Source organism: Rhinolophus sinicus, linkage group LG06 (assembly GCF_036562045.2).
Source record: "Rhinolophus sinicus isolate RSC01 linkage group LG06, ASM3656204v1, whole genome shotgun sequence".
Taxonomy (NCBI): Eukaryota; Metazoa; Chordata; class Mammalia; order Chiroptera; family Rhinolophidae; genus Rhinolophus; species Rhinolophus sinicus.
This window is the reverse complement of record NC_133756.1, coordinates 13,821,387-14,379,036: the sequence shown is the minus strand read 5'-3', so window position 1 is coordinate 14,379,036 and position 557,650 is coordinate 13,821,387. Positions and strand designations below refer to the sequence as shown.

At 47.0% G+C, this 557,650-nt stretch overlaps 3 protein-coding genes, 1 long non-coding RNA gene and 1 pseudogene across 10 annotated transcripts; 3 read left to right on the top strand and 2 right to left on the bottom strand.

Moving 5' to 3' along the window:
* The first annotated feature begins 13,537 nt into the window (after window positions 1-13,537).
* Window positions 13,538-15,640, top strand: GUCA2A (guanylate cyclase activator 2A). Its single transcript, XM_019737118.2, has 3 exons — window positions 13,538-13,680; window positions 14,728-14,923; window positions 15,385-15,640. The coding sequence occupies exons 1-3, from the start codon at window positions 13,606-13,608 to the stop codon at window positions 15,447-15,449; spliced, it is 336 nt and encodes a 111-aa protein (XP_019592677.1). The 5' UTR covers window positions 13,538-13,605; the 3' UTR covers window positions 15,450-15,640.
* A 3,892-nt stretch (window positions 15,641-19,532) lies between these two features.
* On the bottom strand, window positions 19,533-22,068 carry GUCA2B (guanylate cyclase activator 2B). Its single transcript, XM_019737136.2, has 3 exons — window positions 21,936-22,068; window positions 20,593-20,779; window positions 19,533-19,826 (listed from the first exon to the last, which is right to left on the bottom strand). Exons 1-3 carry the CDS (start codon window positions 22,023-22,025, stop codon window positions 19,765-19,767), a joined length of 339 nt encoding a protein of 112 aa, XP_019592695.1. The 5' UTR covers window positions 22,026-22,068; the 3' UTR covers window positions 19,533-19,764.
* Window positions 22,069-87,110: 65,042 nt separating this feature from the next.
* LOC141572363 (uncharacterized) lies at window positions 87,111-88,082 on the top strand. Its single transcript, XR_012497721.1, has 2 exons — window positions 87,111-87,282; window positions 87,852-88,082. It is a non-coding gene; the product is annotated as an uncharacterized LOC141572363 (long non-coding RNA).
* Window positions 88,083-101,045: 12,963 nt separating this feature from the next.
* HIVEP3 (HIVEP zinc finger 3) lies at window positions 101,046-538,802 on the top strand. 7 transcript variants are annotated; one of them, XM_019737157.2, is made up of 11 exons: window positions 101,047-101,576; window positions 188,062-188,173; window positions 377,841-377,921; window positions 389,311-389,448; window positions 444,774-444,972; window positions 478,235-483,823; window positions 486,671-486,816; window positions 521,032-521,207; window positions 527,554-527,640; window positions 531,804-532,705; window positions 533,901-538,802. In XM_019737157.2, the coding sequence occupies exons 6-11, from the start codon at window positions 478,766-478,768 to the stop codon at window positions 534,708-534,710; spliced, it is 7,179 nt and encodes a 2,392-aa protein (XP_019592716.2). In that variant the 5' UTR covers window positions 101,047-101,576; window positions 188,062-188,173; window positions 377,841-377,921; window positions 389,311-389,448; window positions 444,774-444,972; window positions 478,235-478,765; the 3' UTR covers window positions 534,711-538,802. The 7 variants fall into 7 exon arrangements, with proteins under 7 accessions (XP_019592720.2, XP_019592716.2, XP_019592719.2 ...); XM_019737161.2 differs by lacking the exon at window positions 389,311-389,448 and having other exon boundaries at window positions 101,046-101,576; window positions 533,904-538,802; XM_019737160.2 differs by lacking the exon at window positions 389,311-389,448 and having other exon boundaries at window positions 478,238-483,823.
* Window positions 506,766-509,110, bottom strand: LOC141572082 (protein virilizer homolog; annotated as a pseudogene).
* Window positions 538,803-557,650: the final 18,848 nt, after the last annotated feature.

Here is a 557,650-nt window from a genome sequence, read left to right as displayed (position 1 = left end):
TCCCAACAAATCTAGTACAAATATGACACTATACCTCGTAATTACAGTATTACTGATTATATTCCTTATGCTATATCCTACATCTCCATCATTACTGTGTAAACCAATTTGTATTCCTTAATCCCTTCCTGTTTTTCACTCACCCCCAATCCTCCTCCCACCTGATGACCATCAAAATGTTCTCTGTATCTATGAGTTTTTGCTTGTTTATTTTGTTTGGATTCCACATATAAGTGAAATCACATTGCATATGTCTTTCTCTGCCTGACGCTCCACTCAGCACAGTACCCCAGGTCCATCTATGGTGCCACAGATGGCAAAAACCCATTCCCCTTCCTGGCTGAGCAATATTCCATTATACAGAGGAACCTCGGTTTTCGAACGTAATCCATTTTGGAAGTGTGTTTGAGTTCTGAAACGTTGGAAAATCGAGGCACAGTTTCCCCATAGAAAGTAATGCAAAATGGATTAATCCATTCCAGACCTTTAAAATCAACTCCTAAAACTGCAAATTTAACATGAATTTCACTATCTAATGATACTACAGGTCCATAAAATTTACAGCGTTAGTAAATCAAAATGTCCATCAACGGACACATTCGAAAACCGAGGTACTACTGTATATGTGTACCACCTCTTTATCCATTCTTCATTGAGAGGCACCCAGGCTGCCTCCACATCTTGGCCATCGTAAACAGTGCTGCAGTGAACATGGATGCACATGTCCCCTCAAGATAGTGTTTTGGGTTTCTTGAGATAAAGACCCTGAAGTGGGGTTACTGGGTCCTTGTCTCTTGTTACATAGCCTTTGTTTTAAAGTCTATTTCGTCTGGTATATGTATTGCTACCCTAGCTTTTTATTTATTTCCATTTTCATGAAATATCTATTGCATACCTTTACACTCCGTCTGTGTGTCTTTTCATCTGAAGTGAGTCTCTTGTAGGCAGCATATGTTAGGGTCTTATTTTCTTATCCATTCAGCCCTCCTATATGTTTTGAGTGGACAATTTAATCCATTTACATTGAAAGTAATTGTTGATAGATATCTAGCCAATGCCATTTTATTCATAATTCCCCACCCCCATTTTAAAGAAGTCCCTCTAATATCCTTGTAATACTAGTTTGGTGATGAAGGACTCCTTTAGCATTTCCTTGTCTGGGAAGTTCTTTATCTGTCCTTCAATTCTAAATGATAGCTTTGCTGGGTAGAGTAATCTTGGTTGTAGGTTCTCACTTTTCATCATGTTGAATATTTTGTGCCAATTCCTTCTGGCCTGCAAAGTTTCTGTTGAGAAATCAGCTGACAATCTTATGGGACCTCCCTTATAAATTACTAGCTGCCCTTTTTTTGCTGCTTTTAGGATTCTTTGTCTTTAAACATTGGCATTTTAATTATGATGTGTCTTGGTGTGGGCCTGTTTGGGTTCTTCTTGTTTGGGACTCTCTGCACTTCCTGGGCTGTGTGTCTATTTCCCTCTTGAGGTTAGGAAAGTTTTCAGTCTTTATTTCTTCAAATAGGTTCTTAATCCCTAGTTTTCTCTTCTTCTGGTACCCCTATGATGCGAATGTCGTTATGCTTGGTGTTGTCCCAGAGGTCTTTTAAACTGTCATCTTTATTTGGATTTTTTGCTGTTCTGATGGGTGTGTTCTGCTACATTGTCTTCCAAAACAATGATTTGTTGATTCGATCCTCTGCTTTATCTAATCTGCTGGTGATTCCTTCTAGTGCATTCATTTCACATACTCTATTCATTTCTGACTGGGTCTTTTTTATGGTTTCTGTATCCATTGGTCTGGTGAGCTCCGCATTCTTATAACCATTGTTTTGAACTCTGTCTCTGGTAGGTTGCTTGCCTCCATTTTATTTAGTTCTTTTTCTGGATTTTTCTCCTCTTTCATTTGGGATGCATTTCTTTGTGCCTCATTTTGGCTGCCTCTCTGTTTCTGTGTATTAGGTAGATCTGCTATGTCCCCCAGTCTTGGCCAGGTGACGTATGTAGTAGGAGCCCTGGGTGGGGGGGAGGGGACTAACACAGTCTCCCTGGTCACCTGCACCGGGTGCTCCAGGAGTGTCCCTTGTGTGGGTTGTGTGTGCCTTCTGATGTAGTGGAGCCTTAGTTGCTATTGTCATGTCAGTGGGTGGGACTGACCCTCAGGCTCATTGGCTGTGGGGGTTTTGCCATGTTCACATCTTACAGGCTGCTATGCAAGGGGCTTACCCCACGGAGTGGGATTCACCCAAGCAGGTCTAGTACCTGTTGAGACCACCCTTTTTGTGTGCTGCTTGTGGGGCTAACTGGGTGGTGCTCTGCTGTGGTCTGAAGCCAACCTCCAGGAATGTTGGTTCTGGGGCCTCTTGGGAGGAGCTCCAGTGCAGGCCCAGGTCACCCATTGCCTGTGACTGGCTGGTGACTACCTGGTAAGAGTTACAAAGTGATCCACGGTTGTTCGCTGCCTGTGCTAACTTTGGAGGTGCGTGGGAGAGGCCAGGCTGCAAGGACGTCTGCCACCAGCACTGGGCCTGGGGTAACTCCACAAAATGCCAGGACACCCCGAGGCCTGCAGCCACCTGTCAGCTCCCCTAAGGTTCAGACACTGATAAATCCTCATGCAGTATGCAAGTTAGGTGAGGCAGGGACTCAGGGAGTCACTAGAATGGGAAGAGTTGTGGACACCAGGTTAATGTAAGTTGTGGTTTAGTGCCAGTGCTAAGCCTGAAGCTACTCAGTGAAAGTCTCAGAGCACAGTGAGGCCAGTTGCCACCCACCTGGGGGTTGTCAGACTCTGATAGTCATTTTCCAAGATAGAGTGCAATGTGGGCAGGGCTGGCTGCTCTGGAGAAAGTGCCCCCAGGTGTTGGGGGAGTTGAGGGGGGCGGGGTCCCAGTGGATCAGCAGGGCAGAGCTGCGGAGCTCACCAGACCAATCAGATTCAGATGTGGCCGTTAGTGTAGGGGGAGGGCTCAATACAGGAAGGATGGTGCCAGCCTGCCAGCTGCATGGGAGGAGAACTCCTTGCAGGGTAAATGCTGACTGTCCTCCAGCCCTCGTCCTGAAGCCATGCAACTCAGTCTGTCCCCGTATATCTCTGACACTCCCGAGTTACTGTCCCTTCACCGGAGTGCAAGGTGAGTACCTGGGAGTGAGAGAGTCTGTGCACAGGCCCTTTAAGAGGACTCCGGGGTTTCCCGCCACCTTCCCTCCCATCCAGATGGTCGGAATCCCCACTGTTTTTCACAGCCAGATGTTGTGGGGGTTCCTCTTCCCGGCACCAGTACTCTGGTGGGGCTGGGGTCCCTCACTCCTCTGGGGGGAAGCTCCATGGCCGAGATATCCCTTCCAGTTCTCAACCTCCACACGGAGGTTTGGGGTTAGCCAGTTTCACGTCTCTACCCCTCCTACAAGTCTTGACATGGTTTCTTCTTTATATCCTTAGTTATAAAACTTCTGTTCAGCCAGACTTCAGACGGTTCTCCAGGTTGATTGTTCTATAATTTAGTTGTAATTTTAATTTATTCACGGAAGGAAGCAGGCACAGTGTTTATCGACTCCACCATCGTGGATCTTCCCTCAATGCGCTTAAACATTTAGAACAGCACCTGGAACATGACAAAGTACCAGAATGTGTCACGTGCTGTGTAAGTAGATGTTGTTATCTTCATCCTGCAGTGTGGGAACAACTCAGATTAGTTCTGGTGGCTTACCCAGTTCCTTTGTTGGCAAGTAGCAGAGCTGAAGTTGAATCCAGGTCATTTAACTCCAGGTCATTTTACACAACCCTCTGTTACTTCCAAGGGAATTCCCCATCCCTACCCCTATCCTTGCCCCCAGTCTTGCCCCCAGCACAGCCTTCCCAGAGAGCTATTTCCAAAAGGTGAAAGTGGAGCTTCTTAACATTTTCTGAGCACACACTATGCCAAACCTTCCCATGAGAAATCTGGAGACGAGAAAGCCAGTTCCTGCCTTTAGGTGGTGCATACTTATCCAGAACAAGTAGCAAATGCCAACCCAGGGAAAATACCCAGGGAGGCTATCTGAAATTATATCCTGGCAAGGCAAGATTTTGGTGGTGAGGAGGTAGGTGATGCTGAAGGCTGGAGCAGTGTTTTGAAAGAAAGCCTCAGGGTGGGCATGGGCAATTTAAGTTGTCTTCAAAGGGCCCTAGACAGATGGGAGAAGGTGTTTCCATTTATACCACTGCTCTGAGCCAGGCATGGAAGCTTGATTAGCAAGGGGGGTGGGGATTGAAGCAGGAGAAGTGATGGGTTGCTAGTAAAGAACCAAGCACAGCAATCCTGTACGATAAGTGGTGGTGTCCCAACTTGACTGATGTGGAAAGAGGCTCAGAGACGCTAAGCAGTGGGGAGACCAACAATTACTGGGGTAAGTGGACTGGAACCTGCCGTCTGTCTCACTCGGAAAGGAGAGTGCTTCCCACCCATCCCATGATCCTGCCAAAGACCTCGTGCTGCTTCTGACTTAACCCATACAGCGCTGCCAGGAAAACCTATTTATTGCAATTCTATAGATGGGGAAACAAACTCAGAAAGGTTAACTTGTCTTAAGTTCTCACAGCTGGTAGAGGATCTGGGGTAATTCTGTCTGGGCCTGACTGCAAAGTTCATTTCCTTTTACCCCACTGCCCTCCAAAAAGGAATTTTCCCAAAGCTAGGGATGGTGCCTACCTGCTGTGTGTGTGTGTGTGTGTGTGTTTGTGTGTGTGTGTGTGTGTGTGTGTGTGTGTGTGTGTGTGTGTGTGTGTCTTGGAGCGGGGAGCTCCATTTGTCTCCCGTCACAGGTAGATGTTGGTTATCAGCAGTACCTCTGAAGGGCTGTAGGAGGGGCAGTTAGATGTGGCCACTTTCTACCGGTTCCGGTGCAGAAGTATACCTTTGTTGCTGATCAGATGAAAAAAGTAAACAGTATCATTTAAGATACATGTTTAATTCTTAAGGCTTTTAGCATGTTACAGTGTGAGAAGGCCTGCAATATTTATAGATGCGCCCTTGCCAGTTGGATAAAGCAGTCCCGGAAAAACCACGTAAGCCTCAGTTAGCATTCATAGAAGGGTTGACTGCATCTAAATGCCTTAGAATCACAGAACTACCTTGAAAGTTGTAAGTTCGAAGGGGCCTTTGAAGTGATCTAATACAACCCCTACGTTTTGCTGTTGACTCAGGGAAGTAACTTGCTCAAAGTCACACAGCTAATTAGGGGAAGTTTAGGGGAAGGGAAGGAGTGGAGAATGTCATTTACCTGACCGGCATATAAAATTCCTACACACATTGTCTTACTTAGTCGACACAAGAACCTGATGCTGCAGTAGTTACTACCCCATTTTACAGAAAACGAAACCACTTCAGACAGGTAAAGCACCACGTAGTTGTGTCCTGAATACATTCACTCAAAGCATGCGAATCCATTTATACACACTTGACCAAAAAGAGAATGGACGTCTTGTTACAGTGAGTACCCACCTGTGATTAACACGTGCACCTCAGTGAGTGCAAGAGGGAGGATTCGAACCTGAGACCCCGACTGGTATCTACTCCCATAGACCTCTCTGCATGAGCATCTCAGCACTGAGTGTGATTTCAGCGGGTAAAGATACACACGTTCTGCACAGCACTGCCCTTGGATGCAAGCCAGCTACTTCAAAGACAGACTATAACCAAGAATTAGAAAAACTGGCCATGGGGGGCTTTGAGACATGGCGTGTTTATCCCCATCATGGTGTCTTCTTAAAGGATTTTCAAGAATGATTTTGAACTTATTTCCCCGTATCTCTCCACATGTGTGACTAGTCAACATGCAAAGCATAAATTTGGCGAGTGCCTGCACAGGGCTAGAATTCAACTCAATCCCAGGTCAGGGCTGTCTGCCACTCCCCCCTCTCAAGCCCCTAAGTCACGCTGACCCCAGAAGTGCAGAATAGGACAGCTACCATTTCTTACTTGTTACTTAATTATTCCAAGCACTTGATGGAGATTATGTTTATTCTTCAAAACAGCTACGGGGTAGATGCTGTTATTATCAACTTCATTTATCAAATGAATTGGAGCCACAAGGTCGCTTGCCCAGGGTCACCCAGCTCGTAAGTGGCAGAAGTAACAGCAGCAGCAGCAGAGCTGGGATTTCCAACTTTGGCCTTCCAGCCCCAATGCCTGCACTCTTCACCACGCTGTGCTGTCAGTTTCTCTGCCCTATCTATCCCCTGAGCTGCCTTACCTGGTGGAGCAGGGGTCTTACACCAAAGCAATGAGGCTGCAGTGAGTGCTGGAGGCCACCAGAGGGCGAACAACTGCCAGCTGTGTGCCTTTCCTTGGTTGGCAGGTTTCCTTTATCATTGGGGCCATGCTCTCCCCCAGCCCCCAGGGCTGGGTACTCCTAAAGACAGGTAGGGACCCCAATGGCCAGCCCTCAGAATCTTCTGAATCAGAGCTTGCTGGAAAGAGCCAAGAAGCCCCTCTAGTTCTCAGCAATAAGCATACTGGTGGGGCCCACCCCAGAGCTGCCCCTGAACCTGCTGCCCCAGCCCAGCCCTCCTCACGCCCCCTGCCGCCCTACTCCACGATTAGGGTGGGGAAGGTCACTCCACCATCAACCCCAAACTCGAGTCTCCTGAGGTGCTGTTTTTCTGGGGCCAGTTGATGCTGACATTGTTTAGGCAGGTGTGGAGAGGTCTGGCCAGGCCAGCCACACACCTCATCACTGGAAGCCTACCCTTGACCCCGCAATCCTGCTTCTGAGCCTGAGCAGGTCTTGGTGTCCCTACATATGCACAAACTCCTGCAGCCATCACAAACATGGTTGTTGCCACCATTTGCGAGGCCCTCTGCCCAACACTTGACAGCCATTATCTCAGTACTCCCAAGTGTCTTATGAGCTTGGTGTCATCAACTCCCTTTTACTGTGGCTGTTGCCGCTCAGAGAGGGGAAGTCGTTTGCCCCAGGTCACAGCCAGTGAGGGTGGTGAGAGGATGGGAACCAGATCTGCCTTACTCCGGTCTGCTCTTCCCACTGAGGCGTATGGACTCTTCCAGAACACTCCCCAGTTGCCCTTGACCTCCCTCAGGGCCAGTCACCACACCCCATCCCACCCCACCCCAGCAAGGCCCGAGCTGATGTCACTGTGGGTGAATGACGCCCCTCACCATGCAGCCCCCAAAAGGTCAGAGAGGCAACTTCCTCTGCTAGACAATGGCAATAAAGACATCCGAGGACACTTCCCACCCTTCCCATGCCTGAGTGATATTCACAGGCAGAGGCTTTCCTGGGAACAGTCCTCTGGTTCTGTGTGAGTGTGAGCGTGTAAGCTGTTTGATCTGTGGCGTCAGTATTTGTGAGTCCTATAGCTGGGTTACCGTAACAGTAACTGCAGGCGGTTGTATGACTGTCTGATTTTGCCCATGAAACTTGGTGTATGTGTGAGACTATATGTGAGCGAGTCCTTCAATGTGTGTGCTTGTGTAACCATGCGTCCGTGGCTGGGTGTGTGATTGTATAGCCTGTGTGATTGTGGCTGTGTGTCTTGTGTATCTGTACATGCTCATAATTGGCAGAGAGCAGCGAAAGCATGCGGCTCGGAGGAAGGGAGATGGCTTCTCATGCCAGCTCTGGTTCCCTCCTCCCTTCTGTACCATCTTAGCCATTCTGGCTGCCCCAGGGCCCATGTCCCAGGAGACACACACTTGCTGGGTTAGGCCCCATGAGCCCCACGCAAATGAGTTCTTCCCCTTTTCCATCACATCCCTGCCTTGCCCCCGTCATAGCTACTGTAGCCCTTTGAGCTGGATCCTGATCTGTCTACACCCGCTTCTGCCGCCATGCAGCCCCTACCCTGCCCACCCACAGCTTCGTGGCCAGGCCAGCAGCTCACAATGGACCAGAACAATATATGAGGCAATGGAAAGAACACAGACTCTGGAGTCAGAAGAACCTAGAATTTCATCTGGGCAAGACATTGCCCTCTCTGATTCTCAGTTTCCTCGTCTGTAAAATGGGGGTGAAATGCCTTATCTCAGATGTTGATGAGACCATTTATGAGGTGGTGAGCTGTCAGAAAGCAGCCAGCGTGGGACCTGGCATATCTGAGTTCCCAGGACTGGTCTTCCCATCCCTGTCCACCTCCCTCCCTCTCTTTAATTCCACATGCCATCTGTTGCCATGTTGCCAAGGCTAGTTGATTCTCCTGCACGCCCACCATCCTTCCAATCACCCCCTGCCCTCCCAGAGCGCTGCCAGAGGCAGAATGCACCCCTTCTCTCCCGGACTAGGACAGCAGCCATACCTACACCATCCACACTCAACACCAAGTACCATGGTGCTCTTTCTAAATCACAGCCTTTCTCGTGGTATTTCCTGCTCTGAAACCTCCCATGGCTTCCCACTGTCACCAGGTTAAGGACAAACGCCTTAGCCTGGTATTGAAAGCCACCTCTGTCTGCTTACCTACAGTACCTCTTGACACTCTCTGCTTCCGCCCCATCCTTCGTCCCTTCCCCTCTGTACTTCCTGCAGCCAGGCCTTCCCCCTACAGTCCCCATCTCTGTGGGTCCAAATCGTCCCATCGATCAAGGCCCAATTCAAACGCCACCTCCGCCTTGTCTGCCAAGCATTCTGGGACTTGGCTCTGGGGACCCTCTCTCATGGCCCCTAGTATGCTCCGCGCAGAGCCCCATGGGGAGCTCTCGTTCTGTCCTCCTCCAGCCTGTGGGCTCTGGGGCACTCAGAGGGCGCTCCAGCTGTGTCCCTTTCTTTCCCTGACAGCCTTGGGGTGTGGGAGGTTGTCTCTGCTGCCAATGCCCAGAGCAGGCTGAGTCGGGGAGGAGGATGCAGCTGCTGCCTCGCTGTGTGGGGAGCAGATGGTGAGTGGAGCTCCTCCACCGCCTCATCCTGGGATGTGAGATGACACTGCTGAGCAAACAGCCAGACACACCCTCTGTCCACTCCCCAGCTGCCCCCGGGCACAAGGGAAAGAGCCTGTCCACAGGGCCTGGGGGAGGTGAGGGAGCCCTGCACCCCAGCCGGGCCTCGGGCTCAGGCCAATAGACTTCAAATTCCAGCCATCCACTTCCTATGTGATGTTGGGCGCACTCTTCTGACAGCCTCACTTTCTTCCCCCATAAAATGGGCCCATTGGCCCACCTCACGGGTCGGCCTCACTGGCTGCTCCTTTCTTCTGCCCCTTCACTAACAGTAGGAGTCTGGGGTCAGGAAGGCTGGGCCGGAGGTATGGACCGAGGAGAAGCTTTTCTTTGGCATTTGTGAGAACTGGCTTCTGTGCTGGAATTTAAGGCGTTATGTCCACAGCTGCCACCAAATCCACTTGGCAATGAGTCTGAAAACTCGTACCTTCTTCTGGGTGAAGGTAGTCCCATGCTTGTGTCCACCCTTACCCTCTCTGTTGGCTGGGTGCCCTTGTTGCAGTGCACTCCCAATACAACTGTACATGGCACCGCTGTGCGTACCCTGGGAAAGTTGTGATTTCTTATCCTCTCTCTGGACCTCTGAGCTTCAGTTTACCCATCTATAAAATGGGGTTCTACAGTTATTTCTTATGTATTCCCAGAGCTGTTACGTGGTTTACGTACATTACAATGTCTTCCTCAGGCTGTTCTGGGCTTTCAGAGGAACCAGAGAGTGTTACAGCCCCTAGGATGTGTTTACAAGCAGGATGGGGAGGCTGTGAAATATGGGCCACACCCTCTTCAAGGTCACACACATCAGTATGGGAGTCTCTAGACTCCTATTTGGGCTTTGTTCCAGGTCTTGCCTAAAGGGGTCAGCTGAGACTTCTGGCCTGCAGGGAAGCCTAGCCGGGCCTGGGAGGACGGGGCTTTAGTGGATGAGTACTGGAAGCAGGTTGAGACTGCCCAAACCTAAGAGTTAAACAACCTCTGGGCCATACAGCACAGCATTGCGTCCTCACCAAGACCAGAGGGTGGCCCGACAGCATGGGGGCCTCCGCAGCTTCTGGGAGTGGGGTGAGAGGTGGCTGGCCTGTAGGGCCAGGGTTGGTTTCCACACCCATAAAGCACTTAGCTCAGAGCGAGCGCTCGCTAAACATTCACTACTCTTGTTAAAGTTATGATTATTACAAATACCACAACCTTCCTGAGCCGCTGAGGGCTCAGGCCTTGTGTGAGTTCTGCGGCCACGAGAGGAAGACACAGCTCTGCTTTCAGAGGCTCGCAGGAGAGCTGGCAAGAAGAGAGCTGGTAAGTTTCCTAAGGGGCCAGTGTAGGAGGCTGATGGAGCCCAGAGGAGGTGGAGACGGTCATCACCCCGGCTTGTTAGGTCTGGGCGTCCGTAAGGAAATGTCTAGATAATCTGAAATTCACAATGTACTTGTTGTTGTCTCCATTTTTTAGATGCTGAAACCGAGGCTGGGAAAGGGCTGCCTGGCTCCAAAGCCAGAGCTTTCTCACCTACAGCTCCCAGGTCTGGGCCCTTTCTTCTCGCCGCCTCCTGGGAGTCCTGGTTGAAGGGTGAGCAGGAGCCCATCCACGAAGGGACTTGAATCCAGGGTTTCTTCTGAAGGTTCTGGGCAGCCATGATGGGTTTTCGGATGGGGAGGCAGATGGTAGGGATGGCATAGCCTGGGAAGCTATGGAAAAGTGACAGTTTGCTAGAAGAGGTGGTCTTGGAGGTGCGAAGCCCCAACAATCCCAGAACCACCTGCTACCCATAAAGAATGTTGAAAGGTGTGGGGGTGCTGGGGACCAATGCCTCAGGACTCAGGTGTGGGCCTGGGGGCAAGGAAACTTGAATTACTGGGAGGACCCCAAGACCCAGTGCCCAGCAGCTTCAATGCAGAGGAGGGGGCGGGGCCTGAATTCACACCTGGGTCCAGGCTGGGCTGGGGAACTGGGGAGGCAAGGGAAGGGGAGTTGTTTCCATTTCCCAGGGTGGACGTCAGAGGTAGGGTTGGGTAGGGCAGTGCTCAAAGGCCACTTCCTCTTTCCCACAGTATGGAGCTGTCATTCCCACACCCTCCCACCCATGTCACCCCTGCCTTTTACCATGAAGCCCAGACTAGGGCGCTCAGGAAGAAAGAGTCTTCAGGAACCAAAGCCCCTGACTACTGCCAGCCCTGCTATGCCTTAGGAGGGGAAGGACTGAAAAAGCCGACCAAAAGCAGGGCTCCTTCAGCCCACAGGGGTCTCACCCCAACCCCCCCTTAATACGAAACCAATCTGAACCCAGCTTGAGCCCCACACTTAGTCCCGGATCCAAACCTCGTCATACAGCCAACCCACCACACCTCCAACTTCGTCTGCAGACTCAACTCAACCTCAACCCTACCAAGGAACCCTAACCTAACCCCAAACTAGCTTCCACATCAGCTACAATCCCCACAGCAACCCAATCCTCACCCCAGTTCTAAACCTAACCCTAACACCTGCCCCAACCTCAGCTCCATTCTAACCCTAACCCACACCTCAACTTGAATCTTAACTTGAACTCCCATCACTAACTACTACGTCATCTTCTCTAATTTAACCCCAATTCCAACCCGTAACCTAAGGCTGATCTTAACCCAGATTTCACCCTAATCCTGCTCAGTTTCATCCAATCCCAATCCCCACCCTGGCACCCCCTCAGCTGCATTCCTGATCTGTGCCTGGTGCTCAGCTTCATCACAATCGAAATGATTTCTACCCTTATGCGTGTCTCAAGCCTTCCCTTCAACCCAGACTCTTCATAATTCTAATGTTCCCCACCCCCTCCTTGACCCTTCCCTGGGCCCACTCCCACCCAGCTCTCAGCTAGCAGAGGCCACCATGTGGCTGGACTGGATGTGTAAACCTCAGTGTAAACACACACACACACACACACACCCCTCACATGCACATACACACACACAGAAAAGGGAGGACATCCTGTCTAGCTCTGAGGGTGGTCTGGGGGGGCAGATAGAACAAGCGTTTCCTGCCCCTCCCTTGGGCCAGACCCCTTTGTAGTTCCCTCTCCATCAGGCTCTGCTCCCTCCAATTCCTTCTGCAGTATTGACTCTTCTCACCCAGGGATTTCCACTCCCAGTCCTTTCCTTGGCCGCTCTCCTGGCTTCTGGCCAGGTTTGTTTATAGATTAGACCCATGGAGCTCCCAGGGCATCACTTCCTCCCCGTCCTGGGGGCCCTGCTCACAACAGAGCACAATGAACACACACTGTGCCAGGTCACAGTCCTCGTGGGGTCAGAGTCTAGAGGGGCCAAGACACACACCCAGGTAATCCCACCCGATAAGATCCCAGCAGGGGAAGGTGCCTGCTTCTATGGCGACTAAGAAACGTGACTTAGTGGGGGATGCAGTGGGGTTTATTTATCTGGGCCTTGAAGTAGGAGTAGGAGTTCACCTAGTGACGAGGAAGGAAAAGTCTTCCAGGCATGTTCAAAGGTAGGGAAGCCTGTTCAACATGGGTTGGGAGGTGAGCCTGGCAGGAAAGGCCAGGGTGGCGGAGGTTAGGCTGGGCTGGTTAGGGGAGGCAGAGCAGCAGGGAGGGCACACCTGGGGGGATGGTCGGCAGGCAGACACACAGAACTGAGGAGAGGAGGTGAGGGGAGCAGGGGGCAAGGGAATTGGGAGGGAGAGGGAAGGCGTTCATTCCAGGACAATCTGAGGCTGAAGGACAGGCTGGACAGTGGTATCAGCACAGGATGAGGACAGCCTGTGGCTCAGACGGGCAGGTCACTGGAGAGGCCAATGGGGACGAGAAGCAGATGCTGCTATTAATACAAATCATAACAAATGGCCCTTTAAGGAATGGTTTCTGTGTGTCAGGCATTGAGCAAAGCAGTATTATAACCACACGTAATCCTCAAAATAACCCCACGAGGCAGGTAGTATTACTATTGGTTCCCACAGAGGACACGATGGAAACTGAGGCTCAGAGGGGAAACAATTTGCCCAAGTTCACACACATGAAATTGGTCTTGTGGGATGGTAGAGCTGAGTCCTGCCTCAAAGTCATAGGCCATACCTAGTGCCTGCTTTGGTCTGTAGCCTTATCTCTCAACATTTGAAGCCCCCTTTGCAAGGCCCTCCTTCCCTCAGGCCAAATTACTCACATTTCCCTGAATATTTCAGGCCTAGCTCACCTGCTGACTGTCCCAAATGTAGCATCTTCTTCAGGACATGGCCGCTGCCCCCACCCCCTTCTCTATGAAAATGTCCATCTGTTCTCCAGGACTTGGCACCGGCATGACCACCTTTGGGAAACCTTCCTGAACTGCCCTGCCCCTGGACTGGGTAAGGTGACCCTTCCATTTCTCACCACCGTCCCCACCCACTCCCCTAATCACGCTGCATTGCCGCTGTCTAGGCCCCCTCCTCGAGGGCTGGGCTGCCTGGCCAGAGCAGTAAGTGTTTTTGGTTGGTGAATGAATGCAGGACACAGCTGGCTGTGGGTCAGAGTGGGTGCGGGGAGGGCAGGGATCTGTTATCTGCCAGGGCTATCTTGAGTCTTATCTGATGAGGTCTAATTTGACAGGCAAGCAGGTAAGATGCTGGGTTACTCAGTAACCATGCCGTCTATAAAAGTCCCACTGTTCTTGGAGTGGCATCCGGAACCAGCCACTCCTCTCTCTAGGGCACCGCTGCCATGAACACCTTCCTGCTCGCCACACTGTGCCTCCTGGGGACCTGGGCAGCCCTGGCAGAGGGCGTCACTGTGCAGGTAAGTCTCGTCCCTACCCTGGTCCAACTGTTTGTCTGTTCCCAGTACCCAGGGCCCATGCCCTGATACAGGACCCTGTCTTTGGGGCTGGAGTTGGCGTGTGTGTCTAAGGCTTGGCTCTTCTTCAGGGACACCCTTCTCAGACCTGCCTCATACCCTTCCCCTTCGAACTTGGGAGGGAAAGAACACCAAGTAGGGAGAAGAAAAGTAGCCATTTGGGAAAGCAGGTGATTAGCTGTGGGCCCGGCTCCCCCAGGACCTCACTGCAGCCCCCGATCACCCTGGGAAGAAGGGATTATTAGTCCCATTTTTCAGAGGAGGAAAACTGAACCCCAGAGAGGTTCTGGAAGTGGTTGTGGGCATGTGGTTGGGAAGTAAGGAGCTGGATTCAATTCCAGACCTTACTGGTCCTCAGTCCTGTACCCAGCCAGAGCTCACACGGACGTCCTGCAGGTCCTGATGGAGCGATGTGCCCCCTGGGTGGGTGCCAGGGTCAGGCCAGTATGGCACCCAGCAGGGGCCGCTTTCTATCACAGCCCAGCTCCGCTCTGGGAGGCCTTTTATTGCTTTTCAAACATCAACCAGGCTGCAGGCTCGAGTAGGGACCAAGTGATCAGCCAGCAGCACTGTCAGGCAGGGGCAGAGACAGCCTGGGAGTGGCTACATGGAGCCACGGTACCTGGGTCCTGGGGCCGCTCTATGCCTCTCCCTAAAAGTCAGCACAATGGCTCCTACATATCGAGCACCTATTATGTCCCTGACACCTCACAGCCATTTTCTCCATTCCTCACATAACATGCAGAACCTAAGGCTTCCAGAATGTGAAGTCCTGTCCATGGTCACAAAGCCAAACCAGGATTCAAGCCCAGTGTCCGGCTGTAAGGCCTGAGCTCTAACCACCTCATATTGCCCAGCAGTGGAGCATGTGGTTCCCAGAGGCCACAAACACGGCTTGAGCCACTGGGGCTGCAGAGGGCCCAGTCCTGGGGGAAACAGTCAAAAAGCAGGCTGCACCCTGGCCTCATGCTCTGCACATGTCTCTCTCAGGATGGGAAGTTCTCCTTTCCTCTGGAGTCAGTGAAGAAGCTCAAGGACCTCCAGCAGTTCCAGGAACCCCGAATTTGGAGTCACAGGAAGTTTGGTGGACCCATGGTTCCCACCCTCTGCAGACATTCTAAGTTTCCGGGAGAACTCAAGCCTCTCTGCAAGGAGCCCAACGCCCACGAGATCCTCCAGAGGCTGCGTGAGTAGCCCCCTCTCTGATGGGTGGGGCATGGGGATTCCTTGATGGGTGGCACTTGAGGGAGAGATGTGCTCTGGTTGGTGGGATTCAAAGGCGGGACTCTGCTCTGATTTGTGAAATTAAGAGGGCTCTGCTCTGATTGGTGGGTCCTATGAAGCCCTCTGCGGTAATTAGTTCTCAGTTGTAATTGATGATGCTTACTTTAGGAAGGTCCTTGCGTTGCGTCCTGGTTTGTCCAGTCTTAGCTGTCGCTCTTTTCTGGGTAGAATTTCTGCTCTGATTGGCTGGCTTGAGTGGTACCTGCATCTGGTTTGGGGCGGAAAGCCCAGCTGGTCGGAGAGAACAGGTCTGGGTTTCTCCTGGGGGCTGAGTGGCGAACGTCCAAGCTCTGGCTCAAGGAAGGGTGGGGTCTTGGGGGTGGGGGAAGCTGGCTCTCACGGGGCCCCATCTTTTCTATCCAGAGGCCATCGCTGAGGACCCAAACACCTGTGAGCTCTGTGCGTATGCCGCCTGTGCAGGATGCTAGGACCGCAGGGGCTCGCTGCCTTCTGCCTCTTCCCTGCAGAATGCTCCCAGTCCTGGCAGCTCCATCTACCTTGCCCCCTCAATGGTGGATTGAGGAGAGAACAACCTGGGGAGGCCCAGCTCCTGACTCCATCTGAGCTGCTGGGTGCTTCTCAAGACCTACTCCAACCTTCAGCTAATAAACCAGATTCCAGAGTACTCCCCGTGTTGCTTTCATTTATTCCTTCATCTCAGTCTACGCATCATCCAGCTCTACGGATGCCTACCCTGCCCTAGAACGTTCAGGATTTAGTATGCCAAGTGCAAGGGCCCCACTCCCCTGCTAAGCTACAGTCACCCCATGGAGGCACTGAGGGACCTGAATCTTAGACCACCAATGGGGGAGGTGAACCTCTGCTTTTCTTTCACATCTCCTGGGGTCACCAAAGTCACTAAACCACATGTGAGCACAAAAATCACAGGGGCTATGAGATTGACTCCCAAGCTCTAGACTATTCAAGGTGCCTCAGGATCTGGCCCCACTGACCACGTCAGCCTTGCCTCCTGCCCTCCCACCGGGCCTACGCCTCAAACCACAGCTCTTAGCGTTTTCTCTGCTCCTCTCACCACTGCCCTGCTCTTCTCCCCACACTCCTTCTGGTCAGGTAGATTCCCACTCAGACGCCCTGCTCCACTCCCATGGCCTCTCCTTAGAAGCCTCAGAAGACTCTTCCTGGGAGGGTCTTCCTGCTCCCGCTCTGTCCTGGGTGCTCCCTGGACGCTTTGATCACTTACACCCTTGCACAGCTCTGGTCACCCTGAAGGGTAATGGCTTCTGTGCTGGGGGAGTCTCTCTGCCCTTCACGGTGGGTGAGGCCACTACATGCATGATTGCATGAGAAGATAACAGAGCAGGGGAAAGAAAGAGCTGCACAGTTCCAGTCCCAGGTCTTCATGCACTGCGTGATGTTAGGAAGGTCATTTCCCGTCTATGTCTTAGACTCCTCTGTAAAACTGGGATAGTAATAGTACTTGCCTCCTAGGCTAGGTGAAATGATGCAAGTAAATGTGTATGTAAAGTTCAGGCCATAAGAGAATTAAATAAGTGGTCAAAGCAAATAAACCAAAGAAAGGGGAAGTAGGGTGAAGCTGAGAATGGTTTAGACAGGGTTATAGAGGTGAGGTGTGGAAGACCCATCAGGAAAGGTGGAGGGAATGAGGAAAGAGGAGGCATCCAGGATACTTCTTGGGGAATGGGGTGGAGGGGAAGTGTCACAGGGTGGCTCAAGCAGAATGGGCTGCAGAATTCAGAGGGGGAGGTGTCCTCAGGCTGAAGTCAGGGAAGGCTGTGTGAAGGGGAGGCAGCCATTTGCGTTAGCCTTTGGGGGTTGCATTGCGATGCATGAAATTTCAAAACCAGTGTGGAGGTAGGGAGGCAGAGAGCATTCCAGAATATGGGGTTGGTGCAGACACACAGAAGCAGAAATGTTCCAGGCACTGGCATGGTTCAGCTGGGTGAAACTGAGTCCTGGTTTAATGTATGATTTTGACTTATATGTAGGCCCAGTGCTCTATCCAGTTTCTTCACAGCATGTCCTGTAAGCCTTAGCCCTTTCCCCCACTAGTCATTAGCCCCTGAGGCAGCCAGAAACAATGGCCATCCCTTGACTAAGAGTCACAGACACGTTTGTGTTAAGCTAAAGATGACATCTTGACCTTTACGCTTCAGCTCCTAAGCCCTAAGGTGGAACGACCCCCACTGGCTACTTTTCCATGAGACCAGACAGAGGGATGCCAGAGCAGACCTCAGAGCTGTCCTCAAGACCTGGAGAAAGGATTTATTACTCTCACCTCACCTCACACCAATCAGCTCCCAAGGGGACCCTGAACCCCTAGCCCACACTGTCTTGTGATTTGGCCCTATGTAAGCTGTAACCTACACACCATCGGCAAGTGCGGCCTTTAGCGCATTGATTTTCCGCTCTCCTGGGCGGTGCCATTCATAATAAAATAGCCGATTTTTGTTCACAAATTCTCCATGTTTAGTGTTTAGCTCACCTAGCGCCAGGTGAATGAATGCTTTCTGTTTGATAACGTGGATGGTGTGGAGCCCAGGAAGCACAAGGGGTTTGAGTGCGAGTGTGTCATTTACAAGCACTCCTCTCTGAGACTTGGTTTCTCAACCAAAAATGATAACAGATCCTGCCTCCTAGGGTTGCAGGGGGTTTGATGAGGTGTATGGTGGAGTAGGATCATTTAATGCTCCTACTCTGGAGCCCAACTCTCTGGGTGTGAGTTCTGGCTCTGCCTGTTACCTGCTGTGAGACTTTGGGCAGGTCACTTAGCCTGTTTCCTTAGTTTCTTCATCTGTAAAATGGGGATGACAAAACAGGGAGAGGGAGAGATTCCACTTTCAGCACTTTAAGAAATGAGTTGTTTTAAAGCTTTTATTTTTAACCCTAACTAACATAGGATTGAGTGAAGATTAAATGAGGTAATACAGGAAAAGCTCTTAGAGCTCCATCGGCCAGGCCCATAGTGAGCACTTTGTAGATGCTGCAATTATAATTATTATTATTTCTGTGCAGATGGCTAAGGCTTGTGCCTGGCACATAGAAGACGCTCAGTCAGTGGCAGTTCCCTTCCCTGCCTCCTCCCCAGGTAGGTGGGAACCCAGTGTCGCTGAAGGGAGTGGTAAGAGATGATGGCACATGGGCTCAATTTAGACTTGAGGGGTGGCACTGGGGAGCCATGGAAGGGCGACAGGCGCAGTGAGAGCAGCTCTGTGTGTGGGGGGGGTGCACACAGGGGCAGGCAGGAAGCTCTGGCCTGCTCTGAGGTGCTGTGACAAGGGCCCACCTCAAGTGGTGGGAAAGGGATGAGGGGCCCAGAGAGACCCAGGAGGTATTGCAAAGCCCCAGCCAATCTAGCCTGTGGGGGGAAGAAGAGAAAGGAGCTGGAGCTCCGGGGTTTGTGGCCTGGCAGGCGGGGAGATTACAGGACCCCCGTCCTGTAATGGACAGAACTGGGCAGTCAGGAGGGGCAGCAGGTCTGGGGGAACTATCCCTGGCCTTGGCCCTGGGTCAGCTGAGTTCAGAGGGCATGGGCCCTTTGTCCCCGGCTTTCCTCCTCTCTGTCTGCCCAGAATAGAGGCTGGAGGGAAGCCCACCCTGCGGAAAGGCCCTGCTCCAGTGAATTCCCAGTGTGGCTCCTGGCCTTGAGTTAAAGCAATGAAGGCCACTGAGAAAATGTGGTAGCAGGGGGCCCCGAGGCCAGGCCTCACAGGGAGACAGTCACATGGTGGTTTAGAGCATGGATTCTGGCCCAGACTTCCTGGGGAAGAAGCCTGCTTTGCCGCTTTGCTGAGCCTGTCATCCTGAACTAGTTATCTCTGCACCTGGGTCTCCTTATTTGTAAAGTGGAGATAGTAATAATAATAGTACCTGCTTCATTAAACTGTTGTGAGGACTTAGTGAGTTAATAGGCGCAAAGGGTTTAGAATAGTGCCTAGGGTATAGCAAATACTCAATAAACAGCGGCTATTATTATTACTAATATTCTTCAGGGCCATCAGGATGGAGGGAGGAAATGTCCTCTATCCAGAGCTGGCCAGGTGGTCCTGGGCAGCCTGAGAAAGATGGGAGTTCAGGCATGGAAGGGTGAATGCCAAGGGCCCGTCTTCTCAGGTGTCCCGGAGGCCGTCAGCCTGACCAAGGGCGAGGGGAGGGGGCACCATGTGACCCTGCCCTCCACCCACTCCTGCGGTCCCACCTGCTGGAGGAAGCTTCCCCATCCTGCCCCCATCCCTGCTCAGGAGCATAGATGCTCTGGCTCTGCATCTGGGCCAGGCCTTGAGCTCCGCTTGGGGGTCAAGTGGATCTGAGGGCTCTGCGGCTTCTTAGCTCCGTGATCTTGGGTGACTCATTCCCACCCTGAGCCTCGCTCCCTCTTCTATGAAATAAGACTTAGTGAACCAACTCCTTGGGTGCTGGAAACCAGGGCAATTCCCGACTCTAGTCCAACCTTTCTCTTTCACCCACCCAGCTTCCCAAGAAGCTCCATCTTTAGCTCCTGGGATGAACAAATAGATAACTGACCCCGTGTGTGGGTGGAGAACATTTATTCAGCAGCAGGGTTGCCTAAGGGGCCAAACTCTCCTCCAACTGCTTTGCACCAGATCCAGCTGCTTTGGCCCTAGCTGGGGAGGGGGGCGGGGTTGGCAATGACCATGGCAATGACCAGGGCACAGCCAGAGTTTGGATGGGGGTGGGGGTTGCGAAGGCAGTGGACTGGGCATGCCAGGGGTCCAGGGCGGGCTCAAGGCACCTGGGGCCATCTCAGAGGCAGCCGGTACAGGCAACATTCTCACAGAGCTCGCAGTTGTCCTCAGCGATGGTCTCTGGGCAGGGGAAGAAAACTGGTCAGTTGAACTTGAACCTGAAACATCTGTTGTCTTGGGAGCTGCTGGCCAGGCAGCCAGAGAAGGCCTGCTTAGGAGAGGGCTTGAGGGAGGGGCCTGGCATCTTTCTCACACATTAAGAGCATGAACTTTTAGAAGCAGAGTGAACAGTTTGGGCTTAAGTCCCAGGTACTCTCCTTCCTAGTGGTGCCTGGGGAAACCACTTGAACTCTGTGTCTGAGTTTTCCTTTCTCCTAAATGGACACTATCAGCCTGACAGGGTGTTTGTGAGGAGAGAACGCAGGCCTGGCCCTGGCTAGGTGCTCAACAAATGCCAGCTAGTCACTGTATTCTCCTAGACAGCTCTGCTTCTCCGTCGTGTCTCAGCTTTGATGTCCCTCTTCCTGGAAGCCTTTCAAACTCCTTATGCCATCCCAGATATGAGCCTTCTCTCCTTGGTGTCCCCACGGTGCTCCCCCATCATCCCACTGTACCGAAGTCTGCTTGTGGGTCCCTCCCTCCTGTCTATAAAGTCTTTGAGGTACGATGACCAACTAGTCCAGGGGGTCAGGAGCTGACGGGTTTCCTCAAGTCTGACTTGGTGCCAGAACCAGGGAGGTGAGGGACTGAGTTTCTTGAATCTCCCTGACCTCAGTCACTGGGTGCTTCACAGAAGTAACATGAGGTGGAGGAACTCGAACCTGAGCTGGGGTGTGGGGAGGGAGAGAACAAGGGGCAGGAAGCTCTGCAGGGCCAGGACACTCACTCAAGGCCTTGAAGATGCTGGCAGCGGCCCTGGAGGTGCAGATGGGCTGGAGGTCCAGTGGCAGGGCCAGGTGATAGCACAGGATGGGTAAGGCGCTCTGGGCCTGCAGGCGGGGGCTGAACACCAGCTTTCTCTCCAGATCATTCAGTTTCTTCACAGATTCCAGCTGGACCTGGAAGCCTTGGTACTGGGTGGAGGTAGGGGAGGAGATAAGAGGGTATCAAAACCTGGACTGGGAGACCAGGGTTTCTCAGACTCCATGAGTGTTCTCTGTTCTCAGGGAAAGTTCAGGCCACACCTGAAAGACAGCCTGGAAGGTGGGAGGTGGTGTCTGACACGTCACACCCCTCTGCCACAGGCCCCCCAGTAGCTGGTAGATGAGGTCACAGCGAGACTATGGAGGACAGTGGTTCAAGACGTGGGCTTTGGAGGCTGCGAGACCCTGGTTCCAATCCAGCTCTTCCCAACCAGCTGCCTGTCTCTTCCCACTCTGAGCCTCATCTGACAAATAAAGGTAAACAGGTTCCCTCTTCCTTGGGTGCCTGGTACCCAGGGCAAACTCCCAAACTGGGTGACCTCCCCTGAACCAACATGGAAAACCGATGGCAACTCCAAGCTGACTAGGCTCCACGGCCAGGGCCGCACGGGGAGGCTGTGGCTCTCTTGCACCCCTCCCAAGGACCCCCTTGTTGCTTCTCAAGGGGGCCCTGCCCAGAGTTGGGAGTGTGAGATGCCCAGAGCCAGACTACCATGCCGTGTGGGGAGGCCGGCAGCATCCTGTCACGCTGTAGACAGACTCTGCTTCCGTGACTCCTTCTAGCCTCTCAGGTGCCCTGGAAGGAGACCTGGCCCCCCTGCTGTCTTCTCTCTGGCTTTTCCTATGCTGTGCTCTCCGCCTGGAGCAGTCTGCCTCCTCATGCCTGGCTATCTCCTGCTCATCCTGTAATATCAACTCAAGTCAGCTGCCCAGGAAGTGTTTTCTGGTAATTACCTCACCGCACCCCTCACATGGGTGAATGCAAAGAGCTGCAGGAATATAAATGGTCTCCCTCCCCTTCTGGGTGTCTCAAAGACAGGGACTACATCTTGTTCCACACTCTGACCTCTGACCAGGATTGGCCTTCAAGGAGAGCAAGGTTGAATAACAGCAGTTTATTATTGCCATGGTCACCATCGTCATAGCTATAGGCATGCCATCTTAGTCCCTGGGCTGTGAGTGGGTGTGGAGCTGAGCCCTGGGTCCTGTGCTCCCCTGTAGCCCATAAATTTCCCAGCGTCCCCTCTCCATCCCAACCTCCTATGGGAACCTTCAGTCAAAGGGCATGCTGGCCAGAAGGACTCACCTGGATGTAGACTGACTCTGTGCTCTGCAACAGCACCAGGAAGAACACAGCTGCTCCGGAGAGAAGCCCTGCCACAGTCCTGCCCCTCATCTTGCTCCCTCTGTACCTCACCGCTGCTGGCCACCCAGCTGCCACCTGCTTCCCTGGCCAGCAGAAATTTATAGCCAGGCTATAGCACCCTGGTCACTTATTAACTGCCACGAGGGGTGGAGTTGACACCTGCTGGCCCCGTGACAAGCCTAGAGCCCATTCTTAGGGAGGGGCTTGGGGCTGGGAACACGATTTTGTGAGTCAAGCACCTTGTGTGTATGGGTCCCCGTGGGAGGGCCTTGGACCACACCACTTTCCTTCACTCCTTAAGACACCCATGTGAGTGAAATTCTAGGGAGACCGTTTTGCAGATAGGGAAAGTGATGTCCCAGAGGTAAAGTGACTTGCCCCAGGTCACAGAGTGGCAGAGCAAGGACTCAGGTCAGGCCATGGTTCTTCTCTGGGCAAAAGATGCAGACAGACAGGCTGGCCCTTAGCCAGGTGAGCAGATACAGGGCTCTCTGTGCCCCCAGACTCACGTGTCCCCCACTCCCTCTCCCCACTTCCATTTAAGGACCATCCCTTTGACCAGTCTGATCCCAGGCCCTTAACCTGCCTGTGACTGCATCTCCCACTGGTGTCTGTGTGCCCTCAGGCCCTGTTTGACTCATCTCACCTGTTCATGCCTTTTAGAAGCCAGTAGCCTCACCCAGCATGGAGGAAAGAGCCTTGCCTTGGAGACAGATTGACCCATGTTCAAAGCCTCGTTCTGCTGTAGCTGTGTGATCTTGGATATATTCCCTCAACTCTGACTGAACCTTAGTTTCCTCTTCCATCAAATGGGCAGAATGATAGAACCCTCCACATGAAGTTGCTGTGAGAGTGATACGGCCCCCCTGAACTCACCCTCTTCTCATGAGTAACATGCCACAGCATAGCCCTTTGCTTTCTAGGCAACGTGTAACCCACCACCTCCATGATTGAAGGTTGGGTCAGGGAGAAGAAGGCAAAGTCCACAAGGCGTTATCACCTCTGCCTACCCAGGCCGCTGTAAACAGTTGCCCACACCTCGGCTCAGCTCTGAGGGCACAGAACCTGGCATGCGGTAGGCACCCCTGCATAATATTGAACCGCAACCCAGAAAACCCAGCTAAGTGGGGAAGGCCCACTCTCCAAGCTGTGCCCAACATCTGATGTCATCACACTGCCACAGACCAACTCTCCTCTCACATGCCTGATTTTGTCTCGTGCTTTCACTCGAAATGCTCATCTCCTTTCTTATCTTGGGGTGAAATGGAAAAAAAGTTGAGTGAACTTTGGTATTTCCTATGTCTTGCTTTGAATCCAGACTTCAGCTTTTACTCCTTAGAGTATGAAGAAATTAATGGACTCTTACATGCTTTCTCATGTGTAAGCTGAAAATACTCATCAGTAACAATAGCTCTCATTTCCTGAAAATGTACTGTGTGCTAGATGCGACACTGTTTCATGGGCATAATCCTGTTTACTTCTATTGGATGGGTGGAATGGTTGGCTCCATTTTACAGATGAGTAACCTGAGGCCCAACAAGGTCAAGCACTATGTTTAATGTCACGTTAACTTAAAAATAAAAGGCCTTTTAAAGTGAGAGGCAACAAGCATTGATTTGAGATCAAAGAACAGCTATATTTGGGAAGCATCGATTCAGGCAGAAGCCCAAATAATGTTTCAATTAGGAGACAAAGGCAAGGGCTATTTATGAGAAAGGGAAGGGGAATAATTACACTAGTAGAAGGAAGGCATTTGTATTGGTGCAGATAAAATAATGATGTAAATTCTAAACAACATTTTTAATTTTCAGGCCGGTAGTCATCAATCTGGGTAGTCATAATACATGTTTTCTTGTTATTTTTGCAAATAATTCCTTGGGAGCACAATGGTGCTGTAGGCTCAGTCCAAATGTTATTTTGCCCTGTGGTAACATTCCGAAGGTTTGAGGCGTAAGACATGCAAGGCAGTGCCTATGGCATGGCAGCTCTGGCTCCACGTTAAAGTGGCTCTATTTATATTATTTTTTACAGTCACTGTGAAAGCAAGAGGGGTGAACCAGTTTTATCTCTGGAATTCGTGCCTCTGCTCAGCTTATGGTTTTACAGAAAAAGGGACACAGGCCTTGGAGGTAAGGACATCTGGGTTTAAACCCAGACTCTAGCCCTTTTCAGCTGTGTGATCTTGAATATGTTACTTAGCATCTCTGAGTCTCCATTTCTTCATCAGTAAGTGGCAGAAGTGAAGAACATAGTGGATGTCATGAGGGAAGGCTGAAAATTCCTGTCCCAGAGGATCCCGTGACTAGTTTCTCCAGTACGTGCCTGGCCTGCAGGGGCCATGCCGTGAGTCTTCTCCATGGAGCCTCCTTGACCAGCCCCGTCTCTGAACCTACAGCTGTCAGAGTTCTGATCTCAGGCCCGGGCAGCCTAAACACCATGGTGTGCCATCTGCCCAGAGCTGGGTTTCACCAACTGTATGACCTTGAGCAAGTGACACCATCTCTGTGATCTCAGGTTCTCATCTGCAAACAAACGATCAGTCTCCAGCTTTTGAGGTTGTCATGAGGCTGCTTTGCTTCCAAATCCTTGCTCTTCCCACCATGGCAGGCTTAGCCCTACAGGCCCCACACGAATGGACAAGGAACAAAACCTGTAGGGTTTGGAGGCCGCCGGGGTCACTGTCTCCTTCCCTTCTCCACATTCCAGCCCCTCCAGCCAGGGCCCAGAATGCTCTGGTCTTCCCCTGGGAACAAGGTGTGACTTCCTTATGTGACTTCCTTAACATGACTCAAATTCATATTTCAACCTATCACTTTCTAATCTCTTCATAAATGACCCACCATCCATCAAAACTACAGATGCACACCCTTGTATTACTCTCATTGCGTCAGTGTACATTGATGTTTCTTGGGCACTTCCCTTTTTAGGGACATGGGAAGGGACTGAGGCACCAGCCTGTACTCTGGTCTCCATGTGACAGTCTCAATCACAATGCATGACAGTTGGCTTGTGTGAGTATTTGGGCTGCTCCTCTCTCCACACTGGATTTGCTGTCCAGTGCACAGCACCGTGCTACCCCAGAGCCCATGACTCTCTCTGCCCCCAAATGACCATTTCCCCAGAACCATTTGTCACAGCTGATCACTCTGTCTTTCTTGGAATAAAGCACTTTCTTCACTTGGTGTCTGGGATGCACGCTATCCAGATTTTCTGCCAATCTCATTGGCCCATCTTTTCAGTTTTCTTTGTTGGTCTTTCATTCTCTTTTTGACCTCTAGACCTTAGAATGCTCCAGGGGCTCCAGGAATCAGTCCTCGGACCATTTTCCTCTGTCTACAGTCACCAGGACTGGTATTCTTATTCAGTCTCAAGGACTTTCATGCTGTCAGCAGGTGCCTTGTTCACTCCCAAGCCTGACCTCTCCCCTCAGCTGTGGACTCCTTTGTCTAGCTCATCAGTTTCTCTCATAACAGTTGAATGGTACTACCATTCACCCAGTTGCTAAGGGCAAAAATATGGGAGTAATCCTTGATGCCTCTTTTGTTTCGAATTTCCATGTTTAGTTCACTAGCAAATCCAGTGGCTCTGCCTTCAAAATGTTTCTACACACTCTATCCACATCTCACTATTTCCACTGCTATCAAGTCCAAGCTATTATCATTGCTTATTGTTCTAATGGATTATTTCCACAGCCTTGTATTAGCCAGGATTCTCCTGAGAAGCAGAACCAATAGGGGAGAGAGATTAATCTCCTATTACATTCTATCTATCTATCTATCTATCTATCTATCTATCTATCTATCTATCTATCTATCTCTATCTATCTATCATCTATCATCATCTATCTAGATTTATTTATTTATTTAGTGACCATAGCAGAATTTATTTATTTTTTTTTTTAAAGATTTTTATTTAAAATATAGCTAACATACAATATTATATTAGTTTCAGGTCTATATCATAATTATTCAACATCTATGTACCTAAAGAAGTGATCACCATGATAAGTCCAGCAACCGTCTAACACTGTACCACACTATCACAGTATTATTGACTATACTCCCCATGCTGTATAGTACATTCCCATGACTGATTTGTTTTATATCTAGAAATTTGGACCTCTTATTCCTTCACCTTCCCCCTCTTTTTAAATTTTTCAATTACAGTTGACATTCAATATTATTTTATCTTAGTTTCAGGTGTACAGCATAGTGGTTAGACATTTATATAATTTAAGAAGTGATCCCCCTGACTAGTCTAGTACCCATTATACATAGTTATTACCATATTATTGATTATACTCTCTATGCTTTACTTTACATCCCCATGACTATTTCATAACAAACAATTTGTACTTCTTAATCCCTTCACTTTTTTTCTCTGCCATCAACCCCCTCCTATCACTCCAATAAATCTAGTACAAATTTGACACCATACATAGTTATTACAATATTATTGACTATATTCTTTACACTGTATCCTACATCCCCATGACTACTGTGTAACAACCAATCTGTATTTCTTAATCCCTTCCCCTTTTCCACTCACCCACAACACCCCACCCATCTGGCAACCATTAAAATGTTCTCTGTATCTATGAGTTTGTTTTCTTTGTTTATTTTGCTCTTTAGTTTCCACATATAAATGAAATCACATTGCATCTGTCTTTTTCTTATACTCCACTCAACCCAGTACCTTCCAGGTCCATCCCTGCTGCCACAGATGACAAGAACCCATTGCCTTCCATGGCTGGGCAATATTCCATTGTATATATGTACCACCTCCTCTTAATCCATTCATCCATCGACAGATACCCAGGCTGCCTCCACATCTTGGCCATTGTAAACAATGCTGCAATGGACATATGGATGCACATGTCCCTTCGAAAGAGCGTTTTGGGTTTCTTCAGATAAAGACCCTGAAGTGGGGTTACTGGGTCCTTCTTTGTCTCTTGTTATAGCCTTTGTTTTAAAGTCTATTTTGTCTGGTATAAATATTACTACACCAGCTTTTTTTTTTTCATGAAATATCTTTTTCCATCTCTTTACACTCCGTCTGTTTGGGTCTTTCGATCTGAAATGAGTCTCTTGTAGGTAGCATATGTAAGGGTCTTGTTTTCTTATTCATTCAGCCAACCTGTCTTTTGATTGGAACATTTAATCCATTTGCATTGAAAGTAATTGTTGATAGATATGTAGTTAATGCCATTTTATTATTCATAATTTTGTTTTTGTTTTCCATCTTAAAGAAGTCCCTCTAATATTCCTTGTAATACTGGCTTGGTGGTGAGGAACTTCTTTAGCTTTTTCTTGTCTGGGAAGCTCTTTATTTGTCCTTCGATTCTAAATGATAGCTTTGCTGGGTAGAGTGATTTTGGTTTTAGGTCCTTGCTTTTCATCACATTGAATATTTTGTGCCAATCCCTTCTGGCCTGCAAAGTTTCTGTTGAGAAATCAGCTGATTATCTTATGGGACCTCCCTTATAAATTACTAGTTGCCTTTCTCTTGCCGCTTTTAGGATTCTTTCTTTGTCTTTAAACATTGGCATTTTAATTATAATGTGTCTTGGTGTGGACCTGTTAGGGTTCATTTTGTTTGGGACTCTCTGCACTTCCTGGGCTTGTGTGTCTATTTCCTTCAACAGGTTAGGAAAGTTTTCAGTCATTATTTCTTCAAATAAGTTCTCAATCCCTAGCTTTCTCTCTTCTCCTTCTGGTGCCCCTATGATGTGCATGTTGTTATGCTTGATGTTGCCACAGAGGTCTCTTAAACTGTCCTCATCTTTTTGGATTCTTTTTTCTTTCTGCTGTTCTGATTGGGTGTTTTCTGCTCAATTTGTTGATTTGATCTTCTGCTTCATGTAGTCTGCTGGTGATTCCTTCTAGTGCATTCTTTATTTCAGTTATTGTATTCTTCGCTTTTGACTGGTTCTTTTTTATGGTTTCTATGTCCTTTTCTTATGCTTGCTATTTCTTTGTTGAAGTTCTCACTAAGTTCCTTGAGCCTCCTTATAACCATTGTTTTGAACTCTGTACCTGGTAGGTTGCTTGCCTCAATTTCATCCAGTTATTTTTCTGGCATTTTCTCCTGTTCTTTCATTTGGCATGTATTTCTTTGTTTCCTCATTTCGGCTGCCTCTCTGTTTGTTTCTATGTATTAGGTAGATATGCTATGTCCCCAACTCTTGGCCAGGTGGCTTTGTGTTGTAGGTGCCCTGTGGGGCCAAGTGGCACAGTGTCCCTGGTCACCTGCACTGGGTGCTCCAGGAGTGTCCCTTATATGGGTTGCGTGTGCCCTGCCCTGCTATTGTAGTTGAGCTTTGGTTGCTATTGTCATGTCAGTGGGTGGGACTGACCCTCAGGCTCATTGGCTGTGGGGGTTTTGCCATGTTCACAGCTTACAGGCTGCTATGCAAGGGGCTTACCCCACTGAGTGGGATTCACCCCAGCAGGTCTAGTGCCTGTTGAGACCACCCTTTTTGTGTGCTGCTTGTGGGGCTAACTGGGTGGTGCTCTGCTGTGGTCTGAAGCCAACCTCCAGGAATGTTGGTTCTGGGGCCTCTTGGGAGGAGCTCCAGTGCAGGCCCAGGTCACCCATTGCCTGTGACTGGCTGGTGACTACCTGGTAAGGGCTACAAAGTGATCCATGGTTGTTCGCTGCCTGTGCTAACCTTGGAGGCGTGTGGGAGAGGCCAGGCTGTGAGGACGTCTGCCACCAGCACTAGGCCTGGGTAGCTTCACAAAATGCCAGGACACCCCGAAGCTTGTGGCCACCTGTCAGCTCCCCTAAGGTTCAGCCACTGATAAATCCTCATGCAGTATGCAAGTTAGGTGAGGCAGGGACTCAGGGAGTCACTAGAATGGGAAGAGTTGTGGACACCAGGTTAATGTGCATTGTGGTTTGGTGCCAGTGCTAAGCCTGGAGCTACTCAGTGAAAGTCTCAGAGCACAGTGAGGCCAGTTGCTGCCCACCTGGGGGTTGTCAGACTCTGATAGTCATTTTCCAAGATAGAGTGCAATGTGGGCAGGGCTGGCTGCTCTGGAGAAAGTGCCCCCAGGTGTTGGGGGAGTTGAGGGGGGCGGGGTCCCAGTGGATCAGCAGGGCAGAGCTGCGGCGCTCACCAGACCAATCAGATTCCGATGTGGCCGTAAGTGTAGGGGGAGGGCTCAACACAGGAAGGATGGCTCCAGCCTGCCGACTGCATGAGAGGAGGACTCATCACAGTGAAAATGCTGACCGTCCTCCAGCTCTTGTCCGGAAGCAGCAGTCTGGCCCCGTATGTCTCCGACACTCCTGAGTTTCTGTCCCTCCGTTGGAGCCCAGAGTGAGTGCCTGGGAGCGAGAGAGTCTGTGTGTGGGCCCTTTAAGAGGACATTTGGGTTTCCCATGGCCTTCTGTCCCACCTGGATGGTCGGAATGCCCACTGTTTTTCACAGCCAGATGTTGTGGGGGTTCCTCTTCCCGGCACCAGTACTCTGGGCTGGGGAGGCTGATGAGAGGTTTGGGGTCCCTTGTTCCTCCAGGAGCCACCTTCGCAGCCACTTCTCAACTGCTACGTGGAAGCTTGGGGCCCTCGCCACATCTCCGCCCCTCCTCCCAGTCTCGGCGTGGCGTTTTCTTTATACTTTTAGTTATAGAACTTCTGTTTGGCTAGACTTCGGATGGTTCTCCATGTTGATTGTTCTATAGTTTAGTTGTAAATTTAATGTGTTTACGGGAGGAAGCAGGCACAGTGTTTACTCCACCATCTTGGATCTGGTTTACTGCTTCTTCTTTTACCTAGATTTATTTTAAGGAATTGGCTCATTTCGTTGTCGGGGCTGGCAAGTCTGAAATCTGTAGGGCAAGTTGGTAGGCTGGAAATTTAGATAAGAGTTGATGTTGCAGTCTTGAGTCTGAAATTGCAGGAGAGGCCAGCAGGTGGAAAACTCAGGCCGGGTTTCTATGTTGCAGTCCTGAGGCAGAATTCTTTGTTCTTCAGGAAACCTCAGTCTTTGTGCTTAAGGCGTTCAATTGATTAGATGAAGCCTGCCCACATTATTCACTTAAAATTTACTGATTTTAAATGTTAATCACATCTAAAATAATATTGTCACAACAACATCTAGACTGGCGTTTGATCAAACAACTGGGAACCATATCTTGGCCAAGAGAGATTTCCAAACCGATCTCTTTATGTCCACACTTGCCCCTTTCAGGCTTTTCTTTACACAGCAGCCAGAGTGATTCTACTAAAATCTAAGTCAGATCATTTCTCTCCTCTGCTCAAACCTACTAATGGCTTCCCACTTTACTCAGGGTAAAATCCAAAGTCTTCCACTGGTCTCCAAGGTCCCTGTGGTGCCACTCCATATCTTTGACCTCAACTCCTAAATCTCTGCTTTTCACTTTCTGGATTCCAGCCATACTAGCTTCCTTGCTGTTGCTCAAATATGCCTAAGGTTGTTTCTCTTGGGATCATTGCTCTAAAGTAAGCCTCAGCCCCTTACTTTATTCAGGTCTCTGTTCACTTCCCCAAAGACATCTTTCCTGACCATCCTCCCTCAAGAGCTTTCCCAATCACCCATTTCTTTAACTTTCTTTCTTATAGCACCTGTCACACTTATTTCATTTCTTGCATTTCTCTCCTTACTAGAATGTAAGCTCTGTTAGATTAAGGAATTTGTCTATTTTGTTTCCCTGAAACAATATCTGGCATATAATTGGTGCTCAACAAATACTTGATTAATTGAGTAAATGAATACAATTCAAATATGTATACTCCACCAACCACCACATGTTTGACCTTGGATAATTTCTTACTTCTCTGAGTCTCAATAATCTCATCCAGCATCTTCCTGTTATATGTAAGAGGTCTGGCACATGGTGAGTGTTAAAAATGTTGGTTATTGTTATTTTCACAGTTGTGAAATCATTTGTTTATTGAGACACAGAATCCTTTTTGTGTCTTACATGCACATCAAACTCTAGGGTATTCATTAATGTAATCAACACAATATTTACTTGTGGCCTACTCTGTATCAAGAACGATTCTAGGAAAAAAGGATACAACAACCAACAAACAGACAAAGCCACTGCCCATAGAGCAGTGCTGGTGGCTTAGACGCGGCGTCAGAACAGAGACGGTGAGAAAGGGTTGGATCCTTGAGGTTCATTGCAGTCAGAGCCCACAGGATTTTCTGTTCCCTTAGATGTAAAGGGTGAATGAAGAGAGGAGTCTAGGACAGCCCTGAGTTTGTCACAAGTCAAATGGTGCTGCCATCTATTAAGATGGGAAATAAGTCAGGTGAAGGTACCAAAATTTCGGTTTGGCCATGTTGAGTTGAGGTGCCTGTTTGACCTCTGAGTAGAGACGTGGGCCACATATACCTGTTGTGGTCATCAGGGAGCATCTGATGCTTAAAAGTCTTGAAACTGATTGAGGGAGTGACTGGATGGAGAAGAGAAGAGGTCCCAGTACTGAGCAATAACAGGGCACTGCAACGTTTGAAGGTAAGGCAGAGCAGGAGAAACCAGGCAGCTGGAGAAGGAGCAGTAGGCGGACACTAAAAAGAGAGTTGTCTTTGAAGCCAAATAAAGAAAGTGTTTCAGGAACAAACACATGATCACCTGGGTTAGCTCTGCTAAGACGAAGGCTGAGAACTGCTCCTGGATTTGGCCACGGGGAAGTTGCTGGTGACCTTGATAAGACAAGTTTCAGGAGAGTAGTGGACGAACACCTGGTTGGAGTGGGATGGAGGGGAGAACAGGAAGTGGACCGAGTGAGAATGGAGGTCTGACTCTAGAGCTAGAGCTCTTAACTGTCACTTTAACAAAATTAAAGAAGGGTCGGCATACTGGACCCAAAAGAGGTGCAGAGTCGATCTGGAAGATCCTATATGGGGAGTTGTAGAAACCAAGGTCTGGTGGATTTCCTGGCAGCCACCTAAATGCAATTTTGACCTTTCCCTGGAGAAGTGGGTGACCTAATGGGTGGTGCTATTTTTGCTATGGTCAATGGGAAACTCAGAACCAAATTTGAGCCCCAGTATTAATAGCTAAAACTTCCCTTTGGATCATTTTCCCAGTCTATCCATATTTTACTCACACACACACACACACACACACACACACACACACTCTCTTTCACCTTTGTTTATATTCTCCCAAGCTGGGGGTTGAGCAATGTGTTTAAATACAAATAAGTGAATCAGGGCTGCCCCCTGGTGAAGGGCAGGGAACACTGCAGTCAGAGAAAGACGAGTTGTCCTTGTCACTAAGGAATCCCTGTCTCTCTGAGGCATCACTGAGAGTTATTGGTTGAGCAGACATTTATGCTCTCTGATTTCAGGAGCAATGGAAAAACCTCTCTGTCCCCATGTCTATGTCTGGGGGAGTCCTACGAATGTGACCATGCTCCTCAGACGTGCTAGAAGGGGCAATGGGTGAGGTCATTAGGGGAAAGTCCCTGCTTGCTGGTGGATGCTGAGTCCTGGGGTCTGTCAGTAGCAGATGCTGAGATGAACAATAAGGCTGAAATGGGGAGCAGAGGGAGGAAAAGTCCAGGCCGCGGGTGGCACCTGGCACTAAAATTGGGTCTCGGGGGCAGCCTGAAGCAGCGGGAGAACCAGAATGAGGATGAGACAGCTGGGCCTCCAGAGACCCCTGTTGCCTGAGCTGGGCTGTTGTGTTGGGAGTCGAGGGGTGTGCCTTTGACCCTGGCTCCTGCCGGCATTTCTGTCCTCCTCTCCCTGTGATCAAAGGCAGGGGTGGCAAGGGTGTGTGTGTGTGAGGATGTGTGTACATGCTTCCCTACCCACTATGAGCATGTGTATGGGAACCTATATGTGTGCCCTTTGTGTCTGTATGTTAGGGTATGTGTGTGAATATGTACGTGTGTGTGTAGGTGAGCATGTGTGACCACGTGAGTTTGTGTGTACATGTGCACACATGTGCAAGAATGGTGTGTTGGTGTGTGGGAGCATGTGTACATAAGTATGCTTTTTGTGTCTGTGTGTATGCGTAGGTGAGAGAGTGTGGGTATGTGTGAATATGAGTGTGTGTGAGTGTGTGTAGGCATGTACATGTGAATATGTGTGTGTGAGCAGTGTATGGAAGCACGGGTCATTTTTGTGTCTGTGTGAGTGTGCCTGTGTGAGTGTGTGTTGGGAGCTGGAAGAAAGGCCACACATGCTTGTCTGTGGAGAGTGGCTCAGTGGCAGCAAGGGCCCTGTCTGGTGCAGGAGGTCCGGTGGTTTGGGGCCAGGGTGTGAGGAGGGCTCACGGTGTGGAGAGATGGAGGCCGCGAGCTGGAGGAGTCGGGCATTATGCAGCTTCCTGGAAGCTGGGGAATTAATGGAGGACCCGGAAGGCATCCAGCCCATGGCAACCAGATCAGTGTTCTCCCTTCTTCAGTTGCCCCATGTCCCTCTAGCATCCATCTGGATGCTGTGGCTTTGAAGCCAGGCAGAGCCAAGGTCCCACTATTGTGTGAACTCAGGCAAGTTGTTCACTTCTCTGAGTGTCAGTGCTCTCAGTTGTGAGACGGACAGAACACACCTCGGCTACAAATGGGCGTAATGAGGATAAAATGAGAGAACGGAATGCCAGCTAGCATTCACTGGGACTGATGATGGGCCAGGCCCTGCTCTAAGGGCTTTATAGGTACAAACACACAGAGACCTCACACAACCCTAGGCTGTAGAAAACTCCTTTTATGGAAAACATCAGGGCACAGAAAGGTTTACTAACATGCTTGAGAACACACAGCTTGTATGTGGCAGAGCTCCGAGTTGGTGTCATAAACACTATACAGCTGGTCTGCTTGAACAATAAGTGGATATACGTCACCCTTCACAGTACTGGGCACACTGTAGACCTTCAATAATTGTTCCCTTGCCGCTCTACCATCTGAGTGTCCCTTCTAGGGGTTAAAGGGAACACTTGAGGGAGAAAGTGAGTCCTTTTCACATCCCGCCCCATGAACAATACCCTGCAGAAGTTCCTGGAATTCTGATCTCTTAAAGAAATGACACACGGGGGTGGCTGGTTAGCTCAGTTGGTTAGAGCACGGTGCTGGTAGCACCAAGGTTGCCAGTTCGATCCCCGCATGGGCCACTGTGAGCTGCGCCCTCCTTAAAAAAAAAAAAAAAAAGAAAGAAATGACACAGGTGTTCCTTTATGTAATTACACCACGAGCAACAGTAATAACAACAACAGACTGAAAGCACGTAACAGGGTTAGGTGTAGTTCTGCATTTGGCCAACAAACGTTTATTGGGCACCAGGGCTGAGAAATAGATAAGACAGTCCCTGCCATCAAAGGACTCATGGTTGATGCAAACAGATGAAGACAGTGCCATGTGGCAGATGCAGAGTAGGAAGCTTAGGAGGTGGCAGGAACCCCAAGGAGACACCAACTGCCTCCACTGGGGAAGTGGGAAAGTGATTTGGGCCCCTCCAGCCTTTGGTTCACATCTCCTCCCTGGAATGCCTTCCCCTTTGCCTCTCCTGCGTCCTGCTCAAACACTCTTCTTTCAGGAAGCCATCCCAGACCATGGTCTTTCCTGTTCTCCTTTTCTTGGGAAATTCCAGCAGCCCTTGTGCTTCCATCATGGAACAGAGAGTCTGCCACCTTTATTGTTTCTGTTTTTGGTGCAAGGGACCCATCTGTACAGTTAGACTGCATCCCATCCAAGGCACGGCCTCAGTCTCACGTTCCTCAGAGATCCCAGCACCTACGTGGCCCCACACAATGCTGGTTCACACTCATCTTTATGACGCGCTGGTCTAGGGGTTCATTGTGTGCAGCACCTGGGCTGAACTGTTGAGGAAATCCTAACTGCTGAGTCAGGGGCCCTGCTTTGCCAAGCAGGATTGAGGTTCATTAAGTGGGGATGAAATACAAAGTCCCCCACAGCATTCATGGGGTTGAGGTCTAAGGCGCAGCTGCCATTTATGTTGTAAAATTTGCAGTTGGGGATCATTGTGAAACTTGATTGCTCTGTCTTGGGGACTTCTTAAAGTCCAACTCCACAATAAAGCCAATCAGACTCAACCATCAAATGTCAAATAGGAGCTAATGAACCATTCATAGGCTTGGGAGAGAAATCAGACAATCTCTTATTTCACGATTATCCCTTCCAAATATTGAATCTGAACTGTAAGCAGAATTTGCTCTAATTGTGTCCCCCTCCTCACTGCCGTGGGGGATCGTTGGCATTCACTTCATGTCTTGGCTTTCTGGAGAGAGCCTTGACAAGCCAACCCACTTCATCTTAGAGGCACGTACTCCTGGGCAGAGAGGGAGTGAACAGAGGATGTTGGGATTCCTCCTGGCTAGTGGTTGAGCCCTTGAGCTTGATGTTGGCTGGGCGTCCCAGTGTTTGTGCGGCAAGCTCTTTGTGGGGCAGGGCAGTTGGCAGTGAGGGAGGCAGATCCCTTCACGTAAGCCCCACGGGGCTTCAGGAAAGTAGGTGGAGCTGAGGGATAATGTGATGTGTCTGGTCTCTATCTCTCTATCTGCTTCATTACGATCTGCAAAGACTAGCATCATTGCTGCACCTGTACACCAATGCCTGCGTGCATATGCTGCTCTCGGGTGCCCCTTTGAAATACCTGGCTGGCTGAGTTGGGCTATCATAGAGCGTTTGCCATCACTTTTACCTGGGGCAGTGCTAGCAGGAAGTTTTTACTCTTATTCTGATTCCCTTAGGAATTTAGGGCAGCATGAGGGTGAGTCACTTCCTGTGGCAGAGATGGCTGGCATCAAAGAGATGGCATCAAAGTTCCCTCTTCCTCCTCATGTTATGCAGTCATGACTGGAGAGCAGCTGTCTGGCTGGGGACTTGCAGCTAGGCGTGGTCACATAACTGACTTTCATTACTGGAACATGAGAGGAAGTGATGTGGGCCACTTGTTGTTCAAAGCTCTTAAGAGGTAGCATGTCTCATCCATCTTTATTTCCCCTTTCACTGATGGGTTTCAGATGATGATGAGGCTTTAGTGCTTAATAGGCTCAATACATACGTTAATTCTCTTGGCAAGAATCTTGTCCTTGTTTGTTTACAGAAGTGCTGGCAGCACGCTGGGCTACACTGTGAACTCTTCTAGTTCTGTCATGGTGACATTTATGGGCGTTCCTTTTTGAACAGTGTCCATTCCCTTGATATCTACAGTCTCACTTTCCTTATAGGCTTGCGTGTAACAAATCCATGCATAGAACAATTCCATGTTTTCTCAAAGGCCTGAAGAACACACAGCAGGTGGCTTTCCTCTTTACCTTTCTGTTTGTCATTTTGGAGAATTACTGGAAGATGGTGGTTCTGGCTGAAAAGCAACAAAAGCTTTTTGAATGAATGAATCCAAAAAGTCATGGAAATAGTATTGAGAAAAAAGATGAGAATGAATGTATTGAAATAGCCATTCAACTTCAGAGGTGTCACCTATTCTACAATATTTCCATTGCTTAAAACAATAATCAGAGAGAACTACTCTCGTGGTTTCTTTTGTACCTTATTTGGACCCCAAATGGCACCCCAACTTAGTCCCCAACTTTCTTTCTTTGAAGACTTGCCACTCCTAGGGCTCCTGAAGAAATGGCACAGAAATCAACAATGACTCCGGAATTTTCAAGCATTGCCGAATACCCCATGGTGGTACGTTTGAAGGGGCAGCATTCATGGATGTATGTCCGGACCCGTTTGTTTAAAAATCCATTGTGTAGTTGATACATACACACCCCGCTCCCAAATTTTCCCAGTTCTTCTTTCACCAAGATTGGGAAAAAGACTTGGAAGCACTTCAGGATGCTGTAAACTTTCTGGAAATTGTCACCATCATATCAGCTTTCAGCAGGGATGGAGCACTTACTCTGTGCAGGCAGTTGTCGGTGTTTTACATGCATTCACTGATTTACATGCGTACAAACACCTGTATGAGGTAGGCCATCCCCACTTCAGAGATAAAGAAACTTAGGCTCTGAGAGATGATGTGTCCCAGGTAGCACAGCTAGGAACTGGTAAAGCCAGGATCCCTGACTCTAGAGCATGGGATGGCACAGCTGATGCTATCTCCCAGTGGACCACAGGTATCATATTGAAAAGGCGTGGCAAATGTTGCCCTAGAAAACCTCCAATGTGACAGCCCATTATTTCAAAGAGCACTTGTGCCTTCATTGTGTCAGGAAGCTAGCTATAGGGAGGCAGGAAAAATGTCTAGCGGCTGGAGCTGGAAAAGCAGAGAGGCTGCCTGGTGAAGCAGGGGTCTCCCTTTCACCCCGAGCAGGGCCAAGGGTGGTCGGGGTGTTGTTTGTGTTAGCAAAAAGCTGAACTGGGTGACCCCGAAAATTCCTTCTCATTCTTAAGAGCCTGTGGATCTAGGTCTGACTTGTATTCAAGTGGCACTTGAAGCTGCGTCATTTCTGCTCTAGAGAAGAGCCACGTCTGGAGAGGGGCATCCACATGGGGCAGTTTCCCCTCACTTGAAACAAAGTCCTGGAGTGGGTCTGCAGTCCTTCACCAGGACAAGTGGACAAGCAAGGCTAGAGGCAGAAGACCCACATGATTTCAGGAATAAGCCACTCTACTTGTTGGCAAAGAGTCCTTCAGTTAATAGCATGAGTTTTGGGCCAGACAGACCTAAGTTTGGATTGTAGTTCAGTCACTCCTGAATAACACTGGGTCTCAGTTTCCTTGTTTGTAAAACAGGGATAATATTGTACCTCCTTCTTTGGGTTGGTTCAGTGGCTAAAGGAAACAGAGATAAACAAAAACAAAACAGAATTGTCTAGGTATTTTACCCCAAGGTGCTGTATCTGGCCTGCATGGAAATCCTTAGTGTGAAATAATACTAGGTAACACTTAGGTAGCACTTACTAAGTTCCCAGACGCTGTTGTAAAAGCTTTTACATGTATGAACTAATTTAATTCCTACAGTAACCTTATGAAGTGGGTGTTATTAATGTCCTCATTTCACAGGTGAAGAAACCAAGGCACAGAGAGGTTTCTCCTGGAAATCTCTTGGGAGGGTCCATATGGATGTGGGCTGTAAAGCAAGGGAGTGGCTTGGTTTGGGATGAGTGAGCCCATTCTTTCCACCTAGCAGAGCAATCCTAATGGATCCCCTAAATCGCTGAAACCGCCACACAACAAGGTGAGTATTTTTCAAGTTAAAAATTAAGAACTCTTGTTCTTTGAAAGAAACTGTTAAGAAAATAAAAAGACAAGCAACAGTGGGAGAAAATATTTGCAGATCACATATCTATAAGATATTTGCATCCAGACTATTTAAACAACTCTCAAAAGGCATTAATAAGAAAAACATAACTCACTTTTAAAAAATGAGCAAAAGATTTGAACAGGCACATCAACAGAGAAGATAAATGGCTGGAAAATGTGCACATGAAAAAACACTCAATATCTATTGTCATGGTTTTTCTGCAAATTAAAACCACATGGAGATATCACCTTGCATCCACTAGAATAGCTAAAATGAAAAAGACTGATGACACCAAGCGTTGGCAAGGATGTGGAGCAAACAGTGCTGGTCGGACCATGGAAAGGTAGAACTCCTCTGGAAAACAGTTAGGCAATGTCCTAAAGAGTAAATTTATACCTACCTTATGATTCCAGCCATTGCTGGGTAAATACTCCTAGGTATTTATCCAAGAGAAATGGAAGCACATGTCCACGGAAAGACTTGTACATGAATGTTCACAGCAGCTTTATTTGGAACAGCCCATCAGGTGAATGGATAAACAACTTTTGATACATCCACACAACAGAGTACAACTCAGCAATGAAAAGGAACACACCACAACATCGAGGAAACTCAAAATAGTTGGGCTGAGTGAAAAAGGTCAGGTAAACAAATAAGTAGATTTCTGTTGTCCATTTATATAAAATTATAGGAAATGCAAATGAATCCACAATGACAGAAAGCAGATTAGTGATTGCCTGGGAGTGGGAGGAAAGGGGGAAATTTCAGAGTGGCGTGAGGAAACTTTAGGACAGACATGTTTACCCTGTGGAGTGCAGCAATGGTTTCACAGGTATATACATTTATCAAAATTTACCAAATTGTAGGCTTTCGATATCTTCAGCTTTTATATATGTCAATCATGCAGCAGTATGACTCTCAAAAGCAAAATTCATTTGTGAAGAATAAGGGCTTTGGAAGCTATTAGAGGCCCTGAGTGGTTGAAGTCAGGCTTTCTCTAGGATTTGCCTATTAAAGGATTGTTTTTAAAAATTAAATCTCCAATAAAGGTGAGGCCCTGTGCTCAGCCCTTTGACTTTGTTTTCTCAAGACCTGGCTAAGAGCCTGTGTAAGCAAGTGTCCCCCTCAAAGTGGATGGGGTGGGCGGAGGGGGTAGTGCTCAGCAGCCACCGCGGGGAAGGCTTGGGGAAAGCCCTTTAAATCTCAGTCCAGTTTTCTGCTCTACAAATGTGTTGTACTGGCCCTTTTAGAAAGCCAGTCCTCTGGTGCTGTGTTGCTTAAACCTCCTCCTAACATGGTGTGAGGGAGGGAGGGGGCTGGAGGGTCCATGTGTTTCAACGATGCTGGCAGTGATTTGGCAGCGCCAGCCTCCTTGGCTCAGAGCTAAGGGAGGGAAGTGGAGTCTCTGAGGGCAGGGCCCTGGGTGTTTTCTTGCCCCAGGCTGCGTGTTCATGATTTTCAAGCTCCCCTGGGCACGTGGGGCTGTCTCATGCATATTCCAGCTTGTCTCCTGTGGAGGCAAGCTCAGCAGGCAGACAGGGCTAAGCTGAGACAATGCGTCTGTTCACAGTCTGGTGCTCTTGCCCTCCTTTCACGAACTCAAGTGAAGATTTTTAATGATGCTCAGAAATGGTTTGCAGTGGAAATCACCCCTGGATCCCACCCTCCAGCCTCTTGGTGTATATGTGTGTTGGGTGTGTGTTTTGGGGGGTGGGAGGGGGGAGGATACAAACCCAAGGCAAATGCCGCTTGGCTCCCTATCCCTTCCAGGAGGCAGATGTGGGGGTCTCCCCTCTGCTGGTTTGGCAGTGCATTGGGAAGGACCTGCTGGGCTGCTGGATAAAGGCAGGCTCAGCATAAACTGACATTGTAAGTCTGGAACTGGTGCAGCTGACAGTGTGGACAACAGAAGGAACAGGCTCCAGAAGCAGGAGAAGATGAGGGAATGACTCCATGACTGCATGTGTCGGCTCCAGAGTCCTTCATCTAACCCGGGCACTACTGACATTTTTGGCCCAAACATTCTTTATTGTGAGGGGATGTCTTGTGCTTTGTAGGACTTTTAGCAGCATCCCTGGCTTCCACCCAGTAGATGCCAGTAGCATTTACCACACCCTTCCCTGCCATAGTCATGACAATCAAAACTGTCTCCAGATATTGCCAAATGGCCCCCGGAGGAGAAATCACCCCTGGTTGAGAGCTGCTGCACTAATCACTTTGAAGCTCAGTTGCATCCCTTGCGAATTGGCCACACTTGAACCTCCCTGAGAGCAGGAGACTGGACTAGACCTGCGCTGTCCAATACAGGTCACATGTGGCCAGTGAACACTTGAAATGTGGCTAGTCTGAATGGAGATGTGCCGAGCATGTACAATACAGGCTGGATTTTGAAGATGTAATATGATGAAAGTAATGTAAAATACAAGGTGTGATCAGAAGATACGGTGAATGTTTAAATAAAAAAATTATTACAGTAAAAGACACATTGCCATTAATCTCTCTCCAAATACTTCCCCTCACTTTAAACACACTCATCGCATCATTCTTACCACTTTCTGAAGCAGTTTTAGAAGTCCTCTTTCGCGACTACGTTTAGTTGCGCTATGGTGGCTGCTTCGATGTCCTTTTGAGTTTAGGGAAGAGCCAGAAGTCACACGGTGCCAGATCCGGTGAATACGGTGGCTGCAGACACACCGTAAGTTTTCATTTGACAAAAATTGCCCTATACCAGAAGCGATGTGTGACACAGAGCGTTGTCATGATGGAGGATGATTTACGGTACACTTTTAAACACACCTTCTCTCAACCGTAGCTCATACCTGACTGACTGCACCGAGTAAGTTGAAACTTGTCACACACTGTTACTGAAGTTTGAGGAGCTGCTTCCTGTATTGAAGATCCCTGCCTTTCCGTTGAACGGCACTTGAAGCAGTACTTACTGTATTTGTTGATCATACCTTGTATGTCATTAATAATTTTTAGATTGCTTACAAGTGGCAATGATAGTATTTTGGACATATTGGGCTAAATGAAATACATTCTTAAAATTAATTTCGCCAGTTCCTTCTGACTTCTGTAAATGTGGTTACTAGGAAATCTAAAATGACCTTTGTGCCTCCCAGCATTTCCATTAATGTTGGTGTAGAGAAAGGACAAATATTAATCAAAGAATCACCCAATCAGTGTGAGAATACACTGACAAGGAAAGTGGTGTGGCAGATCAGAGCACGGACAGGGGTGCTCAAGGGCCAGAGGTCAGGGGTCAGGGGTCAGACAAAGCTCACCTGAGAGAGTGATGCCAGAGAGGTCTGAAGGAGGAGGAGGAGCAAAAGCTCTTTGTGCAGAGGAAACAGCTAATGGCCAAAGTGCCGAGTGGGAGGGAGCATCACGCCTGAGACACTACAGCAGGCTGCGTGGTAGAGTGCAGGGGTCTGACCACACAGGGCTTTGTGGGCCTGGCACAGGGGTTGGCCTCCATCCTACAAGCAGTGGGAAGCCATTGAAGGGGTTTTAAGCAGGAGGGTGACATAATCTGATTTGCATTTTAAAAAGCTCACTCTATGTTATCTTGTCTCCGAAGAGGTCTTAGAGGGCTCCAGAATGGGACGGCTGGGTCCACATCAAAGCTCTGTCACTTACTAAGTAAGACTGCAGTCTTTGGGGAAGTAACTTCAACGCTCAGTGCCTCTGTTTCCACAGCTATGTGATGGGGATGCTGATAATTTACTACAGAGGGTTGTTGTGATGATTAAATAAGTTATTACATGAAGAACACATAGAACAGGCCTGGACATATAGTAACAGCTCAATGTTTTCAGTATCACCTTCCTGAGCGGGGAAGACTCAATCTTAGAAATCTTGGTTATCCTCCTTCTGGCTGCACGTATGAATATGCTTTGTATGTATATTTTTCTTTCCCATTAGACATCTTCCTCTCCTAGGAGGAAATCCCAGCCCAGTTAGGATTCTGCCTTCGGTTCCATGGCAGCCTAGAGGACCCAAAGGCAGGAGCTGAGAGGCAGGCAAGGGACACAGGGAGAGAATTCCACTGAAGACCTTAAATCCAACTTCTCTGCAACAGCGGGATTTCTTACAGTTTCTCCCAACTTTGACTCCTTTTGAAGTCTGTCAGAAAGAGCAGGAGAGAAAGAAAAATGAGCTTCCTTGGGTCTTGCCCATCAGTGCACCCCCACCAGGCTGCTGGGCCAAGGCGGGGAGAAGGCACGGCTTTCACAACTTCATGCATGGATTTGGAAAAGTCCTTGATTGTTAAGTTTTTTGACCACATTCCAAGGACCCAGCAGTGCCTCCTTAGAGGGTGACCCCTGAAAGCTAGGACTGGCCTAGGACATGCTGTGAATTGCCCAAAGGTTTATTGCAACTTTGGCAGTGCGACAGGCATACATAAGAGCTCAAACTCTTGAAAATCCATCTGGGTACTGAGCCAGGTAAATAAAACCAAGTACTCCTGTAGTTCCGCATGTGAACTCAACAAGAAATTTCACAACAGTGCCGGGCCACAAGCCTGACTTGCCATCAGTGGATGACTTCGGGTGACTATCCACTGAGTTTGTCTCCTGGGAGGATGATGTGCGTGCTGCCTGCACCAGTGGCAGGGGACAAGAAGCAGGCGCCTGTCTGCCATGACCCAGGGAAACCTGGACTTGTCCATTCATTCCTGCTCTCTGCACAAGCAAGAACTGAATTTGGTCCAGGCTTTCTTAGAAACTTTGCTCACCCTGGGGTAGAGCTTGGCACTTGAGTCTTCAGGGGTCCCCAGGGATTCTGGATCAACTTCATTCTCTAAGGTATCGCCTGGGGTTTGTATGATCCAGTGTGCTGCTGCCTTTCCAGGCATCTCATCCTTATATGACAGTTTCCCAAGCAGAAAGAAAGGGGCTTGCATGCTGTGGTATAATGAGAAATAGGTTTGTCTTTGTCTCCGGTTCCTGGCACAGAGCTCCTAAAACCTTTGTAATTTCCTGAGTGATAGGGGTTCTGAGAGCATCTTGTATTCCAATATTTGGTCTTTGACCCTGGTTCCTTACTCAAGAGCTTCTGATACCCTTGGGGTCTCCCAGTGATGAGTGTCTTCTGTCTTCTAATGAGATGACTGGTGGCTGAGGGTCCCCCAGATAGAATCAGGAGTCAACAGAAAGATCAGGCCACGATGAAAAGCTTGGAATTTTCATCCCTACCCCCCCATCCTCTGGGGAGGGGAAAAGGGCTGGAGCTTGAGTTAGTAATTGATTATGCCTATGTGATGAACTCTCCATAAAAATGCCTAAACTATGGAGTTTGGAGAGCTTCCAGGGCTGGTGAACACATGTAGGTGCTGGGAGGGTGGAACGCCCAGAGAGGGCATGAAGGCTCCATGCTGCTTCCCCCTATGTACCTCTTTATCTGGCTGTTCTTCTGTATCCTTTGTAATATCCTTTATAATAAACCAGTGAACGTAAGCAAATGTTTCCCCAAGTTCTAGCAAATTATTGAACCTGAAGAGGGGTGTGCGGGAACTCCTGATTTATTGCCAGTCAGTCAAAAGTACAGGTAACAACTCAGACGTCCATTGAGTCTGAAGTGGGGGCAGTCCTGTGGGATTGAGCCCTTACCTTGTGGGGTCTGCGCTCACTCTGGACAATTAGTGTCAGAATTGAGTTCAATGGTAGGACATCCAATCAGTCTTCATTGAGAACTGGAGAATTGTTTGGTGTGGAAACACCCACATATCCGGTGTCAGAAGTGCTCTGAAAGTAGGGAAAAACAGTTTTCTTTTACGTGCGTTCTTTATTCAGAGGAGAGCTTTCCCCAAAGTCCCTAGCAGACCTCTTCTTGTGTCTTATTGGCCAGAACTGTGCCAGAGTCCACCCCCAAACAATCACTGGCCTAAGATCGCCATCGATTGGCTTAGACCAGCCATGATCCATTTCCAGGCACACTGGGCATCTGTGGCAAGGAAGAAGTGGGGAATGACCAACATGTACGGACTCTATTGTCCTACAGAGCCTTTCTCCTAAGAACAATGGAAGGCCATTGTCGGGCTTTCAGCAGGGGAGTGACATGATCAGAGTTGTGTTTTTATAAGACTCTGGTAGGAAAGTGGCAAATGGGTTGAAAGGAGGCAAGAACAGAAGTGGGGAGATTAGTTCTAAGCTGCCCAAGCTTTTATCACAATGAATAAAGTCAGATAGGATTTCCTTCTATATGTTATATGTCGATGTAAGAAATTTATAAGTTTATTTGAGCCAAACTGATGACATGCCGGGAAGCATAATCTCAAATGCTCCAGAGAATGACAGTTTTGCAGTTTCTCCTATGCATTTCAAATTAAGGAGGAAACTAAGGACAGTTACATGACGGTGGGAGAAAGCAAGGCGGGATCGGATTACAGGATCGTTAAGATATGTGCTCTCTCACTTTAAAAGGAGGGATCTGAAACGATGGTCAGGTATTAGAAGGAGGAATCTGAAAGAAGGCATTTCAGAGGTGTGTTAACGTAGATGTACAGGAACAACGGACAGGGCTTGTTTAAGGCAAAGACAAATCGTTTACTAAAGAAGTTATATGCCTGGGGCGTGACTACCCACCCTGACCTGCCCAGTTAGGAATTTATGATCAGATCACCCTGTGAGGTTACTTTCCATAGAACCTCCTTGCTCGTCCACATATACTTTTTTTTTAAAAAAAGGCTTTAATATGTGTCAGGATTATGCTTTGAAGAACCTCCTGATATATTTTCCCTTTTTAGTAATTTACTTTTTGCTCCCTTGCAGTCCTTAAAGCTGGGCCAGGAGACCAAGCTCATTGCCCAGGAAAGAGAAGGGAGGATACAACTGTGCGGACAGAGTCCCAGAGAGCAGTTTCCAGGCTCTTGGCCTCACATGGAAAGGAGCTGGCTCGGTTGTTAGATGGCCATCAGCTATAATCAGGCTGTGGCTGGGTGGCCATCAGCTGTTACCGGTTAGCCATTAGCCACTAATATAACTGCCGTGGCTACGCTAGAGGGTTGGTTGATTGGCAGAGAAGCCGACGGCGGGTTGCAGATCGTGTGGCTCCTGCTTCCTGTGTCTCCAACCCAGCCACCAGTGAGAATATAGTGGTATGAGCCCCCTATCCATGGGTCCGTTGGTGTTTCTTTTTGGCTTCACTATACCCTGCGTTCTTGTGCAGGAAGCGGGAGCAGAGACCCTGCATGACAACAACATAGAACAGAGAAATCATTGCTAGCCCTAAGTTTCAACCTAGCCTTTCTTAATCTAGACAGAAAGGCAACAGTCTAGAACAGGAGTCAGCAAACTAGAGCATATGGGACAAATCTGGTGGCTGTTTTAGTAAATAAAGTTTTATTGGATCCAACTGTGTTCATTTGTGTACAAATTGTCTATGGCTGCATTTGGGGCGACAACAGTATAACTGAGGAGTTGTGAGCAGGACTGTACGGCTCATGAAGCTTGAAATATTTACCATCTGGCCCTTTATAAAAACAAGTTTGTCAACCCTTGTCTTGAAAGGCAGGCTTTGGAGAGAAGAGGCATTTTCTTGGAACATCTGAAGCTGGATTTTTATATATCAAGATCCAAAGCTTGGAAGACTTACCACAGAGTAGGAAGGACAAGTATCTATCACCACGGAAGTTTTGGCCACGCAGGATTGAGGAACGCCCCTCTGGTACTGAGGCAGGTAAGCAGGATTGGCTTTAGATGGCCATGTCCCGGCTTCCCCTTCAGACTCAGAACTCCACGATGCCCCTGGATATACTTGGGGAACTGCAAGGCATTCAGAAAAGTCTTGCATTTTCATGGTTCAGCTTTCATGTGGCTCAGTGACAGTAGAGTTGCAATGACTGAGGGAGACTCCTTAAAAAGGTGGGTCCAAGAGCATCCTCACCTGGTCCCACAAAGTTGTCTCTGCTTGGACAACTTTGACACTTCAGGATGGCCTTGCCCCTTTCCCAATCCTCATTCCATGAATTTAGCTTCCCCCTTTATATACTTACAAACCACTCCCAGACTTCTCCTTTTATGGCATTCATTATACCTGTAACTATTCATCTATTTAGTCTACCAGACCATTAATTCTATGAGACAGCGACCATCGCTTGTTAATGGTTTTATGCTTATCATATAACAGTGATAACGCTGAGTGAAATGGATGTGCAATGAATGAATGAATGAATGAATGAATGAGTACCTCAAAAGACCACTCCCTACTTTATCCCTATCTGTTTGGTATTATATTGTCTAATAGCTGTTGACATCATTGTTATGAAAGGCAAGATCCCCATTTAAGAGAGGAGATGAGGAAACCATTAATATGTGGCTACCTTTGTAGCCAGCACTCAGAAACCACAGATGACCCTAGAACTAAGATGTATGTTGAAGTTTAAATGTCTATATCGACACATGTCCATTACCAGACTCTCCCATAGGCTGTTGCTGGTATTTGAAGGGGAAAAAGACTTTCCCATATTGGTTTCTCGGTTGGAAAAGTGCAGTCAACTGGCTGCTATTCTACTGACCCAATTAGCTTGTCCATTAGTGACCCCAAGACCAGTGGACAGGAACAACACGTTGCAGCAGGGATGGTACAGCAGAAGGGTCTTTGGACAAAGGGAAGCGGGGTGGGATGTGGCCAAATGATGCAAATAATTCTGTGCTTTTTATATATGTATGTTATACTTTAATAACACGTTAAAAACAAGAAAGGAAAAGAAAGGAATCTTAACAAGTTTTCACTCAAATTAATAATGACAATAATTGGCAACATTTGTTTTGTGTTCAACAAGGGCCAGATGCTCTGCCAAGCATTTGATATGCATTTCCTTGTTTAATCCTGACAATGGCCCTATGCGATCGTCATCATTCAGCATCCATTGAGAAACTACTACTGAGCACCTGTGTGTACCAGGCATTGTCCCAGCCCTGAGATACAGCAATAAACAAGAGAGACAAGACCTCATGGGGCTTACATTCCAGTGGATAGGTACCATCATCAGACCTAGCTTGTAACAGAAAAAACTGACATTCTGGAAAGTCCAGTAATTTGCCTAAATCCTGTGTCTAGGAATTGATCAGACCAGGATTCAGTTCTACATGTCTCTGATCTCAAAATTCCTAACCACTAGCTATGCTGCTTCCTTCAGAGCTTGCGCAGATAACCTTCTGTACTAGCTCAGGAGTTCTTCAGCTCATTGCAATACAGATGCATTTTCTTTAACTATTTTTAAAGCAGACAAGGTGCATGCGACTGAAAAGTGCAAGGGTGGGTAGGTTGAGGTACTTTAACGTCAGGAGGATTCCCCTTGGCGTAGCTTTCTTCTCCAACAGGAACTCTCCATGGCAGCCCCAGGCTTGCATGGCTCTCATGACTGGCCATCCTGAGAGGGTCGGCAGACCTCTCTCCTGGGCTCCAGGAAACACAGGGACAGTGGCTGGCGAGGGACATATGCCATTCCCAGAACTGCTCACAAGGGCATGGGTATGGGTACTCTTTTTATAATTGTATTTATTCTTTGAATATGTTATATATTCACATGGCACAAAATCCAAGAAGTTCAAAAAAACAGTTTACAATGGAAAAGTGTCCCTCCCACACTGTCCCCCAGCTACCCAGCTTCCCTACCTGGAGTCCCTTGTTCCTTGTGCATGTGGTGGGACATTCTAAGACAGAGGAAGCGGACATATCACAGGGTGGACCTACTTAATAGTTAAGGAAGATGGAGGGACGTACCCTCAAGGCTCCCACGACTCTAGGCCATGCTGCTAAAATGTGAGAGATCCTAAAATATTTTCCCAATTCAGGCTGAAGCCACCTTTATGTGAGGTACCTTCTTTCCATTAAGCCTGCATTCCAGAGCCTCTGAGAAGACAGGTCAGGGACGGTATTTGTTTCCTACAGGAAACGAATACATTGGTATCATGGGGGTCTTGTGATTTTGTTTACTGAAAGCCCACTTGGCAGCTGGTGCGCTCAGACAAGAGTGTTCCATGGAGGACGAGACCCAGGCCTGGAGTGACCCCTCGAAAGCACTTTGTTCTCTCAGCCCCAGGAGCATCCAGTGCCCTTTGCTCTGTGGCCGCTCTTGGTTCCTGTTTCTCTCTAACAAATGACTTTTCAAAGCACCCTCGTTCTTTCCTACTCACTCCCTATGCAGGTAAGAGACATTTGAAATATGAAACTATTGGTTTCAAGAAAAGCAGGATAATCAGTACTCTGAATCTTAGGTAATAGAAAACATAGATCGATTCTGGTCACCAGCGTTAAGCCATCTTCTGGGAGTGGGTGGGCAGGGTGCATTTCATAAACTCGCTGGTGAGGGTTGATTTGGTGTTGCAGTCAGGCCATTTGACAGGACAAAGCAATCGTTATTTTTAATGTTTGCTGAATTTATCTCTTTCCTCGGTTCCAATAGGACCAAAAATGTGTATTAGAAATGGATATCCTTAACCATCCTTTGGAGATCAGACACAGTGTCCATATTTTGACTCCACTGTATAATTAAATACCGTGTTTTCCCGAAAATAAGACCTAGCTGGACCATCAGCTCTAATGCATCTTTTGGAGCAAAAATTAATATAAGACCTGGTCTTACTTTAATATAAGACCAGGTATAATATAATATAATGTAATATAATATATAATACGGGTCTTATATTAACTTTTGCTCCAAAAGACACATTAGAGCTGATGGTCCGGCTAGGTCTTATTTTCGGGGAAACACGGTAAGAAATACTCAAGGTCATAAAGTTGGCATACTGTTTTGTTTTCTTTTATTTAAGAGGATGCTTTCCTTTGCAATGAAACATTCTGTTGCCAAAGACCATTTAGCTCTGTTTCCATGTCCCCATCAAATTCTCCAGACTCCCGCTAACCCAGGCCCTCTTTGAAAAAATCTGATGCATATTGGCATTCTGTGGGAACTCGGGTCACAACAAAAGCTGCCCATTTTCTCCTTGTGTCAATCCTCCAAACACTCTCTGAATTCTCTGCCTATGGCTGCAAACTACTGGCCACAAAGCATGAGGGCTGGCACATAGCAAGAGTGGACGACAGATCAAACACTGGCCTGTTCCAGCATGCACCAGGCAAGAGCCAACGTCTAAGATGACAATGATTCCGAAGCTGGCTGCAAATCCAGGCTCTCACAGCATTGGCTGAAGAGTGTTGGCAGAGGATGGAGGAGGAAATACAATGTGCTGGGTTAAGAACTGAGAAACACAAAGATGACTGAGACATAGCCCCATTTTGAGTATCCTAAAATTTAGGATGGGGAATGGACATTAATTTGGGAAATATTTTTGGCACATCTACTATGTGTCCGGCACTAGGGAAACAGAGAATAAGATGGTGGTGGTGGGGGGGGTGTCCCTGTTTGCTTGTAGCTCGTAACCTGATGGGGAGACAGACATGTGAACAGAGAACTGTGACACCAAATGAGCAGTGAATGCCAGGTGCTCTTAGGAGAATGGAGAGGGGCATGAAGGATGAGAAACAGCTTCATGGAGGAGGTGACAGAAGCCTTGAGACGTGAAGAGGAATTTGCCAGGCACATGAGATGGGAAGGACGTTGGGGTAGGGGAGGCTGAGAGGGAAAAGCATAGAGCAAGAGTCAGTAGGAATGTTTGGTAATAACAGTAATGATGATGACAGTAGCACACACTTATGGAGCTCCATCACCAGGAACGCTTAGATTTTAGGTACAGTGGCTCACTTAAGCATTCCAAAGGCCTTATCTGCAAATGAGCTTGGGTCACTTACCCATGATCACAATGTCAGTAGCAGAGCTAGAATTTAAACCTTAGGCTCTGGAGTTTGTGCCCTTCACCACCACACTCTGTCACCATGTGCCCTGAGCATATGACGTAGGGGTTCGGGGGAAGCTGTGGAGATGTACGTTAGAGCTGGATGGTGGAGAGTATTGCCTGCCATCTGCTGGAACTGAGAATTTACCCTGTAGCAGAAGATTCTGCATAGGAGAGCTTGCAACTAGATCTGTGCTTTGGAAAAATCACCTTGGCAGCTGTGATGATGAACTAGAGCAGAAAAACGTGGAGGTTGGCTTAAGGCTGTTGCAATTGTCCAGGTCAGATGTGGTGAGACCTGAAGGGCAAGAGCTGTGGCCTAAAAAGTAGGGGAAAGATTTACGAGCTACTTAAGGGGTCTTAAAATACCTGAAGACCAGGTTTAAGAGAGCAATTGGAGGGGGCGACAGGAGTTGTCAATGACTGAGGCTTATAGCTTGGGTGCCATTTGCAGCTGCCAGCTCTGAACTGCCACTCTGGGCTTGTGGAATGTGGGGATTACGTTCCTCCCTTGAGATGCTGCTGCACCCCCAGGCTGTCCCAGTTGCAGACCAGTTCAGTACCACAGACACCAAGCTGCAGAAATAACAAAGTGCAGACTTCAATGTAACACAGGAATGAGAGAACAGAATTAGCTGTGCCCTCTCACACAGGGTCTGAAGCTCTTCCTATTGCAGAGTCTGCTAAACCCAGAATTCACTTTCCCCCAGGTCCTGGGTCCCCAAATACCCATTTACTCCTACTCAAGAAAGCAACAATTTTGTTTGTGTCATTATAACTTCGGCACACCAGGAATATTTTACATTTTCTGTCAGTGTAGTTCATTGTCTTGACCTCTCCTTCCAGACTAATTTCTCAGCCTCACCTTTGCATACTCAAGAGGCTCATTAAAGCATTTTTCCCAAACAAAAGAACAGTCTTCTCCTAAAGATGAATTTTGCTGCCACCCCTAGAATGCAGAAACAGCTGCAGGCATCTTTGAAAACTGCAACGTTTTCATTTCTTCCATAGTATTAAATATTGCAAAAAGGTCTAGCATGGAGACCATTAGGTTTATCTAGTGTCTCGTTGAACACCTATTTATTAAGGAAGAGTTTCCACCTCTAGTAATAGAGGGTCAATCCTTTTGCTAAAGACAACCAGAAAAGTTAGACATATTAAAAATCGTCTTGTATCTGAGAGCTCAACCAGCTCTTGCTCAGACTGCAGCCCATCTCTGTAGTCTGGAAAATCTCATTTCCTGTAACTAGATTAAGATGGTCCTGGATTCCTAGTCCCATCCTCCCATCCTACCGCAGGACTAGGCAAAGGCAAACATATGTCTTCTCTAGTGGAGGTTATCATCGGCGACCTCAAGTTATAACTATAAAAATTTTTTCGAAAACAACATGTAACATCAAGTCGAAGTAAACCAGGCATATGTGTAAACACGATAATATGGCTGGTATTACTAAAAAACAGACAATAGAAATACAGGAGCTTCGATATTAAAATTATCAGACACATATTTAAAATAGTTATTGAGTAACTATTATATGCGAGACATTTGTGGTAGTCATTGATGATAAAAATATGAACAAACAAAATGTAATTCCTGCCCTTATAGTGCTTTATAGGCTCCTGGGAGAGACAGATGTTAATTGAATAAATCAACTTATAGTAGATAGATTGCAAAAATGGGCCCAGTTGTGAATGCAAAATGGTACAGCTGCTGTGGAAAACAGTATGGAGGTGCCTCAAAGAATTAAAAATAGAAATACCATATGACCAGCAAATCCACTTCGGTATATACTCAAAAGAATTGAAAGAAAGATCTTTTTTCCCCCCTTTCTTCCACCTCCCTCCCACTCCAGTTCAAGCCGTTGTTTCTCAGTCTAGTTGTGTAGGACACAGCTCCCTGGCCCATGCTGGTATTATGAGCCTTGCGCACACCCTCCCCTCCCAACCCCGCCCCGCTGCGGCAGTCAGTCACCGGTGGGCTGCTCATGCTGGCTGCCAGCCACTCACGCTGGCCACCAGCCGTTCCTGGCAGCACATGGTAGCCCACAGCAGCACACAGTAGCCCACGGCAGCTCACACCGACCTCCGGCTGCTCACTGTAGCCCAGGAAAGCAAGATCTTGAAGAAATACTGGTACACGCATGTACATAGCAGCATTATTCACAATAGCCAAAAGGTGGAGGCAACCCAAATGTCCTTTCATGAGTGAATGGGTAAGCAAAACATGTCTTATATATGCAATGGAATATTATTCAGCCTTAGGAAGGAAGGAAATTCTGATAAATGCTAAACATGAATGAATCTTGAGCACATTTTGCTAAGTAAGCTAGTCACAAAAAGACAAACGCTGTATGATTCCAATTGTATGAAGTAGTTAGAGTAGTCCAAATCATAGAGACAGAAAGTATAATGGTGGTTGCCAGGGGCTGGGTTTGGGAGGGAAGAAGAAAGAGTCGTTGTTGATAGGTATAGAGTTTCAGTTTTATGAGATAATAAGTGTTATGGGGATGAGTGGTGGTGATGGCTGCACGACAATGTGAATGTATTTAATACCACTGAACTGTAAACTTAAAAATTGTTAAGTGTAAATTTTATGTTATGTGTATTTTAACACAATTAAACAAATGGGCCAAGTTCCCACCTTTCTCTGTATCCACACCCTTTGTAATGTGACTTTGCAGCTCTCCCAATAACAGGTGAAGTCCATTTCCCACTTTTTGAATCTGAGCTAGCCTTGCATTTTCTTCAGCCAATAGAATGAGGCAAAAGTGATAGATGGTGTGACAGTTCTGAGCCCAGATCTCCAGAGGACTTGTGCCTATCTACTTATTCTCTTTGAATGTTGGCACTAAGAACAATTCTGGGCTGCCCTGTTGGAGAAAAACTATCCCAGCCAAGGCCACAGATTTGAGAGAGTCCGGCCAAGGTCATCTAACCTGCCTCCCTGACCTGCAGCTGACCACATATTCATGAGTGAGTCTCATGAAGCCCAGCTCACATCAGCTGAAATGCCAAAACCAAAACAAAAACCCGTAGACTCTTGAGAACAAATATTTATTGTTGCATACTACTTTGGTGATGGTTGTTATGCCGCATTATTGTGGCAAAGATGACTGATACATACACATGAGTTAACTATACTCAGCAATGAAAAAGGAGGTGCAGTGCACTATAGAAGTATTTTACAGGATAACCTGATTTAGTCTGGAGAGTAAAGGAGGGGTTCCTGAAGAAGTGATGCTTGAAGTGAGAGATGAAGGATGAAGATAGTTAAATGAGCAAAAAAGAGGACAGAGCATTCCAGTTGTCAATGACTCATGTTTGAGCAGAGACAGTGAGGACATCTGAGGCACTGAAGGAAGTCAACAGAGCACACAGGAAGCAATGTGAGAGGGTTTAAGACTAGATTAAGAAGAAGACAGGGAATAGATCATGGAAGGCCAGGCCTTTATTTCTTGTTCTATCAAATAGAGGAGTATCTTTTGATTCTCTTCTTTGGTTGATGAGGATATTAGTGTCTGTATTTTCCCCTTCACTCCTTTTCCCTCTTCCATACCCAAGTTCTGTCATTTATACACTTTCACTTTTATATTGTGAAAGTCAGTGATGTTTACAGTAATTTCTATAACTATAGTACCCATGCTTTAGCTCTAGGTTAATTCTAGAAATTAAAGATGAACAAAGTGTTTACATTATCAAGACTGTGTATATTATTATGACACACTTTATTCCCTGCACAGCCAACTGATGTCCTATGATTTTAATTTTCTCACCTCAATTTAAATTTTAAAAATTGCTTTTCTTTTGCTTTCACTCTATTTTTTCTAAACTACTTACATCAGAACTTCTGTGAGGAAAATATTTCCCTGGAGAATTTCCTCCTGGGACCTCAGTCCCTCTACTCCAATTTAGACCGGTTGTTCTGATATCATTCTGTAACTTCACTCTATTCATGGATTACATAGCTATTTCTAGACACCAATGTTTTTTTTCCGTTGACCCCAAGAACGAATAACTTGTCAAGAAGGACTTCTTGTAATTAATTAGGCTCAAATTCATAACCAGAGTCTAGCAGCCATTGTCACAGAGGCTTCTTGTGCACACTGCACTTCAGGGAAAAAGACTCAGAGGAAGCTGCCAGCCTCTTGCACTGAGCTCCTGCATCTGAGCCAACACTTACATGGGAGTTCCTGGAATCGTCTTTCAATCAGTAGGCTGAGATCTGCTCCATTCAACTGGAACTGCACAGCTATGTCCTCATTTTCATCTGTACTGACCGAGTAGACCAGTTCCATAATGACCAATCAGTACATGCAACTCTGAGTAATCAGGACTACTGTTTGGACCAGTCAGACTGCAGATTTGGATCGTGATGGAGCAGGAACTTTCTTTATAAAATCGAGCCTCCCCTTTGTCTCTGGGGAGCACACATTTGGTTTCTACCAGAGAATGTGTTTCCCTGGTTTGCAAACTCTTTATCTGAATAGTTTCTCCTTTTAGCATACCCTAGATTGGGGTCTCCTGTTGGTGTTAGATTGATGGCAGCAAACTTTTGTTGATAATGTCATTCTTGGTTTACTCCTGTCTTGCTAAAACATATCTTTAAGAAACTTTCTTGGAAAGAGTTGTGGAAAGTAAATTGTTTTTGTTCATATATATGTCAGAAAATATTTTTATACAACCCATGCATTTGATGAATAACTTGTCTGGTTATAACAATATAATAATCCATGTTGAAAATAATGATCTCTGAATTTTGAAGGCATTGCTCTATTATATTCCACCATCCAGCTTGCTGGTGGAAAGTCTAATGTCTCTTTTTATTTTATTTAACGTAGTTTATTATGTAATATAACACATGTGTGGAAAAGTACATATAATTATGGAACTCAGTGATTTATCATAAAGCAAACACTTGTGTAACTACTGGCCTCATCAAGAAAATAAACATTTCAAAAAAAAGAAAAAAAAAAAAGAAAAAAAAAAGAAAATAAACATTTCTAGCACCCCCCCACCTAAGCCCCCTGCTGGACCTCTCCCCAATTACTACTCCTGCTCTTCCACCAAAGGTAACAATTATCCTGACTTTTATAGTAATTGTCTTTGTTTTTCTTTAAAACTATCATTTGAACTCATATCCCTGAATCCTAAAGTTTAGTTTTGCCTATTTTTAATACTTAAATGTATGGAAGAAAATTATTTTTTTCTTTTGGGCACAACTTCTTTCATTCAACCTTATGTTTGTGAAGTTATCCATCTTTTATGTTAGCTTTAATTTTTCATCTTTCATTACTGTATAATATTTCATTACTAGAATATAACCCAATGCATTTATGCATTCAATTGTTGATGTATTTAGGTTGTTTCTAGTTTGTCATTACAAGTAAAGCTTCCAGGAACACTAACATATCTATATATACTATATACTTTCTGTTGGATATGCATCTAGGAGGAATAGAGTTGTTGGGTTATAGGGCATATGGTAGCATCTTGTAATTTTAGTTTGTATTTTTTTCGGTTACCAATGATGTCGAGTACTGTTTCATATGCTGGTTTATATGCCCATTTCTTTTCCCCTTTTGTGGTGTGTCTGTTCAAATTTTTTGGCCCATTTTTCTATTCCATAGTCTTTTTCTCATCGATTTGTAGATGTTTTGGATACGAGCCCTTTGTCAGTTACATTGTGCGAATGTTTTCTCCCGTTCTGTAGTTTTCCTTTTTCACTCTCTTAGTGGTATCTTTTGAGGAAGAGTTGCTTTTAAACTAATGTAGTCAAATTATAAATGCTTTCTTTATGGTTAGTATTTTTTATGTCCTATTTGTGAAATTTTTCTCAACCCTGATATTGTGAACATCTCCTCCTATACTATTTTCTAAAAGTGCTATTGTTTCTTTGCATTGAGATCCACAATCCACCTGGAATTCATGTTGGTATATGTTATGAGGTAGGGATCAAGCTTGTTTTTTTCTATGTGACTGTCCAATGAACTGAGTTCCATTTAATTTAAAAACTATTCTTTCTCCAATTCTTTTTAATGTCATTAATTGTCTCTGCCAATTGTCATCAATCGTGTGTGTGTGTGTGTGTGTGTGTGTGTGTGTGTGTGTGTGTGTGTGTTTATTTCTGGGCTCCCTAATCTTTTCCATTGGTTTATCTAATCTTGTACCAATACCACACTCTCGTCATTACTGTAGGGTTATAGTAAACCCTGGTATCTCATAGAGTAAATTCTCACACTTTGTTCTTTACAAATGACATAGATATTTTGGGCCCTTGACATTTTCAAATTATTTTTAGAATTAGCTTCCCGCAAAATTAACCCATTGGTATTTTTATTGGAGTTGCACTGACTCTGTAGATAATTGACGTCTTTAAAATATCTAGTTTTCAGCCATACACATAGTATAGCACTGCTATTAATTATCTATTTCTGTGTAACAAACCACCTAAAACTTAGTAGCTTAAAACAGCAATAATTTATTACTGCTCATGATTCTCTGGGTCGGCGGGCTGGGCGGTCCAGGATGGCCTCTCTCATACATCTGGCAGTTGGTACAGGCTGTCAGCTGGGATGCACTGGTTCTCCCCAGGTGGCCTCTTACCCTCGAGTAGGACAGCATGTTTTTTTAAACATGGCAGTCTCAGGAGAGTGCTCCGAGAGGCCAAAGGTGGCCTCTTGAGGCCTATGCTCTGGAACTCATACAACATCATTTCCACCACATTCTGTTGGTCAAGGAAAAATCAAAAGGCCACCTAGATTCAAGGGAAATAGAGTCGGCCTCTTATAAAGAATTTGAGGAATATTTAGTATCCCACATTATTCTTTTAGATAAAGACAGGTTTTTCTCATTTATAATTTTCAGTATAGAGGAACTTGGTTAGATTTATTTCTAGGTATCTGATGTTTTTTGATGTTATCATATTATTTTTTTCAAACAACTCTATTGTAGTATAATTTGCATATGGTGAAATATACCCATTTTAAGTATTTTAAGTGTACAGTTTGATGGGTTTTGACAAATGTTTATATCCATGTAACCACCACCACAATTAAGATGAAGAATATTTCTATCACTCTCAAATATCCCTCATGCCCTTTGCAATCAATCCCCTTTTACCCCTGGCCTCAGGCAGTCACTGATCTGTTTTCTACTCCTATAAATTAGTTTTGCCTTTTGGAACTTCATATAAATAGAATGATACAGTATATACTCATTTGTGTCTGTCTTCTTTTGCCCAGTACAATGTTTTTCAGATTCATTTGTCTTGTTGCATGTATCAGCTGTTCATTACTTTTTTTAACATAATTTTTAATTCCCTTTTATTCACTTATTGTAATTTCACTCATGTGGGATATAAAACAAAAAACAAATGAACAAACAAAACAAACAAACCAAACCCCTAAGCCCCCCAAACTCATAGATACAGGCAGCAGAATGATGATTATCAGAGGGGAGGAAGTTTGGGGGGAGGACGAAGAGGGTAAAGCGAGTCAAATACCAGGTCTGACAATTAAGTTCACAAATTTGTTTTCAACGAATTTGCTAACCTTTTCTGATATCAGAGGGATTATTCATTATGAATTTGTACCAACTGGACAACAGTTAACCAAGTTTACTATTTGGAAGTGCTGAAAAGGCTGCATGAAAAAGCTATGTCACCTGAACTTTTCGCCAACAATTCATGGCTGTTGCATCACGACAAAGCACCAGCTCACATGGTGCTGTCAGTGAGGGAGTTTTTAGCCAGTAAACAAATAACTGTATTAGAACACCCTCCCTACTCACCTGATCTGGCCCCCGATGACTTCTTTCTTTACCCAAAGGTAAAGGAAATATTGAAAGGAAGACATTTTGATGACATTCAGGACATCAAGGGTAATATGATGACAGCTCTGATGGCCATTCCAGAAAAAGAGTTCCAAAATTGCTTTGAAGGGTGGATTAGGTGCTAGCGTCGGTGCATAGCTTCCCAAAGGGAGTACTTCGAAGGTGACTGTGGTGATATTCAGCAATGAGGTATGTAGCACTTTTTCTAGGATTTCACGAACTTCATTGTCAGGCCTTGTATATGGTGATGGACGTTTATTTCTTTTTATTGTTGAGTAATATTGTATGCCACGGTTTGTTTATCCATTCTCCAAATGATGGACATTTGAATTGGATTGTGTTGTTTCCAGTTTCTGGCTGTTATGAATCAAGCTGTTAGAACACTTGGCTGCACATGTTATATATTTGCATTTATATTGGGTAAATAATGAGGAGTAGAATTCCTGGGTTGTATACTAAGTACGTATTTAATTTTATAGTAAAGTAACAAACTGTTTTCCAAAGTAGTTGTGCTGTTTTACAGTCCCGTCAGCAATGTATGAGAGTTCCCATCGTTCTGCATCTTCGCCAACACTAGGTATTGTCAATTTCCTCATTCTTTCTTGAATCTCAGATTATTCATCGAGGATCACTTTCCTTCTGTTTGAAGTGAAACCTGTAGAATTTCTTAGTGTGGGTTCACTGGTAGCAAATTCTCTCTGTTTTTGTTTGTTTTAAAATGTATTTCACTTTAATTTTTGAGAGACGTTATCATTGGCTATATAATTCCATTTGGCAAATTATTTTCAAGCCGTTAGTGATATGATTTTGTCTTCTGGTTTTCATTGTTAATCTTTAGGAGTCAGCTCCGAGACTATTTCAGGATCTTTTTAAACCAATAAGCCTTTTTTCTCTGTTTGCTTTGAAGATTATTTTCTTTGTACAGTTTCCTTATGATGTGTTTCCTTGTGTATTTATTTTTATTTATACTACTTGGGATTTGTTTGGCTTCTTAAATATGTGGATTGCTATAGTTTATCAGTTCTGGAAAATTATCAACCATTTCCTCTTGAAATATTTCTCTGATCCATTTTCTCTATTCCATCTCTTTCTGGAACAGGAAACATTAAATGCATAATAGACTATCTCACTTAATACTCCATAGCTCTTAACCTATGTAATACATCTTCCGTACTTGTGTCTCTGCATGTTGCAATGTGGATACTCTCTTCTGACTTATCTTCTAATTCAATTCATTCTCATTTCAACATGTCCAATGCTAATGTGTCTAAATCCATTTTTTGGGATGTTAATTTTAGTTATATTTTATTTCTCAAAAGTTCAATTTGGTTCTTTTTCATATCTACTAGGTCACTTATATTTTTGTCTTCCATCTAAGTCACTATATTTTCTCCTTTACTACCTACATCTTATACATCTTGTCTTTTATTTAAAAAAATATTAATCATGATTTTTGTAAGAGTTTTCTCATAATTCCAATACCAGATGTATTTGTGGGTCTTATTTTGCTGTCTGTGGTGTCTGCTGATTTTACTTCTGGCACATTGAGTCTTAATGGGCTTGTTTGTCTATGGGTATGTGCTACTCAATGTTCTAATGTGAAGAAATGGACAGAGATTGGCAAACTTTTTCTGTGAAGAACCATATAACAAGTATTTTAGGCTTTGTAGGCCCCATAAAGTCTCTGTCACTCCTTTTTTTTTTCCCCTCTCCTCTTCCTACTTCTCCTTCTTCTAACAAGCCTGTAAACATATGACAACTACTTTTATTTTGTGGGTCTTACAAAACCAGGTTATGGCATGGATTTGGCCTGTGGGCTATAGTTTGCTAACCCCTCACCTACGATGCCTTTTCTTCAAAGAGTTTTATGGTTTTTAAAAACTTTTCAGGTGCTCGGCGTTATTATCAGTCTGGGACTATTTAAATGAAATGTATGGCTTATTTCTTTAGGACCTCTTAGGTGATGTGAATTAGGGTTCCCAGTACCTGAAGGCAGTTTACTTTCGGTTCACCCTTATCTTGAGGAAGTAGCCCTATGAGAGTCCTGCTGGGTGTATAGAGGGTCTTTCATTAGATACCCTGCTGTAGGTAGCTTTGGTCTCTGAGCACTCAAAGCTGTCAAAACCCAAGTCCAAGTTTGCTAGGATTTGAATACGCCTTTGGGCAATAGTACCTTCAGTGTTTCACTTACTACCCTTAATTCCTGCATTTCCTTTAGTATTGGCCTGATATTGCCTTACTTTTCTTGGTGGCTCGACAATGTTTTTAGAAATATTTTACTCATTACTTTTGGTTGTTTATAGCAAGAAGTATAGTCCAAATAAATAACCTAACCTGCTCTAATGGAAACGTAAGTGTTGAAGGAAAAAATTTTATTTTATTCTAAAAATTATATCAAATGGCCTTTATGGGGAAAAACGACCTTCTGAGAGACAATTTAAGTTTGTTTTGTTTAGTTATGTTAGCAGGTCTTAGTGGTAAATAAAACATTTTATTATTAGGAGAGAGTAGAGTACAGCAAATGAATGCTCAGCTGAAAAAAAATCAATATGAATTTATGATCTTAATAAAAAATATATTTCAAGCTCTGTTAATAAAAGTGGCCCAACAGTAGCAGAAACACTTTTACCATCAAGAAATCTTAATGTAGTACCCAGATTTTGGTCTCTAGTATCATTCTTCACTTAAAGAAACAGAAAAAATCAGAATGATTCTGGAAAATTTTATTGTTTTCCAGAAGCAAGGATAATTTCAAATATGTTTGGGCTGAAAAAGGAATTAAAGAGGTTCCTAGTCATCAAGTTGTGACAATGTGAGCATAAAGAATACAAATTATGATTGCAATTATTTGGAATAAATTAAGTACCTGGAAGTCCATAAGTTCCTGATGATGCTTAAAAGAGAAAAGTTAAGAAAAAAATGTACAAAAGCAGTTGTAATAAAAAAGAAAGAATAGGGCTGGCCCGGTGGCTCAGGCAGTTAGAGCTCTGTGCTCCTAACTCTGAGGGCTGCCAGTTCGATTCCCACGTGGGCCAGTGGGCTTTCAACCACAAGGTTGCCAGTTCGATTCCTCGACTCCCGTAAGGGATGGTGGGCTGTGTCCCCTGCAACTAGAAAACCTGGCTGGACCTGGAGCTGAGCTGTGCCCTCCACAACTAAGACTGAAAGGACAGCGTGAAGCTGAACGGCACCCTCCACAACTAGGATTGGAAGGACAACTTGACTTGGAAAAAAGGCCTGGAATTACACGCTGTTCCCCAATAAAGTCCTGTTCCCCTTCCCTGATAAAATCTAAAAAAAAAGAAAAAAAAAAGAAAGGATAGATGTAATTGGAGATGCCTAATTTACATGACTTTAAATAAGCAGAAGAATCTTAATATTTAGAGTGTTTGGTGCTTTTAAAACACATGTTGTGTTATTAAGTACATTTAGTGTTTTAATCTGTACAAGCAAGAAAGAATAAACAAACACAAACATTCAAATGAGCCAAGAATCCTGGAAAAATCAGAAAGGTACCAAGAACAAGGACTGTTTGAAACCATGGGTCAATCAAAAGAATTGGCTTGCTAAGGGGTCAGCAATTGTCCTGCATCAGTGGTCAGCTGCAGTAGGACCAAAGTGAGTTTTCAGATGATAAATTAGCCAAGTCTCCCAAAAAAGAGAAGTGTCCACATAGACTCTAGCTCTCATTTAGATATTCTTGCTAATTATAATGAGATTCTGACAAGGCCCACTTAAAATTTCAATAATTCTAACAGAGTAGATCAGTAGATCACAATGATAATCAATTCATTAGGTAATTCTGGGTTTGTGGAATAAAGAGTACATCATATCTGGAAAAAAGATAAAATGTCAAAAATCAGAATTTTTATATGAAATCAATCCCACTGATGGGTAAAATTTTATTCCAAAAGAAGCACAGGCCAATGACTGGGAGATTCAGGTGTGAATCTCCTTGGACTGTACAACCACCTCCCGTGTCTCAACCAATTGCTAATTAGTTGATTCCCCAGATCTTACCATTAGCTTCTCTGAGGCAGCTTTTTTTTCTTCTTATGTGTCTAATAAGATGACTACAACCGAAAGAAGGTATAGGCCAGCTCCATCCAAAAGAAACATCTGTAGTGGTGGAAATATTCTATACCTATTCTGTCTATATACTTGTAGTAGCCACCAGCTACATGTAGCTATTGCACTCTTGAAATGTGGCTAATGGGAACTGAATTTTAAATTAAATTTAATTAATTTAAATATAAATAACCATACTTGTCTACTGGCTGTACTGTATTGGACAAAGCAGGTATAGATATCACATCTGGTAAAATTACTAACGTCTTAGGAGGTAACACCAGAAAAGGGGAAAATTATTTAAATCAGTGGCATTAGTATTTTAAATGGTTTTTAATATAACAGTAATAATCAGATTTTAAACATTGTGATATTTATGGGTATTTAAGGAAATTTGATGACCTTGAGAGCTGTGATCTTACACACTCAGAAGAAAGATGAAGTTAGTAATCAGTTTTTTCGTGTTTGTGGAAACCTAATGTGATAAATCCATCAGGTGTGACTTGTGTTTTGTATAATGTGTGACTGAGAGGAATGGTAACGGTTTTTGATGTTTTAAATTATGCTAAGTGCTTAGTAGAATTATAAAATTAATAACCTTGATATTAAACGAAGTTCAGGGAGTAGTGAGTATTCCTCTCAAAACCCCCTGGACAAGTTTCTTCCTTTGGATTTTCCTACACCTACTCTTTCCAGTTTATGTTTCTAAATACAGCTGTGCCTTGCTTTAAGAAATTGAGCTATATGTGCTTACCTCCCTGAACAGTTATATTCATGGATTATGAATTTCTTCAGTATGGTTCAGTGTTTCTAAGCAGACAGTATTCTTTTATTCTCTCCACTTAGCCTTCGTAAGTGTGCCCCAGTGGGTCACCCAGCTTTGTCCACATAATGCTCGTCCTACCAGTAAGTTCTGCTGTATACTCCGCTGCTGGTATCAAGACTGCAGTTCCACATGAAGCTCTGAGAGGTCGGAGGAGAGCTCAGGAGTGGGGGCTCTCTAGCCAGGAGGATGTAGGTTTGAATCCTAGTTCTAGCACTTCAATCTGTGTGACCTAAGGAAAGTGATTCTGCATTTCGTGGTGATGATAAAAACAGCTGCCTATTAGTGGGTTTGGGTAGGATTAAATGACCTAGTTAATGTAAATCACTTGGCATTATTACTGATTTCTCAATAAATATCCAAATTCTGTGTATCAGTGAATCAGCTCTAATCCCATCTCCAACCACAAGGATACCTGCAGCCCTTATTGTGTGACTTACTCAAAATGATACTCCATTTTTCACCTCAACCAAGAGCATCCTTTGCCCCTTCCAACTCTGCTGTTCTTTTTGCAGATTACTTTATTGGAATGGTTGCTAAGCCTCCTGTTCCCTATTTTCAGTTAGTGAGATTATTCCCTAGTCCATTCCTTCTCTCTTCTTCTCTTTCATGCCACTTCCTTTGTCCTCGAACCTCAACCCTGGTGTTCTCAGAGAAAATAGAAGCTGTCAGAAGAGAGCTTCTGTGACCGTCCTGCCTGGCCACCAGCACCTTCCAGCATCTGTACCCCTGGCCTCCACCATTCTTCCCCTTACTGTGGATGAAGTATTTATGTTCCTGTCGATGGTTGGTGCCTCCGCGGGTGCCATGGGGTCCAGCCTCCAACCATTCAAACACTCTGTGTCCTTTGCTTACCTCCCCTCTCTTTTGCATCTATCATCAGTTGTTCCTACTCCATCATTCCCATCGAGCAAACATGCTGAAATGTCTTCCTTCTCTGTTCTCCTTTACAGTCGGACTCCTTAAAGTGCTGTGTCGGGTATTGTCTCCACTTCCTCTTCTCTCCTGAGCTGTTGAACCCTCTTCAATCAAGCTTTTGCCCCATAGACACTGCTCTCACCAAAGTCATCAATGACCTCCATATTGCCATATCCAAAGTCAATTCTCAGTCCTTGCATACTTGACTCTTTAGCAAGATTTGAGACAGTAGGTCTCTCCCTTCTCCTGAAACACTTACACCACAGCGTCCTCGTATCCCACTAGCCTCCCACTGTGTCTCCTTCACTGGTGTCTCTGCATCTCCTTAGCCTCTACATGCTGTGGTGTTCCAGAGCTTAGACCTTGGGGCTTTTCTCATTTCTTCACCCACTTGCTTGGTGGTCTCATCCAGGGGAGTTTTAAATGACATCTACACACGAACTCTCAAGTCTTCTCTCTCACTCAGACCTCTTTCTTGGACTCCAGCCTTATAGGTTCAGCTTCTTCCTAGACATTTCCACTTGAGTGTCTATTAAGCAGCTCAGACATAAAATGTCTCAAGTGAAGTTTTGATCTTCCTCTCCGTGCTCTTTCTTATTTCAGTAAAAGCTTACTCCATGCTTTTGATGGCTCAGGCCCAAACTCTTGGAGTCACCCTTGCCCCCTCCCTTAACCTCACACCCCACACCCAGTCCGTAGTAAATCCTGTTGTCTTCAGAACATATCCAGAACATGATCCCGTCTCCTCACCTCCCCAGCTCCCATTCTGATCTCACGTGCACCGTCTCTTAGGGGGATTCTTGGGTGAGCCTCTTACATGGTCTCCCTTCTCCCACCCTTGCTCCTTAGCATAGAACAGGGTGACCTAGTTAAAACCAAGCTCAGATCTCATCATTCCTCTGTTCAAAACCCTCCAGTGCTCCTGTCTCATGCACAGTGAGAGCCAACGTCCTTCCAGGGGCCTATGCAGCCCTATACGAGGTCCCTGTTATTCTCTAATGTTGACTATTGCTTGTCTCCTCCCCACTCTGCTTTTTTTCTTTCTTTCTTTTTTTTTTTTAAAGAAGATCATATGGTGACTTTATTCTTCTGCTATAAAAAAAGGTAATGTGCTGGTTATGATGGTCAGTATCATATGGGGAAGACCAAGTCCACACTTTGTCCTGGATCAACTGCTTCCCCTTGAGTCTTCTTGGTTAAGTCGTTTGAACTCACAGACACAGACTAGGACCCTGGATATACTTCTATGTAGAGCTCCTTAGAGATGTTCTCAGCAGGCCGGGCTGCCTCTGGAGCACACTCGGACACTTGATAGATGCCTCCCAAACCCAGGGATGTGTCTTTTCTGTGACCATTTCCTATGTCTGAGCACAAGGGCAGCTCCAACTTCCCTCTGAGATAATGATAGATGTGGGTTGCCCCTCCTTCTTCTAGCATCGAAGAATAATATTTCTCTCCAGGGAGAAGGCTCAGGGAGTGGTGGTGGGGTGTTGCCAGTCATCTTTCTTGGTAGGACCCCCTTGCTGCCTCTGACCTCCCTGTTGTCCTTCAACCTTGCTTGGCTTGTTGCGTGTTGGGGCTTGCCTCTGACTCGTCTCTTTGTCTGCACTGGCTTGCTTCTTGGCTCTGTCTTCAGTATGCTCACTCTCTCCTCAGGGCCTTTGCACTTGCTATGCACACATGACTTGCTCCTGCACACTTTCAGGTTTTTTGGTGTCAATGAAGCTTTACCTCGCCCGTCTTTAAAGTTAGAACCCTCGTTTCCTGATACTTTCTGTCATCCTTTACTGCACTATTTGTTATCCATGTCTGTCAACTCCCACCTCTGCTATAAGTTGAGCTCCACGAGGGTCAAGATTTTAAAAATCTCTGTATGTTTTACAAATAATGATCTCTAACACCAAGGTACGTAGTAGGCACTCACAATTAAAATACACGTTGAATGAATGAATGAATGAATCAAGTTAACTAGGCTTGATTAGCTGTTGTGAAATGTAAGCAGTCTTTGAAATATAATTAGCTTCAATTAGTTTGCTAAAATTTGGAGTTTTCAAAACTATTTTTAGTGTTTGATATACTTAGTGTTCCTTTTTGACAAGACCTGTACAATAGAAAAAGATCACATTTTTGTGAGATAAAAAAGGCTGAAAAGAAACAATTTAAAAATTTTAAGTTGATGAAAAAAAAGTTCTCTCTTTCGTCTCCAAGTCTTATATTATATTAGACTGCAAATCATTTTAAGGGAAGAATCATGAATTAATATTTAATTTGAATTCCTGAAGCTGGACACATAGTAGCATAGAAAATTTTCATAGCTTAAGGATAGCGTGGTAACTTAAAGCTGTCTTGCAACAGGGGAAAGTTTCACTGAGGTCATGTTTTCATGTGAGACTCCTCAGTAGCATGCAATCACTGAACCTCAGAGGTGGAGAAGCTCTACAGATCACCAGGGATGAAGAAAGCAAGTTTGCATAAGCAACCACCCTGCTCCAGAATGGGGCAAGACCTCTGTTGGTCTTTATGACCACCCTTGAGGCGGGGTGGGGGGTGGGGGGGTGGTTCCATTTCACATATGGGAAAAATGAGATTCAAGCAAAGTCATTCCTCTAGTGAAGAGAAGAAGAATGAGGATTTGAATGTAGGTTTGAGCATTTCCCAGTGACATATTCTTGCCTCCAGCCTTTTACAGACAAAGGAACTAAGGCTCCAAGAGGAGGAAAGACTTGTCCTGGGTCAGAGGAAGGAGTAAGCCCAGTGGTCTCGTCCTGGTGGTTACCCTCCTTGGTTCCTCCCAGCCATTTGTCAGAGCTTCCTTGTCATCCACCTTCCAAAACTTTTTATTAACTTTTTATTTCTTCTCAGGTCTTCACATGCAATAATACATTTTCATTCAAATATTACAGAAATGTACCATAAAAAGTGAATGTTCCCCCTAAGCCCTCTTCTAAAGAAAGCCATCATCATCAGCTTGAGATAATCCTCCATATTTTACTGTTCTAGACACACACACACACACACACACACACACACACACGCGTACACATGCACACGAGTCATACTACATGACTAATTTTATAACTTGCTGTTTGCACTTCTCAGTCTCTTTTGGGCATCTTTTCATATCAATAAATGGTATAACCTCATTCTAACTGTTGCATAATATGAATGTACCATGTACCGCACTTTGACTAATTCCCTACTAATGGACATTTAGTTTTTTTCTTTAGGATGCATTTCTATAAATTGTCCTCCAAAAGATGGTACCAATACTGATTTTCACCAACACATAGACAGTCAGTTCCTCTCACTCTCACCAGTAATGTGTATTAGCATTTTTTCTTTTCTGTGGGAAGAGAATCAGGACCCCAGGATCAGCCTGGGAGAGTCAAGGGGTTTCTGAGTCTCAGCCGGAGGCTGGTACATGGTGGGCAGAGCATCTGAGAGAGTCAGAGTGTGAGGATGGTAAACAGAATATCAACCCGGCCCCTCACCTGGCCCTAGCAGGAAGTATTCCAGTTCTAGATTCTTCTCACGCAGTGACTCATGGCTCTCCCCTGCTTAAATCCCTCCAGTGGCCTGTTGCTTTATCTAAAGACACATCCTTAGCAAGGTCCACAAGGCCCTCTGGTGTGGTTACTACCCTTCCATCCCTAACTCCCACTATACTCCAGCCACCTGCTCCATCTTTTCGGTTCTCAGTGGGTGCCCTGGGGCAGGTTTTACCACTTCCCAGTCCCATCCCGCTTCAGCTAAGGGCTCTGCCTTCTATGCCTCCCCAGCCCCTTTGGGTGTCAGGAGCTCCACCCTATGTTTGAGAGTTTATGAGTATCCTGGCTTGTTGCCTAAGGGCAGCTCCAATGACACTCAGCGCAACTTTGGGGTCCAGGAGAGTGTTAATTTTCTGATTCATCATGGGTGACCTGTAGGCAAATATAAATGAGAGGTCCTCTCCAGAGAGGGGTGATGGCACTGCTTATGTGGCCCCTCAGCTGGGAAATGTCCCATGGCTCGCTGGAGGATGATGGTCCATGAGCATTGGCTTGGCTTCCACGCTGCCTCCTGGTGCTGGAGAGAGGCAGTGCCCCCTATCCCTCTCCTGGCTGTTCTCCTTGCCCAGATGCACCAGATTCCTTCCCAGAGGAGCACTCCTCATCTAACTCCCCTCCCCCTTCTCCCCCCCCCCCCATGCCCGACACATCCAGTGCTTAGGAAAGGGTACAGTTGATCTCTTTTATTCTCTCTCCATTCCACATATAAGGCTTAAATTCTGTATCCTTTCCCTTTGGAGTCTCAAGGGACACTTTTTCCTCTCCAAATAAAATCGAATTCTTGCAAATTCAGAACTTTGGCTTTCAAAACTATTTCTGACATAAGGTTTTACCTGTTTTAAGAAGTTGAAAAATAGAACATTAAATATTTATTTGTCTTTGCATTCCTGATATAAAAATCTTAATTTCATCTGCAGCAACCATGATGCTCTTGACTGATTTTTGATACCTTTACAGGAAGGAAATATGAAAAGGAAACGGACAAAGATGATTATGTCTAGACATTATCATGTGATAAGCAACTTCCTTCTTGCCACAGGACCTTTGCATATGCTCCGGCCACTGACTTGATCACTTCTCTTTCCCCTCTGCATGATGATGCTCCAAAGCTTCCTTCAAATCTCAGCCCAGTGGTCATTCCCTCAGGCAAGCTGACCCTGCCCACCCTCCAGTTCCATGATCTCATGGCACCCTATATGCCCCCTCCTTAACATTGATCACAGTTATGATTTTACATTTTTTTCATGCCTACCTCACCACCAGACAGAGATGTAAGAGGATAAGGACCATGTTTCCTTTTCCTTCCTATTTATCCCCAATATCTAGTACAATGCATGGCTTATAGTAGGCACTTGGTGTTTATATATATATATATATATATATATATATATATATATATATATATATATAAAGTACATTATAAGCCTTAACTGTGCTACATTTGTGGTGTGCTAGAGCTGCCTCATAGCCACTTGTGGAGCTCATTATACACACCTGTTTCCCACTCTGCATTCAGTGATGTCACAATAGCTTGCAATCAGCCGAGGTGGCGGTATTTACACAACAATAATTGGCAAATGCTACAAGCCAGACCTCCTTTGCCCCTGCCCCTACCCCTCCATCCCATCTGTTGTTAAATATTTACCAGCTCACCACTGGGTACGCCTAATTTGTGAGAGTTTTTCTCCTTAACCTCTATATATTCACTTCCACGTTTTCGATGCACTGTCATGTAAGCTTAACATATCCATGGTCAGTTCTTTGCCAGATTTTCTTCTAATTAGCGTGCATTGTTTATTCCATCTAGGCCTGTAATGTAAAATTAATAGGAATTGACATGTATGATATTAAAATGACCATTATAATAGAATCTAAGGACTTTGCAGCAGATCATTTCACCAAAGATTTCAGGAAGCGCAAAGGCAGAAGGCAGTGTTTACAATTTCCTTTACTAAGAAACTACAGGCACCTCAGAGAAAAGGCTCTTACTTGGTGGCAGCATGATGACAAAAGAGGCCGTGAGCAGGGATGCAGGAGAGCTCAGCTCCATGCCTCATTTACCATGTAAGGGCTATGCAGATCTGGAAAATCGCCTAGCCTCTCTGGTTCTGTTTCCCCAAGTGAAACATGGTAGGGTGAAGCTTCATTGAAGAGGATGTGGGCGAGGCAGCCTCCAGATGGAAGAGCAAAGCTGATGGATCTGGGCTATCAGACCTCATATTGGTGAAGCTGTCTGTTCACTTCTGTTTTCATCACCTGTCAGTCACTAGGAAGTGTATTTCATCCCTTGAGCACCGGGGTCCATCTTAGGTATGTGTTTACTTTTGATGGCCTGCTGGTATTTTAGTGAACTCAAAGTCTAACTTAAGATATAATTATGATTGAGAAAAGTGTCCTGGGCGTGGATATAGGGTGAGGGAGATTCCAAACCACAAATATAACTATAGTCAGCTCTTGAAGAGATGTGCTCATTCTACAAAGATCACAATTACCTGTACACAAGGTTGCTGCCACAAGCACGGATTTCTTCCCGAGTCTGCTTTTATCTTAGACTGTGTGTGAGATGCACTGACTCCAGTTGAAGTTATTATTAGCCTCAAAGCAACACAGCATACAACCCCGCCTTTGAGGGATCATGGTAGATCTGGAATGCTGGCAAAGTATTTACCTTGACAAATTTAGAGGAGAAGATTCTAAGTTGCTTAGGGAAGAGAGAGCTAAGAAGCACCATTGACATTGGTAATATTAGCACCGAGCAAGTAAGGGAGGGAGAAATAGCGAAAGAAGCTGGCCTGGGGCTTTCCACCTGCAACTGATGTGAGCTCGGAAGAGGCTGAGTGAGTAGCTGTAACATTGAATGGACTGGGGAGAGTTGACAACTACATGCGACTGGACGCCCTAATGACTGAATGGGGGACCTTGTATTACCCAGGAGTGACCAGAACCTGCAGGAACAGTGAAAGCAGAAATCCAGTTGCTTTGCAAGTCCTGCTTGTTCAATATACTGTTGCATAAAGAACTTTCTAAAAGGGAGAACTCTTTGCCTGACTAGGTCCTAAGTGCCAAGAGGACAGGGTCGGCGTCTGTCTTGTTTATCATAGCATCTTCGACACCTAGCAGTGTCTGGCATATGCCACATATTTTATAAACATTTGTTGAATGAATTAATAAATATTAATAAAGCTGAGCGGGCTACATTGTGAAAGGGTGAATTTTTTGTGGTGCAAAGAATGAAAGCAGGTGGTCCTTGAGGTGGAGGTGCAGGGGGGTCCTGTTTTGTTTGGAAGATTGGCCAGGAGGTGCCTGCATTTCCTTCCGGCCCTCTATTTTCATAACTCTACTCTCTGGCATGGCTTCCCGATCTTGTCAATAAGGAGTTAATGCTTAAACCCAGGATAAGCCCAGGTTTTAGAAAGGGAGGTTTTTTGGTTTGTTTCTGCTGCCTTTTTTTTTTTTTTTTTTAGTAAAAATGAAATTAGTGAGCAAATTGCACATCTCTGCACTTGGTGTTTACATGTATTATCTCTTATCCTCGGGTAAAACCTGAAAAGCACGTATTATTTTTTAATCCTTAATCTCAGAAAGGTTAAGTGGTTTATCCAAGGCCACCACCCTAGCTGGTATTCACCACGATGGGATTCAAATACAGGATATTTCTACTTAGGATATGGGGTGTGGGTTCTGTGATAATCTCTCCTTATTAATGAGGTGGGAAGGTTTTTCAGGCACGTGGACCAAAAAGTTCAGATGGTTTTAGGGGAAATCCTGTGTGATTTTAGGATTGGAGGAGGGAGGTTTTGAAAGGCAAGAGGCCCTCCATTCAGAGTGCTTTGGGGCCCAGGAAAGGAGAGTGGTGACAGGCCTCAGGTATCAAGCCTCTCATCTGCCTTTGCAGGCAGGACACTGGGGCCTGCGGGGCAGCAGCAGATTCGGGACTATGAGCCAAAGCCCTCAGTGTGTACTTGGATCTCTGTAGGTTTTGAGAGGCTGGTCAATGGGTTTCTTTAGACCTGAGAATGCATGTCAGTGGATAGTAGGGCCACACCACTGGGATGGACTCAGGAGGAAGATGCCATTGTAGTCAAATGTATCTGTTTTTATTTTTGAGGCTTTTTAAAAATTGAAATATGACATACCAAAAAAAAACACGTAAGTCATAAGTGTACAGTTCAATGCTCTTGACCTATCATGCAGGTCAAGAGACAAAACATAACGAGCACTCCAGACATCTTCCCCTCCCCCCCATTCCTGTCTCCCCAGGCGGTCACTAATCCCTCACCCAAAGGTAACCACTATCTGCTTTCTGACACCATAGATAGTTTTGCTTGGCTTTGAAATTCAAATAAATATAATAATACAGTATTTGTGTGTGTGTGTTTAGCTTCTTTAGCTCAGCATTATGTCTGTGAGATTCATTTATGCGGTGGTGTGTAGTTTATTCATTTTCATTTCTGTATATTATTCCATTGTAGGACTTTAACCACGGTTAATTTTTTTCATTCTCTCAATGCACATTTTTGGTCTCAATTTGGGGCTATGACAAATAATAATGCTGTAGACATTCTTGTACGTGTCTTTCGGTGCACATATTACATGTTTCCATCACATGGAATTTTGGGGTCCTAGCATATGCGTATGTTCAGCATTACTAGATTCTGCTAAACAGTTTTCTAAAGTGATTATACCAATTTACACACCTACCAGCCAGTGTATGAGAGTTTCAGTTTCTTTATATCTTGGCCAATACTTGGTAATAGTCCTTTTAATGTTAGCTACACTGAGAACATGCACAAGAATTCCACTGTATTTTATTCATTTTTTAAAATATTTTATTTATTTTATTTTATCCGTTGTGTTTTTAACGTAATATTTTAGATGAACTAGAGCAGTTGAACATCTTTTCAAAGATTTATTGGGGGCCATTTTGTTGTCCTCCTGTAAAGGGCCTATTCAAGTCTCTTGCCCATGTTTTTATTATGTTATCTTTTTCCTCATTGATTTGTAAGCGTTAAGATATTATGGACGTGAGCTCTTTGTCAGTTCTGTTCTGTAAATATCCCACTTTGTGGCTTACATTTTCATTCTCTTAGTGGTGTTTCTTGAGAAATGAAAGATACTAATTAAAAAAACCATATTGAGGTAAAATATTCATGTCATAATATTTATCATTTTAACCATTTGTAAGTATATATCAATCAGTGGCATTATATGCATTTGCAATGTTGTGTAACCATCACCACTATCTACACCCAAAACTTTTTCATCATCCTCAACAAAAATTTTATGCTCATTAAACAATAACTCCCCCTTCCCCTTTCCCTCAGTAACCTCTATTCTACTTTCTGTTTCTGTGAATTTATCTATTCTAGGTACCTTATGTAAGTGGAATTACATAATACTTGTCCTATACATCTGGCTTATTTCACTAAGCAAAAGATTTACAAGGTCTATCCATATTATAGTATACATCAAAATTTCATTCCTTTTAATGGCTGAATAATACCACTATTTGTTTATTCATTAATCTGTTGATGGACACTTGGGTTGTTTCCACATTTTGGCTATTGTGAATAATGCTGCTATAAACATTGGTGTACAATTGAAAGTTCCTGCTTTCAATTCTTTCGGATATATGTCTGGGAGTAGAATTGCTGGGTCGTATATTTAACCTTTTGATGAACTGCCAGATTGTTTTCCACGATGGCCACACCATTTTACATTTCCACTAGCACTGCATGAGGGTTCAAATTTCTTCATATTCTCACCAATGCTTGTCTTTTTTTGGGGGGGTGGGAGGGGTTATAGTCATCCTAGTAAGTGTAAAGTGGTATATCATTGTGGTTTTAATTTCATTTACCTAATAGAAATTATGTTGAGCATCTTTTCATGTGATTATTGTTCATTTGTATATCTTCTTAGGAAAAAAAACCTATTTGAATCCTTTGCCCATTTTTGAATTGGGTGGTTTAGTTGTGTTGTTGTTGTTAGTTTTAGGAGGTTTTTAAAAATATATTTTGGATATTAATCTTAGCAGATATATGATTTGCAAATATTTTCTCTCATTCTATAAGTTGTCTTGTAAATTTCTTTTTTTATTACTTTGTATTAAGTAATACAAAGTAATTTCTTTTTTTTTATTACTTTGTATTATTACTTTGAAATGTACTTTGTATTAAGATTTGGTGGAACCATCGCTGAAGGATCTGATAGAACATAAAGCCAACACAATGAATAAGAGTTAGATCTACAACTCATTATATAATGCAACTACTTATTTGACATGGTACAGATTTTAGAATGTAGATAATGAGTAATTTTTATAATTCAACCATTTATATCTGAACTTAAAAACAATGTCTTGGATTCAGAAAGTTCCAACTAGGGAGAGATGCTTCTCTCGTGGTATGACTCAGGCACATTGAATTTGAAGTAGGCACAAAGGAGGGGGAGGTTTAAGGAGGGAAATGGGTATACTGACTGAGCAGAAGACTAAGTGGGAAATACAAGTGCCGCAAATACAAGTTAAATTTCTTCATAGTATCCTTTGATGCACAAAAGTTCTTCATTTTGATAAAGTCCCATTTATCTATTTTTACTTTTGTTGCCTGTGCTTTTGGTGTCATATTCATGAAATCATTGCCAAATCCAGTGTCATGAAGATTTTCTCCAATGTTTTCTTCTAACAATCTTGTTTTAGCTTTTACATTTAAGTCTTTGATCTATTTTAGTTTATTTTTATATATGGAGTAAAGGTCTATCTTCATTCGTTTGCATGTGGATATCCAGTTTTGTCAGTACTATTTGTTGAAAAGATTATCCTTTCCCCACTGAATGGTCTTAGCACCCTTTTCAAAAATCCACTGACTGTACACTTGAGAGTTAATTTCTGGATTCTCTGTTCTCTTCCACTGGTATATATTTATGTCTGTCCTTAGGCCAGTGCCATACTATTTTACCTATTGTAGCCCCTTAGTAAGTTTCAAAATCAAGAAGAGTTCTCCAACTTTATTTTTCTTTTTCAAGATTGCTTTGGTTATTTGGGTTCCCTTTTAAAAATAATCCTTTTAATATGTTGTGGAATTTTTGTTGAGCATTTTTCATTTATAGCCATAAGGGACGTTAGTCTGTAATTTTCTTTTTTTGTGATGTCTTTATCTGGCTTGGGTATCTGGATAATGCTGGTTTTGTAGAGTGAGTTAGAAAGTATTCCCTCCTCTTCAATTTTTGGGAAAAGTTTGAGAAGTCTTGGTATTAATTCTTCTTTAAACATTTGGTAGATTTAACCAGTAAAGTCATTTGGGCCTGTGTTTTCTTTATGGGAAGTTGTCTTAAAAATTATTATTACTAATTTAATGTCTTTACTTATAGTTTATTCAGCTCTTCTGTTTCTTCTTGAGTCAATTTTGACAGCTTGGTCTTTCTAGGAATTTGTCCAGTTCATCTAGGTTATTCCAAAACTTAGCTGATCCTTGATGTAATGGAGTGTTATGCAGCCATTTAAAATGGTCCTGTAAGCAAATGTTTAATAACAAGGAAAAATGTTCACAGTAGATTATTAAGTGAAAATATTAGGCTTCAAAATATTATTACATTCTGATTCCATTTTTTTCCCCAGAAATCATGTTATATATTTATATATGCTTAGAAGAAACAATCCAGAAGAACATGTTAATGGGGATTTGCAACGGGTGATGGGATCACTGGTGTGTTTTCTTTTTCTTCGTCTTCCTTACAGGGTGATTTTTATAATCTCTTTGGGCTTCTCTGTATTTTCTAAAATGTTTCAATTAAATATGCTACTTTTGTAATATGAAATAAACAATAAACTTTAAAAACAATTTAATTCAACAGAAGTTCATTCATTTGGGTTAAGACTGTATCTTCGGTAAAACCCATTATTCCAAACCACTTTCTAGGCTATGACACCTCAAGAGAGCTATAGTTTATTAAAGAACTAATTGCCACCTTGGAAACATGTAGATGGGACAGTGTAGTCTAAGAGAACTTTGAGAAGGAGAAATGGAAAGGATTGTGGGGTGTGACTGTAGAGACAGGGCGGAACTTGACCTTGGCAAGGTCTGAACAGTTGGAAATTAGGATAATGGAGTAGAAAGGAGGCAGGTGGGAGGGGTAGATGAAGGACTTTACAATTTTGTGTATGGCAAGTCCTAATCATCAGTGCACATCCAGAATTGGTGGGGCCTGAGTTTATACATTATAGGGTGTTTTCTTTAGGAAAAATAACTTACAAATACAAAATTAAGCACTAAAGTATTTTCTTAGAAGGAAAAAAAGAAATCATGACAAATTGCTGGGGCCAGGAACTGTAGGGTACTTTCTACTGGGGTTCTTAAGGTAATTGACCAGAAATACCTTTAAATTGTTTCTGATTATCTTTTGGCTTCCCCTACCCTCCTGGAACCCTCTACTACTTCCAGTACCTCCCAGCTTTCGCAGGGATATTCCCATGTGAGGGGCCCTAATGTTTAAATCTCATTGGCTTCATGGTAATTCTACTTTTGCTGATTGTCTTTCTCATTGCCAGTCTTTTCAAGATTTCCCCTTGTTAATTCTTAGACTCTTAGGTGGTGAAACTATAGGATGGTGATTACGAATTCTTGTAGGTTTATCTTGCTTGTGGGCTACTCATATCCCAAGCTGCTCCACACCCTTAAAGCAGAGACTAATTCCTTTCCTTTAATTTCTATTCCAGGGAAATTGAAACTAGCATTTGATAGAGAGGAGATCAGCAGTTCTGTCTGCAACAAAAGCTCTGAAAAAATATGTAAATTGTGTTAATTCATTTTTCCCCCTCTCTGATATTATTGTGGGTGATTCAGAATTTATGGCAAGTGTCAAATCTTGATATTGCAAGTGGGGAAATTGCAGGTGAATGGGTCACGTAGGCCCAGATTTTTAGTTTATATTTAGGTAAAATATGTAGCTGAGTATTCCAAGTGCTCAGGAAAGGTGCCCCTGGAAAATACATTTCACCGAATGGTAAATTTCCAGGTAATACTGAGTATCATTTTTTTTTTTTTAATCTGAGAAATTGAACATGCATAGCAAACATTTATTGCTTAAGCCTCCTATCACTTACGTGGAGAAGGCTCAGCAAACATTGTCTTTGTCGCACAGGTGGGAAAAGTTGAAGCATGATGAGGTTACAGGGATGTATGTCAAGTTCATACAGGGAAGCTGAGATATCAGGTAGGCTCCTGCCAGTCTTCTCCCTTCCTTGTTCGGTTGCTCAGGGCAGAAAGTATGAGAATAGTTGTATAACCAGCTCCTTTGCCCAGTTCAGTCAGGACGCCTGCAGACTTTCTGCTCTCACTCATCATGGACTGGAAAATTCAGTAGCACTCTTTTGGTTGTAAGGAATAGAAATCCAGTTGAGTAAGCATAACCAGAAAAGGGGGGTTTTATTATAAAAATATAGGGTGACTCATGGCACTCCAGAGTGGGAACACAGCCACCTCAGGAAGGAACCAGGAGCTGGAATGGGTCCAGTTGTTCTTTCACTTCACCCCTCATCTGTTTTAGTCTTTATCCCTGGAGACAAACTTTCTCTATTTCTTCCATTCACAGGAGAGAATACAGCTCCTGACTTTCAGTTATAGGTAGAGAATAATTTGGTAGGTTTCTCTGTGCCAGGTAGAGAGAGTTTGATAACCCTTGGGATAGGTGCTCACCCTGGTCCAATCTTATGTTGTCATATAGTACAAACATGGCTGCCAACAGCCTGTCCTGTGGGATCAGAGGCAGTTCCAAGAGAAAGGGGTGGGGTAATTAGGAACTGGGCCAATCACTCCCAAAGTGTTTATTTTAGGTGGAAATTTTATGAAAGTGTTGAGGGCCTCATTAAGAGCTGCCTGGGGGACATCAATCTTCAGTTTAATCAAAACAGCACAGCAAGATCCCCTGTCAGAAGAATGCCCAGTCTTTACACTTTCTAAACATTCACAGTGTGTGACTAGCATCAGTGGTGGTTATGCCTTTAAGATGCCTGGACACCCTTTAAGGGAGATGGTCCTGATCCCTCAAAATGCAAAGTGAAAGTGCCTGTAGCAACTATGGATTAGAGGGGCTGGGAAAGATTCTTTGAAAAACTTATACAGAATGCAGAACTTAATCATTAGTTTTTTGAATACATACTGCCAAGGCAACGGGAATACAATAATGTGTATCATTCATCCCTGTCATCAGGGAATTCACAGTCTATTGGGGGGGGGGAAATAGATACATAAGCAGGAAATTAAAATACAGTGTTGCAGGTGCTAGGACAGGACGGTGTATGGGGTGGAGGATGGGAGAGGGGCAGTGGGAGCACTAAAGAGGAGCACCTCACCATACTTGGGGTGGGGACAGGACTTGGAGAGAGGGGAGAAAATAGGGGAGGAAGCAAAAATATCTAAGCTGAGTCTTGAAGGCCACAGGGATTTCTGAGCCAGAGAGGAGACAGATGAGAATGACTGGAAAAGTAAGTCAGACAAATATGACTAATCCCATAGAAAGGCCCATGCAGATAGCTTTTGAAATAGGTAATTCCATATAATATATTCAGGAAAATTGCTGATATATTCACCAAGTTCTTCTATAAATGCACACTAGCACTTAACTTAGTCAGGTCGGTGAAGGAAATTAGGATCAAGGCCACAGTTTCAAGAACCTTGAATGCTGTGGGTGTTTCGATTACATTTTCTAATGTAAGTTAAGAGAAAACGTGACCATCTCATCCAGCCCATTTTAAAATGGTAAGTACAGTGGGCTTGACAGTTTTGAAATGATAGTGTTTGGTCAGTGTGATGGTTAATTTTATGTGTCAACTTGGCTAGACCACAGTACCCAAATATCAGTCTGGGTCAAATATCAGTCTGCATGAAGTTGCTGTGAGGGTATATATATATATATATATATATATATATATATATATATATATATATATATGATGAATATTTAAATCAGTAGACTTTGAGAATAGACTATCTGTCCATCTATCTATCTATCTATCTATCTATCTATCTATCTATCTATCTATCATTTCTCTCTCTCTACCTATCTATCGCCATCTATCTATCCTATTGGTTCTGTTTCTCTAGAGAACCCTGACTAATATAGTGTGCCTACTTTCATCCTATAAGGTTTTATTTATTTATTTATTTATTTATTTATTTATTTATTTATTTATTTATTTAAAAGGAGAACTCTATGCTGTCTACTATACGATCTTATATACAACTAAATATAAAGGATAAAAAGTGGAATCTGTTATTAATCTCCAAAACTGGTGACTTTCAAGTGCTGTAACTCAGGGAGCCAATCTGGGAAAGTTTTGAACTGAGCTTCTTCTGCTGTGTTTGAGTGGCGTATCTTCTTCTTACTTCTTTTAATGCCCATTCATAGAATTTTAGTTAAACACTTGCCCAATTGTAAGAAGGGAGACTTTTTTTTTCTTTTCTTGCCCCTTCTTCCATTTCTCCTCCTCACTCCTCTCCACAGATAACCCATGTTAATGATATGATCATATACAATTACGTATACATACAAACTATTTTTGTCTTTGTTTTTGTTTTACAATCTCTACATCTTACTTCACCACTTAGCAGGACCCCATGGAAATCTTTCCAACGAAGTGGGTAGAGATGAAACCTATTTTTCATTTTCTGCATTGCACTCCATACCATGCAGGTGATAACACAGTCAACCATTTTCCGGCAACAGACTTTCATTCTGTTTGGAGGAATTTTTTTTACCTCTAGAGTGTTGCAAAGAACATCCTTGTACATATATGCTTGCAAGTTTTACTACCACGTAATTGCTTCCAAAATATGCCCCAAGTAGCCTATTTGGGCAGAAAAAACAAAATGTGCTGTGATTTTTAAAAAAATAAAATTTCATTCTATTAATCACCCTGAGAACAGATTGGGCTTTATTATCTTTATTTATGTTTAATTTCTCATATGTTGGTATTTCTCAATATGTCCCTCTTATACTTAAGGAAGACACAGAAGCCCCAGCAGTGTTATTAAAATCTCAACTTTCAAGAAGTTTATTTATAATAATTTAGATTAAAAAATAAAATATTTTCCCTTGCCCCCCCCCAAATTTTGAACATCGTTTTTATTTAAGATGAGCAAATTCAAGGGTATGGCCATGAAGTGAGAGCTATTTCTAATTGTATGTATGGTATTTGAGATACTATGATCTCAGATCATCTTTTAGAAAATTTTATAAATAGGTCAAAACAGACACTTGTCAGCTTGTCTTCTTGCAATATTCACAAAAGATTGTAACTCAAGCTAATATTTTAGGAAAAAGTAATTAGTGGGATTTGGTGCTCGTTGCTACAGAATTCCAACTTGAGTCCAGGGCTACAGCAAGCCATTCACTGCTGTCAGACACTGCCATGGGACAATGCAAACAGCAAGGTCACTCAGGGAAAGCAATTCATTGAAAGGTTCATACCCTGTTACCTGAAAATCCCAGTTCTAAAATAATTCAGAATACATAAAATGTATTTTCACAAAAATGTTCATCATGGCTTTTTATTTATATAAATACAAAATGAAAAGAAACCAACATGTCCAAAAATAGGAGAAAGTTTAAATAATCATTGAAAGATTTGATAGACTATTATGCAGACATCATAAAGGAAAGTTGCAGACAGTAGGAAGAATGTGTACCAATATTGACTTAAGAGAATGAGGCCACAAAGTTATGTGTGGAAGTTGGTTACAACTGCATTAAAATACACACAGGCATAAAGGTTAGTGAGAAATATTTTTAAATCCTGAGAGTTGACTATATGGAGTTGTGGCCAGAGGAGGATTTTGAACGATTAAAAAATTCTGTTTCCCAAATTTTCTATATTTGTGTTATATTACTTCTATATTTTTAAAAAAGAGAGGACCAATTAAGAAAATAGATTTCTGTTGCGATTATAAATTCATCCTTATGAATCAGCGGGAATTACCTAGATTGAAGTGACATAAATAAGGTGACAATACAGGTTTTCATAGCAACAGCATCTTTTGAAGACAAAGAACATTTGAGAACAGGTAATCCAAGGAAGATTTTGTTTAGGTCTTTCAATTTATTAATTGAGAATCAACTCAATCAAACAACATCATAATCTACGAGTGAACACAAAGAGGACAGAGTTAACTGTGATGATGAAATTATGATGAAATATAGAAAAGTATGGCGAGTAACAGCAAACACCTCTGTACTTGAACTCAGCTCTGTCAAAACTTAATATTTCCCTTTTTTGTTTATGATAAAATAATTAAAGATTGAGTTAAAGTCTCTGAGAAGCTCTTCCTTATCCCATTTCCCCTTTTCCTTGCCCAGAGATAATCAATAATTTTGGTTTTTATCATTCCCATACATATTTTTATGTTATTACTACATTTGTATGTATCCATAAATTATAGATAGCATAATTTTCAGGTTTTCAAACATATTGCCAATATTATCACCCTGAGTACATCATTATACAACTTGCTTTTGCACTCGGCATCATGTCAAGATTTATCCACACGGACACATATAGCTTCAGTTTATTTATTTACCCGTTGTAGGGTAGCCCACTGAAGGAACATGCCACAATTTATTTATCCTTTCTTTCATTTATGGACATTTATGTTGTTTGCATTTTATACATTCATTACAATGCTACACCTTCTTGTCTGCTTACACACACGTGAGAGTTTCTCTGCAGTGTATACTTAGGAGTGGAATTGCTGGGTTGTTGAGTAGCTCATCTTTATAGGATAAGGTCAAATTATTCTCCGAAGTAGTTGTATCAACTTATACTTACAAAAACAATATGTGGGAGTTCTTGTAGCCATAAGTGGCCCCCAGTACTTGGAGTTATCAAAAGTTTTAATTTTGGCAATCTGATATTGTGAAATGTTATATAATTTGCAACTTCTGATTCCTAATGTTCTCAAATATTTTTTCATTGATTTATGGTCCACTCAAGTTTGCTTTTCTGTAAATTATCTGTTTTAGAGCCTTTTCTCACTTTTTCATTGTATTGTTTGTCATTTTGTTATCAAACTGTTGACATTCTATGTGAATTTTGGAGACCAACCCTTTGTCAATTATATGCATCATAAATATTTCCTGTCAGTTTGCATCTTGTCTTTAACTTTGTTCATGATAACTTTTGTTGGACCTAACAAGTTAATTTTAATGACAAATATAACAATCTTTTACATTACGGTTGGTACGTTTTACTTCTCATTTAAGAAATTTCTCCTTTAAAAACATTTTTTCTTTCTCCACAACCTTAAAATATTGTATATTTTCTTTTGACATTTTAAAGTTTAATACTAAGTTTTACTCTACCTGGAACTTGTTTTATATAATGTGAGTTAAGGATTGAGTGTTAATTTTTCCTTTTGGATATGTCACAGCATAAATCATTAAATGACCCATCCTTTTGCATTGATTACAATGCTGCTTCTGTCATCTATCAAGTTTTCATATATATAGTAGCCAGTTTCTGTGCTCTCTGTCCTGCTCCATTGATGTATCTGTCCATTGCTAAGCCAATTCCACATTGTCTTAGTTATTATGGCTACAGATAAACTTAGCTTTCTGCAAGGCAAGTCCCCCAACCTTCTCCTTTTTAAAAATTATCTCAGCTATTCATGTCTCCTTGTTCTTCCAAGTGAATTTCAGGATCACCTTTTCCTGTTGGGATTTTAATTGGCATTGTATTCAATATCAGAGTATTTTAAAGAGAATTGTCGCCTTCACCACACCAAGTCTTCGTCATCCTTGAACATGTTTATGCCTCTCCATTTATTCTGGTTTTCCTACATCTTTCCCAATGTTTTGTAATATTCTCCAGAAAGGCCATGCATATCTTTTGTTAGATTCATTCCTAGGTGCTTTATGTTTTGTGCTGGTATTATGAATGATAACTTTTTTTCTATTACATTTTCTAATTCATCATTACTGGTATTTAGAAAAATTATTGACATTTGTTATTCCTGTGTTTAGAACCTTGTTAACCTTTCTTTATACTTCTACAGGTTTGTCTGTAGATTCTCTTAAATTTCCTATGCAGATAACAAATCAGTTAGTTTTTTATATTAAACCTTTCAGACTCATATACCTTTGATTCTTTTTCCCTGCTTTTTGCATTGGCTTTGACCTCCAGTACAATGTGGAATAGCAGTGTATATAGCAAAAATCCTTGCTTGTTCCCAACTTTTATGTTTCTGTGGTTTCACCATTGTGTACGCTATTTTCTTCAGGTTGAAATGAAAGTACAACTGTTACATATTAGATACACAGCTGTATATATTTATAAGATCAGTGTTTTGTAAACTGTAGGTCACAATCCATTCTTGGGCTGTGAAATCAATTTAGTCAATTGCAACTCACTTTAAAAAAAAGTAGAATGAAATGAAACAAATTGTATGAGAATGCATCTCCTGTATTAAAGGTGAATATTTGTAAAATTGTATCAATCATCTATCTATCTATCTATCTATCTATCTATCTATCTATCTATCTATCTATCATCTATCTATGCAAGCATGTGCATTTGTATACTAGGTTTTAATATAAATATGTTTGTTAAAGGGACCACATTGAAAAGCATTTGGAAAATTTTGTGTTATACCATGCTTTTAAATTTTGTTCTCAAATTTGTTATAGCCTTACTAAATTTTGTTTGCTTGGTATATATGTGTCTGATAGAAGTGTTTGAAAAATTTTGGATTCTGATTATAGCTTTGTCCATTTCCCTATAATTCTTTTTGGCTTTATATATTTTGAAGCTACATTTTTATATGCATATAAATTCATGATTTTTATATCTTATTGGTAGATTGTTGTTGTATACTCGTGTAATGCCCCTCCTGATTCCTATTAACTTTTTGCATTAAATTAACATCAGCTCACTAGCTTTATTTGGAGATTTTATATATATATATATATATATATATATATATATATATATATATATATATGTATATAAATATATATCTTTATTTACTTTTTTCATCTTTTTACTTTTAATCCACTCAATCCAATATGTTAATCTCTGTTTTGTAATAAATGCATTTACTACAATTGCATTTATTTTGATTACTGACGGACTTTAACTTATTTTGTGTTTTCTCTCTATTTGCTTTTCCCCTATGTTCTTCCTCACCCCCACCCCAGATTTTTTGGTGTTTTATTAAGTTGGCAAATTATTTTAATAATACTTTTATTTTTCTGTCTATTGGTTGTTAATCTGATTTTTTTAGTGATTTCCCTGGAATTTTACCATATCATATTTGAATTAAAAATATTCTAATAAATATATTGTTTGTTAAAATTTCTATCCCTCTAAACATAGCATATATACAATCAATATTTAGTTAGCACAAAACATATTTAATTACTTTTTTTCTTACCATTATTTCATTGTTTCTCCTTACCTTTGCTGTACTATTACATTTCTTTTTACTGAAATACATACTTTACTAAGTATGTAAATGTGGATTTGTATGTGGGAGGACTCATTTAGTTTTCATGCCTTTGAAAGTGTCTTTTTTGCTCTCACTTTTAAATAATAATTTAGCTGGATATAAAATTCTAGGTTGACAGCTATATTCTTTTAGCATGTTAAGGATGTTTCTACACTGCCTTCTGGCCACAGTTGTTGCTAAAAATAAATCATTGTCAGCCTACTGGTTTCTCCAGGTATTCTTTTGTCTTTTCTCTTTGGTAGCTTTTAGGAGTTTTTTTCTTATCACTGATGATCTGTGCGTTCACGTGCTCTGTCTACAGAGTGTCCTTTATATCAGAAGACATGTCTTTTGTAATTATGAAAATTCTCAGCTGTAATTTCTTCAGATATTACTTCTCCATCATTTCCTCCATTCTCTTATTTTAGAAGATCTACCAGATACAGGTTGGAGCCTCTCAAGGGATCTTCCATGTCTGTTAATTACTATATTAAAAATCATCTCATTGTCACTCAGGAGTAAGTTCTATGTGTATATCTCACAACCATTTTCTAATTCATTACTGTCTGTATCTAATCTAGAGTTTGTCTTATGTTTTGAATTTTTTATTTTGGTAGCTACATTTTTTTAGTTCCAATACATATTTGGGTTTTCTTAATAGCCACCTGGTTTTATTTAATTTTTATTTCCTGTGTGTTTCAGAATTTCTTATTATTAATGGACTTGATACCTTGACTTATGCCTTTGAACATTCTAGACATACTTATTTTAAAGTCTTTGTAAGACTGTTTCAGAAAATTAATTTTATCTCTAGGCATTTCATGTTTCAATTGATTTCGATGGTTTCATAGGTTGTCTTCCTTAATATTAGATTACTTCATTTGTTACAGCAGCCACATATTTAGTGTGTGTGTGTGTGTGTGTGTGTGTGTGTGTGTGTTATCCTGTTTGTCTAGCGGTTTGGGGGATTTGCATTTGCCTCCATTTGACCCTCCTCCATGTCCTCGGTACAGCACCAGGTGGAATTTGCAGTGATGTTGGGGCTATCAGAGATCCAGTCCTGGGCAGCAGGTGGCTGGCTTAGTTCCTGGACAGGAAGTTATATCTACAGCTTGCTTTCCTAAGCCAAGAATCCCCTGTGTAGTCTCAGGAAGTGTGTTGATTAATAGACTTTTTCTTAATAAACTCCTTTCTGTAGAGAAGGGGGGGGGCCATCCCAGCCTCTGGCTTCAAACAGTGAGCCTGGTTCTGATCCACTCTTGTGCATGAAGCCCTTTTGATTCCCTTTATATAATAGGAGCCAAAATTTGAACTGCCACTATGTGCTTGCGGACTTGGAAAATAACAAACCTGTGGCTTCAAACCCAAACTTACCACTTTGTAATTCATGGCCACCTCTGGTCGATGGAAATGTTTATTTTTTCCCCCCTCTCTTATATTTGATCAATCATTGCAGTTTGTTTGGAGTAAAGGGGGTGGATCAAAGCATTCATCTTTGATGCTTCATCTTGACTAGAAGTCTAATTAATTTACACTGTAAACTTTTTCGTTTTGTTTTAAAATCCATTTAATTTTAGTTTCTGAAAGGTACATATTGTACCTAACTACATGCTTAAAATAACATTTTTATTAAGTAATTTTACTTATATTTATTATAGAAAAATGTCCAAATTTATAAGCATTTTTACTGTGCTCGTGAAAATAAAGCAACTTAAAAGTCTGTTGTTTTTGATGGGGATTTCAGTGCTCTTCACATAGCATGGCGCCTCCCCCAGCAAAACCATCTCAAAAATTCTGTGATTCAACTGCAGACCTGGATGGAGAAAGTGCATAATCTATTTGTTGATGAAATGAGCCTTACGTAGTGGCTACGAGGCTTGGGAATCACACAGTTTTGGCTTTAAGTCCCAGTGGCACTGTTGACTATTTGTGTGACTTTGGGCAGGTTACATAAACTTGTAAGCCTCCTTTTCCTCATTGTCAATGTGTTGGTAATAATAGAAACTAATAGGATTGTTTGAGGATCAAGTGACATCATACGTCTGGTGTGTTTACATACAGCACCTGGCACATAGTAAGTGTCCAATAAATAGTTAATCATTGATATAATTATGATTAAATCATGAGTAAATATATCGATTAGTTTTGATAAATAAAACAACCAAATCAGGAGGTTGGGACATAGATGGAAAGTTCATCTGAAAAAAATAACAGCAGAATAAACTCATTCTTATAATGTGTCGAGTGTAGTTCAAACAATGAGAACCACATCAATCTCTACCACATGAACAATAAAGTTATATTAAACCATTGTAATGTGTTTTCCAGACTAGAAATGTCAAGCAAATTTTTCTCAGCCTTCAGTGGCCAAAAATATCACCTTCAAATTTTGAATAGCTATGAATCTTGCCAGGAGAGAGTTTGCTTTTTACACCGCTAAAAAGTTAGCATCTCAACATTTTTCTACTCTTCTGTTTTTATCAGTAGTGTCTATTAATAAAGAGACAGTTCATTTCTTTCCTCCTGAGTTGGAAAAAAAAAAGATCCCAACAAACTGAAGGATGATTTCAGTTTGAGAAGAACAATTCAACTATGCGATGATGCAATGCCTATAAATATTGTCCTATTAGACGAGGGCTCAGTGGTTTAAGTGGCCTAGTTAAACAATTAAAACTAACCTGCTTGGTCCCTTGGGCTCACAAAACCAAGAACCTAGGGACTCAACAATCCCAGGAGACTAAACTTGCTTTTAAAAATAGTGCATCATATTTTTGTGTGTTTTACTTGGCAGATGCACTGACTAAGGGGGTTGATCTGCCTGCCTTGTTTAGCATCAGCACAACACCTTTTGTTAATGGATGTAGGAAGGAAGTGTGCTAAAATGAGGCATTGATGCATGTGTGAAAGCTTGTCACTTGTTCACAGAGTAATGAGACAACTGTAGGGGAAAGGGTAGGCCAACAGCAGGGTTTCTGCTGAAGAGAAAAAAAGGGCTGTGTCTCTAAGGCTAAATTTACACCATATTTAGAAAAAATATCAATGTTTGAACACATGACACCTTTCTTTCCCCCCTCCTCCAGTTTTATTGAAAATAATTGATATGCATTAGTGTATAAGTTTAAGGCATACAGCATTGATGATTTGATTTACAAATATTGTGAAATGATTACCACAATAGGTTCAGCTAACATCCATCTTCTCATCTAGATCCAATAAAAAGAAAAGAAAGAGGAAAAGAAAAAAGGAAAATAGAATTTCTCTTTGTGATGAGGGCACTTAGGATTTATTCTCTTAACAATGAATTGGTACAGCTGCTATGGAAAACAGTATGGAGTTTCCTCAAAAAATTAAAAATAGAGCTGTCACATGATCCAGCACTCCCACTTCTGGGCATTTATCCAAAAGAAACCAGGGCCTCAAAGAGATATTAGCGTTCCCATGTTCATTGCAGCACTATTCACAAGATCCAAGATGTGGACGCAACCCGAGTGTCCCTCAACAGATGAATGGATAAAGGAGATGCGGTATATATGCACAAAGGAATACCATTCAGCTTTTAACAAGAAGGAAATTCTGCAATATGCAACAACGTGGATGGATGAAACTTGAGGACATCATGCTAAGTGAAGTAAGCCAGTCACACAAAGATGAATACTGCATGATTCCGCTTCTGTGAGGTCTCTAAAATAGTCAAGTTCATAGAATCAAAGAGTGGAATGGTGGTTGTCAGGGGCTGTGGGGAGCGGGGGGAATGGGGCATTATCTAGAGATCTGCTGTACAACATTGTACCTAAAGTCAACAGTATGTACACTTAAAACATTTGTTAAGAGGGTAGATCTCAAGTTAGATGTTCTTACCACAATAAGTAAAAGAAAATAATAAAATTAAATAAAAAAGGGAAAACAGAGAAGGGAGCCAAGGAGAGAACCTTGGACAACTAGGAGAGCTACACAAGTCTGTAAATATGTGAACTGAGTCTCTGTGGTCTGACATTCCTAACCTTCAGCTCTTTGCTCAGACTCTTTCCTCATCTTTAGATGGAAGAAAGAATCCTTCTCAACATGATGTCTGGTTCTCTTTATTGGTACTGTTCACTCTCTGCTTCACGTTATAGTTATTAGCACACTCATGTATGTGTCTTGGGGTCTGTGTTTTCCGCTGGTTGGGAAACTCAGCTTCCTGTTCTTGTGGTCCAGGTCTTCAGTGAGCTTCCTGAAGAAGATGATGATTATGAGAGTGAAGAGGAAGATGAAGATGATCATGATGATGATGGCAGCACATCAGAGTGGAGCAAATATAACTTTGCCAGCAGACTGTCCTTGATTTGAACTTAACCCTGCCATTTGCTAATTGTGTAGCACTTGCCAAGTTCCCCAACATAGCTGAGCAAAGTTATTTTGAGAATGAAATAAATTAACCTACATTTAGATGTGCTCTATTCTAGAGCATACAATACATGCTCCAGAAATAGTATATTCTGTTTTCTTCTGTCTTCCCCTTACCCAGTTCATGATGATTCTTAGTTTATAAAGAGCTTCCATCTTCAGTGTACTAGCTAGGATTCTTTCAGTTGCAAGCGACAGAAACCCAGCTTAAGTAAATTAAAAAAACAGAACGTTTGACTTATGTAACTGTAATGGCAATACAATTGATCCAGGACTCAAAAGATATGATCAGAACTCAGTTTTTTGTTGTTGTTGTTGTTGTTTTTTAGATTTTATTGGGGAAGCAGAACAGTTTATTGGGGAAAAGTGTGCCTTTCCTAGGACCCATCAGCTCCAAGTCAAGTCATTGTCCTTCAATATTAGTTGTGGAGGGCTCAGTTCAGCCCCAAGTCCAGTCCCCGTTTTCAATCTAGTTGCAGGGGGCGCAGCCCACCATCCCATGCAGTTGTTGAACCGGCAACCCTGTTGCCAAGAGCACGCGCTCTAACTAACTGAGCCATCTTGCCTCCCCCCCGAACTCAGTTTTTCTTTCTCCATTTCTTAGCTCTGCTTCCTTTGTGATTGTTCAGTTAGGCAGGCTCTGCCCCTCATGGAAGATGACCACTAAAGCTTTAGTTTATGTCCTCAGCAACCTCAGAGGAAGGAAAGTACCTTTTCCTGCTCCAGCCAAGTTTCCAGAATTTCATCCAGTTTGTTTTCATCGACCTGGCTTAGATCACATGCCCACCCTTGAACCAACACTGTGGCCCTGAGTGGCCATCCAGCCAGAGTCTCCTATTTCCTCTGAGCCAACAATGAGAATAGCTCATCCAATCCACGTGCACCAAGAGAAGGAAAGAATGGCTTCTCAAGGACAATCCAGGGGCTGTGACCAGAAACAAGTGACGAGTGCCAGGTAGGCAAAACCAACAGTGTCAGTCATTTACATGACTGCAGTGACATTAGATACCCCTGGAGCAAACTGCTCTTCTGCTTTGTGGGATTTTAAATTCTCTGCGGAGACATGTAGCTGCTTCTGTGTCTCGGTAGTTTGGGGTTTCCTTATTATTTTCCCAGTGCTGTGTGTGCGTGTGTGTGTATGTGTGTGTGTGTGTGTGTTCCTAGTGAACTACACTAAGTCTTAGGAATACGGTGGTTTTCTGCGTGTCCCGGAAGGAAAGAGATGGCATGCTCAAAGGGGTTGAACATAAAGACTATTTATATAGATGTGGGCAGGCTTCACCAGCCCTGTGGGGTGATGAAGCTCCCAGGATCTAGCCTAGAGCAGCAAGGAGAAAGAAGGGGATCAGGGAATTACCAGAGCACAGTAAGAGGTGGACTGGGGAAAGAGGGTCCTCTGGATGGGAGCTGTGGCCTGCGAGCAGCAACCACTGTCTGGCACATGGCAGGCAGGTGGGAGCCGGGAGAGTAAGCAGTCCAGCCTCTCCATTCTCATGCTGGGGCCTCCCACTAGCCAAACCCAACCAGAAGCCAGGGGGCAAGGGAGCCCAGGTGCGACAGTCCACAGAGCAGGGCAGAGAATGGAGATTAGCCCACAAGACCCCACTATTCTGCAAGGTTTATTCTCTGGGAGGAAAGTGGAGTGTGTTAGCCACTTGGCCCATGATCAGTGTAGTTGGGGGGTGGGGGTGTTTAGTCAGTGTCTGGATAAATTCTGATTTATTCTCTTTGCTTTTGGAAATGTAATAATCTCTCCATCAAAGCTCCATCTATCTGCCAAAATAATGCATGTCCTTTTGTACAAATGAAAGAATTACTGCTATTATGCAAACACTGAAAGGGTACCACATTTGCATGCAAAGGGGAAAAAAGAAAAATCCTATTTGCAATAAAATTAATTATACCAATGTGGCAAAAAGACACACGAGTATCCATTTAACACTTGGACAGGAGCAGAACTAACTTTCCTTGCCAACCCTGATGAAATAATGGAAGCCCAAAGAGAAAATACTCTGAAAATACAGGACTAGATAGAATAAACAGGAATTGGGAATTTCTGGCCATTTTAAGACTCCCTCTTAACAGAAACAAAAGATTGCAACAAAGGTTTTTACAAATACTAACCATGAATATTAATGTACTATAGCTGATGCCTGAACCAAGTCCCTCATTAAAATGGCCTTTAGGCAGAGAAGCGTTAGCATGCAGGGTTGGGGACTGATGTGTGGTTTCCTGGACGATGTGCTTTGCATCTGAAACCAGAAGGAAGGTAGACACATTAGGTTTAGAACTTGTCAGATATTTGTGATATAGTGGTGTTCGACCATTGGCAAACAGGAGCTTTGAAAAGAAGGCAAAGGAGTCATGTATGCTGGAGAAGACGGAGTTGGACTGCATCCTGAGGGATGGTCGGTTCATAAAATGCTCGCCTGTGTGCCAGGCCCCTCATGTTATATGGACACTTGGTTTGCTTGTCTCTCTGCCCCAACCAGAGGAAGGGCTTCCAGGAGGCAGGGCCCGTGTCTGCCTAGGTCTTATTCACCCTATAACTCCAGTGCTTGGTACAGAACAGGCCCTCAGTCAGTGTTGAATTGAGAATTAATGAATGAACCACAGAATTTTAGACAAAGTTGCCTCAGAAATCACCAATTTCAATGGTTCTGGAAGAAAAGGTGCAGTTGGAGTGAAGTGTTGGGCCGCGGTCATGGTGGTGGGGATAAGAACACTCAGAGGTACCTGGGAGAGATTTTTTGAAACACATGTCCCCCAAATCCACTGGCCACTCCAGCCTGTACATGGATGTCAGGATCTAGTGGGAGTGAATATTGGATTTTGAAACGCTCCATTAGTTGACTTCCTGCCTGACCAGGATGACAACCATTGGCCCAACACCCCCCCACCCCCCCAGCTACCCCTCCAACTCTCCCTGCTTCCAGGGTTCAGCACAGCTCCTGCCACCAATAGTTACTGAGTGAATGAATGTCATGGGGGTGGCTACACAGAAGTAGCAATAATTTGCCCCAAGGCCCCACACTGCCAGGCACTCAACATGAAGGATTGTCACAGAAGCAATGTTAACCATCTTTTTTCTACTCTTCCCCCTCTGACCCCAAATTTGAAAGCTTTCAAGTGCAAAAGAGGATGTAGGTTAGGACTTTCTGGCGATGACATGTCGTTAAACATTGTGACCGGCCCTCTAAGGAAATGTGGGATTTCCTTGCTAGAGCCTCCACTGAAGTGTTAAAACGTGGTGAACACTTATCTTTCCAGGCTGATGAAGATTAGGTGTGGCCTTTGTGGAGGCAAAGAGTGGATGAGACCTAGAAGCTCTCCAGTACCATGAATCACACCACATGCTAGGGTCTTCATTGGGAAATTACATTGCTGCCATGCAATGCAGGGGAGTGTGTGAAAGAAATTACCATTCCATCTCACTATGTTCTTGATCTGTAAAACTGGTGGTAAGTTGGGTTTATTTATTGGATAATATATATTGTTTTGGCAATATAGTAGATCATTAAAAGCATGGACTCTGTGAGTATGTTAGATGGTACTGAATTGTATACTTTAAAATAGTAGATTTTATGTTATGTGAATTCTCACACACACACACACACACACACACATACCCCTAAGGCAGTTGGATTCTGGAGCCAGATCGTTTGAGTTTGAATATTGGCTCTAGAACCTACTTGCTGTGTGACCTTGGGAAAGTTACCCAACCTCTCTGTGCCTCTGTTTCTTCATCTGTAAAATAGGGGTACTAAGAACCCCTGCTTCATGGGATTGTTGTAAGGATTAAATGAGCTAATATATGAAAGGCTCCTAGAACAGTGTTTGGCGTGTAGTAAGTGCTATCCAAGTGTGAGCTCTCATTAGTGTCATTGCAGATGGCATACCCCACAGGGAGCGGAGGCTGCTGTTAGCTGGTGTTGTTTGTCTAAAAGACTTTGCATTATTTAATAGATGAAGTAAAGGCAGACAACTGAAGTTGTTTTAGTTGTATGACACTGAATCAGATGGAGCCTCTTTGTGAGAGAGAAGTTTCTTTTCCTAGGCATGGTGCTAATATAAAATATTTCCTACGCATTTCCCAAATCACAGAATCTTAAGTACAGGTAAAGGGCTCACAGTTCATCTCAGCCTGAAAAGAGAAGAAACTGACTTGCCCAAGGTTGCACAGTTAATGTGTCCTGGTCTTTTAACTGGTAAGGCAGTGCTTTTTCTGCCCATCACCATAGTTACAATAACTCAGTGCATGGAAATGCATTTTGTTTCCACATCTGTAATATTTAAAGTGCAATGCACACAAGGATGAAGGTGCAGACAGCTCTTCCATTTTGCAAGGAGCCATGGGCATTTCATTGGAATGCACCATGTTTCCTGTTTTGAAGGGAGGCGGGAAGACGACCTCAACATTAAGGTTCCTAGTTACAAGTAACAGAATCAAGCTCCGGCTAACTCCAGCCGTCAAAGAGTTTAGTGAAGCCGATCAGGTAGCTTGAGAATTGAAGAGAGCCTGGCAAACGGGGCTCAGAAGATAACCAGCACAAGGAGCCAGGCAGTGGCTACACAGCCAAGGTCACCCCGTAGGGCCAGTGTGGTGCAAATGCTGCCGGGGGCAGCTGCCCCTGGACACTCAATGCCAAAGTCCCACCGCCACCCCTGCAGCCGCCAGTGGCCGCTCATCCTTGGGCTTGGCTGTTGTGAGTGGTCTCTCACCTGCTTCTGTGTCTGTGCATCACTCTCCACGACTGGAAGTCGCAGAGGGTGCACTCCGCAGCTGAGCCAGGTCAGATGTCTGAGACCAGCACTGTTGGCAGGTGGAGGTGCGGGACACAGACAGATGGTTCTGGCCTTCTCAGAGTGTGGATGGAGAAGAAAGTCTCTACCTATAACCAAGATTTGCAAAGAAGGATCTCCCCTTCCTAAATTCTCCCCAAATAAGAAGGTGATAGAATGCTCAGTAATTGAAAACAAAGGAACAGAAACAACAGAAAATCCATGACATTAGGACAATCCAGGAGAGGTGTATTGCCCCGGTGTCTGCCCCCTTTCTGGAGTCAGCGTCCTCCCCTTGGCCTGCTCGCTCCCTCACTTGCCTCCATCTCCATCACTTCCCCATGCTGGAAGGAACAGATGCTCCAAGAAAGACTCCAAGGTCAAATGATTCTTTTACAGCTCTGTTTACTTCAGTCACTGCCAGATTCACCCTGGAACCCTTCAGAGTCTTCTCTCTCCAATTAGAATAAAACCCAAATGCCTGACTACTTTTTTTTATTGTGATAAAATTCATATAACATACAATTCACCATTTTAGCCATTTTAAAAGTATACAATTCAGCGGCATTTAATACATTCACAGTGTTGTACAATCATCACCATTACCTAGCTCCAGAACATTTTCGTCACCCCCAGAGAAAACCCCATGCCCGTTGGGCAGTCACTCCCCAGCCCCTGGAAACCGTTGCTCTGCGTTTTGTCTCCGTGGATAGGCCTATTATGGAAATTGCATATAAATGGAGGCGTCCACTCTGTACCTGCCTTCCTATTAATCCTCTGCCTCCGGCTACAGGTTCTCCATGATCTGACCTTCTCTACCACTGAAGCCTCGTCTCAGTACAGGACAGGGAACCAGTACTGCTCACTCAACCCTTCCCTGACAAAGCCACAGAAGGGAGACGGAGGTCAGTGAATCTGAGACACCATCAAAAAGACCGTGAGAATCCCCTGAGGAGACAGAACGGAGTTGGGGTCTCTGTGTGATTAACAACAACACAGAACAACAGAAGAAGACTGTGAAGGACATGGGGGGTAGCCCAGGGGAAAACTTTTCAGCTTAGTTGAATTCTTTCTCACTCCCTGGGCAGATCGCTGCCTACCCCATCATCTCTTCAAGGCAGAGAAACAGCAGGGCCACATTAGTGCTGCCTCAGGATGGTGGGTGTATTAAAGCGGTGATGGACTGGATCTGGCAAGTTCGAGCGTCCTTACTGACCTCTAAGTGTCCCTTCTTACCCCACCCTCCCCTCCATCATCGAGGGAGCACACGAGCCAGGGCAGTGCCTTGAGTCGAAGCACAGGGTGGTTTTTGAGGCACAGGGTTGCCTGGCAGGGAACGTGCAGCATATGGGTGTATTTGAGCCCAGGTTATAGTGCCAGTGGCTCTCCTCTCTCTCTCCACTTCCCCCCAATCCCCTCCCAGAAACCTAGCCAGAAAAAGCACAACTTTGGGCTGTGCTAACAGCCAAAATTGCTATCTTAGACTAATGTTAAAACGATGTAACAAAGAGACCCCAAAAGAGAATGGCTTGAAGAACATAGGCATGCATTTTTGTCATACATAACAATTCCAAAATCTGTGGGCTGCTCTGCTTCATAGCGTCATCTAGGGATAAAGACTGACAGCATCTCTGTCATCAACACAGCGTTTATAAGGTGCACCTACAGTGAAGGTTCAACAGGCCAGCTGGTATACGATGCCATGCAAAGCTTGAACTCACCTGAATAACATATGCTTTAAACCAGCAGTCAATATCTAGTGTCATCTCCGTAATGAGAATACGTGGGCTAGGAACCACAGAGAAGAATTAGTAGGAGTGGCCCTTCTAACTATTACAATTCATTCTTCACTTAATAGAATTTTTGTTTCCATCTTCCTGATCTTGCGCTTGACAGGTTTGGAGTTGACAGGTTGATTTCTAAGAGAAGAATGTTCCCAGCAAGGAACACAGCCATGGTTTTGATGAGTTAGAAGCCAAGCTTGTCCCTGCTCTGTTTGGAACTCCTTATGCCATTGAATCAATGCGGAGAGAAGGGGATCACTGTCTTGGCTGTCAAAGGGAAATTGGGTTGCTGCTACGCAACAGGGCTGAGAAGACTATACTGGGATTAGCCAGGGGGACTCATGGGGCCACTCGTTAGAACTTCCATTCCAATAATAAAGTTCAGTGGAAAACTGGCAGCCCAATGTAGAGAGGACTAGTGAGGGGTCAGTTATTTTGAGATGAAGGTTTGGGTCTCCCCACCAGCTGAGGTGCTGGAGGAGGGTAAGGTGGACCTAGAATGGGCAATGAAAGAGGGAAGCCGTGATTGGCAGCTCTGGCCTCACGACAGGCTGCAGTAGCCAAACTTATTTTATGCTAACTGATTCTCCCTCCCCAAGGCTTTCCTTTTCTCTACTACTTTATATGAAGAGCACTTGTGGTAGCCAACCTCAAAATTTAGATTCCAGGTGGGATGACACTTGAAATGACATCGCTGTAGTAATACTGTGTCTGATGACACTTGTGTCTCCTTGTGTTTGGGCTGAGATTTTTATCACTCAAATGAAGGGCAAAAGTGGAAGCTGGATGGTAAATGGGGTGGAGTGGGCTGATCACTTGTTCTTTATGCTGCCAAGTCCCTTCTCGACCCTTCCTCTGCTGAATTCTTTCCCTGGGGGGGCTGAGCCCCTTCGACTGCATCATCTGGGCTCCCTTGCTCATGGGTTTTCTGTTCAGGTCAGCCAGTGATGGGCACTGTAGGGGATTGGAGAATGGGAGGGAGGCAGGAGAGGTCAAGGTGCTTTCCCCCTACTGCTTCCGTCCTGAAGCCTTTCCACCAGGCAATCCCTCCTCCACAGTTCCCATTCTCCCGTTTCCTCTGCTTGGCTCTTCATTCTTAGGGGTGGTAGTGGTTTTCCGCTGTGGTTCAGATCTGGGTGCCTCCCCACCCCTCCCCACACCTCTGCAAGGAGCCCTTTCATTGCGTCTTATGGGATGAGCTCTGTGTGCTGCTGCAACCTGACTGGTCTGGTGTCCAGCTCCTGAGCTCCCAAAGAATAGGTGGAACATTGTCTCAGTTATCTCTACATGGAAAGGTTTTCTGGTCATAAAATGTTAAATGAATGAATTTAAACAGTGCTGATGAGCTGTCTTTTTTCATGCATCTTGCAAAGCCAGAATCAAGAGCAAATTTAACCCGCAGCATGCTCTTAATTTCTATTTCCAGGAAAACAACCTGGATTCTTTCCATATCACTTCTTCCTGAGGTTCCCAATGCCGTCAGGTATGGACCCAGTGTCCCAGTGCAACACCGGGCAGGGAAACCCTGGCAATGCTTTTCCAAATTAGGATGTTGATTACAATTGCATGCCCCAATGCATTATTTTAAGTGGGCTATGTATCCTCATATGTGAAACCTTTCTTACGTAATTGCTAGTGCAGTGTATCAATTTGCTCAACCCTTCAGGTTTCTAAGGTGCTTAATCTCTTTTATTAAGTGACTCTCCTCCACTGAACAACCATCCCCGTCCCTTTCCTCTAAGCCCTGTTGCTACAAATAAATGACTCTGTGTTCTGGAGTTACTGGCTAGTATACCATCACTTCCAACTGATTGAAGGTGGTCAGGAGTGGGAATGCAGACATGACGGGATGCTGGCAAATTAAATATATGATTCAGAAGTCAGATCCTGGGGGAGAGAGAGAATGCACAGGGGCGTGCTCAGGTCAAAGAGTCTGGGTAGAAGAGGTCAAAGTCTGAACAAGGGGTCTAAGGCTATGGGCACCACCAACAAAAATCCAAAATCTTCTAACGCAGGGGCACCTTATATACTTCCTTTCAGACCACCGTTCCCCCACTCTCAGAGTACAGGAGCAAGTGGCTGAAGTATAGGGGGGAAGGAGTGGAGATCAGGGGAACTCATGGTACAGGCCAAAGATTAAGAATTTCTGCCTGCATTCCAGTCTCAGCTATTTTTCGGTGAAGTGGGGGGTGAGGGTTGAAAGTCTTATTTTCCTTAGTTCTTACTAGTAAATGATAACGCACTTACATTTTTACGAGTATATTTAGCTTTCAGAGACTCACAGGATGTGAGAGCTGGCAGAATTTTTAGAGATTATTCATATTGCCTTTATTTTATTTATGAGAAAATGGAGGCCCAGAGAGATTGTTAAGTGTTATTGTTAGGAGTATTTATGTTATAGACAATAAACTCTAATAGGGAAGGGAATTATTGGCTCTTAACAGGAAAGTATGGGGTAATCAGCTTCAGGTATGGCTTGACCTAGCTGCCAACTGCCAATAATGTAACTGAGGTTCTGTGTATTTTCCATTCTGTCTTCCTCAGGATTCATCCACTACTGGCAATCTAGTTTCTATGAGTATCCTTGTGGTCATATGTGGCTGCATTAATTCTAGACCTTACATAATTGTTAGGAGCTACAGCAGGGAGAGGAATCTTCTTTATGTTAGAAGCCCTTGAAAATGTCTTCTCAGAGCTCATTGCCTTGACTATGTTTTATGTCTGCCTTTGAACTAATTTCTGGGATAGAATGATTTCTTTAAGCTTATCAGGCCCAACTCCTTACACAAGATCACATGGGTTAGAATGGAGGAAAAGCAGTTTTCCAAAGAAATGTTGGGGTTCTGATGGTGGGACAATGGAGGAATGGATACTGGGGAGGCTGACTGCAAGTGTCCAAGAGCAGTGACTTACCCAAGGTCAAGCAGCTGGGCATGGCCATGTTGGGACTAGAACCCAGCTCCCTCATTCAGCATCTGAATATGGATTGCTATATAATTCCACTTACGGTAATTCATGTTTCACAACAGACATGCAAATGAAACTGTGGATTTGTTTGTTATGTTCAGTTTATTCTTCATCTATGATTACAAATAAGTACAAAACACACCTTGCAAAAGGAATTATGAAGTATAAATTGCCAGTTATAAAAACAGTCATGAGGATGTAAAGGTAAAGCATAAGGAATATAGTCAATAATATTATAATAACTATTAATAACTATGTATAGTTATTAATGGGTACTAGTCTCACTGGAGTGATCACTTCATAAGGTATATATCCATTCATCATTATGTTGTACACTTGAAACGAATGTAATGTTGTATGCCAACTGTAATTGGAAAAAAAAAATATATATATATATACACACACACACCAGGGGTGCCAAAAAATGTATACCCATGACTTGTATTCATCTTTTGTTATTGGTATATATTGAGTATTATAATTTTAGTACAGTTTTTTCCTTTCTTAAAATGTGTATACATTTTTTTGGCACCGTGTGTGTGTGTGTGTGTGTGTGTGTGTGTGTGTATCTCAAGTATAAACTTTAAAACAAAATTTTAATATCTTGAAATAACATAAAACTTCTAGGCATGTTATGAAAAAAACACACCACATCTTGCCATTTAGTCATCATAATAAGTACAATTGTCTGAATTACTTAATTTTGCATCTCATTAAGCCATGAAGGCTTTCAGGAGAAACTGAAAAGATTTTAGAGATGAGAGCTACATCACTTAAATGAGTACCTTTAGTCTTATTGAGGTTTTGACAGTCAGTCTTCTGGAACATTTTTCGAATTGGAATACAGTTTTTGGACAAACTGTGTAAGATGACTTAGGCCTGAATTTTTGCTTTTCATTTCTCTGGGAAAAATCATCTTAATGTCCCTCGATGAGATCCCTTTCTCTTATTCAGGAATTACAGAGGCAAAGAAGAAGAAAGGAAGGGTTCTGAGCACCTGCCCTGTGCCAGGCAGTCTGCTAAGCACTAAGGACACAGAAAAGGAGTACAGGCCTTGAGGAACTCCAACGTTAGTGGGAGAGGCAGACAATTAAATGGATAAGTAAAATACTATGACATTATGTGCAATAATAGTTGGAAGAACAGGGTGCTTTGAGAACACAGAGGAAGGCAGAATGTTGGGAGCGGGAAAGAGTTAAGGAAGGCCTTTGGAAAGAGGAGAACTCCTTAAAGGATGGTTGAAGTTAGCTGGTGAGAAACAGTAAGGGATATTCTGCAGAGGGGCTCCCTGAGCACTGAGGTATGACATCTTCCAGCAAGTTTCCATGAAACTGCAAGTAATCCAGAAGGGTAGAAATGTAAGAGCAGGGAGTGGGGAGAGAAGATGCAGGAGAGGCAGGCAGGGTCTGGGTCATGAACTTGGAGTCTATCCAATGGGTGATAGGATTCCTCTAAACAGTTCTAAGTAGGTAAAGACATGCTTTGTGTCTTAGACATATTTCTGTATGAGTTAGGTTCTATGGTTTTAGGTAACTCTGGTTAACTTCCAAAAAAAGAATACATGGGAGTGATATGAGAATCAATCAGAAAACTGAAGGTAAAGCTGCAGAACCCAGGCTCTGAAAGGAGCTCTTGGGACAAAAATAGCAGGAATTGACTGACAGTCTCCTTGGTTAGGAAGAATCAGGCCCAACCACCTTCAGTGTTTATGTTATTCTGCCCAGGATTCAAATTCCAGATGAAGGATGTCGTATGCTAACTTGAGGGCACACCCAGCACACCGGGTAAAGGCAGCATCTTGATTGACAGTTTCACCAAGCCTAGAGCTCATAGGGAAGGGTGGGTTCTTAAAGCAAAATCAGGGTGTTGCTACCATAAGAAAGAGGAAAGTCCGGTTCATCAGCTAAAACAACAGGCATCTACTTCACTAGCTGTTTAGAAGCTAGATTTGAAGGGGAAAAAATATGAAGGGAATTAAAAGACAAATGATGATGGAGGGATGATCTAGGGCTGTGTTAGAACAAGTAGAAGAGAACTGTGAGATTTAAGAACATTTACGGGATAAAATTGGTTGACTCTAGAAGAAGGGAGAGGGAAGAATCCAGGATGACTCCCCCGTCCTAGCAGGCAATAATAGGTATCACGACTGGACAGAAGGTAGAGGAAGGGGAGGGGAGACGACAAAGTTCTTAGGACACACCGACTTTGAGAAACGTATGGGGCATCAGGTTGCTGAACTCATGGATGGACATGGAGAATACAACCTAGAAAGGATTTTGGAAGGAGGCATGGAAAACATCAACATTTAAAATAGGGTTGCCACGGAAAAGAAGGTCAAAAGACAAAGAATGGAGAGGAGGAGGAGAACTGGGAATGCTCAGGGTCATAGAAAGCAACAGGATTCAAGGAGAGAGCAGATTTGAGCTCTGGAGGGGGGAAGGAGCCACAATCTAGGGAACTAATACACTGTAAGTGGGAGATGAGGAAGTGGGGGTAAAAATGTTTAGGCCACCCTTGGAAAAATCTTGGATGAGAAGGGCTGGGAAACTGCAGAGTAGCTGGAAGGGGTACAATGTCAAGAGAGTTAGGCTTTTTTTGATAGTTTGATTTTTTTAAATGGAGATATAATTCACATACCATAAAATCCACTCTTTAAAAGTACATTATTCAGTGGCTTTTAGTATATCGACAAAGCTGTGCACTTAGTTATCACTCCTTTCTAATTCCAGAATATTTTCATCACTCCCCAAAAAGAAATCCCATGCCCATTAGCACTCACTCCCCAGTTTCCTGTTCCCCCAGCCCTGGCAACCACTAATCTACTTTTCATGTCTCTGGATTTGCCTATTCTGGACATTTCATATAAATGGACTCATACACTATGTGGTTTTTCACGTCTGGCTTCTTTCACTTGGATTTCAACGTTCATCCATATTATAGCATGTAGCAGTACTTTACAGTTTTATTTTTTTGTTACTGCCCAATAATATCCTATTGTATAGATAAACCACAATTTGTTTATCCATTCATCAAACGATGAACATTCCAATTGTTTCCACGTTTTGAACATTCTGAATATGCTACGAACATTTTTTGTACAAGTTTTTGTTTTTCCAGTTCCCATACAGAGGAGTGGAACCGCTGGGTCTCAGTTTGGAGAGACTGGATCTTGTTTACAAGCTGAGGGTACCGTGAACCAGTGAAGAGGGAGGGGAGGGATAGACAGAGAGGGGCATGGAAAGAGGAGGTACCAGTTGGAGAAGGGCCACTTTTTTCAGCATCACTCACTTTTTCTGCTGTTACGCCCTACCTCGTCGCACAACTTCTAGACTCTACACACGCATCACACTTGCTAACCAGAAAGTGACTCCAGTGCTTTGATAAAGCACCCCTAGATCCGTCGCAGTTGCGTCCAAGCCCATGGCTCAATTTCTGTTGCAGTTCATAGTTTCGGGGTCTCCTCTGATTAGAGCCTTTCCCATTCTGGTTTGGTTTTCTCCCATAGATTCGTTCACAGGTGAATAAAGACAATTTACTGTGGAGTTTGAGTCTAATTCCTGGTTCCTCAGGTCATCCCGGCTCCCAACCGGCCGGGATAAGGAAGGATGCCTGGTACCCACGGTCCCACACCAAGCACGCCAACACAACGTTGTTGCCCGTCGCAGCTACTGCGCACGCGTTGCTCCCCTGCCAAGGAGTGGGCGGGGAGTGGGCGGAGCGGGTAGCTCCAGGGCCAATCGAAAGCGAGCGCCCCCGCCCTCCCGGACGGTGGACCTAGCTTGACCCCGGCGGTGGGCGGAGGAGGCGGGGCCAGCCGCACGGCCGCGGAGGGGGCGGGGCCCGGAGCCTGGAGGCGGAGCCTGGGGCTGTCAGTCCCGGGCCCGCCGCCGCTGCCGCCGCGGTTCCTTACATGCTGTGGCCCGGGTGGCTGCCAACGCTGCCGCCCGCTACCCGCCGCCCTGGCATCCCGAGGCGCCTCCCGCCGTGCTGGCCCGGCGCTCAGGTAAGGCTGGCCGCGCTGCCGAGACATAGCGTCCCCTCCTCGGCATCGTTCCGCCGCGCGGGCGCCCCCTCCGGGCTGTGTCAGCCCCGCGGCTCCCCTTGCCGCCCGGGGGCGGTCCCGGGGGGCGGGACGACAGTCTTCCCATCCCCCCCATACCTCCAGGCACCGCGCATGCTGCCAGGGTCCTTGGGCCGCGCCTCCGCATCCTTGCGTGGGGCTGGTCTCGAGCCCCCCCGCCCGGGCCGATTACACAATCGTTGGGGCTGTGGGCGGGGGTCCACTCAGGAGCCCCGACCCCACACCTGTCTCCGCGACGCTCTCCCAGCAAAGGGCAGAGACCCAGCGCGACAGCGGGGGCCCGGAAAGTTTCACTTTGTGGTCCGGATTTGTTGACATCCGAGAGATGCGGGGAGATGGAGGCTGAGCAGCGAGGATGCGCCTGGCGAGCAGCGTTCCCTTTGCCCCGGGGTGGCCCTGTTCCAGGTTTCCTTTCCAGAAGTCCTGCCGAGAGCCTTGCTCCGGGCCCGGAGGCTGCTGCAGGGCACCCGGGTCTCGCCTCCTCTACGTTAGCGAGCCCTGGCCTTTGAATTGCAGCAATGGGGGATAGTTTCGCCTCCCACTCTTCCCCCTTTCCTAATTTAGCATTGATATTTAGACCAGGTAGGCGAATTTACTTAGTATTTACCTGACACTATATTTGTGAGGTGCTTTGCCAAGCCTGATTAGTTAATTAACAAGGTGGGAAAGCAAAATAGATCCTGAAACGCATGGCTAATGGCTTTAGTCTAGCAACTCTTGAAGATCCACTGAGAGCTTCAGGCTGTTTGCGGTGAGATGCTTTTGGCCAAGGTGCTGCCGGGAGAGCTATTCAGTGTCTTCTGGTTGCCTGAGAAGACTGGTCACAATGACAAGGTTTTCTCTGCCTCAGCTTACGTTGTTTATTGAGGGTCACCAGTCTGGTGAGTTATCTGGTTTTCTTCATTTAAGTAAAGGAGGAATTAGAAGTTTTTCTGATGAAGGAGTTAAGGAAAAAAACTGAGATTGAAATAACTTTGGATACTTGTCTGCTTTACCAGGTTACCCCTCCTGTGCAGGAAATGCTGGGTCTTCCTGTTCACTCCCAATCTTCCTGGTAGGATTGTATCCAATGGGGTTGACATTACTGGTTCCTCATTTAGTCGGTAGACCTCTTGCTACTTGTGGTTGACTGACCTGCCTAGGGACATCCTCTAAGAGTGGCCTTAATTAGCACTTTTATCTGCCCATTAAGCAAGGCAGCTTGAACTCTCTTGCAATCAGGCACTGTTGTAGTGTTGAATCTTTAATAATATCTAATTCATTTTCATAGTGCTTCTGTAATAATCTTTCTATTAGTATGCCAGTTCTGCAACACTAGTACTTTTAGTACAGAAGCAGCAATTTACTAGAAATATTATCATGGTAAAAACAATTCTCCAACAGATTTGCAGCCTGCCTTACTTAGATAATTACTGCTAGAGGCTGTTAACGTTTTATATTCTTTGGTGCAATAGGTGTTACAATGCTTTTGATCTATGAGGTCATCCCTCCCTAGAGTGATGGTTTTAGTCACTGTGCCATTTACGTATTTTTTGGACTAACATCGAGTTTTTCCCCCATGCTGATTTGTTTTTGGACAGGGTTCCAAGATAACATGATATGGTTTTGACTTGCCAGACTAAGTTTTAAGAAGGATGACATTTATTGTATTTTTTTTGGGAGGAGGGATTATATTAGCGCTATGATGATGATTTTATTAACATGTGTTTTAGACCCTGATTTTGGTGTTTTACAGATATTAAATTATCTAATTTTCCTAACAACCCTATAAGGAAGGTTCTATAATTATCCCATGTTTCAGATGATGAAATTGAGGCCCAGTTGCTTGACCCAGGTTAAGTAAATGACAGCCAGACTCTAGCAGAGCCAGCCTGAGTTGAGTCCAAGTGCTTAACCACTGTGCTATCCTGCCTCTGTAGATTGTTCTTTCAACAGGTATTTTATTTCTACCTGCTGTCTCTGTACAGTACTGCATTCTGTACTGTGGGGAGGAGAAGAGTGCTTTACCGTGTAATAACAAACAGTGGGTTAGGAGTTTTTGTTCTGGTCTTAACTCTGCTACCAGCTAATCTCCGATTTTGAGCGAGATACCTGATCTCCCTGCCTTCCATTTCCTTTTTGGTGAATTAACAGCAATTGAAGCAGATGGACTAACTAGCCTTGACCTCCTTGGGAGCTGGAGAGATGAGTCAATGCATATAAGAATTAAATGTCCTCCTCCCTAAGGCACAGTATAAGATCAAGTGTCAAATGAGTGGGGCATGTGTGGGCTCTGTGTGATGTGTCATGGAGAAGGACCAGAAGCCATGCATTCTGTGCTACCATCGGAGTGTGATGGTGACAGACTTCATCTCAAACACTTTGGTATTGTTTTATTCTGTTGCCACCAGCATTGTTCCTTATGTAATTAAAAAAATAAAAGACAACCCAAAAAAGAAGTCATCCCTTAGAAGTGGGGTAACCCTGTACAGGTCTATACAAGGAGCATTTGTAGGGGACTGTTTGGCACGATTTTGCAGGAAGCTAGGAGTCAGATGATGGCAGGACCTGAATGGCAGACCCAAGAGTTCCCAGAATCATGCAAGTCAAGGTTGAAAGGAAACTTTAAGGTCATTGAGTTTAACAACCTCCTCCTCGCTCTCCCTCTACCGTCTCTTCAGTGGATGAATCCCCCATGCGTACATACCTGTCCCACAGCGCTCATGCTGCTCATGCTGGGACACCTCCTGGACCAAGAATTTGGTGCGCTTCACAAACCTGTGCACCAAAGAAGCTGGCTGGGATTGTATCCCGTGACAGGGAATGGGAAACCACAAAGGATTCTGGGCCCACCTCCCTTGTGCTTGAGACATCAGCATCGATGTGAAACCTGGGTTAAAGGGGAAACATTAAACTAGGGAGACCAATTAGGAGACGTTGGCCAGAATCTAGGATTGAAGTGATCCAGATTGTGGCATGGGATTGAAGAGGAAGGAATGCACCCCAGAAGACAGACTCCCCTGTACCCAGTGCCTATCAACAAGCATCAGAGAGGAGGAACAAGTCAGCATCTCTGTGGGGTGAGGGGGACATTGGGAAAACCACTGGGCGGAGCTGGGAGGTCTGGTGGGGTGGGGAGGAGAGACAGCTATGTATGTATGTCCTCCAGAGCTGATAATAGACTGTGGCTAATGCAAGGCCTCTGCAGACCAGAAGGCAGCTTTTCTCTTTTCTCAAAATGGGAGTGTACCATTTAAGTATAGTGGGAAACTCCCTCTGCCTAACGAAGAAATGTGATAGTGTTTCCCCTGGGGTGTTGCAACCTCTTACAGTGGCTCCTTTAGCCTTGTGTTAAGCTGCTTGGTCACGCTGGGAATCTGGTGTTATTTGAAGTCCTACGAGGACACATTGGTGATGCTTTCTTCTGATTTTGTTGGAAAATCTTCTTTTAGGGGCTCCAGTGCAGTGACACCTGTTAAATATGCACTGGAGAGCCAGCACACTTCATGGGGAGTGCTCAGAGAGATGTAAGACGTTTTCCTCCCAATGCACAGTGTGTTGTGTGGCACTTCACAGAGGGCTTGGGCTTGAAATGATTCCCATTGACAGGAACACAGGATAATTTGGAGGAAACAAATAAGATTTACGCAGGAAACTACAAAGACAGAAAAAATAGTTGAGAGTATTATAAGTTCATTTTCCTCTTGTTATTTTATGTTTCTGGCTTCAGGTGCAACATTTGTTAAATATTCATATTTATAAATTTATGAGTTAAAATGTTGTCTAATAGTATATGTGGAAATAAACTGTATAATCTATTTTTTTGCCAGGACAATATTAGTTTTGATTTTTCAATATCTTTTAGGCCAGTGGTTCTCAACCAGGGGCCATTTTGCCCCCTCGGGAACATTTGGCAATGTCTGGAGACATTGTTGGTTGTCACAGTTGGGGGCAGGGTACATGCTACTGGCATCTAGTGGGTAGAGACGAGGGATGCCTCTGAACATCCTGCAGTGCGCAAACCAGTCCCTCCAACAAGGAATTGTTCAGTCCAAAGTTAGTAGTGTTGAGGCTGAAAAACTGCATTTTAGGTGATAAAAAATTTCTTATTAGGAACAAATTGAGGAAAAAGGAAGAAGAAGAAGAAGGAAATACAAAGTTCTCCTTGACTCCTTGAAAGTGATAACAGCACCCTCACTTCTGACACCCAGGAGGGAGGACCAACCTAAACAAGCTGCCAGGACACAGGCATTTGTCTGCCACCCAGAAGCTATTTCAATAACTGAATTGCTCAACACAGTAGTTTGGAATAGGAAGTAGAGGCCCTTGTAGTGGGATGAGGCTGTAGGGGTAGTTTGTGGAGGCAGAGGGTTGATAGGCAAAGAAGAGAAGCTGGGTCCTGCCAGAATAGTTTTGAAAAGTTCTAGCGAAGTTTTCAAAGGTGATTTTGTTGGGGACATGGAGTGTTTTGCTTAGAAGATACAATCTCTGCTTGGGGAGTACATGAACCCTCTAGGCTTTTGATCTGAGCACTTTCCAGATTCTCCTGTGTCCAGACACAGTAGAGAGTGAAGAACTCTTGGTTTTGTTTTCAGGTTGTATCTGTGTCTCCCCCAACCTTTCTTTAAAAGCTTTTTTATAATGAAAAATTTCAAACATATGCCAAAATTGAGAAAAGAATATAATGAACCTCTAGTTACCTAGAGCCCAGCTGCATTGATTGTCAACTCCTGGCTGATCTTGGCCTGTGCTCCACTCATTTTAGACCCCTCCCCCTCTTTTTAATCTAGAAATTAGCTTAAATAATTACTGATTGCCTGCCTACTAGGAGAGGCTTGGCAGTGAAGGAGATAAATGATTTTCTGGTGCTTGGGTCTCCCCAGAGGAAAACTGATAATGGACATGCATGATTATAACAGCCACGAAGGCCTGAGAAATAGGAAGAGGCCCAGGCAAACCTGGGATGGGGGCTCAGCTCTTCTTGGTGTAAACGTGCTAGTGATCGGAGACAAATTTCTTTCTTTTTAAGCCTCATGGGTGGAGAAGCCTCTTGAGAGTTTTCCGCTCTGTAGAAATGTATTTTTGGGTTCCGCAGCCAAGGGTCTTCTGAGTTCCTGGAGGGAGCATTCGTTGCATGTTTTCTTTTAGGATGACCTCGTTCCTGTTTTATGACCCTCCAGGTGTGTGCCGTGTGGTGTGAAGCCAATTGTTCTGTGTAGCCCCCCTGGTGTGGGTCGTCACTGATTGCCTACTCCTTGGAGAGCACCAGGCGGGGGAGGGGTGGATGAGAGGGGCAATATTTTCAGTTGTCATGTGTTCTCTTCTGCAGCAGTTGCTCCACTGCATCTGTTAGTGGAAGTAGGGATGTCCTCTTGTAGCCACTGGCAGCTCACACCAGATGGAGACGACACTGCAGGTCACACTTTTCAAACACGGCTTTCTTTCCCCACTCCTTGAACTATAGAACTAATGTTTTTTTTAGGCCATTGGAGAATGAGTATGCGTTTTCTTGACTCAGTGTTGTTTTATAATATGCATACAAAAAAGTCTCTTCAAAAGTTGAGAGAATTCTTGAATAATCAGATAACTGATGTTTATGAATTTGAATCAGTGTTGGGTTTCTACAAATGTAGACATTCTGGACCAAGTTCACAAGCAACTGCATTGGTGTGAAGACCTGGGCCCCTGATTGGCCATACTTTCCATCTGTATTTTATTTATTAAATGCATTTTCACCCTCTTCTTGTTCCACGAAGAGGTTTAGGTGTCATTAGCTTATTATGAACATCCTGCGTCACAATCATAGAGTTTCAGGTGTCGCGCCTTTCCATGGGGAGGGCAGCTCCTCATCTGTTAATAATAGTTGTCTACTCTGTGCCTCCATTTTGTGCCAGGTACTTTGTGGCTCTATTCCTTCAAACCCTCCTAGGTAGGAATTAGTACAGTAAGTCCTCACTCACCAGCATTGAGAGGTTCTTGGAAACTGACTTTAAGAGAAATGATGAACAACGAAACCAATTTTACCACAGGCTAATTGATATAAACAAGAGTTAAGTTCCTATGGCATATGTCCGGTCACAGAAACATCACCAAACTTCTAAATAAAGACCCAAAGCACTGCTAATGTTAAATATTGAAATAAACGCGAGCTATACGTACACGTAAGAAAGATGAATAAAAACAGGTAAGGTAATTATTTTCTAACTTACTTATTTCAGTTCAAGGTCAAGGATGACTAGAGCCTATCCTGGCAGCTCAGGGCAAAAGACAAAACCCCACCCTGAGCAGGATGCCCTTTCATCCCAGGGTACGCTCGCTCGCTCACTCGCTCACTCACTCACTCAGATTGGGATAATGTCGACATGCCAATGTGAACATCTTTGGGATGTGGGAGGAAATCGGAGTTCCCAGGGAAAACCTACGCAGACATGGAGAGAATGTGCCAAGTCCACACAGACAGTTGGGAATCCATTTTCTTTCCTCATCAATGTTATAACAAAACAACTTTGGATGAAACGATGCTATTTGAGGACTTGCTGTGTTCCCATTTTGCAGTCAAGGAAACTGAGATTTAGTGAGGTTAAGGAATGCTAGGAGGTACCATGGGTTTTAACCCAGATTTGTGTGATTCTAAAACCCAAATGCTTTCCATTAAGCCTTGTCTCTCATGCTTAAATGTTGGTGGGGCTTTGTACTAGGACTGGTAGAAAGATGGGGGTAGGCGCTGTGAAAGGAGACTGGGAGTTCTGGTTATTCCAGCTAATGACATCTTCACATTGAACTCCTTGGGAAACATTGCTTTTGAGTATGATAAATTACCTGTGTCCCATTTTTGAGCTGACTGTATAAAACAGAATCGCACACTGGTAGCCCTGAGCCAAATTTGGTCAGCAGATGTGTTATATTTGATCTGCACAGTGTTTCATTTTTTAAAAACTGGATTAGTTGTCATCATTTAAAAAGTGGGAGATTTCATCTTACCATTTGCAATGATATGGATGGACCTAGAGAACATTATGCTAAGTGAAATAAGTCAGTGGGAGAAAGACAAATACCATATGCTCTCACTTATATGTGAAATCGAAAGAACTGAATACATGAGCAAAGTAAACAGAAATAGTCTCAGAGATATAGAGGAAAAACTGATGGTTGTTAGTTAGGCGGGGGTGGGTGGGGATGAGGGAGAAGGGGAAGGGATTAGCATAAATTGGTAACTACAATATTGCCACAGGGATATGAAAGACAGTTTGGGGAATATAATCAATAATGTAAAGATTTTGTAGGCGTCAGATGGGCACATGTCTTATTAGGGAGACCACTTCATGGATGGTGTAGGTGCCTGACCACTGCACTGTACACCTGAAGCTGAAGCTGAATAATATTGTATGTCAACTATAATTATATATATATATATATATATATATATATATATATATATATATATATCCACAGGATATGGAGTACAGCATAGGGAATAAAGTCAGTGGAAGTGTAATAGATATATATGAGGTCAGATTGGGGGAGGGGTTACACTTTGTGAAGGGTGAAATGTCTAACTCTTGCATTGTTTTGTACACCTGAAACTAATTAAAAATGAAGAAAAAAAAAGGTGGGAGATTTCACACTAAATTTTCCAAATTTCTTGGCTTCTCTGCACCATCGATCATGCCCCACGAGGCTCGCATTCTTGCTTCACGGTGGTTAGTGACAGTGACTGCTGTCTTTGGATGTCGCAGACACTCCTTCATTTGCCATCTTTACCACCCTTCCCTCTTCACTCTTTTCTATGACTCGCCAGGACTCTGAAGGCCTTTGAGTTAGAGGACTTCATATGCCCGTAGAAGTTACGCACATCCTGTCTGCCAGTGTCAGGGATGTATTAGTGGAGGCTTGTTCTGCACGTGAATTAAAGATCTCCCGCATTTCCCTCTTTGTAGAGAGCCTGGGGACGCTGCATGGCATGCGAACAGACACATCCCTATTACCCATTTCTAGTCCTCAGCAATGGCTAATTGGACTCTGGAAGGGTTCTAGGACTAAGGCAGACCAATCAATATGTGGGGTGGGGACACCGAATCAGTGAGCTGAGGAGCCTCAGGTGGGAAGCACTGTAGGCTCTGGCTGAAGATGATGATGATGGAAAGGTGGCTGAGTGAGCAAAGACGCTGGATGGCAGATAGGTGAGAGACCACCTGGAAGCAGAGAGGGAGGAGCTGCCTGGTCTCTACTTGTGCTGTACTTCCTGCAGTTGGGTTCCTCTGTAGACAGAGCATTCATTCAGTGACATTTATTGAGTGCTTACTTTAATGCCAGGTACTGTTTAGATGCTATGATATGTCAGTGAACAAAAACAGGCAAAGGTTCTGCTCTCATAGAGCTTAGATTTTGGTGGAGGAAAGCAGACAATTACAAACAAATAAACATAAAATACGTAAGGTGGTGATAAGCACCAAGAAGAAAAATAAATTGGGGAAGGAGACACAGAGTGGCTGTATGGGGTAGTGATGTTATGTTAGAGAGGTTGTTGAAGGAAAACCTCTTGACAAATAATAGTTGAGCGGAGATATGAATGGAGTGAGGAGTGAGTCATGAGGAAACCTAGGGATGGAGCATGTCCTACAGAGCATTTAGCAAGTACAGAGGTCCTGAGGTGGGAATATACTTGACATGTCTGAAGAACAGCAAGAAGGATATTGTGGCTGGAATGCAACAAGTAATGGAAGAGGGAGAGGGGGAGGGAATGTAGGATCTCTCAGCTATGTTAAAGACTTTGGATTTTATTCTAGTAGAGAGGAAACCATTGGAAGATTTTGAGCATAGGTGACATGATCTGGCTTATGTTTAAGAACAATGTAAATGCTTTATGGAGAATAGAATGTAAGGCAGCTAAGGTGTCTGTAGGACAGTTAATTAGGAGGCCATGTAATAGTCCAGACAGCACACAGTGGTGACGTGGGCAAGGATAGAGGTGGAGGTGGTGAGAAGAGGACAAGTTCTGAATATATTTTGAAGGTGGTGTTGATAGGGCTTGATGAAATATTTGGTATTGGATGTGAGAAGAAGAGAGGAATCAAAATGATTCCAGCCCTTGAGTATATACATTACTGCATTAGTTAGCATTTCCTAGTCTCTTCCTGGAAAGCATTCAAAAGCGACAAGGAAGGTGAAAAAAAGAATGAAAAACTTACAAACTCCATTTCCAGAAAAATTAGGAGAAAAATTTAATCCATCGACTTCAAAATGTTTGTCAAGACTGTCCCAAATAAATGAGATCAGGTGAAAGCCATGTAGGAAGACATGAAAAGAAGCAGCATAGAGATGGCGAGAGAGCCCAACAGCAGTAGGTCCTGGACTATACCAGAAAAGCCATGGTATTCAAGGTGAAAAGTGGACCCTTGCTCGCAGCAATTGATGTGGGAACTGGATGTACAACTGTTGGAAGAAACTTTTCTGTTTGTAGTTTGATTCAAAGAAGCAAAAGAAGAGGGGTTGTATACTGAATCACAAGCTGCCATATTTGCGGGAAGTATTCTGTCTCTGGTAGCAGGGAGAAAGAGAGCCTTTGGGTTGTAAAAAGCTTATCTGAAACAGTGTCGTTCCATTTCCGCCTCTCCTGCCAAGAGGAACCTCATGCAAATAGCTGTAAGGAAAACAAATTCATTCAATGATAATGAAGAAAGGAAATGGTACACTTATGTTTTGGATAATGGTAGGTGAGGTTGTTCGAACCAAAGGTCCCACTGAAAATTTAATAAATGTTGGATGTATTTTTTAAATTTAAAAAATTTTAAATTAAAAAAATTTTAAATTTCCTTAAAAGCACTAAAGAGCTGAGAAGAGGAAAAAGAACTATGAGACCAAAATCTATGGACAAGTGGGAGCCTAGAAAAATGTGCAGAGCATTAGAACACTGAAGTTGCTCTTGCCCCAGGAACATTTGGGGCAGGAGATCCTAATAAATATAGGCTTTAGTTTTGGCAGCTTTGCAGGACAAGGAAGTTAGAAGTCAGATTTCATGGCTTGTCCAACGTGGCGAATCTCAAAGGAGACCATCTCCATATGAAGTTGGAACTGGTGAGGGGAAAGAACCAGAAGTAAAACCATGTCTCCCCACCCCTAAGAGATAGCAGGGAAGGTTGCTCAAGTACTGTACAGAGTGGGAGGAAAAAGAAAAGGTAAGTTGTGGTCACCGGCCAGCTTTTGCACAGAGTTTGAAGATAGTTTTATAACACTTTGATCTAGAGAACCTCAGGCCATAAATTGGGTTTAATTTAATTCTTGGTCATTACTGCTCCCTGCCCTCCCCTTTCCCTAACACCTGGCAGAGTCAAAGGTGAATCTTCTCTGGAGGATGGCATCTATCTAATTTTTCAGGTCTAATGAGCAATAGAGTCAGAAAGAACAAAGCAGAGGGGGAAACAAAACATGAGAGAACCAGCAGAAGCAACTGATAGAGAGAAATAAAAAGACTCACAAAATGTTTATGTGTTTAATTATCAGAGATAGATAAATAACTATGTTTCTTGCATTCATAGAAATAAAGGAAAGCTTGTAAATGTCTTTAAGAAGTGGGTAACAATGAAAAGTGTCTTGGCAGATTAGAAATAGACCAACTAGAACTTATAGAAGTAAAAATACAAAAATGAATTTTAAAAACTTAATGGTTTACCATTAGAAAGCATATTAGACAAAATCAAAGAGAGATTAGTGAATTAGATGATAAGTTACAAGAAATTAACCAGAATGCGGCACAGAGAGAAAAAAAGACAGAAAATATGGAAGAGCAGTTAAAAGAGGGTAGAGTGAGAAGTTCTAACATGCATTTAAGTAGAGTTCAAAAAGGAAAGGAAGGAGGGAATAGGTCAGAAGCAACTATTTGAGGAGATAATGACTGAGATTTTTCCAGAATTGATGAAATATGTCAAGCCAAAAATTCATAAGCAGAGCACCAAAGGCAAAGAGAAAATCTTAAAAGCAACCAGAAAAAGAGACACATTACCTTGAAAAGAGTGATTTACACATGTCTCAATACCAACAATGGAAGCCAAAAGACAGTGGAATGATATCTGTAATGAAATAACTGACAACCTAGAATTCTATGCACAGAGAAAATGGCAACATAAAGAAATTTTTATATAAGAAAATGTAGAGTTTGCTACCACTTTAGTGAATTTGCTTCACTAAAGGAACTCTTAATTGATACACTTTAGGCAGAAGGAAAGTGACTCCAGATGGAAAAGGCTGAGACACAATAAAGAATGGAGGATTTTAAAAAGAAGTCAATATGTGGGTAAATGTAAATATAGATGAGCAATGAAGTATAAAACAAAATTTTAATATCTTATGGGTTAAAATATATAGAATAAAAAATAAGACAACAATAGGATGTGTGTTAAGAAAGGAGGTAGAAAGAATCAAGAGTATTCTAAGTTCCTTGTATTACTTGGGAGGCGAGTAAAGATGAATAATTATTCTTAGACTAAGTTAACAGTGTGTATGTATTTTCTGGAATAACATGGAAAAAATAGAAGCAAAGTGTGTAACATCCCAGCTAGCTGAGAAAGACTCATCTGTAACATAAAACTACAGAAAGAATGAAAGTAAAAGGGTGGAAAAATGTATAGTGTCAAATAATAAGCACAATAACAGATGAAGCAGCCATTATAGTTAAAAGCATCACTAGGGATAAAAAGTTCTTTTCACCAGGAAAACATTACAGTTTGAAATTTGTATGCACCTATTAGCATAGTATGTAAAGAACTACAAGGAAGAATAGAAATATCTACAATCGTAGCTAAGACATTTCAAAGAAAAACTAGGCCAGAAGACTTTCTCTATAGATATCAAGCCTTACTACAAAGCGATAGTAATAACAACATAGTGCTATTGATTTGAGGATAAACAATTCAATTGAATAAAATAGTGCAGAAACAAATCTTTGCTTTTATGGACTCTTAAAATACTGTAAAGGAAACATTTCAGATTATCAGTGAACTTTCCAATAAATGGCCCTGGGACCATGGGTATGCACATGGGAAAAAATGTAATTTGACTGTCACTTTGCACAGTACATAAAAATCAATTTTAAGGGGGATTTACAAACTTAAACATGAAAGGAAAAACTGTAAAGATTTTGAATGATGATGTAACAGTATTTTCATGATCTCTACATAGAGGAGGATTACTTAAATAAGATAAAAAAGCACTAATCTTAAATTAAGAAAGAATTGAGAAAATTGATCACATTAAACTTAATAATTTATTTTAATTAAAAACCACTATGAATAGAGTGGAATAATTAGTTACAACACTGGGAAAAATGTGTGAGCTTCATGAGGACAAGAGACTGTGTCCATTTCAGTCATCGTTGTATCCCAACACATAGCGTAGTGGCTCAAATGAAAACTCAAACATCAGGGGTGCTATACATTAAGTACTTACGACTATTCCCAAATGATGAAGCTCACCTACAGACCAGAATCCACATCATAAACCACAAACATCATTTCTTTATTGTTCTTCTACTGTTGTTATTCATTCCTTAGAGAAAAAAAAGAGAAAATAGGGGTGGTAGTTTAATCAGCCAGCTGTTAAAACAATATTTATTAAGTGTAGAAACTGTATTTAGGATTGGGCAGATTGCTGAGAAGGATATCTAGAAATATGAAACCAGGGTCTCTTCCCGAAAGAGTGTACAGTCTTGTCGGGAGATTGACAAGTAGGAAAAGATACTTGACAAATCTGGACCATTTTTTTTAAAATGCTATTTATAGCTATAGAAGTACATGGGAGGACAGAGATTATACTTCCAGATGCTGTAGTTGGGAAATATATCATGGAGGAGGGAAGATTTGATTTACGTATTTAAGGAGAATAAATTTATGGATAAGAAGAGAGAAAGGAAGAAAATACTCTAAGGGAGGGATGAGGATGAAACATCCTTTGTAGGCAAAAAAAAAAAAATTACAGTGCTTTTGGGGAACAGGCCAATATGATCAGAGTGGATGGAAACAGATTAGAAGTATAGATTCTTTAAGACTAAATATAAATGGGTTGCAGGAAATTTTTTGAAAAAGAATTGCAGTGATGTAAACACAAAAGCCTTACTAGTTATGAAAAACATATCTATAAGTAAAATAGTTAAACCAGTTTGGTGTTGGTAGAGGTATTATGGTAGACATCTGTGGATTTTGCAGCCCAGCAGCATTCACTCTTCTCCTGGTCATGGAACCCCTGCCATGTCGTTATTACATGGAACCAAGGATGGAGCCACCATGGAGGAGAGCATAGCAGAGAAATGAGAAGAAACTGCATCCAAGTGGCATTATTCATTTTTCCTTCATTGCTTAAGCCAATTTGAGTTGGGTTGTCTGTTATTTGGAATTGAAAGAATCAAAACTGACACAAGAATAGACAGACAAAGAGATCAAGAGAATACAGTGGAGAATTCAGAAACAGACTCATATCCACACGAGAATTTCACCTCATTGAATACTCATCAGTTTTCCTTGCTATGGATTTTCTCTTCCCAATTTCTAAAGTTGGAATATCCCAGGGCTCAGGCTTTATTACTAGATTAACTCATCCTGTATTGTGGTATTAAATGTCTACATGCACACGACTCCTGAGTTTAAATCTCTAGTTTTCATCATTCTTTTGAGACGCAGATCCATCTATTCACTTGCCCTCTTTAATTCTTCACTTGGGTGTCTAAGAGGATCTGAAACTTAACATGTCCCATACCATATTCCTGATTCCCCACCTCCTCTACCCCAAACATGTTCCTTTCCCTATATCCTCAGGCTCATAAAATGGCACTGCCATCTACCCAGTTGCTGAGGCCAGAAACCTAGGAGTTATCGTTGAATCTTCTCTTTTCTATAGCTCCCACATATAAGCCATCAGCAAGTCCTCTTCAAACTGTTTTGACTACCTTCAAAACATAGCCTGGATCTGACCACTTTTCTTACTTCCATTGTTCCTACCATAGTCCAAGCCATAACCATCCTTTTCTTGGATTATTGCAATAGCCTCCTGACCTCTATACTTGACCTTTATAACTGACCTCTATAATTCCTCCCCCTCCACCCTTTATGGTGTATTCTACACACTTAAGTCAGAGGAGTCTTTTAAAACATAGATCAGATCATGCTACCTGCCTGCTCAAAACCAATGTTTTTCCATTACATTTAGAATACCCCAAATCATTACCTTAGTCCATAGGACCCAGTACAATCTGGTCCCTGCCTAGATTTCTAAATACATCTTCTGTTTCTCTCACTCTCACTCATTTTGCCACAGTCACACTGGTCTCCTTGTTCCTCTTGGAACATGCCAAGTACATTTCTATTTTAGGGCCTTTGCACTTCTTCCTTCTGATCTTTTTATGGCTCATTCTCTTACATCTCTCTGGTCTCTGATCAGGTGTGATCTCCTCAAAGTGACCTTCTGTGACTATTGTATGTAAAATAGTTTTCCCCTTGCTCCTCCCAGACTCTTAGCCTGCTGTATTCTCGTGTATCACTATTTTGTTTAGTGTCTGTTTTCTTCACTAAATGTAAGCTTCATGAAGCAGTTATGTTATCTTATGCAGTGCCATATTCCTGGCACTGCAATAGTTCCTGGGTCTTAGTTTGAGCCAATACATAATTTTGAGTGACTGATTAAATGAAACTCATGTATGATAGAGGTAGCATATCATATTTTAAGACAGATTTATTATTCAACAAGTGGTTTTGAAGAAACTGGTTAGATGTTAAGGATAAAGTGGATTATTAATAAGAGAATATTATAGACAGTTTTATGCCAACATGTTTGATGATTTAGATGAAATTAAAAATTTCTTGAAAAACCTGACATACTAAAACTAGCACAAGAAGAAATAGAAAATCCTAATGGAGCTCTATCTATTAAATAATTGAACTCATTATTCAAGACTTTCCCACCAATCAGGTAAACAAACAAGCAAAAAAACAAACTCTCTAGACCCAGATGGTTTTTTTAGGAAAGTCTTTCAAATATTTTAAAGAAGTAATAACATCAATATTACACATTTTTGAGAGGATAGAATAAGAAGTAATATATCCCAGCTCATTCTCAAGAAAAACCTTTATACCAAAACCTGACAAGGACATTACAAGAAAAGAAAATTAAAGACCAAACTCTCTCATGGACATAGATACAGAAATCCTAAACCAAATATAATCAAAAGGAATTAAACAATACATAAAAAGGATAATACAAATAACCAAGTGAGATAGTTTTCAGGAATTCAAGAGTAGTTTAACATTTGAAAATAAGTCAAGGTAATTCCCCACAATAACAGAAAAAAGTGAAAAATATACAATCATCTCAGCAGGTGCAGAAAAAGGATGTGATAAAATTTAATATGGATTCATGATTTTAAAAAAGACTTGAAAAGGAAATTCCTTAATCTTATAATGAGTACCTATAAATAACTTAAAGCAAACATCATACTTAGTGGTGAAATGTTAAAAACCTTCTCCCTGGGATGTCTACTATGACAACTTCTGTTTAACATTATGTTAGAAGTCCTAGCCATTGCAACAAGGCCAGAGAAAGAAATAAAAGGCATATGGATTGGAAAGTAAGAAATAAAACTGTCATTATTAGAAGATAACATGATTGTGTATTTAGAAAATCTAAAAGAATCTATAAACTTTTGGAATTAAGTAAATTAACAAGGCTGCTGGGTACATGGTCAACATATAGAAATCAACTGTACTCCTATATACTAGCAACAAAAAAATAGAAAACAAAAATTTAAAAATTATGCCATTTACATAGCCTCGAAAATATCAGATTCATTGGAATAAATATGATAAAGATGGTCAAGATCTCTACGCTGAAAACAAAAAGACATATTGAGAGAAATTAAATAAGACTTAAATAGATGGAGAGCTATACCATGTTCATAGATGGGATGACTCAATATTATAAAAATGTCAGTTTCTCCCAAATTTATCTGTAAAGTATGCAAACCATTCAAAATTTCGATAGGCTTTTAAAATGGACATTAAAAACTGATTGTAAAATATGTATGGAAATGAAAAGGGCCCAAATAAACCAAGACAATCATAAGGAATAAGAAAAAGCTGGGAGAACTTTCACTAGCAGATAGCTAGACTTATTTTAAACCTATAGTAATTAAGATAGTGTGGTATTTGTTCCAGAATAAACAAATGACCCAATGGAACAGATTAGAGAGGTTAGGAAGAGACCCTCATGTGATCACCTAATTTTCAGCAAAGGTGGAATTGAAATGCAGTAGAGAAAGGATGTCTTTTAAACAAAAAGTGCTAGTTTAATTTAATATCCATATGAAAGAAATGAGTCGTGATCTCTTCCTCAAACTGTTTATAAAAATCAATTCCAGCTGCATTGTAGATATAAATATGATAGGCAATAAAGCTCTTAGAAGAAACCAAGAGAATATCTGTGTAATCTTGAAATAGGCAAACATTTCTTAAACAAGATACCAAAAGCATTAATTATAAAGGAAAATATAGATTAGATTGAAATCAAGAACTTCCGATCATCAAAAGATACCATTAAAAGGATGAAAGAACAAGTCACAGAGTAGAAGAGATTGTAAAGAACTACAAATCAATGAGAGAAAGACAAGTAGCCCAGTAGAAAAATGGACAAAAATCTTCAATACACCCTTCACTCAGAGGATGTTCAAATGGTCAATAAATGTATTAAAAGGCACTCAATGTCACTAGTTCTCCGGGAAATGAGAATTAAAACTACAATAAGTATCTTTACATACCTACCAGAATGCCAAAAATTAAAAAGCCAGACAATACCAGTGTTGGCAAGAACATGGGACCATTGGACTGTCATATATTGTTGGTGGGAGTGTAAACTTATACAACTACTTTGGAAAACCGTTTGGTAGTATTTACTAAAGCTGAACACTCTATATTTCAAAGTCCATTCCTGGTATATATCCAACAGAAATGTGTATATGCAGTCACCAAAAATCATGCATAAGAACGTTCATAGCATATTATTCATAACAACCTCAAACTGGAAGCAGCCCGAATGTCCAAAGACAGTAGAGTGGATAGAGAAATTGTAGTATATTCATACTGGAATATGTATAGGAATGTGAGTAATTAATCTATAATCACATACAAAAATGTGGATGAATCTCAAGCATATTGCTGAGAAAAAGAAGCCAGACACCGAAACAGACGGAACTAATATCTGGTGACACAAATCAGGAATTGTGGTTACCTAACGGATGTAACGGCTGGGAGGGGAAGTTAAGGGGACTTCTGGAGTGTGGGTCATGTTCTCTTTCTGGCACTGGATGATGGGGTACATGGGGGAGTTTATTTTGTGAAAATTCACCAACCTCTACATTTATGCTTTGTTCAGTTCTCTGTAGCTTATACTTCATTAAAGTCTTTATTTAAAAAACCTGGATCTTCAGTTCTTAAACCAAAGTAAGTTACAGTTATAGTCACTGCTTAAATATGAAATGCAAATTCCACAATTAAATATGGGTCAACATTTTTATAATCTGGGAACCACAAATTGAACTGCATAAAATTAAAAATTTCTTTGATAAGCAAACTTAAAATTGCAATTAAATCAAAAGGTAAGTGTCCACCTGAGGAAAATATTCATAAAATAGTGATTTATTATGTGTTGCCAATCATACCATTAAATATTATTTTAAAAGGTGGATAATACCAAGTGTTGCTAAGATTTGTCAAAAGAGTTCTCATACGCTGTTGTTAGAACTGTTTATTTCTACAGCATTTTTAGAGGACTTAGGCAACATCCTTTATAACTTAAAATGTGCATTCTATTTAAGCTAACAATCAGTTTTCAGGAATTTCATCTCAGTAAATATTTGCATAAATGTATAAAATTATGTACATTTTGATATGTATTATATATAAGTATATATAATTTTATATAATATGTAATATTATATAATCTATACTATAATATATGTATCTCAATGAGGATCAAATATTTGTTTAGGCATTTTTTGTCATAGTTAAAACTGGAAATATTTTAAATGTCTATTAACAGGATATTGGTTAAATACGGTACATCTTGTATAATAAAATCTACTGTGTCTGTTAGAAAGAATGAGGTTGATCTGTATCAGTTGAGCAAGTCAGATGGCCAGGAGAGGCTGATTGCTAAATGAAGAGTAAGTTGATGAACATTTGTGGAGTGTAATGTGTAGTACATATATTTCATGGGAGAATTCTGAGAAAATACACACCAAACTATTAACTATGATGATGAGATAATGAGAAATTTCACTTTCTAAGCTAACTATTTGAATTTTAAAGCAGACTTTTATAAGCAGAAAAGCAATTAAATAAAAATTACAAGAGCAAAATGAAGTTATTTCCACAGAATGATCCCACATAAGGAAAAATATTCAAGGTACATGTATTAAAATCAGTAGAAAATATGCCAAAATGTCAGCACTGGCTCTATCTTGGGGGTGGGATTACTAATAATTTTCATTTTTATATTTCTTTGTTTTTTCCAAATTCCCTAAAAAAAATATGTGTTGACTGAATAATTGAACGATACTGAATTAGACTATTCAATTCTGGCTGTGTTTTACCAGCTTCATGATAAGGACCAAACTCCTAGTGAAGGCACTTCTTTCCATCTGTCTTACCTGTCTGCCCATCTTTATCTGATGCTCGTCTTTCACATTCACGCTGCCTTTCATTTTTCCACAGAACACAGAAACATTCTCACTGGAAATAATAGAGCATACAGAGAAAACTGGCCACATCTCCTTCCCAATTCCACTGCCCTCCTCAATTTTTTCTGTACATTTGCTCACATCTATATGTCCGTATACAAATAGTCTTTTTTAAAAAACAAATGGGATACCTGCTACCTACTTCTTAACCACATTCTGTTACTTGCTGCTCCTTGAATTGCTCATGCTGTTTCACCCCATGTGACTAGACCAAAGCCCCTTTGGCTCTTTCCTCTAGTCCCTGTGCAACCAGCAGTTAATTAATTCATGTTTTTCTAAGGATTTTGGATAGGAGAAATTCAAAAGGGACAAAGCATGAAAGGAAAGCAGACACAGCTATGGCGTGTAGGCAGCTGAAGGATGATGGGGAATGTGGCAGGATAATATGTCCAGTTATTCATTGAGGTTTTTGTCCCTCTCGGTCCCTCTCGTTCATTTTAGTTAGGGCACATCCCCCAGCCCTAGGCAGCTAGGACATTCCTCATTCATTGCCTCAGGGGACAAGTGACATAGAGGAATTCAGAAATCAATGCTTAGCTTTTGATTTTTCAAAGCCTGGTCCTCATGGGGGCACCAAAGGACCCAGGGCTGGCTGGGCAGTGTCTAGGCTGAATTCTGAAGGGCAGTGACTATGCAAACCTCTCACAAGTCTGGGGAACTGAGAGCAGAGGTAACCTGTGCCTCAGTATTTAGGCAGAGCCTAGGGGAGTGGTATAACTCTGCATCCCATCACCAATATGGCCCTGGAGAATTCAAGTAGAAATTGCTTCCTGCCCTATGGAGGCAGAGAAGCCCCCCGAAGCACTTCCCAACGCCTTTGCTCAGCATAGGGCACGGAAAGTGTTCCTGAATGGGGCGGGGAAGGCTTGGAGGTTGGCTTAGAGAGCAGCTGATGAGGATTTGTGGTTGGGAGAGGAGGACCCCATGAGTGGGCCAGTGATCCAAGCCTGGAGGGGAGAAAAGAGGAGGTGTAGGTGGGGGCTGGATGATGGAGGATAACTCAGAGGACCAGGTGCCTCTGTGCCTTGGGCACCTGGCACTCACTAAGGCCCTGGAATTTAGATGTAACTCTGGGGAGATGGGGCTGGTGGAGAGATTTGGAGTTGCGTGGGATTATCAAATGGAGGAGGATTTCAACATAAATTAAGATTATTAGAGTACAGTGATGTTGCATTCCTTACATCCCTGAGTTTGAGAACTGAGACTTGGCCCCATTACAAATAAAAAAGACGAGTTAAGTTTTATATCTTTGGTGGTATTGTTGGGCTTTGATGTGATTGGCTGTGAGCTCATGGTTTCTCTTAAGTATGATCTGCAGAAGCGATCTCATTTTCTGCCTCCACTTTACTGCTTTGTGGGGCCACCATGGACCTTTGAAGGCCAAAGCAGACCTGGCAGTCGCAGATGTGTTTGCTGTCACATCTATATGTAAGCAGAGAAGGGAAAGATGAAATCAGAATGGGACCTTTCTGGACAAGGCTGTACAGGAACCCAACCCGGAATTCACTCAAAGTTGATGCTGTGTAATTCAAGAGATGCAAATAAAAACCAACCCAAAGCCATTTTAAAAAGCACATTAAATATGATGCAAAATGCTTGTCAATGCCTTGCATTAATTCAAGGCTTGGTTAAGTAATGTTCAGACTTACATTTATCATTGATTCATCAATTTGCAGTTAATTCTGGAAACCACCTGGCAATGTCGGCTTCATCAGAAACTTCACTTAAGTAAATGTCACAAGACAATAACAGCTAATGAGAATGAGAGCACAGAGTGGCATCACTGGACATGCAGTAGAGGAAGGTGTTTCTTTGTGGCAGTTCTAGGTATTCCACGGAACTTAGGACGTACATGTCTTTGCTTGGCTCAGCTTTATTTGTGCTGTGTTGGCCCCACCATCATTTCAGACTTGGCTGACCTTTGCCACAAATGCTAATTTACTCATTTCTCCCCTATCTCTGTCTTTTCCTTTCTACCTTCCTGCTTATGCTTTGTACACTCCACCAACTTCTTTGCTCTGTGCTTGGGCTTTGGTTTTCCTTCTCTCCTCCCTGAACTCTCACCCCGCATGCCCCCGGTCCCTTTCTTTCCTCGTGATGTGTGCATCCTTCTCAAATGCAGCTCTATTGTTAATTTGTGGCATGCCCTTTTCTCTCGACCTTGCACACTCTCCACCAGCTGGGAAGGAACATGTATGTGCTCTTCAGGAAATGCTGTCCTTTGGGTGGAAAGGACTGGCTTCCTGGCAGTGCCAGAACGAAGATCCTCCTCTGCTGGAAACAAACAAAACCCCTTTATCTGTGGAACTTCCTGTTTCCTCCACTGAAAGCTGTGCTTCTCAAACATGGGGCACTATGCCAGAGGCACATGAAATCATAGGATACCCTGGGCACGTCTTCCTGATGTTACTCAAAACTTTGGGGGAAAATTGTTCTGAATTTTTCTTCCTCATGAAAAACTGTTGCCACATATGGGCCGAGGAATATTCTGGAAGGCAACATAAAATTCACATGGTATTAAAAGATTAAACAGGAGATGTAAAAATTTCATGCTTCTGGTAGACTGCTTTGGGCTATGTCTTCAAAATCCCTGGGGTGTGTTTTCACCCCTCTGCTGTTACGAAGTACTTCAGTGGAGAATTTTGAGCAGCACATAAAGCATTCCTGGAAAGTAGCCAATTGTTCCAGGTTTGACCCAGTGAATTTGGCACCTTGGTCTGATATAATGCAACAGGAGAAAATGTGGAACTAGTAATAGAGATTTCTTTCCTCTCTGCTCCTTAAAGTTTCACTGTGTCCCCCCTTATTCTGTTATTAATTCATTGCCTGGGGAACATTGGATTGTTACAGCAGGAATGTAAGGAAGAAACAGTGAAGGTGCCTACTGAGATATATATATATATATATATATATATATATATATATATATATATATATATACATACATACATACATATTTAATTCTTAGCAGGGACAAGCAAGACTTTTGATTTGTAAGAGTTGGGATTTGAACATCAAAAACAAATCCTTGGAGGAATCAAGGTATTATGGGTTGAATTGTGCCCCCTCCCACCACCAAATGCATATGTTGAAGTCCTAAACCCCAGTATATGAGAATGTGGCCTTATTTGCAAATAGGGTCTTTATAGAGGTAATCAAGTTAAAATGAGATCTTTAGGATGAGCTCTCACCCAGTAAGCCTGGTGTCCTTATAAAAGGGGAAATTTGGACACAGAGACACACATAGAGGGAAGATAACACAGTGAAGGGACATAAGGAGAAGATAGCCATCTGTAAGCCAAGGAGAGAGGCCTAGAACAGGCCTTTTCTAAGCCCTCAGAAAGAACCAACCTCACCAATACCTTGATCTCAAACTTTAACCTCCAGAACTATAGACAATAAATTTCTATGGTTTAAGTCACCCAGTTTATGGCAGTCCTAGCAAACCAATACACAAGGCATAAAATTATGCCATAAGCAACAGATTGAAAATACCATGTTTCATCAAATTTAAGATGTCATCAGTTGTAAGGTACATCACAATTTGAGAGATGTCTACATGTAGAGAAATATTTATCTTAGAATCAATAAAATATGGCAGTGTAGATAAAGAACAAAAGTACCTTGTTCTATAAATTAGCTAAGCATGGCCTAGAGATGGGGAAGAATCAGAGGAGCTGTGCTAGACCTTGTATTGCTGTGGGTTTATGGAAGGAGATCCAGTGTCCTATCTTTTAGGCAGTGGCGTGAGCCTTGAAGGTGGAGTGAGGTGAATCCAAGAGCGGGGCCACCACCGCCTCACTTCCCATTCCTGCTGTTTCCCAGGATGAAGCCCTGTAGAGAAATTCTTTGAGTCATCATGGTGCAGCACCAGCAAAAATACCAAAGAGCAGAGTGACATGTTTAAGTTTGACATTAGAGAGTAACACAGGACAGCATCCAAAACTCCTGGTCTTCAAGATAGTTTTGAATTAGGAAAGAGGGAGGTGGAGGAAGAGATTGAGAGCCAATGAGCCTGCAATCCTGTAGGAACTTGCGGTTGAGATTAAAAGGATGCAGATGACGCCTCTGGACCTGATGCTTAGAGGCCAACATGAGGACCAAGGACATCAGTGAAGGATTTGGTGGAGATAGAGACCAATGGCAAAGATCAAGTGGGAGGAAGACAGTGTGATGGAGGCCAGGGCAGGCACCATGTGTCAAAATGCCGGAGCCACATTTGATAGAGTCCTGGCAAGTAGTATGACAGACGTGTGATATTTTGAATGACCAAGTTTAAGCTTGAAATCATTACTTTTACCCAGGGGTGACTGGGTTTACCTGGAAATAACTTAGATTAGATTTCTGACTTTGGAGGTAATTGAGGGGAGGTCAAGACAAATTAATTCTGGTTAAAATTAATTTGAGAAAAATGTGTTTGACTTTATACACTTGAGTGTGGATTTAAAATTTTTTCACTCATTACATCAATTTTTACTTCTCACCCATTGTTCCCCCACCCCCACCACCACATTATATGGATTTCACTTGCACCAGAAATACTCAGTTGTTTGTCTTATCCATTTCCTCTTAGTTTCCTCACTGCTTTGGGGTGCAGACCACTTGAGAATCTGATGAAAACTATAACTGCTTTCTTTAGAAAAATGCACATACATATCAAATTTGGCATATGATTTTGAGGACTTCCCAGATACTCCAAAACCCCCTCACACTGTCAAAACATGGAAATAAAAATTTTATTTGTGTTAATAGAAATGTATTAAGAATTGTGGTTGAAGAGAACAGACTTGAGTACATTCATTTGCCTCCCTTGCCTTCCTAGAACCCACTGAAATGACAGTTAAAGATATGTAGAAACTAATGAATCCATGACAGCTCTGAAAACAGGAAGGAGTGCTATGGGTAGGCAAGAGATTTCATCAAATTTCTGGAAGATGGAAATTAGATGCACTTGAATTCCATTATTTCAAGAGTTCAATATATAATAGGAAACCATGGCCTAGAATTCAAATGGAGGATTGTATTGGAGGTGAGAGACTTTTTTTCAGACAGGCTCCAAGCTTGGAACTGGTACATAGAGAGGATAAGAGTGAACTTTGAAGCAACAATCTGGGTAGTTAACTGGAAAGATTGTCTTCAGGACATTTTGGCTAAGTAACTCCTTCTTTGCTTAGACGTGTATAGAGCCATTTGAATTCTAAGAATTGTTTTCTGAACTCATGAAAGGTTTGTTAAAGGACAGCCCAAGGTATGAAGTTGGAGCAAGGGTGCAAAGCAGAGTAATATTTGATGATAAAATGGAAACCCTGGAGTAGAACCAGAAGGTAAAAGGAAAAGTCATCGCAGACTAGGAAGAAAATACATATAAGTGCACTGCTTTTCTCTGACGGTGGTGGGGGTTCCAAATGTGCCTGTCTGCTCTCTACCCAGGTAGATCAAAGAGAAGGACCTCTCCACAAAAAGGCTACAGTGTGCCCTCACATTCAGAGCAAATAGACTTTCTTAACTGCAAAGGAAACTCACACGAGCTACCTATACTAATCTACAAAGTCCTTCACCCATAAGTATAAATGGTTAACCAAGGACCACGAGATTTCTAAGGGAAATCAACATAATAAAGACAAAGACCAAGATAAACAAGAAGTCACCTGAGAGGATATGGAGATATTAAAAGCAATTCAAAGATTTTCACAGATGAAACAATACATACTGCTATGAAAAAGATGTAATTGGAAGACAAGAAGGAATTCTCAGAAATTAAAAATATGATTGTTGAAATTTTAAAAATGCGGTAAGATGCCTGAATAATAGAAAGACCACTGATAAATTCCAAATGAGTAAACAGGAAGATAAAGTTGAGAAAATCTTTCAGAACCTAGTGCAAAAAGATGGCACGTACAAGACATATGTAAAAAGACAATAGATGTAGTTTGAGAAGGCCCAATATCTTTATGATAGATACAAAGGAAATAATGGAAGAAATAATAGGACAAACTTTCTTCAAGCTACAGAATAAAGTTCTTCAGTTCAAAGGGGTCCACTGAGTGCTGAGCAGAATAAGTGAGAAAGGATCCAAACCAAGACACGCTGATGAAATTTCACTGCTCTGAGAATGAAGGAAAATGCAACTCTCAGCAAGAGGAAAAATCAGATTATTCACAGGAGATGGGAACTAGATTCTCATATCACCTCAATAATCAAAAACAGTAGATGCTGGTAGACAATGGATTGATTAGTGCTTTCAAAGTTCTAAAGGAAAGTAAACCAAGAATTCTATACCCAGCTGTATTAATTAGGGTGCTTTTGACTGCAAGGAACAGAAAGCCAACCTAAGTAGCTCAAACAAGAAGGAAATGTATTATCTCACATTATATGAAATTCAGAGGTAGAGCATCACCAGGATTGGTAAATTCATCAGCTTAATAATGACAAATAAGAGTCAAGGTTCTTGATTCTTCTATCATTCTGCTGTGTCATCCTCAGCTTGTTGGCTTTGTACTCAGGCTAGTTTCTGTCTGGTAACAAGATGTCCACAGTAGTTTCAGGCACCACATCCAGAAACAGCAGTCTGTAGAGGAAGATGAGACTGTCTCTTATTCAGATGCTCTGACAGACTTTTCTTTGTGTTTTGTTGACCCAAATTTTATCACATGCTTATTCTTATGCCAGTCATTGGAAAGGTAATAGCATAACCAGGATTGACTTAGACCAGTCAGAAATTACCTCCCATGGACACATGGAAAGAGAGAATACCTGTACAAAAGAAGATTTTATTATGATAAGTACAGGGGTGGGAGTAGAGGAATGTTGTGACATGTAGTACTGTCTGCTCTCCTGGCCATCTGAATAATTAAATGTGAGAGTAAAATAAACATATTTTTAGACATGCAGGGACTCAGGAAATTTGCTTCCCATGTAGCCTTTCCAAAAAAGAACAATTACTGTAGCATATTTTCCAGCCAGACAATAAATGATCAAGAAATGATGAAAACATTGGACCGAAGAAACCATGGTAATAACCTATAGGGCAATGAAAAAAAATCCTTGTATAACAACTGGGAACAGATCTAAAAAGCAACTGGTAACAATCAGAAGTCAAGAATGTCTTCAAGAAGAAAGTGGATTCCATTACATAAACTGTATAGTTAAGAGCTATTGAAGGCTGATGCTGGTGTATGCCTTTCCTTCTTCTTAGAAATTTTGGGAAAAATTTAAAATCGTAGTCCAAATATGAAGGAAACAAAAACGTATCTTGGTTCTCAGCAACTGATGGAGAGAAGGAACAGAGAGTCCACGTGTTCTTTACACTTGAAACATTCTTCATGTGTCACAGATTTCATGACACGCAATCACATTTCCTTCTTTTGGATCCAATCACAATCTTGTCTCTGCACTCTCAAGCATATTTTCAATGCTATTTACTAGTTTCCACTTTTTAGAATCAATTTAAAGACAAAGCATGGGAAAGAGAATTACTGAATAGAAAGTACATTTATCAACTTTGGCCATGTTTGCAGTCAAGGAAGTAAAGTGGAGAGAAATAGATGTGAGTCTTCCCTAGTGGGAGTTAGTATTGTTTAAAATGGAGAAATCAAGAAAAAGAGATGTAAGTATATTAGCATTAACGAAGGAAACCAGGAGAACAAAAAAGAGAAAAAAAAGTCACTTCTGGGGCATGGGCTTGTAATGGAGGTTGGGGTAGGAGTGAAACTTTTCTGCTTTGCATTTTCTGCTTGTCTGCACTATTTTTTCTTTTTTAAAGCAAGTGCATGTATTGCTTTTACGATAAAAGTTTTTCTACAAATATTGGCATATTATGGAGTGGAATACTTTCTGGTACTAGGCATCGGCACTGGAGAAGTTGAGAACTCTGAAAAGTGTGAAGGGCTGTAGTGTCTGTGAGCAGTGCCCACTGGTTGCTGCTTTACTGCCTACTCCCCTGTCACCTCCTGGACCTCTGCTCTCATAGGGAGTGTCCCAGTCACTCAGATGTTGCTTCCTGAGCTAAACGCTCTTCTGTAAGACTTGCCACTATGTGAGGGTTAAGAGTCAGAGATAGTAAACGGAAAGTCCTCCAATTGCCCATCAAATGCTCTGTTTGCATGCCAGGCCAGAGACTGTGCTCTCTCAACAAGCTCACTAGAGCTGGGGTTTCCCCACTCAATGGTTGTTCTTTGACTAGGCACTCGATGAAACACTTGGCTTGTGTTCACAAGCCACATTATACCAATAAAACAAAACCGAAGTTATCTTAATCTCTGGAATCCCACTCAATGTGAGGAAATGCTTATACTTGGAGAGAACTGGGGTAACTGAGCAGGGAGAAGAAACAGGGATTCACACCTCCTACGCTATGATCCCTCGAGGTCATGGGCTTTTGGAAAGAAATGGCACATTGGGCTTTAAATGGATTGGGCTTTAAAAATCCCTTCTCTCTCTCCATTGTGATGGAATGGGGAAGGGCAGGGTGCCTCGGCTTATGTCCATATAAGTGGGATACTTGACCACTGTGTTTCAATAATTGTGCTTATTACTCGGAAAACCTCGGATTAGGTAGAAACTACTGTACACGTGGAAACATGGAGTCGAATTCTAAGAGCACTCAGTCAGAAGTTAAAAACCCCAAATTAAGTTCTACTGCTTTCCTTTTCACTTTCTGTGTGATTTTTGGCAGATCACAAACCTCCCCTCTCTGAGTCTCAGTTTCCTTATCTCTAAGTAGGGGATAGAGCCTTAACATTTGACTAGTGCCGTCATTCTTAAAGTGTGATCTGGGGCTCCTTGGGGTCGCTGAGACCCTTTCAGGGGGTCCATAAAGTCACAACTACCTTCGTAATAGTGCTCTGATGTTATTCGCCTTTTTCACTTGAATTCTCTCACGAGTACACCAGGCAGTTTTCCATAGACCACAGGTCACATGGTGTTGCAACAGAGTTGATGCAGAAGCAGATTCTAGAATCTAGTTATCTTCCATGAAGTCAGACATTAAAGCGACTTGCCAAAGTGTGAAACAAAACCACTGTTCTCAAAAAAATTTGGGGGGTAAAATATAGTTATTTTTCATAAAATACATTACTTATGTTAAGAAGCAATGGAGTTATTAATGTTATTTTAATGAAATAAGTGTTTTCATAATTTTTGTTTAATTTCGGATACAACAAATAACAATAGATATTGCCCACATTAAAAACACACACAAAAACAAACAACTCTTTGGCGTCCTCAATGATTTTTAAGACTATAAAGTGGTTCTGAGACCAGAGTTTCAGATTTGCTGGTCTGGTGTTTTGCAGTAAGCAGTGTACTTTCTCACACATTTTTCGTGGATCCCTTTCCTTCCCCTCTCCCTATGTAGCACACTTTCCCACCGCAAACGCACACGCTCTGAAAGACAAACCTGTAGTTTTTAGCTTGGTCTTCCACCAGATCTGTTTCCAAACTAAAATACCTTTTGCAGAAGTTGCTTCAATGTGATTTGCTCATTTGGAGGAAATGCGGAATGGGAAGACTGTGTGGAAACATGTAGTAATGGTCTGCTGATCTTTTCTAGTGCTGTGCGTTTACTTTTATCCTATTGTGACCGTAAAACGCTCTGTGTAGACCGTTTCATAGAAAAATATCTAGAACTGGAAATTCCCAGGAAAAATCATAAAAAAGAAACCAGTTATGAAATACTGTATACCCTGTTTCCAAATCACTCCTGTTGAACCAGCTAAGAAAAGATCCGAGGTATTTGGCAACATTTTACGTTTCCCACTTAAGCTAGAACCAAAAGTATTGAATTTTAGATAACTCTGGTGGCGTGCAATTTAATGAATAGTCTTAACTTTTAAACACCGGAGAAGGCTTGGAGACCAAGTATCGTCGGACAAGTGGTGCGTTCAATTGATGTCTAAGATTTCTACACCCAACACCTTTGCTACTGATTCACAGTGTCATTCGAGCAACTCACTCTTTCTTGCATGTTGGTTGCAAAACAAGATTATTAGCAATTTGGATAATTTCAGAAGGATGCACCGTGTGGACCCTTTGCCTTACTGCAATCATTTTTTTGATAATTTTAGTCCCCTTTTTACTAATGAAGCAGTTGAGACCCAGAGAGATGACAGCTCACTTGTCACAATACTTAAATTTTCGAAAAGATGCTGTTGTGCAAAAGTAATGGAAACTAAGTTCCCCTCAATTGCTTGTTTCTAGAGCCACTGGAAGTACATACCTACTTAAATCTTGCTTTCTAATAGAATGGGGCACATTTGGGTTTTAACTGAGCAAATCAGAACTTGTAAGCCCCTGCCGTCTCTTCACCACATTTTTAGGCCTGGGATGCACGCTAGGCTCTGCCTGTTTTGAACTTGTGTGCTTCTGATTTTGTTCCTAGCCCTCTGATTTATTTCCTTAGTTGGCTGTCCTCTCCTCCCTCCTGTTATCCCGGGGCCTGTTCCCTCTCCTGGTTTGTGTCCTCCTTCCTCATCAGCAGTAGCAGTGTGACAGGGGACAGCACTAGACGCCTTGTCACACTGCTCGGATTTAGTGCCTAACCTGGGACATTTGCTTTGAGATGTTCCTTTTTTTTTTTCTGGCATGATTTGTGAGATGAAAAGCTACACATTTCACAGCAGCTTCATTTAACTGAAATCTTAAGTTTATGTCCCCCGTGAAACATTTAAGGTTCTCTTTACTGCTCTCTTGAGATGACGAGTGACATATTTTGCCCTAAAAAGACATTTGTTCATTGAATCGGTCCCTTTACCTCCCTGCACCTGAGTTTCCTTGTCAGCAAAGCAGGAAATGTGATCCTTTCTTTAGAAAGGAGACCTTTGGAGGTGCTGGGGCTCCACCGCTTGGTTCCCTGCCAGTCTGGACAGCCTGATGGGAGGGGCAGGATTTCAGATCTGTGCCAGGAAGAGTTTCTGAAGGACTTGCTTCCCGAAGTGATTTGTCTTCCCTTGCCACTGCCCTCCCTTTGGTCCGAGTGGCCTTAAGAATGTGTGGACAAGGACCTCTTTGCAGAATTAAGGCCAGGGTTCTTTGCAGAGGGGCTCAGGAGACCACAAGGACTCATTCATATGATTTTTTTTCTTTTGTATGATATTATCTTCTAGAAGCCAGCTTTTAAATCTTAATTTCTAGATAGGTCACTAATATTTTAAAAACTTCGTTAGCAGTTAGCAAACCCTCAGAAAACTTTGGAAGACAATAATGAATGATACTATTAACATCTGCAATCTCATAATCTCATGTTAGGATCTGATCAATGTCTTTCTTGTCCCCACTGTCTGGTCACCTTGTGTGGGCAAAATGCCAGAACGATTTATCCTCAGGACCTCACTCCAGGCAGAAAGGGGGATACCTCTTATGGCTCAGTCTGCTATATGAGCACATGGGCAGGGTGGGTGGGGGAACCTGCAGCCAGAATGACATCTAGACATTCTCCTTCTGGGCTGCAGACTTGGATGTAGAAAAGTGGAACCCTTAGCATCTGTCTGACTGGTCCATGGAGGCAGGTCACAGATCTGGAGCCCCCTACACCAGGGCCGGCCCCACTGGGTCAGTGTTCAATATTGGTGGTACCTGGCTGGGGCTGACATCTATATTTAAAAGTGACCCTGGGAGATTCTAAGGGGCAGCCAGGGTTGAGAACACAGTGTTAATGGGGAACCTGACTGTCTCTGAGTCTGCTTTTTCACATCTCTAGGGCCAGTCTTAATCTTTCCTGGCACCTGGGTAGGTAGAGGGATTTCCCAGCAAGTGAAGCTGTCATGTGAGCAATTGGGTGGAACTCCCTGACCGGCATTATTTGCCATTCCTTCGTAACTGACACAGTCGGCGGGAGTCTGAGCCTGGGCCTGGGATGCCGGGGAGGTGACGAGGCCCCTCTGGTTACCATGGCTGCTGGGCCATCTAGGTCTGTCTCACTGGGGCCTCTGTTCTGAAGGTGTCTGTTGATAGGCACTGTGGTGGGTGGCGGGGACAGGAGGTAATTTGGTCCCATCTTGGCAAGATGTTCTCTGCGTCAACGGGTTGTGCTCAGACAGTTGCTGATTGTCACATTGTGTGTTTGATGCTTTTCCTTTTTTAAAAAATAAAGACCTACTGTTTCTAAAGAGAACTGGCAATCAACCAGAAAAGTGTGAGTTTAAAACTTGTTTAAAGGAGGAAAACATTTTTTTTCAACAGCTTTTTTTTTTTTTTTTTTTTTTAATTAGGGAACGGGAACAGGACTCTATTGGGGAACAGTGTGTACTTCCAGGACTTTTTTCCAAGTCAAGTTTTTGTCCTTTCAATCTTAGTTGTGGAGGGCGCAGCTCAACTCCAGATCCAGTTGCTGTTTCTACTTGCCCACCATCCCTTGCGGGAGTCGAGGAATCGAACTGGCAACCTTGTGGTTGAGAGGACGCGCTCCAACCAACTGAGCCATCCGGGAGGCAGCTCAGCTCAAGATGCCGTGTTCAATCTTAGTTGCAGGGGGCAGAGCCCACCATCCCTTGCGGGAGTCCAGGAATTGAACCTGCAGCCTTGTGGTTGAGAGCCCACTGGCCCATGTGGGAATCGAACCGGCAGGCTTCGGTTAGGAGCATGGAGCTCTAACCGCCTGAGCCACCAGCCTGGCCCGGAAGACACTTTTTGCAGTTTGGCAGCTTTTAGTGCATATGAGCAGGGGCATGGCACCCACCAATCAGCACAGATGCAGGTAGCGAGCTGGAGCTGGGTCCTGGAGGCCACTCTGCCTGGCTTTATGCCTCTAGTTGATAGACTGTGGGGGATGTTTGGGGGTCCTGCGAGAGGGGCAGGGAAGTGTGGGCAGTGGTGGGGCACTCAAGAGACTTATACAGTGACTATTTGCCAAATAGTAAAAACAAAAATTCAGTATTTTACCAACCAGAATGCCTATAGGAGTACGTACTGTTCAGATACCAGGTCTGCTTGTAAAAGATGCCAAAAATTCTGGTTAACCTCAACTAGAGTGTGGGACAAGCCAGGTTTAGGTAGAAAATCCTGGGAGGGCATGGCAGTCTCTGTCTGGTCCTTGTGGTGTGTGTGTCTTCAGGGCCTAGCCCAGGGCTGGGCACACAGTAGGTGCTCAATAAATACTTGATCACGGAACCTAGTCTTTAAGCCCTCAGGACTCTTCTAAGAACAGGCTGCCACAGATGCCTCAGAAGTAAAGCAACACTACTGAACATGACACCGTGTCGACACGGCAGCGGGCCCTGTGTGGGCAGGTTGTCCCCACACACCAGGCTGCCTTCGTGGGCACAGCATCTGCGGGAGGGCGAGCATGTTTTCCTACACTGTCGTGAGAAGAGTCCTGCACCTGGAGAGTTAAACCGGATCACTCACAGCCTTTCTAGACACTGGGTCCCGGTGTCCTAGACAGTGTTGGGGCTACACTGCAGGCTGTTCTTCTGAGCTGACAGTCGGTGTCTAGATTATGCTGCTTATTACATCTGGTTATTTGTTCTGTTGCAGATTATTTTGTTTCAATGTGGTGTTCATCACTTACACTTTTTTCTGTTCCCTGTTCTTTGTTTTTACTTTATGATCTATCTTGAGTGGAAGCGCTGAGTTTAACCTTGGGGTTAGTAGCGCAGACTCTGGGGCTGGACTGCCTGGGTTCAAATCCAGCAGTGTGTGAGTATGACCTGTCTGTGCTCTGGCTTCCCCATGCATCATGGAAATAATAATAGGTCCTGCCTCACAGGGTTATTGCAAGTGTTACTCTCTGGAACGCATTTAGCATAGTGCCTGACATGTCCTAAGTGCCGTATGAATGTTCGCTCCTTTTATGATATGATTTAAATGGCCAGATTTCAGATATGCTGGCATAAGATGCAAGAGCTGAACCAGGTGGCTCTTGTGCTTGGGGTGTGGCTGGGGAGTGATTGGATCCTTTGGTTCTCTATTAGAGAATTCAACGGAGATTTCCATTTTGAACATTTGGTGAAAATCTTTGACTGTTAGGAGGGTGTTTTAGGTGCTAGCTTAAGTGTGTCTTTAGGATACTTCTCATCAGCCTTTATTGTGGGAGAACTGTCATCCCTCTCAGGTGACTGGGGGACTGTGATGATGTGTCCTCACTGTTGAGATGGAAGAAATCCCCCCAATACTTGGGAGATAAACTGTGATAGTTAAAGCTGTTATGTGCCGAGCAGAAGCTCCCATCCTCCTCTTCTTCCTCTGGAAAGCTGCTCCCCTACCTCGTGTGGTCCTGGTGGGGCTATTCATTAAGGTGACATGCACTGCTTCCTGCCTGCATGTGGGCACGTGACCTCTGTGGGGCCAATCCTGGTACTGCATCCCTCCAGTCACAGGGACTGGCTTAGGGATGGGCATTTGCAGCATCTGAGCCACAGAGGCACCTCCCTGACGCTCTTCTACTAACTAGATCTAGTGGGGAAGACTTCCCTTTTCATTTATGTTGGCAAGTTGTAAGGATATTGGCTGGGGCTACCAGAAGCCCTCTCTTCTGTGATATGCAGAGTCTGTCTACAGCAAGAAAGAATGAAGCTCATCTGCAAAGAGAAGCAGATACGATCAAGGTAGAGAAAGAGAAACAGAGACAGAAACATGAACACATCATTTGAGCATCTAGGTCAAGCTTTACCTGAACCAGTCTATGCTGTTTCTCAGTTATGTGAGTTTATATTTTCTAAACTTCTACAAGGAGCATGTGTTGCTTTTGTAATTAACAAAAAGTGTTAAAAAGAAAAATGATTCCCAGTTGTGTAGATGGTATCAAATAAGAGTGGCAAAATAGCATAAGGGAAGTGCTAATGACAGTTTACTTTCTCTTTTAGCAATCCTTGTGTACGACAGGAGGCATAAGCCAACGTTTATGGACTAATGCGTGGCTATTTCAAATGGTCAGTGGTGAATGATCAGACCTCAAATAAGGGTTTATGATCTGATTTTCAACAATTAGCTTCGGCATCCGACACTAATCCATGTGCTTAATTTTACACTGGACAGAAGTAAGCCATACGCAAACTACTCACTCTCAGGACATTAAGTAGGGTATCTGCTGCGTGCTGTGCAAATATCCATTGAAGATAGAAGGCAGAGGCCTGTCTGAAATGCCCAGGCATTCTTAAAGAATATATAAAATTGAGCTAAAATCATGAAGTCATGATGGGTATACATGTGCTTAATTCCTTCTGCCCCCCACAATTAATAAAATGTGCAAAATATCCAGGGTCAGAGGTAGAAGGACACAAATAGTAATGCATTTAACTGGGCAAAATTCAATGTCCAGTCTCCTGAATGTACAATAATAAGACAAAAATTATTTAACATAGTACTTAATCTAGAGACAATCGAGACAGAATACAAACCTTTTTGACATGAAATGTGAGCTGAACATATTGTATTTGTTCTGATAGTATATTGGCTTTCTTTTTTAAAATTAATCTTATACTTACCCCCTTTCTAATCCTTATTTTTAATAGACAGGCTTTTTAACACTCTAAGGGGTGTTTGTTCATTGATGTTAAGCCAGAGTACCTCGGGATATTTTACAAACACATCCATTGAAATTGCTGACTTCTCCAGTTTTGACAATTTGCTAAACTGATATAACAGGTAGTTCAATTTAGCCGCTGTAGGGAGAGCAATCGTTTAGCACAGTTTGATATTTAACTCTGCAGCCTAACCATCAAAAACACAATGTATGCTAATATGTTCTATTCAGGCATGTTTCCAACACAGCCTACAATTTAGCCACTTCGAATTCTCACAACTGCTGTTTACTAATAATGCTTGATTTCAACAGAAAAAGCCTGCCTTCAATTCAGACAGCATGGGAAACTCGTATTTTGAGGGTAGTTAATCATTTGGTGATTCTTTAATCCTTATGCTAAAAGTTGGATGTAATTTTCACATCTCCTCTGTTTTCCTTCTTCATGTTATATTACGTTTTGGATCCTTACAGAATTAAAGCAAGTACAGAGTGTTCACAGTTTATGCAAGGGATGCATTCCTGAAACACTCACATAATTCAAAGATTACACATTTGAAATAGAATTTTCACTGAGGAATAAATATAAAATAGGATTTGCTTGACTCAACTGTACATTAAGAGAGGATGCCTTAATTGTCTTATGTGACACTAAAATTGGCATAAAATGCTACTGCATTCTATGTGTTTTTTGTCTCCTCGTACATATCTGTGGAATCAGGAGCGTGTCTAGCTCTTTGTGTGTTTATGCTGCTGAGTCGAGAATGGGAGTGCAGCTCCTCCCTCAGGAATGGTAGGCATGGCACCCAAGGGGAATGCTGGTGGGACAGCTTTAAAAACATGGCCACAAGTTCATTGGCACTCCTTCCATGGGAACACTGGTCTATGTCCCTTCCTCTGGAATTGCGGCTGGCTGTGACTATTCCTTTGTTTTTGTTCATATTCATGATGGCGGGGGGAATATGTATATATCGGGGGAATATGTATACACACATATGTACATACAGTCATGCACTGCATAACCATGGACCGCATATACGATGGTGGTGTACCCAATAGCCCAGGTGTGTAGTAGGTTATACTATCTAGGTTTGTGTAATTGCACTCTGTATGCACGTCAGTGAAATCGCCTAATGACTCTCAGAACACATTCCTGTCATTAAGTGGCACGTGACTCTCTCTGTCTCATATATATTGTCTGTAATTAAGGAAAAGGATAACAAAATGTATACCACATTTTGAACTATTGAGTGTGTTCCCTACTTTATAATGTCTCTCTTGTCAGTTAAATTTGACATACGTGCATTATTGATATCTAGATGTTGCTTTTGGTGGGTCATGGTTACTTGTTATAAAAAAGTTTAGATTGGGTTTTAAATGCATAGTAGATATTAATGAGAACTACTGTTAATGAGTACATTTTTCTTCTTCAGGGAATCACTCATGTGGGTCTTTTGTTGGCATTTATTTCATTCAACCAACATTTTGGCAGCACCTGTTTTGTATCAAGCAGAGCCCCGAGAATACCAAATGGTCCCTCTCTGTCTTCCAATTGTCAAGACCTATTTGTATTTTAACTATTTTTTTCTAAACTGGCAGGTTTAATGGTACACCTCCAATTCTATCATCTATTCTGTCAGCAAGTAATTAATGAAAATGTTAAATAGTACTGGGCAAGAACTGACCCATGTGGAACTACATTTATTAAATTCCCCAAGCTGACAGTTACACTGACCCGTTAATCAATTTTGCATTCACTGGATACATAAATTACAGTTTTCTAGTTTCATGACAGGTAGGTAGTACAAGATAAAACCTATAGGATTAAATAAATTCCTCTCCTTGAAGGACAAAAATCATCCGATTTATTCTCAGAGCCATGCTAATTTTTACCCTGGCTGTAGCTGTCTATTAAAATGAACTGGGGCTGCTTTCATGTTTTTGAGACTTCGAGTGCTACAGTAAGCGAGGGGCTGAGTTTCATTAATGCCTTTAACTGCTTTTCTTGGTAAGGAAGAAAATTGTAGAGAGAAAGATTTTATTATCTTTGGAATTTTTTTTTGTATTTACATTCCTAGAACTTGAGTAATAGTTGTCACTCAAGTAGATTCTGACCTTTCCAGCCCCTTTGACATGAATGACAGATATGGCTTCAGTTTCAATGCGGTATGTTTGCTGTTAATTAAAAACAAGCAAACCAGGAAAGCTTATAAAATACCACCATAAAGAAATCCATTTTGGAAGTATACGCTTCAAAGTAAGTATGTATGGAGGTACTTACAAATGGGGCAAATATACTCCCATCCCCTCATCCTTTCATCCCGTCATCTCATTGTCAAGAAGTAAGCCTTTCTTTACTTTTCATGACTCACTTCAGAAATACCTACTCCTCCCTCCTCTTAAATTTTAGGTAGCCGAACCTCTTTCAGCAGTTCCTTTGGGACAGCCCCAACCCCTTGGTGTTCCAGCAGCCTTTCCCTTTGCATGCCGTAGGGGAACTTGTTGAGTGATTGAAGTACCTGATCATTCAGTGGAGACTGGAAAATGCTTTGAAGAGGTACCTCTATCCTGTACCCCAAGGTTGCTAATTGCTAGGAGTTCAGGCCCTAAAGGTGGGACAAAACTCTTTGTTGGTCTTGGTCCTCCATGGATTCCCGGTGCAGAATTAAAGGCATGGGTTACAGTAAATGCACATTCTGGGAGTCTGCCAAAATTAAGATATTTAAGTTTTAAAAATATAATTCCAACAGGGAATGGCTTATACAGCTGGGGCTGTGCAAAGCCAATTGAGTTAGGTCTACTCTCTGAAGAAGAAATACAAAATGGTCACCATGTTTTATAGCCACACGCAATAGGCTTTACCCTAACTGGAGTACTGGCCTAAAAAGGAAATCCTGACAAAGTACAGTTACTTTTTTTCTCCAGAGTAATTGAGTCTTTAATCTTTAAGTATCATGACCACTTTATTGTACCATCTAGCTTCCTGTGGTCTCACACTCACTTTTCTAATAGCTCCTGGTACTGGTTCGTTATAATGTCGGTATAATGTGCAACGGGATATTTTCTTTCATAATTTCCTTTCTCTTCCCTCATCTTTGAGAATATGTAGAAGAAAGGGATTTCCAGAATGATGAATCCAGTGATGGAGCAGTGAGAAATATTTACATGTACAACAAAATACTTTCCTTTTCCGTTAGTGCTTTACATTCTCTCATTAATCGTTACACAACTTTTGCAGCAAGAAAAATCTCCATTTTACATACGAGGAGATGGGGTGGGGGTGGGCCCCAGTGGTCACATCTGCGGAAGATCACAGAACTTCCGCAGATAGGGCCAGGCCTATCTTCCTCTGCGCCCAGCCCAGCAGATCTGACACAGCTGCGCCTCTGCCTTCTTTTCCCGACTTCCTTTCTTCTCCTCCACAGTCCAGTTGCCTACAGATGTGATCCTATAATGGGGTTTGCAGGGATCCCCCGCTTTGCTTTCCAGTTCAGTGAGGATGAAGGAGGAGTCATCCTGGAGTCTTGGACTTGATTTTCTGATGAGGCTTCTAGGAGGCTTTTTTCAGGAGGTTCTTTCTATGTCTCACCCAGCTGAGGTGAATGCTGAGGTGGTGCCAAGCTACCTGTAAGCGCTTGCTGCTTTTGGGACAGTGTACCTTCTCTCACCCATTCTTTGCTTTCCTCCCTGTGGGGGAAGCTGCTGCTATGAGGGAAGGGGTTCTCTTGTCTCCTTGTTCCTGGGACCAGCTTGCCAGAGCCCTGCTGTACCTTGTAAAGCACGCTGGCCTCCCTTGTGGGGCAGTGGATCCCGGAATATGTTTCTGACCGAGGCTGCTCTCAGACTCCCTCAGCTATGCACCGATACCCACCTGAGCCCTGCTGGCCAAGGCTTGCCCTGGGCTGATCTCATGCTCTCTGTCCCTGGCTGAGACACGGCGGGCCCATCTCTGCCTGTGTTCCTTGGGGAGTATTTGCTCAGCAGCAGAACTTCTGCTCCACTGGAACTGTCTCCAGGGTTGTCTTTCAAGGCATTCATCCAAGAAGAAAACAATGGAAGTATTGGCTCTTCTCTCCGTGGCTTACCTGTGTGTTAGGTTTAATAAGCCTTAGTTGTACCAAATCAAACAGCTCACGCTTGTAAACCTCAAGTGGTTCCATTCACAGCCCCCTTTTGAAAGCAGCTTTATTTTTATAAATATGGTATAATTTACATACCATCTGTCGTGCAGGGTGTCATGCGGGGTCTCTGCTCTCGCTCCCTGCACAAGAACACAGGTGTCGTGCGGGGCGGCCTGCGGGGTCTCTGCTCCAGCTCCCCACATAAGAACGCAGGATATGGTGAGGCCAAAAAGGAACACCCATGGAGCCATAGGTAGGGGAGTCATACCACTATACTCTCGCTGGCGGCTGGGTTGGAGACACAGGAAACAGGAGCCACACAATTCTCAACCCTCAATGCACCGCTTGCAGGCTCAGCCACCATCTTCTTGCTAGCCCCCATTTTTCCTGCTAGCCTAGCCACGGCAGTTATATTAGTGGCCAATGGCTCTCTGGTTACAGCTGACGGCCAACTAGCCACAGCTCATGGCCATCCAATCACAGTTGATGGCCATTTACTACCTGAGCCAGCACTTTTCTACGTGAGGCCGAGAGACTGGAAACAGCACTCCTGGCTCTGTCCCCACAAATATAATAATTTCAGAGTTGTGCAACTATTGCCACAACCAGTATTAGAAGAGTTCCGTCACCACAAAAAGATCTGTTGTGCCCATTTTGGTTAGTCTCTGTCCTCCTACCCCCAGCCCCATGTGACCACTAATCTATTTTCTGTCTCTACAAAGCTACTTTTTCTGAACATTTTATATAAATGGAATCGTGAAATATGCAGTCTTTTGCATCTGGCTTCTTTCGCTTAGCATAATGTTTTTGAAATTCATCCACGTTGTAGTTTGTTGCTTTTTATGGCTGAATAGTATTCTGTGTATGGATAGCCCACACTTAGTTTACCCCTTCACCAGTCGATGGACATTTGGGCTGTTTCCACCTTTTGGCCGTTAAGACTAATGCTGCTGTGAACATTCACGTGTAAGACTTTATGCAGGCAAATGTTTTCATTTCTCTTGAGTAGATACTTATGAGGGTGAATTGCTGGGTCATATGATAAGTTTGTGTTTAACTTTTTAAGAAACTGCCCAATAGTTTTCCCAAGTGTTCTCACCATTTTACATTATTATCAGCAATGGATGAGGGTTCCTGTTTCTCCTCACTAGTGAGTTCCCTTGCTTTTTAAAAGTTGGTTTAGAGAAAACACATTCTGAAGACCCCCACCCCCCACTCTTCCTGTTGCTTTCCTAGGGGTTGCACCTTTACTGGACTGCAAATTCATTCATTCAGGCATTTCTGCTCCCTAAAAGTAGGTCTAAATGGCTGTAGAAAATATAATTTCACAACATTCATATTCTTGCTCCCATAACTAGTAGTGGATTTTTTTTCTTTATAGTAGATTCTTTTTCTCCTATAAAGAAGGGAAGCGTATTCCATTTCCCCTAAATGTATATAGCGAATTTAGTACTATGCCATGTGCTAGGAAAGAGGTATTCATATTAAATTGTAAATGGGCCTTTTGAGTATGTAGAAACCAATAAGTGTTTCTTTAAAATTTCATTCATTCATTCATTCTTTCATTCAACAAATATTTATTGAGAACCTACTCAGCACCAGGTGTCTCTTCTTCTTATATGACACCAGTCCTGCTGGATTAGAGCTCTACCCCTATGACCTCGTTTAGCCTTAATTATCTCTAACCATGTTTCCCCCAAAATAAGACCTAACCGGAAAATCAGCCCTAACATGATTTTTCAGGATGACATCCCCTGAACATAAGCCCTACTGTGTCTTTTGGAGCAAACCTTAATATAAGACCTGGTCTTATTTTCGGAGAAACATGGTACAAGGCTCTATCTCCAAATACAAATATAATCAGGGCTTTATATATGAGTTATTTGGAGGGACATAATTTAGTTCACAATCGTGAGTCACAGCTGCTTACATAAATTAGGGGCCGTGTTTCTCAGCTTGGGGATCCATAAAGGTTGAGAACCCCTAATCTAGTCGATTCCTTCATGCCTTACTGAAAGGCTGAGTAAAGACAGGCCGGGGTCTTGGGGGGGGGGGGAGGAATAAAAGTATTGACACAGTTTTGAGGAGGAACTATCATTTCTTTTATTCCAGAACCATTGCTTATTAGTAGTATGATTAATTTTTTTCTTGACTACACAGCATGAAACTGGGGGAGATTATTCCTCAGCTGCATGTTGTTCATCACTGTAAATCTTCCTGTGCTTCTAAAATTTGACTCTAGAGTTGAAGCGGTCACGTGAGGTTTGCTGGGAAAGCAGGATTGCTGGAGGAAGAGGAGGGTGAGACAGCACAGCAGGGAGTCTCTCTATGTTGCCTTTGGGTGCGGTGGGAGGAAATACGGAACTTGTCACTTATGCTTTGAGTCTCATAGCATCTAGTCCGACCCTGGCACAGTACTTGTACATTGCAGGTTCTCAATGAATATGTTACACCTGAGACCCCTACTTTATTTGCAAACGGTGTGATTAATAAGTTTGATGTCACCTGTGTGACTGCCTGGAGCACCAGTCAGTCTGGGAGCTGCAGGAGGGATGGTGCTCATATCCTTGTCTGTACCTGCTGGCACCTGCTTCCTCCCCCAGCTGGCGTGCCTGGACCTCCCGAGGCTAGGAGAGGAAGGATGGAAGGCAGCTGGGAGGTCGGAACCGAGAGGGTACGACCCCTCCTGGGGTGGCTATGTTCCCTCATTTGGTAGTAGCCGGTGATGGCAGCGCGCACAGGGAATAACCGGTAGGAACCTCAGGATGTGGAGTTGGAGGTAAGGTACTCATTCTCATCTCAGCATCCTGTCCCTTCTTGCTGTCCCTGCCAAGTCCTGTCCCAAACTCCCTGTGTGATTTTTGCGTTTGTGCTTTCTCACTCTCTTTCTCTCCAGCTTGGTCCATTCACCCTAGTTTGACATACTCCTTCCATATGCCCAAATCTCTCTTCCCATTACTCAGCTCACCTACTCCTTTTGATTCTAAACAGGTGGGCTGTGAGCACTCTATGCATTTTAAGGTTGTAAACTTTGAAGATATGTCAAGTAGTTTGCTAGGGTTTCCGTAACAAAGTACCACAAACTGGGTGGCTTAGCTTAGAACATCAAAACTTTATTGTCTCTGTTCTGGAGACACAAGTCTGAAATTGAGGTGTGGACAGGGCCACACTCCCTCTGACCAGGGAAGGGTCTGATCCAGGCCTGTCTCCTGGCTTCTGGTAATTCCTTGACTTGTGGCAGCACAGCCCCAGTCTTCACGTGGCATTCTCCCGGTATGCATGTCTGTGTTCATATTTCCCCTTTTTATAAGGATCCCAGTCATATTGGATGAGGGACCCACTCCACCCCAGTATCATCTCATCTTAATTTACCTATTAATCTTCAGTGACTCTCTGTCCATAACAATAGTTTCGACTTAATGTGATAAATAGCTTTAAATGTCATCTGAGTTGGGGTTTCTAAGCATCTACTTGTAAATAAATACTGTACCAGAAATTTTTACAACATGCTTACTCACAAGGTAGCAAGAGATGGAAATTACATCTTACGTAAATTAGGAAGCAAAGAAAGGGCAATAACATTTGCAGGTGTGAATTCTTGGAGGCAGAATTAGAATAGACCGGAGGTTTAATGAACCTTTAGTTGCCTGTTTTAGGTAGTATTCTGGTCCAGGAGAGCCCAGCAAGTCAGGCTAAGAATTGGGAGCTCCCAGTTGGGTTCCTGGCATTGAAGGCCTCTGCCTGAGCCAATCACTCCTACTCTCTGAGCCTTAGCTTACTCCATCTCTGGAGGCAGAATAATACTGCCTTAGAGAGGAGCAATAGGAATGAACAAATTATGCTGTAAACGTGTTGAGGAGATCCTTAGATGAAAGACACTACGAGATCAGTGGTCAACTTTCAATGACCACTTGGAATAGACCCAGCAAATGATCTTCCCTTTTCTTTTTCACTTATCTCCGTGGGTCATAGCTGCAATCACAGGTGTAGAGGTGAGCGTGGTTGATATGGAGGTGAGCATAGTTGACCTAGAAGACAGATCAAAGAGAAAATCAATCAGGTGGATGAATTCACCGGGCTTGAAATCAATTTCTGATGTGGTACGTGCTGTTCCGACTCTGGCACGCGGACTGCTTGCCTCCGCTGAGCACTGGCTGCGGTATGCTTCCTCTCCTGAACTGTTCTGCGCCCTTTGCCACTTCATAAGCCCACAGTAGGGCCCCTGGCCTCTGAACACGGCCCTGCCAGTTCATTAGCCCCCAGTGATCTGTGCCTCAGAAGCATGCCTCTGAAGGGACGCTTGCCATTACAGCATCTCTCTATGTGGCCCTAGCAATATGAGCAGCGCTAGGCTCCTGGTCCACGTTTCCACTGTCTAGAAAACCTCTGCCTTCATCTTGACTCCCTGGTCTAATGAAATGTCCTCTGAGAGTGGCATAGGCATTACGCTTTCTTTTCTAGCAATAGCTAGCAGCAGAATTCACCCATACTGTGCTCAGACAGACGCATCGTAACAGACCAACTGAAGGAACTATAAACTTTTGGAACTATTGACTTTTCTTACTTCCAGAGGAATAGACTAATTTGAACCAGACTCATCAAGTGTGTGGTGAGAGTCACCAGAAGAATTAGAGCACCAAATGATCACGTTGATTCATTCAGCCAACATGTACTGAAAGCCCAGTATGTGCCACTGTAGGGGCTGACCTAGAAATACTACAGGGGGCATTTTTCTGTTGGGGAGTGATTTGGACAAAATTCATTTCTGTTTATCCACTTGTCTCAGGTCAGGTTCCCTGGGAAACAGACTCTGTGATGGAGATTGGCAGGCAGGAAGTTTACTGAGGAATGTAGGAATGTTCTCTGGATCCACAGATCCATGGGTAGGGGAATGAAGGAAGCAGGATTGGGCAGAGGGGGAAGTTGAATTGTGATGCAGTCACAGTGAAGGCCCCAACTGATCCCATGGGAGTCTCGGGGGCTGGGCTGAGTCCTCAGAATTGTCCCAAGTTGAGGCTAGGGGACCAGGCCTTCATATCCGTGCATCCAGCAGTCACTGGACACACGGACTGTCCTCAGGAAGGGGGTGTGGTCTTGAGGGAGGCAGGTCTTTTTAGTTCAGGGTAATTCCCAGCAATGGACGCAGCCGAGAGCCGTCAGCAGTGGGCAGGATGTGGGCCTCAGTCCTGAAGGGCGGGCCATGGAGGTGATGGCAATGTGCCCGGGCTTCCCCTGCCCCTCAGTCCATCTGTGCTGGGTGCTGAGGCTGTGCTGAAGGACAAAGGCATGGCTTTGCTCTCACAGAGTTTTCTCCCCTGTAGGAGGACAAGTAAATACACAATCACCACACAGAACTTACCGTCCTGTGGGAGTACATGGTGGGGGAACCAGGAAGGCCTTCTGGAGGAAGTCTAGTCTAAGTTGAGATCTTAAGAATAAGGAGATGGTCAAGTTAAGAGGGACGTGAAAAGAGGATTCCAAGTGTTCAGGGCATGCCAAGGACCAGCGAGGGAGAGCATCACTTGTTTGAAGAATAAATAAAGGTTCAGAATGGCCAGAGGATACAGTATGTATGGGGGTGGGGTGAGGTTATGCCTGGAGGGGTGAACTGAGGCCACGCACCCTGAAACCACGGGAGTGGACAAGTTGGCCTAGAGTGAGTGTTAGAATGAAAAGGGAAGACATAGGAAAAGAAGGGAAGGGAAGCGAAGCCAGTGCTCATTGGATGGGCACATAAGAACGAATAGCAGTAATTAAGGAGTCTGGGAATAGGTGGAAAACCAGGTGACTTCTATTCCCCCTTCCACTTCCATATTCCTGTCATTATGTTTATGTTTGCCTGAGCCCTTTGGGAATCTCCACAAGTAGATATTACCTTTCTCTTCTCTTACACCTTGACATTTTTACAGGCCCCCCACCCCCTGCTGCAGCCATGTTTAGGTTTCTTCTTGCCCAAGGAAGTCCTCTGTCCTTTTCTCAAGCTGCTACTCTAGGCCACCGCTTGCCTTTGCTGTCTGTGTCCTTAAAGACACTCATTTTCAGGCTCTCTCCACAGCCTGCATGCCCTTGTTTCCGTACTCATCATCTGTTTTCCACCCCTTTCCACCAAAATTCCTTCAGTGACATAGGTGACCCTTTTAATGACCTTCTTTGTCATGGTTTTCTAGGCTTTATTACAGCATTCAGTGGTTCCATTTTTTCTTGGAATGTTCTTTTTTTGGCTTTCCTGAAATGGGGGCCTCTTGATCCTCTGCCTGATTTTCCCACTTGTCCCTCACTGCCTCCCAAACTGTCTCCTCTGCGTCCTACTCTTACTTTTCCAGAGGATACAGTATGTATGGGGGTGGGGTGAGGTTATGCCTGGAGGGGTGAACTGTCTTTCCTCTTACACCTTGACATTTTTACAGGCCCCCCACCCCCTGCTGCAGCCATGTTTAGTTTTCTTCTTGCCCAAGGAAGTCCTCTGTCCTTTTCTCCAGCTGCTACTCTAGGCCACCGCTTGCCTTTACTGTCTGTGTCCTTAAAGATACTCATTTTCAGGCTCTCTCCACATTAAAACAAAAATGACAAATGAGATTAACATTAAAACAAATATATGAATTGTTGAGTAATTTGGTATGAAATTTCCTTTCCCTAATCAACTTATATTACATTTTTAAAAAGGCACTAGGTAAGAAGTATTCTTTGTATGCTATGAATTGTTTTCAAACATTCATTTGGATCACTGGACCCAGGAAAACTGAGTCCTTTTGGCCCAGACCAACCCTGGGTAAACCCTGGGCTTGAGGTTTGGTTTGATCTGCGTAACTGGGCCCTGGTTCTTTCTCTGTTTTGCATGGCTCTTCACTTTGGTTCTGTGCATCCATGAGTAAATATTGTCCTCTCTCTTTTGAATTGAAGCTTATTTTCTAGATCCCTGGATTCAATGAATCTTTTGATTTTATTTACTTATAATCCTAATATACTGCTTGGGTGGATTACTACCTGTCCCCTTTTTGATGGGATACCTGATTTCTAATCTCATGGGTCTTGTAAATTAATTGTTGACTTCTGGTGCCTCTCATTCTAGCTAATGGTTGCTGGGAATATTTTCTATATATCCGTTGTCTTCTTTTTGAGGCACTCAATGCACTTGACAACATTTTACTCTATGGTGGATGATTAATAAAAGCCCATGAGGTCATTTATCAGATGTCTTTGGAGTCTCAGGAAAGAGACCTGTATCACTACTTGGACTAAATTAGAAAAAAAAAGGAGAAATATTGAAATTTCAGGATAAAGGTGTCATTAGAAAATGCTGCTATTTGTATTATTTTTGTTGATAATAATCATAAAGCCCCCTTGATTACAAATTATTAAGTATCCTCTCCTTGGGAACAAGGAATGCTTTCATATTTCCTCTTGAATCAGTTATTGCCATAATGCTACATAACAAAAAAACCCCCACAAATTTTTAGTGGCATGCAATTATGGGTATTTATCTTTCATTCATGCCACTGAAGTCAGTTTGGCTAAGGTTTGGCTGCTCTGGGTTGGGCTGTCTCTAGGTTTTAAGTTTTGTGTCGGTCTGCTACATACATCTCTCACCTTTCTTGCGTCAGTGGCAGGCACCCAAGACATGCTTTTCTCATGGTGATGGCAGAAATATACGATGTAGATCCCATTGGCCAAAACAAGTGATGTGACTAAGCTCAACATCAGTGGGTGTCCTGGTTATATTGCTATGGAAAAAATTTCCCCCCAACTTAGTGGCTTAAAACAACAACAATCATTTTATTGTTTCTGATGGTTTCTATGGGTCAGGAATTCAGGAAGGGCTCCACTGGATGGTCCTGGCTTAGAGTCTTTTGTTCAGTTTCAGTCAGATGATGACTGGAGCCGGCATAGCAGGAGGTTGACCAATGTTCTAAGGCTTCTCCGCGTGTTCTCTCACGTGGGCTAGTTGGGCGTTCACTCAGCTTGGTGACTGGGGTTGTGGGACTACTTACAAAGCGGCTTAGACCTCCAGCACAATGTTCCGGAGAACCAAGAGGAAGCTGCATTGCCTTTTATGACCAGCCTGGGAAGTCACACAGCGTCACTTCTGCCATTCTCTTTTGGTTGAAAGAGTCACAAAAGCCCGCCCACTTTCAATGGGAAGAGACATGGATCCCAACTCTTGATGAGAGTGGTGTTAAGGTCACATTATGAGAAGTGCATAATGGATGGGAGATAGTATTCCAGCCATTTTGGGAGAAAACAATCGGCCATAGTGGGGCAGGGAGGTAGTCTTCCACAGGGCACAGGGAGGAGAGTGGATACTTGCTAAACACAAATGATCACCTTCGTATGCCTTTAGCATTTTGTATCGGGCTGTAAATACATTGGACACACAAAAATCCATACTGGATAACTGTGTTAGGTGGGGAGCTTAAACATATGGCCAAGATGGTGAATATGTGCAAGATATTTATTGAGGGGTTGCTCTTAATGAAAAACCCCTAATGGAGTGAGGGAAGCAATAGAGGACAAGGAGGGAATAGGCAAAGATGTGGTTTTAGGAGAAGTCTGGCTTTAGCCTATGTTATGGGCTGAATGCGTGTGTCCCCTCAAAATTCATATGTTGAAATCTTAACCTCTAATGTAATGGTATTAGAAGGTGGGGCCTTTGGGAGGTAATTAACTCACCAGGGTACAAACCTCATGAATGGGAATGCCCTATAAAAGAGACTCCAGAGAGCTTACTAGCCCTTTTTCTACCACCTGAGGGTACAGCAACAAGACAGCAGTCTGTCACTCAGAAGAGAGCCCTCATTAGAACTCAACCATGCTGGCACCCTGGTCTCCAACTTTCAGAACTATGAGAAATACATTTCTGTTGTTGATGAGCTACCCAGTCTATGGCACCCTGTTAGAACTGCTTCTAGTGACAAAGACAGCCTCATTCCTTAAAGCTTGCTTGAGTGTGAATTGTACCACAGAGGCTTACTACCTTGAGGCAAGGGGGTCCAACCTTTATTCACCTGCATCCGTCCATCACAGGTGTCCCTTGGTGGGGGGGGGGGGTGAAGGCAGAGGCATCTCTAGAAAAGGCAGCTCCCATAAGGTAAGCAGAGTCCTCCAGAGACAGGTGCAGGTGTGAGCCATAAACAGCCATCACCTGTAGCAGCGGGAGGATGGATACACCTGCCAGGTAAATGGGGTTCTGAGTGGAACACCAATAGCACTGGCCACCTCTTGTAACTTAGATCCACTTGTTTCTCACTTTAAGCTCACTTTATCCTCTCACAACATCTCCAGGATTCTTATTGGTCAGAATTTTGGGGTTAGTGGGACAGTCTACAACCCCCATTGTTGCCATTTGTCCTGAGGCCATAACTGATACTCATCTCCTGTGTCTACGACCCTTTCTAGAACCCCCTCCGTTGGGTAGCACTTCTGTTGATCAAGGTGGCTTGTCTGGTGGAGTGACCCAGACTTTCATCCCTGAGGGGTCTGAGCCCCTGGTTTCCATGCCCTTATTAGGCTGTGGTTGATGTACCTGCCAATTTGCAGTTAAAACTGGGCATTGAAGGACCAAGACACACCGTGGTAGATGACCTGTCACATCCATCATGTGTTACTCATATTCCTCCTTGCCCGCTTAGGCAGCATCTCTACTTCCTCACTATGACCATGGTCAAACCCCCTTGCCAGTAAGACAACTCCATTTCTTTGCCTACTAGTGGAATGAGGAGCCTCGGGAACTAGAGAGATAGTGGTTCAGCTTTGATTTTAGTAAAAGCTGTGTCCCAGGATGGAAGAGGCATGTCTAGACCCACAGAGCCCGAAGCATTAAATATAGGAAACACAAATTTCCCAAGTGACACGGGGAGTAATAGTGAGCGGGGCCACTCCTACCCGCCCTACCCCTTGGTTCCCAGACCTGTGCGTTCTATTTATCTGGAAACAGCCCCATACAATGGCTCTTGATTTAAAGCATGTGCTACCTCGCAAAGGACCTGTGCATGGTGTTATGTCCAAACTTGCACCTCAGCTGTGCTTTTAAGAGGTTGTTCCAATGTTTTGTCAATCCAGCAGCTTCTGAATGGTGTGCTAAGTATTAGGACCAGTGGGTCACATGGTGTCCATAGGTACCTTCTTTGCTGCAAAGTGGATTTCTTTGTTTAAAGTGAATTTATGCAGGGTCAGACTTTGAGCCGTAGCAGTCAGTTGGACAGTCTATGAGTCTGTGGGTGCTGGTAGTAGCTGAGGCCTACAGACAGGAAACAGAAATCCATACCTGGAATATTTTTCAATCCTAATCAGGATGAAATATTGCCCTTTCCAAGGTGGAAGAGAATCAACTCGTTGCCAGCTATCCAGTTGGTCTCTTCTAAGGGTAGCACCATATTGGGGGTCAGGATTAGCCTTTGTGGCTGGCAGGTTGAACATTCATCAGCAGCAGTAGCTAGAAAAGCCTTGGAGAGGGGGAATCCGTGGCGTTGGGCCCACATGGAGCCTCTATCCTTCCATCATGGCTGCTCCATTCATGAACCTGCTGCAGCACCTTCTAGCTCTGGGCCCCCCCACTAAAAACTGGCAGCTTTCTATGCCACCCATTCTACAGATGAGAAATGTCATGTTCGGAGGGGTTAAGTAATTTTTCAAGGTCTCAGAGCTGGTAAGTGGTGATTCAGGAGTTTATATGTACCACACCATGTTGCCTCTTTGCTCTCAGACCTATTTCCAGAATATCTATGAATAGAAGGAAAAGTCACCTGTGGTTGATTGCATGTGAGTGAATTGACTTGTCCTTGAAATGCTACATGTAGATCAGTTTTAGTTTTTCAAAAATAGGCTCTGACTCAGGTTACTGTACCGTTCAAGGACAGGAGCTGGGGCCATATCCTGCTCTGACACAGGGAACGATTCAGACTGAGAGCTGGCTAAATCGGGGAGGATTTTTGCATTGCATTATAACCTTTTAGGTGTTCATCTTACCCCTTAGCTAAGAATAGGTCTGGACCATGAACAAACCTTTCTGTAATCCTCCTCCTTCACTAGTGTTCTGAGTTTTCCTTCTGTGTCCAATCTAGACAGTAGGGATCACTGCATTTTGAACTTTTTCTCATCCAGTTGTCCTTGGATGATAGAGTTCTCCCAGGTGCTGTTGGATCGACTGGAACATTAAGGATGTGGTTGGCTCAGAAAAGTTAATTCACTTGCCTAACCTATTTATGTGGGAGCCAGGACTTGACCCCAAGTGTCTTGGCTCCAGAGCTCACACTCTTCCACTGTGAAAGACTAAGGCTGTGCTAAACGTTTATATTTATTGACAACTATTGATGAGAAACTAACACCTATTTTGTTTAGCAGTGTCACAGAATGTAAGGGAATTGGATCAAAATTAACATAGTAACAATTTTGGATTTTATTTCATTTTATTTGATAAAATGAACTTTTAGTTATTTGCATACAGATTATTTTGGCAAAACTTTAAGTTTTCTTGGGATACAGGATGATTCTTTTAACTTTTGTTTGTAGTGGCTTAGAGATTAATGGGAGTTAGATTTTTAGAAAGTATGGTAAAAACATAAATAACTCCTCTTATTTTATTGAGTAAATATGAAAAACAAATAACTGGATCCTCTCCTGCTAAATAATTTGCCTTGTACGTGTGTGTACAAACACACACGCACACACACACGGTGCAAAAAAAAAAATGTATACACATTTTAAGAAAGGAAAACTGTATTAAAATTGTAATACTCAGTATATACCCATAACAAAAGATGAATACAAGTCACGTTTGACTTCTGCAATTACAAGAGGTATCAAAGTGGTTACCATCAGCATCCAGACACTTCCGATTACGGCGAACTACTGCTTGAGCAACGTTGACCAAAGTGTCCACTTGTATACATTTTTTGTCACATATATACATATACATATATATATATATATACATATATATATGTATATATATGTATATATGTATATATATTCTCTTTTACAAACTGAACGTACAATTTTGACTAAAAGACAATTTTAGGCCACTTCCCCACTCTTCATAAGACTTTTTAGTCCACCCAAGTCATCACTCTTGATGAGCCCTTAATACAGAGGAAGGAGTTTGGAGAACGCATGTAAGTGCATAAGACCAGGAGCATCTTCCAGTCCTTCGTGGCTCATGTTGTAGCTTCAGTAATTTGTTCTCAGTGTTGTTCAAAAACTGTATGTGCTTATATTCACACAAATATTAAAAATGAGTTTCAAGCTCCATACATAACTTTTGGGCCCACGCCCTCTTTTCATTTCCATTGGTGGAAATACTCTTGAGTTGTGCATGGCGCTCTACATTGCCAAAGCAACTGCTTCTGTATTCTGGGAGGAAAGAAGATAGCATTGGCTCTTTCTGAATGCCAGGCACACTTGTATAGGAATATGACGGCAGGTCGTCCTAGGATGTTTGATGTTTGAGACCAAATGGTTGAGACCATTTGATGTTTGTCATGCATTTATGCTGCTGGTCCCTTAGCTTGGCGGACCTGGAGTGGCTGTAGTTATAGAAACTCCTGGAATGGGTCCATAGGCAGAACATGCTTTGGGTTGCTGTCACTTTCCAGAGATCCTGATGCAGGGAGTGTTAGATTTCTTGTTTAGGATCAGCCCACATTTCTCCTAAGACCTCACAGCCCCCTAGACTGTTACATTTCTCATCCTGACCAAACGCAAATAAGTAATCGGCTGCAGGTTTGTGCCTGAACTTCTCTGAGCTGTAATAGCCCAGACTCTGTTCCCTAGAGGCCGTGCGTGCTGTTCTTCCTTAGTCTGTCTCCCTAGCCAGGCCTCCACTGATGCAAAATACTGCTGGGTTTAGGCTAACGAGCAAAACTCCAGTGTGATGCTGCCTTTGCTTTTCACCTTCTCCTGTTCTATGTAGTTTCTCACAGAAAACTTATCTTCACCAGGGAGGCGGCGATTGACATTAGAGCCTTGTGGTGTTACCATGTTTCCCCGAAAATAAGACCTAGCCTGACAATCAGCTCTAATGTGTCTTTTGGAGCAAAAATTAATATAAGAGCTGGTCTTATTTTACTATAATATATGACCAGGTTTTATATAATATAATATAGTATAGTATAATATATAATATAATATAATATATGCCGGGTCTTATATTAATTTTTGCTCCAAAAGACACATTAGAGCTGATTGTCCAGCTAGGTCTTATTTTCTGGGAAACACAGTAGCACTAAAGGGGTAAGGACTCCCTTGGCGAATTTAGACTTTGCTGTTGTTCACCTTCTGCGGGGAGTGAGTCCTGGCTACTAGTCTAGATCGTCTGGGGAGAGACAGGAGAAGTCCCAGGCAGCGTCTCTGTCTCTTTTGACTATGGAAGGGTTCCAGAATTTTCCTTCACTTTCTAAATCATCACCAGAAATGATTTAAGTCCCAGAGGCTCTTCTCTAACCACCCTAACCCCTGAGTCATTCCTGTGTGCTCCCCGTCTCCCACAATGATTGTATTCCTCTGTCCATTCCCAATTTTAATTATGCGTTTACTCAATGGGCTTCCCTTCTGGTTAACTTTTCCTGGTAACTCATTAAACCTCTGAGTCACACATTCGTTATTAAAGAGAGGGAAAAAGAAATGAAAACACAAAAGGAGCTGTGCCCGGGGGGAAAACCTGAGGGAGGATCACTGTGTTTAAGTGCAGTGGCCTTTGGAGGCTGCGGTTAGTTCCCTTTCGGGCCAGGAGGTGCCTGCATAGCTGGTTGCCGTACTGAATGCAGGGAGGTCCCTCACCCTGGGGGGTTTAACCTGAGTTTTTGCTGCTGTAGGAGACCAGCTTACAGTGCTGGTGAAAGTGCTTCCCTTCTACTTAATTATGCCCTCTGAACTTAGGTGGTCTCCAAACAACAATGCAGCTACTAATTAAAAAGGAATTCCAGTCTCTTGTCTCTGAAAGAATATTAAAGGGAACCAACTCATAACCCATAGAGACACTTACTATTCTCTTTCTTTTCCTCCAAGATATTTCCAAAACCACTCCCTCTCCCATCATTCAGCCCACCAAGATGTTTGTTTTTCTTTCCTCACCTTCTCCCCAAGGGAAGTTATTTTACTTCTTTGGGTCTTGTACTCCTCTCTCTAAAATGGGGTTCATGGTGATACCTGGCTGATTTGTCATTGGGAGAATTAACTGAGATAAAATACATAAATCCCACCTATCCAGTTCCTGGAACGTTATAAAGGCTCCTAAAGGTTAGTTATTATTCTAATTTTCAGTTCAGCATCCTTAGCCTCGATTTTCATGTTCTCTTTCAGTGGAAACACTGAAGAAAGGAATGCAGAAACTGAACAAAATGATTCCTAAGCAACAGTAACAATCGTTGTTGTTTACTGAGCATGAGCTGTGTAGCAGGTGCCATCCTGAATCCTTTTCTGCAACACCTGCTTAATCCTACCTCAGCCCTGAGGGTAGATGCTGTTATTATGTCCCCATTTCACAAATGAGGAACCTAAAAAGAGATGAAGCAACTTGCCCTAGGCCACGTGGCTACCAAGTTAGAGGAGCTGGAATTCAAACTCAGGCCCGACTGACTTTCAAGTTCATGGTTTAATGGCTTTGCAACAGTCTGTGAGCCGGTGGTGCTGCCATCCACCAGGAAGGCATGTGTTCTATGTGTGGGTTTGACTCATGAGGGCCGTGACTCCCTCCCTGCTCAGAGACTTGGGGCCTCTGGTGATGAGTGAACTGCCCTTGAAAATAGCTGTGGGGGTGGGGTCGGAGGCCCCCCTGCCGGGCGCCACCACCTGCCCCTGCAGAGGTGGAGTCCCTGAAGGCCTCTTTGGTATTCAGTCCGACACGGAGAAATTAAGTTTTTTGCAAAGCTTGGCGTTTATTTCTTAATCAGTTAAAAATGTATGTAGCCTCCCTAATCAGCAAAACAAAGGCTTTCTGTACTTTTATGTGTGCTAGAAACCTCTAATGAATTCTTTGGGATTTATCACTGACTCTAGATTAGAAGTAGGAGCCAGTATATCTGGAGTAGGTAAAAAGAGGTTTTGCCAAGGCACTTCATCTGCAAGGGAACCTTTAAATATTCCATACATCCAGCACCGCATCTGTCTTGGGGAATTTGTGGATGAGATGATGCCTGCATAGGATGCCTGGTGTGCATTCTTCCACCCTGGATGACCTGGAGCTTCCTGGGTAGGCCCTGTGCAGTCCTGTAGACTCCTCTCCACGGGTCCATCTGGGGTCCCCTCTCTAGGCAGAGTCCCCACTACACAACTCATTTCCGAGGGGCCAGAATGTAATGTTGAGCTTTGCACCAAGGGTTAAGGGCCAACACATTCCTGGGTTCCAAAGAGTTAGCAGGAAGAGAGACTGTTGCAGTGCACAGAAAAGCCACACACCATCAATAGCAGTTGCAATTCAACTATTCTCTTCTTCCTCCTCTTCCTCCCTCCTTCTCTTTCATCTTCTTTCTTCCTCTTCTTTTCCCCCCCATCTCTTCCTCCTTTTTTCCCCACTATGAAAGGATGTATGTATAGCAAGAGAATATGTCAAGAAGATTTGGCAGATCATTTATTCATTTCTCAAACACTTATAAAGTGAGCATGGGGTAGGGGGTACAAAGAAAGAAGGAGCCCCTCCTGTGGGATGTGCACGGTCTAGGGGGAACAGACTGACGTGTGATGATTGTAAAAAGTAACATGTTTCCAGAACTTACCATGTGCCTGGCATGGTGCTAAGTTGTCCTTTAACCGATCATCTCATCTAATCCTCATAGAAATACTCTGAGGGGAATTCTAGCATTTCATCCTTTTATACATGAGACAGACAGATTCAAGAATTGGCCCAGGGTCACACAGATCTGACTTGAACCCAGGCAGACTCCACACTCAGCATTATTAACAGCTCTGCGGCCTCCCACATAATTATAGCACATTGTGACAGGTGTCACATAAGTAGGGTCTAGCAGAAGTGAAATTTGAACTTGACTTTGAACGGTGACGGGGAGTTTTTCAGGCTGGAAAGGTGAGAGAAGAGCACTGTAGGCATAGGGAACAGTGTGAGCAGACACAGTGGTGCAGACCCAGCGTTACAACCGTCACCACTGTCCCCCAGTCAGTGGAATCACTGGACACCTTCTAAGAAGAGAGCAAAATGATTAGACTTGTAGACTAAAAAGACAGCCATCATTAAAAGAATGATAAAGAAAGTGGTCACATTATTAAAAATCTTTGACAGGAGTGGCTGGTTAGCTCAGTTGGTTAGAGAGCAGTGCTCTTAACAACAAGGTTGTTGGTTCGATCCCCACATGGGCCACTGTGAGCTGCGCCCTCCACAACTAGATTGAAACAACTACTTGACTTGGAGCTGATGGGGCCTGGAAAAACACACTTAAAAATAAATTAAAAAGTTAAAAAAAGTCTTTGACTGTTTGGAATATGAATCATAGGGTCTTTCTCCTTTTTATTCTTTTATATGTTTTCCACATTTTCTATAATGGACTTGTCTTGCCTACTTAAATAATGTGTATGTACTTTATATGTGTGTGCATGTGCACACACATGTAAAGGGTATGCATGTTGGAGAAGAGAGTTGTGAGTTGGTGGCAGTGCAGAGGGAAGAGTGAAGTGGGGAGGGAAACTTGTCGGTGAGACTATGGAGGAAGCAGTTGGAGAGTCCAGGTGAAAGTCAAAGCCTTCGGCTGGCAGATGCAGTATCTGACTTGCTTCCGTGCTCCTTAGCCCCTCTCATGGGGTCTCACACATACACCTTAGGTCAATGAATGAATGAATGAATAAACAAAGGAGGGAAAATGAAAGCAATGTGGCTGGAGAAGGGGGCATTGACTTGAGGAAGATTCTGAGAGAGAACCTCTAGGAACCACAGAATGGTTGATAATCCTCCTATCATTGATAGAGAATATGAGAAGAAATTCGTGATGGGACAAGCAAGAAATGATGAAGAGTTTGATCTCGAATATATTGACTTTGGGGTTAAATTGATAACACATGTTTAACCAAAATCCAACCTGGATGTAAAAGACAGATGGACTAGAGAGAGAGTGGCCAGACAGCCCTGGAGGAGAGCAGCTGCTGGATGCAAGGGCCAGCAAATTACAGGGGAAAGTTGTCTTCGGAACCTTCCAGTCCAGGTGCCCTCTGCCCCCGTTGGTACGGATTGTTTAGTTGTCCAAATAATTTATTTCTAACTCTGTGTTTTGGTAACTTTTTATTTAAGTCTGTCATATGCACACCCAAGTGCACAAATCTTCAATACAGTCTGTAGAATTTTCACAAAATCAACACCCTTCTCTGATCGCCACTCAGAACAAGAATAGAACATTACAGCCCAGAGGTCTTAACTTGTGCCCTCTCTCAGTCATTATCTGCCCCCATCAAATTTGAGCACTATTCTGGCTTATATCACCATAGGCTAATTTTACCTGGTTTTAATCTTTACACAAGTGCAATCAAACAACACGTTCTCTTTTTATTGGGCCTCCCTGCCACCCCAATGTTATGTTTAGGAGCTTAACCACCATGGATCGCATGGATGAAATGTCTCATGTTTTTCATTGTCTCATATTATTGCATTGGATGAATATACTGCAATAGAATATAACACTCTACTGTTGGTGGATATTTGGGCTATTTGCAATTTGGGCTATTGTAAATAAGACCTTTGTGAATATTCTCGGCTGTCATCTTTTGGCTGACATAAACACTCGTTTTTTTAAATGTATATACCCTGAAGTGGAATTACCGAATCATAGGGTATATGGATGTTTAGCTTTTGTAATTTCTGCATATTTCTGAAGTGTTTGCACCCATTTCCATTTATACCAGCAGTTTATGCTGTACAAATTACTCTATGTACTCACCAACACTTAATGTTTATTTTTAAAACCATTCTGGGAGATGTGTGGTTTTCTCTCATTGTGCTTTTGCATTTCCTGGTGACTAATGATATTGAGCTTCTTTTCATATACTTACTGGCCATTTAGGTATTCTCTTTTTCTTATGAGCTATTGGTTTAAGAATTTTATCAATTAGTTGAAAGTCCATTTCTGATAAGTCCGATATATGGATCACCTGTAGGTCTGTTTCTACTGTCTATTTTTCTCTTGGTTTTTAATCATTTAGTTCTGTTTTCTGGAATGTTTGGTATTTTTCCCTGAATGCTGGACATTATGTATGGAAAATTGTAGAACCTCTGGATGATATCTTCCTTCACAGAGGATTCAATTTTCCCAGATAGAGCATGAGAAGATCACCTTGATCTTGTTGAGGCTTGGCCTAGTTCTAGTTTGTTTTTATTAGCACCATGCTCTAACCAACTGAGCTAACCGGCCACCCTGACTAGTTTGTTTTTAATCCTAAGTCATGGCTCTTTCAGAGTCTCAGTTGAAAGCCTGGTGTTTAATGAGCCCCTCTTCTTCAGTGGTCCCTAAATTGCAGTTTTTGTCTCTCCAGTCCGTTGTGACTGCCAGTCTCTAGGCAGCTGACTTATATTTGGCCTCTATGTTCTGTGTTGTATATTATTAAATGTCTTGAGGGAAAAATGTGGCACTGCCAGAGGGTTCCCTTCTGTGAACATTTATGTTGTTTGGGATCCTGTTCCCTCAAGTATTAGTTGTTTTGATTGTTCTCCAGTGTCTTGAAGCAGCTGGAGTGTGTGTGTGTGTGTGTGTGTGTGTGTGTGTGTGTTATTTTGCTCAGCTTTTATAATAAATATTCTTAGAGGGGCATTTCAGTAACCGCCTTGTTCTTCCGTATTTAATTGCCTCTGTGGTCAAGGATTTCAGTGTGTCTATCTATACTCTCTAAGGAGCAAGAGAGAAGCAAAGCCATGTGGTTAGAAATGTGGGGTCTCCAGTGCAGTCCGGAGCAGATAGCTTGGGGATTACAATCTAATGATTCTTCCTTTTTCCTGTACTAATGTTCAAATATAGTTAGAATGATGACTGGCAAGCAAAATATCTTTCAATTTCTGACCAGATATATTACATGTTTAAGTGAGAATATATTTCCTTATTAATAAAGCATCATTTTCACTTACATGGACCAATAAGACTATTTGTTATGCCAACAACTAAAAGAATTTGAGATTCAGAGTTTTATTTTTTAATTAATAGACTTTATTTTTTAGAGCACTTCTAGGTTTACAAGAAATGGTTTGGAAAGTACAGAGAATTTCCACAGCCCCTTTCCCCCTGCACAGGTTCCCCTATTATTTTCATCTTGTATTAGTGTGATACAAGATGCAGCGTTTTACCTTGGGAAGGTAAATGTTTTCCAAGTGGTTTATCAACCTCAGGAGTAACTCTCAGTGCAATGATTTTTCCAGTGAGAATGGAGGGGAAGGATAGAGCATTCTACTCAGAAGCACGGAAACAAATATTATGGATCAATGCCAATACAAAGCTTAGATTAGGAACAAACATCAGAGTCTTAGAAACATCTTTTAAATTAATCAGCTGTGTGTAACTCTTAGTTATCCAGAACCCAGGGGACAGTGATTCCCAGGGTATAATGTTTCTGTTGGAAATACTCTTAGGAGGAGAGCATGGTACCATGTTTTAAGCAAGAAAATCAACTCTCTTCTCCTTAGATAATCTTTAATGGCCCTGAAGAAGAGAGCTTTGGTTAGAACTGTGTTTATAGTCATAAAAGGTATTAAAAGATCACAATTAAAAGGTATGCTCATGGCTCATTTTCTTTGCTTTAAAATTTTTTTAATTGCAGTAAAATATATATAGCAGAAAAGTTACCATTTTAACCATTTTTAAGGATACAGTTCAGTGGCATTAAGTACATTCACATTTTTATGCAACCATCATCACCATCCATCTCCGGAACCTTTTCCATCTTGCAAAATTGGAACTCTCTACCCATCAAATAATAATTCCCTACACCCTCCTCCCCCAGCCCCTGGCAACCACCATTCTACTTTCTGTCTCTAGGGACCTCCTACATGTGGAATTGTACAGTATTTGTTCTTTTGAGATAGACTTATTTCACTTAACATAATGTCTTCAAGATTCATCTATGTTGTAGCATGTGTCAGAAGTCTCTTCCTTTTTAAGAACTGAATAATAATCAATTGTATGAATAGACCACATTTGTTTATCCATTCATCCGTAGGACACTTGGGTTGCTTCCATTGTTGTCTTTGCTTTGTAACTAGAAGGCACTCTTTAGTCAGATATTTGATATATTATCAAGGATCTCTGGTTTCCTTGAATTCTTTAAAGTAAATATAAAATTTTCAATTAATAGCTTTTAGACACCAGCACTGTCACATATTTAGGTGATGGTAACTAGAGATTGAGCATTGTGGTTTCCAAAATGGATCAGACGTGGATTCCATTTTCAAAAGGTGTATGGCCTACCTCGGGAAATAAACTGGGTATTCAAATAATGTTAATTGTGTGTATGTGAGTGGAGCAGAGTGGGGGTGGGCACCAGGAAGTAAGACAGGAATGTTTGGCTGGGGCAGACTCACTTGAAACCAACCTGAAGATTTGGACTCGGTGGTAGGTAGTGGATAGCCACTGGAAATCTCAGATTGTTTTTGGTATTATAGGTTACTTGTTTCTTTTTAATTTTAGTTTTTAATTATGTAAAACATTTACATGCTTTCACAGTTAAAAATGTAAAATATGGTACATTCAGAGAGATCTAGCTTCTATGCCTATTCCCTTCCCACTGTTCTTTCCTTTTTCCTTTAGGCAACCCATTTTTGTTAGGTTTTGGCTTATCCTTCCATTCGTTTGTGTGTTTTTTTGAAAACACTAGCAAATATATAAAATATGTATATGCATTAATCTTCTTTTTTTATTAAAAAATGAAATACTATGTACATGTTTCTGCATATTGCATTTTCACTTAAATTCTTTCAGATCAGTATATAGAGATTTTCTTCATTTCTTTCTAGGTCTGCATAATGCTCCATTATATGAATGAATCATAATTTATGCAACAGTTGTCTCCTGATGGATATTTGGTGGTTGTTTTTCAGTCATTTGCTATTATAAATTGTGCTTCAATGAATAGCCATGTGCACAAATCATTTTGTATGTTGCCAGTATGTCTTTGGGATAGATTCCTAGGTCAAAGGGTCAAGGCTTAGGTAATTTTGCTATATATTGCAAAAAACCACACCACGGGGACTGTATCATCTTGTATTCTCACTAGCAAAGTATGTGAGTCTCTGTTGCTTCACAGTCATGAGAGTATGTTGTCAAACTTTAGATTCTTGTCTGGTAAGGGGAAGTGGTACCTTGGTGTAATTCTAATTTGCCTTCATAGATATTACTAATATTTTAGAGATAAATCACTGAAGGCCACTGGTTTATTAAATGTGAAGGCCAGTCAGTGAGTCAGAAGAGTCAAAGGATTGAAAGACTAAGGAGAAGCAAACAAAGGGGGCAATTTATTTTTTGAATTGCTCACGGGACATCCCCATGGATGTGTCCAGTAGTTCTTTGGAGGCAAGAAAGGGGTCGTGATATCCACATAAAGATGGTGATTGAAGCCCTGAGGTTGTATGAGGTTGCTAAAGATGGAAATATAGATAAGAAGAAAGGCAAGAAGATATATTTCCAGTATAGCCACAGTTGGATAAACCAAATCATCTGCCTTCTTGATGCTCCTCCCCTTTTAACATTGATGTTTTAATTTTTGTTATTAATATTAGTATTTTTAGACTTAGAAGTGACAGTCCTGTCTATCCTACTGAGGTATTTGAAAAGAATGACAAAGGAAAAGGCTCCAACCCCTTGTCACTCAAAGTGTGTTCCAGCAATCCCGTGGTATGGGCATCACCTGCCAGCTTGTTAGAATGGTAGACGCTCAGACTCCAGCCCAGATATATGACTCAGAATCTCAAGATGCACAGGTGGTTCACAGCTTCTCCTTGCCCTTTTGAGTAGCTGAACTTTGCTGGAGAAAATTAAAAAAACGGAGTTGACTGGCTGTGCCTTAAATTTGTGATCCCCAATCATAACTGGATGCAGTACCTTTCCTACTACCATGTTTCTTTAGCGGGATTTCTTTCACGCTCTCAAGGGGATTATTTCATACCTTTTCCCTCCTCTGCCAATCTCTCTCTCACCCTCCCTGCTTATTCTCAAATGATGTCCTCCCCTATATTATGCAGAAAATAGAAGCCATAATATAGCTTCTATATGGGAACTCCCTCATACTTCCACCACCAAATTTATCACCATGCCAGCATTTACACCCATCTTTTCCTTCTCTGTTGTGTGATGGAAGAAATGTCCTTCCTTAGATCAAAGACCACTCTTTCCCTCCATGTGTGCCTGGACTCCATTCGCCTTCTCTAGGATTTGACTCCTTTGGCCATCTCTCTCTAACCCCATCAATGGCTCCATCTTTCCTGGACCATTCCCATCAGTACACAAACCTGATCTGATATCAACTATCTTTTATTCAATATTTTTGTGGATGATAACATAAAAGTTATCATCTTTACTATTTTTAAGTGTACAATTCAGTGGTATTAAACATGTTCATAATGTTGTACAACCATCACAACCATCTACCTCTATTTTCATCTTGTAAAACTGAAATACCTATTATACCTATTATACCCATTAAACAATGACTCTTCATTTCCCTCTTCCCCCAGCACCTGGCAACCACCATTCTATTCTTTGTCTCTATGATTTTTAACTATTCTAAGTGTCTCATATAAATCAGATAGTATTTGTCTTCTTGTGACTGCCTTGTTTCACTTAGCATAATGTTCTCAAGGTTCATCCATGTTACAACTTATGTATGTCAGTATTTCCTTCCTCTTTAAGGCTGAATAATATCCCGTTGTATACATATGCCACATTTTGCTTATCCATTCATCCACTGATGGACTCTTGGGTTGTTTCCACATTTTAGCTATTGTGAGTAATGCTGCTGTGAACACAGGTGTACATATATTTCTTTGAGACCCTGCTTTCAATTCTTTTGGGTATATACCCAGAAGTGGAATTGCTGGATTGTGTGATAATTCTGTTTTTAATTTTTCGAGTAACCACCATACTGTTTTTCACAGTGGTTGCACCATTTTATATTCCCACCAACAAACAGTGCATGGGGGTTTCAGTTTCTCCACATCCTTGCCAACATTTCCCCCCCCGATAGTAGCCATCCTAATGGGTATGAAGTGGCATCTCAATGTATGTTTGATTTGCATTTACTTCATATTAGTGATGTTGAGTGTCTTTTCATGAGCTTATTGGCATTTGTTGATATCAGCTGTCTTTTAAAAAAGCACCTCTTCCTCGACTTATTGTCCCACTCTAACCACTGCCCAATTTCTTTGCTCTCTTCAGAGTAAAACTTCTTGAAAGAGTTGTTGTCATGTAATGTCTCTTTCTCTGCCTTCCATGGGCTTTTCAATACTTTTCAGCCTGGCCTCCAACTTTACCACACTGCTGAAACTGCTCTTGTCCAGGGTACCGGTGGTCTTAGTGTTGGCAAATATAATAGACATTTTCAGTAAAATTTGATACTGTTGACCATCTTCCCTGTCTTGGAACGTTCACTCCTTGTGATTTTTGGGACACCATGTTCTTCTGGTTTTTCTCCTATCACGCCAGTCTCCATCTCCCTACCTCCGCTACACGACCTCTCTGTGTTGAAGTTCTGGAGTTCCTCAGGACCCACTCCTGGTCTTGCCCCCCTTTCTTTCCCTCCCCTCCCTCTAAAGCTTCCTCTCCCTCTCCTCCCTCTTTTCTCTCTTCTCTCTCCTTCCTCTTTTCTCCCCAACCTTCTGTTTTACCTTCACTTCTCCTCCCCTCTCTTCCCTCTCTCCATCCTTCCCTCCTATTCCTTTATCCTTTCCTCTCTATCTTTATTCTTTCTCTTTATTTTCTCTCTTCATGATCTCCTTCTTAATTCTGTCTCGCTCTTACTCTGTCTCACATTTCTCTTTCCTCTCTCCTCACATCCTCTATCCTTTCTCCACTCTTTTCCTTAAAACAAAGAATAAAATTATTTTAGAGGAGCATTCATTTTATAGCTCCCCATAGTTCTCTCATTCCCTGTTGCCTTACATTCAACTTATTTCACGCACTTACGTTATCTGCCTGGCTTCTATAGGCTTCAGAGTTTGTGATCCCTCTCTTAGGTCATATATTGTGTATTTATGTAAATGTCTTCCTCTGTTTCTTGATTGTATGTTCTCTAAGAGTTGGTTCTACATCTGCCTTATTTCCAACAGTGCCTAGAAAAGTTCCTTGAGAATAACAGAAATAAAATTTATTGAATAAAATAAGCAAGCAAATAAATACAAGGATTCTTGAAAATCTAAAATTGCAAATATTTTTATCTTGAAGAAAAAGTACATCTAGAACAGTATTGGGTACCTAATGGCCATTCAGGGGTTTTGGTTAACTGATTGAAGAAGCAGCAATCTGTAGGTTCCTGAAATGACAAAGAACTTATAGGCATACCTCAGAGTTACTGCGGGTTCAGTTTCAAACCACCACAACAAAGTGAAAATTGCAATAAAGGAAATCACATGATTTTTTTGATTTCCCAGTGCATATAAAAGCCCTGTTTACATTATACTGTAGTCTATTAATTGTGTGATAGCATTATATCTAAAAATACAATGTACATACCTTAATTTAAAATATTGCTAAAAAATGCTAACCATCATCTGAGCCTTTAGTGAGTCATAACCTTTTTGTTGGTGAAGGGTCTTGCCTCAATGTTGATAGCTACTGCGTGATCAGGGTGATGTTTGATTAGGTTGAGGTGGCTGGGGCAATTTTTTAAAATAAAACCACAGTGAAGTTTGCCACCTCAATGACTCTTCCTTTCACGATTTCTCTGTAGCATGTGATACTGTTTGATGCATTTTACCCACAGTAGAACTTCTTTCAAAACTGGAGTTAATCCTCTCAAACACTGTCACTGCTTTATCAACTAAATTTATGTAATATTCTAAACCCGTTGTTGCTATTTCAGCAATCTTCATAGCATCTTCACCAAGAATAGATTCCATCTCAAGAAACCACTTTCTTTTTCCTCATCCATAAGAAGCAACTACTCAAACCTTAAATTTTTACTGCAAGATTGCAGCAATTCAGTCACATTGTCAGGCTTTTCTCCTCCTTCTCTTCCTCCTCCTCCTCCTCCTTGTATTTCCAGTACTTTATTGGAGAACAGTGTGTTTTTCCCAGGATCCATCAGCTCCAAGTCAAGTTGTTGTCCTTTCAATCTTAGTTGTGCAGCTCAGTCCAAGTCCAGTTGCCATTGTTCAATCTTAGTTGCAGGGGACACAGCCCACCATCCCGCACGGGAGTCGAACCCGCATCCTTGTGGTTGAGAGCACGCACTCCAACCAACTGAGCCACCCATCAGCCCGGGCTTTACTTCTAAATTTGGTTCACTTGTTATTTCAACCACATCTGTAGTTACTTTCTCCACTGAAGTTGTGAATCCCTTAAAGCCATCCAGGAGGGTTGGAATCCACTTTTTCCCAAATTCCTGTTAATGTTGATATTTTAACCTCTTCCCATGAATCATGAATGTTCTTAATGCCATCAAGAATGGTGAATCCTTTACAGAAGGTTTTAAATTTACTTTGCCCAGATCCATCAGAGGAATCACCATCTATGGCAGTTACAGCCTTATGAAATGTATTTCTTAAATAATCAGACTTGAAAGTCAAAATTACTTGTTGATCCATGGACTACGGAACGGATGTTCTGTTAACAGGCACTAAAGCACGTTAATCTTGTTATACATCTCCATCAGAGCTCTTGTGTGACCAGTACTTTGTCAACGAGCACTAATATTTTAAAACTAATGTTTTTTTCTGAGCAGTAGAACTCAAGAGTGGGCTTAGAATATTCCGTAAACCATGTAAACAGATGTGCTGTCATCCAGCGTTTGTTGTTCCATTTCTAGAGCACAGGCAGAGTAGATTAGCACAATTCCTAAGTTCCCTAGGATCTTTAGAATGGTAAATGGGCATTGACTTTAACTTAGAGTCACCAGCTGCACTAGCCCCTAGTAAGAGAGTCAGCCTGTCCTTTGAAGCCATGGAGCCAGCCATTGACTTCTCTCTAGCTATGAAAGTCCTAGATGGCATCTTCTTCCAATATAAGGCTGTTTCATCTACACTGACGATCTGTTGTTTAGTGTAGCCACCTTCATTAATTATCTTAGCTAGATCTTCTGTATAACTTGCTCCAGCTTCTATATCAGCACTGGCTGTTTCACCTTGCACTTTTATGTTATAGAGATATATTTTCTCCTTAAACTTCATGAACCAACCTCTGCTTCAAACTTTTTTTCTGCACCTTCCTCACTTCTCTCAGCTTTCATAGAATTGAAGATAGTTAGAGCCTTGCTCTGGATAAAGCTTTGGCTTAAGGTAATGTTGTGGCTGATCTGAGCTTCTATCCAGACCACTCAAACCTTCTCCATATCAATGATAAGTCTGTTTCACTTATCATTTGTGTGTGCACTGGAGTAGCACTTTTAATTTCCTTCAAGAACTTTGCCTCTACATTCACAACTTGGCTAACTGTTTGGCACAAGAGGTCTAGCTTTCAGCCAGTCTTGGCTTTTGACATGCCTTCGTCACTAAATTTAATCATTTCTAGCTTTTGATGTAAAGTGAGAGATGCATGACTCTTCCTTTCACTTTAACACTTAGATTCCATTGTAAAGCTATTAATTGGCCTAATTTCAAAATTGTTGAGTGTCTGGGAATAGGGAGAGCTGACGAGAGGGAGAGAGACCAGGGTACAGACATTTGGTGGAGTAATCAGAATACACACAATATTTATCAATTAAGTTTGCTGTCTTATATTGGCGAGTTTCATGGTACCCCAAAACAATTACAATAGTACATAATAGTACATATGATGTCATCATAACAAATATAATAATAAGTATCTATATTTTTAAAGATTCAGCTCAATTGTACATTTTATTAGAAGTAGAAATAAGAGGCAAAGAATGTCAGGATATCAGAAAAGTGTGATAGAATATTTAATGACTTTTGATTGAAAGCTAAAATTTTGTTATTAAAATAACGTGTTTTACATTGAGATGAGTATATATTCCTCTTTATGTGTGGCTCAAAAATAATTTTTATTAGTATTGCTAAATGAAGATACTGATACTCTAGGTCAGGGCAGGTGCCTCATACTAAAGTAAAATGATCAATAATGAAAATCTATCAATAATGAGAATTGAATAATGGGAAATGAAAATAATGATTTGAAGATTTAAGACGTGTTTAGCTGAATTATCTTGGGCAAGTCCTGTACCTTGTTTTTCTCATGTCTAAAACAAGAAGTTTGAATTTAATTTTCTCCAAGATATTTTCCAGCTATCAAATCTCTGTATTTCTGTAATAAATAAATGGTTCCCAGTGCTATGATAGGTAACTTGCTCCAGCAAGTTTTCTTTTCCAGTGCATGCCTGATTCTGTGAAGAAAAAATATCTGGTAAACCCTGATGGACACCATCTGTTAGAATAGGAATGAGACAGCATTGTAGGGCTCTGTACCTGCTTTCTTTATAGGTAGACTTCCCTGGTCCTTCCAGCAGAGGGAGGAGGTGTGGTAGGTTTTTTTTAAGAAAGGAAGAAGGAGAGATAAAAGAGAAAAAGAAGAGGGAGGGCTAAGCACTTCCTCTGTCCTCTGAGAGGTAATAGCTCTCTCATTTTTCTCAAGGCTCGTCAGCACCTGCCCAATGGACAGCACCACATCGCCTCTAAAGTTTTCACTCCTCTGGGCCCAGATTCCTGGAGTTCACTAATGGAGTGGTTTGCGTTCTTTAAAAAAAATAAAATGAAACCAAGGAGGCCACATAGAAGGCTTCAAGGATAATACTCTAGATCTTGCATTGGAGGCTTAGTTCAAGGATGCCGCTTTTCTCTTGTACTTTATATCATACATACATTATGTGAATTCTGTCATAGCTATCAACTTTTCCATGACAAAATTAATGAATTAAAAATATGTATCACATTAAAACAAATGAAGAGGCATTCTCATTTAAAGAGAGGCCTCACATCCAGAGGAATAATTAAGAGACTGTTATTTATCAACTCTAAAGAGTTTCAGTAACAAACCTTCCTCCAACACCCACAGTGTAAAAGTAAGAAGAATAAAGAAGAGTAAAGGCCAGCAAGATAGTAGCAAAGATCCCATGTAAGAACAAGAAGGAAGATAGCAGATATTCTCCACTTCTATGGAGCCCACAAAGGCTGGCTGGGATCTGACCAGGCCAGCCTTTCAACCAGGCTCATGGCAAGTCCCACAAAGCAGAGGGCAAGAGTGTGATCTTGTCTTAGAGCAGAGTCAGATGAGAAATCCTAGAGTGGAACACAGATCCTCCGATATTTTGGCATTCAGGTTATAAGAATGAGCCTAAGAACCATATTGTTACTAACTGAAAACAAAACTGTCGGCAGAATTTTCATTTTGTGAAGTTCAGAAAGACTTTGAACTGCAGGCTTCACCATTTGCATTTCTGATCATTTACCTTCATGCCTGGGAGAAGGTCCAGGTAGCCACTGACTGTTCAAATTCTTCTAGACCTGCTCTTGTGTCAGTTCTCATCCTTACTTTCCTTATGGTTCTGTTAGACAGCGTTTACTACTCCCATTCTGTGGCTTGGTTAGTCTAGATTATTTGGGTTCCCTCACCTCATTACTTCACCTTCCCCTGGCCTTCCTCTTTATCCTGTCCCTTTAACATCCATTCCTGGCATTTAGCAGATGCTTATTGAGCACCTACTATGTGTCAGGCACTGTTCCAGGTTCTGGGGATAAAAGAATGAACCACATAGCCATGGCCTGCACTGATGTAGGTTATAATATAGTGGGGTGTGGAAAGGTAGGCATCAAACAGACATCTAAAGAAATTAATATATATTTAGGTCCATACACATAGAGAAGTTGAGGTGCTATAGAGGCTGTAAGAGGGTGACCTATTTCAAATTGAATGGTCAGAGAACACAGCTTTGAGGATGTGGCATTTAAATTGTGACCTGAGGGAATAGGCAGGGGAAAAGAGAGGACAGAGTGTTCCAGGCAGAAGGTAAAGTATATGCAAAGGCCTGAGCCAAGAAAGAACATTGACACTGGAGGACGTGAGAGAAAAGTGGTGCCACACACTGGACATATATAGTGGTGTGAACAGGAAGAAAAATAGTTGATTGTCCCCATGTGGCATACTTCATGTAGATCTGGTCACACTATTAGTAAGGTTACTGGCATGGAAAATGCCCAGGGTCTGTTTTTCAATGGAAAGAGTGGTATCCTGAATGTATATAGCATCATTCTACAGGACTATGCTATGCTCTCAGGTACAAGTCCTAGAAAGGGCAATCAGAACTTGCTTAAGCAAAATAAGCATTTATTAGTTCACGTGTCTGAAAAACCCATGAGCTGGACTACCAGCAGGCCTGGCTTTATCTGGGGTTTAAGTGTTGCAGACCAGTGCTGTCCAGCAGAGAGAGAACGGGAGCCACTTGCGTCATCACTTCAACATGTAATCAATATGAAAGTTAGTGAACTAGTTTGCATTCCTCCTTCACGCTAAGTCTTTGAAATACCGTGTTGCTTTCACGCTCACCTCATGTCTCACTTTGTATTAGTCACAGTTCAAGTGCTCAGTAGCTACATGTGGATGGTGGCTCCCACCTTGGACATTGCAGGTCAAGGCCTTAGATCCTTTCAACTTCAATACATGTGAGAATGAGCTAGACCTTCTTCAAGGTCTGAGCAAAAGTTTCTTTGCATCTCATTGGTACTAAAAGAGTCATATGACCATGTTCAACCAACATTTTGACCAGGAAGGAGATGATGCACCCAGTGGTTTAGGCCTAAATCACATGCTATAGCCCAGAAGTGCAGAGAGGGGTTAGCCCCACCTGAACTCCATGTATGGGACAGACATTTGTTGTTTTTGGCCGCTTGGTATTGATTTACCATGCCCAGGGTAGTAGTGTTTAGGGATTCTGTCTGCCCTGTGTGGAGGAGAACTATTGGCAGACTGTTAATGGAAGTTATATCTTGGAAGTGAGATTTGGGATCGGAAAGGGCAGCCCTTTTATTTTATGTTCTATATGTTTCAGTTTTTAGTTTCCTGCTACTAGCATGTACTGAATTTTATTTTTATTTTGACTTTTAAAGAAAAGGATAGGTAAACTTAGGTTTCCTTGTTCTAAAAAGGTTCAGACCAAATGGGGAAATGGTCTAATATGAGGGTGATCAAATGTCTTAGTTTGCCTGGGACACTCCCAGCTTATCACTGTTATAACAATGTAATTAGTAATAGAATTCCCTTCACCTTCACAGTGTCCTACAGTGTCCCATCCTGTCTAATACTTTAAATCCATGATGGGTATTGATAAAGTTAATTCAGACTTGATAACAATATCCTGAGGTATTAGCATGATTGGATAGAAACACCCTGAAGCACAATAAAAGGTGGAGTAGGGCTGACCCGGTGGCTCAGGTGGTTGGAGCTCCATGCTCCTAACTCCAAAGGCTGCCGGTTCGATTCCCACATGGGCCAGTGGACTCTCAACCACAAGGTTGCCGGTTCTAAGTCCCGCAAGGGATGGTGGGCTCTGCCCCCTGCAACTAAGATTGAACATGGCACCTTGAGCTGAGCTGCCTCCCGGATGGCTCAGTTGGTTAGAGCGCAGGCTCTCAACCACAAGGTTGCCAGTTTGATTCCTCGAGTCCCGTAAGGGAGGGTGGGCTGCGCCCCCTGCAACTAGCAACAGCAACTCGACCTGGAGCTGAGCTGCACCCTCCACAACTAAGGCTGAAAGGACAACAACTTGAAGCTGAACGGTACCCTCCACAACTAAGATTGAAAGGACAACAACTTGACTTGGGAAAAAGTCCTGGAAGTACACACTGTTCCCCAATAAAGTCCTGTTCCCCTTCCCCAATAAAAATCTTTAAAAATAAAATAAAATATTAAAAACAAAAAAGGTGGAGTAGTCACATTGTATTTCTACCTCCTCAGGAAGGGAAGTGTTCCAAGAGTTAATTTTTCTAATAACTGAAACTTGTCCTTTAATCACCTAAAGGTTTTAACATTAACCATTTTTTTATGTATTATATATTTTTCCAACTTTTCCCCCCTTGCTTCCGCCTGTCCCCACTCCGGTTCAAGCCATTGTTTCTCAGTCTAGTTGTGTAAGACACAGCTCCCTGGCCCCTGCTGGTATTATGAGCCTTGTGCTACCTCCGGCTGAGGCAGTCGGTCGGCCACTCACAGCAGCTCACGGCAGCTCTCGCCGGCTGCCGGCCGCTCACGATGGTCACTGGTCATTCACGCTGGCTGCCAGCCACTCATGGTGGCCCATGGTAGCCCACAGCAGCACACAGCAGCCCACAGTGGTTGCTGGCCACTCATGCTGGCTGCTGGCCACTGGCCACTCATGGCAGCACATGATAGCCCACAGCAGCACTGAGCAGCTCACGCCAAACTCTGGCTGCTCACGGCAGCCCAGCTCCAGGGAGAGCTGTTGTTCACAATCTTAGCTGTAGAGGGTACAGCTCACTGGCCCATGTGGGAATCGAACCGGTTACCTCAGCATTAGGAGCACAGAGCTCTAACCATCTGAGCCACCGGGCCAACCCCCCCCCCCCCAACTTCTTAGGTAGAGTAAACCAAACATAATTGAACCATTTGTTGACATAAGTGATTGCAGAGCTTTTCACCTGGTGGGCAGCTGTTCACCCTGTGCTGTGAATGGATTACAGATGTGTGAAGATATGATCCCTCATCTACACTGCTCAGGGAAGCCAGGCGGGGCTTGGGGTGACGGAATCCCCTGGATCAGTTGCCTCTGGCTATTTTCCACAGTGTGTCATCTAAATAGATTCATTTTCTATGTGCATTTTGACTTGTAAAAGGTTGGAAAGCAGTAGTTACTGCTTTGTGTTATAATTCAGATTCTGGCAGTTCTCCCTGGGGTGGTCCTCCGTCTTGGGGTTATAGGAGGTACTTTACATTTACCCTTGAACCAAATTTCTCCAGATGACTGTTAATCTTTGTGGCACTCTTCTTTACTTTGATGGCCATTGCTTCTTATTGTCTTTGCTATTTCGTGTGCTGTCTTATTTTACACAGGTTTTTTAGGTAAGGTGAACTATGCTTGAGTGTAGCTTGCCTCTTCTAGATAAAGATTTGGTAGTGGTTGTTTGCATTATTGTCTTTTTGACTCATTTCTGTCTTGTTGCTATACTCCATTTGTGTAAGAAAACCTTACAATGTCATGTTATGCCACCTCATTAGAGATGGATATCTCATAGAAAGCTCTGTATTCTTAAGAGTTAGTTATGGTTAAGAAATGCATATGTATGTGTGCATATGTATACATATATATCTATATATATCAGGAAGATTATAAATAAATTACTAAGTGAAAACATCATAATGCAGTATTATAGGGAAGAAAAGAATATTTGGTACACATACACACACATACAGTTGTATGTATACAGAGGGAGAGAAGAGAAATTCAAAAAACATGGAGGACCATTGTCCCCTCTTTTCAAACCAACCTCATAAAGGCCAGTCGTCATGCTCTCTCAACAAATGGTCTCTTGTTACCATTCTGAAACGGAACAACTTTCTAGTCAGAAAACTGGTGTTAGCCAATAAGGAATCTCTGATGCTTTTGTGTTCTTATGCAAGGGTGGACCTCTTCCAGCATTGTAAATGACAGAGGGAAACACTCAGTGGACCACATGAAGTCTTAATTAATACCTGGAGTCAGACCTAGGATTGAAATCTGATTCTAGCACATATGACTAGCTCTGTGCATTGAGCAAATTTCTTAATCCCTCTGAGGCCCAGTTTTCTCACTGAGTTTTTGTGGTGATGAAATGAGAAAATGTTTGTAATGTCTCTGGCTTATAGTAAGTGATCACTAAATGGTATTGTTCCACTGTCATTTTTGTTAATAATAATAATATATGGAGTCATTAGTGGTTAATGGCAACACTTACCTTTGGGGAAAATATAATAAATAATAAAACATAAGTATGATATTTTTGTCATTGGCCTAATTTTGAGGAATGAGTCACCTGCCATACTTCTTACTAAATACTAGTGACATGTATGAAAAATTCTGAAATTGACTTAAATAGGTTAGGAATTCTCTGGAGTTATTTTATTCTTAGGGATGTTTACTGTGAAGCATCATATTCTTTGTCAGGCAATTGCTGACTAGTAAGTATTTTCAGGCAGATAATTTTCCTGGGTACCAGCTGACTGATCAATAGTTTATACAGGTTCTGCCTTCCACTTTATGCAAAATCAGTGCATCCGTTGTATTAACTCCTCTGGGATTTTTCCCCATACCTTACATTTCTCAAAAAAACAACAGCTAGAGGTGTTTCTGGGATATCTGTTCTTCCTAAATCTCCTTAGGGTAGTTTCCAAGAGGACAGCGATTGTCCTGACCACCTGCCAGACCTTCTCCTGCTTGTGCTAGTATTGCAAAATATGCATATTTACTTCATTAAAAACAGGTAGGGCTCTGTTTTCTACTCAAAGATGGAGAGAGCTAGAAAGAGAATTACTCTGAAACTTACAATGAAAAAAAGTCTTGACAAACAGCAATTCAGCAATTTTCTTGAGCCCATGAGAGGACTGTGGCTGCTGGGAAAGCAGCAGGCCCCAAATCTAGGAAGACACATGAGCACTGACTTACCTGGGCAAGAAGCAGCCAGACACCTGTAAGAATTCAGTCAGGATGTTGTTGAATAGATTGAGTCTGGCTGAATGCCCACTGGGAACTGAGGGTGAAGGTAGGGGCCACAGATAAAGAGGGGTCCATGCCCTCTGATAGGCATTTTTCTATGAACCCCACCATGAGATCTTGGAAATGGTTGGGAGAGTCTGTAGAAAGTCTCCTTTGGGGGCGCACTGCTGGAGGAGAGGAACAGAAGGTGCTGTGGGAGGGCCAAGAAACTCCACCTGGACCCTTCTCTCCTCTGAACAAGAGCCTTAATTTGTGTGGTGTGTGTGTGGGAGAGGATGGACACTATTACTCATTGCAGAGCTGGTGAAATCCTATTGTTTCTGGAGCAAGGGAACGAGTAGAAACTCTTGACCCTGGAGAAAGAGCAGGTCTTCCAATTGGATTCAGAAGTAACCCAGAGGAGGGGTGAGATTGCTGAGAAGGCTGCACCTTCAAGACTCAGCGATGTGCTGCTTATCTAAGGCTGAGGCTTAATCACAGCAACAGAGAACATTTCCTCCCTCCACCCCCAAACCAGGCTAACAAAAGAATGCAGAAAAAGAAAAGAAATTAAAAAGAAAGAAAGAATAGAGGGAACAATGAAAAATTAGCTAGCAAGATTAGTAGATTTTCATTCAACCATATCAATAATCACATTAAATGTGAATGGTCTAACCACACCAGTTAAAAGATAGAGATGGTCAGATTGGATAAAACAAGCAAGACCAAGCTATGCACTGTCTATAAGAAGCCCACTTTAAATTTAAAGACAGATAGCTTAAAAGTAAGAGTATAGAAAAAGATATGCTATGCAAAACTAACCAAAATAAACCTGGAGTCATTGTATTAATATCAGACGAACAGATTTTAGAACAAGAACTATTCTCAGGGATAAAGAGAAATATTATATAATTATAAAGGGCTCAATTCCCCAAGAAGAAATAACAATTCTAGTCACCTGCCATACTCCTCACTAAATAGTAAGATAGTGTCTACTTAACAAGAGTTCTGAAATACATGACACAAAAGCTGTACACCTGAAGCTGAAGCTGAAAATATTGTGTGTTAACTATAATTTAATATATGTGTAGTCACAGGATATGGAGTACAGCATAGGGAATAGAGTCAGTGGAAGTGTAACAGATATATACGATGTCAGAGGGGCAATAGATTGGGGGAGGGGGCTTATCGCTTTGTGAGGGGTGAAATGTCTAACTAGTACAGTGTTTTGTACACCTGAAACTAATTTTTTTAAAAAAGGGGGATAGAATTGAAAAGTGAAATAGACAACTTCACAGTTATAGTTGAAGACTTCAGTGCTTCTTTCTCAGTAAACGGTAGAACAAGTCGGAAGACTATCAGCAAGAATATAATGACCTGAACAATGTTGTCAACCAACTTAATTGCCATTTATGGGACACTCCATCCAACAACCCTTCCATCTGAAGTACAAATGGAACATTCACCAAAAATACTATGTTTTGGGCCATAAAACAAATCTTAACAACTTTAAAAGGAAAGAAATCATAGAAAATATGTTCATGAACCATATGGTATGAAACCAGAAATCAGTAATAGAAAGATATCTGGAAAATTCTCAAGTATATGGAAATTAAGCAACACGCATCTAAATAACTCATGTCAAAGAGGAAGATTCAAAAGAATTAAGAAACACTTTGAATGGAATGAAAAGGAAATACAACAGATCAAATTTGTGAGATGCAGGTAAACTAGTGCTTAGGGGGAAAACTATGGCATTAAATGCTAATATATTTGAGAAGAAGAAAGATTCTCCAGTCAGTAATGGAAGCACCCACCTTAAAAACAAACAAGACAACAACAACAAAAACTAGAGAAAGGAGAACAAATTAAAATTAAAGCTAGCAAAAGGAAAGAAAAAGATAAGAGCAAATATCAATGAGTTTGAAATAGAAAAGCAATTCAGAACTATCAATCAAATGAAAAGCTGGTTCTTTGAAAAGATCAGTGAACTTAATAAATGTCTAGTCAGACTGATTAACACCCGAGATGGCCTAGAAACCGTGCATCCAGTAGCAATGCACACACCCAGTACCCAGTTCTTGGCTTCTAAATGCCATTGTCCGATAAAAGGAACCAGGACTCCTTGGAAAAGTGGATGTCAAGACGGCATGGAAAACACAAGATGATCCTGGAGCATCTTCTGGTGCCACAAAGTAAGGAAGTCCTCATCAACAATGAAACAATGGGATTTTATCAAATACAGCAGCCATTTTGAAAGAGCTGTCAGTGACCAAAGCTGGAACAACTTTAGCCAAAAAATAAGGATATTTTAGATTATAACTCAAAGAATAAAAATAAGTATCTGAGTCCATATTGATAAAAATAAAAGTTAAATAAGCTGATTATTTAATGGGAGAAAGGACAACTCATCCTTACAGAAGAATTCCAGTTAATAAACATAGAAGAATAAAGGAAATAGGAAATCACCATTAGAATACCACAGCCATAATTGCTGCAACCAGGTCACCTGATGAATGCTAAAATTAGTAGGTGAAAGTTTAAGGAGAAACAAGACATTTGCGTAGTCTCAAAGTACCCTTCCCCAATATTTATCAACTATAAAGGGAAAAATAGTAACTTCACAGTGGAGAACCCTGGCAGACCGTATCTTAACCAAGGGATCACGGTTAATATCAGTAATAAGACATACTGACATCATGCCCCCTTCCTCCAATTTGATGTACTGAGAAGGCACATCACCTCCAATTTGATGTACTGAGAAGGCACAAGAACATCACTGTGGTGTTCTTGTCCCAAACCCATAACCTCAGTCTAATCACGAGAAAACATCAGACAAGTGCAAACTGAGGGACAGTCTGCAAAAGACCTGGCTGGCGCTCTTCAAAAGGGTCAAGGGCATGAACGACAAGGAAAGACTAAGGAATAGTCCTGGATCACAGGAAACCCAGGAGAAGTGACAACTAATGCAATGTGAGATCCTGGGTTGAATCCTAGAATAGAAAAAGGGCATTAGTGGAAAAACTGGTAAAATGAGAGAATAATATTGTAGCAATATCTATTTCCTGGTTTGGATCATTTAACTCTGGTTATATAAGGTGTTAGCATCAGGGAAAGCTGGGTGGAGGGTAGCTAGGAACTCTCTATCAAGTTTTTAACTCTTCTGCAAGTCGAAAATTATTTCAAACTGAAAAGAAAAACAGTCAGGAGAGCTTTTGATGAAATAGCCCTGAAGGAAGGAAGTAAAGCCTCCTTTGTGCTGTAAGTGAGTGGTATGGACACCATGAGGCTGTAAATGAGACTCATAGAAGAATATGTTGCACACTGTCTGGGCCTCCATGTGGTTCAAGGGGACGGTAGCCTGAGAGCTACTGATGGGGCCCCTGAACAACCCATTGGAAGGCACCCTGTTTTTAGGGACAATTGTTTAACTCTTTTATATCAGACTTTGGTTTTTCATCCTGTCTATGAGGTCTTGGAAGTGAGGATGATCTTAAAATCCTTTTTAAAAAACTGCTTTTTTTTAAAAAAAATACTAATTTTCTTTATCTTTCTAAAAGAAGGATGAATTTTTCACCCCTCTTTCTTTCTTTTACTGACTGATTATTGTGGGGAAGGGGTGCAAACAGGCAGTCCGTCTTCTGATTCCAACGGTTTCCAGCCAACACAGCTTTTATTTATGGATTTGTTTTAAAATTGGATTTGCAGGGAAACCTGACCATTCCTGTTCTCTTATTTATTCCATGCTGTTTCACACACTTACGTTATTTGCTGGGCTCCTGAAGGCATGTGAGTTTTTGACCCCAGATGCATGCAATAAATTAACACATAATTTGTGGTGTTTGTTCATGTTCTTTGCTAGTCAGAGCTTTTTTCCAGTCTGACTGAAATGTGTAATCTGGCTGCTACGTTTCTTTAGATTCCTTTTTTGGAGTTGTGGCTTCAGATTTATTTTTTCTGACTTTCCCATGTTTGCCCTTGCAGTATTTTTAGGTGGGCTGTGGGTTGCCAGAAGAGAACCCCACCACCCCTCCCGGCACCCCATACACACACACAGAGTGTGTTTAGCTGGGATATGCAAACTGCCCAAAAGCCAGGAAGTCACATGGAATGGGAGCCACATGGCCTGTCTCAGTGTAGGATTGGTGGCACCCAGAGTACCCATTTGGGACACATGACTGCCATGTCACTGCTGCCCAAAATAGGGTCTGAGAAGCTTGTTTTGTGCTATGCCACATTTCCTTTGCACAAGCAGCCCCCCATCACAGGAGGAACTTCAGTCAGTTGGCTTCATGCCTCCTTAGAAGGGAATTTTTACCAACATCAGACTCTCCTGGTTCTTGAACCCAAACTCAGCCTGAGAAGCCACATCCTCATCCGAGAGTAAAAGCAGTCATTCCCTGGGAGTTGGTAACTAAGCAGCATCTCTGCCTCCATCTTTCCAGCGTACTAGAAATCCCATCCCTGACCCGTGCAACTCTTTTTCTTCTTCTGAGTGTAGCTGATTTGTTCATGTTCCGCTTTTAATAGACTGAATCTATGTATGTGACTTTTAGACTCCTTCCTCTGTTAGACTATCTCTAATCACATTTGTTTGGTTGGTATCTGGACGTGGCAAAATTTTATAGAACCAGAACTTACGCAGCTGAAGCCTGCAGTGGTTCTTCGCCAGGATTGTCAGAATGACCTGCAGAGCTTTAAGGATGTACACATACCAAGACCCTCCGGTAGAAACTGGGAGGCACCTCTATTTTTCCAAAGCTTCACAGGGATTTTGATATGCAATCTCAAATAGAGTCCTCGGGCTGCCAGGGATTTTAACGTACAAATTTTCTTAATTTCTCTTAATATTCCTTTTTTGTTGTTCGTAGATTGACTGTTCCACTTAGGGCACCAATTCTAAACAGGGTCAGGGATTTTTCCAATCATAAAACACTTCTGCTGGAGAGTCTACATGCCTCCTGGTGACAGTCACCATCTGCCATGGATTGCTGAGATCCCTGTTGGGCCTCCTCATACTAATTAGGGGAGAAGAAAGGTTAAGAACCAGTGCTCGGAGGTTTTGTTTGGGGTGTGTGTGACTTTAGATACCAAATTATTTACTTTAGGTAACTGGAAGCAAAAAGGAGGATGTACGTTGGCCTTGGCCAATTTTTTTCCGCATTAAAACCCACCCCACTAAGACCCCACAAATAAACTGAATGATTGTAAGAAGGGAGTGGGACTAGAGCCTGCCGTTTGTTTCTAGAGTGTTGTTCCACCCTAACTGATGAAAGCTTCTCTAAGGAAGTTAGAATAAAACCACCATTAATCTCATTTGGCTCTCTCTCATCTGGAGCATCACATTAAGAATCACATGACCTTCTCTCTGGTGGGTAGGTCATGATTTGGTAACTTATTTTCTACCTTCATCATGATAGTTTTCCTTCTTTATCTTTGGAAGAGGAAAGAGCATGATGTGAGAATCAAATGGCTTATCCTCATGCTGATGCTTACTGGATGGTTTGCCCTCAGACCAGGAACATAAAATCCTCATATTCATTTGCAAAATAGGGGGGACGTCTGCCTTCTATGGTTGTGGTAAAAATAACATATCCCTATTTTACAGATAACGAAACTGAGGCCGGGAAGGATTAAGCAATGAACTCAAGGTCGCTCAGGGTTTGAACTCAGATGATCTGACACTACTGAGTCCTTCTGCCATACAGCTCTGCAGAAGACCTTCACGTCTTTTCTTCTCGTCTGTCTCAACATGGCCAAGTGTAGAGGTTTCTGCATATACTGTTCAATATACTGTGTTCCCCCGAAAATAAGACCTAGCTGGACAATCAGCTCAAATGTGTCTTTTGGAGCAAAAATTAACATAAGGCCCGATATTATATTTATATCATATCATATCATATCATATCATATCATATCATATCATATCATATCATATCAGGTTGTATATTATAGTAAAATAAAACTGGGTCGTATATTAATTTTCGCTCCAAAAGATGCATCAGAGATGATTGTCCAGCTCGGTCTTATTTTCGGGGAAACACGGTAGAACACTGACCTGAGTCAGATACTTGGAGAATTTTCCTCTTTGACTGTAAACCTTGCAAGGAATGCTGACAACATACGCTTCATGTGTCGGGGGGGGTGAGTGCACAGGGACTTAGGCAAGGAGAGATGTGCGTGGCTGGCTTTGCATCGGGGTTTATGGGTAATGGTTTTCTGCCCCAACAGGAAGTATTTGTACTTACTGTTTCAAAAAAATTAAAATTACTACTTTAGAAATGAATGACCGACTCACTGACTGACTGAATGAATGAATGAACAAAATATTTACTAAACAAGATAACAACGGGGAGTTCCCAGCCCAGTCCCTAGAATATAGCAAGCTCTCCATAACTGCTTGTTTCCATCCTCTCCACCTTCTTCACTTGATCTTAGGTTGATCTATTGTTTCCTTCCTCACAAACTGCGATCACAGTTGTCTCTATTACATTACCCTTAATATTGATCGGGTTTTGTTTTTTTTCATTTTATATTCTACGTTTATCAAGCCATCCAGAGCACATCAATTCCTTTATGTGAGTATTACTTTAACATTATATAACACGTCATTAATAGATAACACACAAGCCAGAAACCTTATATCTTTAGTCTTCCGTCAACCGTCAACTTTTCTTAGAGTTTTCAAGACATGAAAGTAAAGCTCGTGTCAAATAATAGCACTCAAACACCATGTATGCTTGTAATGAGGTGCACCAGTCCGCTTTAAGCCTCAGGTTTTAGCTGAACTAACCTTCACTCATTTCTTAGATTTGTATCAGTCTTGTTTGAGTGCTATTTTGTCTTATTGAGCCTAACCAGTGTATAATAATAAAATACATTAATGATCTATACTGAGAATATGGCCTAAGTGGGTTCCTAACTCTTCAGGGACATGAGTGGAAACATAACATCCTGTGAGCATAGGCGAGTGCCCCTCATTATCCCTGACACGGGCAGTTTCACACAGTCATTTTTATTCTGAGGCCGAAGTCTGTGGTTTTGATCCGGTGTTTTGATGAGCACCGTGTTTAGTTTGAGTGCCACACTAAAGTGCTTTTTGAAGAGTGATGTGAAATTAGAAAAGATAGAAGCTACTTTAGATGATACAATTGGGTTCTAGATGTCAGGTTAAAATGATGGACTGATTTCTTACAATGTGAAATATAATGGGGCTAAATGTAAGGTCTTGTGATGGGGGCCAGAAAATTACCTGCATGAGTGCAGAATGGGGGAGATGTGTGTCCTAGCAGCAACACATATAAAAAAATAGTTAAGAATTGAAAGGGAGGCTGGGACATGTAGTCTTTAGCTGGTAGCCATATTCCTAGCTAAGAATTTTATATTATGCTCGAGGATTGGAAGGATTAATATTGTTAAAAAATTTTTTTTTAAGAGGAACAGGACTTTATTGGGTAACAGTGTGTACTTCCAGGACTTTTTTTCCAAGTCAAGTTGTTGTCTTTTCAATCTTAGTTGTGGGGGTGCCATTCAGCTTCAAGTTGTTGTCCTTTCAGTCTTAGTTGTGGAGGGCGCAGCTCAGCTCCAGGTCCAGTTGCCGTTGCTAGTTGCAGGGGGCACAGCCGACCATCCTTGCGGGAATCGAACCCCGGCAACCTTGTGGTTGAGAGGACGCACTCCAACCAACTGAGCCATCCGGGAGCTCAGTGGCAGCTCAGCTCAAGGTGCTGTGTTCAAGGGGCGCTGCCCACTATCCCTTGGGGAACTCAAGGAATCGAACTGGCAACCTTGTGGTTGAGAGCCCACTGGCCCATGTGGGAATCGAACTGGCAGCCTTTGGAGTTAGGAGCATGGAGCTCTAACCGCCTGAGCCACCGGGCCAGCCCCTGTTAAAATGTTTTGACTACCCCAAGCAATATACAGATTCAATATCATACCTATTAAAATACCAATGGCATTCTTCTCAAAATGAAAACAACTAATCCTAAAATTTACGTGGTACCACAAAAGACCTTGAGTAGCCAAAGCAATCTTGAAAAAGAACAAACTGGGAGGTACCATGCTCCCTGACTTCAAACTATATTACAAAGCTATCATATTCAAAACAGTATAGTACTGGCACAAAACAGATGCATAGATCAATGAAATAGAACAGAGAGCCCAGAAATAAACCCTCACTTATATCTTCAATTAACCTTTGACAATGGAGTAAAGACAGCCTCTTCAATAAGTGGTGTTGGGAAAACGGGACAAATACATGCAAAAAAAAAAAAAAAAAAAGAAAAGAAAAAGGAAGAAAGAAAGAAAAAAGAAAGAAAGAAAAAGAAAAAAGGAAAGAAATGAAACTGTACTACTTTCTTATACCATATACAAAAATAAACTCAAAATGTATAAAAGATGTAAATATAAGACTTGAAAATATAAAATTCATAGACAAAAACATAGACAATAAACTGTTTGACATAGGTCTTAGCAATATCTTCTTGGATATGTCTCCCCAGACAAGGGCAAGAAAAGAAAAAAAAAAAAACAATGGTACACATCAAACTAAAAAATTCTTGCACAGTGATAAAAAAACCTTCAATAAAATGAAAAGACAGCCTTCTGAATGGGAGAAGATAGTCATAAACGATACATCTGATAAGGGGTTAATATCCAAAATATGTAGGAAACCCATACGACATAACATCAAAAAAAGAAACAATCCAATTGGAAAATGGGCAGAGGACCTGAACAGACATTTCTCCAAAGCAGACACACGGATGGCCAACAAACATTTGAAAAGATGCTCAATATCACAGAAATGTAAATCAAAACCATGAGATACCACCTCATATCTGACAGAATGGTTGTCAAAAAATCATCAAATAACAAATGCTGGCAAGGATGTGGACAAAAGGAACCCTTGCAACACTCTTGGAGGGATTATAAATTGGTGCAGCCGCTTGGAAAACAGTATAAAGATTCCTCAAAAAATTAAAAATAAAGCTGTCATACTACCCAGCAATACCACTTCTGGGTATTTATCCATAGAAAACCAAAACACTAATTTGAAAAGATATATATACCCCTATGTTCATTGCAGCACTATTTACAATAGTCAAGATATGGAAGCAACCTAGGTGTCCACTGCTAGATGAATGGATAAGGAATGTGTGATGTATATATGAAATGGAATACCGTGTTTCCCCGAAAATAAGACCTAGCCGGACCATCAGCTCTAATGTGTCTTTTGGAGCAAAAATTAATATAAGACCTAGTGTATATTATATTATATTATATTATATTATATTATATTATATTATATTTTATACCCGGTCTTATATTAATATAAGACTGGGTATTATATTTTCCACTCCAAAAGACGCATTAGAGCTGATGGTCCATGTAGGTCTTATTTTCGGGGAAACATGGTATTGCTCAGCAATAAAGAAAAATGAAATCTTGCCATCTGCAACAATGTGGGTGGACCTAGAGGCTATTATACTAAGTGAAATAAGTCAGACTCAGAAAGACAAAACCATTATGATTTCACTTATATGTGGAATCTAAGAAGACAAGACAAATGAATAAACAAAATAAAACTGAAACAGAGCCATAGATACAGAGGATAAGCTGATATTTGCCAAAATGAAAGGAGGTGGGGGGATGGGTGAAAACAAAAATGAACAAAAAATGAATTTTATTACTAGATGAGAAGGGGAGGGGAGAATGGATACTGACAGAACAAGTAGCAGCCTTAGAGTAAATGTATTGATACAATAGTGCAATTTGTTTGCAAAAAAGCCTTGGACAATATTATATTACATTTATAGAAATATAGTATCTTCTGGAAAAGGAATTGGCAAACTTTTTCTGAACAGGGCCAAATAGTAAATATGTTAGACTTTTCAGGCCATGTATGTTCTCTGTTGAAAATTCTGTTTTTGTTTTATAATTCTTTTAAAATGTAGAAAACATTGCTAGCTCATGGACTATTAAAAAAAAAAAAAAGCTACAGTTTGCCGGCCTTGTTCTAGAACAAGCATGGTGGTGAATCTAGGATCATGCCTTAAAATATACGAGAATGTATTTGGGGAAGTAATCTGGATGGGGGTGGGACTCCGGATGAATTCCCAAGAGCAATAATTGAAAGCATTGGTTACTTTTAGTCTGGAGAAGTTAAGACTTTTGATGACATGATCATTGTCTTCAGATTTTTGAAGGACATTCAGGAGAGACCCTTGTTCAATATGTATCCAAAGGGAAGAACTGAAATCAGTGAGAGGATTCTCTGGAGACATACTGCAGCCCAGCATAAGGAAGGGCTGTCTCATTATTAGTTATTAGCTATGGAGCCCTTATTGCCCGGAACTGTTCCAGCACTTTACATAGATGGTTTCACTTTATCCTCAACAACCACATCAGGTAAGTAAGTACCATTCTTACTACTTTACAGATGAGACAAAGCAGCATTAGAAGGTTTAATTACTTGCCCAGGGATACATGCTACTAAATGGTGGAGCCCTGATAACTGCAACTCTCTACTGCCTACTTGCATGCAAATTAAATGAAATTAGATATGTAAATAATTTAGCAGTGCCAGGCACATAGTAAGTGTTGTTGCTGGTAATAGTAATTATAATTATAATCTCTAGGAAGTACTATGTTTCTCATCACAGTGGTTGTATTTGTTTCCTATGGCTACTGTAACAAATGACCACAAACTTTGTGGCTTGAAACAACATATTTATTTGCTTAGAATTCTGGAGGCCAGAAACCTGATACCAGTTTCACTGGGCTGAGCTCAAAGTGTCTGCAGGGTTGTGCTCCCTCCAGGGGCTCTAGGGGAGAATCTGTTGGCTTGCTTCTTCCAGCTTCTGATGGCTTCTGGGTTTCCTTGGCTTGTGGCCTCATTACTGCAATGTCGACCTCTGTGATTATATTATATTCTCCTCTTTTGCTCTCTGCCTCCCTCTTATAAGGATATTTGTGATTACATTGAGGCCCTCCCAGATAATTCAAGATAATTTCCCCATCTTAAGATCCTAAAATGAAACACACCTTTTGTCATATAAGGTTATATTTACAGTGTCCAGAGGTTAGGAAGTGGATATCTTTGGGGGCCATTGTTTAGCCTACCACGATGGTACGCTTTTAAGCATAGACTAGATAGTGACATTTTTTTCTTTCCACTATTAGGAAAAAACTTCATAAATTCTATGGCTTATTGGTCAATTATAACATCTATTTTTCCACAAATGAGCTGGTGTCCTTCCCTATTCAACCTTTGACTTTCTACTTTACAAAGACACCGCGTAGTAACTGCCATTCTGTGTGGAGAGAACCTGGCTACTTCCTGAGGTCCTCTAATTTGCTTCTGAATTAATGCCCATGACTCTCGTCCAATCTCTGGTCCTCTGGGCTTGAAATTTTTCAGAATCCATTTCTGGAAACCTGTGTATTTTCTTCTTAGGGCTTCTATGTAGAATTGTGAGCTTACCAGCACTAACCAGCTTTTTCTCACCCACACCCCATCTACTTTATATCTTCCCTACAGTCTTCAAAATGTGGGCTTTCTTGATATTGTCTTTCTCAGGTTCCCAGCACTGCCACTGATGTTTTGGTCATATACATTTGGGGGTTTTGTTTTGTTTTGGAGGAGTAGGAGAGAGTAACTGTACAAGCCCAGTTTACCATCCCTGAAACCCAGAGCCCCAGCGTGGAAGCGTCATGTGGATGGTTAGACCAAGTAACCTTTCAGTCTCATCTTGCTCTGGGAGGCTTGCCTCTAAAGTCTACAGAATAAAGCAGCATAATTAAAGGTTTGAAAAACAACGTTTACAAAAAGGTCCAGAGAGGTAGGGTTTAATTTAATCAGGAGAACAGCATGAGGCGAGACATGACGAGTCACATGAAAACTTCTGAAGATATGGCAGGAGGGACTAAGCTTAAAGTGCAGCCAAAATGATTCAGGTTGGGCACTACAAAGACCATGTAACTCTTAGAAACTTGTGTGGCTTTGCAAAGTCCTGTTCGGAAGGCTCCTTCTCTGGTGAGTTTTCTGAAGGGGGAGGCGCTGTTCTGTTGACGGGCAGCGTCACCTTCTGATTGCCTGTCAGCCTTGGGATGTTGTGCTCATGATACCTCGGTCCCTGTGATGTTAGAGGGGGAATGACAGCAGCAGCAGGTAAACTCTCGAGGATAAAAAATCTTGTTTTCACCCAGCCTTACAGATAGGTTTTGTTTGTTTGTTTGTTTGTTTAATATGAAGAGACACTGTTTTGTCAGAAACACTTTCTCCAGATCTTTAAAACTGAATGGGGACAGCCTTAGTTTCTTCACCCACATGCTGGGAAGAACAGGACTTTCAGCAGCTCCCTCTCCCCCTGCAGTTGGAGGCAGCTCTAGCTCTCAGCAGCACTGGACGCTCCCTCCATGTCCCCTGGCAGGCCCCTCCCCCAGGGCTGGGAGAGGGCATGGGGCCAGACCCCGGAGAAGAGTGACAGGCTCCTTGTGGTAGGTCTGTGCCTGTCACAGAGCCTCCTGGGCTCAGGTCTGTGGTAGCCACGGGAGAGCTAACTAGTTCCAAGCTGTATGGCTGGTGATATTTCCGGCTGCAAGTGCCCAGCCAATCAGTGACAGGCCCAGCTAGCTAAGGCGATGACACATGAAATATGATAATTTTCTGCTAAAGAGCCTGGAAGTGGGGAGAGAAGGGAGTGTGTGTGTGTGTGTGTGTGTGTGTGTGTGTGTGTGTGTGAGGGGGCAGTGCAGGCAGTGCCAATGACAAGGCGTGAGGGTGGCAGTGCTTTGGGCTCTGGTGCTGGGCTGTAGGAACACCAGGGATGCTCGTCAGGTAAACTGCTGCTGCTGGGTGGGAATCAGACGAGAAGCAGCCAGGGTCATTCTGCAGCTCAGGGCGCCCAGGGTGAAAAAGAAACTGTAAAAGGCGTGTTTCTTCCTTTCAAACCTAGATGAGGTAGGAGTTTTGGTTTCTTCTCAGTGCTACCTTGTAAAAAGCCCAAACAAAACAGGAATAAACACCATCTGGGTGGCTAAAGTACTTGAGCAATAATTTTTTAAAAAATTTTGCGTTGGGGATTGTTTCCCCCCACCCACTGCATTTTTCTACCCCATGCTCAGCCTAGCCCCCAAGATAGATAGATAGATAGATAGATAGATAGATAGATAGATAGATAGATAGATAGATAGATAGATAGATAGAGTAAAAAAACCCAACAAAACCATCTCATAAACAGCATCTTGAAGAAGGGCCTAAGTCTGTATCTTAGAGACTTTAAAGGTTCAGGTGGTAGTTTTGATTCTAGATTCTGGTTAAAAAAATGTATCTTGGAAGGAGATCTGGTCCTAGGTTAGGTTATCGTTTAGAAGTAGTGCCGGAAGGAGTCTCTGGTGGGAGGTCATGGCACCTGAGGCTTCAGGGCAGAGCAGGGTGAGGAGTGCCCTGCAGTTAACTCTGAGGTGGCAGCACTCCCCACTTCCTTCAGCCGCCAGGGCAGGCTTCCTGGTCTTTTATCAGCAGTTTGGGGCCGGTGAAGGGTGACACCCGTGCTGACAAGAGTCCCCTGCATTATTGTGTGATCCCATGAACATGTGTGTTCAGAAGTGAAGGATCAGAGTGTTTACATAACGTGCCTATTAGTCACTGAGGAGCTCATCACTGCAATAAATATGTGTCTGGTTTTGTGTCTTGCATTTGCACATTCTCTCTCTCTCTCTCTCCATACATATATATGGATATATATATATACCCATATATATATGTATATATTTTTTAAAGGTATAGATAAATGAAATCATTATCACCTGCAAGCCTGCTCTGTGGCTTTAGGCATGGGACTGGCTTCCTGTGCAGGGAGGGATAGCTATTCAGAAGTGATAATTGGTGTACTGTATCTTTAAAAGGTTAAAACCCCTTTCAAAAAAAGGTCTGGACTCATAGTGGAAAAGGCAAGCGAGGCATGGGTTAGCTCCGGATTCAGAAAACAGCTGCTGATTAGATTCTGTGTCTGCAAGCTGAATTTATTCCGTGTTTTTCAACAGCAAGAATTCGAGAGGGATGCTACTGTTTGGGTTTCTGATCGTGATTTATATTTATTCAGAGGAATAACAGAGGGTGGATCTGTTCCCGGCGCGAGCATGCTCACAACCAGCCGATTCTCCCATTATCCAACTGCCTAGTTTGGTGCTTCAATGTACATGTATATTCCGTGTGCATATGTGTGTATACAAACATGCATGCATGCATGGATGGACAGATGTATGCACAGGTTCTGTTTTAAGGACAATTCCTTCAATAAGGTTTTTACCCCTTACTTGAAACAGGTGTTCATGAAAAAAATGCACAAAATCCTGACTGACCGGAATAATTCATGAAGAAGGGGCTGGATCCGTGGGTCAGAGAACACAGGACCAGTTTGCCATCCCAAGGCCGAAGGTAGGGGACTCTGGATTTTTATTCGGCGGATGGATTCCTTGCGCTTGGTTTCATTTATTGTGGTTTTGCCTGCGGCCGCCCCGGGGAAGTGAAATAGCGAGCTACGATTCCATTTTGTCATTGCCTTTCTTGGGCACTGTGTCCGGGTGCGGAGGCGCAAGGGCTACCCGGGTGGGCGGCCGCGCAGCGTGCGGTGCCCTCGGTGGGCTGAGCGTGCTGCTCGGCCTGGTGCTGGGGGAGCGGCGTGAGCCTCAAGTGACCCCGCGCGTCAATCCCCGGCAGCGGCGGCTGTAACCCTGTGAGCGCCGCGCACTCCTAGCTGGCTCGCTGGCAGCCCGGCTCGGCACCGGCGCACTGGTGACCCGGCTCCAATGAGCCTCAGCTGTCGCGCAGAGGTCTCCAGCACCTGCATTTTCTTGTGCTGCGCTGGCTGCTGCTCGGGGATTGCTCGGGCCCACCCGACCGGTCTCTGGGGGCGGCTTGGTGGAGAATGAGATTCGGAAGAGGCTGGGTGCCGAGGCAGAAGGGAGAGCTTCTTTTTCTCCCCTTAACCCTAGTCCCCCAAAATGTCTCTAAAGCAAAATCACAACCTACCCTTCCCTCCAAACAAAACAAAAACCAAACTCCTACTCTGTTGGGGATTCTTGCCGAACCGCTAGCCAAGAGGGTGCTCGCCTCGCGAAGTTGTGCCTCGTATTTACCATCTTAAAACTAGAAACGCTGCGGGTGCTAAATGGCCCCTGCGGAGATTGCACGGGCTGCCTGGGGACTCCTGAGCGTGGTGGACAGCCTGGACACGCGTAGACTTGCACAGGAGAAGTGGAGTGCAAGGACTCAGGCCACACGATGGTGGGAGTGAACGGCTGCTTTGGTGTACGTTGCAGGTCGGAGGACTTCTGTGGCTTGGTGGGCCCTCCCTTGAATTTTACAGTAGTGGTTGCAGGCAAGAGGGTCTGCAGGGGGTCTGGTTGCTGGGGGAGCAGCACTGTGGTCCTTTCTGCTGTGCACCCTTAAGTTACTGGCAGCCCTTGGCATCGTAACCGCGGCAGCCAGGTGCCGCACGGGCACGTCTTTTGCTTCAGTTGTGTTAAAACTGCTTTCTGGGTGTTGGGGGAGGGGCAAAGGGAGCATGAGGTGCGCGCTGAACTGATCTCCATGGAACATTCTCCAGCCCTTGTTTGTGTGATTATGTAACCCCAAGTAGTGATTAGACGGGGCCCTAGCAGCTCCCCACCACCTCCCTGTCCTCCCCCCGGGGCTGAAGAAGTTGGACCCCGCATTTAAGATGTTTTTATGTAACTATGTGTATGCTGGGGGCAGGGAGAGTGTGGAGAAGAGGAAGAATCATTTGAGTAACTTCTGTGAAGAACACAGGGGCAAAGATCAGGCGTCCATTGGGGACAGGGTGGAATTGGCTTTGGGGTGAAGACCCTCCCACGTCTCTACCACCTAATCATTGCTCGTTTGAACTTTCATGTGGTCATTTCACCCCTGCAGGGAGAAGGTTGGGACCACCCCTGGAGAGCCCCTAGATTCCTAACTAACAGAGAACCGAAATCTGAATGCCGGGTGACTGCCCAGCTTCACTTGTTTTAGGTCCCAGCTCTTCTCCATCCTTCCTGCTGAAGGGACGCATGTTTGCCCCACTGGGGTTTTAGTTTGCTTTGGAGTTGGTCTATGGCATGGGCCTGAGAGCAAACCTCAGAAGCTTGACAGATGCTCTTTAACGCTGTGATGATTTGCACAGGCTATAGGCCCTGTACATGCTTGAATTAAAATTTTGTGCGATCTTTTTTTTTTTGCTGCAAAGTGGGAGAACAGCTGTCCCACTGAGATATCTGCAGGCAGGAGGGGAAGGAGTGTGTGACACTTACCTCTTTCTCCATCTTTCCCACTCGGCTTCATTACACCACTCACAGGACACAGAACTGCCCCTGCATCACTTCTCTGAGTGCCTGAACCTAGGGCTGCTAGGCAGATTTGTTAATTTGGTGGGGGACTGTGGACCCTTCAGGCTCAGATTTTGTTGTTGTTGTTCTCAGCACTCCAGTGAGTCTCTGAAGGGCCAACTGCTAAGGCGTGTGCCGGGGTAGGCAGTGCATCGAGATGCTCAGCTGGCTCTGTTGTTGGACGTCTCCCCGCATTGAGTCTCAGGGGCAGTGAATTGTGCGCTGGTTTGGGTCCTTGCCAAGTGAGCCACTGGGGCATTTCGTGTGTGAAAGTTATAGGCAAGAAGAAGATGCACGTAGTCTGAAGTCCTGGCAGAGTCCAGATCCCGACTTGATGGAGGATGTTAAGATAGCCGTGTGACAATTGGATAAACTTTTACCTTGTCTCTCACTTCCCGCTCTGGAGTTCCGTCATATCTTTCGGGGTGTTTTCTGCTCTCTATGCTGCCCGTCAAGGAGACCCTGATACGTTGTTCTTCTTTGCCTTTCCAGTGAGATCAAAGCATATTTACAGATGTACAGATGTCGTGGGCAGGCAGGGCAGGAAACACTGAACACGGGAACAGGCAGCACTGGTGTTTCTGGCCAGACTTTGACAAAGTCCTGGACCAGTGTTGTTCTTCATCTGTAAAGCGGGTGTAATCATCATAGCCTTACGAACCCTCTGAAATACCTAGAAAAAATGGGAGGGGCTGAAAAAGTAACATGTTCTTTGTAGTGGATGGGTATTAGGATAATACCACATTTACATAACTTCACTTACTCATTTGGGACCTAAGTGGTAAACTAAAAAAGATGCCATAAGTCCATGAGCTACAGTTCATGTATTTTCATCATTATAAGAAATTTTATACCGTTTCAGGACTCTTCATTTAGGTAAAGTTCTAAGAGGCTTGGTAATTACGACCCATTATTATATTACATTACATTACATTACATTACATTACATTACATTATGTTGTATAAGACCTGGTCTTATATTATAGTAAAATAAGACCAGGTCTTATATTAACTTTTGCTCCAAAAGACACATTAGAGCTGATGGTCTGGCTAGGTCTTATTTTCGGGGAAACGCAGTAGTTTGCCAAATACACGTAGTAAATTGGAAGAGATTGATAAAGTACCGCACAAGGGCTATTAAAGTTCCTTTGTCAAGTATCAGTAAGAAGTGGTAGTAATGTAAGAAACAGAAAAACTGAAAAAAGTTAAAATTTAAAAGGTGCAGGAATTCAAAGAATAGAATTTTAAGACTATTTAATATAAGTATTTAATGTGAACAATTCAATGACATTTTATGTACCTTGATGGGTCTTCAGGACTCTGTTTTGTAGCATAATACCTGGTGCTCATAATGACCCATATGTATCAAGAGCAGTTTAAGTGATATTTTGTTTGTCCAATTTAAAAAGGCATGTGAATTTGAAGTATACCCCAAATGATTTTTTTTTAGAATGATCCTTAAATGAAAAACTGCATTTATGCAGGATAACAGAACCCCTGAGTTTTCTGGACAGCCAGGGGCTTACTGATCAAAACTATGCCATAACTATAAAGTTCTCCTGTTGAAATTAATTGAGAACTTTATGACCTTTTGCTGAAATTTATCAGGGAACTATTATGCTGGTATTAGTAGTACCTATGTTCTAACATTTGTTGCTACAGAAAATACTAAGAAGGAAACATGTGAACCTCAACCTGTCATGTTATGATGAGAGACACACCTTAGCACCTTCCAGTTTGTCAACTCTAATGCTGCAACTGGAAGTGACCCAATGACAAAAAAGATAAGAGGTTGACTCTAGTGGCATGCATTTCTTACGTCAGAGTAGGGAATGTGGACTCCTCATTACCAGTGTGCTGTTAAAAAAACTCATCAGAAAAACAAGTTCAAGATGTCATGGCAACACCCTCATGCTAAGCTGTGGTGTTTACTCAATTCAGACATTGTGCTCAAAATTGGAAGGGTATCTGAGTTACAGGATCAGTGCTAAGCTTTGCCTGACCCATTACTGATTTGCTTAGTTACAGTTTACTCCAAAACAAAGTCACCAGGAAAGACGAAAGTAGAGGAAAATGATTGCTGACACTTTTTAAATTCCATACATGTGGCAAAAATGTGAAGAGCGTAATTAAAAGTTGCTTAAGAGGATTGGTTGGTTTCTAGATGCACATAAATTGTTGCTTTGGTAAATTACGTGAAGAAATTTTTGAACTTGGCTAAAAGAAACTGTCAACAACAGGTCATTGAATATGATCAGAAATGCTCAGAATTGTCCAAAGTTCCCATGGATATAAGCAAAGGGATACTGATATAATAAGATGGAGAAAAGGGGATTTGCTGAAATCCCAGGGGACGTGAAAGGCAGAGGAGGTGGGGGTTGGTGGTGGGAGGTGACTGAACCACATTCTCCAGAGGGCTGCGCTTCTGGGAGGGTCACATTTGGAAATATGTGCTTGGGCCATAATCCGGGTCATTGATGAAAGCCATGCGTACATGAGAGATGTGATTCCTCTCCTCCTTACTAAGTGTTACAAATGCCAGGGGTAGCTAGCATCCTTGTGAGAAAGGAGAAGGGTGGAGCTTTACATCTAGATGTGCAGCAGAGATGAACTGACACTACCCCTCAGACTGGGGGAGCACAGCCAGGGAGAAGCATACGGACTAGTCTTAGGAATCTTGGAAACTCTCTGAATGTCCATCAGTCCTTGAATTGGGGCTCATGGCCAACTTAAAAAATAAAAAAGAGTAATGTATGCATGACTGGGATCCAGTGAAAAGCTGATCAACAAATAATAGAAAGAAGTGGAAAAAAAAAAAGCCGTGTTATACATACATGACATGTTTTGTTGAACCTGTCACCAAAGTTAGTCTAGTCAGTCATTCATTGGACTTCCAGGCTCAGTGTTAGATGCTGAAGCTATCTTAAAATCAGAGGAGACTTGATAAAAAATGAACTGATTTAATTTTAATAGAAGAGGAATTCTGAAAACCTCCTCAATCAAGATTCAACACAGTAGACCCATGACACTCTTTATGGATACATTTCAAACCCTTGGCAAATCCCCCAATTTGCAAATGCAGAAATATTTGCATAGGCTCTTGACTTCCTTCTGAATCAGGCTTCTGTCCAGAGAGGAGAGGTTCCCATGATTATTCATAGGTCACCAATTATTTGCCTTTTCAACTTACATTAAAGGAAAGAAAGTTTCTCTCAGTTCCAGAGAGTTTCTGTTTCCCGGGTGGTATGTTGGGATGAGGAGCTTTGACAAGGCTCCCTCTCTAGCTAAGTGACTTGCTCTTGTGCTGTAGCTTTGCAACACACTGGTGCTTTAGGAAAAGAACCATTGCCATGTGGCTATTAGGGGTTGTTCACAAGTTAACTGAAAAAGTGAATGTTGAGTCTATAAATGCCAAGCATCTGTTGGCGCTGCTAAAAAATTGCACATGTGTGCAAACTCCCCCCACTCCTTGGCACTCAATGTACACTTAATACACTCTTCGAAACTTTCCCTGACTGTCAGCAAATCGCAATGAAGAGAACTGGGGCTTCACACAGCTGAAGCATATGATAAAGGACTTAAATGAGAGCATCACCATTGAAATCTAGGCAAGAAAAACAGAACGTAGCTATTTGCTCCATGCCCTCATTTAAAGATTGCAAAATTTGAGAAGATTCCAGGAGATTAAAAAAATAAAATGAAACCACTGTGCTTATGATTATACTAAATTAAAGAGCCAGAGAAGAATATACTCTGGAAGTTGGGCTTTGCTGCACCTTACTGGAGAGATTATTGCAAGAACATTTCTGGAGTGATGTGAGTAGAAGCTTAGAATTTTAAGTGGGTTTAAGAGCTCCACCAATTACTGTTGAATTGATCATCTTTGTCAAACAACTAGAAAAGATATGGCAGGAACCTCAGCAATTTGATGTAAGTTTATTATTAAATTTTTCTTTATGAACTTCTTTTAAAGTAATTTTAATAAAATAGCCACTAGATACAAAAGAACACTTAGATACTGTATATAAAGGTATGAAGAATATTACAGCAGTCATGTACTCACCAGTCAATTTAATAAAAAGAATGCTATTCTTACCTCTGTAGAGTGGTACCCTCCCTCCATCCTATCCCATCCCCTCTCTTTCATGGATAACCATTTCCTGGATGTTCTGTTTCTTCTCCCCATGCTTCTCTTTGTTGTCTTATCTGCTTATATTTGCATCCTTAAACAATATCTTGTTTAGTGATGCATAGTTGTGAACTACATATAAATGGAATCACACTGTTTGTGTTCTTGTGCTCAGAGTTAGCCCATGCATACCAGTAAGGCTGTACTGGTTAACAAACAACTGAAATATTTCTATCATTTGGTGGTAAATTGCTGCTTACCTGACCCTGCTCCCCTTCCTCTCCCCACCAGTGTTCCCATGAGGCCTTTTGAAGCCCCTTCACCTTCCAGAAGGGATTACACCTGGCATAGCAGAGGGTCTTGGGACCCAGATCCCACACTATGGCTAAGATCTCTTCTGACTAGACAGTCTCTATGCCAACTAGTTGTTAAATGTTTTACTCCTGGATTTGTGCATGTTGTTTAGTACAGCTGAAATGTTTTCAGTTTGCTGAACTGTAATTCCATTGCATGACTATATTGCAGCTTATAGATCTATTCTATGATTAACGAACACTTATTTCTAGTTTTTTTACAGTTGTAAATAGTGCTACTGTGAACATTCTTGTTCAAGTCCCCTGATGAGCATTACATAATTTTACTTAAGGAATATACATAATAGTAGAACTGCTGGTCACAGACTAAGGGCATCTTCAACTCTATTGGAATAGTTCAAAATTAATTTTCATTATGTTATGTGAATTTTACCTCAATAAAAAATTAATCTCCATTGTGTTTAACAATTTTTATACCCAGCTATGGTACATAATTGTTCCCATTGCTCCATATCCTTGCTAACACTATTTTGTTGGATATTGTAAGAAATTTTTGCCAGTATAATAGTATCTTATCTGGTTTTAAGTTGTATATATTTAATTAGTAGAGGTTCAGTATCTTGTCACATGCTTTTTGGTCTTTTTGATTTTCTTTTTCTCTGTGTGAAGAGCCTTTTGAAGTCTTTTGCCCATTTATTTAAAAATTGGGTATTTGTATTTTTCTTATTTATTTGTAGATGTTATATATGCTGGAGACTATTTCTTAGTGTTGAAAATACCTTCTCCTAATTTTTGGCATTTTTCTTGATTTTTAAATTTATTTTCTTAATTTAAAAAAAAATTTTTTTAGAGTGGCAGAAATACTGGATTTTAGTGCAATAAAAATTTATCAATCTTTCTTGTGTCATTCAAGTTTTTGTGTATTTTTAAGGTCATCCTTTTCTATGGCAAGGTCATAAAATAGGGACTTGTATTGCTTTCTAAAGTTAGAATTTTGCCTTTCATGTTCAACAGTTTCCCTTGAGAATGATATTCTCTATGGATTTGATATTCTTTATCAGGATAAGAAACTACCTTTTTCCTGCAGTTTGCAAAGAGATTTTTTAAAATCATAAACATAATTTTATAAAATACTATTTTTTGCATTTATTGAGAAGATTTATATAATATTTTCTTCCTTTAATTTGTTACTATCTGGTGAACTATTTTCTAAAGTTAAATTAATCTTTTTTTCCTAGAATAAACCTGACTTGGCATGATGGATTCATTTTTTTAATACATTGCTAGATTTGTTTTGCTGATATTTTGTTTGGAAGGTTTGTGTCTATGTTTATTATGAGTGTATTGGATTATAATGTTCATTTATATGATTATCCCTGCGAGGCTTTTGTATCTAGCTTATGTTAGACTTGTAAAGTGCATTGTAGAATGTTTCCTCTTTATATATTCTCAAAAAGAGTTATGTAAGGCTGGGATTCTTTCTCCCCTGGAGATTTTTAACCTCTGATTCAGTTTCTTCAATAGTTATTGGACTATTCAGATTTTAATTTTTTCTTGAATCACTTTTTCTTGAATCACAAGTAAGGTTTTTTTCCTAGGAATTTATACATTTTATCTGAGTTTTCAAAAATTTTTAGCATTAAGTTAATATGCTTTTTAAGCTTGTAATATTTGTGGTTGTGTCCCCTTTTCATTTGCAAGAATACAGTGCCTTCTATAATCTTTTGTTGAATAGTCTTCCAAATTCTGTCTGTTATTAACCTTTTTAAGAACCAATTATTGACTTTGTGATTCTATCATTTATTTTGTCTTCAAGTTCATTAATTTCTGTGCTAATTTTTTATCATATTTTCTCTTCTAACTTGTACAGATATGATCTAGTGTTCTTTCTTAACTTTTTAAGTTGAATATTTGGCTTTTTTTCCTATTATGAGCATTGTAGTTATATATTTCCACTGTAACTTCATCACACATTTCTTTGGTGTGTAATATTTTCTATTGTTTGGTTCTAAGTATTTTATAATTCAACTATGACTTATTCTTTGACTCTTAAATTACATGTACCTGTTTTTAAATTTCCAAACATTTGAGTATTTGTTTACATATTTATTACAATCGTCAATCTATTTCATGATTCATTTAATAGATATGATGGTATGTTCTTTTATTTTTTTAAAGATTTTATTGGGGAAGGACTTTATTGGGGAACAAGACTTTATTGGGGAACAGTGTATATTTCCAGGACTTTATTGGGGAACAGTGTGTTTTTCCTCCAAACAACTGAGCCATCTGGCTGCCTGGGAGCTCAGCTGCAGCGCCCACTATTCTTTGCAGGAGTCGAACCGGGAGCTCAGCTCAGCTGCAGCTCATTGTCTTCATTCTAGTTACAGAGAGCACAGCTCGCTGGCCCATGTGGGAATCGAACCAGCAGCCCTGTTGCCCAGAGCTCTCACTCTAACCAACTGAGCCATCCATCTGCCCCGATGGTATGTTCTTAGTAATGTAACTTACACAGGTTCCTTGCAGGCTAAGATAGAAGACTAGTGGGTGTTAGTGGATGGGGTATGGATGTTTTAAACCTGCTAATAAGACTCTTACCAGAATAGAAATGAGTGAAATTGAATAGATAACAGATAGTTTAGCCTTTAGATGTAGAAGTACATCAGCTACTAGGAAGTTAATTCTTCTTTCTTGGTAAGTTGGGAGAGCTGATGTATTTTGGCTGATTTTCAGTTTCTCACAATGGCTGTCCTGCTTTGATAGGATATTTCTCCTGGATGCAGCTTTTTTCTAAACCTAGAACAGAGTGAATTAGGATTGGAGACTGTCTCTTTCCTCTTCCACTTACTAAGACGTAGAATTATTCACTTTTTCTCTTATGGATGCGTTGTTGTTGTTTTTTCCCGTCTTGGGCCAGAGTTCTTCCCTCATGCTACCCTTATTCTTCATTCTTAGTTTGTTATTGCATGATAGGCCTCACCACCCAGAGACCAGCTCTCCTTCGGAGAAAAGGAAGTGTAAGCACCCAGTTTTCTAAGATTGGCTTTCTCACCTTCCACCAAACAGGACTTGGATGGCTGCTGGCATCCCCAGCCTTCCACCTGCCCATGTGGCTGGTTGCACTCTGCTGAACTCACCTTTTGACTGAGGGACTTGATCACTCTGTTGCTATGAGGGGTTTGTCCAAAGAGAGCACTCACTGATTACTCACTATTGTTTACTCCTAGGCAGGTAGGCCCCGCTGCTCACTTCCTGGTGTAACTTCTGAGCAAGGGGCTGTGGGTTGTCATTGTCCCCTTCCCTTCCTGTGAGCCTACTAGTGGTGGGGCATAGCAGATGGTCATTCCTGCTGCCAACGGCCTCCTGCAGGCCCGGGAGAGGGAGCCATGCCAATGTCATGTTCTGTCCCTTTCCTCTGCCTGCCTGCCCTGGTAACTTCCCCGTTCACTTCTCATCCAGCCATGGCAGGGGTGCCCTTGATGTAGGTCCTGTCTTGCTTAGGTAGGTTGGTGGGAACAGGTTAGCTGAAGGGATCCCTCTTTTCCTCCATGCTTTCCAGAGTGTGACATGGTAAGGCCTTATCTTGCTGCTACCTCAGAGCCATGTGGCATTTGTTTCCTCTGTTCTCTCCACCTCCCTTTCTCTACTGTTGCAGCCCTCACCACTACGCTTATCCCCATATGGTTTGCAGAGAACAATTCAAAGGTGAATGAACATTTTTCTTGGACAGAGACAAATGACCTCCCTCCTTCCCAAGTCCAAGTAATTCTTGAAAAGGCGCTTCCTCTTTTCATCTACTATATGCATACTTTCTACCTGGAAGGCAGAAGCTACAGAAGGGCCCAATGAGAGCCTTGTGAGCTTGCCAGCCTTCTCTGTGGGTCACTGGCCAGTTTTGCAGAACATCTGCCCCTTTGAAGTAGGCTGAGAATCAGTCTGCCTGGCTATCCGGTCATTTTAACTAATTTGTAATGGCAGTTCTGGAAATGCTTGGAGCTCAGGGCCTGCCACTAGGCTTGGCTTGGAAAGGGAGGGAATAGGCTTTCAGGGGAGAGAGAGGAAGGAAGGGAGGATGAAAGAAGGGAGGATGGAAGGAGAGGAGGAAGGAGGGAAGGGAGGAAGGAAAGAGGGAAAGAAAGAAAAGGAGAAAAAGAAGCAAAGAAGCAAAGGAAGCAGAACGTACACAACTCCCACTCCGAGCTTCAGAGCCCAGCACGTCTCAGTTGGGACTGCATGACTTCAAGTGTCTTTTTTAAATTGAGTGTAATGTACATATAATAAAATGCACCTTGTTAAGCATACAATTCAATGGCTTTGACAAATGTCTATACCCGTGTAGCCACAGCACAATCAAGACAGAGAACATTTCCATCATCCCTAAAAGTTCTCTGGTGCCCCTCTGCAGTCAGTCCTCCCCTCCCACCCTCTTCCCTGGCAACCACTGATCCGTTTTCTGAAACTAGAGTTTTGCCTTTTCCAGGATTCCATATGGTCAGATGGAATCATAAAATGTGTACCTCCTTTTGCTTCTTACTTCTTTCACTCAGCATAATGCTTTTGAGATGCATTCGTGTTGTGTGTATCAGCAGTTCATTCTTTGCATGACTGAGTACTAGTCCATTGTATGGATGTACCACAATTTGCATATCCACTCACCTGTTGATAGAAATTTCGGTTGTTTCCAGGTGTTGGCTATTGTAAGTAACACGGCCATGAACTTTCACATACCGGTCCTTGTGTGGATGTACCTTTTCATTTTCTTGAGTAAATACTTAAGTCTCTTCTTTATCTCTGCAGTGATGGGAATACCCCTTTTGTCTGTCTGTGTGGCCGGCAGCCTATCACTAGGTGGCCCCTTCTAGTTTCCATTTTGTGAGCGAGCATCAAATAATAATAGGATTTTGAACACCATCACCTGTGCTAGTCCCTAGTCCTTTACACACTATATGTCCTTTACACACTATATTCAAATTTATGTATATATGTCCTTTACACACTATATTCAAATTGTCTGTTGATCAGTTTGACACCCTAACTGGACTAGAAACAATATAGCACAGGAATTGAGAGCCCAGGAGTTGGGGCCAGACTGCCAGGGTTCATATTCCAGCTCTGCCACGTACTAACTGGACAAGTTACTTACCCTGTATATGCCTCAGTTTCTTCATCTGAGAAATGGGGATTATGAGAGTACCTACTGAATGGGGTTGTGAAATATTGATGATAAATAGATAGACAGATAGACAGATAGATCTGCTTAGCCCATAGTAAATACCGTGTTGTTGAAGGACTCCACAGAAAGGACTATCAGGGTCTAGAACGCACACGAGTAGATTTCCTTTTAGTGGCTCATGATGGGACTGGAAGACTCTCCTCCAGCTGCTCTGTTGCCTGGCACCCTGGCATCTGAGCTCCTACTGGACAATAAACATGGCCTCTGCACTGGGGGGACAGTACTGTTTTCCACTTGTCACCCACCAGCTCTTCTTCCAGTGGGATGCTGGCTGCCCCCTTTTACTCCTTGAAGTTGTTTCCTTTCTTGTAAGTGTTGATTACTCTTTGAAAACCTTAACTGCAAGTTGCAAGGGATCCCTCTTGTTTTGTTCCAGTTCCTTCTCTTAGATCTGTGTCCAGGCACTTCCTGCTCCCGTATATGGAGGCAGTAAGGCCCGGACAGGCCCCTCCATTCTGAAATCCTCACACCCGGTTTACAGGAATCTTCATGTATCACAGGGCTTGAAGCCCTATGTGGATTAGAGATATGGTGAGGCGTCCAGTATTACTTTTCTTACAGTTCTATCAAGGATGTTACTGTCAGGGCAGCCTCCACAGTAGCCAGCGTTGTGGGTGCCCATCTCCAGGCCCTTCCACCCCTGCAAGCCAAGGACTGAGGCGCCCTTTGAACGGTGACTCTCATTTTTGAATGGAGGCTATGAGGCCCATTAACTACATAATTGAAAACAAAGGTTTAGTCTCACAGCCCAAAATTCAGAGAGAAACTCTTTCTGGATCTGACCTTTTCCTCTCTCCAAGAATAACTGTGTTTCCCCCAAAATAAGACCTAGCCGGACATTCAGCTCTAATGCGTCTTTTGGAGCAAAAATTAATGTAAGACCCAGTCTTATTTTACTATAATATAAGACCCGGTCTATATAATATAATATAATATAATATAATATAATATAATATAATATAATATAATATAATATAATAATATAATATAATATAATATAATATAATATAATATAATATAATATAATATAATATAATATAATATAATATAATATAATATAATATAATATAAATACCGGATCTTATATTAATGGTTGCTCCAAAAGACGCATTAGAGCTGAGTGTCCGGCTAGGTCTTATTCTCGGGGAAACACAGAAGATAATTCAGGGCTGGGGTGATCAAAACAACTAGAGAAATCAAAATGTGGGCTCGATCCTTGATATTCACCAAAGTGAGACCCTCAAACAGAAGCTTCCTATGGGCAGAATAAAGCTTCCAAAGCATGATCCTCTGTGGGTCTGTAGGGAGTGTTTGTAGAGTCTGGGAACTCTCAGTAGTACAGTGTGGCAACACCTCTGACAGGGCACTCTGTGTAAAGCATGTGTTAAACACGCTCCAAGAATAATCTCAGTTAATTCACCCTAATGAGCAGAAGGTGATCATCTGCCCTTATAGCAGTGGTTCCATCCTAAGTGCTTCTGATTTTATTGGTCTGGCTGAGGTCTGGGCATTTGGACTTTTAATACTCCCCCAGTGAGTTTAATGTGCAGCCAAGGCCAGGAACTGTTTTATAGCACAAGAGAATTGCACCTTCAGAAAGCCACGTCACTGGCCCAAGGTCACAGAGCTGTGAGAGGAGGTACAGGAGAGGAACGAAGGCCCATGTGATTGCATCACCTCGTCCTCAGCGCCTCATTCTGTGCACTGATTGGAAAAGTGTCCACACTGGCTCCTGGGTGCCAGGCAGGAAGTGGTCAGTAGGGCTACAAATATGCCGATGGCTTTCCCAGTGTGTCCTTGCTGACCCAACACCCTTTAGAGTCTGCGCATGTGTGTGCTCTGAGTCTGAAAGGTGCCCAGGACAGACAGCCTCGGCTCCTGGCCAGCCCAGCAGAAGAGCACACTCTCTGCCCTTCAGCTTCTGGTCCGTGCTTGGCTTGGTTGCATCTGGGTCCAAGGAAACAAGGGTAATGTTTCCTGATTTTTTTTTCTAGTGCGACCCCGTAGCCGGGCATAAATGTCCTTGTCCTTCTGAGCAGAGCAAGAGAGGAGACAAGTCAGATGAGCAGGGGTCTTTTCCATCCCTCGCCTCCAATAAGAGCTGCGGCAATGGGACTCCAAGGACTGACTGCTGACTGTATCCCTCAGGCACTGCACTGGGGGCCTTACACTAATCACTTCATTTCATCCTCTCAGGAATCCTGTGATTGAAGCACTATTATGACTCCGTTTTTCACATAGGGAAGCAGAGAGTTTGGTGGCAGAAATGAGAGTAATCCTGGGCAGTCTGATTCTGGGGCTCAACTCTTAACCATCAAACTTCACTGCCTCCCATGGAATTTTTTTTTTGGCCTTGTTCTTTAATTGTTTCAAGAATATCATCTGGTCCCCAGCCTGATGATAAACGTCTAGCACAGAGCTGGATTCATAGTAGGTGGTCAGTAAATATCAGTTGGTTGATTTATTTTACTTTATTGCAAGCGATATTATTTCTGAGGATTCTACAATATTACAATCCTGTGAGAATAATAAGTGTGTTCCAGGAATGTAGCACAGGTTCCTCCATTTTCTATTTCTTGACTTTTAAGTATTTCTAAATACTCTGAGTACTTTCTTACATCTCACATTCAGTATTAGTAGCTATACTCAATTCACACCCTTAGATTTTTCTGAGAAGAGTGCTCTGAGCACTTTAGGAGCCTTGATATTTCTTTTGAAAGATTATTTTCCAGAACAAAAATGATTCTAAATGGTACCTCTCCCTGCACCTTCCGGCTCCCCAGAATGAAGTTGTTTGTTTGATGGGCCTCCCTAGGGGACTTCACCCAAAACGCTGTCCTGGTTTAGCAGCAAGCATTGTGGGTGCTCTGCCTAGACACTCTTAGCCCACGGGGACCAATCTGCGTGCCCACCGCAACTTCTGTGGCCTCTGCCCCATCTCCTTCTTCAGTGGATGGCCCGCTTGCCAAGAGAGCTGGGGTATCTGTAGCCAGTATTTCCTGGTGTGAGAATGTGAAAGCCCAGCTGCGTTGCCGTGGGAGGAGGGTCCAAACTCTGGGGGGGTAGGGGGTGCAGTTTACACTCCAGAATCTCCTGGGGTCAGGCTGCGGCTGGGACTTCATCTTCGGTCAGACCCTGGCCTGGCCTCTCCCTTTCTCTGTCCTGCTCCCCTACTCCCCTGGCGGTGTCCTTGGGGGCATTTCTTCAATGACTCACCTGCCTAAGGAATCCTGGTCTCAGGGCGTGGTTTGGGGGGGACGTGTCCTAAGGCCAGGACACGTGGGTTGGATGTTATTCAGACTAGAAAATACCGCGTAGTCTCTCTTTTAAGCTTGTGTGTTAGGGGCCTGCATCCGCCCTAACCCTCCACCTAAGCCTGAGACACCCTCTCCCCCTCACCTTCTCAGGGCCGCCAACCGGTCTCTCTTTTCCTCACCCCTGGCACAGTGCCGTCAGTAGCTTCTGCTTGCAGTCCACTCACTTTCCAGCTTCCTCTCTCCCTACTTATTAACCAAACTGACCTCTACTCTGTTTCTGTTTCACTCATTCAATATTCAACAGGTATTTCTTGAGTCGCTGTTCTGTGCCAAGCATTCTGCTAGGTCTGTGTGTAAAACCGACAAGGCACTTGCCCTAACAGACCTTACGTTTCTAGGGAAGGGAGCCCACAAACGGGTAAACAAGTAAACAAGCAGGATCATGACAAACCAGATAAAGGCTGTGAAGAGACGTGCTACGTGATGAGACTGGACAGCGGGGGCCGCAGGCTGAGGTGTAAGTCCTGTCTCACCTCCTGCTCACCCTTCTGGCCTCTCTGCTGCTTCCCAGCCACACGTGCTCCCAAGAACACTTCTGACCTGCCTATGTATGAATGCTGAGGACATTGTTCAGACTTCATCTTTCTCACCCTCTGAGCAGCATTTTATTAAGTTTAATTAAAACTCTAAATCTTCTTTTCTTGCTGGGGCTCCCGAGGCACCACCCTCTGCTGGGTTTCTGCCTGCTTTTCTGCCTACTCCTGCCTCATCTCTTTTGTTGCTTCCTCCACCTCCTCTGCTTGGCCATAAGGGCCAGAGCGTCCCAGCATCCTCTTCTTCCTGTGGTCTCTCTCACCCTCACTTTCAGCTTCCATACATCTGTGCGGATTGCTTGGCAGAACACCTGCCAGTAAACACAACCATCTTCTCCACACCTTCGCTTGGATGACCGATGTGCACAGCTCTGCTCAGTATCTACTCACACCCCCTCCCCAGCCACCCTCACCCAGACCCTGTCCTCAGCCATTGAGTCTCTCTCTTCACGTGTCCCAGTCTCAGTAAGGGGCGCACTGTCCTCTCAGCTGTTTGAGCCGGAAACCAGACTTCATCCTCTGTTCCCCACCACCCATCACACCCATCTATCGCCAAGTCCTATTGATTCCTCTTCCTAAGAACGTGCGTTTGAATCCGTCCACTTGTCCCTTCCGACTTCCACGCCCCTGTCCAGGCCTGGCTGCTGCAGAAGCTCCTAACTGGTCTCCCACACCCTGCCTTGGCTCTTCCTGCTGGTTCCTTACTCTGATCATGTCTGTGGCTTCTTGCTGAACAACAGGGAACCAAAGATCATTCACAAGGCCTGCATGGCTCTAGAAGGTCAATCCCTGACCACTCCCCTGGCCTCACCTTGGCCGCGCTCCCTCCCCCACCTACCTCCTGTAGCCTTCCTGAGCAGCATGTTCTTTCCCAGTTGTGAGCTTTGCACATGCATCTCCGTTTCCCTGGAAAGTATTTCAGAGAGGCCCTCTGAAGTCAGGCCCATATTGTTTGTGAAGGAGCAGCTTTCTTTTCCCCTGAAGTGTTGCGATCACCATGGGGACGATTGGGGGAGAGACTGCCATTGCCTCTCTAGTCCCTCTCTATTAGGAAATTTGGAAGAGGTCTAGGCCATGGCATTGGGTGGAAAAGGGGCATGGAATAGGGAGGAGGTGAGAGGGCGAAGTCTGCCACAGGTGCAGGCAATTAGGGAGTACACTGTACAGCAATTTAAAACCAATGAAAAGTCTTTGCTTTTTACTATCACCATGCACCAGAAATTCTAAAAAACGTACTAGATATGTGACAAACATTTGTTTCCTTCCACACAAAGACCCAAGTACACCTCAACTGGTGAGCTTCTCTGTTTATTTCTTCATTGTCCAAGTTTAGCCAGAATCCTGCTAAGTTGGTTCAGCCAGAATCCTCCATCCTCTGTATCTGATCACCCTCCATATCTGAGCAGGTTCCTGGTCCTCCAACTGTCCCCTGGTGATGTCTGATCACGCTGGCGTGTCTTCAGCAAGAAGCAATTTCACTGGGGGGGCTGCTCCCCTCCTCCTCCCTCAACTGGATCTAGGAATAAGTCCAGGGAATCCACCAAGAATAGTAGCAATGACCACCATTTATTGACCACATGTGCCAGGCGCCTTGTCGTGTGCGTTTGGATTCTGATCACATTAACTCCTCACAGCAGCCCTGTGGCACAGGCTTTATTGTACCCACTTTAAAGGTGAGAAAACTGAGACCAAAGAGGCAGAGTTGGTACAGGCACATCTTTGAATGGCAGGGTGGTTAGTCCTAAAGCAGGTAGCTGTGTCTGACCGGTGGAAAGCAGGCTTTCTGATCTGGTTCGGTTCTTTTTCCTCACGGCCTTCCTGAAAGTCTGTGCTTCCCATAACCCTGCTTCAGGGAAAGGCTTTAGAATTTAGACCTAACCCAGAAATACTCCTGACATGGTCCGGCCTCGCCAGAATGCCAAAGTTCTGCTGATGGGAAAAGACTGGGCTGGAAGCATCTGGTGCAGGGACAAGAATGTAGATTTGGAGAAAAGTTGGGCTGAATTTGAATCCTAAACCTACAATTCCAGGACCTTGGGAAGATTATTTCGAGCCTCAGTTTCCTTGTCTTTAAAATGGGGATAATAATAGTACTTCATAGAGCTATTGGGAGAACTCATGAGTCAATGAATGTGAAACCTTTATCACTGTGCTAACTATTAGACTATAATGTATGGGAAGCTCACGGCAGCGATATGTGACAAGTGTTTCTTTCCACACAAAAGTCATCAGCAGGAGTGTCAACATTAATAGTTCTAGGGAGACACCCTGCTTTTCCGTGGGGTCCATGAGACAGACAAGAGAGCACTAGAAATGCCCCAAGATGCACAAACCATGTCAAGTGAGAAAACAGATTTCTGGTTGAAGAGGTTTCCTGGTGGAGAGAGGGACTTTCTTCAGGGAAAATCAGTAAATGGATGTGTTCTCTGAACTTAACACCTTGTTAAAAAGGAGCTTATTGATATAATTCAAGGCATTATGTCAGAGGTTTGATTTTAATAGTTAAATTTTTAGCGCCTCATTGATTCAACAAGAAAACGTGCAAAATGGCAGTCGCCGTGTGTTCACCTTCAGCATCTGTGCAAGCGTGCCAGCCCATGGATTGCACCATGCTTCCTCTTTGCAAAAAGAGAGCCATTGGTGTATTAATTTAATGCTTGCTGAATGAATAGATCTGGTCTGTCTTCTAGCCTGGGAAGCAGAGCTCTTAGATTTTGTCATTTCTCCAAAACAATCAATTCTTACAACACTCCAGTGAGAAAACAAAGCCTCCGTTTGCTTCAGCTGGAAGGACACTTCATTTGTCTGTCTTCTACCTGTGGAGACACTGTTACCTTCAGAAAGTCAGATGTAGGCATGGCTCTGTGCACCCCTGCCCATGGCGGATCAGATGCCTCTGTGAATTCTTAGAGAGTGCTCTGTGTCTTATGTACCTTCAGCTTGCAGGGTATGTGTGTGTGTACATGTACGTGTGCACGTGTGAAGACACAGCTAGCCCTGAGGCCCTGAGCATCCTTTTCTGAGCCAGGATACGGATGTTGGGGGAATGGCAGAAACCCCCTCAGGACAGGGGTTCTGAGCCTTTACTCCAGGGCTGTGGGAAAGCACTTAGTCGAGACATGTGCAAGACGATGCTTTTTGCTGCTGTGGTGTCAGCAGTTCTTCTGGGGTTGAACTCCACATCACTTCCTTCCTCTCCCTCACCCTCCCCACCTCCGAGAAAGACCATGTAGGAAGGAGAGGCCTTTCCTTCTGCCCTGTTGGCTTTGTGTCCGTCAACAAACGGTCACTTACTAGAAACCAAGTTTTTCCTTCCTATGTTGCATAGAAAGAGCCTGAATTCGTTTTGTATCCATACAGTGAGAACTTTGATTCCCAGGAAACAAATAAACAAAAAGCAGATGACACCAGTGTTTTCTGCCCCAGGATTCTGAGAAGCTAAATGACGGCTTTATCCTGGAAAGCTCAGGGGCCAGCTGACAACATAATGACGTCATTGGGGATGGAAGCACTTAGGCGCTGTCCTTCGCCCTGCACCCGCCTCTCTGTCTCTCGGCCCTTTCCCAGCCTCTGGGTCCCCTCCTCCCAACATAGAAGACTCCCCTCTCCCTCCCTCCCTTTCCCAGCCTCACCCACAGTCATGCTGGCCTGGAGGTTGGGCCTGACAGTGATTCTCTCCATGACGAAATGTTAACCAGGCTCTTCTGAGCTCTTGTCCACTAGGCCTCGGCTTTTGAGCTTCTCTGTTTATTTCTGCATTGTCCACTTTTAGAAGAATCCTGCTATGTGGGTGTAGCCAGGACCCCTCATCCTCCATATCTGACCCTACTCAATGTCTGATCAGTTCCTTCCCCTCCACCATCCCCCAGGTGGTGTCTGGTTGCCCTGGCTTGTTTTCAGCAAGAATCGTGTTAGATTGGATCCTCCCTTACTTACCCCAGTGTTTCCTCTCAGTAATTTCCCACCCCCTGACGTGCTCTCCCTGCTCCTTGGCTGTGAATCCCCCCTTTTCCTTATTGTATTTGCAGTTGAGCCCAAGCTCTCATCCCCACTGCAAAACCCCCCACAGTGGTCCGTACACCTGTTGCAGTGGGGCTCTAAGTAACATTTGCCGTCCTCTGCCTTCGTAAGTGTCACTGAATGATTTTTTCCTTCAGTAGGCCCCCGACAAGTGCTGTCAGGATGTCTCTCATAGTGGGGGACCCCTTGAACAGGAGAGTAGGACCAAATCGAAAGGCCTGACTTTTTGAGGTGTGTTTCGGGGGACTTGGAAATGAGAGGGGCCTCACAAGCTTGAGCGGCATTTCAGCTCTGGCAGAACAGAGATCAGAGAGACAGTGGGCCAAGCACCTGGTGCCGTTGCCTCCACATCCAAACAGACAGGGCAGGCGCTGTCTCTGGACGTCACCCAGACTCAGGGTGCGAAAGGAAGAACGAGACAATTCAGCACTAAGCTCTGAAGGAATGGCCACCAACTGGTGGACACCCCAACTCTTTCATTCATTTTAATCCCGAGTCTTTTCAAAAAGAAAAGCTAACATTTATTGAGAGTTCACTTTGAGATAGGTGTTGTTTTTATGCCCCTTTTCACAGAGGGGGTAAAGTGCTGTGTGGAGAGGTTGAGCGATTTGCCAAATGTCACAGATCTAGTACACGGCAGAACTGGGATTTGTACCCAGGAAGCCTGGCTCCACAGTAGGCCCACCTTCCACTACACCCTACTGGCAAATATGTTAAACTATGCTACTATGCTCAGGAAGTGACTATGACTCATTCAAGGTCACAGTCCCTAAGGATTCCTTGAGTGCTGTGATTTGGAGTGTGCTGTGTATTAACAATTAAGGGTGCATTTTGACCAATGGATGGTCTTTTGGAATTTTGCCTTCTGCTCTTCCTGACTTCTAGAAAAATCTTGCCAGAGTTGGGGGCAGTTTTCTAAGGCTCTGAGACCACGAGAGGGGTTCCGCTTTGCATGTCTTGCCTGCGTTTCTCACTTTGCCCAAACACAGTCTCCTTATCTTTTAGCCTCTTCCTTGCTCCAAGCATTTCCAGTTTTCTATATGCCATGTTCTCGTTCTCCTAATACAAAGTAAGGACATGTTTAACAGGCCCCTGTGGTGTTATTATTAGAAGATGGCCACAGCCGTGCCCTGTCCTGCCATCTGACTTCCTATTGCCCCACCCTCACCCTCCTCAGCCTCACGCTGCACACCCCTCCTTACCATTGGCCAGAACCGCCTTCCCTTGGCGCCACTCTCTGCTCATGGGGCCCCCAGGGGCTTGGGGAGTATCAGCTGCTACACTCAGCTGGCTGGCACCGGCAACGTTCCAGGCCAGTCACGTGTCCGTGGGAAAGGGCAGTGGCCCCCGGCCCTGTTTATAAGCCACCAAGGACCAGTTAGTTATTCTCTCCATTTCTGTTTGCCAGATTGAGAAAAATCTCATCCAGTTACACTTTTTAACCAACTGAAATCTTTAGGTAGTTAAAAAAAACTGTGTTTTGTTTAGACAGAAATGTGCTTTTCTGACAGTCAGCACTTCTGGTTGGCCTGGGCTGGCGTGTGCTAGTCCGTCAGGGCTGCCAGCAGTCCAGCCTGCTCTGTGATTCACCTGAGCCTCTGTGCCCCTGGGAAAAGTTAGACCATTTGAAATATTCGCTATGACCACTGGGCCCTACAGGTGTGACTATCTCAGGGTGGGAGCATTCTAATAAAAGGGGGTAGAGTGAAGGTTTCAACCAGACAGTGTGGGATGTTTGTGGGGAGATGAGGTTATGTGCAGGGAGACCAAGAGGGGCAGAAAGGAGGAAACTGGGGTGCAGAGAAAGTGGTGTGGGCCCACGAGCATTCTCCCCTTGGCTTAGAGCTGGAGACAGAAGAGCCTGTGAGGGAGGGGAGGGCTCTCTCAGGGGCGGGGCAGTGGTCCTTGCGCTTTAGTGGCTGGTTACACCCTCTCAGCACTTGGGTTTCTTTTCCACATGAATCGGTTGAAACTGTCTTTCATAAAAGTGTCAAGTTCTCCTATGTTTGGCCTGGCTCATTACTCGCTTGCTTGTGTTTCCAGATCCAAAACTTGATGTGGGTTTTCCTTTTAGTCCCGACTTGTTGGTAGAGGGGTAGTTTCTGCTTCTGCACAGGGGCCAGCCAGGCGATTTAGCTTTAAAAAGACACACTTTTTTGGGGGGGACCTTCCAAAGCCAACATGCAGAGGAGCAGGGGGCCCTTGGAGTGGGTTCCATCAGAGAGCAATGTCAGGTCAAGGACGTCATTCTCAGTAACCTTGCTGTGGTCATCTCGTGAAGTTGCAGCTCGTGGGCACGTTGTGTGGGCGTGTACTGATGCCAGCCTCGTGAGCGCTCGCTTTCAGTTCTTGAATAAAGATTTTGGTGTTGCTTCATATTTGGGGGATGGAAGTGTCCCCACATATTGCCAAATGTGCCTTGGGGGGGGGCAAAATAAATGGATGAGAACCACTGGGCTAGAGGGTTTAACACTTTGGAGGGTGTAGCAACAGTCTGGTTTATCAGTTCCAAGGTTAAAAGCCCAATTCCCGGTTATCACCTTTTTTCTTCAAAGGCCGGAGGTCAGAGAAGGCCAGGACCTTGGTGCCTGGTGTCTATACACAGGGCAGCCAAGAAGCCTCCGCATCCGGGCCCAGGCCAGTGGCTTCTCTGCCATGTTCATGAGATGTTTTTTCTTCTTCCTTTGGCTCGGCATGTCTTCACCAGATCATAAGGTAGGCCAAGCCAAGTGGCTGGTTTGAGTTTGTCGCGGTGGCAGTGTCTGCACAGCCAGACTGGCCCAGGCAGGCTTTTCTCAGAAGCACAGCTGGCGAGTGTAATTGGAGTCAGACTCCGGTGGGTCCCAGGGCAGAAGGGTCAGCAGCCAAGAGGAGAGCTCATATTCATCGTTGCTGTGTCATGGTGCCACGTCACTAAGAACCTGTTCTCATTTGCTTATTTCTAGGCCATTCTCTTCACCTTCTACCCTTTTCTGTGCTCTTTTAGTTTCACAAACTTTAACTTGGTGGCAGTGAAGGGCTGTGGTTCAGTGTCAGGGCAGACGTGGGATGTGAACAAGTTCCTGTGTTCTTGGCCCCCAGCTTCTGATTCTGCTCCCTAAGCCCCATTACAAGGCATGTGTTGGCTAGCCGCTCGGTGTGTCTGACCAGGTTCTTAGAAAACAGAGTTAGCAGCACGCGCTGCTCGTAGAGGGCGGTGGTGGCGGCGGCGACGATGGTGGTGGTGGTGGTGGCGGTGGTGGTGATGGCGGTGGCGGTGGTGGTGGTGTGGGGAGGGTAGAAGGAGGTGAAAATAGAGTTTGTAAAGGTAAAGCCCTAGTGTTTGGGCCCACGTAAGCAGGGCTATGCTGGGTCTGTTCACCTTTTGTTTCTTTTGTAGGCTAACAGTATTCACAGCCTGGGTGTCCAAAATTTTCAGTTCTGGTGCAGCTCTTGCTTTACCCTCACTTCGGTGTAAGCTATTTTCCCAATGTGCTCTATTCCGATTGGACAGAAAGGTGATATTTGCCCTTGAGTTAAATTGTGGCTGGGAAATAGGCAGTTCTCAGCGCTGACAGGTCTGGTGGTGCCATTCACATTAAAGTCCCTTATGGACACTTTCTTTTTGTGAGTTTGACTTCTCCCCCTCTCCCCACTGGAAGGCCACGGAGCTTTACAAGCTGTAAGATATATTGTGGAAGACAGCTGCCAGTAAACACAATTAACCCCTGTTCTTCTCTGGAGGGTTGCCTCTTGAGCGAGCTTGTGCTCTAAACCAGCCCACATGGATGCTCAGAACAGAGAGAGAAAGTGAATTACCAGGGACTTCTGGAGCATGCTGTGAGCAGGAGTTTCCCTTCCGAACTAGCAGGAGTCTCATTTGCTCAACTAATGTTTGCTGCATCCCAGCCAGGCGCTGTGCTGGGAGCACACCGACGACAGCCGCAGGAGCTGCTCCTGGTCCTGTGGACTCAAGTGGAAGAGATATCCAGAGCAGGAGAGGGCGATCCCGTAGCTGAGCTTGGCGCTCGGCATGGCAGCACGTGTCATCATCCCTTCAGTCCCCTGATGCCATCACTTTATGGTTGGGAAGCACAATTCAGCGGAAATGAGTTTTGTGTTTTGACAAAATTTAATTAAAACTCTGAATCCCTCCACTTGGAGGCAAACTCTCTTTTGTGAGTAGAAATAAATATGGAACCAGGGTTTGGGAGCTATGTTGGGGGCTTTTAGTGTATGGCCTGCCTACTATTTCCTTGGTTGTCTCTGTGATCCTGCACCTTTACTGGAATTCTTGTCCCTGTTAGCCCAGGGTGGAAGGGGAGGGCAGCAAGTTTGGATGCATACATTGTACACCAGACAAATGCCTTGGAAAAGGACCAGGTTGGATCAAAAGCAGAGGCGGTCTTTCTAGTCAAGTCCTTCTGTGAGATCATTTGATGGTGGCGGTCTGGGTAGCCTGGAGCCTCTGAGTGAAGAAGGTGTACGTGTTAGCCCACGTTTCCCGCTTGCTGGCTCATTTCAGGGCTCCCACCTAGTGAGAGCAGGACCATAAGGCAACAGGTACGCCTCCCAGGCGGGCGAACAATTCAGACCTCTTCCCTCTAGATTATCCAATGGTTGTGTAGTGAGGAGCAGGAGAGGTGCCTGAGTGGCGTGCTTATTTCCAGGTGAGGGCACTGTCTTGTTGGGCCCAGATAGGGCACGCTGACATTTCACAAGTGCTGTAAGGAACCTTGCCCAGAGAACTGTTAGCTGGCCTCACCTTTCTCATCTTACTGCATCGGTGGTGCAGTAGAGCCCCTTAGAGAATTGTCCTCCAGGCAGCTGCCTCGCTGGCCCACACCTTGCCTAGACTTGGAGTCAGGATTCAGGAGTCACACACGTGGCTTGAATCCTGGCTCCACCACTTACCAGCTAGATGACAGTGGGGAAGTTCCTTAACTTCTGGGAGCCTCAGGCTCCCCATTTGTAAAACGGGCAGAGGATTAAATGAGAAACTGTATAAAAAGGGCTTGTAACAGCGGTTCTTTAAATTCAACATAGTTGTCACTTTGCCCTTTGCCACTTTGTAGGAGAAATGTGGGTCTCTCACTCTGTCAGACTTTCTTGCTCTAGAGTTCACTGAACTTATGCCCCTGGCAGCCCATGAAAGGAGCTGGGGTCCCTAAGCTGCCCTTTAATCTCATAATACAGGAGGTTGGGTGCAGGATCTATGCCCTGAGTTAGGCCCAGCAGGAGAGTTGGGGCCCAGGGTCCCTATGGCCCCAGGAGGAAGGGGGCGCTGCCCTTTAGATCTCTGTGGAGGTCTGGAATTGGCAGTAATTCTTTGGGGAGTAGAGTAGCAGTTGAGGGGAGGTCTGAGGAAGTGGATGATATTGCTGCTAGCAAGTCTATGATTTATACTTATAGATATTCCAGCATACAAATCTGTAACTAATATTCCCCAGAAAAGACTCGGAATGCAAAGTGCACTTTAAAGTGTGTGAGGTGTGAGTGTGTGTTTGTGTGTAGACAGAGACAAATGACCTTGATTCTGGAGCTAATACTTCTATTCCTTGCTCTTTCTCGGGTGTGACTTAAATCGTTTTCTTGGCTCACGTGTCTGATAACACCCTTGTTCTCTGCAAGGATCCCTAGCTCAGCCAGCCTGCGTTCTGTTTCCTTCCTGGCTGTCCCTGGCCCGTCTCTGCTGCTGGGCACTTCACTGTGCTTCTCCTGGACAGGTCTTCCTTTCTCCTGCTTCTTCCCCCCTCCTCACACGTCCCCCACACTCACGTGAAAATGCCCTCTGCTTGAGAAGAAGACCTTAGGTGTGTCTTAGAAGGAATATTTAAGTCAGTTGAACTGAACAATAGAATGCTGGGGGGTGATGGAAGCATTCTCTAGCTGCACTGTCCGATACAATAACCACTGGCCACGTGAGGCTACTGGGTATTTGAAAGGTGGCTACTGAAACTAAGGGACTAGATTTTTAATTCTAGTTCATTTTAATTCTACGTAAGTAGCCACATGTGGCTACCATTTTGGACAGTGTCAGTCTAGCGAATATGACACCTGGGAGAATCAAATCAGGTTCAGTGCTGTTGTGTGCGGACTCGGGCTTATTTATCCTTACTCAAGGCACTTAGTTCTAAGAGTCCCGTTTTGTTAGCTGGCGTCCTCAGGTCCTCAGAAAGCCGCGTGTCTGCCTTCCCAGGCGAGGCAGGGGCCTGATGTGTTGGCTGCCGTGAGGGCGCCTGTTGGCTAAGTTTTCACTCTTCATCATCCCCCACTGGCACCCTGCCCCTTGTACCCGGTGACTGGTGCATGTGGGGCGAGAGGCAGGAAATCCCAGAGTCAGGGTTTCCAGTCTGGGGTCTGCCACTTCCTGTCGGGGGAAGTTATTTCATCTCCAGAGATGGATTGAGATTTCGTAGACTTGAAACTTACGCAATTTTGAGGACCCCTTTAAGACACAGAATCTGAAGTTACAGATACAAGATTAGATACAATAGTGAAAAGTTTACTTAGAATGAGAAAAGAAACCATGTCTAACATAACTTTTAAAAACCTGACCTGTATCACAAACTTTACAGAATCCAGAAAAATAACAAAATACTTTTATGAATTATTTACCTATGAAACCTCTAAAATACTTTTTTCCCTTAGCATCTTTTGGCTGAATACTCTTGGATCACCTCTTCATATGATAATGATTTTGTAATTTTTCTAAAGGCAGGGTGAAAAGATCACTTCGTTTTTCTTCTAACATGGTTGACAAAATTGGTTTTTATTATTATTGATAGTGACAGCACATAAAACGCGACTTCATACACATGCATCCACTTTTTGTTGTAGGGCCACAGGTGTGGGTCCTACAATGCAAGAATTTTGCTACAATCTATTTTACATAATTCCTATCAAAAAGGGAAAATGTGCCTGGTAGGTTTAGAACTGTATTCAATGTATTATCAAATATGTTCTGACAGGAGAGAACTTCCCTTTTTGAGTCGGCACCAGTGAGAAGGACATTCTCCACCTGCAATTCCTCGTGTCTGATGACTGGAAGAAGTTTCCACAGACTAGCTTCTGGGTCTATTTCAATCCTTGTTTTCCCTCCACTTCCCACATATCTCAGGTGCCAGGTGTTGTACCTTTGAGTCTTGCTGACAGTGAGTCAGCCTAGTGGGCGGTAGGCATATTCCTGGAAGCCATGGGGACAGTTCTGGGGGCAGCTAGCAACACCTGCTCTGCATTCAAGGGACTGTGAAGCACAGCCTCAATCCCACTGCACTCAAACTAAATGTGTCCCCAACTCAACTTCCTCGTAGCCGGACCTCAAAATGCCTGTAGCTCCTCTAACACCACTTGACATGAGGGGAAATACAGCAGGAGGAGATATCAGAGTGGAAAGAGACAGTGCTCTTAACCAATTGCAGCTGAAATAGCTTAATTTTATAAATTGTTAGGGCCGTGGAAGGGCCCTTGCAAGAGAGGCTGGACGCTTTCTTCATTGGCTTGTGGCCAATCTGATTTGCTCATTGCTCTGAGCCCCAGCATCCTCATCTTTAACACGGAAAGAAGTCCTGTTTCATAGAGTCCTCATGGGTGTTCAATAAGCTGTATTTGAAAACCCATGAACATTGTGCCTGGGAAAGAAGTGCTCAGAGGGTTGGAGAATGAATGAATGAATTCATGTTTGCTAGCCATCTGCTTCAAGTCCAGGGGCCTGCTTTGAATTCACATGTCCCCCAGACGGCTGAGCAGTCCTAGGGGAGCCCTCCCCCAACCAGAAACGGGGGTGGAGAGCTAGAAACTGAAACCAGGCTTCCATAAGTGGGAACAGTCAAGGAAGTTTTTGAGTAGACAGAACTTGGTAATTTTTCTTCAACCAAGTCTTGCTGCTCATGACTCTCCCACGTGTTGTGATGTTGGGGGTTTGTGCCTGAGTCATCATGTGAAGGCCAGAGAAGATTCTTGAGTGGCATGAAACTGGAATATGGTTCTCAGCTGGTTCAGAGCTTCCTCCACATAAGGGACTGCTCTGCTGAATGTGGGGACCTGACACCTTTGGAATTTGATATCTGTGAGCAGAACACTCCCCAACAACATTCCACAGCCAGTCTTAGGTACCCTTGGATCTGAACATTGGTTGTTGGGCCGAGAGTTGTGATGGTAATGAGTGATCCTTGAAATTTGAAAGGCATGTCCTGAGTCCCTGATCCGTGGGCCTGCCCCATGTGGCTGCTGCCTTCTGTCAAGCATGGCAGGCCTTTGGGGGGCGGGGGGGGGGGGACTGGTGAGCAGAGTCCAGGCACTGATGGCAGACCCGGAGGACCCTGGGCTTGGTGAGGAGACACTGAGTCTCCAGGAGAGGCTAATAATGTCTCAACTCCGGCTTCCTCATTTACAAGGAGGAAATTGGTCCTGATAACCTCTAAAAGTTTTTCCATTGCTAACCTTTTAGGATTTAAAAAATGTGAGTATTCTTGGAATTGACCCATCTGTAGCTGGTAGCCTTCTGGGGTTGGGGAGATGGGCAGTGTCAGCAGAAGTGCACATTTCCAAACCTTTGGCGACCCGATTCCAATTTCTCATCCTCCTGCACCAGCACTGCTGCCGGTAACCCAGTGGTGTCAGTAGCTGCCATCCTGAACTGTACCTTGATGACACTGCAGGGTCACCCGAGCATCTGTCAGGGTGGCAGCGTTGCTGTGTTTGTGCTCTGCTGAGCAAGAGAAGCAGGCCTCTAAACAGTCTGGTGTAATGATGTTGTTTTAAAGGAAAACCTTATCTGTGTCGATCTGCAGAGAAAAATACCAGAAGGAATTAATCCCAAATGTTAAGTGCTTCTCACACACGATAAAAAATATGTCAAACAATTTTTTTCTCAATTATTTTTAGTTCCCCCCCCCCAAATTTTCTGTCTTAAATATGTACTATCGTAATTTTGGGGTTGGGGGATGGGTGGCAGGTGTTCATAGGGAGGGGTTTGGGAGCCCCTGTCTTCCTGGACACCAGAGGGCAGAGGCTGACCCACACTCACTGGCATAGTGTCTAAAGGGAAGCTGTTAAAACTGCAGGTTCCTGGGCCCGGCTCCTAGAGATTCTGACTTTGTGGCGGGGGCGGGGCCGTGGCATATGCTGCTTACGCACACATCCCAGGGACCACCACCCTGTGGGAGTATTGGCCCTGGGGAATCGTTTTGTTTGGAGCTGGGTTAACAGAAGTGTCAGAGAGCTAGCTTGGAGCAGGCAGGAGAGCTGGGCATCCAGCAGTCTAGCTGAAACTCCGGAGACAAGATTATGTCTCCAGATGGAGGTGGCTCCAGGACAGGCAGGGCGAAGTCGGCAGGCAGGAAGCTGTGGGAAATAATAACCTGCACAGCACTCACAAGAGCAGGCTGTGCCAACAGCAACTTTCTGTCAAACACTGTGCCCCACCAGGCTGCCCCCAATAGGCCTGGGAGGGCAGGCTGGGTCCCTGGGGCCCGGAGATTCTCGTTTGGCCCTGAACAGTCAGCCCAAAATAAAAATTCTGGTTCTACTACTTACCAGTGTGATTGTAGGTTAGTTACAGTTCTCAGCCTCAGTTTTGTATAATGTAAATGATGTTCTCAGCCTCATAGCCATTTCATGGGAGAATGAAGTGGGCCATAGCAGGAATTCATAAACATTAGTTGTCCACCCCTTTTCGCTCCTTGGCGGCGTGGGAGAAGGGCAGCATGAGAGACCTCTTAGCCAAGGGGGAAGGGCACAGCCCTGCCTACAGTGCTGCAATCTGATTGCGTGCCTAGGTCACTTTCATAGCAGCTCTTTCACTGCAAGCCCCAGTTTTCCTGGAGGGTATTGACTGGCAGGACCACTGTGGAGCTGGCCCAGGCGCACCCAGCAGCTCCCATCCCTATGGTAGCCAGTCTGTCTCTGTCAGCCCTAAGGGCTCCTAGGTAGTCTGAAAACTGTCCCACTTTTTTCTGTGTGGCTAAGGGACCCCTTGGATGGTGTCCCTCAGACCCTTTCTATTAGGGCTTTGCTTTAACCTCCATGCCCCCTAAGCAGCCAACTGGCTCCCTTCTCCTAGACAGCCCCTTCTTTTAATCTGGAACTTTCAGCAAGCCCATTCAGTTTTGCTCCTTTTTGGTTATGTTTTAAGATGTACTTTTATTTAACCCTGCTTACAACGCAACAAACCAAAGCTGCAAATAGTGACTCGTATCCCAGCTTCTGAACTCCAGCAACAAGCATTCAGGAAGAGATAGCCAGGTGGAAAGTCCCCTTCTTCCGTTCCTTCCTCTGTTCCATTTAGTCAACAGGTACTTCTTGAGCACACATTGTAGCAACAATAATTATCACACACCGAGTGCCCGTTATGTACCCAGGGTGGATAGTCCCCGACTTCCAGGAGCTCACAGCCTACTGGGGATACAGACAGGCAGACAGTTATTTACAGTGTGGTGAGTGGTGTGAGAGGGAAAGTATGGGCTGCTTTGGGAGCAAGTAAAGATGGACACTCTTCCCCCCCGCACCCTGCGTCTAGCTATTGCATAATAATCTCTTTTTCACGTGAAATCTGCTTGTCCTGCAACTCTTAGTTGAGCCATCCTTTTCCATGCCTACCTAGAGAACAGAAGACCTGTAGACATCTCTGTCTACAGCTGGGGTTTGAAACCTCCAGCCCATGCAGGGCCTGGGATTGGCCTGGCTGCAGAGCAGTGTGGGCTGCCATCTTCCTTTTCAATTTAAACGGAACAACACAAGTGGCAGCAAACAGACGGGCCGGCCTTTGGAGCCTTTCCCTCCTTAATGCAGCAGGCAGCTGTTTATCAGCGAGAAACAGGTTTGCCCAGTGGAACGTTTATTTGGTTTCTTTGGCTGATCATGGGAACACACCTGCCACTTTGCCACTTCCTGCAAATCAAGCAGTTTCTTAGAAAAGGGACACATTCCTTAAAATATATTGTGTGGTTTCAGGGTGAGATATGGTTTCTTGGATTTTTATTATTTAATGTGTCTGCAAAAACATTAAACCGTGAGATAAAAATACACTGACTGCCCCTGATGAGAAACAGGACTTTCCTTAGGATTAGGGGACGGGTCGTTTTAGTTTGTATGCTGGGTTTCATTGTTTTTAAGTTTTCATTTGCTCCTTTTCCTGTTTCGCAGCATATCTCTTATGCTCTAAACACGTTATGGGCGGGTGGTTATTGATACAGTTCACTACAGGGAAACCTCTACTTCTCAACCAAAATAATTTAACCGAACTTTTACAAGACGAAGGCAAATAAAATAAATTTTCTTAGAGCTTATTTTTTAATATCCCACTTAAGAGCATGCCTAAGGATATTATAAAATGAGAGATAAATTATAAAGAACAAAATATATAGAGGGTGCCAAAAAATGTATACACATTTTAAGAAAGGAAAAAACTATTAAAATTATAATAATATATATCGATAACGAAAGATGAACACAAGTCATGTTTGACTTCTCTAATTACAAAAGGTGCTCAAAGTGGTTACCATCAGTGTCCAGACACTGCTGATTACGGCGAACTACTGCTTGAGCAACGTTGACCAAAGTGTCCACTTGTATACATTTTTTTGGCACCCTCGGTATAATATATAAATATATAAGATATATGCTATGTAATATATAAGATATATTTGTATATTATATACATATGTGAAAGTAAGATATATGAGGTGTGATAAAAAATATGGTGAATATTTAAATTTAAAAAATTTATTACAGTAAAAGACACATTGCCATTAATCCCCTTCAAAATACCCCCCACCCCTGCTTCAAACACACTTATCCCATCATTCTTGCCACTTTCTGAAGCAGTTCTGGAAAATCCTGTTTTGTGAGTGTCTTTACTTCATCCTCCATCATGACAATGCTTTGTATCACACATCGCTTCTGGTATATGGCAATTTCTGTCAAATAAAAACATTACGCTGTGTCCTCATCGACCTTATTCACTGGATCTGGCACCATGTGACTTCTAGCTCTTCCCCAAAGTCAAAATGATTCAGGATATAGAGGCAGCCATGACAGTACAACTAAAGACACTCATGAAAGAGGACTTCCAGAACTGCTTCAGAAAGTGGCAAGAATGCTGGGATAAGTGTGTTCAAAGCAAGGGGGAGTATTTTGAGGGAGATTAATGGCAATGTGTCTTTCACTGTAATACTTTTTTTTTTGTAATACGTTTTTTAAAATTTAAACGTTCACCATAGTGTTTGATCATACCTCTTATATTAGTGTATATTATCTATTACAGACACACACACACACACACACACACACCCTGGGCTATATACTAATATAGCCATCCTCAATTTCTGTACCTATATTTGAAATACTCTACAGTCAGATCTAATTGTTATGACAAAAAGCTAGGAGATAGTCCTGAGTATATTTATTAATAAAACAGAAGTAGATTTATATTTAGTATACTATATTTACTAAGACAAGAAAGAGGACCCTGAATATTTTGGAAAAATTTCAAATGTATATTTGGAACTGATTACATATGTATTTACCAGAAAAGTTGAACAATCAGCATACTCTCTTCCCAGAACTTTCTATAATAAGATTTTCTTGTAGGAAGAGACAGTCAAGCATTGGATAAGAATGTGAAAGTGAGGAGTCAGGTTGGCCCTGGTTCATACTGTGACCCCAACCATGGCACCTTGACTCAGCTAGTTGGCTTCTCTCATCTAATACTTCATCTTTTAAATGGGTGTTGTGACAGTACAAGCCTCTTATAGTTGTTGTGAAGATTAAATGAGATAATGCATGAAGAGGAGTCAACACAATCCCTGGCCCGCAGTAGGTGTTGCACAAAAGCTTGCTCTCATGGTCATTGCTGCCATTGTTTTCTCCATCATCATCACTGTCATCACCATCTTCATGAACAAGCATCCTCTGCCTGTGAGGACCTTTGCTGCAGCCAACAACGCCTTTCCTCAAAGGGGCTTGAGTTTAAAGAGCTTGCATTGTGGCATATTGTGATTCAGTGTTTCGAGGAAGTTAGGCTGGGAGAACAACGCAAGTTCTTGAGTTTGTATTAGAACTTCTAGAACTAGTTAATTGACCTTTTATGCCTTAGTTTAGTTATCAATAAATTTAGATTAATGCCATTGTGTTAGCACTAGAGAATGTGGCATCTTCTACTTTCACAACCTTCCAAAGCCTACTGGTATGGATGAGGACACACTTGATCTGATATTAGGGAGATTTTGGCTCTGTGGATGCTGGTCTCCTTTGCTACTGAATCTGAAAGCACAGCAGTAGGAGCCAGGAGGTCACATAGAGGTTAGACTCTTGTCATGTTTCCCTTTTAAGATGACTGTCTCATGTCTGGAGACCTTGAAAACTGATCTTGAAATCCAGGGCTTGGTCTGTTCATTTTTTTTTTTTTTTTTTGGTATTAAAATAGAATCTTTCAAGGGCAGAAATGTCCTCTCTTCTTCCTTCTCCTCAGCCCAGCAAACCCAGCTCTTCCTGAAGGTGACATGTAAATGTGGATCCAGTCACTATGTACGAATGTAGGTTATGTACGTTGCTTGCTGGGTGTTCATAGAGTTAGAGCTCCATGTGAGGGCACCCAAAAGTGCCTTTGCAGTCGTGCTAACAGTTTTCCCTTCCTGATGGGCAGCACCACTGATTGGACTACCTGTGAGGTCTGACAGTTAAGTTCGCGAACTTGTTGCAAGGCTGTTGCTAACCTGTTTTGACATCAGAGGGATTATTCATTATGAATTTGTACCAGCTGGACAAACAGTTAACCAAGTTTACAATTTGGAAGTGCTGAAAAGGCTGTGTGAAAAAGTTAGACGAACTGAACTTTTCGCCAACAATTCATGGCTTTTGCATCACAACAATGCACCAGCTCACTTGGCACTGTCTGTGAGGGAGTTTTTAGCCAATAAACAAATAACTGTATTGGAACACCCTCCCTACTCACCTGATCTGGCCCCCAGTGGCTTCTTTCTTTACCCAAAGATAAAGGAAATATTGAAAGGAAGACATTTTGATGACATTCAGGACATCAAGGGTAATATGACGACAGCTGTGATGGCCATTCCAGAAAGAGTTCCAAAATTGCTTTGAAGGGTGGACTAGGTGCTGGTGTCAGTGCATAGCTTCCCAAGGGGAGTACTTTGAAGGTGACCATAGCGGTATTTAGCAATGAGGTATGTGTCACTTTTTCTAGGATGAGTTTGTGAACTTAATGGTAGACCTCGTAGGTTCAAATCCCAACTCTACCACTGATTAATTGCATGGCTCTGGGCAAGTTAATTAATCTTTTGGGGCCTCACTTTCATTACCTATAAAATGAGGATAATAAGAATACTGGCATCATGGGGTCACCATGGGTGGTGAGGTTTAGTGATGGTTCTGTGTAAAGCACATGGAACCACACCAGGTGCATAATCAGGGTGCTGTGAGAGTTTGCTATTGTAGTTACTGTGTTTCCCTGAAAATAAGACCTCGCCGCACCATCAGCTCTAATGTGTCTTTTGGAGAAAAAATTAATATAAGACCCAATCTTATTTAGATGTAATATAAGACCCAGTCTTATTTTAATATAAGACTGGGCATAATATAATGCAAATAATATAATAAATATAATAAATATAATATAATATAATATAATATAATATAATACTGGATCTTATATTAATTTTTGCTCCAAAAGATGCATTAGATGGTGTGGCGAGGTCTTATTTTCAGAGGAACATGGTGGCTTTACCTTTTACCTTTCCCAAGTAACTACTTAGGCCATGAACTTCCTTAGTGTAAAGAAACATGAATACAAAACCCAGATGTTCTTCAAATACAAGTTACAGAAAAGGACATAGAAGCAGAGATTGCACAATGTGGCGCCCCTTGGTCTGAAGTACGTAAAAGCTGTCAGGTGTACTTTCCAGGTGGAGAGCCCAGAGTCAGAAGAGGTAGAGACGGCTGGGGAGACTGAGCTGTTTGCTGGAGTCCAGAAATGAAGGGAGGTTTGCCCAAGAGGCTGTGGTCCTGAGACCAGGGTATTCCTGCTTTAATTTAAGGCATGCTGTGAAGTGTTACAGAAACACATTAAAGCAGAATGGATTTTGATGTACTTCAGTTAAGAATCTTATGGTATTTTTAGGAAGAGGGGAAGAGAAGATGGTGTGAAACAAACAGCCCCAGGGTAACATATGCAATGGAAAGTTGGGATCTGTGTGTGTGATCCCCTGAGGGGAAACCCACATTTGCAGGACTGGAATATTTTCTTTGAGATCTGCCCTGATGCTGAGAAGGGAGGCCTAGGATTCCGGTGTCCAATTGCACGTCCCTTTGTCCAGTTAGGAGAGGTAACTGTTCTGAAAGGGTGACCTCCTCTAGGCACCTTCACACACATGCAGATCTACAAGTCAACTGTGGTCCCATGCTAATCCCAGAGCTCTTTTGCTCCCACTGGGCTGCTCATTCCGTGAAGACTTGAGAACAGACAGAGGCTGGGCCTTATCACCTCTGGCTTTCCAGGAAGGGTTCAAGAAATGCTTAGGAGTCTGTATTATGAATGGATTACAAAGTCTGGGATTTCCTAGCAAGTAAAACTTAAAAATGGGCAAGTGTCTATGAGTTTCTGTTTCTCATTTGTTTGTCTTGTTCTTTTGTTGTTTTGGTTTATATACCACATATCAGTTGTCTGGTAATTAAAATATCTGATTCATTTGTTTCTATTCAATGTGTTTCATCATGAATTTTAAGCACATTTTTCTGGTTTTTCATGTGTTATTTTTATTTTTTCATTGTATTCCAGACATTGCATAAAAATAAATGGTGAAACCTAAAAAAAAAAAAAAAAAATGGGCAAGTGCTTGTGGAGACATTTCCAACCTTGGAAGGGTCATGTCACTTGAGTTTGCTCACAAACTGCCTCTTGGTCTTTGGAGCAAGGTGAGTATGAGGTGTTTCTGCAGTCACCTCGCCTTGTTGATGAAACAGGTAGGGAAGGAAGGAAAGAAGGAAAGCAGGGAAGGAAGCAAGGAGGGAGGGAGGAGTTTTTTGTGCATATGTTTAGGTTAGGCCAGTTCTGCTTTCACCTCTGCTTGTTGAATTTGCATCCTGTGATATGTGTGCATGTGATATGATGTGAAGTGATGGGATATGTATATGATGTTTTTCTTTCCCACCCTCTCCCCACAATCAATTCAAATTTTATCACTTGCAAAGGTGGTTGTGAACTAAAACAAAATGACCATATATCACATATCCAGCTTTATGCTAATGAAGTGATTGTTGAGAGATAATCTCAGTGGTTTTTTTTTGCTTGTGAAATGATTTCCCTGAGCCTTGGAGGTTTGGTTCTATTGAAGCACAGCAGGATCCTTATATACTTTTGCAGAGAATGAAGATGAACCCCTGTAGGAAAGAATGTCCTAAAATTGGTAGATAGGGCCATGGTTTTCATGTGTCTTAGAGCAAAGTTTTGCAAATTGCTCTGTGGGGCCAGAGACCTAACTCCTCCATAGTGTCAACTAACTCTTGGTGCTTGCTTTGTATTTGTGGATTGCTAGACATGCAAATAATTAACAAGTACTCTTAGTTGCAGCATTCCACAGGAACTCGCTAGGATCTTCTGGTGTATTTTAGAAATGAAGTTAGGCTTTATTGGAGTTGTAAAATTAGATATGGGTACGTCTTTAAATCTCAAGTGCAAGAATATTTCTGAATCCAGTTTTGCTTCCTGTCTTGAATTTATGTGTTCATCCTTTCTCTATAGCTGTGCTATTTATTTGTAAGTATATTCCAGGACTAATTTAGAAATCAGATAATTTTGTTGGCTCTGTAGTCAGAAAATGCATTGATTTGATTTCCAGGTCCTAGATAATGAACAGCATTAGAAAGATAAAAAGAAGCTCATTCATTTTCCCATCTTTTATTCTTTGCTTTATTAATGTCTACTTTATACTGTTATTTAATATGGGTCCCCTTCAGCATGAGATATTGACTGTGTAACCCGTATACATTTGTATATTTGGGGTGTGCGGTGTGATACCATTGGGGGTGGGGAGAATAGTTCTGAGCCTCAGAAAGTCTAAATACACCTGGGATAGAGCATGGAATTCAATGGAACTGACTCTGCTAATAAAATGCTAGAATTCTTTCACAAATACAGTTTTTGCATCTTCCAATAGCCTTCTGTTGAAAGGAAATAGAATTCCGTTAAAATTGCTGGAATCAGGATATGAACGGCGGTGAGGAAGAATGGAGTCTTTGTCCAAGCCCAAACTCAGAAATGTTGCAGCTTCAAAAGCCTGTCCTGCCTGGGGAGCAAGCTGCCTGAGGAGTGACTTGCCCCGTCGGTCAGGTCATGTGAACACCCCCAGGAGCGAATTCCCTGTGCAGAGGCTCAGGGGTCTGTTCCCTCTGAGGTGTTAACCTGACTCTTCTGGGCACGGGCTTGGCAGAATGTGGGGAAAGGAGAATTCTGCCTGGAGACCTAAATTAAGGCGCTCTGCTAGGTGAATTATAATATTATTAACAACAACAACAAAAAAAACAAAAAAAAGAAAGAAAAGAAGAGAAGTGTTTTAGCAGCTGGCAGTGTGTGCCCTGGGCTCATTAGGACCACAGTCACAGTAACCTCTCAGTGTGAAGGAAAGCGGAGCTGGGCTGTGTTTAGCGCCTTCAGGACAGAGCAGAGGCTCCACCCCAGCTCTGAGGAGCCTCAGCTGGCTGGTTTTCTCTGTGGTGCTTCTGGGGGCTCCATGGCACCATGTAATTCCGTAATGATACTCATCTCCTCAAACTCGGTTAGGAAGTAGGAAACAACAGTGTATTTTAGAAACATTTCTATCCAAAATGGGTGCATTTTATTAGGGTTTGTGCTCACCTATCCAGAGAATTTGGTTGGCTGGAGGAGGATAGTTTTCCAAGTGCTGAATTTTGGTTGGCATTTAGGAGTGGCTAGGTAACATTTAAACAGATAATGTTGGGAGGTAACATTTTAAAGAGAAAAGAGTCCTGGTTGGGGATTTAGGAGACCTGGGAATAATAATAATAATAATAATAATAATAATAATAATAATAATAAAGCAACGACGACAAATAATAGCATTAACTTGAGGTAAGCTTATCTATGTGCCAGGCCCTGTTCTAAGAACTTCACAGATGTTCATTCATTTAATTCTCACAAAAGTCTTCTGAAGTAGATCCTATTATCATCCTTATTTTACAAATGAGGCAATCAAGGCACAGACAAGTGAAATAACTTGCTCGGTTTTACAGTCACCAAGCAGTAGAACTGGGTCTTGAGCCCACACCCTGAGTCTCATCACAGAACCCAATTCTTCTCTGTCACTCAGTTCACCTCTCTGGAGTCCAACACTAAGACCCTCAAAACATTGCTTAATTTTGTGTATCATAGACTTAGAAGATTTCAGAAATATTTTGGAGAGCTGCATAAGCCTGCCGTTTAAAATTTTTGACAACTACCATTCACTCTTATTTTATGACAGCAAGGACAATATTAACAACCCCCTCCCCAACTAAGGAAAGACACAATCTCAGGTTAAAGAACAATCCTTTCCTTTATTTGAATGGAGACGCAGTCACCCGTTTGGCCAGTGCATTGAGGACCTACTGTGTGTTAGGGGCGGGGCTTAACAAGCAGACCTAGTTCCCAAGCACATGGAGCTTGCAGTCTAGGTGGGGCCACAGTCATTTAAAAAGTAAACAAACGAATAAAATGCATGACTACGAATTTTTTAAGTGCTCAGAAGGACACAGCTTAGGGATAAAGAAAACAGGTGGATAAAGGAAAAAAGTGGGAGGGCGTTGCTAAGGAAGTTCTCTCCCAGGAGGTGAGGAGACAGCATGTGATGGGGTGGGCGCAAATGCCAGGCAGAGAGACCAACATGTGTGACAGCTCAGTACAGGGAAGTGCTTGGGGGCGTGAGGAAGGGCAAGGGGGCTGCGGGGGCTGGCTCAGGGCCCTCGGCGGCTAGGACAGCTGCCTGTGTCTGGTGCACTGGCTCAGAAGCCAGGTGAGGAGGCGCAGTGGGAAAGCACTGAGAGGTGTGAAGCAGAGGTGTGATGTGGGAGCCATGAGGAGGCCAGAGAGACTGGGGCTCGGACACAGGGAGACAGGGATGTGGAAGAAATGATAGCAGGAGTCCAGGCTTGTCCCAGTCAGAGTAAGAATAGGAAACAGCATCTCAGTCACACAGCTCAGGAGGGAGCATTTACACAGGCAGAGGTGTGAGGGAGCCACAGGGGTGGTGCTGGGGCTGAGAGCAGTGGAGCTGTTAGCAGGGAGGCCCGAAGGGCTCAGGACAGGGGGAAGTTATTGGAACCCTGAAGGAGAGGGCTGCCTTGAAGGGAGCAGCCACCATCAGTGGAGGCTTAAGCCAGGCCAGTATTCTGGGGCTCTCCCTTTGTGGGGGTGGAGCCAGAGAATGAATTCACTGACCTCTCCACCTCCTTCCACCCTCTTGTGATCTCCTGCTGCCTGCCCCGTTGGCCCTGAAGCAGACAGACACACAGGCTGCCCATTGATGTGGTTCCCGCAGGCCAGCCTCTGGGCGGAGAGCGGAGTGGAGAAGGTGGAAGGCAGATCGGTGGGAAACAGGGCGTAGTCAGCACCAAGATGATTCCCAGATTTGTGTCTGAGGAGCTCAGTGCAGGGAGGTCCTTTTCCTGAGGTGGAAAGACTGGGAAAGGAAGAGGTACTGGGAAGGACCAAGAGTCAAGGCTTTTCCTTTCCCCAGGGACTGGCATTTGAGAACTACTGTCTGAATCCCTCAGGACTCTGAGTTTTCATCTGTAAAAGCAGCAGTTAGACTGAATGACCTTGGCAGTTCCTTCCAGCTGTTTTTCTAGATGATCCTATGCAGGGCTTACTGAGTGTTTCTCACATGGAACCTCTTCAAGGATGCAATAAATCTTCTTTATTGAATTTCTAGAATCCAGTCATCCTTGCCCCCTGCCCAGACTCTTGAGACAGAAAGGCCATGGTGAGCGAGGTGGTGGCGAGTCTGCTTCTGGTTTACTCCAAGAGCAGGAAAGCATCTGGTGGCTGCCTGGCTGATGAAGCCCCGTCTCAAGCCTGTATCGCTGTGCGTGGCAGTTGTGCTCCTAGAAAACCTCTGCTACCTCTGAGGCCCCGAGGTAGATACAAGGTGTGATCAGAAGATATGGTGAATGTTTCAATTAAAAAAAATTATTACAGTAAAAGACACATTGCCATTAATCCCCCTCCAAATACTTCCCTTCACTTTGAATACACTTTTCCCATCATTCTTGTCACTTTTGGGAGCAGTTCTGGAAGTCCTCTTTCGTGAGTGTCTTTACTTCATCCTCCATCATGACAATGGTCCGTGTCCCACATCGCTTCTGGTACGGCAATTTCTGTGCAATGAAAACATTACAGTGTGTCCTCATCCACCTTATTCAGCAGATCTGGCACCGTGTGACTTCTGGCTCTTCCCCAAAGTCAAAATGACTATGAAAGGTAAACGATCGATTCAGGACATCGAGGCAGCCATGACAGGGCAACTAAAGACACAAAAAAGACTTCCAGAACTGCTTCAGAAAGTGGAAAGAAGGATGGGACGAGTGTGTTCAAAGCGAGGGGGAGTATTTTGAGGGGGATTAATGGCAATGTGTCATTTACTGCAATGCATTTTAAAAAATTTAAACATTCACTGTATTTTTTTTATCACACCTCGTACACCAGCCTAGGGAAGAGAAAGACTGTTTTCTTTACAGATTTATGTTCCAGCCAGCCAAGCCTAATACAGTAACTGAGGATGGTTTATAGTAGATAAACCATCCACCTGCCCTTGAGTTACTTCATTTCAGTAACAGGAAATCTTGGACACTCGCGCAGAGTGGTTTGTGAACTTAGTAAACACATATAGAACTCCTTCGTTTTACCCTATCTTTGTTCTCATTCTTTCAGAAGATAAAAATAACTGACATTTAGCGAGTACTTTGCGTGTGCAAGGCGATGTTCTAAGCAGTTCATATTACTAACTCATTTAATTATTAATGTAATTGTCTGAAGGTAATAGCCTTATTATTGCCAGATTCGGAAACTGGAGGACAGAGAGGTTACATGCGCAGAGTCACACAGCCGGTCCGTGGTGGGGTCAAGACCCTAAGCCAGGCAGTTGGGCTCCATGCACCTTCCCCTTAACCGCTGCTCTCTACAACCTCTGTCCATCACAGGAAGCACCTAACGTGTGTCCTCCAGCCGATAGCATGAGGCTGCCCCGCAGGGAAAGCAACTTTCTGCCTATTGCTTTACATCTTGTTATTTTCCTTTGTTAATAAATTTATAAATAATTAATAAATCTTCTTTATTGAATTGAAAAGTCTTATTGGTTGTGACATTACTTGTAGCTATGTAAGGTAGATAGCAGGATGCATTTTGGAATATAAATGGAGCTTTTGAATGCTTTAATTCATTCATTTATACATTTGTTCAACAAATATTTGCAGATTGCCTGCCATGTTCCAGGCACTGTGTCAGGTGCTGGGGATGAAATGACAAACATATCAGATATGATCTCTGTCCTTATGGAGCTGACAGTCTAGTGAGGGGGACAGAAAGTAATTAGAAAGTTGAAAATAGAGAGTAATAAGGAGAATCTGATCCATAGTAGGGGCTCAAAAATCATTTTGTTGAATGAATGAGTCAATGAATGAATGAATGAATGAATGAATGAATGACCCAGTCATTCTTTAAAAAGTAATGTTTTGGCTAAGGTCTGAGGCATGAGTAGGGGTCAGCCAGGTGAGGATGGGAAGGTGAGGTCTGCGCATCAGAACTGCAGCACCCCCCCTTCTTGGAGTAGCAGGGACACTAAGTTTGGGATGTCAACCACCTCAGGTCCTTGACTCTGGACTCACCTTCCGAGAAAAGCTTTCTCCTCTTACAGCCACGCACACTCACATTCGGCTTTTCAAATCTGTTTAGACATTGTTTAGGCTGTCTCCTCATTGTTTGTCCCTTAAATGTATTACCTAAAGGGTTTGCTCCTTAATAATTTACATTTTTATAATGTCAAAGGCTGATTTAAAAAAAGATTTTAATTAAAATATGGCTAACATGAAATAGTATATTAGTTTCGGGGGTACAGCCTAGTTATTCAACATTTATATGCCTAAAGAAGTGATCCCCATGATAAGTCCAGCAACCATCTGACACCGTACCATGCTAACACAATATTATTGACTAGATTCCCTATGCTGTACATTACATCCCCATGACTTATTTGCTTTATACCTGGAAATTTAGACCTTTTATTCCCCTTTCCCCCTTTCCCCTCTTTTTAAAACGTTCAATTGCAGTTGACATTCAATAGTATTTCGTATTAATTTCAGGTGTACAGCATAGTGGTTAGACATTTATATAATTTAAGAAGTGATCCCCCTGACTAGTCTAGTACCCACCGGCACTATAAATAGTTATTACCATATTTCTGACTATATTCCCTATGTTTTACTTTATATCCCCATGACTATTTTGTAACTGCCAATTTGTGCTTCTTAGTCCCTTCGTGATTTTCACCCTGTGCCCCATCTTTCTCCCATCTATCACCCCAATAAATCTAGTACCCATCTGACACCATACATAGTTATTAGAATATTATTGACTACATTCCTTATGCTATAGCCTACATCCCCATGACTACTGTGTAACAACCAATTTGTACTTCTTAATTCCTTCCCCTTTTTCACCCACCCCCCCAACCTCTCTCCCATCTGGCAACCATCAAAATGTTCTGTGTTTATAGGTTTGTTTCTGTTTTGTTTGTTTATTTTGCTTTATAGATTCCACAGATAAGCAAAATCACATTGCATCTGTCTTTCTCTGTCTGACATACTGCACTCAGCACAGTACCCCAGGTCCATCCATTCCGCCACAGATGGCAAGAACCCATTGCCTTCCATGGCCGAGCAATATTTCATTGTATATATGTACCACCTCCTCTTTATCCATTCTTCCATCGACAGGCACCCAGGCTGCCTCCACATCTTGGCCATTGTAAACAATGCTGCAATGATGTATGGATGCACGTGTCCCCTTGAAGTAGTGGTTTGGGTTCCTTTGGATAAATACCCAGAAGCAGGATTACTGGGTCCTTCTTTGTTTCTTGATATAGCCTTTGTTTTAAAGTCAATTTTGTCTGGTATAAATATTGCTACCCCAGCTTTTTTTTTTTTTTTTTCTATTCTCAAGAAATATCTTTTCCCCATTCCTTTACTTTCAGTCTGTGTGTGTTTTTCAATCTGAAGTGAATCTCTTGTATCCATTCAGCCACCCTATGTCTTTTGATTGGAACATTTAATCCATTTACATTGAAAGTAATTGTTGATAGATATGTAGTTATTGCTGTTCTATTATTCATATTTTTTATCTTTTTCTTTGTTTTGTTTTTAGTCTTAAAAATATCCCTCTACCATTTCTTGTAATACTGGTTTGGTGGTGTTGAACTCCTTTTGCTTTTTCTTATCTGGGAACCTCGTTAGTGTCCTTCAATTCTAAGTGATAGCTTTACTGGGTAGAGTAATCTTGGTTGTAGGTCCTTGCTTTTCATCACTTTGAATATTTCCTGACAATCGCTCTGGCCTGCAAAGTTTCTGTTGAGAAATCAGCTGACAGACTTATGGGAGCTTCCTTGTAGGTAACTCACTGCTTTTCTCTTGCTGCTCTTAAGATTCTCTGTTTGCCTTTAACCTTTGGCATTTTAATTATGATGTGGGCTGCTTTAGGTTCATGTTGTTTGGGACTCTGTGCTTTTCTATCTCTTTGTTGAAGTTCTTCCTGAGGTCATTGAACATCTTTTGAACTCTGCATCTGGTAGATTGCTTGCCTCTATTTTGTTTAGTTCTTTTCCTAGAGCTTTGTTCTGTTCTTTTATTTGGCACACGTTTCTTTGTATCCCCATTTTGGCTGCCTCCCTGTGTTTGTTTCTATGTATTGGGTAGGGCTTCTATGCCTCCTGGTCTTAGCAGAGTGGCCTTATGTGGGGTTCAGTGGTGCAGTCTTTCTGGTCACCTGAGCTGGGTGCTCCAGGTGTGTCCCTTGTGTGGGTTGTGTGTGCCCTCCTGTAGTAGATGAATCTTGGTTGCTATTTGCATGTCAGTGGGGGAGGGGTTGACCCTTGGGCTGATTGGTTGTGAGGACTGGCCATGAATATAGTGGAGGAGCAGTTGTGCTAGGGTTGACCCTACAGAGCAGGATTTGCTTAGCAAGGCTCTGGTGCTTGTGTAGTCTGCCCTTTAGGTGTTTTGTCCTTGGAAATACCCAGGTGATACTTGGGCTCAGTCTGGCTCTAGCCACTGTATGCCGGTGCTGGCCACTAGGTATGCCAGTGCTGGGGCCTCCTGGGAGGAGCCCCGCCACAGACTAAGTTCAGCCAAATCTGTGCCCCACCTGGGGCCAACTGGCATGAACCACAAAGCAATCCATAGATGGTTACCACCCATGCTGGGCTTGGAATATCCTCAAAAGGCTAAGCCGTGAACCAAGGCCAGCTGCTGCTAGTGCCAGGCTTAGGGCTGCTCATCAAGAGGTACAGGATACACCAAAGCCAGTTGCTGATTATTTGGGTTTTGTGAACCTTTGAGAGATTTTAGGAACATCTACAGCACAAGGTGAGACAGGCTGTTTGTATGGAAAAGCCGCTGGAAGTGGCTTGGGTGGGCCCCACAAGTTGGGTGGGGCAGGGTCTCAGGGAATCACCAGCGTGGGGTGAAGAGTGTTAACTAGGTTGATGGAAACCGAGATGTGGTGGATTCCTGTGTATGCACACAGTGGATGGGGAAGGCTCAACAAAGAAACAGTGCATTCTACCAGCACTTCTTCTGGGAGAAAGCTGTCCCTCTAGTCCTCGCCTGGTATCCAGACAACTTGGTTCCTTCCTGTGTGTCTTTGGTGCCTTTTGAGCAGCTGCTCCAGTGCTAGAGCTCAGAGTGAATGAGTCCATCAGTGAGTAAGTCCATACAGGGGCCTTTTAAGAGGAATGCCTGGGACTTCAACAGCCCCCCATCTCACTGAGTCCCAATATCCACTGGTTTTCACAGCCAGAAGTTGTGGGGACTTCTCTTCCTGGCACTGGCACTCTGGGCTAGGGAGCCTGGTGTGAGGCTGGGACCCCTTGCTGCTGGGCAGTGGGGGGAACCTTCGTAGCCAAGATATCCTCCCGATTGTTAATGGTCACACACAGGTGTGGGAATAGTCCATTCAGCGTCTCTGCCCCTCCTACCACCCTTGAGGTGGCTTCTTCTGTATGTCCTTAGAGGTAGGACTTCAGCTAGACTTCAGGCAATTTTCAATGATGATTGTTCTGTAGTTTAGTTATAATTTTGATGTGTCCTGGGAGGAGGTGAGCACAGTGTTTACGTACTCTGCCATCTTGACTGGAAAACTGAGGCTGATTTTTTTCCTCCAGGAGGAACACATTTTCAACTTCATGATGAAAGATAATGGAAGAAGCACTTTAATTGTACCGAAATTTACTTTATAGACAAGATTATTAAGTGCATGTGCTCCATAAAGAAAACTCCTTGTGTATGGAGAGAACAGTCCCTTCGTGGAAGCATTTGGGTGGAATGTGGCTTTGTACTTTGGTGTCAGATCTCAGGTGTGGCTGCATCAGGTTCTGTGGTGTCTCCAGTGGGTGCCAGTCTTGGGCCTCCATGGGTACCCTCCTCATATTGAGTGTGGCTTCTGTTCATTTCCTGGTAAAAGGAAGACAGTCATCTTGCATTTGCTTCTCTTAGGGACAATTAGCAACCAGGGCAGGTGAATTCTCTTAACTTTGTGATCCCTTGCATGTGCCACTCATGTTTCTCAGTGTTGCATGTGACACTCATGTTTCTCAGTGTTGCATGTGACCCTTTAGTAATCAGCAGTAGTCCAGAAGGCCCTGTCCCAAAGTGTTCAACAAGCAGGTTGATGGGAGAGTCAACACTTGCTTTCATTCTACTGGCATAAGCAATGTGTAACGTGTGGAACATAAACAGAAGGGGAGGCTGGATGCTAGGAAAAAAATACACCAAGAAAAACTATTGATTTCAACTCCAGCCTTGCTGTGAAACAAGCCCTCTGACGTCAGGCAAGGCATTTGACATTCTGAATTTTAGCTTCCTCATTTATAAAAAGGGAGAAATTACTGTTTATTGAGTAATTGTTATGCACGATCATTATTCTAGGAGCTGTTTTTTAAAAATTATTCACTTAAGCTTCACAACAACCTTATAAAATGAGTATTAGTATCTCCACGTAATAGATGAGAAAGCTGAGGCCTAGAGCATTTGGTACCATGTCCAAAATCAGACCAGTTTTAAAGGCAGCACTAGGGTTTGAAACCCAGACCTGCCACCAGAGTCCATGCTTTCCCTTTCCTCCCTCTGTTCTGGCAGGTTGGTCATGGCGAGCGCCCAAGAGCCATGCATAGGTGTCTCCTCAACCTGAAGCAATCATTTGTAGTTTTTTCTCATGGATAATTGGTTAGTTCAGCTGAAATCTGAGTTTGTCGTTGCTGCTTTAGGATTGACGATAAACAATTTGAGACTGCAGGTTCCAGGGTGGATCAGTTCTCATTGTTTTGTTAGTCTATCTGGCTGCCAAGGGGGCTGAAGATTGAGATGTTTATTTGCATAAAGGTGTCCAAGTGCAAATGGAAGCATAGTGTCCGCGGTGCTGCCACATCGCATCCATCAGCGGGGGACCTGTCCCTGTGCATCCTATAGATACCTGTGTGTTTGTAGAGGCCCTGCTCTGTGCTGGGCATTGTGCTGTAGAATAGAAGTTAAACCTGAAGAAGTTAAACCTCTCTCTGGTGGAGCTTATATTCTAGTGAGAAAAACAAAAACAAGACCAAAAAAACCCCCACAAAAAGTGATGTAACTATTGGTGATCAGTGCTAAGAAGAAAAAGAAAGCTGGGTAAGGAAGGAGGCCAGTGTGGCCGGAGGTAGCATTAGACAGAAGAAAGAGGTGGGAGGTGAGGCCAGGCCAGTGGCTAGTACAGACCCAGGGGACTTCATGGGCCAATGGAAGGACCTCGATACCGCCTTTGTTTTCACTGTTCAGAGACACTGGCTTTTACTCTCTGTGAGATGGGAAGCTTCTGGGGGCTTTGAGCAAGGGAGAGGGAGAAGGGCAGAGGTGGAAGCAGAAAGTGTGGATGGGAGGCAGTGGCAGTGGTCCAGGAAGAAGTGGTGTGGCCTGGGTGACGGCAGTAGAGGGGCAGGAAGTGATTGGTTCCTGGCTGTGCTTCAAGATGGAACTGACAGGACTTGCCATGCCGTTGGTCTACCTGCCCTGTACTTGCAGAGGAGGCAGAGTAGGAAGAGCCCGAGTTAAGCCATTTATTAATACCAATTGGCAGCCCCCTGGTGGGGAGATGGCTGCATGAGTATGGCCAGGCCAGACCTCACAGTACGAGGTGGGGCTTGTTGGGCCTTGTACATCTCAGGTTAAGCACAAAGAATAGCTCACGATCTGCACAACATTCTTTCTCTATGAAATATGCTGCAGGGAGGCCATCCTGGGATCTGAGCATAGGGGCTGAGAGTAGCTGCAGCAGTGTCAGGGGCACTCCTTGGGCATGTGGTCTGGAGGAGTCAGAGCAGGGAGGGAAGGTGGTGACGGGCTGCTTGGTAGAGACCAATTAAAATGTTGCAGCTTCTTCCTTAGGCTAGGGGTCTGCAAACTGTGGTCTGCCTGTGAGCCAAATCTGCCTGCCACCTGTTTTTGTTCAGCCTCTCAAGTTAAGAGTGGTTCTTACAAAGAAGAGTAGGATACGCCACAGAGACAGTATGTGACCCTGCAAAGCCTAAGATATTTCCTATCTGTCCCTTTACAGAAAAACCCTGCTGTAGGCTTGGAGAAACTGGGGCCAAGAAGAGGGTGCCCCATCCATCCCACCGCAGGCCGCTCCCCAAAGTTGTGTTGGACAATGCTGGGCGGGTGTCCGGTCCCGGAATGTCTGACAAAGAGCAGTGCTGTCCCCCAGCCCCTGCTGAGCTCCCGTCTCTAAGTGAGAAAGTCCCAGTAGCCATTTAAAGGCTGCGTAATTGGAAAGGCCTGCCCTGGCTCTCCAGCACGGTGGCTGTGAGGGTCTTGGGGCATGACAGAGTCGTATAGTTTATCAACTTTGAAGGTGATGGTATTTCCTGTTGGGTCCGAAATGTGCAGGGGTTGCCCTTCCTGTCATGGGCATTCTGGCTTTGAGCACCCTTTGAGCACCCTTGAGAGAGTCTGGGTTGAAGGCAGGCCATGCGTGGTGAGTCAGGACGTTTAGAATCTTGTCCCGCTCTTCAGATTGTCTGTGAATGACCTTGAGCACATCAGGGACTCTGCATTCTAGTGCTGCTGACAGTACAGGGTGGTTTGTTGGGGGAAGAAATCAGCCTCCTGCTCCTCAGTGCCTGAAGGGCCAGCTGTGTTCCTTGGAAAAACACCCAGCACACCAGAGGTCAGCCAAGGTCAGAGAGAAACTGATCCAAGAGGAGGCTGTTTTGGAAAAGAGAAGGTAGCAGGGGAGGAAGAAAGAAAGGAAGAGGTAGAGACAGGATTACCTTGTTGAACCTACTTGACCTTCTATGCGAAGCAAGCCAGGCTGTTTTTGGGTCCAGACCCAGCGAATCCCACAAGGAGCAGCCAAGCTCGCTGTGAATCCTGGGCAAGCAGCTGGCCATAGAGCAGACTGCACTCCATGCAGAGGCGCAGGGGGCAGGCCAGGCAGTGTCTGGCCTGGGATTGACCCCGAGCTGCAGGTCGGCCTGGCCTCTTTGGCTTCCAGTTCTGGCTGAAGAAGAGAGGGTCTTCTGCTCCTACTATTGCCAAAGCAGCAGCAGCAATTTCCACCACGACCCCCTGGGGCTGGGTGAAGAAGAGGGGCTGGGGCCCCACCCCCCACCGCAACCCACAGACTGAGGAAATCTGCACCCCACATTCTCAGAACTGCCAGTGTAGGTGTAAATGAGACTAAAGATTCCTAGAAAGTTGGCCATGGATCTGCCTCTGGTGGGGAACCTCGGCTCAGCTGGGTTGTTATCCATCTCTGTCTTGTTCACAGCAAGAGGGCTGGGACGCCAGCAGCAGTCGCAGTAGAGGGGAGGGAAAGGACAGGGCGCTCAGATTTCCTATCACAAAAACCTTGTTAGTTGACTTGTCAACTTCTTTGGGCCTGTTTGTGGACTCAAAGTTTCGTGTTACTTTTTTATTTTTATGTTTTCCAAATCCTGAAGCTACCTGTAACGGATAAATGGTATTAACTTTCGTGCTAGCCGTAGTTAAAGCTCCTGCCGCTCATCCTCTTTATTGCTATAGCTGTAAATTTTAATTTTGAAGACTTTCTTATAACACAGCAAACATAAGGTCCTGCAAAGGAGTTAAACCTGACTTGACTCACTACCTAACCATTCACAAACTGAATTCAAGTCGAGAGTTCTCTGGTCATTTCCCACTTTGCTTTAAAATAATTCTCATCTCTCCAGAGTGCAATCTAGACCATTCCCCCAAATCACTGCTAACAGGGGACACAGCCCTTCTTTAAAGAGGAGACTGTGACAAAGCCAAGACTAAGGATGATCTCCGCAATTTGGGGAGTGGTGACTCCCCGGAGCATTCTCTGAGGGCAGGGGCTGGATGACAGGTGCTGGGTGTACTGCTGTGAGGCTTCGGGATTTGGGGTTCCAGCCCCAGCTTCCCGTCACCACCACCTGTGGGGTGTAGGCAGAGGGCATTTGACAGAAAGGGTGCCTGGTGAGTCTGGCTCATGGTGGTGCCTTTGGTCGTACCAGGTTTCCTCTCTGTTGCTGTAATTCCTACCTCCTTTGCGCCTAATCTTGGTTTAGCTACAGATGCTGTTATGGAGCAGACTAAAAGCTGGCATCACGGAGGATGTCAGCCAGGGCTTTAATTTTCTTGGATACCAAGGAGAGAGTGGATTAAAAAAAAAAAAGATCTAAGTATTGAAATTGAAAAGATGCTGAGTCAGCCCCTTGTAGGGTCAAGTCCAATGATGGGAAAGTGTGTGTACCTTATGACACGTCCCTTCCCCTTCGCTATTTAACTAACCCAGCCTCAAACATTGGCAGGAAGCACAGAGCTCTCATTAATCTCTGCAAGAGTTCTCTGGGAACCCAGACTATGTAGCTCTGAAGGGAATCTGCTTATCGAAATACTGGTGAATAGGCTGGGTCAAGGGTGAGAGTCAGAGGCAGCAAGCGCTGAATCGTAAACCCCTTGGACTAGAACGAGTTGCTCTATCTTTAGGCCTGTTTTAGCTGCTAAAGCGATTTGTGATCTGGAGCCAATGCTCCTTTGATAGGCTCTCTTATCCGGAGTTTGTCCATGGGCCAGCTACCACTCAGCTGTGTCTCTGGGTAGCTGCTAGCAAGACATCTCCTGTGAATTCCTTTCCATCCCGACAGAAGCAGTTGCTCCATTCTGTATATGCAAAGCCTTCCCCCATATCTCAAAGACATTCTGAGAAGAGAGGCAGGTGAGACAGGTGGTTCACTTGGATATGTTCCAGTGTCTACTTATAGTACTAGATCCAGTCCCTCTGTCCAAAAGTCACCCACAAGAAACCGATTTATGGAGCAAGCAGGCGAACTTCAACGTGAGAGGACCTGGCTGAAGATAGCCACAGGCCACTTCATCGTTTGTTCTTTTGGGGGCTTTAGAACCAGTGAGAAGTCACACCACTGTGCTAGATCTTCGTTTTCTTATCCACAAGAAGTGGGATGCAGGGGATGGCTGTCTGGCTCTCACATCCCGTAAGTCTTTGCAACCACTCAGCTCTCTCTGCATGCTGCATGCACCCAAGTGTGAACCATTTTCCCCCTCTCCAACCCTCTTCTGCTCCTGCTACCTGACCAGTGCGCCACAAGGGAAGAAGATTGCATGCCCCACTTTTGAGACCATTGGGGCATCTCAATTGGAAGAGCTTAGAGAACCTGTAGGGGAGGACGACCCTGCAAAATGTGTGATTGTTGGCCACTCACCTTTTGATGCGGAGGAGGATATCTTTTTTTGTCTCCAAATTTGGTTCCAGATGGATGATTTGGGGGGAATTTTCTGCAGATGGCTAATCCCACTCAGAAATTCTTCCTAGCGTCTGTCAAAGATCATACCCTTTCTTAATCTGAAGGTACTGCCCATTTCCCGACACAGTCAGCTCTTACAATTGTAAATTTTAGAACCAATGAGACACGTGGAGGCTGGCTTCTAAATTTCAACTTGACAGATGGGGAACCCTGGACAGATGGGGAACCTTGTCCAAGGTCACACAATCAGTTAATCAGAAGGGGCAGAATTACAGGTGTCTAACTAATAGACAGTGAAATGCACAGATCAGTTTTGACAAATCCATGTACCTGTGTAACCCACACCCTCATCAGTGAACCAGAATTAGAATCGTTCTCTTGGCCACAAATGCAAGATTACTGAAAGCACAGAGCCTAATGGGATTTCACCTTCCCCTTAGGAAGACCTCCATCTCCCTGCTTGTCCCCATTCCCTGAAGTGGCACATGGTATCCCGCCTTTGCTTTTCTTCTTTTGTCCCAACTGTATTATTCTTTGAGATGGAGTTCAGATTTCTACCTGGTTTAGGCTGGGTTGTCTAGGAAACTAGAAATAACAGCAGATTCTAAGCTGTGCAGATCTGATTGGGTGGTCCTTGGCTCCTTCTCCCGAGCCTCATGACACCTGCCATCCTGTTACTGGCCTTCTCTGCTTTTTACACTCTACTCCCCTGCCCTCAGGCCGCTGGAACCATCCCCACATGGCCCAGTTTGCTTTCAGCTCCCCAGCCTAAGTGGCTCTGACCCTCCAGTTTAACTACCAAGGAAGCAGTGACTGGTAGCTATAGATGCCAGGTGACGTGGGGATGGATGATTCTGTGTCTGGGAATGTGTGTGACAAGCGGAGGAGGAACGCCTGTGAAATTAAGCTTCTGTTTGACTCATCTTTGTTTTCCAGGAACTGGAGGAGGTGTCATTTCAGATTCATCACATCTATTCCACCTTAAGCACTGCTTCTTTTTTTTTTTCTTCTTCTTCTTCTCTCTCTCTTTTTTTTCTTGCATTCATTGTTTTCTTCCCTCCCACTGTCATTCAGAGTAACTGCAGCTGTGAGCCCTGCACTGGGGTTACCTCTCTGAAAGGGAACTGCTTATCTTCCATCTGTATCTGTGGAGTGAGAAAATATGTCTCTACGTCAGCAAAGCTGGGTAATCGTGAGCCCTCTTGTCTCTAAGGATCTTTATCTGATTCCCTTGCCTGACTCTGAAAACCCAAGTCTCCTGACTTGCCTTCAATGCTCCTTTCACAACAAGCTGCCTGTCTTTGTTGAAATCTGTGGTCCTCTGTCCTGTGGAACCTGTAGTTCATCTCCTAGACCCCGGCATTTCTAAAGTCGGAGACAAGCTGGGAGGGATGGGAAATGTGGAGAGTCACACAGTAATGCGATGGAGAAAAATGCATGCCAGGATGTTAGCAGCGGTTTGGCGGGTAGAGGAGGAGGTGGTGCTGGTGGGAGGGAGTGAGGGCGGAGAGAGGGGAAGGGAGAAGAAAGAAATGACTCAGTCCGTACACTGAACTGTAAGCATGTGCATAAGTGTGAATATAATGAAGTCCTGCAGTCCTTCAGTAGAAGAGAGGATTAGAAATCTGGATTTCTGAGTGTTCCTTTTCTCTACGGCTGATCTCATGGGGGACCAAGAGCATGAGAGGCAGAGGGTGTGCGGAAGCCACACTTGCTGGTTGTTGGTTCGGACAGACAGCTGTGTCATTGACGCTGGGTAACATTTCAACTGTGTTTTAAATTCCCTTTAACAGAAATGACAAAGCATCATCTGTGGCCTCCTGCTTACCAGCTGATGCCTGCCTTTTGGATGTTTTGGCCTGTTTAAAGTGCTTTTTGTCAAACTGCCCTAACTGTCCAAATCTGAACTCATCACTTCTTACCTCCTCGGCTCCACCCTTTCTCTTTACCTTGGGCAGCGCCACCTCCACCTCACAGCCACCAAGTTGCAAACTTCAGAATTGCCTCTGGCTCCTCCTCATGCCTCCTCGCTGATTCTCCTCCAAGCACCTTCGATACTGGCTTTGTGGTATCATCCAGATCGCTTTCTCTCCCTCTGCCAACGTGGAGGTCCAACCCTGATGGCTCCCAGCCTGGGCCTTTGTAAAAGCTTTCTAGTGTTCTCATCACCCCTACACTATTTCACATCCCCACAAAAAGCTGAAGTCTGTACGATTCTCCTTTAATTATGTTAATCTGCTGCTCCAGCTGCTCCCTACTGCTTATTGGATAAAGCCCAGACTTCTCTGTGAGGGATTCAGACCTCTCTGAAATCTGGCCTCCTTCCTCCCTATCAAATTCTCCTCGTCTCTGCCTTCCTTACACAAGTCCCCCTCCTGAGCCAGGAGTGCAGGCAGCTTCGCCGGACGCTGGGCCTTTCCCATGCTGCTCTCCGTCTTCTCTCTTCACCAAATGCCAGCTTCCTTCTAATCCATCTGCCTAAACTTTCCCGCCCTCACGGTTAAACACAGCCCATTTCCCCATCAAGGCCGGCTTGCCTTCTCCTGAGTTCGCCTGCTGCCCTGTTGGACCTCTGATGGCACTCGCTGCTGGAATCTCTTTCTCAGCCCTGATTTGCGGTATTGCTGCTGCTATTGGGCGGATCATCTCCTCGGTTGTCAGAAGCCCTCAGAGGAGAGCAGCTCAGTCTTGCATTTCTCTTTGATCCTCTCCAGTGCTTGGCCCTGCGCAGTGTGCTCAGAGCCTCCACAAATTCTTTCCGAGCGATTGAAGTGCACTGCTCAGGCCAGCTACGTGGTGACTGTGGTCCGCAGATTGGGGTGCAGGACGAGTTTCTTTGGGGTCACTGGCCCATCTGCCCGTGACTGAGGGTGCCACGCGGAGCTTCGTGCTCTGCACAACACACAGCTCTCCCCACCGCACTCCGCATCTGAGCAGTGTGCACGGGGGCTGGCAAGGACGCCCGGACTCCCTCTTAGTTTGGGATTTCACTCATGTTGCCAAGAACCCAGTCCTGGCTTTGCCTCCATCTGATTCCACCTCCCTCCTGGACGATATTCTTCTTTCTGCTCTACTTGAGCTGCCAGTTTCGCTGCTCTGCTGCTTTCAGGTTTGTGTGCTTAAGGTGTGCCCACAGGAAAATTCGCCAGGATTCTCACCCCACATATGACTTCTTCTGTAGAGTAGTAATTTAAGAGATGTGAGCATTCTATTTCCAACTGCCATTATGCCTACGGGGGCCAAACCCGGAGAGAAACTCCAACTGTGGCAGGTATCATGTGGGAGATTTTAGGGGAAAAATCTCCTTAGTGAAAAAATGTAGAAGGCCCCTTGAAAACACTGCAAAATTCTGGTTAAAGGAGCCAGATACATTCAGACCTATTTCTAATCCAAGAACAGTTTATTCTGTAAGAGCAGACAACCAGCAAATCTGGATCCAGGTGTCTGCTTACTACAAACACAGTGGAATTCTCCAAGTCCTAGCAGGCTTTTGACCAGCTCAGGAGAAAATTGCTGTGTAAATACTTGTGGGGCAGTGGGATAAGGAGGGTGTTACATGTCAAATTATTGTACCAAAGCCAAATGCAAAGCAAGGAAGAAAGTTATACAAGTGTGGCTTGAGGTAAACAGGCCCTGGCCACACCTTGGAAGTCTTTGTTGTAACAGGATTTGCTCTGTGGCCCTCAAGGTTTTTCCATCTTGTCAAGGGGGAGGTATAAGGCATTGCCACTGTGGTATGTTCTCATCCACTAGAGGCTTGGCTTTGCCAGTTTGACTTTTTTTCCTGATGTAAGTCAGGCGTCCTTATGCAGAGGCTCATGAAAGGTGGTTCGGCATCAAATCCATCTTGGGAAAACATGGGGGCCACTGATATCAGAGGGTCCTCAGAGTCCAGCTGTAGATTTGCTGGGCTTGTTTGCTTGCTATTTTCACTGGTCTGAATGAGAGGTAAATAATCCCAGCGTTAGAAAGAACCTGAGAACTCACCTAGTTCCACTTTCCACAAGGTAAAGAGATGCCCGGTTCTGTGATGTGACCACGTGGCCCTGCTGAGTTTCCCAGTGGTAGGTGTTTGGGTGGAGCCGCCCACCCTGCTGCCTCTAATTACTTCCTTTTTAAATGGACTTCCTTTTTAAACATGAACAGGCAATTCACAAGACAGGCAATATAAATGGAAAACTGTGAGACCTCCTTGGCAGTTAAAGAAAGGCAAACGAAAACAGAGATGTCGCGCTCTTTCCCCTAGCACATGGGCAAAGATTTTTCTCAGAGGTTGATACTCAGTGTAGGTGAAGATTTGAGGAAATGGGCCCACACTTGTTTTTTGAGGACTGCTTGGCAATATGTGTTAAAAACCTTAAAATCTATATATCCTTTGATTTGGCAATGCCATTTCTAGTGCTTCTCTTAAGGAAACAGTCATGTTTGTGTGGCAAAGATTGAGCTGTAAGGATATTCCTAGTGGTGATGCTTATAGTAAAAGGGGGCAGGTCTACTGGTAGGGATTGGTTACGTCAATGTGCCACACACTGACCATTTCTTAGGCATTTTATATGAATTAACTCAATTAGTCCTTACTTTTCTACTATGGGGTCGGCCTGTTCTTTTGGCAGTTTTGCAGGTAAAGTAACTGGGCCATGGAAAGGGCTGGTACCTTCAGCGAGACGATACAGGTGGTCAGTGGTGGAAGTGGGCTGTACACCCAGGTGGTCTGTCTAAAGACCACATTCTTAACCGATATGCTCCATGGCCTCTTAGAATAGACATGTGAAGTGGAAAATATGTACTAAGTGGTATGTTGAATATGACCCCATTTTTGTTTAAAATATTGAAGACTTCCAGAATATACCAGAGATTACTTTTATAATTAGAAAAAGAAAATTGGTTAAAAACAATATCTATCTTTTATATTCAGCTAAACTCCGATTTTTCTGTAGCCTTTACCCATTTTTAAACTCGTTCATTTACCAGATTTTCATTGAGCTCTTCTGATAGGCCGGGCCTGGTGACAGCTACTCAGATTGGCAGGTAGAAGACTGGCCATGCCCAGCTGGTTCAGAACTTCCTTGTCATGGGGAGTAATAAACAAGTAAGGCTGCCATTTAGTGATGTCGGCTGTGTGCTGGGCATTCTTCTAAGTGGTGTTGATTCATATATTCACTCTTTCAGTCCTTTACAAGCCCAGGCAACATGAGGCATTAATCCCTAAGGTCACCTGGACAGAAGGACTGGGATGCATCTCAGGCAGGAACGCCCCCGCCCGAGCTAACTGCCCCAATCTTTCCTACTACCGGCTCATTGCAGACCAGCCACCCTGGCCTTCTTCCTGCTTCAGGCGCTTTGCCCTTGTACTAAGTGTTATGTCAAATATGATCCGTTTTTGTTTAAAATATTGAAGACTTCCAGAATGTACATGACATTACTTTTATAATTAGAAAAAAAAATTGACATCCTCTCTGCCCAGAACACTCACTGCCCTCATCATGCAGCTCATAGAGGCCTCCACTGAGTTCCCCGTCCAGTGTGGCTTCCGTCTCGCTCCCACAGTCATTCTCCACTGCTTCCCATCACAGCACCTGGTTTTATTTTCTTGGTGGCTGTTCTCTCTCTCTGACATTGTTTCAGCCACTGGAACAAGCTCCATGGAAACATGAAACATGATCTTTGTTCTCTTAGTCACTGTGGTACCCCCAGTGTCTGAATGGCCCCTGCACACAGTAGGTGCTCCTAGAGATGGGGGCGGGGGAAGGAAGGAATAAGTGAAGGATGATGAACACATAGCCTAGAGCGGTGGTCTCCAAAGTGACACACGCATGTTGGAGGCCATGGAAAGTGAGATGATCCGCTGTGAGGCAGGAAGAAAATAAGATAGATAGATGCATAGGTAAATACACATATACGTCTACCACCTTTCTTTTTATTTTTGTGAATGACAGAGTCTGCATATAATTTGTAAAGAAACAAACATACACATATGTGGGTACTCACATGTTTACTGCGAGGGCACATGACCACGATACTTTGGGGATCACGGGCCTAGAAGGAGACATAGACAAGGAAACAGGGCGTTTCAAGGTGGTATCGCAGGTGCCATCCACAGTGTGAGCACCGAGTGCTAAGGAAGTGTATCGTGGGTTACCCATCCTGCCTTGGAGGGTTGAATAATCGTGAAAACTAGCATTTTTAATTGTTTCGGGAGTATTAGTAATTACTGTTTTTAAAACTATCCAAAATACACAAGATTTTATTTTTAGACCATTAAAGCAACATAAATGACCAGAGCCCTTACAGTCATTTTCCCAATAAATGGGGAAAGAGAGAGCACTTCAGATTTCACAGTCGACCAGTCAGAGAGGTTAATTTCCAAAGAGTTCAAACACGGCTATCCATGACTTGTGGTTAAGTATCCAAGTTGTCCCTGCTTTCTGAACTGCATTTTAATCTGAAAAATGGAAACATAAACATGTCTTTAAACTTGGGTCTTCTCGCTAGAGAGGCAGCAGGGCATCGCAGGAAAGGAACGTGGGCTTTGGAGTTTGATGAACTTGGGCTGGAATCTCACTCCAGCCTCTTTCTTTCTGCGTAACTCTGAGTGAGTCCCTCTTCTCAGATCCCTCATCTACAACGTGGCCATACAAATGCCCGCCTCAGAGGCGACATGTTGTGAAGATGAAACGGAACAGTGCACCCGAAGGGCCCAAACCCTGTGCCCTTGGTACATGTGGGGCTTTCTGAATATCAGTTTCTTCTGAGTTCCTCTATTTGAAGGGAAAACTCCATGTCATTTAGAAAGGACCTAAACATACGTCCTTCTGAACACCATCAAGAATGTGCTTTTCCTTTTTGTACTTCATTAAACTGAGCTGTAGTCTTCTTTAAATAATTTACATTGATTTCATGTAAACCACAGCCATCCTTCCTGGGGCTGTACTGACCCTTGATACTTTGCTGGTGATACCATCAGGCTAAGCCTCTTTTCCTCCCGGGGCTCAAGCTCGAGTGAAGCTGCAGCTGGATTTCTGTACTACAAATAACTCTTGTCTTCTGAGCACGGAGGGTTGCAGTGGGGTTGTAGCAGGGTAAACAGCGAAAAGCCGGGACCTTGGCCTGGGAACCACCTGTGTCCGGGGAGCAAGGCTTCTCACGGAGTAGGGGAGGAGGGCTGGTGGCCTGTTTGGAGGAGAGGAATTGGATCAGGAAGGGGAGGACTGAGTTGGGCAGAACTCAGCAGATTCCTTGGCATGCGCTGCACAAGGATTCCCTGAAGGGCTGCACAGAAAAGAAATGTGCTGTGTGCTTGGCAGGCCAGAAACCACAGAGAACCTGGCAATGCTTTCTGAGGATTTGGGAGCAGAAAAGCAGACTCCCTAGGTGGTTATTTATAGAGCCGGCAGCAGTAATGATCAGTTAGAAAAAATAAATTATAACTCAGTTGAACCTGAAATAACTTTTCTTTTGCAACCCCAGGCATTCCACATGGGTTGCTTGCACACCACTCCCTCTGATAGTGTTCCTGGAGGCCGTGGGTCCACGCCAGGCTCACACATGCCCCTCACCCCCAAAGCTTTAAAGCGGTCAACAAGGCAGCAGAGAGGGAAGAGAGGGAGTTCCTGGCTAGAGACAGAGAATTCTGGCGGGAGGACTCCTTCCTTTCCCCCTCCAAATTGCAAAGTTGTCCCTTCTTCCCTCCCCGAACGTGTCTGTAGCATATGGTGAAAGGTGAGCCTCGCTGGCTTTGGGGAACCATGCCCTGCTGAGCCTCCAGCTTTCGTACACTTTGCTCACGTGCACGAGTGCACAGCAGCTTGTTTTCAGTGTCTGTGTTCTCGCTGTAGCGAGAGCATCTCACTTCAGCGCCTTCTGAGAAGCTGGTTGCTGCCGCTGAGTTCACAGAGCCCCCCAGTTTTCCGTCCCCCCTCAGCCAGCAAGCGAGGCCACGATGATGTTCACCCTGACAGCTTGGTGTGGGGTGACCTTGAACTGCCTGACCCGCCACTTGGCATCATGACACTTGGGCATCCGTCCTGTTTTCCCCTCCTACCCATCTGCTCCTCTTTTCTCTTCCTTCCTTCATTCACTCATTTGCGTTTCAGTCAACAGGCATTTATTGGGTACCGTGAGCCAGGCACTGGCAATGCAGAACTCATCTATAGGCGGCACACCGGTGGCACTTGAACTGATCCGGCTGCAGACGCGTTTTATCTGGCTCACAACATGGTGTCTGAAATTTGAGTTTGTTGCTGACACATAAAGATGGGGCGATTTCACATAAGAATACTGATCCCTGGCTTCTCCCCCAAAATGTGAAGTTCCTGAGATCCTGGCCCACATCCCCACATAGTGGTATTTTCCTTTGTAGGTAAGAGCAGTTCCTCTGCTGCATCACAGATCCTGAGACTCCCAGTTGTCGAGCTACCATCCAGACCCCATAAATGAGCTGCTTCCCCCATTTATACAACCTGCCTGGCCCCGTGTGCCCTTGAGTCTGTGACCCCTGGTGCAGACTGTAATCTGAGGGCTTTCATGGTCCAGTGGAGGAGACAGACAGAGCCATAGGTAATTTTAGTACGTGAAAAATGCTATGAGAACAGTGTGCTTTGGGAGCCCACGGGGAGGAAACGATTGATATTAGTGAAAAGAGTCAGGGGCTTCGAGGCGAAGGGGAGTTTGGAAGCAGGATTTGGAAATGCAGTGGGGATATGCCAAGATGAAGCTGTGAGGAGCGCCCCAGGCAAAGGGCTCGGTCCGGACAGAAGCTCAGAGGGCTGCGTGAGCAGAGAATTCCAGTGGGACGGAGCCAGGTGAGCCTGAGCAGAGGTGGGAGTAAGGATGTTCTCTCTTCACTGGGATGCTCCACGCCCAGCCCTGCCTAACCCGAAACCAGACCATCGGCCCTTCACACCCGTTTCTGGCTAAGGGATGCCCCGTTCCAGCTCCTGCCCCAGACAGCTTTGTGGCCCTGTGTGCGGGTTCTGACCTGTCTGCCAAGGTTTGCCTAGAGTAACAGAGCCCTGCTGCCTCTCCCCACCCCAGCCCAGAACCCGGGTGGGGGTAGGGGGGACAGAGGGAGAGGGAGAGGGCAAGGCAGGTCTGTCTCCACCCTCTCAGAGGGAAACGGGTGGCCGTGGGCACAGGCCGAAGAAGACTCCAGGGCCCCCCGACCTCTCTGGCATCTTTCTCTCCTCATTCCTTGAAAGGCAGCAGTCCTCAGCACGGTCGTTGCCCTGGTCCGCCCTCGGCACGCTCGCACATTTATCATCAGTTAGAGGCTGGTGTCAACCCAGAGCTGAGGCATGGCAGGTGGAGACTTGTAGCTTTCAGACAATTCATCTTGGAGAGTTCACCTGTGCCTCGAAGCTTACCAGCTTTCATCCCTTCCATGCCCCATATCCTGGCTTTGCCCTGGTTACACACACCTTGCAGCCCCCTTTACCTCACTCACTTTCCTCACCGGCAGCTCCCTTTCTTGCCCACTCTACATGTTGAAATCCTTCCATTCTTTAAGCCCCTTGATGCATGACGCCTCCTTGAACCTGCCTGATTCAAGCAACCACCATAAGCAATCACATCATCACACTGCCAGAAATGAAAGAACGTGCCTATGGTCCCGACACCCCAATCAATACCGCATTTTGGAACCGGAAGAGAACTCAGCCACTGAAGGTGACCTAATGAAGATGCCTTCATTCCCCACCCCTGGTGCTTTATTCTGCAGTGACTATAGCAGTTCACGGTGGTGGTGGTGATGAATTCTGTGCCCCCAACCAGATCACAGGCTGTTTGAGGAAGGGAACTGTGCTTGTCTCCCCCCAGGATGCAGCATACTGCTGCAGGAGGGCTGTGCCCAGTTGTTTGCATTTAGTGGCCGGAGTGCATTGAACTCTTGGTCAGAGGGATGAGAAGTTACTCTTTGCATGCAGATTTGTCACTCAGGTTATCACTTAAGGAAGGGTGGACACAGTTTGGGAGTGACTGGGGCAGAGGAGTGACAGCTGTAACGTGAGGGCACCTATAGCTGAGAGCCTCTTTACCTGAGCATTACAGTTTGGTTAATGGGAGACTGGTTAATGCAGCCCACTGGTTAATTCAGGGTTCATACAGGGACCGGGGGGATGGGAAGGAGTGTAGACCTCCCCTCAGTCCCAAGGACCTGGGCCTGGTGGTAAGGGGAAACTTTGCCTCCTCTGGGGTTCTCATCTCTAGGACGCTGGGTTATCCAGAGAATTTTGGCCAGACATTGAGGGCTGTTAGCTTGTTTCCTACCACTTAGCCTGGTTCAGTGCCACTGACAGTTTCCCCATGCTCCTCTGCGGCTTCCCACAGTGGTCTTCTTCTGGGCTTCCTCCTGGCCGCACCGCCTATGGCTGTGGCCGCTGGCTGCGATGCTGCTGGCAGCTCCACCGGGGCTTTGAGTGGCCAGTGCCAGCATCCAGGGCTGTTATTGTTGGGCTGGGGGCTTCCAGGCAGCAGCCTGGTGCTTGCGGGTACTGGGTAGAACGAAGGCAGCAGAGCAGGACTGGGTGGGGATGCATATCCGGAGCCATTTCACCGATTTGGATCCTTGCAGAGACTACTTGGTCTTAACTATTAATCATTTAATAGCAAGCTGTCATCTTTTACTGTTTACTGAGTTTTCATATATTCTAACTTCCTCGATCCTTACAAGTATGCCTTGGTGTTTTCACCATCCCCATTTTACAGATGAGAAAACAGGCTCAGAGAGATTTAAATGACTTACGTAGGGTTCGAACCCAAATCTCTTGACTCTAAATAAAACATCACATCATTTCACGACGCCTTGTTGCCTCCCAAATCCCGTATCCAGGTAGAGCTGACTCACCAGCATCCTTTCTATGTGAAAGGGCACCAGAGCTGGGAAGTGATTCAGTACCACCCCCAGTTTCTGGAATTTCCTGTCTTCTCTCTCCTCTCATTGAGGACGCCTAAGGTACACTTTCTCCTTCACATCCTAGGGAAGCACAAGGAGTCCAACTCCTACTATTGAAAGGGAGAGAAACTGGAAGGAAAATCTCAAATTCCAACTTTGGGAACTATGTTGGAAGAAGCTGCTCCCGGTATCTTACGTTCTTTTATTCTTTGGTACATTCATTTGTTCATTCAACAGATATGTAGGGAGAGGCTGCTGTGCGCCAGGTACTGTTCTAGGTGCTGGGTTTATGGTGATGAACAAAATCCCTGCCCTCTTGGAGCTCCCATCCTAGTGTCAGGTGGTAACGAGCGAGTAAATGATAAACAAAATGTCTCAGAAAGTACGGGGGCAGTAAAGAAAGTAGGGAAGGGTGCTGGAATAGAGAGTAACTGGCAGGAGGTGGGAGTGAGGTCCGCTTGGGTTAGGTGCTCAGGAGACTCTTGAGGAGGAAATGTACCAGCTTAGACTTGGGTGACAGAAGGAGCCTGACATGAGAAAACCCGGGACAGCAGTTTTCCAGGAAGAGCAAGTGTCCAAGTGGAAACTCAGAATGAGATTGTAAGAAAATACTTTTCTTCGTGGTGGTTAGATTCTGTGTGCTCTCATCACTGGGGTTCAGCAACGTTGTGTCTTGTGGGAGCAGTTATCCCCGGACACTACGATGTGTAATGGATTTCTATGAGAAAACCAATCTGAGTTCCAGGCAGTGGGCTCGCAGTTGAACTTGGAGAACCAGGAACTGCTTCCATCATAGACTTACTAAGAAATGCCCGTGGCATAGAACGAGTGCTTTGGCATGAAGAACAGAAAGAAAAAGCCTCAATTCGCTGATTGCAGAAACTCTTGACCCCTGTGATCCTGGTAATGGCAAAAGTCAGAAGGTTTCTAAGAGTCAATATTTATGATTTTAAATAGTGTTGCTGGGGATTCTAGTGTGGATTCTGCTATTGGTTATCTGAGTGTCATTGTTTCTTTGAACAAGTCATTTAACCTCTCTAAGCAGGAATATTATATTAAGTGAGGGAGTTAGAGTAGATAAACTCAAAGGCAAGTCTGATTTTTTTCTCAGTTTTCTTTGTGTTTAGCCTTTTCCGTGCCTCTGCTTTGGGTGAGGTTAGAGTGCTAAGTGAAGGTGAGTCATTCGCAATGGTGGTTGTTCCTTAATATAACAGAGGTGCTGCCTTTGACCTTGGTGTGCACCAGTGGTTCCCTAAAATATAGTCCCCAGACCAGAGGTAGTGGCAGCACCTGGGAACTTGTTAAAAATAAAAATCCTCAGCCTCCACCCCCAGACCTACTGAATCAGAAACCCTGGGGTGAAACCCAAACATCTGTGTTTTAACAAAGTCTCCAGATGATTCTGATACTCCCTGAAGTGGGAGAGCCACTGGTGTAGAGTATGTGCTTTCAGATTTGGGGCTGCCAGTGATGGGTTCTTACATTTCAGTCATTCTTGTGGCCACAGGAAGTGGTTGTGTTTCTAAGATGTTTATCCAACTTGGCTTGGCGGAAAGTGCTGTGGCCGTAAAGCAGAAAGCAAGCTCCTGGCCCAGGCTGGGATTAGGCCCCAGCTCTTCTGGTTGGCATCAGGTTATGCCCACTACTCCAGGCAAGCACCTGCGTATAGGAGGTGGTAGCAAGGCGGAGTGCTCATCCTGGGGGCAGCCTAGACGGTGGGCACTGCTGGATGTGCTTCTGTGGAGGCTGATTTACAGGGAGCAGTTGTTGATTATGGTTAGTGTTCGCACTTGTCTAAAGCCTGGAACCGTCCTGGTATGTGTAAGTCTTTGGTAGATAGCACCTGTGTGGTGAAGCTCAGTGGTGATGAAAGGTCTTGGGTCCCAAATAGAAAGTGATGTGATGACTCTGCTGTATAGTGAATTGAGAGTTCTGATCCAGTTTGGTCTCCTTGTGTACATGTCCACTCATAAAACTAGAATGAGGTGACCAGATGGTCCAGATCACCCAGGATTGTCCCGTGTTTCCCCTTCCTGTCCCTCAGTCTGGTGTCTCGGATTTGGCCCTGCATTACCCACTCCTGCTGGATCTTGTCCAGTCGAGGGACAAAACGTCCTGACCCTTTCCTGAAGAATGGGAACAAAGGAGATTCTGAAAGCACAGATTGCAATACCATGCCAGAGGCCAAGGAAACCGACGCCTGAGGGATTGCACCCACACCAACAGGAGCCGCAAGGACAGCTGGAGCTGCAGGCATGCAGGCCCAAGAATGGCGAAGGTAAGTCTGTTTCTCTGGTAGAGCTTAGAGGAGGGTTAGTAGTAGGTAGGGATTGGGAGGTGGGGCTGGGATGACCCCTCCTGGGCCAGAAGGCAAAGAATGGGAGGCAGATGGCAAAGCAGGAGGTGACAGGGCATGGCGAGGAATGTAAGCACTTCAGCCCAAGCTGTCCTTGCCTCTCTGCTCACACCTTCTGCCCACCTTTCTGAATTCTTTCATCTCTGACTGTGCCGTTCCATCCCTGGGTCCTTCCTTCCTTCTGCTATTCTATTGGCCCTTGTTAACCTCTTGCACTGCCTCCCTCCCCAACCTCCTGCGGTGTCCCGCCCACTGCCCACTCCATCTCCTTGTCCTGTCTCTGTCCATTAGTGACATGATGAAAGCAGAAGAATGGTAGAGTCCCGTTGTGATAAGCGCTCTCCCTGTTCGCAGATACGATCAATGACGGGGAGTCACCCACAGCCGCTCCTGAGCTGTCCATTCAGGACCCACCGAATGCAGGAGGCACAGCGGGTCTTCCTCACTTTGCAATTCCAAAAACTGGAACAGAGGCCAGAGAAGCTGAAGAAGTAGCACAAGTTCATGCACTTTCAGAGCAACCCTGAGAGAACTGTATAGAGTTACAACCAGTTTGCCAACAGATACCGTGAGAAGAGACCTTCCCTCCCGCATTGGATTCTATCATACCTCGATGCCATTCTTTATGGATTTTGAAGATCTCACAGCCAGCTTTCAGCAGGCTATTCCTGCTTCAGCTGCGGGAGTTCTGGTTAACCTCGTCTATGAGAAAATGTTACTGTTTTCTCCCTGAGTTCTGGATGAAACTCTCTTACTGGATACTGAGTCATTTTAGGCTAGAAGCACCTGTAGCCATCACTGTTTCTTAGCAGCTGCCAAGTTCATGTCACACTTGTTTCATTTGTGAACAGGGGTCCACTCTGACCGATGCTGCCTGGCCTGGTTAGTGTTATCTCCTGTCGGTTTCTTGATGCCTTTCTCCCCTCCCCTGCCCTGTCCCAGGTGAGACTCACACGGTGGCAACCCTGCCTCTCCTGGTGGGGACCCCATATGTGGTGAGTGTGCTTCAACTGGATGTGTGAGAAAAAGTGTGGTCTTTGTAAATTTGGAGGCGACTGGAGCCAGGCTGCCTCCCTGGGCCGGCTCCCCCCTCACAGCTCTTTCTCACACTCACCTCTTAGCGCGTGTCCTAATCCATGGTAGTTGTTCTTTTCTTTCTTCAATTCAAACTTTGGTTGTCATTTTCATTATTGTAAAGCAGCATATGCTTATGATAAAAGCATCAGAAATGTAGACAAATAAAAGAAGACAAAACCAGCCCTCAATCTGTCTTACTTACCCCAAAGACAACCACTGAGATTCTGTTGAAGAATCTTCCAGACCCCTTCCTAAGCATATAGTATCATTCATATATACATATATATATAACTGTAATGTCACAGTACTACGTATATTCTTTGATAACACTCATTGTCATTTAATGTCTTATAATGCACAGCTTTTCTACATCAACAAGTTCTTTTTATTAGTAATACCTTTAATTACAGAAGAGAAAACTGATGCCAAATGTGGAGTAATTTACCAAAAAAGGAGGGTGCTAAGTCGTTTAGTATAAGGAAAGAAAGTCAAGTGGGTACAGCTCAAAGAATGTATAGCCTCACTTTCCTTTTTCATTTTTATTTTTTGCCATGAGTTACAACAAGTCTACAGCCATTGTAGTATAAGATTACTGTACTTAATTTTAGAGATATACAATCATTTGTGCACCTAATCCTATATGGCTCGATGTTTAGGTTGTTTCCCACTTTCCTCTATTTTAAGTAGCATGAATGACCGTGGTTCTAGTTCAATCTTCACACAGTTATTTCCTTGAGGTAAATTCCCAGAAGGAGATCAAAGGACAATTAGTGAAGGTTACAAAGACCTCCAAGTATGGAGCCAGCATTAACTGCTTTGTGCCCAAATATATTAGAGGCACTGGGGAGGCCACACATGCCCTTTCTTCAGAGTAAATACAGTCATGCGTGGGTAGCTCTGGCCTCCTTCCCCTTGCCCAGAACAGAGCATACCCATGAATGATGGCCGAGTTAAGCAGATGGAGAATGGTTAAGGGTGTGATGTTGTCTGCATGGGTTTAGTATGGGGTAAATCTTGCGATTCTTTATTGGATGCTGAGAAATAGTTATTCATTCATTCCTTCCCCACTTATGGAGCAGCCCCTATTGCAAGGTGCCGAGCTGGAGGCAGAGAAGACAAAGATGAATTAAACGGGGACTCTGTCCTCAGGAAGATCACAGCCTAGAGGTCAATGACTAATAACCCACATTTATACTAAGAGGAAAATGTAAGTTCAGTGAACATCTCAGGATTTGGAACAATCTAAAAGTCCCAAAGGAAAAACATGAGAATCACACGTTCTCCACCCCATTTTTCATGGCTTTCATTTTCACGTGTGTCCTTTAGACACTGAGACCTGCTTGCGTGTGGTCATCCTCAGTGGATACAACCTCTACCATTGCACTTCCAGAGACCCTGGCCCCATCCTATAAGATTTAGTCTGAAATCTGTCAAATGTGAAATCCAAGCGGGAATAAATAAAATGAAAGGTAAAGGGATTCATACATTGAAACAAAGTCTCAATGTTTTATGTATGTAGGAGAATTTGCATGAATTCATATCCTTCTGCTTGATGGAAACTTTTTCAAATATTTCATTATAAAAGTAACAATCCCATTTAAGAAAATGTGGTAACTAGAGAAAAGGAGACTGCCACCATGTCTCGCCATCCTAACCCAGGGCCGATAGCATTTCAGTGACCTTCACCCAGAAAAAATTGTATTAAGATGGTGTTGAGGACAAGCGTGGAGGAATATGTGAGTTTTGTGAGTTTTTTCTTTTTTTCCAATTTTACTTTTAATTAAACATTTTAAATATTCAATTATATTCACGTAGTTCAAAATTCAAAGAGTCCAAAGGCATTGTGAAAAGACTGTAGCCATCTGGGTCCCTGAGCATACCCAGTAGTATCGGTTTCCTGTGTCTCCTCCTAGAGTTTTTTCGTGCGTATAAAACCACATATGTATATAAAATATGAATGGTTAATGGAGGGCTTGGCAATATTATTACTGAATACTCTAAGCTTAGCCTGAACTATCCTTTTTTATCTTAGTTGCAGGCCTGGGGTACAGGTAGAGAAGATAGAAGAGGGCAGAATGGGTGTGTGTGTTTGTGTGTGTGTGTGTGTGTGTGTGTGTGTGTGTGTAGGTGAGAGGTAGGTCGTTGTTGCTCAGGGGGAGAATGAAGGGATTAGAAGCAAAGAGGAAGAGGAATCATTCATTTACTGAACAAGTATTTACTGAGCTGAGCATCTATTATGTGCCAGACACTGTTCTGGACCCAGGAGAATCAAGAGTGAACCACAATGGCCAAATTCCTTGTCCTCATGGATATTCTTTAAAAATGGAAGGTGATAGGCAATCAGCATAATAAATAAGTAAATTACATAGTCTGTCAGACTGTGACAAGTGCTATGGAAAGAAACTAAATATGGTGCAGGAGATGAGGCGTCTCAGAGAAGAGGGCGTATGAGCACAGACTTGACGCAGGTGAGACAGTGAGCCGTGTGCGTGGTGGGGGAAGGAGCACCCCCAGAGGGAGGAGGCAGAGCAAAGGCTCTGGGGTCAAGGGTGAGGCCAGGAGGCTGTCAGCAGCCCTCTCCCACCCCGCTGGCTCTTCCTGACGACCTCTGCAGGAGACTGGCATCCTTCGGGTCCTGAAGACGCTGGGGTCAGGCGGGTGGGTTCTAGCTACAGTGCTGACATGATTCTATACTAGATGCTGGTTTTCCTTTTCTCAAAAATGTTGGTCCTAATGTTTAGTTTTAGTCTTTCCAAGATAATTCTGTGGTTTGGTTGTTAATTTAGTCTAAGTAAGGGAGGGAGGGGGTTGCATCATTTTAATGGAAGAAGCAAGATTGAGACTCAGTGGTCCTCGATTTGAAACCATTCCTGCCACTTGTTTTCAAGCCTTTGTATTGCCACATTATTCAACTTCTCTGGTGCTGGGTTTAGAAATTGAAGGTGGTGGTTAGATGGCTTGAGGGCTGTTCTCGGGCTCCATAACCAGTTAAAATAGGAAGTGGTGTTGGGTGCTGTCTGCTAGTATTGAAGGGCGTCGGCAGGGGCTTCTGTCTGCAGAGGACTCTCCATGTGAGCATCCTGACGTGCCGCCACCAATTTTCCCTCTTGGACTACAAGAGCTCAGCTTCACCCTTCAAATCGAATATTCCGTTTGAGTAAGTCCAGAATCCCTGATGATAACAGAGGAGACACAATTAGCAGTGACACTGCTAATTGCATTCCTCTCCTTGTTCTTTTTAAGCCCCAAAGGGCTGCTTTTCTCCATGTCCCTGAGCTGCACCAGTTCTCAGTCTGCAGTGGACGTGGCCATGGTGGGGTCCGGGGCTCCTTCTGTTGTTGTTTTGGCTTCAGAGGTTCCCTTCCCTCCCTACGGTCATCAGTTTGGATGCCTGGAGACTTTCACCTGCCCTGGTGAATTAGGCAGCGGGGAGAAGAGCGATCGTGTCATTGGCAACACCGTTGCTTCATGTGGAGCAAAATCACTGTGAATTTAAAAATGGGAATGTGTGTAAAAGGTTGTGGGGGCAGAGCTGGAGCCTTCAGCAATTTCATTTACAGGGAAATGTAAAACATGAATAGAAACCTTTTCTCTTTTACTCTTAAAGGGTGAGTCACCTTGGTTGGAGTTACTTTATGCTTATTTCTCTATTTTTTCTTGCACTACCCGTCTTTAGTATCTTTAGCTGCTGTTAATGAGGGCAGCAGAAGAGTGGTTTCTAGAATTGGGGTTCTCTTCCCTTACTGGAGTTTTGGTTTTTTGTTGAGGGGGGGCATTTTGTTCCCTTAGCACTGTGGGAGAAATATACATACTCCTATAACTTCCATTGAAAATGGGTTCTGAGATTGTTTAATTTGTTGAAATCAACTTCTGATGTATACAGTTTTCCCAATGCCTTTAAAAAAATACATATTAAAAAAATCCCTCTGTTACTTCTTACGTTTCGTGTGATGCCTTTGTCTCCATCAACTGTTGTGGAGAGAAATTTTATTTGGAATATTCATAACAAGTCTATCGCTAATTATCACTTTAACAATGTGTTATGGAGTGTATCCATGCAGTCATCTGGAAAGGCACATATGCCATGAAATTTGGGACTTGCTGTGTACTGGGTGTGCCCACTCCTAGCATTTCATCAGGTCTTTGCTCTGGGAGGAAGTAGAGGTGCTTTGTCAGGGAGAATGGACCGACTTTGTAGCGGATTATATGCATCCTTCATTCCTGTCTTCATAGCAACAGTTTCCAGGGTAAATTGCCTTTGAGCATAAGAAAAGCCTTAACTTGAAATAAAAACCCTTCCGCACAACCAAATACCCTTCATGGAAAGCTACAGAGGTTGGATCTGAGGTCACCCCAGGTCAGCACCAGACGGACAGATCCCAGCTGTAGATCTAATTGCAGGTGAGGAAGAGGAGGCTGGCTTTAATGCCTTCCACACCCTCTGGCAAGAAGAGTGGGGCTAAAATCACCGTCTGCTTGGCAGACCTGAGAAGCAGATGAAAAGGAACTTCACTAGCTCAGGAGAGGACAAGCAAGAATGCCTTTCCCTTGTCTCTCTTTTCTCTCGGGAAGGAGAATGGACGCATGCTGGGTTCCTCCTTCAGGATTCTCAGTGGACCTGAGCTTTGGGAGCCTAAACCCTATTATCACAGGGGCACGTGGAACCCTTCCCAGCAAGACTTCCTGATGGAAGCTGATGAAGCCCTAGAGGCTGCCTGCAAATGTGGCTGGGAGTAATGGGGCATAATGAGCAGACCTGGTCGAAGAGTTCAGGCCTAGGGCAGTGATCAATCAAGTGGCCTTTATGAAGAGCCAGGATGGCACAGCCAGGAGTGCACGGCCGAACCTGGCTCCGATGACGTGGTGGATCTTCTTGGGTCCCGCTTTTCACTTGAGTGGGGGATTCAGGCTCAGTCTTCTCTGGGTGTCCTTGGAATGTTCCGAGGGATGTAATTTGGATGGTCATAGAGTTGAATCTGTTACAATGAGCACTTTTATAATGAATTTTTATTGCATTTGGAGCCTGGTTTTGCTAGATGTTGCTTTAGAAATAATAACAGTAATTACTATTTATTGAGTACTATCTGTCGGGCATGTTATTTATCAGAATGATTAACAAGGTAACATGAATGGGGCATTTATGATATACCAACCTCGTCAGCACTTCAGACACTGACCTTGCTAGATCCTAGAAGAAAGTTCCCATTGCAGCCATCATTTTCGTGTGAGGAAACTGAGGCTCAGGGCGTTAGATAAGCTGGTAAGGTGCCTGAATGAAGGTAGTGGTTTTATGCCTGTCTTTCCACAGCTGTGTCCTTCTTTCCCATATTAAAGCAGCAGAGACAATGCCCTGAGGAACAGCAAGAAGATGGGGTGCAGGGCAAAAATAGGGTGTTTCCTGGCTCCATGTGGTCAGAGGGTGATGCTGGTCCAGGGATGGCTTCTCAGTGCTGTTCAGCATTTGGCTGTGGGGGGCTTTGCCCCTGCTCATGAAGCATTGTGAACACTCAGTGCTGGCTGTTTCCCTAAAGAACTGACTCAATAAACCCTGGATTTCTGGCGTTTGGTTTCTTTGTTTTTGTTTGGGGTCGTGGCGAGATCCTGGAAGAGTTGGGTGGGAATGTGTTTGAGAGGGAAAATTCTGGGTGCATTTAAACGCAAGCCGCCACTGAGACAGATTCTGACTCAGCCTTCATCCACAGGCAGGTGGATGTGGGCAGGTGCGCTGTGCGGTGCAGAGATGGGCAGAGGAAGGGGCAGGGTTTGTAGGTGGAAACACTGGCTTTGTTGTGGTCCAGCCTGGGCTCAGCCAGGCCACATCCATTAACTGAGCCAGCACCACGCTAATAGGTGGGTGATTCAGCTCCTTCCTGCGTTTTATTACCGGACAGAGACTCTAACAGCTCTTTGATTTAGCTAGTTAATAAAGTAAGCTATCAGGCTCCGCTGTTTAACCACTGACTGGATCGCCTGGGGCTTGTTGCTTTCTGGGAACCTTCTGATATTGTTTTAGAATTGAAAAGAGAGAAAGTTGTGGGATTTGTAGGTTCTCTGCGAGTCTCCCGGCTGGCTCCTTCCTGGGCGGCCTTGCCAGCCTGGCGTGCCTGCACCCCTCCAGCACCAGGCCTCCCGTCGGTCCTCCTGTTCTGGGAGCTGATCAGCTCTGGGGGTGTCATGCCTAGAGGTTAATATATGAAGGACCGGGTGATGGTCTGGGATGTCTGGGATGGAAGGAGGGAGGGAGTTGTACGAGAATGTGAGGGTTCCCAGTTGGGTCCCCCCTCTTAGTTTCCTAGGGCTGCTGTAACAATTTACCACAAACTGGGTGGCTTAGAACAACAAATTTATGTTCTGACTGTTCTAGAGGCCAAAAGTCTGAGATCAAGGTGTCAGTAGGACCATGCTCCTGCTGAAAGCTCTAGAGAAGAATCTTTTCTTGCCTTTTCCTAGCGTCTGGTGGATCTGGTGGTACTTGGCATTCCTTGGAGTGTAGCTGTGTCACTGCAGCCCCTGCCACTGTCATGACACGACCTTCTCCCTGTGTGAGTCTCTGTGTCATCTCTTCTTGTATGGACACCAGTCATGTTGGATTTGAGGCCTGCCCTAATGCAGTTAATCTCATCTTGACTAAGTACATTTACAAAGACCCTATTTCCAAAGGTCATAGTCTGAGTTCTGGATGGACATGATTTTGGGGGGGGTGTTACCATCCACCCCAGTCCAGGCCCTTTAGAAACAAGTGAAAACGAAGTGGGGTCCTTGGTGAACTGATTCGTAGAAGGAGGTGTGGAGAGGGCTGAGCTCAGGCCTCACCAACTCATCTAGGAGGCACCATCCAACCGAACTTCCTGCGCTGGTGGGAGTGTTGTGTGGCTGCGCTGCCCACACGGTAGCCACACTTGACATGTGGCTTGTGCAACTGAAGAACTAGGTTTTAAATTGTAATTAATTGAAATAGTCACATATGACAAGTGGCTACCATATAGGACAGTGCAGCTCTAGACCTTCCCGAGATGGAAATGAGAGATGGAAGGGGCAAATGTAGCCAAAGTTTGGGCAGATTCGTTTGCATCCAGGGCGGTTACCAGGTGTTTACAAAGCTGAGCAAGGTAGACTGTTGCTGCTTTCCCCTCCTTGATTGGGAGAAGGATGTCATACGAACTCCTCTGCTGGAATTGTGTGTCACAGTCAGCCTGAGGCCACTCACTCGGGGTCCTCTCACCCCCAGCCAATGCCCTCACTCCCCGGCTCTCACACATATTCACACACACAGAACGTTCCCACCATGCCACTGCTGCTGCTGGGTTTCCTGCTCGGGGCCCTCCAATTCTTTGGCTCTGCCCCCTAGAATGTGGCTATGGGCAAGTCAGGCAGGGGTGCCATGGGAGTGCCCACAGATCACCCTACCTTCATCTCCAGGGTCGGAGAAGTCTTCCGGCAGGTGGGGTCCTTCAGCTGAGACCTCTTTCCGCTGCTGAGACCCCAGTCTGTGTCATACCTCAGAGCAAGCACTTGGAATCACAGGCTTTTATTTATAGCCAGTGGAGCCCCAGCAGGTATCATGACAGTGGTCTGAAAAGTTCTCGATCCAACAGAGCTTCTTCAAAGGGAAACTCATTTGGACTCTTGATACATAGAACCAATAACAGGGAGCTGTTTTGGGTTGGTGGGTGAGGGGAGGAGGAGGCCAGAGACCTTCGTAGGGCCCCACCTTGCCCTCCCATGTGGACCCTGAAACGCAGGGGAGAAATCCACAGGTTGAGGATGGCGCCCCCTGTGGCAGTCCAAGAAGTAGAGGTCCAGAGGGGTGGAGAAACTTGACAAGAGCACACAGCAAGTCGTGTGAGTAATGTTATTGATTGGCAGACCTCTGAGGGTCCGTTCCTGGGTCCTCTCCAAATACTTGACACCCTTTTTGAGAGAAGATAACTTAGTCCAGATGTCAACTGTTATTAGCAAACTGGGATTTCTGCTCTAGGATCAGATGCTCTTTCTGACTTTAATCCAATCAGGAAATAATATTTTGTTTAGTTGCTATTTGTATGTTGCAGACTGGCTGAGATTTATAGCTGGTCCTAAGTTATGCATAGTTACCCCTCCTAGCTACTATGAATTGAATGCCCTCACATGCCAGGTAGCAGGCAAAGTCACCTCATTGTGTCATTTAATCTCCACGGCTTGGCAAAATTCATATCCCTGACCCCATTGTATAAATGAGGAAACTGAGGAGCCAAGAAATGGAGACAGGACTCAAAGGCCGTGCTCTCTGCACAGGGACATGCCGCCCTATTAGGAAAATGGAGGTAAGTGTGAAATACCCTGGATGAATTAGAAAGAAGGTCCTTAAAGAATCAAGATGTCATTTAAGGGCAAAGATCTGACTATATGACTCAAGAGGGACAGGGAGGCCAGACCTGAGTCTGACCACAAGCGGATGCAAGGCAGCCAAGTGACCAACAGCAGTGAGATGGGGTCTGAAAGTATGGAGAGAAAGCAAGACTTGAAATGATGAAATAATAGAAAGGGAGTCTTTTTTAGCAGTTGCCAGGGTGGGGGAGGGCTGTGGGGGTGACTACAAAAGGGCAATGTGAGGGGTCCTTGTGGTGATGGAAATGTTCTGTATCTTTCTTGTGTCAGTGACAATATCTGGCTTTGATATTGTGATATTATAATATAGTTTTACGAGATGTTATCATTAGGGAAACTGGGTGAGGGGCACACAGGATCTCCTATATTATTTCTTATAACTCCATGTGAATCTACAGTTATCTCAATAAACTTAATTAAAAATAGATATAAACCCTAAAGAGAGAGAGAGAGAGAGAGAGAGAGAGAGAGAGAGAGAGAAAGAGAGAAAGAAAGAAAGAAAGAAAGAAAGAAAGAAAGAAAGAAAGAAAGAAAGAAAGAAAGAAAGAAAGAAAGAAGTTCATGGGACCATCTGGGTCAAAGAATTCCAATTTCTTTGAAAGGCAATTAGGCTTAGCAAAGGCCCTGCAGAGCCAAGAAGACCCCCCCTGTCTGGGAGCTGCTAAGATAGAAGGCAACGTGAGAGGCAGAGTGACAGAGGCCAGTTGGAATCCCCAGAGGTGGTGGGATGTTTGGGCTGGTGGTGGGCTGAGGGATGTTGGTAAATACTGGTCAGTCGGGCAGGTGACAAGCGCTCGAGCACCTACCAAGCACTATTCCAGGGCTAGGAACTCAGGGGTAAGAAAGCCAGCGTGCCTGTCTGTAATTCTTGTAGAATAGGAAAAAGGCAATACACATAGAACGAGAAAGCGAATAAAGCATGTCAGGTGCTGACAGGTGATACGAAGAAGACAGAAGAGCAGAGTGTGACAGAGTGATTGAGCTGGAGTGGTCAGGAAAGGCTTCTCTGAGGAGGTGACATTTGAGGAAGGTCTGAATGAGAGAAAGGAGATAGCCATGTAAGAAGAGCAGGTGCAAAGTCCCTGAGACAGAATAAGCTTGTTGTGTTGGAGAAAAAGCAAAGGTCATTTCGGTGTCGGGGGAGCAGGGGGCGGTGAAGGGAGGGCAGGGAGGGAGGTGAGGCTGAAGAGATGGGCAAGGGCCAATGCTATAGGCTCTTGTGGGCTTTGCTAAGGGGCTGGCACTGGAAAGGCGCTGGAAGGTCTAAGTAGGGGAGGGACGTAATCTGTGTGGGGGTGGAGTTTAGAGGGGCAGGAGTGGAAGAAAGGACTATTGCTCTGCCATTGCAATGGTCCAGGCAAGATGGTGGTGGTGAGCCTAGGGCTTTGGCAGTGAACATAGAGCGAGTTGTTGGGTTTGAGCGTGTTTTCGAAGTGGAGCCATCGAGGATTTACTGGTAGTTTGAACACAGGTGAGGCAGCAAGAGAAAAAAGCTCGGTGACCCTAGGTTTGCCAGTCACATCCTACCACAGCTAATTCCAGGAGACGGTCACATTCTTTTTGACCCTTGTGAATTTCCTTCAGGGGACAGCACTAGAAATCAATGAGGATTGGCTGAGAACCAGTAGGTTGGAGTGGTTACCAATTGGGAATTCAGTTACCAGTTTCACTGATCTGCGTTCTTAGGCTTGTTCTTGCTGTAGGGAACAGAGAGCATACTCATATTGTCTTGTATATGGGCTAATTGTTAGGATATGGGGGGTGAGAGAGTTCCAGAAACCATCCTGGCAGCAGCCCTTTGAACCCCAAGGAGAATTGAAGCATGTTCCTCACCACTGGGACCGTAAGCCGCTCTCCAGACCAGGGCATCCCTGGATGTGGGTGACTTCTCCGTGGTCCTGACCCAGCTGGCTCATTCTCTTGCAGTCAGGCGTGCCTCATTCTGCACTCTCGGGGTCTCATGCTTCCAGCTCCCAACAGGGACAGTTGGCTTGGATTGGCTGGTCCACCACAGGGCGTGTCTACCGACCAGAGTTCTCAGGCCAGGCCCAGGCTTACGCAGCTGGCACCTTTGTATCTCCCTGGAAAGTCATTGTCTTTGGCTCGTTCACTTACTCTTGACCGAGTTGTGGCTAGAGGATTGTGGGACACGAAATGTGGCAGTATAGGTGCTGAGGGCCAGCTGTGGCCCCCAAGGACACGGCATGTACCAGGGTTCATGGATTGTCCTGCATACAAAAGTCATGTATGTAATCTAGAAAGTCAAGTGTCCCGCGGAGAAGAAGGAGCTAACATGGCAGATTAGGTTAATATGAGGTTGGTACAAAAGTAAGTGCGGTTTTTGCAATTATTTTTTTAACCTTTTAAATCGCAATTATTTTTGCACCAACCTAATAGCTTCTTTTGGTGAAAGCACAAGGAACACAAAATTTTGTCTGCATAATACTTTATCTCTAGGGACTCAGATAATCTTTATTTTTGGTGCTGCACCTTAGCGTGACCCAGGAAGCACTGCATTCCTCCAGGGCCCATTGGTCCTCTGAGGGTGCTTGTCAAAGGGCCTTTCCTAGGCCCCACCCGGCATTTGTGAATCAGGATCACCCCAGGGTAGGGAACCCCAGGATGGAGAACTGCTGCCTTAGGGATACTGGGGTGATCTGCTTCTTTTCTCTGCACGCTGGCTGACTCTGACTTTATCACTAATTGTCTCCATCGGTCTCTTTGAGGAGCAGACAGGAATTATTTTCACCAAATTTTATAGGAGTATAGTTGCTATACTTAATTGTGTCGCCCTCAAAATTCATATGTGAAGCTCTAACCTCTGATGCAGCAATATTTAAAAATAGGTCCGTTAGGAGTTAATAAGGTGAAATGAGGTCATACGGGTGGGGCCCTGATCCGATAGGATTAGTCTTTATAAGAGACACCAAAGAGGTACCTCTCTTTCTTCCTCAAGTACATGCACTGAGGAAAGGCTGTGTAAGGACCCAGCGAGACAGTGGCCATCTGCAAACCAGAAAGAGTGCTCTCGCCAAAAACTGGATCAGTTGGCACCTTGATCTATGACTGCCTAGCCTCTAAGACTAGGAGAAAAGAAATTTCTGTTGTTTAAACCACCCAGTCTATGGTATTTTATTATGAGAACCTGTGTAGACTAAGACAATAGTATTTTCAAAACAAGTTGCTTTCTATGTACTTTGGTCTCTTTAATGTCTCTAGATTTCCCTGGAGCTCACCTACTGGGGATTGGTTATTCTGGTCCCTAAACCGTGAAGATCAGATGATGTCACTGCTGTGCTCAGAACCCTCCAATGACTTCCCATTGGAATAAAATGCAAAGTCCTCACCATGACCAGTGTAATTTGGCCTCTACGGGCTGTTCCAGCTTCACTTCCCAACCCTTCATCTTATGTCATTGCTTTCTGGCCCCAAGCACATGTCTTCTCTGGCTATCCCATCTCAGATAGGATTCTCTAACACTTTTTATTCTCTTGTCTTCCTTTATTATTTTTTAAGCGCATTTATCGCGACCTGTCACTATAATATATCTGTCTATCTCTTGCACTAGAATGTAAGCTACATGAACTATCCCCACATAGTTCCTGGCACTCAGTAGATGCTCAATAAATACTTGCTGAATGAATGAATCCACGAAGCTTGCCACTAGAATTCTCCTCATGCCTTAATGGGGAAGCCCCCACTTTGCTGTCTTGTGCTGACAGGACCAGACAGCTGTTTCTTCCTCAATGTTCTGTCTGAGTCAGACCCTTCACACCATTATTCTCAGTCAAGCCCGCATTTACTGAGCACTTGATGTGCCAGACAATGCATTAAAACTGCCTTTTGCTGCCTGCATTTTATAGGGTAAGGGTCAGTCAGATCAAGCCCAAAACAACAGCAGTGACAGGCCCTCTGGGGAAAGGCTTCTGCAAATGTGCTTCCACCTCAGGAGCTGCCTACTCAGAGTGGGCAGTGGGAGTCTCAGTGAAGATGGTTGCCCTTTGCAGAGAACTGAGCAAGGAGAAATTGGCTCTACTTGGAACAGACAGGCTCTGATAGCATCTGAAAAAGCTGATGGAGTTATCAGATGGCCGCCGCCCAGGTTGTTCTCCATGGCTTTATGCTTCTCCCGCCCATTTGTGAGGTGGAATAATGTGGGCCTGTTATGCAAGGTCCAGCCACAGGCCCAAAGGGAACAGGGCCCGCTGGTCTCACGAGTCCCTTCCAGCCTCTTGACCTTTCTTATTCTGTGGCTGCCAGGGCATCTGACCACACCGCTGACAGACAGGAAAGCAGACCCTGGGAGCAGGGTCCTTTCTGGGGTTGCAATGCCACCTCCCTCTCCCACTGTTGCTTCCACATGGGGACTTGTGGCCCCGCCATTTCACAAGCTGGAGGTTCCCACGCTGATGGGCTCAGCAGTATATGCTCTGAAGTGAGGTCCTTTGAGAGTTCATAGGTCTTGGGCTTCTCTCCCTGGCTAGCTTGTGTTTAGTTATTGTCCAAATGAGCTGGGTGCCATCAGCGGGACTCGTGAGAGGGGAAGCACCTTTTCACTGTGGCCTCAGGTGAGGTATTGTATTCACCGGGATACTCAAAGCCAGCAGTGCTCAGGGGAGGCTTGGGGCCCTGCACAGCTCTGTCCTGGCTCCAGGGACCTGCTGTGATTGTGTTAATGGTAATTACAAATACAGGGAGGTAGAGGAAAGGGCATAGTCTTTGGGGTCAGGTGGCTCTGGATTCAAGTCTCGCCTCTGCCATTCCTACCTTTGTACTCTGGGCTAAACTCCTTAGCCTCTCGGAGTATCATTTCCTTGCCTCTAAGATACAGATAATGTCATCCTCTCACTTTAGTTTCTTCCTTTCTTCTTCCTTTCTCTAAGCCACTGGGCCTTAAATATAGTTGGTCAGTGAACAAAAGGCCTCAAAACCCATCCTTCCCATGTGGCATTGCATTGTGTGGGAAGCTGGACTTGGTGACCTCTAAGTTTCCTGCCAGTGCTAGAGCTATAAATCAGTGACAAGAACACAATTTTGTGGTCAGCAGGGCCATCTGGAGACCCTGATGGACCCCACTTTGAGAATCACTGTTCTAAGCATTTGGTCATTTTAACTTGCTAAACTCACACAGTCTGGGCACTGGCTTTGGGGACCCTGATCGCTGGAAGCCCTTGACTTTGTTTTTCATTGCAGGAGACTTGAAGAGCTTATCTTAGCAGCATTATTGTTTCTGTGCCTTCTCCAACCCCTAAAATAAAGAACCTCAACTTGCATTTGTAGCATCTGCCCCAGACCACAGCCCGCAGTTCAGGGTCCTCATTTGTTCTAAGAGGGTTTGGACTCCCAGTGCCCACGTGACAGATGCAGGCGGAAAATCTGGATCCATTTGTAGAGATCAGCCAGGCCTCTCAGCTGGAGGAACATTGGGAATAAAGGATACAAACAGCCTTGGTTTGGGAAGCAGACAGATCTCAGTTTGAATCCAGGCTTCGGCATTTACAGTGTGGGTGGTCAGGGGAGTGGTAGGTAATATCTCAGTTTCCTTATCTGTGAAATGGGAATCCTAGATGGTTGTGAAGATGAAGTTAAATAACACTGAAAGTGTTTGGTGCTTTGATTGAACACTGCCTAATTCCCTACTATGTGCCAGGTTCTGTGCTGGAGACCCTCATCCTATAGGGCTGTGGACCAGTGGGCAAGCAAATTCCTGCCCCCTCGCTTATGAGTTTTCTGTTCCTGAGGTGCTGTCACATGCACTCTGTACTTTGATCCCCATGACCATCCTGGGTGGTGGGTGCTAAGGTGGGGCATCTGCGTACTGTGGACCAGGATGCTGAGAGGTCCTGAGAGGGGAAGAGTACCTTGGCCAGGGTCTCTTGGTCAGGGTTTGCCCCGGCTGGGCCAGTGGCTGGTCTCGGACTCTCAGTAGGAAGACCTTCATCTCCACCTTTGCCTCTCAAAGCCAGAGCCACAAACCCGCAGCAGCAGCGCCACCTGCAAACAGTTAGAAATGCAGATCCCAGGCCTGACCTCAGACCTTCAGAATCAGAGCCTGCATTTTAAGAAGATTGCTCAGGTGATCTGTGTGCACTTCAAAGTCTGAGAAACCTGGCTCTAGACCAGACGCAATGCCTCCAGTTGAGAATGAAATGGTAACTCGTCCCCAAGCCAGGATTCCAGCCTTTGAAAAGAGAGTCTAACTCTTACAGTGTAGTGGCTGCAAGCAAATCTCGGTCCAGGTCCAAACACTGGCTCCACTATTGGCTCCATCAGCCGTGTGACAATAGAGTATATGATGTGACTGCCTCATGCTCTGTCCATAACTCCATTATCCAAGGTGCATAATGAGATGACCCAACTCAAAATGACTGTCATTCGCATTCAATGAGCTAGCTACTAGGAGCCGTCACTCCAGGAGGACTTGCTTGGGCCAGACACTGCTCTCAGTGTTCATACGATCATAAACTCCTGCTGGCAGCCTCAACCAGTGTTTGCTCGTGTCATTACCTCATAGGACTTGAGAAAGAGACTTAACGCTTTTCATGGTATTTATGGAAAGAGGAGAATGGTTGTTTCATGGTGCTCTAAAGCTTTGAGGACCCTCACGTTTAACATATTCTTAAATGCAGGGTCTCATCTGAAAGTTTTTCTAGCATTTACATAATCATGACATTGGCATCTGAAAGCTCATGCTCATAGGATATTGCAAAATGCTCTGGGAAGCTCCTCTCCAGGTCTGATTCTGATTCCCATGTGTTTACAGACAGAGTAGTTTCAAGCTGCGTAACCGTGTAAAATGACAGCATGCTGGAGCTGTCGAACCCCTAAGGATCACGACATTCATTCAGCCATCTCATTCTGCAGATGAGAAAACTGAGTCTCAAATAGGTCAAGGGACTTGCCTAAGGTCACACAGGTCCCTAATGGCAGCAACAAAGCTGGAGGTGAGGTCTGCTCACGCTCAGCCCAGTGCTTTCCACTGTGAATGTATGTGCATCTTCTCATCCATGCATTCAACAAATATTTCCCAAGGGTCTGCATTGTGCTGGGTGGTGCTTAGAAGCTAGTATATGCTGGTGAGCAGCTTACATCCTGGAGCTTACATCCTGGTGGCGGAGCAGGGGACAAGACTGTAGACAAATAAGAAAGCAAAGACCAAGACAATTCCAGATGTTGATGACTGCATAGAAGGAGAAAACATGGGATGATGTGCTAGCAATTGATTTGGGCAGGGAAGTGTTAGACGGGACTGTCCGAGAAACCTCCTCTGAGATGGTGCATTTGAGATGAGCCGTGAAGAAAGTGAGGGATGAATTGTCCAGGTTGGAGATAAGAAACTTCCAGGAAGAGCCAACCTGCTCCCACCTCACAGCCTTAATCCTAGTACCAACCGTCACAGGTCAGGTTCGTTCCCCAGGAAACAGATTGGGAGATGGACATCTGTGTGTAGGAGGCTTCCTGGGGAGAAAGGGAAGCAGGCTGGGGAGAGAGGAAAAGTGGGTGTGATGCAGGTGCAGCAAGGCTCAATTCTGTGGAGTTTGGACCTGAGATAGCGCTTCCGAGTTGTCTCAATTGAGGCAAAGGGGCCAGGTCTTTGTCCCCATGCAGCTGTTGGATCATTGGTTACAGGAGTGTGGCTCCCTTTGGTGATGCAGTTGGGGTAATACTGCTCCCTTTGTCGAAGGCAATTCCAGGGGAGGAATTGAGCTGTGAGCCTCAGCCGGCAACGTTCCCAGCAGCTGGGAGAACGAGTTACCTAGTCCTGAAGGGGCATCTGGACCTCACCCCAGTGTTGACCACAGCCTGTCACTAGGGCATCAAAGATTTGTTGCTGGCAGGACTATCCCACTGAAGGAAATAAGGACATCTTTATCTAGATTTATGTTTGCCTTGTCTGAATATTCATTTATTTATCACAGAATTGTTGATGTTTACTGACTTCCAGCTAATTGGCTGGGGGCTAAAGGGGCAGGAATGAATTAGGCACGTTTTCCATCCTGGAGTTTACAGGCCCTTGGGGGAGAGAGACAGTTAAGCAAGTATCTCCATGTAGCTCTTCCAGCCAGTGAATCGTACAAAAATACTTCTGTAACAGACAGTGGAGTCACTTAAACATTCTCATCCACGGTGTCAGTGTCACATGTGAGTAAGTTCATCCTGATTTCATGGACAGAAGTCATGGGAATTTCAGAAACCCATTTGACTAGCTTTTTTTTTTGGGGGGGGGGGTAAGGAAGGAGGGAAGGGAGAGATAAATTACTTGTGCACCTGAATAATAACTATGGCAAATATTTGTGGGTCCCTTACTCTGTGCCGGGTGCCCTCCTGAGCACTACACTTGAATTAACTCTTACAGTCCCCCCAGCACCTCTGCAAGACACATGTTATTTCAATTTACAGGTAAAGAAATTGCAAGAAATTTAGGGATTCTTGAGTCATTTTTTAAAAATTAGGAACATAAGAGCAACATTTTGAAACAACGCTAATTAATAAATCTAAAATTACGTGGACTCCTCAAGTTTCCTTCTGAGCTTTGTTGAATGTACATGAATATTTGATAGTTTCTTTCAATTCATATGTGCCCCATTGCATTGTCCCTTGGTAGTTTTATTATATGTTGGGATCACATTTCCCCACTTAATGCTGCATCTCTGAGGATCATTCTGAAAAGCAATAGGAATGGCTTCCCGTCCTCGGAGGTCTCTCTTTTGAATAATGGCTACTGATCTGGATTTATATCCAGGCCATTGTCAGGTCCTGAGACAAGTAGCCGGGTTGGGGTAGAGATAAAGAAGGAAGGCCCCTGGATTTTCTAACTCAAGTAAGTTAAAGTACAAGAAACCATTTGAGAACGAGAAAACACTAAGTCAGTGTGGTATTTTTGTTCCTTCCTTATCATCTGGATTTCTGTAATTATGCGTCAGATTTGATTCCAATTTCTTTTGTTAAAAGCAAAGATTGATTTTTCAAGAAGAATGATATGTTTACGTGGATGTTGTTTCCATTTTGTGAGGCTTCACCTCGATTCATGGTGTAATGCAAGGGTCACGAAAGTGGATGTGACGTGGACAGACAGGTCAAGTCAACAGGCCATGTGGGATGGGGGAGGAGGTGGTGCCTAGAGCCTGGGAGTCCAAGAGAGGGCGCCATCGCGCCAGCTTCAGGTGAGCCGTGTCTTGTGGGAGTGTCACAGTGTTGGCCAGAAATCCAGATTTTTAATGTAAAATCTTTTGATTCTTAGCCAAGTAACTCAGACTTTTATAACAGGCTGTATGCCAAATAAAACATATCCACAGACTAGATTGAAGGACTGCACTAGATGCGAGCTCTCCTGCACAGCAGGAGAGATTCTAGATGGGGAATTAGGAGACAGACCAGGGCACAGGGTGCACGACAAACATCTCTGAAGGAGCCTGGCTTGGTACTTCGAACTCTAAGACCTTGGGCAAGCCACGAATTCTTGATCAGCTCCAGGTTCTTCATCTGTACAATGAAGCTTTTGTAAATGTACAGAATTCATAATGTGCAAGTAGGTGTCTGCCACCACTGGAGTGGGGTACCCAGGGATTCCACCAGAGTTTAGCAGTGGTTCTCCACCGTGGCTGCACATTAGAATCACCCGGGAAGCAAAAATATCCCCACCAGGCTGAACCTCAGACTTCTTATACCAGAGTCTCTGAGAGTGAGATTTGGGATCTATATTTTGTTTTCAGTCTTCCCAGTTGGTTCCAATGGTGGCTAAAGTAGAGAACCACTGCCTTAAAGTTTCTCTCAGAAATTCCTTCAGAGCCTGTGGGCCATGCCTAGAATTCCCCAGGGAAGTCCATTTCTCATCTTTTACAGAGGGGTCACATTTTGTAAATAGTTGAAAGGCAAAAGTCCATCAAAGTAAATCAGTAATGCCTTGTGGATTGTTTAAAACAAATGAGTTAGGACCTCTTCTAAATAAGGAGAGTAAGTGTCCCTGGTGTGGTTACGAATTGGCTCTGAGGAAGACAGTTCCTTCCAAAGACTGTTGGAGCACCTGTGGATTGCAGGTGTGATGGCACGGCAGGCAGGGACATTGGGGACTCCCCATGTACAGTGGGGGCACTGCCAATGGCCACCCAGTGCTCTGATCTTGAGAGAACCCTCTGAACTGCATGATGCACCAGCTGCCTTTACCAGAGTCCAGAGTGCACTTGGAAGAATTAAAATCATTCCTTTCTGTAACCTGCAACTGGGTGTGAGGTCTGGATGTAGAAAAATTTTGTGACTTGGAAGAACTTTATGAAAATAGAATCTGACCTCAAGGAGCTCATTGTGTGGACAACATGAGTTTTGGGTAGGGATTGCCCCCTCTGTGTTCACCTGCCTGCCCCCTTCCCATTATTTCTCCCTCTCCTTATAACCTGGGACCTCTGTCTCTCCCAGGTCTGAGTAGTCTTGCCAGATGGCAGGGATGTGCCAAATCCACCTGTTGGTGAGGACTCACTCTTTGGAACTTCTATCTGGATGGGGCTGCCCACCTTGCCCCGTCCCTCCAGTCCACACGAATGCCCAGGAGTGTTTCCTAGACACTGGGATTGGCTAGGTGATGGTAGCTGAAGAAATTGTGGGTCTGGAGAGTGTTATCTATGTGGGTCACTTCTTATTTTATTTTAGTAGGAAAACTTAACATGAGACCTACTCTTTTAACAAGTTTTTCTGTGTACAATACAGTACTGTTGACTGTAGCACAATGTTGTGTAGCAGATCTCTAGCGTTTATTCATCTTGCTTAACTGAAACTTTATGCCCTTTGAACAGCAACTCCCTGTTTCTCCCTCCGCACAGCCCCTGGTTTGGTTCCAAGGATTGGACTATTTTGGACCCACATATAAGTGGAATCATGTAGTATTTGTCCTTCCATGACTGGCTTATTTCTTTTAGCATAATGTCCTCAAAGTGCATCCATGTTGTCACATACGGCAGGAAATTTTTTTTTTAAGGTTGAATAATAATATGTGATTCCATTGTATGTATATGCCCCATTGTGCTTATCTGTTCATCCCCTGATGGACACTTGGGTTGCTTCCGAGTCTCGGCTACTGTGAACAGTGCGGCTCTGAACATAGAGCGCTAATGTCTCTTCAAGGTCCTATTTTCAATTCTTTGGGATACATACCCAGAAGTGGGATTGCTGGATCATGAGGTAGTTCTAGTTTGTTTGTTTGTTTATTTGTTTGTTTGTTTTTATACACAATGGAATATTTACTGGCCATGGAACAGAATGGGTTCTTGCCATCTGTAGCAGCATGGAAGGACCTAGAGAGTATTGTGCTGAGTGGAGTATATCAGACAGAGAAAGGGGTAGTTCTATTTTTAATTTTTCTAGGAACCTCCACGCTGTTTTCCTTAGTGGCTGCACCAATTTACATTCCCATCGACAGTGTGTAAGGGTTCCAGTTTCACATGGGTTGCTTCTAATTGCTCTGCTGATTTCCTCCTCAGTCTTCTGATGAGTCTGCCTGTGCTGAGGGAGCCAGAAGTAACTTTCCAAGATCCTGCAGCTAGTGAGTGACTGAGCCCAGACTCAAACTCACTGCTTCCTGCCTCTGTGAGAAGGACTTACGGCCAGGTGTCAGGCCCGGAGCTGGGCTGGGATGTAGAGGTGACAAGGAGAACCCATGTCCTCCAGGAGAGTTCAGCCTCCTGGAAAAGGACAAGCACAGGGACACCCAGCTAACTTGGGACTGTGACCACTTCCACTGGGGTTGGCACAGGGAACTGGGCATCAACCCAGGAGCCTGAGGCTGCCAGAGGGGGCTGGGGGGATGGCGTCCCAGGTAAGGTTTGGAGAGGTTGATGACTGAACCAGTGCAGGCCGGGGAAATAGCGTTTACAAAGTCAGGGAGGCCAGAGTCATGGCTTGTTGGGAAATTACAAATACAATAACAGATGCTTCTCAAAGGTGTCCCCTGAGTCAGTGTTTGAAGAAGCCAAAGAGCTGCCCTCAGAGTCCCAAGGCCTGTGACTTCTCTGCCTGTCCTCTCCCCTCTCCCCTCTCCCACTGCCTTCTGTCCCTCTCCCCACTACCACTCCTCTCTCACTATCTTACCCCCCCTCCCCCTTTCCCAGGAAGTTTTTAGCAAAGTCAGGCCTTGCTGGAATTGCCCAGTGAATTAGAACCAATGATATGTAAGTGCAGCCTTGACAAGAACCTTCCTCATGCTCTGCACTGTGATTCAGCTCTACGGGAACAATTTAATTACTGGGGCGTTTAATGTATTTATTAATGATCTAGATCCACGGCCTGCAATCACTCTCGCGTGTCTTCTTCAGACGAAGTTCAGTATTCACCCAGACATGGACAGAGCTGCTCTGCTAGGCATGGGAGGGGAGAGCAGGCCGGCCCCGGCCCCTTCCTCACTGTCCCCAGCCCACCCCTTGCCAGCAGCACCTCAGGTGTCTTACATGGAGCGTCTGTGGTGCCCTGAAACAATGTCAAAATCAACTCTTCTAGAATTAGGCATAGTAAGAGGGGCATCTGTTTGCAGGTGACAGTAAATTGGTGAAGCTGGAAAATAGCAGCAGGAAGAGGTGTCACAGTATCAGCCAGTAGGGTGAAGAATGGAAAGTGATTCAGACAAAAAAAAAAAAAAAATCAGGTTGTTTTTAGGTTTTAAGTATTGCCAGGGAAGAGCACTCATGGCGACTGGTGGGAAAAGTGAATGTAATCCATGGGTTTGTGGTGTGAAAGGAAAGCATCTCTACATCCGTGCAGGCTCATGTCTCTGATCTATTTGAGGAACGATTCCCTGAGCTTTGCTGTCAGCAGATCCCAGGACACCGCCTTCTCTGGGTAGCTGTTTCTCCTGCCCAGACATAAGAGGTAGGAAAGGGCTTCAGGTCAAGGAAAGAGCTGGGACTTTGGAGGCAGACAACTGTGGGTTCCATGTGTCTGAGGGGACACAAGCCTCTCTGACCTTCACTTTCTTTACCTGTAGAATGGAGGTAGTAAGCTCTCCACTGAAGAACGAATAAGTTGACGTGGCCTGCGTCGTGCAGGGAGGGTTCAGCCGCAAGAGGCTCGTCTGCTCTTGCCTGAGCAGGTTTTGAAGTCGGTGACGTTTCTCCCTGACTAGTAAAGTATGTCCATTATGGAATATTTGAAAAAGGTATACAAGTATATAGAAGAAGAAAAATCACCTGTTATTCCACCACCTAGCGACAACTACTGTTGTTTTGGTGTGTTTCCTTTCAGACTTTTTTTCTGTGTGTAGATATATGTGTACTTAGAAATGATTGTTACTATATAAGTAATTTTGGATTCTTTCATTTTTCTCTTAGCGCGTCATGAACATTTTCCCATGTCGTTTCCCACAATTATTTTGAAAACACAATTATTAGTGGCTGCCTGACAGTCTATGATTTGGATCCACCATAATTTACTGAGCTGTTTCCCTAGCAATCATTTAAGATGTTCCTTATTTTTTGCTATTCTTAATTATAATCAATAATATATCAATTTTGCAATGAACATTTCTCTATGTATTCTTTAGGCCCACCTCTGATTATTTCATTGGAATAAGTTTTTAAGAGTATATTACTGGGTCAAAGGGAATGTAAGGCTCCTGATATTTATTGCCAAACAAAAAGGTTGTGTCGGTTAACACCCCTGAACTGGGGTTTGGAGGATGAGCAGTTTCTGAGGTTATATTACCTCCTCTGCAAAATTGAGAGAGTGGTATGAACTTGACAGAGTTTTCCTAACGCCAAATGGGTTTATGAACATGAATAGTGAAGTCCCTCACCGGGTACCCTTCTCTTTTCATCTTTTCTATTGCTCAGCCTAACTGTTGTATGAGTTAAACCAAACTGTAATTACATGTTCCTTCAGCGTCTAGGGCACCTCAGACCTGTGCATGAATACTTAACACCCTGAATAAACGCAGCTCCCAATCTAAGCATGCACTCTGTCTGGCTCTCCCATTTCCTGGACTCCCTATATTCCTCACTCAGCATCTCCCAGTGGCAGGACAGTTGTCAGACCTCACCTCTGGGACAGTGACCTGGGGAAGCAACTGTGGTAATGAGAAATAAGCCTTTTACGAAATGTTGATTAATGAGTGATAAAATATGCAGATAGCTCACAGATTGTGGAAAAGAAAGGGGCATCCCCACTTGTGAGAGAGAAGGCTTCAAGTAAGTCTGACATCAGAGCAAGGGGGTAACAGCGGCATAGCCAGGCCATGTCCCGTTGTACAGGTTGTACACTGCACAACTTTGGGTGCATTATTTGTATGATGGTCCCTCACTCTTTCAGGGCTGCAGAGAGGTGCAGCTGTCTATGGGACCAAGGAGTCTCTGGAGGTCAGCTCAAAAGGAGTGAGAATGAAGTGACTTATTATACATAAAGCATCTAGAACACAGCCTGAAACCTGGTGATCACCAGTAAATGTTAAGTCTGGTTCTTAATCACATGAGTTAATGTTCCTCAGGTTCGTGGGAAAGATTAGCTTGTCAAAAACAACATAGACCCAACACAAAAATATCTTTTATAGTCTCCTGGGTATTAGAGCATTTTAAAATGGGGGTTGGAGTATTGGGTTGTCAATTAGCAGATAGGTTGTGTAGGCTGCAAGGAAAAATGCCAGGATTCGGGCCCAAGCCACTTACAACATCAGCTATGTGATACTGTCCTCAACTGAAAAGGGGCATTACTTTTCCTACTGTACCAGATTATTATTAAGTTACAAAATGATAGATAGTAGTTTTAATAAAGCAGGAAAATAATTAGTGAAAAGTAAATGATGGAAATTTATATCTGAAGCAGTTAGGAAACAGATATCATCCCCTGTGCCGTGGAACCTTCTGAGATGGAAAGAGTGTGGCTTTCATAATAAAAAGTCCGAGGGTAGAATCTTGGTGTCTCACATTCTGTGTGTCTTCACTTCCTCACCTATGAAATGAGGATGATAATAATACTTAAATACTCACCCTCCTGATGCCTGATGTGAAGATAAAGGCAGGCCGCTATAAACGTGCTCTGAACACTGAAAAGTCCTGTACAATGGTGGTTTTTACTACAGATTAAATCTGTTATTAGAGTCCACAGCCAGTTTCTTTGCTTCTGCTGCCTAATTGAAACAGCAAGTAACCCGACTTTTATGTGCCAAGAGAGAAATAAATGGATTTTTTAAATATTTGGTTTCAGTGCTTTTGAGTCACTGACAGCAGTTTGCTGGTGTCCTAGCGCCCTCTTGAAATGATCAAGGCCTAGAAACAGAGCTGTGTGTGCCCTCAGTGGCACCAGAAGGGAAGACAAAAGCCGCTGTCTCCCCACCCACCTACATACTCAGTGCTAATGGGGTTTCTTTGTTGCCCTCCCCAAAGGCAGGGAAGGAATGTGCAGCCTAGGCGGAATTCCTCTTCTCTCTGTCCCCCTAGGTCACCACTCTGGGATGGCCTGTGTCTAAGGAGAGTGTAGAATGAGGTAGAGGGCAGAGCCAGGAACAACCAACAGTCAGGGACTCTGCCTCCTTCCCAAACTTCAAGTTACCAGGAAATATAGGGGAGGCTCCTGGTATGACGGGCAGTTGCAATCTATCACCATATGAACTTGGTCAAGTTACTCTAAGGCTGAATCTTGTTTTCTTCATCTGTGTAATGGAGACTGTGCTATCTGCATCTTTGAGTTCTTGTGAGACGATTTAAGTCGTTGATATAGTTTTCAATGCATTAGTCAGCTCAGGCTGCCATAACAAAATACCACAGACTGGATAGCTTAAGCAACAGATATTTAATTTTCTCACTGTTCTGGAAGCTGGAAGTTCAAGCTCAGGGTGCTGTCATGGTCCAGAGATTTGGATGGGAATTTTATACAAAATTTGGGGCTGCATGTCTGGATCTCTTCTGGGATTCCCCCTCTGACTTCCTGTTATTGCCACTATTGGAATTTTAGCCACTCCAGTGTGTTATGGACTGCCATTAGTCTAAAAATTGCAAAAAATGGGAAACTCAACCCATGGAGCTCCCTTTTTCGAAGTGTCAACTCCCCTCCAGAATCTGCATACTTTAGGTTTTCACTGTCCAATGTCTTTGGGTCATTGTTTGTTGTTTTGTTGTTGTTTTAAATATATGGTTGTTATCTGAAGGAGGGTCAGTCCAATAGGAACTTACTCAGTTATGCCAGCATCTCAGTCAGTGCTTTTATGTCTGAGTATAGTTATTGACTGTAAAATTCAGTAGATGGGTTAAGCATCTAGTAAGACACAGAAGAAAAATGTATTCATAAACTAGAAGGTAGAACTGAGGAAATTGCCAAATTATCAACAATGTAGCACACAGGGATGAGAATTTGAAAAAATATGAAAGAAAGAAGAAAGTCCAAAATACATCTAAAAGAATTCCATGGGCGGCTGGTTGGCTCAGTGGTTGGAGTGCAGTGCTTATAACACCAAGGTCACTGATTCAATTCCCACATGAGCCAGCAAGCTGCGCCCTCCACAACTAGATTGAAAACAACAACTTGACTTGGAGCTGAGCTGCGTCTCCCCACAACTAGATTGAAAACAACAACTTGACATGATGGATCCTGGTAAAAGCATACAATTAAAAAAAAAAAAAAAGAATTCCAGAAGGAGACATCTGAGAATGGAGAAGAAGCACCAAACAAATAACAGCTGGGAACTTTTAGTAATTGAAGACATTAATTTGTAGATAAAGGAATCCCAATGACCCCCCCCTCCCCCAAGCAAGATAAATTGAATTAATACTATATTATACATATTGTGGTAAAACTGCAGAATATCAACAAAATGAGATCTCAAAATAACTGGGGAGGGTCAAATCATCTACAAAAGAAAAATGACTAGATTTATAGATACCACAACAACAATGAAAGCCCCAGCCCACTACCCCCATGGAATTATACTTCAATTGCTTAGATAAAATAACTAATATGGAATATTATACCTTGCTAACCTATCATTCAAGAAAAAGGATAAAATAAGATATACTGCAGAATAAATGTCAGAAAGAAGTAGTACCCAGAAGGAAGGGAGAATAAAGAAACTGGGCAAAGAAAATGGTAAACACGTGAATAAACACAAATAAGCATTTGCCTTTTAAAGCACACATTTGTTTTAAAACAAATGAAAAATTTGAGGGCATGAAAACCAAGTAGAACTGAAATATTGAACAATGATAATTTTAAGATGAAAAGTTTTGGGGGAGCATTTAAACATTCCAACATTCTGTAACATTCAGCAGAAAGATGGAAATAACTTCTGACTTTGTGTGCATTAAAAAATTTTAAGTTTACACAAAAAGAGAAGCATTAGGATGTGCAACTAACACAGGATGTTAAAAGGAAGTTTTGACAGAGGCACCAGGATGTAATTATATGCTACCTTCAAAATGAAGTGCTAGATCAAAGTGCAGAATTTCTAAAGGAAATACTTGACCCCTCTTCCATCACTATGAATCTCATCCGCAAGATTCAGTGTGTAAAAGGGAATCTGGGTGTGGATTTTGAAGAGAGGACCTTGTGAGGAGGATTTTTGTATCATCACCGAGGACTATTCCCCTAAGAATGGAGATAGGAGGGCGCCTAACCTCTCAATTCAATCTAGGTGTGTATGGTGCTGGGGTGGGGTTTGGGAAACTCCAACTACTCTGAGCCTGTTTTTGGCTCCTGCAGTTGGAAGACATCTGCTCTGATGTTTGACATAGAATTGAGATGCTAACGTGGCCTTTGGCAGGGAAGAGCGAGTGGAGGATTACATTTGGGAAGTACCCGCATTCCCACTACTGCAGGGCAAAGGATGCATGACGGGTTTCTGTGGATGAGATGTAGGTCATACAGAGAAAGCCAGAGGGGAGCCTTACCATGTCAAACCTGTCCGAGAAGGCAGAGAGGGGAGAAACCACCTGCAACCTGCCTATTTAGGGACAGATGATATCTTACCTTGAAATGAAGATTCAAGTGTTCATTTATGCAATAAAGATGTACTGAGTGCCTATGCTGGGCCAGGCATTGGTCAACACTTGGGATTTAGCAGTGTACAAAATACATCAAAATACCTTTCTTCACAGAGCCGACAGTTTTATGGATTAATATCTAGGCTTATGTTGTCACTCAAAGTGAGCATAGGACTCTCTGTTACCTAAAAAGAGTAGAAAATTTGGGCAAATATAAAATAAATATTTAAAACATTTGAACTTTAATGAGTGGCTACTTACCAGATAAATGAACTCAAAAGGAAGCTGATATAACTAACTGTGTTATCATCAGAGAATAGCCTGTTAACAAAGAACATTGTTAAGATTTTTTAAAAGGATTCATGAAGCTATAACAAATCTGAACTTGTTTGTACCTAATAACATAACTTCAAAATACACAAAGCAAAAACTGACAGAATGACAAGGAGAAATAGATCCATTATCATAAAGGGAGATTTAAAAATAATTCTCTCTACAACTGGTCGAGTAAACAGGCAAAAAGAAATTATTAGGGATACAGAATATTTTCACAAAACAATGGACAGAGATTTTCAAATTATGGCCCATGGGCCAATTCCAGCCCGCTGCCTGTTTCTGTAAATAAGTTTTATTGGAACACAGCCACTTTCATTTATTTAGTACTATGGTTGCTTTTGTGCTATGACGGCAACGTTGACTAGCTTGACAAGTACTGTATCTGCAAAGCGGAAAATATTTATTATTTATAGGACATTTGCTGACCCTGATCTAAAGCATTAATACAAAACCCTGCCTCTAACAATTGAACAGTATGCATTCTTTTCAAGCATACACGAACATTTGTAAAAATTGATAATGTAGCAATTATCGAGTATTAAAAAATAACTAATATCATATATACCTCGGACCACAAAGATTTAATCAGTAATTGAAAAATAACCAATCCTGTTATGTTAGAAAACTTTAAAAGTCTTATAAATAATTACTAGATAAAGAAGAAATCTTAATGGAAAATATATATTTGAATTGAATGATAATGAAAACACTGCATTTCAAAACTAGTGGGAAGTGGCTAGAACAACTCTGAGAGGAAAATGTAGAGTTGGAAATATTTATATTTGAAAAGGAGAATCCATTTCAAAAGTTAGAAAATGAGTAAAAGGGTCAACTCAAAGGAAGTAAAAGGAAGGAAATGTTAAAAACTGAATTAATAAAATAGAAAATAAAGAACCAATAGAAAAAAAGCAACGAAATCAGAAAACAAAAGATAAAGAATCCTTTAGCAAGACAGGCTGAGAAAAAAACAAGACAAAAGGAACAAATAAACACTATGGAGAATGAAAATTGCTTTGTGGTTAAATGGAATGAACTGGCTAGAGCTGGAATGTAGGCACAATGTATTCTTTTATTCGTCTCATACATTTCTGTATGTTTGAAAGATTTCATCATACACACACCCTCTCATAAAATAAAATGTGCAAACAAGAAAAGAGTATGGGCTCTGGATTCAAACTGCCTGAGCTTTAATATGGGCTCTACAATTTATTAGTGAGTGCCTTGGGGACACTCTTCCTCTTACTTAAATTCTCTCAGTGCTTCTCTTCCCTGTCTGTAAAGTGCAGATAATAAGAGCATCTGGCCCATCAGCATCACGATTCCTCCTTCTCAAGGCACTGGGATTTCAGGCCAAGGTTTCTTTGATGCTGATTTTTAAAACTCTGTCTAGACTTAAGCAGAATCACTTAACACATCTTCCTTGCCTTCAGACAGGACTATTGAAACTACCCTAGAGATTTTGGGAAGCTCTTTTAGTGCTGTAGACTCTACCTGTGAAGAAGTGGACAGGTAGTCAGAGGAGCATGTGCAAGGAGGGGTGGGGATGGAAAGGGACAAGGAAAAGAACCAAGGTTTATTAATTCCCCACAGTGCATGAGCTACTGCACTAGATGTGAACACCTCCTATGAAAGGCGATACTCGTGTTATCTGCTACCCCTGACTGTGTTTGCTTTCATTTGGTGTTACACGTCACGACCTCTCCATGCCATGGTATAGCTAGTTCATGGCTTCTAATGTCTGCTAGCCCCTGGTGTGCCAAACCCAGCCATAACCTCTCCTCACCTTTCCCCCCGTCTCAGGCACTTAGGTTGTCTTCAATGGCTGGCCATGAGAACAAATACTTACGAATTTCTTCATCGATTAGCCCTTTTAGGATGCTGTGAATATTTCTCTGGGATTTACAGCTGGGGATGAACTTTCTGGGTCACAAGGCAGAGATATACTTATTTAAACTAAGTACTGCCAGAGTGTTTTCTAGAATGGCTGCACCCATTTGCACTCCCAACAACAGAGCTCGAAGACTCTCGTTTCCCTACATACTCACCAACACAGGTACTACCGATATTTACAACATGGGCGTTTCATAGTATCTCACTGTGTTGAGTTTGACATTTTCCTAATTACTAGTAAATGTGGAGGTTTCTTAAGCCACTGTTACCCATTTGGATTTCTTCTTCCGTGAATATCCCCTTTGGTCTCAAATGCTTTGCCATTTTTCTATTGAGTTTCCTGTCCTTTTCTGATTGGTTCTCAGGAGTTCCTTGTATATTCTAGAAATTGACCTTCTGTGGTGTTTAGACATCACAGCTATCTTCTCCCAGCCTTCATGTGTCTGTAACTTTGCTGTGGCGTCCCTTCTTGGACAGTGGAGCTGGCCTACAGTCACTCAGTTCAAGCGGGCAGAAGCAGGGTGGGAACCCACGTCAGTGTCCCTCCAAACTCCATACGCTTTCCATAGTGCTTCCCACTACTCTTTGCTTTCTTCAAAGAGGGCAGGTTTCCCACTTGGTCAAGACAGCATTTGGATATTTGGAAAGGAAGGTAGTAGTGCACCGCCAGAAATTACATGAAGACTCCCTCCTACGAACGCTGCAGAAGCCATGTTGATGCTTAAATATGAGATTTCATGATTTTTAAAGGCCTTTTCTGGAGCTGCTGGCAGCTCTCATTTCCCTTTGCCTACCTTTGCATAGGGTAACCATCACCTTCCTGGCTGTAATTATCAGGCACTAAGCATACGTCTAAATGGAGCATCGAACCACAGGTCCTCCTGGTGACCTGAGATCCCACTGACAGGCCAAGCTGAATGTGCAGAGCTGCCCTCGCATCCCCATGTCCCCCGCTCAGCCTTGACATCCCAGCAGGCAGTGTCCTCGTTTCCCCAGCATTCCACATAATGACCTTAGGTAATTCACTTCTGACTCACTTTGCCCTGTTTTCCACCAAATCCTGCCCCATCCCCACCCCATGCTTTTCTCCCTGCTGTGTTGAGTTTCCTCACAGTTCCTCTCATCCAACCTCCTCTCTCCAGCATCACTTGTCGCCATGTAATACGGCTGTTTCTCACGGCTGAAAATGTGGTCTGAGGCTGAATGTGAGTCTCAGCTCTACTGCTCCTCAGTACTGGCAAGAAACCCTTTCCCAGCCAACAGTGGATTCATCAGCCAGAATTCAATAAATGTGTACTCTGTGTTAAGTGCTCTGATGGGCAGCAGCAGTTTGACAGTGAATGACATAATCCCTGCCCTCAGTTTGCTCACAGTTTAGTGGGAGAGGGGCAGACATACAAGCCATCAGACGCATCCAGTGTGATGAGTGTGATAAGAGAGATGTGCTTAGAAGAAGTGATTAATTTGGCCTAAAAGGGGATGGAGATGGTCAAGGAAGACCTTTTAGAGGAGCCGATACTGGAGCCGAATCTGGAAGGTTAGGGATGAATTTTCCAGGTGGACAGTGCCTGTAGAGGGCAAAGGGATGGCAAGTTGAAGCAACTTGGCATCATTAGGAATGTAGGTTTCTACCCCATCTTTCTCATGGGCCTGTGAGAACCACACGCAAAAACACACTTTGTGAATTGCCAACAGGTGCTGTAGGGATGGGTGCTATTTCTCGTTATCTAATTTAAATGTTTCCTTCTGGATTTGATCTGAAATTAGAGAAATGTTTGGCTTCTTGTCTCATCAGGTTTGGTAACCTGCACCCATGGTTGCCTTCCATGTGCCCACCCCAATTGTGCCACGAGGAAAGCACTGTATAAAGCTATGCTTTTTGTTAAATGTTGGGGTTCACTTTTCGTCCTTGTCATTATGAGTGCTCTGTGTCTAAGCTTTATGTGGGCGCTCCTGAGAGGCTGGAGTGGGGAAGGACCCAGGACTGTGAAGTCAGGCTGACCTCGGCTCAAATGCTGGGTCTGCCGCTTTCTGCTTAGTTTGGGGTGCTTCACTATTCTTAGGGGAATCACTTCCAGAACCAATGGTGTTAGTGATTTAATTCTGAAGGCTAAATTCTTTAATTCCTAAATTCTGGGAGCACATTCTACATGTAACTAGAATAAAATCCAAGCCTAAGAGACTGTGTGTGAATTAGCCTGTCTCATCTTCCGCTGCTTTCCCTGAGCTCTCCAAGTCCCGTTAACACTGACTAAGGTCATTGCCACCTGAAGGACTGCATTTACTGTTCCTTCTGCCTAGAACTTCCACCTGATTTTTATATGGCTGACTTCTTCTTAGTTGTCAGATATCGTTTAAATGTCACCCTTCTTGCCCCCTAGTCACCTGCTTTATTTTCTTCATAGCACTTATTACCTGAAATTGTCTTATTTATTTACTTGTTTACCATCTATCTCCTCTACTAGAATGTAAGTTCTAACTCAGAGGGGGGGCCTTATCTGTCCTGATCACTGTTGTGTCCCCAGAACTCAGAACAGTGCTGTGTACACACTTACACTCCATAAATGTGTTTGAATCAATGGACAATTGGATAAATGGGTTTACTAGAAAGAAGAAGCAATTCTCCATTTAAAACTAGGGAAACTAACTTCTTTGGTACCTATAAATACGTGTGGAATTGAAACAGAAGTATTTGTAGGACTGAAACATATTAATGCATAATAAAGCTTTTGGTTGACAGTGCCATAGAGAGGATCCTAAATGAGGAATAATTACAAGGTTGGCATGCTGTGGGAGGCACTGGGGATTGAGCCTAACACATTTTAGGCCAACTCTCGATTCTGAAATAGGGTTTGATAAGGAGTTTCTCCCAGGTTCTGTAAGCTCCATGGCTGTAATGTTGTGAGAGGCACTGGCCTTGGAGAAGCAAGGTCTGTGTTCAAGTTCTAGTTCTGCATCTTCTTAGCTGTAAGACCTTGGGCATTTCTTTTAAGTTTTTGGGGCCTATATTTCCTCATCTGTGAAGTGGGGGCATACTAACCAACATGGAGGTTTTGAAGACTGACTGAGGTGGTGGATATAGTGCGCTCGAAACAAACAGGCTTGGTGCAAGGTAGGGAGGGAGCACAGGGATTGTCATCATATGACCCTGCTCTCTGGGCAGCTCCAGCCCTGGCAGTGCAAGCTCAGAGGTCATGCCAGATAAATGTCTGCTGAGCGCTGACTGAGGGACACTCACTGGTTTTTAACCTCTGTGGTCAGAAGCCAGCTTTCCACAAGCCTCACAGACATGACGTATTAGAGCTTGAATTTCATCTATAGCCAAAAAAAGTCCTTGTCTTCTTGGCTCCCAGTACTCAGCGTCTTCTGGGGATTTCTCTCAGATAGCAGAACTAACAGTGCCCAAGGTCAAGAATGTCAAGAAATGAAGCCCCTGCTATTGGAGATGGGCTGGGTAGGGGTCAGCAGGGGCCTGCTATGGGTAGACAGCCCTTCAGTGGGGAGGCCCAGGCTGCCATGCCAAGTGGCTGGGGGGAGCCTAACCTCCACCATGAGACGCACTGAACCTGTGAGACAGATGCTGACACGGTCCTTGTATTGTATGTGCCTCTTTTGGGGGGCTTGGGGGTGGGAGTGGAAGGCTAGGAAAGACCTAGTGTTCAGACCTTGCTGCTCTGTCCTAGAATTAAAGGGGTGGTGTTATGTGGCAAGCTGTGGGGCTCCTCAGCTTTCCTGTGTTAATGGTCTCTCGTGTTAGAATTACTTATAGGGCGTCATATGTGGGGTCAGAGGGCACTTGGTGACTTCTGATGGCCCTTCCTAGTTGATGGCTCTGGTTACTCTAGGGCTAGTTCTTTTCTCCTGGAGGATATATTCCCTGCAGCCAGAGGCAAAGAGGAGATTTCCACAGCAATTTCTATTCACCATGGTCCTGGGGAGAGAAATAGCCCCTCTGTGGCTGGCTGGAGACAACTTGAAGAGAGCATGTGGGCTCACGGTCTCTCGGGCTCCTTCTATGTCACTGAGTCTTGCCCAGCGTGTTTGGGAAGAGGACCAGCTGGTGGTGATTGCCTGGCAGATATGTGAGTCACTGTTTTTGAGCTGCCATGCCAGTGCTGCTTCACGGTCACCAGAAAGACAAGATGTGTTTGGCACTTAGTGGTGCCCCCTGCTGTTGGCGGCTGTAGGCCAAAGGGAGAGAGTGCTAGGTGGGGGCCTCCATGGCAGGGTTCCAGTCCTACTTCTAGTTCTTATGGCTGTGGGATCTGGAAGCTCAGAGTCCTCATCTCTGAAACAAAGGCACCAGACGAGGACCTGCAGACAGCAAAGGCTCTCGCTTGTTCTACGAGGCCCTGAGGCCCCACAGAGCACAGGCTCATGGGAGCATAGCTGGGTTTACCCAGGTCCGGAAAACTGCCGTGCTGCCCTGCCCCGTGTAACAGGCTGCATATGTCGAGTGGAGAACCTTCCCTGCTTCATCTCATCTGCCCCTGGGAGGGGGGCCGCTTCTCACTTCACAGATGGAGTCATTGTTTGGGTAGTGGGTCCTCAGCCTAGTGGCTCGCCTTCTCAGGCTGAGGAGCCCTGGGTCCTCCAAGCCGTCTTGCTATGTTCTAGTTTCCCTTCTCTGAACAAACTTGTCGCTAGCACTATTAAAATGAGGCATCCAGATGGGAACAGCTCTAACAGGGGGTATGCTGGAAAGCTACAGAGTGGCGTCTAGAATTCAGACATTTTCCCCGCTGGCCTTATCCTCTATGTGTACTAGACATCTGTCCATTTCAGGCTGAGATAGAGTTTTACGTTAGTGTTTCTTGGACGTTTGTGTGAAGAAAGCTCTATTTAGACACATGGCCTGACTTTGGCGCCCCCTTGAGGAGAGCTGGCTGTGATTAAGCAGTCTCCCCCGCACCCCAGGGGCTGTGGGCTACCGTGTCTGTTTTATGGCAGCAGATAATTTAATGACCTGGGTGGTTTTGTTTATTAAAATATCATCTCGAGAGTTCTTTATACCAGTGTAACAAAGGTTTGACTGATACCTATGTGTCTTCTTAAGCAGGTGCCTCTGGGCCGTCTTCTTAACTTGGACACTTGAGGCCTTCTTTGGGTCTCTGCTCGCTCATCTTTAAAATAAGGCAATTTTTCTAGTTCTAAATTGTATGACTCTTTGGGAGCTAGGTAAAACCTGTCTTTACAACTTCAATAGCTGCTATTTTTGTGAATATTGCCCCTCCTTTAGAAATGTATTATGTCCCCCCCCAAAGAATTCATCCTGTTCATAACTTTATGCCTCCATATTCCTGTTTCTCACCTTCTCTTGATGTTTTACCATTCCCCACCCCCCACCCCCACCCCAAAGATGCTCTGAGTTCAGCGGGAAGCAGCAAAGCACAATGGTTAAGGGCAGTGTCTCTGGAGGGACCCAGCCTGGGTTTGTGGTCTGGGTCCATCCCTGACAAGCTGGGTGACCTTGGGTAAGTCACATAACCTCTCCATGTCTGCTCCATTATCTAAAAAAGGGGAGAATGCCAGCACCTGCCTTATCGACAAATACATGTAAAGTGCTTAGCATAGTGCAAAATAGTATTCAAAAGAACCACTCGTGCTTATTGTACTTTTACAGGGTGAGGTAGCAAGCATAAGCCAGAGTCACCAACAGACTCTCTTCCTTTAGGAAATACACCAAACAAATAAGCAAGCAAACAGAAGACATGGATCCTGAAGTTTCCAATGATGTCTGTTCTTAGTGGGAGACCAGTACAGGCTACTGTCCACACCATCAGGAGGAAAGCCCAGCTGGCTGGCCAGCAGAATGGCCACAAATAGCCATAGAGAACAGGTCAACCTAAGGGTTTAAGAGATGGGGTTATAGACAGCTTATTCATTTCTGTCCACTAGGCAATAAACACTAACCAAGGATCTCATAGGCCCCACCCTGTAGCAGGTATAAAAAAGGATCCAGTCATTGGAGGACCAAGACCAGTGGGAAAGGTAAGCAGGTCAACAAACAGTCATAGTGCCATTTAAGGATTCCTAGGAGTCTGGAGTTGCTAGGGAGGGGTTTGGAATTGGCCAAGGTCAAGATGTAGAACAGGTGAGATCCAAGGGAGAACTTGCTAAAATGAAAGTTTCAGGGCCATTGTAAACAACCCATAGCTTGCATGGTACATAGGCCTCCTGGCTTCTCGAAAAGATTCTCACCATAAATTGGGAGTGAAAAATTAGAAAGCTACTTCTCAAAGTGGTAAATATATATTTATATTTAATATATATTTATATTACGTGTGTGTGTATGTGTGTGTATGTATGTATATATGTATATATAGATACACATACATACACACATGAGGTCCAACAATTAAGTTCATGAACTCATCCTAGTAAAAGTGCTACATACTGCATTGCTGAATATCACTGTAGTCACCTTCAAAGTACTCTCCTTGGGAAGCTATGCATCAATGCCAGTGCCTAGTCCACCCTTCAAAGCAATTTTGGAACTCTTTTTCTGGAATGGCCATCAGAGTGGTCATCGTATTACCCTTGATGTCCTGAATGACATCAAAATGTCTTCCTTTCAATATTTCCTTTATCTTTGCATAAATAAAGAAGTCATTGGGGGCTAGATCAGATGAGTAGGGAGGGTGTTCCAATACAGTTATTTGTTTCCTGGCTCAAAATTCCCTCACAGACAGTGCCGTGTGAGCTGGTGGATTGTCGTGATGCAAGAGCCATGAATTGTTGGCGAAAAGTTCAGGTCATCTAACTTTTTCATGCAGCCTTTTCAATATTTCCAAATAGTAAACTTGGTTAACTGTGCAGTTGGTACAAACTCTTAATGAATAATCCCTCTGGTATTAAAAAAGCTTAGCAACATCATTGCAATAAGTTTGCGAACTTAATTGTCAGATGTTGTGTATTAAAAAAATAGAATATATCTATTTTTCTAAAAATAGTACAATAATAAAGCTAAATTTATTTTGAAATGATTCCTTTTTTAGAGAATGTAATTGTATGTATAAGCTCCGAATAAACCACTGTTCAACACGGCACTGTTTTGAGGGGCCCAGCCAGGAATGAGGGTCAGTACCTTGGAGAGCTCCAAGGGGGTTCCAAATAGCTGAGACATGCAGCCAGTTCAGAGAGACGCTGAGCTGCAGCAGGGACTAGCCATGTGCCAGCCACCGTTGGCTGTGGGCACCACTGTGAAGGCTGGTGTTTCTCTCAGGTGGAGGCCTCAGCGGCGGGGAGAGGGGTGGCAGATGGGGACCAAGGGCCCTGAATGGAGATTGGATATCTGTCGTCTCTCTGGATGCGGTCTTCCTGGTACCCAGGAGAGATCATCGCACCAGTCCTGGTGTCAACTAATAGGCTCTGTCACTAGGGTGTTTGTGGAGCTTTGCTGTCTTAAAGATGGTTGGTAGCATTTCTCTTCTAGTGGAAGTGACTTAGTTATTTGAGGTAAGAAATCGAAAGGGTTGTTGCTGCCCGAAGGCAGAACCCAAGAACTGGGACAAGCTCCGCGGCAGTTGTGCTATTTCAGCCTCATGGATATGTGGGTCTCTCCAATTGCCCAATGCATCCTGCTCTTGTGGGTGGCCAGGGGACTCCCTGTGAGACGCAGGGTGAGGCCAGATGCTGAAATGTTTCTGATTGGCTTTTGGCCCTGAACAGTGGAGCCTGATTCAGTTTGGCATAAAATCTGACTGACTACAGTTTGGGAGATGCACCCACAAGCATCTGGTGTGTGCACGTGCACGGTTCTTTCCCATCAGATGGGCCTATGGGTGGGATATTTCTTTTTCAGAACAAGGCTTTAAAAAAATAATTTATAGGGACTTAATTAAAGTCCCTAGCCAGGTATGGACTCTGGTGAGATGGTGAAATCAGAGATTTTATCCACAGGGCTCTTCCACTTCCCCTTCCCTTCTAGCTCAGTTCTCCTCATATCCACTAGTTCCCCATGCAGTTATGGAGTGTCTTTTCTGTGAGGCCTGGGATATGCACCCATGGTCACCTGACATGCCCTAGATTCTCAGGGGACAATTCTGATTCTAGATACTTTCATTCTGTTCATTCAAAGCAATTTATTAAATGTATAACTGAATGTGATACGATTTCATGCTTTTGTAAAACAAATAAATGCATAAATCAGGAAATTAATCTTTTTTTAATTCAAGTTTATTGGGGTGACAATTGTAGTAAAGTTACATAGATTTAAGGTGTGCAGTTCTGTAATACATCATCTATATCTCACATTGTGTGTTCACCATTCAGTCAGTTCTCTTTCCATCACCATATATTTGATCAGAAAGTTAATCTTAAGCCAAACCACATATCTGAATTTTGCATGTAGGAAATATGATCATCGTATATCTAAGACAGAGAGAAAAGAATTTTCATCTCCTAGGTCCGTTAAGTCCATTGGAGGAATTATCTGTGTTGAGAAGGAGCCTGAGACTGCACTGGGTTTGGGGGAAAGGAGGGTCATGATTGATTAGTGAGGTCTGCCATGAGCATCATATGGCCATTGGTGGTGCGTGGACTGTGTTTGGCACCAGCCATTTCTGTTCCAAGGTCCCTTTGTCTTCAAGCTGTTCCACATCTGTCTTGTCAATATATTGAGGCGGGGAGTGGGTAAAATGAATGAAGGAAGTCAAAAGTTACAAACTTTAAGTTATAAAATAAATAAGGCATGGGGACGTAATGTACAGTATAGTGCTATAGCGAATAATACAGTATTGCATATTTGTAAATTACTAAGAAAGTAGATCTTAAAAGTCCTCATGACAAGAAAAAAAATTTGCAACTGTGTAAGATAACAGATGTTAACTAGACTGATTGTGGTGGTCATTTTGCAGTGTTTACAAATATTAAAGCATTATATTGTACACCTAAAACTAATAAAATGTTATATCCCAATTATACCTCCATAGAAAAGGAAACTGCTAAAAAAAAAAAAGTTTTAGAGATGGATGGTGGCGATGTTTGCACAACAATGTGAATGTACTTAATGCCATAGAACTGTACATTGAAAAATGGGTAACATGGTACATTTTATGTTATGTATAGCTTCCCACAATAAAAAAAAAAAAGAACCTTGAGAAGAAACAGGATACTTGCATAGTCTCACACAATCTCCTTCAGGATAGTTATTAACTACAAAGGGAAGAAGAGTAACTTTACAGCCGAGAAACCTGGCAGACACCCTCTTAACCAAGCATCAGAGGTTAACATCACCAGTATTAGGATGTATTCGTGTAGCTCCCAATATGTTTTTTGTGGTATTCTTGCCAAAATGAATAATTTTAATCTAATCATGAGAAATTATCAAATAAACCCAAATCAAATGGCATTCAAAAAAAGTGAGCAATACTTTTCAAAAGCATCCAGATCATAAAAGACAAGGAAAGACGGAAAACAGAGTTTAGAACAGACTAAGGAGACATGACAACTAAATATGATATGAAATCCTGGACTGAATCCTAGAACAGAAAAAAAGGACCTTTGTGGGAAAACTGGTGAAATCCAAATAAGGTCTATAATTTAGTTAATAGTATTGTACCAATGTTAATTTCCTACTTTTGATCATTATAAGCTGGTTATATAAGATGCTAACATGGGGGAAATGGGGTCAAAGATATACAGGAACTCTGCTGTTTCCCCAGCTTCTCTGTAAGTCTAAAATTATTTCAAAATAAAAAATTTGGGTTTTTTTTTTTTTTTCTAACTGGATAAAGTGGTTTTAAAAAGTGACTAAGAACTAGGGCTCTAGAGTCAGACAAAATTAAAAATAAAAAGCTGTCCAAGTCATCAGTAGTGAAAGATTATGACCCTGATGTGGTAGCCATCCCAGGGGCTGGAAGAGACCTATGCCTCAAGTGAGCCTTCAGAATTAGTCCCGGAAAATGGAGTATGACAGGACTTCTCATCACTCCTTGCACAGCACATAGCCAGCTCTGTTCTGAATGCAAACTGGGCTTCTTAGCTTGAACCCACCTAGTTTACCAGGGAGAACCTGGTAAACTAGTGTTTGGTGTTTGGAGGCAGACAGACCTGGCTGTCCAATTTGAATGCTGTGTGATCCTGGGAAAGTTACTTAACTTTTCTGTTCCTCAATTTATTCCTCTATAAAATTGAAATAATAATACACACCTCTCGGGTTTATTATAAGAATTAAATCATATAGCACATTTAAAGTATCTGTAGTGGTGCCTGGCACATAGTAGGTGCTCCATCAACAGGAGCCCTTACAATAGCATCTTAGAAGGACTGTGTCACTTGCTCCAGGTTGGCTATTTGAATAAGCCTATTTTAAATAAGGGGCGTCACTTGTACTTTGGGTAATAATTCCATCCTACTTCGACTCCCAAATCCAAAAAATAAATAAAGGAAGTGACCTTTACTAAGTGATTTGGAATTTCAGTGGAAGTTTCTGTAATTGCTGGTTAACAGGCCCGGAAACCAGCTCTTGTGCAGTAATTGGAGGTGTGCAGGTCAGGACATTTAATTACGGCCTGGCCGCCTGGAATAGAAACCTTGCCACCATGACAACACCTTTCTGCATCGGCCTGATTAAGTCAACAAATTGTTGGTTCCCAGCCCAAACTGGATGGTGGCAAGGGCTATCTCCCCCTGGAACCTTTGGGTCTTGATGTGCCAATCAAATTCCCTTACAAAAGCAGGAGCAGGATAAGACCCAGCCCCTGTTCGAGAGGCATTTGCTATGTAGTGGGTGAGGCCTCAGAGATGGACCTGTTAGGAAGAGGCAAGAAAGTGTATGGTCTGTGGAGGCAGCAAAGCCTCGTGCTCAGAGGAGCCAGCCTGCCAGGTTCAAATCCACCCCACCACTGACTGTAACTTACCCTCTTTGGGCCCAGTTTCTTTATCTATAAAATGGGGATAAGCATAGTCCTTACCTCCCAGGGTTGCTGTGAGGGTTAAATGGGGTGATGTTTATAAAGTGCTTAGGTTAGCATCTAGCACGTGGTGGAAGGGCTTGATATTATTACTGGATTATGACTAATTACCTGGAAAGGAATGACTTCTGGGTCTAAGTTATCAGGAAAGGTAGCAGGGACCATCGGGTGCCTCTTCCCCTACCCAACACTAGGCTGGAGCATCCTGCCTGCTGTCCTCTCACCCCCTCCCCCACTGCTGGACACCTCTGTGCCTTCCCTGGTGCTCTTTGCCCCTTGACCTCCTGACCTATTCCCACGCATGAACCATCCATGACCCACGCCAAACAGCATCAGTCCTTCCTGGTCCTTGGCTTCCCCCAGACAGGGCCAATCCCCTTTCTCTCGACCTCCCAGAGCACCTTTCACCTGGTGATATTAACCCTTTCCACACTGCTCAGGTGAGTTGGTTTCTCCTGGGTCTCTATCATCCGCCATGCTGGAGGCAACTTGCCCGAGGTGAGACACAGGAAAATCACTTCCCCTCCCCTCTCATCTTTACAAATGCACAGAATCATGTGGCAGGGTTGTGAAGTGATTGTGCGTCTAGCCGTCACTGAGTCCAAGTGAAGTCAGCACTGTCCCCTCCGCTCCTCCTCACCTCTGTCCCCTAACCTGAGGTCCATCACTCCAGAGAGGTCAGACATGCTAGTTTCTGAGTGCCCATCCTCTCCCAGGATTCACCACGAGGCCTAACGCATGCTAGGGGTCAACCTATGTTTGTATCCCCCCCACACTCCCTTGCTCATTTCCTACCTTCATTCTCTAGAACAGGGCTATCAAATTGTGGGGAGGGCCCCCCCGCCCCAGTATACGGGTGAGGAGTGGAGCAAACGGCCTGAAGCAGCAAGGGAGATGGTTCTGCAGGCTGGACCTGAGCCCTCTGCTGGGTTCAGTCTACTCTGCCACCGGAGAACTAAATGTGCTCTACTTTTAAATTTGAAACATGTCAATGGACACATCCCATTCCTCCCACATCAGAGCCCAGGAAAGTGGTGGGGATCAAGAGTTGGCGGGGACTTCGGGGTGGGATATGTCATCGAAAAAGAAGAAATTAAGCCCAGTGACCGAGTGACCTGGAAATGATTCATCTCATCTTCCTGAGAGGTGTAGGTTGTGTGGGGCTGAGGTTGGGGGTGGCGATCACGTCATAACCTGGGTCCTGTCGGCTTGACCTTTCTTGGGGAAAGCAGGGAAGGTGAAGAGATGGGAGCCCCCACCCCACTGGAGTCCTCCTGAGATGCTTAGACGTCGGAGTCAGGCCTGATCAGTCCTGTGGCTCCATCTGCCCCTGCCAGGCCCCTCCCTCACTTAAATTCTGCAGAAGGAAGCACTGCATTGTCCCCTCCTACTCAGCTTGTACTCATTTGATGCTGCAAGAGAAGCTGCCCCTTACTGGCCCCTGGCGATGTGCCAGGTACCAGGTAAGAGCCTCCCATTCTCACCACAACCTTCAGAGATGGGTGCTTCTCTCACCCCATTTAACACATAAGGAAACAGAGGCTCTTGGAGGTGAAGTTATTTGCACAAAGTCCAAAAGAGTGTGAAGTGGTGTTGCAGGGGCTCGTTCCCAGGGCTGCGGGCCTCTGACGCACTCAGACACCATGACGTTCTCTCAGCGAGGGCGTGAGGGGAGGGGAGCATCATCCTCCCTCCCTGAGGGGTCAGGTTCGTCCCCTGGCTGGCTTTCCTAAAGTGATGGCACCTGGGGCTGTCAACAAGAAGTGAGGAGACATGAAGCAGGGACAGCTCTGGGGGATGGCAGCTGGTCTAGGCTGGAAGGATCCTGTGGGGCAGGGAGGGTATTGGCCCCGAGAACAGAGGGGAGCAGCCAGAGGCCCTCGGACCTTCAGGAAGGGAGGCAGAGGGCAGGCTCCAGAGGCTTTATGTGGCAGGGAGGACAGAGAGAACTGATATCATGGCGATACCTGCTGCGTGCCAGGGCTAATGCTAGGAGCAGGGAACCGAGCTCAGAAGGAGGCTGTTTCTGCCTGGAGGCAGCTCAGCGGGGTGGGATCCATATTTGGCTGTATAATGCAGTGTGCTCTACCAGAGACAGACATGTGCTACTGCAGACGGACGTGTGTAAGCGGCTCTGGTGGAACAGGTGGGAGTGGATGTGGGGGCTGGTTAGAGAAGGACACCCATTGGGGCTGAGTCGTGAATGGTAAGCTGTTGTTCCCCAGGCAGCCTGAGGGAGGCAGCAGGGAGAAGGGTGCCAGGAGATGGTCAGCACCATGGGGGAGGGGAGGGGGGGCAGGAAGGTGGAAGCCAGACAGGCTGGGCCTGGGGAAGGAGCAGCTGCAGGGGTAAGCAGTGTGCAGTGAGGGAGCGCCATGGGATTCTCCAGTGGCTCCCAGATCGTTGCCGGGTGACGCTAAGGGGAAAGTTAGATACTTACTATGGATTGGTATTCGGAGAAGTGATTCTCGTAGCCAGTGTGGAAGATGGACAAGGTCGGGGGTGGGCTGACAGGGAAGCTGGGGGAGCCTGTCACAGGGTGAGAGCTGGAGAGTCCTGCTAACAGCTACCCCTGAGGCCCAACTGCCACATGGAATCTGAGAATCTAGAATGGGGCAGGTGTCACCAGCCACCCCTGGCTCCCCCTCCTGGAGGATGATCAGAGTAAAGGTGAAGCAGCCCAGGCAGCGTCCTACAGATGGAGGCAGGGACAGCGGACATAGGCCATGCTGAGCTGTGCCAGACACTAGGCTGGGTGCTCTGTGCCCAAACTTAAGATGGGGAAATGGAGGTGTGGAGAGAATAAGTAAGTTACCCAGGTCTCATGGCTGATGGCTGCTGAGCTGGAATTCCACACTGGACCTCTCTGACTTCAGAGGCTCCCACAGCCAGGAGGGGCCAGCGTTTCGGGACTCTGCCAGGCTTGTTGTTTTCACCAGCTCTGAGGTCGCTGCTGCTGCTGCTGCTCTCATTTATTCACTCAACAAATACTGATCTCAACCACATGCCAGATATTGTGGGGACTCTGGGGTGAACTACCGTGTTGCCCCGAAAATAAGACCTAGCCGGACCACCAGCTCTACTGCGTCTTTTAGAGCAAAAATTAATATCAGACGGGGTCTTATTTTACTATGAGACCAGGTCTTTATAATATAATATAATACCCGGTATAATATAATATTTCATAACATAACATAACAATATAATACTGGGTCTTATATAATATAAGACAGGTCTTACATTAATTTTTGCTCCAAAAGACGCATTACAGCTGATGGTCCGGGTAGGTGTTATTTTTGGGGAAACATGGCAGGCACAGCAGCTGGGTATGCAGAGCTCACCGCTCTACAGAGGACACACACACACACACACAGCCAGAACACAAAGCACAAAGCAGTCTAAGGGAGAAAATAGATGATTTCCATTGGGACCTAGGAGATGCTTTTGAGGAAGGAGTGGCTCAGAAATCCTTTTTCTTTCCTTCTACTCACATGTCCTTACCTCCCCAACTTTGCTCTCATTTTAAACCGAGGGAACACAAGGTCTGGAAAGAGGACCCCAGCTTTTGCTTGCATCTCCTCTCTCCTGGAGTACAGGGATCTAATGAGCACCCCCACCCGGGCCAGTTCGTCCTCAGTACAACCCTAGGAGGCGGTACTATATCATCTCACAGTTACACAAGGGTAAACGGAAGCTTCGAGGGAGGGGGTCGGACTCGCCCAAGGTCATTTGGACCCAGACCCAGGCAGGCCTCTGCGCCCCGCCTCCCTCGTTGAATGGAAATGCCCTGGTGTGTATCCAGTGGGCATTTTAATTTAAAGGCATCAGACCAATTAGTTTCCCAACTGGAACACTAAATATTTAAAATCCTTTCATGTAGTTAAATGGTCTGGATACTGTCGGGCTGGGGAAATGATGGTCTCATGGTTCACGTGCACTTGCCCACCAGGAAAATTGGCCTCGCTTTCTTCTGGAAGCTTCTCGCAGAATTAGCTCTTGTTTTCTGGTTGTAGTTCATGCTGTAACCAACTTTCCAGAATTTAAAAATGTGTGTGTGTGTATGTTTCGGGAGAGGTGAGGACAGGGATGCTCTAAAACAGTTGAGTATGTGATTAGTTAAATTTTTGAATCTATTTGCTCGAACCAGCCTATGGGAAGGGGAAGCATGAAGCACCACAATTAAATGCATGTAATCTTTTTCTAGATAGTGGTAGAGAATGGATTTTTTCTTTTTATAATTCAAGCTATATTTTAAATCTTCAAGTGGTGTAGATGAGTTTGACGTCCACAGTAAATTATTTTATAATCTAAGAAAATCTCATTTCCTTCCCTCGTTCTCTTTTTCTCTCTCTTTTACTTTCTTTCACTAAAAGCTCTTTTTCATATGTTGGACCATCTTATGGAAATGAGCCCAAGACTACGTTAGGACACCAGAGTTTGGTGCCAGTTCTGCCACTCGATAGTACTTGGCCTTATAGAAGCTTCTAATGTTGCTGAGCCTTAGTTTCTTCAGCTATAAAATGGGCACAGGCATCCTTATCTGGCAGGTCTGTTCTGAGCCTAAACAAATTGATGCATGTGAAGCACTGGGTACACATCTCAGGAGAGGGTGGGCTCTTAGATTTTGCTCAAGAATCTTCTAATCTGATAGTGGAGAGAACCATGAAAATAGATAAAGGACAGAAGTGTGGGGTGAAAATAGATAAAGGACAGAAGTGTGGGTGAGTGCTAATCTGGGCAGGTACACACTGTGGCTGTGGGACCATCGGGGAGGGAAGCCCCACCTTCATAGACTGGTTAGGGAGAAATCAGAGGCGGGGACATTTAAGGTGGGCTTTACAGAGTAGGTCGGAGCTGTTTGCTCAGTTATTTATATATGCCCTACCTTATTGCAAATAAAGATTTGAAATGGTTTATAGACACTCTGCATAATGGCAAAACAAAGTAAATGAGGAAATAAGGCACAAGGAAAATAAGGGGAAGAAACTAAAATAAAGCCACGGGGCAGGTTAGGACATAAAACCATTGGAGTTGATTAACATACTTGGCACTAAGCTTCTTAGCAATGAAAACAAAAAGGGAACATGATCAGGTTGGCAGTTCTTAATCACCGTGTGCATAGGACAAATCAGGTGCCCAGAATATGCGCAGCTTTCCCCAGGGCTAAGCACCAAACTATATTCTCCCCATGACCCCTCAACAGGGGGACTCTGTGTGATGTAGTCCTTAGTGACATCACTGCAATAATTATGTCATTCCAAAGGGAATGCTTCTGAGGAGGAGTGCGTCAGGCAGGGAACGGTGTTCTCGGCAGAAGGAATAGCATGAGCCCAGCTCCAAGTCTTTATTAGGGGTTCAGTGTAGGGAATGTCTGCAGGCCTATTATCAGCATGGTTCGTGGATGGGGTGACCCAGTGGAACCCCTGTGAAAGTAGTGCGGGGGTGAATGGCATTGCAATGAGAGGGTAATGCTGGGGTGTGTTAGACTTGCTGAGAGTTGGGACGAGACAGGGATCCTTGGTAGCTGGGTTAGAGACTGAGAAGGTGGGTCCTCGGGAATGCTGCAAGCTTGATTGGCTGGCCTGCCTCCGGCCTTCACCCCCAGAGGCTGGTCACCTTTATAGAGACATTGCAAGATGTTTTCTCGCATGAAATTTGAAACAAAAACAAAAACACATACTCTGCAGGCTGTCAGGAAGCAATATGAGAAACCTGAGCTGCCCCACTGTCAGAGCCTCATATTTTGGGGTTTTTGTCTGTTCTATTTTTGAGGCTGGTAAACTGGTTTCCTGTTTGTTGCAAAATGGGTGGTTGTCGCTGTCTGTGCCGGGCCTGCAGGGAGGCCGCCTCACCAGCTGAGGCCTGTTGTTCTGCCTTAAGCCAGTTCCTTTCTGTGCAGGGGCCAAAGAGGAACCGGGGATTGCCAGGGCACGGAGCAGGACACCCGGCTGTTGAAGTCACCACACTCGGTTCTGCAGTGCCCCTCTCTGGGACACCTCGTTCCATGTCACACAGAGGGGACATTTCATAATCAAGAGTCAAAAAGACTCAATAAAAGCAAGAGGGCGGGACTCAAAGGAACACATCGTCTATCATTGGAAGGATAAGAGAGGAAACAAACCTGACATTAATTGGTAGATTTATACTTGCCATGAAGCTGTCATTTCCACAACTCCTATCTCATTTAATTGTTGCCTATTATCCCCATTTTTCAGAGCAGGAATCTGAGGCTCAACATTTAGTTGGCTAGAGTCATGTCCTCCGGATGTTGGCATTTTGAGGATGCCTGGGAGAGCAAGTTCAGTATTCCTCGCACTACCTTTTCATTGAAGCTTAAAGAGGCAAAAAAGCTTGCAGCAACTCATGCAGCTAGTTAGTAGTAGAATCCAAAAGTTTATTAATTAGCGGTTTCTAGTCTACTGGTTTTCCAAACTGCCTTAGCTGCTTCCTAAGCTGGCAGGAAAATGATGCCAGTCCGGCATGGGACAGAGTTGAAACTCCTAGCCAGGCCCCCAGCCCGGTCAGTGTGGGGTCTGCATTTGCAAACATTGCCTCTCTCTCAGAGCTACTGGATGGTGACTTCTGAGCTAGACCTCTGGGTCATAGGGTTCTGCCTCTCCCTGCCCCTTTTCTTCACTCCTGCACATGCCGTTCTAGGTCCTGCAACTCCCCCCTTGTCTTTTGGGGTTCAAACAATAAAGACCCTTCTAAAAGGGTAGGTCTGCTTTATTGGCTGGTTATTCCCTTTCATTGTGGTTTTCAACCTGCTCCTGGACCCTTGGGGCATTATTGTAAGGAGATCTGAAATCTGTTTTCATATGTGTATTTTCTCAATCAACAGAAGCTAAAAGTTGTCACTAATTTTTTGCAGGAGTCCTTAAATTCCCCAGGCTGTCATCACTGCTTGAGGGCATTCTGAGGTCTTAGTAGCTCTTCTCAAGTGATTAGTTTTTCAGATGAACCCAGCTCAGCACTGGGCACAGGGTGGATAGAAGGTAAGAAAAGGCATTGGCCTAGGTGGCATCACCTTGAGGGACCATGGAGAAGAGGAAGGGAGACCAGCTGGAGGGAAAGAATGACCTGGTTGGGGGAGGGAGTTGGACTTTTGTTCTCGGACAGTGTCCCCTACTTTGTTATCTCCTCCCATCCCCTCTGCCTTGGATAATGTCCTGTCCTCATCTCTCCCCGAGGAGGCCCTCCCTTCCTTCGAGGCTTAGAGCAGATGGCTCTCTGCCAAGAAGCCCAGCGTCATCTTCTCCCAAGCCCTAATCAGCCTTCGGTTACACTGCCTTTCGTCTGACCTGCCTTCATCATGCCTGCTTTTAAATTTAAGTCCTTTGTGACTTTATTTAACTCTACTTGGTAACGAGTGTGAAGATGACATTAATTATAGTTTGTTCTCCCCATGTTATGGTTGAGGGCCTTCTCATGTCGAAGAAAAGGAGAAGGGAGGTGAGGTAGGTAGGTAGCTAATTCCTTCCTTTGTCTCGGGGTAGGTCCTGGCTGGGTCACTGCGGGAGTGACGGGGAGGGGAACGTCCCAGCTCCAGCTCATCCAGTTACTCCTGGGCCTGTCATCTGTATAGGAGGCATCTCATCACTTGGGTTCCTCAGACCTTGGTCCTTCGAAGATGCTGTGAAAGGGGCTTCTTCCTTGCTTGTGCATCTTTCCCCCTTTAGTTGGCCACACAGGAGCTCCCTCCTTAGTTCTGTGTTTGCTATGTATTGCTGCATAATACATTTCCCCAAAACCTAGTAGCTTAAAACAGTGATGTATTATTCCTCAGCATTCTGGCAGGGCAGTTCTCTGCTGGGCTTGACTGGGCTCACTGCCGTAGCTGCGTTCAGCTGGTGGCCAGCCTGGGCTGGAGGTCCAAGAGAGCCTCGCTGACGTGTCTAGGGTCTTGGTGCTCGTGCTTCTCCTCTACATGGCCTCTCACCCTCCTGCAGGCCAGACCTAGCTTCTTCACAGCATGGTAGTCTCAGGGTTCCAAGGAACTGAAGGAGCCAGGCCTCTTAGAACAGAGACACAGTGGCACTTCTGCCACATTCTTTGGGCTAAAGCAAAACTCAAGGCCAGCCAGATTCAAAGGGAGGGGAAGTAGACCCCACCCCTTGGTGAAAGGGGTGGCAAAGTCCTATTGCAAAGGGTCTGGGAGTATTTAGCAATGACCTTCTTTATTTGCTAAAAGATAAAATCCTTCTTCAGGGAACCTTTGTGAAATGGCTCCTAAGAAAGCATTCCGAACATGGCATGTTCAAGTTCAAGGATGGATGCTCCGGTTCCTAACTGCCCCAGAGCTCTGGAGTGGGGAGAGTGCTGGCTGCTTCTGAAGAGTCTGGGCACTGACCATTTTGAGTAACACGGGCAGCAGCCTGCAGGCACACGGAGCCTGCCCTGCAGGGAGAGCTTCTTACCATCCACGTCACGTGGGGGTAAAGTTCCTCAGGCACCACTCAGATCGTGCGGAAGTTTTTTCCTGGAGTATTTTCCTCTGAGCATTAATCCCCCTATGAAAATAGACCTGGATCTGTTTTGTCATTTTTACACATGTTTTGTCAACATGTATTTCTGGGCCTGAAAATGTTTAAAACTCCTCTTCCTGGGTGTAGAAGTTAGGGAGTTTTTGTGTGTGTGTGTTTTTTGAATCACAAGCAACAGAAACTAATTCTCACTAACTTTTTAAAAAGAAGAAATATATTAAATAGGAATGGGGGTCTCATGGAACTGGTGGGGGTGGGGTGTTGAAGAATTAGGCCAGGAGAGAGCAAGAACCAAAACAGAGAACTGATGCGTTACACACATTCATTCATAGCCCAGGGGAGCACTGACAGCTTGCGCCAAGTACTGCAGGAGCGTTGAGGCTGGTGTGTCCCTGTCAGCCTGAGGGAGCTGGGGCCATTTCACAGAGTTGGCAGTGTTGACCTCAGAGAACAAGCAGGGAACAGCATTCCAGACTGGTGGAATAGCATACGCAAAGGTACTTAAACTTGAAATAAGGCAACCTTATCTAGGGAACTGCAGATATTCTCAGTGTAAGTTCTGGGAAAAGTAGAGGAGAGAGGCAGAAAAGGAGCCTGGAGAGGGAGGCAGACACCAGACAAGGGAATGCCTGAGTGACTGCTGAGTAGTTGGTATTGTATCCTATAGACCAGGATTTTTCTCAACAGGGTTCCTAGAACTTTAGTGGCCGGAGACATGTTAATAGGTGTCCCTTGAATCAAGGATTCCGTGACCACATGAGTTTGGGAAATATACATATCAGTGTATATTTTCCTCTTTGGAGGTCATCAGGATATTAAAGGCTCTGAGAAGTCCTGTTGTAAAAATAATGAGAGGAGGCCAGTTGGAAGTCTGAGGTGGTGGTCCAGGTGAGAGATGCTAAATGCCTCCTGTCCCTGGGCTAGAAAAAGAGGGATTTCTCCACACGAAGCCCAGAGCAGACATAACCTAGCCCTAAAGGATGTTACAAGAGTAAAGTACTTTAATCATTGTGACAAGGGCAGAAGGGGTGGGGGCGGGGCTTGGTTACAAATCTACTAGAAAACGATGCAGCTCATGTAGGAAGTGAGCTCTCTAACAAAATACTAATTTTTTTAAATGAGTTCAATATTTCTAGATTTGTTTTCATGACAAGCGCTCAGTTCCCTTTCCCTTTTGCCGAAAATAACTTTTCTCAGTCTTGTGACTTTTGCTGCCATGATTGAACATCTCTGCATTCTTGGTTCTACAAGAGCAAAATAGTTGCCATCCTCCTTACTGGTTCTCTTTCAATTTCTGAACTGAAAAGAGGTATGTAATTTCAAGATCCTCTTTCTTCCCTCCTCCTGAAAGAAGAGAAGGGGGAAATTTCCCAGAGGAATTCATCGTAGGTAGACAGGCAGTCTTTTAGCGGGAACTGCTGAGATATAGACTTGTCTCCCGGAGGTTGGGTGCTTTGCTTCGCTGGCCGTGAAGCTGCAAACCCCGAGACCTGTGAGCGTCAGTGCAGGTCATAAGGGTTCAGGGGAGTGACTATAGCTGGGACTGGTTAACAATGAGCAGAGGAGCCTGGAGCCTTAGATCAGGCCTCATGCTCCCAGGTGAGGGCTGTGGTAGTGGGTGCTCCATGCACCTCAAAAATATTCCTCCAGAGATCTCCAGGGCAGGACGACTCTCTGTAGGAGGGCTCTGGGTGACAAAGAGAGAGGTTCATTTGACATGGCATTTTTGCCCTGGCCATCCCTGCTCACAGCTGGAGAAAAAGGGAGAGACTTTTTTCATCAGTTTTCAACATAACTTCTGGAAGGATCAGAGAGAGAAAAGAAAGGATGGAAGCCAACACCTATTACACTCCCACTTTAGGCCAAAACTTGTAGCTTGTATGTGTTTCCATCCACATAAGCATGCTGGTCCTCAGTGTGAGCTTAAGAAATGTTTATTAATATTCATTGTAGAGAAGAGTATAGTTTTGTTGTTGTTGTTGTTTTAAACCCAATTGCTTTCGTTCTTTGATTAATTATAAAATACCTTATTTACTTTAGAAAATTTAGAATATATAGAAATGTACCAAGAATAATATTAAAAATGCTGAGCACTGATAAGGGTAAATCACCCGCCCAGTTGTAAGTTATGGAGTTTGAACTAGAGAGAAGCCACAGCACGTGCCCAGCTCCAGTCACTCATTCACTCCGGCAACGTGGATTGAGTGTTTTCTGTGTATCATAGAATACATCATCTAATTTAATTTTACAGGAACAGACTCTGTCAGGAGGCAGAGTTAGTGGCAGGGCTGGAATGTATTTTTAATATGTGTATAGATAAGTAGAGAAATAAATACAGGTGTGTATTTATGCATGGGTTAGGGTGCACACATACATTTCTTAACTGCCCACTAGCAGTGGCACCCCAGTAGAAATGAGCACAATCCCCAGTGCCCAATCTTAGTTTCCAAATACCATTTTTCAATAAAAGGAACCAGAGCTCCTTGGAGAAATGGCTGATTTCTGGAGCTGGGTAGGGAAAATACAACATGATCCTGAAATATTTTATAGTTCTAGAAGGTAAGGAAGTGCTTAAAGACAGAAACAAAGCAAAGCAAAAGATGAGGGGACGTCTAAAGGACATGAGGGTCAACTAGAAAGAGCTCCCGGGGGCCAAAGCTGGAACAGTGAGAGCAATAAAATAAATAATGATAGTACTGAATTATAACCCAGAGAGTCGATGAGAACATTTATTACAAACAAATAATTGAATAAATAAGTAAATAGGGAATAGGACACCGATCTTTACAGAATTCCAGTTAATATATGCTACTCTCCTTCCGGCAGAAGGTACTTAATTCCCCTCCCCTTGAGGGGTGGGCTGGATGCAGTGACTCAGTTCCAAAGAATGGAGTATGAAGAGGGAAAGTAGTAACTTCACAGTTGATGAGCTTGGCAGATACCACCTTAACCAACAGCTCCATGTTGACAGCACCAGTTCTAAGTCACATTGATATCATGTGACCCCAGAAATGATGCAAGAATGAGGGCACTTCACCTCTGTGGTACTCTTTCCCCAAACTTAGAGCATTCAATCACGAGAAAACATCAGAAAACCCAAAGTCAGGGACATTGTACAAAATCCTGGACCAGTACTCTTTAAAAATATCATGGGGCGGCAGGAGGAGAGGAGAGGTGAAATGGGTGGAAGGGTCCAGAGGTACAAATTTCCCGTTATGTGAATAAGTCACGAGTATGTCACTTACCGCACGGTGCCTATAGTTGGTAATGCTGTATTGCATATTTGAAAGTAGCCAGAAGAGGAGATCTTAAAAGTTCTCATCGTAAGAAAAAAATTTTTTTTGTAACTTTGTATGGTATTGGATATTAACTGGACTTATTGTGGTGATCATTTTGCAATGTATACAAATATCAAATCATAGTGTTGGACCCCTGAAACTAATAATGTTATGTCAACGATACCTCAATTTAAAAAATGGCACAAATTGCTGCAGATCCCCTGAGGGCAGTATGGCAGCATATATCAGACAGTTGTGCATTGTCACCCATAAGGTCCCCTTTCAGGAATTTATACTAAGAAAACAATCATTGGTGCGCATGAGGACCACCTAGGAGGATGCCCTTCCCACCATTGTTTGCAATAGTGAAGGACCGGAAACAATCCAAACATATAAGAATGTGAGATTAGTTCTATTAATACAAGTTCTGACACATACACAGTGACAGATACCATGTGGCAAAAAAGTGGTACCAGAGAATACTTTTAACAAATAGAAAGATATTTGTGATATAATAAATGAGAAGTCACACACAGAAGGATACAAATTTAGGGGGAAGGCATGTACATGGATGTAAAAATATTTAAAGGACAAGCACCAAAATGTTTGCAAGAGTAATTTCTGAGTGGTGGTATTACCGGTGATTTTTGAAATTTTCTTCTTTTTCAAGTATTTGCAAAATTTTCTATACTCTTGTTTCTTGTGCAGAGAGACTATATGCAGAGCCTCGTGTGGGGAATCACAGGGTCTGTGAACATAGCAAAAGTTCTGAGTTCTGCAGGAGAGAAACCCTTCTACTAGTAAACTCCGTTTTCCCTTAATTTATTTGATCACATTGTTTTCATTGCTTTATTCTCAGAATTGTGCCGAGCACACTGTAGGTGTCCAATATATATTCTGTGAGTGAATGAATGAATGAATGAATGAATGAATGAATGAATGCTTATGACTGGGTGGGAAATGCAGAGCTCTGCCCCCCACTCCACAGTGCACAGTCTTCCCACCTGCTCTACTGGCCTCTTCAGTAGGGCAGCTTCTCAGCCCCTCTCTGTGTGACCAACAGGAACCACATGGAACACAAACCCCAGCAGTAGGCAGAGAAGTGAAAGGCCAGAGGAGTGGCCAGATTGAGAGAAGGCCCTGGAGAACACTCGGAGCACCAGGTTTGAGCCACTAGTCGGGCCACTGATGAGAAAGCTGGCTGAGGTGTCAGGAGCTACTGGCGTTTTGGGGAACAGATGGCATGGGTGTCCTGGGAAGCTCCAGAAGGTCGCAGGCCCCAAGTTTCCAGGATCTGAGGTCTCTATGGTGACATGTGATTCTGGGTATGTCCACTGGCTCCATAGCACACAGTCCCGGGCAGCCCACTCCTTTGTGGGCCCGTTCTGATGCGTTAGGAGTTCTTCCTTAGTTTGAACTGAAATACTCCTTCCTGTAATTCCCACTGATCATTAGGCCTCTGCGGGAATGGCCCAGCCATCCTGCCATATGATGGCCGTTCACGTCCGAAACAGATCCAGGTTCCCTGAACCTTCTCCTCTCCTGGCTGCTCATCTCCCTGTCATTCGAGGACACATTTCTATCACTGCGAGGCTCTGAGGAGGCAAGAAATACATTCACACATAGCTGCTTTAAGTTATGTTGCACCTCCTGGCACAGTTCTGGTAGTTCTCCCGTTTTTCTCTGTTCTGTCCAGCTATCTTCCGAGCATGTGATGAGCTGGAGGGGAGCTGCCATGGTGTAGATTTGGGTCGCATAACAGGTGTCCTTTCTCTAATTCAGTCAAGGCAGGAGGGAAGGCCCGTACCGGATGGCTTCTGCAAGGCTGCCCTGCCCATCTTCTCCCGCTCTCTGGTCTCTTTGTAGCCGCTGTTTCCACGCTCCTGGTACTTGCTGGAAGTGGGAAGGGCAGGTGTCAGGGCGGCAGCTGGGTGTTTTCCCCTTCACTGTTTCAGCCTCTTGCCTGGGGCGTGAGTGTCGCCCAGGGAAGGGAACGGGACGGGCAGATGGCGATAGACAGGACCACTGGCCGTGGAAGTCGGAGCCCTAGAGGAGGTTTCTGTGAGCTCCAGGGACGCTGTAAGGGAGGCTGGGTTACACACACATGGCCTGGGGCCTTCCAGGCTGCAGTGTGCCCGAGAACAGGCCCTGTTGCCCGACTGGAGCCCCCATCCTCCCCCAGTGATACGGCCCTATCTCTGGGCCGGACTCCCAGGCCCAAGAAGACGAAGCCCTGTCTCAGGGGAGTGTGCCCCGAACAACTTCATGTGTGGCCAGATGTCGGAGAACAAGATGAATGACGTGGCTCCTGCCTCAAGCAACCCAGGAAGGGGGAGACGCAGATGGTCAAGTAAATGTGGCCATATAGAGGTGCTGTGGTAGATATTTGGGGGCATACAGGACAGGAGTAGGTCACTTCTGCCCGGTGAGGGTGTGATGAGTGTGTCTAGAAAGGCTTCATGGAGGAGGTGTCCCTCGAGCTGGGTCTGGAAAGCTGAGAAGGTGTTCCCAGGCGGTTAAAGGAATGGCATTGAGGAGAGGGCAGAGGGGGTGAGGCCTAAGACAAGCCTGATGCCTGAGGAAACCAAAAATAAATAGGAGCGGAGCATGGGGTTTGGGAGCAGGAGGGGAAGTATGTGTCTGGGGAGATGAGTAGGAGCCAAACAGGAAATGGCTTGTATGTGTGTCATGTTGGGTAGGGTTAGCTTTTCTGTATGTAACAGCAACAGCAAGCTAAAATCACAGTGGCTTAGACACATAACGGTTTATTTTCTTTTCTTAGAAAAGAGTCAAAGGTAGCCATCCTAGCCTGGCATATGGCGACTCCACAATATACGCAATATCTCAAGCACCTCCTCGCTTTCATGAAGTCCCTCCATCTGCAGAGCATGGCTTCCATCCTGAAGGTCACCTTATGTGCCAAGATGGCTACTAGAGCACCAGCCATCACACCCATTTTCCATAGATGAACAAGAGAAAGGAAGAAGGACCATGCAGCCATCTGTGCTCCTTTCAAAGAGCCTTTTTGATAGTTCTACCCAGTGATTTGCTCCTACATCTTATTGGCCAGGGCTTAGTCATCTAGCTGCAAGAAATGAGGGGCGGTGGGAGGATGCAAAACAAAATGCCTCATTCCAGCAAGATGTTAAAAGATCAGAAGGAATGTGTCCATCAAAGGAAGGGAATAGGGTGTTCCAGGGAGAAGCAGCAGCAGGTACAATCGTGTGCGGGTGTGAAGGGAGAACAGTGGGCTGTTGGAGGAACATGAGTGGATCTGACTGATTCAGGTGTAGTGTGTGTGTGTGTGTGTGTGTGTGTGTGTGTGTGCTGGGTGATGGGCACGGGGTTAGGATGGGTTCTGGGCGGGGGGCATGGGGCTAGACTACAAGGGCGAATGCAGCGGTAGGGAGTTTGGATTTTATTCTACAGGAAAGGGTGATTCATGCAGAGATTTTCAGAGGGTAAGTTAATTGGATATGGGTTTTGGGAAGATCAGCCTGAGCACTGTTGTCAAGGAGAGAAAGCAGGGGAGGGGTGCTGCTGTCCAGATGGGTGTATCTTGTTCACAGGGCAGTGAGGGAGCATGAGACATACTGCATGGGTGTTGGGTTCGGGAGAATGAAGTTGGCTTGGTGGGAAGGAGACACGTCAGGACCGGAGACTTGCTGTGGTAAGAAACGGGGAGCCACTGAAGGTTTTGCAGTAGGATTTTCTGACTGTGGTTCTCCCATGGCCAGTGGGTGCCTGTCTGCAGCAGGGGTGCTTGCTCTTGCTTTTGGAGGAAGGAAAAAAAGGTTCTCACTTTTACCAAGAGCCTTCTATGTACCAGGCATACCACCTCATCTCATTTTGCAGATCTGAAAATGGAAGCACAGAGAGGTTAACCAACATGTCCACAGTCACACAGCTAGGAAGTGGCAGAACCAGAGAAGCCAGTTCCACCAGTCACTCACCAACCCCATAGTCAGAAACAACACCTGACCCTGTTTCATAGACTGGTTGCTTTTACTCTGTGGGATTATTTTGTTTTATATGACATGGAATTTGACCCAGGTGTCATGTGTGATCCCATCTGGTGACGAACCATGGATTCATACGTTTCTTTTACATGTACTTGTTCAAATGAAGCCCTAATGAAGACCTAATGGAGGCAGCAGGACAGGAGGACACGGTGTGGACTGGGAGCTGGGAGACCACCCATCTGGTCCCAGCCCAGCTGGTGACTCCACTGGTGGCCAAGGTCCCAGCCCTTTACTTCCTGTTTAGAGTTTTCTCCTCAGAAAACTAGAGGGTTCAGTCTAGATCAATATTTTCCAAATAGTCTGTGTGTTCCACCTTCACAATTCACGCCACACTAGCCTATCTCCTATACTATTATTTATTTAAATCCTTCTTTAAATATTCATTCATTCATTCGTTCATTCATTCATTCATTCCTCAGATTTGACCTAAACAATAAGGTCTGTAAAATCATGGGTTTGATTTGATTTGATTTCCTCTAAGTCACATGAAAATAAACTCATAATTACAAATGAAACACTAAAGTTTGTCTTGATAACAATAATAATAACTGACAAATGCGGACCTGAGCATTGTACACACCTGCACTCATTTCATCTTGGCAATAACTTTTTGAGGTAGGTGCTTTGTTATCCCCATTTCACGATGAGGAGACGGAAGCACCAAGTGATTATGTGACACGCCCCCCCAATCCACAACGAGACCCACCGTAAATAAGCTTATAACCCTCCAGCAGTACCTGCCCCCACCTTGGGAAGCACAGGGCAAGCCCTGGCTCTGTGTGGCTGTCACGATTCTGACTGATTCTGCTGCTGCGGAGTCGGTGATGTGAGCTGTGCAAGGAGCTGGTCCCCATGTCCAAGGTCCAGGGAAGGCAGCGGTGCCCTAGAAGGGCACCTGCAGAAGCCACCAGGGGCAGGCGGGGAGTGTTAGTGGGGGGCCAACTCCCTGGGCACCAGTCTGGATGAGGGATGGGGAGCAGGGCGCCGAGGGGGTCCCCTGCCAGGAAGAGACATGGGGGTTGGCAGGAAATGTGGGGTTCTGCTTCAGTGGGAAGAAGACTGGGCTCAGCTGCCCAGCAAATGGAGATGGAGGAGGAGGAAGCAGCTGGCTGACATGCCCTCTTTTCCACGGGCCAGTTGAGAGACACTTATTTGGAGTTTCCCTTATTCTATTAGGCATTCATTTCTAGCAGACTGATTTACATCACTCCCAGCTTTCTCCAAATTTCACTCCCCTGGATGAGAAACGATATCGAGAAACCCTTGTGCCAGGCACTAATTACCTGGACCACATCCCAGGACAGTGTTGTTAGTGGGATGCGTGGTGACTCACCTGTGCCTCCCTGTGTCAAAAAGACTTGGCTGGTCCCCAGAACGCGCCAGAACAGCAGGATCCACTTTGCTTTGTTCCTGGCTGGAAAGGGGACCCGCCCAGCCACTTCCTCCTGCTTAGGCCCCCTCTCCCTCCTCACCAGTGGGTCCCTGGCTCCTGACCTCCTACTAGGGGTTACTGGCTGGGTGGCCTTCAGGTCCACTTTGTCTCTCTGTGTCTGTGCTCATCTGGATGCAGTCCAAACCGTCTCCTAGTCATTTGGAGGTGTCCTCCAAGGGGTCTCCCATATACCCACGACCCCACCCATCAGCTATGGTGTCCACAGGCATCTGTTCACTTCCTTCCTGCTCTGGCTCCTACTTCTGCACATCTGCTGCCCTTGAAGCTGCTTGGAGAAGCTTTGTTCCTGCCTTCACCTACCAGGTGGTGGCCACACCTTGCCCACTCAGTCAGCTTTAGGGCCTCTTGGGCTGATCAGACAATGGGCAGAGAGGAGAACTGAAAGCAGGCGAGAGGGGCTGAACTGGTCCTGATGCAGAAGGGCCTGGAGGTGTGGCAGGAAGAGGAAGATTCCAGAGGGAAGATGGGCTGAGAGGAGCTTGACCAGAGAGGAGAGGGGGACTGAAGGAGGAAGTCAGGGCAGATTTGAGATGGGGAAGAGAGTGATCTGATAAGCTGCCCTATGGAGTGATGCTTGTAAAAGAGAGAATGATCGCTAAGAATGTTTAGGAAGTTTGGCTGTGACGCGCCAGGTCATTTCCCTTTGGTATCTCCTCGGGAGACCTCAGTTAAGAATTAATAGTATTTTTCAAAACTCGAGGAAACCCATTTGTGTTTCTTTTGGATGTGTCACCATGCTGAGACAGGCATTAATGTAGCCCAGTTTCATTTGGGCTACCGGGTTTTGGTAGAGATTATTAAGCAACCTGCCAGAATACAAACAAACAAACAAAACAAACATTCTAAGAACTTACAATTTAACCAGGACTCTGTTTTGTGGTACTCTCACTCAAATGACTAATAATTTCAAAAGAGCATTTGCTATGTAAGCTTGGATGTGATGGTAAGATTACACTAGAATTTACGAGGTTTGATCCTAAGCCAAGATTTTATTCATTTGCTTGAGCAAGTCATGGAAACACTTGGGTCTCTGTCCCATTACTTATGTAACCGGCTGACCTGACCCGACCTCTCTCATTTTGGGATATCCCTGCTATACCCCAGAACATCCCAGCCTTCATAAGTGGAAGCCCCTCCCCACCTAAGCATAAGAGCAGTAAGTGAGGAGCAACTGCTCTCCCTGTTCTGAGTCTAGGGGTTTCTGCAAAGCAGTGCTGTCCGCTAGAAACATGAGACAAGCCACACATGTGAAATCACATGTCTCTTTAAAATTCTCTGGTTGCCACATTAAAAAAAGCCAAAAGAAACAGTAGATATACATTTTAAGAATACATTTTCCTCAACACAACATCTTATCTTTCCAACATGTGATCAACATAAAATAATGTATAGTGTATTTGACATTCTTTTTTGTTCACAGTACCTCTTCACAATCCAGTTTGTATTTTATCCTGCAGCAAATCTCAAGGTGGACTAGCCATATGTCACTCCCCACAGGTAGCTAGTGGCTTCCGTATTAGGCAGTACAGCCCTAGATATTGGAGCCCACATTCCCCAATGGCAGCCCAAAGGGGCGAGAGGGCAGAGAAAGCAGGGTCCTGGGCTTCCCCAGGAATGACGCTCTCTGGAAGCACAGCTGCCTCTACAGGCTGCAGGTTGCCCAAAGCAACTCGCCAAACTTGGTCACATGTCTCCCTGCCCCTCTGCAGCCCCAGAATCCCCATCCTTCTGCACGTTCCCTGCAGAGCCAGGCCGCCTTTCACTTTTAAGCCCTGGACGCCCAATGGATCGGATTCTATATCCTTCCCCAGATAATGAGCTACTTGCCCATTTGGGGAAGAGCTTCCTGCCGTGATTCTGGCCATGACCGCTTGCCCTGACTGAGCATTGCAAGTACAGTGACCTTCATCCATTCTGGGGGGTCCTACCTTTCTGCCTTTCTATGGGGGCTCTGCCTTCAGTGGGCCCTGCTGATTTTCTGTCTCCTTCATTCTGAAGAATACCCATAGATGGCACCTCCAGCGAGGCAGCCTGTCACGCTTATAAAACAGGGGTGAAGTCGATGACCTTGAAGATCTCTATCTCTAACTGTCCTCCTGTTGTTATTCTCATGACCCAGCACTCTCAGGAAGTTTGGGGGAAAGATGATCTTTCTTTTCTTTCTTTCTTTTTTTTTTTTTTTTTTGCGTTGAGGAGCAGAGTATCCCAGTGACTGGAGAGTGTCCTGAAAGCATCCTGCCCACCACCCCCTCACATATGGCTCCTGGAGCCCCTCCGGCCTGCCTCTCCCAGCCTCCCTCCTTCCCACTCTCCCTTTGCTAAGTGGCACACAGAGATGTTATTTATCGTAGCTTTCTGACAAATAAAAGCCATTCCTCTGATTTACAACCCTGCAGCCTCCTCTCTTTGAGTCAGCGTGTGAGTCAGCTCTTTAATGTGATACTTCCTAAGCGTGGCTCACTCGGAGAATGAGTGTGGAATGAGCCCTTTCTGCCAGCCTACCCCCTCTGGCTTCTCACCGCTCTTCCTGACCCCCAACACCCACACCCAACAAAAACCCAGCCCCTGGCGGCTTCGGCCAAAGGGCTTAACTTTTCATTTCATGAGTCTGTCCAGGGAGTTATTCTATATTGGGTTCCAGGAGAACACAGGGCAGGGCCCCTGAGGACAAAAGCTGATTCCGATTCAGCTGCAGCCCCAAAGATTCAGTTTGGTTTGGGAGGTCTAGCTTTGAAAACTGTGGCTCCAGGCACACTGAAGACCTCCTGCGGGGAGTGACAGTGATGGAGAGTGACTGCCCCTGCCCCCCCCCCCACCTCTAGGCTTTTCAGTTCTGACCTGGATACATGTCTCCTGAAATCCACTGATTTCCCTTCCTCATTCATTCATTTGCTCAATAAATGCTCATTAAACTCCTCTCTGTGCTCACACTGTTGTGTGTGTGTGTGTGTGTGTGTGTGTGTGTGTGTGTGTGTGTGTGATTAAAATATACATAACCTAGAATTTACCATTTTAACCATTTTTAAAACACACAGTTCAGTGGCATTAATGATATTCACGTTGTTGGGCAGCCACACCACCATCCATCTCAAGAACTTTTTTCATCTTGCAAAACTGAAACTCTGTATCCATTAAATGATAACTCTCCCCTCCCCAGGCCCAAGCAACCACCATTCTACTTTCTGTCAATGAATTTGACTACTTTAGGAGCCTCATATGAGTGGAATTATACAGTGTTTGTCCTCTTGTGACTGGCTTATTTCATTTAGCCTGATGTCCTCAAGATTCATTCATGTTGTAGCATGTGTCAGAATTTCCTTCTATTTTAAGGCTGAATAATATTCCATTGTATGGATAGACGGCATTTTGTTTATCCATTCTTCTGTCGATGGACACGTGGGTTGCTTCCACCTCTGTGGCTGGGGTGTCACACTGTCCTTGATCCTGGGCATATATAGGTGCAGAGCGTTTTTTCCCTTGAGAGGTTTCTGGTCCAGGAGAGGAAGACTGACCGCTGACCACACAACAGGGATGCTGCATAGAGGAGATCACCATGGGGCCGAGGAGAAGTGCTTAGCTCTGCCTGGAGATGTGAGAGCAGAAAGGCTGACCACAGCAAGAAGTAACGACAGAACTGACACTTGAAGGATGATGACGAGTGACAGAGGACATTGCAGCAAAAGGAACAGCATGTGCAAATGCTCAGAGGCAAGACAGTTTGGTTCCTTCCAAACCTGCAAGTTGTGGGACCTGACTTTAGGCAAGGAGGCATGTTGGGAAGCAGTAGAGGTTGGGGGTCGGGGGGCGGTGGAAGCAGAGGTGCATCTTTAGGGCTAGCACACCTTTTAGTATCCCGCGGACCCGCAGCAACCACTGATGGGTTTTAAGGAGCCCTGGCGAGGTGGGAGAGCTCACCCTGGGGCTGTGTGGAGGTCTCAGAGTGAGAAACAGGTCGGCAAGCTGAAGGCAAGACATTGGAGGCTGGAGAGGAAATTGCCGCTGTGGTCTAGCGAGAAACAGAGTGCTGAACTAAGACAATTGAGTGGAAAAGATGCAGCCAGTTTCGAGAGCTCTTTAGAAGGTAGAATAGACAGAACACAGGAGCCATTCGGATGTGGTGAGTTCATTTAATTTCAGCAAGCATTTATTGAGCTGGGTAAAGTCATTAAGAAATGACATTTAGTGTGGAGTGAGCAGGAGGGAGGAATCGGGAGTGACTCTTGGGTGTCTAACTTGGATAGTATCGGACCTCATCATGATGATAAATTTCCCTGCCTGGTTGTGTAGATTCACCAGAACTCAGGGCTCTTAACCATGGTCTAGACTCTAGACTCTAGACCAAGCTCTGATTTTATAGAAAAGGGTAGAGAAGGTCAGAGAGGTGCCCAAACTGCCCAAATGCACATGGCCAGTTCCTCTCCTTCAGGTCGGCTATGAAGCCAAAAGAAAATTTTCCACCCACTGCATAACTCTTCTGTTTTTTCAGAGATTTTTTTTTTTTTTTTTGTCGGTTACCACTGGGAGATCCAGAGGCCGTTAACAAAATTACAAACAATGGGGAAGCAAGAACTTGTAATTAAAATTCTGTTTTCGTTATTCTGGCAATTCATTCAAATGTTGATGGAGCTAAGCCAGCTAGTATACTTTTCTTTCTCAGACACGTGTCTTGGGGGGTCTCTGGGGAGAGCACTCCTGTTCCTATCTCAGGAACCAGCCCCACGCTGCCTTCCTTGCCTGGCTTAACACACGGGTCCTCCTGGCTCATGAGAAGCCCCTTGATGCACGTTTGTGGAACTGGCCTGGCTGCTAATCTGAGCTGCTTGAAGTCCCGAGCCCCAGACAGAATCAGGTGGAGCTCCCTGCGGACAGGTGGCACTGGCATGCCAGTCCCTTCAGCACCTGCTTCTACTCTCTGCTGTGGTTTGAGCAGGAGAAAGGTCTCTCCCTCTCCTTCCCCCAGAGCTTCCTGCAGGGGTGTCAAGGGGATCTTCCCTGACCTAGAGGACAGAGAGGTGGCCTCTGACCCTGGTCACTTTACGACAGCCTCGGAACAGCCCCTGAGTCAGTCTCAGAACTGCCCCTGTCCCCTGCCCCTCACCCAGCTCAGCCTTCACCTCGCTCAGGTCTAGCTTGTGTGGATTCTGCCCTGGGTGCCCTGACTCCTTCCTGGAATTTCCAATGGCCACTGCTTCCCTTTGGCACTGGCCTTCGGCACCTGGTACTCCCTCTGGGACATGTCTCCACTTGGCAGACAGTGACCTGGCCTGGTCCCATCCATTCACAGCTACTCCAGATCCTGCGATGCTCCTGGCTCTCTCCATGGCACAGTGGGCCTGTCTGCATTGTGTGGTTGCCACATCCCTGGGCTCCTCCTTCAAGACTCCGGCCCACTCCGCTTCTGAGTCTTTTTGTCTCTACAATCTGCTTCTCTGGGTTCTGATCGCCCATCTGAAACCTCCTTGCGAGCTTCATGGTCAGGCTGGTTCCACCCTCAGTGAAAGCACTTACTCTGAGTCAACCTCTGGGCCTGTTACGTCATTTCATTTACTCTTTTCCAAACCCTGTGAGAGGTGGACCGCTATCTCTATATTAAGGTGGGGAAAATGAAGTTCAGAGAGGTTAAGCCATTTGCCCAACGGCACCCCCTGGGGCTCAAATCTACGTCTGCCTCACCCCAACTCCTGTGCTCCCCGCGCAGCTAGCACCCAGCGCTGGCTACCTGGTGAAAAGGGTGCGAGGAAGGATTTTTCTTACCTTAGCATTTTTGCCACTAATGTTTACTTGCCATTATTCCATATTCACTTTGCACACGTCACTCATTTGCTCTTACTACAGCCCCTGTATCCCTATTTTCCATTGAAGAAGCTGAGTCATGAAGGTCAATTTGCCCAGGCTTCCCAAAGTAGGAAATGGCAGAGCTGAGATTCATATCCAGGCTGTCTGACTCCAAAGCCAGCGCTCCAGCCACTGTGCTGCAGCCACCTCTCATTGGCACTAGGAGCACATGGGGGCATGGAGAACAGATGCACCCAGGCCACCCATGCCCTTCGGGAAAGCCGCAGCAGGTGAGGGTAGGAGGAAGGCAAGCCAGGCGCCAGTAGTGGCTGGGCTGTGACCACAGTGGTCCACGCAGGTGGGCCTGAAGCAGGGAGTAGAGGCCCAGGCAACAGAGACGCGGGCTAGCTCTTCCAGCCACACTGGCCTCCTCACTAGTCCGTGAACATGCCAAGCATACACCTGCCTCAGGACCGTATGCACATGCTGTTCCCTCTGCCGTGATGCTCTTTGCCCAGGTATACACCTGGCTCACTCTCTTATTCTTCCTGTGTCTGCGCAGATGTCCCCTTTTCCAAGAGGTGTTCCTTACCATCCTATTTAATAGCATCCGCATCCCATCCCATCCCCTTTCCCTGTTTATTTTTCTTCTTACTACTTCCCACCAGTGGGCATATTATATATTAATTTGTCTCTACCACTAGACAGTAAGCTCTATGCGGGCAGGGGTTGGCCTGCTTTATTCCCTGGGGTGTACCCAGCCCCTAGGACAGTGCCTGACTCAACATAGTCCTGTGCCTTCTTAATCAACATTGCTTGTATGAATGAAGGAAGGAAGGAAGGAAGGAAGGAATGAAGCAAGAACCGAGTCCCTAGAACTGAGATCCAATGTCAAAGCAGGACCAGCTGCCAGGCTGACCAGCCCCAACTCCAGCAATACGATTGGATGCCTGAGCCTGGGGCAAGGCTAAGCCTATGGCTGGGGACAAGAGGGACCCAGCTGTATTTTCAGAGATTCACTGTCATTTCAGGAGCTCTCATCAGGGGCCCTCTGCAGCCAGAGGGCCGTGGTGTGCCAGGCCAAGGTGGACTCGTGGGGCTGGGTGGTGGGGCTCTGGGGCTCCACTCCTGGGGCCTCCGTACACTGACTGTCTGAACCATTGTGATAGAGAAGCTAAGTTGCCCTCTCTTGCCAGGCTGAGACGGGCCACTCAGGAGGTGCCCTGGTCACTGAGGGGCAGAGCAGACTTAATCCACTCAAACTCCAGGGAATGACAAGCGCTCCCTGCCCGGCTTGTGTCCTCTCCCCTGCACTTGTTATGGGAGATGCAGGAAAGTCCCCTGTTATGTCTCTGCATGCCTGACAGCATTTGCTGTCTTGGAGCCTTCGCTGAATGTGCTGGCATGTGAGCTCCAGGAGGGCAGGGACATTAGCAGGCTGTGTGCAATGATGTGCGTCGTGTCTGATCCAGATCCGGGACGTGTGGTGTGGCCCTGCACAGAGCACTCAGAAACCCTGGTGCCCACTGGTGTTGTGCGGCGGTGTTACACCCTTTCTGGCGATTTCACACCACTTCTCTCTCGGTGTCTTCAGAGGGCAGGGAGCTGGGCCAGGTGGGCCACTGTGGGGATGACATGAGTGATGTGTGTGGTACGAAGGACAGCGCCTGACACAGAAGCCCTCAGCAGATGTTAGCTCTTATAATGAGCTGCTATTCTTCCCTATTGGCAGTTAATGACATTGAGCCTGGGTGAGGTCTAATAAATGACCTGCCATGACCTTTAGCCTGATGCTCTTTTCTCTGCACACCCAGAAAGCGTACATTTTTGAACTGTTATGTGTTGTTTGAACTTCACTTGATCAGATCAGGGAAGGCTGTAAACCTCCCCAGTGGTGTGTTAGGCTACGCAATAGTTAAATATCATGGACCAGGGGTTTGGCTTCCCTGGGTGATGGGTTTGAGGATTTGTAAGAGGGCCTGTGGCTCTGTTGGCTACCCCACTCGGCCTGGAGCCCAGGACTGAGGGCCGGGGGTGGGGGTGGGGAGCAGAGAGCCCTGGGCACACAGCCGTGATTCTGAAAGCTGACAAATGCCCAGTGTTCCCGCAGACAGGCCAGAGAGATGGGGCTGCGTGGCCAGAACAGCTGGGTGGAGGCTGGTAGCAAGAGGCAGTGTGAGGCCCCGCTTTGTTCCTGGACAGTCATGAGGACAATCAGAAGCATAGAGAAGTGCCTTTCCTTTCCCTCTGGTTCCTAGCCCAGGATTTGGAGCTTTCTGCTTGCCGGCCAAGGAGAGTGGCTGGGAGAGCCCCAAATCGGCCTCTGTACCATGGTTGGCAGGCGACCAGCACCCAGGGCTGCCTGGCTTCTTTGCTCCCCACTGTCCTCCTGACCACTTAGAGAGTGGCACAGGGAAGGAGACCCCAAACCAGGATTCCCAGTGGTACTGGCCAGTGCCTGTGTGGCCTTGGGCAGGTCACCTTCCTCTTGCCCCTTGGTTCCTTCACAGAGCTGCCATGCAGCTAGAGGCATAATTCAGTTCCATGTCTGCCACCTAGTGTATGTGCCACACACAATAAAGATCCGGCGTCAGAAAGAAGGGGGCGGGGGGAGGAATAGCAGGTGTTCCCTAAATACATGAGGCAGCTGAAAGGGTTTCAAGAAAGATGATAGAGTGTTTCCAGAACTCCCTTCTCTGAAGCTCTCCAAATGAGCAAGAGTCAGAAATGGAGAGGGAAGTGCCTTCTTTTTTTTTTTTGCAAGCAGACAGTAGCCACTCTTATGCTCCAGTCCTGAAGACTGTCATGAAATAGTGAAGTCTGGATCAAGTGAAGGGGCACCTAAAAGCCACCATCCACTTGAACGGCTGTCACAGATTCCTCTGCAGCCTCTTCTTCACCTGCTTCGGGACAGGGCCACCTTTCATAAGCAGACAGGCAGACCCAAGTCGTCCAGGGCCAGCAGTGGAAGGAGACTCCCTCGGGTGCCAAGTGAGCCTGACCCTGTCCCCCAGAGCATGCTCACACACCCACGAATGTACACCATGGCCTTAAACACTGGCTCAAGTGTGGACACAGCCCGGTGGTGCCTGGCACAAAAGGCGTGCTCAGGAAATGACTGTGCAGCTGAACTCACATCACAGCCTCTCTCGAGAGAAGGCGCTCTCATTTTTCTCCATGGCTGCATGGCAGGTGTTTGAGTTCTGGGCCCCGAGCGTCAGCAACAAGGACAGGTTCCTTGCCTTTGTAAAACTCTGGAGCCCATTCGATATTGTTTTGTGAGTCACACGGGCAGGGCCTGGTTGGGCAGCCTCTTCTTTTGTCCACATCCTGACTGAAGGCTTTGTTTATATGCCAAGGATCTCATCCCTTTATCATTATTGTTATTTCAACTGCAGGAAGCCCCAGCATTTGTAGACTTCCCCTTCCACTGGATCTTCTACTCTCTATTCATCACTGACAGCGAACGCAGAAATGGGTGCAGGGGCACATAACTGTGTCCCCACGGAACTCCTGGGACAGTTCCAGGAACTCTCCATAGCTGAGCAGACAGAGTCCTGGGACATCGGGTTATCTGCAGAGTAACAAATGGACCCTTCTAGTGGTTTGGTGTCAGGAGCAATGGGGCTTGTTTTGCCACATAGTAGGTCCATCAAATCACAGAATCTCCATTTTGGAAGCTCAAGTGTCAAAACTACACCTTTCACCATCCTCATATAGTCTTGAGGTAATCTGAAATACCTTTTTTGGTACCTTGAGGCTTTCATTTAGATTTTGAAGCCAACAACTCTGCTAGAAAGAACAAGGTAACGTCTGAAGTTCCTCTTAAGGGAATCTGTTTTGATTCAGGGGTATATGCGCCATAGAAATGTCTTCTCCCACAATGACTGCTAAAATGGGAGGCTTTTGATGTTTGTCTTATATTAAGAACAGGATGGATGGATGGATGGATGGATGGATGGATGGATGAGGAAGAGATGGAGTAAGTGAGTTTGTTCCAAAGTTTTCATGCTTCAACACCTGGAAACAGAATGTGATTTGGTTATTCTCCTTACCAAAAACAGTAGTTGTGAAATCTTAACTGAAAATTCACATGTGATCTGAGTTAGATGTAGTGCTCCTATGATGCCATCTTACTCTGAAATGTGTTATGTTATCATACTCTGAATTAATTTCTTTTATGGGGCAAGATATGATTTTTTTTCTATTTCTGAATAATCTACCCAGAAACCATGCAAGTTTCACAGTACGTTCAGTCCATGGTTTATTGATTACAAGCCTTTTTGAAAAGTTTATATAAAAATATTTTTGGAAAATCTATGAAATACATGCCCCATATGTGCCTGAATTCTCTCTCTCAGAAAAAAAAATGATGTTTCATTTGAAGTAATACACCTTTAAAATCTAAAACTCAATTCATTTTTATTCTTAAAATTTTCAAAGCATTCTTTTCTTTCAGAGTATTGCTCAGCTAATGCTGCAGTGACAAATAACCCAATATATTAATGACTTACAAAAATAAACATTTATTTCTCGCTCACTTTACATGAGGACTGTGGCATCTTTGGGCTCTGACGGCCTCCACGTGTCTTCCTATTCTGGGCCCGAGCTGAAGGAGCAGTGGAACCTGAAACGCCCTGTTTTCTTGTTTCAGAAGGAAGGCTCCAGCTAAACCTCACAATCATTACAAAGCTCCTGCTCAGGCCCTGTAACCATCGCATCCCTCGTCATCTCATTGAGAAATCCTGTCACAGGGCCAAGTGCAGAGCCAATAAGGCAAAAAACATACTCCCAGGACACTCGGCAGATCACTTAAAAACAACAGAGATGTAGAACCCAATTGCAAGGAGGGAGCAAATAGTGAAGAATATTAATTCAGTTCACCACACCCATCTGTTTATGTAATAAATTCTTGATCTTTTGGTTAAATTCCAGGCCTACTGATTCTTTGTCGCTAGCGTTGAATTTGTCTTTAACTAGTAGCAAGTGTCTTTCACAAAGAGTCATCCCGATCTGTGATATTTTCTAATTTAATCTATGTTAAAGTTCTTAACTCTACCTAATATAAAATTTTCGATTTGGGGGACCATATAATGCAGGCCATATAATGGCCATATAATGCAGAAAGAACTTGACTGGAAGTTCAAGGACTTAGGCTTAGGCCTGGCTCGACTCTGAACTAGCCAGGCAGCCTTCCCTGGGCCTCAGCTTTCTCATCCGTGCATATCAGAGGTCATGAGTACAGAAGGATTTGGGAAAGAAGGAAACACCAAATAAATATACGGTTGCTAGAGACTGCATTCCAAGTATTTAACAGTTGGCCAAGGCTGATGCAGGCCATGGCACAGGACAGCATCCCAGAGGCCCCAGGTCACCCTTTAGATGCTGGGTTGTGGGGGCTGTCTGGGCAGAAGGAGACAGGGCAACGTCTGAGGATGCTCAGAGCAGTTGGTTGCTTACGGACTGGTGCAGAGGAATTTCAGCATTTTAGCAACCAGTAGTCATTTCGGTGCATCCCAGCTGTATGTCGGCCCTGTGTGATGTTTTTTTCATGTTCCTGTAGATGAAAAAAGGCAGTGCTGCCAAGCGGAACGAGTATTAAATTAGGAATCACAAGACATGAGTTCTAGGCTTAGTTCTACCAGTCACTCAGCAAGTCATGTAACTCTTCTGTGCCCAGTTTCTCTATTTGTGGAATGTAGGTCACAGTCTCTACCTTACAACGCTGGCATAAGGAAGAAATGGGGGTAATGTGAGTAAAATGCCCAGCACAGGGTCTGGCTCACCAATAGGTATTTTCCTGAATCTATAGCTGAACCTGATCATACCGTGACCTGAGTTTGGGTCCCGATTCTACCACATACTAACTCTGTAAACATCTGTTTCCTATAAACTCCATAAAATGGGTCAATCTGTGGGCCAAATAAGTGATACATATAATGTGTTCAGAATAGTGCCACCTGGTATTTAGTAAGTATACAAATAAATTTTACTTTAATCTGTGTTTCACTGGTCTCTGTGTGCTGAAACCATCCCCATGCTATTTCTACCCTTCCTTCACTATCATTTCTGATGTACTTCATTTCTGGTGGCTGCCATCTTCTTCCCTCTCCTTTCTTTTATTTTCTGTTTTTCTTGGTTTGTTTCTTTCTACCTCTCCTGTACATCATAGGATTGGTTTTGAGAGCTTGGGTGCATTTGGCTGCAAGTAACAGAAAACCCCCTCAAGCTGGCTTAGCTGGCATGGAAATGTACACTGTCACACAGAAGGAAGTAGGGGGCTTCGTGGCCCAGCCAGCCATAAAGACACTGGTTCATTCCATCTCTCCCCTCCTGTCAGCAGGGTTGCCCTTCCAATGAAAAGAAGGAGCATGCCATTTAGCAACTGAGGCTAAATGTTTCCTTGTGCGTGACCAGGTGTGAATAGATATTGACAGAGAGAGAATACACAAGCCTGCGTCATTTTTAATGGCTTCCCCCAAGAGTGTGGCCTCGAAGAGTAACCACTGAGAACCAGGAGGTCACACATGGCCTGCCTAAGATGACATCACTCATGGCAGGGGGCTGTAGGAAGAGGCTGCTGGTGACAGTTGGGAGTCTCTGAAGAGCCCAAACTGGCACAAGAAAGGAAAAGTCATCTTAAATAACTGCCAATCCCAGAGAGAAGCACCGTCAGCTCCCAGGAGCCATCAGTCAGTTGCAACCTTTCTGCCCCTTCCCCTGGCCAACCACCCTCACCGTAGGCAAGAAGGAGGTAACCCAGTAAGGAGGGGTGGCCACACTGCACAGGGAGGAGGGAGGATGAGAAACAAGCTGCTGCCCTGTGGCCCGTGGCGAGCTTGAAGCAGGCCTGTGTTGGGGAGGGGAGACGCTCTAATTTGGTTAAGCTTTTTTTCTATTATTATTACTCCAGGTTAGTTTTTTCATTACTTAATTGAAACTGTTTTATGAGTACAAGTGGCCAGAGGACTGATGGATTATTAATTAATTAATTAATTAATTAATTAATTAATTAAAGCAAGGCCTTCACAGACCAACAATTAGGAATGTTATTTTTTTTTAAATCCCCTTACATTTCCAAAAGAGTTGCAAAGATAGTACCTCTACAACAGCATTTCTCAACCTCTTTTTTTTCATAACTGCTCCACGTCCCCCCCCACCCCCACCCAGGAGCCCTTTTAGATGTTCATTTCTCGAATTGCTCCCCCATGCAATTTTAATACTACAGATGTGCTGTATATCTATTTACATGTGATTGCCCTTTAGAGGGCCACAAACCATTGAAATAAGTAAGTTTTTTTCTGCTCAGCAACCCCTGATACCCCTAGAATCAGCTATTCCTCCAAGGATCCCTGGTTCTTAGAAACTTTCAATTACCGAAGAGTGACCAGAAAGGTCATGGGATGTGCTCTAGATTTCTTCCAAAGGACAGAGGACAACCACCTCTTCAGGCGAGGTTTAATGGGACAGGGGGAGATAAAAATGCAGCTGTTTTTACATTGTATGCTATACGGCCCCTGGCTCAATTTGACAGTAACCCTGAGTCACTGCCCACCCATAGGGTTGACTGGGGGATGTGACATCCTTTGGAAAGGGGACACCGCTTTCCAAGTGCCAAGGCCTGTTCCTGTGGCCAGCTTTGGCTACTTGTTCTTTCATGACCCAAGGTCCTTGAAGTCAGGGAGTGGAAGAAACGATTTTTGCTATGAAAGGGAACCAATCTGTGTGTGATTTCCAGCCTCTTGAGGTCATAATGCTGAGAGATACTGATCTGCAAGGGCTTGCATTGCAACACCCTGGTCAAGCACTTCTGCAGTAGAATGGTCGGGAGCTCAATGGGGCATCCTCACGTCACAAGCCTGCCCTTTCCTGTAATGGCTGGAATAAAGGGTCTTGCGAAGGAAAGTGCTAGACACCTGACCATGCCACTGGCCCAAGGCCCGGAAGAAAAGCCCTGAGCTCAGAGATCAGATGCCACTCGAACCTTTCTGGTCAGGCTCAGCAAAGCCAACAGAGTAGGTTTTAGATGGTCAGTTTAAGTTACATTAGGAATAGCACAAGCAAAAACCTCACAGCTTCCTCTCTGCTGACTCCCAGAAGCAGCAGCTGCTCAGCTTAGATGAGACCAAGACAGTTACTGCTTCTGGACTGGTCGGTTTCCTCCTGCCCCCAAGGCGAGTTCCTCTTGTCCTAAAAACAAGTGGCTTTCACTTTGCCAGAAGGGAAGCTGGTTAATGAGGGTCTGTACATACGAGGAGCTAGATGCTTTTGGCATCCATCCCTTCAGCTCTGGGAAGCTCAGCAGAAATGCAGCTCAAGCTTTCACAGGTCCTGAGGCACAGCCTGGGGACAGCTGGGTCCACAGGATATAAGACAGGGAGACAAAGAGCCATTAGATGGAATTCAGAGGTGATGGGGCCCACACCCCTAATCCTTCACAGGTTGGGGGACAAATGTAAAATGTCCCCATCCTCTGGGAAGCCTCTCCTGTGCTTAGACCAGCCACATCTCACTGCTCTCTATGCCTGTCCCTCGTTACTGTAATCTCTTTGTTACTGCTCTCATGAAACTGAAGCTTCTTGTGGGGGAGGGGGAGACTGTGTCTGCCCTGTTTATGAGTTCTCTTCAGTACTCAGCACAAAGCTTCCTTCCTAGTGAAGGCTCGGTAGAGCTTTGTGGAACTGAGCATAAAATCTTGAAGGCAATTGGGTCTGGAGGGTGCAGCACACATTGGAGATGGAATCAGGATGTGTGAGAATGCCCAGACGAGCTGTGGGTGTCAGACAGAAAGGCCAGAGGTCCAGGGGCTTGAGTGAGAGCCTTCATGAACCTCAGAGGACTGGGCTGGTGAAAGAGATGAGATCTAGGGCTAAGTGGGTCCAAGGCTGGGATCTCACCCAGCCACCAAAGCTGCAGCCATAGTTCAGGCTGGTGGGTGGGTTGGTGCAGAGGGTCCATTGGACAGAACAATTTTGGGGAGTCTTTCATATGGTGGAACTGGTTGGCAGGCACAGTTATAAAAACCAAAAATGTCTCCAGATATTTCCAAATGTCTCCTGGCGGGTTAGTGGGAGGGGCAAACTTGCCCTCTAGTTGAGGACCACTGTACAAACTCTAGGACCGCCGTGTACTGGTCTTCAGACAATGGGTACTTTTTGGTGGGGCTGCAGCCAGTGAGTACAGACCATTCCTGCCTTGGTCAGCATTGTTTAGGCCTTAGGTGCAGCTGGACCTGGCTGAGGGACCCATCATGGGGGGCTGTGGTGAGAAGGCAAAGAGAGTCTGTCAAGACAGGAGCTAGGGGTGAAGGCAGGAGCGAACTCTCGCCAGTCCAAGAGGCGTATCTCAGCCAGAGTGAGACAGGGAGGGCTCAGAGGGACACTTGGGAAGAAAGAAGGAGCAGGCACTGACCAGGCAAGGGCACTTCCCCAAAGGAGATGCCATAACATGAAGTCCTTAGCCAAACAGGTGCAGAAAGACAGTTGGATGGGAAAGAGGAGGGGGCTGGCATCATTGAGCACCTATGGTATGTGAGGCATTGTGCCAGGCACCCAACAGGCATTATCTCGTAGACTTTTCAAACAGCCTCATGAACAGAATAAATGAACAGACACTCACTCATTTATTCCATTACCAATAAATGTTTACTGCATGGCTCTTATGCACAGGGAACTGTCCAAGGTTCTGAGGATACAGCAGGGAACAAAACAGAAAAGCTCTCTGCCCTTATGGAGCTTCCATTCTAGGAGGAGAGACCGACAACACGTAGAAGAGAATAAATCGGATGTACCGCCTGCCATATGTGTTAAGTGCCACATGTGTTAAGTGCTTTGGGGCAGGCGGGGAGGGGCCTGGGAAGGTGTGGGGTTGTGATTGTCTCCAGGGTGATCAGTGAGAACCTTGCTGAGGTCTAGAGCCAGAAGTCCAATTGCAGTTTGCTTCTTGCCTTAAATTTTCCAACATAGTATTTGAGATTCAAATTGCAAAATGAATTAACACTAAATGTTACCCCCCACACAAAGATAATGGGGCAAACCATCTGTGGTTAAGGATGCAAGGTTCAGAGACCTGCCTAAAGATACTCAGCCAGGTAGAGGAGCCACATGTTGACTGACATTGGCTGACTCAAAACCTTGTGCCCTTTCCACTGGGCTAAGTTCCCGGACAGGTCAGGGTTAAGCAACATGGGAAGAGGTCAAGGTTGGACGATGGGGACCTCCCTCTCTGGGGAGACCTTGCAGCAGGAGAACTCAAGAGTGAGAAAGGAACAAAGTTGTAGACTGAGGGAAGAAGTGTTTATAAATAGTTGGGGAAAGAGGAACGCTGAAAGAGGAACAAAGCTGGTGGGGCCAGGGAGAGAAAAATTAATGGAAATAAGTCAAGCTGCTCAGTCATGCTTTTCTAGCACTCAGAAGGCTGGAACCCTCCTCCCCCCAAATTTCTGGGAGCTCCCTAATTCCAGAAATAAATGAAGGATCGGTCATCCAAGAAGCCTGAGAGGCTAGAGTGGAAGGGGTTGCAAAATCTCAGCATGATGCTGCCTGCTCTGAGGTTGGCTTGCTTGGCAGAGGGTGACACAGTTGAGGTTCTGGTTTCTCAGAACATGCAAGGTCGGGAACACCCAGCACCCATACTGATTCAGCCACTGTACCATGCCACCCACGCCTGTGATGATGGCCTAAGACCTGATCATTATGATGACCCTGAATCATGAGGAAAAACTGGGTATGCTCTGAGGACATGAGTCTATCTACTAAGCTGGGGACCAGTGTAAAATGTCGCTTTTTTTCGCCTCTTCTGGCCTCCTATTAGAGATGAACAGATTGTCCAAAACCTTTCCATGTGGTTGTCTGTCCCCCTGGACTGCAGGTCCCTGAGGACAGGGACAGAATTTCTGGTTCTCCAGATCTGCAGTTCCTGGCAAGATGTCTTTCCCATAGGAGGGATGCAAAGGTATTTGTAGATAGAATATGGAGTCTTATTTCCAGCAAAAGGGTTCAGACCAAAAGCTTTTGCCCTTGGAGAAGTCACCACCCAGCAACCCAGATCCTCGAACCCTGGAATTGTAACTCTAGACAATGGAGATAGTGGTTATCCAGCTGAAATTCTTTTAGGGCTCCTCCTGTGTCACCCCTCTGATTTTCTCTTCATTGAAGGCTAAGTCATCTCTGGCCCCTTCCGTCCTCACTTTACCCTCAACGTGTCCTATCAGTCAGAGTTCTGTTGAATCAGCTTCTCTGGTGTGTCCCACCCCTGCCTCCTCCTTTCCCGTCTCCTGTCTGCTGATTGTGTTCAGGCCCTTTGGGCTGGGTCTGATGATCCCCTTCCATCTGCAACTGGCTATGTAGTGGCCCTCAGCCATCTGACACTTACCTACATTCAAATTCCCAAAGCCTCGTTGGGCTCCAGTTCTTCCCTCCTCAGAAGCCTCCGTTGGCCCCGCCTTATGTTCCCATATTGTGCACATTCCTCGAACATCCCTCACGTATTCAGAGCTCCTTCTGTATCATCTGTCTCCAGCCCACCTGTCCCATCTCTTCTCCTCCTGCCTTTCCCATACATAACCCTGACACTGAGGCCCTGGGCCCAGCACCTGTGCTTTCCAGGCCCTGTGCCTGTGCATCTGCAGAGTCCTCTGCTGGGCGAACCCTTCCCTCCCACGGCCCACGGCTTCATCCTGCCTTCGACACTGAGCCGCAAAGCTACCCCTTCTAGGAAGCCTTTTCTGATTCTCCTCCTCCCGCCTTCTGTGGGTAGGAATCACATCCTTCCTGAACGTCCACAGTATTTAATCATCAAGTACCAAATTGTGGTTATCATTTTATGTGTCTTACCTCCCCTAAAGTGGTCTCTAAACTTTACTGATCGTATACTCCTCTAGCAAAAGCATTTTTGAGAACACACTCCAGCATGTATATACTTTACTTATATATAAATCAAACTACTGTACTAACATATTTTGTGCATACTACAACACACAAAAAATAGGAATTTACAGAAGGATGTGCTAAACATCAAAATAGAAGCCCTGGTGTTTTCTTCCCGTGCCCGAAGGACCATCGTGCGTACTGCACTTTTGGAGACCACTGATCTAATGAGTGATAGGTGCTCGGGCGGCAGGGGACAGGAGGTTGGGGTTGTTCGTGGGGGTGGGGCATCCAGCTGGGAATGGAAGCAGGCAGGAGGGCCAAGCAGGTCTGGGAGAGGAGGAGCGCTCCCTGGATGGTCGCTCGTGCCCACTGGATCCAGGAAAGGGCACAGAAAATCAGACCAAGTGTGGCAGTTGGGGGAAGATTCAGGGGGCCTCTGGGCAGCAGGGAAACAGCTGCTGAGAGGGTGGCCACCCCTACGAGTCCAAAGTCTCTTCAGATGCCAGGCCATGTCCTGGGGGAACAGATGCCTCAGGGAAATGGGGCTGGCTGTCAGCAGTGTGTCCCCTTAGTGTGCATCTCACCCAGCAGTGACAGCTTGTAACAGAGATGCTTAATGCAATGTGAAAGAGAGGGTCCCTGACTCCTGTCGTATTTGATGGATAGGAAACTAAAGCCCAAGGGAAGGTGCCCAAAGTGACCATGGCACTATTGATGTGTGAACTCTCCTTGAACTTGGCCTCTAGTTTGTGTTAGTGTTCACACACTCAGGCATCCCTGGCACCATCCTGCAGGCCTGCAGACCCAGCTGCCCAGACTAGGCTGCTCCTGCAGAATTGAGATGGTTGGGCTCCGGGAAGGAGAGGCAGCTTCCTTTAAACCCCCAGCCCCCCACACATACAGGCACACAGGCACGCAAACACATATGCATACACGTGTATATGCACATCACTCATGCACTCCTCACACATGCACACATGCTCAGATGCACACGTACACCATCACACACGTGTGTGTGTGTGTGTGCACGCAGACACACCAGGTGGAACCTCACTCTGGTGGGACCCTTTCACCAGCAATGGTCTTTCCAAGTGTCCCTGTAAACTCCCTGCCCTTCACCTCCTTCACCACAGAGGCAGGGCAGCAGGCCTCAGTGCCTCCATGTCTGGCCACGTGTACTTCTTCCTAGAGCATCTTGTATTTGCAACAAAGAGCAGGGCCTAATTTTGAGTAGGGAGGTAAAGTGGGGAGATAGATGGGTCAGGGTTGAAGGCCAGAATGGAAGGGTTCGTGCCTGACCTCACTACTTTCTGAACCACAAGAGAGCTGAGGAGGGTTGGGGGGGCCCAGGTATCTGGGCCTTGTCAGTGCGCTGCTCTGCTCTCTCCTGGATGCTGATGTGGCCTCTCACTGTGCTGTTCACAGACTGCAGGCATTGGGGGAGGATTCTAGCATGTTCCTGGTACAACTGAGGGAGATGACCCCCGTGACCCCATTCCACGATCAGCCCAAAGGGCCAGCGCTCCAATGAAAAGGAAATTCATTCTTTCATTTATTCAATCAACAAGCATTTATAGAGTACCTTCTGTGTAATAGTAGCCCTAGAGAAAATGCACACACACACACACACACACACACACACACACACACAGGCCTGAGCCTGTAATCTAGCTTGCACAAAAGGGCATGGAGCACAAAGGAAGAATTAATCCAGCGGTCAGTTGTGTATCGACCTGACCGTGTGAGACAGCAGGGTCCCAGCAGAGAAGCATTGAGAGAGAGGAAAGGAAGGTGAGGGTGGGAGGGCATGAATGGGGTGCAAGCTGAGACAGTGAGCAAACGCCCTTCACCACCAGTATTGCAAAGCGGTGGCAGCATTTTACAACAGTAGCTTTGCAGTTACTGCTTTGCAAGAATTGACTAATTTAATACAACAGTCCTAGGTGGCAGAGCCTCTTATTCACCCTATTTTATAGACATGAGACTGAGGCTGCAAGAGGCTAAGTAATTGCCCAAGGATTTATAATCCCTGAGTGACAGGGACAGGTAGCGCCTACTCAGCCCCTCTCCTCTCAGCCTTAGTCTCAATTGATAATGGATTTAATGTTCAGAACACCCTTCGAGATCTTTCAGGGAGGGTACCAAGGTACAAAGAACTGAATGGCCAGCACATGGTCTCAGAGCTCTTAGGGGTGACGGTCTGACCTACACCCAGTTCTCCCAGCCCCCCCAGATCTTTTTACTCTGCTATAGTCTCCCCAGATGCAGGGCACAGCCTAGGGTGCCAGGTGCCTCATACGAGTGAGGGTGGAAAACAGGTTGGAGGTTCCTGAATAAGTTCATCCTAGAGTTACCTGTGATCTAGCAATTCCTTTCCCCAAAGATCGGAAAACAGGTGTTTGAACAAAAACTTGTACATCGATGTGTAGAGCAACACTATTCACAACAGCAAAAATGTAGAAACAGCCCAATATCCATTAACAGATGGGCAGATAAAGGAAATGTGGTATATTCATACCACGGAATGTTCTGCAACCATAAAAAGATGAAATTCTGACACATGCTACAACATGGATGAACCTTGAAAACATTATATTAAGTGAAAGAAACCAGACAAAAAGGTCACAGACTATATGATTCCATTTATATGAAATACCCAGAACAGGTAAACCCATAGAGACAGAAAGCAGACTGGTGGTTGCCATGGGCTGTAGGAAGGGGGATATAGGGAGTGACTGTTAATGACTATGGGGTTTCCATTCGGGGCGATGGAAAGTTCTGGAACTAGACAGTGGTGATGGTTGCGTAACACTGTGAAGGTACTTAATGCCAGTGAATTGTACACTTGAAAATGGTTAAAATTGTTTATATGTTTTTTACCACAGTAAATAAAGAGGCAGTGAGGGGGTCCTTGGCACTCACGAGGGACTTCTTTCTGAGAAAGCAGAGGGTCACAGTATGCCAAGGGGGAGCAGTGGGGGTGGCACCCTTGCTCCTCTTAAAGGGGAGGAGTCTAAGAATCTAGGAATGTTCTCAATATTCCCTGAACTTTTAAGAGAAAAGACTTCTTACAAATCAGTAATCACTAGGTCCCATGTCACTTCATTACAAACAGCAGAACAACTGCCGACCACTCTCTCCAGCGTGATCCTGTTCTGGGTGTCTGCCTGCACCCAGCCTGCAGTCTCCCAAACACCACTGTCATCACAGTCACTCAGGAACTTCTGGGAAATCACAGATTCCTGGGCCTCATCCGCAGGGATTCAGGTTCAGTGGGCTGAGGTGAGGAACCTGTAGCTTATGAAGCTTCCTGGGAACTGTGCTGCAGCCCGTCTTCAGACGGGTCTTGGGAACCAGGGCCTGGCCCACTGACGTGTCGAAGGCCATGCATAAGAAAGACCCTGGTAGTGAGATGTGTTTGCCGATTTCCGTCCTGCCTCCACCCTCAGACTGTCTCTAGAGAAGATGTGCACCCGAGCTGACCTTTCCCACCCTTTCCCCATGGACCCCGTATCCGGCACAGCTTCTCCTCGGAATGTCATCCTATCAACTCCCTGGCTCTTAGGGGGTCCACACCATTGTCCAAATCTCTTTTGAGGATTCTCACTTAAAAACAATGTCCCTCAGACCAAAGTCCTGGAAACTCAGCTCTTGGGAATGGCCTGGGGGCCCCACAAAATCTGTCCATCTGGGGCAGGCAGCTATGGTTGGGTGTGACCTACTATCAACCCCAGATTTGTCCAGTTCAGACTGGAGGGCTCCACAGAACATTGTACACTTCGTAATTGTTTCCTTTCTAAAATATATTTCATGAACCACACATATTATTAAAGAGTAGAAAATACAAATAAACTGAAGGGGGTGTAATTAGTTAACCGAAACCCCACTACTCTGAGATAACCATTGTTTATATTTTGTTATGTAACTTTCTAGACCTTTTCCTCTGTAAATGTGCTCTGTGCGATGTGTTTCTTCAACAAATATTTATTGAGTGCCTACTCTGTGTCAGGTACTGTACTAGGAGCTAGGAATTTGGAGGAAATGATGCAGATAAAAATATCTGCCCTTATGGAGCTTGTCGTCTATATATTTGTATTTTTAAATGATATTTTACCTTTAAGCAATCTTTTTCCCCTTAATGGTATATTGTGAGTGTCTTTCCATATCAATGAATGCAGATCTACATTATCATTTTAATGATTGTATACTATTCCATTTAACCAACATGGCATCAAGTGTTTTGGTCTAATTTTTCACTATTATGAACAAGTTTGAGGTGATCTTTATCTAGTGATTTTTGATCCCTTTTTGATAATACCTTAGGATAAATTTGTAAAAGTGGAATTTGAGGTCAAAGGATATGCGCTTCTTTTTCTGTTCTCAGTATAGTTCTTTTATGAAGCCTTTTTATTTTGAAATATGATTACAGATTCACGAGTTGCAAAGATAGTACAGAGAGGTCCCATGTACCTTTCACTCAGTTTTCCCCAGTGGTTGCATCTTATGTAACTATAGTACAATATCAAACCAGGAATTGGCATTGTTACAAATGTGTGCATATAGTTCTATTTTTTTTAATCACATATAGATTCATATACCCAGCACCCAAATCAAAATACAGAACTATTCCATCACCCAAAAGATCTTTCTCATGCTCACCTTTATAGTCATACCCACCCCGCTCCCCCAACCATTCCCAGCTGCTGGCAACCACTAATTTGTACTCCATCCATATAATGCAGTCATTTCAAGAATGTTCTGTGAATTGAGTCATACATTATATGACCTTTTGAGAATGTTTCTTTTCTTTTTTTTTTTTAACTCAGCATATTGCCCTTGAGATCCATCCAAGTTGTGTGTATCAGTAGCCTGTTCCTTTTTATTGCCAAATAGTGTTCCATGGTATGGATGTACAAGTTGGTCTAACTATTCACCTACTGAAGGGCAGTTGTTTGCTTTTTACAAATAAGGCTGCTATGAATATTTGTGTTCAGGTTGTGTGGGCAAAAGTTTGCATTTCTCTGAGATAAATGTCCAGGAGTACTATTGTTGGATCCTATGCTAAGTGTACATATAGTTTTTTAAGAAAATGCAAAAATAGTTTTCAGAGTGGCTGTGCCATTTTATATTCCCACCAAAGTATGAGAGACCAGTTTCTCCATATCCTCGCCAGCATTTGGTATTATCAGTATTTTTTTTTTTTAATTTTAGCTGTTTTAATAGCTGTGTATTGATATTTCATTGTGGTTTTAATTTGCTTTTGGCTACTTGCTGATGATATTGAATATCTTTTCATGTGTTTATTTGCCTTCTTTATATCTTCTTTGGTAAAATATTTGTTGATGTCTTTTGGCCATTTTCTAATTGGATTGTTTGTTTTTCTTTTTTACTGTTGGGTTTTAAGAGTTCTTTATATGTTCTAGATACTAGTCCTTTGTCAGATATGTGGTTGGCAGATATTTTCTCCCAGTCTGTAACTTGTCTTTCCTTCCTCTTTATAGGGTCTTTAGCTGAGCAAAAGTTTTTCATTTTGACAAAATCCAATTTATTGATTTTTTTTTCTTTTGTGGATTGTATTTTTGGTATCATGTCTAAGAACTCTTCATTGAGCTCTAGGCCCTAAAGATTCCCTCCTATACTATCTCTAAAAGTTTTATAGTTTTACATTTTATATTTAAAATCCATGGCCCATTTTGGGTTTAATTTTGTATAAAGTGTATTGTTTGTGTTGAGTTCCATTGTTTTTGTCTATGGATAGCCAATTGTCCCAGCACCACTTGTGGAAAAGAGTATCTTTTCTTCATTGAATAGCTTCTGCACCTTTTTCAGGGACCTGGCCTTGTGTGGAACTCTTTCTGGGTTCACTCTTCTCGTGATCTATCTATCTATCCTTCTGCCAGCACCACATAATCTTGATGGCTCTGATTACATAAGCCTTCAAATCAGGTCAAACGATTCCTCTCACCTTATTTGTCTTTTTCAAAATTGTTTTAGCTGTTTTAGTTCCTTTAGCATGAACTTTTGAAAGGGCTTTGATAACATATTACCAAAGTGCCCCCGAAAGGCAGTACTAAGTTAAACTTCGGTTAGCAGGGCAGAGAAGTGTTTCCATACACCCACACCAACAGCGGCTGGCATCATTCTGTTTAAATCTTTGCCTGTCTGATAACTGAAAAATTATATTACATCCTTATTTTAAATTGCGTTTCTTTGGTCGCCTTGGAATCTAGGCAGGCAGCTAGTGCTCCCAGATCTCAGGGGTAAAAGTTCAGAATCCCTGTGACATGAAGCTTCACATTTAACGTTTCAGAAAAATCGAACAGAGAACACAGACAGGTCTATGTGGCATCCGCTAGTGACTCCTTTTCTTTCTTGCTTGTTCTTCTACCTCCTGGAGACGAAATCATCTGTTCAGGCCTCCACATGTGCTCATCCTCGGCAACCATCCCTCCACTGAAAACCCCCACACTTACATTCAGGACACATTCAAAACTTGACCACATCTTACCTCCATTGTCACTAACCCTGGATTGCATGCCACCATCTCTAGCATGGATGGATTATTGCAGTACGCTCCTAACACAGTCCCAACTTCTACACTCGTCCCCTAGGATTTGTTCTCAAGCCAAAAGCCAGAGGGTTGTGTCTGAAACACAAGTCAGAGTGTGTCCTCTGCTCAGTACCCTCTCTTCTCATCCAGAGCAAAAGCCAAAGTTGCCGAATGGCCTACAAGTCATTGTCCCCATGTCCCCATGGCCCCTGCTTAGTCACTCTGCTTTAGCCACTGTGACATCCCTGCTCTTCCTTAAACACACCAAGAAAGCTGTGCCATCTTGGTCTCTTTTGCTTTTTCCCTTTGTCTGAAAGACAGTTCCCTCTGCCTGCAGGGGATCCCAGCTGTCCACCAAGCTCACTCCCTTACCTTCTCCCTATTCCAAATTGGAACTCTCACCCCAGCCCTCCCTTTACTGCTCTGCTTCCTCACGGCGCTCATCACCAACTGACACACTGTGTATATGGTACTTGCTTATTTGTTGTTTGTCTTCCCTCCCAGAAGGACAGAGATTTTGTTCATTTATTTGCCTATAGTTTTATCACTAGCATCTAATCCACTGCCTGGCACATAGTGACTACTCAATAAATATCTGATGAATGAATAAATGAATGGCCACCTAGAAATCAGCCTTTTGTTTTAAGCATTTAGATTGTTTTCAGTTTGTATAACAAAGAATGCTAATGAGAATATCCTTAAAGTGAAATGCTCATACATAGTCATGATTATTTCCTTAGGATGAATTTCTATAATTTCTATAACTGGGTCAGGGGAAGGTACATTTTTAAAAGCTTTGACAGTTGTTTCTTCAGAAAGGCAGTATTAATTGCCACGCTTACCAGAAATGTGGGAGTGTGTCTTTTCCCCTACATATTCACCAGCACTGGGTGTTGTCATTTTTAGAAAGTCATTGCTAAGTTGTTACTTGCCACTAGCCTCAATATGAGTTTTATAGAATGAACTTTGTGTAAATGGATAAAAAACAACCATTGTACAGCAATTCAGACTGTCTTCCTATAGATGTTTCTTATAACCGTCATGAAAAACAGCCAAGGACGGAGCCCAGGGATATCAGAGAATGAGTGGCAAGGTGTCCACACATGGAGCTTTCCAGGAGTCTGACACACTGTAAAGGAGGCCCTTAGGTTGCCCAGTGGAGAGAATGGAAGGCATATTACGTAGACCACTTTCCTGAATTGTTACTTTTCCCAGCCAAGCTCTGAATGGGACCGAGAGCCCACAGTTCACGGTTTTGTTGTCTTCCAAGGACCTGCCCTACCAATGGTTCTCAGACTGAGCGAGCCTCCGACTCACCTAGACGGCTTGTTAAAACACAGACTGCTGATTCAGTAGGTCTGGGATGGGGCCCAAGAATTTGCATTTTTAACAAATTTCCAGAGGATGTTGAGGCCGCAGGTCCAGGAACCACACTTGAAGAACTGCTGGCCTAGAGTTTTGATGTTTATTTTGTCTTTTTCCCACTGGTTCTTTCCCTCAACCCCTCCCGGCCGGGTTAGGCACCAGCCTCTGTGCCCGTAGGGTCTCCATCACTGCAGTGACCATGTGGTGGGGCTATGCCATCTTTTCCCAGGTCTTTCTCCCTGGTTGGAGGTGGACCTTGGTACAGGGAGCACGGTTTATCTCAGGCCCTCTAGTGCCGATTGGGCGTCCAGCACAGCAGCCTTCAGTGCAAGTGCCCCGAAGAATGAGGAGTGACTGAGTATCTACTCTGGTGATTGCATCAGAATCGTGTGTACTGACCAGCAAAGCAAACGCTACAGGTCACCTGTGGTTTGAAAGTTGGAGAATTATCCCAGGATTCATTCTCACTTCCTCTGACCATCACATTCTGATGCCATCAAGAGGACATTCAGAATTGAAACAGAAAACCAGCCCAGTGGGCTTGTTTCACAGGTGAGGAAATTGAGACCTGAGAAGGGGAGCGACTAACTCAAGGTCCTACCCCAAGTGATGACAAGGTGAGACTTGACCCCCTAATTTCCCCAGCGGCCTCCTGTAGAGGAGGCAGAGTGAGAAGATGAGTGTGGCATGGACTCAGAGCATAGACGTGGAAATTGGCCTGGCTTCTCCACGCATCACAGGCTCTGGACACCTCCCTTCATCCCTTCAGGCCTCTATGTGCTCACCTGTAACCTTAATAGGATGCCAACCAAGATATGCTTTTGTGTGGATTAAACGAGGTCACCTGTGTGAATGGGCCTAGCACTGTGCCTGGCACATGGAGGGCATTTGAGATCTTCCTGCCCCGTGTGACTTCTGCTGGATTTCCCAGTTCCCCCCTAGGCAGTGCTGTGGCTCTAACGGGCAGCGTAGCCTCTGGCTACACTTTGGCCCAGCGAGTGTTATGCTCGAAAAGGAAGAGAGGGGGAGAAGCTGAAGGACCTTTCCAGTTTCTGTCAGAAAGAACACACACCTGAAGGTACAGATGGTCCCTCATGTGATGTCAGCCCCTGATCACATTTTGCGGACTTCCCTTCTCTCCTCACCACATCCTCCTGGGGTTTTCAGTGTCAGAGCTCAAATGGAAGGTGCAGGCAGAGGTTAAATATAGAAAGGCACCTACTCATGGTGAAATGCGTGGGCTGCTCCTCGGCTGAGGGGGCGTAAGCACCTGCTAAATTTAGCATCTTAACTTCCTTTCCTGTCCCCTTACACGCCATTATGCAAACAACAACGCTTGTCAGTTTCCCTCTGAGGAAGACTTCAAGGGGTGAAGGGGAGAACTTGGAAATGAAGCCTCCCAGGTCCTCAGGGCCCCTCGCCCCTAGGTGGTCCCACTGTCATCACTCGCAGCCGTTCTGAGAGCTGGGCACGAACGTGTTGCTGATGTCACTGTACAAATGAAGATACTGAGCCCCAGAGAGGCTCAGGGACTTGCCCAGCAACATCATGGGGCAGAGTCCAGACAGAAGCGCAGAGTTTCACACTGACTCTTGTGTCAGTTCCTGAGAACCCAGCACAAGGAGGCCCAGTGGCTTCTAAACAGCACGCAGTCTGTGGATATTTCCTGGCGTCCCGAGCGGCTTGCTCACGGCAAGTGGAGAGCCTGACCGCTCAAGAGTGTGACCAGTGAGAGACCACAGCTTTGCTCTCAGCGTGTGGTCTGCAACCTGCGGCCTTGGCCTAACCTGGGAACTTAGAAATGCTGAGGCCCAGCCCAGCCCCACCACAGACCTGTATTCTAATAAGGTCCCACGCAACTCGGGTCTATACTGACGCTCCAGGAGCATGAGGCTAATGCTTTGAGTGGGGCTCACTCATTTAATTCACAGAATTTTAGATTCTGGAAATTGGTTCCTTCACTCCCTCATTTATTCAACTGCCGTTTATTGATTAACTTCCAGGTTTGAGGCCTTGTGCTAGAATCTGGGACAGAAAATAGCTGCTCATACTTGGAAGCGCTGGCTGTATGCCTGGCAAGGGGTTTTCGATGTATTCATTTGTTTAATCCTCACAACAAGCCTGTGAGGAAGGTGTGCACATTTTCTGTTCTAGACGAAGCAGGCCAGGGACCTTGGGCAGCGTGCTGGAGACCATGGTGCTCAGCAAGTGGTGGTGGAGCCAGGATCCACCCAGGCTCCTGGCTCCTTAACCAGGAGGCTGGGCTGCCTCGAAGGATTCAAGAAGAAACAGAGCAGCTTGACCCAGGTCAAAGCCCAGACTCCAAGCCAGAAAGGACCTAAGGGATCCACTGTGCCAGGGCTTTGTTTTAGTTTTGGCTTTAAGCTACAGAGCCATCTATTTGCGTAACATCTCCTACAGGTTCTATGAGAGCCAGAGCTGCTCTGGTTGGACAGAGCCGGCCCTCCAGGTCATCCCCCCACCCCCTCCCCTGGCCTCCACTCTTGCCGGTACCCGGTAGAGCTCCACACAGCGCAGGCTGAAAGCCACTCACAAGGCCAACTTCTTCATTGTGCGGATAGGGAACAGGGGCCAGAGAGATGAGTTGCCTTGTCCAAGATCACGTAGCTTCTGAAGACAGTGAGTTAGGGCAGTGTGGGGCGAAGGTGAGCTCTGTTCCACATGGGGGCCATTCCATCCCAGAGAGCCTGCAACCAATTTCGGTGATGGCGTTCCCTGGGGAAATCACTTTATCTTAGCATTTCTAAATTTCTTAGGAATTAAGGAACCCCAATGAGATTGTGTTGACAGCTATAGGCCCTCCTCCCCAGAATCATTCTCATTCATCTTCTCATTTCTCTCTCTCTCTCTCTCTCTCTCTCTCTCTCTCTCTCACACACACACACACACACACACACACACACACACACACACACTATATCATAAGGTTTCAGAGAGTTCAGAGAGCCCCTGAAGTCCAGAATAAACCCTTCAGTCAGGAATCCTTACTGTGCATTGTGCCTTTGCTGAAACGTGCTCAGGGGGAAGTGAGAGGGGCTCAGAAAGGGTTTGGGTGAATGGCCAATCCTGGATGCCAGAGGGTGACTGACCCCAACCGGGAGTGTCAAATGGGAAGTTGCACATATCAAACAAACTTCTTTTTATACCCACACCTTCCAGTTGGTGACATTCACTGTCCAGAACTTTTGGGAGGGTTGGAAGGGGCCCCTGTTGTGACTGAAAATAGAGACTCCTCATTCTGTGCCTGAGGTGAGAGAAGAGAAGGGCAGGAGTGTGCTGCCTGGGGCACGTCACCTTTGTGTGGACATCAGGTTTTGCTAAAAGCAGGTGGCCCTCATGCATCGCTCCTGTGTCAGATTCTCTGGCAAGAGAAGAACCAGCAGGCTCCGAGCAGGTGGAGGACTGAGCAGGCGCCTCGGTGCTCCCATGTAGCTCAGTCCGTGGAGACGCCTCAATAGTCAGCATCCCCACTTTACAGATAAGGAAATGCAAGTCTCAAGGAGGCTAAATAAGCAGCCTCAAAGGGCCCAGCTAGCTGGCGGAGGGTTGTGGGATATGGATTAATGGCCCTGGCTCAGAAGGAGGCTGTTGCGTTCAGACCCCAGTCAATGATTTGGGCCAGCTGTGGGGCCAGCTGTGTGACCCCTCTCTCAGCTTCGAGTCTTCCTCCTACGATGGTGATTGTGACAGCACGAATGCCACAGAGTTAGTGTGAAGATGAACATAACTGAAGCTCTTGGACTAGTACCTGGCAGGCAACAGATGCTCAGTAAGTGTTAACTGCCCTTATTGTTGCCGCCTTGATGATGATGGTGGTGGTGGTGATGGTGGTGGTGGTGGTGGTGGTGTTACTCTAATTCTATGTTCAAATCTTACCTCTCTGGTTGCTTTTTATGGGGGGTGTACCAGTTTCCCATTCAACAGTAGAAGGAAGTGGGGCAGAGAGAAGGACAATAGCTTCTCCACAATCAGGGACAAAGCAAAGACACATCCAGTTTGGGTGTGTCATTTTTCCATAAAACCATGGCTTCTGGTCACCTGCCTGGCTCCTGGCCCCTTCATTTTTTCTCTCTGAAACTGAGGGCCTGTGGGCCTCACCCAAAGGAACCAAAGACCCGTGTGCTGGGGACTTTGCAAAGGCTCTGACTTCTAACTAGGTTCCCATCTTGCATATGACACCAATGTAGCCCTTCATTCGACATTTGTTAAATGCCAACTCCATGTCAGGCACTTAGGACAAAGGGCAAATAACATTTACAAAGCAGCCATGTCCCTGCCCTGGTCCCAGCCTCAAGAATGGTTATCTTTCCATTGCTGCCTTGGTCCCTATGCTGACTACCTGCCCCGTTCTCTGGGTCCTCCAGGCCAGTGGCCATCTCTCATTTCTTTACTTCTGTAAGACGAGCAAATGCTTCCGAGTGGAATCACTGGGTCAAAGAAAATGGTACCTTTTTAACACTTTTGATCCATATTATCAATTAGCGCCAGAAAGACATTATCTTAAAGATGTCCACTCTAGCATTGTCTACTGTATACCCAGCACTGGCCTATCAGTAAGGGATCATTTACATAAAGTGTGACCATCTACGCAACACAACACTGTGCAGCTATGAAAGGTGGTGACATAGGTGGACATTCAGTAACTTGAAAAGGCACTGATACTATATCAATAATGAGAAATGTAGGACATTTAATAGACATAAAAAATAAACCAAACTATATATGTGCATAGAAAAGGGTCTACCAGGAAGGACACCCATGTAAACAGGGGAGCTGTCTGGGGTGGGATTATAAGTCACTTTTATTTTATTTTTATACTTTCTGAAATAGTCACAAAGTGGACTATTTTTATAATTGGAGGAAAAAATTGATTCCTTCCCCATTCCTCATTTCCCTGCCAGAAATGTGGGTGGGAGTTGCCAGGAGCCTTGGAGGTGGGCAGCGGCCAGACTAGCGGCCAGTCCTGAGTAACTGGCACCGATGTGGATGAGTGGTGAAAGCTGGCAGGGTGAGGTCTGGGAGTGGGGGCGCCCTGCAGCAGGGCCTCTAGGTTCTGACTGGCCTAGTGTGTTCTCAGGATCCATGTCTTGCTGGCCCGGAGTCCCCTCCCCTTCCTGGTCCTGGTTCTCATGAGCAGGGGTGGCAGCGCAGGAGCTACAGAGAAGCTTCCTCCTCATTTCATCATCTCCCGTCTCCCTCCCCTCTCCTTTTCCTAACCCTGAGGTCTGAACAGCTTCTTATCTTGCCCCCTTACCTTACTCCCCTCCGCTTCCCTCCCTTGCCCTCCTCTCCCCTCCCCTCTCCTCCCCTTCTTTCCTCTCTTCCATGGCAAGTGTTGGGACTTGAAATCAAACAGACCTGTGTTCACATCCTGTTGTAGTCCTCAGTTTCTTCACCTGTGAAATGGGAGTCAAAGTGCCCACTTTGTAGGGTCGAGGGATGATTAGTGTTTTTAGCACATGCCCTGGCCCATGACTCCCTGGGTCCGGGAGTTATGCCATTGCCTCAGGTCACATTCTGGCCCTGCCCAACTTTCTCATTGTCTAGTCTGTATCTGAAGGAGCCAGAGTTAAAATATTCTGCTTCCATCAGCCATTGGTTAAGAGCTGGCGTCTGGGTGGGGACACACCAACTCCCGGGCACTTCCAGCCCTCAGTGCACACAGGTAAAGTGAGTTCCAGCGGCTGAGACACAGTCCTGGCTGTGGAGGTCAGGCTGGCATGCAAGGCAGTGGCAAGGGATGGATGGACAGAGCACCAGAAGCCTCTGCGACAGACCAGGCTGCATTGGTTTAGCTAAGTGCCATCACCTCCATGGAATGTGGCTCCCACATCAGACCACTCATGGGTTACAGCAACCTGGGGATGGCTGCCCTGAGTCAGGAGTCCCCGCAGCCCAGGTGGGACCTCCATGCATAGCTTCCGTGGACAGAAGCTTTTGTTCCCCATGTTCGTGGGCATAAATGATACTAAATCCCTTAGACTCTTTGTATCTGCAGAAGTGTGGCCAGAAGGTTGAAATGGGAAGGGGAGCAAGTCCCGTTGCCCTTCCCTCGCACAGCTAAGCAGAGGACAAAGAGTGAGGGCTTCAGAGACAGTTTAAGGCCGTTTCCTCAACACACATGTCACCTTGAGAAGTCCCTGGCTTCTAATCGGAAAACAGGGTTGATGAAAAGTGGGCATGAGAAGTAAATATGTGATGAACGTGAGGTGATTAGTAAAGGCCCGGGGATTTGGTACCCATTATTACTGTTTTCTTTTTTTTTTTCCTATGGAAGATAATTTTTGTCTAAATACAATTAGTGGTTTATAATCGATGGCTCTTTTTACTGCATTAGCCACAGAGAGAAACCATAGGGCCATCAAGTTATTTATTTAGAGTGGCAACAGAAAGTAGCCACCTCAAATATGCCGTTTAGGACCAGAATGGACTTTAGAATTATCTAGGCTGGGGGAATCCATTAGTTCTTTGTGACTTAGCCATTCATTCATTCATTCACTCATTGAACAAATATCGATTGAGGATTATTATGTGCCAAGCACCATGCTGGGTATCAGCTCTCCTAGAAGCTACTGGAAGTTGTTGAAGCCCCAGATGGGAAGCATGTGACACAGTTGCCCACATTCTCATGGGGGAGAAGAGAGAAGCTTTTATGAGCAGACAGTATTCACCGTTGAGAGACAGCTAAGAGAATCACCCCCCCCCACCCCACCCCAAGGATCATTGCCCCAGGATCAGGCCTTGGAGGAAGGCTGGGACGAGAATAGCAGAGACACGCAGCTGTGCTCCCACCTCCACCCCTTCTCCTGTAGTTTGGAGCTGCTCAGCAAACACTAGTTGTGATTAGAATCAATGTGTTTCACCAAACAGTCACTCACCAATCGTTGACTGAACACATACCGTTCACCCATTCATTCAGTCATTCATCTGTTCATTCATCCAGTGCCTGCCATATGTTGGGCCCTGCCCTATGTGCTGGAGATTTGGCAGCACGGAACAAGACAGACAAACCCCTGTCCTGCTCTTATGGAGCTTACATGGCAGGGGACAATAAACAAGTCCCAGCTCATGTTTGGCGGATGTGTACCACATGCCCTGTTGAAGCACTTTTCATACAGAGTCCCTCAGTGGGGATAGAGTGGCATTGGGAGGGCAGTTCTTTGTTGTACAGGATGTATGGCATGTTGCAAGATTTAACATCTCCGGATCCTGCACTTTATTGTCAGTGGCTCCCTGCCCCATGCCTCACCCTGGTCATTGGGACACCCCCAAATACCCACTCATAGTTAAAAATGCCCCATTAAGATGTGTGTTCTGGCCCTGCCCAACTTTCATTAAACTGGTTCTGTTACTGATCCCCATTTTACAGATAGTAAAACTGCGGCACAGAGATGTTCAGCAACTTCTCCAAGGTCACACAGTTGGAGTGATGGATTTAATCCCAGGAACCTGGCTTCAGGGACTGTGCTCTTCACTAACATGTCACACAACCTCTAAAACAAGCACAGAAACTGGAAATTCTAGGCAGGGAGGGGTGCTATGTTGAAAATAAATGAAGATGTGATAGAGGGAAGAAACGTTTCCTATGTGTAAAGCATCATACTGACCTAGCAGGAAGAAAAGAGAGTAATGAGAATCAACTGTGGGCGTCTCACAGTGCTTTGCACACAGACACTCTGGACACACTCTGTGTGTGTGTTTGGGGTGTGTGTGTGCACAAAAGTGATGTGTACTTTAGTGAAACCCTCTGCCCTTATAGGGAATACTCTGCTCATTGAGGAATAATTATTCACGTGAAAGTCACTCACAAGGAGACTCACATATGGAGCGGAGGAAAGGCAGTGTCCAGCAGCCAGACTCTGGGAAAGGAGGCGTTCCTCTTTCTCTCTTCGTATCTAACCAGTGGAAAAGTAATTAGTGACTGCCTGCAATGTGGGTCTGAACCAGCAGTAGTGGGGAAGCTTTGGAAGCTCCCTTTTGTTTCGAGCCCTCCCTGCAGCTGGCATATAGTTGGTATTCAAACATTGGGGGGATGGATGGATGCATGGATGGATGATGGATGGATGGATTGATGGATGGATGGATGGATGGATGGATGTTTGGATGGATGATCGGATGAATGGTGGACAAACAGATGGAACAATAGAAGAATGAATAGATGGATAGATGGAAGAATGAATGAATGGAATGATGGATAGATGGATAGGTGGATAGGTGAATGGATGAGTGGTGAGTAGATAGATGGATGGACAGATAAGATTTGATGCCAGCCCCCATGGAACTTCTGGTTGCAGGGGCCAGATATATTCAGGGACCAATTCAAGATGGTATAGAATTAAGGGTTAAATTACAAATCAAGATCAATTCTCAAAAACATTTGTTTCTCTCCTCAAATCAAGAATAAGGAGAGCATTTTTCTATCATTTTTCTTGGCTGACCAGTGTAAACAAATGCCCCCAGCCCTCAGTCTTCTTAGTATGTGTTAGACAGTTGAAGGGAAGAGGAAGATCTGTTGAGGACCTACTATGTGTCTGGCATTCAACTGACATTATGGCTTCTGGATCTCAAAACAGCCCTGCATTTGACAAATCAGGAGGTTCAGGCTGCTCAGACAGGCGAAGCAATGGGCACAGGTCACATTGTCAGTGATTGAGCTGGAAGTCAAAGCCAGGGTTGTCTGTTTGTACAGCCCCGTCTCCTGCCCTGGCGTGCACAGGAAAGCAGGCAAGTAAGATGATGTTTCTTCAGGCAGCAGATCTGTGTGGCTGCTACCTCAGTGTGACTCACCTGTGTCGTGGGTTATCTAGCGGTGTGACGCAGGGCCTGGTGAGAGACAGGTCAAGGAGACGGGGGTGAGGATTAAAGAGGAAGGAGCCTGGGTTTGTTTCCACTGTGGAGCCCCGAGAGGGCAGCTTTGTCAGCAGAAGGGCAGTTAGTCACTGAGGGAGGGTAGATAGGAGCGTGGGGATGGGTCAGGGCTGTGGGAGTAAAACTCCCACCGTGGAAAGACAACTCAGGCCCCAGACTCCTCTGAGAGAATGCAGGGGTGGGGGAATGGGTGGGGTCCCCTCCTCCTGCCTCTGCTTGTTCCATTGCTTCTCCAGGTCTATCTAACACATTTTACCTGCAGGGAGGAGGGTGGGGCGAGATACTGGGGGACAGGAAAGAAGGAAAGAGAAAATGTGGCTTGCCTTCTTTCTTTGAAGGCAAACAGATCTGTGTTCCTACCGCAGCTCCTCCCATGCTCGCTGTGTGATCTGGGGCAAGTCACTTTCTTTCTCTGAGTCTCAGTGGTTGCCTCACTGGGTTATCTTAGAAATTAGACACGATGCCATGTGTGAAAATGCTTGGTCAGGGCTGGTACACGGTAGGTGCCCAGGAATCGACTCCTCTCTAGCCCTCCCCGGCTAAGCCTGATGAGAGGAGAGAAAAGCAGCGGCCTCTGGCCGGGCACAGGGGAACTGAGCCCTCACTCCTGGCCAGCTGCCCTAGTTCCTTCCTGCCTTCTTGTGTGGGTGCCCTCACCAAGGATGCTTCTGCCCACCCAAGGGCAGGGACCACAAGTCATGACAAATGGCATCTGAGAGGGGCCTACTTCATGCACACTGAAGGTGGACCGTCCAGAAGCCTCAGAGATGAGGAGAGCAGGGCCCTGTGAGGTCACATGGGTCATGCAGCGGGGAATGAATGGCAGAGCCAGGGCCAGCCCTCAGGACTACAGACTCCTTACGCAGAGCTCGTGTCCCCGTTTCTCCTGCCTCACTGCCCCTTGGCATCTGCATGATACGTTGGGCAGTGGGGCTTCCCCGTGTTGGTTGTAGGAATTGATGGAGGAAATGTGAGTTCTCAGGCCTGTGGAATGAGGCGATGTTTATTCATATTTATAGAATGAACAAATGAATAAAAGCGACCCCTCGCCCAGAGTCAGGCCCTCTATACATGTTACCTTCTTCTTCTTCCCCACTCTTTGTACCCAAAATGCTGTCGTGGGTTCATCTTACCAGGACTGGAGAGAGAAGCAGTCAGCATCATTTCCAGAACCTTGTGGAGCTTCCCAAGGCCTGTTCCCTCCTCCTCCAACCACACCAGGTGTAGCTGTGTGCGGGTAATGATGGAGCCGCCGCGTGTCCTGGGGGCTCCTGCCCCACCTGAGCGCTCATCTGCTTCCTGGCCACCCCACCCCCGGGCAGGTCTTGCAATAGCTGCTTTCTGGGTGGCACTGGCGGCAGAGGCTCCTTGGGGCCTGGGTGCCCATGACTTCATACCATCCACTGGCCAGCAGGATGGTTCGGTCCTAGATTTGCCACTTTTTAGCCGTGGACCTTAGTCAAGTTACTTGAACTCTGATTCCCTCTTGTCGTCTTTAAAATGAGAACAGACAACTTCCTGCTTACACTGTGGTTGTGGTGGGAATGGCTGTCCGTGACTGGATGTTGGGTGGCTGTGAAAATACTTGGGAAACATTTGGGTCGCGGTTGCGTGGGAATGCAGTGTCGCTGCCACTGTGCTCTGTCTTCTGAAGCAACCTGGGAGCTGGACTAAAGAGCCTGGGCTTGAGTCTTGGCCTTAAGCAGGTCACGTGCTCTCTGAGAGCCTGTTTTTCTCATCTGTAAAGTGGGTGCGATCACCATGTCTGCCTCTTCAGGGTCCTCTATAAGCCTGTGAGATAATATTGGCAATCTGTGGTTGAGAAGCACTTTGTAAATATTAGCTGGACTTGTGTACAGTTGTGGGAAGAGTCTTTCGAAGCCCAGACTTCTTTCCAAGAGAGGCATGTGGGGGTTAGACGGAACCCTGACTCTTACTCTTCTGAGCTGAGTAACTGCTGAGGGCACATTACTCACCGTCCCCAAGCCTCGGTGTGCTTGTCTGCAGTTCCCCAGCGCTCAGTGGTCGGTCACTAGGACAACCTATTATGTGGTTGCTCTACTACTAAAAGGAGTGGCCGCCGAGCCTGGGCGTCCCTCTCTGGGCCACCACTACCCAAGGACAACAGCGCCTCTCTGACCTCACTCAGCGCCTGCCAAAGTGCTACCCCAGTTCCAAGTGCTTCTCTGAAACAGCCTGGCTTCCTGGAGTTCCCCGGTCCCCACCGACTGCCCTGTGCACGTGATCTCCAGCTCGAGATGTTGAAATCCTACTCCAGGCTGCCCGGAAAGCCCCAGCTGGCTGAGGCTGGGCAGGGGTATGTGGCAAGGAGGGCTCCTTGGGTCTCGTCACACAGCCATCCATTCGGGTTCTCTTTTCAGACGTTCCTGTTTCCTTTCCAAGGAGCAGTGGGTGGCTGAAGGAATTCGGACTTCTGGTGGCTATGAAATTATTCCAAGCACATACCATCATATGGATGCTCTATTTGGGGTACTGCGTGAAACGTTGTGGTTTAATGGCACCATGGTCCATCACAAACACAGGAAACATGCTGGAATCCACCATCTTGTGGATTGAGTGCCAATGTGAGAGTTTTCTGCTCACAGGTTTCTCTCTGCTGCTCATAGGGACAAAGGAGGGCAGGGAGCTGGCTGTTTGTGGCATGCCTATGAATCCTGACTGCATTAGCTCACGTGCTACCAAGAACGTTGCCCCATTTTACTGATGAGGACACTGAGGCCCAGAGAGGAGAACTGACCAACATCAGGCAGTAGGGTTGGTAAGCAGCAGAACCTTCGCTGGAAGCTTCACCAGGACTGCCTGGCTGCAAAGCTGGAACTTGTTGGTGCTTCTCTGCTAGGTCCTAGTCCCGTTGCTGAGAGCTAACTGGCTGTGTGCCCTCGAGCCAGTCACCTGCTGCCTCAGGGCTCCGGTTTCTTTCTCTATTTTGTGAGAGGATTGGACTCAGTATGTCTCAAACCTTACCACAGAGAAGGTTAAATGAGTTTCTTGGGAGTTTGTATTTTCCCTTAAACATTCTCATAACATTTTGTATTCTTCCCCATGGTTCTACCAGGATTTGTTTTATTTTATTTTTTAAATGTTTCCTTCCTCCCTAAATCTCCAAGTAGACATACTGCTCTGAGAAGATGTGCCATGTACCTCTGGCATGATCCCAAGGGCCCCCACCTGGGCTGCCAGCTCTCCTTCCCAGGAGGAAAGGCCTGGGACAGGCCTGCTCCAATGGAGTGCCCCTTCCATTGGCAGCGCACAACTCAGGCTTGGGCCAGAGCAGGATGGAAGAGGACCCTACCCTCTCAAAAAGTGTCCCAGGCCAAATCTGAGTGTCAGTGTTACTGGCTGTGGTCTTGGGCAAATCACATGTCTGAGCTTCCTGGTCCTCTGTAGACATGGGCACGGATCTGGATCCTTCTTCACATATTATGGTGACATGGAAGAGAGAAGAGAGGTAGGAAAGGACTACAAGACAGACGTGCCACAATAGGTTAACGACGCCTCTATGCTTTAGGACCACAGAGCCTCACAAATCTGTAAGCCGTTTCTTCATAAAAAACCCATTTTCCAAAAGTATCTCCCTCCTCAATTTTGTCGCAAGCCTGAAGTCCTCATGGTCACCAAGGTCTTGGGTTAAGGCGTTGACAGTCTTTATTAAAATGCAGCTGTTACACAGAAATGCTGGGGCTGAGTTCCCTACCCCAGCTCCTGTTTAATTAGCCATGTGACTTTGGCAAGTCATTTCTCTTCTCTGAGCCTATTTCTTCATCTATAAACAGAGGATGCCAAAACAAATGAGTTGCTGTAAGCAAGGCTCGTTTCAGGGTACTCAGAGGTTAGTGGGACAACAGACGAATCAATGGGCTCAGGACACTACGTCCAATGACGAGGGTCTATCGTGGGCCCTTTGGGGACACAAAGGTGCACCAACTGTGGCTTGGAATGTCAGAGTCCTTTCATGGAAGAGATAGGGGCCTCGTCTGAGATATGAAGGATGGCAGGACTCATCCAAGAAAAGTGGGGCTGTTGGGGGTATGACCGGCAATGGGAGCAGAAAAGGTAGGCCAGGCACCTCACTGCTCTCCTCCCTGCACAGACAGAATCTCAAGCTCCAGACAAACCCAACAGTAATCACTGTTCACCCCACTTTACAGATGAGGAAACCGAACTGAGAAACATCAAGCAGTTGCCTGAGGCCACCTAGCTTCTAAGTGGCTCGGCTGGGCTTCAGACCCGGGCCAATCAGATCCCAGAGTCTATGCTTGTAAGTGGGCACCTCCACTCATGAGCCGGGAACGAGGAGCCATGTTTCTCAGAGGATAAAGGCCCGGGTAGAGAAGGCCTCACTGTGTGGTGATTGTCTGGAGGCTGGGTGGGGGTGGATACCATGGTCTGAGAAGTGGAGGGTGGTGGAGCCTGGAGGGGTCAGCCCTGCGGGGACAGAGGGCCTCAGCCAGCCACCACATGGGCCTCTGTGTGGAGAAAGAGCCAGAACTCCTTGTGGTTCTTCAGGACTTGCCTCAACACCTTACCCTTCTGACAGGTGTTGTAACACCCAAATCATGCATGGGGCCACTGCTTTGGTCTGTTTCTTCCTTTGGACTCTGAGCTGCTCAAGGACGCACATGTGGTCTTCTCTGTGTCTGCCCCCTGGGCATTCAGTCCACGGTCTCAGAGTCAATAAATGTTTGCTGAGAGAAGCTGAAAATGTGTGTCCTGGTTCCCAGTGCTACCTTTGTCCACAGTAAATGCTCCCCAAGTATTTGGGGCTTGGAAGGGCGGCATGTGTAGTTCAGTGTTCTCATGTCACAGATGAGAAAGCCGGGGTCCAGAGAGAACTTCTCTCCCGAGCCCTGTTCAGATTACACGTGTTCCCTGGGTCGCCCTGTTTCCTTGGGGGAGAAGGACTTGGGTGAGCAGTGGGCCCACCTCCCTCTTCTTGAAGCCTTGGAGCCTTGCCATCCCCAGGACCCCGCTGCTCTCGGCCCATCCACCTAGTCCAGGGGCAGCGGAGCGTTTGGCGTTTTGCCCAAGGAGCTTGGCCTATTATATTGTCTCACCCACAGGAGACATACCTTTTGCTGTTCTGCAGGAGGGAGAGGCACTGTTGGGGCCCAGCTGAGACCTGGATAGCAGACTCCTGTCTGATTGCCCTGAACGGCTGCTGTGGAGCCATTAAGCCTCCTTGCTTCTAAGCAGGGTGGGGTCACAGCTTGGGGACCCTCAGATTGCCTCCTCCATGGGAGCATAAAGGGCTATGGTGATAATCCCGGGCTCCCAGACAGCCTGGGCGGTGCTGCGTGCCACACCGCCTCACTGCACAGGAAGGTGGCTCTTCAGAGGCTGTGGCTCCCCCGCACAGCCTGCAAATCATTGTTTAATGAGTTGTCACTTGGACAATGGGGCTAAGTCTTGGCCCTGATTCAGAGTTGTTGCCTCCCCCGCCCCCGCCCCCTCCCCCTCCCCTTCTATGTTGTTTTTTCCTCCTTTCCTGCTTGCTTTCTTCTCTCTCCAGCCTCCACTTACTGGAAACGAAATCTCTCAGCACATGAATGGCAGGGAGGGAGGGAGGGCCTGGAGACAAAGGGAAGGCTTTGTCTGGCGGTGAATTTAGATGGCATGTGGGTGGTGGGGAGCACGCAGACTTCCTTCACCCGCCTGTCACGGAGCTTGCCTTGTGTTGGTATACGAGAGACAGGTTTAATCCTCTGACGATGCCAGGGTCGCAAATTATGGAGCTGGAAAGAGAGCCCCAGCATGCTGTCCTGGTGGGAGAAGAGCAGACAGCCCCAGCCTTCCATCCTGGTGGGAGAAGGGCAGAGTGGTAACAGGTTGCTAGTTGGGGGGAGGGCTGTGAGCAGAGTCTGGATGCCCCTATTTTAGAGCCGTGAGTGCAAGCGTGGGATGATGCTGGCCTGTGTGGGTTCCACTCCTCAGGATGCCACAGACTCCCACCCATTGCCACTTAGTTTCCCAATACTTAGAGGACACTGACCCCTTCCTCCTCACGCTGCCAAATGAATTAAATCAAACTAGAGAAGTGAATCCTGAGTCCCACCCCCACCAGCAGTGTCATCCTCCTCACCGTCATCACCATCGTAGCCAGCATTTCTGTATCATCTACTGTGTGCGAGATGCTATTAGAGTACTTACAGATGTGAAAGGATCTCCCATACAGTAGGTAGTCAACAGAAATGAGTGGCAACTGACTCCATTTTGCTTTGTCAGTAACTTGTTGGGCAAGATGATGGCACCTCTCTGAGCCTCAGTTTCCCCATCTGTCAAATGGAGATAATAATAGTACTTTCTGCAAAGTGTTGTTGGTTTCAGTGTGTTGAAGCACATAACATGCTTGAAAGAGGTCCTGTGCCAGCAGACTATTTACTGGTATTGTTGGAGCATGTTGGTGTGTAGTATCTTGATACTGAAGAAGGGACGTATTTGGTGTGACAGACATTGTACCCCACAGACAACAACTTGCCTTGAATGCCCTGTAAGCACTTTCTTAGCAGTCCAAAAACCAAATGCGTGATTTCATCACTTTTACTGCCCACAGTCCTAAATTTGCTTTTTCTCTACATTCCACATCTCACCCAGTGGCATTAGCCGCCACCCATGTCAGTAGATACTTTCCTCTCTTCTTCCCCCCTGCCCCCCAAACCCCTCCCAGTCCAGTGGGCCAGTCCATTGCTTCCGCCCCTACGTGTCTCTGCTGAGGCTTCCTGCCGCCCACCCCGCCTGCCCAGCCTCCGTCAGCCCCTCCTCCCCGTTGCAGCACCGTGGCCACCTCTTCCCTGGCCTCTGGGCTTCTTCCTTGTCCTTTCAGGCAGCCCTCCGCCCCGATGGGCCAGGGGGTCTTTCTGAGTCACAGATATGGCCCAAAACTCTCCTGCTGAACACCCTTCAGTGAAAACAAGTGACCAGTCCTCAGAACGCTTAGTGGCCGTTGGCTATGTCCAACCCCAGCCTGGGCTCTGAGCACACGAGGGCATGTCATTTGCCAAGAGGCCACGCCTACATTTGCTGAATAAATGTTTATTGTTTGCCTTCTGTGGGCCAGGTGCTGTGCTGTGTGCATGCCAGCCAGCTCATTGATCCTACCTATGAGGGACATGTCACTGCTCCATTCTGCAGATGAGAAGCTGAAGCCCTGGGAGGTCCACTGGCCAAAGCCGCACAGCCAGGGTGTGTGGTAGAGTCTCGCTTCTGGTGCCATGGTCTCTGAGGCCAAAGGCATGGTCCACTCACCACTGCAGTGACTGAGAAACTCAGCGGGCCTAGGGGGCGCAGCCTCTGCTCCCTCTCTGGAAAGGGAACAAGGAGTGGTGTGGGGGCTGTGGTGAAATCGGGCACGAAGAACGGAGCTGGGGGCAGTGGGAGCAAAACTGTACCTCGACCGGTTTCAAGCAGGGAGGAGCCTAGATCAGGGGTGGAGAGCCAGCTGAGAGTAGATTCTGCAGCCTCTGAGAGCCAGGTGTCCTTTGCCAGGTGATGGAGAGGGGTCCAGGATTAAGATGGAGTGGGGCAACTGGAGAGAAAAGGATAAGGGTGAGGTGGACGGAGACATAGAGTAAGGACTTGGGTAGAATCTCCACCCTCCACTCTCAAGCACTGTGCTTTTTACAGTAATTGCCACTTAGGACCTGGGCAGTGGGAAGCTGGCCGTCATTACTGGGGCTTCAGAATCCAAGGGCATCCCATCCATTGGCTTGTGTCCTCATCCGCCTTGCTCCCGCCCCCATCACTTGCTCCCAGCACCGCCCTGCATGGCCTGTTGCCCGGTGATGCCAGGAAGATACCAGCAGGCCCTGGGGATGATGACAGCGAAGACTTGGATCATCAGGGACCAATGTAAAACTTATAGTCACGACTTTTCTTCCGTGTGATTTCCCAGAATGCTCTGAACTGCTTTGCGTTTGCACGATGGCACTTTGCTTCTGCCAATTCATTTACCCCATGAACACATACTGGCCACCTGCTCTGCACCAGGCCCACAGCTGGTCCTGGTGACCCTGGGGACTAGGCAGGCTGGGGTGGGGTGCCCTGGCCTCTTGTGGGGCTGGAAACCTGGATGCCCTGTGCCCTCCTGCTCACCCCATACCCCACCTAACCCAGCAGTGGCTCTCTGCAGAAGACAGGTCCCGGACAATGTAACTTGCTGTGCTTGGGGACAGGGGTTCTGTGGAAGGGCTGCCAGGCCTGAGCAGGGGTCTCGTCCTAGAGGAGGCGCTTCCTGGCCCAGGTGCTGTGTGACAGGCAGTGGGCAGAGCTGTAGAAGGGACTTGGTCAGCCTATGCAAAAACCTCAGCAGGAGCAAATGGTGAGCATGCTGCAGAGAGGTAGGGCTCAGGCAGTGGGTAAGGGTGCGCTTGGGGACGAAGCCATGCAGTCTTCAACTCCTGGCATCGCCTTTCCTTGGCTGCCTCCCCTGGCACCTCTACCTCTCCGTCCCTTGTCTGGGAGCTTTGTGTCTGCGTGCTGCCCTCTGCCAGCTTTCTGCTCATTGGATTCCTCAGTTCGAATCCAAGCTCCTTCATGTCGAAGCATTGTGACCTGGGGCAAGTTGCTTCCCTTAGGCTCCAGGATAGCGGAGGAAATAGCTCCTATCTCAGAGGATACAGCAGTCAACATAAGAGCCATTGGATAAGCACCGCTTCTCTACGTCCTCCCTATCTTCCATAACCCATTTGGAGCCCGGCCCTGGCTTCCTCTTTGGTCCACTTTCTCGGACTTCTTTCGTTGTCTCTTCCGCGTAGTCTAACCCCATCCAGAATTCTCCCACTGCTCCTGCTACTTATGGTAACAGTGTCTATCACATGCCTCCCTCAGGACCACGTGGTTTACTTCTTCCCCATCTCCCACGGCTGCCCACAGTGCCTAGGTCAGTGCTGGACTCATCCATACAGAAACACTCTTGGCCAGTGGAGTCACTCCCTTCTCTGGCCAGTATTTGTTAAGAATGGTTTTGTTACCTATCTGTTGCTCTGAGTTACCCCAAAACTCAGAGCTTAAAACATCAAACATAGGTAGCCAGTTCCGGCTCAAGGTCCCTGATGAGGCCGCAGTGAAGATGTCGGCCAGGGCTGTGGTCATCTGGAGGCTCGACGGGGGCTGGAGGACCCACGTCTGAGATGAGTCCTCACACGCCTGGCACGCCAGCGCTGGCTGTTGGCTGGGCCCTGAGTTCCTCCCCATGTGTGCTTCTCCACGAGCGTCCTCATGGCCTGGCAGCTGGCTTTCCCAAGAGAGGGACCCGAGAGAGACAAGGTGGAAGCCCGTCTTTTATGACTGAGCCTCAGACGTCACACTGTCATTTCCATGGCATTCTGTCGTTTATACAGCTGAGCTCCGTTCAGTGTGGGAGAACTGTCCAGGTGTGACCACTGGGAGACGAGGGTCACAGGGTGGCATCTTTGAGTCTGCCTACCACCAGGACATACCATGTGATGGGCTGAGTTTTCTGTACTGTTCATCCTAAGTGCCGAGCGTGGAGCTGCAAAGCTCATAGGTTCACAGGGCTTCACAGGACCCTGTGTGGGCTTAGGGCTTCTGGCAGGGGATTTACCACTGTGGTAGGCTAGAAACCTGGTCAAGTTGGTGGCCTGGAGCTGCTTGAGGACAAAGAGGACCCTCGAGATTAGGACCCAGGACCTCATCTCTCATGTCAGCCCCTTTGTCCAACTTTCTTGCTCCTTCACCCGTACCTTCACCTGTACCTCCTTCACTCACTGGTACCTACCTGCTCGCTGGACTGCTGTGCACAGCTGTGTCTGCTTTCCACAGTCAGATCTGTTAAAAGATGGGCTGTGTTTCATTCTAGAAGGTAGTGAGTTCCCTGACCCTAGAGGTATGAAAGCACTGGCTGTACAGCCACTGGGCAGAGGTGCCACCCAGGGGAGATTCTGACAGGGCTCTTCTCAGCCCTGAGTTTCTAAGACTCCTCTCTTTGTTTGTGACATGTCTGCATGGGTTGGGCGTCCCCTGAGGAAAACCTCAGCTCACCCCATTTAATCCTCTGAATGGTGCTCTGGTCTATGCAAGCTGTTCTCTTGCCCTCCCCCCCAAACCTCCCACCTGTAGGGTCTGAGTGCCCGGAATCCTGGCTTCCCGCCCACGCTGCCCGCATCCCACTTGGGAGCCTTCCCCAGATGATCAGGACCATTAGATGCCTCCTAATGCCACCTGACCTCAGGCCTGTGATGGGCCCTGCACCGACTGTCCATGCATTATTAACATGCAGAGAGCATGAGAGAACCACTTGGATGTATTTCACCCTCTGTCCCCCATGCATAGTTTGCAGCATTTGTAGCGTCCTTCTGGTAGCCCAGCGATGCCCCCCTCCCAGATCTGCCGCGGGAGTGAGTGCTCATAGGGCAGCTGGCTCCCCTGCTGGGGACCTGCAGCAGGAGGAGCCAGCATCATTGGCACCAGGGACATCCAGGTCGGGGAGGGGAGCAGGTTGAAGGGTCAGCTCCTCTACTCCTCACCTCTGCAGGGAAGGGACCAAGGGTTGAGGAGGGAAGAGATAGATGTTCAAGGTCACAGTGAGGTGAGGGCAGAGGCCTGAGCTCCTGGTGCTCCCCCCAACTGAGTCCCCCTCGTCAGCTTCTGAGGCCTTAGGCACGGCCTCTCCAAACGGACAGAGGGGGATTCTGGACAGGATGGGGCTTTTCTGGTCTCCTGAGAGGACCCAGGAGAAGGTAGGCGAGCCCCCTACTCTGCAATTGCATTTCCTAAGGTTACAAACACTAAGCCCTGACTGTCTGTAGGACCTTGGCCTGGTCACTTACCCTCTCTTGGCCTCAGTATCCTCATCTGGCAAATAGGCACAATAATGCCTGCCTCCCTGCCTCCCTCCCCAGGGTGGTGTGAGGCTCAAAAGCAGTAGTGGATGAGAGGGAGACCAGAAACTCACATGGGGACATTTCAATTACATGTCGAAAGCAAGAACACGCCTCATTCCTGGTTTCCAGCACCTTGCGTCTTTCAATGCAGAATCAGATATTGGGCTGGCTGACCTATAGTTAAATTGAAATAAAGAGAGGAATGGGGACAGTGGCTGTGAGGCCCCAAGAATCATAACATTCAGGAGGCCCTGGTCTCAGGCCCAGCTCTGCTCCTTAGAAGCTGGTGACCTCAATTAGGGTCCCTCTCCTTCCTCGCTTCTCCTCACTTTCTCCTTCTGTAAAATGTGTAGGGAGTTGGGAGGGAGATATTGGAACACCTCTAGGAATATTCCAGCTCTAGTCATTGGGGGCTCATCAGACTGAAAAGTAAATGACTAAAAGCAGGTCCTTTCTAACAGGGCCTTTTCTAAATTTGGGAAGGTGATTCAGAGACCCGAGAAGCACACAGTATCTCGAGATAGAAGGAGGCATGGAGGCAGTCAGGATAAGCTTTGTCAACTGCTTCTTCTTTCCTGAGGGCCAGCGCTTGCTCTGTTTCTTCCCATTTTGCAGATAAGCAAGCTGATGTATAGAGAGTAGACTGAATTACCTCAAGTCACAGAGCCAGAGTGAGGGATAAAACGGGCCCAGGCCTGCCTAGTCCCTTCAGTGTAATGTGAAAGGGGCGAGCAATGGTCGATCACCTGTGTGGGTTCCCTGCACAGTGCACTCCCTCCAGGATCTCATTTCCTTCCCATAGTCCTCCTGGGAGGTAGATGTCGTTATTATCTCCATTTTATAGCTGGAGACACTGATGCTCGGGGAAGTAAGCAGAAGCCCTGAGGGTGATGGAGCCAGTGGTCTGATTTCTGGTTGTTCCTGGATGGCAGTGCGGGGGGCTATGTGGCTGCAGCAGCCTGGGTAACCCCCAGTCAGCATGGGGCCTGTGACTGAGAGTGAGACTGGAGCCGCACAGAGGCAGGTGACATGCCTGTATGCCAGCGCACCTGCCCTGTATGCAAACAAGGCCTTCAGCACCCAGAAAACATGGCAGAGAAATCCCCTTCTTTCCCTCCCTGTGACCCCAGACTGTGCCTTGTGATACTTTCACCACAGCAGCTGCCCTCGCACTAGACCTTGAACCTCAGACCAGACCAGTTCACGAGCGCCGTGCTCAGCCCCTGGGGGAATTCCCCGAGTCCATCTGGAGGCAGTCAGCCCAAGCAACGTCCTGCTGAGGAAGCTAACAGGCCGGACCTGAAGCCAGCCATGCAGGCAGGTGCTAACAGAGGCATCCTCGGCAGCACGCCTGTATCACCTGGGCCCCGTCTGAACCCTGTCAGTGGGGCCTCGGGTTAGAGAGCCCCTCACCCTATAAAGACAATCCAGCCTTACCCACCAGCGCTGGGCCCAGACACCACCTTCCGCCCTGCCTGTGTGCCCTTGCTCCCGCCAGTCGCTCCACAACGGTCCCCTCTCCACCTGTGCTGACACTGACACAGCTGCCCCACGTCCCCGTCCCAGCACCCAGGGCCCCATCCCTTGGTGTTCCCTGTCATTACGGTGCTGCTCTTGCCCCAGGAGGGCATCCAGCGCCCTAACAGGCTGGGCGCTGCCCGGACCGAGGCTGATGGATTTGTGCCTGGCTCTGCCCTGAGTGCTTTACACACACATGGTCTCACTGAATCCCCGCAACCTAGAAGGGAGGGATGCTTCTTGTTCTCACTTTACAGATGAAGAAGGGTGCTCAGAGACAGACCAAGTCACTTGTCTGAGCTGACATAGCTCCAAGTAGGAGCGTTGGGATGAGGAGCTGGGAGTCGATGTGCAGAGCCTGCAATTGGGAAGAAGCCCGGCCCTTCTTCGGCCTTTTGTTCGTAAGGCCAACAGGGCGCAGAGTGATTGAGACTAGTAAGCGTCGGGTAAATGTTTGTTCAAGGAATAAGTGATGCTCCTCCTCACGCAGCTCTTGTCACCTCCCAAGTGCTCCCCCAGGCACAGGCCAGGGCTGCACAGGTGCCCTTCACCCTGCACTAGGCTTTGGCTCAGAAGTCCTCCCAGCAGTGTTGTAGCTCAGGGTGATTATACCCATTTTATAGAGAGGAAACTGAGGCCCAGTGAGGCCTACTCAATGTCCCAGAAGTACCCAGCAGAAAGTAGGCGACCCAGCCTCCAGCCTGGGGTTTGGGATTCTGAGCTCTGAGTCAGTGCTCTGGTGGGAGGAGACGTTCCTTACTGAAGCCCTAGGGCTGCCTCTGGCTGAGGTGACGAGGGGACAGTGGTGGCTCCGGGCAGTTGGTCAACTGCCTTCCCTCCTGTCTCTGAGAAGAGAGGAAACACCAGGCTGTGGGGGATTCCTCTGCAAGCACCGCACCCCTCAGCCACTTCCTCTGGACACTCTCATTTTCTTTGTCACTTGTTTTAGTTTCTGCTTTTCTTCTCTCCTTCCTTTTTTTCAAGGCCACTTTCATTTCCGTCTGTCAGTGTCTCCCCCACCCCACCCCCACCCATCCTTTGTGCTCAGCTCCCCCATTCCCTGCCTACCACCTTGGGATCCCCAGTGGCCGGGCCTGCCTGGGCCTCGTTCCTGACTGGGGTCCCAGCTGGGGCTGGGGTCAGGGGTCAGGGGCGGGAAGGAGCCGGTGCCCTGCCTCTTCCCCACAGTGGGAAAGCCAAGGTCGCTGTCAGATGACTCTGAGACGTTAGGCAGTGGTTATGAGTCTCCCAGGCCCTTTGCTTAGCCTTTCTGGCCTCAGGCTCCTCATCTGTGAAATGAGCATAAGAGTATCAACCTCAGAGGATGTGAAGAGAAAATGAGATGACACATGTAAAGCTCTCAAATAACTAGTATTTAGAAAAACTCAGTAAGTACCAGTTCTGTGTCTCCAGGATCGGCTTCCGAGGTCAGTCTCTTATGTCTGTGGTTATCTGCCCCCCAACATGTCTTCACTGGGCCCCACATCTGGCCAGAGGCAGAAACTACCATCTGTGCCTCCTGTACTGAGCCAACAAGACCTGCGAGGAGACAGGGCTCAGAAAGGCAGACAGTATTTTCAGTGACGCCTCTAAGTCAGCGCAGCCCTCTACCCACAGTGGGAATCTCCTTGCTCAGCGCACAGCCTCCTTCCTCCTTGCGGACTCTGAATAACAAGACGCGTGGTAACTGCCCAGGGCAGCCCATCTACTGTCAGACAGCTGTGCTTGTTAGAAAGTTCTTTTTTCTAGTGAGCTGAGACCTGACTGCCTTCACTTCCACTCCACCTTCGTCCTCTAAACGGACCGCTGTCCTCCAGCCAGATGTTTGAATAGTGTTCTAGAGCCACTCCAGACTTGCCCTAGTCCTCCTGTCCCAGCCGGGGAGGCAGTATAGTAGAGTGGTTAAGCCCTTGGACTCTAGAGCCCAGCTCCTCCGATTCAAATCTTGACATGGCCTCTTGCTACCTATGCGACCTTGTGCCCTCTGGGCCCAAAAGAGGTCAACTGCGGAACTTCTGTGAGCAGATGTGTAACATGCTAGCATACTCGTACTGTGAGTACCTGATAAACTGCACCGACCACCATTGTTCTTGCTCAAGAACAAGCGTCCATAATTCTTTTGTTTAAATTGAGGTATAATTGACATATAACATTTGTTTAGTGTCAGGTGTGCAACATGATGATTCAATATGTGTATATATCATGCAACGATCACCTCAGGAAGTCTAGTTAACATCCGTCACCATCCAATGTTACACAATTTTTTTCTTGTGATGAGAATTTTTAAGATCTACTCTCTTAGCAACTTTCAAATATATAATACATTCAGTGTTAACTATAGTCACCAGGCTGTACATTACACCCCCAGGACTTATTCATCTTATAACTGCAAGTTTGTACCTTTTAACCATCTTCACCCATTTTTCACAATGCCCACCCCCTTAACTTTAACCTTAACAGCTACTCAAAGGACATCGTTCCCAGACCCTTTCAAAGCCATGTTATCTGCTGGATTCTGCTTGGCAATTTTCCTCCTCCAACTTAGAGAAGGTGCCCTGAGTCCTGGAGACAGGCCCTCATGGAGGGAAGAGCCCCAGTTTTGGCATGAGACCTGTGTTCCCATCTCTGCTCTGCCCTGGGCCTGACTTACTTATGCACTCCCATGGGCCCACGCACTTCTCGAGGGCTTACCAGAACGTTTGATACATGCAAAGAAATAGTTTTTGTTCCCAAATAAAGAAAGTACTGATCAAACGAATGTTTAGTTAATGTGTTCAAACACGATTGACCATTTGGTTTGGTTTCTATAAAACAGCCTTCCTTTGGGGGGTTCCAGTGCTTCGCCTTGGCAAGGTTCCTGATTACATTCGATTGCGGAGAAGTCAGAGCCGATCGTTAATATTGCGATAATTTCAAAAACTGCAAATAATTTCAAAAGCAAGGTTATTTTTAAAGTTCAGGTTTTCAGCCAAAGAATAGATTCAGAATGGGATGTGTTTTATAGAACGTGGGACAGGTCTCCAAAAGTAACAGCACCTGGGCCTTAAAATGGCCCTAAGACAGGCCACTGTCTCTGAGTCTCTAGCTTTTCCCTTGCAAGATGGGGACATTACAGCTGCCTCCCAAGGCTGTTGAGCCAGCATGGTCTCTGATGGTGACTGCCTGTCTTTTGGAGACTATTGGGGGCAGGGACAGAGGACTGGTGACCTTGGCTTCCCATGCAGTTTCCATACAGACACTGGTTTATTAGCTTTATTTAGCAGTCCTATGTATCTGGGTCTTCCGTTCAGCCTGCCACTCATCCTAACTGGGAGGAAGTAGTACTGGCAGCAGCAGTTTGGGCTTTGGGTGGTTCTGGAAGATTCTCAGTTATCCATTTGCTGCTGCATCAGGCAGTTCCACACAAGCCCTTGAAATTGGACATTTCCTCCCTGGTAGTAGCAGGATTTTGCTGGAAGAAGGTCTCTGCTGTCTGACCTCTTGACAGCTTTTTCTTATAAGGAACCATCATCCCTTTTCTTGGTTACTGGCAGAGGCTCATGGTAGAAGTGGGGAAATGCTGAGTGTTACTGGTGGTGCCGGGATAGAGGCCTGGCTGCATTTTCCCCCTCCTGAAACATTCTTAGGCCAGAGAAGCAATTCACAGCCTGAGATGTGCTTTCATATATGTCCATCCTATCTAGGATGGGCTGTTTCATACAAAGAGGGTAGGAAACATTGAGTCCTGGGTTTCAGTTCTGCCTTTCATATCCACTTGCTGTGGGACTTTGGACAAGTCACTTGACTACTCTGAACCTCCATTTCCTCCTCTGTAAACTGGGAGACAACAGCTGGCCCACCCCTTCTCTGAATGGTGTGGTATTGTGGGTGGGAAAGGTTCAGTGGACCATCATTGTGAAGCTGTAGAGGGAGAGGCCCATTCTCTTCTCTGTCTTGTTCTGGAGTCCTTCTCTGGCTTCTGCTGGCTCCAGCCTGACTCAGGCCTGGGGGCCGCCCCCATCAAGGAACAGAGCTGTTTCACCTGGGACAGAGCTTGTGGCCTCAGACAAGACCCAGCAGGTGACCTCAATGCAAAAGAGGTGTCAGCACCTCTGTACCCACAAATCCACCAGCTTCCCCCTTGTCCCTGCAGAGAGTGTCTTGAAAAGTAGAAGAAAACAAAATTGAATAATCACCAGGAAAAAAAAAAAGTGTTTTACATATCAGATAACAATTGTCATTTCTATTGTTTGTTCATCACCCACTGGACATACCCTTAATCAAAGACAGGGGGTTATTCAACCAGAGAAAGCTCTGAAGTGATCCTGTGGGACCCAGCCTTTGCCACCTGAAGCAGGCGAGGCCCAGTGAGTTGCCCAGGCTTGTACAGGGCGTGTGAGAGCTGGCGCTGGGGCTCAGACCGCTGATTCTTTCCCTGGCACCAGATTCCGCAGCGCTTCACATCTCACGGCGTAGGCCCTGCTCCCTGCGCCCATTACCTGTGACGTCAGCTCGGAGCAGGATGCCTCCAGCTTCCATTGCTTGTCTCAGAGGGCCAGGCAGGGTGGGTGTGGCCAGATGCTCAGGAATCTCCTGAGTTTGTGATCCAGGGCAAGACTGTTCTCTGGTCCTCAGTTTTCCCATCTGCAGAATGGTGTTCTTGATGAACATTTGTATCTGCTTTGGTTGGCAGCCTGCCATGGGCAATGTACTTCATGAGGAAAAGCCTGTCCTACTGTTTATTTAGTCCTAGGCATTACATGAGAATGCAGCCCCTTTTTTCCCAGGGAGCCAACCTCACCAGCCGTCCTCAGCATTCTGCTGGGGGTGAGAGCATATAGCAGACAGCTGCATTTGCAGAGTAAGCACACTCTTTACCTCAATTTTATGTTTGTGCTGTGGACTAAATGTGTTCCTCCCAAAAAATGTGATGGCATTGGGAGTTGGGGCCTTTGGGAGATGATTCGGTCATGAGAATGGAGGCTTTATGAATAGGATTAGTGCTTTTATAAAGAGGATACAGAGAACTCCCTTTTCCCTTCTACCATGTGAGGCTACAGCGAGAAGACAGCCATCTATGAACCAGGAAGTGGGTCCTCACCAGACACCAAATCTGCCAGTTCCTTAACCTTGGACTTCCCAGCCTCCAGACCTGTGAGAGATACATTTCTGTTGTGTAGAAGCCACCTATTCTGTGGATTTCTATTACGGCAGTCCAAGGGGACTAAGACAGTTTGCTTACTTGGAATGGCTCTGGAAGGTAACAATGGGTGGCAGTGGAAGGGGGTACGAGAGTCCACCAAGACACTACTTAATGCTGCCCCTGCAAACCTGGAGAGGGTGACCCAGGTGTAGGCTGCTGGGATCCCAGGAGACACTACAGGCTGGATTGTCTGGGCTCACAGGCAGATGATGACATTCAAAGGACATGGGAAGATCTACTTACTCTGCATGTCTAAGGCTAAGCTGCTAGTGCCTCTAGGAGGGGTCAGAGTACCCTGTCAGTCATTCATTCCTTAGCATGAACTACTTAACCAAATTTCTCTTCAACTCTGTCCAGGAGAAACCTGTAGGAGTGCTTCACCCCATGTTCTGAGAGCAGTGCTGAGATGTTTCACTGCTAAACTAGATTGATATCTGTCTCTTCCCAAATAGTAGTAAAGAACAAAATTATTACTTAGAATTATCTCAATTTCACGTTTCTCTCCTATTGCCTTTTCTTAAGCTCCTGGCAACTGCTACTGCTTGACTGCCATGGGCAATGAAATGAAATGTACAAGTAGCAAACAAATATTAATGAGAATTAATCAGAATCAGCCAAGTCTGCTGAGTTTCGCAGCATGATTTTTATGGTGGATGTGTGTGTGTGTGCTTATGGTTTTATGGTGCAGGCACATTTTCTGCTAGTAAAATTGTTCCCGGTTCATGTGATGGAGCCAGAAGTTTCATGTTTCATGGAGTTCCCCCTAGAATTCCATGACTTCCAGTTATGGCAACAGGATGAGGATGGAGATGGTGGCAAAGAGAGAGGGGGCCTCGGGAAGGGATGGGATGCCCCAAACACAGGCCCCATCTCTGACTTACTGCCCCCACCCCATCCAAGGCAATCAAGGGCTATTGACTCAAGATTTGTGAGGTGTGTCCCTTTCTCCCTCCCAGACTGCTAAGAACCTTGTCTTACCTAGATTTCTGCAGCTGCTTCTGACTGCCACCACCATGCCCCTCCAATCTGTTCTCCAAGTGCACCAGGAAGATCTTACAAAAACACAAATCTGGTCACATCATCCCTTAATAAAATCCTTTAATAACTCCCTGTGGACTCCAGGGTTAAGTGCCAAATTCCTTCAGAGTGACTTACAAGGTTCCTTTATGGGGTCTCAGCCCCACTCTTTCCTCTCTCACTGGCCACCTCCATGCTGCTGTCACCCCAGAGCATGGAGCAGTTCCGTGCCTCCAGGTCTGTGCAGACGTGGTACCCTCTTCCCAGAAAGCTCTGCCCTTGATCTCCTTGCCACTAACTGGCAGGCACATTCACGGTTCCACCTGTAGCTCAACTTGCTTAGGAATTGTGCGTAGTTTCCCTGTCCCTACCACCTTTGAAAGGTGGAATAATAAATAGTGTGGGGTATTCAGTGCTTGAATGGGTGAGCCAGGACTGGATAAACACATTTCTTTGTAGATGAACCCAAAGTTATTTCAACTATGTCCAAATGGATTCAATCTATAAATGAACCGCCTGATTTGTGGGGTGTCCACAGACATAGAAAACTATAGCATCGCCCTTTAGTCCTTCCAAGAATTGCTGACCGGGGCCTGGGAGCAGCCCCGGCAACCTGCTCAGAGGTGGGGTTGCAAGTGCATCAGGGTCAGCGAGCTGATTGTGGAATTCTCTGGCTGCTCTGAAGACTTTTCAGCATCTGGGGCATAGATGGAGGCCTAGGCGGATATTTGAGGGTGGGCAGGAGAGGCATAGAGAGGGTCAAGATGGCTTGGAAGGGACACTTGGCTGAAACCACAGCCAAGTCGTCTGTCTCAGAGAGGCTGGGCCTCTGGAGTGGCAGGTATGGCAAAGCCCCGCCGCCCTCCAAAGTCTGAGTCCTCGTGGGACTGGGAATAAATTACTTCCTATCTTAGCCTCTATTTTTTGGCCTGTGCAACTTAGGATAAGAGACAGGCTGGCCTAACTAAGAAGACTTGGAGGCTGGGAGGCATATAGTCCTGGATGCAAATCTTGCCTCTGCTGCTGACCCAGGTGTAGGCCTCAGGCAAGACACCACGCCTCTTCAAGGTTGGGTTCCCCAAGGCGATGTAGACCTCTGCCTTCATCCCACCTGGGGCTGTGGTGAGCTTGAAGTGAGGCTGAGGAAGGACTCTGTGTGTCTCTCTCCTGAGCCTGGTCACCATGTCATCCTCCTAATTTTTGTGGCTTTTGCCCCAGAAAGATAGATGGATGTGCCAGGAAACTCAGGGCTTTCAGATGAGCCTAAGATTTCCTGGTAAGGATAAGGAAATTGCCACAGGTTTCCCTGCACAGTGTAGGGTAGCCGATGAATGACTGCCTTTTGGTTAGTAACACCTGCCTTGGGGCAGCCTCCCGCCCATATTAGGACACACCCATTTGGGAGATGGAAACATTGAGGCACAGGAAGGAAAAATGACTTGCTTAGGGCTCCTTAACTCTTTTTTAGAGTTATTCTCGTGAATGAAGGAATTGCTGTTTGCTTAAGGTAAAGGTGAACATTGGAGGCAAAAAGGACTTCTTACTTCCAACATAGAAAGAGCCTAAATTGTCAGTGGAACCTCACTGGAGTTCTGCATTCTAAAATTTCAAACCTCTGCACCTTTGTACTTTTTTGTTTTCTGCGTGTAATGCTGTTTTCATATTAAGCAACAAATTCTATTTGGCCAAGTTCTTCCCATCCTTCCTAGCTCAAATGAAACCTTCCTTCTCCTCTTTCTTCACCTCCTCCGCCAAGAAGTCCTCTGGGGTCCCCTCTGTGCAGCTGCTGTCCATGGCTGGGCAGCACTCTGAGCCCTCCATTCCAGCTGTCTGGCCTTGGTTTCTCGCCACGTCAAGGGTGTGTTTCTTATCAATCCCACTTGACCACGGGCTCTGGCTCTCCTGACCTCTGTTAGGCCCTGGTTTCATCAAGGCTAGTTTTAGCCCAGCCAAGAGAGAGGATTAAAACATGTACTTCAACCCCTAGCTAGAATCTTCCGGAAACTTCTGCTTCCCTTTGGTCTTGCTTGGCTCCCACTGCCCTAGAGTGGGTCAAGGTCTTCTGGCCATAATTACAGCAGATGCCTCTGTGTGTGTGTGTGTGTGTGTGTGTGTGTGTGAGAGAGAGAGAGAGAGAGAGAGAGAGAGAGAGAGAGGAAAGGGAGGGGAGGGAAAAGGAGTGGAGGGGAGGGAGAAGGAGTGGAGGGGAGGGAGAAGAGGGAGAAGAGGGAGAAGGCTCGCTCCAGGCCGCACACATCATGTTTCTGTTTCGAGGTGAGAGTGAAACAACTCTTATTCTCTGTCAGCGAACATGCCTGGGCAGACCCTCTGTGGAATACTAAGCGTGCTAGCCGGGGTGGGTCAGCTGTTCAGATCCCAGCTGGGTCTAATCTCTGTCACCTACAGAGAGATACCAGTGTCCTTGAAATTTCACTAATAATTACAACAACAACTGCAAGCATTTGGGGCATTTGCCCTGATAAGCACTTTACATATGTTATCTTAATTCTCACAACTACTATTTGAGGTAGATACCATATTAGTCCCATTTTACAGATGAGGAAATTGAGGCTCAGAAAGACTCCATGCCATTGCAAGTGTGGGGTGCAGACCCACAGCCAGTCTGTCTGGCCCCCAATCCCATGCTCACCTCCATTGCCACAGATATCCCACTGGCCTAGGAACTTGGACTCCTGGGTATAAGATCCTGGCTCTGCCACTGGCTGCCATATGTGGGACATTCAGTGCACCAGGCTTCAGGTCCTCCTTCTTTAAAATGGACCAGATGCTGCTGACAGGGCTTGCCAACCGTGCTAGGCTCAGAAGTTGTGCTTGGGTGATTCTGAATTCTTTGAGGCTAAGATGCAATCATTTGCATTCTGGGATTCCCAAATTCTGGCCACAGACTCTAGGGTCCTAGAATCCTGTGATCCCCATATTCTCTGATCTTCACTAGAAGGTGGGCTTTAGGAGCACATACGCTTCTGTCCATGCACAGACAGCACTTGGCTTGTGGTAGGCGCCCAGTCAATATTTGTTGACTGAGTGACTGACTCACCGTCAGTTCTGCCTCCACAATCAGCAACCAGCACCCACAGTCTGGCTGGAACCCAGTCCCTGAAATGTGGCCTGTTGCCCATGCAGTGGCAGACGAGCTCTGGACCAGTAGGCAGCCCATTTGCTCTCTGGCCCTGCTTGGCCACTAATCAGCAATATGACTCCAGGGAAGTCACCTAACCTCTCTGAGCCTCTTTTTTCCCCAGGATAAAAGAGTCAGAGAAACATACCAAGCTCATGCCTGCCTCAGGACCTTTGCATGTACCGTTCCCTCTGCCTGAAATACTCTTCTCCAAAATAATCTTTCCACTTCTCCCTCACTTCATTCAGACTTCTGCTGAAATGTCACCCCCTTAGAACCTTACCTCCTTAGAGAAACCTTCCCTGACCAGCTCAACTCAAACATCATCTTCTTTGGTCACTTTCCCTTCCCTTCTCCAAGTTGTTCATTTCTTCTGTAGTATGTACTACCTGATAATATTTATTTGTTGACTGTTATCGGTTTTCCCAATTAGAATTTAAACTCCAAGAGGGCAGGAGTTTTGTTTGTGTGGTTCAGTGCCTACACGGGTGACCGACGCGTAGTAGGTACTATGTGTTAACAAATAGTGTTTGTTGAAGGAGGCGGAACAGTCAAGTTTCATGGGCTTCCCTGGCCCAGACACCTCCGCCTAAAGTATGGTCCCCAGACACTGAGCCCCTTGGGGCAGCTCTCTGCCCACAGGCTGACTCAGCAGCCTAACCTTCCATGAGGCACAGACACAACTCTGGCCACCTCCACCATGGGAAAGTAAGACCAGAAATATGTGCCCAGAGAGAGTAGGACATAAAGCAACTAGCTTTCCCCAAACGGGGAAGACAGCAAGACAGAGGCTTAGGGGAGCTGGCTGTGTTCTGTTGACATAAGAGCAGTTGGTGAATACATCTACCCATTTTCCATAACATGCTGCTTGAGGTCTGGTGTCTGTTGCTGGTGTTCAGACACCTGGAGAAGAAGTATGATCCTATGTCTGAGATTTGGGGAGGAGAACGAGAAATTAAATATCTGATCCAACTTGGCTTCCTAAAACTGCTTTGCTCACATCTCCCCGTCCTCCCCCTGCCCCTCTTGTCTCCCCACAAGTCTTCACTGCCCACAAGAAAATGCAGCCCCTCAGTCTGGAATTCAAGGCTTTCTGTGGCCCAGCCATGCCGAGATCTCAAGCCTGTTTTCTTCCAGCTCTCCTACAGAAGGTCTCTGCTGCAGCAGGGTCTAGAAGCTATTTCTCTAAGACACTGTGACCAGTCCCCTCACCAACCTTTACTTGCACCATACTGTGCTTAGAATGCCCTTTACTGCTCTTCCTCCAGGAAGCCCTCCCTGACTACACCCTCTCATGAGACCTCTCCCTCATCTGGGCCCCTCCAACTCTCCTGGACTTGTCCACTTCTAGGGGATGCTTGGGAATCGATATGTAGTTAGTATATACATGGTGGGTACCCCAGCCTTTGGGAAGTCCTGTAGGCAGGGATGAGGAGAACTTGGGTGGGGCAGTATGCTCTGTCCATCCTGGCTTGATCAGATGAGATAATGGACAGTTGACATTGTAAACTGTAAAGCCCTGTCCTGTCTTAGCCCAAGCCCCTTTATGTCTGGCCTGGACTCTCGAACCAGCATCCGTGTGGGCCTTCCTGCCTCCAGTATACCAGGCCCATCTAGCTTCCCTGCTGAGTCCAATAGGGGTCTTTCTGAAACGTGGATCTGAGGACTGAGGCCCAGAGATGCTAAGAGCCTTGCTGGACGTCACACAGCAGTATGTGACAGAGCTGGCCTGCAGACTCTGGTTGGGCTGACTTCACGGCTTCCCTCCATACTGCATGACTGCTAAAGGTAAAGACAACAGCTCTCTTTCCCAAACACGACTGTTAGTAAACTTTCTTAGGGATTTTGTCTTTTTTCTGTCCAGTTCTTCATGTCTTCTTGGGTCCTTCCATCCCAGCCTTGACAAGCAGCTGGCTGGTGTCCAAGGGGCCACAGATCCCATCTACCTACCTCCCTGTTCCTCCTCAGGCCTGCTGTGGGGCCCCTCCAGGTCACCTGGGCCCAGGCTCCAGATGAGGTTAGACCTAGTACTTCTTTCCAGGACTCCTCAGAGAGCCAGGCCCATCCCGTGATCATGTTTTTCCCAAGCCTCCTCCCAGCTCTGACATCCAGGCACAGATCAATAAATCTGTCTCTTGCGCTTCTCTCCCGACCATCTGTTCACCCTGGTGGTCCCCAGGGAGTCTGCCAGGCTGCCTGCAAGCTCCCAGGTTTGAGAGAAGAAGCTATTTTGGGGCCATCTATTTGAGAGGTGCCTCCGGCTGGGGTTCCACAGCTGAGAGAGGCTACCCAGGCAGTGGGGGGCTGTCAGGAGGGGACAGCGATTAGGAAATGAGAGCCACCTTTATCTTTGGCTCAAGGCCAGGATGTGCCAGCTCTCTTCCGACTCGGACGGATGGTCAGATCCCAGGCCTGGATGCATCTTGGACATGCGGCTGGGCCAGATGGTGCCGGAGGAAGCGGGGAAGACAGTCTGAACCTCGCCACCTCCCCCCCACCCCCCCACTCCTTTTAAAACACACACCCTTAAAATTGGGTTGCCAGTGACAACCTGGCATATCGTCTTCTTTTTATATTATTCTTAGCCCCTCCGTTGCCATAGCAACCGAACAATGCTTTTAAATATAGCAGTTAATTTTTTCAGCTCCAGCAACAAAGTTCTGGTGCTGTCCAGAAGGCCAGCGGCTGGTTCCTCTCCTGGGGGCAAAGCCCTCCAAACTTACCTCACTACGCGTCCGCCCTAGAGTGTGAGCTGGGGTTAGGGGTCCTGAGGTCTCAGGGACCCCCTGTGCTCCTTGACCTGGCTACACACCAGAGTCAAGGTATAGTGGAAAAACCCTGGGTTCTGGAATCAGCAGACCTGGGTCAATGTCCTCCATCCCTGAAGCCCTTGCTTTGCTTCTCTGAGCCTCAGTTCCTTTATCTGGCTGACGGTATCTGCGTCCTAGATTGTAAGAAGGCGTAAAGGAGCTAAAGGAGGCCAAAGCGGCACATGAAAAACTCAGTAAATGCATCTGTGCCTCTCGTCCTTTCTGCTGCCCCTCCCCCACTCCCTTCCTCTCTCCCTTTCCATCCTTACCTCGCTCTCTCACATTTTCTCGTCCCCTTCTCCCTGCTGCCTTGAATTATTGATGTTAAATTCCTAGCCAGTAACATCAGAGGGTTAAAATCCATAACCAGCCTTCCTCTGGCCTCCCCTTGGCTCACCCCCTCTCCATGGGCTGGTGAGCTCATCAGCGTCATTAATCATACATCATGGCTTGAGAACCCTGTGGGCCAGCCGCTGAGCAGCCCCAGGCAGGAGGCAGCCTGGTCAAGATGTGTCCTGGAAGGGCTGGGCTGGCTCTGAAGCCTTGGGCAGGGTAAGAACATTAGTGGGAGCTTATCTGGGAAGGGGGCTGACAGCCTGTGGAGGGGCTCCATCAAGGGAGCGCTCCCTGGCCCAGTGACGAGAGGTGTCTTTTCCAGGTGCTCACAGCTCCCTGCACCCTCCCACCATGATCCTGCCCCTCTCCCAGACCCTCTCCCAGAACCTCTGCTGTGTACTCATTTCTCCACGTTCCAGGGCTCAGCATGGCAGGTCTTCCAACAACAGGCAGCAAAGTTTCTAATGCTCCAAAGCATGGGCTGCCCAGCAGGTAGTGACAGAAGTGTCACTAGAGTTTCACTGTCTGGGGACTGGACATTTTAGAAACGATGGTAGTACGAGGTTACAAATTGGATTAACTCTTGTCTTAACTTATGATTGTATAATGGAAACAATAATTTTAAAATAATCATGTAATTTTACAGAACTTTGGGCACTGATTATTATCCCCATTTACCAAAAAAAAAAAAAAAAGAAAGAAAAAAAAAGAATTTGTCCAAGGTCACTAGGCTGGTAAACAAGCTGACTCTGAATCTGTGGTTCAACCTTCCCCATTATTCTTCAAGTTCAGCTTTCTTGGCAGGAAGCTGCCTGGGGGGACTTTTATGGAGCAGCGGCTCAGACTGAGTGTGGCACTACACCGAGCCCCAGGCTGGTGGCTCGGAGCTGTGCAGGAGCCAGAGGCTGCTCCCCAGGCGCTGTCGATCTTGTACAGGGACCAGACAGACACAGGCAGCGAACACAACCTCTCTGAGCTACGGGAGCCCTGGAGAGGGAGTGACGCTCTGGGCTGCAGGCCAGGCCCAGCGGGCGGGAGCTGATGCAAGAGGAAAGACGCCCGCACTTTTCAAGCCCACTGTGGGCCCCAGACTTGGGGGCATTTTACACTTTGCTTTATTTAATTCTCCCACAGCTCTGCGAGTGTGGCACAACATCCAGTTTTGACAGATGCTCTGCTGAACTTGTCAAGGTCACACAGCTCAGAAGTGGAGGGGGCACGTGTGTCTGACACCAAGCTACCACTGACATCTGCGGGAGGCGGTGGAGGGCAGGGAGCAGTCTGCCATGTCTGGATGGCGGCGCATGTGGCTGTCAGTCTCCATGGGCAGAGGCCAGTGTGGATGACTGGCAAGCTAGGAGGTGGTGGTGGCTGAAGGGGCCTGGCTCTGGCCCCCACCCCAGCAGACTGCCTTTGCTTCCCTCCCTTCCCCTGGGAGGACGGAGGAAGAGATGGTGGCTGTGGGAGCAAGGGGTTGCCATGCCCTAGAGGGGCCAGCTCTGGCCTGTGAGACAGGAGAGCTGGGGCAGGTCCTGACTTTTGCTGGTTCTCTGTGACCCCTGAGGCAGGTCATCTCGCGATCTTGGTTCCCCTCTTCACTCAGAAGGAACAACATTCGTTGCCCTGCCTATCTCATGTGCCAAAGTGAATTTGTCATTTAGCATCAACCTGACAATCTACTTAAAATGTCAACCAGCGATAGGTGCCCACTGTCCCCTTCCTCTGCTGTATTTTTCTTTCTACCATTACACGCCCTGACTTTCTATCATACATGGCTTCATCTATCTGTGACTGCCCTTCTCTGCCATGAGACCATAAACCCCACGAAGGCCAAGACTAGACTTTGTTCAGAGGGCTGGGTCTCCAGCACCTAACAACGCCTGGCACATATGAGCACCAGGCACATCCGTGAATGAACGAATGAATGAATGAATGCATGACCCATGTGACTAGGGTGGTGTGCTCCCCCAGCCTGTCCATGCCTCCTCCCGGTGCTTGTCACAAGGCATTCTGATTGCACCTGGCCCATCTGTCTCCCCACACACAGTGAGGTCTCTGTGGCTGAGCATGGAGCCAGCCTGGAGGAGGTGCTTGACGAATGTTTGTTGGAGCAGGGAATTGAAGCACTCTCCTCCCCGGGCCTCTGTGTCCCCAATTGTACACCGTGAGGTGGTCAGCCCAGAGGCTTTTTAATTGAGCGCCCTTCCTCGGTGAGTCTAGGATTTGTAGCCTGTGGGCTGGCACCTCTGCACCTGCACCTTGCTGTGTTTTCCACCCCAGGCTTGTCCTGACCCTCCAGGGTTGGTCACTGCCCAGTGCCTGCCTTCCCCTTGATGAGCAATTAAACCCCAGAATAGCCATTGTTTAGAATCAGGTGCCTGTACCCTGTATTTATCTCCAGAATGTCGAGTGTGCTCGGGTCCCTGCCAGCCACGTGGTGGGCATCGTTAGGGCTGCTCTGGCATCAGGAGACAGTCAGCACCAAGGGGAGCAGGAATCAATGAGGAAAAGGCACAGAAGGGAACCGCCTTTCACTGAGAGCGAGGCACTCAGCAAAGCTGTCTCATATGTCCTCAGCAAGGCCACACATGATCGATGCCATTAGCCCCATTTCACAGCCAGAGGGCTGGAGGCTGTAAGAGGCCACCCTGCCCATGGATCTGCCTCAGGCTCACAGAGCTTCTAAGGGCCTGAACACAGGACTGTCAAGCTGTTTCACTGCACCACTCAGCTTCCCCTGGAGGCGGGGGATGCTCGGCTGCCATCAGCCCCGAAACCATAAGCCCAGGAACTGACAGTGAGCGAGTGAGTGAGGGAGCCACACTCATGGATGCTGTCATGGGTCTATGTGCAAATAGCCAGATGTGATTTCTGGCCTCTTCTTGGCCTTCCTACACTCTGTGCCTGTTCTTCCAGGTCCTGTCAAATCTTGTGTCTTCTCTGAAGGACATGACAGAAACCTGAAGTGCTGGGAGTGAGAGAGGCCTGGGACGTGAGACCCTCCATGCCCACAGGGCAGAGCCGGTGCTCAAGGCCAGCCCAGGGCGGTGCAGTGGGAGGAATCCAGTCCAGGCCCACAGCAGAGCAGAGTGCAGAGAAACAGCTGACATGGGGCTGTCAGGGGGACATCCAGGCACCACCTCTTACCTGCTAGTGACCTTTGTAAGCTGGCCTTCAGCTCTCTCATCTGTAAAGTGGGAGTAACAATGGTAACTGCCTGATACGGCCCTCTTTAGGATTCGATGAGGTAATCTATGCAAAATTCCCAGACGAGCACCTGCTTCGGAAGCCACTAGTGGCCACCACCATATCACCACAATGCTGCACATTATAAGAGGGAGGAGTAGTTTGAAAACAAGCAGTAGGACTGGACTTATAGGTGTGCGTAGGGGACCCAGTTGCTGGAAGAGGAGAGAGGAGAGGGAGGAGAGTCAGACTTAAAGTTAGAGCCATTTCATGTGGCTGTGGAGAATTCATTTACTGTTTCACACGTGTTGGTCCTTTGGAAGCAGGGCCATGGGATGTCAGAGCGGGCACGACCCTGGAGGTGATGTGACCGCCCAGAGTCACACAGCAAGTTGAGAGCGCTCCCCTGCTTGTCTGTGCTTGTTTCCCTTTTTGTCACAGGAGGTTGGTACATTAGGTGGATGACCTTGGGATCTTTCCGACCCTGAAAATGACCCCTACAGACTATTTCTGGGGTCTGTTCAGTGTTAGGAAAGGGGAGGTGGACGCTCTGAAGAGGCAGAGTGTGCAGGTGAGAATACAGCACAAAGAAGCACCGGATCCCCTGGCTGATGCACGAAGAACACACTGGAGGGAGGAGCACAGGTCCAACTACTGTCCCCTGGGACTTGAGCAGGGCTGTCTCTGGGAGGCACTGGGTGGCTTGCACATCATTGGACTCAGATTGGCATAAACTGGAAATCTCCCCAGAGATGTTTCAGCTCCTGATGGAAAATGCTTCCTGACATAGCCTCTGCTGGTTCCTGACTTCCCAACTCTGCTGTAGGCATCGTCCCTCCAGTGGACCAGCCAAACACCTGAGCCAAAGTGGTCCAAATCTCGTCAGTGGCCAGAGGGCTGGCAGGGCCTGGAATTGGCCCAGTTGTCCTGAACTCTGTACCTGGCATTCCTATGGGGGCTTGTGGTGGGGCGCCTACTGAGCTGCAGCCTTCCCTAAACCCTGCTATGTTGGGAACTCTACAGAACTGGGTTTGCTCCTTTCTGTCCCTGTTTCCCTGCTATGGACTCCAGTTTTCTGCAAGAGTCAGAGCCACACATGAACTCCAGACCCTGAGAACTCTGACTAGCTATTAGCATTCCACCTAAACTCCTCTTTGGGCTAGATTCTGTTCCCCATGCCCTCCAGGTGCTAGCTGGGTTCTTGCTTTAAACACGGAAGATTGCCAGGAAATGATGCTGACATTCTTCTAGCTTAAGAGATTGCCAGTGTTAGAGGCTGCCTCTGTCCCACCCATGAGTGGTTCTGCTTGGACCCATCACAAGCTTGCCCCAACCTCTGGAGGCTCCCTTCTCCAACCCCCTTCCTACCACTGGCCTGTGATGCTGCAGTGCCAGCCTGCTGTTGGGGTATGCATTCCCAGGTCTGAAGCTCAGGCTGGGTGTTACAATGATTTGGGCTGCAGGTAACAGAAACCTGAGTACAAGTGGCTTAAACGACAGGGGTTGATGAACTCCAGGAGCCTGGTGGGGAGGGCAGGTCCAAAGCTGAATGACTCAGCAGCCCAGTGATGTCAAGAATCCACTCTTTCCAGCTTCCTCTCTCTGCCAACCTAACCACCGAGTCAGCGTTATCTCACCCAAGGTCATAAGATGGTCCCAAGGGCCATTTGTAGACATGATGGTGGGTGGTACACAAGAGGAACATTGTCTCTCAATTTTTTTTATTAGCAAAGAAGTTCTTTCCCAGAAACTCCAAGACTTCCCTTAGATGTAAAATGAGAGTAATAGGTCCCATTAGCCAGAATTGAGTCACGTACCCAACACCCAAAGGAGTCACTGGAAAGTAGAATGAAACCACTAGTGCTGAATTGGACTAATAATGGTTGGCTCCCTGGGTCTGCAGAAGGTCTGTCCCCCAAAAAAGCAGGCCTCTACCAGCAGGGAAGAAACAGCAGGAAAACCTTTACTGAGTAGCTCCTAATATTTAACTTGAACTTTTCCTGTTTGTATTTGGTGCCAGAGCACCTGGTCACAGACCTTTGTACCAAAGGAAGCCATTTTGACTTTTCCCTCTGTGCACCCATCTGGGCTTTTTCATGTAAGCAACGGGAGCTGACTTTAGACAACTTAAGCAAAAGCGGATTAGGCTGAAAGGATAATAAAATCTCACGGAATTGACTGGAAGGCTGGAAAACAGGCTCAGAAAAGGATCCAGCCCCTCACCCAGTGCCTCTGCTACCCCAGGGGAGCAGAAAGCAGGAACTAATCAGGGACAGTCCTGTCATGGCCACATATATGGAAGATTCAGGACCTGGAAGACAGCATTTAATATGCCCAGCTCAGCATCCTCTTGGCTGCAGGAAAGCAGGGAGCCTTGATTTACTGTCCACCAAGCCCAGGAGAGCTAATTCCCCAAAATGAAATCAGGGTGCTGTTGCAGAAGTAGGGAGAAGTGTTGCCAAGTGGCCCCAAACCAGCAAATGCACACTGCGCATGGTAGCCCATGCCTGATCCAAAGACACAGCAGAGACGGTGTGATACACGTCCCTCACAGGGAGGTAAGAAAAGCACAACCGTAACCGTGGGAATGGCTGCTTGGTGCCGGAGACGCATCAGCATTCCCCATCAGCTCTCCACAAAGTGACCCCCTGCTGATGTCACTGTGACAGGTGGAGGATTCTGTCAAGTCCTTCTAACGCCTCCCTGAGCCACTCATTTGGCAGGCTGTCCCACCTGGCTTCTCCCAGTTGCTCTAGAAATTCCATCAGTACATCTTCTGTTCACCAATCACAGGAAACTGGTGAGAGCCCCAGAACAATCCTGAGTTTTTCTTTAAGACGAAAGTGAAGATGAAGACAAAACCTTCGAGATGAAAGCTTACCATACCCCTGGGTCGGTTTCAGGCGGGGCTAGGTCTGCAAATAAGAAACTATGATTGAACACCTGCTTTGGGGGCAGGTAAGGTACCGTGCACTTGGCCTACGGCATGTCATTTAATCCTCCCACCACCCTGTCGTAAGCCTATCGTTTTCCTTTTCTACAGATGAGGAAACTGAGGCTTGGAAAGAGTCAATGACTTTCCCATGGTCACAGCTAATAAGTAGCTGGTCGGGATTCAAATGTGATCCAGAGCCCCTTCCCCATCGGCTCTCTCTACGGTCCTGCGCCCCACTGCTAACGGGCATCTTGTTTTTACTTGGAACAGGAATGAGACGTGGCCTTAGTTCATGTATTTGCCCTCTAGGCTTTCCACCCACCAGAAACTCTCCTCACTTTGGGCTTCAGCCTACCACCTGTGAGAGCCTTCAGACTACTCCAGAACTGCCATCCCAGAGATGTCAAGCCCTTCCTTACCCCCCCAAGGCTCCCCATGAAAGCACAATCATGAGTTGTATTTTTTCATTTACACAATGAAACCTTCTCTTTTCCCTTATAGTTGTGGCTTGTAAGGGACATGTCTCTGCCTTATGTGGGCACAGGCATCCTTCCTGTGGCTCTCACCAATGCCCTCATCCTGGCAATGGACCAGAGGCCAGATGTTGTGTTGAGTTCTTATATACATACTTTGTTTAATCACTACAACAATTTCATGAATTATTAAAACTACTGTCCAATTTTACATATGAGGAAACAGATTCAGGTGGGTTAAGTAACTTACCCAAGTTCAGACAACTCTGAAGTGATAGAGGTGAGCATGAACCTGAGAAACAAGATATGAATACAAATATTAGGTTGGTGCAAAAGTAATTGCGGTTTTTGCAATTTTTAACGTTTTAAACCGCAATTACTTTTGCACCAACCTAATAACTCTATTATAAGGTAGAGTTGTTCTGCTAGAGGGGCAAAGACAATCTTCTTGAGGTTCAGGAAGAGAAGGAAGCAGGATGATGGTGGTGGTAGTGGTAGTGGTGACGGTGATGGTGATGGTGCTACTGTTGATGGTAACGATGATATTTATGATGACGGTGGTAGTGGTTATGGTGGTGATAACGCTGATGATGGTGATGATAATGTTGATAATAATGATGATGTTGATGGTAACAATGATGATACTTATGAAGACATCAGTGGTAGTGGTCATGGTGATGGTAATGCTGCTGAGGATGACAGTGATGATACTGATGGTAGCAATAACGGAATTCCTGATGATGGTGGTGGTGGTGGTATTGTGGTCATGATAATGCTGATGATGCTGATGATGATGTTGATGGTAACAATGATGGTATTTATGATGATGGGGGTGGAGGTGGCCATGGTGTTGTTAGTGTTGATGATGGTGATGGTGCTGCTGCTATTGTTGGTAGTGACAATAATATTATGATGAGGACGGTAGACGTAGTGATGATGATGGTGTTGGTGACAGTGCTGTTGCTGCTGTTGGTAGCCACAATGACAATATTCATGATGTTAATGGTGGTGGTTGTGATAATGGCAGAGATGCTGAAGAGAATGATGGTGACGATGATGATAATCCTCTGGTGTCCATTTGTTGAGCTTCTGCTTTATGCCAGACCCTGACCTGGGTGCTTTCTACTATCTTGTTTTATCCTCTTAACTTTCCAATGTCAGGAGTCAGGATAATCATCTCCACTTTACTCATGAGGACACTGAGCTGGAGAAGGGCAAGTGGCCTGCCCAAGGGCACACAGCCAGCCTGAGCTGAGCGTGAGCTTAAGCGTGCCTCACTGTAGAGCCACCACTCCTTCTTGTATCAGGGTCCCTAACCTGTGGGTCATGGGGCTGGGCATCTCAGAGGGAGGTGCTCCATAAATACATACTGAATGAATAGTGAATGAATGAATCCCAGGGGGTCAAAGCCTTAAGCCCAGAAGACATAAATAACATGTCTCAAATGAGTATGTGTAACCATTACTTAAATATATGTGGTGGTACTGTGATTACTAAAATACAAGTTAATTGTAAAGCATTATGTTCATTGGCTCTTGTATTGTTGCTTATTTTCCTAATGAAAAGATACTAAGTGTACAGTTACCATCAGGAGGAGTTTTGAGAAATATTTTCATACAAAAAGGAGTCCTTGTGCTGAAAGTGGTGGGAAGCATCCTGCACGGTGTATACACAAAACACTGCCCAGTGTCTGGCACAGAGATCACTCAGAGGAGAGAGGACACGCACCAGGCTGGGTGTTGGGAGCCTGTGGCATTTGTCCTGGCTCTACAAGTGACTTTCTTCCTAGAGCTGAACTGTCACTCTCAGTGACTTTATCTCCATAAGACCTGACACTAACATCTAATAGCTTTCCCAAATGGCTATTGAATGCTTGCATGAATGAATGGATAATGAAAGAAAGAGTGAGTGAATTATGACGAATGGTGCTCAGGGAGCATCCACGAGTGCTTGAAAGTGAGTTTCTCACCCTGAGAGCAGAAATAGAATGGCGGGGGTTCAGGACTTTCAGCTCTGAGGGGCGTGATGAGGCAATGGCTGCATCTCGGGGGGCGGGGGGCAGACCTTGACCCTGAGATGACCGTGTTGTAGAAGAGGTGGTAGTGGGGCTTGGCTATGAGGCCGTTCTCACCAAGGCTGTGGCCATCACTTTTGGATGCATTTTTCAAACTCAAGTGAAAGTTGACAGATGGTGGATAATATTCTCACTTTCTCTACTTCCCACAGGTCTCCCTCCAATACAGTCCTCCAAGCTCTTAGAAATCTCTGACACATCTTGACCATGAGACCACAGCTAGCTTTTGGCAGGTAAGCTCCCCCATTCTGTCCCTCACACCACAGGACATAGAGTAATGTCAGCACAGCCCAAAGGCCAGTGGGCCATGTTTGTGGCCAGTAGGCAGGTGGGGGTGACTTCGGCCTTGGGAGAAGAATGGAGCCCCATACTCTACTGAGACTTCAGGAAAATCCTGCCAAATGTCCCGAGTCCTTCAGCTGGCATTTCTGCAAAAGCAGCATATGGTGATAGGCATGCGCCCTGGGATAGAAGCCAGGGATCTGGGTCTGACCCTACTCTGCCTTTACTGCTCAGAAAAATGTCAAGCAAGTCCCTCCCTTTCTGTGTCTCTGTTTCCCTGTTTGAAAAGTGAGGGGGTGGAACTCTGTGAACTGGGCAGGCCTCAAGCCAGCTGTTCCTGCCAAGGCCATGGGGTAGGGAAGGGTTGGTGGGCGCACCAGCTGTCTGCCACTTTCCTAGGACTCATCTTCTGTTTGATTGCTCATGGAGCTCACGTCCACAGGGAGTTGGGGATGGGCTTTGTGTGTGCCCAGTGTGTGTGCACGTGTACATTCAGGGGCTTGTCACCAGCCCCACACCTGCCCTCTCATGGCTGGGCAGCACGTCACGGACACTGTAGGCTGCCAGTACCCAGTTGCAAAGGCTGCTCATGCACTGACAGCTGGGCAGGCCCTCAGCAGCATGTGGGTATGAAGCTCAAACTGAGTGAGGGGCAATGCAGGGCAGGAGACCAGGTGAAACTAACCGTGAGGCCCCCATTAAAGCAGGCGTGAGTGCAGAGCCAAAGCTCATGGGCAGGTCTTCAGGTCAGGCTGGGAGAACTGTCTAGGAGACGAGGACCAGAGGGCAGGCAGAGGCCCTTTTGCTGTCTGACAGACTGGAGGCTGCCCCACCGCTGTGCCACCCCGTCTTGAAGAAGGCTTAGGTGACACATGCCAGGATTTATGGCAGCAGGAAGTCAACACCCTGCTTCCAGGCCCCTGCCTGAGTCTAGCCAGGCCTGGTGGCTGCCTCAAGGTGGTTTGAGGATGGGCAGGTGAGTGTCAGCCTGTACCTGCTTCCTCAGGCAGGAGAACTGGTTGGCTCAGCTGCAAAACATACTGGGAACTTGAGGGGCTGGGGACTAGGAAGGAGCTAAAAGCAGCTGAGATGACCTGGAGGGGTCCTCTATGGCCTGGCCCAGGCCCTCACCAGCCCCATGTCCCTCACCTCCAGCTCCCCACTACACAACCCTGACCCCCAGCCCTATGAAGGTCCCTGAATGGAGCAGCACCTCTCCTTGCTTTTGCCCATGGCCCCTCCACTGTCCTCCTATCCAAACCAGTGGGATCCTCTGCTGACCACCCAGCTGGCCTTGTTCATAGTACCTGCCACATAGTTTATCCCTCTGTCATCACTCACACCTCCCTGGGTTTACTCATTCACTTCCACGTTGTCTCCCCAACACACCGAATTCCTTGGAGGCAGGGGCATTTGGCCATTTACAGAGTGAGCTGTGGGAGTACCTGGGAGTGAGATGCGAGGTAGGGAAACTGAGGTAGGGCCTGGTCATCTGGACGTGTTTGTTGCCTGCTGTGCTGTATCCTCTGTGCTGGGCACTGAGGCAGAGACGAATGAAGTATGTCATTGCCCTCGAGAAGCGTCCCATTCAGTGGAGGAGATGACATGCAAATAGGCCACAATGCAGGAAACACGGGAAGGCAGGGGAACTCTGTTCTGTTTGGGTTTGGTTGTGGTGGTGGTTTCAGGGAAGACCGTTTTAAGATGATACTTAAACTGGGCTTTGAAGGATGAGTAGTTCACCAGGTTAAAAACAAAGGAAGAAAGTCATTCTAGGATGAGAAGGAAGCAGGTGCAAAAGTGGAGTGGCTGGGACATAGGCACAGAGGAGTGTGCGGAGGCGAGGCTGGGAGAAGTGGGCAGGCCTTTGACTGTCATGCCCAGGAGCTCAGATTGGGCTCTATGTGCTCAAGGAAGGGAGATAGTCAGCTCTGTGGTACGCAGGCTAGAGGCCGAGGACTAAGAAGAGGCGCTCATGTTAGAAGCTACTAAACCAGGATATCTGGAGGTCCAGGGCAGGACGCCCCTTGCTGGGGTGTCTGTGGCCCAGAGTCTCCGGACGCAGAGAATCACAGGCGCTCCTGTCCTAAGCTGTGGCCCCTTCAGTAGCAGCCTGCTCGGCTCGCCATCAGAGCCCCTCTGCCCACCTCACCCAGCTCTCCTCCATGTCCATGAAGGACCGCATGCTGTCTCCCCCAGGGCAGCAACCTTTAAGGAGTCTATTCTGTTATTAGGTGCTCTTCTCTCTCCTAGATAATAACAAGGTGCCTCCTGCTCTGGGGTTTTTCTGTGTGGTGGGTAATACTTCGCAATTTTATAGTTTTGCAGTCTCTCCGCTTGGCAGAACTCAAAATACTTTCACATCTGTCATCCCGGTAGAAAAAGTAGGTTCTGAGGCCCAAGAGAGCTGGACTCCAGTGCTGCCCTGTCATCCCTTGGGGACCAGTGTAACTGGTCTGAGCCTCCGGGTCTTCACCTCTAAACTACCTACTTCTTCAGGTGGTTCCAGAATCAAATGCCAGAGCTCATGTGAAAAGCCGGCTCAGTGCCCACCAGGCGGTCAGCACTTACATTCCACGCTCCTCCATCAACTCCCATCCCTGTGTTGGAGCAGGTGGCCAGTGAGGGCAGTGGTGGCCGAGAAAGGCCTGTGAGTGTTTTGGTTCAAAAGGTGGCATGAACAGTCAGCACGTGTGCCTTAGCAGGAAGGCAGCCCTGTTGACTTTCCTTTAAAAAGTTCATTCAGCAGAACTTCCTTGAAACCCCTCTGTTCCAGGCACTAGTGTACACTGGGGGCCCAGATAGGAATGAGATGGTCCCTTCTAGAGAAGGGACATGTAAACAAATAAATAGCAATGTACTGTGAGAACGAGTAGCAGCAGAAGCACATACAAGAGAAGCAGAGAAGAGAGGGAGCCATACATTCTGTAGGGGACTGTAATACAAAAGAGTGTTGGCGGGGTGGGTGAGTTGGCACTGGAAGGATCTATGGGGTTTTGTCAGCACAGGAGGACGGCAGGAAGGGAGTGGGGGTATTCTAGGCAGAGGGACTAACACGTGCGGAGGCGTGAGCATGGGAAACATCCTGGTGTGGTGGGGCATCGGTGTTGGTGTTTATAATGGCCTGCCTGGCAGAGCTTCCGTCACAGAGAAGTATTCAAGGGAGCCTAGTGCCCAGTCCCTTTGCCAGCTTGGGGCAGGCTTCAAAGGAACATCAGCGAGCTCTGTGATAAGGCCAGATGTGCAGTGAGGAGCTTCTGAGGCTTTCCTTGGTTGGAATCGAGGGCATGGGTTACCTGCAAACTCTGAATTCATCCTGGTGACATCATTGCTGTGTTTGTGCTGGGGCAGAGAGAGAGATGACTAAAAATTGGTCCCTGCCTCAGGTACACAGAGGGAGGGGGACGGCCCCTTACATGCCCAGACTGTATAACTATTGATTCTCTAATGGGAGGGGCATTCAAAGTGCTACAGAACCATAAAGGAGGGGGCGGCCAGAGGTTAGGAGCGGGGGTATCATGAGGAGGGAATCTCAGCCACACAGTAATAATAAGGATTATAATAAGTCGTGGTTATCAAGGACTTAGACATGCCAGGCATTGTTCTAAGAGCTTTATATGCATTTTCACTCCACCTGCACAACAACTCTGTGAAGCAGGTGCTATTATCACCCTCTTTTAAAGATGAGGAGGACTGATGCACCGAGAGGCTGAGTAATTGTCCTGAGCATACACCGCTTAGCCAGGTTGAACCCAGGCAATCTGGACTCAGAGTCCACGTTTGAATGACCCATGTAGCCTAAGCACTAAGCCCTTTCTAAGAACTAGAGGCACAGACAGGGTTGGGACTAGGTCAGTCTTGCTCTAGCACATAGTAGGCACTCAATAAAAATGTGTTCACTAACAAGAATGCATGGATGAATTGGACCTTGAAAGAGTTGGGGCGGAACATGGGGGTAGGGACAGGTACTGCAGACAGAGGTTGCAGCTGCATCAAAGGCCTCAGGTCCGAGCACCTGGGGTGGCCTTGAGGCACTGCAGGTCTGGGGCACTGGAAGGCTGGAGGGGACCAGATAAGGGAGACTTTGAATGGCAGCCTCTCTGGCCAACCCTCCTTATCCTGAAGGCTGACACCTGCCTGCCTTCCCTAGCAAGCTTTTCCCACCTGTCCTGTCCCACATCGGGAAAAGGAAGGTGCTGTGCCCTTTTTGTCCCCATATCACTGTTTGTCACCCTCAGAGGCTCCCGGGGAGCTGATCTGGCAGCAAGACCACAAGCCCTCCAGAGACAGGGAAGGCATGCACCGCCCACAAGGGGCTCAGGAAAGACCATTCAAAAGTTGCTTGTGAGGAATGACTTTCTGAGTGTTTGAGACTTCAGGGAGCAGGTGTTTTTCAAAGACACTTCCTTCCTTCATGCTCAGTGGGCTGGGGATGGAAAACTGAGGCTGGGAGTTAGCTCTGTGGCTTCCTAGCGGGTGCCCTTGGGTGAATCAGTTCGTTTCTCGGTACCTCAGTTTCCATCTCCATAAAGTGGATACATACAACAACGACATACAAACAACATACAAACAACTACAGAATTAAGCGGCTAAGATTTGGAGAAGCTCCAGCATAGGACTAGGCTCAGTGAAAAGTTGTTTCTCAGCTTCCTGCTTTGCTTCTGGGGCCTCAGTTTTCTCCACCAAATGAAGAGTTGGAGAATGTCGATCTTTAATGCCAGCCGGTCACGACACTTTAGGATTCAAAGCTGCCAACACCAGTGGACTAGATATATAAATATATTTACACACACGTATATACCATATGCCTGTGAGCATTTACAATTTAATAATTTTTATATGTTTAAAATGTGTATTAAATTATATTCAATAGAAACATACAATTGACAGCATCTTTTATTGTGTTTCCTTCTGATTACAAAAGTAATACATATTTATTGAGAAAATTTTGGAAAGTACAGGAAAAGAAAAAAATTCACCCACAATTCCACATTTGAGACTGCGATCGCCTCTCAGATATTCAGTGAAATTCTCTCCCACCTTTTTTCTATGCACATACACAGATTTTTTAAAAACTGTAGCTGGGATTCTACTCTGCCTTCTATTTTTTTAACTCAAGTTGAGCTGTTGAACCAGGTCTCTGGGCAGGGCCGTCGTCCCTGAGCCGAGAGAATCAGGAGGCAGCTGCTGCCACAGCTGTTCTGTACCCACCCCCACCCCCACCCCCACCCCCGACTCCCGCCCGCCTGGACGGCTGGCTGGAGGCATCTGACCTTCGGATGTTCCGTGTCTCTGGCGGGTGCACATTTTACACTAATTTTAGTTTAGCCCTCGGGCCTGCTGGCCTTGGGGCCCGCATATAATGGACGCCTTATGTAGACAGCTGCCAAAGGTGCAGGAAGAAGCGTCCCACCTTAAAATGTTCCTCGTCGCCGGCCAGTCCTCTGCTCTCGGAGAACAAGCCGGCTCCCTGTTCCTTCTCCCACCAGGAAGGGGCCGTTGTTGATGTTCATGGCCCAGCAGGCTGGACGTGGCGGGCAGGTGGCCCACCAAACACATGGGCAATTGCTTCTCCGGACGGGGCCATGTTTTTACAGGACAGGCTTTGATTTGAGCTGGAACAGCTGAGAGAGACTTCCCGAGAAATTGCTGGGTGGTACGTTTACAACAGGGCAGCTAGGTGTCTGAAATATGCCCAGCTGTGTACATGGAGCCTTCTGGAGCCTCACCTTAGCATTTTACCTTTGTCCAGTGTGTACAGTTTCCTCTGACATGCCTTCTTGTCCTAATGACAACCCTGTGTATTGGGTGACAGTATTCCCATCTTACAGGCAAGGGAACTGAGGTTGAAATGGGGACGCAATTTGCTAACGTCGTCCAGCAAGTCAGTGGCAGGGTCTTGAACGTGGGCAAGGGTCTCTCTCACTCCAGGGCCAGGGCTCTTTCTATTCATCAGCACCATATAGGTAAGCAGGTCAGCCAGGCTCATAGTCATCTGTTCTGTGTTTCCTTATGTTTGCTATTGTTTTAACAAAATGGAGATACTTTCATTTTCACTTTAAAAATCATACCTATTTATTGAAAATAAATACACCTGGTCATTCTGTTTCTAAAGCACAAATCTGTTGATAGGCGACTCTTGCTTCAAATGCAGGAAGTCTCTCTTTGCCCACAGGATGAGCCCCCATGCCTTAGCCTGACATCCAACTTCCACAGCTTGCCACCTGCTGGACCACACCCACACCACCTGCCCCAGCCTGGGCTTCCCCAGCCCTTAGGTAGGGTGGACAGTGTTTCCTTAAGATCTGCTTCTTGACCAGAACGGAGCTCCACAAGGCAGGAGACGCGTAGGCTGCTCATCTCCAGGTCTCTGGGGACTACGCTGGGCCAGACACAGTATCAAGACTAATAAACGTATTGGCGCCCAACCTACGGCTCTTCATAAGAACCTGGAGCATTAATCCAGGCTTAGAAATAAGCCCAGGCCTACCCAGCAGCTGCCAGCCCACTAAGGAAGTGGCTTCTTGACTGGAGTGTCAGGAGGGGCCTGCAAGGCCATGTCAAGAAACACTGACCCTGGACAGGCTGGGAGGAGGAAAACGGAAGAGCGTCCCCAGATGTGTGCTGGAGACCAACCCTCTCCCCACATGTCACATCTTCCACGTCTCCCATCCCTCCCCTCTCCAGTCCCATGGTGACAATACTGCCTGTGTAACACGTCCCCACCCCGGACAGTAGCTCTTTGACCCAAGTCCAGTGTGCTTCTGGAACAAACTACAGGCATCACATGCTGCTCTGGGGGAAAGAAAGTTCTCTAGGGACCATCGGGGCTTAGTGACGGCAGGACCTAGTCTCTCCGATTCTGCACAGGACTCCTCTCTGAGCCACGGCCTCTCAGCCTCCCAGACTCTGGTGCTCTGAGCATTATTATGGGAGAGGCAAGGCCTTTCGAGTCCCACAGCCTCAGCTCCCCCCAGTCCTGCGACTTACTAGCGAGGGGCTCATCTCTCTGAGCCGGTTTCCTCATCTGCAAAAGGGGACTCGTGATACCAACCTTTCAGCATTGTTGCATCTTAAGAGAAAGGGCTTTTCAAAAAGTCCAGCAGACACACCGTGACCAGCAGGTACGCAGTGAGTGCCTGCGTTTCTTCTTCTGGGGGGCTCACAAAGCCTCCAGAGCCTCCCTGAGAAGTGCCCAGCCGGCTCAGTGAGGTGGCGGTCTCTGGGGGGAGGTGCAGAGGCACATTGCACATGGTGCACTAGTCTAGCCATGACCACTTCTCTGATTCTGGCATGTGTTGGAGGTCTAGCCAAGGACCTAAAGGAGGAGGAATAAAACTCCTCTTGTTTTCTACTGAAAGCCTGTGGAAAAGTAAAGTTTTATATAGAGTCGTTTCACTTCACTTTCAGCTTTCTAAGAAAACAAAAATCTTTCATTCATTTGTTCATTCATTTGTTCATTCATCCGACAGAAATCTCCATGGCCTCGACCACCTACCAGATGTGGCACAAACAGGCCATGCAGGGACCTTGCCTTCAAAGAGCCCATCATCTAACCAATAATTGTAATTCAGGGTTAAAAAGTAAGAAGCGACATAAGGGGAAAGGCATGGAGTTAGGGGAGAGCGTGGTCGTTTCTTGCAGGGTTCATTGGAAAAGGTTCCACAAAGAAGGTAGCACCAAAATAAGCCAGTTAGAAAGCATAGAAGAAAAAGACCCTCCTCTCAAAAGAAATAGAAGCATAAATTATCCAAGAATAAACTTACAAAGGTATTGTGCATTAGTCTAGAAATTAAATGAAATCCCAAATAAAACCCCAACAAAATTTTTTCATAAAATGACTGTAAAGTACATCTGGAAGAATAAGCATGAGTGAATAGCATAGAAAAATGCAGTGTTGGTAAAGGCCTGTGGCTCAAAGGACTGGAACAGAGTGCCCAGAAGTAGAGATAAGTGAGTGTGAGAATTAGAGACAAAAAGGCAGGTGATGTTATAAAGACAGCCAGCTAGCTATTTGTAGAAGAAGAAAAAAAGAAAGAAAAAGAAAACTGGATCCATACCTCAGTCCTTGCAGTGAAATAAATTCCTAGGTAATGATAAAGCATGAAACTGTAAAGGTACTAGAAGAAAAACAGTGAGGGAATATTTATATCAAATTGGGTTGGAGAATGGCTCCTTAAGTATAAAACCAAATCCAGAAATCATGGAAGAAAATTTAAAAGCCCATGGCAAAAAACACAATAATTAAGGTTAAAGGATGATACACTAAGAAAAGTATTTCAACATATGTATGATGGGTAAAGGGTTAATAGCACTAACAAAAATAGCTCATAAATGAACTAAAGAAATCACCAGTAGAAAAATGGTCAGAGGATGTGAACGAACAATTTGCAAAAGATGAAATACAGGGCATAGTAAGCATATGAAAAGGGTAGTCACCAGTAGTCAAAGGATGCACGTTAAAGAATCAAGATGTACTTTGGGGGCCTATTTCAAAGAATGAGAATAGTTGGGAGATGAGGAATGGGACAAGGGACACTAGAGCACTGTTAGTGGGTTGTGACTTGATACACATGTTCTGGAAGGGAGATTTAACAATATGCACCAACATTTTTAAATATGCATACTCTTAACTCAGCAGTCTACCTCTAAACAGGTACTCTAAGGAAATAATCAAAAGTGCCGGAATTATATGTGTAAGAAGGCAACTGTGCTCACTGGTTATGAGTGACAGATCAGAGGTCAAAGGGTTGTTTTTAAGCTGTGTGACCCTGGAAAAGTTACTTAACATCTCTAAGCATCAGAGTCCTCATCTGTAAAGTGGGCATAATAATATCAACTTCATAGGCTTGTGAGGTCAAACGAGAAAATATTTAGAAAACTCAGAGCAAAGGGCTGGTCCCATAGTAAGTACTGAATAAATATTAGCTATTTGATTATTACCAATAAGGATGTTCATTATAGTATTGTTTATAATAGCAAATAATAGGAAACAATCAAATCGTCCATCAGTAGGGAACTACTGGTTAATGATGGAAGAAATGGTCACGAGATACCGTCATCTGGAGACCTGTATTTATGGGCATGGAAAGATACCTTTGACGTATTGTGTAATTTTTTTAAAGGTGTCAGAAAAGTGTGGAAGGTGTGTTCCAATTGCATAAAAGTATACAGCTCTGTATCTAGAAAAGTATAGTTGATCCTTGTTATTCACTGTAGTTATGCTCTATAAAATCCCACAGACACTGGATGGATCAGTGAACACCGAACCATTGCTCCTACAGGAAAATACAGCATTAGGTTCCTGCCAGTCTCTGGGCACAACATTCTTGTCAACCAATCAGTACATAACCATGTTTCACGTGTGTTTCTGTCAAAAATAACTTATTTCACATGTATTGTTGTTGATTCATTAACGTGGAACTCATGACCAACAACAACTCTGTAACTCATGCCTGAAGGTAGCTTATCGCACACACAAATTTGTCTGTAAGGCACATCACAGTGAAATCACCAACAAAAAGCACAAAAAATGCAAAGACGTGGCACTAACTGGACTACGAAAAGGACCCTTGTTTGCATAAGACGGCTGAAACAAGAAGGCAGCAGCCCCTTGTTTGACCTCAGCTGGGAGGATACCCATTGGGCCGCTCAAATTTTTCAGGCCGCTCTGCTCACGTCTGCAAACGAGCACAGAAGCACCATGAACATTGATTTGGGGCTTACAAATAAATTTTAGCGAGTGAGTTTGCAAATACAGAATCCGTGAATAATGAGAACTGACTGTACGTAAAAGATGGCCGCATTAAGGATGGTGATCTGAGGGTCAGCATTTAAGGTGATTCTCCCCCTGTTCTTCCTTGTACTTACCATACCTGAGCTTTGTAGAGTAGACACATATGAGTAGAATCAGTCAAAGCCATAAAGCTCTTTTTGTTTTGGAAAGAAAAACTTGTCACCAAGGGCATTCCGTTGTCAAGATAAAGCCAGACTCATTATAATTAAAAAAAAAAAAAAAACCCAGCTAATACTTTATTGTCTATTATGTGCCACACTGACTTCTAAGCCATTATATATATTAGTTCATGTACTTCTCACTCAAAGAGATAAATGCTATGAATGTCCTCATTACAGGTGAGAAAACTGAGGCAGAGAGAGGTCAAAAACCTTGCCCAAGTTCACAGCTAGTAAGAGGCAGAGGCTGGATTTGAACCCAGGCTGTCTGGCTCCAGAATCCATGTTTTCAACCAAAATTCTGTGTGTGTCTGCTCAGTGCCTAGTCTGGCACTGGGTTGCAGAGATGCCCAGGAGAACCTGACGAGACCCTTGCCCCAAGGTACTTCCATCTAGATTGAGGACAGGGCTGGGGTGCAACAGGCCTTGTGGGCTCATGGAAGGGGAGGCCTTCCCAGCCCAGCCTGAGGACTCAGGGAAGGTGGAAACACCAGGCCCCCACAGTCTGGCTCCCCCTCCGTTCTCACCTGCTCACAGGCACACCCTCCCTCCCACCAGGGCATCCGTCCCCCTCTCCTTGAGCCTGCCATGCCTCCTCAGGCTTACTTGCCTTCTGCTCATTGCCCAAGGCTTGGCTAAAAAGTCATCTTCTTTCTCAAGCCATCAGGAAGAAGCAAGGGCTCCTTCTCTGAATGCCCTCACTATTTTTGAACCATATGGCTATTATCTCTACCCACCTGTCCATCTACCCTCTGTAATGAACTTGTCTCAAAAACCTTTGAATCCCCAGCACTCAACACATTCCTCGCACATTTTATCTATCAATAAAAGTGTGTTGGATGAATAAATGAAAAAAAACACACAATGGAAATACCTAAGATTCTGAGCCCCGCCAAAGATCTAGGCCAATTGAATTGTAGCTTGGCTGTTGTTGAAGGCTGCCAAGGCTCTGGAAGGCTCTGGAGGGCTGAGCTGTCTGGCCAGGGGCCTCTGTGACCACAGGATCGGGAGGGAGAGCTGACAAGGCTGCAAGACCAACATGAACTGGGTGTTGTTTCTGTGGCTTCTGAAAACCTCCACCCCAGTGGGAAAGGCTAAGAAAGGTCCCATTCAGCTTCTCTTGGCATTTCCAAGGGAAAGGATGGGGTTTGGATTGGCGGGGCCAGGGATATCTCTTCTAAAATAGCTTCATGCATATTCAATTCCTCCCTGAAATAGTCAGGTGGCTATTTTAAGCAGCTTCTACTCAGATGCCCACACATAATGGCATCTACCTTGAGTGTGTAAACCAGCAAGAAGCGAAGACAAGGGGACGGGAGGACAATGCTAGGAAGCTTTTGATGAATTCCTGCTCCTCCGCCACTCCTTGGTGTGCTTTCTTCTCAGGGACTCTCTTGCATGACATTGAAAGTCCTGGTTACCATGACAACTCACTGGAGGAGTTTTCCCATCCAGTGACCTCACCCACCTGGATCTCAGAAAGCACAACTACGCCAGGGCGGCCAGAACTTGAGGCACAATAACGTAAGTCCATAACATAAGTCCATTAGTTTATTTCTGAGAGTTGCTCAGTGCCCATTTCCTCATGGTTTACACACAGTTCTAACAGGTTCCCATCAGAGTAGAAGTGGAGGCTGTGGAAGGGCAGTGAGAGGTGCGGCCCTAACAGCCAGGAGGGTTGAGGTTACAACAGACAATCCAGCTGTAAGAGTCAAGACAACTTACATAGGAAACATGAACAACTAAGCACTGAAACCTCAGTATGCACCTATCCTGTGCTCTGTGCTGGGGAAATAAATAAGACACAGGTCAGGGAACGAACACGTAAACAAACAACCGCAAGTGTATTTATCTAAGCTCTAACTTTGTTCCCTCAAAAAAGATTCAAACAAGAAATTGGAGATACAATGTAAGAAGTGCTGAAGTTGGGAAGACGATGTAGTAAGTGCCACTGCTGAGGTGAGGATGCAGGATTCCCAAGGGGAGGAAACAGGTCTGTCTGAGGAGGTTGGGAAGGTGAGGCTTGGGCAGAGATAAGAGCGTTCTTGTCAGGCAAGCAGGTGGTGACCTCTGTTCCAGGTGGCACGCACAGCACACGCAAAGGAGCAGAGACAGGAAATAGCAGATCTGTCTGGGGAACGCCCAGTCAGGGTGGCTGGAACATGGTACCAAGGAGGTGGAATGCTGAGAAGAGTGGCTGGAGAGGCCACACAACCACTTCTCTGGGTCCTTGGAAGCTCTGCTCCAAGAAGTGTTCTCCTGACCATTGCACATTTGGGCCGAGATCCTTACCCACTCCAGTCATGTCTGAAGGTCTCTCTGTGTCATAATGTAGAACAGTGATTGGACGAAAACGAGATTAGGTTAAAAGCTTCACAGTGAGAGGCGTGACTAGAAGAATGAGTTAAAAGTTCCTTCCAGCTTCTTAGAAGATGTGTCAGAAAAATAAAATGAACAGAGGCTAGGAGCCTGGATCCCAGCAGGAGAGCTGTGATGGAGGGGGGTGGGGCGGGGAGACTGACACAGGAGCCCTGCGCCTTAGTGGCTCAGCTGTATCTCAAGAAGAGATTGTTTACTTTTATTTGTCTGAATTTATATTCACACTGTTGCCCTGTAGCCACCAAACAAAAGTTCTGTTTTGTCTTGTTCGAAGCACCCTAAGAAAGGCAGGGAAGTGCGTGATACCTTTTAGAAAGATGGTCACTCACAGGGGTTGGGCGACAGCAATAGGTGAAGCTTCAGGAGACGAGCTCCATCTCTCTGCAGGACACAGGTCACACAGGGCCTGACCACACGTTCCCTTCTCATCAACTTCTTTAAAGGCTTCAGAACCATCAGCAAGAATCCTGGTGCCCAGAAGTGCCTGCATCTCTGTGTCCTGTTCTTCCCCCATTGTTCTTGCATCTGCATGCAGCTTCTTCAGTCTTTGTTCATTTCTTCATCTGATCATTCAGTTGGAGCTACGGGTTGGAAAATCATTGGCATAGATAATGGTTTCTTCGCTGAATTTTCAGGGATCTATGAAACCCCTGAAATTATAACAGAATGAATGCATATCCTATGTTCATTTTTTGAAGAGATAGCACATAGCTTTCAGAAGATTCTCAAAGAGGCAGGTGACCCCCCAAAAAAAATAATTGGTTAAAAAGCACTGATAGAGATGGGAATTGTTTTATTTTAAAACAGATGATTTCACTTTATGTTAGACAAGCAGGGTGAGGGAATGCTGAATGAAATTCTCCGTTCTGCACAGAGCTATCCCAGATGACGAAGTGGCACCAGGGACCGTTAGTGTCCCCCATCCCTATGCACAGAGTGTGTGCATGACTGCCGCTGAGCCAGACCCAGAGGCTGGCTATCTAAGCATTCAGGGAGGACAAGGTCCCCAATCTAAGACTCCTTTCTGTTTCTCTCTTCCCAAAGACAGTCTGTCTGCAGTGCACCTTTGCAGCCTGCGCTTGGCAGAAAGTGAGGAGACCCTCCTGGTTTGGATGGATGTAGAAAGCTGGAAGAAATCTGAGAAAGGAGAAAGCCTGTGAGCTAGAGTTGCAGAGGTCTGGGCAGTGACTAGGCTTTGAAGTTTATTGATCAGTTATAAAAGTCAGGTTGTGTCAACCCTTGTCTGGAAAGCCTCCAGTGGCTTCCTGTCCCTGAGTAAAAAAACCAGAAGTCTTATAAATGCCTGCACAGCCCCAGTGACGTGGCCACCAATGACTTCTCACACCCCATGTCTTCTGACCTTCATGCAGTTCCTCAAACTCTGGCCTCAGGGCCTTTACACTTGCTGTTTCTTCTGCTGGGAAAAAAATGCATGCATGGTTCACTCCCTCACTTTCTTCAGGTCTTTAATTAAATGTCTCCATCTTGGTGGAGCCTTCTCTGGCTTGTATTTAAAATGGCAAAACATTTTACTGCTACCACCCCATTCTCTGCTTTGCTCTGTTGGTAGCACTCACCACCATATAACACGCTATTGTCTATATATTATTTCCAGTGCCTGGAGCACTGCCTGGCCCATAGCAGATGCTAAATTAATGTTTGTGGAATGAATGAATCAACTGTTACTGTGCTCTGAGCTAGTTGATTTAACATACTATGATCTCATACTGATCCTGTAGTAACTCTGTAGCGCAGATTATATTCTCCCTTTTCACAGATGAGAACCAGAGACTCATAGCAGCTGGAACCACTTCCTAGGTTCTGGGTGCTCAGAAACTCCCTGCTTTCTGTTTGTTCCCCACTCCCACTCCTGGAAGGCTTTGATCCTGCCTTCCCCAGGGCTCCTTGAGCCAGATGAGAGGCTGGGTTTGTGCATAGATTCGGTCAGTAGTTACAAGTCCACAGGTAACTCCCACAATCCAGCTGCATCCAGGTCAGACAGTGTTGGATATATCCTAGAAGTAATCAGTCACATACACTCATCAGAAGCCAAGTAAAGGAAAAAGGAAGGTAACTTTATAGGGCCTTTGATGCATTCCTCCTCCTCACTGCTACCCCACATTGTATCTCAAACATCAGCTCACTTTCCTGGAAGAGATGGTTACGTAAACAGGACTTTGCTCTTTGACAATATAGCCCAGAACCCCAAAATAAGCCTAGAATGCACCAAGATAGCCATGACTTGAGGCAACGTCCATGTACATAAGCCAGTTGGTTTGCTGCGAGTAGCATCCATTGGTGCCCATTTCCTTCACTGTTAACACACAGTTCCAGCACATGCCCAGCCTGAGGGATTGTGGGGATGACAGGACACAGGCAGAGAGACAGGACACATGCAGAGAGAACCGTATCACAAACCCCTTGCCATGCCCTGTGCTAGTTATTAAGAATTACAAAGATGAGTATGAACGTAGAAGGCGCCTTTAGGAAACTTACAATCCAGCAAGAGAAATAGATGGAAAACAATTAAGTTCAAGTGTATTTTTTTTTTTAAATTCAAACCTTCACCTTGTTCCGCCAAGGATTCAGGTTAGAGATTGGAAATATGATATAGTCCCATGCTATAGTTGCAGTGGGGAGGCAGGCTCACATAGAAGGGAATGGTCTCTTCTTCCTGGGGAGTCAGGGGGCCTCAGAGGTGGTGCTGCTGGATCTGGGCATGGGGCAAGCAACCTGGCCCATTTGGTGACCCAGGAGGAAACCCGTGTGCCTGAAGTGTGGGGTAGATGACCATCCATCCAAGGTGTATGCTGTGAGCTGGTCCTGCCCTTTGAGAAACTTCTAGTCCAGTGAAGCAAAAGCTTGTATGTGTCCACAACCCCTCCTTCCTCCCTCCAGAAGCCTGTTCTCAGCTTTTGGAAAGCCCCGGGCTAAAGGGGCCCATGGCATTTCCTGTGGCAGCTGAGACAAATGCTCCTGCAGGCTTGGTCCTCCTGGACCCTGAATCACAGGCTGCACTGAGCAGAGTCTCCGTGGTAGTTCCGGTCACAGGGTCACACCTGTCATTCAGACAGTACAGTACAGCTGCAGCGCTCCATCGCACCTGGCATCTCATTTGTTCCTCCGTGAAGAAGGCTGGGGAGGCCCGTTTTCCAGTGTGTGGATGGGATCACAGAGTCTCAGAGACCCCAAGTCTCAGGGCCAAGATGGGAATCCAGGGGGAGGGAGCAGAGGCCCTGCCACACAAGCGTGGAGCTGGTAGTGCAAACACTAGCACAGGATCACCAAACAGCAAACGAGGTGCTGTGACTGGTGAGAAAACACTCGGGTTGTGGAATCGGCTTGAACCAGGTTCAAATCCTGCCTCCACGAGCCATGAGCTGCCCTCCCCTGCCTGTGTGCCCTCCCTCACCTGTGTGTCCTTGCTCCCTTCGGGTATCTCACCAGTTAGATGAGAATAATCACATCAACTTTGCAGGCTTGTTGTGAGCGTTAAATGAGAGGACGCGTACACATCCACCCGGGAAAGTAAGTAATGACAAGATCCATTGTGCGTAGCTCAGTTTGTGGCTGACTTTACGTGTATTATCTCATCTAATCCTCCAAGTAGCCTAGAAAGTAGATACTATCACCTCGTTTTACAGATTTACAAAGAAACCGAGTTAACCAAAGCACCCATAGCCAGCAGATGATGAAAACTGAACACTGGCTGCAGAGCCCCAGTTACTAAACATGAGGTTATAATAATGCCTCGTCTCATTTCACTTACGAACCTTTGGCCCACACAGGCTCAGCCACTCGCCAAGTCTATGGAGGTGACCCCCTGACCCAGCAGGAGGGAAGCACCATGGGACTCTGCAGCAGGGTGTCCCTGGAGACCCCAGAGAAGCCGAGTGAGCTTGACCCTGGAGGAAACGGCCAGCAGCTGTGGCCTTGGGAAGGAAGGGCTGCAAGGTCACGGCACCAGGCAGAGCCACATGACCAAGGTGGTTGGTGGCTTTGGACTAACAAAGTGGTGACCTGGAATCCAGCGGGCTGGGTTTCCCTTTCCCACTTCCTTCCTGTGCCGACTGTCTCGCTGAGTCACCTCCAGGAAGTCGCGGCGGTGAGGTGGCGAGTGAGCAGCCCTGGGTCCTCCCTTGCCTTTGCCTCACTGTGTGACCCTCAGTCACCCATTTCCCCTTAACAGGGCTCAGTTACACCCTCTGTCACACCAGAGGCCTGACTAGATCTCCAAAGTCAGGGAAAGGGCTTCTTCAGTGGACAAGTGCCTCCTGGAAGAGAGGTTAGAAAAAAGGGCCATTCAGCTGGTAACCAGCTAGGAATTTAACGGCCACGGGGATCCATAGAAACATGCAACTTGCTGGGTCCTTGCTGGGTTCTTTCACGGGTCCTGAGGTGGTGAGACCAGGAGGGCAGTAGAGGACAGACCCTCCAAATGCTGAAATGGAGATGGTCTCAAGGGGCACCTGCCACAAGGTCCTAAGCCTCTTCTAATTTAGCTCCAGTCTCTGCCAGCCTCCTGTGATTTGTGTTTCTGCATTTCTACTAAGTCCTGGACCCTGACGAGGGTCTGAGTGGACGTTCCAGGATTCTCAGTGCAGGTACAGTCTGTGGGGAAATGCACAACCAAGGGGAGCCTCCTCTCAGCTCCCAGCAATGTCTACTTTGAATCCTGGGCTATGCAATAACCCTTTCATTCACTCAGACCCAAAAGAAGCGTCTTTGACTATACGAAGTTCCAACCTTGTTTATGAGACTTACCCTGAGGACACCACATTCTGAAGTCCGTGTGAGCTCATTTCCACAAGTATCAAGTCTTAGTGTGTCACAGCTCCAGCTCTGAGATGCAAGGACATCCATGGCTAGGATGAGGTCCTGTAAGTTAAGAAGAGTTTGTTCCAGGACCTGGGGGATGAGAGAGTGGAGTGCTAGCATCTATCTGTGCTTCCTACCACTCTGGAGATGATGGGAAAACAAAGGAATGGCAATTGGAGGGCATCTGGGCCCCAAGTATAAGGTTCTTTATCTACAAGCTGGAGCCCAGTTGGACTAGTGTGGGTTGCAAGCCTCTCCTGACGTGGCCTTGCCCCCTGTGCCAACCTCAAAGCACGGGTTCCCCTTTACTTAGGGTTTCAGCCTCACCACTTGGCTTGTGCCGTTCCCCATCCTGCTGTATCACTTCATGTTTCTGTGTCTTTGCGCATGTCTCTTTCACTGGGCGACCACTTCCTCTCCTCACCCATCTCCGACTTAGTCTTCCTCATAAACTCTCATTAAAGACCCAGTTTGGATGTCACACCTTCCTAGAAGTCTCTCCTGACCTTTCCTATCTCCCTGGGTGGCACCTCTGGAAACATTTTTGTTATTTCCTTTTCACTCCACTTTATGGCTCTTTGGGTCCATGTCTGCAGTTATTTGAGGACTAGGACTGTGTCTTTGTGGCATTTGTGTCCTAGGCAGAGCCCAGGGCCAGGAAGGTGGTGGATTCCTTGCTGAGGAATGAGTACCCCGGAGCATGTGACCAAGGTTCAGAGAAAGCATGATGCTGGGGCGAGGCCCGGGAGCTCGGGTGAGTCCCTGGCTCTGCCACCAACCAGCTGTTCATCCTTAAGTGCCACCTGTCCCCAGCTGAGTTTCAGTTTCCCCTCTGAAAAATGGACTAATTTCTTGGATCTCTCTCCAGAGCGGACATTTTGTGGTATATCTGGGAAGTCTGTGAGGCTGCTTTTGCACCTGCCCCAAGTCACCAACTGTAGGGCATTTGGTGGGATCCTTTCTTTAAGTCACTGACCCATTTCATCAACCTGCCCACTCAGGGTCAGGCCAATTCAGGTGCTGGGGGCACAGGGAGGAATCAGACTCAGTCACTTCCCTGGAGAGGTCATGGCCTAGTTAGGGAGACACACACAGAGCCACAGCAGTGCAGCGAGTGCACAGGGCTACGAGAGCGAGGAGGAGGCCAGCCCTAAGCCGGCCGGCGGTGGTGGTCAGAGGGCTTCCTGATGGGGGTGGGCCAGAAAGACCTGGGGCAGCGTTCCACAGTGAGCACAAGGCATGTAATGGGCAGCTGCTCCAGTGTGCTGGGCCACAGGACTGTGTGCGTGTATGTGTGTGTATGTGTGTGTGCGTGCGTGTGTTTACGTGCGTGTGTGTGCATGTGTGTGCGCGCGTGTGTGCGTGCATATGTGTGCGTGTGTGTGCATGTGTGTGTGTGCATGCATGCGTGTGAGAGAGAGAGAGAGACCACAGAGCGGCCCCAGCTGGCCCTCCTACAAGTTATATCCCTCAAGGCCCTTGTGAAAGAGCTTTCCAATAAAAGGCCTGGCTGGTGGGGGCTGGGCTCCCTAGATTATGTAATAGCTGGAATAGCTGGGGAAATGTCGTCTGGGAGAGCATTAGAGGGAGGTCGGATGTGTCTGAGCAGGGCTCCACCATTCCCAGAGGTAAGATGGGAGCAGATTTGTTAGTGAACCATTCGCAGATAGTCAGAAAAAACATGCAAGCTGGGCAACCAGTCCATGTGTGGGGAAGCAGACACATCAGTCACAGGTTGTGGCAATGAGGTTCGCACGCAGCCTGACAAAGTCCCTGTCCTGGCTCCTCCCTCCCGCGGGTCACACCAGCCAGCTGGAGCACCTGCCCATCCTGTTAGGGTGGTCTGGGGACAGCTGGGTGCAGACAGGCCAGCTCTGCACAGAGCTGGCCCGGAGGACATGTGCTGCATGAGCTGTGTCCATGGAGGAATGCAGGGCAAGAGTGCCCTGTCTCCTGTGGCTCACAAGCTGACCCCAAGGTTGAAGGGGCAGAAGATTTGAAGCCATGTGAGCTCAGGCCAAGCACTTTGTGTTGCTTGCTGGGGAGAGAGCACATGTTTTAGTTCTACTGTGAGTGGCCCCTGGGCCCCTAAGAAACAGCTCTTGTAGCCCCTTGATAAAACACACAGATCAGTTCTCAGCTTCTGGGGGATGAGAAGGGCCTTAGAGTAAGATGGACTTTTTTTTTTTTTAATTTTATTAGTTTCAGGTGCACAAGACAAAGCACTACTTAGACATTTATCATTTATATCTCTCACACTGTGTGAACCCCCCTCCCCCCATCCACTACCCCTCTGACATCGCACACAGCCATTACATTTCCACTGTCTCTATTCCTCATGCTGTACTCCGCTTCCTGTAACCATATACATACATATATATACATATATATACATATATATATATATATATATATATATATATATATATATATATATATATAAAATTATAGTTGGCATTCATTATTGTTCAGCTTCAGGTGTACCGTGCAGAGATCAGGCAGTAAGATGGACTTTGAGCCTCATTTTCCTCCTCTGTAAAATGGGAATAATATTAGTACTACCTCCTAGGAATATTATTGTGAGGATTAAATACATGTGAAATGTTTAGCCTGGAGCTTAGCACATAGTAAGTGATCGATAGTTGGTAGCTATGATTATGTCTGTAAAAGGCAAGCTTCCCCGAGGGGTGTTTTATTGACTTATACTCCATATATTGTTTGAAAAGATTTGAGGTGCCCTCCAGGGGGTAAGGAACCAGCAAGAGAATCAGGTGGCATAAAGCAGTTTCTAGGCAGAAGGGCAAGTTTTACCTCCAGCACCAGCAGAAAAGACAACCCTTCTCCCCAGGCTGGATTTGAGACAGCCCTGCAGTCAGTTTAAGGAGAAAAGGGTGGGAATGTGGCCTTGAGTGTTGAGGCTGAGCCGGGCCAATCTGGACTCTGGGATGAGACTGAGAACCTGTAAGTTACACGCCCTGGTGTAGCTTAGTGCCCATTGTTTTGGGCACTCTGAGCGGTACCCTGCTGGAGTTGGAATTTGGAAGAAGAGAATTATAGGTGCAAGGCCAACACCAGAGTGACCCCTTTGTCACTGTGGACATGTTCAACACTGAAGGGAACTTGTAGAGGGGGGAAGGATCTCAGCAGCTTGGCCTGAGAGGAATGGCCCAGCCACAGGCCTGCTCCCCAAGCTGGTCCATGGAGAAACGATGGTGTCACAGCTGTAGCTGTCCGGGCCTTCGTGTGTGCTCTGGGTGTGACAGCCAGAGTCTCTTAGAAGGGGCCCCAGCAGTCCTGGCCCATCCCTCTTCATGCAGGGTCCAGACATGGCTGCCATGAGTAGGAGGTACAGGGCCCAGCCCATGGAGAGAATGGCTGTAGGGTCAGGCAGGTACCACCTCTCAGCAAAGGGAGCTGGACCTGAAGTTCCGATGAGTGCAGCCAGACTGGCTTCAGGTCAGACCCACAGACCGATTCCCTGCCTTCCAAGGAGACTAGAATAAGACCATGGCCGGTGAGCAGAAGCAAGCCCAGGGCACCCACAAGGCATGTGGCTCGTGGTGAGAAAATGAATTCTAGCCCCAGATAGAACTGGGTTTCCCACATCCTGCCAGGCCTGCGCAGGATGAGCTCAGTGATGGGCAGGGCTGAACCTTCAGCTGCTGAGCCCAGAGCCTGGGGCTGAGAAGAGCTGGGGGGAAGGAGTGACACTCCTGGTCTGCACAGTGCCAGTAGAGCCGCAGCTGGACATTGGCACCTCGTGGGTTGGTAAGCTGCCTTCCCAGCCCTGCCTCCAGCCCCCTTCTCAGATGCGAGCAGCTGGGCTCTGTACCACTAGGAGAGGGTAGGGAAGAGACCAGCAGCTTCCATTATAGGTATTGGCAAAATAAGAGTCCCTAGGCACCCAGTTGGGAAGACAGGCTCTGTCCTTTCTGTGTTCACCAGCAGCCATGGGGCTGTGGAATGAGTCGTGGCCTTGGGTTCTGACCAGTGAATCCAAAGCCAGGCTCTACCTCACCCTGCTTTCTGACCTTGGGCCTGGACCTGGGCATCTGGAGGCTTCAGCTCCCTCACCCACAAAATGGCATGGGGGTTCTAGAAGGCCCGCATTGTGGTAACTCTAGGACCCACCAGAATTAGATGTATGTCAAAGGAGCCAGGGGAGTGGCTTTGGAGAGGTGGGGAAAAAAAAAAAATGGGAGAAAGAACAATATTCACCGAGCCTCAAGGTGTCTCCATGACAAGGGTCTTTAACATTCCAAACACCTGGTCACATATGAGCGCTCCTAACCAAGATCCTTGTGATCCAGCCCTGCTGGGGCATCTTTTCCCTGGGCCATAGATGCCATCCTGCAGTTACCTAACTCCATGCCTAGAAACACCACTCCCCCCTCTTCGGTTGCTTTTCTGTCTGGGTTGCCCAACCCTGATCCCACAAATCCATCTCTCCCCGGCAATCTGGCCATGGCAGTAGGGAGCAGGAGCAGACTGCAGGCTTTGCTGACCAGAAGCATTCTTGATGCATGCCTCTATCACTTTGAGATTAGGGATGGCCTCTTGGCTAGAGGGCTCTTGTGATCTAAAGAGGCACAAACACTGGGCATGCAGAGCCTCGGCAGCCCGAGCAATCTGGCCTCAAGGGAGTAGGGCGGTAGTCACAGTCATGGTAACCAGGAGGCACGGAATGCTTGGGCTCTCTGGGGGTGGGGTTTCCCTCAAGAGGGTACCTGATGGGTGGGGGATGGGTAGGAGGCAGTCTTACTCGGATTGCAGGGATTGCACGGTGACTGCTGTGTGGTTGTGGCTCCAAGGAAGAGGTGAATTGGTGGAAAGGAGTGAGAGCAGGAGGCCACCCTGGGAAGAGGAAACGGACAAGGCCACATCTCTAGGCCCACAGGAATCCCAAGCCCCTGGCCTAGAGCAGCTCAACTAATTACAGTGTCCCCTAGTTGGTGGGAATGAGGCTCCTAAGAGAGCGCCAGCCTTGGCTACAACTGGCCAAGAAGGGCAAGGGTGAGCTGGGGAGTAGGGAGGGTGTGGTGGCCGGCTGCCTAATGCATTATCGCAATCAGGCCCCCATGAAGGGAGCGTCCGGGTCCCAGTGGCCCAGGAGTGCAGCAGTCACAGATGCCTGCCAGGAACAGGCTGTGGGGATGGCAGGGAGTAAACAACAGGAGAATCGCCCTGTAAACCACACTCAGTGGAAATCTCCCCCACAGCTGCATCGCAAAATGCAACCAAAATATTGATTCTGAGCAGCAGTTTTCAGAATTGCTCTTTGGAAGGCGACACAGACGGTTCAATTTCCCAGATAGCGCAGCACAAACGGGCACACCCTGCCCTCACCCCAATAAAGCCAACGATCCATTAGGTGGGGACTCAGGTTCAAGTTCAGCCTTTGCAGAGTCCCGGCCCATTCTTTTACCACTGTGCAGGGGAGACTGGAAGCAGCTTGGGGCCATCTGGAAACCATGAACAGACTCCTTGCCTCAGTGACCCGTCATTGATCCGCTGGAGCCATCCCTGTGGACACACCTGACTGTGGAGAAGCAGACCCAGCAGCCAACCTTGTGGCACTGGCAAGCCAGCCACCAATGGCCAGTGTTGGATATTAACTGGATATTGAACTCTAGCTGGGAGGTTCTCACACATCCGTCTCCTCTTTTACCCATGGCCCATACTAAGTCTTAGAAACAAGGTGTATAGAACTACTTTTCTAGAAAGGCCTTCTAGATTTGACAGGCTCAGCTAACGTTTATTAAGGCTCTCCTAGCCAGGAACACTGCTGCGTTCTTTAGTTTGTTTTGTCTCCTCGTTCCTCATGGCAGCCTTTGAGGTGGGCATCCTACCCCGCTTTATACAGGAGGAGAGGTAAGCCCAGAGATGCTAAGAAACCAGCTCAACATCGTACAGCTAACGCATGGCAGAGCCAAGACTAGAGCTCAGGTCTTTAACACCCTCTTCTAAGTGTTCCTTCTCTTCCATCACACCGTTGTATTTCTCTATTATTGTGTAGGCTGGTCATGAGGATTAGACAGGATGACACATGTGACATGTGTTAAAATAGTGCACGGCTCTCAATGCATGCATGCTCACGTGCGTTACTACCGTCCTTCCAAGAGATTGTTTCTTCAGTACTATGGGGTAGCTTTGGACCTGAGTATATTAGGCAGTATTTTTTCAAATGTGAAGGATAGCAACTGAATTCTATCTGGCTCAAGAAAAGAGAGAGTGGGGGAGGTGAGAGATTGAATTTTGTCTCATTCTACTAGGATGGATGAATGGGTGGACCTCAGGCATGGCTAGATCCAGGAAGTGATACAATGTCATCACTCCTATTTGCCCTACATTCTCATTTTTACTCTTTTTTGTGTTGAGCTCAGTCTCATCTGCTACTGGACTTCTTCTCCATAGCATGACACAGTGGCTATAGGGAGTAGATGAGGGCCGTGGGCCCCTGACGGCTCCTGGCTGTCACCATCTCAGCTAACGAGCCCAGCTAGGAAAGCGCCTGTTCCTGCCAGCTGTTACAGTGAGAAGTATCTCAGGGAGGTGCTCGGATGGGCACAGCTTGGGTGGCATGGCTACTCCCAGCCCTGTGGACTGTAGTATTTGACCAAACAGGTAGCCTGCCACCGCCGTCGACATGGTGGTGGGGTGCGGTGACGGGAAGCCCAGGCAGAATCGTGATTGGGGGAGGACAGTTCCCTGAGCAACTCTTACCAGAAGAAAGGGAAGAGAGGCTATTGGGCAGATAAAAAGCAGTGCTGCTCATTACCCTGGCATTAGAAGCATGAGCTGAGTCAGTAATGTGGTATAAAAATGTAAACCATTCTGTGTTGACACATCCTTTCAATCTTACAGATTAGGAAACCCGAGGCTCAGAAGCATTATGTGGCTATTGTCATGTTCTCACAATGAGTTTCTGAGACACCTGAGGCTGGAGTCTGAGTCCCCTGCTTTTCCACCTCACCCTCCGCGGGGAGGAAAGTGAGGTCACAGGGACCTTCCCAGCCATGTTCTCCCTCTCTCCGGGCCTCTCAGGGGGTACTGGGAAAAACTTGTGGGCCAGCAGCTACTGTGGCAGGTTCTGGGGCTTCGACGGTGAGCAAAGCATACGCGTCACTGTGCTCATGGAGCTTATATTTCAGTGAGGGAGGTAGTCATCAGACTAAAAGATTACACACATCCAAAGAAGTGATAACTGTTGATACTTCTTGGGCTCTAACACAAAATATGTGGTACTGAGAGAGTGTATACAGGGAATGAGGGTATACAGGTATACGGAGAGTATATGGAGAGCATATATACAGGTTCAGCCAGGGCTCAGGGAGAGCTTCCTTGAGGAGATGAGGAGATGAGTAAACTTCAGATTTGGAGAGGAGTTAACTGGAAAGGAAGAGCATTCCAGGCAAAGAACACAGCATGTGCCACTCATGCCCAGAATTGCAAGAATTCTGTGTGCTTGAAAATTGGGTGTAAGGGACAGAACCGCTGGTGGGGGGAAGGGGGTCTTTGTCCTTTTCCAATAGTGTGGCTTAAAGATGAGCTGCTTTCTTTCCCAGCCTCTCCTCCAGGTTTTTCATCTGCAGGTGTCCATTGGGAATCTCCAAGTGGTCTGTGCAATAATCAGTGTTTCCCCAATGTATTTGATCATGAGAGAGACTGTGGGGAAAGGCACCCCTCAGAGGTACCTGAAAAGTGACTGGGCCTGATCCCAGTATCAGGGCACTATTCTGGTGGCCTGTGGCCAGGTCGGCCTGGGATGAGACTAGACATAAGGATACCTGTTAATAGGCCCTTACAAGAAGCCCATCAATGGCCACATCTGCTGCAGGCTTTTGGTTGAAGTCTTGGGTACAAGACAGGGAGGAACCTCCAGAGCTGGAGTCTCACCTTCTCGGTCTCCATCCCTGTTCCCTTTTTCCTTTTCTCTCTAGTTCCTGCCTGTCCTTGAATTCCATGTCCTTGAAATATCCCAGGTTCAAAATCAGCATCTCAAGAGCTCTGGACAGGGAGTCAGCATGCGTCCCATTGAACAGGACAGTCACCCGGATAAATAGATCGTGTGAAGGCCATCCCTTGTGCCCACAAAACAATGGCACTAGTGAGGAATGGGGAAAAGAAAAGGGGAGGGAATGCCTCCTTCCTCTGTGCCCGCTGATTTGCTGAACGACCATTTAACAAACATCAGCCCTGGACTGGACACAGGGAACCTAGCTGTACAGGAAACAGACTCAGTGTCAGCCCTCCTGATGCTGGGCTGGGTGTGCTTCTCGTGGCATTAATTCTCCTGACGACCTGCTTCCAGCTAAGCCATGGCCACCTTTGGAGAGGGTTGGCCCCAGCCAGCTGAGTTTAGGGAAGGAACACTGGCCTGGTATTGGAGGGTCCTGGGTTAGAAATGCAGCTGTCTGCTCTGAGGAAAGTTACCCAGGCTCTCTGCACCTGTGGTTCCTTCTCTGGAGAAGAAAGGAAACCACCCTCTGCAGAGGCTGGGGTGAGGGCTCAGGGAGGTACCGTTCCTGGCACCCCAGATGACACCTTGCCTACAGTGGCTTTTGTTCTCATCCTCTCTCTTCCCCGCCAGGACTTGACCAGGCAATTTTTGGTCTAATTTTTTCCAAACTGATCATTATAAAGCCTCTCCCCCAGCTCAACAATACATGCAATTTAGAGTCACAACCAAACCTGATATTTTTTGTATTCAGGGAGTCCTCACAAACAACTGGCCAGATAGACCTTCAACTTTGAGGAGCCAACACAAGCAATTTTTTTAATGTTCATCATTAAACCGGACCCAGGCTTATCTTTTTGGTTGGCCTCAAGCAGCAAGGTAGGGTGGGAGCCGCCCTGGGTGTGTGTAGACGAAATCCAGGCTGTGGTCTGACCCCTTTCTGCTAGCTGTGCAGGGCATCCAGCCCTCCTGAGCCTCCGTTTCCCCTCCTGTGAAGTGGAGGTGATAACTCTTTCCTCCCAAGGTTGCTGGGAGAGTTGAGTGAGGTAAAAGAAGCAATTATAAGCGGAAATTGCTGCACCTCAAAGTGTCTGCCTCCCCAAAGCCATTCAACGCCTTCTCTTAAAGTACTTTCAAACCCTCTTGGGAAACTGGCATTCCCACTGTCTCTTTCCACCTGCAGCCGCCCATCTGGCCTCTGGGAGCCCCCAGCCCTCCTGCGCCAGCTGTTTGGCTCCAACTGTCCTGTGGTTAAGGCAGCAAGCCTGCTGTTCTGGGAAGTCTCTTTCTCAGGCTGGGTCCCTAAGGAGGGAGCTGAGCCCCATTTGGTGAGAGAAGTCAGGGGTTGGGGAGGGGGTAGGATGGGAGGGGAAGGCCAGCCTGGGAGATGTTGGGTGAATGCTGTGTCGTGTTTTTCAAATAACTCCATGTTCACAAAGCTAAAAATGTGGTCTGGCCTTACATATTTTATATGTGTGTATGTGTTCCCGGTACATTTCCTTCTAATTTTTAAAACCATACGTAACGTCAGGGACATTTAATCCATATGGTTCTGATTCCTTAACACTTAAATCATCCAAATGTCTATTTGCAAATCTCTTTGCATAAGCTTTTAACTCCTTCTTTCTCAAGGGCATCAAGGTAGGGTCTCTGGGTGAGGTGCTTTCTCTCCAGTTCCCCACTCCCCACCTGCCACCCAGACTGGCCAGAGGCCTTGACCACCTGTGTTCCTGGCACCAGCTGCTCAGGTCCTGCCTTCATGGCTGGGTGGGTGGGGGGAGCCTGTTGGGAGAGGAAGAAAGACAGACTGAGGTGAGGTCCATGCCCCAGCTCTCCCACACCCTGGCTGTGTGACCAGCCTGCAGTTCACCTCATCAAACCCTTTTTTCCTCACCTGTAAAAAGGGATAAATAATAAATATCTCAAAGGGATGTTAGAAGAATTAAACAAAGAAATGTAGGAAGCCTGTAGCCCAGAGAACACGGGTTGCCTTCCACAGACATAGCCTTCCTGGGTGCCAATGGGCAGTGCTCAGGTAGGAAGTATCTACCTGCAGTGTCATTCTTGAGGAATTTCTAGACAGCAGCACAGGTGGAGAAACTGAGTCCAGAGAATCAAAGGGGGTCCTGCCCCTGGGAACTGGCGATTGAGGCAAGGACAGAGCAGTTGTCACCGGAGTGGCCAGGAAGCAGAGGTGAGGGCCTGATGTCAGGAGATGCATGGCCCAGCACTCAGGAGCAAGTTGGGGAGGAGAGTGGCACCCTGACAGGCCCTGCGTTTGGTGCCCGCCCCATGGGTGCTGGGGAGGTGGGGGAGAGTCCTGTAGGACCAGACAGGCCATGGGGAGAGGGGAGGACACAGAAGGTGACGCCCACATTCGAGGGGCCTGTGCTTCACATCTGGAAGCCACCCACACTCATCTGTCAGAGCCCAGCTCCAAGGCCCCTTCACAGGACTTCCCAGCTGAGGGCACAAGCCCAACTTTTTAGCCTGGAGTTAGGGCCCAGTGACCCCAACACACACATAGAATCCCTACTTTCTCCTCCCTCCGTCCCTCCCTCCCTCCCTTCAGGCCATTCCCTAACATTCAATGCTCTTTTGTTTCTTTACCTGTTTCCCCTGCCATGGTGGCCTTTTCTTGTCTTTTCCATTAATAAATACCGACCTACTCTTCAAAGTCCAACTCAAAAATCACCTCCTCTGAGAAGCCTTCCTAGGAGGATATGTAAACAATGGGCCCTGCCTGTGTGCTTTCCCAGCCTCGGTCTTACTGGGCCGTACTTCTCTGGGACGCACTCCTCAGGACATGTATTGGGTGCTGGGGGGTGAGGGTGGCTAGCAGTCATCCCTGCCCAGGAGGTCCTCCTGTTCTGATGGACACAGGCCCACATTTGACCCACCAGCTTTCTGGAAAGGCAGACTAGAAATCAAAAGATGGCACCCACAGGAATCTGTGGCTGTTGGGTGTGAGACAGGAGACCAGTAAGGAGGACACAGATGTCCTGTGTGACACAGCGCCTAGGGGGACTCCCCATGGCAGGGGCCCATTGGCCGGCTCTGATCTGGACACCCCCAGGGTGTGTACCCATAGAGCAGGATTTGTTTCCCTGGCAATTCCAGACAGAGCGAATCCCAGACAGAGCTGAGTTGCTGGGATAGAAGAGCAGATGCTCAATCTAAAATTAGGCTCTGACTGTGACTTCATCCAGGCAGCAGGGACTGATCTGCTTCTTACATCTGTCATTGTGTAGTGGAGGCAAAGCGGAGCCCCTGCCCCCCTGTGGAGGCTGAGTGCCAATATGATAGCCAGCCAGGGTCCAGCACTCTACAGTCTACGTAAGTGCATTTCTGCTCTTTACCTGGTCAACTCTTCCCAACTGCCCTGAGAGGGAGCTTATCCCCTGAGATCACCCTCACCACCACCCACCCTTCAGGAGTGGGGTCCATCTGATACTGGCATTGCAGGCGTCCCCTAGGAGGAAAAATAACCTGTCCAGCATCATCCCCACCCGTGAGGGGCCAAGGAGGTCTGGAGCCAGACTCCAAATTCAGGCAGCAAGTAGACGGGCCATAGGAATGCTCCTGGTTGGAACTAGGGGTTGTCTGGCTAAAGCTCCAGAGATAGATGGTAGTCAGGGAAAATCTCTTCCTGCCTCTTCTTTGTCTGATGTTCCCTCCTCCGTTCAGGCATCCTCTGACTCTCTTATCGCCTGCCCACATGGGGTCCCATTCTCTGAGAAAAGTGGTATCCACTGGAGGCCTGCTGTGGGGGCCAAGCCCTCAGCCGTGGCCTCCCTTTATTTCTCCTAAAGCTGCAGTTTTCACATGGCCTACAAGGCCCCAAGTAATACGCCTGACACACTCTCACCTTAGGCTCTTGACACCGACTGTTCTCTGCCTATAAATGTCTTCCCCCCAATAGCGACAGGACTTTCAGTTGCTTCACGTCATTGCTCAAATGCCGTCTTATCAATGAGGCTGACTCTAACCACCCTATTTAAATTTGTGACCCACCTCTGCACTCCTCATTCCCTGACTCTTTTCTACCTTGTAGTTTCTTGTACTTTCCACAGTATATACTTCCTGCTAAGATGTTATATAATTGACTTATTTATTCTGTTTCTCATTTATTGTCTGTCTCTTCCCTCTAGAGTGTGAGGGCAGAGAAGTTTGTCCATTTTGTTCACTGATGTACTTACCCTAAGTCTTCAGAAGAGGCCTGGATTGCAATAGGTACTCACTAACCATTTGTGAGAGAAGGTGTATATTCTGGCGAGGAGGAGGCACCTGGACCCATGGCAGCACCCTTCCTTGGCCCTCCCAGAGGACGGTCCCTGCTGTGAGGACCACATCCAGGTCTCTGGGCCTCCATTTGCTCATCTGGTAACTGGGGCTGGTGGCTCACAGTGTCTTGGAGCTGACATGAGGGTACAGGTGTGATTATGCCCCAACCTTTAAAGGGCTACCCAAGAAAGTGTCAGGTATCGATTTGTTCAGTCACCTGTTGGGTGCTGGACCCCATGCTGAGTGCTGGGGGTCCACAGAGGAGTGACAGCTTATCCCAGTGGCGTAGAGGCTCTCCCTACTCCAGATGTGAGGAGGTTGGAAATGCCCACTCATTTTGTAGACTCATTGGACAAATGGGATGCCAAATAAGGAACGTGGGACCCTCCTGAGATCTGGGAAATTCATACCTTAGCCTTCTGTATTCATCAAGGTTCTCCAAAGAAGCAGAACAAATAGGATATGGATGGATGGATGGATGGATGGATGGATGGATGGATGGATGATAGACAATGCATGCATGTGTGTACAAGAAAGAAAGAGAAAGAGAGAGTGAGGCTGAGAGACTTATTGTAAGGGATTGGCTCACGAGATTATGGAGGCTGCAAAGTCCCAAGATCTGCAGTTGGCAAGCTAGAGACCCAGGAGAGCCGACGGTGTCATTCCGCTCTGAGTCCAGAGAACTTAGAACTAGGAGAGCCGATGGTGTAAGTTCTAGGCTGAAAGCCAGCAGTCTTGATACTCAGAAAGAGCTGATGTTTCAGTCCGAGTCCAAAGGCTGGAAAAACACCAATGTCCCAGCTCAATCAGCCAGGCCGAGGAGTTCCCTCTTACTCTGCCTTTTTGTTCGATTCAGGACTTCAGGGGATGGATGAAGCCCACCCACATGAGGGAGGGCAGTCTGCTTTACTCAGTCTGCCAGTGTGAATGCTAATCTTGTCTAGAAACCCCCTCACAGACACACCCAGAATAACGTTTGGCCAAATATCTGGGCACCCCCTGGTCCAGTTAACCTGACACATAAAATTACCCATCACACCCTCCTCCCCAACCCCAAACTGCTATTGATCCTTTACTTCCAAGCTCAGACCCAGCTACCAAATCCACGTGCCCACATCCCCCACCCAGGTCCCTAACGCTTCCAGCCTGCCACCCTTGGGGACGTTGCCTCTGCTCTCAAGCTTCTCTGACTCCGCCCTTTCTAAGTGGTACCCAGTAGGTGCCCCAGGATACATGCTGGGGTTCTCATTCAGAGTCAGGATGGGGTTGAGGGGTGAGTGCAGGAATTCAGCAGGAAGGCCTGGGGGTGGGGGGGCACAGCCCTCAGAGGGCTGCTTTTCAGACTGGAAGGAGCATGGCTGACTGTGTTAAATGCCTGGAGCTCCTGAGGAATCAGTGGAGGCTTCCTCTGTACTCCCAGGAAGAGTGACAGAGGACAGAGGCTGCTGTATTTCTCTGCCATGGGAAGCATGGGAGAAAGCTTTCCAGGTGCTCAGTTTGTTGAGTACCTACTAAGTGCCAGGCATAAACTCAGAGCTCTCTCAACCTAGTGGGGGCATCAGACACAAATACTTGAATATCATGTGATAAATGCTCTGCTGATGTACTCGTACACAAAGCAAGTTATAAGAACATTGAGAAAGGAGCTTTTAATTCCACTGAGGGTGGGGGTTGATCAGGAAAAAAATAAGAAAAACAGGATATTTGAAGGAGTCCTTATAGGATGAGTTCACTAAATAGTGAGGGAGAATTAATAAGGGAGTTGACGGGAAGGGTGCATGGGAGGATAGGAGGAGAAGGAAGGGCACTGGTAGAAGGAACAGCATGAGCAAAGGCATAGAATATGAAAATTCACATTGTGTTTGGGAACGAGTGAGTGATCTTGCTCAGACCGGGCCCTCTTTACGGGAGGACTCCAAGGCCAGAGGATGGAGGATTGGTGACCGCACCTTCTGCCCTGAGAGATCAGAAAGGCTGCATGGGAATGAGCCCAAGCAGGGACGAGACCGTTTCTAGATTTCTTTGTTGTTGTTAGATGGAGGCTCCGAAAGGTAGCCTTCAGACCAGCCCCTTCCCCTTTCCATACTCATCTCTCCTTCCCGTATCTTCTGCATCATTCATTGCTTTTATTCACCGTTATAGTTATTTTCCAAGTGTGCAGGTCCCCTCTGAAACCAGACTGTCAGATGCACAGACTCCAGTGCACCTCATTGGTCTTACCTTGGGACTCCTTCCTGACTGCCCCCTGCCCGTCCCCAACCCCTGGCCCTAGACTGGCCACATAGCAATCACTATGGGATAAAAGTCACACAAGGGGCAAAGGTTTTAAGTCCATCCCAGAATTTCCCCCTCTTGCTTCTCCCGAAACTTTTTTTCTTGTCATACCCGTCACTGCTCCCCTTGTCTTAATGTTTATAGGGTATGACTAAATTCTCATTCCCCCCTTCCCTCACTTTATGAGCTATTGTCAAAAACTAAGTCTTATACATCAGCGTCTCCACCAAGAGCTTGAGTGGAAGTGGGGAGCTTCCTTTATTGAGCATCTACTACATGCCAGCTTCTGCCCTTTCCTGAAATAGTTATCCTACCCATTTTACAGCTGTGAAAACTGAGGCTCAGAGGAGTTAAGCAGCTAGTAAGTATCAGAGCCAGGCCTGCACCCAGACTGTCCTCAGTCGAGCCTTAGAAGTTGATTCTGCCTGCAGCACCTCTCATTGGCAAGCACAAGGCCATGTGCAGAGTAAATATTTGTTGTTATTGACAATCTTGCAAGCCAGTTCCTTGGCTTGGGGGAAACCTGTTCTCACAGCTGCCAGGGGCGTGAATATCTTGACTAATTATCTGTTTTCCTGGAACCAAAGGCCACGCCCTCCCCACCTGGGGCCCACTGGGCTCTGCGGGAGTCCCCAGAAATGCTGGTGAAAAGCCAGAATGAGGCAAACACAGGGCTCAGGCTGAGCCAATGTCTGAAGTGTTGGAAAAGAAGATGCTTTTGTCATTTGGGGAAAACTAGTCAGTGGGCTTGAGGCCGACTGGCCTCTTGTAGTTGTTCACTGGACAGATTGGTCAGAGGAGCAGAAGTCTATCTTTAGCATGCTCTGAATACTTGTGACATTCCCAGCACTGAGCAAGATGTGGTTGTGCACAGAGCTGCAGAATATAGAGGGGCAACACATACATGAATAAAATGACTGCACACAGTGGGACACAAGCCAGGACAGTCTGTACCAAATGCTGGAGATTCATGGAGAAGGAAGCAGCCAGTACCACCAGGGAGACCCAGGGAGGCCTTCATAAGGAAAATGGCCTCTGAACTGACCTGGAAGGGTGAATGGGAGCCAGCCAAGCTGATATGAGTGAAGGGAACAGTACAGGGAACTACATGTGCAAAATGTACTGGCAGGTTCAGAAACAGTGAGTGACTCTGTACGATGGGAACATAGGGTGAGTAGGAATGGTGCAGAAAGAGGAAGGCTTGGACAGGTAAACTGAGGCTCAGTTACAAAAGACACTAATACACAGGATAGTTTAGCTTGTCAGTGACCCACTTGAATTTGTCTAGAGAATTCCACCTGTGTGAGAATGGATTCGAGAGGGAGGTAGGCTGGGGGACCAGGGAGAAGGCTATTGTAACTGGGAGATGATGGTGGAGGAGGAATTCTGGCTTCAGGCTTGGGGTGATGGGTGCCCCCATTAATAAAGACCAACAGTATGGGAGGAGCAGGATTCTGGGTCACAATATGGGAACAAAGTAACTATCGCTACCACTTACTGAGCATCTGCTAGGTGCTGGGTGCTCTATCCAGGGCTCTATGGCAGTCAAATCTTGTCAAATCTTCACAGCAGCCCTTTGAGGTGAGGAAGTCAAGATACGCAACGTCATGTAACATGCCCAGGGTCACACAGTGAGTGTGGGGCTGGGATCTGAACCTAGGTCCTGTGGCTCCAAGGCCCACACTGCTACCCACAGCATCAGGTTCAAGTGAGTGCCCAACTGAGTCAGGAAGCCAGAAACCCAGCCCTCAGGCTGGGGAGAGAGGTTGGGGCTGAGTCTTCTGGGACCCCCGAAGGTAAGCTCCATAAACTGTAAGAGTCCCAGGTCTGTTCCAGGAGAGAAATGGCTACCTCTGTGAGAAGGAAGGACTGAAGTTGCATGTGTGCAGCAGATCTATCAAGAGAGCATCCACCAGGCACATACACACACGTACCACATGCACACAAATAGTAAAACAACACAAAGTGAGTCCAAGAAACCATAGTCCTGGGAGATGGGGTAAAGAGGGGGACGGGTGGTAAGTACAAGATTTAAACGTAAATAACCTGGAGGGCCTACAGGGCGGGTTGTTCAGTGGCCTCTAGAAAGCTCTCCCAAGAACACTACGGCAGTCCCCTGTTTCTTAGGAACAAGAAGTGTGTTCCAAACTGAATCTGTAATTTGGTTGTTAGGAGCTAGAAACAAAAGTTCACAGAGAGACAGCCTCCTAGATGACAGATCAGATGCCAACCCTGCTCTCTGCTCTCATCGTTCTTAGCCTGTGAAGTCTCTACAGAAGGATGTGGGCTCTACAGCAGAACCAAGCCGTGTGTGTGTGTGTGTGTGTGTGTGTGTGTGTGTGTGTGTGTGTGTAGCATTTCCATGGGAATAAGCATTTAGCAATTAGCCTGGGACCCCTGGACCATGGTCTCTCTGCATTGGGGCCCCAGAAGTAGAATGAATCTTATCTCCCTACCTATGTGCATGCCCCCTGCCCTGCCACAGGCCTGGCGAACAGCAGTGGGGCATCGCAAGTAGCACTGTGGTGATCTATTTACCTGCCAGTCTCCATCCTTGGATGGAGCTCCCAGAACACAGGTTTGTGTGTTGCATGTTCCCAGAACAGGGAAGGGGCCTGATTCATGTTTGAGGAATGAAGGAATGTGGGAAGGCCCCCAGGGTCAAGCTCTGGAAATTTCTCAAGACCTGGCCCAGTTATATGCAGGGGATGGGCTGATAGGAAGGAATTGGCACCTGGCACCACCTGCCTGGTAACCTGGGGCCCATCCAGCTACTGGGTGGAAAGGTGCCCTGGGCCCTGGGGCAGGGGTGGTAGCTCCTGTAGCAGAGTCAGGCTCAGGCTGTTGGCCTTAAAACAGGCCTGCCTGTTTCCACCCTGTGTCCCTGAGCTCTGAGGCTGATGTCCTGACACCTTCTGGCTTCCAGTGAGAATTGGCAATTCGTTAGGGGATTGAGTCTTAAGGTGGGGACAGGTAGCTTTGGTTGTGGGAGGAGCTGGGTGAAGGCTCCCAGGCTGACACTCCTGGCCTAAAGGATGGCCACAGGTGGTTGGGGCCTGTGCGGCTTGAGGGGTCAAGGGCAGGATCTTTGGAGCGGTCAGAGAAATCCAGTGAGACCGTGCCTGGCACAATACAGATGCTCAATAAATTGTACTTTTCTTCATCCCTTCCCTTCCACCTTGCTATGGCCAGTTCAGGACTGTGTGTTTGGGGGTTGGGATGGGAATATGCCAGGCTGCCTGGATGGGGCTGCACAGGATTTTGCCAAGAGAAAGGAGGGGGAAAACAATCCAAAACCACAGAAAGTTGGAACAAAGCATCAGTGCAAGGAACAAGCTTCGGCAGGGCAGCCATCCAGGGATGGCACCTTGGCCCAGCTTTCCGAGCATCCAGTCCAGTCTAGTGGAGAACACCACCTTCCAGTCACAGCTCTGAGCTGGACCGTTCTGCCCCTCCTATGATTAGTTTGTCTTTCAATTTACCCTTTCCCCACCCAACATCACTCATTCACTTAACAAACATTTGTAAACTAATCAGTCCTTGCAGGAGAGAAGTACCAAGTTGCAAGTTCCCTGCAATTCCCAATCTAAGAGAGGGGCGGTCTTTCCCAGCTGACTGCAATTTGGGTGGTAGGCATCTCTAGAGACAGGAACCGTTGAGCTGCTTGTGACAGCACAGGAAGATGACCAGATCCATTGGCAAGTTCCATGGTCACCCCTTAAAGCCTGGAGAGGCGACTCATCCTAGGGCAGGATCAAAGCTGTCATCTCAGCCTTTGTGCAAATGACAAAATCCACTCCTCGGGGCACATGAATAATAACAAGACACTCACTTTCTCTCTCCTGCCTGGAGCTGCTCCCATTCAGGTAAACAGGGCATTAGGGGCAGGGTAGGAGTGGAGTCAAGGGCAAGAACCTGTCCCGGGAGCCCCCTGTCCCAGTTGCCCTAATCAAGGGAAGGACCTGTATCAAAGGCAGCCTTGATTTGGGTGTGAAGGACAGCAGGAAGAGTAGAGAGGGCATTTCAGATAGAGGAAAAGTCTGTGCAGAGAACCCATGGAGTGAAAGCTGGTGTAAGGTTGTGTTGGGGGTGAGGGGGATGGGCAGAGGGCACAAAGGGCTGGGCAGAGATACAGGACATGCAGCTGGTCAGTGGAGCCTTGTACGTCAGACCAGGGAGTGTGGTCCTTCTCTTTGTGGCTTTTTCAGAAAGAGGACGACTTACTTAGAGCTGGGATTGGGCTCTGGGAGCTGATGGAAGATGGGAGAGGGTGGCATGGTGGTGATCAACAGACCAGCTGGAGGCTTGGCAACTGGCCAACAGGTATGCAACTGTGCACATGAGGGTGTAGCCTCCCTGTCCAGCTGCAGTCACACCTCCCTTCACTCCCTGCAAGCCCTGGAGCTACGGCTTCCTGCTGCAGCACGTAGTGTGGTGCCCTTTTGGAAGTCGGGGTTCCCTCCATTAAAGGTGGTGGTTGGGAGGGGTTTGTTTGCTCCGGCTTTAGGGGGAGGGTGGAGGCTCTGCTGGAAGCTGTTGTATGGAGAAAGCACAGAAATCCCCAGGGCCACTAGCCCTATCCCCAGGGCCCGGGTGGCCTCTGGTCAGAGGAAACCCACTCCCAAGACAGGTGGAGCCTTGAATTTGAAGCCATCACTTTGGAGCCAGAGGAAGCCTGGGGCCTCCAAGAAGCTTTCTTGGATGCCCTGGTCAGCATAGAGACCAGTCACCCGGTGGGTCCTTGAACTTTGATGACTGGAAGGGGGAGTGCCTCCTTCGGTTGGCATCCCGGGCACTTAGTTTGTCTCAGTCGAGTCCTGACGTTGTCCTCAGGCCCCATAACCTTCTGAGGCTGTTCCAGTCGGGGAGAGGCCAGGCCTGGAGTCAGCCAAAGCCAGGGTCAGCCCTGGTTCTGCTGAGTTGGCGGTGGGCAAATCACCTGATGTGTCTGAACCTCAGTGTTCAGAATCTGTAAAACACATATCCTAATGAGGTCTGGAGGCCTTGGCCATTCCGCTCCTTCAGGAGGCACGCAGGTCAGGGCCTGAGTGGGGGCTGCCCCAAGTGTAAAGGAGACCAGCCAAAGCATGTGTGATTCAGGTCCCAAGACCTGGGATCAGGCAGCTTCTGGTAAAGTCAGGCCTTTGGGAAGCCCCGGGTTGCCCCCCACCCCAGGCTGGAGCCCAGGAAGGCCCGTGCCAGGCCAGCCCCGCCCGCCCGCTCAGGGCTCATTAAGACGAATTCCCGCCTTGGGAGCTGTCGGAGCGGGGTTGGCACTGGGGAGCAAGGCGGGGACCGCGCACCTTGGGGACGACCATGGACGCCCGCAGCAGGGCCCCGGTACGGCCAAGGCGGGGCGTGAGCGGCAGAGCCCCGGCGGCGGCGACCGGGGCTTCCCTGACTGCCCTCCCCGGAGGGCCCCGGAGGAAATGACAGCGCGGGAGCCGGGGCGGGCGCGGAGGGAGGGGCGGCGCCCGGAATGACACGGCCTGTCACCGAGGAGACCGCCGCGCAGACCCTCCCCGCGGCCGCCGGGAGCAGGGGATTCCCCAGACGCAGACCCTCCAAGGGCTGCCGCCCGTCCGCCGCGCCCCGGCCCACCGTGACCAGGGCGCCTGGCGACCCTAGAGCGGCGGGAGCGGGGGCCAAGCGGGCAGAGAGGCGCCCCAGGAGGGCGGGCACCGGGGTCCCCCGGGCTAGGCGACAGGAAACTCTAGGGAGTGAATGGAAAGAAGTGGGTGGTCCGGCCCCTGCGACTTCCCCTGACATCACTGCCCAAATAAGGAGCTTCCAAGCGGCCGCGGGGCGGCCCGGAGCCGCGCCCGCCGCCGGCGCCCGCCCGCCAGCCCGCCCGCGCCCACCCCGCGCCGCGTGGGCCGCCAGCGAGCGCCCGGGGCACCGCCGGGCGGAGCCGAGTCGGGCGGAGCCGACGAGAGAGCGGGCGCTGCCGAGGCGCGCGGAGGCCGGGCGCGCAGCCCAGCGCAGCCCAGTCGAGCGCGGCGCAGCCCAGCCTGGAGCCGCGGAGCCGCAGCCGCCCGCAGGTAAGCAGTGAGCGCCCGCGCCCCGCTCCCCCGCCGAGGCCTGACAGCCCCCGGAACCCGGCACCACCAAGCCGGCGAGCAGCCCCGGCCCGGGTAGCAATGGAGGGACTGGCGGGTGCCGGGCCCGAGGGAGAGGGCTGGGCGCGGGTGCAGGAGCGCATTGGTGTCAACTCCTGGGACCTCCGGGACTCCTCTGTAGACTGGGGTTGCCTGGTGCACAGGCTCTCCGCCTGCGTTTCCCCGACATCACTTGTGGTGTCACCGCCCTGGGGTGACACGAGCGTTCCCGCGTTCACACTTGTCTCGCACACTCGCGCCTGGCACAGCTGCACTCGCCGTTGTCGTACACAGCCTCCTGTGCCCGCAGCAGACCTCCACCCGCCACGCCTCTCAGGCCTCAAACTCTCATACACGGTGGGACACAGCACACCCGTGGGAACTGCGGAATGGGTTTGGCAGCCTTGGCCACGCTTCCCCCTGGAGCTGGTGGCAGTTTCAGACTGTAGAGCCACCAACCTTGAGCTTCTCAGGTTTATTGGGAGTGAGTTAAACTAGCATTGCTCTGGCCCTTCCCGCACCCCCCCCACCCCCGTTGCAGAATGGCACCTGGCACTGGGGGTACCACCTAGAGGGGCTGTGAGGGTGTGGCAACTGGAAGGGAGTTACTCCCAGCCTCACAGCCTGGGTGTTTTCCTGAGCAGCTGCTACTCCATGGGATTTTTCTCCCAGCAGCCTCCCCTTGCCTTAACCAATGCAGGGAGCCCCCGCTCCAGATAGGAGTAATGGTGGGTGCAGAACAGGTGCAGGTGGTGTCAGCCTCAGAATATTTCAGGGGGCTCTGCGCAGTGGCTACAATTGCTTGTATCTGTGGAGCATATAATGTATTTATTGATGGTTTGATCAAAGACATAGAGGAAACTGATAAAGCCAAGTTATAGGTCCATCACTTCGTGATTCTGGACAGCTTCCTTAGTCTCTTTCAAGTTGCATTTTATCATCTGAAAAATGGGAATGAGGGTCCTCAGAGGAATGTTGTCGGGGAGAACTGACATCATATAAATGAAACCGTTTTGTCAGTTACTATGGTTTGGATGATTCTGGGATGGCATTTGCCATGGTTCTGCTCTGTGACTTAGGGAGACTGAACACCATTTCTGTTCAGTCATCTGCAATCAATGTGTCCTGTGTTTCTGCTAGCGGAGTCCCCAAAGTGCGTTCCATGGAACATTAGTTCTGAAAGCTGTGCCACAAGTCAAGGTTTCCCTGTTCTAGTAAGTCTGGCAAATGCTGCAAGCTCTCTGTCATGCTTCTGGCCAAGCATAATGGATACTGGCAAATTAAAGGCTCTGAGAAGTACTACAATAAAAGAATCTGTTCAACTTTGTCAAACCCAGCATTTCCCTAGTTGACCCTCTAGCCATTTTCAAGTTACACATGCTTGCTCTTCCAGGAAATAGTACCTCAGGGGTTACCAAAAGAGATGATGAGGTGTTGTAGCGTGTCAACCAAACTTTGAGAGCTAAGTTATAATTGCCTTCTTTAATGAAGAGTAAGCAGAAGCCCAGAGAAGTTGAGTGGCTCATCTGAGATCACACAGCTAAATAAACAGTGGCCCAAGGTCACCAGCAGATAGTAGTAAAACAGGGACCAGAACCCAGAGTCCTCATCCAGTGCTCTCACCACATTCCATTATATCTAGAAGTTGAGAATTCTCTTCTTGAAACCAGTCTTGCTGCTTTATGTAGACACTCTGCAGAGTGAATTTGAGAAATGTAAGAATTTAAATGACTTATTGTGGAATGAATTAAATAATGATCAGTTACCTACTATGTGCCATTTGTTTTGGGGACTTTAGCATGTCAAGTTCAACCAGATGTGGAATCTGTGGTGGACAGCAACAGTGCCAGACTCATCAGACACTTACATACACATGCGTGCACTCCTACATACTGACACACCACTTCTACACACAGATCTCCCTCTCCCTCCACTCTCGTACATGCTCGCACACTCCATCCTGTACGCTCATTCACATACATTCTCCTACATATGCACACACGTGCTTCCATATACACACACATCTGCTTCTGTACACATTCTCCCACATGCACATACATCCTGTTGTGCACCAGGCTACAGCCAGGAGGCACTTGTGGCAAAGGGCATGTTCCCTAGTCCCCAGGTTCTCAGAGCTGGTGGGAGTGCCTGGCACCGACTCTCAAAGATGAGTATTGAGTGGGAAGCCCTTGCAGGGCCAGTCTGTTTGCATTTCCTCAGTATTTCCTTATTTCTCCCATTTTCTGCCATATTTATTTATTCCCTTACCTTTTTTTTTTTTTTTTTTTCTTGGTCAGCTATTTCCGTCTTACATGATGTGACTACTACAGTCTGGTTTCTACTGTGTTGTTTGTTTCAATCAACCCTCAAAGCTGTCAGGGCAAGGACTTTGTCTCGTTTATTTGATTGGAATCTCCAGTGCCCAGCAGAACGCCGGGCACAGAGGAGAGGTTTGATAAGCATTTAGTGAGTGAGCGAGTGAGCGAGTGAGTGCTGGCCGCTAGGATGGCTGTGACCCAGGCCAACATCCAGGGGGATCTGCTGAGCATGTCTGTGGAGTATCTGCTGGGTCCTAGGCTCCTTTCTGGAAAGTATAGCAATGAAAACTACTTAATCCTGTGGTCATGGGAGCTTGCATTCCAGTGGGAAGAGAGAGCACAAATAATAATGGACAACATAATGCTTCCTAATGGCACACACTATGGAGAAACTCAAACAAGGTAGTGTGTACTTGAGGGAGAATGGGGGAAGGTAGAGATAGGGCCCAGCATGTCCTCTCTGAGGAGCTGACATGTATCCTGAGACCTGGATAACGTAAAAATGACAGCCATGCGAAGGTTTGGGAGAAGCGTATTCTCAGCAGAAGAGCAGGTACGAAAGCCTGGGGCATTGTAGAAGATGGGCTGAGTGCCCATGGTGAGGCTCCACTTGCAGTTCTCTGCTGATTCCCTTACCAATGCCCTGTGGAGGGGCAATTTCTGGTGTCTGATCTGGGACCTAATTATCTTTATGGTTCGATCACTGTAGCTAAACTCAGAGTGTCCTGGGTTTGTGGGGGGTGGGGAGGGGCTCTCTCTGCTATCTCAGAAGGTTGCCCTCCCCATCGTGTCTACCCCCGACCCCTATAAATGAGGAAAGGGTTGGACTCCCAAGGCCCCTCCCCGGTCTACCATATAGAATGTGATGCTCTGTTTGCAGGAGGTTCATAACAATTCAGGTGGTCCATCTGGAGGGGTCGTGAATTAGTTGTGCTCCTTCCATTATTAATAACCATGATGTCATACATCTGTGTGGTTCCTGATCGGCTGCAGAGCACTCTCTCCTATTATCCCGTTCACTCTGTGGACTCATCTGCCAAGTGGGGGAGGGCACAAGACGAGGGGGATGGTGGACATGGAGAGAGCGCAGACATTGCCACACGTGGCTGCAGGCTCACCCAAGCCACATGACCCCTTGAGTCCCTGCTTCCTCAGCTGCAAAGCAGGATACCTGAGCACCTACCTCCAGAGGCCGTGGGGGTGTGAAGGGAGAACCTGCCTGTCCGGGGTCCTGGCACCTCATTGTACACACTTAAGAGCTGTTCTCATTTTACAGAGGAGGAACTCAGAGCTAAGAGAGATCGTGGCTTTTGGGGTCCACTTTTGTATCTCTAGTCTTCCCAGCCCAGGGCTTGTGGGTACATAGTAGGCTTTGAATAACTATTTTGTTCAATTGACTTGCCTTAAGGTTGAACAGCTAGTAAAGGGCAGAGCAAGGGCTCAAACCCAGGACTTTGGGCTCCAAAGTCCTTTTCATAAATAGCACACTGTTTGGGAATAATTGTCACGATTAATAGACAGACCTTCACACCCCATTGGTGGATGATAAGAATCAGTGTTGCTTTGTTGAGAATCCTAGTATTATAAAGTTTTGGGTTCTCAGGCGTGGTATTCTTTATAAACCAATAAATGAATTTCTTAAGAAACATTTTGGAGCCTTCTAGAAGAGGATGTGAATGTGAGAAAATGACATCCTGAGAATTGAGAGCAGTGGGTGTTAACCAAGGGTGTCCTTTGCTGTCACTTGAGGACTTTCAACAGAAGAGCCAAGTTCCACCTCAACTGTCTGATTCAGAGCCTCTGGGGATGGCATCTGGGCACGTGGAGACGCACCTGGTGCTGGAAGGTCAGGCTAGGGATGAGAAGCCGCACCAGCTGGGTGCCCGGGAAGTCTGGCAGGTCCTCCGTCTGCTGCCAGTGTCCATGCTTCCTTAGCTGTGGCTCTGACCGCCTTGTCCCAGGTGCACACAAACCGTATGGAAGGAGCACATTCTATGGAGCCCTCCAGGCCTGAGTCTGCCTGTGCTGCTTTCTAGCACGTTCCTCGGCCACGTCCCGTTATCTCTCCTAAGCCTCAGCTTCTTTGTCTGTAATACGGGAGTGCTCACACTTACCTACAGGGTGGCTGTGTGGCTTACAGGAGACCATCTGTGTCAGTTATCTTATGAGATACCTGGGCCTGCTACATAGTAGGTGAACAGCAAACAATAATTGTAGTCGCTAATGAAAAATGAATGATAAAAACAACTGCAGTATTTGTGAACTGGCTGCTACTAAATAAAAATGAACCAATTTGTTTCAAACACCAGACTTTTGAGACGAGGGTACCCTCCATGTCATAAACACCAGTGCCTGGGCCAAAGAATACCAGCTCCGTCATCTGCCTGCACCTCTGACCGATCCATGGACTCAGAGAGGGGGACATGAGGTGTGGAGGCCAGTGTTGAGTTCAGGCTTGTGTTTACCTACATCAGCCTGAGGCCAACGTCTAGGGCAGTGATGGGGGAAACACCTGACTTGTGGGAGTCGCAGGAAGTTCCACTTCTAACCTACTCTGTCGTTCATTCATTTATTCATCAACAGTCGATTGAGTCCTTCGGTAGCCTCAGCTCTGGGTTAAGCACCAGGAGAGGGCCGACATAGTCAAGAAGCTCAGAGTCTAGCAGGTCCAACCACTCACTGGGCATGTGACCGTGGACAAGCTGCATTTCTCTCCAGATCTCAGTTTCCTCAGCTCTAGAATGGGATTGTTCCAACTAGTTCAACAAGGGAATACTTTGTTGTTTTAGGACCCACCCCCTCTGGGGTGCTGTCTAGGTTTTTAGGATCTCTGCTAGAGTCGTGGAGCAGAGAACAAGGGCTTCAGAACCAGGAGGAGCTTCACTCTGCTGCTGCCTCTGTTACAGACTTGCTGTGTGACTTGCTGCATTTCTTAACTTCTCTGTGTTTCCTTTTCCTCATGTAGATATGTGGTTATGACACCTCCATTGCAGGGCACTGTGAGTGTTAAGTGAAATGATAGACAGGACCTGGCTCTCAACAAATGTGACCCCATTTCCTTTCTGTCTGGCTGTTGGCTCTACTGTTCTATGTGTTGCTGCTTTTGGAGAGTCATCTCCACCCATCTCTGCCCAAGCTTATCAAGTACCCAGAATGGCCAGGGGTGGGCAGACAGCCATATTGGAGCTCAAGGAAATAAGCACACACCTCTGGGTCAATAGTGGGCATGGAGAAGAGGTTCCAGCCGAAGAGAAATCAGGACCAGGCTGTGGAGCTAGGAGTCCTGGATTCTGTCCTGGACCTGCCACTAAGTCACCATGTGTCATTTGTCAGTTCCCTCCCCTCTCTGAATCAGTGTCCTCACTGAGGCCATTCTGCAAGCAGGAGCCCCTGGTTTTCTTCCTGCTCTGAGAAGCCTGCAGGCCTTAGATGTGCAAGTGCTGAGTGAGCACAGTAATGGAATGGACTGGTGAGGTGTGGAGATTTCACCAGCTTTCCCAGCCTGGGCCCTCTGGAATTGGTTGTGTGGAGTGACCAGCAGACAGACTCTGGACAAGGAAAACACTGTGGTTTCTGATTGGCAGAGCTGCTCATGGGAGAGGAGGCAGGTGAACGGGCATTAATGGCATTAAATTAAGTTAAAAGAAGGGCATTACTTCCTTTTTCTTTCTTCAAGAAGACCCAAAGGCTCCAAGCTACCTGCTTCCCCAATAGCTTCCCTCTAATTTGAATTCAACAGTATGTTTGGATATGAAGAGTTTGTTTTTAGGTTATTAGGATGGAGGCAAGTAAAACTTGAGCATCCAGCCATTCATTTCCCAAATACCTGTTGCACACGTACCAGTGTCAGGCACTATTCTAGGAGCAGGGATACAGCAGTGACCAAAATAGACAACAGTCAGTGTTCTCCTGGAGCTTATAAACTAGCGAAGGCGGGCGTACCATGAACAAAGGAGCAGGGAAGTGTGGCAAATGGGATACATGCCATGGGAGAGAAGCAAGCAGGATAAGAAGTTAGAGAATGCCAGGGGAGGGACTCGGGGGGGGCTCTTGTATGGAGGATGGTCGGAGAAGGTGATACAGTGGCATCTGAGCAGAGCCATGAAGAAAGTGTTGAGCTGAGACTAATTTAAGCAGAAATTTCTTTCTCTATGGGATACCTGGGGGTGTATGGAAAGATCTCATTTGAGGCTGAAATGGTCAACTCAGCCGGGCAACTCAGACTCTGAACTGTCCGACGTTAGACCCAGGACACCAAGTCTAATTCATGACCATCACTAACAATAATAATAAGTGAGCTTCATGGGGCTCTAAGTGAATTTGACTCTAAGCCTTCAAAACGCCTGTCCACATAGACTACGTCATTCAGCCCTCTAACGAGATAGAATGTATCATCTCCATGTTGCACATGTGGAATCTGAGTGACAAGCCCAGGACCATATCCCAAGTAAGGGCAGAGTAAGACATTCAAACCCAGACTCTGCTGCCCATCAGATGCTGTGTTGCTCCTTACAGGGCAGTTGCGTACCCAGCATACCACATTGCATGCAGTCAAGGATGATATTTATTTCTGGAAAACAAAAATAAATCCATGGACCAAGGAGATATGATGACGAAATGCAATATGGGATCCTGGATTGAATCCTGGAACAGAAAATAGACATCAAGGGAAAAACTGGTGAAATAGGAATAAAGTCTGTAGTTTAGTTAATGTTATCAGTGTCAGTTTCTTAGGCTTGACAAATGTACCTTGGTTATGTAAAATGTTAACATTAAAGAAAGCTGGGTGAGGGGTATATGGGAACCCTCTTCTATCTTTGCAACTTTTCTGTCAATATTAGATTATTCCAAAGTGAAAAGTTTATTTAAAAATAAATTAAGAAATCCACATACACAACTAGCTGGCCTCCTCAGGGTTACTTAAGAAAGCCGTAAGGGGTCACTGAGTAATTGACTCACTGCTGCTCCCAGTTACCCCACGCATGCGGTCTAGAGTCGCCTGTGTGAGAAGGAACAAAATGATAAACCAATGCCTGTAACCACATTCAAGGAAGAATGTTCTCTTGGAGGCATTTCCCTGGGACACTGCCCCCCAGTGAGTTTCTAGTTTACCATATAACCAATATTTTAGGCTATATAACAAGTACACCCTTTACATGTGATGAAAGTTCACCAACTCATTTTCACTTGATGCTGTGGCAGACAAATGGAAACCGAGTTTTATCTGTAGCGATTTAACATGTGACTGTATGAATCGTTGTGACTAATGGCTGTGAAGAAGTAGTGTGAGGTTGTGAGAACAGAATGAGAGAACTGGAAGGGCATTAACGGTAATCTGGTTTTCTTTTACGTTAGAAGACATTTAGGGACAGGGAAGGGTGTCTCCTGGAGTGAAGGAAAGAGACTGAGGTCGAGGGATTCCAAGGTTCGGTCCCTCCTTGCCATAATTCCCTGTTCTCAAAACAAGTGAGCTGCCTTGAGTGAGTCTCTGGGAGGCCTCTGGCTGAAAACCACTGGGCTCAGAACAAGCAATGGGCCCAGGCTCCCCATGCAACGGCCGAGAGACACAGCTTAGTCCCTTTGGGCAACCTGGTGTCCTAATGGTTTCCAGAGGACTTGTGCATCGCCTTGGCAAGTGGGCATTGGGTGTCACCTTGAAATACAGGAGAGGCAAAGATGCTCAGATGGACAGGAAACCATATCATGGGTCTGTTAGAAAGCATTTAATGTTTAAAAGAGTAGGATAGCCATTCTAAGACGGGCTGTGTATTTTAAGCGGGCTCCGATCATGTGAAATTAAAGAAGTCCAACATTTCCCATAGTGTGTTCCACAGAACACTCGTGCTGCAGGATGGAAAGAGGCGTTGCTATAGGGAGGAAATAAAAGTGCTCTAGCCAAGTAAATTGGAGAAAGTTTACAGGCCCTTATGCTGCAGGACTTCTGGGGCTTTCATATGTGAAAGTGCGTTGGAAAGCTCCAGACTAGTGTGTGTGTGCGTGTGTGTGTGTGTGTGTGTGTGTGTGTGTGTGGAGGTGGATCTTGTGTGCAGCTTTGCAATCTTGATTGATTCGAGAATATATATGTATATGCTCAATGCACATGTGCGTGTGTGTATGTATGTATGTAAAAGGAATAGCTGGACTAGAGTTCCACAGAAAAACATTTTGGGAAGCACTAAAATTACCTGAGGTCAAAGTCGAAAAACACAAAATGAATGCTAAATCGTGACTCATTTAACATGTCAATTTAGTTTCAGCATGTCAATTTCCCACATTTCCCCCGATTTTGTTAATTTCTTTTTTCTCAGAAGAAAAATGACAAATGGCATACAAATGATCTTTCCCTTCCCCTGTGTGCTGTGTTCATGGGAGACAGAAGTATTACCAAGCCCATGTGACAACTCAGTGGTGGGTCTCTAACCCAGAAACCCACATGTGACATTGGTGTTTTTGGAGCTAAAAAAGAACCTCATTAAAAAATACCACTAAAGGGCAAAATTCTGCCTTTGTCAAGTATGGCTTTGGCACAAGGGATCTCCCAGCATTTCCATATACACAGGTGTGTTTGTCACCCTGAAAGGCGAGCATCTTTACTGATCCATGTGCTGTGTCAGTGGCCACGCCCGGTTAGAGGAGAACCCCTTTAATGTGATGCTGATTTCTAGCTCAGCTGACCTTCTCCCTGCTCTCTGGTCCCGGCCTGTCCCCCTTCCACGTTGCCCCTGGGGAGGGTCCAGTAAACTGCCCGCCTGCCCTTCGAAGCCCTTCTGGCCTGGGCCCCACCTCAGTCTTCACATTCCCTGACTCCTACCCCCAGGCTGACATCCTGTCCCCACCGAATCCTATTCCTCACTCCTCGAGGCAAGTCCCCAACCATCTTGATGTCCAATCTCAGGGGCAGGGTTCATTCTGTTTTACGATTGCCACTGTCAGAAACCGAGCTTCAGTTTCCTTCTCTGGCATATGAGGGCAGTGCGCTCATGAAGACACCACAGATAAAGGAAAGGATAAGTAACAGGAAAGTGAAAGTGTAGGGGGATTTTCTTTCTCTTTGGGTTAGATGGGCAGAGGTGGGTGGGGAGGCAGGAAGCGTCACAAACATTTGAGGATGGAATTGTTGGCTCAGCTAGTCCCTCAGACTCTGGACTGTCATCGACGAGTGTGACTTCAGATAAGTTATTTGAAGTTTTTGAGTCTCCGTTTCCTCAGCTGCGAGCATGGGCTGATGTTGCCACCTCCCTCTTAGGGTTTTAATTCAATGCTGTGAAGCTTGTGGGAAGCCTAGAACCCTGCCAGGTGCTTAGAAAGCTGTGTATTAGTTGGTGCTATTAGTTGTGAAAATCCCATCCATTACCAAAAAACACAGCTAAGTTTAAAAAATGTGCAAAAGATATAAACAGGGAGTTCACAGAAGTGAAAATGTTCCATAAACATATGACTAATGCTCAAGCTACTAAAAAATAAAGGATTGTAAGTTAAAATGCTTATAGATGGCAAAAATGTAAGAGGATAGAGAAGAGCTACTGGCTACTGGCAAGAGTCAAGGGGACTTTGAAGCCTGAACTGGTATCAATGAAAATTATAAATGCACATGCCTACTTTGGTTCAGTAATTCCCCAGCTATAGAAAAACACATGTACACAAAGCTAGATACATACAAGGGCATTGTTCGCAGTATAGAGAAATTAGAAATGACCTCAGTGTCCAACAGTGTGTCAGTGCTTAAAAAAAGTATGGTGCATTTCTGCCTTGGAATACTTTACGGCCACTTAAAATAAAAAGAAATGAATCTACAGATCCTGATATGGGAGGGCATTTATAATATATTCTCACCCGGAAAAAGGTTTCCCTGTGTGATATGTTTAATAGAATCCTATTTTTATGCAGAAAAATTGGAACGATTATATATGTGTATACACATGTCAATATGTTTCTGTGCTCATAGAAATAGCATGGGAACATAGGGAATTGATTGTCATAGTTTCATATGGGGAGTAGAATTTGAGAGGGTGAAGGGGGGGCTTGTCCACTTTTTACTTTAAATAATTCTGTATTTAAAAAAAACAGTTTTATACAAAAGAAACAAAGCAAGCCCAAGAAAATGAAGAGCAAAGAGTCATCTCTACAGTACAGGATGATTGAAAGAGTAAATGGGATAATACCTGACAAACATCTAACAATGCCTCATGCCTAGTAAGTCCCCAAGAAATGCTTCCATCCTCTTCGTCCTCCTTCCACAGACTCTGTGCCACCCCCTGCTCCCTTCCATGTCCGTTTCAGTGATCATCTCCCCTGCCCCCACGCCCAACTACAGTCTTAATAAACATGCATTGGTGATTACAGCCCTGTCAACACACTAACTGCCTGCCAGATCTGGAGAACCCACCCTGCCTCATTTTCCAGCCGTTCCCTAGATCCTTTCTTATTGGTCCCTTTTAAATGGCAGCCATACTTCACTGGTTGCTGTCAGCCAGGCCTCCCATCTCCCAAAGGAGCCTCTCCCCACCTCCCATTGTGGGTTTGGCTTTGTCACCAGCATATTCCCAGGGTAAATCTTATCATTTGAGTCAGGTCTGCTCACCGATGTTTTTCTCTTCTGTTTCTGCTCATGGCCAGGGTTTCCCACCCCCCAGGCATGTGGGCTTTCCTGGGTCCCCTCCCCCACTAGCTTCCACCTGGCCCTGATGAATTCCATCATGTCTGTTTAAAATCATTTTACTTCCAACTTGCTAATTTAATTCTAGTCTTACAGAATTTTGGCAACCTTGCCAAATTGGGTGCCAGATGCAGATTTAATGAGCATATTTTCAGTTCCCTCTTTTCTGTCTGCATGAAGATGCTGAAGAGAACAGAGTCTGGAGCTAGTTTTCAGAGAGCCCCCTGAACATCCCCCCATACTTAATCCTGAGGCGCTGGGCATGACCCTCTGCCAGGTCTCTCCCGGGTCTGCCGGGAAGGGCTCATGCTCCGCTTCTTGGGAAAGGGAGCTGTGATTGCATCATCCTCCCAGGCCTAGAAGCCCCAACCCAATTCCCATCATTTGGACTTCACAGGAAATGTATTTGGAGAAAATTACTTATTTCCTCTGGCCCATGTCTTCCTGCAGCCGTGTGCAGCTCAACAGATGTTCAAGGACCCGTCTATTTAGCAAACACATATTGAGCGCTTTCTAGAGTGATTTCTCCAAGTGTGGTCTATTGACTACCTGCCATGGAATTATGGTGGGGGGTGGGGGTCTTGAGAGAATGCGGATTCCTGGGCCCTGCCCCCCGGCCCAGCTACAGAATCAGACAGTGGGACGGGTAGCGCCTGGGATGCCACGACCCGGAGATGCTTGTGCCTCCAGCATTTCCATGCGTTACGTCATTTGAAACTAATACCAACCGCTTACGGAGACATTTTTATCTCTAAGAGTAAGACTCAGAAAAGTCAAGTGGGTGGCTTCAAGGCACGGCGTGGTGAGATCAAAGCTGGGACTTTGCAGGAGGCTTTTGATTCTAAGTATAGGCGCGCTCCATCTCTGTTTCAGCGGCTCAGGGCTGAGTTCTGTTGTCCGTGATCACAATACACTGCTTGTGACTGGCACACAGCGTGTCTGCTCCAGGGCGCCCACACAGGTCCTACGTTATAGACGAGGAAACAGAGGCTGGTGCTTTCCCTGCCAAGCCGTCAAGTACGCAGCCCTGGAAAAGCAGGAACCAGGACCCACACCACATCTGATTCTCCATTCTGTGCCGGGGGTGCAGGGGCCGCATGGAGGATAAGTGGAAGTTCCCTTGAGGAGCAGGAGTAACAGGCGGAGCGCTCTGGCCCGTGGACAAGTCGTGTCTGTTTCTGAGCCTTGGGCTTGTCATCAGTACAAGGATAGGGTTGGCAACAGCCAACGATTTCCAAACTTGTCAAATAGTAGAACCTCCCCCACTCCTCACTTCTTTTCAGCCCAAATAAAATCTTACACTGAATCACGATACGTACAAAGAGACAAAACTGGAAACGCCTTGCATGGCTCAGGGCTTTCTAGGAGGCAATTTGGAAGCGAGTCATTTAGCATTTAGGACGGGTCAGCTGTGTGTCTCCTCTCCCCACCCCCATCCCCCATCTCCAATGAGACATAGTGACTACAGCCTCAGCACTGGAGTCTGGCACACAGAGTCCATCCAGTCTGGGCTCTACCACTTTCTGGCTGTGTGACCTTGAGCAAGTTGTGTGCCTTCTCTGAGTCTCAGCTTCTTCTCTATAAAATGGGCATGATAATAGTTGTGTTGAGGTGAGGATAAAATTAACCAGTGCATGCAAAATACTTAGCGCAGCACCTAGCATGTAGAAGGTGTTAATTCTTGTTTTCCTTTGACAGAATAGGATACAAAACATGAGAAATTGTGGCAGAGATTTCCCCGGACCCTAGGGACACCGTGGCATATGGTGTGGACAGTGAGGCCCAGACATTTGTTGGTCTATATATTTCAGCAAATTTTTTAGCCTCTACGAGGGATGAGATCTTGTTCTAAGAGGACAACTTCCTTGGGGAGGGGGGAGGGGTCTTTGGGAGGCAGCAGGGTATGGACCGAGCTTCCCAGATGGGGTTCCCAGGGCAGGAACGCAGAGCAGGCTGGCAGGGCTCGTGGTGAGCAAAGGCAGGGCGGGGAATAGCTGGGCTTGTGAGAGGGGACTCTGGATGCTTCCTTCTTTGGGCCAGGCTGCCACAGGGCAGGGCCCAGAGTCATCCCAGAGACCTGAGGAGGGGACAAAATGAGAGAGAGCATCATGCGTTTCAGACCCAATGGGGTGTGCAATGGATCCGAGAGCTCGGTGGCCAGAGGTCAGAGAAGGAAGGAAGGGCACGTTATAGGGCCCTGCAGCTCAGGGGCAGTGCTGCTGAGGGGGAGAGGAGACTCCCAGCTCCCCAGGGGTGGTGCGGAGGCAAGGGTGCCCAGCTCAGCCCCACACTCAGATTCGGGGGGCAAATCCACACACCTATGCTGCCCAGCCCAGAGCCAGGCTACAGGAGGCACGCACCCCACGTCATCCGCAAGCCCTGGAAGGGCCTCCGACTTGGAACCTGCCTGAGCGTCCCATGCCCACAGTGCACGGTGATGGGGAGACTGAGTGTGCAAGAGCAAGTGGAACACTGAGGAAGGGATGTTTTTCCATTTCAGTGGGGTTATTTCTGGCTCTGCTCCTGCAGTCACTGTGGAAACTGCACGTGCCCGGTTCAGTGTGGAAACATGATGAGTTTTCCAAGGGTGATGTACACTGAGCAGACAGCCAGGAAGCTGCCGCCAGTGCTGCCTCTTCCAGGGTGTGAGTGTGTGTCTGCCTGCTTCTATCCCCACCCCGCCACCCCCGCCATGCCTGTCTCCATTCTCTCTCTGCCCGGGCTGCCTTTTTCTCGAAGCTGCATATGGGGGAGATGTGTTCCATGCAGTGTGGTAGGCAGAATAATGGCCTCCGAAGGACGGCCACATCCTCATTCCTAGAACCTGTGAATTCATCACTTTACACGGCAAAGAGGAATTAAGGTAGCAGATGGCGTTGTGGTTGCTAATCAGCTGACTTTAAAACAGGAGATTCTCCTGGAGGATCCACTTGAGCCCAGTGCTAACACAAGGGCCTTTACATGTGGATGGGGACCCAGGAGTCTCGCTGTCAGGCGCCACTGATGGCTCTGAAGGTGGAAGAAAGGGCCGTGAGCCAAGGAATGCAGGCAGCCTCTAGAAGCTAGAAAAGGCGAGAAAGTGGCTTCTCCCCTAGAGCCTCCAGAAGAAATGGGGTCCAGCTGCCGCCTTGATTATAGCCCAGTGAGACCCATTTCAGACTTCTGACTTCCCAAAGTCTAAGATAATACATTCGTGTTGTTTTAAGCCAGTAAGTGGGATGGTCATGTGTTATGGCAGCAGCAGGCCATACACCAGCGAGGCCGAGATATAATGGGGAGAGGTGCTCAGACAGGAGAGCTGCAGACGGGTTCTTTATTTTCCTGAGAACTGATTGTTACTGGTGCCTCCCTCGGGGCTCAGGTCCCCACCGGCCAGCTCACTGTCCATGTGACACCCAGCTCTTTCGAGCCCTGAGCAGGGTCTCTGTGCAGATGCTGTCTCCTCTGCCTGGAATGCTTCCCCCCATCTCTCTCCATAAGCCCAGCGGTTCTTCAAGGGCCCCTGCCCATACCTCCCAAGTAACTTCTTTTTCCTCTGATACTTTGTGCTCCTCCTGAGGAATCTGTTGCGGTGGGGACCTTGTGTGGTCTGTGTTTTAACCATCGGCAGGCTGCTGCCCCTCCCCCCACCAGCAGCCCCCCAAGAAGAGGAATCCGGGGCACACAGCAGGGCATTGCCAGAACCTCAGTGAAGAATGAGTGAATTCTGCCAGTTGAAACTGGTTGTGCCCCAGGCTTGGAGGAGCCACCCTGCACTGAGGGCTGAAGGGCCTCGAACCCGGATGCCCAGCGTTCAGTCCTGGCCGGGGCACCTGGTAACTGACCTTGGGCAGATCACCCGCCTCCTTCCTCATGGACAGGCTGCAGGGAAAGAGATTGATATACAAGCCCTCTGACCGCACTGCTGTCCAGGGTGAAGGTCGCTGTCAGTGTCACTTTCCCCTCCCAGCGATGTCGTCCAGGAGTAACAGCTCCTCTCCCAACTGCGGCACTGTCACCACCCTGCCTGGGAGTCCTCCTGCCTCGCTTTGCTGCGCACTACCCATATACTTAGACGGGGGAGAAACTAGAGAAAACATGGAGAACCAGGGTCGGGACACGGGTAAAGCAAGTGAGGTGCCCGGGGTACAAAATGTAAGGAAGTGCTGTCCCTCGGCCTCACGCAAATGTGGCACGGAAAGCCTACCCCCACACTCCATTGTATAGATGAGGAAACTGAGGCCTAGAGAGTGGAAATGCCTTGCTCAAAGGCACATGGGGAGAGCTAGGCGTGACCTGGGACCAGAACAGAGCACGCTCACCTTCAGCTCTGGGGCAGCTTCATAGTCCTTTCAATTAAAGGCGTGAGTGAGCGGCTGAATGAGTTTCTTACTCCAACACGTATTTATCAAGTGCCTATTCGGTGTTGATACTGTGCTAGGGGATGAGCTGCAGCTTGGTAATAAGATAGACAGGGCCTGGTCCTCCCCTGACAATTCATATTCTTTGAGCAGAGAATAAGGAGTTACACATTAGTTCTTTAATCACCATGGTGATACATGCTATACAGAGGATGGTCAGGAGTCGTGGGCTGTGAATGGTTGTGCAGGTTGTGTACTGGACACGTGCCTGCGGAGGTCCTACTATGGGCCTCCATTTAAAAGTTTACAGTATAATTTGGAAGACAGGACCAGTATGTCCTCGGAGGAACAGCACAGGACCATGGGTAACAACTGGGAGAGCCAGGCTGGAAGAAGGGCCCAGAATCGCAGGCCTAGCTCCTTCTCTTGGGCTCTGGGCTCTCACCCTTCTCTCCCTTGCTGTTTGGTGGTCAGATTACATGCAGTCAGACCTCATTGGGAGTCCCAGAGGAGGAGCCCTGCAGCCTAAAGGGCCGGGGAGACCAGGAGGAATGAGGCAGTGCCCTGTCTTGGGGGGGCAGAGCTTCTGTGGTTAAACCCGGGCACTGGGTTTAAAGGTTTGGAGGCCTGGGATGGCAGAGGCTAGACTCTTCAGAAGAAGGCTTCTCTGCCTGGATAAAACCTAGCTCTCGGCATTGCTTATTCTATTGGAATGTTGGGCCTGACAGGAGCCCGGCTTCTAGGATTTGGGAATCTCCCTCCCACCAGCACACTCTGTGGCTTTGTGCCCCTTACCTCTCTGGGTGTTTCCACACACGTGAAGGAAGCGTGTGGAAAGGCACAGGGAGATGTGGGTGCTATTGTTTGACTAAAGTGTCCTGCCCATCGGGTGAGGCCAGTTCCTGGGCAGCTGTGGTGTGACCTCAGGGGCCAGTTCCTCCTCTCCCACACATGAGCCACTCACCTCCCCGAGCCTCACTGTATCTGTGAAAAAATGACAGTGAGAAAGACCTAGCTCACCCAACTGTTAAAATCAGGAAAAAGGGAACAGATATACAAGGATTTTTTAATGTTTTAAATTAAAATGTAATGTTTTAAGTCCCTGGCTCATAAGGACATAGAAATTGCCACCAAATGAGGGCATTCCTTGAAGGATCAAAAGGGCGTCTAACGTATTTCTAGAGCTGGAGACCCATCCTGGCTTTCAGGAGGAACCAAGAAAGACATGTGATTCTCTCTGTTTGTTTTTCTTTAATTGGGAAGATTTTTCTGCCTGATAAGTAAATCAACTCCTTGACAGAAGTTAGAATAGAAGGGGTCCTTAGAGATGGGTGTATTCGAATCTTTGGTTTGACAGGAGGGAAAACTAAGGCCTGCAGGGCCACGTGGCTTGTTCTCAGTCACACGGCCAGAGCTGGGGTCAGACCCCAAGTCCTGCCCACCTGCCGGCATCCCACATCCTGCCCCGTAGATCTGGGAATTTAGCTATTTAAAAAAATGGTAGGTAGAGGTGGTCTGGTAAGGGAGCAGGAGGGTGGCCCAGGGAAGGTAAGAGGACAGGAGGGTAGGCACAGTCTCGGCCAGCAGTGAGCAGGTGGGCAGGAGGAAGGCCGCAGCATGGAAGGTGGGACACCCTTCAGATTTCCCTCTTCCTGGGACTGCCCCGAAGTCAGCTGATATCCAGGTTACCAGGCCACGCAGCCACCTCAAAGGCAAGCATGAGGCCGTTCAGGGTCCAGGGGCTGCAGCTCAGAGAGAGATGGCAGGTTCCCTGGCAAAACCCCATAGTCTGGGTGGACTGAGGACCTGCCAGTTTGGCAAATTCACCTGTTGCTTATCCTGGAAAGTGAGTTCCTGAATGTGGTGGTGTGAGGGGCCACACCCTGGAAGGGGGGGTGTTTATCCAATGTTATTCATCGCTCATTCATTCCACATGGCAAGCACTGTGCTAATAAGCACTCACAGTACACAGACAGTACATGTTGTTCTTGCCCTAAAGGCGCTTGCTGTCTGCGGGTTGGAGGGACACGCAGGAGGCTAACTATCACAGTTTAGTGTGGCTGGTGTTACAGCAAAGCTCTGCACGGAGAGCCAGGAAAGAAGGGAGTTCCACTGGGTCCCTGGATGCTGGTGGGGCGGGGCCATAGGCGGGATTACCAGAGCTGAGCTTGCAAAGATGGGTGGGAGTTTGCCAGGCAGAGAGGGGAAGAGGACCTTTCTGAGAGTGGGGACAGTGTGAACAAGGGTTTAGAGCCTGGGAAGAAGGCAGCGTACCCCCTATTATCAAGTAGTTGAAGGGCAAGGGGTGAGGGAGAGTGTCAGGAGATGGGTGAGGCTGGGAGGTCCCGGTGACCATCTGGGGCAGAGTAAGGAATGTGGATTTCTGATGGCAGCCAGCAAGCCTGGGAAGTGGTTACGGAGCCCTGGGATGCGTGCTTTTTCTGTGCTGCGGAATCACCACTCTGCGGCATGGAGAATGGACCCAGTGGCAGTGGGAGGAGAGGAGCTGAGAGGCTTGAGAGACACTTACAGCGCCAATTTACTGAGAACCTGGCGACATAAGGAAGGTGGGGGATGAGGGAGAGGGAGAGGTCAGCGATGGCCCTTGGACTTCTCAGGATGACTTGGATGACTTTCAGGGCCCCCCGGGGTGAGATTCAGAGTCCGGTCCTGGGCTGTGGGCTGCTCAGCTAGGACTCAGCCATGGAGCCTGGGCTGGGCTGGGACTGTGAGCCCCTTGGGGTCCTGGTCCCTGGCTGACACCCCACTCTGCTGATTCCCTCAAGAAGAACGTGTGATGCAGTCAGGCTGTTGATTCATCGCCACCCATACACCTACAGATATCTGCCCCTGTCATTCAGGGGCAGTAAACTGAGAGGACTCAGTGTTTATTCACTCTTTTATTGTCACCAATTATGTTCAAGGCTCTGTAATGATACAGAGATGAATCACACACATCCCAATGTGTCCTCAAAGATCGTGTGGTTTGTCTGTGATGCCGGCAAGCATCTGTATGCAGTATATTCCACACACAGGGGAGAGAAGGTAAAGGCCACAATAAAGAAACCAAATGCTGTAAGTAAGAGATCATTTCTGGCCTGAGAGGGTAGGACATGGAGGGCTTTGTGGAGGAGGTGGCACCTGAGCTGGGCTCCCATGCCGATGTGGTTGGATTTGGCCAAAGTGAAGTGGAGAAAAGCATCCCGGACAGAGAACTGCAGGGAGGCATGAAGACTTTGAGCAGGGTGGTTTGGCAAGAGCAGGCTTTTGTCGGGGAGCACTGATGTCGTGGCAGCCTGGCGTATTTGTGAGGGAGATCCCAAGCGAGGACTACTCCCCAGGAGGAGCCCCTGCAGGGTTTGGGACAGGGAGGACTATGGTGACAGCTGTCAGGACAGTTTATCCGGCCTTATGGAGAGAATGAGCGCAGGCACTGTTGTGTATTGGTCCAGAGGATGGGATGGCCACGGGGCTCCTAGCATGGGTGACAGGAGAAGAGGAGCCCATCCATACTGATTGACACTTACTGAGGCTTTAGGCCAGGCACCAGTCCAAGCACTTTATGTGAATTAACTGACTGAGTCTCCCCAACATACAGGCAGGTACGTGCTACTGTAATTCCCACTTTCAAATCAGTTCACTGAGGCCCAGAGATGTCAGGTAAGTAACCTGTCTCTAATCACACAGCTAGGAAGTGGAGGACACAGGATTCCAACCCAGGAGCCCATGCTCTTGAAGTCTCACCTGAAAATGGCTTCCTGAAGGGACTGAGCAGATGATGGTGGCCCTGCCAGGGGCGGGGGCGTTCCTCCCACCCGTCAGACTACCAGAACGGTGGGGCTGTCTGGCTCTGACACTGACCCAGGCACTCCTCACCCCTATAAGTTGTGAGGGTCCCCACAGGGCCCGATTTGGTTCACCGATTCCAAACAGCCTACATATAGGTGGTGACAATGTAAATAACTGATGCAATGGAAACTTACTATGGAAAAAGGTACCCACTCGAACAGCCACAAAGTCCAAAAAAAGGAAGAAGAGCAGAGCAGACCCAGAGTGCTCAGTAGCGAACAGTTTCCTTTGGCACAGCCCTTTCTGTTTGACTGAGGCTGTGAACTGGTGGGGTGGGGGAGGGGTGGCGCTGGGCGGGAGGGGGGTAAGTTGGAATCCAGACCAGAAGCTTGATGGGGTCCCTGGAGGCCTGGGTCACCAGCTTCCCCTGAGCTAAGGAGGGAGCCATGTAGGGACACAAAGTAGCTCTCCCTCCTAACGTGCGCCTGGTTTCACAATCTCTTCAGTAAGCACTGATTCCTACTCATCCCCACTGTGGGCAGTGGTTGAGGTTTTACAGTCCCCGGGGTCTCCTGGGTCTCCACCCACTTTTCTGTCTGTGTCCTCCCTGTGAAGAAGTCGCAGCAGTCTTGTTTTGGGATCCGGAATCTCCTTATTTTCGAAGACAAAATCATTGTAAATATAAGTAAAGCTGAAAGATCCAAAATAGCCAAAAAGAGGAACATAGAAAAGGTCATTTTTTGGAAAGTCGACTCTGTATCATTTAATTCTCGCACCTGCCCAGGGTATGCATAGCAGTCCCATTTTAGAGATGAGGAAACTGAGACCTGAAGTGTTACATGACTTGCCTGAGGCCACACAACAGAGAATAATGGTACCCCGTTTTATCTAACGCCAAAGCCTGGGGCTCTCCTGCTCTGCAAGTCTGTCCACATCTCTGTTTTGTAAGCCTCCATTTCCTCAACTGTCAGATGGTGACAATGGACCTGCCCGTAGCATGAGTGCCCATGTGATAGTATGGGGACAGCAATGGTACATGGTAGGCACTCAGCAAGTATTGATTTCCTTCCCTATACCTCCCTCTGTTTCTACAAACTAGGGAGGTGTTATGAGTCTTCCTACTGAGGGAGAGCAGCCCGAGTTTGGGGCTCCTTGGGAGAAAAGACTGTAGTCACTGATCTTCTGGCCCATTTTCCCTGCTAGATCTGTAACAGCCTGAGGCAGGAGCCAGGGCTCCTTTACCTTTGCACCCTGGGGTCTAGCCCAGTGACAGGGAGTGTCTCGACCAAGGTCACTCAGCTGGAGACAGCTGGACCTTAAGTGTGGGCCAGTCCAGTGGGCTTTCTGTTGCACCCAGCTTCTGGAGGCTTCCGCTGAGAGAGGGCTGCCCTGAGGCCTGGCCTGGTACAGCAGGAAGCCACTCCTAGCGCTTGCCTGAGCCCTAGACCTCACACGCAGCCCCTGGGGTTCTGTCTATGCCTCCTCTTCCTGCTGCTCTTTACTCTCTAGACTCCGGGGTTGGGTGCTCTTCTCACACCATTCAGTGCTTCCCTCCCCCTCCCCTGCGCTACCTGAAAACCCTGACTATTTCTTCTGCCTAATCCCATACAGTATAGACTCTATGGGATCAGATATTCCTGCCTGTCACTAAATGGAATCCATTACCGTGCACTTGAAGTTCCTCTTTTTCAATGCTCAAGGCAAATGGAAATGTATCACCATCCACTATTTTTAAAAACTGCTTTTTCTGGAAAACATTTCCCAGGTATTCTCAAAGCAAGGCCTGTCCATATTCTGTTGCCTGTCTCTCTGCTCACTTCCCTTGTTTGGGAACCTCACTGCTCAGTGATGGGAGGGGGGCAGCAACTTGCCTGGAGAATGCTGCCAGGAGCAGGAAGGATCCAGAAGCAGCTTCTAGGCTACCTGATACATGTGGCCACATTCTCAAGTCTGAAGTGCAGGCATTTGGTGCAACAATGAACAGCCCAGGAAAAATGAGACCCCAAAGCCTTACCACAGGAAAGGAGGCACAAAAGCTCACAGAGTCCATCCCAAAACAGGAGCCAGATTGACAGAGGGAGGGCAACTTGGAAGGTCTCCCACCATAACTGAAGAAGAACACGGGCATTTATTGAGTGCCTCTTTTATATTGGGCCCATGCTAGACTCTCACACACTTTGTCTCATCTGATCCACACAGCAAACCCAGGGAAGGGTGATGTTGTTCGCTTTTTACTCATGAGTTAAGTGAAGCTCAGAGAGGTAAAGTAATTCAGCTGAGGTCACACAGCTATTAATGGGTGAAATCAGGGACTGAACCCAAGTTCTTCTGATGTCAGGGCTGTCTCTCTGTGCTATCCCTGCTGCTTCCCTGCTGGTGGGTAAAGGAAGCGTGCCAGTAATTCTCCCCATTTCCCCTCCAAATTGCTAAGTAGCCCAGCATGATCCACCAAGGTTATTCCATGTGATTCTGCCATATGTGTCCAGTGTCTTCGATTTTCTAGTTTTCTTATTGATCCACAGACCATGATAGCAGAAACAAAAATCAAAAAATTTGTCCCACAATTTCCTGTCCCAAGCAGATCAAACTCAGCTTATCCGTGTGCTGGCCCTATCTGCTGATGTCCCATTCACAGTAGAGGGACAGGCTCCATGTCAGGAGAGCATCTGGGGCCTCAGAGCCGGCTTTAACCATCTTCTCAGGGCTCAGAGTGAGGCTCAGTGCTGGATCCCACTGGTTTCCCTGCCAGCCCTTGAAAAGCTGCTGTGGCTGCAGCTAGTGACCCAGTAAGGCTGGCCCCTGAGGGCATCTGGGTTTTTTGGTTTTTTTCTTAACCCTTCATCAGCTGAACTTCCCCTGTAGTGATGACAACCCTTAGTGCCCAGGCAGGATGTGGGGCACCCTCCCCCTGCCAGCAGAGGCCATGCTGTGATGCTTTGGTTCCTCAGTGAGGATGGGGAGGGGAGAGGACTGGCCTCTCTCCTTGTGATTTGGGGTGGGGCCTGCAGAGGAGCTGGCCCTGGTCGTTTCTGCCCTGAGTGGGCATCACCTTGGAGATGGACCCCTCTTGCCCTGATAGGCCTTCCCTATTCAGCTGTTTTCTAAAAATAAGACACTTTTATATCATTTTTAAATTATAAAAGTGATACATGCTTTTTGTAAAAAAAAAAAAAAATGAACAGTATACAGATGTATAAAGAAGAAAATGCATGTTCCAAACCCTGCCCACTCCACAGCCCCACCCCTAGGCCGAGCTGACAGCTTAGTGTTTATCCTCCAGGTCCTCTGTAGCATTCACGGCTACACAGATATGTGTGTCTATGGTGTTGGCTTTTCCGCTTTTATCACACCATCCCACTGAGAGGAAGTGTGTGCAGCAGCCAAGTGTGCAGGCTCAGAGTCAGACAGACCAAAGTTACCCACCTGTCAGGTCTCTCAGCTAAGTCTCATGTGGGAAAGGGGCCAGCAGTGCTGTGTTCATCCAGCGGCTGCAAGGAGTAAGGGAGATCACCCAGGAGAAGTGCTGAGCCCCATGTTTGACCCATAAAATCACAGTGAATCTCTAGTATTGGTAGGAGCATATATTTATTTTTAATTAGGAAAAGCTATTGTCCTATTACTATTTCAGTGGGTGGATTTGTCATCATTTACTTATTAAACCAATTCCCTGTTGATGGATATTAAGTTGTTTCCATGTTCACTGTTAAAAATGGTGCTACCGTGGTCGTGTGTGTGTGCATCTGTGTGTATGTTTGTGGAAGATGATATGTGTGTATTTGTGTGTGTGCACTTGTGAAGCTGCTAGGTCAACATAAATTTTGGCCACTCCTCTCTAACACTGAATGGTAGTAATCTTTTTCCTCTTTGCCAAGCAAACAGAAGAAAGGTGATACCGACTTTTAACATACATCCTTCAGTTATTAATGAGGCCAGGAATCTTTGCATAGCTTTACTAGACATTTTCCTTTCATGAAAAATGATGTTTATTTCCTTTCTTCATTTCATTGACTATGTGTCTTTTCTTACTGTTTTGTGGGTGCTTCTTACATGTTGTGGATATTGACCCTGTTTCATATATGTTGCAAATATCTTTCTAGTCCATCATTTGCTTTGTAACTGTTGGTGGGGCCTTTTGATGTAAATTGTGCTTAATATTTTTATGTAGTGAAATTTATTAATCTTTTCCTGTAGGAACACTGAGATTCACTTCGGGCTTTGATAGTTATTTTCTAATACTAAATTATACAAGTTTTCTAATAGATCTGGTATTTTAATGTGTTTTCTTTATATCTTTAATCCGAACAAATTTCTGTGTGAGTGTGGTGAATGTACACTATTTAAAATAGAATGTCCCACCCTCTCGCTCTGTATCTCATTTGTTGTCATACCATTTATTTTACCTGCTTGTGTGTTTACTGTGCATCTCACCTGGCTAGACCCTCACCTCCACAAAGGCAGGGACCCTTCCTGTTTTGTTCACTGCGGAATCTCCAGTCCCCAAACACAGTTTCTTATACATAGTGTCACTAAAATATCTGTTGAATGAATAGACAGCCAGACAGTTGTCATCGCTCTCCTGGTTAAATAATCCATTCTTTCTCTGTTACTTTAGAATTCCACCTCTGACAACCTTATCTGTTTCTCTGTCATTATTGATCTATTTAGATTTTCTCCCTCTTGTTCAGTTTTACAATTTATAATTTTCTAGAAAATCATCTGTTTTCAAATTCATTGACATCAGCTTCTGTATCAAATTCTCTTAAATTTTAAATAATGTGCGGATACATGGTTACATTGTCCTTCTTAACCTTATTTGTGATTCTGCTTTTTGCTGCTAATCAGTTTAGCCAGTGGTTTGTCTATTTTGTTGTTTCAAAGAACCAGTTTGCGGCTTTATATTTCTTTTATTGTGGCTGCTGTACTATTCTCATTCATTTGTTTTTGTTTTCAACTTTATTTCTTCCTTCTAGATTATTTTGGTTTATGTTAACCCTTTTTAAGCTGCTCAGGTTATATGCTTAATTCATTAAGTTTCAACCTTTCTTATTTTATAAGCATTTAAGGTTTGTGTTTTCCTCCAAATATGGCTTCTGTTACAGTCCACAGATTTTTAAAAGTTGGGTTCTCAAGGTTTGACATTTATAAATATTCTACAGTTTCTGTCTTGCTGTCCCCTGACTCAAGAGTTATTTAGAAAAGCATTTTGAAATTGTCATGTGCATAGGTTACTTTTTATTTTTTGCCTCTTGTGAATTTCTAATATATTGCTTGAGAACTGAGACTATGCTGTATGTGTTGGAATGTGAGATTTTCTTGTCCTCTAGTACAAGGACATTTGAGAAAAAGCAATTTCCTCTGTTTCTGGAGTATGCGTGAATTTAGGCTTACTAATTATCTTCAGATACTCCATAGTTTTCACTAAAGGTTACTTGTACCAACAAATTGTGAGTAATGTGCTCAAGACTTTTACTATTGTTTGCTCTTCTCCTTGTGGTTCTAAAAGTGTATTGATTCTGTTGTGCAGGGGGAAGGAAGGTAAAGGTTCATGATTTCTGTGTCTTGGAGAAGTAAACCCATTAGTAATATAAAATACCCCATTTTATTCTATTTAACATTTTTGCATTTTGGCTGATATTAATATTGACTTTCCTGCATTCTTTTTGTTTCCATTTTGCCTGTTATGGCTTCTTGCCATTTCTTTGATTTCAACCTTTCTTTGTCAATTTGTTTTAAGTGTGTCACTTCCAAAAGCATATGGCTGAGTTTTTTATTTAACCCAATCTGATCTCTTATCTTAAAGTAGGGTAATTTCATTTATTCACATTCTTGTATTTATTGACGTGTTTGGTCTCCCTTTCTTCATCTTATTTTGTCCTTTTTAATGATACCTTTTTCACTCCTGTCTAGTTTTCCCTTTCCTAACTCTTGATGATTTGAATTTCTTTGTTCCTCCCCCATCCTACCCCCACACACACGCACACAGTGGTTTAAAAGGTCTGTATCTTATTTTTCTTCTAGAAATGGTTACCCTTAAATAAAAAAAGGAAAACCCATACTTCTCTGTTAATGTCACGAATTAAATGGTGTCTATTTCCCATCAAGGTGGGATCATTAACAACATTTGTTTAGATTTGACTGTGCATTTTCCTGCTTTTATTGTTCATCACGATTTCCTGTGTGTCCTGTCTTGCCCTTTCTTGAATTACTTATTCTGATACAGCTTTTATTTGGTTGGAGTAATTCCTTGAGTAATTTTTTTAAGAAAAGATAAGTGGGTGGCATGCTATTTTTAGTGCTTCTCTCTTTGGCTTTGAGACTTGGCTGAGTAACAGTTCTCAGGGCTTTAACTCTTTTTCCTCAAAGCTCTGTAGTCTTTGCTCTGTTGCCCTCTAGCAGTGGGTGACATGGATGTCAAGTCCAATGTCAATTTGATTCTCGAAATTTTTGTAGCGACTGTCAGAGATGAAGCTGAGTTTATAGCTCACCTGTGTAAGGGGGAAGATCGCCTCCGCGGAACGAGGTCATGTCTGGAGGACCAGAGAAAGGGGGAGATTTGCTGAGGATTAAAAGTCTCTAAAATGGGTTATATGGGGCTGGTGGAAACAGGGAGGAGGAATTTGGGGTTGGCAAAGGCTTCAGACAATCTTAAGGCACAAACTGTTGTATTAAAAGCTAATGGATCCTTCAGGAAGTCTCTGTGATGAGCAATCAAGCCATTTGTCAGGGCTAGAGTCTCCTGGAAGAAGCAACTCATGCTAATGAAGACAGTAAGGTGTGGGGGCAGCTGGTTACTGCTCTCCCCTTCCCGCTCCCACTTTACTCTCTGGAAACCTGAAGGATTCCCTCAGCATCCTTGGGTTTCAGGGATTCCGTACAGCCTGCCCCGTCCCAGCTCCCCCTGCCTGTGAGTGGGTTCCCGGCTGTTTGGCAAGTGGGCCTCTCCCTGCCCTTGTGGGGTGAGGCTGGCTTAGCTCTAATTAGATTTTCTGTCACTCCCACTTGTCTGCTTTTCCTCAGACTTGCTGACCAAGCTGGTGTTACTATGAGTCTGTTCTTCTTCGTACATTTCTCTCTTTATTTCAGTGATGTGTGGGGGAGAAGAGGTAAACAAATGGACTCAGTTTGCCACGTAGAACCTCAGGTGTGTGTGTAACATCTCACAGTGGACGGATGCAGGCATGTCCACCAGCTTTCCCACCTGCCGCTGGAGGCTGGGCGTGCTGTGCAGGAGATGCTGGCCTCTCCTGTGGGAGGGAGAGCGGTGCTCACCGCTCCGCCTCATCCCATCCTCTCCTCGAGCCACAGCCCTGGTCCTGACCGAATTACCTCACTGACTGAAATGACCCGGTGACCTCACTCCACCACACGATCAAGCCCTGGCTATTTCATACATCAAGTTCTTCCCTTGCCCAGCGCCTCCCTCATGAGCTAGCGCTGCCCCTCACCTCCAGACATGTGTACAGCATGCGATTTCTTGAACATTTGGCCAGTTATGGGTCTCCTGTCTACTCACACTGCTTCCTTTGAAATATCCGCTCTCTGTCCAAATCAACTATTCTCTTCTCTATGCCTTCACCATGTGGTCGCTTAGAACCAGCGGCACTAGAATGCATTCCTTTGATCCTTTGCCCCTCTGCCACCCCCAAATGTAGATACTGAATCTTTACTGTCTTTTATCTCCAACACCTACCTACCACCGTGCCAGACCCAAAATAGGCACTGAATGCACGTCTGTTAAATGAATGAACAACCGAATTAGGTTCTAAAGAGAATTGTTGTACACTGACTGTGTGGGACACCATACCAGGCTCTGGGGGGAGGGGCGGGTGAGTCAGACTGACCCCGCGGAGGTGTGTGCAGCCCACAAGGGGTGTAACAGTGCACATGAGCACTGTTATTTATCTTGAAAGGCACAACAAATGTGCTCGGGGTATTCTGGGAGGAAGGACTTAAGTCCAGTTTGGGGAGCTGGCTGAGGCTTCTGAGGGAGGATGGGCAGGATTTGTCTGGGTAGACATGGTCATGGGGGAAGGGAATAGCTTTTGAGCGAAGGCTCGGAGGTGGGAAACTGTGGACTATGTGTGGAGAATAGCGTGTTCTGAGAAATCAGTGTTTCTACTCTGGGAAGGTCAAACACAGCCATTCTCAGTAATAACTGGGATCTATTGGAGGGGGTGAGGTCAGATCTGGGAATGATGGAAAACCGTGGAGTGGCTAAGAGCTTGGACAACAGGATCAGGAAACGACAGACAGAGGCCACGGAGCACGTTCAAACCTACTGCATGGTGGTACAGTGCTGTTCTGGGGTGTGGGGCAGGGCTGTTTGAATTTGAAAGCAGCAAGTGTGGTGGAGGGTGGGGACAGCAGAGGGGTTTCGGTCACCCATGCATTCTGTAGGAACCAGCAGTGGAGTGCAGTTGCCAAAACACTAACCATTCCAAGGCTGCGTCAATAGAAAGCATGGCGCCCAAGAGAAGGAAGATGACAATGCTCCAGCCCTGTGTGCGGATGACTCCAGACCGGGATTACTGGCTCTGCTCTGGGGTAGTATCCATAGCAGTTACACCTGCCGTACCATGTGCCAGGCATTGGTCCAGGCACGTTACGGGTACTGAATCATTAAAACCGTGGGAGGTACATGCCATTCTTAGCCCCGCTTTTGCCGACAGAGCAAGGCTAAGCAACCTTCCAAAGCTGCAGAGGTAACGAATAGAAGGGCCAGGATTTGAACCCAGGCATCTTGACCCCAGAAGCCACATTCTCACCATCACACCACACTGCCTCCAGGAGATAAACCAGAGTATAGTGCCATGGGAGCGGCATGAAGGGGACATACCACACCACACTTAAAGAACTCAGGCTTTCTCGATCATGGAGTACGTTCCTCTGTATTTTCTTGTTTGATCCTTACACTAGCCTGGCAAGTTGATTATTAAAAACTGATGCTCACTCATTCGTCCATTCATCCAGTAATGATTGTTCAGCCCCTGCCTTGAACCAGGCCTTCCTGGGCCCTGAATACTCTGTTTTGTCCAGTGATTTGGAGAATACAGTGTGCTTTTATGTCTACTATTGTATTTAATTCTCACTCATGCCTGAGTATGGGTCACTTTTGCAGGTTGTATTAGTCTTCTCTTGCTGTGTAACAAATTACCTCAAAATCAGTGGCTTGACATAACATCCAGGGGTTAGCTCACAGGTCTATAAGTCAGAAGTCAGGCGTGGAGTGGCTGGGTTCTCTGCTCAGGGCTGAAATCCACGTGTTCCTAGACTGAGTTCTCGCCTGGCGGCTCTGGGGAAAATTCCACTTTTCCAGGCTCATTCAGGTTGTTGATGGAACCCAGGCCCTGTTTTCTTTCTTGTTGTCAGCTGGCGTGGGGTCAGGAACTCTCAGCTCCCGGAGGCTGCCCTCAGGTCCTTTCCACATGGCGCCCTCCGTCTTTAAGGCGGCACAAGTCAATTCCTTCTTGTGGTTCTAATGTCTAGGACTTTCTCTTCCGTGACCAGCCAGAGAAAACCCTGTTTTTAAAGGACTTTCTTGATTAGGTCAAGCCCACAGAATAATCTTCCTATTTTAATGTTGTCGGCCCTATGACATAACCTAATCATAGGGGTAAAAATCTAGCATATTCGCAGTCCTGGGGATAATGCAGGACGTTACACCAGGGGGACAAGAAACCTTGAGGGCCATCTTAGAATCTGCCTACTATACTGGTGAAGAAATGGAGGTGCAAAGACGTTAGGAGCTGGGTACAAGGAGGCCACCAGGCTACACCATCCTCCCTGGGGAACATGGGGATCTAGCCCTGCTCCAAGACAAGTCGCTTGGGAGGAGTTGGGGGCCTGGGCTTCCGAAGGCCAAGCAGAGATTGTTCTGTGTCTAAAGAACTTGACCAAGCAAATCCCTTGACCATATTTTCCAACCGTCCCCTGCAGGACTCGAGACACAAACCTGGCAGCCTCAAACTAGTTCATGGAGGAGCCTCAAGCGATACTGGACAAACAAGCTCCCCCTTCCAAAGGGAAGAGCAGAGCGTGAGAGGAGGGCGGCTGCAGCAGGAGTGGACATGAACGCTGGTTTTCAAAGAGAACAGCGTTTTAGTTTTGGTCATCGAAAGTGGTGCCTTCAGCACAGGTAAGAAATGGGCTGTCACTGACTGTGCTTGCCGGGGCCGCCATTTTGGTCTTTCTGGCATAAGCTTGCTAGCGCGCTTCCTCTTTAAAATGCATTATTATTTTTTATTATTATTATTACCTCCCTTAAGCCTCTATGAAAGTGGGAACGTCTCGGGACTTCCTTGGCCAGGAATAGAGACCTTGAGTGGCACACTCTTTCACGGCCAACACACTGTCTCCCCAAAAATGCAGTCCTATGCCCCCAATTCCTCAGTTTCCCTTCTGTCCCTGACAACAACTTCTCTCGAAAGGCCACAGCCTCCCCACACTCCAGCCCCTCCTGTGTCCTCCTGTTTTCCAGAGCTCCACCTGCTTCTCTGCTCCCCTTTTTGCCCTCCCCCCATGAAGGCTATTGCCTAAAGAGCCCAGCCCACCGACTCCCTAGTCAGAGGAGCACAGAGGATGCTGAAGACTGAGCATCATCTCCTCAGGGCCCTCCCTGTTGGGGACACTTGAAAGGACATCGGGTTCTCAACCCTGCTGCACATGAGAATCACCTGGAGAATTTTTGTTTTAATTTTCGTATCACCTCCAGAGATACTGACCGAACAGCATTGGTGTGTGTGTGTGTGTGTGTGTGTGTGTGTGTGTGTGTGTGTGTGTGTCTGTGTGTGTTCTCTTTTTTGTTCTTCAGGCGTGCGTTGTGGTTTTAGGTTAGAAGTTCAAGTTGTAGTGCAGGTTAGGTGCGTGGTGTTAGAAGCTCACTGGGTGGGGACTATGTCTTGGATGTTTTGTCTGACTGTGGATACATCCTAACCACCCAAGGACGGGGGAGAGTGCCTTGCTAAAACACAGTAGCTTCCCGTGCTCTCTAAATCAGACTCGCAGGGATTGGGGACACAAGAATCTCTATTTTGATTCTGCAGTAGCCAACGGTTGGGTGATCTGGGGACCCTGGAAGTGCTCATCCTGTGTCTGGGTCTGTGGGCTTGGCTGTGAGTCCAGGAGCCACTTCCCAGCCTGGCAGTGCCTCCTCCGCTTCCCTCCAAGCAGAAGTTTTCTCACGGAGAGGAGGGCAGGCCTCAGGCAGCCCTCAGAGATGGCACCACTGGAGCTGCCTGAACTGTGGGGTAGCTGGGCCTCACTGGGGCCCGGGTTCTCACAGAGGTCAAAGGGTCATGCCCTGGACTCCAGGAAGGACTGGGCATTTGAGCCGCATTTGGAGGGGATGTTTGACGTGGTGCTTGATAGTGAAGGTTCGGCATCTTCCCAAGGTCAAATTCCAGCTCCAGCAGTTGCTCAGTCTGTCTACCTCATCGTTCTCGCCTGTAAAATGGGAAAGTAGTGGTACCTAGCTCAGAGGGCTGCTGTGAAAATACAGGTAAGGCCCCTAGAATGATGCTGAATGCAAGGGCTCCCCAAACATGAGCAGCCCCTCTGACTCACATGGGCAGCTCAGACACCATTCTGTCCTCTCAGGGGGACAGCACATGAGTTCCTAAGAGTCAGGGTGAAGAAAAGGACTGGCACTGCACATGGGCCCTGGCACTTTAGACAAGACTGGGTCCTGTAGAAAACCCAATGAAGCTGGTTCTAGTTCCCCTTTTGTAAAAGTAAAGAAACAGCCCAGAGCGGTTCAGTAATTTAAAGACAGCCACACAGCTAGTAAACAACAGAGCCTCTGGCTACAAAAGACCCAGCACTTTCTTCTCTTCCAAGATGCTTCCTGAAACAAGGCAGTAACAGCTTCAAGGATGACCCCTCCGCCCAGGAACAGCTACGTTTTGGTGGGAATCAGTTACTGTCATGATGGATGCGTCCTCCGTCCTTAGCATCCTGGGGTACCTCACGGTTCCTCAATTTAGCATTTGTTTCCTTCTGCACATGTCACAGCCGTTTATGGGTCTCCTCCACTGGAAGTCTCAGGGCAGAGTCTGGATTTATTTCACTAGCTGTGCAATAGATACTTAAACTAGGCTGGAAACAGAGACCTCTGAGGGATGCGAGCGGAGATACGGGGGGCTGTCATGGGGAGGGCAGAGCGGGGAATCCTGCCGAGACCTGGCATGCGTCCTCCCCTGCTTCACTCCCAAACTCTCCTTCTGTCCATGTGGACTCTGCTAGCTGCATGGAAGAATCTGTAAAGGATGGGACTGGCTCAGGGGGAAATGAGTTGTGAGTTCCAGCAAGAAATCTGGTCCCCACCCCTTCCTGTGCTCTCCCTGGGGAATAAAAGCATCTGTGATTAATGGGGCGCTGACTCAGTGCTTCTGGAGTGTCCAGGAGCTCGTGGCCCACTGCTGGCCCAGCTTTCCCCAGCCACCAGGAAGTGGGCTGGAATATATGGCATCTGAATGAGGTGGAAGGCTCAGGCCCAAGCAGGTGGGTGTGCCAAGCAGGAGCCAGCCACATGCCAACCTCGGGTAGCATCGCAGACTCCCGTGTGCTGGAGAGGCTCATTAACACCATCTGAGGCTTGGGAACGGCTACGTTGGGAATTATTTGAGGGCAGGGAGCTGTAGAGTCAGAGGAGCCCCCCCACCCTCACCCCTTTAGTAGGAACCTGGACTGAGGCTTTCTCCAGAATAAATGTGATTTCTGGATCAGTGACTAGAGGATGAACCCAATTTGAAAATGGATATGAAAGCATTTTCTCAGCAGCAAAGTTCTCTGCTGGTAGTTTGCTAACTCTCACAGTCTTAGAAGCCTGTAGTATTTTGAAAAGTCAAATCCTGCATGGAATGTCAATAATATACAACAGATTAAAATGATAGTTTATTAATACACTTGTATTAATACACATTTATTTTTAAGTTCAAATTTTTAACATCTATTTATTGTGAAAGTCCTTCAATAGAACAATGAGTCTGATGCATACATGCCTTGAAATCTCAGGGTCTAGATCGGGAGTGGGAAAATTACAGCTCATTTGTCCTAACCCAGGCTGCGGTTTGACTTTTGTAAATAAAGTTTTATTGGAACACAGCCATGTCACTCATTTACGCATTGTCTATGGCTGCTTCCCCGCTCTAGTAGCAGAGCTGAGTAGTTGTGACAGAGACTGTCTGTCCCCCCAAAGCCAAAAATATTGATGATTTGACCCTTTATAGAAGTTTGCTGGCCTCTGTTCTAGATGATCGTTGTATTGCTGTATCAGCTGTAACAACCAGGATTGCTTTTTCATGGGTTTCTTGTTTTGTTTTTGGCTTGGTTCCACGGTGTTAAGAAAATTCTAAATTGTATCAAGAAGAGTCTGTGAATGGTAGCAGATTTCTAACATCTTACCTTGCAGCCCAGGACGGTAATCAGTTCAGTGTTCTGTGGACCATTGGGAAGGACGAGGAGGGAATTCTGCTTTGTATCACTGACAGTTTCAAACAACTGCTTGAATTCCTTCTTATTACAACACTCACACAGGAAGCACACAGCTATTTACGACATTTTTGTGATAATTCATGTAAGACGTTCTCATATCACTGCAAGCTTTAGGGTGTACTTGTTTGTGTGGTTTATGTAAGCGTGTATAGTCCTGAATTTAAACAACATAAAGATGTGCAATAGAGGGCTCCAGTCTTTCTAGTTGAAGACGCATTTCAATACTGAAGTTCAAGAGCTACCCAGACCGTAGTCTGAGGTCGGCACAAACCAAATTAAGCTGGCCGCACCCGCTGGCTGTACTCAGTGTGTTACAGTGTGCCATAGACCATGTTTGAAGGTGCAGGTCCGCTTTTCGTAACAGTTTTAATAGGAGTCAAACTATATTTTTGGAATAAAATTCTCACGTGACATTTGAAGAACCTCTGAAACACTTCCATAGAACAGAATTTGAAAACCTCCCCTTTGTGAAATATTGGTGGTTCTCATTTCTGTGCTTAAGGATAACGGAGAGGCCAAGGATGCTGAGAGCTGGGAGGCAGAGGAGGAAGTAGTGAGAGATGGTGGAGGAGAGAAGCAAGGTGACTGGGCGGGGAGGGGGCTCAGATGTGGAAAAAGTACTCAGGAAACACAGAGAAGACACCTGTGCTCCTGCCAAAGCTTAGGTGTCTCCTGACAATTGTTGATGACTTAAGCACAGCGCTCTAGGGCTACCTACTGAGTTCTAGCCATCATCTTGGAAGAAGAGATCCAGAAGGACAAAGGGAAAGTTCAAAATATGGGAAGAGAAGTGGGTGTGGGTGTGGGTGGATAAGCATACAAATGGCTTCTAATCAGTATGCAAAGGGCATTTGAGGCCACTCAGCAGGTCAAGGTCGTGGGGGGGTGGGCAGGGGAGAGGACAGGGATGGCAGAGGGGTCAGCTGGGTCAGCATGCCAAACCAGCTTTGTGCACGAGGAGGGAACATGAACATGCACAGTGCTTATGAGTGACCTGGGTGGGGCCGGATGTCAGGGCCCCAAGGAGATGGTGGATGGGGTTGGGCCTTGGCGTTGGGCATTCGAGGCAAAGCCCACAGAGCCAGGAATAAAACCCAGGAGTCCCGACTGCCAAACCTCCTGCCTTCCCTAGGTGGGTCCAAGGAAGGGAAGGGCAGGCCTGCTGGCTTTGAGTGGCTGTGGGCTGGCGAAGGTCTCTTGGGGATTAAAAAGCACCAGTTCTTTCTGAGGTTTTGCTGCTCACCCCATAGAAAAAGAACATTTTTAGATTTTAAAAGGATGACCTCATTTTTTTCGTATTTACATAGCCCTGTTTGTTTATATAGTCCTTTAAAAATAGCAAACGTGTGCTAAGCTTAGTGCTTTCTCCCACCACCAGCAGCGGAGCCACTGTGTGGGGAGAAACACCTTTTTATCTAAGAGAGGGGCAGCCTTGTTTCCGAGGACAGATGGGAGCAAAACGGGACAGGTAGGAAGTTTCGTGGTTTTTCATGTCGCTTTTCCAAAATAGCCACACTCCTGCCTCCCACTTCCTGCCTGACTCAACTCAGGGTAGAGCTTCTCCTGTAGAGGACTTGTGTTCTGTGAATTCTCAGGGAAGCTTGAAGGGATTTGTCAACAAGCAAACATGCTCTACCCCAAAGACCTTGAGCTTGGCACTGAGGGCCCCTTGAACTTGGCACTGGGTTTGCCTCCTAGCTCTGCTCACACAGCTTACCAGCTGTGTGACCTTGGACAAGCGGCCTCACCTCTCTGTGCCATGTCTATAAGATCGGGATAATAACACTACCTGCAGTTGCTGTGCAGAGTAAATGAGGGAATATGTGTAAAGGGCTTAGCCCAGGGAGGGCGCACAACTATGAATAAATCTCTTATTGTCGATATTCGTCTCCCACTTGGACAGTTATACCAGCCTCCCACCCACCTTCTCTTCCCACTGGCTTGTCTGCATCAGCCTATCCCTTCGTTGTCCCAGAGTGACAGAAAAATAAAACACAAATCTAACCATGCTGTCCCCTGCTTAAATTCACCTATAGCTTCCAGTGCCGACAAGCAGGGATCAGCAAAACTTTTTCTCTCCATGGCCAGGGAGTAAATATGTTAAGCTTTGCTGGCCAATCAGTCTCTCTTGCAGCTACTTACCTCTGCTGTTGTGGCATTAAAGTAGCCACGGACAGCGTGGAAAAGAATGGGCGTGGCCGTGTCCATTGAAACTTTACGTACAATAGGCAGTGGCTGGATTTGCCAACTCCTGACCTACAGGATGAATCCAGCTGCTTCGCTCAGCATTCCCAGGGCAGCCATTCCTAAGGTCTCCGTCCCACTTCCTCCTCCTGCCCCGCTGCTGCTCAGAACTGCTCATACTTGAATCCTTGGCACATGCTGTTGCTTCTTTCTGGATTTTCCTTCTCTGCCCCCCTACATGCCCCTCCCCTGTGGCATGAGAACCTCTGCTCTGGGATGCTGTGGTTCCCTATCTTTATTCCTCCTCTGATCAAATACTCTCTGTCTTTGTCATAGAGAGGGCGTCCCTCCGGGCAGGAGTTCTGCCTCCCTCCTCCGTGTGCCACTGGGGTGTGCACTTAGGCTTTCATAGATGCACAGTAAGCATTTGCTATTGAACACATAGAGCTGCCAGAGGGACGGTGGCCCTCAAGTTGCTCAATCTGGTTAGGAAACTAGGATGTGAGCCTGTGAAAAGCCAGCCAGTGACCCAGGTAGAAGATGACGGTGGATGTGTCTGTTGGGGACCGATGACAAGTGGTGTTTCTGACCCTTAGGGAAGAAGAAGGCATTTAAGTTGGACCTTGCAGGATGGGATAGAGACTTTCAGAGAGAGGGAGGTGAGGAAGGCTTTCTGTGTTGGAGATCTGGCAGGAAAAGAGCAGACTCGGTTCTGGGTTCAGGGTTCTGAGTGGACAGAGCAGCCTTGCGACCACTGAGGGCCATCCCATGGGAGGCTGATGGGACCTACGTCTGGAAAGCAGGGCTATGGTCTGCTCAAGGACTGGGGGATGGCGAGGGAGTTTAGACTTTATCCCTCTCTCTGCAACAAAATTGCCTGGCATATTTTTCTTTTCTGGGACCCAGTCTCAGACTGGAGGCTAGGAGCCTGCATGGTCTGTAAGAAGAGGAAGGCTGCAACATGGTTGGACGTGACCATCATAAGGTTTCTTTAGATTAGCATTACCTGTAGGTATCACAGCCAAGCCGGTCAGAGGTAAGTCAGGAATGAATAATCCTCTCCAAGAGCAGACAGGACAATCAAGCTTAGACATGACAAGTGACTTGCCCAAGGTCACACTGTGAGTTACTTGCAGATGTGGGACTGCCTGGTTTGGAACAGGCTTCTCACAATCGCAGGGCCTGGGGTAGTCCTGGAGGTCTCACAGAGGAAGGAGGATAGGCATGGTGAATGTCCAGCACACCTGCTGCACAGTGGTGCTTGGTGAGTGAGTGTTGAGCAAGTGAGGGAATGAGTGGGCTGCATGGCTGGATGGCTGGGTGAGATGGGGTCAGAGGAGAGGGGTTCCCAGTTGGTTCTGATATTGCAAGCCTGGGGGTTTAGGGGAATGGTGGTACCAGAGGCAGAGGAGGAGAAAAGGTGAGTTTGGTGCCAAGCACATTGAATTTAAGAGGCCAGCAGGATGGCCAAGCCAAGATGTCGGCAGCTGGAAATGCAGGACTGGGGAGTTCAGGGCAGAGCAGGTGATGTGTGCAGCTGTGGAAGCTGCTAGTAAAACAAGGTGAGAAATGCAGAGACAAGTAGGGGATTAAGGACCAAAGCCTGAGGAATGAGCACCCACACCTAGGAAGAAAAGGCTTGGTCGGATGAAAAAGAGAAGTGAGAGGTGAGAGCGGAGTCAGGATGGGCAGGCGCAGACCAAGAAAAGAGAGATTTAAACAGTCACCAGGTAACTCAGTTTGGGCCCCTTTTTAGAATAAAACCAGCCAACCTCAAAGAAATTGTTCTCAGGGTAAATAAAAATGTCAATCCAAATAAAACCGAAATCACTAGTTTCTGTTTGATTGAGATTTGTGCTCCCGCCAGCGTAGCTGCAGGTGTGGGAGAGCCAGTGAGAACTGGAACCGCCCGCCCCGCCTGTCAGGACAAGCCCTGCCATTCTGTCTCTGCTGGGTTCTGGCTGGCATGTGTCCTGGCATCATTTTGTTGCTCAGAGCCTTCCTCTTCCTCTCCTGTTACTGTCTTAGCTCCTTTACCCCTTCCCTTTCATCTCTTTCTTTATTCATTCCACAGATATCTATTATTGGGAATAAAGCTCTGTGCAAAGGTACTCAAGTGAGGCCCCCAAGCTCAGCGGGGCCCACAAGTCACCCACTGGAGAGCTTTCAAGTATATATATAGATCCTGGACTTGCATCAAGGTGCCTGGAAGCAGGGAGAGGCCAGCCATACCTGGATCCTCACAGCCCCATCTGAGCAGCCTCTGTGGCCACCTCTGTGAATTTGCTATTCTGGAGCAGCTCTGCTTAGGCCAGGTTGGGAAGGCACGGAGGTCCACGTCTGGGTGTTTCCCCCATGAGGCCCTAAAAATATAGCATCTGGGCAGCCTCCCAGCTGGCCTCCCTGGGGCCCTCAGAGTCTGTCCTTCCATGAATCCTGCATGTACCACCGAACTTATCTACACACACACACACACACACACACACACACACACACTCACACACTCACACACATACACACACTCACACACCCATACACTCATACACATACACTCACATACATACACACACACTCCACACACATACACTTACTCACACACACATACACACTCACACACACACACTCACACACACACATGCACATACATACACTCACACACACACTCACACACACATACATATACATAACTCACACACACACTCACACACACACATACACACATTCCCACACACACACTGCCATGGTGACACCAGGACCACCATCACTCTCATCCATCCTCAAAGAAGTAGATCCTTAAAATTAGCCCTGCCTAAACAAAAGGTGCCATGCACCATTCTAGGAGACAAAAATACAGAAAGTCCTGCCACTTGGAGTTACATTCTAGTAAGGGGAAATAGATAAAAACATTGTTACCTTATCACATACTATACGTTAGTGAGATAGTAAGGATATGAATATATTATCAATAAAATAAAGATATTATTTTTTACTTATGTAAAATATACAGTATGTGACACGATGACAGTCAAAGACAGGCAGTCAACAGAGGTGGGGTTGTGCCAGGGGAAACAGCAAGGAGGCCAGTGTGGCTGCCGAGGTGGGGTGGGGGCTTAGGAGGAGAGGAGGGGGGAGAGCTGACAGGCAGAGGATGTGCAGATACTGGAGAAGCTGCTGGAGGTCTAAGCAGAGAATGCCAGCTGGCTGTGCGTGGAACCCACTGCAGGAAAGCCAAGGCAGCACAGGAGACCATCTAGGCGGCTAGTGCCATCGTCAGGAGGTGACAGTGTCACAGACCAGGGTGGCAGCTGTAGAGGTCATGGGAAGTGGTTGGATTCTGGGTACAGTGAAGGCAGAGCTGACGTGATCCACTGACAGAGGGGATGCAAGGTATGAGAGAAAGAGTTTAGAGAAGAGAACCTTGCTGATGCATTTACTCACTCTGCTCTCAGGCTTAACCTCTCTAAGCCTCAGTTTTCTCATCTGGAAAATGGGTAGTTGGATAGGTAACTTCCAAAACCTCTTTTGGCTAAAACTCACTACTTCAGCTTGGGTCACTTGTGGCTGGGGTAGTCAGGGAAGGCTGTGAGGACGTGGGATGGAACTTGTGCTTAAGAAAGGGGGGCCTTAGGTTAGACACAACTGACAGAGAAAGAGGGGGAGCGGAGCGTTCCAGGCAGAGGGAATGGCTGGAGCACAGACTGGGAGTCAGTTCTGTGAGGCTCGTGAGTGACACCCGAGGAATAGTGGGCAGACACCGTGGCTGGGGCCCAGGGCCTCGGTACTAGGAGGGTGCCAGGAACTACAGGGATGGGCACACTGCACCCTTTGGAATAAACCAGCAGGTTCAGTGCTTGAGCACTTTTTCTTTACAAACACTGAGGCCCTCAATTTTGAGCATTTTCAGATGGACATACTCAGGCAGGAAGGAACAAGGCTTGGCTGCTGTCCGGGGAGAGTTAACCTCCTGGCCCGGCATTGCATAACCACAGAGTCTGCTGAGCGCAAGGAGCCTCTTCTGTGTGGCAGCCAGAGTGGCAAGCCTGGTGGCTCCCGGCTCTGGCACCGACCCGCAGCGGAACAAACAGCCCTCCCTTCCTAGATAATGGCCCTCATTGAGCATTGTGTCGTGGCCAGCACCCAGCATAGGGCAGCTCAGCCTGGGTAAGTTTCCTCTCTTGGCTGCTTAGCAAAATATTTACACTACGCCTTTCTAGTAAGACGGTTACTAGGAACCAGCAGGCAGACGGAGCTGGAGAAAAGCACCCCCCAGTGACCCTGCTCCCAGCTTGTGCAAATGCTGCCACATACCCCATGTGTGAGCCTGGGTTGGTCATTGCCCTCCGGGGCTCTTTTGTAAACAATGCATTGAGCTAGAAGATGTAGGAAGGTCTGTCTAGCTCCAAAATCGTTGGCATCTTCTCTAAGTGAAAAATGAGCTTCATTTTTTTATTATGTGGGGGTAGAATTTGGCCTTTAATATCTTGCCAAGGGCCTCTTTCTCAGGAAGGTATGAATGTAATTTGGGGAGAGCTGAAGATAAGCACTCTGAACCGACCTACTTGGATCTCTCCTACTGCACCACTGACATCAGAATGATGCCGTCCATCTCCGCACGTGTCTTCCCATGGGGAGGAGGTCGCCCCAGAGGGTGCTGCACTTCACGAGGTGTCTGGACCAGCTGTAGGGGACATCCAACCACTTTGTCCGAGGAACATTTGAAGACACTGGGAAAGAGAAGACTGTCCTCAGTTTTCACAGGGGTTGTCCTGGAGAGGAGGGGGTCAGAGGTGTGTCCTCGGGACAGAATCAAAACCAGTGAGTGAAAATCACATGGCTCATCCTTAGGAAGACACCACAAACAATAGGCCCCAGAGCTATTCCAACCCAAAACACGTGTACCCTTTGACCCACGGTCCCATTTCTGGTAATCAAGCCTATGGAACAATAGCACCAGTTTGTAAAGTTATGTGTACAAAGGATGTTTGCTGCAGAATTCTGGTGGCAAAAGAAAAAGAGAAAGAAAAGAGAAGAGAAGAGAAGAGAAGAGAAGAGAAGAGAAGAGAAGAGAAGAGAAGAGAAGAGAAGAGAAGAGAAGAGAAGAGAAGAAAAGAAAAGAAAATGAAAACTTAACAGTAGGGAAAGTTTGAAAGTGTGATATCCAAACTGTGGCCTATGGTTCAGCTATTAAGAAGAATTTGAGACAGACGCTGTCTCTGTTTAGAAAGGCAGTGAAGTACAGTGGTCAGGAAGGCAGGTTCTGGAGACAGACTGCCAGGGTTCAAATCTGGATCCAATCACTTACAAACGGTGTTGTATCACTTTTCTGACCGTCAGTCTTTTCTTTGGTAAAGTAGGGATTATAATAGTGCCTGTCACATAGGCTTGATGAACGCGAGTGCTTGTAACTGTCCCTGGTATATTCTAACTGCTTAGAAAGTATTGGCCTTTGCAAGACATGGAAACAACCAAAATGCCCACCGGTAGATGACTGGATTAAGAAACTGTGGTACATATATACAATGGAGTATTACTCAGCCATAAAGAAGAAAGAAATCTTACCATTTGCAACAACATGGATGGACCTAGAGAACATTATGTTAAGTGAAATAAGTCAGACAGAGAAAGACAAATACCATATGATCTCGTTTATATGTGGAATCTAAAGAAAAGAATAAATGAATGAACTAATCAGAAACAGTTTTGGAGAGATAGAGGAAAAACTGAAGGTTGCTAGAAGGGAGGGGGTGGGGATAAGGGGGAAGGTGAGGGGATTAGAAAACAGTCGGTAACCACAAGACGGCCATGGGGTTCTGAAAATTAATTTGGGGAATGTAATCAATAATGTTGTAAAGATTTTGTAGGGTGTCCGATGGACACTTGTCCCATTTGGGAGACCACTTCAGGGATGATGTAGATGCCTGATCACTGCACTGTACACGTGAAGCTGAAGCTGAACAATAATGAGTGTCAACTACAAGTTTCTGTGTGTGTGTGCTTACAAGAAGCGGAGTACAGCATTAGGACTAGAGACAGTGGAAATGTAATGGCTGTGTGCGATGTCAGAGGGGTAATAGATGAGGAGAAGGAGGTTATCACTGTGTGAGGGATATAAAAGATAAACATCTAAGTGTTACTTTGTCTTGTGCACCTGAAACTAATAAAATAAAAAAAATAGTATTGGCCTTTGACCTAGAAAGATTGTCCATGAGAAAAGCAAGATGCAGAGAAATGTACATGGGGTGATTCCATTTTTATAAAAACAAAAAATGCCTCTCCCATCTCCTTGCAAAAAAAAAAAAAAAAAGCGATGGCAGCTGCTCCAGGGCATGAGTGGCCTCCTGAGGGAAGCCTCTACGGGAGGCTTGAGGCCTGTATGGGGTCATTGTGCCAATGACCTTGGAGCTCCCTTCCAAGCCCAAGGCTCTGAGACTTGGGGATCCATCTTGGCAAGGTCAGAGTACATCCTAGCCTAGCATTTGACCCAACAGAATACTCTGTTGTTCACAAAATATATATGCCAAGACTAGTACTTTGTGCAGGTGGGGAACAAAGACATTGGTTGGTACTTGGTTTTACAGAAGCACTCACGGTGCAAATCCAGTGGGGTTCTCCAAGTGTCTTCTCAGACCCAGTTTGGTTTGTGTGAGCCACACCAACAATGCCACGGTCCTGTTTGAGGTGGACCCTGCCTCGGCCGGCCTGTTATGCTCAGATTCCCCATCTAAGTGCCACAGGCTTTGGCAGTGGAGGGAGTGGTGCCCAGCTGAATAGACCCCCGCACCCCACTGGGCTGTACCTGCCATGGAAATGAGAGCCATTTCTTCTACTTGAGATGGGGCACAGAGTGTTATATTAGCAGAGAGAAAACACATTTGTTAAAGGGATACTAGGTTTATTCGTGTATTTAACAAATATATTTAAATTTTTAAAAATATTTCAACCAAACAGCAACAACAAAATAGACAATAAAATAACAAACAGCAGTAACACACCACCCCATTTAAAAAAGTCTTCAACAAATATAGTGGAAGCCTCTGCATAGCGCTCCACAATCAAGTCTCCCCCCACGGAGGAGACTGTCGTCCTGAACTTAGCATTAACGTCCCACAACTGTTCTCTGAGCTTCTACTATGTACCAGACAGAGCGCCGGGTGCTGGGTTTACCCTGATGAACAAAACAGACATGGTTCCTGCCCTCACGGGGCTTGCCACAGGGTTGGGCGAGACCCCAGTCTCTCTCTCTTCGACTCCTTTGGTTTGTTCCAGTCTTTGGTTATACAAATGTTCACCAATCCATCCAGAGAAGTGACAAAGGCAAGTCTTGACACCTGCCCTGTCACTAACCTTGTGATTTGGGGCGAGTCCCTGGGCCCCAGAGTCTTCATCTGTCACACATGGGGTTTAAATGGGATGCTTCTCAAGGGCCTTTCCATCTCTACAATCATGGGGTGTGGTGGGGGAGCCATACCCAGGGCCCACTCAGGGACCATCTCCATCACTCTGTCAGGTGGAGGAGGTGAGGTGTCATCCGTTAGGGGAGGCGTGCCCCCGTGCATCGGGGGTGAGGGACTCATTTCTCAAGTGCAGGACACCAATCATTATAGCACATGAAGTAATTTTAGGGGAACATGGATAAAATTCTTTATCTTAATAGTAATTTCTTTAATTCAATGAAAACCTAGAGTTGGCAGATACACCTATGATCCCTATTGCTCAGGACGAGGCTATGTTTTAACAGGTCACATTCAAGTCAATGTAAATTAAAATATTTCAAAAATAACAGTGCAGATGGTATGTGTTTCTGGCAAAACTTGAAATGGTGGTCACCAAGTGGCAGAGTGTTTCCCAAACAAGAGCTAATGATGTAAAGGGTGGGGCCCACCTGGCATCTTCGATGCTGGCAGAGCCAGCCCAGTGTTGGCACATTGGAGCCCAAGAAGCTTTGGAGGAATGATTTAATGAATGGCTCCCTATTGAAAACAGCATGAGAGAAATTCCCTTCAGATCTTAGTGCCAAGGAGAGCTTTGCTTTTTCTGAGGAACAGGTGTGTTTATTGTCAGGACACTGAGAATGTGCGACTAGCTGTGTTGTCCTTCTTTCTTTGGCTGCCAGGAAGCTGTGCCCTGATCCCAGGGCCCAAATAGAGCCACGTGTGGGGCCTTCTAAACTACTTATCCATGCTCATCTACCCCTCTGGTCTAGGCCTTTTTTCTGTCTTCCATCTCCCCTGGGCTGAGTTGTCATTTTTAATTCGTGCTCCTATTTTGTTTTTAAAAGCCACCTCAGATCCTCTGTGTCATAAAACAAGTTAAAATTGTTAAAAAAAAAAAAAAGGGATTTAACTAATTAATTAAGTAATTAATTCAGGCACACACTGCCTAAGACCAAAGCATTCTTTCTTGGCTCTACTCAGCTTGTGGGATTTCCTGCCAGGAGCTGCTTCCCCGCTAGAAGAACGCCTGGCTTAGACAGAGAGGGTGGTTAAGTGATTGAGGTGGCTGGTGCCTGTTCTGCACCCCTGGGGACCCACACTTCCTATTGTGCTTTGAGGTCACCTCAGAAATGGGACTGTCCCTTCAGACTCAGAATGGAAGGCCCAGGGCCTGCGGCCTTGACATGCCTTTCTCCCCATCTGAGAATCAGGTTTGCAGGCAGCTGTTCCCTTGGGCTCTCCCAGCCCCCAAGGAACATTCTAGTGCAGTCCCCATGTGTGATTGGTTTCTGACCACTGGTTCTGCTGCTGGCCTCAGACTGTCCTTGCTGTGACTATGTTCTCCCATCGGACTCCCACACTGTCCCGACCCCATACTGTCCGCTCCTAGCAGCTCACTCTGACCTACATGATCTTATAAGCGTGTGGCCTCAGAACCCCTGGGGGCAGGGCGCTCCGAGAAACATCATGAAAGGCTGATATTTTTAAAGCAAATGACTGAAAACATTAAGTGAAACACTAAGTGAAAGAAGCCAGGAACAAAAGACTACATATAATATTATTTAATGTATATAAAATGTCTAGAATAGGCAAATCCATAGAGAGAGAAAGTAGATAAATTAGTGGTTGCCAGGGACTGGGGGGCTGAGGGGAGTCCGGAGTGACTGCCGATAGGCATCAGGCTCTCTCGTTAGAGTGATAAAATGTTCTGGAATTAGAGGAGGATGATGGTTGCACAACCTTGTGAATATGCTAAAAACCACTTAATTGTACATTTGAAAGGGTGAATTTTATGGTATGTGTGAATTATGCTAGACACCATCTAATATAGCAGATTCCAAAAGTTATGTTTATGAGAGACACTCAAAATTTAGAAAATCCTATTCATTAACTCTCTAGTTTCAAAATTTAATATACTCCTTTTTCCACAAAAGAATTAAGGCAACTTCTGTAAACTATCCATTCACTAAGGTTTTCTACAATTATAATTTCATTCATTCACTCACAAATACCCATGCATGCCTACTGTGGAGCAGGCCCAGAGAGCATAAAGGTGATAAAAACACAGCCTCTGCTCTCTAAAATCTGCAGATGGAAATATGACATGTGAAACTATTGGTACAGCATCTTGAGCCCCGCCCTGTGTACATAGTGAGCAATCACGAATTGGCAGCTGTCATCGCCACAAGACTGGGGAGGTCTGGGTGACCTGGGCAGGAAGGCAGGGGTGTGATCCCGCTTGGGAAAGAGAAATCACTCGCTTGGGCCAAAACCTGCTGGGAAGGCCATTTGGAGAGGACTGTGCCATGTTAGAAGGATTTAGAATTCTTGGGAAGGGAGTGGGAGTCCCTGCAGGCCAGTGAGCAGGGCTGTGCCTTGCCTAGCATCCAGGGAGATGACTGAGCACCCAGCACTCCTGGCTGCCCTCCACCACTCCCTCCAGGCAGCCCTCTGGTCCCTCCTCGCTGCCCCAGAGCCTCCCAGGGCCGCATCATAGGCGGAGGTGCTGGATTTACCCTGCTGGACTGGCAAGGACAGTAGCTAGCAGAGGCCTCTCCATTCAGCAGGACAAAGAAGAAGCACCATTGCGTTTTCTGAGGTTCTGGGTGGAGGAAAAAGACGCCAGGACTCCAGGCTCTCAAGGTCCCACGTCTGCCCATCTTCTCAAGTGCAAATGTGAAGGGTGGAGAAGGGGGCTGGCTCTGGAGAGAGGCACTTAGGAGGGTGATTCTAGGCCTTGGTGAATTCATTTTTTACGTCAAGATACCCCTCCTGGTTCCCTGAGTTCAGGACACCATATTTGCCAGGCTAAGGTTGGGGTGGGAAGACAGAACTGAGTCAAAGCCTGGGTGCAGACTTAGGGAGCGAGTTCTCCCTTTGAGAAGCGTGGCACTAAGAATGAGAGGATTCACCCAGCCTCGTCACCACGCGACGCCCACAGCCTCGTGAACCTCTGTCTCCTCATCTGCAAAACGAGATGAGAAAGCCCTGCCCAGAACTATTCAGCTGTGAAGTGATGTTCAGATATTGTGTTTACTGTCCGAAGGGGGAGATGGAGCATCAACAGCAGGTTGTTTCTGCAGGGAAGAACCTGGTAAATTAGATGAGCTAGATGGTGACTGAGAAAGCCTTTGGTGAGCTAGCATCACGGCACCCATGCGAGGTGGTATTATTATATCATCATCATCATTATCGTCGTCATCATCTGCAATAGAGGTATAAGCACATCCAAGAGGAAGGGGGAATTGGTTCCGTCTGGGACATTGGAGGCCCCCGGGAGAAGTTGGCAGGGTTACAAGTAGAATTTGGCTTAACGAGGAAGAGAAGAGGGACCAGGAAGCAGGGCTGAGGGAGAGGCTTGAACCATGGCCAGAAGGCAGAGAAGGTGGGGAGGAGTTGGGATGCAGGTGACAGGGAGTGGGAGGAGGGAGGTTGGGAGGTGGAGATGTGTCGGGGTGGGGCGCAGGGTGGAATATCACAGCCAGGCAGGAGGGCGAGGTCAGGTCAGGCCCTGGAGAAAAAGCTTGGAATGTCAAGAAGGGGGAGTCCATATCCACACAGACCTAGTTGGAAGGTTCAGCGAGGACCAGCTGGTGGACTCAGGGCAGGTAGCAGAAGCATCCAGAATATCAGGGCAGATAAGGTCCCAGAGCCCATCTGTGGTCAAGACCCTCTTTCTCAGACAGCACAGAACAGGGGTGAATTGCCCAGGTAACCCCATGAAGAGGGTACAAAGCCAAGTCTCTAGATCCCCGGGCTTGGGCCCACCCCCTACACCTGGAGCAAACTTCCAGTGTTTCCTTGTTTCCTTGAATAATTGTGTGGGTGCTGCCCGTGGAGGTGACATGGTGACGTAGTCAGGAGCACACACTCTGGAGCCTGCCTGCTCTGACTCCCAGCCCCACCCTTCATTGCATGTGTTCCCCTTGGCAAGTCATGTGGTCTGCTGTGCCTCAGTTCCCTCATCTGTCGAATGTGCTCTCCTCCAGGGCAGACACTGTGGAGCCCAAAAACAATGGCCCTCAGCTGGAAGGGCCCCTCTCCCCTCCTGGTGTGTCAGTATCCTGGAAAGAATATTGACCTCTCTGCCAATGAGTCCCAATGCAGTGATTTCCTAACTGCGGAGCACAAGTGTCCACCTCCATATCTTCCTAGGAATTGTCAGATGACAGAGAAAGCCATTTTTGAAAGGATGATGTGATATTGGACAACAAAATAGAATGCCATCTGTGGATCAAAAAGGTTAGTAAATCTTAGGAAGAAAGGAAGCCCATGAGATTGCATCAGCAGAGAAATCAGAGCAGAAGTCACTGCAGCCTATTGTCTGACCCCAGAGGCCTAAGTGATTTTTAATCCCAGAACAGAAAAGCCATGCTTAGTTCAAGCCGAGAGCCAACAAAGAACCAGAAGGGGCTGCCAGGGTTACAATCTCTTAAAGAACTTTTCAGAAGAGCAAGTATAGTTCAACCCCTTTCACTTTCTACACAGGCAGGCAGCCAGTGTCAGGCCAAATCCCAGTAAATGCTAAGGAAAGTAACGGGGCCAGGGTCTGAGAGAGGAACCCAGCTGAGGGAGATCCAGACGGCCCAGCCAACTCTGTGTGGGGGCAGGGACAAGCGGGGAAGCACCGGCAGTTCTGCCTCGAGTGAAGTCTACCACTGCGTCCGCCAAGGAGTAGAGACCTTCTTTTGGCAATTGCAGGAGTCCCCTGCCGGCTTCCTCTCTACAATCCTTAGAGGGAGACTTGCTCTCATAACGCTTCACCCTCGTACATAGAACCCTCCTATAGGATGGGTTCATTCCATCATCACATTCAAGGGCAAACCCTGTCAGAAAAATAGACCAAAGGCCTCACAGGGAGCCCTACCTGGTTTATTGTTTCACCAATATCCTTTTTATCTTCTTCTGAAGTGATGGAAATTTTAGCTGGGCACATGCCACCCAGCTAAAGACTACATTCCCTAGGCTTCCTGGCATCTAGGTATGGCCTCTGGCTGGTGTGAACCCAAATCCTATGTACAACTACTAGGCTTGCCCTCCCCTTTCTTTTTCCACCTGACCAGAGTGTGGATGTGATGGTGGGAGATGGAAGCCAAATGCTGTGAATGACAGAAGAGCAAGATCAAAGATACCCACACTCTGAAGCAACTTACACTCAGACTGTTACATAAGACAGAAGTAAACTTTTCTCTTGTGTAAGCCACTCTTCCAGTGGTCCTTGTGACAGGAGATAGAACCTGTGTCCTAGTACATATACTAACTTCACAACATAGTCCTTCATTCATAAATATGTATGGACAACCAGGATCACCAAACATTAGAAGGAAACCAATAGCAAAAAGAGAAGGCCTAAGATAGAAAAAAAGAAAAAGAAGGAAGAGTTCACTGCAAAGGAAATATAACAGTTCAAATATAAGAGAATCCTAAAATAAATTATTAGTAGTATCTTCAACAATAATTAAGATTATTTCATTTGATAGAAATGAATCCGTTGCTATGAAGATAGAGCAAGCAGAGAAAAGAAAATAATTATTGAAAATTTAAAATATGACTCCTGAAAAAAATTCAGTGGATGAACTGAATGACACAATGGATGAAGACAGGTTGGTGATCTAGATGTTAGAACTAAGAAAAGAAAATATCCCATAATGTAGAGCAAGACATCCAGGAGAAAAAATTAAGACTCATGGAGGACAAGTCCAGAAGGTTCAACATCCATCAAATAGGAGATCTGGCAGCAGAGACCACAGTGGCAGAGGGAGAGGGAAGGGTAGAAATAGTCAAAGATATAACAAGAGAAATTTTCCCTCAGTTGAAGAAACACGCAGATTTTAAAATTAAAGAGCACACTGAATTCAGGACAGAGTTAGTGAAAAGGAACATTTAGATCCATCTTGTTGAAATTTTGAAACATCAAAGATAAAATACGAAAAGCTTCCAGAGAGAATCAAAACGTACATCTGAATGTCTCATTGGTAACACAGCAAGATGCCCAAGGACAGTGAAACAGTGCTTTCAAAAGTCTGGAGGACAGTGATTTTTAAACTAAGAATTCTATCCCCTCACACTATGAAAGCAAAGTAAAGACGTTTTTATGTGTAAGAATTCAGAAAGTTTATCACTCAATCATCTGTACTTTCTGGGGGGGGAGGGGAACCCTCCTGGAGTTCAATTAATAAAAAAAAGGAATCCAAAAAGATGATGACAGGGGATTCAAGAAGTAAAGGAAGCCATAAATACTTTGTAGGAAAATTGCTTGGTTATTGACTTGTAGAAGACTTTTCTTCTTGTGACAAAGTTTCAGTCATGTGGAATTACGTTTCTTTCTCTTGGGTCCCTTCATACTAAGTGGTTCCCTAGAGAATAATATCTTCACAATCATACTGTTTATTAGCTACAATTTTTGGAATTAACCGATAATGTGAAAGAGAATGTAAATGTTGTGAAACTTGGCAATGTAAGAGTAATAATATGTAAGTAACGAAACTTGGAAGATGGATAGGGGAAAGGTGGTGGAAAAAAGCGATTGTGGACAAATTTCTTCATTTTTCGTAGCAGGAAGTGAACAGATACTGTCTAGAGTTGACAGACCAGGAAATAGCAATTTAAGTATATTATTTGAAGATGTTAAAGACAACTTCCGGAATAACCAAATATTTATAACTATCAAAAATGATGAGATGGAGTGGAAGGAAGTTGGGGCAGAGGGTAAATACGAAAAAAAAAATCCCTCAGCTTTCACAGCAGAATCAGTACCACAAACAAGTGATGATGGTTTCAAATTCTGGGGCCTGGAAGACATCAGACTTTGGGGAAATTAACGATTTTAGAAGAAACAGACTCCATGACTACACCAGTGCTGCATCTTATCAGTACGTGCTGCCATGCAAATACACCTGTCTTCTGACTCCAAGCGTCAGATGTGTCATGACCGTGGGAAGGCTCATTCATTCACTCAACAAATGTTGATGGGGAACTCATTTAAATTAACAAATCTGAAGCCTGATTTGATTCATGCTCAGCCTCATCTTCCACCACTGTGCTCTGCACAGCTGACCGTCTAACCACACTGAACTACCTGCCTTCTCACACACTTAGGGTTTCTCCCAGCATCATCCTGCCTTTGCCCACACTAGTCCCTCTTTCTGCTTGGTGAAATTCCATTTGTCCTTCAGAGCCCAGTGTGCCATCTCTAAATCCTACCCTCCTAAGCCCACCCTCCACACCCCCATGTGTATTTGGACCCTGTTTTCATCATGGCATCTACCGTGTCTTATTACCTGTTTTTGTTTGTGTCTCTCTCCTTATTTAGGCTTTCTATTGTTCAAGGGCAAAGTCCATATCTTTTTTTAAATTAAAGTATAACAAAAATACAATTAATTAAGTCATAAGTTTACAAGTCAAGTAGTGTTTACATATATGTACCCATGTAATATGTATGTGACCAGATCAAGATGTAGAATATTTTTATCATCCTAAGAAGCTCCCGCCTGCCCCTTCCTAGTCAATACCCACCTGCCCCACCAGAGCTAAACACTATTCTGATTTCCGATACCGTACAATTAGTTTTGTCTGTTTTTAAAGTTCATTTTAGTGGAATTGTATGGTAAACAGTCTACTGTGTCTGAATTCTATTGCTTATTTATTGTATCTGTGAGATTCATCCATATTTTTGTCTTTGTTCTTTTTTATTACTATGTGATAATTCTTGAATAAATACACCACAATTTATTTATCCAGCCTATCTGTTGCTAGCATTTGGGCTATTTCCAGTTTTTGCCATCATGAATGAAGCTACTATGAACATTCTTGTTTGTGGCTTTTGGCAGATAAATATGTATGTTTCTGTAGGATATGTTCTTAGGAATGGAGTTTGGGGGCCATAGAGTAGGTGTGTGTTTGGCTTTGAAGATTATGCCAATCAATTGTCTAAATGGTTGTCTATTTATTTGCCCAGCAGCCATGTGCAAGAAGAGTTCCAGTTGCTCCACCTCCTTGCCAATATTTGGTGTCATTTTGTTTCATGCCAGCCATTCTGGTGAATGTGTGGTGGGTTTAATTTATACTTTCCTAATGAGGGATGGTGTTGAGCACCTTTCCATATGTTTATGAGCCATTAGATAAGACTCTTTTTTCAAAGTGCCCGTTCAAATCTCTTGCCATTTTTTAAAATTGTAGCAAAATACACATAAAATGTATCATCTTAACCATTTTTAAGTTTGGTAGTGTTAAGTATTTTCACACTGTTGTGCACTGTGAATGAATCTCCAGAACACTTTCATTTTTCAAAACCAAAATTATACGCGTTAAATAACAACTCTGCTTGCCTCGCCACCACCACCCCACCCACACCAGCCCCTAACAACCACCATTCTTTCTGTCTCTAGGAATTTGACTTTTGTAGCTACCTTTCATAAGTGGAATCATACAGTCTTTGTCTCTATCTGACTTGCTCATTTCACTGAGTATAGTGTTCTCAGAGTTCATCTATGTTGTAGAATGTGTCAGAATTTCCTTCCTTTTTATGGCTGGATAATATTCCATTGTATGTCTATACCACATTTTGTTTAGCCATTCATCTGTCTATGAACACTTGGGTTGCTTCCACCTTTTGGCTTTTGTGAATAATGTTGCTATGAATGTGGGTATACAAATATGTCTTTGAGATTCTACTTTCAATTCTTTAGAGTATATATACCCAGAAGTGGAATTGCTAGATCATATGGTAATTCTATTTTTAATTTTTTTGAGGAACCACCGTACTGTTTTCCATAGAGGCTACACCATTTTGCATTCCCACTAGCATTATACAATGATTCCAGTTTTTCCACATTCTTACCAACACTTATTATTTTGGGGGGTGGGGATTGTTGGGACTATTTTGGTTTTGATAGTAGCCATCCTAATTCTTGCGAGGTGGTATCTCATGGTTTTGATTTGCAGTTCCCTAATGAATAGTGATGTTGAACATTTTTTCATGTGCTTGTTGGCCATTTGTATATATTCTTTGGACATACATTCAAAGAACTATTTAAAATGAGTCCTTTGCTTATTTTTTGATGTGGTGGTTTGGTTTTTCGTTCTTGATTTGTAGGAATTCTTTATATGTTCTGGATATTAACCCCTTACCACACATATGATTTACAAATATTTTCTCCTATTCTGTAGGTTTCCTTTTCACTCTGTTGATTATGTCATCTGATGCACAAAAGTTTTAGATTTTGATGAAATCCAGTTTATCTATTTTTACGTTGGTTGCCTGTGCTTTTAGTGTCATATCCAAGAAATCATTGGTAAACCCAATATCATGAAGTTTTTTTCCTATGTTTTCTTCTAAGAGTTTTATAGTTTTAGCTCTTACATTTAGGTCTTTGGTCCATTTTGAGTTAAGTTTGGCTGAAAGCTAATTGGATTGTCTGCCTTTTTAAAATTCATTTTTATACATTTTTTATATTCTTGATGAGTCTTTTGTCAAAATATATTGCAAATATCTTCTCCCAAGCTGTATTTGTCTTTTAACTCTATTCTTCTGATGAGCAGAATTTTTTCATTTTAATGAAGCCCAACTTATCAATTCTTTCTTTTATGATTATATGATTATGCTTTTTGTGAACTATATAAGAAATCCTTGCTGGATCCACGTTCATGAAGATATGTTTTTGTGCTTTTTTTCTACAAGTTTTATTGTTTAATCTCTTGTATTTAATCTCATCCATTTCACATTAATATTTATGTATGGTGTGAGGTAGGGTCCTACTTCATTTTTTTCCCCTATAGATATCTAATTGCTTCAGCACTATTTATTGAAAAGATTACCATTTCTCCATCAAATGCAGTAACACCTTAATTATAAATCAAGTGACTATATATGTGGGAATCTGTTGCCTTATTCTGTTGTTTCCATTGATTTGTTTGTTTGTTTCTCCTTATGTTGGTACCACACAGTTAACTTTATAGTAGTCTATAATTTATGTCTGTTTTCATATTACTGGCCTGGCATTGAGAAGGTCCATGCAATGCTTAAAGACTAAGTGAATAAATGAAATGGACTTCAAAGTGATCGTTATAACTAGTCCGTCACTAGTTACATTACTAGTATCATTACTAGTACAGTTATATCCATCCTGTCATGTGGGCAAGAATGGTGGAGACAAGTAATCCCTAATTTTGTCGTTGTTCACATTTGGAATACATTGTATATGTCACCTGATCTCCCTGGTCTTTTATCCTTATATAGTTTATTTGTGTGTGTGTTTTATAATGTGTTCTGTAGACTGAAGAACCTTAACTACCTAGAAAGCTTATAGACAGGTGTGCCTTTTGTACAGAAATCATTTGTGTAGAAACAAAAAGTCACCAAAGGAACAGCTAGAGAGCTACTAGAAACTGATGAAAAAGCAGGCCACTGCAACAACTGTGAAGTACAGGTCTTCTGGGGCAACGTTGATGAGAGACTGGCAGAATGCAAATGGCCAGCAGACAAGTTGCCTGACCCGGCCCAAGTCTCATTCCAGGCTTTGTTCTTTCTTAAGCTCTTTCACCCACAGGTACTTCTGGACCATTTGAGATAAGCCGGTTAAGTTCAGATGCTCTCCAAGTTCTCAGGAGTGTCCAGAAGCTTCTTTTAATCTTTACCAGGACAAGATGGATATAAATAAATGACGCGATAGGTAGATTATAGGTAATTAGATTTACAACAATAGATACCTTCGTAGATTAATAAACTGCAAGTCTGTGTTTCACCAGGCCTATCTCAGTTCATTTTCCAGTCTCAATGCGGACAAGACTGAAACACTGTTGATACTTTTCTAGGTGAAAGGAGGAAAAAAATCTCTTAACAAGGCCAGCCACATGATGGGAAGGAAGGCTGCTGGGAACCCTGTTTGGTTACTGGAAGTGTTAAGGCTGTGATTGAAATCGGGCTGCTGTCTGTGAAGCCCCAGCTGCTTTGAGGGTCTCCACTGCAAAGGTCACCTGATGGCCTAGGTTCAGGTTCGAGCTCTGCCATTACCGGCTTTGTGATCCCGTGCCTCAATTTCCTCATCTGTAAAATGAGGATGATAATAGTCCCTGCCTGATAGCGTTATTGCGTAAACACTAAAAACAGCCCCAAACATTTTAAGAGTTCAGTTATTTGGACTAGACACAGGGCATTGGTTAGGACCATCTTTTTCTGAGTTATCACAACCACATATAATCAGGGCTAAGTCTGGGTTTCTGAGGGTCTGGCAGAGTGGAGTTCAGGCTCATTTTTGCTTAGTCTTGACTGTGAAATGTGTTTTTCCTCGGGGATGTCGCAGGAAATTTTGTCCTCCCCAGTGATGTCAATTCCACCTTAGACTCTGGGCTCTCTAACAGGAAGACAAACACCAGCCAGGTATCACTCACCCCGGATTGCCTAGCTTTCTCTTTGCTATGAATAGAAATTTGCTTTTCGACCAGTATGTAGAAATCCCCAGCCCTGGCTGGGTCATGGGACTGGGAGGGAGGAGACAAAGGGAAAGTAGGAATGCAGAGACCACAGTCACCCAAGAGGAGTGATGTGGGAGCCTCTCAGACAGTGAATAATCCACCACTCATAGTTGGGGTGGCGGGAGCATTTATCGAGAGACTCAGTGCTGAGGTTAGCAGGGTCACATGGAGTGATTTGCACATGGGGAAGACTGGTGCAAGTGGAGTGGCTGAAGTTAACTGGTGAGGCTTCCTTGGAGGAGCTGGGGTGCTGGGAAGGCAGACAGACTCCATCTGGGCCAAGGTCAGTACTCGTGGGGGTTTTCTAAGCAGTAGCCTGCACTCAGGGTTCACATCTAACCTCTGCCCTTTCTAGTATCATCTGAAACAATTGGCGTCACCTCTTTGAGCCTCAGTCTTCTCATCTGCAAAACGGGGACATGTGTGAGGATTAATATATGAATGTTTAGTATATTTTGGGCATGGGGTAGATTTAAGTATTTAAATTTTTTTTCAGTACTTTACTCAGTGCTAGATCCAATGCCAGGCACTGGAAATACAAAGATGAATAAGGCCCTGTCTCTGCCCCGTCCAGGGGAAGACAAGTTTCACAGGAAGATGCTGATGCGTGGTTAAGCCACAGCCCTGACCGGTGGCAGACATCTCCGCTTCTCAGGAAAGCAGCACTATTTGGCCTATTGGATTAGTGGAAAACTTTTTCCCAACATAGGCAATCCATCAGACCCTGGGTAATGGCCGTTTTCTATGAGTGAATCCAGGCCAGAGGTCAGAGGGGCTGGTCGCCCCAGACGCCCGATCCAGCCCAGTAACAGGCCCCTGGCCACCCCGTGGGACCAGACTGTGCCTTCCACCTGCCTTCTGAGCATCAGTTCTGGCCCCAGTTCTGTTGGACGATCTGTTTGGCACAACTGAGCCATCACAGTTTGGGACTTATTCTTGTCGTTTTGGGGCTTAACAGGGAACATGTGGCAATTCCTGCCCAGGCCCTGAACCCACCCCAGGACAGTGTGGGGCCCCAAAGTGCTAAACCTCACTAGAGATGAAGAAATACAGATTTTTTTGGAAAGTAAAATACCGTTGTAGTCGGCAGAATAATGATTCCCCAAAGATGTCCCCATTCCAAACCCTGAAACCTGTGAATAGGTTGCATTTCACGGCAAAAGAGACGTTCTAAGTGTGATAAGGATCGGAAGATGGGGAGATGATCCCGGATCATCCAGGTGGGGCCAACACCATCGTAAGAGTCCTCTAAGCGAAAGCGGCAGGCAGAGCCGTCAGTGTTAGTCATTCGTGTGAGAAAGACATGGCCAACCCTGGCTGGCTTTGAAGATGGAGAGGGCCCTGAGCCACAGGAGGCAGGCAGCCTCTAGAGGCTGGAAAAGGTGAGGAAAGGGATTCTCCTGTAGAGCCTCCAGAAAGAAAAAGGGCCCTACCTTTATTTTAGTGCAGTGAGACCCAGTTCTGACTTCTAGAACTGTAAGGTAATACATTGTGTTGTTTTTAGCCACTAAGCCTGTGGTGATTTGCTCCAGCAATACTAGGCAGTTAATACAACCAGCTTGCCTTTCATATTAGCTAATATTAAAGTGATTGGTTATATTCCAGGTAGAAAGAAGTTTGGAGAAACAGCCCTCACACACAATTGGTGGGAGTATGAATTTGTGCTTTGGGGGGAGCTATTTGTCAGTACCCATCAAAAGCTTCAAGGTACATTACCTTTGGCCAAGTATTTTCCCTTCTTAGGATTTATCCTGTGGCTATACTTACATGAGGTTGTTCTTTGTAGCATTTCTTGGACTAGGAAAAGCTGGAAACAACCTTCACATCCCATCAGTAAAGTTGAATCTGAATACAGCCCCAGATGGGACACTGTGCAGCCCCAGAAAGAGGGAGGAGAACCTAGATATCCACGCACAGGTGTTTTCTAAAAAAAGCAAGCCACTGATGGGGATGTATGATGTATTTTCTTCATTTATATAAAAAAATCCAATATGCACACATATATTTACATAAATGCCTTAGGCTGTCGGGAAGAACATATTAGTTTAACTGTAGCTTCTCTGAGGAAGGGCAGGTGGAGGACAGGGGGATACAGGGGAAGTACAATTCTACAAAGGTTTAAAATTTTTCAAGAACATTTTCTTTTTTTTTTTAATGTAAAAAGATCAAAGCTCCCTAGCCTTTCTGTCCTGTAACCAGCCATTGGAGCTTCTGGTCTAGACAACTCTTCTGGTCTGGACCAAAGCCCCTGGAGTGAGCACAGAGATGTAGGGAGCAGAAACAACCAGTCTTGGAGATGGAGACATGGTTGGGGGCAGGGCACAGAGGGAGAGGCTTGCATGTCAGGACCTGGCCAGGGTCTAGACAGGCGGGGCCAGTGTCCAGGAGGCCTGGACAACACACTCTGGAGAGCAGGGATGCACACTGACCTCCAGGCAGGGGCAGTTTGCTGTGCCCTGAACCCCCCTGGTTGCTGGTAGGTCAGCAGCTGTGGGAGACCCCACTCTGAGTGGTCAGAATCTCCTACGGCTGAGGGAGAGACGGGGCTTTGACAGATGACATTTGCAGTGTTGGTTGGTGCCAACAACCGTAGCTGAGACTGGCATAGTGTGCTTCCCCAGCCCTCCTGCAGAGTGGCCAACCAGACTGATGGAGGGTCAGGCAGGCCTGACCTTGCCAATCCATCTCTCAGCCAGTCGCACTAGGAGGGGTGCCTTTTGCAAACATCAGCACGTATCCCTAGCTATAGATTCACCTTGACCTAGGTCTGATTGGCTTTCGGAGCTTTGTTTGTCCTGCGGAATTCTTCCCCAGCTCAATTACAGCCTGCCTGAGCAAACTAGGAAACTTGGCCCATGGTTTTCACAGTTGGGCATACTTCCACCTGATCTTAGACTCCTAAATCCATTTTTGTCAGAATGGAAGTGAGCCTTGAGGTCATTTAGCCCAACTATTTCATGTTACACAAGGGAAAAGAATAGGCCCAGAGAGGGAAGTGCCTTTTCAAGCATTTTCCGGCTTCCTGCTACAGGTGACTGGGCTCCGGGCCTATTTTTCTGCCCCTGCTGGAGGCAACACAGAGAAAGTGGGGAGGGTCCTGGGAGGCAGCCCAGCCATGGTGAGGAGCTCCGGGGCTCAACCCCCTGCTATCACCTGTGCCATCCTACCTACAGCCGGGGTCCGTCTGCCCCTGGGGAGCTCCCTGGGAGGCTCAAGGGTCAAGCAGCACCTGTATTGAGGAGAATTGGCCCCAAACTGAGGATTGAAAAACTCAGGGATTTTCTCCAGCTCGGCCAGGACACTTCGTAGCTGGTTGTCTGTGGGCAGGTGACGCCTCCCCTGGGACCTCAGTTTCCTCCCAGAAGCAAATAGGGTTGATGGGTACAAATGCTGGGAGTTGAGGACAGGATTGGGCTTATGCAATTTGCCCCTTCAGCCGTAAAGGAGGCCAGAATTCAGGATCCCGCTGAGAGCTGCTCTCCCGTGGGCCTCGGTCATTATTCCACAGGATCCCAGTGACCACGAGGTACAGTGGAGGCTCCAAAATCTCCAACCTCAGTCGGAGAACCATCTCATGTGACTTCCAAGGAGGCAGGGGGATGGACCAGCTGACCAGGGAACGCTGTGTGCCAAGATTGAGATGATTTCAATCTGTGAGTGTCTTCCGTTCTAGTTTGAGCCTTGGATTGGCATGAAGCGTTCAGTTTGAAAAGTGTCCCAGAAAGTCTGATCTATCAGACTTGTCACCACCTAATCTCCTGCCTGTGCTCCTGTCCCCACTGCTGGGACCACTTGGCCCTGCTCAGCTCGGGAACCAATGCTTCCTTTGTGTGAGGGATCTTAGGAAGCCTGTACCCATAGCTGGCTGGTTCAGCCTCACGTTGGCTTCTTTGGAGGCTCTGCTTCGACCTCCAGATTCAACGTCTGCTCTCATTTCTTGAGCACCAGCTGTGTGCCAGGTGCTTTCCATGCATGACAACTCAATCTTCATGACAATCCAGGGCCTAAAAGCAGCAGAAGCAGGATTAGACCCCAGGCCAGGGCTCTTTTCCATAAGGCCATGGCAGCCCCTCAAACAGAAAGACTTTCCCCAATAACAATGATTACCGTTCTGTTTTGAACGCTTACTATATGCCAGGTACTATGCTAAGTAAGTGCTTTGTATGGATTAACTCAGTTTAAACCACAGTTACTGTCCCCATTTTACAGGTAGGGAGACTGAGGCTTACAGAGTTTCTAAGAATTTCCATTAGGAGGTGGAGGAGCGAGGATTCAAATACAAGCTGTCTGAGTCACGATGCTGCCTTTGGAGTCGCTGTGTGATGTGTGGCCTTAGTGACTGGACACTTGCCTCACAGCAAGTGTCCATCTTGTCCTTTAGGCCCAAACCCTAGTCTGTGTTGGCCTGGGCTCCTTTTCTGCTCCTCACAACTAATGTTGCACTCCAGTCCCCTGTGAATGTGTTTGTTTGCCCCAAAAGGGACCAAGTAGCTGTGGCTTAAGACAAGATAGAAGGTATATTTCTCTCTCAGGGGCAGGTGACTTTGCTTCTAGTCTTCTTGTCCCACCATCCTTGGGGTCACGTTCCTTCCTGAAAAAATGAGGACGTGGAGGGTGGGTACTTTTCTTGATGGTTATAACATGCAAACTGCATTCATTATGTTGGCCGGCTCTGGCTGCCAGGGAGAGGAAATACAGTGTAGCTAGGTGTCCATAAACCCAACTGAAGTTTGGGGGCTTCGATTACTAAAAGAGGGGGAGACATTTTCAGTCTCTGCTCTGTTCCCCATTCCCAGCCAGAGCCTCACCCTTGGCCTTGGCCACTCTCTTGGGCAAGGTGTCCTCTGTGGCTCTCGGACGACCTCTCCCTGTTAGTGTCCACAGCCGCGTCCCCACATCTAGCCTGCCTTGGCACCGTCCGAGCCCACAGCTACTTTTACTTCCCTTTGCAGGTGAAGAATTCTCCTCCATCTTGCACACATACCACACACAGTATCACACACAACGATTCTTGGAAGGGGCACTGGGTTTGTGTTGCGTCATTGAATGAAAATACTGTTTGCGTCCTGTCCAGCATGTGGTCTTCTGTGCTGGGTTTCAGCTTTTGAAGTGAGGAGAAAGGCTTACTTCCCTGGTGTTTTTAAGTTCAGAATGTTGTATTACTATCAGTAAAATTTTGACCATATTTTGGCATATTGAGGTGCGTGCATGCGTGTGTGTGTGTGTGTGTGTGTGTGTATAAATTACAAGCAAAGAACTTTGTGAAGCCCCCCTCCCCCCATGTCTGTCTTCCCTTAGTCTTATCTACCTTGGCTGGTGACCCAGACTCCCTAGTCCAGAGCCCAAGGCAGATTCAAGTTGGCCTCCTGCCGGGACTGGTGGAATCATCCTCTTCATAGCGCCCATCTCCCATCTCCCCTCTGGTGAAGCCCTCGAGGGTGTCCACTCTGGCTTACAGCCATGATGCCCCAATGCCTTGGATGTGGAAGGTGCTTTCCAGTTTGGTTTCAGAGCTTTGGGCCACCTTGCCCTGTTGGCTCTTCCATCACTTCCCAATCCCCTGGGACCCTCATGGCTCCAGCCCCAGGACCCTACTCTCTTCCCTGTTGGGCTGTTCTAACAGCTAAAACTGTGGAAGCTTCCAGAAGTGGAAGTTGCATCGTCTAAGACGTTAGTCAACTGGCCTTTGAAACTCAGGTTTCCTCATGGTTCTAAGCTGATTTCTGAGTTAGAGCTCTGGGGGCTCCAGCCTCCACAGCCGACAGTGTGGACTCCATGGCCATCCCACCACCATCAGCAGAGGGCGTCCATCCTCCCTTGGACCTGAGGCTCTGACCCATGTTGGCCCCACTCTTGGTCCCTGTCATGGAAACCCTCTACCTCTGACCTCACGTCACTGGTGCCTTTTACAGGTACCCTCACCAATTCTCTGGAGAAGCAGGTTTTTTCTCTGTTACTTCAAATTTGTATTAAAATTTTATACATACTCTCAGAAGCACAGAAGGTAGAAGAGAGCCAGTTTCTTGGTGTCACTGGTCACAGTGATTAGAAACCATCCTTCTACAGGAGTTGAAGAGTTAAGTGACAAAGTGTATATGCCAATCTGAACAGTAATCTATTCCGAGTCTGAAGCCCTCTTAGTTCCTGTGGTGTCGCCTCACATCCACCCATGGTTCCAGCTGCCCACTCCCACTGCCCCTTGTATTAAGAACCTCACACCTGTCATGAGCTATAGAGCAGGGCAGCAGAGAGCAGTGGCCCAGGATCTGAGGACTGGGGTGGCCCTGGGTGCGTCGTTGCCCTCCATGGTCCAGGTGCCCTGTCTGCAGGATGAAGGACTGGGCCTTCTAGCACCCAGACCCCACTGACTCCGTGATCCAGGGAGCTGACCGTGCTAATGTGTCCTGTTGCTCCTCTCTCAGAGGGCCCTGCTCGGGGAGCGCCAGCCCCAGCTCGTAGGTGTAGGCTAGACACTGACCCTAGGCGACCACGCTGGCCCAGGGAGGCATCTGATGACCCAACAGTCACCTGACTGTCTTCCTCATCCACTTCACCCCTCCCACCTAGCCTGGGAATTGCCCCAAACCTCAGCCATTGGGTGCTTCCCTACCTGCCCCTGGGGAGTCTTGAGAATCAGTGAAGGGACAACTGCAGGACTGGACAATGTAGGGTCCTCCTTAGCCAACTGACCCCCACTCAGACTGAGCATTCACCACACCGTCATGCGGCACCACTCGTCCATCAGAAGATGCAAAGCTGACCACTAGCTAGTATTTTGGGGGTGTTGAGGTCCTTGCATGAAAGGGTCAATAGAAATAGTAAGTATAGTCAACCCTTTATCATCCCTACCCAGCACCCAAGGGCCTCCCCCTATGAGGTGCAACCAGGCCAGGGAATCCCTGACCAGCCTGGAGGACAGTTCTCCATCCATACTGCAGATGGCATCCGCCTTAGCTGACTTTTAGATGACTCTGCACTTCTGTCCACCTCAGCTCAGACAAGTGAGGCCCGGGGTGATGCCCCAGGATGGACTCCCCATTTCTCCTGTTCAGCCGCCAAGCGAGGTTAGGACATAAGTTGGAAGGCCTCCTTTGCTGTTAAGCCTCCAGACACCTGCTCACACTCCTCACAGAAGATATAGCCATGTCCCTAAGGCCAAGCCGGTGCTCCCACAGGATGAGAGCCATAGACTGCAGTGCCCATTGTGCCACAGAAGTCATAGAGGGTATTGATTCATTGAGGCAGGGGACAAGCCCTGACCAGGGGCAGGAGGCACAGGAGGACAGTCTAGCTCTGCCACCATCACTGTGCAATTTTTAGGGAAAATCACATCATCCTTCTAGGCCGTGGTCTCCTCATCTGTCAATGAGAGGACTGGCCTAGATAACCAATCTCTAAGAATCCATTAGGAGACCACAGTGTAATTTCAGTCCTCATAGCAAAGATCAAAAGCTTATACCAGATACCCAGAGTCAGCACTTGTACCTGGTTTGAGTTTCAAGGTAAATATTGGTTATAAGGGTAACCGCTTGTCCCGGTTTGCCTGGGACGGCCCTGACTGATTCCTGTTGCTCCTCCAGAACCATGAGTAATGCCTCTTTCACTCTCAAACGTGCCCCAGTTTACATGATAGCTTACATGGCCCCCCTACTGATGGTAATATGATGAAATGAGGTCTCCCTGCCGTCCATACATTGGCCCTGCTTTGGGAGGATGCCTTCTCTGCCTTTGACTGCTCAAAGAATAGCCTTTGCTGAGTTGTGACCTTCCATTGATAAAAATCAATCACTATGTATGCTGGAGGGAGGTCATTTGAAGACACAGGTGATCTCATGCGTCATTCACTGCCCCTGTCTGAAGTACCACATGAAGAAGTTCTTTCCAATAACCCTTTGCTTCTAGCAAGGAACTGAGATAGTTCTTCCTCCCTGGCTATAAGGACTCTGTAATGAACCACATCTCTTTTCTCCCTGGCTGCCAGGACGCTCAGCTATAAGTGTATAGTTGAACGGTAGAAGCTATGTAAGTCCTTATGATTGGTATGCCAGTGTTTTTTCCATCCCACCAATCCTGACTTCCTGCCTTATTTACATTTTCCTTTGTTCTGACTGGGGCACTGACTGGACAAGGAAGGACTACAAAGCTGGAGGAACCTGCCAGAATGGTCCTCCCAGCGAGTGCTTGGCAGGTCAGATAGTCACAGCTGTATTAGACTGAGCTCCCACAGATTAGGGCTTTAGCTTCACCATGAAATACTGACTAGGGAGGTGGGTTTGAAGCAGGAGGAAGCCATGAATGATGCCCTTCCTGGAAACCTTCAGAATCCAGCATCAGAGGAGAGTAGCACTAACCTAAGAATAATCCACCCCTTGGAAAGCTCATCCCTGAATAACCCACCCAGTCCTCCTCCTCCACCAACCAGCCCTCATCCAGCCGCATCCACATCCATTACCGTGTTGGACCCCACTGCGGCCCTGAGGCACAGTTGAGGCAGGAATTGTTGTTTTCCCTTTTCTAGATTAGGCAACTGATGCTTAGGGAGCTAAAACCCGCTCTCAGAGCAGAGACTGGAGCTCGGGCCTCCCGTCCAAAAATGCCCTGACTCTGCTCCCAGTGCCCCACACAGCCACAGTCCCCAGCAACACAGCTGGCACTCAAGTCACCCAACAGCACTTTGAATGTGGGAGAGGGAGGGGTGGTCAGTGCCCAGGTGTGCAGAGCCGGGGGCCAGGCTGTGGACGAGTCACAGTAACCCTCTCTTCTCTTTTGTGTGTGTGTATGTGTGTGTGTATTTCTGTGTGTGTGTTTGTCACATAGAAGAACGTGAATTCCCCTCCAACGCGGTGATCTCCAACACAGGACTAAAGGAGAGAAGAGGCCGGACAGAGCCGCCCACGGCATCCAGTGTGGCTTCTCTCGTGCCAGGACCAGGGATGACTGGGCCATGCACACAGACGTCCCCAGCCTTCAACAGTTCGCATAGCACACAGGGGACTCGTGGGGGGCCACTTGCCACTGCCAACTGAAACAATACGATGGCAACATTGACGTCCTTCATGACGTTTCCACGACAGACATTCAGGCGGAAAGTGCAGGTGCATTTTCTGTCTGCGAAGTAGAGGGCCATGCCTCACCAACGTGAATAGTTTGAGCCCTGATGACCTGCTCTGAGTCTGCTCACAGCCAGTGACACTTGCAAAAAAACTCCCAAAGCTGTCTTGGGTTTGGCTTCCTCAGCTCTTGACCAATGTGGCCAAAGCCAGGCGCTTCCTTGGGACACTTGGATTATTCATAAATGCAGCCTGCCCTTGCCCTCCCTGAATAGCATCTGAAGTCTCCGTGGAGGTCATGGATCCTGAACAAAGTGTCAAGGGCACCAAGAAGGCTGAGGGAAGTCCCCGGAAGCGGCTGACTAAAGGAGAAGCCGTTCAGACCAGTATTTCGGCCAGTGCCCCCTACCCAGGCAGCAGCACGGCCGCCACCCCTGAGGGCCCCCTCCAAGAGCTCCTAGCCCCGCAGCCCTTCCCGGGCCCCTCATCGTCGGTTCTTAGGGAAGGCTCTCAGGAGAAAATGGGCCAGCAGCAGAAGCCCCCCAAGAGATCCTCCATCGAAGCCTCTGTCCACATCTCGCAGCTTCCACAGCACCCTCTGACACCAGCATTCATGTCGCCCGGCAAACCTGAGCACCTCCTGGAGGGGTCCACGTGGCAGCTGGTCGACCCCATGAGACCTGGACCCTCCAGCTCCTTCGTGGCTCCTGGGCTCCATCCTCAGAGCCAGCTCCTCCCTTCCCATGCTTCCATCATGCCCCCCGAAGATCTGCCTGGCATCCCCAAAGTCTTTGTGCCCCGTCCCTCCCAGGTCCCGTTGAAGCCCATGGAAGAGGCACACAAAAAGGAGAGGAAACCCCAGAAGCCAGGCAAGTACATCTGCCAGTACTGCAGCCGGCCCTGCGCCAAACCCAGTGTGCTCCAGAAACACATCCGCTCGCACACGGGCGAGAGGCCCTACCCCTGCGGCCCCTGTGGCTTCTCCTTCAAGACCAAGAGTAACCTCTACAAGCACAGGAAGTCCCATGCCCACCGCATCAAAGCCGGCCTGGCCTCGGGAGTGGGCAGCGAGATGTACCCCCCGGGGCTGGAGATGGAGAGGATCCCCGGGGAAGAGTTTGAGGAGCCCACCGAGGGAGAAAGCACTGATTCAGAAGAAGAAACAGGCACCACCACATCCACTCACCCTGCAGAGCTCTCCCCCAGGCCTAAGCACCCGCTCTTGTCCAGCAGTTTGTACAGCTCCGGGAGCCAGGGTTCCAGCCACGAACGCTGTTCCTTGTCTCACTCTAGCTCAACCCAGTCGCTCGAGGACCCCACACCATTTGTAGAACCCTCATCAGAACACCCCCTGAGCCATAAACCCGAAGACACCCACACCATAAAGCAGAAGCTGGCCCTCCGCTTGAGTGAAAGGAAAAAGGTCATCGACGAGCAGGCGTTTCTGAGCCCGGGCAGCAAGGGCAGCACCGAATCTGGGTATTTCTCCCGCTCCGAGAGCGCTGAGCAGCAGGTCAGCCCCCCAAACACCAACGCCAGGTCCTATGCAGAGATCATCTTCGGCAAGTGCGGGCGGATCGGGCAGCGGACCACCATGCTGACGGCCACCTCCACCCAGCCGCTCCTGCCCCTGTCCACTGAAGACAAGCCCAGCCTGGTGCCTTTGTCTGTGCCCCGGACGCAGGTCATCGAGCACATCACCAAGCTCATCACTATCAACGAGGCCGTGGTGGACACCAGCGAGATAGACAGCGTGAAGCCCAGGAGGAGCTCGTTGTCACGGCGCAGCAGCATGGAGTCACCGAAATCCAGCCTCTACCGGGAGCCTCTGTCAGCCCACAGCGAGAAAACGAAGGCAGAACAATCACTGCTGAGCCTCCAGCACCCGCCCAGCACCACTCCCCCTGTGCCTCTGCTGAGAAGCCACTCAATGCCTTCTGCCGCCTGCACCCTCAGTACCCCTCACCACACCTTCCGCGGTAGCTACTCCTTCGACGACCACATCACGGACTCCGAAGCCCTGAGCCGCAGCAGTCAAGTGTTTACCTCCCACCCCCGGATGCTCAAGCGTCAGCCGGCCATTGAATTACCTTTGGGAGGGGAGTACAGTTCCGAGGAGGCAGGGCCAAGTAGCAAAGACACAGCCCCCAAACCCGCAGACGAGCCGGAACCCAAGGAAAGCGAACTCACCAAAAAGACCAAGAAGGGCTTGAAAACAAAAGGGGTGACCTATGAATGTAACATATGTGGTGCTCGGTACAAGAAAAGGGACAACTATGAGGCCCATAAGAAATACTACTGCTCAGAGCTTCAGATTGCAAAGCCCATCTCTGCAGGCGCGCACGCATCTCCGGAAGCCGAGAAGAGTCAGGCTGAGCACGAGCCCTGGTCCCAGATGATGCATTACAAACTGGGGACCACCTTGGAGCTCACTCCACTGAGGAAGAGGAGGAAAGAAAAGAGCCTTGGGGACGAGGAGGAGCCACCTGCCTTTGAGCTGACAAAGAGTCAGTTTGGCAGCCCCAGGCCATCTGATGCTGCTCGGAACCTTCCCTCAGAATCCACCAAGTCACCAGCAGAACCGAGTAAGTCAGTGCCCTCCTTGGAGGGACCCTCAGGCTTCCAGCCAAGGACTCCCAAGCCAGGGTCTGGTTCTGAATCAGGGAAGGAGAGGAGAACAACGTCCAAAGAAATTTCTGTCATTCAGCATACCAGCTCCTTTGAGAAGTCCGACTCTCTGGAGCAGCCCAGTGGCTTGGAAGGGGAAGACAAACCTCCAGCCCCATTCTCATCACCCCCGCCCGCCCCGCATGGACGCTTGGCTCACTCTCTGCAGCCCAAGTTGGTCCGCCAGCCCAACATTCAGGTTCCCGAGATCCTGGTAACCGAGGAGCCCGACCGGCAGGACACAGAGCCAGAGCCACCTCCCAAGGAGCCTGAGAAGACAGAGGAGTTCCAGTGGCCCCAGCGCAGCCAGACGCTCGCCCAGCTCCCAGCTGAGAAACTGCCACCCAAGAAGAAGAGACTTCGCCTGGCGGAGATGGCTCAGTCATCGGGGGAGTCCAGCTTCGAGTCCTCCGTGCCTCTGTCCCGCAGCCCAAGCCAGGAAAGCAGTGTCTCTCTGAGCGGGTCCAGCCGCTCGGCGTCCTTTGAGAGGGACGACCATGGAAAACCCGAGGCCCCCGGGCCCTCGTCTGACACGCGCTCCAAAGCCTTGGGCACTCACATGCTGACCGTCCCCAGCCACCACCCGCACGCCCGAGAGATGCGGCGGTCAGCCTCAGAGCAGAGCCCCAACATTTCCCATTCCGCCCACATGACCGAGACACGCAGTAAATCATTCGACTATGGCAGCTTGTCCTTGACAGGCCCTTCTGCACCGGCCCCAGTGGCTCCAGCAGCCCCAGTGGCCCCACCAGAGAGAAGAAAATGCTTTTTGGTGAGACAGGCCTCTCTGAGCAGGCCTCCAGAACCAGAGCCAGAGGCTGCCCCCAAAGGAAGACAAGAGAGCGAGGAACCAAAGCCCTCATCCAGTAAACCTTCAGCCAAAAGCTCATTGCCCCAGATTTCTTCAGTGGCCGCCTCACACAGTGGGTACCCGGGAAGCAAGGGCCAGGTACAGGACAGACCCCCGCTGGGGTCCACTCCACCCTACACAGAAGCACTGCAGGTTCTCCACCACCCCATTGCCCAGCTCCCCTTGCATGAGAAACCATACCTGCCCCCACCTGTCTCCCTCTTCTCCTTCCAGCACGCCTTGCAGCATGAGCCAGGACAGTCTTCAGAATTCTTCTCCGCTCAGGCCATGTCCAGCCTCCTCTCCTCACCATACTCCATGCCCCCTCTTCCTCCCTCCTTATTTCAAGCCCCGCCACTTCCTCTCCAACCTACCGTTCTGCACCCAGGTCATCTCCCCCTCCCCCAGCTCATGCCTCACCCGGCCAACATCCCCTTCCGGCAGCCCCCTTCGTTTCTTCCCATGCCGTACCCGGCCTCCTCAGCCCTCTCTTCTGGGTTTTTCCTGCCTCTGCAATCCCAGTTCACCCTTCAGCTCCCAGGTGATGTGGAAAGCCATCTGCCACAGATCAAAACCAGCCCGGCCCCACTGGCAACAGAAACCGCTGGCCTCTCCTCCAGCACAGAGTATAGCAGTGACATCCAGCTGCCCCCCGTGGCTCCCCCATCCAGCTCCTCAGCACCCACATCAGCACCCCCGCTGGCCCTGCCTGCCTGTCCAGACACCATGGTGTCCCTCGTTGTGCCTGTCCGAATTCAGACCAACATGCCATCCTATGGGAGTGCCATGTACACCACTCTCTCCCAGATCCTAGTCACCCAGTCCCAAGGCAGCTCAGCCACTGTGGCTCTTCCCAAGTTTGAGGAGCCCCCATGCAAAGGGACAGTGGTGTGTGGGGCAGATGTATACCCCGGACTGGCCGGGGTAAGTGAGGAGCAGAGCAGAAGTTTCCAGACTCCATACCTGAGAGTGCCTGTGACATTACCTGAAAGAAAAGGCACTTCCCTGTCACCAGAGAGTGTCTTGAGCCCGGAGGGGAGTTCATCAACAGTGGGAGGAAGCAAACGCGTCCTTTCACCAGCCGGCAGCCTTGAACTTACCATGGAAACCCAGCAGCAAAAAAGGGTGAAGGAAGAGGAGGCTTCCAAGGCAGATGAAAAACTAGAGCTGGTAAAACCATGCAGTGTGGTGCTTACCAGCACTGAGGACGGCAAGAGACCAGAGAAATCCCACTTGGGAAGCCAGGGCCAGGGCAGGCGGGAGCTAGAATCACTGTCCAGCCTGCCCTCAGATTCATCTGACCCAAAGGAAACACCTTCCCTTCCTCACCCCACACTATCCCATGTGACAGCCCCAGGCTCAGAAGCTTTGAAGGAATATGCCCAGCCATCTGGTAAACCTCACCGAAGAGTATTGCCTCCGCTAAGTGTGAAGAAAGAAGATTCCAAGGAACAACCTGACCTCCCTTCACTGGCACCTCCGAGCTCACTTCCTCTGTCAGAAACGCCCCCCAGACCAGCCAAGTCGCAAGAAGGTACGGACTCAAAGAAGGTACTGCAGTTCCCCAGCCTCCACACGACCACTAATGTCAGTTGGTGCTATTTAAACTACATTAAGCCAAATCACATCCAGCATGCAGATAGGAGGTCCTCTGTTTACGCTGGTTGGTGCATAAGTTTGTACAACCCCAACCTTCCGGGGGTTTCCACTAAAGCTGCTTTGTCCCTCCTGAGGTCTAAGCAGAAGGTGAGCAAAGAGACATACACCATGGCCACAGCTCCACATCCTGAGACAGGAAGGCTCGTGCCATCCAGCTCCCGCAAGCCCCGCATGACAGAGGTAAGTTTAGCCTGTTTCTTCTCCCCACTGATTTTAAAAGCCTTTGCTGAGCTTTTAAAGGCACATTCTCCTCAGGTGCCATTTGCAAAACTAGAGCCAAAGAGGGAGCAGGTTTCCTCTCTGTCAGTTGGGACTGGTCATCTTACCAGGAAGCATATTTATTGGGTTCCTTTGTCAGTGTGTCCCTTACGTCATCAGAACAGATACATTTCAGTAAAGTGAGCTTTAAAGTGATCCTGTTTTCCCATTAACCGCTATTGTAAAATCAAAGACACAGTCTCAGCCAGGAAAAAAACAATTCTCCAAAAGACTGGAAAACTTGGCTGATGGGAATGCCTGCAGCAATTTTAGAACTTTATACCACTTTATCATATGTTTCTCCCTTGTCCTGTTAGTCTTTTCCTGCTTTTCTTATTGTCTACATCTGCTGTTTCCATTTTCTGGTACCACTTGAAATCCTCCTATTTCCAGAGATTGGCAACTCTTGAAATCGTCCTTTCTTTTCTGTGAATAGAAGAGCAGATAGAACTGGGTTGCATTACCCCTCTTTACCAGTAGGTGGCAATATCACTCACAGCGTGACCCATCTGTGCGGTGTGGTAGCATGCCATTGACTAAGGGCTCACGTTTACTCCTCCATTGCCTCTGACCTGAGGCTGCTTCAGGAGCTATAAAGTGAATGGGTCCCCACAAGTTCAGGAAGTTTGACAGTTGATAATTCCACTTGCTTCAGACAAATGACACCTCTATACCCCGACAAGGCCAGCCTAAGGATTCAGACCATGCTGTGTTATGCTGACTTGGCATTTGTGCAGTACAGTTGGTCGGTTGATTGAGCAGCCTCCCTGTGCCAGGCGCTGTGCTGGGCCCTTGAATCCAGCCAATGCTCAGCCCCACACACACACGTGTGTAGCAGGACCATCTCCATTCTACAGAGGGAACTGAGGGTCAGAGAGTGAGAGAGGCCAAGGTCACATGGCAAATATTCGGCAAACCCAGAATTTGAATCCAAACCTGTCAGAGTCCAGAGAGTCTAGTTTTCTTCGTTCAGTTATTTGAGGAAAGAAAACCTGGAAAATGACTGCAAATTTAAAGATGTTCATTAGGGTGTCTTCAGACAAGGTGCTTTGCCCAAAGCAGGCATAAATCTCCTAAACTAAATTGACATTAATAGACAAATGAACAAAACTGTGTTCTATAACTTTCCTATATTCACATCCTCTTCTTTTATCACCGAGTGGATGTTATGCATTGAATTTGTTCTTAGCCCAGCTGGATGTTTTTCGAAGAACTGTTTCCCAAATGTATTCCCTAAATGTCCTTATCAGTCTACAAACACCCCTAAATGAGATTTCCACTTTTCCCATAAACATCATGACTGATTTGCTCTCCAGTGTCTCTTACTGGCTATGGCTACTCCCCAGATGCTGTTATAATTATGCTCATACTTATAACTACTTGTGCACCTACTATGTGCCAAGTACTGTGCTAAACTTCACTTTTATCCTCGTAACCACCTTGAAAGTTAGGATACTATATCACCGTTTTATGGATGAAAGCTAAAGCACAGAGAAGTTAGATAACTTGCACAAGGCCGCACAGTACACGGCAGAGATTCAAAACTAGATCTCACTCCAAAGCCCTCTTGGATGATCTGGACTGCCTCTCTGTTTTAGTGACTAGATACTAAAAGGCCACTTAAGAAAAAGGAAGAGTTCGTTTGGCTTAACTGGGTTTGGCAATCATTAGTTTAAAATGCTACTTCCCTAACATGAGCTGAAACTTGCACACTTTTTTTTTTGGAATATTCCATTTGATTCACTGGCATGTTTCCTACCAGCATGCAGCGGCCTGTGTGGTGCTAAAACACAGATTCCCTGATTCCCAAACAGCTGCCTTTCTGCTCAGCCCTACCCCTCCTTGTCAGGATAGGTGTGTTCTCTGGCACAGAGGACTGCAGTTCTTAGATTGTCCCAGCACCTGGAGACATGGTGCTTTCCACGCTAGCTATGATCAGTGCAGTTTCTCATGAGCTTCCTGGCAATGGCATGTGTAGGATGGGCAGCTCCCCCCCGGCACTGCTGGCCCCAGCCCCCAGCCCAGCATCACTGCTCCCTAGTCAAGGGTATGCCCAACCCCTGCTTCCATCAGAGGGTCTAGAGGACATGTGTGCTCATCGAGCCAGCTCTCACCACTGAGGCCTGTGAAGAGAATGGGTTCCCTTCAAAGAACAACCCAGAGCCTGCACACCCTCAGGTGCATGCCCACCAGTGGGCCAGCATAGCCTCTCTGTGCCCAGCTCTGGGGGATTCTATGGGTCAGGGCTCTCAGGAGACGTCCACTGTGCTCCAGTAATGCCCTTAACCTACTGGGTGACTTGACCTTCACTTTCTAATCTATGAAAGAGCATTGGACCAGTTAATCTCCACAGGCAGAGTCTTCAATTATTTGTTCAACATTCCTTAAGCGCTTTCTCTGAGGCAGGCCTTGATTTGGGTGCTGGCATGACCGAGGAGACCAAGATGAGGGTCTGTCCCCAGAAGCTCCCAGACTACTGTAAAAGAAAGAGCAAACACAGCTCTCCTAAGAAGACCTGGTCTTCCCATGAGAAAGACCTGGTCAGAGGCCCAGTTTTGACACCAACCATGTGGCCTTGAATAAGGGACTGCACCTCTCTGGGGATCAGTTTCCCTCTTTCTGTAAAGTGGAGCTAACAGCACCTCTTCACTTGGTAGAGTGGAGGTGAAGTGGACCACGATTAAATGTAAGAGTATAATGCCATGGAAGGCATCTTTCCATGATTACCATGTAACTAGCAATGATTTTGTCCTTCCTGCGGTGGGCCAGGTTCACCTCCCTTCGCTGGTTTCCCCGGAAGGCCAGAAAGATATAGCTAGAGTGGAGAAGGAAGAAGAGAAGCGAGGGAAGCCGGAGGAGGACGCTCCTGCCTCCAAGAGAGGGGAGCCGGCGAGGATCAAAATCTTCGAAGGAGGGTAAGAATCACGTTTGGTTTGGAATGTCTGCTTGCTGTGGAGTAAGCACCTGGCCAGCAGGCTGGGGTGAGCCTTCCTGCGCTCAGAGGTGGTAAACATCTCAACTGGCAGGGCGGTGCCACAGGTGCCCTCGGGTTCTGGCCGTGCCTTCCAGCAGATGCCACGTTGTAGGACATGCAGGCCAACTCTGTGTGAGAACACCAAGTTACTTGGTAGAGGACGGGAAATCTGCTGTACCCTGCCTACTGGAGGGTCTGGGTCTTTCTCTAGCCCCTCATTCCCTCAGGTGCTGGAGGGTTTCCAGTCCTGCGTTGGACTTGACAGTGAGTCTCCCAGGTCCTGTCCAGACTGCCGTTTACCATGGTGTGTGCTCCCCAAATGTCACCTCTGTCTGCCCAAGCAGCCACCTTGGCATGCCTGGTGTCCCACGGGGGACTGGGCTCTGCCAACTAGGCTGTTTCCAGGACTGATAGCGCACTGCACGCGCCAGCTGTTTACACCGGTCTCCATTCCAGCTGGCCGGGATCCAGGACTCACTGGTTGGTAAACATTTAGAATCTCATCTCTGGATTTTCACCTTGGTGCTTGTCTTTGGAAACCTAATGATGTAAACATCTCAGAACTGACGACAGTGGGGCCCTCCGGGCGCCAGAAGTGTGCCTCGTTTCAGGCTTACTTTGTGGAAGTTTTGTGCAAGCTGTGTTCTGTGTGGCCACGTGTTTGCGCCCTGGGGTGCGGGTGTCTGTAAGCAGGTGCCGTGGTGTCTGTCTCAGGGTCCTGTGTCTGTGTCCCCAATGTGATTGATGCAGCCTCATCCTATCCGTCCTGAGAGACAACCGCATGAAGGGAAACCTACCTCCCAAAACAAGTCCCCATGAGCACACGCTGTCACTGGGGGCCTGCGACGCCCCAGCACCTGCAGGTACCTCGCTCACAAGGTCAAAGTGGGAGATGCGCGTTCCTCTGCAAGGTTGAGCAGAGGCTACCAAGCTACCCAAGGCCACCAGTGGGCATCCTCCGCTGGCACTGACCAGGAGGGACTCTCTGGAGAGGTGGTGTTTGGAAATGAAACTTGAGGAGTTGGGTTGTCCCAGTGACAGGGAGTGGGTCAGGGATGGCAAACACCCTGCAGTGACAGGGACACCTCCCTCTGGGGGAGAAACATCCTGCCCAGACTTCCAATAGCGGCTCCTTTGAGAAACACTAGACCAAAGGTTTTTCAAAATACTAACCCTCTTTCCTTGTGGGGATGGACCGGTTATTTGGTTAGAGCGCCCTCGTGTGTCTCTCTGTCCGCATATCACTGGGTCCTTTAAAGGCCATCTAAGACCTCATGCAAGGATTGGTGCATCTGGACTTGTCTTCTCTCTTGCTTCAAAGACTGCCCTTGGGGCCCAGGGGTGCTAGTAAGTGTTAGCTGGTGAGCGTGAAGACGCTGCTTCTGCCCTGAGAGGCCACTGCGTCCAGACTGGAGATCCAGTTCCTCAGGCGGCTCCCTGATGCCTCATTCCCCAGGGAAGCTTGGGCTCTGGGAGGGCAGCTGGCAGGAGCCTCTCCCATCCAGGGCAGTCCATAGCTCCAGCTACAGGCTGGAGTCTAGGCCACATAATCTGCCTTCAGCTGAAAGGTGAAAGGTTACACCTGAATCCCCTTCTCCTCTTCCTGCAGCCCAGGCATCGGTCCCCACTCCTCCCCGCACCCCACCCCAGCCCACCCTCCTACCCAGGTTGTCACTTAGTCCCACCTGCTTTGTTTCAAAATCTCCCTCTCTTTCAAGGCCCGTCAGACCTGCCCCAGAGCAACTCTCCCACTTACCCCTGTTCTATTCAGACAATCCCCTTCCCTTCCAGCTCTGTTTCTTCATCTGTAGAAGAGGATACTTTGTGGATTGTTGGAGGGTCCTGTGCTATTCTGTGTAAAGGCCAGAGTTCATTGGCATGGGGTTATTTTATCACTATGACATCCATCTCTCTTATGTCCCTCCAAGATAATTTCACTCTGTTCTGTCGGCTGTGAAAAATATCCTCCTCATTCTCAACCTGCCACATCTAATTTGAGCACTGCGGGGGGTTATGGAGTGTGGCCGGTCAAATCCTCTTCTCCTGCAGCCCAGTGGGCCCATCTGGACCCTGCTATGCCTCCAACCCCCTCTTCTGGTGAGCCTTCTTCATTCACGGGTTTCTTGGCACTGGTGTCACCCACAGGAGAGTTTGGAAATGGGGGCAGCGTGTTTTCACATAACAAGGACACCTCTGACATTTCATGGATGGGGCCAGGGACTGTGGTCCATACAACCAATCACAGAACATTTGTCTCACCCAAAAGGCCAAAGGTGCCCCTCCACCCACAAACACTGAATACTCGTATACCCGTCAGGCACAGCCATCTGAGGTCACCGTGGCTTTGCCTTAGATTCTTTTTATTTCTTTTTTTCTTTCTTTCTTTCTTTGTGTTTTTTTTTTAACACAGCAAGCAGTTCTATTTCACTCTAATACATGTTTGACAAGGGTCTGCAATGGGGTTCTGTTCCTAGGAGTTACTAAGAGATCTAGACCCATGGAAGCTGAGCAAGAAGAAGGGGAATGGTGAATTGTGCGCTGGCTCTTGAAGCTTCTGCTCCCAGTTTATTGGCCAGAGTGAGCCTCAGGGCCCCTCCCTCCTTGGGAGTGAGGGAGCGCAGTCCGGCTTTGTGCCGGGGAGAACCAGAGAGCTGTGGTAGACAGCACGGACTGCTCCAGTGGGTTTAACTACATCTGCAACTTGTTGTTTTTACTCAACAATGTTTCTGAGATGTATCCTTGTTGGTCCCTGTAGATCTAATTCCTAGGCATGAGAGGCGAGGAGCGGATGCTGGGTGCATGCAATGTTCACGAGCCTCTTTCTCACTGCTCAGCTACTCACTGGTCCCCTTACTCTTCTTCTTGACCTCCAATGCAGCAATCGATCAATTAATCAATCCATCATGGAGGAGCTATGTATTCAGTGCCTAATGGGTGCTCTGTGCCTGACGACACCATGAGCCAAGAGGGTAAGCAGTGGTTCTGCCCACAAAATGCTTGGGGACTGGCTCAGGTGGCAGCACAAGGTTCCGTGCCGAGGTGGAGACTACCTGTGTTGAGATGCTTCCAGCAGGCAGGGACCGCTGGGGCTGGAGTCGTCAGAAAGGGCTTTCTGGAGGGGATGAGGCTAGGCCGGGAGGGCCGGCTGCAACTGGAACAGGTGGAAAGGCAATGTAGGTTGGTCAGCTGTCTGGGTGTAATGCAGACTCATGTACCTGGCCAGTCGGACTGATTGCTTGTGGCCCTGAGTATTCGCCTTTGTCAGCGTCATCCATTTCCTTGGCTTCAAACCTCATCACTGTGCCGGGGACACTAAATCTGGGTCTCCAGCTAGGACCTCACTTCTGAACGATAGAGGCTGATGCCTCCTGGGTACCTTTGCCTGGGAGACCCAGGGCACCTCAAACTCCGCACGTGCCCTGAGAACGTCTCCCGCCTCCAGAGCTCAGAGGATGTACCCAGCCCTTCGCACTCAAAGCCTTAGTGGCTGGCATCTTGGATGCCTTCTTTTCCCTCATCCTTCTCCTTCCAGTTAGTCCCCAAGTCCTGGTGCCCACATGAAGCGGTCCATGAGTCGGATGTGCTCTCTCTTCATTCCTTGTGCCACGGCTCTGTTCTCCCTCTTTCCAGGCCCTCGTGTGGGTGCCATTGAGTGTCTTGGATCACGGTTCTGCCTGTGTCGCACCTCTGCTCCGAGCCGTCTGTGGCTGCCTACCTCCAGGATCCAGTTAAACAACTCAAGCTGATCTTCCTGGCCCCGTAGTATGACCTGCCACTGCTGTGCTTAACTTCTGTGCCTGCTGGGGTCTGCCCAGGGCCAAATCCTATCCAGCCTTCAAAGGGTAGTACTCAACCCTCTCCACTAACTAAGCTCCCAGATCCCTCCAACCCCCCTAGTTCTTTGTGTTACTTCTAGAATCACACTGGTGCTGAAATCCATTCCCATCTCCCCCAAGGCCCCTCTTGACTTGGGTGTAAGGGCCATTCTGATACATACAATGCATCAATTTCTATATATTGCCTTGATTTCCTGGCACACATCCCTCTCCCTGCATTCCCTGTCACTTCCACACCTGAACAATGCCTGCATTTTCCAGGCAGCCTCTGGGAGTGCCCCATCAGGAATGCGTTGGCTCTCCTCCCTGGCATCTATGCATTTGCTTGGTTGTTTTAGGAGGTCTCCTTTGTTAGGGAATGCCGTCTTCAGACACACCAAGGTATACCATTCATTGGGGGTGATGCCTATGCCGTAGTGTCCTAACTCAAGTTCACTTGTTGCAAGGAAAGCTGGGACCTCAGTCCAAAGGGCTAGTATGGAAGAGAAAGAGACGGGAATTGATAGGAACCACCTCACTGCCAAAAGCGGTCATCCAAGCCCAGCTGGGGAGTGAGGGGGGCTGGTGTTTAGGTCTGAATGGAATGGTGAGCTGAGATGGTGAGAGCCAGGAAGGCCAGGCCCAGGTGGGGCAGGAGATACTCAGAAAGGCGGCCATGGGCAGGGGCAAAGGGTGGACTGGGTTTAGAGGGGCAGCCCAGCCTCAACTTGGGACTGGGATGCAGGAGAGGGGACCAGAAGGCCAGCTGTAGGGTGGGCCAGAGTGGGTGGGACAGGGTGACTCAGGGGCATGGTGTTGCCCAGGACTGCCCCCAAGCCCTTCAGGCCTTTAGCAGAAAGAGTCAATGCCAGACGCTGCCAGCTGCAGGACTCAGATGCTGAGCTGAGGGAAGACCATCTGTGCTCCTGTCAGAGGGCACTGGATTCCCTCTCTTCCCTCCACCCCAACACCTTACTCCAGCCATCGCCTCTCTCCTGGCCCATCAATTTAGCATATCCAAACTTAAAGTTTCCCACCTTCGAAACACTCCTTTGATGGGGTGCCTACATCACCAGCTTTTTCTGCTTCCCTTTAAAGAAAAACTCCAAAAGGAATTGACTATACTTCCTCACCTCCATATCTTTCCTGCCAGCCTCTCTCAGACCCATTCCGGGTGGGCCTTTGGGCTCACCACACCTCAGAATCTGCTCCCGTCAAGGTCAACAGTGACCTCCACCCTGCAGAATTCCAAGGTCAGTGCTCACTTCTATTCTTTCCTGACCTGTCGGCCGTATTGGACACAGCCAATCCCTGCCCCCTCCTTGTTACACGTTTGTCCACGTGGTTTCCAGGGCACCATCTTCTTTGATCGTCCCCTTCCTTTGCCGATGGCATTTCTTGTGTCTTTGGTGATTCCCCATCATCTCCTGATCTCTAAACATTAGGACCCTCAGAACTCAACTCCCGCCCCCCCCCCCTCCGTCTAAACTCACTGCCAAGGTGACTCCCCATATCGTCTGTAGGTAGATGACACCCAGACTTGTTAGCTCCGCTGGCATTCTCTCCAGAGCTCTGTGACAGGTCTCCAGCTACTGTGTGATGGTCCACCTGGGCGTCCAGTGAACACAGCACAGCAGACGCTGAAAACCACTGTGACTCAGAGGGCTCTTGGTACATTTGTTAAAGAAATTATTTTACGAGTTTACTTAATTCTATTGTTCCACCTGAAGGAGTTATGTTCTTAACAGGTGTGTTTTTTCTGTCTTATATACTTTAATAATAGCTGAACTTATTTTTATTCAAGTCTGAGAGTTTATGCAGGACTTGAATAATGTTGTTTTACAGTGTATCTATATTTTTAAAAGCGGGCGTGCACACGCGTGCACACATGCCTGTGTGTGTGTGTGTGTGTGTGTGTGTGTGTGGTTACAAAACAGCAGATTGGAGAGAATAGTTTTAACTTTTAAAAATGTAAAGGTTATTTTCTTGTCTAATAATTTTTCTCAAACCCTTTTCTTCTTGGACTTTGAAACCTAGAATTGTAATACTACATCCTAAATTTCTAAATTTCTACTCTGTCTAGGCCCATCTTACTGTGAACTCCAGGTCAAGGATGATATTAAGTTTTGTCTTTGATAATATTTGTTGCCTCTGAATATTGATTGGGGAGCACATTGATTAAATTATGCATTAAATAAGTAGCGGTAAGTTGGAGCTTTTTGAATTGGTGTGAAGAATAAAACCCTCATGTAAACCACTCTCAAACTCCAAACTAGAACAGAAAATGCATAGTACTGAAGGGTTGGTAATGGGAAGGTAGTGATATGTATAGCCCAGGCAGAGAAGCTGCGTACATCACCACACACTTGCTCAATGTCTCTTTAAAAGTCTTTAAGTAGCCAGAGGAAAAATAGGGCATCTTTTGAGGAAAGAAGCAACATCACTTATTCAAATTCTGCACAGGCAACATCATTTTTCCAGATGTTCAGGCCCAAAACTCTGTCTCACATCCATTAGTAAATCTTGTCAACTTAACCTTTGAAACCCTATCCAAAATCTGCCCATTTTTTCCCACCTCCAGGGTCAAGCCACTGGCATCTCTGGTCTGGATTGTCACAGGGTCCTCCCGTATAATCTCCTGCTCCTGCCCTTTCCCACTACAGAATATTCTCAACTCAGCAACCAGAGTGACCCTGTTTAATGTTAGCAGACCCTGTCACCCATTCTGCACCCGTCATAGCCTTCAAGCAGCCTGCGTGTGCTAGTCCCAGCTCCTCCCTGACCTCTGCCTGCCACTACCCCTCACTACTTGTGCTCTAGCCAGTCGTCTCTTGTCTCCTTGTCAGATATGCTTCTGCCTCAGGGCCTTTGCACTTGCTGTGCCCTCTGCTTGGAATACTTTTTCCAGAGAGCCCCATGGCTCCCTTACATCCTCCAGTCACCCTCAGTGAAGCCTTCCCAGACCACACACCCACTGTACCCTCCTCTGGTATTTCCGGTTCCCCTTCTCTGCTTTATTTTTTTCCATATGTCTGCTAGTTTGTTTCTGTTTTCTCCACCAGAACATAAGCTCTGCGAGAGGGCAGGAATTGCATTTTGTTCATTGCTGTTTCCTCAGTGCTGAGAATAGTGCCTGGCACATGGGCAGTGCTGGAGGATATTTATTAAAGGGAAGACTCTCCCTCTCCAAAATGGTCATGATTAACTGAGACCTCAGGGAAGGGGGCAGGCTCCCTGAACTCAGCAGCTCTTAGAATCTCAGAGCAGGATCGAGAGTCTGGGTCTCAGGAAGGAGCAAGGACCTAGAGTCAGGGATGAACCAGGCTGAGCAGAACCAACCCACCCATCTGGAGTCAGGCTTGGTGTGGGGAAGGTGAAGCCAAGTGCCTCCATTACCAGGCAAGCGTCTGGGGCTGGAAGCCAGCGTTGTCTGCCGAGTCCTAGCAGCTGGAGAGGACCGGTCCTGGGTGCCAAGCTCTAGAGAGGAGCTGATTTCTTCTTGGTGAATCCAGGTTACCAGGACCCCGTCTACTTCCTGAGAGAGACCCAGTGCTTTGATCTCTCTTCAATTCTCAGGCTTCTCCCCAGAAGTGTAGTCATGCTGCTCTTTGCATGGTCCCAGGGGGCTGGGGAGTGAATTGTCTAACCCATGTCACATGTACTCACACTAGCTTTTGTTCTCTTTCGCTTTTCCCCAAATCCTGTTGTTCCATCTCTCCTAGGAAATATGACCTGGACTTCAGGAAGTGGGTAGTACTTGTGGGGGCTGTGGGGAGGGCAGGATAGCAGAGTCCAGTTGAGATGCTCCATGGCTTACAGCAGGAAGATGGCAGTGAAGATGGGGGTAGAGCCATAGGACCTCTGATGGATTGACTATGGACAGTGAGAATGAGAAGCTTGGAATCCAGAATGACTACAACATTGCTGGCTCAAGTAACAGCTGGGTGGAAGGTGGTACCATTTCCTGAGATGGTCATGGATGGGAGAAAAGAGTCAGAAAGAGGTTTGGAGAAGGGGAGATCAAAACTGGGGGGACATGTTAATTCTGAGATTGCAGTCATGCACCCAACTGTTCTGGGAGGTGTGGGGCAATTGGACATATAAGCCTGGCATTCAGCGGACAGGCCTGAGCTGGAAACCCATATTTGGGGTATGTAGTTTTCAGTGCATAGATGCTATTTAGGGGGATGGGGCTGGATGGGGTCACTTGGGGAGATGGAGAAGAGAGAAAACACAAGGGCATCCAGAACTGAGCCCGGGATATGCCACAGTTAGAGGACAGGTAGAGACAAAGCTGCAAAAGTTTGAGAAGGCAAAGCTAAAGGGGTAGGAAGAGCCCCCGCAGAGCGAGAAGTCCTAGAAGCCAAGGACAGAGGGTGTTCAGAAAGGAGGGAATGGTCAGCTGGGCTGAGTGATGCTCAGAGGACAGGCAAGTGTCTATAGGAGGTGGCCACACGGGGGTCATTGGTGACTGATGGGAGCTGTTTGGGCATGAGTTGAAATGAGACGTGGAGGTAGCACGTGTAAACCTCTATCCTAAGAGGCTGGCTGTGGAGGAAAGCAGGGAAAATGGGGGTGAGGGGTGGAACTGGAGGGAGTGTGAAGTCAAGCAGGTGGGTGTCTAAACTGAGAGATCCTTGTGTGTGTATGTGCTGCTAGGGGTGGTTTATAGCTGGGGCAGGTGACGATGCCGCCTGGAGAGACAGATGGGGCAGAGGGCAGAAGCTGAGTCCCAGGGAAGCTGCGAGTGGTGGGGCCAAAGCAGTGACGAGAAAGGCAGTTCTCTTATAGGAACAAGATGAAAGAACGCTGGTTGCAATGCAAGCAGAATTGATGGTTTGGGGGTGGGAGGTGAGGAGGGTTCTCTCAGCTTCAATCCAGACCTCTTTTCACCATTCCAGGCCCCACATGGGCTGCAGGTCTTCACCAGCCATAGATCTGTGAATGGCTGTTTTGAAAACAAGAGCAGGAAATTTCTGCTCCCAAGAAACCACTTAGATTCTTGGAAAAGGTTATTCCTTTGTAAAGATTATCCCCCAAATAAAAATATCAGATGTTAAATAGTCTGGCTAGGTTGACTCTGTACTGGCCTAGCATCTTTCTCCTTGCATGCTCAAAGGACTTCCCAGGGAACACTTGATCCAGACATTAGAGAAAGCTGATTATGTCATTAAGAAACCCAAGTCACGGACAGTAAAAAAAAAAAAAAAAAAAAAAAAAAATCCAATGTGAAAAGTGAAATGGAAAAGAAAAATGCCGTATTGATCATGGGGCAGACGGCGTGTCTGAGTATGCTGGGGCTGGAGTCCCTGGAGCACAGAGGCCTCTCAGGGAAGACCTAAGTGCATGTCATTAAATTTTAAAGGAGGATCCATTTCTCAAGGAAGTGCTGCCTCTGGTTCCTGTGGGGGGTGTGAGGCAGCCGGGGCTCAGCCTTATGCCAAGGGAGTGCAGGAAGGAGTCCTCACCCCAGCACACGGTGGCCCTGAGAGCGGCAGCTGCAGCAAGGACATCCTCTGGGCCTGGACAGCGGCGTCTGCCTGAGTCTCGGCTTCCCTTCCTGTCCTGAGATATCAGGCCTGGCACCCGGGAAGAAGCTGGCTTCTCCGCACCTCTCCTGTGGGAGAAACAGCCTCTTAGGAAACAGTGCTTCTCTTTCCCTCTCTCTCTCTCTGTTTTTATTTGTATCAAAGTTACACGTGCACAGAGTTTGAAGAGCCAAAGATTTCCATAAATTTTGTTATGGAAAACAGCTCTACCCTTTTGCTTTCCCCACATTTCCTCTTGCCTACCTTCAGAAACAGTAACTTGCATCTCTTTTAGCTGCTTCCCTTGGTTTACCTCTGTATCTCTAAATAATGTGCTTGGGTTGCTACACCTTGGGTTTCAGCTTTAGGCATTAACGAGTGACACAAGAGCCTTTTCACCTTCCACATGCACCCCTATTCTGCCATCCTCTCATCCTCTCATTAGAGTGACACAATATATAATTCACAGCTAAGTCACATCATGGACCATGCTTACTTTTTCTTTCCTGTACAACTCTTCTGTTTGCACTGTGGGTAATAAGTGTGTGTGTGTGTGTGTGTGTGTGTGTGTGTGTGTTTTCTAACTTCACTTAATTTTCCCTAAATCTGTTGCTAATTCGAGCCCCAAATCCTCACCTCACTGACATCTCCCCTCAGACATTCAGAAGCATCGGGAGCTCTGTGACGTCCATCTTGCTGACATGGCCCCTCCCTGAGTTGTCCAGCCAGCTCCAGGCTGCACAGTTGCCCCTCTGCCTGGCACACAGCTGCCATCCCGGGGTCTCCCTTCACCCTACCTTAGAGATTCTCTTGCTTCCTATGTTGGGTCTCCTCATTCGGGAAACGTATGTCTTCCTCTTCCTCAGTTTATTTCCTCATTTTCACCATCCGTTAGTATGGTCTTCTTGAGAACAGTCCATGAGAGTAAGTTTTTCGACACTTCACATGACTGATGACGTTGGGAATCTTTATTCTGTTTCTCAGATTGAAGTATAGACTCCCGAGTCGGGAAGGATTTCCCATCCATTTTAAAGGCATTTCTCCCTTGTCCTCAAGCTTCTGGGTTGCTATCAAGAGTACCAAATCCATTCTGATTCCTGTTCCATTCTCTATGACTGTCTTAGGGTGATCTCTTCATCCCGACAGGGCTGAGATTTCACAGGCGAGGATCTCGGTGGGAGGCAGTTTTCATCGCGCTGTGACTTTCAATCTGGCAACTCGGGGGATTTTCTTTAAGTATTTCCTTGGTAATTTTCTCTCCTCCCTTTGTCGCTCTCCTCTCTCTTTGGAATGCTTGTTATTCAGGAGTCTGGCCTCCTGGCTTGTTTCTCTAATTTTCAGATCTTCCTGTCAGATTTCCCATATCTTTGTATTTTTGCTCTATTTCCTGGATACTTCTCTCCATTTTCTCTTCCAAACATTCTGTTTTTTTCACTTCTGCGTTCATGTTCTTAATTTTAAAGAGCTCTTTTGTTGAATGTCCCTTTTAATAGTATCCTGTCCTTATTTGGTAGATTCCAATATCTCCTCTTATCTCTCGGAGGCTATTAAGGTTAGTTGTTTTGGTTTTTAGTTTTCTTTTCTACGTGGTTTCTGATTCCCTTGGGTTCCCTTGTATCCATGTATGTGTTTTGGCTTCTTTTCTCAGGTGTCTGATACCCTCTGTGTCTTCGCATGTGTAAGAGCAGGAGATTCATAGACGACTGGGAGCTCAGGGTCTGCGAGGGAGGCTTCCCCACAGCTGCTCATCAGGGCCATTTCCTTGGGAAAGCTTCGATGACAGTGTCTTAGGTCTTCCCTTTGGGGCAGAATCCCCATGAAGACTCCCGTTTCCTGCCTAAAGGGTGCAGGGTTCATTTCCCACAATCTGGGAGCCACAGTAAAGAAAAAGGTAGGAGGGGGAGGGGAAAGGAGCTGCAGCATCCAGTTGTACATTCACTTCCTCCCCTCATTTCTTTATGGTACCTCTGCCTGCCCTCCACTTGCCTGCCATCCCCCCTCAAAGGCAGAGAATATGCCTCCAGTCTTTCTCTGTGGTGGGGGAGCAATGGTCTCTGGCTGCTGGAACTGAGGAAGAGACAGGTGCCTGACTGCCTCTAACAAGACTTTTGACCCATTGTCATTATCTTGGTTCCCCCACCCCCACTTCCAGAGTCCTTGAGGATCCTGTGTTGTGAGTCGGGTTGGTTCTCAGCTTTTCCTACTGTCAACTTAGGATTCCATTTTCTTGAATCTGCAAAGTCTTTTTCACCATCCATCTCTGTCCAAAATTTTATTGTCAGTCTCCTCTCCTTCTCTTCTTTGTGGGTTAATTATGCCAAAACAGAAAAAAAGGAGGGAGGGTAAGGGAAGGGAAGGCAAGGGAAGGGAAGGGAAGGGAAGGGAAGGGAAGGGAAGGGAAGGGAAGGAAATTTGGTTGGTTTCTCCTCCATCTTTAATAAAAGCCTACTAGTAGGGTTGTTTTTAAATTGTTTAGCCATGAAATTCATTCTTCCAAAGAACTCCTCAGGGAGAGTCACCCTCTCATCCTCCCACATAGGCCCTTGGTGCCCGAGTGGCACCTCCCTGAACCTCTAGGACTCAGAGGAGCACAGGGAAAAGTGCCAGTGTTCTAGAAAGTCTAGAAGTCTTTGGGTTTTGGAATGAGACAGTGTCAAATTCTAGCCCTGCCTCCAGCAACCACTGGCCAGTCCTTAAAAATAGGTATGATGGCATCTGCTTTACAGGCTCCTGTGTGAACTGACTGGTGAGATAATTTAGGCTGCCTATTCCAGGCCTAGCATACAGGAAGTGCTCGGCAAAGGTGCCACTTCCTTCCTTTCCTCCTGCCTCCTGCACTGTTATTTCCTTCTTTCCATCTTCCTTCCTTCCTTCCTTCCCAGCTCCCCTCCTCCAGCATGATTCTGATCTTCTCCAGGCTCAGGTGGTCTTTCTAACCAGGCGGTAGAAAGCTGTAAGCCAGGGTGTGTCTTTGATTGCTGTGTGTGGACAGCCATTCAGAAGGGAGAGAGAATTGGAGATTCCAATTCTGCAACTGATTGATCCATGAACAATAAAAACAAAAAAGAAAAACGACACATGGGTTGTTGGGCAGATGGAATGTCTGACAATAACATTGAACATGGGTCCACCTGAATTTTATTAGCAGCAAATCATAGGAAGCTTACCTTTTCCATCTTTGGGCATTGTTTGCAATGAGACCTCCTACCAGGAGGGAAGTACCCTGGTGTAAGCCCTAGAGCTGGGGACTCGGGCAAGTCTAGTGTCCTCTCTGGGTCTCAGTTTCTTGGTTCGTTTGGAGGATGCAGGAAAGGACTTGGGCCTTGGAGTGCAGGGCTGGGTCTGAGTCCTGACTCTGCCATTACAACCTCTGAGATCTTGGGCAGCACATTTATTCTTCCTGAACCTCGGTTTCTCATCCATACCACAAATGGCCGCCGTATGGTTGGGGTGAACCATCTCTGGCTATCATGATGTGACATGTAGGATCTTTCTAGTTCTTGTCAGCCAATGAGCTCTTTCAGCTTTGCGCCCCCTACTGGGAGAAGATGTTTCTCAGAGATGTTAGCCAGGAAGGGCCCGGGTAAGGGGGGCTGTGCAGGCTATTGCAAGCCCTATCTCTCCCTAAGGAGAAGCGGGCAGTTTCTGAAGGTCAGAGAACCTAATTCGAGCTCATCATCAGGGTATCCCTTCTTGGGCAGGAGCCTTTGGCAGTGTGTCCCAGCCTGGGGTGAGACATCTGTTGGGAAGAATTTCCTTTCACAGCCCAGAAATGGGTACTGAGTATTGACTTCCCTGAACACACTAGTGAGGGAGTGAGAAGGGCAAAGGAGATGCCAGTCTCTAAAGGGTCCTCTGGCCCCACCGCTTAGAATAAGGAGGAGAAAGTTGCTCTCTCCCCACAGTCTGGAGTCTCTTGGAGGAAAGGTCCCAGCTGTGGTGTGTGCCCCCAAGAATCAGTGGTTCCTTGCTGTCCATAGGCCCAGAGACACTGATGCCCTCCAGCCAGTCATATCCTGCCATGCTGTGCTTGCCGGCCTCAGGTACCTTCAGTCATGCGCTTTTGTGCTGCTAAGACACCTTTCTTCACTCAGAGGTGCACATGCCTCTCGGGGCTGTGGTGGACATTAAATAGAATGAGAGCCTGGCACACTTGCCCACAGCCTGGCACACTCCTTCCCACCCCATTGCCGACCAGAGGAATGAGTGACATTTTCCACTCCCTGCCCTCCAAGGGGAGCATCTATCTCAGTTTAGCAGTAGAGCCAGACCTGGGCTCAAATCCTGGCTCTGCCACTGATTAGAAAGCCACGTACCCTCTCTATGGCTCAGTCTTCTAATCAGGAAAATGAGAATAGTAATAGCACCTATGTGTCAAAATTGGTGAAAATGAAAGGAAACCATGTTTGTATGTAATATCCCTGGCACGTAGTAAGCTGACCTCTTATTCTGGCATGAACTATCAATATTTACTTATGTGATTGCCTCTTTAAGTAAAGGGTAGAGTCTTGGTATCTCTCCTTCTACAAGCACTTGTGGTAGAGTGTAGACTCTGAAGCCAGACTTCCTGTGTGGGAATCCTGGATATATCAGAAAGCCTGTCTGACCTTCAGTAAGCTATGTAACTGCTCTGTGCCTCCGTTTTCTCATCTAAAACAGAGAAAACAACATCCTAAAAGGTATGCATGAGGGTTAACTAAGATGTTAGCTGTAAAGAACTTAAAATGCCTGGCGCATAATAATTACTCAACAAAAGTCTACTGTTGTTGTCATGAAAGAGTCCCTAGAAATCATTTGATCAAAATTCCTCATTTTGCTAATGAGGAAACCGTGGCCCAGGAAGGCAGTAATGCAGCATGTTAATGACAGAAGCCAGCCTCTTGCACCCACTCGAAACGTGTCAACAAGAGGAAGGGCAGGAGGACTACGTGGTAAGTGTGTGTGAGTAGGGACATGTGCATCTTGCCGTGACTGTTGATGGCAGGGAGACAGTATCGTGGTGGTTGGTATCTGGTGAGAAACTTCAAGTGCCTTCAGCTTCCGTGAAGACAGATGGTCAACCCCAGAGGATTCCTTTGGCTCAGGAGATAACATAGGGTGGGTGGCCTGGTTGGGGGGCCTCAACCCTAGGAGGTAGAGGAGGACCCCCGTCACAGGGGGTGGGCCGTGCACGGGAGTTAGAGCCTGGCCAGTAGGGGAGGCCTGGCGCGGCCTTGGCTGGAAGAAACACACACTGAGGAATTCGTGGGGTTGGCAACTTGCTCTTAAACAGTTCAGGAAAAAAACAGTTTTTTTCATTATACTTTCAATCTTTCTATATGTTTGTGATGGTTTCAAAATAAAAACTTTTTTACAATAAAAATGAGAGAGTAGCAGTTTGGCTCAGAAGAAAGGAGACCAGGGAAGCCAAGAATCAAGGAAAGAGTTCGAAAGGCACAGACGGTGCAGGGTCCCCGGGGCAGATTTCCAGACAAGTGGAGCTGGCCAAGGCCAAGCGAGGGGGCTACAGGCATCAGACCAAAGCAGGCGCGGAGCCCAAACCCTAAGCAGCATGTTGGGTTTGTGCTGTGGACCGGTGTCACCTGTCACCATGGGTGGCTTGCAGACCAAAGACGGATGGCCCAGCTGGGGGAGAGTTGGGGGAGGTGTGTCCCCAGGACACACAGGACAGCAGGGGTCAGTGTGCCAAGCAGGCACGCCTGTAAGAACATGGTGGCAGCAGACAGGGACCAACACAGGAGCCAAAATGAGCCCAAAGCAGCCAGGGAGGAGCCAGGTGTGAACGAGTCCTGCGACCTGTGGGCAGGTGTGGCTGGCAGACCAGGGCCAGCAGGTGGCCAGCCAGGGGCGAGGCAGGGCTTCTGGGGCCTGGGGCCAGGAGCAGGCAAGGAAGGTGGAGGCAGCCCGGAGGGCAAGGGAAGCTTGTCCACAGGCTGTGCTGTTCAGCCTGGGGCAGGATCTTTAAGGGCCAGAGAGGAATGTATGTTCACCCAGTGGGGGCCAAGGTGGGCGCAGGCTCGTTCAGAAGGAAGGGTGGTCACCCCTATCAAAGAGGAGAAGGCCGGTTCCCATAGGCTTGCAGGACATCAGCAGATCTAGCAGCGGGGCTGCCTCGGATCCGTCTGTCGGAAGTTACTGGGACTGCTTAGCTTGCAAGCTTAGGACCAGACTCGAAGAACCGTGATTTTACTGAGGTTTGTAACCTACTGGCAGTGGCACTCTGTTGACTGGTTTCTCACCATCGCAGTGAGTGGGAAATCCCTTCCAGTGAGGAGGGCAGGCAGGGACTTGCATGGTCCTCCGTGGTCAGCAGTGGGGAGGGAGGAGCCCCGTGGGGCGGAGCAGGAAGTGGTGGCTTGAATGGATCTGGGCCAAGGGATAAATAAAGTTGCCCCTGGGGCGCCAGCCACAGGCTGAGCAGTGACCTAGGGGCTCCCACTGGGGCTGGTAGGAGGCAGAAGTGACGTGGACTGGGGCCAGCTGCGGCCCCTACTGGCAGAAGGGTATCCCCACCTGGATTCACACAGGGTGTACGTGGGGTCTGGTTGCTGCAGGAAAGAGCAGGGCAGTGACCCAGGGTTGTCCCCATGCTGGTCCAGGCTTTCTTCCTTCCCCCTTTTAGGGGCCAACTTGCCTTTGGTCTGCCCCATCCTCCTGATAGACCCCTGAAGTGTGGCCTTACCTGAGGCAGGGAGAAGCTGCCGGGAAGGTAGTGGGGCTTCGGCTGGGGTCTAGCCGAACAGGACCTTGTGCTTGCTCAAGTCCACGAAGGGGGGTTCCCTTGTCCTCCTGTACCCAGCAGGCCAGAGGGCACTCCAGGGACAGCACACTGAAGTAGCAAATGGCTCCCCCCGGCTCCCTGGTGTCAGGCAGGCTTGGCAGGGGGAGCCTGGCCTCTTTGTCTTTCTCTCTAGTACAAAGATGAGATGTCTGCACGGGGCTCAAGCAATGGGTCTCCACAGGAAGGCCTGGAGTAAGGCGCTTGGGGTTCCAGCAGGCTCGAGAGATGGGCCTAGCCATCACCGTGCGGCCTGGGCACACCCTCAACACACCCCTGTTAACTGGGCCTGGGGGGCACTGTCGCTCTCCTCTTGGAAAGCCATCATGTGCGCACACACACCATGCTTAGAACATTGCTTCGTCCTTCCAGGAATTCCTCACAGATCTCACTCCCTCCCTGGACTCCTGGGCCCTGGTTCCTACCCGCCTCAGCTTGGTCCTTCGCATTTGCAGATGTCTGGGTGAGAGCCTCCCACAGGCTGTGACGCAAACCGGCAGGGGTGACTTTAGGCGGCACCTGGACAAATGCTCCTTATTTCATTTGTCACGTTCTCTTTTAATGTGTGTTAGAAAAATGTAACCAACACATGAAACCTGTGATTTCGTGCCTGAGTCCTTAGGATGAGGCTGTGGTGGGGTGGGAACCACAGGCTCGTGCTCAGGCAGGCCTGTCTCTGAGCTCAGACGCCTGGAGAGCCCAAGATGTAGGTCCCAGTGTAGGTTCTGGAGCCGCTCCCAGAAGCGTCACGCAAGTCCTTTAAGGAATTTGCAGGAAGATCACTTCCAGTGGGTGGCTTGGAACTGGCATGATACCGGACATGGAATCATAGAGGAGGCAGGCAGACCGGATAAGGGCAGGGGTGGGTGGGACTCAGGAGCGTGGCCCTGGGGCTGGCCGACCTGGGTTTGAGGTCTTGCTCCGCCAGCTGCTGGGTGTGTGACCTTGGGCAACATACTAACCCCTCTGTGCCTCCCTTTCTCATCTGCAAAGTGGGGAGAGTGACACAGCGAAGGGCTGTCCTGAGGACTGAATGACTCACCACAGGCACGGTGTTCAGCACAGCGCCCGGTACCTGTGAATGGTCGATAAACGCTGTAGCTCACGTTGAGTCCTGCAGCTCCACTTCTGTCACCTCCCAGGTGGCGCTGCGTGTGCAGCCATTGACCCGGAGGGCTGGGCAGTGCCCAGGAAGCACTTCTGAGGACGCGACCAGGAAGGGGCTTGTGATGGGGTCACAGGTGTCGGTGGGGGGGTTAGGAAGGAGCACCGTCACTTTTGCATCAAATGGAAGAGGCTCTAGAATTCATCTCATTGTTGTGAGGGCAGAGCGGGAACAAGCAAATAAAAGTCACTGTACACTGTAAACATTGCATGCATTTGTGGCTAGTTTTAAATTTCCGAAGCCTGGTATTCCTGTAACTCTGCCACGTAATTGGCCCTAAAGCCTGGCTCAGAAAGATCCTTTGCTGGCCCCCCAGTGCCCTCCACGGTTGATTAGGCCACAGACCACCTCAGGCACCTCTCTCTGCCCAAGTCAAACCGTTTCCTCCGTGCGTGCCACGCTTCTCTGCCTCTGTGCCTTTGCCTCTGCTGTTCCTTCCACCTGGACAGCCCACTCCTCCTCTTACTCTCCAAGTCCCTAAGTCGACCTCTCCTTCACAGCCCAGGTCAGATGCCCCCATTCCACGAAGTCCTCCTGACCTTCCCCCTGACCCCCCGCCACCGCCTGCTCGACACCTTCTCTCCATGTGAACCTCAGGACCTGTTATAGTACCTTATCCTTACATCTGTTATTTTCTGTTTGGTTCAGACAAATGGATGCTTTCAGGGCCTTAGAGACCACAGGCAGGGGAAATCCATGTAATAAAATCCACTTAAAATATGTAAGTTTAAAATGTCGACAGGGGGCCACATCACAGTGATCTTGGGCGTGATATGGTGCCACTTACCAGCTGTGCGGCTGAGGGAAGTCACTGTAACTCTCTGACTTTCTCCATCTCTGGACCAGGGATAACTCTCTCTGCCTCACAGGCTGTGGGGAAGTCAGGAGGCTGGAGAACACTTCGGCGTCTGCCACCATGCTCGGCAAACACTGAGTCAATCTGCAAGAACTGTTAGCAGAATCTGTTCTCTTTCCGCCCTTCAGAGCTGATTCTGCAGCTCATCTGGACGTCGCTCCAGTCACAGAGTTGCCTTCCTGCTGCCGCTGTTTGCTCTGAAAGGCACTGCACATGCTGTAAATAGCAGCTGTAAGTGACACTTGGTCCCGGCAGGGCCAGCACTGCTGGAGAGTTGCCCACAGGCTTTCTGGAGACACTGCATGTTGACTCACTTCTCTACTGAGCACCAGGCCTGGGGAAGGAAAGTGCCTGGGGAGTGAGTGGTCATCTGTAACAAGGTCACGCCCCGTCACGTTAGCCCTGGCCCTGCCTTGGGAGACAGGTGTCTAGGCTCGTAGTCCTGGCTCTGCTACCAATGTCTGTGTGACTCTGGGCTTCAGACACCTTGTTGACTCTGCATGGCCTAGAGGCTTCAGAGGGTGAGCACAGGCTCAGGGACGCCTGGGGTTTCCTTACTGAAAAGTGTCTATTCTGAGAATGGAGCAAAACCCTCCTGAAAGCTTCTGTTCTGTCTCTGGAGTCCTTCTGCATCAGCTCCCTGCCTGCTGAGAACAGCAGTCCTTGCATTTACCACTTTCAAGCCCTGAAGGGAACCTTTTTCTAGCAGAGAGAGAGGGCTGAAGGGAAACAGTTTTATTCTCACCCTCCACGTGAGGGGCGGTCAGCCCCACCTGCCTTCTTCCCAGCAGCCCTCACTCTGCATGTTCAGAAAGGACCTCAGACAACTCACTGACCTTTGGTGACCACTGACTGAGATGCAGCACACAGTCCCCTGGACTGAGCCCTGTTCCATCTGGCAGTCGCCTGGCCTACTGCCCATCCTCCACCCCCCGTCCGCAGTAACAGCAGCCGTTGTCACTGAGGTTCTGCTGTGCCCCAGGGACAGAACTTAGCACTAAGAACTTCACAAATATAATTTCTGAGCCTTGTCACCCCATTAGGTAGTATACATATGTACACACACACGCACACCCATTCTACAGATGAGGAGGCTGAGGCTCAGAGGGGTAAGGGAACTTGTTCATGGTCACTCAGGTGGTAAGAAACAGAGCTGGGAGTCAAACCCAGCCCTGTGTGGCTCCAAAGCCTGTTTTCTTTCTTTCACAGCCCACTGCCACTAACTAAAAGGGGTGCCCTACTTTCTGCGTCCTCTGCCTCTTAGCCACCTGCTTGTCGAGTCCCTGGTAAGATCGTGTTCCTGCCCCTCCCTATGCGCATGGCTGGGCCCCAGTGGAGCACAGTGAGTGTTTGGATGAGTGTGATGATAGTGGGCTTCCCTAGGCCCATGGTGATGGTAGAGTTAGCAGTGAGGAGGCATCCACTCCCCTTTCCTGCTATCTGTCCATGCTCTGGAAGTCTCTCCCATCAGCAGCATCTTCTCCAGCCATGAGAACCAGGGAGTGCATATTCCAAAGAGTAGTATTAGCGGGGGGGATTGGTGCCCTTCCTCTGTTGCTCACTGGCTGTGTGACCTCAGGAAAGTGACTTTCCCTCTCTGAGTTTTCATCTCCCCATCTGAAAAAGAGAAATGGCATTACCCACTCCCCTGATTTCTAGTAGGGGATAAATGAGCCCCTGTAGTTAGGAGGATGTCTCATAAGCACTGAAGGATCACAGATGTTCAGTTGGTATTATTGTTGCTGCTGTCATCTCTCCAGTTAAAAATACGGCTAGAAAATTGTGTTGAGTCCAGTAGCCACAGACAAAGGCTGCCTCAGTAGCTCTGTCAGACTGGAGACCTTCCTCCTCTTCTTGGTCAGAGAGGTGACATGGAGCTCTGATCAACCGAGGTATCGCTTCATATGCAGAAGATAAAGAAGCCCCTTTTAAGGCGATGTCAGAAGCTGTCATCTTTTAAGTCTTGCAGCTCAGGATAAGCACTGGAATTAACAGAAGCAAGGTGACCAGTCCCAGAGATGAAGGCTGTCAGGTGCCGAGGAGAACAGAAAAGTGACAGAGGCTGGACAGGAGGTGGACCGTTGCAGAAGGTGCAATTCCCAGTCAATGAAAAAATTCTTCAAGGGAGTTAAGAAGCTTCCCTGTGTCCCCTTCACTTACATTTGAGGATTCCAGAAGGACTGTCCATGACAGCCTCCACCTCCATTTCATATTCTCACATCTAACACCTGGTCACGGTCAGGTTCACCGTGCTGGGGACAGACGGTGTGTTCTCTGCTAACTGGAGAGTGTGTCTTTTAATCTCTGACAAGATTGCATAGAAATGGCATTTCTGAAGGATAACTGAGCTAGCGGTGGCGATTTCACAGTCTGATCTTAACGTATGAGCGCTAGAAGCTTTTGATAGCCCCATCTCGCAGCCTGCCTACCTCTATTCCTTCTGTCATGCTAAGAACTGTCGAAAGCATTGGAAGCTTTTAACTGAAGGGAAAATGAGATATGAGCAGCAAGCAGGTGCTCAAATTGCCCGTGAACATTCCTACTTGCAGCTGTGCCATGATGCCTCCATTCCACATTCTGCTCGTGAAGACACTCACCAGTTTGGCCACAGCTTTGAGCAGCCGGACATTTAAGGCAATGGGTTGGTGAAAGGCTTCCTGCAAATTGCACGTTTGTGTGGTCCAGTCTACCATCCCACCAGGAGAGTCTTGTTTCATGTTTTTCAAGTGCAAATGGCCAAATCCCTTTACTCTTAAACTTGGATTTTCTTCTAACGCTGTTATCGATGTTGTACCTCTATTATCCTGATACAATTCTAACAGTTTAGTTAAACCTCACGGAGGCTTTTATTGTCCCTGCATTTTCTTTATCTGGACCTTGATCCATCATCCTACTGATTTCCATTTCAAAAGTTGTCTTGCACGGACCACTGGAGTACAAGGTGGTACAAGCTTCCTGTCGTACGCATCATATGTCACAGGAGGAACTGAAGCCGCCGTCAGCCACAGATTCACCGTCAAAGTTTGGATGTTGGGATGTGTCGCATTCCGAGTCAGCAGTTCCATCTTCACCACTGGATTTGTTCCTCACCATTGTCCCCTTGGCTGTGGTCTTGGAAGGCTTCGAAGGGTGTCAGCATCCCCATCAGCATGTTTTGGATTCCTTTGCAAACCTGGCCATGGCTAGGGAGGAGGAGAAGGAGAGGGTGGTGTCTCCATCACGACTGCTGCCTCTATGAGCTGGTCCAGGGAGGGTTGGTTCTACCAGCATCTTATCACCAACCATTGGCTTTTCTTTTGAGCTGGGTGAGGGGGACATCTCTGAGCTTCTCAATCTATGGAAAACTGGGGCACGTGGTTTTCCTTACATTGTGAAGAATAAACCCAACTATGATGCGTGCTATCATGCAAAGTGCTAGAGAGGGCAAATACTGACTGAGCTCCTACTCTGCATTAGTCCCTGCTCTAAGCACATAGCCTATATTAGCAAAGTTAACCTCACAATAACCCTGTGAGTATATACTATTATTTTTCAGTAATTTTTAAATTGAAACATAATACCATACATACAAAAAAAGTCATAAGTACACTGTCCGTGAGCCATTACAAAATAAATACACCCATGTAACTATGCCCAGTTACCCCCAGGTCAAGAAATAGGACATTATCCCCATTTACAGATGAAGAAACTGAGGCACAGAGAGGTTAGTTAAATAACCTGCTCAGGGTACACAGCTAATAATGCGCAGAGCCTGGTTTCAGCCTTGGGAATCTGGCTCCTAAGCCCTATTCTTTTTCCTGCGATACTACACTGCCCCTAGGAAGGTATAACCAGGGTGTGGGGACAGAGTCCCAGAGAACAGTTTCCAGGCTCTTGGCCTCACGTGGAAAAGTGCTGGCTCAGTTATTAGATGGCCACCAGCTGTGACTAGTTGGCCATCAGTTGTTACCGGTTAGCCATTAACCACTGATATAACTGCAGTGGCTATGCTAGCAAGCGCGGAGCGTGGATTGTGGATTGCAGAGAGGCGGATGACAGTTAGCAAGTGAGATTGGTTGGCAGAGAAGCGGACGGCGGGTTGCGGATCGTGTGGTTCCTGCTTCCTGTGTCTCCAACCCAGCCTCCAGCGAGACTATAGTGGTATGACTCCCCTATCTATGGCTCCGTGGGTGTTCCTTTTTGGCCTCACCATGTCCTGCATTCTTATGTGGGGAGCGGGAGCTGAGACCCCAATGACACTGCATAACACAGGGGATGTGACCTGGCTCAGGCTCAGGGAAAGCTTCTGAGGACATGGAACTGGATTGAGCTTTGGGAAGGATCGGACTTAATCAAAGAAGGGGGAGGGAGGGAGAGCATTCCAGGCTGGGAGCTCTGCTGAGAAGCACTTGACATCCAGCAATACTGGGGGGAGGGAGTGTTCAGGAGAGAGGAGATTCGGACAAGCAGCTGTCAGGGACAGCTGGGTACAGTCACCAGTCATCTGAGGGGCAGCCACTGGGCTCACCAAAGGGCTCACAGCAGTCATCCCTATGTAGCATGCCACATTGAAGACCTGCTTTACAGTAGGAAAATTACATGTCTGTAGAAAGGTTTAGAAGTATTGGGCTTTTGTTGGAAGTGGTAACACAGTCTTGGACTAATAGCCAGGAGGTATAATAAAACCATCTCACAGCCACAGCCACCAGGCAGCCGCTCTGGGTCTAGGGCAGCTACTTGGCCAGATCACACAGCTGGTAGGGATGAGGTAGGATTTGGACCAAGGCAGTCTGACCCCATCGACATCCCTCCCCATGCCTAACCACTGCGTCTGCAGCATCCCAGTCAGACCAGGCAGGTCCCAACTTCCAGCATGCAGTAGCTATGTGACCTGCAACAGGCCACCTCACCCCTCTGAGCCATGACCATGCCCTTCCTTGCTTCCTGTTTTCCCACCTTCTCACCTATAGGCTGTTGTGGCCACCAGGGTGGGTGCTGTGTCCATTGAGATCCGAGTTGGACCCACTGGACCACAAGTCCAGCCTCCCTCGCAGCACAGGAATCTATTTTGCCCCAAACCTGAGAGGTCATTTATCCTGTCAAATACTCTCCATGGTGGGGAGCTCAGAAGCACTCGAGCTTACTTTTCTCCAAGTTTGTAGCCCTAGGGTTGGAAAATTCTTTTTTAAAATGAGCTCAGATCTCCTCCCTGTCCCTTTCTGCCTGTGGACTGAGCTGCCTTCTGGGAGGCTGGCAGCGGTTGCACCTGTGACCTGAGGGTCCCAGGTACAGGTTTTGCAGGAGCTGGGTTTCTCCTCTCCTGCCAGCTGGTGGGGAGCAGGCCTGCTCAGGGCACGGACCAAGAAGGTGCCAGCCGTTATGGGACAATCAGAATGGCCTCTCTTTTCTTCGCCCTTTAATATTTGAGTCTGTCAGTCTGGGGCCTGAACACACAGTCCCCTCATGGGCTCTTCAGGTTTTAGCTACAGGTGGTTCCGGCCAGCTCTTTCATGAAAAAGGATCTAATCTACCTCGAGTGCTTTCAGATGTTTGGGAAAGTCTTGCCGCAGTCATTAAATCACAGCTGTTTCCTGGCACAGCCATGATACCTTGCATTCACTATGGGATTTTAGTACAGTTCACAGCCTTTCTCATCGTATTTTCATCTCAATGCATGTATATCTCTGTGCTTCAGGAAACACTGAGGTTTTACAGGTCAGGGTGGCATAGCAACTCATAGCCATTGGCCCACAGGCATTGATCAGGCACCTAGTGTATACACATATTCCATCAGCTGTTACTATAGACAGCTTTGGTCGGCATGCCCTCTAGCTACTGCTGCACAGCACCGGATGACGGATGACAGCTCTAACTGAACACCACCCCATCCCCCACTGCCTGCACGACACAGGCTGGGCTGCTATGCAGGCACCTGAGGCTTTTCTTAACCAGCCTCAACTTGATTTTCTAGCCTCAATTCCTGCTACTTGTCAGATAGAATTGTTATCTAGAATTGCACCGAGACTTCCACGTAATTTCTGTAGAAAGCACCTACCACAGAGTAAGCACTCCACAAATGATAGCTGTTTCTTTTTCCATGATAAAGGATTACACCTCTGACCCTGGCTGACTTTCTTTGTAGTAAAGAATAAGACATTTATTCAGTCTCCAGGATCTGGTCACTTGCGCATTCTGGGCCTGCTTCCTGTCTGGGGAACAAGGAAGTGAGGCTAGAAGAACACTAGAGAGAGGACGCCACAGCTGCCTGCTTCAGGCGGGGCTGGCTCCAGCCCCACCTGAAGGCCACTGGCTGCTACGGGCCATTCCCTCTTAAGGACAACCTGCAGGGGGCGGGGAAGCCTGGGGAGGGATCAGGAATCCATCCTGAGTGGAATTGTTTGAGGATGTGGAAATGCTAGGCCTGGAGGGAAGGTGTCTCGAGCAGCATCCTTTGGAGACGTGTGGAAGAGGAATTGCACCAGCCGGAGCGCAGGCTGCGGTGGGAGCACAGGCTGACAACTTCAGCTTAATAACAGGAAGGCTGCCCTAAGGTGGGAAAGCTGTGAGACCCCAGTGCCAGCATCTGCCTAAAAATGACCAAATCAGATGGTGCACAACTCCCCTCGCACGTTAGAAGTCAGAGGTTTTAAGGACCTTCCAAGCCTAAATGATCTTTAACAGTAATTTTCAAATTGTCTTTAAATTCACAGAACTCTTTTTTACAAAGTTCCGTTTACATCGATGCCTGCTCTGAAAAAACAATTCCGTGTGGTGGGGAAGGAGGCGTCCAGAACCCAGAGGCTCAGCTTCCCCCCCTCCATGAATCCTGAGCACAGTTTGAAAGTTACTGTTTGAGAATCCTGCCCATCAGGGCCTGCTGAAGGCGGCAGCAACTCCACGTAATGTGCACACTTAAAGAGTCCACTCCTCTTTGGCAGTTTCACTTCTCTGAACACAAGAGGCCCGGCTTCCTGCCTCCCTCCCTCCCTAATCTCACTGTCTGGTTGGAAAAGGGCCTTGGGTGTATGCTTCGGACCCGAGCTGGCTTCAGCCCAGGCTTGCTGCCTGCTTGGTGGTTCTTAGGCGTCAGCACTTGGTCGTTCACTCCATAGCATCTCCACTTGTACCAATTTCTTTAGCATAAAAGGCACCTCTTATTTTCAGAGCTGTGCTGGATGTCAGATGCCTGAGCCGCTGCTATTCTCCTAAAATGAAAAATCACAACAGGAAAACTGAGGAAATGACCCACATGGCACAAATGCCAGCCTGTAAAACGGACAAGGGCTGGCCTCTGTGGAGGAGTGAGTGGTACGAGTCCTGCTGGAAGGTGTAGCAAAAGGCTCCTTGACCTGCTCTTCCCTCTTGTCTCCATCAGGCTGTCCTGGCCTCTCGAACCTGTGTCCTCTTTTGTCTGGCCCTTGCTCTGCCCGACTTGGGATCCGTACAGTTACAACACCTTTCAGGCCTCCAGACCTTCCGGCCCACATCGCCCTCCTCACTGCGCCAGAGTGGGGCTCACAAAACAGGAGACTCAGAGGTCAGACCCCACTCACCCACAAAGACCTGGATGAAAGGCATTTCCTCTGCAAAGTCATCTAAGAACCACCCAGTGGTCCTCCCCTGAACACTCATAGCACTTGGTGCAGCGTCTGCGTTTCTACCTCTTTGTGATCTTTTAAGTACCAGTTATTTACAATTGAAATCAAGGTCACCAAGTTATTGAGCTTTGTATTTCTGGCCCTGGCCTAGCCCCAGGCTCAGACCAGGCGTTAGTACGAATTGTTGCGTAAATATACAAAATACTGCTTAAAATAGACACGCCACTGATGGGCTCGGTGCCTGTGCTTGTATTACACGCATGCTGTGGAATTCCTGGCACCGCAGGCCTGTGCCGGACTGCGCAGTAAAGGCCCCTCCCCAGGATGCTGTGACATGATGTAATTTCTGCAGAACCCTAACAAAAGGAGAACCTGGGATGTGTCCAGACCCTGCTGTGACCATCCCCTGTGACCCACAGCTCAGCCTCCCTCGTTCATTTTTCCCCAAGAGGTGTGTTCCTTACCTTTTGACAACTGAATATTTTTAGCAGATACAGCTCAGTCGGCTATGCCACCTGGCGCTTGCTCCTCTCGCCACAGATGTCCCTTCCTTTTTGAGCTTCACCAGGAGAGCAGCAGCATGTCACTGCTGACAAGCTGGCGGGCTCTGTGTGGCTGGACCTCCCAGGGCACAATGACCATTGGGAACCGACCCTCAGCCAGGACACTGGCTGCCTGTGAAAGTGAGCCTCAAAGTGACAGTGTTTGCATCTCTAATCACATCTTCCTCTCACTTTGCAAGGTGCATGCCCCAGGGAAGAAATATTTAGCAACAGATAATAAAATTAGAAATTTGGAAAACCTTTAAAATATCCAAATTTGGAGGACAGGTGAGATAAAATATTTGTGATAAAATAATAATATATGGAAAATATACATGCAGAATAGCCTCACGGAATCTCAGATTAGAAAGGTAACTTGGAGGCCATTGAGTTCATCCCCTCAGTTAAGAGAAAAATGCATCTTGGTGGAGAGAAAAGTAATGGGCATGCCCCCTTGCCAGCTGCATGCCCTTGGGGAAATTACTTGACAGAAGTTTAGCTCTGGGCTGGATCTGCTTCTCCTATTTTATTTGACTTAGTGTTTTTTGTGTGTGTTTTTTTTTAAAAACAGGCAATTTCAAGTTTTAGTGAGTATTGTATGGCAATTAAGCACCTGAACTTTGTAACAGAGGACCTGGGTTCAAATTCTGCTCTGTTAACTTACTGGCTGTGTGACCTTGGGCAAGTTGCTTAACCTCTCTGTGATTCCATTTTCTCATGTATCAATGGGAATGATTAGAGCCCCTGTCTCATAGAGCTGACATGCAGTTTAAATGGGGTAATGCATGTAAAGCCTTTAAAATAGTGCTTGGCACCCAGTAAGAATTACACAAGGGTATGGTAGTACCATTAGAGAGGGGGGATGACCTGCCTTCCAGCTCACCACAGTCCCATCTCTCCCCGTTCCTTATGCCTCCTCTGCTTTGCTCAATCATGTTTGCAGCCCACCCCATCTAGTGCCTCAACATTCCATTTAGTCAGGAAGAAATATATCTATTTATATTTATTAGAACAAACATGGAATATTTAATAGATAAATATATCCATTTTACACCATTGTTACAGGAGTAAACAAGGTAATCTACCTAAAGCCCCTTCTGTCAGCATGCCGGATGTGTCATGGGCATGCAATAACCGTTAATTCTCCCCGGCTCCAGGGTCCCCTAGCCTGTTCATCTGGCCTATTGGTGAACAGTGCTAGTGACAGGGAGCTCGCTACCTAACAGAACAGCTTCATTATTGAGTCTTTGTCATATGCAGAGTCCAAGAACAACACCTCACCCCCTATCACCTTACCTGAAATGCCATTTGCTTTCCACCACAGCCCCTCTTCTGGAATCTGGAGCACAGGGATATGCCATCTCCTTTGGGAACTGTGCACTGAGTTCCATGTGCTGGGTGAAAGCTACAGGTTTCAGAAATGCCTCCAGTCTAGAGCCACAGCCCGAGGTGTCATGAGCTGAATGTTCAGTCAGGCAGCTCAGCATCACCAGTCACCGGACTGGCGAAGCTGCTGAAGGCAGGAGGTCATGCTGTATCATGCATAAGAGCACTGGGTCCAGTCTGGGGTCCAGTTCCTGCTTTGCCGCTTTCCAGCTGCCTTGTATCTCTGGGCAAGACACTCAGCCTCTCTGTTTCTGTTTCCTTCTCTGTTAGATCAGAAGGAAACAACTCCTCCCAATCAAGGGGTTGTTTGATTTTTCTTTTCCTTTGAGTCCATGAACCTTAGAGCTGCAGCATAAGAATGAAAACAGATCCAGGAGATCCTGGTAGCTCCACACGCCTCCTGGCAGACTCGCTCATCTCCTGGCCCAAGGCAGTGGGACAGAAAGCTGCTTCCAGGTGGTGGTCTGGGACCCCTGGTGCTGCAGCCATGATCAGGGGACCCAAGCTCCAGCCCTGCTCTGCAGAGCCCCCTTGCTGCGTGGCCTCAGGAAGTCTAGCTGTCGGGTTTTAAGGTCCCTCTAACTAAGACATTCTGGAGTCCACAGAAACAACTCTTTTTCTTTAAAAACAAAACCAAATATTGTTTCCTGGACTGGCTGACACCCCTGGCTTGTCAGGGCAACAAAAGACAGGCAGGTGGTGGAGCTCAAAGGAGTGGCACCCCGTCCTGGGAAATGTAAGTCAGCAGCACCCAGACCTCTCTGGGGTGGCCTGTCTTGCTGCCTCGGAAAAGGTGGAGGGTCGGTCACTTCTCCCCCTAGGTCAAGGGCAGACCTGGGCGGCAGGACCACACCCTAGGGAGCACACCATGTTTTCTGGTTTCCTGCCCTGGCTCTTTGCAGGACATTTTTCTGCAGCTGCCAACACCTGTGGGTCCCACCCAGAGCTGGCAGCCCTTTCAGGAAGAGCTGGTGAGGAACGATGCCGCTCTTATTTGCCTGTGCTGTTACAGGCCCCTGGGAATTCTGGAGAAGGAAGGTGCTAAGGAAACCTTGATTGGCATCATGTGAAAGTATTTCTGCAGCAAGTCTGTGCAGGGGCAGGGTGTTCCGTGGAAAGATGGCTGACTGGGTGATCTTGGCCAGGGCACTTGAACTCTTTGGGCCTTAGTTCCCTTTTCTGGAAAATGGGGACCATAGTAAAGGGTCGATGGGAGGACCGAGGCATGTGATGACTCGGTATATCTGAGGGCAATGCCCAGTGACTGTTTTGGGGAGGAGGAGTGACTTGCCCAGGTCGTCCAGTGAGTTCAGGCAGGAGCCAGAACTGCGGCCCAGGTCCCATGCTGATGGCTGCCCTCTGAGCGGAGTAGTTCCTGCCAGACGCTGGGGAGTGCTCAGCCTGTCCGGAGGGACTGGGAGTCCTTGAGGAGTCCACTTGTGCTCAGGGACTCATGGAGTGGGAACGTCAAGGCCAGGAATCTGATTATGGCAGGCGTGGGGAAAGAAGACCTTGGCTCGGCCTCCTTCTGTGCAGCCGATGGGTACTGAGCACTTGCTGGGTATCAGGCCCTGTGCTAGGCCCTGGAGGCACCTCAGTGAATGAGGTAGATGTGGGTCCCCACTCTTGGGAATAACAAGAACTGCACTGGGAAAAGGCCGGTGCAGTACACACAGCTTGACAAGTGCTGAGAAGGAGGAGTGGGGGAGACCCGTAGGCCCAGAGGAGTGGGAGAGGCCTCAGAAGGAAGGTGCCTTTTAAAAGCAAAGCCCTCGAGGAGCTGGTCATATGGAAGAGGGTGGTGCTGGACATGCTGAAGGCCAGAGGAAAGGGACTCTGAGGTACGTGATGTTTGATGAGGTTGGTAGGGAAGTGCAGCAGGTGGGAGATGAGTGAGATTTGGTGAGAGATTAAGCTGGAGAAGTACCTGAGCTAGGTGGGGCCCGGAGCCTTCTGCCCCCTACAAGCGCAGGGGCAAGACTTGATTCTAAGAGCAACAGGAGGGGCTTTGAATGGGGCCCCTCAGCCGGGAGGAATGTCAGGGTGCGTGTACTAGTATTTTGGAAAAGCTCCCTCTGGCTGAAGAAAGGATGTAGCGTGTAGGAGAGGACGGTGGCTGGGGTTGGTGGGGGCAGGGAGAGGGGCCTCCTTGGAGCATATGTTGGTATAGCATTAATAGCTGTTGTAATGGACTGAATATGAAGAGGGAAGGAAGGGAGGCACCTAGAATAGTGGCCTAGCCCACCATGGTGGGGGGGGGTGCTGTTTATTGAGACGGAGACTCAGGAGGGAGAGCTACAGGTGGGGGGACATGGAAACACAGTTCTGGGCATGTGGAGTGTGAGGTGCCTGAAGAGCATCTGGGGAGATGCTGAGGGGGGAGTTGGATGTAGAGCAGAGAGGTCATAGCTGGAGAGAGAGCGATGGGGAATTATCAATCAACAGGTGACAAGTCAGGCCTTGGGCAGGGGGAACCCACGGGGGGAGGGGGGAGGGGAGAAGAGTGCAGGTTGGAACCTGGGGAAGGCCAGCATGGGAAAAGATGGCCAAAGAAGGAGCTTGCAAAGGAGACCCAGTCGGGAGAGAACATCAACCAGCTGCCTCCAGAAGGGGAGCAAGAGGGCAAGTAGGATACGGCCGCTGTCCTTTGGTTGGAGCAACCTGTGACCCTGGCAAGGCCAGTCAGCCAGGAGAGCAGGGCTGCAGTGAGCTCAGGAATGGGGGTGGTGAGGGCAGGGGCAGCTCTTTCCACACTTGGGCTGAGAAGGGAAGCAGAGGGAGGAGTAGCTGGAGTGGGTTGAGGTCCAGGGAAGCTTTGATGTTGGTTGGTTGTGATGCGAGAGAACTGAGTTTGTGTTCACTGTGGTAGAATGTGCCAGAAGTGGGAGGCCATGAAGCTGCTGGGGAAGGGGTGGGGCCTAATAGGGTAGGGCCTCAGCACAGGCAGGAGGGGATAAGCCTGAGCTGATGCGGGGTTGGCCTCAGGGCGGAGGAGTGTCCAGCCCACACTGGACAGTGCCCCATGCCTGTGCCTGGACTGGGCCCCTTGGAAAGCACTAAGCGGTACAAACACCAATACCAGCCTTCAAGGAGCAGAGAAGTCACAGGCTCCAGACTGTCCAAGCAGACCTGCCTTCTTCAAGTCTTGGGGCCCCTCAGAGGCCATCCTCCTCCATATCTCCATGACACTGACCTTTCTGGCCTCTGCCTCCTTTAAATCACATTTTCTCCTGGTTCCCTACAGGAGCTCTCTGTTTGGGGTTTGGGGTACCATCTTTCTGCCCACTCTTACTTTTGGGTGCCTCCCAGGTTCTTGCACTGTCCTCTTCTTGTTTTCATACGTTCTCTTGAGTGGTCATCTTCCTCCGCACAACTCTACATGTCCTGTCCTGAGTCCTGCAGATTTCCGGCTGTGTGCTAGACATTTCTTCAAGTCTTTCTCATGGGCACCTCCTACTCAGCAGTTAAAGACTAGAGTCCTGCCTCACTTCCCTTCAAGCCTGCAGTGATGCTGCTTTGGACCTTTTCAACTTGGGACCTTTGGTTCTCCATCATTGGTACCCCTTCCTTTCCAGATGGCTGCCAAGGACTGTGGATTCTATGCCCCAAAAGCCTGTCGACTTCCTGTCCTATAACACGTGCCTCATGCCTAGACTCTTAAGTCTATTATCCTCCAGACCACTCCCCATGGTGCCAGCGAAGTATCTTCTGTTTGAGACTTTACCTTTAAGACAACTTTGATCCAGTCTAGACTTAGCATGACATTCAAAGCCGATGGTGATCCAGCCTGTCCTGCCATCTGACCTCATGTGCTCTGACCCACCAAACACTCCAGGCCTTTGAACACCCCTGCCTTTGCTCCTAGGGTCCCTGCCTGGGGTCCTCCCTTCCTGCCTCCAGCTCTCACAGTCCTCCCTGGCCCCTCCCAACCCATGCTCCTCCCTTGTGCTTCCCAATAGGTTGTGCATACTTTCCATGGTATATAGACCTCCCCCCGGCCCCCACCAAGTCAAGGTACCGCCCTGAAGGCTCAAACAGAGTCCATTCTCTGTGTGCGTGTGTGTCTCCATTTGGGAAGGATTGCTATGGAGGAAGAAACGAGAGCAGCTACAGTAGATGGGCTCCGGTGCCTGCTTCTGAGTTGGCTCGAGTATAAAGTGAAGCCCAAATATGATAGAAGTCAGAGTGACTGCAGGCCAGTGTGCAAGGGACCTCACGGCACCCACCACAGCAGCGGGGTGAAGGGAAGGGGAATGCCGAAGGGCGCCACCGTGGCTGGAGGTTGGAGGGGAGGGGATATCATGGACCCGCCAAGCAGAACCGAGTGGGGGTGTTCAGGTGGTGGCAGGACCTCCAGTGCAAAGAGGAGACTAAGCCATCCTCACTTCTTTTCTTCTGTAGCTGGGAAAAGGGCACCCCACCTCAGACTGGGTCCCGGGGCACAGAAGGACACAGGAATTAAAATCCAGGTGTGGGTAGATGGCTCAGGTCCAGGAGGCCTGTTGCATGAGGGTGAACCACTGTCACTGGGAGACAGAAGTCCCATGTGTGCCAATAGGGCGCTCTGCATAAGAACAAAAGGAATCATTTCTCCCCACCACCCCCCCGTGGCCTTCAGTTCCTCCCTTAAATACAAGATGGTGCTTGGCCCTAGATCTGGGGAAAGCTGGCCTCCCAACCTGACGACTGGGCACCAGAAACTGACCAGCCAGCGCCCGTAAGGGGAGGAAAGGTGGTTTAGACAACTTGAGAGGCCTCAGTTGGCCAAAGCTGAGGTGGCAAAAAACAGGCTCCAACTGTACTCAAGGCCGTGGACAGTGGTCCATGTTTGGATGCATGTGTGTGTGAGAATGTGTGTGTGAGAATGTGTGTTTGTGCGTACGAGAGTGTATGGGGTGTGTGTGTGTGTCACTGTCAGTGGGGAAGTTGAGTGAGTGTATATAAGTGTGCGTGTGAGGACGTGTGTGTCAGTGTGGGTGTGTCAGTGTGTGAATGTATATGAGTGCATGTCAGTGTGAGTGTGTGCTAGTATGCGAGTGTGTATAGGAGTGTGAGTGTATGTGAGTGTGTCTGAGTGTGAGTGGGGCGGTGGTGTGTGTGAGCATGTGTGTATGTGATGGTGATCACTGAGCTGCCTGCCTGCCCCACCCTCAAAGCTCCCCTTTCAAGCCCATCCTGTGCCATCCTCTCAGCAGTAAGCTGATGGCCCCTGCACAGCAGGGTTGGGTCCCAGCTGCTGTCATTTCCTCATAATCTCCCAGTCACCTCCCTGCCCCTCTGCGCTTGCCCCCCATTACAGCTCCAAACCTCCTTGGCAGGGGCATGTGGTGAGGGGTAAGAGGAGGGGGGCAGCAGCAGGCCTCTTGCTGGGTGTCAGAGGCTTGCTCAGCAGTCCAGGAGGCCACACCTCCCCCAAGGCAGCCATGCCATCGGGCCCCCAAGCCCCATGAAGGCTCGTCTGAAATTATGCCAGGATCCCCTTCCTGGGCCCCTCCACCATTGCAGCCTTCCCCGCCCAGGCAGGAGACTTGTACATCTATAGCATTAGGCCAAGAAGGTGTTTTGGTGAGGATGGTACTGAGTGAGCCACGTGGGTTTCCTTCTAATTGGACATAATAGCATTCTGATTGAGGTCCAAGAGCGTGGGCGGCCCTGAGGCCCAGCACGTGGGCCGGCACCCTGGGAGGCGCCTGAAAGCTGTTAGCCCTTCCTACTATGATCCCAAATGATCCCTGGAGGCCATGTGAGACGGGAGGTAGCTGGAATCTGGGTCCAGAGAGCTTCCAGCTAGGCAGGAGATCGGTGGGGGAGAGAGTGCAGGGCTCCTGGTTTCCAAACTCTGAGGACAGAGAAATGATGGCCGTCCCTCATTCCTCCCTCACACGCGCATCTGAGCGGCTACCTCGCCGACCGTTTAGCACTTCTTGTCCTTTGCAGGAGGTGGACAGGCTTTGGGGCAGGCAGGTTCAGGTGCCAGTTCCGTCCCTTTCTGGCTGTGGGAGCCTCGGGCTCTTACGGGCTCTTCCTCATGATTATGATTTAATTCGGGTAAAGTGCCAGCACAGGCTGAGTGCTTGGTAAAAGTAGCTGCTGGAGTGTGGCTGTTACCTTTGTTTTCACTCTGTTACTCCGGTGGCCCAGAGTGGCTGTTCTTTGTGGGCAGGAGCTGGTTACATGCTGGCTCTAGAACAGAGGCCCTCTGCGAAACTGCTTCATTTTCCCAGCAGGCAGGAAGCACCAGGACCTGCTGACTCGGGGTGGGGAGCAGAGGGGGCAGCCCCCCTCCCCCCGTCTGAGGGGTAGGGCAGATGCAGGGGACCGTGGTGGATCCCCAGGGTGACTTGCCCCCCACCCACCCACCCAGCGTGGTTTTCTCTGGTTCCGCGTCCTCCTCTCCCAGTGTCTGTAACGGGCTGGATGCAGCTAGGAAGCGCGTGCTCTTCTGAGGTGGGGACCTGCCTCTTCTCCTCCATTTTTTTTCCCTTTACAATGACGCCTGTTGCTCATAGGTACAAATCAAACGAAGAGTATGTATATGTGCGAGGCCGCGGCCGAGGGAAATATGTTTGTGAGGAGTGTGGAATTCGCTGCAAGAAGCCCAGCATGCTGAAGAAACACATCCGCACCCACACTGACGTCCGGCCCTATGTGTGCAAGCACTGTCACTTTGCTTTTAAAACCAAAGGTAAGAGACAGTCAGCTGGGGCACTGCCCCCGCTCACTGCAGGGAGCTCCCTTCTGGGAGCCCTAGCACAGAGGTCAGGGGCCCAGGCCTCTCTGCCTGGGGCCTGGGGCACCCCAACTTCCTGGGTTCCCCAGTGGCCGAGCAGCCGGCTCCAGACTGGGCAGTGGCATCCCCTGGCTGCCCCAGCCCTTCCTCTTGGACCCCACACAGCCCCGCACCTGCGTACTTCCCCCCACAGCCTGGCGGCACTCTTGCACAGTTTCTGATTTTGATTTGATCTCACCATCCCTACTTTTGCATGTCTCCTTAGCCCTTTATCCACTGATCTGATGAGCTCCAGCATACCCACTTGTCTGCCACTCTTGCATTTGGAAGTCCATTCCACTCTGAGCCACTTAACACAATCGCATAGTCACTTCTCATGCCAGAGTTCGCCCTGCCTCCACCCTCCCTCACCACTCAGACCATGTTTCTGCTCTGCCCGGCTTCTCTGCAGCTCTAGGCATAGGGCCCGGCTCCCCCAAACCCAGATTGGCAGCCCTGTCGTTCCGGCTCCCCGTCACACTCCATAGCAGGGTCAGCTCACCTGTGAAAGAAAGGACTGGCTGTTGCGAGTGGGCCTCCCAGAGAGCTGTGATGGGAGATGGTGGCGGCTAGGCCTGCCGCAGCCACCCAGGATCTGGTGTGAACGCGTGGGGCTGAGTCCATGAGGCTGAGATTGGCTTCTCTGCTCATTCCTTGGGCTGTTCCTGCAGCACAGGCAGGGAAGACATTGCCCCAGTAGCTGAGCAGACCGCGATGGCTCGGGGGATGGGGGAGGCCTGAGGTTCTCAGAACCCCCCGTGGCTTCAGCCTCTTGTGCTTTGCAGATTCTTGGGTCAGAGTTTGGGCAGAAGGGTCCTGCCTTCTCCTTTGAGTGAGTCGGTGGCCTCCCTGTCGGCCCCCTCTGGAGCCATGTGGTTTTTCAGTGGACAGAACTCGGGAGCACATTCCCCTTTGCTACTTGCTGCCCTCCTTTCTGTTGGTAAAGCTGCGCGTGAGGTCAGATGGCAGCATTGAGGGCCCGTGCAGTCTCTCAGCCTTCCTCACTTCCGTCTCCTCTCGCAGGCCCTCTGTTCTCTCTGTACCAGGCAGGGGGACAGTTTAACATATCCCTGGTCATGGCCTCCTCCCTGACCAGATGCCCGGCTCTGGTCTCCCAAGTCCCTTAACTGGCCCCTGCCCACCTCTGTCCTTTCGCCATCATCTTCAAGTGGAGCTCAAACTTACCCACCAAGGTTTTGGTTTGAATGGAGGCACCGAACCTTCCACTTCCTTGCCCACCACGCTTCTCCCTTAGTGTCTCATAAACAATGTGCGAAGGGTGCCAGGAGAGGGCGAATAGGCCTGGAGCCCTGCCACGTCCAGGGCAGCTCACCTAGCGTGCCTCGGCACTGAACGTGGGTTCTGTCCCTTTTGCGTCCCCTGCAGTCCCACTTCCTCTGGCCTTAGGCAGCCAGTTGGGACTTATGGAGGAGAGAGATGGGAATCAGTGACTGACAATTTAAATAACAGTTTTTGACTCTGAATGCCAAAAACCTCTTGTCAAAACCCCCCTTGAAGGTGAAGAAAGTAGGTCCCCCAAAACAGAAGTGACTGTTCAAGCTGGAATTGTAACCAGAACCAAGGACCCTGCCTCATGGGTATCATCTTCCTCTCTGTGAGCTCGTCCCCACTTCTCTGGACAGAGTGGCAAAATGAAGTGGCCAATCGGGTAGCCTCCAGGGTGGGTCACCCCTGCTGCCCACATTCCCAGGGTGTGTCCTGGGAGCTACACACGCTTCCATTCTCAGCATGAAGAGCCCTCCCAGTCCTGGGAGTGCCTCCCAGCGCAGGGCCATGCCAAGCTGCCCACCGCCTCGGGCTGCCATGTGAAACCCGAAAAACCCATCTGGCTGAGTTCCCAGCCAGAGCAGTCTTTCCTAGAGGGCCCCTCTGCCTTTTTTGAGAGAAAAGGCTGGCTCTTTTTTGGCCAGGTCTGAGACAGGCCTGGGCCCCTGGTAGGAGCACCCCTTTTCTGGGTGATGCCTGCCTGGGAAGCCATACGGAGCCTATCTATAGTCCCTTCCTGGGTCCTTCTGAGCCAGGGCGGAACCTGAAGGGTACACAGTGCAGAACCTGAGCAGAAGGGCTTCAGCCTCTCCGCCTGCCCTGGGGTGTGGAGCCCTAGGTGTGCAGGCTGTGTCCCACGATGCCCTGTAGGCTCAGCCCAGGAGGCTTTGCTCCAACCAGAGATCAGGGAGTGTGCTGCGCTCTCTGCAAAAGCTCATAGAGACTTCCAGAACACAACACCTTCCAGAGCCAAAGCAGTGAGCGAATCGAAAATGGTGGAATCTCAAACTGTGACAGCAGTGAGGGGTTGGTTGGGAGTGGGCAGGTTGAAGCAGAAAAGGCTCGCTCTTAGATCTCTCTGCACACTTGACAGTGAGGGAAGGGGCAGGACACTGCTCCTCCCTGGACCTCGTGTCTTCCCGGAGTGGCGGGCCCTTCACTCATCACTCAGATACCACAGGTCCCCCCGCAACAGCTCACAGCCCCCAGCTGCCTCCATCTCTCCCTCCACAGCCAGACTGTGAGAGCTGAGCTGGGCCTGGTGGTCTCCGGGGTGTTACGTCACCACCATCTGGCTGCTCCCGTGCCTGGGGAGCCCTTCTTGTCCGTCTCTGTCTGCCTGTCTGTGTCTCCGTCTCTGTGTTAGACGTTGTGGCAGCAGCTTGGGCCCCCTGGTACTAACTGAGGGGTGTCTCAGTGGGTAGGGCTGGGAAAGGCCCACTGGGATGTCCCTGTGGAGGTCTGGGGGTCCCATTTTCTCTTCTCAGATGGTTCCCAGAGTCCAAGGGAGTGGCTTGCACCGATCGCCTCAGGGAACAGAGATGACAGTTGTGGGAGGGCCTCATGTCCATCAGCCCACAGGGGCAGAGGGAGGGCGGTTGGTCAAAGCCCATCAAGGCAGACAGGGTCATTGGCTGATGCTCTTCGTGGAGGTTCTGCCCCTCTTCCAGACGCCCATCATTTTCCATCCACTTGCCTTTTGTCCTTCATTCCAGGTCTGTCAGGCTTTGGGGCAAAGGGTGGGAGGGACAACTAAGAGAAGCTGAGTACTCTGCATGGCAAGCCAAGGCTCTGCCCCTGGAGAGAGAAATGATGTCCAGGCTGAAAATGATGCCTTCAGCCATTTGGACACCTCCCTCAATTCATAGAAGAGGAGACAGACCCAGGAGGGGAAGTCCGGGAGGGCGCCGGATAACCCTCAGGGCTGCTCATCCAAAGTTCACTCCTGTAACCTATCCAGGCAAAGTCACCTCAGACTCCCTGACTCCCTGCAGACTCCAGTGGCAGGGGTAGAGGAGAAGCAGGGCTCCAGGCGCTGTCTGGCACCTTCCCCTGGGAGCCCCTGAGTCCGGACTAAAGGGCAAAGCCATTTGCATCAACAGCATCATCTCAGCATCTCTCTCCTCTACATCCAACATGGCACGTGGCGAGGTCCCCGGTGCTCAATAAAGAGTGATTGTCATGTGAAGGGCGGGGAAACACAGTATGGGAAGGAAGGAGGTCCCAGGGGGTGGGCATCTGCTCTCTGCCAGGCACACTTTGCTTCCATTCTATATGTACTATCTTATCAACTGACCAGCAATCCTGAGAGGTGGGTATTTCGTTAAAGTTGCAGAAACTGGGGCTCAGCAGTTCAGAAACTTGGCTGAGAGCACACAGCTAGGAAGTGGCAGAGCCCAAACTTAAACCCAAGGCCATCAAGATCCTAGACCATCCTGGTTCCATGTGGACCAAATAAGGTCCCTGGATTCCTGAGACCCAGTTCTCAACAGGGCTCTGCCCTAACTAGCCGGTGTGGTCTTGGCTGGTGGGTTCACTGTGTTGGTCAACAGGAGTCCTTTCGTGGCATCCCAGCAGCTGAGATTGTCAATAATCTTGTCTAATGGTATCATCAGCACTACAGCCCAGAGTTAGAGCAGAAGCAGGAGAACCCTCAGCCGGGTGGGGTTGGATTACATGGTCGATGAGGTTCCTTCCAAGACTTTGCTTCTGGGATGAGAATTGCATTTCCCACGTGTGGCTATGGTGCACCATTGTGTGCTCGGCATCAGACTTGATTGAAGAGACCCAAGTCTTCCAGGTGGAACATGTATAACAAATAATGTCATTAGCAGTTGTTCACAGTCCTCTGTGCTCTGGGGAATCAGGAGACAGTTGGTATCTCTGGCCCGTGGAACATCCCAACTGCTTTTACCACCCCCTGACGTCCTGCTCAGACTTTTTCTGCCCACAACAGTGAGGGCAGAGGCCGATGATGTTGGGTAGGGACCTTTGGGGACCCTTTGCTCCCAGGATGACTCTAGAAGTTATGACTCTGCTCCTCCTTTGGCCAGGAGTAGAAGATCCAGGTTTATGTGCAGTTATAGGAGGAAAATCAGAGATAGGGAGGAGACAGTCATGGACTGGACTAAGGGGAGGAAGAAAGGAAAGAAACAGCTCCTCTTCCAGCCCTGCTGCCCTTGACCTGCACACCTCAGGGAATCCCAGCGTAATGCTCCCATTACCCTTTCAGCAAAACCCTAAAGTTCCTTAAAATTCTCAGAATGATTAAGAAGCACCCTTTGGTTCATCCGTGGGCTCTCTCCCTATGCACCTATCCATCCATCATCTCTCCTCCCATTTATCCATTTCTCCCATCCTTTCATCTAATAGTTTGTCTTCCTATCCATGTATCTTCCCATGTATTTCCTCATCCCATCTGTTCCTCCTCTTCTCACATTTGTCCTCTCACCAACCCATCCTTCCATCTACCTCCCCATTCCTTTATCCTCCTGCCTGTCAGGCCTCCCATGCATATGCTTCCATTCACTCCTCCAACCACCCATTCTGCTATTCAGCTGTGTCTGTATCCTCCTGCTAGTGCTCCATCTTCCCATCTGTTTATTGACCCATTTTCCTCTATCCTTTCATTTATGTTTTTATCTAACCATGTATCCCCCATCTGTCTGTCCATTTGCTTATCTAAGCATCCAGTGTCCCATCCATCTCTCCCTCTTCTTCCTATCCCTCCCTCACTCCATAGTTCCTCTTATCCACTTATCCATCCATCTATCCATCCATCCATCCATCCATCCACCAGTCTCTCTATGCATCTGTTCAAATATCCATTCTTCTCTTCCATCCATCCATTGAAACTTGCTAATTAATAAGATTAGTGAGTAGAGCACCTAACTCAGTGAACTTGTGTTTATTACATGAACAACCATATGGAAATGTAGCAATCCACAGAGCAACAGTGAGCATGTTACGGTTTGGAGGTGGGTACCGGGCCCAAAGGAGCAGTGTGAGGCACCTGGCCTGCGTCCTCCTGGGGCAGCTGGGGGTGCGTTCCTTCACAGAGCACTCCTGCCTGCAGAGCTTTGTGACCTGGGAACCGCTGAGCACACGTGGGGGAGAACTAAAGATGCTGCTACCTTTGCCCTGATTACACAGCTGCTGCCCCTGCTCATCAGCGGTGGAGCTGGGCTGACTACTTGGGTCAGTCAGCCACCCCACCCCCCACCCCTGAGGGCTCCATAGGCATGAAGTAGGCCAAGCCTTTGCCCAGCCTTCCCTGCACATATCCCACCTATGTCTGCACTACACAGTGACCTGGGGGAAACTGAGGCCCAGACATTACTTCTCTAGGGGAGTCAAGGCTTGGGCCCCAGTCTCATGGCTCCCAGGTCCCTGCCCAGCAGACTCCCCTACATCCCTGCCCTTTCTCCATTTCTAGCAGCAACTTTGTCCAGTTCCCCTCCCCAAACCCCAAAATTCTTAGCTGTGGGGTGCCCTGGAAGTGTCCTCAGCCAGGAGGGCATCCTCAGTACCCAAACCACCACGTTGGTTAGTGGAAGCTCCACTGCCATCCCAGCATTTGAGGCAGCCACTAATCCTGTTTAATGAGCGTCACCTGCTCCTAGGCCGAGTTAAATCAAAAGCAGGGAAACCTATTGCACATGAGTTGTCTTTTATTTTTGTTTTTGTTTGTTTTTTCCAGCATCTCACTTCCTCATTGTACCCTGTATCCCTTCACAGCACCCCCACCCAACCCCAGCTCCTGTGTACCGCCTTGCACGGTGGCTGTGGCCGCACATCCCAGCCTGAGTACCTGGGCAGAGGGATGTCTGGGCCCCTGCCCAACCCCTGCAGCTGGCAGGGTCTCAGTCGGAGTGAGAAGCCATGGCCTGCCAACCAGGCACTGCCTCGACCTGCCCCAGGCCTGCCTGGCCCCTGCCCTCCAGCCAAGCCTGAGTCCGTTCTCATTTCTTTCCAGGGAATCTGACTAAGCACATGAAGTCGAAGGCCCACAGCAAAAAGTGCCAAGAGACGGGGGTGCTGGAGGAGCTGGAAGCCGAAGAAGGTAAGACTTGCCAGCTTCCCTTCCCCCTCCCCCCTGTCCCCTCCTCCTCCTCTCCCTGCTGCTCTACTTGTTCCCTTCACCCTGCCCTTCCTTTATGTCCTCCTCTCCCCTGCTTCCCCTCCTCCTTGCACTCCCCTCCCTCTTCCATGGCCTCTCCTCCAGTTTTCCCAGCTATGTACTTGAAGGTTAAATTCACAGCACGCTCTCCCCGGTCTCCATACACTAATAGTAATGCCGTGCAGCCGCAGCTATGTGAGTTACAGTCGACCACGAAGGTGGCGTGCCTGGCATCTGTGGGTGCTCGGTGAATGTCTGTTGATGCATTAATACAGGAGTAATCCTAGTCAACACTGAGTACTCGGTATGTGTCAGGTGTGTTCTAAACACATGCTGTGAATTATCTCAGCAAATCCTCACCATGACACTGTGAGGTATGCACTCCATGTGCTCCAAGCCCACGCTCACACCTGCACACCCTGGGCAGGGGCCTGACCCCTGAGCTGAGAGCTGGAGGCCTTCAAGTGACCGAAAGCCAGACCTGGCAGCCCCTCACTGCCTCCCTACCCCGTCCCACATTCCGGCACCACACCCCACACATAGTCTTCCATCAGCAAGAAGCACATTATTAGAGGCAGTTTCTGAAGAGACAGAGCAAAGGTGAGTCTGAGGTGATGGGTCTGGCCGGAAACTGCCCAGCCTCAGCATCCAGAAAGGGCAGAGGGGCATTGGCAGGTGCACAGGCAGACAGTGTCCCCCAGCAGGGGGAGGCCAGAGGCATTCCTCCTGTACCCAGCACACTTTTGATCAGATTTCCTAGAATCAGAATCGGGAGAGAGACTTGTTCTGCTTTTGCTTTTCTGATTTGGGGATGTATTTGCAGTCTTACAAAAGAGTTAGATCGTATTTCCTTTTAGGTGAAATAAATCACTTTCATGAAACTGAACACAATGAATCTGGGGCTGTTTCCCCAAAAACAAGGAAGTGGAGTTACCACACTTATCAAGAATGCAGATCAGATCATTCATAGGTTTCTTACTGAGTCCTTATAACTAGTGGTAGAAAGTTGTGTTACCCATTTTAAGTTGAGGAAAGAAAACTCAAACAGGTAATGGCATTTCCCAAGGTCACATATAAATGTTGACTCCACTCCATCCCAACGCCTGGTGGGTTGGACGGGAGCCTGAGCCCTCCAGGGTGGAAGTCAGGAAGTTGTGACTGGCACCACACCCAGGGTGCACTGTGGGACCCTGGGCCGGTCCCCACCTCTCCCGGCCTCGTTTTCCCAATGAGGCAGGAAGGATGACTGTGCTTACCTTATCTGAGGATGAAATCGATGCATTCATCACAGAAAGAATTTCTGTCAGGCCCCGCTCTAGGTGCTGGATATATTGCCGTGAATAGAACATAGGTCCTGCCCTCAGGAAGCCTACCTTCTAAAAGGGAGTCCAGTGATGAACAAATGTGTCAAAGGGCAATGAGTATGGAGCAAAAAAATGTACGTGAGGGGATGGGGCGGGGCCTCTGTTAAGGTGGTGTGAAGACTGGGTATGGGGAAGGGCACTCCCTGCAGAGGGAACGGCAGGTGTGAAGACTCTGAGGGACCAGAGTGAGGGGAGATGAGGTCAGAAATGGGGCCATGAAGGTTAAGAGAGGGGCTTGGCTGTCTGGTGGAGTGACATCCTCTGACTTTCCATGACTGGCTGTGTGCAGAGTACAGCTGGTAGGGGGCACGGCTGGAGGCACTGATCTAAGCCCAGCATACGTTGGCTTGGACACAGTGGGCTGAGTGGAGGTGAGAAGTGGTCAGATTCTGGATAAATTCTGCAAGTAGAGCCAACAGGTTTTGCTGACACGTGGGTGGGGGTGGATGAGTAAAAAGGAAACAAGGATGAGTCCGAGGTTTATGGCCTAAGAAAATGGAAGGATGGAGTTGCCACTTCCCACAATTAGGAAGATTTCGGGATGAGCATGTGTTAGACACCGAGTGGCCATCGGAAGCACAGCCTAGGAATGACTGCCTCCAAGAGGCCAGGTGCAGGCCATTGCCCAGGCCCTGGTGGTGAGGAAGTTGAGCACCAGCGCCACCGTGTGGCCAGATCCCGTGGGCGCCCTCGCTTTCTTCATTCGGCCGCCTCCGTGGTCCCAGACCCGGGAGAAGGCGGAGCAGACCCTAGGCTTCCATCACCCTGCAACAGGTGTCTAGGGCGGGCTACCGCCCTGCTCTGGGTCTCAACTACCTCATCTTTAAAGAGGATCTTTAGAAGCTTTCCCTACTGGACATCAAGAGATGCAGATCCTGACTTCTTCCCTAGTGGTACTACCCCTCTGACCTTAACTGTGAGATGCTTGCAATGTTGACTGTCTGCCGAGGTCCTGGGTACCTGAGGTGATAATAGCTAAGGTTTATCAGATACTGACTCTGTGTCATACCCTCACAACCCTCCCAACAGCTTCATGTGTTGGCTTTTATTACTCTTACCCCCATTTTACAGATGAGGAAAACAAACACAGAGAAAAAAAGTACATTTATTACCAACCTCATACAGCAAGGAAGAGGTGGAGTTGAGTCGTGACTCAGCCACTACCTGCTGGTGATACTGGGGAAGCCCCTCAGCCCCTCTTGCCCCCTCTGGGCCTGGATTTCCCCAGATAGAAATGACGGGTGAGGCAGGTGAACTCCAGGGGCTGAAGCAGGCCTCCACTAAAGTCTTAGGCAGGGAACGAAATGCCTGGAGCAAAATTGCAAAGTGTCTTTTACACCCCAACCCCCATCCATTTCCCTACCCCCTTCCCATCCCAGATCCCTTCCCCTCTTTCGTCACTCTGCTCCCAGCTGCCAGGAGACCCACCCTTGGCTCCACGTCCCTCCCTTCACCTGCTTGCCCCAGCTCCACCCCATAGTTTTCTACCTACGTCCTCCCAAATACCCACTGTCATCCATTTCCTGCATCTTACTGCTGCATAGTGAGCTATTTGGAGGCACAGATGCTGTGTTTTCTGGCCCCTGGGTATCTTGGCATGGTGGGATTCTAAAGCCTGGTTGCACCCGGGGCCTGAGTTAGCTTGTGTGTCCAGTTCTCATGGTCAGTAGTGGAATGGGTGCTGGTGTATCCAGGTGAGGTGGTGGGGCTGACGATGAGCCTGGAGATGGACCAGCAGGACCCTCAGGAGCCTGCCAGGTGGGCCAGGTGTTAGTGAAGTTCTCCCCAGAGTCCTGATTGCTGCCCATTTCACAGATGACCACGTGAGCTCTGTATCGTGTTAAAGGTGACCTGGCTGGTTGGGACTGCCCTACCAGAAGCCAGACCAGGAGGCTGGTATTTCAGAGCTACGCTCACCCCACCCTCTGCTGGGAGCAACTTAGGTTCTGCAAGGGCAGCAGGTCCTCTAGACTGAAGTGGCTGCGATGGGACCTGCTCTGCAGCCTGAGGCTAGCTTAGCCAGACCCCCAGTGGCCAGGGCCTGCCACCAGCCAGGCGCCGTTGTACCAGCCAGCACCAGACTGGCCGCACTGGTAGATGTGTGTTTAGACTAACCACAGCTCAGTGCTACTGGACCAGTCAGCATGGCTGCCGTGTCATGGCTACTCGTTTTCTTCATGACTGTTGAGTGATCATAATTATTTGAGCCCTTGCTATGTGTTAGGTGTGCATTGACTCCCAGCAAACCCTGTGAGGTGAGACTATCACACTCATTTGACAAAGGGGGAGACTGAGGTAACACAAGGTAGCTTAACTTGCTCATAGAAGAGCCAGCACTGAAATACTAATGGGGGGGAAAAAAAAGGCCTGTCTTATTTGCTGTGGCTCATTCCCAGCCTTACTACTTACCTTACTTGGGCAGGTTATTTAATTTATCTCACATCAGTTTCTTCATCTGTAATGTGAAGATAAGAATAGATCTCACCTCACAGGATTATTTGAGGAATAAATGAATTAATAAGGGCACATGAAGCCCTTAGAACTGAACCTGGCACATGGCAGACAAGGTAATTTTTGTTCACTATGATTATTTACAAAGTGTTCCCATGTGTGTCATGTCCTCCCAATAATCTTGTGCCATTGCCATGGCTCTCAGGCCATTTGCAGACGAGGCCACCGGGGCTTACAGAGGAGGAGCCACTGGGCCTGGCTGTGATCCCACGTCTCCTGTTTTCCCCACAGGAACCAGTGACGACCCGTTCCAGGACTCGGAAGGGCGAGAGGGCTCAGAGGCTGTGGCACAGCATCAGTTTTCAGACCTGGAGGACTCGGACTCAGACTCGGACCTGGATGAAGATGAGGATGAGGATGAGGAGAGCCAGGACGAGCCGTCCTCGGAGGCACCCCTGCCCGGCCCACCGGCCACGCTGCCAGCAGACTCTTCACCTGTTCAGGGCTCTCAGTCCCCAGATGCCACCTCTGGCAACCAGGCCACGCAGGGCAGCTCAGTCTCAGAAGCCGAGCACTTGGCAGCTGGCAGTTGTTCCAAGTCCAGCCAAAGCATCCTGTGCCTCCCCCACCTGGGACAGGCCCCTTCGAGCCCCATGGAGAAGGACACAAGCTCAGCCATGAGTGCCAAGGCCTTGTCCCCAAGAAGGCCGTGGTCCCCGGGCAAAGAAGCAGGCAGCCGCCCACCACTTGCCCACAAACACTCACTAACCAAAAGCGAATCGTCTCCCCAGCGACATTCACCGGCCCGAGAGCCACAGGCCTCCGCCCCAAGCCCAGCTGGCTCCCAGAAGGGCCCTCTCCCTTGTGGGTCTCCAAGACTTGAGCTGTCTCCTCTCACCTCCCACCCCCTGGGAAGGGAACTGCCCCCTCGAGCACATCTGCTCCCCGAACCCGAGTGTGCCACAGACCCAGGCCTCCCCAGACACTCGCCCACCAGGAGACAGTCTCCAGGCCAGGCCGAGTCACCACCACAGTCAGTGCTGCCAGGGAAGTGGGCCTTGGCTGGGCCAGGCAGCCCCTCAGCCGGCGAGTGTGGCCCAAGCTCCGGGCTGGCCCCGCGGGCTCTCTACCGGCCCACGCCTCTACCTCACAAGCTTCTCGGCAGAAGCCCCGAGACCAGCGCCTCCACGTGGGTGAGTTCCTGCCCCAGAGTGACTGGGTTGCTCCTCCCTGGTGGGTGGGTGGGTGGGGGCTCCAAGTTCACTCCTCCCTGAGGCAGGTGCCAGGCCTGGAGTTCAGCCGCCCTGCCAGCTCAGAGGTCACTGATAACTTAGCAAATGTGTATGGGGCACCACCTATGCCAGGCATCATGCCGGGTGCCTGAAGCCAGTTAATTTAGCCTCAAAAGCAGCAGAGCATTGACTCTGGAGCTGGCTTTGGATGCAGGTGTAGACACTTGTACCATTCTCCTCCCACCTCATGCCCATCCCCATGTATTCTCTGAGTAGCTGGCAGTTGAACCAAAATCATCACATCTCCAACATAACTGTTGCCAGCAGCCGCAGAGACACCACAGCCCACAGCGTCCCTGTCAAACCATCAGCACTATCACTGTCACCATGGCCAACACCATCTCAGCCATCGTTACACTCCACACACCATTACTGCCACCCAGTCCGCTTGGCCAGTGTTGTCACATCAGCACAATCACCATCATTGTTGTCACCACTACCCCTGCCACTGCCATCACCGTCCAACACCTTTCCAACACCACCAGTGCCGTCACCACCCCCAGCACTGACAACATCACCATCGTCAACTTACCTTTACCTTCTAGTCCCATCTTTGTCACCATATTGTCATGACTTAACACCACCCTTTACCACCACCAATCACTCAGAGATTCAAGCTCCTAGACATGCATGATCTAGGAGTCTCTCCTTGGTTTTTAATTTTGGGCTCATGTTAAAATTCCTGGTGGTGGGTGAAGGCCAAGAGCCTTGAATGGGAACTCGTGTCCAAGGTAAGGTAGGGTCAAGACATTTTAGGAGCAGGAAAGTCAGCAGAACCCAGATAGAGGGCGAGGCACATGAGGGCCAGCAGTGCCCCATCTCGCCAGAGCCTCTGCAGGTAAGCGTGCTGGCCGGAGGCATAGCGACCATGGGGGCTGAGTGTGTTCCTTGTCACTGTAGGGCTGGGTGCAGCCCATTCCAGAGAGGGCACCAGCACAGAGCAGCGTCATGACAGAGTTGGAACTTGGTTCTGGCCTTAGCCCAGCTGGGACTTACTGTGTGATCCCAGGCAGGTCTGCTGCCCCATCTAGGCCTTGGCGTGTCCATGTGCCCAGCGCATAACCTGGCCTTACCCTGTCTTCTTTTCTGACCCCAGCAGAAGGCCGATTCCCGAAGTCCCTCCTACTCACCTGGCCCTGTTCATCCTGTCTCCTCTCGACCCTTCTGCGCCCCCCATGACTTCCATGGCCACATCCCGGCCCGGACAGAGAACATCTTCAGCCACCTTCCTCTGCACTCGCAGCACTTGGTCCGAGCCCCATGCCCCCTGATTCCCATTGGTGGCATCCAGATGGTGCAGGCCCGGCCCGGGGCCCACCCCACCCTGCTGCCAGGGCCCATGGCAGCCTGGGTCAGTGGCTTCTCTGGGGGTGGCAGCGACCTGACAGGGGCCCGGGAGGCCCAGGAGCGAGGCCGCTGGAGTCCCACTGAGAGCTCATCAGCCTCTGTGTCCCCCGTGGCTAAGGTCTCCAAGTTCACACTGTCCTTGGAGCTGGAGGACAGGGACTATCCCAAGGAGAGGGAGAGGACGAGCGGGGGCCTAAGCAGACCTCCCAACTGGGAGCCCTGTGGGGCTGACGTGTCCACAGAGCCCGCGCCCATGCACAGCCCCCACACTCCGCCCGAGGCCTCGCCCCGGCCACCCCGGGGCCGCCGGGCAGGGTCCTGGAGCCCCCACGTGGAGTCACCACACACGTTGGCCAACCCCGGGGCCTCTGCCGCCCCACCACTGGACCGCAGCAGTTCCGTGGGCTGCCTGGCAGAGGCGTCCACTTGCTTCCCAGCCCGGAGGAGGAACCTCTCTGGGGAACCCAGGACCAGTCAGGGCTCCCCTGAGCCCTCAGGAAGTGGGGGGCCCAGGGCACCTCCACACCAGCCCGAGGACAGGGGCCCCCTGAGCACTTAGCCTCTCTCCGACCGCTTCAGCATCCGGCTTCTGGTGTTCGGCTACAGACGCTTCCAGCCAACTTCCTCGAATCATCTCACTCTCATGGGCTCCCTCTTCCATCTGTCCGTCTGTCCAAGCAGCTTCTGTTCAGCCCCCGTCAGTTATATCTTCCCATGTATGCAGTTACCTGTGCCTTTTTCTATACCTTTTGTTGCTTGAAAAGAAACAAAACATACACACACATAAGAAACCCCACGAGGAGTTTGAGGCTGTGAATATTTTGTGCTTTTTGGGGAAAGGGTGTAGGTGGGGCCTCACCGTCCACCGCTGGGGTCAGCAGCCAGCCCCCCACCACCCCCACTCCCAAGGCTGGCAAGAGGTGGCCATCTGCTGCAGGAAAAGGATGCACTGAGAGAGAAAACTAAAAGCAAGGGACTTTTAAAAACATATAATTAAATGTAAACGCAAGCGCTCCTATATATAGATGTTTATGTCCAATTTATTGCCACTTTATCCCACCCCAGCTGGTGGCCACCCCCTCGCTGACAGCAGAAGGGCCCGTGGCCCCAGGCAGAGGGCCACAGACACAGGCAGGGAGACCCCACTCAGCCTCCACAGGCAGGCTCCCACTTTCTTTTCCCAAGAAAATATTACTTTTGCTAGGATTTCAACACAACACAATAGGAGTAGGGAGAAGGTAGGAACTGGTTGGTTCTCCCCGGGCTCCCAAATACCCAGGTGGTCTGAGCTGTGGACCCATCCTGGCTTTTGACCAATGGACACCGCCCCACCTCTGCACCCCCACCTCCAGCCCCTGGGCTGGGGAAGGAGCCCTGACTGTCCATCTCCCGCTTCCTGAGCACCTGACCTAGGTCTTGCTCTTTGGGCCCCAGCCACAGGCTGCCTTCCTTGTTCTAGAAACTACCCACAAGGCTGGTGTGGCAGGGCCCAGCCCCTAGGGGTCAAGATCCAAGGTGCATAGCCTTGCGGTTCCTGAGGCTTGGGCTTGGGGTTTGTTTCACGTTCGGTCCCTAGAGTACAAGGAGCCCTTTTCCCTCCAGGGCTGGGCTTGTCCAGGGCTTGGCACTGCAAGTTTGCATGGACCCGTGTCTGTACCTCTTTGAAGCAGGACTGATTCCGCCACCCAGGAAGTACCCAAAACATGACTTGTGGGCACTGCCCAATCCTGTTTATTGGTTTACATCTCTCTGAAAACAAAATGAAAAACAAAACTACATATATATATGGAGAGAGAGAGAGAGAGAATGCTGTTTGGTACTCCCCCAGCCTCCTCACCGTCTCTTGACCTAGAGGACTTCACCTGTCCTACCCGTAAGTCATTTAAATTCTCCGTAACAATCAGCACTAGCCAGTGCCTCCACCCTCATCCCCATCTCCTCCTTTAAGAAGCTGCCCTGCAATTGCTTGGGCAAAAAGCTGCTTTGTAAGAAAAATAATACGACCAGAAATTAAAATCCCAAGTTGAAAAATGGAATTTGAACTCGAGCATGTTTACCCTGCCATGGGAGAGGTGGATTTTCCCCTAACCTTCCAGAAATTATTTTCTTTAGTTTCTACAAGGGGGAGAAAGCACATGCCCCCCTCCCCCACCCCAGGCTGGGTGCTAAGGCCACCTTGCAGAGCAGGGTCCTCTCTGGATGGCCCCCAGTCCTCAACCCGGCAGTAGGAATCCTGCACCTGTAGAGGGCTCCTGAGCTGTTGTTTAGATGGGACGCCACCAGGTAGGGAGGGTTGAGGCACTTCTGTGAGCTCCCCAAACTCTGCCATAATTCCGGCCTCCTCCAGTTCAGGGCCTCTGCTTGCTCGGACTCTGCTGAGTGGGCAAACCGGTCACTGGGCCAGTCTCCAGCCAGATCAGCTTATTCATTTTCCTTTGACCTCACTCAGAGCCAAGACAAAATGGGGACAACAGGGAAAGGGTCTCCCTGGCCCCCCCACCCCCACCCCGGGGCTCCAAGGTGCTGGGGGTGGGATTAGGAAGCAACTCCTGGCTGCCTGACCCAGAGTTTGGGGCTCCCTGGGAGAAGGCCAGCAGGCTAGGCCCTGACCATACTGGCACTGTTTTGGGGCCTGGCAGGAAGCGGGAAGGAGCCCGGCCCCAATCACATCCCAGGCCAGAGGCCAGGGCTTTCTTCACCCTCGCCTTTCAGTCCTACCCCATAGGGCTGCTCAAGGATGAGAGACTTCGAGTGCTGAGGCCTGGGAGCTGGATAAAGGGCACTGCTTCAGCTCAGGTTTGAAATCTTCCTGGGCATGACCTTCTAGCCCCAGGCCTACAAAGCCGCAGACTGGGCCCTCTGCTGAACCAGCCCCTGACCTTGGGGGTTGCCATGCCCTTCGACCCAGCCCTGCACCCCTAGCTCTCCTCGCCATATTCCCCCAGTACTCAGACAGCCCACCCACTAAGGTTTCCCTCCTGGAAGGCATAATCATGGGTGGTGTGGCCAGCAGCGGAGGGTCCTCGAGGTCACCTAAGCCACAGGCACAGGCAGAGGGGACTGACACCAGGAGTCACTGGAGACCATTTCTCAATGACAGGGACACGGTGCACAAACAATCTGGCCTAAGGGCTGCTGCCCCACACAGTGCCCAGAGGGATGAAATCAATGCCACCAGTCTGGGTGGCACATCACTGGGCACAGCTCTAGCCCCCTCTGCCAGACTCTGTTCCCACTCCCCTGAGCACTGAGCCCCAGCCTACATACACATCTTCATACTTTGGAAGAAGACGCTCATGTCATGCCCTCCACAGGACCCTGCCCTGCTCCCAACCACTTCCACGTTTCTAGTTTGCCTGTGACACTGTTGTACCTGGAGAAAGCAGTGCTGACTGGTTGGCACAGACACTTGTTGCATGCTCTGTTGAAATGTGCGGGATGGCCATTCCTTGGTATAGGTCCACTCTGGTCCTTGGGTATTGACAGTCGGGTAGAAACAACTTGCCGAGGTTTCAGAGCCAACCGTTGCCTTCTATTGGGGATTCCAAGCCTCTTGCCCCCAGGCCCACCCTCCAGCATGCCCTTTCACCCCAGGCAAGCTGAGGGTTATTCTGGATACTAACCCCGTTCTCTTGGAGGCCCCTTTCTCCAGCCCTACCCCCTACCCATGGCTTACACTCTGACCCCAACCACTGAGACCTTCCAGGAGCCCGAGAGCCGTGAACTGCCCACTCTCCCACCTCCATCACCTCCAACTTCCTGACCCAGAAGTCCCTCTACCTCCCTCTGTGGGAAAAGTCTGAAAGAATTCGTGTCCAGATTCCTTTAGTCCCTACTCCATTTCCACCGGCCCTGTTGAATAGGAACAAGCAATATACCTGAATTGAATTGCTCTCCAGTCATCTTTTCAGACAAATCCTTCTTAAAGTGAAAGTCCTGCCTGGGCAGCCATCCATGGAGACACAGCTGTAGCTTTGATCAAGAGGAGAAAGTTCCCAAAGGCCTGTTCCACAAATTCTGCTTCTGTGTCGTGAATCCGGTCCACTTTCCATTAGAAAACTGCTTCGGCACTTATGATCACTTTATTAAGCCTAGTGTTAAAAATAAAAAAGAAGAGAAAACAGAAAAAAAAAGAAACGTGTAGGCAAATGTAAGATACACGCTCTCTGTAAGATAAATATTTGCCTTTTTTTCTAAAAGGTGTATGTATTCTGTCTGTGAAATTGTCTGTAGAGAGTTTCTATGTTCTTAAATGGCAATACATTCCAAAAATCGTACTGTAGATATGTACAGCAACCACACTGGGACGGGGTAGTTTTGCCTGTAATTTTATTTAAACTCCAGTTTCTATTACTTGCATCTTGCAATGTTGGTATGGTATATATCAGTGCAAAAGAAAAAAAAAATCAACAAAAAATCCATGCAGGTCTAAAGCACAGAGTCTGACGTACAAAAGGAAAAAAAAAAAAAAAAAAAAAACGCTCAGTATTGATGTGTGTGACCTTTGTTGTAAATTACATCTGTACTGTGAATGAGAAGTTTTTACAAGTATAATAATTGCCTTTATTACAGCTCTGGTTGAGTGTTCAGCCCGAGGATATTTTTAAAAAAAAAACCAGCATGTTGGAATAAATTTGAAAATCCCAACATAGCCCTGCTTGCCTGGCTCATGGTTTTTCTTGAGAGCTGTACAATGTCAGAGTTACAGGGACACTTGGTGTCTCAAGTGCTTGTTTTACTACAAAGCACTCAGGCCCAGAGAAGGGAAGTGACCAGACCACAGTCACACAGCCCAGGACTCTTATGACCCCTTCGCTTCCAGGCCTGGCGAGGAAGCACCAGACCCAGGTCTTGTGGTTTGGGGTCTATATTCATTTCCTAGGGCCACCATAACTAATTATCACAAACTAGGTGGCTGAAAACAACAGAAATTTATTCCCTCACAGTTCTAGAGGCCAGAAGTCTGAAATCACGGTGTGTCTGAAGGTTTGGTTCCTTCTGGTTGGTTTCATGCCCGTCTCCTAGCGTCTGGTAACTGCAAGCAATCCTTAATATTCTTTGGTTTGTAGCTTCATCACTCCGACCGCCGCCTCTGCCCTCACATTGCTCCCGTCTCAGTGTGTTTCTTCTCCCCTTCCCTTCTAAGAATGCTAGTCATTGGATTTGGAGCCCACCCTAATCCGGGACGAGCTCATCTCAAGGTCCTTTACTTAATTACATCTGCAAAGACACTTTTTTTCCAAATAAGCTTTTGGGGATTCGGACATGGACTAAATTTTGAGGGGCCCCCATTCAACTCACTACAGAGGAAGACATGGAATCAGATCATGGCATGGCTACTTACTGCCTGTGTGGCCTTGGGCAAGTTACTCAACCTCTCTGGGCCTCCATTTCTTAATCTGTAAAGCAGAAGGTTGCTGTGAGCATTAAATAATGCGGTGCATACAGGGAAGCTAACAGAGCCTTGAACATAGCAAGGCTTCAACAAGCATCCTCTGAGCAGACCTCCCATGGGGCCCTGGGGTTACAAGAATAAAAAGGACAGGCATGGGTCCCCACCTTTTGTACTCAACAGTGATTTGCTGAGCACAGTGAGAGGCCAATCAGGGGCTACAACAGACAGTCCCGCCCTCAAAGAGTTTCTGTTCTAACAGGAGAGGCTGTCCTTAAGCAAATAATGACATCATTAATTACTCAATCTCAGGGGGCATAATTGTGTCAGCGAGAACAAAAGCTCTAGTCCAAAGTGAGTCTGAGTCACCCTAGAGACCTTTCCTGGAAATCTCCTAAGCCTGGACGGAGGAGGGGATGCCGGAGGAGCAGCTGAAGATCTTGATGGGCAATCAGAAGGGGCCCTCCAAAGGATGTTTTCTTTCACACCACCAGGCAATTAGTTCAATTCTGACACCATCTACCTGGAGACAGCTCAGATCCCACAGGCTGAGGGCTCAGTCCTACAAAACTACCGGCCCTGCCCCCACAGAAGCTAATTGCAAATCCAGGTTGCCACCTGTGCTTCTGAAAGACCAGCTACAGATCAGAGAGGTTCCCACGATCCCCTCCTTGAGTTCAGTTAATTTGCTAGAGCGACTCATAGAACTCAGAGAAATATTTACTTACATTTACTAGTGTACCATAAAAGGATACAAGGAGAAAAGGATTCCACGCTTTCTCTGAGCACAGCACTCTCCCAGCACCTTCCTGTGTTCACCAGCCCAGAAGCTCTCTGACTTCTGCCCTTTTTACAGAGGCTTCATTACTCAGGCATGATTGATTAAATCATTGGCCATTGTTGACTGGCCCCTCTAGCCTTTAGTCCCTCTCCCCTCCCCAGGAAAGTCTGGAGGTAGGAAGTTCCAACCTCCTAATCACCTGATTGGTTCTCCTGGCAATCAGACCCCTCCTTAAGTTACTGTAGGGGCTTTTCAAAAGTCACTCATTAACATAACAGAAGACACCTTTATTGATTGGGAAATTCCAAGGGTTTTAGGAGCCAACTCTGTGCCAGAAACAGAGAGAAGACCAAATATGTATTTCTTATTCTAAATCGCAGTATCACAGTCCTCAGAGTGAAATGCTGCCCGGAAGTTTAACACTAAGAACCTGTTTATCTCAGCAACAGGGGTATATCATTGCTGTCTCGGGGAAAGTGAGCCTAGCACAGTGCCTGGCTCCTAGTAGGCTCTTCCTGGATACTGCTGGGTGTTGAATAAGTGGAGAAGGCAGATGGTGGTAATGGAGGACAAATGAGAAGCTGAGGAAGTGCGACAGCAGATCCGGACACCTGCCCAAGGGCTTGGGGTGGAGGTCAGGGGAAAGCTGGGCAGCAGCTGGAGGGCGGCATGGGGTCCAGGCAAGAAAGACTTGAGTGTGTTTGCGGGGGACTGGTGGGAAGGAGATGGCCAGAACCAAGTCCGCTTCATTAAGAGGAGATACAGACACCTCTCCAGCTATGCTCCAAAGAAAGAGGTGCAGGGTTATCAGTGTGTCTGCTGCTTCATCACAGAAGTTGGCATTCCTGCAGAGGAATTTTCTCTTTGAAATAGAATGAGGTCACCTGCTAATCAGGAAGGAGGAAGCTGCAGGGGAAAAAGATTGAAGTCTTGAGCAGGCGTGAATGACCTTTGAGAAAAGCAGGAGAAAGCCCACCAGGGAAACAGAAGGCTCCCAGTGGCACTGAGGGCTGGGTACCACAAAAAAAGATAGGCCTCAAAGGGAAGACTCTCCCTCAGCAGCATGGACCCTAATGCAATCGCCTCCAACCTTGCAGCACAGCTGCCCTGCTTGGTCTGGACTCTGCCCTTCCAGAAGGTCCACCCTTCTGCTCATCGGTTTATTTCTTCCAGCAGAGCTCAGCAGCCATGTTGTGGGCATGGAGAAGGCAGCCAGGTAGATTCATGAGGGTGGGGGTTTTGTCAGACCATGGGACAGAAGGACAGTAAGGGACGAGAGGTGAGAGTATTGGCAAATAAAGAGGTGAGGTCACAGACCACTGAATTCACCTGCTGAGAAAGAAGCAAACAGGGGCAGCTGATACAGAGAAAGGCCAGTGGTCAAGTGACAGGAGATCTGAATAAAAATAGAGAAGAAAAGGTGGTGAGTTGTCTTAGCTCATTATTCCAGAGATGAGACAGTTATAGATGAAGTTGGTATTGACCACGCTGCTGAGGTGGAGTGAAAGAGACCACCACCAGAGAGGAAGAGGCCAGGAAGTGAGTGTCCAGGGTGGGAGTGGGTTGTGCAGGTGGCAAGTGAGGTCCTCTGTGATGACTTCAGGGCGTGGGTGGGGCTCCGGGCTGGGAGCCTGGCTGCATCAGTCAGGACCGGTGCTGAAATGCTGCCGAAACAAGCAACCCTGACACTCAGGGGCTGAATGCAGCAAAAGTTTATTTTTTCCCTGGCCACATGTTCAGTGTGAGTCCGGAGGGGAATTCAATCATCCTTGTCACTTGGAGACCCAGACTGACAGAAGCTCCATCCTGGTGCTCCCGTGACCTCAGAGGCAGATAAAAAGAGAGCTGTGGTACCTTACACTGACAACACTTCTCGTTGGGAACAACAAGCATCCCTTCAGTCACAACTTATTGGCCAAAGCAAGTCCCATGTCCAGCCCCAGGGGAAGAGACCAGGAATATTTGAAACAGCCCTACTGATAATGACACAAGGCTAAGGCTTCTGGGAATCGGAAGTGCTCAGGAGATGAGCAGACGTCACCACGGGATGGGGAGGGGCAACACCTGGTAGCCTCAGCCTCAAAGGTGCTGGATTTTGACAGGCAGTGAAAAAAATCAGTGGTCTGGAAGAAGCCCTGCAAAGCAAAGATAGCACCTGGCGTTAGAATCATGGGGTATGGGAGGACCAGGAGCCACCAGCAGAGCAGCTGCCTGGGAGCAAACCCTAGGGGCAGAGCCCAGGGCTCAGTCTAGGTCAGTGGGAAGTACAGCCCCAAACAGCCTCAGAAGAAGAGCATAGTTTGTGCCAGGCCCTGTGTGCAGCCAGCATTTTACAAACCCAATGTGTAGTCCTTATAATAACCAAGGCAGATGAGAGTTACTGGCCCCATTTTTTAGAAAAAGCAGAGGTTACCAAGGGCCCCCACCAGCTGAAGGTACACAGCTAGTTAGAGGCAGTGTAACTAGAATTGACTCTAGTCTGACCTAGTCTGACTCCAATGCAGCTCCTCAGGGAACCCCAGGTTCCTCCCTTCTCCTCTCCACCCTTCACTCTGGCCCCAGGAGAGCCCTGGGTTTCAGCTACTGGCGTCCTTCTGCCCAGGGACCAATGCGACATGGCAGGCCCAGGCTGGGGCTTCTCTCCAGCAGCTGCCTGGCTTTGCAGTCACACCATCTGGCAGCCACGTGGGGTCCCCACTCCTGAGGCTGCAGGCACTGATCGGCAGTCACACGGCCTTGGATTACTGTACTTGAGAGCATGAAAACTGCATGTGAATTTTGTGACGGACCAGCCCCCTGCCTTCTCCCACCTGCCACAGGGCCCAAGCTTCACACATCACTGCCACCAGGCCTCCCGTAGCTGCTCTCTAGAGATCATGAAGCACTTACCCTTTGGGAGTGAGGCAGGATGGGGTGCACACCTCCATTTTACAGGCAAAGGGCAGGGCCACAACCCCAGTTACACGTGGCCCAGAGCCTCAGGAGGGCTTGGGCTGCCGTCTGGGCCCGAGGCCCTAGACAAACTTTGCCTGGCTCCCAGTCCAGGGTTGAGCTGGGCCCGTGTGGCTGGGAAATCCCACCCTCATCCCTAGGCCTGGACCTTCTCTGGGCTCAGGACCTGGAGTCCACGCTCTGTCCTAGAGACTCCCAGGGCCAGGCCACTGGAGGCAGGCCAGCCTGAGATGGGCACGAGCAGAGAGAAAAAGAGAGAACAGAAGGGGACTGAGGGGGGAGCAGACTGGGGCTGCACGGCATGGGGTCATCCTGGGCAAATGAGATCCTGGGTTGGGAGGCACTTATCACCTCATCACCTTTACAGAGGAGAAAGACTGGGCTCAGACAGCGGAGGGTGCTTCCCAAAGTCAAAGTGGGAAGTGGCAGGGCTGGGATTTAAGACTGAGCCTCTACATTCAGAAAATGGTTGGCTTCCTATGGAGAGAGAATCTGGGCCTCTTTGCTATGGAGCCGCCCTGCAATCTGGGTCTCGTTTGGGGGACCCCAGCATACAATCCCATCAAAGCCTCAGCCACTTGCCACCTGCCCCCTTTTATTAATGAGAAAACTGATGTCCAGAGCCAGGAAGAATCTTAGCCCAAGGCCAGAGCTAAGATTCCCGAACCCTTGGCAGAACCACCTGTACCACCCCTCCTTTCCCAGGTCTGAGTTCACCTGCCCAGCTCTCCTGCCAGGCTCTGCCTTTTTAGGAAAGGAAAAGAGCAGCCTTGGTGGCAAGAAGGCGGGTGGGCAGGAGGCCATGCTAATCCACCAGCTCCCGGCGGCTCTGGTTACCGTGGTTTGGGGCCCAGGCAGCGCAGCTGGGAGTGCCAGCCCAGCCAATGGGTGCCGCAGTGGAGCTCCCCTGCCAAAGCCATACAAGGCCTTGCTGCAGCCCAGTCCTGAGCTGACACAGGGCAGCCCCAGGGCCAGCAACTGCCCCGCCCGTGAGCCTGCCAACTCTGCACGTCCTCGGACTCTGCCTAATCCAGCCTGGGAGCAGGCAGGGCTGTGATGCACGTGCATGAGGCCCAGGGCTCCCCAAGGTCAGGGAGGTGGCACTGCCAGGGCAGAGGCCAGCAGCAGGGCAGGGGCCTAATCAGCAGTGGGGTCCCAGCTGGGGCCAGGGGCCATAGAGTCCAGGCCTGGTCCAGGCTGAGCCATCTCTTGACAAGATGCCCTTCTGTTCTCATCATCCCTTTGGCCCGACTGGCCGCCTGTCCTGTCCCTTTCACCTCTGGGAACAGCCTCAGCAAAGTTAGTATCTGGTTCCTTCTGGGGTCTTCCCAGGGTTTCAGCCCCAACTCATGTAATCTATCCTAAGTCTAAGGCTGCATGCGCCTCTCAGAATTAGAGGTGTCCATTAGTGTGTGCATGTTGTGGGATTCGTGTACATATATGTCCCCTTGCAGGCCTTGTGTGGGCCCATTGTCACTGCTGTGGGCCTGGACCTGGGATGGTAGAAGCAGGTGGGGACAGACAGTCACTCCCCAGCAGAGCTCATTCCATCTGTCAGCTTGTAAGGCCCCTAACTTAATGCTCACAAGATCCCTGAGAAGTAGGACATGTTGGCCCATTTGAAAAGCAAGGAAACTGAATCACGAAGAGGTTCTTTCCCCAAGGTCAGGGTGCCAGGATTCGACCCTAGAGTAGTCTGACCCTGGACCACTGCACAATGCAGACATCCTCCTCTGGGAATTTCAGCTCCTGCAGGGACAGGGGACTGCCATTTAGACCAAAGCATGAATGGAGGAATGAAAGTCACTCTCAGAGATAAGAGGACCCTCTGTTCTTGAGTGGGGTAAGGCTTCCCTAGGCCCCCGATGCACCACCATTGCCCAGGCAATGGCCACAGCTGCCAACGTGTGCAGTGGCCCGTGTGGAGCTTCCCTGGCCACCACTGACAATGAGATTCGTCACAGAAGCCACTGGGTTCAAGCAGCCTGTATGTCCGATGTGGGCCAAGCTGAACTTGAGGCCAAGACTGGGTACTCTCCAGAGCCACCCAGCAGGTGAGGGAAACGTGCCTGCATGTGGGGGGGAGGCGGGCCAGGCTGGCATCGGGCTCTGTTTGTTCACCCAAGAAAGGAAGAGATAAATATAGACACAGGATTACTCAGACACAGCCTGGGAAAACCTGCTCCAAGCCTTGACTTTGGCTCTGGCCCGGTCTCACCTTCACCTGCCTGCCCACTCTGTACCTGCTGCCAGGCCGGCCCGCCTCCTCCCAGGACTTTCCTCCTGGAAACTTCAGGACAGCCCTTCCTACCTATCCTCTTGGGTGGGGCAGGAACTGTGGCCCAGAGAGAGTAGGGTGCTTGCCTCCACTCCCACAGCAAGTTAGGAGTGGGCAAAGCTAGGGTGGCATGTGGCATTAGAAGTCCTCTTTTCAGGCCCAGACACTAAAGCGGTCCAGGTGCGGTACCCTCATCTGTGAGATGGGGGCCTGGTACACCCAGCCCTCAATTTCCTTGGGCCTGCATGTAGGATGGCGTTGGAGACCACTCCCCAGAAAGGGGATGAGGCTAAGGTCTCATGCACACAGAGATGCTGGCCCAAGCAGTAGGTATACGGCTTAGGCACTTGCACTCTGAAACCACCCTGCATGGGTTCAAATTCCAGCTGGGCCATTTTTCAGCTGTGAGACTTCAGGCCAATTACTTAACATATGTGTGCCTCAGTTTCCTCATCTCTAAAGTCAGAAGAATAATTTCTATGTTATGATAGGCTATAAATATGATATATAGTATAATATCTGTTATATACTATAGTATAATAATAATAGCCTAATAATGGCACCAGCCTCTTAGAGTGTTAGGAGGATTCGATGAGTTACTACATGCAAAGATCTTACACAAGCACCTGGCACAGAGCAACTGCTCCACGCATGTTGATTGTGATTATCCAGCCCAAGAAGGTGGGGGCTGGACTACCAGGGGCCTGAGTGGGCAACTCGGAGGCTCCCACCCCCCAAGGGAACAGCTTGGCCCTGGGCTCTGCAGTGCACAGGTGTCCACTGTGCTGCGGCCCCTGCAGCAGCTCGTCTCCCTCACTGCGCTGCTTACCAGCTTCTAGAGTCAGACAGACATGGATTTGAATGCTGGCTCCACCACTTATAGGCTGTGTGACCTTGGGCAAGTGACTGGCCCTCTCCAGCCTCAGATGCCACTCTATCCCTCCTGGGTTGGTATGAGGGTTAAACAAGGGAATATGAGGGAAACATCCAGCTCAGTCAGGCAAATGGGCTCTCCGTGCTTGATCTCATCTGACCCCCTTCTCTTGCTTCCTCCAGTAGCTGTGAGCTTGGCCTGAATAGGCCACACCTAAGTACAGGACCCTCATACGTACAAGGGTCCTCGGGTATGGGAAACACGCACCACCATCCACATTGCACATGCGCACAGGTCCCTTCCACAGGCCTGTAGGACCCCTAAGGATTCATAAGTTCCCTCCTGCACGATAGCCCCCTTGCACCCTTCATGGACTTGTGCATGTCCACACAGGTGTGCATGCCCCCCTGTTCATACCTGCATACACACATGTCCATGCACATATGGACACAGGGCACAGCCAGGCACACATATGCACACATGTGCCCCTGCAACTCCCTGCCAGCACGCTCACTCCCACACTCAGGGGTGTCCACCAGGCCCGGCCCTAAGGTGGCCGTCTTCACAGCAGAGGAATGCAGACAGCTGGGGATGCTCTGCCAGCGGACGTGAGAGAGAGGCCCAGGGGAAACCACACGAGCAGGAATCCGGGCAGGCATGCCAGGCCGAGGCGGGGCCTTCAGGTGCCAGGAATCGTGCTGGGGTATGGGGTGGGGGAATGTGCAGACACTTGCCCTCCAGTCTGTCCCATCACCCTGTGTCCTTGGAGGCTCTGGGACCTGGAAGCCAAAGGGTCTCACAGACCATCGTCCTCCACCAGAGACAGCAATCAGGTTCTACCTTGCAGGGTAGCGGGGCGTCTCTCCCTGGGCTGCAGTGGCCTGGTCTGAGCTCTGAGGGGCCCTACGAGGTGGTCTTCCTCACTGAGAAACCAGGGAGATGATGTGGGAGTCTTTAGAACTCTTCGGAGGGACTCATGCTGACCCCACAGCCACTGTGTGCTAAGGTGCTTATGTCTAATAACTCCCTGAAGACCCACAAAGGGTCCCTGCTCCCGTTTACAGATGTGGAATCTGAGGTGCAGAGGTGGGTGACCTACCCAGGTCCCAGAGCTGGCAGACTCCAGAGCCCAGTGTCTAACCACTGTGCAGTGTGGCCTCTGCCACTGGGTACACATCACACCCTGGGGAGAAGCTTGCAAGTGCGGCCTAAGCACTGCTGGCTGCATAAAGGCCCTGTCCCAAATGCAGGGATCTCTGGCCCCAGTTGGCAGAGGGGCCTTCCAGGGCCGCTGCAGCACCAGCCTTCCCCAGGTCACAGCTGTGCTACCTATGGGTAAGTACCACACAGGGAGGGGCTGGGCTCACTGCCATCTGGGGGTTTAGGCATCTTCTGCCAGCACCCATCACTGGGGACCAGCCAAGGCTGGGTGGGGGACATGTCAGGGTACCAAGAGACAGCAGGTACAAAGGTGGGAACAAGACCTCTGCAAGGTCAGCCCTGGGATGGGGAGAGGTCACCCCCATCTCGCCTACATAGAACATATCGCCTAAGAAGGACAGAAGCCAGAGTTTCAGAGTAGACTGAACAGGTGGAGGGGTTGGTAAGGACTCCAATGAGGACCTGCCAACTGCAGAGTCCCTGAGGTGAGGGTTGACACTGGTGGCCTCCTGTGAAAGGCTCCCCAGGTCAACTGGGACCCCAGTGTACAGACCCATCTGTTTGTTGCATGAGACTGGGGTAGGGTGGAGTCACTATGCACTGGTGTCCAGGACCTGTGGAAGAGGGAAGGGAGAGTGTGCATGCAAAAGTCCCACCAGAGGACTCGCCCTACACCCCACTGGCCATCCTGCCTGCCCCTTGTAGGTTCTACCCATAGACCTGGCCAGTTAGTTCCTAGGGACACTAAAATGGGAAAATGACAGTGCAGTCATGGGGGGACCCATGGAAGACACACCACATGCCCGAAGCTACCCAGGGTAGGGGGAATTCTGACTCCAGCCACTGCTGCTCCTTCTGAGGACAGCCAAAGTGGACCCTCAGGACTTCGTGTTGCACTGACCATGGCTGGCCACCTCAGGAGCACCTAGCAGCCTGAAGCGCCCATCCTTCCCCTCCAGCCCTCAAGGAGTGTCCCCACCCTTCAGGGAGAAGAAGGGCCCAGTCACATGGCCCCGGTTCCCACCCGCTCTTCCAGTTTTAGAGTGTGGCCTGGGTCAGTTGACTTCACCTCCCTGAGCCTCGGTTTCCACAAACAGCAATGCCACCACTCAGGGCTGTTCTGATCATTGCATGGAACTGCGTTTAGAAAGATTCAGGCACAGCCTGACACACAAAAGTCCTCAGAGTGGCCATCTGTAGTTTCCAAAGACTTCTCGAAGCCCCTGCACTTCTTTCCAAAGCACTTCTAGGCTTGAGACCTCATTACCCAGCACAAGACTCTGGGGAAGAGCAAGACAGCCAGTGTCACCCCACTGGCTGGCCAGACCCAGGCCCAGAGAGGGAGAGTAACACACAAGCCAGCGGGAGGCAGAGCTTGAAGGACTCATGCCCGGCCTCCTTCTCCCATACCAGCCTCAAAGTGGGAAAGGGGCCACGGGCCCCCAAACAGTTTCCCCGGGACAGTCTTAGGGTCTTGTTGTGGCTATGTGACCTCTCCATGCCACCCATGGCCCTTCCAAGGCACCTGTCTTACTCCTCCCGGGCAGCCCTTTCCCCAGTTGTTTTCCTGTGACCCTCGCTGCCAGGACCATGTAGAGCCAGGGCCCCTGAGGCTTGAGGAGGGAGCCTGGCCTCCTGAGGTCTCCTGGAGTCCCCAGAGTAGGAGCTGAGACCTGAGTTCTGCAGCGGTGATGGGGGTGAGGGGGTGGGGTAGGGGTGGGGAGGTGGAGGGTGGGGTGGGGGGAATGAGGTGGGGGGTGGAGGGGCACGTGTCCGTGCTATCCGGGTGGTGATGTCAGGACCCGCCTCGCCCTGGTCCCAGCACGTTCGTTCGTTGGCAGAGTGGGGAACAAAGCGTCCTGCGCATTCCTGCTCGCTGACTCAGGGCCGTCACGTAGCACGCCGCCGCCCGCTGCAGCCGCAGCTTTGCCCAAAATTGGTTGGGAGGCGAGGGCGGGCCACAAGCACAGCAGCCGGGTCCGCTGCTGGCAACCTGCTTCACGCTCTCCGCAAGCCGCTTTTCTCTCTGCCCCAAGCCCGAGGATTTCCCAAAACAGGCATGAGTGGGAGAGACAATGGGGCGCCCCTGACGCTGGTCCCTGCTAGGACCTGGGAGGGTCAGCAGTGGGTCCACTGCCTGGGGAGGGGGGTGTGAGCAGGGGGCAGGAGGTGGGTGGGGGTCAGTCCTGGCCTCAGGGCACTGCTTGTCTTTGAACCTCATTTTCCACATCTGCCAAATGGGGGTGTGCGAGGCACGGTTGTAAACACTTGGTAGGAGTTATCTAAGTTTTACACCAACCCTATGAGGAAGGTACTATTGTTATCACATTTTACAAATCAGGAAGCAGGCACTGGACACTGATTTCCTTGAGGTTACATACTGGTGAGCTGCATAGCTAGATTTGAACCTAGGTTTTTAAGGTTCCAGAATTTGCATGCATCCCTTATGTGCTAAAGTATACAGCGCAGTGTTTGGCTGGCAGTGTGTATCCTCCCCTCCCCCTTGGTGGTTAAGACCAGGTCCCTCACTTCACCTCACTAAACCTCCATTCACTCACCTATAAAGTGGGTTCCTGCGGAAGGGTGCCCTCCAGGGGTTGTCAGAGTACAAGTGAGGATCCATGTGTGACTGGTGGAAGGAAAAGGAAAAGGCTGATTTCCTGGCAGCCCCTGGTCATCTGAGCCAACACCCAAGTCCAGAGAGGAGCCAAGCGAAGCCTGGAGTCAGCAGCCAGGCCAGGCCCTCTTGGGCCACCACGAGGCTGGGGAGCATTGAGCTGCCTGAGTCTCTTAGGAAAAGGAGGCAGAGGAGGGACCCTACCATGATCCCTCTGCCAGCCTGGCCTCTTTCCCCATTGCAACCTGCATTCAGAGAAAGGGGAACTCTTTGGAGCTGGGGGGTGTCAGGGTCAGAGGCCTGCCCTGAATTTGCAGGAATGAGGTGGCTAGCAGGTGGCCTTGTTCTCAGATGCCCAGATGGACTGGGCAGGCCTTCCCTAGCTATGGCGTCACCTCCCAGGGGCTCATCTGAGAGTGCAGGGAAGACCCTGGAAGGAAGTCCCCCCTCCCCAGGACTGGTTTGGGTCCTACCTGCCCTGGACCTCCACAACACAAATGCAAGCTGACTCCATTTGACCTCAGGAAAAAGTCAGTTGCCAGCTGGGCATACGAGGCCTGTGGTCTGGCCTCCAAGCTCCGGTCTCTTCACTAAATCCCTCACACTGTTCACGCCAACTCCTAGGACCTGCCATGCAATTCCAGGCCTACCAGCTGTTTCCAATGCCTGGAATGTTTTCTCCACCTTCATAGCCTGCTTAAATGCTCTTCCACTGGAAAGCCCTCCTGAACCTCCAGGCAGAGGCGAGCACGCCTTCCTCTGGGGTCCTGAAGTTCCTTGTTTATCCTTCCCTTTCAGCCAACACAGAGCCAGGCTCAGAACACACCTTGTCCTTTGGCTCAGAGCCTTCATTACAGGCCATCCACGCTCCTAGGTCCTCATCCCAGGCAAATACCCATGAGTTTGGGGCCCCTTTCCCCAAATCCCAGCTGGGCCAGAGATCCATAAACCTAGCCCAGGTCTGACACAAAGCCATCTCAGCATGCTTGCTGCATGATGGCAGAGGGCACGGCCTTGTGCTCTGAAGACCCTTTTCTTTCCTCTGCTCTTGGCTGTGTGACCTCGAGCAGCTTATGCAGCTTCTCTGAACCTTACTCCCAGGCCCTGCCCTGCCCTGCTTGCTTTCTAGGCCTGTTCAGAAAATCCAATGAATGAAGGCAGACAGAATGCTCGGCACGTGGGCACAGCTCCCCACACAGCTGCCATTATCCCCAGGTCATTATTATGAGCCTCCCCTGTGCTGGGTGGCAGGAGAGCAGGCAGGTGATAAACTCAGAAACAGCTGGAGCCCCTGGCTGACTCAGGCTGAGAAGGCATCAGAAGAAATGGTTGTTTTATGGTCAGCCTGAACCAGCCTAACTCTGGCCCTCCCCTCCCCACCCCCAGGATTTACCCAAATCTGAAGCCATGAGGCCTTCTGGGCCCATTCAGAGCCTCTTATCTGGAGAGATAAAGGCCCCCTCCCCTTGGATGGTGGACCCATTCATCTGGCCGCTGTGTGACCTTGGCAACCCTCACCCAATCTGGACCAGCCTTGGGGAGTGCTGGGTCGGGGGCAGGCAGTGGTCTCTCAAGGTTTCCAGGCATGTCTTCCAGGCAGGCGTGGTGGCAGGCGGCGGGGTGGGGGACACCCCCACTGCTTCTGGGCCTCAGAACGGGTTCTGCTTTCTTTCTTCCTGATATCTGTCCCAAGGTGGTGGTGTGAGCTCTCAGCAACCCTGTGACATCATCCTCCTAAAAGTCTGGGGTTGTTATTTTCGTTTGACACATGGGGAAACTGAGACTCAGAGTTCAGAAGACCCTTGTCCAAGGTCACACAGCCAATAGCCAGGACACTGTGTACGGATCTGCAGTGCGGGTAGTGAGGGCCCTTCCGCTATAGCCCTCCATTCTTTGTGGGGTCCTGGCTGGTGATGGCTGCCTCACTCCCTCCCAGGGCCCCAGCTGTGTGCCAGGGCCTGAAAAAGAATCATCCGTTTATGAGGTCCTCCCATGAATCCATAGGACAGAGGAGGAAGTCAAAGCCCAGAGAGTTGGAATTGCTTGGTTCAGGTCACATAAGAGCAGAGCAAGATTCTGTTCCCTACACCCCTGCTTTGTGCCCTATACCAGCTGCTTCCCCAGTGTGGCAAGGTGTCAGGGTGCCAGCAACACCGGGCCTCAGGGAACCTGCAGGGAGACCCTCTGGTCTCACAGACACCCCATGGCTATGGGCGGCCAAAGAGGGGGTGTGTCCAACCTACCAGGGTGGGCCCACCAGGCCTGCCTGGGCCCAAGGCTCCCTGCCAGGCTCAGATGAAAGCGTGAGGTCATTGGGCCATCCCAGCTCTCTGTCCGATCTCGCTACTGTGACTCAGCCCTGCCTTACCCAAACCTCTTCCTCCAGGGGACCCTAGCAATGGACTGGCCTGGGCTGCCCCCACTGCCTGCTTGCCCGCTCAGGGCCTGTCACCCTGAGTCACTGCTCACCTCACCAGCCGGCACCTGCTCAGTGCGTAATCAGCCTACTCCTCTCCCCCAAGCTCCCAAAGTTCAGCTGCTAAAGGCCCAGGAGCCAGGCTGAGGAGTCGGGGGACTTTTCCTGCTGCCCTCAGACTCGACCCCCAGGACCTGTTTTGGGGAATTCTCTAGCCCTGACAGGAAAAAGCTAGAATTGAAGTTGAGAGCTCAGGCGAAGGGCTCAGGCTGACCTGGGTTCAAATCTTAGCTCCTTCCTTGCTAAATCGGTGACCTAAGATAAGCTACCTCAGGTTTCCATCTGAAAAAAGAGGGTAATAATAGTAATAAGCTGCATTCCATGAGGATTCTATGTGGGATCACATTTGCCAAGCTAGTGCTTAAGAATGCAGCCTGCGAGGCAGGCAGATCTATATTCAAATTGCTGTGTGATCTTGTGCAAGCCCCTTTACCTCTCTGGGCCCCAGGCTCCTCATCTGTACAATGGGACTAATAAGTGCCCTCTTGCTGTGGTGATTAAAGGTGATAATATATATAAAGGGTTTGTGCAGTGTCTGGCACCTGGTACCAGACATGGGCAAATGTTTACATGGGTAGCTGAGATTAATTCTTAAAGTGCCAGAAACTTCGTGAGCCCAGGATGGTTTCAATGAATGATAGATGGTCTGGCTCTTCCTCTGAATGTGGAATAGCATCAGGGAAGGGCTCCCTGGGCACTGAAGCTCCAGAGTCCCCTCTGCAGGCTGAGCTCCAAACGTCCCTAGGTAGGTCCAGAAGGTTCTCTGAAGAGGTCTTTCTGGGCTGTGGCTAACCTCATGCTTTATAGTCTCCAGGGCACCCACAGAACCCCTCATTCCATGGAGGGTGAAGCTGATGCTCAGGCAGGAATCAGAGCTGGCCTGCAGCCACCTAGCTGGAAGCGGAACCCAAGCCTACAACTCCATGTCCGCCTCTTCCCAGCCTGGGAGCTGCCTCCCTGGACCTAGGCCACTCTCACCTGCCAGTCTCAGAGACCGCACTGGCTCACAGAGCTCATGTGCCCATGGAGGCTCTTTGAAGTCCTGCTGGAAACCCAGTTTCCCAAACTCATTTGGCAACGGTGTCCCATCTGCTACCAGAGTTTTCCTTGGAACATACTACAGGAAACACTGAGCTGTGCTGCCACAGCCCGTAAAGTCTTGGTCTTTATCTTATCCCACTACGCTCGGGGGCAGCTCCCCAAGTGCGGGACCCAGTGAGCCTGGGCTGGGCCAGTGGAGGAAGGGTGGACCCAGGAGAAAACTTCTCTGACCTCCCCATTTCCAACCCCATGGTATTTATTGTGCATGTGATCTGGACGAAGGGACAGGCTGGAGGAGGTCGCATAGGTGGAGAAGGGCAAGGGGAGTAGAAATGGCGCTGACCCTGGGGTCAGACAAACCTGGGTTTGAACCCTGACCATTACAGGTCCAGCTAGTCAACCTCTCAGAGTCTGAAGCCTCGTCTGAAAATGGGTGCACTGACACCTCGAAGGTTATGCTGCAAGGATTAAGTGAGAACAAGAACGTGAGTATGCTCTGTAATTAGGGGTTATCAACAACAATGGCGACCACCGACAGCCTTACCGCAGCCATGTTGCTATGGTTATACCTATAGATGAGGAAACAGGCTCAGAGAAGGAGGAAACGGCACATGTCATGAGAGGTGGCTCTAAATAGGAACCTAGCTCAGCCTGACCCTGGAATCAATGTCCTTAACCACTAGCCTATCCTGGGAGCCATAAGATAAAACCTAGGCAGAGGTGGCTGTAAGTGAGAATCAGGTGGGTGTTCAGAAGAGGGTCAGATCTCATGTCCAGATGGAGTTGGGAAGGCTTCCTGGGAGAGGTATCACTTGTGATGGGCCTTGAAGGATGGGCAGAACAAGTCAACTAAGAATGGAAGGAGCCTGGGAGGCCCCAGCTTATACAGAGACATGGAGGCAAGAAAGTCTGCAATGTGTCCAGAGAGTGACAAGCCCTGTGGCCTTGTGGGCTAAAGCCTTGAGCACACAGATCAGTATTGCTGGGATGAGGAAGGAAAGATAAAGAGAACTCTGAATCAGACCCCAAGTGCCCGACGCCGGGGTTGGGCATTAGGGTTTGGTGAGACACTTCACCCTGTCACCAGGCTAGATTCTCGCTGCGCACTTCAGGCTGAAGCCTGGTTTTCACAGGAAGGCAGTTTTGGCCGAAATCTCAGCACCTTCTCGTCTGGTGTGGCATTGTAGGGTGTGCCAAAGCAGATGTGGGTGGGTGGAGCAAACCCGAGTGGCCACATGCCCTTGGAGGGACTATGTGACCCAGAGCAGTGGAGGGACCACTCATGGGGGATCTGGCCCACGGTGTGCAGATTGCAGTTTCCCCCTCACTACCACCACACACACATACACACCTATATCACTCCTTTCCAGAAGTGTGTCTCCACCGAGAGGCCCACATGCACCATGCAGCCCAGAGTGAGAAAGGAAGGACAGAGACACTGACATAGCCCTCCCAGGCCAGACGACAGACCAGACCTTCCATTGGCCCTGGCACAAAGCCTCCAGCAGCTGTGAGGTTGGATATTTCTTCTTAGATGCCTTTGACAATTGTGGTCTCCAACACTAAGGAAGGTTAAACCAAGGTGTACCATTGGTCTCATGGCCAGGGAACAATAGAACCAGATCCCAGACTGGCCCACCCCCACCCTCCACGACATTTGGACTAGCACAGTGCTGGGCAATTTGTCCATAGGGGGATGACGGTGGGGGTGGGATTCAAGCTTCAGTCATAGGTCTTTGAAGCTGGCACCTGGACCTGCCAAGCCTCTGGTGGGCTGGCCCCTGACTCACCCCCCACACCCTGAGCCAGCCCCAGGCAGCGGCTTCAGCTTCTGACCGCCCTCCTGCCTACCAGAGCCCAGCTGTGCCTCTCCTGGGTCATCATGGCTCAGGATTCCCAGGAGCTGGCCGGGAAGGCCAAGGCCATTAGGCCAGGAGGTATTCCAGGCACACCTCTGCCCAGGAATGTCAGCCTAGAATCATGAGGGAACCCCGGGCTTTTTGCCTCCCTGCTGGGCACCAAGTCACCCTGATGATCTAGGCACCAGCCACTTATTTTTAGCTGACACTTCCTTCTAGAATGAAGTACTGTGCTTCTGCAGGGCCCGGCCTCCTGGTGGCTCACCCCTTCCCAGAGGGGAAAGGCGGCCTCCTGGTGGGGTGCTGGGTGTGCCTTGGAAAACACGGGTTCTAGGCAACAGAGTGGGTGTGACTGAAAAACTACCAGCTGCATGTCTTGGCTGGTGGTGGCGGTGGGATGGAGGAGGAGAGTGAGGTGCCAGCCCCTCCAAGGGCAGGGGCTTAGGCCTCAGCAAGAGAAGAGTCCGGGCATTCTGGGTGTCTAGGATCCAGGCTGGCAGGATGGCTTCTGGCGGACTCCACCCACCGCCAGACCTCGGTTTCCTTATCTAGGAATAGGCCAAGAGTCCTTTCCTTTCTAGCGGCCTGTCCAAGTTTTTTTATTGAAGATTATCTCGACTGTTCCCCATTGGAACATATTGAAGATGGTATCAGATAGAAAAAGGGATCTAGACCTCCCTCATCAGAGAGGTGTCTATGCAAAGGCAGGCTTTGTCTGGTGAGATGAGGCCCTCTTGTACTTTCAATTTCACTCCAGCACTGGGCACAGACCACGTGCCTAAGCCTGTGCTAGGCCTTGAGGTGGAGATTCCAGAGAAAACCGTGCCTCAGTGAACTCATCATCTCAGTGGGGAGACAAACCTCTCGCCAGGAAATAACCAGATGTTTTCAGGATAGGTATACCATGCAAAGCTCTTCAAGTTTTAACCCTTCTGATCTCCCCAGTCACATCTGTCATCAAAGAAAATGGATGCATGGGAGAGTTGTTGTGTAGATATGTGCATGGTAGGATGGCCCAAAGGTTAGGAATGGAAGGAAGGGAGGGAAGAAGGAAGGAAGGATGTGAACATGGGAGGTTGAACTGATGGATGGATAGATAGATGGGTGTGTCCGTGTATACATGTGACGAAGGCTGTTGGTCTCAGAAAAACAGATGAGTATAAGGGGAAAAGTCCTAGCCCGGTCTCTTGCTCATTGTGTGACCCTGGGGAAGTTACTTCCTTATCTGTAAAGTGAGAATCTTATCTGGAAAGACTTCCTCTGTGAAGTGAGAATCATGAGCCCAGTGTGCCTCCTGGGCTGTTGTAGAGATCCAGTGAAATAAGAATGAATTGCCCATTCCTACCTAACTGCTGGAACCAGGCCTCAGCCGCTGGCCTTGTAGACATGGCTACTACATGCTGTGTTTTTGCTGTGGAAGTGACAGCCCCACAGATGCAGGTGGGAGGCTACTTCTGCTCCTGGGTCCCCAGTTTCCCAGCCTGCATAGCGCTCTCCCCCTGGTAAGAGCAGGGAGGGGACCCCCTGGAGGAGAGTTGCTGCAGGAGGGCTCCCCACAGGCTGGGGAGTCAGGAAAGCACATTGAGGGCACTCAGGGCTCAGGGCTGGGGCTTTGGGGTTACACAGATCTGCCCTCTGACCTTGGCTTTGCCACTTTCTAGCTGTCTGACATTAAGCAAGTTGTGAGACTATTTCCCCATTAATAAAAGAGGGACTAATTACAGTGCCCACCCTTTCAGTATGTTGTGACAGTTAATGGCAATAATGTATGTAAATCACTTAGCACAGTGCTTGGAATATATTAAATATTCAAGAATAGCTGTTACCCCACACTCCCAAAAGGCTAAGTAGGGAATTGGGCCCTCAGCTCTTGAGAGCTGACTCAGAAACTTCGAGTCCGGAGATTTCCATCCTGGATGCTGAGTCCCTGAGTTGGTTTTCTTATTTCAAAAAGTCCAGCAGGACTACATGGTCTCTTGACAAGGGAGCCTTGACTGAACAAAATCTGCTTTCGGCTGAAATCCCAGCAGTTCCATGGGTCTTGCTGACCCTGTTCTGATTACCCTTA

Bases quoted from the DNA above. Each gene is read 5' to 3' on its own strand.
- HIVEP3 (XM_074334520.1), top strand. From the start codon at position 478,766: ATGGATCCTGAACAAAGTGTCAAGGGCACCAAGAAGGCTGAGGGAAGT. The intron at 521,208-527,553 runs GTAAGAGACAGT...ATTTCTTTCCAG, and splicing joins CTTTGCTTTTAAAACCAAAG to GGAATCTGACTAAGCACATG. The intron at 532,706-533,900 runs GTGAGTTCCTGC...TTCTGACCCCAG, and splicing joins AGACCAGCGCCTCCACGTGG to CAGAAGGCCGATTCCCGAAG.
- GUCA2B (XM_019737136.2), bottom strand. From the start codon at position 22,025: ATGAGGGGCAGGACTGTGGCAGGGCTTCTCTCCGGAGCAGCTGTGTTC. The intron at 20,780-21,935 runs GTGAGTCCTTCT...ACCTCCACCCAG, and splicing joins CAGAGTCAGTCTACATCCAG to TACCAAGGCTTCCAGGTCCA. The intron at 19,827-20,592 runs GTGAGTGTCCTG...TCCCCTGCCCAG, and splicing joins CAGCATCTTCAAGGCCTTGA to AGACCATCGCTGAGGACAAC.
- GUCA2A (XM_019737118.2), top strand. From the start codon at position 13,606: ATGAACACCTTCCTGCTCGCCACACTGTGCCTCCTGGGGACCTGGGCA. The intron at 13,681-14,727 runs GTAAGTCTCGTC...TGTCTCTCTCAG, and splicing joins CAGAGGGCGTCACTGTGCAG to GATGGGAAGTTCTCCTTTCC. The intron at 14,924-15,384 runs GTGAGTAGCCCC...TTTTCTATCCAG, and splicing joins CGAGATCCTCCAGAGGCTGC to AGGCCATCGCTGAGGACCCA.